At 46.1% G+C, this 576,716-nt stretch overlaps 4 protein-coding genes across 12 annotated transcripts; 1 reads left to right on the top strand and 3 right to left on the bottom strand.

Annotated features, from left to right (window-relative positions):
• Nucleotides 1-20,193: 20,193 nt before the first annotated feature.
• FAM193A (family with sequence similarity 193 member A) lies at nucleotides 20,194-112,645 on the bottom strand. 3 transcript variants are annotated; one of them, XM_044295553.1, is made up of 23 exons: nucleotides 112,243-112,645; nucleotides 80,965-81,030; nucleotides 74,567-74,812; nucleotides 73,603-73,772; nucleotides 71,697-71,864; nucleotides 69,625-69,847; nucleotides 69,379-69,503; nucleotides 62,661-62,808; nucleotides 60,655-60,732; nucleotides 56,566-56,678; nucleotides 55,106-55,348; nucleotides 53,096-53,249; nucleotides 52,842-53,021; nucleotides 50,970-51,218; nucleotides 49,388-49,586; nucleotides 46,418-46,690; nucleotides 44,427-44,709; nucleotides 40,970-41,156; nucleotides 37,257-37,490; nucleotides 36,242-36,388; nucleotides 25,175-25,985; nucleotides 24,159-24,240; nucleotides 20,194-21,039 (listed from the first exon to the last, which is right to left on the bottom strand). In XM_044295553.1, the coding sequence occupies exons 1-23, from the start codon at nucleotides 112,462-112,464 to the stop codon at nucleotides 20,946-20,948; spliced, it is 4,695 nt and encodes a 1,564-aa protein (XP_044151488.1). In that variant the 5' UTR covers nucleotides 112,465-112,645; the 3' UTR covers nucleotides 20,194-20,945. The 3 variants fall into 3 exon arrangements, with proteins under 3 accessions (XP_044151488.1, XP_044151493.1, XP_044151500.1); XM_044295558.1 differs by having other exon boundaries at nucleotides 49,388-49,520; XM_044295565.1 differs by lacking the exon at nucleotides 60,655-60,732 and having other exon boundaries at nucleotides 112,243-112,644.
• A 58,081-nt stretch (nucleotides 112,646-170,726) lies between these two features.
• RNF4 (ring finger protein 4) lies at nucleotides 170,727-192,743 on the bottom strand. 3 transcript variants are annotated; one of them, XM_044295544.1, is made up of 9 exons: nucleotides 192,589-192,743; nucleotides 188,324-188,363; nucleotides 186,042-186,059; nucleotides 185,348-185,471; nucleotides 181,579-181,655; nucleotides 179,077-179,086; nucleotides 177,067-177,223; nucleotides 173,615-173,663; nucleotides 170,727-171,753 (listed from the first exon to the last, which is right to left on the bottom strand). In XM_044295544.1, the coding sequence occupies exons 4-9, from the start codon at nucleotides 185,385-185,387 to the stop codon at nucleotides 171,604-171,606; spliced, it is 483 nt and encodes a 160-aa protein (XP_044151479.1). In that variant the 5' UTR covers nucleotides 185,388-185,471; nucleotides 186,042-186,059; nucleotides 188,324-188,363; nucleotides 192,589-192,743; the 3' UTR covers nucleotides 170,727-171,603. The 3 variants fall into 3 exon arrangements, with proteins under 3 accessions (XP_044151479.1, XP_044151473.1, XP_044151482.1); XM_044295538.1 differs by having other exon boundaries at nucleotides 185,897-186,059; nucleotides 192,589-192,742; XM_044295547.1 differs by lacking the exon at nucleotides 186,042-186,059.
• A 21,881-nt stretch (nucleotides 192,744-214,624) lies between these two features.
• Nucleotides 214,625-335,629, bottom strand: CFAP99 (cilia and flagella associated protein 99). 2 transcript variants are annotated; one of them, XM_044295531.1, is made up of 16 exons: nucleotides 335,597-335,629; nucleotides 280,882-280,992; nucleotides 272,455-272,599; nucleotides 272,152-272,246; nucleotides 267,033-267,145; nucleotides 264,695-264,869; nucleotides 263,912-263,992; nucleotides 252,740-252,808; nucleotides 250,759-250,842; nucleotides 248,488-248,576; nucleotides 245,584-245,788; nucleotides 242,862-243,003; nucleotides 239,506-239,657; nucleotides 238,786-238,991; nucleotides 229,457-229,622; nucleotides 214,625-214,973 (listed from the first exon to the last, which is right to left on the bottom strand). In XM_044295531.1, the coding sequence occupies exons 2-16, from the start codon at nucleotides 280,990-280,992 to the stop codon at nucleotides 214,812-214,814; spliced, it is 1,995 nt and encodes a 664-aa protein (XP_044151466.1). In that variant the 5' UTR covers nucleotides 335,597-335,629; the 3' UTR covers nucleotides 214,625-214,811. The 2 variants fall into 2 exon arrangements, with proteins under 2 accessions (XP_044151466.1, XP_044151465.1); XM_044295530.1 differs by lacking the exon at nucleotides 335,597-335,629 and adding an exon at nucleotides 310,153-310,261.
• On the top strand, nucleotides 321,725-484,192 carry ZFYVE28 (zinc finger FYVE-type containing 28). 4 transcript variants are annotated; one of them, XM_044295524.1, is made up of 15 exons: nucleotides 321,725-321,964; nucleotides 402,181-402,321; nucleotides 417,761-417,898; nucleotides 424,270-424,472; nucleotides 424,808-424,897; nucleotides 428,045-428,134; nucleotides 429,537-429,638; nucleotides 446,900-447,636; nucleotides 448,099-448,258; nucleotides 454,253-454,357; nucleotides 464,500-464,654; nucleotides 466,557-466,673; nucleotides 471,699-471,803; nucleotides 473,754-473,857; nucleotides 482,513-484,192. In XM_044295524.1, exons 1-15 carry the CDS (start codon nucleotides 321,926-321,928, stop codon nucleotides 482,642-482,644), a joined length of 2,418 nt encoding a protein of 805 aa, XP_044151459.1. In that variant the 5' UTR covers nucleotides 321,725-321,925; the 3' UTR covers nucleotides 482,645-484,192. The 4 variants fall into 4 exon arrangements, with proteins under 4 accessions (XP_044151459.1, XP_044151447.1, XP_044151440.1 ...); XM_044295512.1 differs by having other exon boundaries at nucleotides 446,900-448,258; nucleotides 464,503-464,654; XM_044295505.1 differs by having other exon boundaries at nucleotides 446,900-448,258.
• Nucleotides 484,193-576,716: the final 92,524 nt, after the last annotated feature.

Here is a 576,716-nt window from a genome sequence, read left to right as displayed (position 1 = left end):
CACACACAGTATAATGCCCCCCCAGTGCCCACACACACACCGTATAATGACCCCTCCAGTGCGCACACACACACAGTATAATGCCCCCCCAGTGCCCACACACACAGTATAATGACCCCCAGTGCCCACACACACAGTATAATGACCCCCAGTGCCCACACACACAGTATAATGCCCCCCCAGTGCCCACACACACACCGTATAATGCCCCCCCAGTGCCCACACACACACCGTATAATGACCCCTCCAGTGCACACACACACACCGTATAATGACCCTCCAGTGCGCACACACACAGTATAATGCCCCCCCAGTGCCCCACACACACACAGTATTATGCCCCCCCAGTGCCCCGCCCCCCCACACACACACAGTATAATGCCCCCCCACACACACACACAGTATAATGCCCCCCCACACACACACAGTATAATGCCCCCCCAGTGCCCCCCCCCACACACAGTATAATGCCCCCCCGTGCCCCCCCCCAACACACAGTATAATGCCCCCCCGTGCCCCCCCCCACACACACAGTATAATGCCCCCCCGTGCCCCCCCCCCACACACACAGTATAATGCCCCCCCAGTGCCCCCCCCCACAACACAGTATAATGCCCCCCCGTGCCCCCCCCCACACACACACAGTATAATGCCCCCCCAGTGGCCCCCCCCCACACACAGTATAATACCCCCCCAGTGCCCCCCCACACACACAGTATAATGACCCCCAGTGCCCCCACACACACAGTATAATGACCCCCAGTGCCCACACACACACAGTATAATACCCCCCCAGTGCCCCACCACACACAGTATAATACCCCCCCCCACACAGTATAATGCCCCCCCACACACCGTATAATGACCCCCCACACACCGTATAATGACCCCCAGTGCCCCCCCACACACACAGTATAATGACCCCCAGTGCCCCCACACACACACAGTATAATGACCCCCAGTGCCCCCACACACACAGTATAATGACCCCCCAGTGCCCCACCACACACACACAGTATAATGACCCCCCAGTGCCCCCCCCACACAGTATAATGCCCCCCCACACAGTATAATGCCCCCCCACACACAGTATAATACCCCCAGTGCCCACACACACAGTATAATACCCCCCAGTGCCTCCCCACACACACAGTATAATACCCCCCACACACAGTATAATGCCCCCCCAGTGCCCACACACACAGTATAATGACCCCCAGTGCCCACACAGTATAATGCCCCCCCAGTGCCCACACACACAGTATAATGCCCCCCCAGTGCCCACACACACACCGTATAATGACCCCTCCAGTGCACACACACACAGTATAATGACCCCTCCAGTGCACACACACACAGTATAATGACCCCTCCAGTGCCCACACACACAGTATAATGACCCCCAGTGCCCACACACAGTATAATGCCCCCCCCACACACACACAGTATAATGCCCCCCCAGTGCCCCCCCCCCACACACAGTATAATGCCCCCCCGTGCCCCCCCCCCACACACACAGTATAATGCCCCCCCGTGCCCCCCCCCCACACACACAGTATAATGCCCCCCCAGTGCCCCCCCCCACACACAGTATAATGCCCCCCCGTGCCCCCCCCCCACACACACACAGTATAATGCCCCCCCAGTGGCCCCCCCCCACACACAGTATAATACCCCCCCAGTGCCCCCCCACACACACAGTATAATGACCCCCAGTGCCCCCACACACACAGTATAATGACCCCCAGTGCCCACACACACACAGTATAATACCCCCCCAGTGCCCCACCACACACAGTATAATACCCCCCCCCACACAGTATAATGCCCCCCCACACACCGTATAATGACCCCCCACACACCGTATAATGACCCCCCACACACCGTATAATGACCCCCAGTGCCCCCCCACACACACAGTATAATGACCCCCAGTGCCCCCACACACACACAGTATAATGACCCCCAGTGCCCCCACACACACAGTATAATGACCCCCCAGTGCCCCACCACACACACACAGTATAATGACCCCCCAGTGCCCCCCCCACACAGTATAATGCCCCCCCACACAGTATAATGCCCCCCCACACAGTATAATGCCCCCCCACACACAGTATAATACCCCCAGTGCCCACACACACAGTATAATACCCCCCAGTGCCTCCCCACACACACAGTATAATACCCCCCACACACAGTATAATGCCCCCCCAGTGCCCACACACACAGTATAATGACCCCCAGTGCCCACACAGTATAATGCCCCCCCAGTGCCCACACACACAGTATAATGCCCCCCCAGTGCCCACACACACACCGTATAATGACCCCTCCAGTGCACACACACACAGTATAATGACCCCTCCAGTGCACACACACACAGTATAATGACCCCTCCAGTGCCCACACACACAGTATAATGACCCCCAGTGCCCACACACAGTATAATGCCCCCCCAGTGCCCACACACACACCGTATAATGACCCCTCCAGTGCACACACACACAGTATAATGACCCCTCCAGTGCGCACACACACAGTATAATGCCCCCCCAGTGCCCACACACACACAGTATTATGCCCCCCCAGTGCCCCCCCCCCCCACACACACAGTATAATGCCCCCCCCCCACACACACACAGTATAATGCCCCCCCCCACACACACACAGTATAATGCCCCCCCAGTGCCCCCCCCCACACACACAGTATAATGCCCCCCCGTGCCCCCCCCCCACACACACAGTATAATGCCCCCCCGTGCCCCCCCCACACACACACAGTATAATGCCCCCCCAGTGGCCCCCCCCCACACACAGTATAATGCCCCCCCCCCCACACACACAGTATAATGCCCCCCCCCCACACACACACAGTATAATGCCCCCCAGTGCCCCCCCCCCACACACAGTATAATGCCCCCCGTGCCCCCCCCCACACACACAGTATAATGCACCCCCGTGCCCCCCACACACACACACAGTATAATGCCCCCCCAGTGGCCCCCCCCCACACACAGTATAATGCCCCCCCCACACACACACAGTATAATGCCCCCCCCCCACACACACACAGTATAATGCCCCCCCAGTGCCCCCCCCCCACACACAGTATAATGCCCCCCCGTGCCCCCCCCCACACACACAGTATAATGCCCCCCCCGTGCCCCCCCCCCACACACACAGTATAATGCCCCCCCAGTGCCCCCCCCCACACACAGTATAATGCCCCCCCGTGCCCCCCACACACACACACAGTATAATGCCCCCCCAGTGGCCCCCCCCCACACACAGTATAATACCCCCCCAGTGCCCCCCCCACACACACAGTATAATGACCCCCAGTGCCCCCACACACACAGTATAATGACCCCCAGTGCCCCCACACACACAGTATAATACCCCCCCAGTGCCCCACCACACACAGTATAATACCCCCCCAGTGCCCCACCACACACAGTATAATACCCCCCCCCCACACAGTATAATGCCCCCCCACACACCGTATAATGCCCCCCAGTGCCCACACACACAGTATAATGACCCCCAGTGCCCACACACAGTATAATACCCCCCCAGTGCCCCCCCACACACAGTATAATACCCCCCAGTGCCCCCCCACACACAGTATAATACCCCCAGTGCCCCCCACACACAGTATAATACCTCCCCAGTGCCCCCCCACACCGTATAATACCCCCCCAGTGCCCCCCCCACACCGTATAATACCCCCCCCCACACCGTATAATACCCCCCCAGTGCCCCCCCCCACACCGTATAATACCCCCCCCACACACACCGTATAATACCCCCCCAGTGCCCCCCACACACACCGTATAATACCCCCCCCAGTGCCCCCCCACACACAGTATAATCCCCCCCAGTGGCCCCCCACACACAGTATAATACCCCCCCAGTGCCCCCCCCACAGTATAATACCCCCCCAGTGCCCCCACAGTATAATACCCCCCCAGTGCCCCCTCACACACAGTATAATGCCCCCCCCAGTGGCCCCCCCACACACACAGTATAATGACCCCCAGTGCCCCCCCACACACACAGTATAATGACCCCCAGTGCCCCCACACACACACAGTATAATGACCCCCAGTGCCCCCACACACACACAGTATAATGACCCCCAGTGCCCCCACACACACACAGTATAATGACCCCCCAGTGCCCCACCACACACAGTATAATACCCCCACCACACACAGTATAATACCCCCCCCCACACAGTATAATGCCCCCCCACACACAGTATAATACCCCCCCACACACAGTATAATGCCCCCCAGTGCCCACACACACAGTATAATGACCCCCAGTGCCCACACACAGTATAATACCCCCCCAGTGCCCCCACACACAGTATAATGCCCCCCCAGTGCCCCCACACACACAGTATAATGCCCCCCCAGTGCCCCCCCACACACAGTATAATGCCCCCCCAGTGCCCACACACACAGTATAATGCCCCCCCAGTGCCCACACACACAGTATAATGCCCCCCCAGTGCCCACACACACAGTATAATGACCCCCAGTGCCCACACACAGTATAATACCCCCCCAGTGCCCACACACACAGTATAATACCCCCCAGTGCCCCCCCACACACAGTATAATACCCCCCAGTGCCCCCCACACACAGTATAATACCCCCCAGTGCCCCCCCACACACAGTATAATACCCCCCCAGTGCCCCCCCACACCGTATAATAATACCCCCCCAGTGCCCCCCCACACACCGTATAATACCCCCCCAGTGCCCCCCCACACACAGTATAATGCCCCCCCAGTGCCCCCCACACACAGTATAATGCCCCCCCAGTGGCCCCCCACACGCACAGTATAATGACCCCCAGTGCCCCCACACGCACAGTATAATGACCCCCAGTGCCCCCACACACACACACAGTATAATGACCCCCAGTGCCCCCACACACACAGTATAATGACCACCAGTGCCCCCACACACACACACAGTATAATGACCCCCAGTGCCCCCACACACACACAGTATAATGACCCCCAGTGCCCCCACACACACACAGTATAATGACCCCCAGTGCCCCCACACACACACAGTATAATGACCCCCCAGTGCCCCCACACACACACAGTATAATGACCCCCCAGTGCCCCACCACACACAGTATAATACCCCCACCACCACAGTATAATACCCCCCCCACACAGTATAATGCCCCCCCACACACAGTATAATACCCCCCCACACACAGTATAATGCCCCCCAGTGCCCACACACACAGTATAATGACCCCCAGTGCCCACACACAGTATAATACCCCCCCAGTGCCCCCACACACAGTATAATGCCCCCCCACACACAGTATAATGCCCCCCCAGTGCCCACACACACAGTATAATGCCCCCCCAGTGCCCACACACACAGTATAATGACCCCCAGTGCCCACACACACAGTATAATGCCCCCCCAGTGCCCACACACACAGTATAATGACCCCCAGTGCCCACACACAGTATAATACCCCCCCAGTGCCCACACACACAGTATAATACCCCCCAGTGCCCCCCCACACACAGTATAATACCCCCCAGTGCCCCCCCACACACAGTATAATACCCCCCAGTGCCCCCCCACACACAGTATAATACCCCCCCAGTGCCCCCCCACACCGTATAATAATACCCCCCCAGTGCCCCCCCACACACACCGTATAATACCCCCCCAGTGCCCCCCACACACAGTATAATGCCCCCCCAGTGCCCCCCACACACAGTATAATGCCCCCCCAGTGGCCCCCCACACGCACAGTATAATGACCCCCAGTGCCCCCACACGCACAGTATAATGACCCCCAGTGCCCCCACACACACACACAGTATAATGACCCCCAGTGCCCCCACACACACACACAGTATAATGACCCCCAGTGCCCCCACACACACACACAGTATAATGACCCCCAGTGCCCCCACACACACAGTATAATGACCACCAGTGCCCCCACACACACACACAGTATAATGACCCCCAGTGCCCCCACACACACAGTATAATGACCCCCAGTGCCCCCACACACACAGTATAATGACCACCAGTGCCCCCACACACACAGTATAATACCCCCCCTGTGCCCCCCCACACACAGTATAATGCCCCCCCAGTCACACAGTATAATGCCCCCCCAGTGGCCCCCCTCACACACAGTATAATGACCCCCCCCACACACACACAGTATAATGACCCCCACCGCCCCAGTGCCCCCCCACACACACAGTATTGGTTTCTGTGACCTCAGTAAGAAAGTTCTTGCCGGATCTTGATTCTTAATCGCAAGTCTGATTATCAGGGTTAAGGTCACGGCTGCAGTGTATGACAACCCTTTAGCTTCCCTTTATCTACAACACACTTCCCTAATGAAGTTCATCTGATTTATTTTTTTATTCTGAAAGTTTCTACACAGCTATTTAAAACTATCATTTCCTTATCTAGAAATATGTGATTCATATAAAACTGTAAATTGGTAAAGAAAATGTTATTTGTAGGTCCTAAATTCTGTTTAGCTATTCTTTTTTGTAGTGGTTGACTTTACAGTCAGTTACATGACAAAAGTCACCACTAGGGGGAGCTCACAGCAAGCTTGAGATGCATAGTAGTTATTTACATCTATATACCGAGTCTTGCTAAAGTCTTGGCTAATTGTCTGAACACGATTATATCTAAGCTTATACACTCGGACCAGGCTGGCTTTATGCCAAATATGTCAACGGCAGTTAACATCAGGCGCCTTTTCCTAAACATTCAAGGCCAGGTCTGCACTTCGAATGCGGCAGTCGCATCTCTTGATGCGGCCAAAGCATTTGATAGTGTGGAATGGAGATATTTGTGGAAGGTACTGCAGAAATTGGGGTTTGGCAAAACCTTTAGGCTGGGTTCAGACCTGAGCGTTTTACAGAGTGTTCCTACGCGCTGTAAAAAGCTCAACAAGGAGAAACCAATGCTTCCCTATGGGAATGGTTCTCACCTGGGCGTTTTACAGCGCGTACATGAGCTTCTTTGGGGCGTTTTGTCGCACGTTCCTGTACACAGACTTTCGGGAACGCGCGACAATGGGCGTTCGCTTGTCTCTGTATGCGCGATTGCAAACGCCGGTACAATCGCGCATACAGAGCGCTCCTTTCAGAACGCTCAGGTGTGAACCCAGCGTTATAGGCTGGATTCAGCTCCTTTATGGTGGTCCACCGGCTAAGATTAGAGTTAATGGTAACCTGTCAGATAGCTTTGCACTACACAGAGGGACGAGGCAGGGATGCCCTCTGTCACCTCTGCTATTCGCGATCGCAATCGGACCCCTAGTGGAGGCTATCAGAACTTCTGAGGGGATTAAAGGCTTCACATATGGCTCCCTAACGGAGAAAGTAGCTTTGTATGCAGATGACCTGTTATTGTTCCTGGATAATTGGAAGGTGTCTCTCCCGGCGGCAATGGAGGTGATTAATAGGTTTGGAAGAATGTCGGGTCTATGTATTAATTGGACAAAGTCTGTGCTGATGCCACTGAAGGGGGATACTACTCAGGTCGGCTCTTGTGTGGAGGGCTTGCAGGTTGTTCACTCTTTCAAATACCTGGGCATTCAGATTTCCTGTAATGATCTAGATTTTGAAAGACTAACATCACCCCCCTGTTGCAAAAGTTCAAACAGAAGGTGAACGCCTGGATAAAACTACCATTATAGGAAGGACAAACCTGATTAAAATGATATTGATGCCCCAGCTCCTTTACCTGTTACATAATGCCCCAGTATGGCTTCCTCTGAGAGTCTTCTATGTCGTTAATGCAATATTCAGGGATCTTATTTGGAAGAAGGGCGCACCCCGCATTAAGTTAGCGGCTCTGTGTAGACCTAAGGCCTCTTTCACACTACAGTATGTCCATTTCAGTGTTTTGCGGTCCGTTTTTCACGGATCCGTTGTTCCGTTTTTTTGCTTCCGTTGTGGTTCCGTAATTACATAGAAAAAATTGGGCTGAGCATAACATTTTCAATAGATGGTTCAGAAAAAACGGAACGGAAACGGAAGACATACGGATGCATTTCCGTATGTGTTCCGTTTTTTTTTGCGGACCCATTGACTTGAATGGAGCCACAGACCGTGATTTGTGGCCAAATATAGGACATGTTCTATCTTTCAACGGAACGGAAAAAAGGAAATACGGAAACGGAATGCATACGGAACACATTCAGTTTTTTTTGCGGAACCATTGAAATGAATGGGACCGTATACGGAATGCAAAAAACGGACCGCAAAACGGAAAAAAAAAATGGTAGTGTGAAAGAGGCCCAAGACTAAGGGGGGTCCGGGGGTCCCGGATCCGTAGATGTATTACTTGGCAGCTCAATTGCAGCATATGAGAGGATGGGAGTCGACAGACGGCTTGGGCACTGCCAGCAGACTTATTCAGGCACTGGTGGGAGGTAATAACTTGAGGACGTCTCTTGAGGAGGGCACATTCCATAAAATGGGTAGTACACATCGGATATTGCGCTCCTTTCACAACACGTGGTGGAAAGCCAGGGAAGTCATGGATATACAGGGATATTCTGATCTTACTCCTATTTGGACCGAATGTTATGTATACGGAGGTGAACAGTCAGTGGAGTTCAGGTGTGGGAAGCAACTGGGCTTAAATATAGGAGTCGGCTGCTTGATAATAATGTCCTTAAAGAATACTCTCAGTTACAGCAGGAATTCGGGTTGCAGATGTCCCAATTCTATCTATACTTGCAACTAATTAAATGTGACTAATTAATATCCTGTACATGTGATTTTTTCTTCCTGATTGGTGCACTTCATCGTCCAAGTATGTGTTACTCTGCCTTCTTGCATCGAGCTTTGTACCATTACTCTGTCAATATGCGGGACTTTACTATGGGACTTTATTCAACTGCTCTTGCCCCAAGGGGTCTTGTTGGGGGGGAGGTGGGATTTTTAGATATCACACTATCTGTTGTTTTGGAAAATCTCTAATAAAAATTACCTGATTTAAAAAATTAAATAAATCTATATCCCATTAAGGGGTTGTGCCATCAAAAATATTCTACATTTTACAAACCAGCACCTTGTAATTGCATGTAATAAAAAAAATGCAATACATTCAATAAAATCTGTATAGCGCCACCTGCTGTTTGTTCTTTTCCTTATTTCTTGTCCACCTCACTGAGGTGGTCACACATGCTCAGTTTAAATCTTCAACTGCCACTGTCTGTGGACACTGTGGCAGTTACAGGGAAAGAACTACAGCAGACAGGACACACCGCCTGAGCCGTGATAGGGAGCGATGCAGCAGAAAGGACACGTCTCCTGAGAAAGGACAAGCTCCTGACCTGTCAGCCTGAAATTGTAGCAATGAATGAGGAGATCTCTGGATCCATGTGAGGTACAGGGCTGGAAGTTGTTTAGCTTCCATCATGGCATAACCCCTTTAAGCTTCTCCTAGTGGCCACTACTATATACCGTAACTATGTCTGTGTGAAGAGACGCTGAGGATCTGGGGCTATGTGACCAGAAAACAAACCCCTATAAAAAAATATTATGAAATTAATCAGCAAAAAATTTTGATTGATGCCAAGTTTGTTGAAAGGTTAGCAAATCCATGCCCAGGCTATTAGATCTCTTTGCACTCTGTGGATCTCTCGCTGTGGCTTCTTTCACACTTGCATGGTTAATTCCGGTTTCGAGATATGGCAGTGGATGCGGTTGTGTGAAAACAAAAACAGAAAAAACTGATCCGTCACTAAATACATTGAAAATAAATGGGTGACGGATTTGTTTTTTTTAGGCTACTTAAAAAAATGGATCCGTCGCCACTGACTTACATTTTTCCGTCTTTGAGTCTGGTCACAAAACGGAATGCTCCCGGAAGAGAAGACATCTTGATGCATCCTGAACAGATCCCTTTCCATTCAGAATACATGAAGACTAAACGGAAGCATTTTGTTCCGGGATTGGGATCCTAGGCCGGATCTCAATAACGGAAAACAAAACCGCAAGTGTGAAAGTAGCCTAACTTTAAAATAAACGTGAAATCTGATTTACTTAAAAGGGGCTCTCCGGGAATTAAGAAAATAAAAATACTTAAATTTTACTTTATTATAAATATATTCTCAAATACCTTTCATTCGTTATAATGGCTTGTTTTGTCTGGGGGGCAATCATCAGGGGAAAGAAAATGGCCGCTGTCCCATTAGTTCACACAAAACCTGTCCTGATCACACATGAGGACAAGTTACTTCACAACACTGAGGTAAAAAGCTGCCTCATCCTCCTCTCTGCTCTGCACTGTCAGGGATTATGATACTGAATACAGATAAGAACTTTAGCTGAATCTCTGGGGAATTTAGTTCATGAGGAGACATGAAGTACAGAGAGGATGGACAAAGCAGGCTGTGCTAAGATTGGTGTGTGTGGACAACAGTGCCCTAAATATTACACTCATGCCTCTCCTACCTTTACCAGACAATTCTTATGCCACTTTTGCCATTGAAAAAATCCCAGCTGGAAGTGCCGTTTTCTTACAGTCAGTGATGTACCGGGTCCCTTTCTGCAGAGCAAAGCCTCTTCTTCCACCCAGCAGTGAGCCCGGTGACGTCACCCGGCACTGATGGGCGGGATGTAGCGCTGCTCTAGCCTGTAAAATGGCTATGGCACAGCTAAAGCCCGCCCATCCCATATTGGCTCCACTTAGAACCGAACCCGAGTTCGGAATCAAGCTTTTTTACAGTAATAATTAATTCACAAAGTTATTACACGAAGTCTCGCAATACCTCACAAAGTAATAACTTCGGCTCATCGGAGCCAATACATTCTAATACTGTACAGAGATCCCGCTCCGTACAGTATTACAACGAAGTCGGTTCGCTCATCCCTAGCTGTGGTGTTGCACAGCAAGACAATGAAAGCTGGAATGGAGGATATCCTCTTCAGAGACGAGTCCCGCTTTTATCTTGGATGCAGTGATGGAGATTGGTCTGGAGACCACGTGGGCAACGCCATGAAGAGGGCTTCATAAGGGAATATCACACTTGTCCTACTCCCAGATCTATGGTGTGCATTGCATTATATACGGTAGCCGGACCCCTCTAGTCTTCTTTACAGCTTGGAGTTACACCGATTTGGTTGCGGAACCAGTGGTACAGTCATTTCTCCAAAGTGTATCGGGAGCCCTTTTTTCAACAGGAAAATGCCAGCCTGTCTCGTCTAAATGTACTTCCACAGTCTGCAGTATCATTGCCAGCAGCAGATCTTGATGATTTACATGCCCAAGCACATTCAGCGAGGAAGAACATTCCTGATACAACCATTAATAACATCTTTGATAGCGTGCCAAGGCGTGTAAGTGCCTGTATTTCTGCACGTGGCTCTCATACTCTATGTTCTAAACATCTCAATTTATGGAATACTGTGATTTCCATATTTCCAATTCCAAGACTTTCCCTTCTTGGTGTTGCAACTTCAATGTTAGGAGTAGTAAGGTCGGTATTGTTCCTATATCTATAACTTTGGTTCCATTGTCATTGTTGTTCTTTGAAGGCTCAAAAAAAATGATAAAAAAAGCACTAAAAATCCATTCGTTTAGATTTCTTGCAACAATCATGTCATGGTTGCCGTGATTTGATAGCTGTGATTCTCCTCCATACAGGCGTGGAAGGTAGCATTACAATGTAATCTTTGACTGCTAAAACTTTAGGCTAAAACTTTATGAAGATTGTGGTCCCCCCCCCCCCCCCCCCCCAATCTAAAGCCCAATCTATCCCTGACTAGCATTAAAAACCCCACACAGTTAGCTCCCCCTAGTGGTGGCAGAATTAAACTTGAATTTCATAACTTATTCAGAAAAACATATGAGCTCTTGAAAAGTCATAACATGATACATTGTATTAAGATTTAGCATAGGTGTCCTTTCTAAAGGTTCTGCACCCTTTTATGTACCATTTTTTACAAGTACTTCCTCACCCACAGTAGGCCTGGCTGCCGGAGTCTTGTTCTACTCTTGCAGGTTGCAGCCTGAGCTTCTTGGTCCGGCCTTTTCTCCCTGCCCATAGGGCAAGAACAAGCTTTTTGACTCTTAAAGGGCCAGCGCACATGTCCTAATTCTGACCCCAGTCTATGACTGGAAGTTTCTGGGCATTTAAACCTTTTTACCCCAGATGTTTCTTCATTTTGCGATCCCTGCCTTGCGAGACCCATAACTTTTTAATTTTTCCGTTCACAGCCGAATGAGGGCTTGTTTTTTGTGGGACAAGTTGTACTTTCCAACGGCATCATTTAAAATAGCATATGATGTAGAGGGAAGCAGGAAAAAAAATTCCAAATGGGGTGGAATTGGATAGAAAGAAAAAGGAAAGAAGAAAAAAAAAAAAGTCGGTACGAATCCGGCTATACCTTGTATGTATACATTTTTTTGCATTTTGATACTGAAAATAAATAAAACCTTGGGTAAAAAAATTTATTAAAAAAAATCTTAGTTTTTTTGCTGTATTCTAACCACTAACTTTTTTTGTTTGTTATGTGAGCATTTATTTTGTGTGTGGGGGGGGACGGGACCCTCAATTCTGTGGTGTGTACAACTTTGCGATCACCTCGTTTAATTTTTTGTGGGCCATGATGTGAGCAAAAATGGCATTTTGACTTTTTTCCTGTTTTGTGGCAAATATTTTTATAGTATGGGCATTTTTGCATGTGGAGATAATCATGATGTTTATTATTTTTTATTTTTTTGGGGGGGGGAAAGGAGGGCGATCTGAGTTTTACTTTTTTTTTTAAATATAAAATGTATTATTTTTTTAACACTTTTTTTTTTTTTTATAGTTCCCATAGGGAACAAGCAATCATTACATTGCTATTGTCATAGATTCCAATGCATTAGCATTAGAGTATGATAAATTTACTAGCTTCCTATGGAGTTCTGATTCAGACAGGGGGCTCCATAGGAAACACTATGCAGCAGCCTATGCTGTATACAAGCTCCAGCTCCTCCGATCGCAGCCGGAGGAAACCGGAGCATACCTGGAAGCTTGCGCTTCCTGGTTTGCACGCGCTCAGACGCCATTGTCAGGTTTGACCATGGGATCTGAAGTGTTAAATGTCCGCAACTGGCATCATCGACGGTCGCAGACATGAGCAGCAGGCGTCTGCTGTATAAAACAGATTGTCTGCCCGTATACAGAAGATTTAAGCTCTGAAGCCTCAGTTCAGCTCTGTTTAATCATACAGGCTGTAACACAGGATTAGTAAAAGACAATATTTTTACAAACCTGTGTAAATATATACTGGATGTAGATTCATTCTATATGTGGGCTGTGACAGTGTTCAAAAGTGAACATATGCCCCCCCAAAGGGAAACAGTCATCAACTTTATGCTGTCCTTACTGAGGGAATAAGGCTAAACAATTGCTGAGAACCTGCATTATACTGCAGCCCGAGCCTGGAAAGAGTCATGGTCAAATGAGTTGTCTGCCGAGGAGATGGCAGCATACAGCGGATACCAGGTTCCCTTTAAAAGACTTGTATATAAGATGGAAGAAAACATGTTGCTTTCTTCTAGAACATCACCACCCATGTCCATGGGGTATGTATTGTATTGTAGCTCAGGGCCATGCAGGTCAATGGGAACTGACATTTGAATAGTACTCAATGTTCCACTATGCATACCGGTATTGCTACACTGGAAAATTGGCACTCCGTGTTAAATACACAAGTATTTCTGCAAGATGTTCCTGGACGCTACACGTGGTTTTGCATGCAGCAGTTTTCTCCTAGTTTGTGTTCTCTATTCTACAGCTTCTCAGAGTTACAGGATTTGACCATTAACCTGACATGTGAATACACGTATTCCCCACGAAAATAATAATAATGCTGGAGAATTTTCTCTTTGAACTTTGCTTAATGCAGTTACTCAGTTATTCTTCCTGGAAATGCAACTTAAAACCGTGTACTGATTGGACAGCACCTAAGGAAATACCCCCCCACTGACAAGGAGAACAGGAACACGCAGTTGTCAAGTTACTCAGATTTCCAGGAGGAATAACAGAGTGAATATTATATATACACTAAAACAGAGATGCCAGAGGAGCCATCTATAGAGAAGACGAATGATAATACATACGGTCAGCACAGTCCGCAGGGAATTTCAGAGTTCTCAGATGAATCATGGACATCCTTGTCAGATTGCTTAAGACAGGTTCAATAAACTGATGTCAGTGGCAATAGCAGCGGGTACACAATGATCCTGCACGGTCAAAAAGTCAATAGTAAATTAAAAAGATCCAACATCAACCGGATGTGTCTCATACTAAAATAAGCAAGCGCCATGACACCGCAATAGTACGAATGATCACACAAAGGTCAGTGGAGCATTAACCCAACTACTGGGAAAAGCTTCCTTAAACGGGAATCTGTCAGCAGTTTATACCCCTCAGAACTGCAGATAGAGGCAAATCAGTGAGGGCTGCTTGGGTACAACAAGAGCAATGGCAATGCCCTTATTGCACCAAAGGTCTAATTTGCATATTAACAAAAATGTATCCGAATTCAGGGGAAATTAAAAAATATATATGTTTGCATCAGGTGAACTACAGCCATGGGTCTATGCAAAGAGTTGAATAGAGAGGTCACTGGTGACAGATTCCCCTTTATCATCAGGGATTAATGACAAGGTGAAGCATTTTACAAAATTCTGGATATGTGAAAAGAACATTCCCATCTGAAGTATTTATGGCACGGCAACCATGGCTTCCATAGAAAGGCTACCTTTACACTGGCGGTAGCCTTTTCCGCAAGCCTTTATCCGCTCTGGCCCCATTCACTCTAAGGCTTCAGCAGTGTGAAGGTAGCCTAAAATAAGAAGTGTTACTGCAACCACTGAATGGCCTCACGCCTTGTAAGAGTCCTTGAGATGGTCATATTCTTCCTGGTGAAGAAAGCGCTATTATTTTCTTACCCAGCGCCCAAATTGTGGGAGTGATCAGGACCACCAGGACTTAGGTGTAAGGCTTGAACACACCACAGCGCCAGCACTGGAAACTGTACAGAAGCAGAAGGCCCCATCCACTGGGCAGCGACTGTATAGCTTCCAACACCAGTGGTTGTCCGAGACAGCAGACTGGTTGGACCGATCTGATAGTGATCGCCTATTTGGAGGCCAGGCCATGAAAATAACTATCGAGAAACGCCTTTGACAGGGTTGGCGAGTTTACAGGATTAGCTGCACGTGCTGGTAATAAGCAAAATAAACCTATGGCCACTGATGCCCGATGATTTAATATGAATAATTCCTGTTTACACGCAAGTCACCTGACCTACATGCCGGCGCTGCGCTGAGCACATGGGCGCTGCAGGAGGATTCTGTCCTCCATTCACTTACACTGGGGACAGACAGGGAAACTATCGCAGGCGCAAGTCCATCCCGCAGTGCAAATGAATGGAGGTCCCCAACGGACGGAATGCTTCATCAGAGACCATGTCCCCAGCGCAGCGCCGGCACGCAGATCAGCGGAGCTGCATGTAAGCATTAATTATTCTTATTAAACTGCCAATGCTTATGGTATAGTAATTCTTAATACTAGCTGCATGCGGGAGAATCGCTGCTACTAAACTGAGAGGTCCGGAGTTTGGGGACCGGGTGCCTCAATTCACTTGTCATGGAAAATCCATCCCATGTGGAACGACCTATAACACACGTAATAATTGAATGAAATTGTACTTCTGGAAGCAGGAGATCCAGGTACCTCGAAAAGACTGTAAATAATTAAAGGGTTCTGCACTTTGTTTAAACTGATGATCTATCCTATGGATAGATGAGCATCTGATCGGCGGGGGTCCGACACCCAGCTGTTTGAGAAGGCAGCAGCGCCGCGGCCTTCTCACCGTTTACCGCTGGCCCAGTGACGTCACGACTTGTATCACTGGCCTGGGCGGGGCTAAGTTCTGTTCCCTTGAATGGAGCTTAGCCACGCCCACGCTAGTTGATACTAGTCGTGACATCACTCGGTAAACAGTGAGAAGGCCGCGGCGCTGCTGCCTTCTCAAACAGCTGATCGACGGGGGTCCTGTGTGTCGGACCCCCGCCGATCAGATGCTGATGATCTATCCAGAGGTTAGATCATCAGTTTAAACAAAGTGCAGAACCCTTTTAACCCTAGCAGAGCCCATCATGATCCCTTTAGCGTTCCAGTTATATTCCAGCTAAACAGTAAAATGCTATAAATTCCCAATTACAAAAGCTTTTTGCCACTTTGTCATCTAGTAAGTCCATTCACACGGCTGTAATTACGGGTCCGCATACGTTCTGCAATTTTCCTGAATGGGTGCGGACCCACTCATTTCAATGAGGACGCAAAAGATGCAGATAGCACACCATGAGCTGTCCGCATACGTTCCGTTCTGCGGCCCCGCAAAAAAAAATATAGAGAATGTCCTATTCTGTTCTGCAATCGCAGACAAGAATAGGCATTTTCTATATAGCCGACCATGTGCGGTCTGCAAAATGTGCAATGCATATGGCCGGTATCTGTGATTTGCGGACCACAAAACACTTATGGTCATGTGAATGCACCCTTAGAATGTATTCTACAGTCCTTAAAGGGAACCGGTCACCGGGATTTTGTGTGTGTATAGAGCTGAGGACATAGGTTGCTAGATGGCCGCTAGCACATCCGCAATATCCAGTCCCCATAGCTCTGTGTGCTTTTATTGTGTAAAAAAACTATTTGATCCATATGCAAATTAACCTGAGATGTGTCCTGTATGTGAGATGAGACAGGGACAGGACTCATCTCAGGTTAATTTGCATATGAATCAAATTGGTTTTTTTTTACACAATAAAAGCACACAGAGCTATGGGGACTGAGTATTGCATATGTGCTAGCGGCCATCTGGCAGCCCATGTCCTCAAGCTCTATACACAGAATCCTGGTGACAGGTTCCCTTTAACGGGGCTTTCCATGATTTTAATACTGATGACCTATCCTTAGGATAGGTCATCAATATCAGATAGGCGATAGGTCATCAATATCCCAACACCCGGGACCCCTGTCAATTTAGCTGGTTGAAGAAAAGGCTTCTTTCTATTCGAGTCCTACTATTGAAGTCAATGGGGACAGCTTGCAATTACAACTGCTCACTTCACTGCAACGTCGATGGCGAGCAGGTAAACAATGAAGGGAAGGCTGCTCTTCAACCAGTTGATGAGGACAGGTCATTTATAATAAAATCCTGGGAAAACCCCATTAAACGGTCGTAATGCACTTTTTAGTGCACAAAATCAGAAAATGTCAATAACCAGGGTGCAATAAAATCCCTTTGGCAAACAGACGATCAGGTCTATGGAACAGACTGACAGGTGGCACCACACACCAGGGTATCCTCCCTCCACCGAGAGTAATGTAATCACAGAAAGGGGGACATTAAAAAAAAATCTAATAAGATTATACTGCCACCATGTGGTAAGAAATTGCATAACAGTAGTAATAGTAGTCTTTCACCCAATGGTGTGGTTTATAATCATTGCATCCTAGCAATAACAGAAATACATTCTTCATTCACCTGAGTTATGCCTATACTCCGCAGGTAAAACAGAGCTGCAGTGTAAAGCATGGAAGTTCATTAGTCTCTCATGGCAAAGAGCAGAAGGCAAATTTAAAGGGAATGTGACCTATTCTTTGTCTCCACACACTAAAATGGCTTGGACGGCACTCTTATCCAATCACCGGCTGACGTGGGTCATCTCTACAGCCAGTGATTGGCTGAGCGGTCAGGCCAAGACACCTGTCGAGGTCATCAAGTCCAGGCGAATGAGGAGCAGTGACTGCACTGCATAGTAGGGGATCAGTAAACGGGAGTACTAACAACGGAACACCCCATTGAACCTTTTTTGAATTTTTGGTGAATTTCTTTTCCCCCCAGGCCTTTTTTTTTTTTTTTTTTTTTTTAAGAACCCAGACCTTGCAGTTTTCACACTAACACTCACAATAGGCTGACACTTCCGATTGTGGAGAGAACTTCTCAGCAGGCATTTCATTATCACAGGCAGGATTACAATGACAGGTAACAAATAGATGACAGGATGCACCATTCAAAATAGCCGATGGTCATTTTATCTATGGAATTCACATATTAGTGAATAAGGAGCATGCCACATGCCTTGGCTTTAGGGGCCACGTTTTAGAGATATGTGCGGGTCGCAGAGATGGGACTTGCACCTGACATTGGTAGCATACCCTAGCGATGTCACCAACATGTGGGCCAACTCCTTTAACATCTCATACACGGCATGCAGAAACAATTTGCAATGCAAATTGACCCGTGGAGCAGACTTTACATAAGCAAAACGTTAAACTTTGCTGCGGATTTCCCCCACAGATGTTACCTTTGCGATGCAGATTGAAATCCACAGCGAAATCCAGAACAAACCCACAGTGGAAATTCCACCCAACGTGGCCATACGCAGAATTCACTAATATTAACGCTAGTTTCACATACACGGTAAGAGATCCGGCAGGCTGTTCAGGCAGACGGCAGGCTGTTCAGGCAGACGCCAGCCTGCAAGGAGCTGTTCTCTGGATCTGGCATTGCCGGACAGAACCGGAATGCAGAGAATCGGCCAAACAAGACCACTGTACCAGGGTAGGCTTTTCCCCTTTCTCAACCATAAGATAGTGCCCGGATTGTTATGCCCATGCCAGCTGAAGATGGATTCTAACATGCTGTAACCCATTCGTCTTTACAGCAGGCAGGATCCTGGCTGTTAGACGCCCAGAGAGTAGATAGCATATCCACTGATAGGAAGGTGCAAGGCTAAGCACATCAGAAAAGCGGGGCTGTCATGGGACACAGAACTTTACATTGTTTGGGCAACCTGACCTAAATGTGAGGAAGAGCTCAGATAATTTGATGTAAATCAGTCATTTCGCCTGTCAACACAAAACGTGTGTCATACGGTATCAGTCTAACACAGGGGCCAAAGGTTTTAGAATCAGATGAAAAATGTTCATCTTAAAAGTCAATTTTTTGGTGTAAACAAGAAAAAATACAGCAGTTTTTTATCCACTGGTGCAGCACTACAGCATTATAGTTGCTGGTTTAGAATTCAGATAGCTTTCAGATCCCAGGGAGATTTGAACTCACGACTTCTGGTTTTTACGAGACCATCGCTATAACCCCTGAGCTATGAAGCCAAACCGCAGGCTAGTGGACCGAGAGTTTTGTACGCCTCCATCATTTCTATTACACATGACTAATTATTACCTAGTGTCAAAACCAGATCCATTTTCTGTTTTTCTAATTTGGATGTTAGCTCGGGATCACACAGGCTTTTTGTTTCCATAATGAAAAACATATATAAAATCCAGCAAGCACTTCTGACACTTACCATATTTTTGCACTTCAAATTGCATTCAATAGCATAATCTGTCCATAATTCAACCACAGCAGAAGCGCCGGCTGCCGAACCCACCCCGAGCCCGGTGGCGCGCCGGCTGCCGAACCCACCCCGAGCCCGGTGGCGCGCCGGCTGCCGAACCCACCCCGAGCCCGGTGGCGCGCCGGCTGCCGAACCCACCCCGGGCCCGGTGGCGCGCCGGCTGCCGAACCCACCCCGGGCCCGGTGGCGCGCCGGCTGCCGAACCCACCCCGGGCCCGGTAGCGCGCCGGCTGCCGAACCCACCCCGGGCCCGGTAGCGCGCCGGCTGCCGAACCCACCCCGGGCCCGGTAGCGCGCCGGCTGCCGAACCCACCTCGGGCCCGGTAGCGCGCCGGCTGCCGAACCCACCCTGAGCACGGTAGCAGGCCGGCTGCCGAACCTAGACCAACCATGGGAGCAGTCTGACAACCAAATGACAGATTTTTTGCATCTGCCAACCTCATCTTAACCATGGCAGCCGCCAACCTGCTTCCCAACTACACTAGCTGCTGATGACAACCCTTTCCTGATGCTAAGGAGTGCTGTCCGCATATTTTGGTGCCCCACTGAAGTGAATGGGTCCGCATCCAATCCGCATTTTTTAGAGGTTGTGTGCATGAGCTCAAACGGACAACCAGATGGCATCCCAGCTGTCAATCCAGGTAGCTTCTTAAAAAAAAGTGAACACTGGTGAACCTAGAAAGAAAGGACACAGGAACAGGCCATCCTTCTGCCATACTAATGTATTCCATCTTTCAAAAAGAAAGATATGATTTTAATATTACTTAACAATATGTTAAAGTAGCCACTTGGGCGTCAGTGTTAATACAATTATACACTCTATAACAGATCGATAGTGTGAGTATTTTTTTTTTCTTTTTTTGTTTTTCTTCTCCTGTTCACATCCTCATTCTGCAAGCATTCTTACACAAGCTGGCTACGAGTTGGGAGGGAAAAAAAAAATCCAAAAACACAAATAAGCGTATCTTGTACACTTTCCAACAGTAGATTGTATGTGAGCTGACAAACGCTTGTCCGTTTACGAGAATTTCCCCATGAGATCGGAGCAGTGATGATTACATGAGCAGTATAAAGTCCATTCCTTTTGTTTTCCATGTGGATAAAACACAGCGTACTGCAGAAGTGACATGAGCCATCGTGGATGACAACTAGCTATGCTTCAACTCAACCCGAGGAACCAGTATCAAGTCCGACGCCAAGGCAGTTTAGAAGAGAGCGTATTGCTACAACCAACGTCTCAACTCACAGACTACGAGCACACAAGCTAACAAATTCAGGTAGAAAGTGGCATATTCGTTTTCAGATCAGCAAGAATGGTCGGGGCTGAGGGGGTTCAGTGCAGATCCACACAGCACTGGGGACAAGGCAAGGCAGCACTGGCTCGGGGCCTGATAAAGCGGTCAGAACAGCAGGGCATACACCAGTGGCATCGGTTCCTGCAGGGTGACCCCCTTTCCCCATGAACAGTTCCACAGTCAGTGTGCAGCATAGGTAGTCTTCTTCAGGCTAAAGTTGGACCAATTGATTGACAGCCTCTGTCTTGTCTGCCGGGCAGAGTCTAAGCAAAACCTGCAAAAACACAAAGTGTAATACATGAATGCACTAAACTTCAGGAACCTTAAAGGGCCAGTAAACCCAGAAAAAAAGAACAGCCAATAAAACAATCTCATGTTATTTGCTCTTATTTCGTTACATTTCACAATTGCAGACCATGAAAACACAATAGAAAAGCAGTGCATCCTTCTCTCCGGCTGCAGCCAGGTCTTCTCCCTCCTCCCTCTCTGATGCAGGGATTTTAAGAGGAGGGGGCTGGGTTTAGTATGGATAATTTTGTTGCTCTGGCACCACATGATGGATTCATATAATGTATTGGGGTAGCATGGTGCGTATTGTTTAACACAAATTTGTCCCCCATCATCACCGCAAAGATTTTTACACAGCTTTCCCAGACTGCAAGATCAGCCTGTATAAGAATTGGTTAATCCCCAGTATTGTAGAATTCATAGCTTCTCCAGGCTAGCAAATACAGCCCAGTAAAATGCTGCAAATGTAGGCAAATTCAGCCCAACCTGCACATTGTTAATGGTCGTGTGGTTACTTGCACAACTATAGGGGTTGTCCAGAAGTACAAAAATAAAAAATGGCTGCTTTGTTACAAGAACAAAGCCACACATGGGTTGTGTCTAGTATTGCAGCCAGGTACCATTGAAGTGAAATGGGCTTAGCTGTAATACCAGGAACAACCTGTAGTTTGAAAGAAAGCAAACATTTTTTTTTTCTAATTCTGGACATCCCCTCTAAATAAAAATGCTTTTAGTTGAAAATTTCAAAAATGACTGTCAGCTTGGTTTTGACCGCATCTTAGCCTCCATACAAGAACCCAGTCTCAGACTGAATTTAAAAGGGTTCTACAGGAATTAAGAAAATACTTAAATTACTTTATTATTATTATATAACCAAATACCTTTCATTAGTTAAAATGGCTCGTTTTGTCTGGGAAGCAATCAGGGGAAATCGAATGGCCGCCGTTTTATTAGTACACACAATACCTGTCCTAATCACAGGACAAATTACTTCACAACACTGAGGTAAAGAGCTGCTTCATCCTCCTCTCCTTTGTTAGGGATTACAATCCTAAATACAGCTGATAAGGTCATCAGCTGAATCTCTGTAAAAATGGAGTTCATTAGGAGACATGAAGTACAGAGAGGAGGTGGGGATGTGGCTGATGAGCAGCAGCTCTTGTATGCAGTCTCCATGACCACAGTCTGTCCTGTGTGTCCCCTCTATACTTCATGTCTACTCATGAACTCCACTCCTCTTCTTCAGCTGAAGATCATATCCTGTATATTCAGGAACACAATCCCTGACAGAGCGGAGAGGAGGATGAGGCAGCTCTTTACCTCAGTGTTGTGAAGTAACTTGTCCTGCTGTGTGATTAGGACAAGTATTGTGTATAGTAATACAACAGCGGCCATTTTCTTTTCCCTGATTGCTCCCTAGACAAAACAAGTCATTATAACTAATGAAAGGCATTTGTGAATATATGTGTAATAATAAAGTAATTTATTTTCATTTTCCTAATTCCCAGAGAAACCCTTTAAAGTCAACAACTGACTCATAACATACATAAGAGGATCTACAGGAGTTACCAGCTTTCTAAATAAAGGGAGTTTGTGTCCTAACAGATCTAGATATGCCTCTACGATTAAGATTTCAGAAAACTTAAGGTTCTTTCCAAATGTAAATGTCCATGGCCTGTCCTTTAGATAGATATTAACCTTTTAAAGGACAAAGCCAATTTTCTTTTTTTTCCCACCCGTTTTCCAAGAGCCATAACTTTTTTTTAACTTATCTTTATACTCAGCCGGATAAGGGCTTGTCTTATGCAGAACACATTTTCTAAGGCCCCCATTTACCATATCATGTATTAAAAAATAGTTCATATAAAAAATGCAATTCTACATTTGATTTTTGGAGTTTGTTTTTATGCGTTCACCATGCTCTTTAAATTACATGATGACTTAATTCTACAAGTCAGTATTATGGAGATACCATATTTAAAAATAGTTTTTATTACGTTTTACTAAATAAAAATAAATAAAAAACAACACCTTTGAATAAAATGTCTTTGCATTACCATATTCTGATACCCCATAACTTTTTATTTTTTTATTTTTTCATCTACAGAGCTGTGTGAGGGCTTTTTCAGGGCAAGCGATTTTCACCGGTACCATTTTGGGATTCATACAACTTCTTGAAGGTGGCGAGGTGATATTCATTTTGTTATGGCATTCACTGCACGCTATAAATATTTGGATTTTGGACATGTTCGGACGCAATACCAATTATGTAACATTGGGAAAGTGAGGTTATTTCAATGTTTAGTATTTAGTTTTTTTCTATATTTTTAAAAACCTTTCTATTCTTCTTAGTGTCCGTTTTAGTCCCCTTAGGGGACTTTAACATGCGAATTTCTGATCACCTATTCCATAGACTACAATAGCACACTATTGAAGTCAATGGGATTTTTACTGGTTAAGTTTCAAGCCCTGTTGTAGGCATGGCCTAATAGGTAGTTTGCTTCAGTAGGCCTGGGAGCCTTCACAAGGCCCAAGGCTGCCAAAGCAACCATTTGGAATCCTTCAATTTTGTCATGGGGGCTCCGATCGGAGAACAGAGGAATCCCAAGATTGCTACAGTCCTAGGCATCTGAGTGGTTTAATAACCAGGATCAGCTCTATATCCAATACCAGTCATTCTGGTGGGTGTCAGCTGTATTCACAGCCAGCGCCAGCCACATATGGAGCAGGATCAGCTGATGATCCCGCTCCATACACCTCCCGCGCCCGCTGATGTACTATTATGTCAGGGATCATGAAGAGTTTAAAATACTGGGAAAACGCTTTAACAATGGGTGCGGTCAATAAACCCTCAAATGTAAAGGTTTATCCATGTCTGATCAACTATCATAAGTAGAGGCCATCAATATCACGAGTGGAAGTCTGACTGATGGAGTAAGTTCTCCCAGCACTTGCCTGAGCTTCCCCTCCATCTGCTTCTAATGAAGAACCATACAACCCATGATCTTGCCCTCAAAAGAATGAAATAAGCAACGATCTCAGTCCTCAACATCTGCTCTTAAATCTCATACAGGAACTATTACCTGCAGACTAACTTCTCCTTACCTTTTAAAATATTCCACTTCTCTTTCGGTCTCATCCATTTCAACACTGTCGAGATCAATGTCTTTTGGAAGAAAAACATCATCTGGAAGACAATAGAAAAGTGACATTTTAATTACTGGGTTTTCCGAGGGGTCATATATTGATGACCTATCTTCAGGATAGCTCATCAATATCAAATTAGTGGGGGCCAATCGTCCGAAAATGCTGTGGCCTCTTCCTAAGCCTGGGATGTCACGTTCATTAGTCACATGGTCCATGTGCAGCTCAGTACTATTCAAGCAGATGTCCTGAGGTGAAATACTAAACACAGCTGCTATACAATGGGGGTGCCAGGTGTCAAACCCCCACGATCAGATATTGGACCTATATGCATATTCTCAATGTATTTTTGATGTGAATGGTTTTAACACTTTCAGTCAACTTACTAAAATGTGGCTTTAATTATAGAGAGAAAGGTTTACAAAGCAGGATCTGCACAGCAGAGTCGGCCCGGCTGCGGTCCGTGCCGCAGGCTGCTCCTCTCCAGTATGGGAGCCATTGCTGTAAGGAGGTTCTTACAGTGGTTCTGCATACAGAAGCCTAGGAAACCGCGCTGGGATGCTCTCAGTGCATAGAGTAGCCTGCAGGACAGACTGCGGACGGTCTGCGCTGCTATTTGGGAGCAGTTTAGAAAAAGGACTATTCTACACGCTCCTGCACTTCCATCACTTCTCGATGTAATCAGAGGTACATTTTAGCATCCAGTGAAAAGTTTGGCAAGACAACTGTCTGTATCGGCCCCTCTTATAACCAGTGAAAGAGAACCTCGGATCTAACGTATACAGAAGACTTTAGGTACCAGTGTCTGAAGACTAGCCAGCAAATCTATGATCTCCAGGTCTTAAAGCGCATCAAGTCTGTTGTCCAGGAGAGCAACATCATCACTAGTTACAGGAAAGTGGAGGAGACTAATAACATTGCCAAAAAGCAAAACCTATCTGGACTGCCATCTTTTTTTTTTTTTAGCAACTTCTTACCAATAGAATTATTCACTTTTTCTCCTTTCTTTTTCTTATTCCTCTTGCTTTTCCCCTTTGGCTGGGGGGACTCAGCGGTGATCAGTGGCTTGTTGTGCTGCTGCTCCGCTATGATGGTGGCTTCACAAGGTGCTGGTGGCTTTTCCTCCTTTACATAATTTAACTGCTTCTTGTTGTTACCATTACCAGCCTTTTTCTCTTCCTTCTTCTGCTCAACCAAAGGGGCGACTTCCACTGCTCGGACTTTGGTTTCGCTTTGGTTCTTGGGTTTTGGTTGGGGTTCAGACAGCTTGGGGGCCTCAGATTTTTTAACCTGTTCCGGGCTGAGTTTTGCGACTTGGGATTTGGGCTTCTGCTTTACGTGGTTTTCTTTTTGCTGGACCAAGTCAAGGAGGAGGGAGAGCTGCTCCTGCTGTTTTGCCTTCACCTCTTTGTGGGTGTACGACTTCAAGTCTCTGCCATTTGTGTGGTTCGGTAGCTCGTTCATGGCCTCCAAAAACGGACTCAGCTCTGTTTTGTGACAATGCCTTGTGGGAGGTGGAATAGATATGGTTTCCTGCTCTAGGGTCCCATTAGGAAGTAGCACTGTGGCGGCTTCTTTACAGAGGTGAGTGCTATGTATGGGTCGATCTGCCCTGTGACCGTCTTTATTAGATCGATCTTTCTTCTTTTTCTTGAGAGCCACACACTCTTGGTGTCGATGAAATTCCCGCTTAAACCTCTCCTCCTCCTCTTGTTGCCGCTGCTCTTCTAGTAGTTGATAGTCTTCCCGTTCTCTGGTCTCAGCCTCTTGTCGTGCCTTTTCTTCCAGCTGTTATAAAAAAATAAATAGGGAGAGATTATTAATAACTATGCGACTACCTATACTAACACAAGGCCACAAGCCTTAGACTAGTTTCACACTCGCGGCAGGACAGATCCGGCAGGCTGGTTGGACATGCAGGACTTTTTAGTCCGGCGGCTTTCGCCATGCACCGCTGTGCTGCGCCGAAGCTCCGCCCCCATTATAGTCAATGAAAATACAACGAAATAGTGGCAGGACAGATCCGACAGGGAGACCAGCCTGCCGGATCCGTCCTGCTGCAAGTGTGAAAGTACCCTTAGAAAGGTTCTCCGGGCTTTCCTAAAAATCCAGTAGCCTTCTGAATCTTGTAAATGGAGCTGAACAGAAAAACTAAAGAACACATTCGGTTGAGACCTGAGGGAGGGGGGGGGGGGGGGAACAGCTCACAGTCAAGTCCAGGTGGCCGAAATAGTTGAACGGCACACCTCTAGGGTGAAGGTGATGCTCAGTGGTACATTAAGTCTTCATAAATTGAGAATAAACCACGGCACTCCAAGTTCTGTTTTATGAACGTCTTATTTTAAATTTTAACATTTTTAATCCATCCAGAAAAAAAAAATTATATTTAGTCACTGGCCAACGTTTCGTTTCAATCTGTACCTTGTTCACGGCCTGGTATAGATATAGACTTGAGTACAAAACATAAAAGAAAATATTTGTCAAAAGACATATGGGGTGTAATAACAATAGATGATATAGGATGTTACATGATGCCACAGCGGAGGGAGTAACATGGTCATATATAGAGAGAAACGTTATTTATTGCAGAGAAGTAATACAGTGGTAATACTAGATCTATTAGGATGTCCCAGGGTAGTGGGCACGAGACCATCGTAATGGAGATCCCTATGGATTTCAAATAGACCATCCGTGAGTAGATATAATAGGAGAAAGTCACCTCTGCGCACTCAATAGGTTCATTCGTAGAGAGATTTCTATATGTGTTTGGGTCTTTATAATAACCCTAGTAGTAGTGACGTTCATGGCAGGTGATGTACTTGGCGGAGGAAGTTGATCTCTTGAGTAGGGAAGTTGGATAGCCCCTCTCTTTGAATTTTTGTGACATTTCATCTAGATGTTGGCTGTGGAGAATGGGATCTTTGACCATTCTGGAAACTCTTTGAAACTGTGAACAGGGTAGTGATTTTTTTTGTAGTATGCAGGGGGCAGCTTGTGTAGTGGAGGAGTGTATTGCCATCTGTGGGTTTTCAATATAGATCAGTAGTGAGAGGACTGTGTGGTGTATTGATGACAATTGTATCCAAGAAACTTATGGCGTGCAGATCGGTGTGAGAAGTGAATTGTAAGTCTTGGTCTGTTCCATTTATACGATGAAGAAAATTGGAACAGAAGTTCTCATCACCCTTCCAAATACGGAATATGTCATCGATATATCTGTACCATGTTGTAGCATGTGTTTGGAATGAGTTATTCGGGTAAATCCAGTCGCTCTCAAATTTGGCCAGGCTGATATCAGCCCTTTCAAACACACTCTGAGGCCTCTTTCACACGAACGTGTGTGCTCCGTGGCCGTATTGCGGACCGCATTTGCAGATCTGCAATACATGGGCACCATTTCGTATGCATTCTGTGGGGTTTCGTCCCGTACTTCCGTTCTGCAAAAAGACAGAACATGTCCCATCTTTTTGCGGAACGGCCGGATCGCGGACTCATTAAAATGAATGGGTCCGCGATCTTCTGCAAACAACATTGGCACCTAAAAAAAACGGGGACCTATCTATGCCTCAACTGTGCACAAATGTCAAAGGCAACAGAATTACCCATCCTCACAAAATTTACCACTCAAAAGGCTTTCACACATGTACTCCCTCCTATGTTGTCTACTTAATCAGATGTCTGTGCGGCCTCGTATACGTAGGCAAGACCACACAAAGTGTGCGAGACCGCATTTCTAAACAAGTCCGATATTCGCTGTCCAAAACCTGGAACAAATAGCTCCCATAAGACGAGGAGGCAACAGGACTGGAAGCTTGAAACAACGGGAGGCATACTGGATTTTTTAACTCAATACCCTCCCACCACGAGGACTAAATAGAGATTTTGATTTTTGCATCCTATCATTCTTTTACTCTATGACTCTTCTAGTTCTGGACATTTTCTGTAATGCACCATACGAGTATTCGATATAGCTTATAATATCAAAATTATATTCTGTTACTAACTCTTCTTCACCCTCATTTCCCTACACACGAAGTGATCTCACCCAGCCAGGTAGTATATATCGGAATAGTAGTACCACGTATACTACTACATACTATTTTCGTTACTACCTGGGCTATCTTTACGTCGCTTTTCATTTTATGATTATTTACTGTACAGTGAGGAACAGAAGTATTTGAACACCCTGCGATTTTGCAAGTTCTTCCACTTATAAATCATGGATTGGTCTGAAATTCACATTGTAGGTGCATTCCCACCCAAATAAAAAAAAAAAAAAATTCAGGAAATCACATTGTATGATTTTTAAAGAATTTATTTGTCTCGCACTGCTGAACATAAGTATTTGAACACCTGAGAAACAACAAGAATTCTGGCTCTCAAAGACCTGTTACTGTGCCTTTAAAAAGTCCACCTCTACGCCACTAATTAATCTAACTTAGTAGCACCTGTCTGAGCTCTTTAAAGACCCCTCTCCACCCCACAGTCAGACGCCAACTACCATCATGGGCAAGACCAAAGAGCCGTCAAAAGACACCAGAGACAAAATTGTGGACCTCCACAAGGCTGGAAAGGGCTAAGGGGCAATTGCCAAGCAGCTTGGTGAAAATAGATCAACTGTTGGAGCAATTGTTAGAAAATGGAAGAGGCTAAAGACAACTATCAGTCTCCTTCAGACTAGGGCTCCATGCAAGATCTCACCTCGTGGGGTATCACTGATGATAAGAAAGGTGAGGAATCAGCCCAGAACTACAAGGGAGGAGCTGGTCAATGACATGAAGAGAGCTGGGACCACAGTTTCAAAGGTCACTGTTGGTAGAACACTACGCCGTCATGGTTTCAAATCATGCATTGCACAGAAGGTTCACCTGCTCAAGTCATCACATGTCCAGGCCCATCTGAAGTTTGCCAATGACCATCTGGATGATCCAGAGGAGACATGGGAGAAAGTCATGTGGTCAGATGAGACCAAAGTAGAACTTTTTGGTCTAAACTTCACTCGTCATGTTTGGAGGAAAAAGGATGAGTTGCATCCCAAGAACACCATCCCTACTGTAAAGCATGGGGGTGGTAACATCATGCTTTGGGGAAGCTTTTCTGCGAAGGGGATGGGACGACTACACTGTATTAAGGAGAGGATGAATGGGGCCATTTATTGAGAGATTTTAAGCAAAAACCTCCTTCCCTCAGTCACAGCATTGAAGATGGGTCGTGACTGGGTCTTCCAACATGACAACGATGCGAAGCACACAGCCAGGATAACCAAGGAGTGGCTCCGTAAGAAGCATATCAAGGATCTGGAGTGGCCGAGCCAGTCTCCAGACCTAAATCCAATAGAACATCCTTGGAGGGAGCTGAAACTGCGTGTTGTTCAGCGACAGCCCCGAAACCTGACAGATGTAGAGGAGATCTGTGTGGAGGACTGGGCCAAAATCCCTGCTGCAGTGTGTGCAAACCTGGTCAAGAGCTACAGGAAACGTCTGACCTCTGTAACTGCAAACAAAGGCTTCTGTACCAAATACTAACACAGATTTTCTCAGGTGTTCAAATACGTATGTTCAGCAGTGCAAGACAAATTCTTTAAAAAATCATACAATGTGATTTCCTTAATATTTTTTATTCTGTCTCAGAGTGGGAATGCACCTACAATGTGAATTTCAGACCCCTCCATGATTTCTAAGTGGGAGAACTTGCTAAATTGCAGGGTGTTCAAATACTTCTGTTCCTCACTGTATGTCCATTTATCCTTTCATCCATAAGCTTGCGTATATTTATATAATTGTGCGTGTCCACTGATTCATTTATTTATAAGTCTGCAAATATTTATATGACTCTGCATATTGTTCACGAATATTATTCTCCATGTCCTCTCATATTTTCTGCGCCTCATTATAATATTAGGACTGACTCCTACCACCGTAGCGCTCCCCCTGTGAATCAGCAGCGCTACATAACTATTAGCTAACCCAGCATAAGCGAGAATGTGCCAGTTCCCTGCCTGCACTCTAAAACCCCAGTGCGCATGCGCCCGCCTCCGATGACGCTAGACACCCGGCGGCGTACGCCATACCGCTACTCCCATTTAATCCTTGCAGGATAATGGCATCTACACGCCATCCTGCACGCTCCTCTCCACAAATGTCCAAGGTATGTACCCACTGATCACCAATATATTTACAAATTAGTACAACTAGTTTCATTTACAAGCACCACTGATACCTACTCAAATGGGCCCCTATATACATTATAGGTTATATATGTTGTTTTGACTGCTCTCTTCTAGTTTAGATTTCTCTCTCTCCATAACTACCAGCGTCTCATATATTCCTTCCTAATAGAACTATCTTTATCCATGTACATAAAGCCTACACAGACACATTACTTACCTTAAAGGGGTTGTCCAAGTTATAATTATTGATGACCTATCCTCAGGATAGGTCATCAATATCAGATCGGCCGGGGTCCGACACCCAGCACCCCCTCCGATCAGCTGTTTGAAGAGAAGGACCCAAGCCGTCCCATTCATTTCAATAGGAATGCTTGGGAGTAATTACACCTGCTCACCACTGCAGATGCAACGGCTAGAAGGTAAACAGTGAAGAGGAGGCAGCGCTGACACCACGCACACCTTCTCTTCAAACAGCTGATCGGAGGGGGCGCCGGGTGTCAGACCCCCTCCGATCTGATATTGATGACCTATCCTGAGGATAGGTCATCAATAATTATAACTTTGACAACCCCTTTAAGTAATCATTTTCATAAGGATACAATATGCCTACAGAAGTGCTTATACAAAGCTATGTGATATAGGTGAATGACTGTGTATGGCGACATTATATTCATTATATTTATTCTGTTAAGTGCAGGGTTATTATAAAGACCCAAACGCATAGAGAACTCTCTCTACGAATGAACCTATTGAGTGCACATAGGTGACTTTCTCCTATTATATCTACTCACGGATGGTCCATTTGAAATCCATAGGGATCTCCATTACAATGGTCTCGCGCCCCCTACCCTGGGACATCCTAATAGATCTACTATTACCACTGTATTACTTCTCTGCAATAAATAACGTTTCTCTCTATATATGACCATGTTACTCCCTCCGCTGTGGCATCATGTAACATCCTATATCATCTATTGTTATTACACCCCATATGTCTTTTGACAAATATTTTCTTTTATGTTTTGTACTCAAGTCTATATCTATACCAGGCCGTGAACAAGGTACAGATTGGAACGAAACGTTGGCCAGTGACTAAATATTTTTTTCTGGATGGATTAAAAATTATAACAAAATAAAATAAGACGTTCATAAAACAGAACTTGGAGTGCCGTGGTTTATTCTCAATTTTATGAAGTCCAGGTGGCCACATGAGAGCGGAGGAGAACGTGAAACGGCTAATATTAAAATGCTGGACAACCGGTATGAGTTCTCCGATTGTTAAGGCTCAAAAAAGCAAGCAAACTATGCCCCTCAAGGGCTGACCACCATGGAAACCGCTACTAAGTAGGGTGAAGTAAGGGTGACATTTACTCACAGGTGACCATAAGAATGAGGCATGTAACTATAATTTCATAAGACTGCTGCCAGCAACAATGCAGATAAGATGGAGGTGGCCGCTAGAAGTGTTGGCAGAGAAGCTACGGGCTGGTAGTAGTCGTGACATGTTGGGTTGGCAATGGCCAAAGGTGGTACACAAACCTCATGATTGATCAGACTGTTACGATTCCAACGTAAAAGATAAATCCATCATAAAACCAATCATCTGACACTGCAGCAAAGAAATGCACCTTCTATCTTTCCCCATCTTATCTATAAGAGCTCATGTCCTGTCTGGAGGTGGTGCTGAATAAAATTAGGATGGGCATAGAAAAATCTAAATATATATTACACACACACTGGGGAAATGAATGCAATATTTAATGCCCTGGTTTTTCCTGCATCAGTAACCAGCAAAATTATTAAAGGGGTATTCTCATCTTATAAAGTGATGGCATATGGTTAGGATATGCCATCACTTCATGAATGGTGGCGATTCCAAACATCTGGGACCTTGCGGATTCGGAGAATAAATGGCCTGCAGTCCTGATTCAGCGTTATCATCTGCACAGCAGCCCTCCGGCCACCGAAATTCACCTGAATGGGGCTGTGCTGATGTTCCCCCTGCTCAGCAGGTAGCTGGGCATCGCTCCACAGGGAAGAATGTGAAGAGGACCAGGGGTCAGATGTCCACTGATCATAAAGTGACGGCACATTGTAACCAGATAAAAGCATTTATTAAATAAGGCGCAGATAAACTGTGGGGGAATGGTCTGTTCACCGATTTTCGGTATATGTTCTAGGAAGTGCTCCTGGTTCATGCACCGATTTAAATTGGTTTCTGCAAGGGTGCAATGCCAAAACAAAATACCAGTTTTTTGTTAGTTTTTTTCCTTTTTAACACATGTGGTATATACATGTGGACACTAATGTGAAGTCCAAAGGGACAGTTTTTTTTAAGTGGGTTGTCTTATCTGAGACATCGGCAGCATATCGCTAGGAAAACTGATCCCCTAAAGCGAAAGAACGCATAGCACAAACACTGCCAATCTCTATTCTCCGCTATGGTAGTTCTGAAAATAGCTGATCACTAAATAGAGAGGTGGCCGTGCTAGCGCATTACGCGTTCCACTCAGTGCTTTGGGCCTCACTCGGCTATTTTTGGAACTCCCATAGAAGCATGCGCAGTGCTGTCTCCTTTACTTTGGGGGTCCCTTTCTGAAGATTGGTACGGGTGGCAGAGATAAGACCCGCACCTATACGACTTTGGTGGCATATCCTAGCAATCTGCCACCAATGTCTGAGATGAGACAACCCCTTTCAGGATGTGTTCAGACAGTATAGATTTTCTAGCCAATACCAAGGTGGTGTCTATGGCTGCACTACTGGATTGGTATCAGAACTCCTCTCTACAGTTAGGTCCATATATATTTGGACAGAGACAACATGTTTCTAATCTTTGTTCTGCACATTACCACAATGGATTTTGAACAAAACAATTCAGATGCAGTTGAAGTTCAGACTTTCAGCCTTAATTCAGTGGGTTGAACAAAATGATTGTATAAAAATGTGAAGAACTAAAGGATTTTTTTTAAAACTCAATCCCTTCATTTTAGGGGCTCAACAGTAATTGGACAAAATTAAATAATTTAAAATGTAAATTTCTAATACTTGGTTGAAACCCCTTTGTTGGCAGTGACTGCCTGAAGTCTTGACCTCATGGACATCACCAGACGCTGTGTTTCCTCCTCTTTAATGCTCGGCCTTTACTGCCGCGGTTTTCAGTTGCTGTTTGTTTGTGGCCGTTCTGTCTGAAGTTTAGTCTTTAACAAGTGAAACGCTCTATTGGGTTCAGATCCGGTGACCGACTCGGCCATTCAAGAATATTCCACTGCTTTGCTTTAATAAACTCCTGGGTTGCTTTGGCTTTATGTTTGGGTCATTGTCCATCTGTATTATGAAACGCTGACCAATCAGTTTAGCTGGATTTGAGCATACAGTATGTCTCTGAAAACCCCAGAATTCACCCGGCTGCGTCTGTCCTGTGTCACATCATCAATAAACACGAGGGAGCCAGTGCCACTGGCAGCCATGCATGCCCAGGCCATCACACTGCCTCCGCCGTGTTCTACACATGATGTGGTATGCTTTGGATCATGAGCTGTACCATGTCTTCGCCATACTTTTTTCTTTCAATCATTCTGGTAGAGGTTGATCTTGATTTCATCTGTCCACAGAACGTTCTTCCAGACGTGTGCTGGCTTTTTAAGATGTTTTTTTTTTTTTAGCAAAGTCCAATCTAGCCTCCTTATTCTTGAGGCTTATGAGTGGCCGCACCGTGCAGTGAACCCTCTGTATTTACTTTCATGTCTTCTCTTTATGGTGGATTTGGATATTGATATGTCTATATCCTGGAGAGTGTTGTTCACTTGGTTTCTCTTTACCATGCTGTACTTACGTGTAATGGAGCGCTCTGATGGTGCCCAGCATGAAGTACAGTGGCAATTTCGGGCCCCATAAGAGCGCTCCATGCCTCCATTACATGCATGATATGGGGCGGATGGTTAAGGAAGGGGGGGGAGGGTGGGGGGGGTCGGAGTGTGCACTCACACGGCCAGGCAGCTCCATTTCCATAGTGAATGATGGGCACAACTAGAGTGAGGGGGCACAAAAGTTGGCATCTCTACTGAGGGGCACCTAACCTGCCATAACCAATTTGAGGGGACACCTAATCTGGCATAACTACTGTGAGGGAGGCACATAACTGGCATTACTACTGTGAGGGAGGCACATAACTGGCATTACTACTGTGAGGGAGGCACATAACTGGCATTACTACTGTGAGGGAGGCACATAACTGGCATTACTACTGTGAGGGAGGCACATAACTGGCATTACTACTGTGAGGGAGGCACATAACTGGGCATAACTACTGTGAGGGAGGCACATAACTGGCATTACTACTGTGAGGGAGACACATATCTGGGCATAACTACTGTGAGGGAGACATATCTGGGCATAACTACTGTAAGGGGACACATATTTGGCATAACTAATGTAAGGTGACACAAGGTGGGCATTAGTACTGTGTGGTTGCACTTAGAGGAAATGTCCTACATTACCCTGCTATATATTGCCATGGCTCAGTCTTACAGGTTTGCACAGCGCCCCCTGCTGGTGATATCACAGGGGCAGTCACCATCCCTTCCTTATGTGATAATTCTTTTTTTTTCTCACCACAGGGACCTTGTTCCGGATCCAGCGGACATCACGCTGACGCCAGCGACACCCTGGATGAGGTAGGACCAGATTTTATTAGGACTGGGTGAGTGTAGCCATGCAGTGGGCTTAGGGCTCTTTCACATGAGCGGATCCCGTGCGTGTAACCCGCTGCGTGAAAGAGCCAAGCCCCGTTCCGGACAGCAGAGAGACGGAGCATTAACATGATTGAAAATGCTCCATGACTCTGATCTTTTTACTACAAGATCACAGCGAGATAAAGTGGTCACCGTGATTTTGTAGTAGAAAGATCACAGTCAATCATGTTACTGCTCCGTGTCTCTGCTGTCCAGAATGGGGCTTCGCACTGAGTGACGCAGCGGATTAGCCGCACGGAAAGAGCCCTTAGTAAGAAAATCTGTAGCTTCTTTGTAAAAAAAATTGCGCTGTGGCCCATAACACTATAGTTACACCACTGGTAGGGGAGGTAGTGGGGGGGGGTCCCATGGATCAGTTTCGCACCGGGTCCCCATGGATTGTGTGTACACCAGTGCTTTCTTTCTCAGGATGTACCAAACTGTAGATTTTGCCACTCCTAATAGTGTAGCAATTTCTCGGATGTTTTTCTTCTGTTTTTCGCAGATGCAGGATGGCTTGTTTCACCTGCATGGAGAGCTCCTTTGACCACATGTTTACTTCTCAGCAAAATCTTCAAAATGCAAGCACCACACCTCAAATCAACTCCAGGCCTTTTATGTGCTTAATTGAGAATGAAATGATTCAGGAATTGCCCCAACCGGCCCATGAAACAGCCTTTGATGCAATTGTCCAAATACTTTAAAAAGAGGGCGTCACATGTAAAGGAGCTGAAATTCCTAAACCCTTCAGCCAATTTTAATGTTGATACCCTCAAATGAAAGCTAAAAGTCTGGACTTTATATCCATTATATAACTTTAATATCTTTTAGTAAAAAGGTTAAAAAAAATAAAAATAAATTGTGTCAGTGTTCAAATACATATGGACCTAATTGTATATCCTTATGATACAGCCAATGTCCATTCAAGGATCGCATACAAAGACTAGAAAAAACTCTGGGATAAGCTTGTCTCTGTGTCTTGCTGGGGACTTTAAGACTGGTGTGTACAAAACAGTCCGTAAAAATAACCAATGTGTGCTGATGGACTGGAAGTACCGCGGGGATGGATACGGTAACCCGTGTTACTGTTTGGTACCTTGCACCTAAGGATGCTCTCAGACACTGCTGGCCAATATGCTAACCTGCTGCTTTTCCGGTCGTTCTCGGTCCGGTTCAGCTTCTGCTTTGTCAGTCCGTTCCTCAGCCGTGCTGGTGCAGAATCCCTGCATGCTGCCCTCTGAGCCAAGCTCATGGCCAACAATATTCATTGCTGGGCTCGCCCCATACTCCTATGGAGGTAGCACATGGGTAATTATATTAGAATGAATTAAAAAAAATATAAATTATAATCAAAAATCAATAAATATATGCAGTATTATATATATATATTAGTAGTGGACTCGCTGTATATATCTTGCTGTGAAACAGACTGACCTCCAGATGGATAAGTTTAGGTACCACCGCGGAGCCCACTTCCATCATGGAGGGCAGGTTCCATCAGCACAGGCACAACAGGTCTGGCCGACATCACAAATGTGCACTTATACAGTCTTTATAGGTGTACATATAACAAGTGTGTGTAGTGCAGAGATTAAAATGTACAGCTGTGAGCTTTCTTCACAATGCTAGAAGCATGCATTTACGTATGAGTGTGGCAAGGACAGCATGCACTTGTGTCATCTTAGGCTAGTGTTACTATCTTCTGGTATTGAGATCCGTCATAGGGACAAAAACGTAGCCGAATAGAATTGAATGCTCAAAAATGCCTTCCGTTCTCATACCGGAGAGCAAACCCGCAGCATGCTGTGGTCTGCTTTCCGTCGTGGGATGCGGAGCAAGACGGATACGTCATGACCCACAATGCAAGTCAATGGGGACTGATCAGTTTTCTCTGACATAATAGAAAATGGGTCCGTCCCCGTTGATTTTCAATGGTGTTCATGACTGATCCGTCTTGGCTATTTTAAAGATAATACAACCGGATCCGTTCATAACGGATGAAGATGACTGTATTATCAGTAACGGAAGCGTTTTTGCTGAACCCTGCCGGATCCAGCAAAAACAATGGTGTGAAAGTAGCCTTTTGTATGAAGCCAAACTGCTTCTGTGCGTGTGTCTATAGGGTAATGCTGTGCTATAGAACAGTGAGGAGCTCACCTTTCTCTGCTTGTGCCTTGCACGCTTGGCTGCCCGGGAGCTGCTGACTGGTTTGGATTCAGAGCTGTTGATAAACTGTACTAGATCTTCTACCCTTCGATGGTCGACCACACCGGATTCCTTTTCTGGGATCAGGTCTGGCTTTTTCGGCTGCTCTTCTTTCCTCTTGGTTAGCCGTAAACGGAGCTTCTCCCTCATTTCCGTGTAATTCCTGCTGGTTGGCGCTGATGGGGGCTTTAATTCAAAGCAAAATGCTTTAGCCAAACATATGGTCTCAACACTGTATAATAACCAAGTCACAGAGGGAACTGCTATAGGAGATAGAAAACGCACACATTCAATGAGTAACATCCACGTACTCAATGGATTACTACAAAAACTTTCCAATACTGCGTCTGCAGACATTCTCCAAAGATTTTACAATCCCTGCTTGCTGTCGACAGGAACCTTGACCGTTTACTTCCAGTCGACTAAAATCTACCCTGGTACCCGTCAAAGAGAGGATGTGCTGCAGATTGTGTCAGTAAAACCTGCAGGATATTGCAGTACAAGGCAAGTGGAGGAGATTTTACAAATCAAATCCACATGCAAACACTTTCTGCATGGCAAAACAATCAGTGCAGATTTTCATTTTGTCAAGGAAATTTTCACATCGGATTTTAACACTGATAACAGGATGGGTCATCCACATCAGATCAGTGGCAGTCCTCGTCCACATTGCAGCGGTAAGCATTGTGATTTATTGCTCCTCTGTTCCATTCATTTGACTGGGAAGAAGCAGTGGCAGTTACTGTCAGGTATATTGAACAGAAAAGGAATCAACATTATAAAAGCCTCTATACAGATTACATTTAAAGATGGGAATATGGACATTCTGGTAGCCATCTTGTCTGTTTTCTGAAAGGGCAGTGTGAGTTCAAGCTTTCTCAAGACAGAGAATCACTGACTAAAAAGTTAGGAATGCTTCCATATACAATTCCCAGGTCGTAAATTGAATGGGAGAGGTAGAGATGTACCATAAAACAGGCAGGCTACTGCAAAACAATGGTCTAATGTACTATGCTTTTTTTTCCCCATCCCAATTAATAGAAGGGGATCCATTGTATAGAGTATATAGCTATAAAGTGATTGTATTGTATGTGTGTGTGTGTGTGTGTGTGTGTGTGTGTGTGTGTGTGTGTATGTATGTGTATATATATATATATATACACACACACATTTTTTATTTTATTTTTTTCTCCTAAGAAACTGAAATCGATTAGAATTCATTATTGGTAATCAAAATATATTCATGGAGTATAGAATTAGGTAAGATTTCCCATGTAGACTTGTTATGATGTGAACAAGAATGGTTGAAGTTAATTATAACAGGTCTGAAGAATGCACAGATAAGGAGATAAGTGTCCTGTGAAAGAGTTGTTCCAAATCGTATATATCGTTCTAGTAGACTGGATGTCTGACAGTAGTAAGCTTAAATGCCATTTTTATCTATATTTATAACATAGTCCTAGATTTGGGTCAGGGGTCATCTTTTAGAAAATTAGAAGAAAATAGAAGATTTGATTTGTAATTACACCAACTCTTACATAGAACGCTAGTGCCCTCTGGTGGTGGTAATAAGAAACAGCATTGAAAAAAAATATATATTAATAATAATAATAATAATAATAATAATAATGTCAGTGTTCACGTGAAAATTCAGGTCAGGTCCTTTCTGGGGGGGGGGGGGGGGAATAAAATTTGGTAGGAGCCAGCAAGGGGGATGATCACATCACATCTATTCGCTGTGAGAAATCAAGTGTCAATCTAAAGTTTTCTTTTGCGTCAGTTATTACCAAGATATCGGTTTGATTTTTGATTATATCTATACCCTATGGGTTATTTTGTCTTCTTGATTGCAGATCATTGATTATTCTTTAATTGCCAACAATTTTATATAGTCATATATTTTATTTTCATTGAACTGAAATATTTTCTTTTTCTTCCTTTGTCATCAACTTAGCACAAATCACGAGCTCTTGTTAGCTTTTTATTTGTGAAAAACAAGTTGGAATCTCTTCCATTAGGGTCCATTTACACGACTGTATGTGTTTTGCGGATCTGCAAATTGCGGATCCACAAAACACGGACACCGGCAATGTGCGTTCCGCATTTTTCGGACCGCACATTGCCGGCACTCTTATAGAAAATACCTTTTCTTGTCCACAATTGCGGACAAGAATAGGACATGTTCTATTTTTTTGCGGAACGGAAGTGCGGATCCGCAAATGCGGATGTGGGAAGCACATTCCGGCCATATTGAAAATGAATGGGTCCGCACCTGTTCCGGAAAATTGCGGAACGGATGCGGACGTGTGAATAGACCCTTATAGGTCCTAACTTGTTTACATAAATAAAACCGTTTATCGGAGCAAATAAATATTCTGACATTACACTCCGTCCCATCCAAAGGAATGGGATGGCTGCGATGTAATTACACTGCCAGTCTCTATAATGTTGATGGAGAACAGGTAAACGGTGAAGACAAGGCAGCCCTCATATGAACACTTCCCGTCGATCTGATATTGATGAACTATCCTCAGGATAGGTCATCAATACAGAAAACAGGATAACCCCTTTAACAAGTACAGTTATCAGAGCTCAGTGTTTTAGTAAGGCGAGCATTTGTGTGTTCATTAATTAATCAGGAAAGAGTTTGATCCATGGAACTAAACCATAAGGTTTCACACGAGTGACTGATTAGGTCCGGATGTGTTCAGTGTGCGTTCAGGAAAACTCGCACCATTTCGCAAGCAAGTTCAGTCAGTTTTGTCTGCGACTGCGTTCAGTGGTTTATTTTTTTTTCTGCGCGGGTGAAATGCGCATTGATGCGTTTTTCACGCGAGTGATAAAAAAAAAACTGGTTTACAAACAACATCTCTTAGCAACCATCAGTGAAAAACACGCAAATCATGCACTGCGCCCGCGTGGAAAACTCGCTTGTGTGAAAGGGGCCTAAAAGTCTTGTGAATAAAAGCAAGCAGAAAGCATATGGGGGGCATATCACTAGCGATATGCCCCCATTGTCTAATATAAAACAACTCCCTTTAACACAAAGTACACTGGGAACCCATCAACTTTAAAGATAACTAAAGATACACAGAAAGAAAAAGAATGAATGGAATCTATTATGAAATGCACTGAAATTCACATTATGTTGTGTCTGGAGAATGGATTTTGATCGGGCTCCCCAATATGCGCATCCCCTGGTTCAGGTTTCTCACTTACTATGACAGAGAAAAGCTGCTCAGTCAGTAAAACGACTGCTGTTCCTCCCCAAGGCGGCCCGCAGAGAGCCAGGTATAACACAAGAGATGCTTTGTGATGAGCCGTATAGACTTCACTGTCGATGTTGCTTACTTGACAAGGTTGCTCAAGAGCACTGCAGCATTCTGAAGAGCCCTCAAAGAAGTACCTGATCAGGCCATAACTCACTGCAGGGGCCCAAACAAATGACTGGAGGAGCCAGGATCTGAGAAAAAGTTCTCCACCGGCAGCAATCAGGATGGGGCATGACTTTCTACTAAAAAAAAAAGCACTGTCTGGACAACGCTGCCACTTTCTCCTGACCCTCCAAACAACGTAGAGGCACAGAATCAGGGCAGGGTGGATATTGGAAAGTTGCATCTCAGGCAGACCATGAATTAGCAGTTCTATATATAAAAGATGCTCACCCCTCCATGTCCAAAGAACTCGCAGTAGCAGCAGTCACAGTATTTGCCCTCTTTCTGATTGGTGGATGTTGATGTGCTGGAGCTGTGTTCTGAGCAGCTGTCCTCGTCCTGACTCTCCTCCCCGTCGTATGGCTGGTGATCGTATGCGGCGCTGTTTTCACACCTATGACCCTCACAGTCGGGATCACTGGAATACAAGTCACACTTGGTTAAAGTCTGCAGACTGTAAGGATGGGTTCACACCTGCGGCAAACCAGCAGTGTTATAAGATTCTGAAATCGCGCCCTAGCGCTGTGTACATAAACAGCAGCGTAAACTGAACTGCAGTGCGGATTTGAAAGCTGTCAAGTCAATTAATGCTGTGGTTTTCATCACTGGTTTTCACCTTTTTGCTGCCTTTTACGTGGCAAAACACACATGTAGTACAAGTGTTTTCTGTTGCAATTTGTGTCACGGCTATTGCATGCTTTCCGCTACAATTTCTGGTAGCGGAGATGGAAAACTTACAAAAGGGGATGTCCAAAATCCTCGTTAATGTCATTGGGGGGGGACACAGCACCATGGCTATACGCCCAGCTACCACTAGGAGGCGACACTCAATATTAAAAAGGTTGGCTCTGCCCAGATGGGCTATACCCTCTCGACAGACACTAGGCTAATCAGTTTTTAGCCTAGTGTCCGTAGGAGGCAGACAAGGCCTGCTCTTCTCCTGCAGGTTTTGCTGCTACTTTTTTTTTTTTCACTTTACAGGTGCAGGTTTCATCCTGCAGCAGGGGGTCTTCATCGTGGAAGTCCACTTTAGTAGCACCCCCTGCGGGCGCGTACCTCGCCGGTCACCCAGTCCCCCATTACTGCATCCGCAGTGGAGTACCAGTAATCCCACTCTAGTGAGAGTTTACCGAAGGGGTGACCCTGTGGCGCCTGAAGACGCCAGATGGTGAGTATGCTCCCTGCCCTAGTTAGGGACTCCTTCCCTCCATCCATACTCCATCAGGGTACCCTCCCCCCTGGCCGTCCTTCCCTTCCTCAGCCTCCTATTTACTCTAGTCCCCGGCTTGTGCCTGGACTAGGCCGCGCCAGTTCCCGCCTTTTCTGTGTGGCTCATTTTCTCTCTATATGGGGGTTGCTATGACCCCCTCATTTCCCTCCCCCCGGTGTCCGTCCGCTTAGGGGGGTTTCATTTTTGGCTGCTGCATCTACTTTTGTCCCCGTCTCTGGCTGTGACAAGGCCCCATCTGTTTAACGATTTTTCCCAGCCATTCAGGGGTTCTATTGGGACATTTTTCTCACCAATTGGGGGGGTCGCTTTTACCCCCTTTCTGTGCATACCCTTTTGTTTGTAGCTTTTTTTTCCCCGCCTCCCAGCACCCTGCAGCTTCAGTCCGCTGGGGGTGCCTCATTTTCAGCTACACTATCTACTCTAGCCCCTGGCTTCCGCCGAGACTAGGCCAAACTCTTTCCCGACATCTCCCTCATGGCCTTCTAGAGGTCTCTGCAGGTGATTTCCGGTCGGAGGACGAGATGTCCTTCCCAGAAGGTGCTTTTCCCGCATGTAGCGTCATTGGTGGGACATTATCTTGGGCCCCTGTTCGATGGTTCATGTTGTGGCAGGTCCTCCCTTGCCCTCCATCCCTCCCCCTGGTTTGCATCTGCTTCCGCGGTGGCTGGGGGTTGCTGTGCTATTGGCCTGGCTGACCTGAATACGGTGACTGGATCCTGGGCTCAGTCGGGTTACCCTAAAATCTGTTCAAGGGTCACCTTCTCCCCATGTGGGTCCCTCACCTCCACCGTAGCCTGCGCACTCTCTCAGCTATGATGATATTATGCCGCTCTTCCCTGCCCTCATGCGGCAGCATCGGGCCCACCGGACGTCCTTTGCTTCCTGCCTTGTTCCATATCAGGGGGCAGAGGCAAATAGCGGCCTAGGGTCTTCCCTCATAGGTCCCGCTCATCCCCTGCGCATCCTGGTTTCCTCCCAGGACGGGACTAACACTGAAGGAAATGCCTCAGGTTTCTTCTGCCTCATTGGGGGACTGACTCGGAACAGAGAAATATAGTGCGAGGACAGGACATGTTAAACATTTTTGTAATACATTTTCTAGGGAAAGGTGTTTTCTTTTACTAGAAAACAAGGTGTAATAGTCTCCTGAGCACTAAAGACGACTGAGGAACCTCTTGGCTTACTCCCCAAACCGCATTATCCTTGTTTGTGCCCTCTCGGACGGTCTCCTTGCCTGACTTGCTGTCAGCTCTACCTGTCTACCTCTGTTCCCTGCACTTAGTGAGGGCAGGGAAGAGAGTACAGAACTGCCAGTGCTTAGCAAGTGCACTATGCTCCAATATACCTACATTTGGGGAGTATTATCTCTCCTTACGGAGAGCACCTTAATCGGCATGAGGAGACTTATAGGCCATACATGCTCCTTTGGAATTCTGTGAAGAAGGGATGAAAATGAGCTCTTAGCAAGCTCTGCCTCTAATGCCATCAGCAGGGTTGCCAATCATCCAGAAATTTCTGGACAGTCCGTAAAAATTGGCAACTTTTTTCCAGTGTTTTTTTTTAGGCTGGTGTTACTAAATTGTTTAGGTGCTAATCATCATTTCACAGCTCACAGTAAATGCTGGTAATGAGTTCTGATCAGTATATTGAGCTACAGACATGTATTAATAATAATCTAGATCATTCGGTATGGTTTTCCGAAGAAAAAAAACTCTGGTTGGCAACCCTGGCCACCAGATGTAAGGCAGCTTTAACTCGACTCTTTAACTAGGACTTGAAACATGACTTGGATAACAAATAAGCCAGCATCTCATCTGCAGACAGCTGTTTCGGGGTGATTGCTCCTCATCAGTGCTGAGAGTACTGGCTTAACTGGGTGAGAGGCCAAGTCAGGATTTGTGGGATACTATCTCTCCTTATGGAGAGCGTCTTAATCGGCATCTCTGCAGATGAGGTGCGTACTTATTGATATCCTTCGCAAGTCTCAAGGCCTAGTTAAAGGGTCGAAAATTGACTTATAGGATAGCTGCCTTACATATGGTAGCAGAGGCAGAGCTTGCCAAGAGCTCATTTGCCTAACTTCTTCCCAGAATTCCAGAGGAGCATGTATGGCCTATAAGTCTCCTGATGCTGATTAAGGAGCTCTCCGTAAAGAGATACAGCATCCCCTAAATCCTGACCTAGGCCTCTCACCCAGATCTCTATGCTCTGCACTGATGAGGGGCAATCACCCTGAAACAGCTGTATGCAGATGAGGTGCTGGCTTATTTATTATCAAAGTCATGTCTCAAGACCTATTTAAAGGGTCAAACACTGACTTCTAGGATAGTTGCCTTAGATATGGTGACATCAGAGGCAGAGCTTGCTAAGAGCTTATCTGTATACCCACCTATACCTCATTTGATACATGCAACATATCAGCAATGGCTAACAGGATAAAACGTGCATTTTCGTTACCTGCAGACACTGGGAGGTGCGCTCAGCGTGCTATCTGTAGCAGATGTTGGAGGAGCAGCAGTGGAAGGACAGAAACCTAAGTGTGGATCCACAAAACCAGGAGCGGTGGCAGCTGTCTTGGGGAAAGGCTGAGGATTAATGTTTGGATGGTGTGGAGTGGAGGCCGATGAATGTGTAGCAGGAGACAGGTTGGGAAGGGAAGCTAAGCTTGTCGGACTGTTTCTCGGTGCAACTGGTGTAGACGGATGCCTATGCTCTTCTTTGATGTTGTGAAATACATCACCTGAAATGATTAAGAAAGTCAAAGTAAAATAAAACTGTAATTTAAAGAGTCCAACCCCCTTCCTCCCCAGTCTGAAGTGAATACATGTAGTTAAAGGCTATGTACACCTTTAGAGGCAATTTTTTCATCATCGCATTGTACTCATTTTGAGCTAAGCATCATTTTTTTCAATTAGTCTATATTAAAAATTTGTAGCCCCTTTCTCTGTACAATCTAAAGATTTTCTAGTAGCAGGCTGTGTTTATATGGTTTCCAGTCAGGCAGCTCAGATGATGGCTCTATCTCTGATCTCCTGACCTCATAAACACTCATAATCGCTCAATTCTTATTAACTCATAAGAATAAGGCTTAAATAAGTGTTTATAAGCTGTAAGAAGTTCAAAAGACAGGGGCTATACATAGCTGGATGATGGTGAGAGTAAGATGCTCACAGCTTGGCATTGAGGAAGGAGCGAGTTGAGCTCCGAAACATGTCTGATTGAAACAGCATACTTTGAACAGATTTACATCACTGGAGCGCTCTAAGAAGAACTAAATTCAAGACACTCACGAAACTGACCTGTTACTTACAAAGCGGAGTCCTGACAGCTGAAACAAAGGGGTCAAGAGGCGACCTGAACATTGAAGGGGCGAACTAACAACTAAGAGATACGCCGCCATAGCATGTGGCACGCCGACCACTGAACAAGCTGAAACTGAAGGATCCGAATCACAAAAGGTCAGTCTGTTTTTCAAAACAGGAGCGGGACGCCGCACCAGAGAAACAGCTTAATCGTGAGTGAAATATTGAATACATATAATAGAGACTTTATAAGCTAAACTGGATTATCTGCACGATATAGAAAAGAAAGATAAGAAGACATTTTTAGCTACTAAGAAGATTGTCATTAAGAACATTGTTGCAACATTGCTCCACTAATCAGTGGTCTATACAAGGGGAGACTATATAAAAAACCTTTATTACAACTATTCATCAAGTGCCATCCATTAACTGCTGCTATATTGTTATTGTTATTTATTGCTGCTATATTCACTAACTAACTAATATTAATTGCTGATATTTTTTATTAATATATTGTTTTTATAAATAAAACCGTCTTTTCATGAACCCATAAATAGAGTGCCTGTCCACTATTTCTATATAATTTTAAATCCACTTTTTATTGACGAGGGTGAGTCAATTTGGACAAGAGCACCTGCTACCAGAAAAACCAGTGGAGAGCCGCCTTTATCTGTGTTACAGCTTGGCAAATTGCCTGTTTTTTTTGCCCAAAATGGAGTAGAATGCAATAAAAAGAATGACCCCATGGTGTCCATAGCCTTTAAATATGTTTCAAACTTGCCACAACTTCTCATTTATCCACAGTATAGGAGAAAAGCAAATTCCCCTGTTCTAATGGAGTGGCGCGCCGGGAACGTGCGCTGCTGTATTTATTCTCTGTGAGACTGCAAGGGATATCCGAGCGCTGTGCTCTACTAAGCCCAGCAGTCCCATAAAGTATGAATGGACTGGCAGCCTGCAAGCTTGACCTGCCATTTCATTCAGAGGAATAGGGATCACCGTTCTCGTGTTCCTTATCCAAAACGCCCATTGAAAGCGATGCAATGAATTATAGCCATAGAAAAGTAATTGGACAGATACATATAGTCTGAAGTCGACGTATAGAGACACTAATATAGATAGACAGATATACGGTTCCCCTCTCACCTATAGAAGAAGGCCTCTTGGATGACATTTTGAACTGGTTGCTGCTAGACTGTACTGTGGTGGCTGTGCAGGAAACGGACGAAGTTGCAGATGATGTGGCCATCACAACCTTATTTGCTTCTATAAAGGCATCCTGGAAATTATAAAGACATTTCTTTTTGGCAGTGTTTTTCTTCTCTTTCACATCCGGTACCGGTGTGGTCTCGTTGCTGGATGTGGTTGGAAGTGTTTCTGGTCTAATTTCTGGGAGTGCTGGACCTAATATGTCTCCCCCTATAAAGTGATAAAAAAAGGGGGGAAAAACATAAAATACTGTATAGCTTTGCATTTTCAGGTAATTTTAATTACACTGATCACCAAAAAAGGGGCCTTATGAAAATCTGTGAAAGGAGCAGAAAGTCAAGCAAGTGCACTGCCACTATTCATCTCTATGAGACTGTGGTACATACATGATCCGTCCTACAAGTCCCATAGACACTCCATTCATCTCTATGAGACTGTGGTATATACATGCTCCATCCTACAAGTCCAATAGACACTTCATCTCTATGAGACTGTGGTACATACATGCTCCGTCCTACAAGTCGCATAGACACTCCATTCATCTCTATGAGACTGTGGTACATACATGCTCCATCCTACAAGTCCCATAGACACTATTCATCTCTATGAGACTGTGGTACATACATGCTCCATCCTACAAGTCCCATAGACACTCCATTCATCTCTATGAGACTGTGGTACATACATGCTCCGTCCTACAAGTCCAATAGACACTATTCATCTCTATGAGACTGTGGTACATACATGCTCCGTCCTACAAGTCCCATACACACTATTCATCTCTATGGACTGTGGTACATACATGCTCCGTCCCACAAGTCCCATAGACACTATTCATCTCTATGAGACTGTGGTACATACATGCTCCGTCCTACAAGTCCCATAGACACTCCATTCATCTCTATGAGACTGTGGTACATACATGCTCCGTCCTACAAGTCCCATAGACACTATTCATCTCTATGAGACTGTGGTACATACATGCTCCATCCTACAAGTCCCATAGACACTATTCATCTCTATGAGACTGTGGTACATACATGCTCCGTCCTACAAGTCCCATAGACACTCCATTCATCTCTATGAGACTGTGGTACATACATGATCCGTCCTACAAGTCCCATAGACACTCCATTCATCTCTATGAGACTGCGGTACATACATGATCCGTCCTACAAGTCCCATAGACACTCCATTCATCTCTATGAGACTGCGGTACATACATGCTCCATCCTACAAGTCCCATAGACACTATTCATCTCTATGAGACTGTGGTACATACATGCTCCATCCTACAAGTCCCATAGACACTATAAATCTCTATGAGACTGTGGTACATACATGATCCGTCCTACAAGTCCCATAGACACTCCATTCATCTCTATGAGACTGTGGTACATACATGCTCCGTCCTACAAGTCCCATAGACACTATCCGTCTCTATGAGACTGTGGTACATACATGCTACATCCTACAAGTCCCGTAGACACTATTCATCTCTACGAGACTGCGGTACATACATGCTCCATCCTACAAGTCCCATAGACACTCCATCTCTATGAGACTGTGGTACATACATGCTCCATCCTACAAGTCCCATAGACACTCCATCTCTATGAGACTGCGGTACATACATGCTCCGTCCTACAAGTCCCATAGACACTATCCATCTCTATGAGACTGTGGTACATACATGCTCCGTCCTACAAGTCCCATAGACACTATTAATCTCTATGAGACTGTGTTACATACATGCTCCATCCTACAAGTCCCATAGACACTATTCATCTCTATGAGACTGTGGTACATACATGCTCCGTCCTACAAGTCCCATAGACACTATTCATCTCTACGAGACTGCGGTACATACATGCTCCATCCTACAAGTCCCATAGACACTCCATCTCTATGAGACTGTGGTACATACATGCTCCATCCTACAAGTCCCATAGACACTCCATCTCTATGAGACTGCGGTACATACATGCTCCGTCCTACAAGTCCCATAGACACTATCCATCTCTATGAGACTGTGGTACATACATGCTCCGTCCTACAAGTCCCATAGACACTATTAATCTCTATGAGACTGTTACATACATGCTCCATCCTACAAGTCCCATAGACACTATTCATCTCTATGAGACTGTGGTACATACATGCTCCGTCCTACAAGTCCCATACACACTATTCATCTCTATGAGACTGTGGTACATACATGCTCCATCCTACAAGTCCCATAGACACTCCATCTCTATGAGACTGCGGTACATACATGCTCCGTCCTACAAGTCCCATAGACACTATCCATCTCTATGAGACTGTGGTACATACATGCTCCGTCCTACAAGTCCCATAGACACTATTAATCTCTATGAGACTGTGTTACATACATGCTCCATCCTACAAGTCCCATAGACACTATTCATCTCTATGAGACTGTGGTACATACATGCTCCGTCCTACAAGTCCCATACACACTATTCATCTCTATGAGACTGTGTTACATACATGCTCCATCCTACAAGTCCCATAGACACTATTCATCTCTACGAGACTGCGGTACATACATGCTCCGTCCTACAAGTCCCATACACACTATTCATCTCTATGAGACTGTGGTACATACATGATCCGTCCTACAAGTCCCATAGACACTCCATTCATCTCTATGAGACTGTGGTACATACATGCTCCATCCTACAAGTCCCATAGACACTCCATTCATCTCTGTGAGACTGTGGTACATACATGCTCCATCCTACAAGTCCCATAGACACTCCATCTCTATGAGACTGCGGTAGATACGTACTCTGCCCTAGAAGTCAGACTATCAATGAAGCACATTCTCACAATCCAAAGTTTTATTCGTTTTAACTGTGGTGTCCACAGCAAAGTGCAACTTACCAGCCAAGGGGTCTGGTAAAAAAGACGTTGGGTTCCAGTTTTTCTCGTTCATCATTTCTGAATTCCATAGACTTATAAACTTCGACCTGTTCCACTCGGGAGAATTGCCAAAACAGGTTGGGTATATGTGATCCTGTAGAGAGGCATTGAACACCTGATGCTTATTTATGTGATTCTGAACGGTGGTTGGTGGCAAGGCCTGAACAAAAAACACAAAAAGCATGACCAAGTGCAATAGTACACGCAAACACCATAGGAAAAGCTCATCTGTCAGAAGAGAAGGGGTTAAGGAGATGCTGAGAAATGCCAATTCTTTTACACGCCCCGAACACAGGCTATAAAGAGCACCAATGCTAAAAAGTCAATTGGCACTTATTTAAAAGACTTTTCACACAGGCCCAAACGCATTTCATGCTCATATAAGGCCTCAAACAAAACACGGATACCAATTGTGTGCATGCCATTTTTTCACCTTTCTTTAAAAAAAATGTCCTATCCTCGTCCGCAATATGGACAAGAATAGGACATGTTCTAATTTATTTTTTTGCGGGCCGTCGGAATGGACATATGGATGCAGACAGCCCACGGTGCGCTGTCTTCATTTTTTTGCCGCCCCACTGAATGGGTCCGCATCAGATCTGCAAAAACTATAAGGTCGTGTGCATGGGGCCTAAATAATACAGCCAACGAACCAGCTGACCACTGGCATTGCTGAGTTAACAGAATGTGTGCACTATACTTATCAGCTGCCCCGTTATCCTTTTTAACATCCCAGGGCACAATGACAAGTCATGCCAGATACGTCAAGACCATGAAGCCCAATTATATTTGGCTTGTGAAAGTCTGTAATTGCATGACGCTCTGTGTGCGTCACCCTCATGGACGACAGCCATCACCTCACAGGAGTTAAAGCAAGCAGTGCAGGACCACTCGCAAGAGACGGGCAATATGTTTAGGCCTTTCTGGCACATTCATCCTCCCACTTGAACAGGTTTATTCGCACCCCTTTCTTCATTAAATAGGAATTGTGTTAGTTCTTTCCAGGAGAAGACAGCAGAAAGATAACTGGCTCTCCCACAGCCTTACACACTGCCGATCAGATGACTGTGCTACTTAGTCCTACTACAGGATTGTACAATACATTAAGACTAGGTTCGGTAGGCAGCAGAAAATAGGAACACAAAACCAGAATCATTGGATCAGGCATATGCCAGTCAGATCCCGTTGACTATCAGGGGCTCCAATGAGGTTCGAATATGGATTCTGGTATTACATGAAGCGGTATTTTATCCTTTTTTGCAAGATTCTTTGACTGAAGCTCCTGCTAGAACATACACTGCAGAAGTAAACCTAGCTCTTACTCAGCCTATGCAGTAACACCTTCTGGAATATGTCTGGTTAGTCCAAAGTAGATGACAAATGCCTTTTGGGGGGTTTCTAGGACTAGGCTAGATCAGATTGTGAGGGCCCGACTTCAGAAAACCAGCTGATACTGTTAACTAGATCCTTCTGCTCCATACGCAGAAGGAGCCATATCTAGGCCTGAATGAATGATCACAGACTTTAATAGCTCAGAACTTACCTTATTATGTGCAAACGGAGAAGCATAGAGTGTGGGATGGATTACAGGTCTGGGCAAGTGAGGGATTGTATGTAAGGGTAAATGTCCATGAATATGGGGGTAGAGGTGAAGTGCTGGGTGTGTCGGCTTGTCAGGATTAACAAACTGATGTCCAGGAGGGAGGCGTCCAGCTACCACTGCAGATGGGGAAAGGCCAGAAGCTTCCTGCTTACATACATGACATTCACAAGTATTTGGTATGGTTTCCACCTACAATATAGAAAACGCTGTCAGACCACTTTACATTACAAGAAAATTAAGAAAAGTCTCCATTATGTCATCCCGTATACAACCATAATATTTGCAAGAACGGCCACAGCAGACTATCACAAGGAATCACACGTGCAGTTTCAAGCAAAGCCAAGAACAGATCCGGCAGGGAGGAGAAAACCTATTTTTGGCACAATAAACTGAAAGTGTGATTCCAGCTTAAAGGGGTTGTCCAGGATATTATACTACTGAGGAAAGAGAATAGATTAAAACATAACATTTACTATTGTTCACTGAAACAAATGAGGCCCAAACTAAAAAGTAAATAATTATCAAAGTAATCTATACGTAGGTCCTTACCACCTAACATGTGTATGGGTGGTTTATTTTCTGTTTATATGTGACGGTGGTAATTTTCTGTAGATTCTTCAACCTTTTGTATTACTCTCTTGAAGCGGCCCCTATAGTGTTGCAGGTTACATAAGGACATGAAACTGTCTAGCCCTAAGGCTGGGTTCAGACCTGAGCGTTTTACAGCGCGTTCCTAAGCGCTGTAAAACGCTTAAGAGGCAAGAACCAATGATTCCCTATGGGAATGGTTCTCACCTGGGCGTTTTTAAGCGCGTACGATAGCGCTGTAAAACACCCGACGCCCCAAGAAGTACAGGAGCTTCTTTGGGGCGTCTTGTCGCGCTTTCCCATACATAGACTTAGCGAGAATGCGCGACAGTAGGCGTTCGCTTGTTCTGGAGCCGAGTATGTCAGACGCCCGTAGAATCGCGCATACAGAGCGCGACATCCCGATTGCTCAGGTGTGAACCCAGCGTAAAACAGACCCTATGTATTAATGGGAAAGGGGCTACGAGTCCCCTTTAAGGACCTTTCTTTATATATTACTTTGAGGATTATTTTTCACCAATTTACGTTTACTTTTTAGTTTGGGCCTCATTTATTTCAGTGAACAGTATTAAATGTTATGTTCCATATCCTCTTTTGAATATAAATATATATTTATTTATTTTTTGCATGGTTTGGGGGATATATTGCTGCATCAGCTTGTGTAAATACATTTTACTGAGGACAGGCCATCGATATTTGATCAGTTGGAGACGGACATCTCGAACCTTTGCCGATGAGCTATTTTTTGAATTGCCCAGCCTCTTCCACTGTGTCTTGCGGAGCTAGTTACGGTAGTGCTGCTCTCATTGAAGTGCGTGGGAGCAGAGCTGCAGTAACGTGCTCTGTCCACAACAAAAAGGACAGAGCTGTGTAGTTCAGGAGCTACCCCTGCCGATCAGACACTGAGGGGATAAGAGTCAGGACAAGTAAAATGCTAGACAACCCCTTTAAGGGTATGTTTCCATAGGGCGGACGTACTGTGGATTTTGCAGGAGAAAAACTGAAATTCAGTGTGGATTTTTAAAGGGGTTGTGCAGTGGGTAAATATTGATTACCTGTCCTCAGGATAGGTCATCAATATCAGATCAGTAGGAGGTCCGACTCCCAGCACCCCCGCCGATCAGCTGTAGCTGCGCTTGTGCTCTCTCAGATGTCAATTAGCTCAACTCAGAATCAATACATTTTGACAAATTTCACAGGACAGGGAATAAGGACAAGAATCACCTGGGGGCTGAGGTATGACGGAGGGGGGCTATCCATCTTTGGACCTTCCTTTCTAGGTGACCTCTTCCCAACATGAATGCCTTCTTTTGACAAGTCGGGCTGCTCACTGCCGCTCTCCCCATCTGCTTCTTCATCATCCGCCTCTGAGGAGCTGCTGCTCGTGCTGCTCACTGAAGGGGACTGTAAAGCAGAGACCGTGATTATGAAAGACAAGAGCCACGACAGATGCCTAGTTGCCATGAAGAGTCATCTACCTCGTCTTTCAATGCCATGTTTTCACCACCACCATTGAGCTCACTGTGAATTCCATTCATGTTTGCCACAACATCTGCATCATCGTAGTTGTTCAGGGGGTAGATATCAGCAAATTTTGCTGATAAAGGGGCTCCATCTTCATCATCACTACCACTATAAACAAAAAGAGAACAGATCAAGTTCGACCACAAGCCTTCAAGGGGTTGTGCAGTGCTACAGTGCTTATGACCTATCCTTGGGATGGGTGATCAATATCATATCAGTGAGGGTCCGACTCACATTGCGTCCTCGTAGGTGTTCAACCGCACGCCATCTAACTGGTAGTGGAGGTGCAGTGTAATTACAACTACTCGTCCCATTCAAGTGAAGGGGACAAGCAGTTGTATTTACATTGCACCACTGCTGCAATCTAGATGGTGATCAGTAAAAAAAAAAAAAAAAAAAAAAAAAAAAAGAGAAAAGGTGCTGTGGCCTCTTAAAACAGCTGATCGGCAGGCATCCCTGGAGTTGGACCCCCACAGATCTGATTATTCATGACCTATCCTGTGTAAAGGTCTTCAATATACTAGCACTGTATACGACCCCCTTAAACTTTGGGTTAGATCCAAAATACTTCAATTACTCTTACCGGTAATATGTTTTCCATGAGCCCATGACAGCACCTGGGGGAGGATCTCTCACAGGTGCGGTCATGGGGCGTAATGGAAATATAACTATATAGAGAAGAAACCAAGTAAATATATTATGTTTTTGGGGAATTATATTTATCCCATTTGAGGATTTTTATTTATTTATTATCCTTTTCACTATAATGCACTGACACTTTGCGCTGTATTACACCGATACAGTCAGAAAGCCTCGGGGTATTCAGCGGACTCTGGGCTTTCTGCACAATCAAGGATGTGAACCCCAGAATCTTCTTTTGAATGGAACTATCAGCACTGATTGCAGCATACAAAGGGTTAAACAACAGATCCCAGGCTCCTCTGATGTCTGCCATTAAGCTGCGTCTCTGGATTAGTGCCACTGCCCCGCTCCTAATCTAACAGCGCACTTGCGGGGCTGTGCAATCATTTGGACAAAGATCCTCATCCTGAAGTGCCAAGTCCTTAAAGGGGTTTTCCTGGGATTTTCAAATTGATGATCTATCCTCAGGATAGGTCATCAATATGAGATCGGAGAGGGGCTAACTCCCGGCCATCACCTGTGAGCGCAGCAGACTCCTCGCAGCTTACAAAGCGCAGTGACGTACATTGTATAGCGGCTGTGCTTGGTATCGCAGCTCAGTCCCATTTACTTCAATGCAGCTGAGCAGCACATATGCCATATGACCGATGAACATGACGGAAGAGGCCTAAGAGCTCACTGGTTGACTGGTCTGACTCCCACCGATCTCATACCGATTGCCTTTCGTGAGGATAAGACATCAATATGTAAATCCCAGAGAACCTCTTAAAAGATCAAAAAACACATCAACTAAAAGATAGCTGACAGCAAGTTACCTTGCGTTTTTACAAAAAAAATTAAAAAAAATTCAACCAAAACAAGTATAACAATGTGTGTGTGTGTAAAATGAATTAATTATAGACACGTTCTGGTACTGGATAAATTAAAGGGTTTGTCTTTTTTAATTTTTGAAATGGCATATGTAACACTAAAAAGGGCCTTCTGCTTATGCCAGCACAGCCGCAGAAACCTCCCCTGCTGCCCACAGGTGCAGAAACAGGCAGCCAACTCTTCTGCATCTGCGCCTGCGCTGGGCTAAACAATGGCCTGTGTATGCTATTCAGAAATTTAAGCAGAAAGCAGACAACCCCTTTAAGGACCTATGGCATTTTATAAAAAAAAAAAAATGAATCATATCAACGCCAATTACTGAACTCCCTGCTATGCTGATAATTTAAGAATCCAAAAAATGTGGGTGCAGTTCACAAAACAGCAGAATCCATATCTGTCGGTGAAGAAAATCAGCGCACAGCATTTACCACACATGCACAGTCAGAACTCACAATGTCGGTGCAGAGCCGTTGTCTGCAAGGATCAGCCTGGGGTGCTGCTGGATAGTGATGGGAGAATTGGGGCCAGACCCTGAACTGGTGGAGGACATGCTGGGTGGGTGTATCTCCGATAGATAGTCTGGAGTAGCGTCGACTTGCAGTGGTAAGGGGTTTAGGTGGATATCATCGGCAATGGGTGTATCCATGATACCGCATGTGAGGATGTGAGACAGGCTGCAGTCATCGCAGGTGCATCTGTGAGCAGAACACAGAGAACAGACAGAGAAATTCAATCAATTATCGTTTTTGAAGGTGATAATCAAAACAGCGACACTACGCGCTCCATAATTAGAAGTTGTAAAAACTTGCACGCATACAAATTATGAGCAGGCATAACACGACCTCCTACATTCTGCTAGCTTTCTAAGGATTTGGGTGGAAAGCACAACTGGAGCATATCTGTACTGCTGAAAATCTGCAAGAAATCTTTACCTGCAAAATCAGATTTTTGGTGAGCGTTTTGCGCGGTTGTTAGTGCACGTTTGATGCGGATTCACCCTTTCATTGAAAAGGGTGAAATCTGCAAAGAACACAGTACCAACTGACATGCTTCAGATTTCGAAATCCACACAGCAGGTCAATTTCCACATCCAAGAAAGAGTACATGAGATTTGCTGGTACTGTATTACTCTTTTTCTGCATGTATATCTACATGGAAAAAAATAGCATTTCTGCAAGCACTAAGGCCACAAGCAAATTCTCTGCAGTGGAATTACGTTACAGTACCAGCAAAGTGCTATTACACATTGTGCCCAGTGTGCCACATGATCGGGAACTGCATGGGAAACCACGTGCTTCACAGGTAAAAGCCGCCCAACTGCAAAACCACAGCAAGACAGCACATTACCGCACATTCTTTCTAGCACCCTTACAAGATCGTTCCGAGTGAAAAATTATGGAGTGCCCCCGACCTCTTCAAGTTGAATCTAATTTCCATAACCCGATACATGTCCACTTCCCAACTGCAGCAGCAAGGGGACATTGCTGGGCTTGTACAGGAGGGCCACCACAACCCTGCAGCCAGTGACACCACATCTGTAGGTAACACCAATACACAGGTGGGCTTGGCTGCGGTAGCTGTCCTGTGGAAACGCAGGGGCATTCTGCCAATATACTGTGTATAAGAATGTCCCGTATTTTGGATCCACAATCAAATGAAGCTGCCAGCACCCTTTAATCGTGATCTACAGCCAGCCAGAGTATGCCACCAACAATGTATACCTTTTTACTGTGGCTGACACTGTTACGGTATATGCTCCCATGTGGCAGATAAGATGCAGATTTTCCTCCAAAACTGCAGCATATTACAGCACCAGCAAGCAAATGTAGATCTCCTGATCTGAGGCTAGTCTATGGTAATCCAGCAGACAGGACAAACCAAAGTACTGACCGTCCGAGAGCAATAATCTCACCTCCTCCTGTAGTTACAGTTCGGACAGTCGGACATGCACATCCGCGTTGACAACATGTGCCTCATTTTGTCTGCAAAGTTGTTTTCTCCAGTTAACGCCTTCTTATTGTTTAACTGAGGGGGGGGGAAAAAAGACATAAAACAGGCATGCAATAATTATCCATCACTTAACTATATGAAGGTAAAAAAAAAGCCCTGGGTTAGCACTCTACAGCAGGTGCCCAAAAGTCACCGCAAAACTGCAGCTTTACCACAGAGACCACAAAGATCTCTAAAGAGACAAGTCACCCGATACACCATCAGGACTGCAATTCTATCAATCGCCGCCCAAAACGCTCTCCATTTCGAGTTGTGGTAACGCTAGAAGGGGTTCTCAGGGCTTTTAATATTGATGAGCTATCCTCAGGATAGGTCATCAATATCAGATCTGCGGGGGTCCGACATGAAGCACCCCAGCCTATCAGCTGTGTGAAGAGAAGGCGCATGCAGTGCGCGTGTGAAGTCTCCCTTTCTGCTCGCCATAGACCCAGCATGCGCACACCTTCCCTTCATACAGCTGGGAAGCCGAGTGCCGGACCCTCGCTGATCTGATATTGATGACCTATCCTGAGAAGCACCCTTTTAAAGAGAATAGGGACTGACGCAAATCATGTAAAGACACTTGAACAGAAAGCTGTCCGCTCGTCTGTGTAATAATCTGCCCTCAGTCCCACTCCACTCTGCCCATGTTGCTCCTGAGGTGCCTCGTGTCCTTTCCAATTTGCAAAAAACATAAAAATAAAAGATAGAATCAGCTTTCATCCAGGCTTGCGTCGTATGAAAGTTTACCTTTTCGAGTCAAGATGGCAGGCACTCCCCCTCCTTGAAGCCAAGCATTCCCGGCTTCCTGAAACTTGACTGAGTTTCCACATCACCCCGTCTTCGGAGATCTCACACGGGTGCTGTTCTGTTGCATTTTCACCGTATGACCAATCACGTTTGGAGTACGGCTCCTGGCTTCAATGCACATGCTCTGCACAGCGGGAGGAATCACTTCTGAAAAGTCAGCGCTCATTGGTGGAGCACAGAGGTCTAGGAGCAAGCTCCTGCGCTGTGCGGCCCATGCACACATTGAAGCCAGGATCTGTGCACTGAATATGACAGCACATGCGGCAGAAATGCCACCGAACAAATGCCTGTGCCCCAGAGACAAGGGGGTGACGTTTTCCCTGTGACGGGGAAGGTCTAATCACGCAGAGGATTCGGTTCGGGCAGGAAATGCTGGACTTCGAGGAGGAATGGGACGGCCGCCTTCCCTTGAAAAAGCTAATAGAGTGTGAGTGAGGATTAAAGCTGATTTCAGCATGTCTGCAAGTTGGAAAAAGGGGACAAGAAGCACCTTGGAAGTTTATATCCCAAAAACGAGCAGACAGGATCCCTTTAAGACACAAGAGAACAGCACTGAGAATTACTATTTTTTGACTGGTTTATGGACATGACAATGACATGAAGGCATGGGACTATGTAGACAAACAATGGAGAATTACACATGCCTGCTACAGAAATATATACACATGATGATATATGTTCCTGGCACTGAAGTCCAGAAGTAATCCAGCAGGCTGGACAATCCCCAGGAGCCACATCACCAAATACACCCATTTGAGTCTCACTATTTTGTACTGAGGTCTGCGCGCACACAAAAAAAAAAAAAAAAAAAAAAAAAAAAAAAAAAGACGTTAAGTGCCAAATTAGCTCCTTTTTGCCAATATTTTAAGGGAGTTGTGCAGTGCCAGATATCGATGAGCTACTATGGTCAATTAAAGGTGTTGTCAGGGATTATAAAAAATGCGGCTGCTCTCAACCGAAAAACAGTGCCACCTCTGTCCACAGGTTGTGGTGTATGGCCACCTCTCCAATCATTCCCCCCTGCCTGGATTTGGTGGCCACCAGTGAAGTGAGACAGGAGATCACCCTTTTGCAGAAAGGTGGGACATCCACCTATCAAAAATGTTATGGTATAAGCCGTAAAGGTCTATAATAGGAACAATTAAGTTCGGACTGCTAACTGTTCCATAGATCAGTGTTTCCCAACCAGTGTGTCTCCAGCTGTTGCAAAACTACACCTCCCAGCATGCCCGCACAGCCAAATGCAAAACTACAACTCCCAGCATGCCCGGACTGCAACAGCTGGAGGCACACTGGTTGGGAAACACTGCCATAGATCAGCGCTTCACATGGGACATTATACACTATATAAGATATGAGGGGCTTCTGTTCACATTTTTTAACGGATTGGTCAGGTTTCTATTATTTATTTATTTTACACCATAAGCAGCACTGTAGATTATGCAATTCCTGGTATCGGCAACAGAAACCTGATGCACCAGAGAATATTGCTATGTGAATGGAAACTTACCGGCAAGTCAACCTTGTGAATACTAAGCCAACCAATTACTAAACCTACACCAATCAGCTATAATATTAAAACCATTTCAAGTCGTGACAAAAGACCCTGCAAAGAGGTGGGATATAGTAGACAAACAGCCCAGTCAGTTCTCGAAGTGGACGTGATAAAAGCAAGTAAAATTATCAGGCATAAAAGGTGGATTGACACGGCTCGAATATCTGGAACGAACATTCCTACGAATGCACGTTTCCGATAATTGGCCAGTCTAAAGGTGCCGCAGATCACACACTCGTTCCTCGGGTTAAGTGATCGGAGATGCGGACACCTCAATAATCACTACAGAGCAGAAGAATGTGCGGTCTTGTACTGTGGAGGAGATCGCTGCATGTAAATACAGCTCTAACCTCCGCCTAACGAAAAGCAGACTTTCAGGAAGGAACTCTTCCTTCCAGACAATCGGCTTCTCCTCGCTGCGTCTAAATGCAGCTTAAGGATCTTAGCAATTTAAGGGCCAGGTTGTGTCTAGACAACTGGGTTCAAAGCATCTCCTAAACAGGTCTTGTAATTTGTGATCCTGCCAAGTAATGGTTGGTACCTTCCAAAAAGAAGTCCAAGGAAGGAGAACCAGTGAACCAGCGATCACTGATCAGCGATGGCTGGCCTGTGTGGTCTGACCATGTGTGGATAGAAGAATCGGCACACTGGGCAGGACAGTTTCCACCATTTGATGCCTAGTGAGTATCACGCATGTGCCCCTTTGATTAGAAAACCCGTGCAGGAAAAATCGTGGATAATCCGCTCTGCAACAGTCCCAACCAGTGTGTAGGTGCCACTCTCCAAGGCCAATGTCGCCTGTCTCGGACAATCTCGCATCTGCGCTGCTGCTCAGTGTAGCGAAGCAAGCGCGGGGGCAGCAACTGCACATTTGCCGCAACCTGGAATTACAAAATCGTTTTGCTCTTCTCTACACAGCACACCTTCAGAGGTCTTGTGGAGCCCGTGCTTGGACAGGTCAGAGCTCTTCTGGTGGAGGAACAGGGACCTACATAATATTAGGTTTTAATGTTATGGTTGATCAATGCGAATATCTATAGTTCTTGCACCTACATTCACTCAGAAAATTAAAGGAAACCAGTCACACTAAAAATTAAAGGGTCAATCCGCAGGAGGAGCTCAGCAGATTCATTTACAATTGTAGTCTATGTTTAGGAGTCCAGCGGGTGGTGCTCAGTGACTGACACCCTTCCTGTATAATTGCATACAGAGACAGCCGTCAATCACTGATCAGACCACCCTCTGAACTCCGAAGCATAGGAGGAGGGATATAAAATGAATGAAATATAAAATTACCCCGATTCTTTTCCTACAAACCTACATATCAATTTGCTCAGCTCCTCCTGCTCTATACCGTGCAGAGGCCACGTTCAGCATGGCAGGTCCTCTTTAAAATCAACAATACACAACAGTGATGGCCACTCAACCTGAATGCTAAGCCACACAGCAGGTCTCCCTGGCTTAGAAAATTAACATTTTTATTATTTGAGGCAAGCAGTACAGCGACATGGCTATCTACCCGATCAAACCGAGAACATAACGGAGCAGTGGAAGAAAGAGATTCTCAATTTATTTTTGCTCAAAATAGGATTTTGCTTTATGAAAAGTAAAACCCAAAGCAGAGTGAAAGCAATGGAGGCATCTTACTTGTTCTTCAATAAACATCCTTTGCTTATAGTATTCCCAATCTTCTTTTAGCATCCTGTGTTTGGACTGCAAAGCCATCTAAAATGAAGTTTAGACCAGAATAAACATGCTTTCTGTAGAATCTCCCTGAGCTCTGCGGAGGTAGAATCACCGACTACAGTGTGATTTTAGGCAAATGCAATTGGGAAATTGGGCATTAGGCCAGATCATTGGTATTTCTGTGATAATTGGCAAATGACTGCAGTCTATTTTTAGTAAATACTAGCATGAAATTACAAATGAAATATCTTTTCTGCACTGTGCCATTCCTCCTGGACGCTGGACGTTACCATTCACCTTGTCAATGGGTTATGTCCTTACACAGCCCGTCACTTTTCAAACCAGGATTCAGTGTGCGCAGATATAGACCCTATTGACAAGAGGATTGGCGGCACCCAATTGTCAATCTTTTCTCCATTTCCAGGTGGAATGACAGAGGCAGTAGTGAGCAGGAAGAATCAATCCATGGAAAGACGGGATACAGGACTCGCCTCCACGTTCTGGACGGGTCCCACATGGGCTGCGTCCTTGTGTGGTCTACTTTTCACACAGACCAATTAATTCGAATGAGTCTAGCTGGAAAAACTGACCAGATTGGACATGCTTTGATTTACTCGGTATGGCAGAAAAATCAACCATGTGAACATACCCATTTATAATAAAATGGGTCAATGTCCGTTCCCAACCGTAATTCCTACCTAGCTGTAAGTGTCAGTTCAGACAGGGCAGCCTCGCTGCGCAAATTCTGCACTATAAATCCACAGCACAATACATGGATGGGGTTTCTGAAAACACTATCCACGTGTGCACGTAAAAAACAATCATGGTTATCCTTTATGGGTGCTGGGTTTATCATCTGCACAATGATGGATAGTACTATGTAGATAACAGACAGTAGGTGCGGATTATTCAGCAGAAGAGGTGATAAAAAAGTTATATAAACGTTTAAAGATGTTCTTTTAGGCCTCATGCACACGGCCGTTGGGCAGCCCGCAAATGGCGGGTCGGCAATCCACGGCCGCTGGCCGTGTGCACCCTGCATAACGGATGCAGACCCATTCACTTAAATGGGTCCGCAATTACGGAGATGCAGTGCGCACAGACCATGGACCCATTCAAGTTGCCCGTGCATTGGGGACCACAACTGTGGTCCCCAATGCACAGATTGGTCGCACAACGGACGTGTGCATTCGGCCTTAATGTTATCCTTTGACTAAGCAGCTCCTACTCACCTCCTGTCAGATACCACTCATCAATATGGAGAAATGATGCTTATATCAAACACCTTAAAGAGATTCTGTCATCAGCGAACTGCTTATCAAACCAAGGACATAGACAGATCGCCTTAGGTTACCCAAGTAAAAGATTTTTATTTTTTTATTTTATTTTTTGCTTCCTGAGAGGTGAGCCTTGTCCTAATATGCATCTAAGCCGCTTGGTGCAACAAGGACATCACCCTTGATGCAGCAAAGCTCAGGTCCTTTCACCGCCCGGCCGCTCCCCACCTTGCTTTTTATTGACAGGACTCGGCAGTTGCAAGGTACTCTCACCTGGTCCTGTGTTCTCGCGCACGCCTGTAGCTTTGCTTATCGGCACATGGGTCGAAATCACCCGTATACGCATGCACCAATGACACAATGTAAAGCTCTGACAGAGCCAAGACCACCATTATGCGCATGTGCCAATAAGCATTGCAGAGGTCCGCCGCTTCCGGGTCGAGATCAACGTCATTGCGCATGTGCAGTACAGGTGATGAATCAGGGCAGTGTCTATATGCAAAGCAACGGCGCATGCACAGGAAAACAGGTATATTTCAGAGATTTTATATCCCAACCACTTTAAATATCCACTCCATTTGAACATTAGACACAGCAGAGACCATGGATGTCGATGAGGAGCACAACATTGGATCATGCATGACACAAACCTGTGGGTAATCCCATGGACATAACAATCAGCTCATTTACCTGCTCATCCACATAGTTGTCGATTCTTTTTTGACACTCCAGCCACTCTTCAGCAATCTGACCCATCTCTTGCTCCAGCTGAAGGTACCTTTGTAATAAGGTACTGTACATGTCCTCGCTGTACGAGTCGTGCGATGTTGTTCCCAGCCTGCGGCACAAACCAAGTGTCTAGGTATTAGCGACTGCTTCGGTAAAAAGAACGCTCTTTAGAGCTCATGATTTTTAAACAATGCTGGTCAATAACACTGTGGATGCAACCCAACAAACTAACTACTACCTACGTTTATACCTAAAGAAACTGCATACACCGTGCCCTAGAAAGCGATCTACCTACAACCAAGTGCTCTGATAAATTTGCTGCTGTTCCTAACCTCTTGGGAAAACAAATCACTCATTTCTCTGCATCCCAGGCCCCATGTTTTCATGCACAGTTGAGTCACTTGGCCTTGTTTCCACATCAAAGGTCTTCCATGAAGACAAATTTTGGCTAGACATCTCTTAACAGATGGGTGTACCTGGGACCCACTGGTTTCTGCCAGTTCTGAGCTGATAGACATAATGGACATATTAGCATTTCAAAGGAAAGTAAGCATGCTGTGTTTTGCATCTGCTGCACTAAGTTTTCTTGGAAGACCACTGCATCTATGGTCCTCAATGTTGCCCGTTTCCTAGTGCTTCTTCAAAAGAGAGATGCTTGTCCAAAGCATCAAATGTATTCTGCAGCAGGACACGGACCCCAAACATACAGCCATTGTCATTAACCACTTCACATCCGGGCCATTTACCCCCTTCCTGACAGAGCCTAATTTAGCAAATCTGACATGTGTCACGTTATGTGGTAATAACTTTGGAACGCTTCTTATCCAAGCCATTCTGAGATTGTGTTCTCGTGACACATTGTACTTTATGACACTGGTAAATTTGAGTAGATATATTTCACCATTATTTATAAAATAATCCAAAATTTACCAAACATTTTTGAAAATTTAGCAAATTTTCTAAATTTTAAATTTTTCTGCTTTTAAAACAGAAAATACCACCTCATAAAATATTTATTACTTAACATTCCCCATGTGTCTACTTTATGTTGGCGTCATTTTATCTTTTTTTAGGAGTCAGAAGGCTTAGAATTTATTTTAGAAGCAATTCTTAACATTTTTAGGACATTTTTAAAACCCACTTTTTAAGGACAAGTTCAGTTCTGAAGTCACTTTGTGGGGTTTACTCAGTGGAAACCCCCCATAAATGACCCCATTGTAACAACTACACCCCTCAAGTTACTCAAAACTGCTTTTACAAACTTTGTTAACCCTTTAGGTGTCCCACAAGAATTAACGGAAAATGGAGATGACATTTCTAAATTTCACTTTTTTGGCAGATTTTCCATTTTAATCCATTTATTTTTCTTTAACACATCGAGGGTTAACAGCCAAACAAAACTCAATATTTATTAACCTGATTCTGCAGTTTACAGAAACACCCCATATGTGGTCGTAAACTGATGTAAGGATGCACGGCAGGGCGCAGAAGAAAAGGAGCGCCATATGGTTTTTGGAAGGCAGATTTTGCTGGACTGGTTTTTAGATGCCATGTCTCATTTGAAGCCCCCCTGATGCACCCTTACAGTTGACTCTCCCAAACAGTGACCCCATTTTAGAAACTAGGGGATAAAGTGGCAGTTTTATTGGTACTATTTTGGGGTACATATGATTTTGAATTGCTCTATGTTACGTTTTTTGTGAGGAAAGGTAACCAAAAAATTGCTGTTTTGGCACTTTTTTTTTTACGACATTCATCTGACAGGGTAAATCATGTGCTATCTTTATAGACCAGGTTGTTACGGATGCAATGATATCAAATATGTCTACTTTCTTTTCAGTTTTACAAAATAAAGCATTTTTGAAAAAAAAAAAATGTTTTTGTGTCTCCATTTTCCGAACGCCATATTCAGCCAATCAAGACGATTGGCAGAAAAACTAAAACTTCAACTTTTCCTGCAAAAAAAAGAGCCCCTGCACGTCTTGTGCAGGGGCTCGTTTTTTTGCAGGAAAAGTTGAAGTTTTTATAGGTACCATATTTATGTACATATGATTTTTGACCATCATTATTACACTTTATGGGGCAAGGTGACCATAAAATTGGTTGTTTTAGCACCGTTTTTATTTATTTCTATTTACAGCGTTCACCTGAGGGGTTAGGTCTGTGACATTTTTATACAGCAGGTTGTTACGGATGTGGCAATACCTAATAAGTATGCTTTTTCTTATTTATAATAGCATTTTTGAAACAAAAAAAAATATGATGTTTTAGTGTCTCCATAGTCAGAGCCATAGCATTTTTATTTTTTGACCGATTGTCTTAGTTAGGGTCTCATTTTTTGCAGGATGAAGTGACTTTGATTAGTACTATTTTGGGGGGCATACGCCTTTTTAATCGCTTGGTGACATAAGGTGACCCAAAAAAATTTTGCCCGTTTTTTTTTTTTTACGGTGTTCATCTGAGGGGTTAGGTCATGGGATATTTTTATAGAGCTGGTTGTTATGGACGCGGCGATACCCAATATGTATACTTTTTTATTTATTTCACTTGAACACATTAATAGCATTTTTGAAAAAAAAAAAATGATGTTTTAAAAGGGATTCTGTCACCTCCCCTAACCCAAAATCCGATTTTGAAGTAGCCATGCAGCACAGCTTACCTTGATTAGGCTGTGCTCTTCCATCTTGTAATCCGTCCAGTAGTTTCTGTAAAAAACGACTTATGGTTATGCAAATTAGCCCTGAAGGTGCCCAGAGGGGCGTTTTGTTCCCCTTAGTGAGCCCAGTAACGCCCCTCTTACAGTGCCCAGCCCGCCTTCCTTGCGACTGTCTAACCGCCCACAGCCTCTCCTCCCCCTCCCTCACGGCCGAACGAACTCTCGCACAGGCGCAGTACCCACTGAGGGCTGCGCCAGTTCGATCTGCAGGAGACTGAGGGCAGGAGCTTCGTCCTCGTCACTGGGCATGCCCCGAGCCCAGTGACGTCCGATGCTCGCTCTTCCCTCAGTCAGCAGGGAAGAGCGAGCATCGGACGTCACTGGGCTCGGCGCATGCCCAGTGACGAGGATGAAGCTCCTGCCCTCAGTCTCCTGCTGATCGCACAGGCGCAGCCCTCAGTGGGTACTGCGCCTGTGCGAGAGTTCGTTCGGCGTGAGGGAGGGGGAGGAGAGGCTGTGGCAGGCTGGGGGCGGCGGTTAGACAGTACAAGGAAGGCGGGCTGGGCACTGAAAGAGGGGCGGTACTGGGCTCTCTAAGAAGAAAAAAACGCCCCTCTGGGCACCTTCAGGACACATTTACATATCAATCAAAGTCGTTTTTTACAGAAACTACTGGACGGATTACAAGATGGAAGAGCACAGCCTAATCAAGGTAAGCTGTGCTGCATGGCTGCTTTAAAATCGGATTTTGGGTTAGGGGAGGTGACAGAATCCCTTTAATGTCTTCATGTTCTGAGCTATAGTTTTTTTATTTTTTTGAGTGATTTTCTTATGTAGGGGCTCATTTTTTGCGGGATGAGGTGACAGATTTATTGGTACCATTTTGTGGGACATACGCCTTTTTGATCACTTGGTGTTGCACTTGTGCTAAAAGGTGACAAAAATTGCTTTTTTTGACACTTTTTATGGTGTTTATCGGACGGGGTGGCTCATGTGATATTTATAGAGCAGGCCGTTACGGACGCTGCAATACTAAATATGTCTTATTTTTTCTGTTTTAAACTTTTTTTAATTACATAATTGGGGAATTATTTTTTTTTATATGTGAAACCTTTTTTGGTTTTTTTTATTTTACACTTTGCGTCCCCCATAAAGGTCATACAAGATTCACTCTTTTTTTTTTTAACACTATTGATTTCTCCTGTAACTGGGGCTGACATAGTAGCCCCAGTTACAGGGGAAATACAGCCCCCAAAGACACTGTACAGCGGTATACTGCGCTGTACAGCCTCAGTGTAGGGCTGATCGACGTCTGTGGAAGACCCGTCAGCTCCTGCACTCTCCCGGCCCCGGCGGTCACATGACCACCGGGACAGGAAGCACATAGGACGTTTATATCTTATGGGCGGATGTGGAGTGGTTAAGAACAGTCTTATGCCACTTCCACAACTCTGGTGTGAAACTCCAACATGGCTGTTCCGGCAGACAAGTGGAGAATCGGCCAGACACAAACCGCAGCATGCATTGGTTTGTGTCCGGCTGGGTCTCCATTTGTCTGCCGAAATGCATACGGATCTCCATCGGACCCCACTATACTTAATGAGACCGGCGGACGTTGCCTTCACATCCGGTAGTGCCGGACCCGGGAGTTCTGGCAGGCAATTCTCTGCTGGAACTAAAACCAGAGGTGTGAAAGTAGCCTTAGGTGTAAAGAAGGAGTCCTAGAAGTGATATTCCCTGATCTCAACATCATTGAGTTTGTCCAGGATTACATGGACACAAAAGGATCGGAGCAAGCCTACATCCACAAAAGATCTGTGGTTCTCCAAGATGTTTGTGACAACCTCTCTAACCAGTTCCTTCAAAAACGGTGTGCACATGTGCCCATGAGAACTGATGCTGGAGGCAAAGGGTGGTCACAGCACAGACTGATTGGATATAAATTTCTTATTTTAATTGATAAAAATTAACACTTCAATTTTTGAAAGCATTCTTACTTTGCAGTCCATTAACAGGAATGAGCACCATTTAAAGAGGTTCCGAGGTTTGTACCATCCCTACTTATTAGAAGAGTCTCTTGACAAGAAGCTCATTATAAAGTGTCCACCCGCTGGGACCCAAATGGATCAAAAGCAGGCCATATACAAGAGACAATTGTCTGGAGGCTCCATATACATTACATGGTTGGGAGTTAGCCTAGTTGACTTGAATGGGGCTAAGCTGCAATATCAAGCACTGCCACTATATGACGTATGGCGCTGTCCTTGGAAAACTGCAGGGCGCCTGCATTGATCCCCAGAGCTTCGGTGAGAGCAGCGGCTCCCTGAAACAGCTGATCGGCAGGGGCGCCCGGACTCTGACCCCCGCTGATGTAATAATGATGACCTATACTGAGGATGTCATCATTATCTTTTCCAGGAAAGGCCCTTTAAGAAGTTACACAATAGTCATTCAAATCAAAGGTCTGTCTGTTCTGCAGGACAGATTGGGCCCTACACAGCAAGGGATGTTCTTTCTATCTGCTGTCCAATCTGACCCAGAGAGGAAGATATTGAACAAAGAGAAACCCTTTATTAGCCTTGAACCCCCTTAATGATATATAAAAATGGGATTTCTAGCCAGAAACCCCTTTTAATGCTGTAATTCTTCCGTGGTAATGCTACAAGGAATGCAACACTTGCTGCCAGGTTTCATCATTGATAACCGCTGTTTGCTTGGGTTCCCAGGACCAAGGAATTGTCAGAGAACCTTCCTTACAAAGGGTTTTTTCAAGGCGATATACCATAGAACAAGCCCTGTAACGGTGGCCATACACATTCAATAGCTTACGGACGACAGTTCTCTCCCCGACTTCCCCATACACAAACACTGATCTGTATATGTGTATTAATGTGAGGAGTGGAGAAAGCTGCTGTCAGACACTTTTAGCGGCAGCTTCGAAGGATTGGGTGAAAATACTTATTTTGCTGAAACATCAGCGGGGGTCCAAGTCCAGGCACACCCACTGGTCAGATGTTTCAGGAAGACGCAGTGGTCACTGGGGCTAACCAAGCACGGCGTCATACACTGGATAATGTCTGTGCTCGGCATTGCAGCTCAGTGCCATCGAACTTGAATGGGGCTGAGCTGCAACAAGGTCGATTTACAGTGACGTCACTGACCTAGGAAGAGGCCGCTGTGTTTACTGAGCGCCTGGCCTCTTCTAACAGATGAGAGGGGGTCCCGGGTGGCGGACCACCACATATATGTTATTAACGGCCTATACTGAGGATAGATCATCAATATCTTTTCCCAGATAACCCCTTTAACCTAAAATTAAATATAAAAGTAAGAAGGAGACCTTTTCCTCAGTGTGTCAGTCTGTATGTGCCCGAAATAGTCATGTAGGGAACACACTGCAGAGGGAGGAGGCGCCTGCTGCAGCCATGTGTCTTACAGCCAGACAAAAGGACAGTGAGGAGGAGGAGGGCTGATTTACTGGAACACGGATTTCTCTATATACCGTATATTTCTCATTTTTAAGTTTAACACTGGGTTCACACCTGAGCGTTCGAAAGGAGCGCTCTGTATGCGCGATTGTACCGGCGTCCACAATCGCGCATACAGAGACAAGCGAACGCTCATTGTCGCGCGTTCCCGAATGTCTATGTACGGGAACGCGCGACAAAACGCCCCAAAGAAGCTCATGTACGCGCTGTAAAACGCCCAGGTGTGAACCAGGGCCATAGGGAAGAATTGGTTTTCATGTGTTGAGCGTTTTACAGCGCGTTTGAACGCGCTGTAAAACGCTCAGGTGTGAACCCAGCGTAAAGGAAGAAAGGAGATTCATAGAGGTCGATTGAAGATTTTCTTTTTTTGTGTATTTTCTGTGTTTACTGTTGTTTTAAATGGCAAGACTCATTTTAAAGATCAATAACTGCACAGACCAGTGCCCTGTGCATCAAGCAGTACCCAAATCACAACGAAGATTAGGAAGAAAGAAAAAATCCGGATCATGAGTTTTCAGCACTGAAGGCACATTACCTTAACTGTGAAACCAGCGCCGGTAAGCTATTTTGGAGTAACGGTTCAGAAAACACCAAGTTTTCAAAAAGATGCTTATTGTGCAGTTCCCACGTCACCTGGAATTTCTTCAAATGTTCATTTTCCTGCAGTTCCGAAAATACAAAAAAAAGGAAACCTGCAAATTAAACTCTCAAAAGATATTACCTGCTACTAAAAGGTACACTGTTTTAGAGCACACAACATGGAGAGTCATTTTGTTCATACCAAAGTGATGAGGAAGGTGCCGATTGTGCATGCCGCCTGACAGAGGGCACTGTATTCTTCTAGGAGGAGGGAGATGAATTGGTGAGCTTGAGGAGGTTTGTTTGGGGCCACCTTAAAGCCCAGTGACAAGTGCTTGAGTAGACGGACTTTCATCTCCAGGACGTACTCTCGTGCTTGCTGCTCTAAGCGTTGATACAACTGGTAAGGGTCCCTTTCACATAACCTGCATATATCAAGGCGAGAGGAGTCAAAGGTAGGTCAAGTAGCTTTGTAAGTAAGTATTTGGCTAAAGAGTTAGGCTACATGCACACGACTGTTGTGTGTTTTGCGGTCCGCAAAAGACGGATGGCGTCTGTGTGCTTTCCGCAATTTGCGGAGCGGCACGGACAGCCATTAATATAACTGCCTATTCTTGTCAGCAAAACGCGGACAAGAATAAGACAGGTTATATTTTTTTTGTGGGGCCACCGAGTGCTGTCCACATCTTTTGCGGCCCCATTAAGGTGAATGGGTCCGCATCCGAGCCGCAGCAAAACAACAGCCATGTGCATGAGGCCTTAGTGTAGCACATAGGGGAAAGAAGAATCCAAATCGCCGATTCCTTGAGGGAACACAGATTGATAAAGTAATTATTAAAAGGGCTGTCCGGGTTCAGAACTGAATATGCCCATTTTCACCCAGGCAGCCCCCCTGACTTGAGCATCAGAGCAGTTCATGCTCCAATGCTCTCCTTTGCCCTGCGCTAAATCGCGCAGGGCAAATGCATTTTCTGGAATTCCGGTGACGAACCAGGCGCTCCATGGGGCTGTCAGGCATAGGCTTCCGCCCAGCAGTGATCCCGGTGACGTCACCGGCACTGATGGGTGGATTTTAGAGCTGCCCTAGCCTGTAAAATGGCTAGGGCAGCGCTAAAGCCCGCACATCAGTGTGTTATTGTAAATAAAAGAGCCCTTGCCCTGGGCTATCCAGAGCAGGGCAAAGGAGAGCATCGGAGCATGAACTGCTGCGATGCCATCATCAGGGGGAACTGCCGGGTTGAAATAATGGGTATGTCTGGGTTCAGCTCTGAACCCCAACAACCCCTTTAACACCGAATTAAAGGGGCTAACCATTGATGCCAATGGTGGTCCCGTTCCCCTGCTGTGGTGGAGCGGCAGGTTTCAGTAATTTTATTATACCATTGTTTTTTGTGATTTTACAGAAGCCTACAAGGGGGGGGGAGCTCATGATGCTTTTTGATTGCCACACACATGCTGGGGGCCATTAAGCCAAGACTGGTGTCCCCATACGACAGTCTTGATCCCCCTTTGCTAGAGTAAGATGATCCTAATTTATTAAGGGGCGGATGTCTTAATAAATTACTCACTTTGTGTGCCAGAAACTGAATTCTACGACAGAAGAGTGTCGGGAAGCTGAAAAATTTTCAAATTATGGTGCAAATATATCGTGCACCATAAATTGTGACTTTTTGATGAAACAAAGCGGCGTAAAAGTTTTAATAAATGTCTACATAGATTTTTTGATAATTTAGTATAGACTTTTTTTATATCTTTTTTTTATGTTCAACATCATTAAAGAAATTTTGGTGGTTATTTTTAAATTTTCCACATTAATATCTATATTTAAATAATATCCATAAAAACCTGCAGTTTTCGCATTGCACCGCTTCTTGGTCTGTACAGATCACTTTACTGCAGTTACCTGCTTATCTCTCATTTTAATCCTGCCTGTAATGATATCACCTCTGTGTACAGATAAGACAGGATCCACCATTCACAATAGGTGATGGTCAGAGCTTATCTATTGTTTCCTTGTACAATGACCTCTGTACAGGTCACAGAGGATGCGAAAACTCAGAAGTCATCGAGGCCCCCCCCTGTCCACTGTGTCTATGGCCCATGTTATCTAAGGGAAGGACCTCTACTTTTTTTTTTTATATGTATTTGCAGTATGCAAGGTTAGAGAAAAGAAAGAGGTGAGGCTTTAACCCCAACACAAAGACCTGATCACCTTCGAGGAATTCTGTATTACAACTCATGTACACCGCAGGCTCATCCTCCTTGTACATTTACCTATCTACCAAGTCTTTCATTCCATCCTTCTCTGGCACCAGTGACTGGTCCTGGTCATCCGCCAATGGCGTTCCAGCTTGACGGTATATGCAACGAATCATGTACCGTACATCTGACCAGTAATTTTGCAGCTGCTGGGATTCCCGTTCAGTCTCTGCTGAAATTTCCCTAAAAATAAAAAGGAGAAAAACAGCTTCACCAGACCTTTAAATCACAATGTATTCCTATGTAAATGGGAAGGACCAGGGTCCTTCAGCCAAAACAGACACATTTACCACAATGAAAAGCTTTGCAGCCCTTCAAAACATCCCAATGAGCAGCTATGTCACTGTTCACACTGCTGTCAGATCTGAAGGGAAGCATATTGCTACACGGGGCTATTTTTCCTGCTAAAACAATGGGTTCCATTTGGACACAGTGGAATCTGCCAGAGGAATTTAGGTGCCAACGCCGCACCAAAATTCCAGCAACCTCTGTGTGGTGTCTGTCTGCAGCTCTTGCTCGCAGGCCAGCGGTTTAAAGTAGCGACCGTGCCAAGAAGAGACATGTCCCATCTTGGCGGGGTGCCTGGACAGACATCGATTGAAGCCATGGTGGGTGTCCACTAGCGGTTTAACGTAATTCAATGGCGCTAAGCAGCAAGCAGGCCTGAAGCATTCAAGGTAAAGAACCGCAGCAGAAACAGCATTGGTTTCTCTATCGGAATACACTCCAGATTATGACCTACGACCAAAATTCGCTGTATGAACAGGCCCCTGATAAGTGAATGTCAGACCTGTATCAATAGTGTGTAATATGCATGGCCTTGTTCCTTTATAAGCAGAAACCACGATTCAAGTGTGAACATAGCCCAAAGCATCATGGAGCCTGAGGCACAATGGTTGCCATATTATCAATGTGTATCGGAGTATTAGCAAAGTGGTTGTTTACCAGACCCGTAAGGGTCCATTCACACGTCCATAGGCGTTTTGCCTAGCCGCAAATTGCGGATCTGCAAAACACGGACACAGGCAATGTGTGTTCCGCACTCTAATAGAAAATGCCTTTTCTTGTCTGCAGTAGGACACTGCGGACCCAGAAATGCGGATAGCACCTGTTCCGGGTCCACAAAATTCAGAACGGATCCGGAAAAAGAATTGCGGACGTGTGATTGAACCCTAAGGGAAGTGCTTCAGTGCACGACTCCCGGCAACTTCTCCTCCTGGCCTCCTCTGGGCTTCCTTGATGTCAACTTCCAGTTTGACATCGTCGTAGCCAATCACCTGCTGCTTCGGGGACTGGCTCCTCTATCATCATGACAAATGGGCACATGACGCAAGGGGATCTGGTCACCACCGTGGCCAGTGATTGCCTGCCGGTGTTTACGGCGAGGGAGCCCAGCAGAGCGTCACAGGCCGGGAAGGGGGAGGAGCGGGGAGCCAACGCCAGGAAGCAGGTAAGTAAGCTTCCCTTTACATACCCTCACGTTGGGTTATCAATAATTGATGAGCTGCTGAAAGGACTAACTCTGCGGCCTTTAGACGTTAGGCACCATGTATCTAAAGCTACAAGAGAACAGACTTCATTGGACCTCACACAGAGGAGGACCCCTTTCATTCTAGCAATGCCCACCTCTCAAGTGACAAGTTAAGCTGTTTGCAGAGACACGCAGCATTTGAAGACATCTCAATATTCGTGTCTTCCAGCGAGAAGAATGCTAGCGATTCCATATATCCCACAGGTTACAAGCAGGCGTCCTCCTACTTCCCTGCAGTGCCATAAATGAAAGCTCCACCACCTCATTATCACAGATTATAGATCTATTACTGACAATGAACAATGCAGGGAGTGACATGACAGGATAATTCCCCAGCATGGCTCACAATGCTGCAAACTCATTTGTGGTCTCACTGATGATGTGCCTTACCTGCGCTCATTACAAGCGTCACAACCGCACGACATTTCAGGAGGTGCAGAGTTATTAAGGGCCACAGTGGGTGCAACAGTCTGGGCTCCGACTAACATTCGTCCTCCGCCAACAGATTCCTGCTTTGAACCGCTATTGCCCGGTGGCATGTGCAAAAGGAAATCTTGACTCTAAAAGAGAAGAAAAAAAATAAAATACACATTTCCAAGTGCAGCTGAACCACGACATGACAGTCAGATGGCGGTGCACACCAAATCAACTTCACATCCCATAGAAGTCAATGGTGTTACATTCCTATACATTTACCTTTAAAGAGCACCTGTCAGCAGATTTGTACCTATGACACTGGCTGACCTGTTACATGTGCGCTTGGCAGCTGAAGACATTCTGTGTTGGTCCCATGTTCATATGTGGCCGCATTGCTGAGAAAAATTAGGCTTTAATATATGCAAATGAGCCTCTAGGAGCAACGGGGGCGTTACCATTACACCTAGAGGCTCTGCTCTCTCTGCAACTGCCGCGCCCTCTGCACTTTGATTGACAGGACCATTAGTGACGACATTTTTACTGCCTGGGCCTGTCAAAGTAAAAAAAGCATGGTGTTTGCAGAGAATGTGGAGCCTCTAGGTGTAATGGTAACGCCCCCGTTGCTCCTAACGGCTCATTTGCACATAATAAAACATAATTTTTCTCAGCAATGCACATGGGACCAACTCAGATGTCTTCAGCGGCTAAGAGCACATGTCACAGGTCAGCCAGTGTCATAGGTGCAAATCCTCACACATTATTCTGCACCCTCAATAAAAAAAAATGTACCCTACATTTAAAGCAATCACTTCAATGAGTTATTCTACATTCACTTGTTAGAGAGGTCAAATCAGTGGGGGTTTCGACTAATGTTCAGCGCCAAACAAAAACCTGCAGGTAGATCGGACAATAAGGTGCACCGTGTCCACAGACTTACCACTAATGATTGGTCTGGTGTGGGGTGGATATCCTCGCTTTCTACCGTCCGCCGGCAGTCTGAGCATACCCATAAGGGAAGGTGCATCTTGGCATTGGATTTTGGAGATGTGGAAAGTGCTAGTTTGCTTGAATTTTTTGTGCCGCACTCTGAGAGCGTAAGGTCCTTTCGTTCACTCCTGCAGAGGAGGCAATGCTCACCCGTGGTGTAGGGCGCTCTCTGACCCAGGCCAAATGTAAAGGGTGCCTAAAAATGTTAAAAAATATATATATTATTAAATTATTTGGTAACCAATCATAATACTAGAGCTGAGCAGGAGGACACCAAACACGTGAATTCCGTCTTCCCCAATGATTTTCATTGAATTCAGACTTTCAAGAGACGTTAACAGAAAAAAAAGAAAAAGAGCTAGCAAAGAATTTCAGCACCCTTGGCACTACAGCTGCTGATAAACTACAACTCTCAGCATGCACACTTACTCAGCTGTTCTTATAAATCCCATAGAAGTGAATGGAGGATACTAGGAGTTGTAGTTTTAGAACAGCTGGAGTGCTGGCCATTGCTGATCCCTGTTCCAGATGCTTTCATTCATGGGCTCCTCAGCTCTACCTAGGATCTATACCATGGGAGCCTGAATTTTATGAGGACAGGCTACTGTTCTGACCCCCAAAAAGGGGAGGAAGGGGGTAGAGGGGCAGCGATGGCAAAAAAAAAAAAAAAGATTAGATTAAAGGGGTTGTCTCACTTTCTCTACACGATACATGCCATTTGCTAAAGTTAATACCAAGCACTTACTAATGTATTGTGATTGTCCATATTGCCTCCTTTGCTGGCTGGATTCATTTTTCTATCACATTATACACTGGTGGTTTCCATGGTTATGACCATCCTGCAATCCAGCAGCGGTGGTCCTAATTGCACATTGTAGGTTAAAACACTGGTCTACGATCACTCCTGTGGTCTCTGCCACCAGAAAGGCTGACACTTTTCTGTAATGTGCAATCATGGCCACCGCTGCTGGATTACAGGGTGATCTGTAACCATGGAAACTAACAGTGTATAATGTGATTGGAAAATGAATCCAGCTAGCAAAGGAAGCAATATGGACGATCACAATACATTAGTAAGTGCCTTGTATTAACTTTCTCTACATGATAAATGCCACTTAAGGCTACATTCACATGACCGTATGCGTTTTGCGGTCCACCAATTAAAAATAAATAAAAATAGAGATGACGTCCGTATGGTATGCGTTTTTTTTTTTTTTTTAGCTCGATGGTAACAATGCCTATCCTTGTCCGCAAAACAGACAAGAATAGGACATGTTCTATTTTTTTTGCGGGGCTACGGAACAGACATACGGAAGCGGATAGCACACAGCGTGCTGTCTGCATTTTTTGCGGACCCATTGAAATGAATGTGTTCGCATCCTATTCGCAAAAAAAAAAAAAAAAAAAAGGAACGAACACGGAAACAAAATACGTTCATATGAATGTAGCCTTAGGGTATGTCCACGTATTTTGCAGTAGAATAAACCACCAGGAGATTTGTCCCAAATTTTAACCTTTGCGTGCCAGAGCAGAAATTGTACAGTGTATAGAAGAATTTTTAGGGTACATGCACACGTTCAGGATTCACGTGCGGAGAAATCCGCACTGAAATGCGCCGGTGTTCGCAGGCAAATCTGTGCGGTCAATCAGCATCAATTGGTGCGGATTTACTAAGTAAATGAAGAAAATCCGGTCAGGAAAAATACAATAAATTGACATGCTGCTGATTTTTTAATCCACACCGCGCTGAAAAAATCAGCATCGTGTGCATTGAGAATTTCAAATTCTCATAGAATACAATGTACATGACCTACGGTGCGGATTTTCCACACACAAATCCGCATGCAATCCTGATCGTGTGCATTTAGTCCTTAAAATCTTATCCACTTTGCACTCTGGATTTTTGGCCCCATGCGGCCCTTATCTTAAGGCGATGTTCATAATCGTTGGGAGGCTCCATCCCAGTCTGGAAAAATAGCGCGGCACGCTTAAAGTGCCACTGGAGTCCATGAATCCATCACCAAGTCAACGTAGATAGAGTCTATAGCAAAATATGACAAGGATGTAAGGCTGGCACTTTGCTTTCTACTGCCAGCAGATCTGTCCTAGGCCTGACCCTAGTCCTGCTGCGGCACTTCTCATGGCACAGCATCCTATGAAGGCACATCTGTACCAGAGCAATCGGAAGATCCAAAGGGAGCAGTAAGGTGCCCAGGATAGGCCTCTTTCACACTTGCATTGTCCGGATCCGGCGTGTACTCCACTTGCCGGAATTACACTCCGGATCCGGAAAAACGCAAGTGTACTGAAAGCATTTGAAGACTGATCCGTCTTCAAAATGCTTGCAGTGTTACTATGGCACCCAGGACGCTATTAAAGTCCTGGTTGCCATAGTTGGAGCGGGGAGCGGTATACTTACCATCCGCGCGGCTCCCGGGGCGCTCCAGAGTGACGTCAGAGTGCCCCATGCGCATGGATGACGTGCCATGCGATCACATCATCCATGCGCGCGGGACGCCCTGACGTCACTCTGGAGCGCCCCGGGAGCCGCACGGACGGTAAGTATACTGCTCCCCCGCTCCCCACTACACTTTACCATGGCTGCCGGGACTTTAGCGTCCTGGCAGCCATGGTAACCACTCTAAAAAAGCTAAACGTCGGATCCGGCAATGCGCCGAAACGACGTTTAGCTTAAGGCCGGATCCGGATCAATGCCTTTCAATGGGCATTAATTCCGGATCCGGCCTTGCGGCAAGTCTTCCGTTCTTTTGGCCGGAGCAAAAAGCGCAGCATGCTGCGGTATTTTCTCCGGCCAAAAAGCGTTCCGTTCCGGAACTGAAGACATCCTGATGCATCCTGAACGGATTTCACTCCATTCAGAATGCATTAGGATAATCCTGATCAGGATTCTTCCGGCATAGAGCCCCGACGACGGAACTCTATGCCGGAAGACAATAACGCAGGTGTGAAAGAGCCCATAGTCGCGCCATCTTCCCCTAAGAACTAGGTGGGAATTCTGCATATGCAAGCTGCACATTTTGAGCGGATACATGAGGCAGAAGGGGACATCGACTTCATCGGAGCTGCCAAATAAGGGTGGGTTAACACTAGCGCTAGGGATTCCGTTATGGCTTTCCGTTATAACGGAAAACAACAGAATGCCTAGACAGAATGCAAAACGGACGCCTTTAAAAGGCATTCCGTTTGCTTTCTGTCCTAATAGAAGTCTATGGGAAAGCATAACGGATCCGTCTGGGTCCCGTTATGCAAGACGGAAAACAAAGTCCTGTCAACAGGACTTTGTTTTCCGTCTTGCATGACGGGACCAAGACGGATCCGTTATGCTTTCCCATAGACTTCTATTAGGACAGAAAGCAAACGGAATGCCTTTTAAAGGCTTGCGTTTTGCATTCTGTCATAATACAAGTCTATGGGCAGAAGAACGAATCCGTCCTTCCATCTTGTGGATTCCGTTGTTTTCTGTTATAATGGAAAGCCATAACAGAATCCCTAACGCTAGTGTGAACCCACCCTAACCTTGTTTATCCACACATTGAAGAGGTGAAACTGGGAAGTTCAGCCCCACATTACCTTGCAGTGTTCCTCGGACCGTGCGCAGCCGGCAGATTTATTGCAGGTGCTCAGTGACTGTGCACAGAAGACGTGTGCACAGAAGACAGGCAGTGCCTGCCGCATGGACGGGATTTCTCCACCACGCTGCTGGGAAGAAGCAGTCACCTCCGTGCAGCGCACAACATAAAAAAGCGCCATCAATCACAGGTTATAATTGCTGTGGTGCAGAGCATCAGGCTGCACATCCTGATCAGTCACAACAGGCAGGCGAGCTTGGGTTCTGCTTTCCGTTTGCTAGGATATATGTCAAAGACATTATTGCCGCCATCCTACAGGAGAACACCAAGAAATCTATCCTCTAAGTACAGGCCATGGAGGTGCGATCAGTGAGGGTCCGGACCCTGGGGCCTCCACACTAACCAGTACAAAAGGCTGATGTATGTGTGGCATTGTCTAATAAGGTGGAGCCCAAACAGCCTTGCCCGCCAGTGCCAACAAATGGATGCATGATTTTGTGATAAAATTGTGTCGCCATACACCCAGGTGGGTTTTGGCCGCATGAAATACTACTGCTCGTGTGGCTTTACCCTTGGGCAGCTTAGCCCCATTTAAAAGGTTCTCTCCTCCGAGACATTGCTAAGATATGCCACCAATGTCAGATAGGTGTGGGGTCCCGCACCTCTCTCCAGAACAGGCCCCCGAAAAGTGAAGGGGAGTGGACCATGCTCTCCAATAATTTCTATGGGAGTTCCAAAAACAGAGGGAAGTCCCATAGAAATTAATAGAGAGTGCACCACGCAAGCCAAGCCCACGCTCTATTTTCGATGAACAGAGGCCATGCATGCGCGGCTGCGCTCCATTCACGTCGGGGGTCCTGTTCTGGAGATAGGCACAGGTCCCTAGTGATATATAATTTAGCATGTCTCATTGTCTTGATATCCTAGTGATATGCCACCTATGTCTCAGATGAGACAAGCCCTTTAAGTAAGAGCTGCGGAGCAATAGCACCAGCCAGTACTGCGGCCCACTTATACTGCCAATGGCTGAGGCACGCAAAGACCCCATACTGAGAACGTAAGCAATGTTTAAAACCTGAAAAAACACAAGGACTAAGGACAAGTATTCTCATCATCTCTGCCTGTCACTGTACCCAGAAGCGAATACATTACTATGAATAGACAGAGGTGCATCCAGAGGTCCAGGGAGGCGCTCCCATTAATTATACATATGGAAAGGGTCACTCCATAGACTATACAGAACAAGAGAAAACCCACATACGACTACACAGCATGGTGCAACCTGTGCTGGGCTATGCACCGACTAGGACGACCACTGGACGAGCCGTCTACTGATTTCAGCTGGTGTTACCACCACGACTGCTAAACTGTGGAAAGGAGACCCCTGCACACAGCAGTATTTGGGATCTGTGACCACATACTGTACAACGGTGGTCCTCCAATCACTGCATGTTTTATTACAGGAGGGCGTGACTATAGGAGCCGCAGCCCGGTCCCTGCATCTAGAGGGCCCCGATATGGCAGGCTGGCCGGTGTTAGGTGTGAGCAGAGCCCTGAAGACTAGAAAGGCCAGTAGCGGTTGTTTTTTTGCTTTTTTTTAATGTTTGATCTGGGGCCAGATTCATTTTTCCACCAGAAAGTCCACAAAGAAGATGAAATTTTAACCTCTCATCTACACGCTGCAGAAATTGAGTGAATGTAAATTCTCAAGGGGTGCAAATTTTAACAATCTATTTAGATCTCCCTCTTAAGGCTTGTTCACACGAATCCCGTGCTGCGGTCCGCAATGCACGGGCACCGTCCGTGGGGCAGGCGTATGGGGATCGCAGACCCATTCACTTGAACGGTTCTGCGATCCTTCCGTTCCGCAAAAAGATAAAAGCAAATTCTATCTTTTTGTGGTGCGGAAGCACAGAACGGAACCCCAGAAAGCACTCCGTAGTGCTTCCATAGTGTTCCGTTCTGCATCTCCAGATTTGCGGACCCATTGGAATGAATTGGTCAGCATCCGTGATGCCGAATGGCCACGGAACGGTGCCAGTGTATTGCGGGTCCGCAATACGGTAACGGGCATCACACGTTCATGTGAACGAGCCCTTACACGAGTGGTGAAATCCAGTTAAAATCTGCAGAAAATACGCCATGAAACGCACATGTAATAGGCATGGATTTTGCAGCGGGAATTTCCACATAATATTCGGACATAATATTCTACGTTTGCCTGCAACCCTAAATAGGAGCCGTCACCTCTCCCGACAGGTCCACTTCAGTAACTAGTTGCATTCTCCATGTAATAAGCATTCAGAAGCATCTTTTCATGTAACTGTGTGTTGCTCCTCTGTTATTCCTTCTAGAAGTTTATGAAGGAATTGCCATCTGGGTGTTAGCAGTTCGGGATATGCGCTTGTACAGGGTCAACGGCAGCACTGATTGCATAGTGTCAGACCGGGCAGGGCCACCCCCGCCAACTAGTAAAACCCAGTTTTACATTTATTCATAAACATCCTCTATCGCATCAGTGCTCGCTGTATATAATAAAAAAATAAAATAAAAAAAAACATATCTGAAATTTTGAAACGGGGTGGTCTGAAGTAGACCTAATGAATAACACGAAGACCACATAGTAAGGAAGAAAGTCTAGGATAAAGCGGAAGGTGAAAAAGGTAAAAATCTTCTAAAAAGGTCAATTAAAAAAACAAATGGGATTTAAAATAGAAATATCATTCTAAGACAATACTTCACATACAGCCTCTCTTACCTGTGGGACGCCGGTGAAATCGGAACTGAGTGGTCCATCTGTGAAAGGGGTACCGTTTAATGCAATCTGGAATAAAAAAAAAAAAAAAAACAGAAGAAACCTTATTACACGGAGAAGCGATTTGCCATCAGTAGAGAGACTACACCTTTACACGTAGGCGTGCATATGCAGGTAGGTCGGGCAAGTGCATGATGGGACTATCAAAGGCACGCAGCTCTCCCCATAGATATCTACTGCAATCTGTACTCATGCAAACAAACGTATATTCTTTCAGTGCCCGTTCCTTTTTTTTTTTTTTTGCAGACTGTATACGGAATCATTCTGTTCAACGGGTCAGCAAAAAAAAAAAGAAGTTACTCCGTGTGCATTCCGTTTCCGTATGTCCGTATTTCCGTTCCGCAAAAAAAAAATAGAACATGTCCTATTATTGTCCGCATTACGGACAAGGATAGGACTGTTCTATAAGGGGTCGGCTGTTCCATTCCACAAAATACGGAATGCACACGCACGTCAACCGTACTGGTTCTACACTAAAAGTGCCCGTACACACATGAACCTGAGCTACAAAAACACAGTAGAAACCGCTAGAGTTTGGAGGAACATTTTTGCCAAACAAAAGGCTTTTCAGCATTTTTTCCTACAGAGAAAAGATGGGAAAATGGCAGGAAAAAAAAAAAAACGCCCAAAAAATAAAGAAAAATAGAAAAAAAACACCACAAGCAAGAAAAATGTCCTGCTTCTCCTATTTCCCTAGCTAACATCTGGAGGTGCTAAAAAAAGCACATGTCAAAAAAGGCCACTAAAGCCCCAAATGTGTTGAAAAATGCCACAAAATACCCATCATGTGTGAATCCACCAAACAAAAAAGGTAACTGCGGAATTTACCAAAATTAAAACATAACTGCATAATATTTAAAATTCCAGACAAGAACATGCACCTATCATGACATGTACAGCAGGGCATACTGAGGGCACATGTACCAATACCCTTGCACCACCTCTTCGATATTTCAAACCTCCTGTGAAACCACCAGCGCCGCAAAATAAGAGACGTGTTCTCACCACAGAGAGTCCTCGTTCACATTTCTGTTTTAGACGGAAAGCACAAATACCCATTGACCTCCATATTTTTATTTTTTCACGTCAGTGGAAAAATCATGGAGACATGCACTACTTCAGTCTGTGATGCGGACAAGGTGCACCCATTAAAGTCTGTGGGTCCGTGAAAAACCCACAGACACTACACCGATGGCATCCGATTGGTAGGAGACGCTCTGGAATCTCATTTTCGGCTGAGCAGCGTCCGTGGAATACAGATGACACATGGACGGCAAAAAGCGGACACAAGGAGCGAACATGGAATTAAAGGTACCCCCTAAGACATCGACCTGTATACATGTAATGTGTACGGACAGCTTAAGGCCTTGTTCACTTTGGGGCATGTCTGTTAAAAAAAACTTCATGAATGATACATAGCAGGACCCACACCCAGATGGACCTTTAATAATAGTCCTTACAATATCACAAGCCTTCTCCATGCCGCAGATTAGCTGCCACATAGCCCTTTCATGCCATGAGTGCCACCTATCCCCCTGCATCTGACACTTATGGGTGCAGTTTAATGGGTGCACCTGAGGCCCATAACTAGTACAAGCCAATGAGGGATAAAATGTGGTGCGCCAACGACGAGGACAGGGCACCAATAAAGGCTGGCATCTTCAGCCCATACAAATCAGCTCTCGACAAAACCAGTTGCTCGAGTCAAATATTAATAATTCTGCATCCTGTTACCAGGTTGCAAAAGCCTAAAAATAGTCAGAAGTAGTACTCCGAGACCAGTGACGACGGCGCAGACAGCAGCCATGTTGTGTCCTCCGAGGAGGCCAGGTGTTCACGGGGTTCAGTTTTCTGTTTAACCACAGTCACAAACAAGGTTCAGGCACAACATAAAATCCAACGTAATACTCCTACGCCTTCACCGAGCGGCCCGACGTTACAAGGCTCAACAGAAAGCTTCATGGTCACTTGAGTCCAGTTTCAGACGAGAGAGTTCACTCCGGGGAAGATACTTCGTGAGGGAGCGTTATTTCCCGGCCTGAACTCTGCTCCAGTGGCAGGACCTCACGGCATTATAATGATTTCTAATGCTGTGTGTTCCTGCCCGACGTGATGTAATGAACGGTACTGACATAATGCTGTCAGACATTTTGCCCAGTGGATAGACTGAGAGGGGGGCTGATGATTGGCCTGAGGGAAGCAGGATGGTCGTGTCGACAAACTGTCAGACATCTTGGCTGTTCTGACCTACCTGTTAGGAGGTGTTGGGAGCAGTGGTTATGTGAGGGCGCACACCCTCGGCGAACAGGCTCTGGATCGTTTGATCTTCTGACAACCGCGAGCAGCTCCCAGTTTCACTGTCCACCATGAGGCCCCTTCTTCACACCCCTGTCTGCTGTGGAGCGACACACTGGTGTCATGATCTGCAGAGTCATTGTATACGACAGTCGGTCACCCCTAGTAGTGATACTAACAGCTCAGACAGCACCCACCCAATCAGCTGTTCACAGTATAGGCGCCGGAACAAACGCAGAAAACGTAACCGGGAGTACAGCTCCATCCTCTGTATAGTGGCCATTCTGGTGTACTGCAGATCAGCGCCCTTTAACTTACGTGCTTCGCTGCAGTGCTTAGAACAGCTGATCAGCGGGGTCCAGGGTGTCAGACCCCCACTGATGTGATAGTGATCAGAATAGGTCATCATCTAAAACCTGGACAACCCCTTTAAGTGTGTTTTGACACAAGTAAAGCTCGCCATGTGAACATGTCCTCATAGGTTCCTTTCTGACAAGTGCATGCCTTGATCCTCTCACCATGAAGCAGCTGAAATCCTTGGTGCCTACAGTATCATGGCGAGTTACTATGATAACGGCATCACCGCTCTGAGGGGAACGCTCCCAAGACGTTACGGTTAAAGTATTCTTTACACGTAAGGCGCCGGTTTCCTGCAGATAGGCAGGACAGACATTTTGAATGATTCAGGTACTCAGACCCCCAGCGATCGGGGCAGAAGCACTCAGTTGAGTGCGGCTCGGCTGATCCTCAGGGTCAGGCTTATCAGAATATGAGCTCACAATTTCTATGGCTCCATAAGCCATTATAATCATGTACCAAGCTGGACACAGCCGACTGGGCACTGGGTAACGTGGATTTCATCTCATGAGGTAACCAAAAAGTTCTTTAGAGTAACAGCCTGCGTTATAACCTAGAGCTGCATTCACCATTCCTCAGGCTGCAGAGGGGAAATCGTCCAGCATTCACTGATTGTTCCAAGTCTGTACAGGGGTAAACTCTACAGCCGATCACATTATGGGGTCCAATACAGCACACACAGAGCGCACCCGAAAAATACCAGAGCGCCATCCTCACCTGGTGTCCAGCAGAGTAATTCCTTTGGAAGGGGAGGGCGGCTCCATGTTATTTTTTGGGTGTACTGTACTGGATCCAGAAGCAGCCCCTATCCTCTATATAAAGTGGTCTTCCAACCAATCACACGTGCTGCAGGTCAGTAGTGTCTGTGGCACTTTATGTTAAAGGAGTTGTCCCACAAATATTCTACATTTTTCAAACCAGCTCCTGGATATGAATACTTTTGTAATTGCATGTAATTAAAAATTTAGCATAGCCACTGAGTTATTCAATAAAATGTATCTGTATAGCGCCACCTGTTTGTTCTTTTTCTTATTTCTTTGACTTGCTCACCGAGACAGATGCACATGCTCAGTATCATCTTTCAACTGCGCGGCGATGGGGAGAGCATGGACACGCCCACCGCGCTGCGATGGGGAGAGCATGGACACGCCCACCGCGCTGCGATGGGGAGAGCATGGACACGCCCACCGCGCTGCGATAGGGAGAGCATGGACACGCCCACCGCGCTGCGATAGGGAGAGCATGGACACGCCCACCGCGCTGCGATAGGGAGAGCATGGACACGCCCACCGCGCTGCGATAGGGAGAGCATGGACACGCCCACCGCGCTGCGATAGGGAGAGCATGGACACGCCCACCGCGCTGCGATAGGGAGAGCATGGACACGCCCACCGCGCTGCGATAGGGAGAGCATGGACACGCCCACCGCGCTGCGATAGTGAGAGCATGGACACGCCCACCGCGCTGCGATAGGGAGAGCATGGACACGCCCACCGCGCTGCGATAGGGAGAGCATGGACACGCCCACCGCGCTGCCGTAATAAAGACACTCCCCTGAGCTGTCAGCTTGATATAAATCTCGCAGAGCAATGAGTGGGGAGATCTCTGGATCCATGTGAGGTACAGGGCTGGTTCTAGCTTTGTTAGTTAGAGATAGTCATGTACTAAATGATGTCCGATTTTCAGTTTTTTTTACATTAATCATCAATTAACTCTTAATGTGATTTGAAGTTACGATGGAGCAAGAAACACCATATTTTATGCCCCATATGTATTGTTTCTCGGGGTGAATATCTATATTATAGGGTCCAGGACTGTGGCACTCCGAGTCCCTATGGCACTAAACACAAATGTTTGCTGCATGTATACTCAAGCTGATATTAGATGAACGGTGGCCATACCCGGTGGGAATGGTTGACCATTTACCGACTCTCCAGGCAGTAGCTGATCGGGCATGTTGGATTTCATCATGCCTGAACCTTTTGTTCTCAAAAGGGCCGCCTACAAAAGGTGGGATAACTACACGAATTCCAGGCAAGTACAATAGGCGCCTTGAGGTGCTACAACGGGCTGGAAATATCAGCACTGAATAATCAAGGTCAGGTCCAACCTGTGGCTCTTCAGCTGGCCGGGCATGCTGGGAGCTGTAGTTTTGCGCCAACGCAAAATGTATAACAAGACCCCAACCCTTCATGTACCATTTATGATACTTGTGTCTTCTGAAGGCCCGGGTGTGGCTGCTACCGCTACACCACTATCGCTGCTCCCTCCTGCAAACTCTGCAAGACCCCCATGCTGAAACAGCTGCACACACAGAGACGGCAGCCTCCCCTCCCATAGCATGAAGTCACCCGGCACCCCCCAGGACGTGGCGACAGGTCCGGCCAGGCATTATCATGTAAATGAGCAGGCGGTCTGTCCCTGTACACAACCCTGCTTCCTGCTGCAGATTTACAAAGGGCCGGCATGGGAAAAAGACACTCCACGACTGTCACATGCAGAGCGCAGCTCAATGGAAGAGACCGCCCAGAAAAGCGGAGTCACTCGTCACCTTCAAAGCAGAGAAGTCAGATACCGGCTATACATGAAGCCAATGACACGTCCTGGGACGCAGCCGCCGGCTGCAGGAGAACCCCAGCCATAAACACGCCCAGCGCATTACACCGTATTTTCTACATTATAGCCATCGTTTCTCCAGGCCACTCCAATACAATAACCTCTCCCGATACTAGTCGCCCAATGCAATGATTTCATCTGACAATTAACCACTTAAAGGGGTATTCCCATCTTACACATTGGGGGCATATATCCACCTCTGGACACCACCAACTGGACCTTTAGGCCTCAAGCACATGACCATGTCAGTTTTGCGGTCCATAAAACACAGATACTGGCTGTTTGTGTCCTGCATTTTGCCCGAACGTCTGGCCAACAATAGAGCAATGATATCCTTGACGGTGACACAGACAATAGGAAACTGAATGGACCTGCGGAGGCGAACAGCGCACGGAGTGCTGTCTGCGACCTTTGCAGCCCCATCGAAGTGAATAGGTCCACATCCGACCCCAAAAAAATGAGGACATTACATTTAAATGGGGTCACGATAGATGCGGTCAGTACAACGTGAGCTGTCCGCATCCGTACCTCCGTTCCATGGCCCCACTATTGAAGTGAATGGGATGGCGGAGCTGTAATTATACTGCCACTGCTACGCTATCAGGTAAACAGTGAAGAAAACAGCGCTGCGGCGGGGATCCCCGGAGTAGGACAAGCGCCAATCGGATATTGATGACTTATCCCGAGGATGGGTCATCAATATGGGAAAACGGGACAAACCCCTTTAAGATATAGTTTCCTGACTTTATCCTTTGGTGATTTTTAACATATTTGTGTACCTCCGAATGCGTCACTACGGCACGGGCTGCTCAGGAAATGATGCATCATTTCCCCCATCGTCTTAGGAAAGCCCAGTGACGTGATCGAAGAGGAGAATCCCTTTTGATCACGCTGCAGTCGCTCTCAATGTGACAATCAAATGGTTAACATGCCAGGATCAGGAGGTTTCTCTAGTGCCGGCCAAGGATGAGCAACCGCCGGCTGTTCTGAAACTACAACTCCCAGAATCTTCATTTCACTTCTGCGGGAGTTACAAGAACAGCTGAGTAAGGTTGCATGCTGGGAGTTGTAGTTTCACAGCAGCAGGAGTGCCAGAAGTTGCTGATCCCTGACCTAGGATGTCTTTAGTACGGCAATTCAATGGTGTTAGAATATACTATGTGAATACACCTCTCGCCCCACCGCCACTTCTGGGGGGTAGCGCAGCACTGGTTCACTTGAATGGAGGGGGCACAATATGCAGGGAAAGAGTGACAGCAGAGCGCCCCCTTAATTCTCAAAATCAACCTGACTTGCCCCCACCAAAGTGTTTGCTAATAGGCCCCGACTTTATGAAATGGAATACCCTTTACGCTGGGTTCACACCTGAGCGTTCTGAAAGGAGCGCTCTGTATGCGCGATTGTACCAGCGTTTACAATCGCGCATACAGAGACAAGCGAACGCCCATTGTCGCGCGTTCCCGAAAGTCTATGTACGGGAACGCGCGACAAAACGCCCCAAAGAAGCTCAAGAATTTTTTTGAGCGTAGGGCGTTTTTCAGCGCGTTCAAACGCGCTGTAAAACGCTCAAGTGTGAACCAGGACCATAGGGAAGCATTGGTTTTCATGTGTTGAACGCGCTGTAAAACGCTCAGGTGTGAACCCAGCGTTAAACTATCATCCAGCTTTGCCTGAAGCAGATAGGACTAAGGTAAAGAGGGAAAAAAAACTTAATTTTTGACAACGTGACGGCTTGTTTTCCCAGTGTTTGTCCTGCATGACAGCAGATGGGCAGCTATACGAAACCTACCGCAGTTCAGTCACTAAACTGCTAATATAATCAGCACAGCGAGTGGCAGCCACTGACAGCGGGTACATGCCCCGGGGCAGCAGACCCCTGGAAGTGCTCGCTTTTTATTTTCTGTTGCTAAATGAAGATGTGTTTTTTTCAGATTGGGAAAAACTCTGGTACCTGCTTCACCTGTAAACAGTAATGAGGAGGGGGCTGACAGCAGGGGCGCATGCACGTAGAAGGGGGGGTACATATAGTATCAGGAGTCAAATGCAGACAAGAAATGCTGGATGCCTTTACTATACATCCAGCCAAAAGAAGGCCTCATGCATACGACTGCCATTTTTTTTTTTTTTTTTTTTAACGTATCGCACAGACAGACATTTTCTACTGCTCAACAAAAAAATAATAAATGCGGACAGCACAGGGATCGTGTGTTCTGTTCCACAAATGGTAGAACATGTCCTATTCCTGTCCGTTTTGTGGCCGAGAATAGTCATTACTATTGATAGGACTGAGAAAATTGTGGCAAGCACACAGCCGGTACCCTTATTTTGCAGATCAGCGACTTGCGGACCGTCTGCATGAGGCCTTAAAGGAATGGTCCCTTGAAGTAAAAAGGGTAGAATTGTAATTCCAAACAGAAACCATCGACGGGTGTGGCGCTGTTTTTTGGAAACCTGCACAGCAACCCTATTATTTGGAAACCTGCACAGCAACCCTATTAGGGATCGCCCGATTATCGGATATTATCGGCTGATATTCAGGATTTTCTACATTATCGTCATCTAACCTTGCCGATATACCGATAACTAGTATAAAGAGAATACTAGTGAGCACTTCCATTATGGCAGCACGCACTAGTATGCATTGGAAGCAAGGAGCGGGGGAGAAGCGCAGCAAGTGCTTCCCATACTCACCCTCCCTGGTCTTCTTTGATGGGGCCCGCACTGCACTGTCCTGACCCCATACAGCGTCAGGACGTAGTGCGCGCAATATGACCGGACGCTGCATGCTGTCAGGTGACAGTGCAGCACGGGCTGGAGAAGACAGGGGAGTGAGATGAGGAGCTGCGGCACAGGAGAGGCGAGGAGTTTTTTATTTTATTCATCTGAGGTCTGATAGGGGTTAATAAAGGTCTAATCTGAGGTCTGATGGGGGTTAATAAAGGGCTGATCCAAGGGCTGATGGTGGTTAATAAAGGGCGGATCCAAGGGCTGATGGGGGTTAAAAAAATCGGTGAGGGGGGGGGGGGTGGAAATTGGCACTAGTATATTATAAATGTAAATTATAAATTGACTACCAACTAAGGGCGTTAGTAATTTATAATTTACATTTATAATATACTAGTGCCAAATGCAAATTTCCACCACCTCAGTTTATTATATTATATATATTGAGATATAAAATATCGGTATAAATTATCGGCTATCGGCCTGAAAGTTCACAGATTATCGGTATCGGCTCTAAAGAAATCTATATCGGTCGATCCCTACCTATTACACCCAAATATTCTGCAACATGGGTGACTTAGGACTGACGTCCATGGTGGACAGCATCGGGGGTCATTTCAACTAAACATAATTTCTCCCTTGTTAAGGGGTTGGTGCACAAACAATATTTCCACAGGTAAGATCATTGAGAGTCCCACTGCTGGGACCCCACCAACCACGAGAACCGTGGTCCCCGAGTTCCTTGTGTGAAAGGAGCGATACTGGACCACCACCTTCTATGGGACAGCAGAGTCCGGTGCCAAATGAGGGGCGTACTATGGTAACACCGCAGGTACAATGCAATATGGAAAGCGTATAAATGACCAAGCTGGACATGGACCTAAGAAAAACTAAGTGTACATCAATGTACGACTTTAATCACCTTTACAAATTACAGCCACTTATCCATCACGTCCTTTTAATTATTTTTTCATAAAACACTGCTTTAGCTGTGCGATTTGCTGCACTCCTCTAGTGCAGTGTATTATACATGTCAGTGCAAAATCGCCTATAGGGTCCTGCCTTAGGGCTCATGCACACGTCCGTTTCGTGCATTGGGGACCTCAATTTGGGGTCCCCAATGCAGGGGCACCATGCGGTTTCTGCAGATGGATGCAGACCCAATCAACTTGAATGGGTCCGTGATCCGTCCGCATGGCAATAAATAAACCATGGTCAGTTATTTTCCAAGTAATAAATATTACAGGGATTGGGTCTAAGCACCAGGCTTACAGAAACACCCGAGCGGGCCGGAGATCTGCTGCTTCTCCAACTCCTATTGTAGTGAATTGGCGCTAAGAGAATAGAAACGCAGAACAAGCGACGCTGCTTCCGTAACTCCCGTGGAAAAAGAAGAGATGGGACAACCTCTTTAATCACCCATCTTTGGGATATGTCATCATTCCCCGATTAGTGCGGTTCCTACTGCCAGCGCCCCTCTTAGGCCTCTATCACACAGGCGAGATTTCCACACGGGTGCAATGCGCGAGGTGAACGCATTGCACCCGCACTAAATCCGGACCCATTCATTTCTATGGGGCTGTGCACATGAGCGGTGATTTTCACGCATCACTTTTGCGTTGCGTGAAAAACGCACAATATAGAACATGCTGCGATTTTCACGTAACGCAGGCCCCATAGAAGTGAATGGGGCTGCGTAAAAAATCGCGAGCATCCGCAAGCAAGTGCGGATGCGGTGCGATTTTCACGCACGGTTGCTAGGAGACGATCGGGATGGGGACCTGATCTTTATTATTTTCCCTTATAACATGGTTATAAGGGAAAATAATAGCATTCTGAATACCGAATGCATAGTACGATAGGGCTGGAGGGGTTAAAAAAATTAATAATTTAACTCACCTTTGAGGAATAGGAACTTTGATGACCTCACTACGCTCATCACATGATCTTTTACCATGGTGATGGATCATGTGACAGACCATGTGATGAGTGTAGTGACATCAAAGGTCCTATTCCTCAAAGAAGACAGAAGAGATGCCACCTGCGCGAACAAGTGGATTAAGGTGAGTTAAATTTTATTTTTATTTTTTTTAACCCCTCCAGCCCTATTGTACTATGCATTCTGTATCAGAATGCTATTATTTTCCCTTATAACCATGTTATAAGGGGAAATAATACAATCTACACAACCTTGAACCCAAACCTGAACTTCTGTGAAGAAGTTCGGGTCAGGGTACCACATTCAGTTTTTTATCACGCGAGTGTAAAACACATTGCACCCGCACGATAAAAACGGAAAACAATCCCAGTCAAAACTGACTGCAATTGGGTACCTACTCGCACAGGTTTACCGCAACGCATCCAGACCTTATCCGTACACGCTTGTGTGAAAGAGGCCTTATGCAAGAACTGTGGCCTCAGGGTGTATCAGATCAGCGCGGGTCTGACTCGCGGCACTCCCACTGATCAGCTGTTTGAAGAGAAGGCAGTGTACATACGAGCGCTGCCTTCTTTGTTCTATTTACCTGCTCGCTGCAGCAATGCAGTGGTGAGCAGGTGTAATTACAAGTATGGTGTCCCCAAACTACAACTCCCAGCATGCAACTTTACCCTCCTGTTTCATAGAAGTGTAAAGAGGATACTGGGAGTTGTAGTTTCAGAACAGCTGGAGTGCCGGAGGTTGCTGATCCCTGCTCCAGCAGAACAAGCATGGTGGGACACTACAGACAATGATGGTAGGAGGCACATTTAAAGGGGTTCTGCAGCTTTTTATTACTGATGATCTATCCCAGGGAATGAGCAACCTTTGGCACTTCAGCTGTTGTGAAACTACGACTCCTAGCATGCTCCTTTCACTTCTGTGGGAGTTCAAAGAACAGCCAAGCAAGTGTACATGATGGGAGATGTAGTTTCACAACACCTGGAGTGCCAGAGATTGCTGATCAATCCTCTGGATAGATCATCAGCAGTCTGATTGGCGGGGGTCTGAAATCTGGGACCCCGCCAATCAGCTGTTTGAGAAGGCAGCGACACTGGCAGTAGCACTGCAGCCTTCTCGTTTACCACAGGACCAGTGAGGTCACGACCAGTATCATTGGGCTGGGCGCAGCTAAACCCCGTTCACCTCAAGGGGGCTTAGGCACACCTAGACTAGTGATACTAGTGATGGCGTCACTGGTCCTGATGGGAAACGAGAAGGCTGCAGTGCTACTGCCAGTGTCGCTGCCTTCTAAAACAGCTGATTGGCGGGGGTCCCATGTGTCGGACCCCTACCAATCACATGCTGATGACCTATCCTGAGTATAGCTCATCAGTAAGAAAAAGCTGCAGAACCCCTTTGAGGTGACCGCATGCGCCATTGCCGATTGCTTCAATGGTCAGCTATGTCATCTAAACATGGGGTGCGTCTTATAGTCTGAAATGTATGGGAAATAGATTGGGACAAAAAAAAAAAAAAGTTATGAAGGTGGACATAACCTTGAAACTCAAACAGGGCAAGTTCGTCTCCCCACCACTGCCCTCATCAGATCACAAAGCCGCAATATAACCTGGGACTTTACAAAAGCACAGGCGAAAACTGGGCGAAATCAATTAGGCCGCATTCAGATTTGAGAGCATGCTTATATCTGCCTATTATATTGCAGACAGCAAAATATATAATACTGCAATGCAAAACGTAGTAAAAATATTGCAGATGTTGCCTATTTTCCACATAGTAAATTTACAGCACAATGCTTGACAACAGGATTTTATAAAACCCTATTCACACATGTGGAATTAGCAGGTCCTCTTAAAGCTGCATTAAAGAACTTTTACTGCGCTCCCCAGCAATAAACACTAACACGCAGGGGCGACAGCCACCACTCGCCGGACGTCTCAGTTTGCATCACCTAACATTCACCAGTACAGCGAGTGGCCTCCATGAGTGGACAGGTATCAGGCGGTGTCACCCCGTGGCATCTGTTGCTAATATTCGGGCTTGCTGCTTTGCAGGGAGCACGAATCCTTCGATAAAGCGTGCTGCAATTATACAGACTCCCGTTCACACCCAGTACGAGACCTTGCGGCGTGCCGTTTATGTGACACTTTCATGAGATATGAAGTTGTGTGTGACAGACGTGCGAGGATGAACACTTAGGGCCAATATAATAACACTTACAAAAAGGGCTTATGCACACTGCAAATTGTGGATCCACAAAAAACAGATACCGGCCGCGCACATTCCGCATTTTGTGGAATAGAACAGTCCTATCCTTGTCCTTAATGCGGACACGGAGTCATTTCCATTTTTTTGCGGCCCCATGGAAGGGACTGGCCAAGCAGCGGTGGTAGCAGTCATGTGCCCTGCCTGCACGTCACCACTAAGGCCATGTATTGGCTGGCAGCGCCAACATGCGTGTCACATTTCCAGTCCAGCAGGCACCAGAAGTGTAGGTGGTGGAGATGGAATTGGGGAAAATGTGGTTCTCCATGCAGTAACAATCACCTGTTACCTTCATTCTATGGGTCAGTACGATCACAGCAATAATACATTTTTATAGTTTTTCTAGTGTTTTTATACAAAAATAAAAATTAATTTGAAAAATTGTCATGCACCCACAGCTCCGTGGTTACAGACTACAAACGCATTCTGTGTAGTCTGATTCTGCCGGCATACTCTCCTTCCCCTTCCTGCTAGTCTATCAAAGATATTGAATTTTATTCAATGGAGCAGTAAGAGTTTTTTTAATAAATTTTTTGAAGACTCACAAAAGTGTATAGAGAGCGAACCACGAAAGTGAGGAGACCTCTCCGTTCCCCACTTTACCGCCATGGGAATTCCAAAAATCTAGCGCTCAGCTATTTTCAAAACAGTCATGGTAAATGGAGGGTTGCCGAGAATACGTGGCTTGCCGGGCTCACCTGGGCGGTAGACGCCAGCTTGCCGGGCTCACCTGGGCGGTAGACGCCAGCTTGCCGGGCTCACCTGGGCGGTAGACGCCAGCTTGCCGGGCTCACCTGGGCGGTAGACGCCAGCTTGCCGGGCTCACCTGGGCGGTAGACGCCAGCTTGCCGGGCTCACCTGGGCGGTAGACGCCAGCTTGCCGGGCTCACCTGGGCGGTAGACGCCAGCTTGCCGGGCTCACCTGGGCGGTAGACGCCAGCTTGCCGGGCTCACCTGGGCGGTAGACGCCAGCTTGCCGGGCTCACCTGGGCGGTAGACGCCAGCTTGCCGGGCTCACCTGGGCGGTAGACGCCAGCTTGCCGGGCTCACCTGGGCGGTAGACGCCAGCTTGCCGGGCTCACCTGGGCGGTAGACGCCAGCTTGCCGGGCTCACCTGGGCGGTAGACGCCAGCTTGCCGGGCTCACCTGGGCGGTAGACGCCAGCTTGCTCACGCAGCCCTGGCCCTATAGAATTAATGGGGCTTCAGTAAAAAACGCATTGCGTCCGGAAGCAAGTGCGGATGTGATGCGTTTTTCACTGATGGTTGCTAAGAGATGTTGTTTGTAAACCTTCAGTTTATCACGCGCATGAAAAATGCATTTCACCCGCGCGGAAAAAACTGAACGCAATCAGACAAAACTGACTGAACTTGCTTGCAAAATGGTGCGAGTTTCACTGAACGCACCCTGAACGCATCCGGACCTAATCCGTCACGGTCGCGTGAAAGAGGCCTAACCGTATACATATAAGACAATAACCATTACATAACAAATCCAAGGAAATATACCAACTAGTGCAAACCCCTTCCAGAGAAATATTACGCTTATTAACCCATCAGTGTGATGACAATCACAGGATGCTGATTTTCTCTAACCCCCGCAGCAGGGACATGACTGGTCGCGGCGCTCCCAGCACTGCTCCATTTCAAATAACAGGCTATAATATGTTTACAGGTCATGGAAAGCTTGCAGAACCAAAAGCCGCCGCCGAGTGCTGTGTTACAGGGCATCAATACTTCAGCAAATCGTTCTGGATTGCTCCAATGCATGTTAATAAAAAAATATATATAATAAAATTAAAAAATTTAAGTGAAATTTTTCGCTAAAATAGCCTGTCATTTTCGTTATACCACTCCCAGACGAACTTGTGTCGTCATGGTTACAGACTACAAGCAAACCCTATGTAGTCTGATCTCGCAGTCATACTCCCATCCGTACCCATAGGTGCGGGTAGACCTGCAGAAATTCCGTGCAGATTTCTGTGCGCTTCAGCAACAAAAACGGATGCGTTACTCGCGTTCGTTGCTGCAGATTTGAACTGCACAAAGAGTTGACCTGCTTCAGATTTCAAAGTCCGCACGGAACAAAAAAAAAATCTAAGTGTAAATGAGATTTGTCTAATGATCTCACTCACTTTGCTGGCACTGTATTACCTCTGGACGCCGCACCCATTTGAATATTTTCATCTCAGCCACTTGAATAAACCCTATAGAGGGGTTTTCTGAGATTGAGGTCATCAATATCTGATCGGTGGGGATTCATCTCACGGAAATCACACAAATTAGCTGTCTGAAGAGTTTGCAGCACATTACCTAGGACATTGAAATCACATCCATCAGTCACCCGGCCTTTGTGAAGCTCAGTCCTATTGACCGAGCTGCAATACCAAGCACAGCCACTAAACAACATATGGCGCTGTGCTTGGTATAATACAGGCCACAGCAATCAGCGGCAGTGCCGGTAGACAGACCCCACTGATCAGATAGATGACCTCTCCTGACCTATCCCAGAAACTGTTTAATCATTCAGATGTTATCAAAAAACTGTAGGACACGGAGTATAGCAGGGATCAACAACTTTGGCACACCAGGGTTGGAAAGCTACAATTCCCAGAACGCTCCATTCCCTTCTATGGGAGTTAGGCCTCTTCCACACATCAGTGATTTACGGACCACTCACGTACCCACTGACTTTAATGTGTGTATTCACACATCAGAGGTTTTCCAGAGAATGTAGTCACTTCCCTACTTTTGTCCGTGATTACGGATACATCCGTGTTTCGTCCGTGGTTTTCACTGACCATCAGTAGGAGATAGTGTGGAAACTAATTTTCAGCCTAGCAGTGTCCGTGGAACACAAACGTGAAAAACAGCCACAAGGACAAAACACGGATACTTAGTGGACAAACCACTGACCTCCTTTCAGCAGGAGGCCAATAGGTCTGCACAGGAGCTGCGCACACAAAACGGTATGATGCTATAGTATTTGTGCCTCAGCTGTTACAGCAGGACGGTGACACACGGCCAGGTGCATGATCGCGGACAAAAACTTACACAAATCAGACAATATGTAAAAGTTTTGGAAAGTCAATTTGCTTAAAAACAAAGAGAAATAAACCACGGGCTGGGACACTCTGCTAAAGTGCGTGACAAAGACAGCACAACACAAGCAACGGACGACACAAACAGCGCACAATAAAGAACGCCACTACCTGGAAAGCTCAGCCACGAATACAACTCATTCTTCCGGTCGTCAGCAAATAAAAGATGCAGCGACGGCAATAATCTGTCAGACCCGACAGGTGCCGAGCGGCTCTATGTACATGGATATTACATAACCGGGCTGCGCGCATCGCATACAGACCAGCAGCGCGGTAACGCCCCCTTCTCCGCATATGGTACATGCACATCACTTTCATACAAGTGACATCTCACAGTAATTAGCAAACAGCAAATTGCAGAAAGCGGAGCTGAGCAGGGGAAATGAGCAACCTGTCAGCGCACAGACTTCAGGGGCCGGCGGTGGCGGAGGAAGAAGCGGAGTTGCTTGGAGACAGGGCCCCAAGACACAGTGATTTACACAAGATCTCTATGTAGTCCTCTTCATTTACCATGTAGTGCCGGGCCGCACACAGTATGTATAATATATATATATATATATATATATATATATATATATATATATATATATATATATATACACACACACACACACACACTACGTGCAGAATTATTAGGCAAATGAGTATTTTGACCACATCATCCTCTTTATGCATGTTGTCTTACTCCAAGCTGTATAGGCTCGAAAGCCTACTACCAATTAAGCATATTAGGTGATGTGCATCTCTGTAATGAGAAGGGGTGTGGTCTAATGACATCAACACCCTATATCAGGTGTGCATAATTATTAGGCAACTTCCTTTCCTTTGGCAAAATGGGTCAAAAGAAGGACTTGACAGGCTCAGAAAAGTCAGAAATAGTGAGATATCTTGCAGAGGGATGCAGCACTCTTAAAATTGCAAAGCTTCTGAAGCGTGATCATCGGACAATCAAGCGTTTCATTCAAAATAGTCAACAGGGTCGCAAGAAGCGTGTGGAAAAACCAAGGCGCAAAATAACTGCCCATGAACTGAAAAAAGTCAAGCGGGCAGCTGCCAAGATGCCACTTGCCACCAGTTTGGCCATATTTCAGAGCTGCAACATCACTGGAGTGCCCAAAAGCACAAGGTGTGCAATACTCAGAGACATGGCCAAGGTAAGAAAGGCTGAAAGACGACCACCACTGAACAAGACACACAAGCTGAAACGTCAAGACTGGGCCAAGAAATATCTCAAGACTGATTTTTCTAAGGTTTTATGGACTGATGAAATGAGAGTGAGTCTTGATGGGCCAGATGGCTGGATTGGTAAAGGGCAGAGAGCTCCAGTCCGACTCAGACGCCAGCAAGGTGGAGGTGGAGTACTGGTTTGGGCTGGTATCATCAAAGATGAGCTTGTGGGGCCTTTTCGGGTTGAGGATGGAGTCAAGCTCAACTCCCAGTCCTACTGCCAGTTTCTGGAAGACACCTTCTTCAAGCAGTGGTACAGGAAGAAGTCTGCAAGGTAAGAAAAACATGATTTTCATGCAGGACAATGCTCCATCACACGCGTCCAAGTACTCCACAACGTGGCTGGCAAGAAAGGGTATAAAAGAAGAAAATCTAATGACATGGCCTCCTTGTTCACCTGATCTGAACCCCATTGAGAACCTGTGGTCCATCATCAAATGTGAGATTTACAAGGAGGGAAAACAGTACACCTCTCTGAACAGTGTCTGGGAGGCTGTGGTTGCTGCTGCACGCAATGTTGATGGTGAACAGATCAAAACACTGACAGAATCCATGGATGGCAGGCTTTTGAGTGTCCTTGCAAAGAAAGGTGGCTTTATTGGTCACTGATTTGTTTTTGTTTTGTTTTTGAATGTCAGAAATGTATATTTGTGAATGTTGAGATGTTATATTGGTTTCACTGGTAAAAATAAAAAATTGAAATGGGTATATATTTGTTTTTTGTTAAGTTGCCTAATAATTATGTACAGTAATAGTCACCTGCACACACAGATATCCCCCTAAAATAGCTAAAACTAAAAACTACTTCCAAAAATATTCAGCTTTGATATTAATGAGTTTTTTGGGTTCATTGAGAACATGGTTGTTGTTCAATAATAAAATTAATCCTCAAAAATACAACTTGCCTAATAATTCTGCACTCCATACATACATTATATATATACACACTGATTGTGGCTTAGAGGTGGGGAGTCCACACCATGTGAGATCAGCTTCAGCTTTAAGGCTCATGCTCACATATTGTTTCTGTATCCGTTCCGTTTTTTTTTTTTTTTTTGTTTTGTTTTTTGAGGACCATATGTGGAACCAATTCACTTCAATGAGTCTGCAAAAGTTACTCCGTGTGCATTTCGTTTCCGTATGTTCGTTAAGCAAAAACAAATAGAACCTGTCCGATTATTGTCCGCATTATGGACAAGGATAGTACGGTTCTATCAGGGGCCAGCTGTTCAGTTCTGCAAAAAACAGAATGCACATGGACGTCATCTGTATTTTTTGCGGACCGGAAAATGCATACGTCATCTGCATGAGCCTTTAGGAAGTATGAACATGATACATATTACATGCAGACTCTCCACCATAGGGTAAGGGTACTTTCACACTGGCGGCACGGACCTCCGGCAGGCTGTTCCGTCGGGTGAACGACCTGTCGGATCCGTACTGCCACTAGTGAACGTGTGCCCCCGGACTGCAGCTCCGTCCCCATTGACTATAATGACAGACATGTCCGACATTTATTCCGGCAGCCTCTCGTCGTGCCTCGCCGAAACTCCGCCCCGCCCCCATTATAGTCAATGGGGACGGAGCGGCAGTACGGGGGCACACGGTCACTAGTGGCAGGACGTATCCGACAGGCTGTTCACTACACCCGACGGAACAGCCTGCCGGAGGTCCGTGCCGCTAGTGTGAAAGTAGCCTAAGGCAACATGCACACAACTGGATGCGCAAACCACGGATCTGCAGAATACGGACACCCATGTGCATGCCGCAATTTTCTCCCTCCCTTCACTAGAGCTGACTATTCTGGTCCACAAAAGGGACAAGAATGGGACATGTCCCATAGTTTGAGGAACCACCGCACGGATGCGGACAGCACATGGGTGACATCTACATGCTGTCCGTATTTTTAGCATATCAATAGAAATGAATGATCCGCAAAAAATGCAGAAGGGACACAGGCCCAAAATACGATCATGCGCGTGAGGCCTAATAGCACCAGCTAAGCAGAGGAGATGTTCAAAATCTCACGTAGAGGGTTCGGAGATTTTCCATGCAGGAATTGACTTGCGAGGCAGATTTTGAAGTCTGCAGCATTTCAATTCAATAGGCGAGATCTGGGGCAAGCAACCCAGGCATTGGTGAGGACTCTGTGCAGAAACCCTGCATAAACTACATCGCCATGAGCAGGTACCCCAAGCCTTCATGCTTCATATTTCAGTCAAATAAAAAAAATGTAAAATACATCTGCAAAATAAGGATATGTTCCCATGTGAATTCCGTAAATTTTCTCACTCCCATCAATGGAAATGTCTATCCTCGTTCGCAATACAGACAAGAACAGCAAGAACAGGACACGTTCTATCATTTGCAGAACGGAATAACGGATGTGTGCATGGCTCCACAGAAATGAGCTATCCTTTAACGTGGCAAATGCTACTGATCTGCCACCAATGTCTATGCAGGAGCTGAGTGACGACCCATATTACATGGTCTCCCACCTAGCCCTCCTAGAGGCTTGGTTGGCAGGCTAGCCTAGCTGGGAAATGTGACTGCATACCCGTGTCTCATCCTGGGTGACAACAGCTGTGAGAACTGCAATAGTGGTCATACAGGTTGTCAGCTCATATATTTACTGTTGTGCTACGTATAGAGCTGCATACTGTTATATATGAACGCGGGATCAGACAACAGTTTGTTTGTACTCTGTAACCATGGAGATAAGAGACTGCAGAGGAGCTGTATACACACAACGGTTGATTTTTTTAACCAAGACGACAAAAGTTGCTTGATTTCTCTCTCCTTTAACCTGCAGTAAGACAGTTAGGCCTCATGCACACGACCGTGCCTTTTTTTGCGGTCTGCAAACCGCGGATCCGCAAAAAAACAGAAGCCTTCCACAGTGCCTTCCGCAATTTGCGGAACGGAACAGGCGGCCCATCGTAGAAATGCCTATTCTTGTCCGCAAAATGGACAAGAATAGGACATACTATATTTTTTTTGTGGAGCCTCGGAACGGAGCAACAGATGCGGACAGTACACGGAGTGCTGTCTGCATCTTTTGCGGCCCCCTTTGAAGTGAACGTGTTCTCAACCGAGCCGCAAAAACTGCGGCTCGGATGTGGACCATAACTACGCTCGTGTGCATGAGGCCTTAGGCTACTTTCACACCAGCGTTTTTACTGGATCCGGCAGGGTTCAGCAAAAACGCTTCAGTTACTGATAATACAACCGTCTGCATCCGATATAAACGGATCCGGTTGTATTATTTTTAACATAGCCATAACGGATCCGTCATGACCACCACTAAAAGTCAATAGAGGACGGATCCGTTTTCTATTATGTCAGAGAAAACTGATCCGTCCCCACTGACTTGCATTGCGAGTCATGCCGGATTCGTCTTGCTCCACATCCAAGGACGGAAAGAAAACCGCAACATGCTGCAGTTTGCTCTCCGGTCTGGGAACGCAACCAAACGGAACGTAATGCATTTTGGAGCACTCCGTTCTGTTACATTTTGTCCCCATTGACAATGAATGGGGACAAAACGGAAGCGTTTTTTCCCGGTATTAAGACCCTATGATGGATCTCAATACCGGAAAATATTACCGCTAGTGTGAAAGAAGTCCAAGACTGTACAGGTCATCAGACTACACAAGGGAACTGCATTAAATGAACTGATTTTAAGGAGTTCAAATAACAGTGCTAAACCGCAAGTTCACCTTCCCATCAGCATTTTAAATATCCCTGTTTAGCTTTCCGTTCTTCTGATCCGTCAGAAGAGGGGGAAAAAACAGACAAACACAGGATCCTGTTGCATCAGTTGGCATCTGTTTGAGCCATTTCCACCTGAGATCCGATTTTTTAGATGGAAAAAAAGAAAAAAACAACAGTACTTTTTCTAAATTAAATACAGGGCAACTGATCCAACAGGAAAGCTAGACGGTGATGCAAACAGCCTTGATCAGGCTTGAAACGTTCCCTACCGGCAATCGCCTGCTCGCTAGCAGAGGAGAGCGCTGCTATTACATGCAGCGATTTCCTTTGCAGCATGGGAAAGAGCGACCGTTATGCCATCAATCGTCCTCAGACTGTCTTAGTGTCTGCCGCCAGCCAGCTCAGATTTTTAAGCATACTTATAATAAAAAAAATGGATTTCCTGATGAAAGAGTGTTTGTTCATTCATCGGGCAATCGGAGGCACTATATCCGCCGCAGGAACGCTTGTTACCGATTATTGGCCAGTTTAATACAGCCTTAAAGGGGTTGTCTCACTTCAGGAAGTGGCACTTATGCAGAGAAAGTTAATACAAGGCACTTACTAATGTATTGTGATTGTCCATATTGGCTCCTTTGCTGGCTGGATTCATTTTTCCATCGCATTATACACTGCTTGTTTCCATGGTTACGACCACCCTGTAATCCAGCAGTGGTGGCCATACTTGCATACTATAAGAAAAAGCATTAGCCTATGTGCGCTCCCACAGTCCCGGCCACCAGAAACTGACACTTTTTCCTATACTGTGCAAGCACAGCCCACCACTGCTGGATTGCAGGGTGGTTGGTAACCATGGAAACGAGCAGTGTATAATGTGATGGAAAAATGAATCCAGCAAAGGAGGCAATATGGACAATCACATTACATTAGTAAGTGCCTTGTATTCACTTTCTCTACATGATAAATGCTACTTGCTGAGGTGAGACAACCCCTTTAAGGGTGGCTCCACAAAATGCGGATGGTGCGCGGTTTCCCAACGCGGATTTTGGCACGGAGAAACTGCAGTGTAATACAGTACCTGAAAAGTGAAGACGATTTGAAAAATCTCATGTACCCTCACCTGCCGTGTGGATTTTGAAATCTGTAGCGCGTCAATTGTTTTTGCATTTTTCTTGTGCGGATTTCATTCTAACCGCACCAAAAACGCAATAGTGAAAATTTATGTGCTGGTTTTGGTGCAGATTTTCTACACATAAATTTGCATTGTGTGCAGCCACCCTAAGGCTGGGTTCACGCGTGCCTGATTAGCTGCGGATTTGCTATTGAGGATGTTCAGGGCGGCAAATCCGCAGTGTTGTACAGTAGCGGCAAAGTGGATGAGATGAAGAAACCTCATGTACAAGAACTGCAGTGATGCGGATTTGATCTCTGGAGCAGGAGTTCTGCCAGATTTCTATACCTTGCCAGAACTCTATACCAGAAGTGACGCAGCCGCACAGGAATCAGCTGGAGGAGAGTGTGTGCGGCGCTGCGCAAGCGCACATCCACTGGATTAGCAAAAAATTGCAGTGCGGTGGGAGAAGGACTTCATGCGCAAAACTGTACACGGCGCGTGCGCACTTAGGGGTAGGTAGATTTTCCAGCAAAAAATGTTGCATCAGATAGAGCCGAGTGCGGGATATTACCCCAATATCCAGCACTCAGCTCTGCTATGTGGTGACTTCGATATTCTGCACTCAGCTCTGCGGTAAGGATAAACTGCTCCTGATGATTTGTGCGCTCAGGGGTACGGAGATCTGATGGAACATTTTTTGCTGGAAAATCTACCTACCGCTAAGTGCGCACACGCGGTGTACGGTTTCGCCCATGAAGTCCTTCTACCGCTGCGCTGCAAAGATTTTTTGCTAACGCAGTTGATGTGAGCTTGCGCAGCACACACCCTCCTCCAGCTACTTCCGGTGCGGCCGCGTCACTTCTAGTATAGCGTTCTTCTGGCAAGGTATAGGAATCTGGCAGAACACAGGTCAACTGACTACCAAGGATCTCCCCCTTTATAACGGAGAGGGGGACGTCAACAGGCTTTTCTGCAGAAAAACGTTTTTGCACTACATGTAGTTTTGTTGCCTTTTTTGTAGCAAAAAAGAAGCTGCAGATTTATGGTTCACGTCCAATCCGTAACCCATTCATTTCAATGGGGCCCAAAAAATAAATAAAAAAATGCGGACAGAACACCGTACCCATTTGACTGCTTGGGGGTCCAGCAGAAAAAATAGAACATGTCCTATTCTTGTCTGTTTTGTGGATCACAATAGGCATTGTTACAATGGGTCCACAAAAATAAAATTAAAAAAATGGATGCAACATGGACATCACACAGACATCATGTGTATTTTTTGCAGACTGCACGGTCGTGTGAATGCAATCCAATGGTATATAGATATGGAAACGTTATCAATGTCCGAATGGTTGGAGTACCTATGGCGGAGTGAAAGGGTGAAGTGATGCGATCCTTAGGCCTCCTGCACACAAACGTTTTTTCTTTCCATTTATGTTCCGTTTTCTGCGTTCTGTATACGGACCATATAAGGAAACATTCATTTCAATGGATCCGGGGGAAAAAACTGAAGGTACTTCGTTATGCCTTCAGTTTCCGTATTTCAGTTCAAAGATAGAACATGTCCTATTATTGCCCGCAAATCTCGTTCCATGGCTCCATTCAAGTCAATGGGTCCGCAAAAAAAAATGAATGTATCCGTATCCGTTCCGTTCTTGTGGAACCATCTATTGAAAATTTTATGCCCAGCCCAATTTATTTATGTACTTACTGTTCAAACATTATTGTATGCTTCAGTTTCCGATCCGCAAAAAACGGATCACAAACTGGAAACAATACGGAACAGCAAAATGGAACAGAAACACTACTGAAACAAAAAAACAGATCCGTTTAAAACGGACCTCAAAACCATACGGTCACGAGCAAGAGGCCTTATGGTTTTTTTCTCCCCAACTAGGATCAGCCATACATCTTCAAAAAGCCTTCACTTGACCCATCTTCTTTGTCCAGTTATCGCCCGATATCACTTCTAGGGCACTAGGGCCTCAAAGCTTCTTGAACAACACGTCCATTCTGACCTGTCCCCTCACCTCTCCTCTCTCTTTGACCACCTACAACCTGGCTTCAGACCCCACCACTCCACTGAGACTGCCCCACCAAAGTCACCAATGACCTACTAACAGCCAAAACCAACAAACATTACTCTGTCCTCCTTCTCCTTGACCTGTCCTCTGCCTTTGACACTGTCGACCACACTCTTCTGTTGCAAACTCATCTCTAGGCATCACTGACCTGGCCCTCTCCTGGATCACATCATACCTCACAGAGCGGACGTTTGGCGTCTCCCCCTATCACACCACCTCCTCGTCTCATTCCCTCTCTGTTGGTGTCCCGCGAGGCTCTGTCCTAGGACCCCTGCTCTTCTCTATCTACACTTCTCTGGTCCAGACATCACCACCTTACTATCAAGAATCCAACAATGCCTATCTTCCATATCTTCCTCCTTCTCCTCCTCTCACTTTCTAAAACTTAACATGGATAAAACAGAGTTAGGCCCCTTACAGACGAGCGTGTCCGGATGCGTCCCGGTGCATTGCGGCAAACACGCGCGAGTAGGTACGCAACTGCAGTCAGTTTTGACTGCGATTGCCGTTCCGTTGTTCAGTTTTTATCGCGCGGGTGCAATGTGTTTTGCACGTGCGTGATAAAAAACTGAATGTGGTACCCAAACTTCTTCACAGAAGTTCAGGTTTGGGTTCAAGGTTGTGTAGATTGTATTATTTTCCCTTCTAACATGGTTATAAGGGAAAATAATAGCATTCTGAATACAAAATGCATAGTACAATAGGGCTGGAGGGGTTAAAAAAAAATAGAAAATAATTTAACTGACCTTAGTCCACTTGTTTCGCGCGGATGGCATCTCTTCTGTCTTGTTCTGTGAGGAATAGGACCTTTGATGACGTCACTCCGGTCATTACATGATCCATCACCATGTGATGGATCATGTGATGGATCATGTGATGGATCATGTGATGGATCATGTGATGGATCATGTGATGGATCATGTGATGGATCATGTGATGGATCATGTGATGGATCATGTGATGGATCATGTGATGGATCATGTGATGGATCATGTGATGGATCATGTGATGGATCATGTGATGGATCATGTGATGGATCATGTGATGGATCATGTGATGGATCATGTGATGGATCATGTGATGGATCATGTGATGGATCATGTGATGGATCATGTGATGGATCATGTGATGGATCATGTGATGGATCATGTGATGGATCATGTGATGGATCATGTGATGGATCATGTGATGGATCATGTGATGGATCATGTGATGGATCATGTGATGGATCATGTGATGGATCATGTGATGGATCATGTGATGACCGGAGTGATGGATCATGTGATGACCGGAGTGATGTCACCACAGGTCCTTTTCCTGCACACAGCAAAGAAGACAGAAGAGATGCCGGCTGCGCGAATAAAGTGGATTAAGGCGAGTTAAATTATTATTTATTTATTTTTTAACCCCTCCAGCCCTATTGTACTATGCATTCTGTATTCAGATTTCAGAATGCTATTTTCCTCTTATAACCATGTTATAAGGGACAATAATAATGATCGGGTCCCCATCATCACCTAGCAACCGTGCGTGAAAATTGCACCGTATCCACACTTGTTTGCCGCACTGCAACCCCATTCATATTTCTATGGGGCCTGCGTTACGTGAAAAACGCACAAAGAGGAGCATGCCAGTGTGTAACTAGTCTTGTTTATGATTAGTGCAATTGTCTGTATTATGTATGTGCACCGCTTATATGTACAGCGCTATGGAATGAATGGCGCTTTAATAATAAAGAATAATACAGCCTTAGGCCACCTGCACACGAACATAGGTGTCCCGTTGCCGTATTGCGGACCTGCAATACACGGGCACCGTTCTGTGTGCATTCCGCATCACGGATGTGGACCCATTGACTTGAATGGGTCCGCAAATCCAGAGATGTGGAACGGAAGCAAGTAACGGAACCACTACAGAGTGCTTCCGTGGGTTCCGTGCCTGCGCACCGCAAAAAGATAGAACTTGCTCTCTCTTTTTGCGGAACAGATGGATCGCGGACCCCAATAGAATGGGCAGCTGGCCCACGGTTGGTGCCCGTGCATTGAGGGCCGCAACGTTCGTGTGCAGGAGGCCTTATACTAGACACTTCACCAGCACGGCCACCTACCTGGTGACAGAGCATGAACAGAAAGCTAGGGTGACAACAGGACAGGAAGACATGAAATGCTTGTACCTGGAGCACGCAATCCTCTGAATGCACAGTGCTGACAAGTAAGAAGCAGGATAGGCCATCATTATCAGACTGGTTGGGGCCTGACCTCCAGTACCCCCCCCCCCCCCTCCTGCATGCTGTCCACTCAGGAGCTGCAATCCCCTGCACCGCCACCACTAAGTAGACAGGCCCCATGTAATGAAGACCCTTCAAACAGCAGATCTGTAAAGGTGCTGAGATTCTGACCCCCACCAATCTGATACCGATGGCCTATCCATGCTGAAAGGGGCTGTCCAAGATTTTCCTATTGATTGCCAATCCTCAGGATAGGTCATTAATATATCAGCAGGGGTCCGACTCCAGGAACCCTCACCGATCAGCTGCTTGAAGAGGCCCTAGTGCTGCGTCCTCTTCCTAGGCCGGTGAGGTCACCTCCATCAGTCACCTGGTGAATGGGCCTGGACTGCAATACCAAATACAACCACTATATAAAGCAGGCATCCTCAAACTGCGGCCCTCCAGCTGTTGTAAAACTACAACTCCCACAATGCCCTGCTGTAGGCTGATACCTGTGGGCTGTTCGGGCATGCTGGGAGTTGTAGTTTTGCAACAGCTGGAGGGCCGCAGTTTGAGGATGCCTGATATAAAGCATGGCGCTGTGCTGTGAGGAGGCCGCAGCCTCTTCAAACAGTATCGGGTGTCACACCCCCCCTCCCGCCCACTGATCAGATATCGATGACCTATCCTCAGGATAGGTCATTATTAAACACTCAGAAAACCCCTTTAAAAGGGAGGGATAAACCCTGACAAAGAGAACCAGTCGCTGAGGGGGTGGACTGATCCTCCATGCTGTGCTACAGGATACTCCTATACATGAGGAGAGGAGCTCTAGCTGTCAACTCTGCTGCCCCGAGTCCGTCTGAACGATGCCTAAGCTGGAACTTGCAGTTCCACCACCTGTAAGGACACGTCCTTGCAATAAGGGCTCATTCAGACAACTCTATGAAAGGGTCCGCACCAGTTTCACAATTTGGCGGACCTTTTCATTTCAATGGGGCTGCAAAAGATGTCCGCATCCTTAATTCCGTTCTGCGGCCAGGCAAAAAATTTACAGCATGTCCTATTCTTGTCCGCAATCGTGGACAAAAACAGTCATTTATATCATAGTGCCGGACATGTGTGGTCCGCAAAAGACGCAGGAAGCACGAGGCCGGTATCCTTGTTTTGCGGACAGCAAAACACTATGGCCCTCTGAATGAGCTAGGCTCGTCCATGTCACCATCCTGCTCCCCCCTCCACGTCCTGGGAGTGGCAGCGTCGCGGGGACCAGGAGCGGCGCAGGGGAGCCAGGCGTATGGGGGACTTTTTTGTATCGATCCCCCCTTTAAACTGCAGTAATGAGCCATATCCTCCATACAGGAAGGGAGAAATGAGGTGACTGCGGGCTCAGACTACATGTAGGGTGCTTGTAGTCTGTAACCATGGAGACCACAGATCTAAAAGATCATTTTGATTTTGTTTAGTGCAATAAAAATAATTTTAAAAGTATATATATATATATATAATTATATATTATTGAAAAAAGTTAAAAAGACCCTTTATTCTAGACTAAAAATATGAAAAACATTTTCCTATTTTCTGTCTATGCTGAGATATAACCATCAGATGTTTCAGACCTAAAGCCTGAGGCTGCACTACTGACATGTCCGCCTCTAAATTCTGCCGTACATCCAATGAAGTCCCCACGGATCTGTATTTGAGGATCTGGACCTACAGAAGATCTCCGTGACAACACGGCACAAATTCTCACTTTTTTTTCATCACTTGGTACCAGAGTCCATAATGCCGTATTCTTAAAGGAACAGGCTTCCGTAAATAAAGCCGACTCACTGCTGGATGAAAATTTCTGTGCGCTTCTCAACAGTCTGTTTCAGTTTCCCACCAATTCAAGAGCACTGCTTGCTGTCAGTGAAAAAAAAAACACTCTTGTTTACATCCTGAGAAGGTCAGGAAATTTACAGTATGATACATGTGGATGGATTTTAGGGCCCCCCCATTCACATGTGAAAGATAAAAACTAATGGGTTGGGTCACAGCGGGGGAACGCCACATCAAAATCAAATCCGTAATCTGCTTGTAGCGCATGAAGATTTGCTGAGAAATCAGAATCTGTAGGGGTCAGCAACCTCCAGCACGCCAGCCGTTCTGAAACTACAATTCCCACAATGCTTCATTCACTTCCATGAGAGCTTCAAGAATAGCTTAGCAAGTGTGCATGCTGGGAGTCTTAGTTTCACTGCAGCTGGAGTGCCGAAGGCGGCCGACTCCTGCCCTAATACCTTCCACCGCTTGTTACAACTTACCTAGGTTATGGGTATGGCCACACAGGGTGGAATTACTGTGTTGCTGTACCAAAGTCTTGTGCAAAGGGTTAAATCCCCGGTGGAAATCCACAGCATAAGGCCTCATGCACACGACCGTGCCGTTTTTTGAAGTCTGCAAACCGCAGATCCGCAAAAAACGGAAGGCGCCCATGTGCCTTCCACAATTTGCGGAACGGAACGGGTGGCCCATTGTAGAAATGCCTATTCTTGTCCGCAAAACGGACAAGAATAGGACATGTTATATTTTTTTTGCAAGACCACGGAACGGTGCAACGGATGCGGACAGCACACGGAGTTCTGTCCGCATCTTTTGCAGCCCCATTGAAGTGAATGGGGTCGTGTGCACTGAGGCCTAAGAGTCCATTCACACGTCCGTATGTGTTTTGCGGATCCACAAAACACAGACACCGGCAATTGCGGACAAGAATAGGACGTGTTCTATTTTTTTGCGGATCCGGACAGCATATTCCGGCCCCATTGAAAATGAATGGGTCCCGCACCTGTTCCGCAAAATTTCGGAACGGATTCGGGCTCATTTTGCAGACTTGTGAATGGACCCTAAGGGTACATGCACACGTTCAGGATTCATGTGCGGAGCATCCGCACTGAAATCCGCAGGTGTTCGCAGGCAAATCTGTGCGGTCAATCCACATCAACTGGTGCAGATTTGCATGCGGATTGGGTGCGGTTTCGGTGCGGATTTTCCTAAGTGGATGAAGAAAATCCGGTCAGGAAAAATTAAATAAATTGACATGCTGTGGATTTTAAAATCCGCACCGGAGGTCAAAATCAGCGTGGAAAAAAATCTGCATCGTGTGCACTGAGAGTTTCTAATTCTCATAGAATAAAATGTACATGGCCTACAGTGCGGCATTTTCCACGCGGAAAAATCCACACGCATCCTTATCGTGTGCATTTAGCCTAAGGCTACATTCACACAACCGTTTGAATGAGTCCACATCCGTTCTGTAATTTTGCGGACGCATTTATTTCTACGGGGCCACAAAAGATGCAGTCCGCATCCAGTTGCTCCGTGCCGCGACTGTGCAAAGAAAATAGAATATGTCCTATTCTTGTCCGCAACGTGTCTGTGTTTCCGGATCCGCAAAACACCACGTTTGTGTGAACGTAGCCTAAATTAAAGTGTTATTCCAGCTTTATTTATTTTTTTAAATAGCTCCCCCTCCCTGCCAGACCTGTGAAGGGACACACTGAACCCGGACATATCCCCTTCCTTATCCAGGCAGCCCGTCTCAGCTAAGCATTGGAGCAGGGCAAAGGCTTTTTCTGCAGATCTGGGGACGCACCGGGTCTCTGCTAGGCGGAAGCTTTAACTAGCAGTATTCCCGATGATGTCACAGGCAGAAATGGGCGGGATAGGACAGCACTTAAGCCCGCCCATTAGTGTCGGTGACATCACTGAGATCAATGCTAGGTGGAAGCCTCGGCCTAGCAGTGTAAAAATGTACACAAAACAGCCCTTTCCCTGAGAGGTGCTGGGGGGGAGAAGGGGAAATGTCCAGGTTCAGAGCTGAACCCCTTTAACATGCCCCGGATTTTAAATCTGCACCACAGGTCGATTTACGCAGCAATTTTTTTATTTTATTTTTTGCAGCGTTTGGATAATATTTCTTAAAGGGGTGTTCTAGAATTCTACTACTGATGGCCTATCAGATACAGAGCATCACTGCTCCAATGCAGGTTAAATAAAAATAATAGAATTCAAAAAGATTCATTAAAAACAGCCTATGGTTTTGAGTCTACAACTCATGTAAAATTGTGTTGCCATAGCTACAGACTACAAGCAAATCCAGTGTAGTCTGATCTAGCAGTCACACTGCCATCTCTCCCCAAATTCTGGACTCCACATCCAGATAGGTATTCTCATCTCAGACATCATGTGATTGACCCTTTAAAGTTTGATATTGTTTGTTTGTTTTTGGGGGGGGGGGGGGGGATCTAAATATTGATGCCCTAACCTCATAAGGCCATCAATATCTAATCGGTGCGGGGGGTCCGACACCCCTCACCCCTGCCGAATGGAGCTGGTCACCACAGCACTGAAGAGAATGAGGGCATCGCTGCGGTTACCCGCTCTCTAGTTTGCAGCACCTGATTGGCGGGGGTCTCGGATTCCCAATAATCTGGTATCCTGACCAGAAAAAGAAACAAAAAACAACACAATCTCTTTCCTCTCGCACCTTCCACACTGCAACTAACCCTCAGCTGTATGAGCAGGGAGACTTCAACCTCGGAATGCTTCCAGTCACTGACAGCAAGTGGAGACTTCAACCTCGGAATGCTTCCAGTCACTGACAGCAAGTGGAGACTTCAACCTCGGAATGCTTCCAGTCACTGACAGCAAGTGGAGACTTCAACCTCGGAATGCTTCCAGTCACTGACAGCAAGTGGAGACTTCAACCTCGGAATGCTTCCAGTCACTGACAGCAAGTGGAGACTTCAACCTCGGAATGCTTCCAGTCACTGACAGCAAGTGGAGACTCCGTGGAATTAAACACACTGTATATTAGAAAGGGACATAACACCTAAGGAGACAGCGCCATAGGGTTTATTCTGAGAAACACAGGGCACCACCTAAGCCGGGTATCACCAGTGCAACCCAACAGTGGCACCCACGACCACCGAGCCACCGCTCTACTCACTTCTGCACCAATCAAGTATGTTTTTCCAAAAAACAGCGCCACTTGTCCATGGGCTGTGACTGGCACTGCAACATTCACCGGAATAGGGCCGAGCTGCAATACTAGGCACAGCCCAGGGATAAGGGTGGCGCTGCTTCCCAAAAAATAAATAAACACATCCTAATTTCATGCCCCGTCTTCTGACAGCAAGGTAACGGCGGGTTGTAAGGCGCACATGTCGATGCCCAGTTAAGCTCCACAACCATGCGGTGGGTACAGCTCCACACACATCATAATGAAACAGAAAGCATAACAGGTGCCAACCGTGCCCCGCCACTCTCCGCAAACAGGAGCAGTTACCATGACAACTGCAGCAGCATCACCCAAAAAATGAGACACATAGCACCAGTCCATGGGCTGGCACAAAAGCTGCCATAGGGCACTGCCCTCTAATGACAGCAGGCTGCAGGGCACTGATGTCAGTGCAGACAGGAGGGTGCCCACAGGAGGGGCAGTACTGCAGAGGTCCACACATGCATGGCATGGGGCCCCCGTGCCATGCAGGTATCGGGGAGGCAGGGGCCCGGCACTGCAGGCTGGCAGCTCACCTCTGTCCCGGGCGGGGTGGAAGAGCTGGAGATGAGGCCTGCTCCTGCTGCGCTGCCCGCTCCTCCGCTGCTGGCCCCGACTGCCGCACTGTGCTGTCCCCGTAGAGCCGCCGCCTTCACGTCCCCGGCTGCACTGCTGTTACTGCCGCTACTGCTGCCGCTGCCTCCGCCCCGCTTGTTCTTCCTCCGCTTCGCCCCTCTCTTGGCGTCGGCAGGGCTCATGTCTGCGCTATTACACCGTCTGCTCAACCGAAAGCCGCACACCGGAGCAATACCGAAGGGAAGGGGGGCCGGGGAGCGGAATTATCCGCAACGACAGAACACAGGGCGGCAGAGAAAGAGAACAACCGACCACAGCGGAGCCAAGCTAGACTCCAATATGGCGGACTACAAGGAGGAAAGCTATTCCCGTCTTACGCACAGACGTCATCGCGTAATCCTACGTCAACGTGCCGCTGGACCGAGCGCTCACTGCTGCCACCTTCAGGGAGTGAGGAGCTCGAACGTTCCAAAAAGGTTGAAAAGCCGCAGTAAGCGCCTGACTGGACTACGAGTCCCATAAGGCAGTGCGCCTGAAATGGGGATAGATGGCGGTCGGAAGTTGCTTAGGGATGCTGGGATTTGTAGTTCACAAAAAGATGTAGGGATGTGTCCGTAAGGAAAATGACAAGGTGCTGAATTTACAGCAGCCTTGTAATAAAATAAGGTGTTTCATTGATACAGGACACCTGTAGCCAAGGTTGCCGACCAGAATCTTTCTTTTTTTTCTGGACAATTTTTCCCAAAATCACGGAAAAATTTGAAAATTATAGTGAATGATATAGATTATGAGTAGGGATGAGCGAATCGGAACCGAACCAGAGTTCGGGAAATGTTTTTTTTTACAGTACAAATTAATTTATGAAGTTATTGTGCGAAGTCTCGCGAGACTTAACGAAGCAATAACTTCGGCTCATCGGAGCCAATACATTCTAATACTGTCCGAAGTCGATTCGCTCATCCCTAATTCTGAGTAATACGTGTCTAAAACTCCATATACTGATAAGAACTCATTATCAGCATTTACTGTGAGCTGTGAATTGATGATAATTACCAATAAAATAATCTAGTCAAGTACCACCAGCCTCAAAAAAAAAAAATCACTGACACATCTATATTTTTTTTCACGGACGCAGGAAAAAAGTCACCTATTTTTACGGACTATCCAGAAATATCTGAATGGCTGACAACCCTGCCTGTAGCACGGAATGTGTACATTTTATTTTACTGAGTAGTCAAATTTAAGTAGCCCTAAAGGCCCATCACACACAGCCTTTTTTTTAGCTTTGTTTTTTCTTGTCTTCCAAAAAAAGTCATGAAATTATGGTATTTTTTGCAAGGCTTTTTTCAGGCGTTTTTCTCCTCTATAGAGAATTCTATGGAAAAACAGATGAAAAAAAAATGGCAGACCAGATTTCAAAAACCGTCATTGCCCCCGAAAAAACACATCAAAGTTGTAAAAAACACAGCTACAAAAAAAAAAAAAGGCATGTTTGCCCTGTGTTTAATTTTTTCCCATAGACTTCTATGCAACACCGGGAGCATGTGTATTTCGTCTTAAAGGGGTTTTCCAAGACTTTTCTACTGACGATCTACCCTCTGGACAGGACATCAGTATATGATCGGTGGAGGTCTGACCCCCACCAATCAGCCCTTTGAGAAGGCACCAGCACTCGCAGTAGAGCCACAGCCTTCACCCTGCTTTTCCTAGGTCAGTGACGTCACGTTCATCAGTCATGTGGCCTAGGAGCAGCTCAGCCTCATAGAAGTGAATGGGGCTGAGCTGCAATACCAAACACTGCCACTATACAATGTACGGCACTGTGCTTAGTAAGCTGCGAGAATGCCACAAAGCTCACAGGTGGGTGGGGGTCCCGGGTGTCAGACCTGCACTGATCAGATACTGATGACCTATCCTGAGTATAAGTCATCAGTAGAAATGTCTTGGAAAACACTTGTTTTAAGGGCTCATACACACATCATGCACAGACACGACCGTAGGGCCGCCGTATGCGGACGCAGGACGCATTCACTTGAATGGGGTCCACTATCCACATCCGATGGTCTGCACCACAAAAAAGTAGTGCATACATTCAAGTGAATGGGTCTGCACCCGTCATACGGCGCGCAGACGGCCGGTGCCCATATATTGCAGACCCGTTGTTAGAGCCCTAAATAAGCTGCAGAAAATCCAGCCACCAGAAACTACAAAAGCCCCATAAAAACACCTGAAAAAACTATGTGTGCCCTCAGCCATATAGTGTCTTTCACCAACTGCCGTTAGGGCTCTTTCACACCTGCGTTATTGTCTTCCGGCATAGAGTTCCGTCGTCGGGGCTCTATGCCGGAAGAATACTGATCAGTTTTATCCTAATGCATTCTGAATGGAGAGAAATCCGTTCAGGATGCATCAGGATATCTTCAGTTCCGGAACGGAACGTTTTTTGGCCGGAGAAAATACCGCAGCATGCTGCACTTTTTGCTCCGGCCAAAAATCCTGAAGACTTGCCGCAAGGCCGGATCCGGAATTAATGCCCATTGAAAGGCATTGATCCGGATCCGGCCTTAAGCTAAACGTCGTTTCGGCGCATTGCCGGATCCGACGTTTAGCTTTTTCTCAATGGTTAGCGTCCCGGCAGCCATGGTAAAGTCCTGGCAGCCATGGTAAAGTGTAGCGGGGAGCGGGGGAGCGGGGGAGCAGCATATTTACCATCCGTGCGGCTCCCGGGGCGCTCCAGAGTGACGTCAGTGCGCCCCAGGCGCATGGATGACGTGATCGCATGGCACGTCATCCATGCGCATGGGGCGCCCTGACGTCACTCTGGAGCCGCACGGATGGTAAGTATACCGCTCCCCCGCTCCTACTATGGCAACCAGGACTTTAATAGCGTCCTGGATGCCATAGTAACACTGAAAGCATTTTGAAGACGGATCCGTCTTCAAATGCTTTCAGTACACTTGCGTTTTTCCGGATCCGGCGTGTAATTCCGGCAAGTGGAGTACACGCCGGATCCGGACAACGCAAGTGTGAAAGAGGCCTTAATTTTAATGGTGGTTTTTTAGCAAATTTTTATAGTCAAGTATGTAGCCATACCTAGTGTTGAGCGCGAATATTCGAATTGCAAATTTTTCTCAAATATCGTAACTTCGAGATTTTGCGAATATTTAGAATATAGTTCTATATATTCGCGAAATCGAATATTTATTTTTTTTTGTTTTTTTTTATATTGTTATATTTTTTTCTTTCCCACTTCCCTAAAGTTGTTCTTACCTGTCCTTTGGATTCCTGGCTGCTCCAGTCAGTGCCCGTTGCCGCTTCTGCCGACTTCCGTGCTCATGGAGCGTCCCCATCACCATGGGAACGTCTCCATATACTAGAATGTACTGTCGGATTTGAGAATTACGTTGAAATGGCAATTCGATTAATTCAAGTTATAATAATCGAATTGCGATTTCAACTTTTTACATATATTCTTAATATTGCTCTAACTTCGTCTTTTAGAATATTCGTAATATTCTAAAAGACGAAGTTAGAGCAATATTACGAATATTCTAAAAGACGAAGTTAGAGCAATATTACGAATATTCGTAAAATACACATATAGGTTGTAATTTAGCTAATATACTGCTATAGTAATTTTTTAATAGTGTACATATTTTACAAAACTGAAGTTCAGAAGAGGCAAAAAAAAAAAAAAGAGAAAAAAAAAGGATTATAGCACTATATTAGCTAAATTACAATCTATATGTGTATTTTACGAAAATTCTTAATATTGCTCTAACTTCGTCTTTTAGAATATTACGAATTTTCTAAAAGACGAAGTTAGAGCAATATTAAGAATATTCGTAAAATACACATATTAGCCTAGCCATAGTCAATTAGTCATAGGAACGTTGCCTTATACTATCAAAAGAAAAATCGCAATACGCGATTAATTAAATCGCATATTATTCGCGATAATTGGAATAATTCCGAATATTCTATTTCGACTAATATAACACGAATATTCAATCGAATATTCGCGAAATATAATATGGCACCTCCCGCTCATCACTAGCCATACCTCCCAGGGACACTTACACTGCATGAAAAATCAATTTTTCCTGCATATATATACAGCGTTCCTCCTGTTCAAGAAAAAAAAAAACACAAACTAGGGAACGAATAGAAGACTTACCTGGTGACCTCCTTTTCATCTTTTTAGCTGCAAATTCCCCAATTCTCAGGCCCCTCTTCTGGAATCCAAGATGGCCATAGAGTTTGTCAGACTACTTCCTGATCATGAGAGCAGTGCTGGGAATTGGCGGATCTGCAGCTGAAAAGACGAAAAAGGGGTCACCAGGTAAGTGTTTTGTTATTTCCCCAGTTAATGTCAATTTTTTTTGTTTAACACGAGGGTCACTTTAATATTTCCTGTAAAAACATCTGGAGTTTAAATTTTTTATTTATTTTTACTAAAGGAAAAGCTTCAAAGTACCACAACCAAAAAAAGAGCACCAAAAACCACAAAAAACTGTGTGTGACACCTGCCTAATGGTTGATTGGCAGTCCTACGCCCCTGCCCTGCAGTAGAGGTAGACAACTTATGACCAGTGAAGTGGTTTCCATATAAGAAATGGGGTTCAGGAAGTAAGGGGGTCCCATGTCAGGAATCAGTTGAGAAACCAGTTGGAAAACCATACACCTGGGGTCCATGTAATCTGAGGGTACACATTTTGTCTCATAGAACGCGCACTATCCTTGTCTCTCCTGACATCACTTTTAATCTGCTGGAAGATGGAGTCTGAGACCACCCTTGTGTAACGGATCTCCTGGCACCCCGACCGGGTACCTCAGTCGATAGATGCTCCTAGTGCTTTCCGAGGACTCCAAGCACTCCACTTGACACCGTAAGCACTGCAGACCCCACGAACCGCCGAAGCTTGGTTAAGGTCTCACCGTCTCCTACCCACCCTGGACCTACGACAAGGCTCCAGTGGGTGAACCTCTCCTAAATCCAGAGAGCAGGAACAGCTCTTACAAGAGCTAGTAGTTATGCCAGGGGAGTATAGCAAATCTTCAGCGTATAGCAGTCCCCAGTGTCGATCAGTTACCCAAACACCAGCCTCAACATGATGAAGGGTAAAACAGGAACTCTTTATTGAACACACAAGCATTGACTTATACACATTTTCCAACAAGGTTACCACCCACAAGGTTTTGTAAAAACAACCAATAAACACGTACAATACACTCAGACACTCCCACGCAAAATCCTCCCCTCTGCCTGTGATACAATTACCTTACACAATGGGTTGATGCAATTGTATCACAGGCAGGAGAATACACAGCGTCTTCTGTCCTGGAGACAACCGAGGAGTAATTCAATTATCTCTCAGGACAAAGGGAAATCGCCAATACACACGTGGGGACAATAGGACAGACATTACTACTCAAATATACAATGTCCCACCCTTTATAATACACATAGACATTTAACATATCCCAAAATGGCACGAATTAGACCAGGGGTTCAAAAGTTAGTAAAAGTCCCTGTGTGAACAAAGGAAGCCTGGCTGATGAGAGGGCCCATAATCCTGGGGCAAGAGGCTGGTAGCCAGGCTTCTCCACCACCCAGTGGCGAGGTTGGTTTCGTCACACCTTGTATGTGCGACAAGAGTTTTCAGTTGCCATGATGGGTGTGGAAGGGTTGTGGTAGGATCATGGATGTGGGACAACACTAAGAAAAGAAGACTCCATTTTTGTTTTGGGACCTCCCTCCTCAGTATTCACCCATTTACAGCTCACTATCTGACATGGTCCTATAAGTCAGGTAGACCCTTCATAAGCTGTTCTTTCATATCATTATAGTCAGGTAGACCTCTGTCAGCTGTTCTGTCACATCATGATAATCAGGTAGACTTCCATCAGCTATTCTGTCCCATCATCATAGTAAGGTGGACCTCCATCCGCTGTTCTGTCACATTTTGATAATCAGATAGACCTCTATCACCTGTTCTGTCACATCACTATAGTCAGGTAGACTTTCAGACAGCTGTTCTGTCACATTACTATAGTCAGGTAGACCTGTTTGGTCACATCATCATAGGTAGACCTCTATCAGCTGTTCTGTCACATTTTTATAGTCAGGTAGACCTCCATCACCTGTTCTGTCATATCATAATTGTCTGGTAGACCTTCAACAGCTGTTCTGTCACATGTTTATAGTTTATAGTCAGGTAGACCTCCGTCAGCTGTTCTGTCACATTACTATAGTCAGTCCGACCTCCAAAAGCTGTTCTGTCTCATCATCATAGTAAGGTGGACCTCCATCCGCTGTTCTGTCACATTTTTATAATCAGATAGACCTTCGTCCACTGTAATGTCACATCATTATAGTCAGGTAGACCTCTATCACCTGTTCTGTCACATCATCATTGTCTGGTAGTCCTCCAACAGCTGTTTTGTCACATCTTTATAGTCAGGCCGACCTCCATCAGCTGTTCTGTCACATCTTTATAGTCAGTTAGACCTCCATCAGCTATATGGTCGTTCTCTTTCACTCCAGGGCCCTGTTCTCTAGATGGGAGCAGGCCCCAGAGGTGGAACCTGGACCTTTCTGACATTGAAGGCATATCCTAGCGCTATGCCATCAATGTGTCAGATGGGAACACCCTAATAAGTCCTATTTTTATAGAATTCATCATAATAAACTAGTTAATTTTGTGATTTATTTTATTATAAAAATTCTCTAGTTGTGATATATTCCCTTTCCTTTATTAAAATGGTGCCCCAGGTGTCTAATCTGTATAGTAATGTGTGCGTCCACCTACTGAGCTGGTCGCACATACTTAGTTCCATCCTTCAACTATCACCAGCCAGATCTACTGTTAGAAGCTGTGACAGTTACAGGGAGAGAGCTGCAGCGGAAAAAACACGGCCCCCTGAGAAAGGGCACACCCCTTGAGCTGTGATAGGGAGAGAGCCGCAGACTAAAAGACACGCCCCATGAGCTGTGATAGGGAGAGAGCTGCAGCAAAAAAGGATCCGCCCCCAGAGCTGTGATAGGGGGAGAGCTGCAGCAGAAAAGACACTCCCCTGAGCTGTCAGCTTGATATAAATCTAGCAGAGCAATGAATGTGGAGATCTCTGGATCCATGTGATGTACAGGGCTGGTTCTAGCTTTGTTAGAAAGAGATTATCATGTTCTATATGATGTCTGATTTATATTTTTTACATCAGCCATGTACTTGTTTACACATTTGCAATTCTGGACTCTAAGAAAACAGGGTAACAACTTAATAAATTGAGGGAATACATAATAAATTCCTGTTCACTATCAGGAATAAGGGCTTATCCACATGACTGCGTTCATTTTACGGTCCGCAAATCGTGGATCCATAAAATACGGATCCCAACCGAGTGCATGCTGCTATTTTATTTTTCACACTCCACTAGAAAGGTCCTATCCTTGTCCGCTAAACAGACAAGAATAGGACTTGTTCTATGTTTTTTGCGGGGCCGCAGAATGGACGTGCAGATGCGGCCGTGTGCATGAGCCCTAATCATGAAGTCAGCTTCCCTCTCACCGGCAGGATGTGCTGCAGTATTCATGGATTTCTCTGCTGCTGAACATCTGCGGCAAAGCCCAGCGGAGGTCCGCACAGATCCTCAGGGCACATTACTACAGCGAGGCTACAGGTGTAATAATTATCCCATTACCTCTGCCAGAGCGAGCGATATCTGCATGTCACTGCTTCTGAATTCCGTAATGAGAAGATTTAGGAAAATTGCTCCATTGGGAACCATTATCTAACACTGGCCCCTGCGCCACTAAAAGTGTAGGCACCACCGTAGATCACTGCCATCTCCTTACCAGGCTGCGAGTATTGTTTAAAAACCATGAATCGTTAAGAAAGATTTCAATATAGAATATATTATGGGTCAGTGACCTCAGGCACTCCAGTTGTGGTGAAACTACAACTCCCAGCATGCTCCTTTAACCGATATGGGAGCTCCATGAACAGTCGACCAAATGTGCAGGTTGGGAGTTGTAGTTTTATACCAGCTGGTACATATAGTATGTAAATAAAAAAACAGGCAGCCAAAAAATTCACCCAGAAAGAAAGGAAAAATAGAATCCAGAGGAAGGTGAAAAATCCTGATAGGTTGTGCTCCGCTTTGACTTCCTAAGGGAAAAATTCCTTACTGACCCCCAGTCCACACTGCCGACAAGTCTGTTTTAGTAATACTTGCAGTTCCATGATTCTGAAGCATCTTTTCTTAGAATTTTGCACTCTACAGTCCTTCTGTTATTCCTCCTGTAAATATATGAATAGTCGGGCGTTACCATTCCGTTTGTTAATAGGGTGTGTCCTTACACACTCTACCAATGAGTTTTCCATTAGTTTTGGTCTGTGCCCAGAACTGACTTTTTTGCCTTTCCCTATGTCCAGTCTGGTTGACCTGGCTCTCATCAATTCATGACCATCAATTTAGTACAACCTCCGAGTTTGGCCCCATATGCACACGACTGTATCCGTTTTCCGGATCCGCATAATACAGATGCGGTTCATGTGCCATCTGCATTATTTTTTTTGCAGATCCATTGACTTCGATGGGTCCATGGTCCACGTTTTGCGGATATATTCTCTCTTTTTGTGGAACAGACTTACGGATGCGGAAAGCACAAGGACAATCCATATGTTCTCCGCATCCATATATCTGTTCTGCAAAAGGATAGAATATGTGCGCAAAATACAGCCCACGTACCCAATGAGGTCAGTGGCTCTGCAAAAAAAAAAAAAAAAAAAAAAAGGCACATACAACATGGACGGTATCTGTATTTTGGATACAGTCATGTTTATGGAGAGGTGATAGGGGAGCGATAGACTTGTGGGGGCCCCTTACATGCCTCTAATTTCATAGGGAATCCAATAGATTGCGCCATACTTCATCCGATGCTGTATTTATCTCCATTAACACTGTTCTTGCTGTGTACTTTCAGCGTGTGCGCTGCGATGTGTATAGTGAACGCGTTCATAGGCTCCTATGGGACCGGCGTATGCCGAGGTTTCCGTGGTTCATCCGCGATCTCGTCCCCGGACGATAGCAGTTACTATAACAGTTGTAAGAACTCCTGGGCGGGGGCATATCAGTCAGAAGTTTTTCCCATGGTAAAAATGATTGGCGCCATAAACAGCAGCTTAGGTTTGTTAAAGGGATCCAGCCTTAGTGCTCTTCTCTGATTTTGGATGGACCACCTTGTAGCAGGACGAAACACGGCCCATCCCCGCGCTGTGTGCTGTAGCCGAGCCGGATAGTCGTAGCTATTGATCAGACAGCTCCCCGGCAGTGCTAACACTCAATAGAAAGTGATAGATAAATAAGAGACGCGTGGAGGTTCCCCGCCATCTGCTCCGTGGTTTTCTGACATTCATTTGGAAGCAATATATATATACGGTTCCGCACAACATTTGGGGGGGGGGACTGGCAGGAAATCCCTGCAGTGCAGGAATCATAATCTGCAACTCCTAGTATGCGCTGACAGCTTGTCAGAGCATGCTGGGCGTTGTAGTTTTGCAACAGCTTGAACACCATATGTTGGACATGACAACTTTAAAGTATCTGGGGGATGGTTCGGTAGCGAAGGATATATCTGGCATAAGGAGGGATCAATATGATAGATCAATAAGCAGCCTGCAGCGATTTTGGCCACAGAAACAGACATATTTCCCCTTTGTAACAAACACGCAAAGAATAGACGCGCAGTCCGTCCATGGGAACCGCTGAGCCCTGCAGATACACCCATCACCTACTACCCTGTCATCCTACTTTGTCAAAAAACTGGCCCCAGTGAATACACCCTTAGGGATTATGCACACTAATTGTTTTTTTTCTGTTTCCGTTCTGTTTTTTTTTGTTTTGTTTTTTACAGGTCTGTATGCAGAACCATTAACTTCAATGGGACTTGAAAAAAAAAAAAGCGGAAAAGTTTTACAGGTCTGTATGCAGAACCTTTAACTTCAATGGGACTTGGAAAAAAAAAACGGAAATGACTCCTTGTGCATTCCGTATGTCCACATGTCTGAAAAAAATTAATAAATAGAACATGCCGTATTCTTGTCCGTTTTGCAGGCATTGTTTACAATGGATCTGCAAAAAAAAAAAAAAACGGATGCAACCAACACCGACGTCATCCATTTTTTTTTTAGAAAGCAAAATACATACGGTCATGGGCATGAGTCCTTATGCTGATTAACAGCTATTGTTCCCGACTTCTCCATACACCTGCATGCTCAGCTGTGCCGCTGCCAGACAACTCCATGTCTGACCCTTCTTTCTCCCATCGTCATCGATCTGTGAAAAGTTAGGGCACGCCCCCAATACACATTAGACGAGTGTGACACCTTTGGCATGTCCGGGCATGCTGGGAGTTGTAGTTTTGCAACAGCTGGAGGCACACTGGTTAGGGAAACACTGCATTAGACCCAGTGAAATTGGTGGGTTCCACTAACTTTAATCTGATGTGTATGGCCCCCATCTGGATTGCAAAGGGGTGTTGTCATTTCAGACAGGTATGATATATCCACAGGACGAGGGCTCCAGAGGACGTACCTCTAGAACGGCAGTCCCCCGACCCATCTCACCTGGTGCCGCTGGCCGACCCGTCCAGGCTGCTAGAGGTGCCCGGGTTTACGTTAACAGCTGAGCTTATGGCACTTACTAAACCGGCACTATACTGTATAAGCGAGGGTAAAAAAAAGGAGAGCCCAGTAGAAGGAATCATAGTACTAAGTGACGTGCCCAGTAGTTAGTATCTGTTTTAGGGCTCATGAACATATTTTTTTGTCCGCGTCTGATCTGCAGTTTTTGTGGATCGGATGCCGACTAAAAAAAAAAGGAACATATTATGGACAAGGATAAGACTGTTCTACTATTGGCCAGACATTTCGTTCCGTGTGACCGCAATTTGCTACGGTCGTGTGCATGAGCCCTGTTCTTGTAAATTCGTTAGGGACCACACCATGCCAACCACATAACGGCCACAAGGACACTGCAAACAGTAGCTTAGATCTTAGCGAGTTTCATGTAGCTGTGTAAATATGAAAGAAGGAACACAAGGCCGAATGCACACGGCCGAGAGCGGTCCGTGGTATGCCGGGCTGGATTCCTGTTCAGAGCAGGAGCGCACGGCGTCAGTGGTTGCTATGACGCCGTGCGCTTCATGCCGTTGTACGAGTGTATTACTGTACAGCAGCGGCGGCATGAAGCGCACGGCGTCATAGCAACCAATGACGCCGTGCGCTCCTGCTCTGAACAGGAATCCAGCCCGGCATACCACGGACCGCTCTCGGCCGCGGAACACGGCCGTGTGCATTCAGCCTAATACTGACACAATAAAAGAAAAACATGATGACGGCACGATAAAAAAAATGAACAGGGAAAATCCAAAGTGCAAGATGAAAGTGGACAACACATATCATATATCCAATGCCTATGCCAGACCGGAAGATAACCAGATCAAAGTACAAAGGGGGTCTGGAAAACCCAAGGCAAAAGTAGTGCCCCTTTACGCTGGGTTCACACCTGAGCGTTTTACAGCGCGTTCAAACGCGCTGTAAAACGCTCAACACATGAAAACCAATGCTTCCCTATGGCCCTGGTTCACACCTGGGCGTTTTACAGCGCGTACGATCGCGCTGTAAAACGCCCTACGCTCAAAAAAGTACGAGTTTCTTTGGGGCGTTTTGTCGCGCGTTCCCGTACATAAACATTCGGGAATGCGCGACAATGAGCGTTCGCTTGTCTCTGTATGCGCGATTGTAAACGCCGGTACAATCGCGCATACAGAGCGCTCCTTTCGGAACGCTTAGGTGTGAACCCAGTGTTAATGGATTCTGCTGTGGATCCATGGCAAAATACACAGCAAAAGATGGCTTGACTATAGTCACATGGCGGCAGGCTGGGGCTCTTTGGGATCACCAGAGGAAATTATTCTCGAGGCCCAACCCCTATATCCAATATATAAAGCGGAGTGTGTGTGTGTCACGGAATTTGGCACACAGATACATCAGGTGTCCGGGAAGGTTTTAGATCAGGGTCTCAGCTCTCTAGCACGTACCTTTCCTGAGATATTCCCAAAAACTGCATTAGCCAATAGAAGCCTGGTCACATGACCATTATCACCCAATAGAAGCTCGAAGTCTCTACATACACACAGTTTTACACCAGGTTTCCATAACAACCCAACCATTTTGCTTTAAAGGGGCAGGGCCCTGTGGAGGTCACAGTTCAGGGTAGGGTTACCACCCGTACGAGAGTGACCCGGACTGTCCGGGTTTGTAATCCTGTGCCCGGGTACAAGCCTTTCTAAGACCCAGGCACAGGATTCAAACTGCAGACTTGCACACCTGACAGCTGGCGGTGAGCGGCGTCGGCCGGTGAGGTGTCAGCAGCGGGGGCGATCAGCTGTCACTGCGGGCGATCAGCTGTGATGCTAGCGCAGGGCGGCGCTGTCTTCAGGCACTCCCTCCCTCCTTTAAATGTTTTCTTTTACTATTGTTCCTCCTTGTGTTTCCTTTTACCCTACTGTCCTCTCTGATATCCTGTCTGCTTGGCCCGTTCCTCAGTTACAGCTTGCGCTCCACAGCTGGACCCACTTCCGGCCTGTGGAACGCAACTTCCGGACCCGATGCGTTCCACCCGTGCTCAGGTTTGGCTTGAAGAAAAGGTGGCAACCCTAGTTCAGGGGGCAGATAGGGTGGCCATTCAGGCCACCCTCAAAAGATAGAAATTAAACCCCCGCCCCCAGGTCCCACTAAGCCACACCCCCTCCCACTCCGCAGCCAACAGGGATAGTAAAAATGAAGGTAAAAATCAACTTCTGTCAGCTGCAGGGGTGGGAGGGAGGGTTACTTTCTCCCTGCAGCTCACGTCAGAAAGCATAGTGCTGCTGTCTGAGAGTGAGCTGTTCAAAAGGACATCCCTGTGTCCGTCCAGGCCCTGCGCCGGACGGAGGACAGGGAGTCTGAAAGCCGGACTGTCCGCCCTAAAACTGGACCTCTGGCCACACTAGGGGCAGGCTGCTGTGAAAACACATCTGTAACGTGTTTTGCAGATCCACGGATCCGCAAAACACGGACATGGCAATGTGTGTTCCGCATTTTGCGGACCGCACATCGCCGGCACTAATAGAATAGGCCTATTCTTGTCTGCAATTGCGGACAAGAATAGGACATGTTCTATTTTTTGGGGAACGGAAATGCAGGACCCAGAAGTGCGGGTATGCATTTCCGAAGCCGGGCCGCACATCGTGCGGCCCCATAGAAAAGAATGGGTCCGCAATTCCATTCCACAAAATTCAGAACTAAATCGTGGACGTGTGAATGGGGCCTAAAGGGGACGATCTGCTATGGAGGTCAGTGTTAAGGGGCAGATTGCTGTAGAGGCCACTGTTAAGGGGACGGGGTGTTGTGGAAATCACTGTTAAGGAGATGGTTTACTGTAGAGGTCACTAATAAAGGGGTGGCCGCTGTGGAGGTCACTGTTAAAGGGGCGAACGCTGTGGAGGTCTCTTAAGGGGGCAAGGAACAGTGGAGGTCACAGTTAAGGGGACGGTCCGCTAGAGGTCACAGTTAAGGGGACGGTCCGCTGTGGAGGTCACTGTTAAGGGGCGGGGTGTTGTGGAGGTCACTGTTAAGGGGCGGGGTGTTGTGGAGGTCACTGTTAAGGGGCGGGGTGTTGTGGAGGTCACTGTTAAGGGGCGGGGTGTTGTGGAGGTCACTGTTAAGGGGCGGGGTGTTGTGGAGGTCACTGTTAAGGGGCGGGGTGTTGTGGAGGTCACTGTTAAGGGGCGGGGTGTTGTGGAGGTCACTGTTAAGGGGCGGGGTGTTGTGGAGGTCACTGTTAAGGGGCGGGGTGTTGTGGAGGTCACTGTTAAGGGGCGGGGTGTTGTGGAGGTCACTGTTAAGGGGCGGGGTGTTGTGGAGGTCACTGTTAAGGGGCGGGGTGTTGTGGAGGTCACTGTTAAGGGGCGGGGTGTTGTGGAGGTCACTGTTAAGGGGCGGGGTGTTGCGGAGGTCACTGTTAAGGGGCGGGGTGTTGCGGAGGTCACTGTTAAGGGGCGGGGTGTTGCGGAGGTCACTGTTAAGGGGCGGGGTGCTGTAGAGGTCACTGTTAAGGGGCGGGGTGCTGTAGAGGTCACTGTTAAGGGGCGGGGTGTTGTGGAGGTCACTGTTAAGGGGCGGGGTGTTGTAGAGGTCACACTTTTAAGGGAACAGAGCTCCGTGGAGGTGACTGTTAAGGGGGTGGGTTATTGTGGAAATCACTGTTAACGAGACGGGGAACTGTGGAGGTCACTAATAAAGAGTCTGCCTTGGTGAAGGTCACTGTTAAAGGGGAGGGCGCTGTGGATGTTACTGTTAAGGGGTCAGGCCGCAGTGGAGTTCACTGTTAAAGGGGCGGGCACTGTGGAGGTCACTGTTATAGTGGATATTGACACACCGAAACATTACATTAAATAATTAAATATACCTGTGCAAAGACGGGTCCTTCTGCTAGTCATCAATAAAGTTTAAAGGAGTTGGCCCATTTCATACATGGGGGCGTATCACTAGAATATGCCATGTCTGATAGCTGCGGGTCCCACCTATCTCTAAAACGGAGCCAAAAGAAGGAGAGCGGGCCGCGCATGTGCAACTGCCCTCCATTTATTTCTATGGGACTGGCAAAAATTTGCGCTGGCTCAACGATTTCCGTCAGTGCCACAGAAGTGAATGGAGTGGAAGCCATGCTTGTGTGTTGCGCTTCCCATTCACTTCTAGGGGACTTCTGAAAATGGACTAGCTGTTTTCGGCACACCCATAGAAATGAATGGAGGACGGCTGCGCATGCTTGTTCCGCTTTACTCTTTTTGGGCTCCATTTTAGATATAGGTGCGGGTCCCAGAGGTGGCGATATACTACCAATGTATTAGATGGGTCAACCCCTTTAATAGGTTTTAAGTAACAGAAATAGACATAATTAGCAAGTGATAGGCTCTATAGGAAGCCAAATGTTTGTTTGTTTTTCTCCAGGACCTTTAGGGCCCAGTATGGCATCAGAGCCTGGACCCACCGAAGGGGGTACTCTAGTGGGCCAGTCCGACCTTGGAGGCAGGGCGTCAGTGGGGAAGGGGGCAGGTTTTGGGAACAGCCCAAATCCATCACTTAGTATACGATATCTGTAGAAGACATAACAAAGAGCATTCTGTACAAGAAGACGGTCATGAATTTGTGTCCCATCTAGAGGGAAGAATTTGAGCGTAATGTCATTGACGTCATTAATATGCAGCGTCTGGCCACCATTAAGTGCATTCATGGCTACTTTCCCTGCAATTCCCTGGTGACCCCAGCTTCCTTATTACATGTGAGTCAGCAGTGCGGACACGTGCGCTGTATGGGACTCTATTTTATTACAGGACTGCCATTATTGCGTCACCCCCGTGTGAATCAGACCATTGTCATCGAGCCCTTGAGTCCATCAATTGCCAGTAACAGATGACGTTTCATTTCCTCCACGCATCCACTTAGAGTTTACATGGCACGATAATGTCTGCAGATGAATATCCAGACAACCAAAGCATGATCCCACCATTCATAGAACCTGCACAGAGCATTATGGGATACAGATAAATGTACATACAGTTGTGTTCAAAATAATAGCAGTCAGACATGACTAACCTGATCACTGTTTTTATGATATTTCTACATTGAAAATAATTTACTAGAAGGTGTGGTAGAGTAATAGAAACCCAACAGTCATGACATACATGCTGCTGATTCTCTGTAATTCAATCACTTATTGAAAGGGGCATGATCCAAATAATAGCAGTGTGGAGTTCAATGAGCAAGGTCATTCATTCTTTGAAAACCAGGTGGCAATTATTACATTTATTTAACCACCTCGGCCCCCCTAGCTTAAAGGGAACCTGTCATGTGGATATTTGATTATAATCTAACTAATTATATACAATCATTAACTACTAAAAAGTACATTAGATGTATTCACTTACTGGTGTGACAGATGGTTACCTCATAATATACACACAAAGATGCCGCATGCTAATGAGCTGATTTGAGTCCAGCGTGATGTCATTGAGTCCAGCGTTTATTTAATTCAGAGCTATAGCCACTCCCCTGCCCACCTGCTGCTGATTCATATGGAAAAAAACTGTCATTCAGCAGCAGGTAAGCGGGGAGAGTCAGGAGCTCATGAATATTCATGACTCATCATTATCAGCTGGAGCTTTTTAATACAAGATGTTGGCAGATTGAGTGACCCAGCATTTTGCTAAGAGAATCAGTCACTTATTTATGTTGCCCTTAGTTAGGACACCATAAAACTGGTGACAGGTTCCCTTTAAAGGGAACCTGTCACAAGGATTTTTTGCATAGAGCTGGGGACATGGGCTGCTAGATGGCCGCTAGCACATCTGCAATACCCAGTCCCCATAGCTCTGTGTGCTTTTATTGTGTTAAACTGTTTTGATCCATATGCAAAATGACCTGATATGAGTCCTGTATCCGGAGATGAGTCAAGCGGAAAGGAGCCCAGCACCGCCCCGCGTCCTCCGAATCTCCTCCTTGCTGGCTTACGTCACAGAGCTGGAGCGCCGAAATCTCACGATGCGCGAGCTAGCGCATGCGTAGTTCGTTCCCTGTGCTGATGCCAGTACAGGGAATGAACATGATGCCGACACTGCGCATGCGCTAGCTCGCGCATCGCGAGATTTCGGCGCTCCAGCTCTGTGACGTCAGCCAGCAAGGAGGAGATTGGGAGGATGCGGGGCGGTGCTGGGCTCCTTTCCACTTGACTCATCTCCGGATACAGGACTCATCAGGTCATTTGCATATGGATCAAAACTGTTTTTTAACACAATAAAAGCGCAGAGAGCTATGGGACCTGGGTACTGCAGATGTGCTAGCGGCCATCTAGCAGCCCATGTCCCCAGCTCTATGCGCAAAATCCTGGTGACAGGTATCCTTTAAACCCCCTTAACCTGCTCACGACCGCCGTACGCAGGATTGCGTCTTCTCGGCAGTCGTGCTCTTCTGGGTGGACGCGCCGGTGCGTCCTCTCGCGAGACGAGAGATTTCCGGGTAAGCCGGCCCGCGCATGCGCATCGCGGGCCGGCAAAATTTAAAGAACAAGTTCGTCATCAACCTGCCAGCCACGATCATTGGCTGGCAGGTTGATGATTTTCAAAAAAACGAATCAGCAGCCAGATAACCCATCATATTAGTAAATATGATGGGGTTATATGGCTGCTGTGCTCCTCTGCTCCTTCTTTTGGTCGGTTGGTTCTAGCAGAGGAGCACACATCACTGTGAGTACCCACACCACACTTAGCCCCCAGATCACCTCCCAGCACCCGATTTAACCCTTTGATCACCCCTTCTTGCCCCTGTCAATCACTAGTGAAAAGGAAAAAAGTGATCAGTGCAAACTGTCACTTTATTTTTTTTCACTGGTATTGACCGTTAGGTTTTAGGTATAGTTTAGGCCCCTTGGTTAGGTAGTTTAGCGATCAGTTAGCGCCAAGCCCACCGCACCGCAGTCCGTTATTCGCTGATTAGCGTATCGCTAATCAGCATTTGTACTTTTATAGTATCTGGAAGTGATCAAAACTGATCACGGTCAGATCTATAATTGTATTAGTGTCACTTTAGTTCTCCCTCCACCCAAAACGCAGTGTTTGCCCGATCAGTCCTGATCGGTCGCCCACACGTGCGTTCGCCCACGCCCGCCCCACCGCAGTGACAAAAAATTATTATTTTTTGATCACTGCACAATCACTTTACACGCACTGCGGCGATAAAAAAAATCAGTTTTGATATTTTTTATCAACCGCAGCGGCCTCAGGTACTTCGCTAGCCTCCCCTTTGTAAGACAGGCTTGCTTTTTTTTCTTGGGTAGTCTCAGGGAATACCCCTAAATTTAGTTGCCCAAATATCTAACAGGGGGTATTCCTCTGAAGAGGCCTACAGGCTTCTGACCCAGTCGGATGAGGAATGGGAACCCTCATCTGATGAATCCAGCGGGTCAGAATACGAACCTGTAGAAAGCAGTGGCTCTCTGACCCAAAGTTCGGACGAGGAGGCTGAGGTCCCTGATACCACCAGGCGTACCCGGCCCAGTGTCGCTAGACCGCAGGTTACGCAGGATCCGCTTCAAGAGCAGCAGAGTGGGGCTGGTGCTGTCGGATTACGTGGTGAGGCATACACCAGCAGCCCAGCCCTCCCTGGACCTAGTACCAGCACTGCCGTACAACCTGGTGAAGTAGCGAGCACCAGAAGGGCAGTTGAAGCTGGTACGGTGGCACGAGCAGTAGTGACCCCGTCGTAGCCACCGCAAAGACGTGCCCGTAGAGCCCCTAGAATCCCAGAGGTGCTGGCAAACCCTGATTGGCAGTCCCCAACTTCAGCCGCACCTGTAGTTCCCCCTTTCACCGCCCAGTCTGGAATTCAGGTTGAGACAGCTCAGATCGGTTCGGCCCTGGGATTTTTTGAGCTGTTCTTGACTGCGGAGCTCTTGGACTTAGTCGTGGCCGAAACAAATCGGTATGCCACACAATTTATATCCGCCAACCCGGGAAGCTCTTATGCCCAGTCTTTCCGGTGGAAACCGGTCCAAGTTTCCGAATTTAAAACTTTTCTGGGCCTCCTCCTCAACATGGGCCTGACAAAAAAGCATGAATTGCGGTCATATTGGTCCACGAACCCAATTCATCACATGCCCATGTTCTCTGCTGCTATGTCCAGGACACGATTTGAGACCATCCTGCGTTTCCTGCACTTTAGTGACAACACCGCCTCCCGTCCCAGAGGCCATCCTGCTTTTGACCGGCTCCACAAAATTCGGCCCCTCATAGACCATTTCAACCTGAAATTTGCAGATTTGTATACCCCAGAGAAAAACATCTGCGTAGACGAGTCCCTTATACATTTTACCGGGCGCCTTGGCTTCAAACAATACATCCCAAGCAAGCACGCCCGGTATGCGGTCAAATTGTATAAGCTCTGTGAAAGGGCCACAGGCTATACCCACAAATTTCGGATCTCTGAGGGAAAAGATCAGACCCTGGAGCCGGTCGGTTGCCCTGACTACCTGGGGAGCAGTGGGAAGACAGTCTGGGACTTGGTGTCACCCTTATTCGGCAAGGGGTACCATCTTTATGTGGACAATTTTTACACAAGTGTGGCCCTCTTTAGGCATTTGTTTCTAGAACGGATTGGCGCCTGTGGTACCGCGCGAACTAGTCGCGCGGGCTTCCCCCAACGGCTCGTTACCACCCGTCTTGCAAGGGGGCAGAGGGCCGCACTGTGTAACGAAGAACTGCTCGCGGTGAAATGGAGAGACAAGCGTGACGTTTACATGCTCTCCTCCATTCACGCAGACACGACAATCCAAATTGAGCGAGCAACCCGTGTCATTGAAAAGCCCCTCTCAGTCCACGACTATAATTTGCTCATGGGAGGGGTGGACTTCAATGACCAGATGTTGGCTCCGTATTTAGTGTCCCGCAGAACCAGAAGCTGGTATAAGAAGGTGTCTGTATATTTGATTCAATTGGCTCTGTACAATAGTTTTGTTCTCTACAGTAAGGCTGGGAGAACTGGATCCTTCCTCAAATTTCAGGAAGAGATCATCGAGAACCTCCTGTACCCAGGAGGTTCCGTGGCCCCATCCACCAGTGTAGTTAGCCGTCTACACGAGCGACATTTCCCCAGTGCCGTTCCTGGTACCTCAAACCGACCGCCACCCCGAAAAAAATGTCGTGTCTGTAGCAGGAGTGGAATAAGGCGTGACACCCGCTATTTCTGTCCTGACTGTCCTGACCACCCTGCCCTATGCTTTGGAGAGTGTTTCCGGAAGTACCACACACAGGTACACCTAGCATAGGGATCATCTCACCAGGACAGGCACACAGGGCTATTAGGGCCCATTCACTCACACAGCTGCTGCAAACGTCTCCTTTCACCTGGGACAAAGTGCATAACGCACTTCGCCACATCTTTGGGCGATTTGCGCTTTGCACATTGACCCATGGGGAAGGAGAGGTTTGTTCTATAAAGGTAAAAAAAAAAAAAAAAAAAAAAACACCAGTAAGCAAAAAGGTTAATGTTCAGTTAAAAAAGTTTAAGTTTATATGTTCTGTTGCAAAGTTAATAAAATTATTGCGTTGCGGCCTGGTTTTTTCTTTTTTCTTTTTTTACCTTCCAGGTGGACCAACCGATCTACTAGCTGCAGCACCGATGTGCATTCTGACAGAAGCATTGCGCTGCTGTCAGATTACACGTAAGTCGGTGTATGCGGCGCTGCAAGACGGGATTTTCTCCTCTGCAGTAACAGATATGTTTGCCGAGGCATACGAGCTGAGGAGGAGGCGGTGTTCCTATGCTTTGGCAAACACTTTGTATGTAAAAAAAAAAAATCAAAAAAAAAATCCCGGCAATGATTTATTCATCCACATCGATTGATGTGAATGGAGAAATCGGATTTGCCAGGGCATACGAGCTAAGTGGGTATGGATGTAGGGCGGAGCTCCTATGTCCTGGCAGACGCCTTTCCCCTCCTTTTTTTTTTTGGCAGAGATTTTTTTATCCACATTGATCGATGCGAATGAAGAAATCTGTGCCGTTCATTTTTTTCTTTCAGCCCAGAGGCTGAACGGAAAAAAATAAATCTCATTACCTGTATGCTCAATATAAGGAGAATAGCAGAAACTCCTAATGCTGGCCATACATGTAATGATTGCGGAGACCCTCAAATGCCAGGGCAGTACAAACACCCCACAACTGACCCCATTTTGGAAAGAAGACACCCCAAGGTATCCGCTGAGGGGCATATTGAGTCCATGAAAGATTTAATTTTTTGTCCCAAGTTAGCGGAAAGTGAGACTTTGTGAGGAAAAAAAAAAAAAAAAAAACAATTTCCGCTAACTTATGCGAAAAAAAAAAAAATTCTATGAACTTGCCAGGCCCCTCATTGGATACCTTGGGGTGTCTTCTTTCCAAAGTGGGGTCACATGTGGGGTATTTATACTGCCCTGGCTTTTTAGGGGCCCTAAAGCGTGAGAAGAAGTCTGGGATCCAAATGTCTAAAAATGCCCTCCTAAAAGGAATTTGGGCACCTTTGCACATCTAGGCTGCAAAAAAGTGTCACACATCTGGTATCGCCGTACTCAGGAGAAGTTGGGGAATGTGTTTTGGGGTGTCATTTTACATATACCCATGCTGGGTGAGAAAAATATCTTGGTCAAATGCCAACTTTGTATAAAAAATTGGAAAAGTTGTCTTTTGCCAGGATATTTCTCTCACCCAGCATGGGTATATGTAAAATGACACCCCAAAACACATTCCCCAACTTCTCCTGAGTACGGCGATACCAGATGTGTGACACTTTTTTGCTGCCAAGGTGGGCAAAGGGGTACACATTCCAAAGTGCACCTTTCGGATTTCACCGGTCATTTTTTACAGATTTTGATTGCAAAGTGCTTCTCACACATTTGGGCCCCTAAATTGCCAGGGCAGTATAACTACGCCACAAGGGACCCCATTTTGGAAAGAAGACACCCCAAGGTATTCCGTGAGGGGCATGGCGAGTTCCTAGAATTTTTTATTTTTTGTCGCAAGTTAGTGGAATATGAGACTTTGTAAGGAAAAAAGAGAAAAAAAAAAATCATCATTTTCCGCTAACTTGTGACAAAAAAATAATAATTCTAGGAACTCGCTGTGCCCCTCACGGCATACCTTGGGGTGTCTTCTTTCCAAAATGGGGTCACTTGTGGGGTAGTTATACTGCCCTGGCAATTTAGGGGCCCATATGCGTGAGAAGTACTTTGCAATTAAAATGTGTAAAAAATGGCCTGCAAAATCCGATTTCACCGGTCATTTTTTACACATTTTGATTGCAAAGTTCTTCTCACACATTTGGGCCCCTAAATTGCCAGGGCAGTATAACTACCCCACAAGTAACCCCATTTTGGAAAGAAGACACCCCAAGGTATTCCGTGAGGGGCATGGCGAGTTCCTAAATTTTTTTATTTTTTGTCGCAAGTTAGTGGAATATGAGACTTTGTAAGAAAAAGAAAAATCAAAAAAAAAAAACATCATTTTCCGCTAACTTGTGACAAAAAATAAAAAGTTCTATGAACTCACTATGCCCATCAGCGAATACCTTAGGGTGTCTACTTTCCGAAATGGGGTCATTTGTGGGGGTTTTCTACTGTCTGGGCAATGTAGAACCTCTGGAATCATGACAGGTGCTCAGAAAGTCAGAGCCGTTTCAAAAAGCGGAAATTCACATTTTTGTACCATAGTTTGTAAACTTTTACCCAAACCATTTTTTTTTTTGCCCAAACATTTTTTTTTTTTTATCAAAGACATGTAGAACAATAAATTTGGCGAAAAATTTATATATGGATGTCGTTTTTTTTGCAAAATTTTACAGCTGAAAGTGAAAAATTTCTTTTTTTTGCAAAAAAATCGTTACATTTTGATTAATAACAAAAAAAGTAAAAATGCCAGCAGCAATGAAATACCACCAAATGAAAGCTCTATTAGTGAGAAGAAAAGGAGGTAAAATTCATTTGGGTGGTAAGTTGCATGACCGAGCAATAAACGGTGAAAGTAGTGTAGTGCCGAAGTGTAAAAAGTGCTCTGGTCATGAAGGGGGTTTCAGCTAGCGGGGTTGAAGTGGTTAATGATCAGACCACTTTTTACACTTCGGCACTACACTACTTTCACCGTTTATCGCTCGGTCATGCAACTTACCACCCAAATGAATTTTACATCCTTTTCTTCTCACTAATAGAGCTTTCATTTGGTGGTATTTCATTGCTGCTGACATTTTTACTTTTTTTGAGATTGTCAATTTTTATTAAAAAAAGGCATTTTTCACTTTCTGTTGTAAAATTTTTCAAATAAAACTAAATTTCTATATACATTTTTCTCTAAATGTATTGTTCTACATGTCTTAGATAAAAAAAAAAAAATGCAATAAGTGTATATTTATTGGTTTGGGTAAAAGAGTTATAGCTTTTACAAACTATGGTGCAAAATGTGAATTTATGCACTTTGACTTTCTGAGCACCTGTCATGTTTCCTGAGGTTCTACAATGCCCAGACAGTAGAAACACCCCACAAATGACCCCATTTCGAAAAGTAGACACCCTAAGGCAGTGATGGCGAACCTATGGCACGGGTGCCAGAGGCGGCACTCAGAGCCCTCTCTGTGGGCACCCGTGCCTTGGAAAAAGTCTATGGCGTACCAATATGCTTTAGACTTTTCCTGCCATTCATCAGCACAGGACGCACTATGAACAGCACAGGCAGTGCATTGTATGTAGGCTATTAAGCTATTATAGCTAAATGATAAAGTACATGGAAGATATACTATATTCAGGGGAGGGCTGGCAGCCTTAGCCCTGGGGGGCAAATCCAGTCAAGTGGCCCATTTGTAGCCCCGCCCATTATTAAAAGCCCCTCCTACATATAATAGGCCACTCCCAACAAACACTGTACAGCTGACCTTCTATAGTTGAGGCCTGTCTCTACACATCATACGGAGAGAGGGGAGGTCTGTCCTGGCTGCACTCCCTGCTTCACATCATACAATAAACAGCCGGCTACAGCCAGGAAGCTCCTCCGCTCTCCTCCATCCCCCAATCCTGCTCAAGGCCTGTGGTTCCCCCCCACCATCTGCCACCCACCCGTGGCCTGCTGCCCCCTTTGGCCGTCCTCACCCAGCTCTGAATCCTCCTTCTGCAAATGGCAGGAGGAGGAGCCGGAGCATCTCCTCTCCTACATAGCGCCCCCTACCTCTTACATCCAGTGATGTCACCTTTGTTGTAGACGTTCTTTTTCTTTATCTTCTCCATTCAGACCAGATCGCCATGATGATTTTTCAGCCATCTCCTGTCTCTACAGAGATTGACAAACAGACATTAGTTTCCCACATTTCCATCATCTTCACATCTTAGGAACACCCTTTCCTGCCACCCCAATACTAGACTGCAGAAACAGTTCCCCTGGAAATACTACTACCACACAGATAGTGCCCCCAATACTGTGCCTGCTGTGCCCCCAATACTATACTGCAGAAACAATCCCCCTGGAAATACTACTACCACACAGATAGTGCCCCCTTCAACAAGTATTGGCACACAGTGCTCTAAAAAATAACTGCGCCCAGACACTAATAGTATAAAGATAATGTCCCCCAAAAATAATTGTGCTAAGCTGATACTATGCCAGGGTGCCCCCCAAAGTAACAGTGCTCCCCAAAATCCCACCAATAGAAATAATTATCTGCCAGAGCACACTTAGTAGTAATAGTGCCCCTATAGTGCCCATACTAGTTATCATGTTCCTTATAGCCCCCTAGTAGTAGTAAAGCTCCCCATAATACCCCCTAGTAGTAATAATTCTTCCTATAATATGACAGTACATGAAATACCCCCGCTTAGTGCCCGCAGTTGAGCTAATGTCCCCATAATGTATGCCAGTATAAAATACCCCTATAGTGCCCCAGTAAATGCCCTCATAGTGCTCCTCTCCCGCTTCCCCATAGTGTCCCCCATAATGTGCCAGTAAAAAAATGCCCATTCTTAGTGCCACTATATGCCCCAATAGTGCGCCACTCCCCCATAGTGCCCCATAGTGCCGCTCTCTCCTATAGTGCCTCCCATAATGTGCCAGTAAAAAAATTGCCCCTTAGTTCCACCAAATGCCATAGTCTCCCACATAATGTGCCAATAAAAAAGGTCCATTTAGAGCCCCCACTTCCCCATAGTGCCCCCAAATAATGCCCCTATAGTGACACCAGATGCCACATGGTGCCTCTCACCCCTATAGTGCCCCCATATTGTGCCAATAATAAAAAAAGCCCCTTTAGAGCCCCCATAGTGCTCCTCTCCCCCATAATGTGCAAGTAAGAAATGCCCCCATAGTGCCAGTCCCCTTCCCCCTATAGTGCCAGCTCCCCCCATAGTGCCAGGCTGCCAGCTCCCCCCGCAAAGAAAAAAAAAACACTCATACTTTCCTCCATCAGCAGCGATGCAGCCTCTTCCGGCCTGTGTCCCTGCTGTCTGCTGCCTGGCTCAGGAGGCGCGATGATAATGACGTCATCGCGCTGCCTGAGCCGGCCTCTGATAGGCTGCAGGAATTATTGCCTGCGGCCTATCAGAAGACCAGGGGAGGGACACGCCTCTCTCCCCTGCCCCACAGCACACAGCCGCCACCACCACCACCGCAATTATATCCAGGGCCGCACCGCCTGTGGTGATCGGCGGTGCGGCCCTGAGGAATAAAAAATATATATAATTTTTTTTCTTTGTTAAAGACGGCCCAGTGGCCGTTTTTTTAGGGCGGCCTGGGGGGCAATTGCCTCCCTGCCCCCCGGCCCAGCCCACCCCTGATTATATTGGTATTCAGGTTAAATTGCTGTGTTGGCACTTTGTGATAAATAAGTGGGTATTTGGTTGCAGTTTGGGCACTCTGTCTCTAAAAGGTTCACCATCACTGCCCTAAGGTATTCGCTGATGGGCATAGTGAGTTCATGGAAGTTTTTTTTTTTTACTCAGGAGAAGTAGGGCAATGTGTTTTGGGGTGTATTTTTGCATATACCCATACTGTGTGAGATAAATATCTCTGTAAAAGACAACTTTTCCAATTTTTTTATACAAAGTTGTCATTTTACAGAGATATTTCTCTCACCCAGCATGGGTATATGTAAAAAGACACCTCAAAACACATTGCCCTACTTCTCCTGAGTACGGCGATACCACATGTGACACACTTTTGCAGCCAAGATGAGCAAAGGGGCCCAAATTCCAATGAGTACCTTTTAGGAGGGCATTTGGATTCCAGACTTCTTCTCACGCTTTAGGGCCCCTAAAATGCCAGGGCAGTATAAATACCCAACATGTGACCCCATTTTGGAAAGAAGACACCCCAAGGTATTCCGTGAGGGGCATGGCGAGTTCATTTTTTTTTTTATTTTTTTTTTGGCACAAGTTAGCGGAAATTGATTTTTATATATTTTTTCTCATAAAAAGTCTCCCTTTCCACTAACTTGTGACAAAAAGTTCAATCCCCCACGGACTCACTATGCCCCTCAGCGATTACCTTGGGGTGTCTACTTTCCGAAATGGGGTCATTTGTGGGGTGTGTTTACTGTTTTGGCATTTTGGGCAGGGCTAAATTGTAAGCAACCCTGTAAAGCCTAAAGGTACTCGTTGGACTTTCGGCCCCTTTACGCACCTAGGCTGCAAAAAAGTGTCACACATGTGGTATCGACGTACTCAGGAGAAGTAGGGCAATGTGTTTTGGGGTGTATTTTTACATATACCCATGCTGGGTGAGAGAAATATCTCTGTAAAATGACAACTTTGTATTAAAAAAAAATGGGAAAAGTTGTCATTTACAGAGATATTTCTCTCACCCAGCATGGGTATATGTAAAAATACACCCCAAAACACATTGCCCTTCTTCTCCAGAGTACGGCGATACCACGTGTGCCACTTTTTTGCAGCCTAGCGCAAAGGGGCCCAAATTCCTTTTAGGAGGGCATTTTTAGACATTTGGATTCCAGACAGGGCAGTATAAATACCCCACAAGTGACCCCATTTTGGAAAGAAGACAGCCCAAGGTACTCCATGAGGGGCATGGCGAGTTCCTATAAGATTTTTTTTTGGCACACGTTAGTGGAAATTTTTATTTATTTTTTTCTCTTACAAAGTCTCATATTCCACTAACTTGTGACAAAAAATAAAATTTTGCATGAACTCACTATGCCCCTCACGGAATACCTTGGGGTGTCTTCTTTCCAAAATGGGGTTACTTGTGGGGTATTTATACTGCCCTGGCATTTTAGGGGCCCTAAAGCGTGAAAAGAAGTCTGGAATATAAATGTCTAAAAATTTTTACGCATTTGGATTCCGTGAGGGGTATGGTGAGTTCATGTGAGATTTAATTTTTTGTCACAAGTTAGTGGAATATGAGAGTTTGTAAGAAAAAAAAATCAATTTCTGCTAACTTGTGCAAAAAAAATATCTTCTATGAACTCGCCATGCCCCTCAAAAGTGATCTTTATAGCGCCGCAGCGATTTTACAGTGTTTTTGCAGTGATCAGAAAAAAAAAAATTGTCACTGCAGTGGGGGCGGACTGAACGCAAGTGTGCGCACAAGATCAGGCCTGATCGGGCGAACACTGCGTTTTTTGTAGAGCCTATAGAACATGTCCTATTCTTGTCTGCAATTGAGAACAAGAAAAGGCATTTTCTATATAGTTCTGGCAATGTGCGGATCCGCAAAATGCGGAAAGCACATTGCCAGTGTCCGTGTTTTGCAGATCCGCGGTGTCCGTGTTTTGCGGATCCGCAGATCCGTTGATCCACAAAACACATACGGATGTCTGAATGGAGCCTTACAGGGGGGTGATCAATGACAGGGGGGTGATCAGAGGTTAATAAGTGACAGGGGGGTGATCAGGGGTTAATAAGTGACAGGAGGGGGGGGGGGGGTGTAGTGTAGTGTAGTGGTGCTTGGTGCTACTTATTACAGAGCTGCCTGTGTCCTCTGGGGGTCGATCCAAGCAAAAGGGACAACCAGAGGACCAGGTAGCAGGTATATCAGATGCTGTTATCAAAACAGCATCTGATATACCTTTCAAGGGTTATATATATATAAAAAAAAAAAAAAAACAGCATCTACAGCCTGCCAGCAAATGATCGCCGCTGGCAGGCTGTAGATCAACTGGTTTACCTTCCGATCCTGTGAACGCACGCTCTTGTGTGCGCGTGTCCACAAGAAAACTCGCCTCTCGCGAGATGACGCGCTGATGCGTCCAGGAGGAATAACTCGGCCGCCCGTAGGACGCATTCCTGCGTTAGGCGGTCGGGAGGTGGTTAAGGAAGGCAGCAAATGTTGTACAAGCTGGTTACAGCGCATTTCTCTCTGACATTCTGAGGAAAATGGGTTGTTCCATACATTGTTCAGAAGAACAGCGTACCTTGATTAAAATGTTGGATTGGAGAGGGGAAAACATATAAAGAAGTGCAGAGAATGATAGGCTGCTCAGCTAAAATGATCGCAAGTGCTTTAAAATGGCAACCAAAACCTGAAAGACGTGAAAGAAAGCGAAAAAACATTCAAATGGATAGAATAGCCAAAATGGCAAGGACTGAGCCAACAATCAGCTCCAGGAAGATCAAAGAAGGTCTAACATTATCCTGTGAGTACTGTTACAATTAGAAGAGGCCTATGTGAAGCCGAGCTATCTGCAAGAAGCCCCCGCAAAGTCCCACTGGTGAAAAAAAACACATGTGCTGAAGAGGTTACAATTTGCCAAAGAGCACATTGACCGGCCTAAAGAGACATTTTGTGGACTGATGAAAGTAAGATTGTTCTTTTTGGGTCTAGTGGCCGGAGACAGTTTGTCAGACGACCCCCAAACCCTGAATTCAAGCCACAGTACACTGTGAAGACAGTGAAGCATGGTGGCCAAGTGTCATGATATGGGGATGTTTCTACGGTGTTTTGCCTATTTATCGCAGACCAGGGATCATGGATCAGTTTGAATACATCAGAATACTTGAAGAGGTAATGCTGCCTTATGCTGAAGAGGAAATGCCCTTGAAATGGGTGTTCCAACAAGACACCGACCCCAAACACACCAGTAAACGTGCAACATCTTGGTTCCAGACCAACATGATTGACGTTATGGAGTGGCCAGCCCAATCCCCGGATCTTAATCCAATAGAAAACTTGTGGGGTGACATCAAAAATGCAGTTTCTGAGGCAAAACCAAGAAATAGAGAAGAACTGTGGAATGTGGTCCAATCATCCTGGGCTGGAATACCTGTTCACAGGGGCCAGAGGTTGGTGACTCCGAGCAGCACAGACGTCCAGTAGTTCTCAGAAACAGCGGTTATACAACTAAATATTAGTGAAGTGAGTCAAAGGATTCAAACATTTTTCAGTTTATATAGTGAATGTTTGAGTTTGCAAAGAAAAATACTGCTATTTATTTTAACAGTCTAATATTCACTTTTCTTCGGGTTTTGATTTGGAATAGAATGTGTAGTGTTCCCAATGCATTTGTGTGTATGGAAATAAAAGCTATTAGGATTTTGAGCTTTATTCACTGCTATTATTTTTAACACAACTGTTCACCTGTAACCCCCCCCCCCCCCCCCATGTCGGCGATCGCAGCAAACCGCAGGTCAATTCAGATAATACACCACCAATCACCATCCTGCGAGGCGATGGTGACATCACCTCTCAGGATCGCTCTCATTGGTCGGGTCATTCAAATTATTGCAGCGCTCCTCTCCTCCTCCTTTTGTGTTCGGGAGCCGAGGAGAGAGGAGCGCTGCACGTGGATCCAGAGCTTCACCGATCTCCAGTCAGCACCCCAGCACCCCTATCTGTGCCCAGCACCACCCAGGTATTTAGGGAAAGGTTGGGTTAGGCAGGGATATTCAGGGAAAGTTGTGAGAAAAAAAATAAGAATTTTTGTTGCATCACCCTAAATCGGGTTTCTGGGGTCGGAAGTTGATCAGCAATTTAGAATTTTTTGTTTACATTTTTTTTTTTATTCCCCTTTTTTTAGTCTGTTAGGTTTAGGGTGAGTTCGCTAACACCCGTGCCTCCACACAAACGCACACTGAATAAAGATTTACACGCACGCGCACGCACACACACACACACACACACACACACACACACACACACGCAGACACACACTCCCCTATGGCCCGCCGGATGTTCTCGGCCGAGGAGGCATAGGCCCAGCTTGCCTCCGAGTCAGAGAGTCCCAGTGAGGACGAGGATGACCCCAATTTCCTGTTGTCATCCGCGTCCTCCTCATCATCTAGCGATAATGATGAGCCCCCAAGGCGGCGGAGCAAGGGGACCACCATGCCAGGGGCCCTGTGACCCACCCTAGTACGAGCAGCTCTGGGGTTCGTACTAGTTTTCTGGCCCACCAGTTAAATCCACCAGAGACCCCTGCCGGTGAACTTGTCTGGTGTACCCCAAAGCGATTTGAGCCCGTGATTCCTGATTTTGTAGGCCAACCAGGAATCCAGATTCCCACAGTGGGCTTCACTGAATATTACTATTTTAGTCTTTTTTTCAGCGGCCACTTTGTAAATCTGATGGTGGAGCAGACGAACCTGTACGCCCAACAGTTTGTTGCTCAACACCCGGGCTCCTTTTTGGCTAGGCCCGGTGGCTGGACCCCGGTCAGTGCAGCCAAGATGAGGACGTTTTGGGGCCTCGTGCTGCACATGGGCCTAGTCAAATAAAACTAGTGTCAGGCATTACTGGAGTGGGGACGTCCTATACCAGACCCCACTTTACAGTACGGCCATGACACGCTCCCGGTTTGAGGCCAACCAGAAATGCCTGCATTATTCAGATAATGCAGCATGTCCCCCTCGAAGTTACCCTGCCTATGACCGCCTGTACAAAATCAGGCCAGTCATCGATCACTTTGGGGTCAAATTTGTACAGGCCTATGTACCTGGAAGGGAGGTCGCGGTTGATAAGTCTCTCATTGCGTTCAAGGGGAGAAATATTTTCCGCCAGTATGTTCCCTCCAAGCGGGCGAGGTATGGCGTGAAGCTGTACAAAATTTGTGAGAGTGCCTCAGGGTACACTTACAAGTTTCATGTGTACGAGGGGCGAGATTCCCCTATTGAACCCCCAGAATGTCCCCCCCACTCTGGGTGTTAGCGGGAAACTTGTGTGGGAGCTTATGCACCCACTGGTAGATAAGGGTTACCACCTGTACGTGGATAACTTTTATATTAGTATCCCCTTGTTCCAGTCCCTCGCCGCCAGATCCACGTCCGCTTGTGGGACCGTGCAGAAAAATCAACGCGGCCTCCCTGCCCATCCCCTCCAGGTACCTATCCCCAGGGGTGAGACCCATGCACTTACCACTGGAAACCTGTTGCTGTTCAGATATAAGGACAAGAGGGATGTCCTTGTACTGTCCACAATTCACGGTACCAGCATCACCCCTGTCCCTGTGCGAGGTACCGCGGCAACGGTCCTCAAGCCCGATTGTATCGTCGACTACAATCGGTATATGGGAGGAGTTGATCTCTCTGATCAAGTCCTCAAGCCATATAATGCCATGCGCAAAACCCGGGTATGGTACAAAAAAGTTGCGGTCTACTTGGTACAGGTTGCCTTGTACAACTCTTTTGTACTATCCCGAAGCGCTGGCAGCACAGGGACATTCCTCCAGTTCTATGAGGCAGTCCTCAAGGCCCTGATCTTTTCTGACCGGGAAAGAGCAGGCCGGAGTACCTCGGGAACTGGAGGCACCCGGATTGTCTCTTGCCAACACTTTCCAGGTGTGGTCCCCTATACTGGAAAGAAGGGACGGACCCAAAAAACGTGCAGTGTGTCACAGGAGGGGAATACAGAAGGACACCACTACTCACAGTGACACGTGCCCCGATCATCCGGGCCTCTGCATTATTGGTTGCTCCAGGGAGTACCACACTTCCAAGGCATATGAAATTTATATCCCAATTTAGCCACTGACAAATCGGATAAAAAACTGGTTCTCAGACTTAAGACACAAAGTAAAAAAAAAATGTTTCAAAAATATTATTTAGTAAAACTAAAATAAGTTTAAAAAAAAAGAGACATATTAGGTATCGCCGCGTCCGTAAGAATCTGCTCTATAAAAATACCCCCGCCAACTCCTCAGATGAACACTTACATTACTGTCACCTTACATCACAAAAATTGTGATAGCAAGCAATCAAAAAGTCATAAGCCCCCCCCAAATAGTGCCAATGAAACCGTCCTCTGATCCTGCAAAAAATGAGCCTCTACATAAGATAATCGGCTACAAACTTTTTTTAAAAAAAGACTCAGACTATGGAGATACTAAAATGTTTTTTTTTCCCTTTATAAAAAGATAATATAGTGTAAAACATAAATAAATAAAAATTAGACATATTCGGTATCGCCGTGTCCGTAAGAAATATGGCTTAATGATTCCTGTGTAATATCCCTTCAATCTTAAATATTAGTACTTGATTCATCCATTGACAGAATTTATTATATTTTTTGTAATCATCTGGCATATATCAGTCACACTATTCTTGTCAACTCTTATGTATACCTAATCTTATGTGTCATACAAGTAACCTAAATTTGCATGTACTATATTGTATTTGTAATTATACATTTACCAAAAATCAATAAAAATCTATTGTTCAAAAAATAAAATAAAAAAAATACCCCCGCCAACCCCTCAGATGAACACGGTAAAAAATAAAAAAGGTGCCAAAAAAGCACTTTTTGGGCAAATTTTCCATGTTAATCCGTTTTTTTCTAATAACAAAGCAAGGGTTAATAGCCAAACAAAACTTGAAAATGTATTACCCTCATACTGCAGTTTACAGAAACATCCCATATGTGGTCGTAAACTGCTGTATGACCAAACGGCAGGGCGCAGAAGGAAAGGAACGCAGTATGGTTTCTGGAAGGCAGATTTTGATGGCCTTTTTTTTTTGGCACCATGTCCCATTTGAAGCCCCCCTGATGCACCCCTAGAGTAAAAACTCCATAAAAGCGACCCCGTCTAAGAAACTACACCCCTCAAGGTATTAAAAACAGATTTTACAAACGTCATTAACCCTTTAGGTGTTCCACAAGAGTTATTGGCAAATGGAGAGGACATTTCAGAATTTCTATTTCTGGTAACCTTGCCTCACAAAAATGTAATATAGATAAACCTAAAATCATATGTACCCTAAAAATAGTCCCAACAAAACTGCCACCTTATCCCGTAGTTTCCAAAATGGGGTCACTTTTATGGAGTTTTTTACTCTAGGGGTGCATCAGGGGGGCTTCAAATGGGACATGGTGTAAATAAACCAGTCCAGCAAAATCTGCCTTCCAAGAACCATATGGCGCACCTTTCCCTCTACGCCCTACAGAAGATTATAAGGCGGCGCTGGGCACGAACGGCGGCGGATGGCAGCTTGGAGCCATTTACATCCCCTTGGGCACCTTATTTTTATGAATGACAGGTTAGTAATAGCGTATTTTTAGCAAAATGACCCTACAGATTACATTTATAAGACCACATTAGGAATGGTTAAAGCTCCCTGAACATGACCATATTTTTATCTGGAGGGGGTGAAACCTGGTGACAGAATCCCTTTAAAAATTCCTTGGGTGCTGTAGTTTACAAAATGTGGTCACTTTTTGGGGGTTTTCACTGTGGGGTTACCTCAGTTCCTCTTTAAATGCAACATGGTACCCAAAGATCGTTCCAGCAAAATCTGCCCTCCAAAAACCATATGGCGCTCATTGCCTTCTGTGCCCCGTCGTGTGCCCAAACAGCAGTGTACGACCACATATGGGGTGTTTCTGCAAACTGCAGAATCAAAGTAATAAATATTGAGGTTTGTTTTGTTGTGAACCCTTGATGTGTTCCAGGAAAAAAAAAAATTTGATAAAAAAGGGAAAATCTTAAAAAAAAAAAAAATAAGTGACATTTCTAAAACCAGTTTTGAAAAGTTCCAGGGGTGTCATTCATGGGTTGGTTCTATTATGTAAGCTGCACAAGGTGACCTCAGAACTGAACTAGTCCTTAACCACCTCCGGACCGCCTAACGCAGATGTGCGGTCCGGAGGCGGCAGCCCTGCGCACGACGACGCATATACGCGTCATCTCGCGAGGGCCGGGATTTCCTGTGAACGTGCGCACACAGGCGCGCGCGCTCACAGGAACGGAAGGTAAGCGAGTGGATCTCCAGCATGCCAGCGGCGATCGCTCGCTGGCAGGCTGGAGATCCGAATTTTTTAACCCCTAACAGGTATATTAGACGCTGTTTTGATAACAGCGTCTAATATACCTCCTACCTGGTCCTCTGGTGGTCCCTTTTGTTAGGATCGACCACCAGAGGACACAGGTAGGTCAGTAAAGTCGCACCAAACACTACACTACACTACACCCCCCCCCCCCGTCACTTATTAACCCTTTATGAACCCCTGATCACCCATGATCACCCCATATAAACTCCCTGATCACCCCCCTGTCCTTGATCACCCCCCTGTCATTGATCACCCCCCTGTCATTGATCACCCCCCTGTCATTGATCACCCCCCTGTCATTGATCACCCCCCTGTCATTGATCACCCCCCTGTCATTGATCACCCCCCTGTCAGGCTCCGTTCAGACGTCCGTATGATTTTTACGGATCCACGGATACATGGATCGGATCCGCAAAACACATGCGGACGTCTGAATGGAGCCTTACAGGGGGGTGATCAATGACAGGCGGGTGATCACCCATATACACTCCCTGATCACCCCCCTGTCATTGATCACCCCCTTGTAAGGCTCCATTCAGACGTCCGCATGATTTTTACGGATCCATGGATACATGGATCCACAAAACACATGCGGACGTCTGAATGGAGCCTTACAGGGGGGTGATCAATGACAGGCGGGTGATCACCCATATACACTCCCTGATCACCTCCCTGTCATTGATCACCCCCCTGTAAGGCTCCATTCAGACGTCCGCATGTGTTTTGTGGATCCGATCCATGTATCCATGGATCCGTAAAAATCATGCGGACGTCTGAATGGAGCCTTACAGGGGGGGTGATCAGTGACAGGGGGGTGATCACCCTGATCACCCCCTGTCATTGATAACCCCCCTGTAAGGCTCCATTCAGACGTCCGCATGTGTTTTGCGGATCCGATCCATGTATCCATAAAAATCATGCGGACGTCTGAATGGAGCCTTACAGGGGGGGTGATCAGTGACAGGGGGGTGATCACCCTGATCACCCCCTGTCATTGATAACCCCCCTGTAAGGCTCCATTCAGACGTCCGCATGTGTTTTGCGGATCCGATCCACGTATCCGTAAAAATCATACGGACGTCTGAATGGAGCCTTACAGGGGGGTGATCAGGGAGTCTATATGGGTGATCACCCCCCTGTCATTGATCACCCCCCTGTCATTGATCACCCCCCTGTAAGGCTCCATTCAGAATTTTTTTTTGGCACAAGTTAGCGGAAATTTTTTGTTTGTTTTTGTTTTTTCTTACTAAGTCTCATATTCCACTAACTTGTGTCAAAAAATAAAATCTCACATGAACTCGCCATACCCCTCACGGAATCCAAATGCGTAAACATTTTTAGATATTTATATTCCAGACTTCTTCTCACGCTTTAGGGCCCCTAAAAAGCCAGGGCAGTATAAATACCCCACATGTGACCCCATTTTGGAAAGAAGACACCCCAAGGTATTCCGTGAGGGGCATATTGAGTCCATGAAAGATTGAAATTTTTGTCCTAAGTTAGCGGAAAGTGAGACTTTGTGAGGAAAAAAAAAAAATAAAAATCAATATCCGCTAACTTATGCAAAAAAAATAAAAATTCTAGGAACTCGCCAGTCCCCTCATTGAATACCTTGGGGTGTCTTCTTTCCAAAGTGGGGTCACATGTGGGGTATTTATACTGCCCTGGCTTTTTAGGGGCCCGAAAGTGTGAGAAGAAGTCTGGGATCCTAATGTCTAAAAATGCCCTCCTAAAAGGAATTTGGGCCCCTTTGCGCATCTAGGCTGCAAAAAAGTGTCACACATGTGGTATCGCCGTACTCAGGAGAAGTTGGGCAATGTGTTTTGGGGTGTCATTTTACATATACCCATGCTGGGTGAGATAAATATCTTGGTCAAATGCCAACTTTGTATAAAAAAAAAAATTGGAAAAGTTGTCTTTTGCCAAGATATTTCTCTCACCCAGCATGGTTATATGTAAAATGACACCCCAAACACATTCCCCAACTTCTCCTGAGTACGGCGATACCAGATATGTGACATTTTTTTGCAGCCAAGGTGGGCAAAGGGGCACATATTCCAAAGTGCACCTTTCGGATTTCACAGGCCATTTTTTACAGATTTTGATTGCAAGGTACTTCTTACACATTTGGGCCCCTAAATTGCCAGGGCAGTATAACTACGCCACAAGTGACCCCATTTTGGAAAGAAGACACCCCAAGGTATTCCGTGAGGGGCATGGCGAGTTCCTAGAATTTTTTATTTTTTGTCACAAGTTAGCGGAAAATGATGATTTTTCTTTTTTTTTCCTTACAAAGTCTCATATTCCACTAACTTGCGACAAAAAATAAAAAATTCTAGGAACTCGCCGTGCCCCTCACGGAATACCTTGGGGTGTCTTCTTTCCAAAATGTGGTCACTTGTGGCGTAGTTATACTGCCCTGGCAATTTAGGGGACCATATGTGTGAGAAGTACCTTGCAATCAAAATGTGTAAAAAATGGCCTGCGAAATCCGAAAGGTGCACTTTGGAATGTGTGCCCCTTTGCCCACCTTGGCTGCAAAAAAGTGTCACACATGTGGTATCGCCGTACTCAGGAGAAGTTGGGGAATGTGTTTTGGGGTGTCATTTTACATATACCCATGCTGGGTGAGAAAAATATCTTGGTCAAATGCCAACTTTGTATAAAAAAATTGGAAAAGTTGTCTTTTGCCAAGATATTTCCCACCCTTAGTAGTCTCTGCTCTAACCTCCCTCCTCCCATCCGTAATCCCGTGCATGCGCCGATGAACGCGATAACGCACGGTAAACTGCGATGCCCCGGCCCGACTGTGCTCATTCAATGCGCACGCTCCGATATCGCGTTCATCAGCGCATGCGCGGGATTACGGACGGGAGGAGGGAGGTTAGAGCAGAGACTAAGGGCGGGCAGACGCGGCATGGCTTTGTATGAAAGTGACCCAGGGGCCTGGGCACCGGCCGTTGTAACGCCGCCCCTGGGCACCTTCACAGCTCCATTTGCATGTGGATTAAAAGTGTTTTTCTGCAGAACGATGATAGCAAGGAACTAACAGTAAGCACAGTTTTAATAGGGGGGATGCCGTGGACATAACACTGTTATTAGGTTAATGGGGTGAATTTGCGTGAAAGACTCCCTTTAAGCCCTTACGGACACATGACGGACCGATACGGCATGTTTCCCGAGTCCTTAAGGACACATGACGTACCGATACGGCATGTTTCCCGAGTCCTTAAGGACACATGACGTACCGATACGGCATGTTTCCCGAGTCCTTAAGGACACATGACGTACCGGTACGTCAGACGTACCGGTACGTCATGTGTTGTTCCGATCACCGCCGGCCGATCACCGCTTGCTCAATTCAGACCTGCGGTTTGCGGCTTTTACCTGGTGCGGCGGTGGTGCCATCGGGTCCCCATGGGGCTGTGGGGGGGGGGACCCGATGGCATGGAAGGCAGCGCGGTGCCTTCCTGAGGCATCTGCGTTGCCTTCCGGTGAAGAGCCTGTGAGATCCAGCCCCCTGGATCTCACAGGCCACGGAAGCTGTATGAGTAATACTCACTGTATTACTCATACAGCCAATGCATTCCAAAACAGAAGTATTGGAATGCATTGTAAAGGAATATACCCCCAAAAGTTCAAGTCCCAACGTGGGACAAAAAATAAAGTGAAAAAAAAGTTTAAAAAATAAAGTTTTCCCCCCAAAAAATATAAAGTTTCAAGTAAAAATAACAAAAAACATCATTTTCCCCAAATAAAGTAAAAAACAAATTTGTAAAAAAAAAAAACAGGAAAAAAATAAGTATACATATTAGGTATCGCCGCGTCCGTATCGACCGGCTCTATAAACATATCACATGACCTAACCCCTCAGATGAACACAGTAAAAACTGTGCTAAATAAACCTTTTTTTTTTGTCACCTTACATCACAAAAAGTACAACAGCAAGCGATCAAAAAAACGTTTGCCCACCAAAATAGTACCAACCTCATCCCGCAAAAAATGAGCCCCTACCTGAGACAATCGCCCTAAAAATAAAAATAAACTATGGCTCAGAATATGAGACACTAAAACATCATTTTTTTTGTTTGAAAAAAGCTGTTTTTGTGTAAAACCTACATAAATAAATAAAAAAGTATACATATTTTGGATCGCCGCGTTCGTATCAACCGGCTCTATAAAAATATCACATGACCTAACCTCTCAGATAAAAAATAAAAACTGCTAAATAAACCATTTTTTGTCACCTTACATCACAAAAAGTGTAATAGTAAGCGATCAGAAAGTCATATGCACCCCAAAATAGTGCCAGTCATCTCATCCTGCAAAAAATGAGACCCTACCCAAGATAAATCGCCCAAAAACTGAAAAAAACTATGGCTCTCAGAATATGGAGACACTAAAACATGATTTTTTTGGGTTTCAAAAATTATATTATTGTGTAAAACTTAAATAAATAAAAAGTATACATATTAGGTATCGCCGCATCCGTGACAACCTGGTCTATAAAAATATCACATGATCTAACCTGTCAGATGAATGTTGTAAATGGTGCCAAAACAGCTATTTCTTGTTATCTTGCCTCACAAAAAGTAATATAGAGCAACCAAAAATCATATGTACCCTAAACTAGTACCAACAATACTGCCACCCTATACCGTAGTTTCTAAAATGGGGCCACTTTTTTGGAGTTTCTACTCTAGGGGTGCATCAGGGGGGGCTTCAAATGGGACATGGTGTCAAAAAAAACTGTCCAGCAAAATCTGCCTTCCAAAAACTGTATGGCATTCCTTTCCTTCTGCGCCCTGGCGTGTGCCCGTACAGCTGTTTACGACCACATATGGGGTGTTTCTGTAAACTACAGAATCAGGGCCATAAATATTGAGTTTTGTTTGGCTGTTAACCCTTGCTTTGTTACTGGGAAAACTTTATTAAAATGGTAAATTTGCCCAAAAATTGAAATTCTGAAATTTTATTTGCCAATAACTCTCCTGGAACACCTAAAGGGGTTAACAACGTTTGTAAAATCAGTTTTGAATACCTTGAGGGGTGTAGTTTCTTAGATAGGGTCACTTTTATGGAGTTTCTACTCTAGGGGTGCATCAGAGGGGCTTCAAATGGGACATGGTGTCACGGATGGTGTTGCAGAAAACTAGAAGACAACAAAGATCCGACTGACTTGATCCCAAACTAAGGAACATAAGGGTGAGCCCTGTAAAAGCCCTAGCACTCTCCCTGACTTTTCAGCCCATGCAAAGATCTCTATGATAGATAATTGCATGCCCTCATGATTTGACTGTATGACACCTGAACACCCTATAATAGTGAGGGGACACGACCACTGGCTCCCTACACTTAAAGAGGACCTTTCACTAGTATACAAACTAAAAACTAACTATCAGTGGGTAGAGCGGCGCCCAGGGGTCCCCTTGCACTTACTAGTATGTCTGGGCGCCGCTCCGTTCGCCCGGTATAGGCTCTGGTGTCTCAGCTCCGTCTGTTGTACTGGACAGATTTTTTGTAGGAGGCGTGTCCCTTGCTGCAGTGCTGGCCAATCGCAGCGCACAGCTCATAGCCTCGCTATGAGATGTGCGCTGCGATTGGCCAGTGCTGCAGCAAGGGACACGCCTCCTACAAAAAATCAGTCCAGTAAAACAGACGGAGCTGAGACACCGGAGCCTATACCGGGCGAACGGAGCAGCGCCCAAGCATACTGGTAAGTGCAGGGGGACCCCTGGGCGCCGCTCTGCCCACAGATAGTTAGTTTTTAGTTTGTATACTACTGAAAGGTCCTCTTTAATACGGAGGGAGTCAGGGTCACCTGGGATCAAGCAAACAGGAAAACACAAATAAATGAACAGACTTATCTGTAGAAGCATCAGTTGTAGCATCCAGCATGCACACACTCCAGGAAGTTGTATAAACCGCAAAGTGATGCAGTATGGGAGCGGATTTAAAGGGATGCAATCAGTGCAACTAGATGACAGCTGAGAGGGGAAACGAGATGACAAAACGAAAGCAAAACAAAAGAACCTCAAGCAGGAGGTTCTGAAGAACGTCTCTCAGATATCTGGCGGTGACAACATGGTGTCAAAAAAACCAGACCAGCAAAACCTGCCTTCCAAAAACCGTATGGCATTCCTTTCCTTCTGCGCCCTGCTGTGTGCCTGTACAGCGGTTTACGACCACATATGGGGTGTTTCTGTAAACTACAGAATCAGGGCCATAAATATTGAGTTTGGTTTGGCTGTTAACCCTTGCTTTGTAACTGGAAACAAATTATTAAAATGGATAATCTGCCAAAAAAGGGACATTTTGAAATTGTTAACCCTTGAGGTGTTCCACAAGAATTAATGGAAAAAGAGAGATACAAAGTTTGTAAAATCAGTTTTGAATACCTTGAGGGGTGTAGTTTCTAGAATGGGGTCATTTTGGGGTGGTTTCTATTATGTAAGCCTCGCAAAGTAACTTCAGACCTGAACTGGTCCCTAAAAATTGGGTTTTTGAAAATTTCTGAAAAATTTCAAGATTTGCTTCTAAACTTCTAAGCCTTGTAACATCCCCAAAAAATAACTATTTTTGGAGGTATTACTATGTATTATAGAAGTAGAGAAATAGGAACTTGGAAATTTGCAATTTTTTACTAATTTTTGGTAAATTTGGTATTTTTTTTTTTATAAATAAAAATGATTTTTTTTTTACTTCATTTTACCAGTGTCATGAAGTACAATATGTGACGAAAAAACTCTCTCAGAATGGCCTGGATAAGTCAAAGCATTTTAAAGTTATCAGCACTTAAAGTGACACTGGTCATATATATATTTTTTGGAGTATTGGATTGGGGTGAATAATATCTCCTTGGTGGCACTATTTCAACTTTTCACTGTGTATTCAATTACCCCTTAATTCCACAGTTTTTTCCCCTGTACTGCATACTTTTACCTGTGCTTAAAATAAGGTTGCTAGGCAGGTCCGTCTATGTGTTGAAGGACGGAGGACGCATTAGCAGGCAGCGTGCAAGGTCAGATAGCTGACAGCCAGGGACTGTAAGTAAATGATTAAAGCCAGGTCCTCCCCAGCAGCTGATAACAGTGCCTGGGCTGTGTGCACTTCTCCTTGTCCCTGCGCTTGGCAGACGCTCCCTCACTCAGCAGAGCTGGAGGATGCAGAGTTGAAGCAGCGCAGACCAGGGAAGGGAGATCTGCCATCTGCTCAGTGTATAAATGAAAGCAACATGTGGTAAGAGGACCCCTTTGTGCTGCAGGAGATTAACCCTTTAGGGGGAGGGCTCTGGTTACTGACACTTTTGGGGGGCTATTGTTACTGGCTAGTGAGGGCAGGCGGGATTAGCCTCAGGGTGAGGGCAGTGGCGGCCATCTTAACTGAATAGTGAGATTGCAGTTTTATGCAGACTGGTTGCTAAGGGCTGAATCTTATTAAATATGGGGTAAGTCAGTCTAATAGTAACTGATTCTGGAATATCATGTTATTAGTAACTACATATATGAAAATTGAAATTAGGGTCTAAGTGTGACAGTTATCCTTTAAGGGGTTAAGCCACATTCTTATCAGTAAGTTAAAGGGATTCTGTCATGAGAAATGAGTCCTATAAGCTAAACATATGGCGATGTCCCTTGTAAAACACTGAATCCTAAAGTGAGTTTATGAAAGGCCCCTGTGACTCTATATTCATAAAAAAAGGTTTATATCACCTGTCAATCACTTCAAAATGTGTCCAAGGGGGACGTCTCATGGTGAAAGGTGCTCGGCTGCAGCCATCTCGTTTAGGTGCCCAACGCCACCTTCTGAGCCCTCCCTTTCATTCGATCCGCCTACCTCAGTTCATCGCCGCCTCTCGTACGTCCGCTCGCTTCAGCCAGATCCAGCGCCGGCGCACTAGGTATAACCTGATGCGCCTGTGCGGACTACTGGCAGCTGCCTCGTTTAGCGAAGTGCGCATGCGCCGGATCTGGCTGAAGCGAGCGGACGTACGAGAGGCGGCGATGAACTGAGGTAGGCGGATCGAATGAAAGGGAGGGCTCGGAAGGAGGTGTTGGGCACCTAAACGAGATGGCTGCAGCCGGGCACCTTTCACCATGAGACGTCCCCTTGGACACATTTTGAAGTGATTGACAGGTGATATAAACCTCTTTTTTATGAATATAGAGCCACAGGGGCATTTGATAAACTCACTTTAGGATTCGGTGCTTTACAAGGGACATCGCCATATGTTTAGCTTATAGGACTCATTTCTCATGACAGAATCCCTTTAAGAACTGAGCTATAATAAGTGTTTATAAAATGTCAAAGACCAGAGATAAGGAGCCTGTCAACTCCCCAACTGACGGGAATAAATAAATAAATAAACTGAAAATCCTCAGGCAGCTAGCCATGTACACAAAATAGCATTCCATATTGTTAATAAGAACCAACTGAAAAATTGATTTTTAGCTCAAAATAAGTACAAGGCAATAATTTAAAAAAAATGCCCCCAAAGGCGTACATAGCCTTTAAAGGTGTCTGACCATGCTAAACCCGCTGACAGCACTAGGTAGGGGCAGGGAGAACATATAAACATACCATTGTGGAGATTTTCTCATCAGGAGCAGTGAGAATATTCAGGTTTATTCTGCCAAATTCTTCTCTCTCAAGTGCCCAGGAGACGCTTCACTGAAGTGCTTTCTGCATAATCTGCTTCATATATTGGTGACATTATTGGTCTCCTGGTTGGATGCTAGAGCTGCCATTCAGGGCACGGGGGAGGGGCTCAATGCAGAGAGCACTTTACAGTAAACCTCCTCCTCCTCGGCACTTGAGCAAGTAGAATTTGGCAGAATAAAATGTCACTCACTGCTGATGAGAAAAGCGCCACAAAACGTATCTTTGTACTTTTTTCCCAGCCCTTACCTAGTGCTGTCAGCAGTTTAGCATCGTCAAATCTGCTGACAGACTCCCTGGACTGATCCCAAACTATAACGACTGCAGTATCCAGTCCTGAGCTCCATGGGCAACTGCAGGAATATGCCTTCTATTAGACCTCATGTGATCCATTATCCTGTCATACTAGTGTTACCTGCATCTTCTGTTCACATACATACTGGTAATGTAGTACTGACTGAGTAATTTAGAGGATAAACATTGACGGAGAAGGACTAAGCCTCATACCTGTGCAGATAGACTGGTTTTGAAATGTACAATACCAGGACACAGGCGATCATATCTGTTATTACACGCCTCTCTGTCCTACCTGGGTGTCTGCATCTTTAGGCACTTTCTTGGACACTACTGTTTATGCATAGGAAGTCCATAGTGTTGTCCTCAGTCGGTGCATCACTAAGGTAAATCAGTGAAGAAAGTAACAGCAGATGGGACTGACTGGTCAGATACACATTTGATATGCTTGATATTCAAAGAACACCAGAATTTCCGTATTGGTTGGATCACATTTTCCCTTAGGGTACAGCTACATGGCGACACAGAAATTAATTAGGTTGCAGCGCTAGTTGCATGTGCGCTGCAACTGTGACCCTTGAATCACAAAAAAATCCATCAGTGTTGGATTTTTTTATGATTCAGAGGTTGCAGTCGCAGCACGCGTCTCATGTTGCGACCGCATTCATTTCTAATGGATCACCGCTACACTAGACGCCCCTGCATTCCTGGCCATGACCAGTTTAGCCGTACACTTACTGGTCCTGCAGGGCCAACTTATTTTCATTATTCTGACTTGCCTTAGAAAACCACAATAATATGCTACTGACAATACTGGCCAAACCCTCACGCGGATGTTAAAAACGGAGACTTTGGCCAATATATTCCAGTCAGGAACATATCGGAGCCCAAGGCACCCCGTCAAGATATCTCAGTGTGGCATGGGTCCTCATGCACACAACAGTATTTTTTTTGCGGTCCGCAAAAAGGGGTTTCGTTGTCCTGTGATCCGTGTTCGTTTTTGTTTCCATGTGTCTTTCTTTATTTTTAGAGGATCTCCAGACATGAAGGAAAGTAAAAAAATAAATAAAATCTAAGTCAAGTTTGCCATGCAAATTATAGGAAAAGCGCTGATACGGATGACAATCTTGTGTGCCTCCGCGTTTTTTCACGGACCCATTTACTTGAATGGGTCTGCAAACCGTTTTCCGTGGAAGAAATAGGACAGGTTATATTTTTTTGACGGACTAAAAACCATGGATCACGGACGCGGATGACAAACGGTGCATTAGCCGAGTTTTCAACGGACACGGAATGAAACAACGGTAGTGTGCATGAGGCCTTAGGGCAGGCATGTCCAAACGGTGGCCCTCCAGCTGTTGCAAAACTACAACTACCAGCATGCCTGGATAGCTTACAGCTATTAGGGCATGCTGGGAGTTGTAGTTTTGCAACAGCTGGAGGGCCGCAGTTTGGACATGCCTGCCTTAGGGTTTGGCCAGAATTGTCAGTAGCATATTATTGTGGTGCACCTTTTGCAGTGATTTATGGATTTTTATATTCTCATCCACACAATATTCCATCTGGTGTAGGATGTTTGTGGTGCATGTGATCCACTGCCGACATCCTCTATTGTATGTATTTTTGCTGGGGATTGCCGTTAGCAGCGGATCACATGCGGAGGGATTGCTCCCCCGGGTATAAATGCGCCAGTGTTTGGGGTTTTGAGCACTTCCTCCCATTTAGGCCACTTTATTCTGCGATTAATTTTTTTCTTAACTTAGAAGCATTTTCTTTTTTTTTTTTTTTTTTTAATCAACGGCAAAATAATAAAAAAGTTAAACATATCTTCCTGCACTTCGTTAGATACAGTGCCATCCCTCCGTCTTCTTTCTTTGGCTGCAGGTAGTGATGCAGTGTTGCGGCTGCAGAGGTGATGTCCGGTATACCGCTGCAGACAATCACCCACCTCAAACTGTACACCACTGGGTGCCTACACAGGGCATGCTACAAGAGGCAGCTGGATGGAATCACAACAGCTAAAACCACCTCAGTACATGACATCAGGAGGACTCACATAACTAGTGAGATCATGAAGGAGAACATCACTGAGGATGGCACAGCGCCTGCAATTTTTGCTTTTTCTGCACGTTACATCTCATTATATGTGGTATGCATTCAGTGGTGACAATTACAGGGATATGTCAAACTCGTCGATATATTCCCTGCACCCTTATAAATTGAAAGGGGTTTTAGGATATTAAATCCATCATCATTTACCTTCTTAGGGAATTAGGGCCTCTGTTCAGGATCCTCATTTCTTGACCAGAGAGGAGATTGATTACAAAGAGCATCTGAGGCTCTGGAGGACTTGGCGTCCTGCATTATGTCGACAACCCAATGATTTGAAAAATCAGTGTCATGCTTAATTTCTCCTGAACTGAACACTTTCCCCACAGATTACAGCTGATTGCTGGGGATCCAAGCAAGGGGGCACTCCAATCAGCTTACTTCTAAAAAGTAGGGATTTTCCAAAGTAAAAAAAAACAAAAAACACTTTGAAGCGCCTTGGTCACCATTATCAATCCTACAGAACCAGGCATACTTCCTGGTAGGATTGGTCATGGTGACTAAAATGAGATCTCTCTCTGCTATCGCTATTACCGATGAAGAAAAACTCTTAATTTTAGTTATATGCAAATGAGGTGCTTGGAACACTGAGGGGCTGCCCTAGCCCCTCGGAGCAGTGCGTCACCTCCTCCGCCCGTTGCCACTCCTTCTCCCAGTGAGATTGATAGGGTCAGGTATTCTCACTGCTCCAATGCCTGCCCCTGAAATCTGACGCATGTGCAGTGAAGATCTCAGAGCGGCGACACTGCACCGGTACGTGCGTGAGATTTCAGGGCCAGGCATCAGAGCAGACAGGATAACTGGCCCTGTCAATCTCACTGGGAGGGGAAGAAAAAGAGGTTAAGGCCAGACCCTGGGCTCCCCAAGCACATCATTTGCATAACTAAAAATAAGAATTTCTCTGTATCAGTAAAAGGAGATTTTTTGTGAAACTCACCTGTAGAATCTTTTTCTCGTCTTTTCCATTGGGGGACACAGACCATGGCTATAGCTTAGGCTACCACTAGGAGGAGACACTTTGCAAATAAGAAAAATAGCTCCTCCTCCACTGGCTATACCCCCATGATCCAACAGGAGGACCTCAGTGCGTGCAAAAGCAGTAGGAGAAGGAGACCAAAACCAAATATCAATAAAGAAAACAGAACCGAGGAATACTGCCCTCAGGCCGTAAACCATAAAGGTCCCAAAAGAATAAAACCAACCCCTCCTGTAACAGACAAGAATGGGTGGGAGCTGTGTCCCCCAATGGAAAAGACGAGAAAAATATTTTACAGATGAGTTTCACAAAAAATCTCCTTTTCTCGCCCATTTCTCTGGGGGACACAGACCATGGGACGTCCTAGAGGAGTCCATGGGGTGGGAAGACCAACACCTCCAGAGGGAAACGTCCAACGGTTAAACAGGAACCACAGCCTGCAATACCTTGCGCCCTAGGGCAGCATCAGCCGGCCCCAGAGAGTGCAGCTGGTAGAACTTGGTAAAGGTATGTAAGGACAACCAGGTGGCCGCCTTACAAAGTTATGATGTAGAGGCTCAATTGCGCCTAGCCCAGGACCGATAGGCCATGGTACTAGTCGACCGAATCCACCGAGCCACAGTGACCTTTGAGGCCGCCAGACCCTCACGAGGCCCCTCGGGAACCACAAAAAGGGAGTCCGAGCGGGGAAATGGGGCAGTAACCGACAAGTACGCCCGCAAAGCACGGACAACATCCAGAGAATGGAGAGCGCACCAACTTATCCTTGTGGAAGACCAAAAAGGGGCCCCTTGGAGGAAAGGGCGCCCACCTCCGATACCCTCCAGAAAGAGGTGATGGCCACCAAAAGACCACCTGCCAGGTGAGAAGACTCAGGGAAATGTCCCTCAGGGGCTCAAAATGAGCCGCCTGCAGAGAAGACAAAACCAGGTTCAGATCCCAGAGGGGGGCAGGGGAGGGACATACGGAAGGACCAAATGCGCCACCCCCTGTAGGAAGGTCCTCACCGGACCGAGCAGAGCCAGAGACCGCTGAAAGAAAATGGCCAGAGCAGAGACCTGACCCTTCAGAGTGCTCAGGGACATTCCCATCTCAAGATCCGACTGGAGAGAAGAGAGGATCACCGGAACAGAGAAACGAAGGGAAAAAACACCTAACTTCTCGCAAAAAGGCAAGAAAGGCCTTCCAGGTACGATAGTATATCCGGGAGGAGGCTGGTTTCCTGGTTCTTATCATGGACTTCACGACAGAGTCTGAGAAGCCCCTCTACTTCAAGATGGAGGTCTCAACAGCCACGCCATTAAACGAAGCGGCTGTAAAATCCGGTGGAAGAGCGGTCCTCGAGACAGCAGGTCCTCCCTGAGAGGAAGAGGCCAAGGAATGTCTGCCAGCATCCGAGTGCCTTCCGAGAACCAGGCGCGGCGAGGCCAATCGGGGGCGATGAGTATGGTCGGGATCCCTTCCGCCACGACCCTGCGAAGAACCTTTGGGAGTGAGGCAGTGTTGGGAAGACAGAGGAGCGCGAAGTCTCACCACGGAGACACCAGAGCGTCCACCCCGTACGCCTCCGGATCCCGAGCTCGGGCCAGGAACGCGGGGACCTCGCTATTGAGCCTGGACGCCATCAGGTCCACGTCCGGGTGGCCCCAACGGCGACAGACGTCCTCGAATACGTCCTGATGCGGAGACCACTCTCCCGGATACGCCCGGTTGCGGCTGAGAAAGCCTGCCGTCCAGTTTTCGACCCCTGAGATGTACACTGCAGACCATATTGGAACATGAGCTTCCTCCCACTGGAGGATCCTTTTCACCTCTTGCATCACCGTCCGGCTGTGGGTTCCGCCCTGAAGATTGATGTAGGCCACAGAAGTGGCATTGTCCGACTGGACCCTTACCGGGAGACCCGCTAGGAGGGGGGTCCAATGAGACAGAGAAAAATTGCTCTGAGCTCCAGTATGTTGATCGGAAGGCGGGCTTCCACCTCTGACCACACCCGCTGAACCGTCCGAGCCCGGAGAACGCCACCCAAGAGACTGGCATCGGTGGTGACGACTGTCCAGGAGATTGGGAGGAAGGATCTCCCTGAAGCCAGATTCTGAGGGGACAGTCACCACGGGAGTTCCATGCGAACCCGAGGCGGTAGGCGGATCTGAGAGTCCAGACCCCTCGATGTCCTGTCCAAGAAGGACAGGATTGCCTGTTGCAGAGGCTGAGTGTGAAACTGGGCAAAGGGAACAGCCTCGAAGGAGTCCACCATAAGCCCCAGAACCTGCATGCACTCCCTGATGGAGATACACGGAGAATGCAGAAGGCGAGACACCGACTCCCGTATCCGAGAGAGCTTGTAATCCGGAAGGAATACCCGGGCTGCAGTGGTGTCCAGAATCATCCCCAGGAAGGTCACCCTCTGGGAAGGTTGGAGAGAGGACTTCGGGAAGTTGATCAGCCAGCCAAACTGCTGCAGAGTCTGAACAGTGAACCTGACTGTCTTTGGCCTGGGGACGAGAGGGAGCCTTTATCAGTATGTCGTCCAGGTAGGGCAACAGAGATAATGACGGCCGCCAATGGCGAAGCGCAGGAATCTGTGGTGAGATTCTGCGATAGGGACATGCAGATAGGCGTTCGGGATGTCCACTGACGCGAGGAACTCCCCTGGAAGAAAATAAGCAATAACGGAGCGGAGGGATTCCATCCGGAACCTCCGCACCCGACGGGACTTGTCTAAGAGCTTCAGGTCTAGGACCAGACGTCCAGATCCCTCCTCCTTTGGCACCACAAAGAGATTTGAGTAGAACCCTGTACCCTGTTCCTCCAGAGGAACTGGGGCAACTACTCCCCGGACCAGAAGGGAAGAGACCACTTGTAAAAGGGGCGTGGCTCGGGCCGGATCCCCCGGAACCCGAGAAGGGAAGAAATGTTCCGGAGGTCTGGAAGCTAATTCTATCTTGTAACCAGAAGTTACAATTTTCAGGGTCCAGGCGTCTCAAACGTGAGCTCTCCAGACCTGCTGAAAGGAGAGCAGACGGGCGCCCCTTCAGGCGGAGAACTGCTTGGGAGCCGCGGGGCAGGCAGAACTCCCCTGAAATTGTGCCTGCGGACGCCAGGAAGGCTGAGGTTTAAAAGAAGGCTTCTTGCGGGAGTCCTGAGAGCCACCGGTGGAGGGGGCTGTCTCGAAAGGACTGGTTTCTAGAGCCAAAAAGGGGCGAGCTCTGAAGGCGCGCTTGGATCTAGATTGGGGCAGGTGTGTGCTCTTGCCCCATGTAGCGTCAGAGATAATCTCGTCCAGCGTAGCACCGAAGGGCCTGGAGCCCGCAAAGTGGAGGTTAGTGAGGGAGCGCTTGGAGGAAGCGTCAGCGTCCCAGACCTTCAACCAGATCTCCCTGCGCTGCGTGACCAAGAGGGCCGCAATCCGCACAAAGAGTGCTGAAGTCCAATGAGGCCTCAGAGGAATGTTGTCGCATGGGACAGCTGGGAGGGCAAAGCTCAGGTTGTTCACAGAGGTATCCTGCTCTGCGAGGTCCTGATGATGGCGCTGCAACCACACCGAAAGCGCCCTGGCTACCCAGGCCGAGGCGAACGCGGGCCGCAGACCAGTGCCTGCCAGAGTGAAGATGGCTTTGGAAAGAGAGTCCAAACGCCTATCAACGGAGTCCTGTAGGGGAAACCCGTCCAGGACTGGTATTGCCGAATTCTTAGCCAATCTGGCCCCCGGCGGGTCGACCATAGGAGAAGACTACTGCTGCACATTATCTGCCGGGAAAGGATACAGAGTATCCATGCGCCTTGTGGCAGAAAAAACAGTGATTAGGGCGCTCCCAAGCCTTAGAAAGGACCTTGGCGACTCGCCATGAATGGGGAATGTGACTGCCTCTTGTATGTCACCCCTACTGGAGTGGAAAAAAGGAGATTTTTTGTATAACTTACCAGTTAAATCTCTTTCTCGCTCTTCCTTGGGGGACACAGACCTTGGGGTATAGCTCAGCTCCCTAGGAGGCGTGACACTAAGTAAAACTGTTAAGCCCCTCCTCCATCAGCTATACCCTCAGCCTGGAGATAGAGGCTACCAGTTGCGTGTCCAAGTAGTGAAAGGATAACAACCAATAACGGAAACAACCAGCCAGCAACCCAACGGGGCGCCAGACCATAACCCTGTAACCAAACACAGAAGGGTGGGTGCTGTGTCCCCCAAGGAAGAGCGAGAGAGATTTAACTGGTAAGTTATACAAAAAATCTCCTTTTCTCGCCCATTTTCCTTGGGGGACACAGACCTTGGGACGTTCAAGAGCAGTCCAAGAAGGGAGGTACCACAAACCCAAGGCGGAACACCACCAGAGCATCAGGAAACCGCTGCCTGCAAAACCAGGCGGCCCAAAGCAGCATCCGCTGATGGATGCGTATGCACCCTATAGAACTTTGTGAAAGTGTGCAGAGAGGACCAAGTGGCTGCTTTGCACAACTGTTCAGCCGAGGCCCGATGCCTCTGCGCCCAGGAAGCTCCGACTGCTCTGGTGGAATGAGCAGTGACGCCGAAAGGCGGAAGTCTGCCCTTGGCTCGATAAGCCTCAGACACCGCCAGTTTAATGAAACAGGCAATAGCCACCTTGGAGACCGCCAACCCTCTGCGCGAACCCTCCGGAACCACAAACAGGGAGTCCGTGCGCCGAAAGGACCCGGTGACCTCCAAGTAAATCCTCAACGCCCTGACCACATCCAGACGGTGCAGTTCCCGTTCTCTGGGGTGGGAAGGAGAGGGACAGAGCGACGGAAGGACGATGTCCTCATTGATGTGAAAGGCGGAGACCACCTTTGGCAGGAAAGTCGGGGGACAGGCCGAAGCACAACCTTATCCTGGTGGAAGATCAGGAAAGGTTCGGAGCAAGAAAGAGCCGCTAACTCCGACACCCGTCGGAGAGACGTGACTGCCACAAGAAAGATGACCTTGCAGGACAGAAGGCGAAGGGAGGCCTCCCGTAAAGGCTCGAAGGGGGCTGATTGGAGCGCCGAGAGCACCACATTCAGGTCCCAGGAAGGAACTGGAGGGCGGTACGGCGGAACAGAGTGAGCCACCCCTTGTAAGAAGGTCTTAATTGGCCCTAGAGGGGCCAGGGGACGCTGGAGAAGAATAGACAGCGCCGAAATCTGACCCTTCAGAGAACTGAGGCACAGCCCCAGGTCCAGACCCGACTGGAGGAAGGACAGGATTGTGGGAAGAGAAAACCGGAGAGGTGGGATGCTCCGGGACTCACAGAACCCCAGATAGGACCTCCAAACCCGATAGTAGATCCTAGAGGATACGGGCTTACGAGCCCGGATCATGGTGCGGACTACGTCCGCGGAGAAACCCCGTCGCGTTAAGACGGCGGTCTCAATAGCCACGCCGTCAAACGTAGCGAGCCTAAATGCTCGTGGAAGATCGGTCCCTGAGAGAGAAGGTCTTCCCTGGAGGGCAGTGGCCACGGTGCGTCTGCCAACAGCAACATTAGGTCGGCGTACCAAGACCGGCGGGGCCAATCCGGGGCGATTAGAATCGCGGGGACGCCCTCTGCCGCGATCCTCCGAAGAACCCGTGGCAGGAGGGGAAAAGGAGGAAAGACGTACAGAAGGGAGAATTCGCGCCACGGAAGGACGAGCGCGTCGGCGCCGTATGCCTTCGGGTCCCGTGCCCTGGCCAGGTATAGGGGGACCTTGTGGTTGAATTTGGAGGCCATGAGGTCCACGTCGGGGCGACCCCAGCGAAGACAAAGGGCTTCGAACACCTCTGGGTGCAGGGACCATTCTCCCGGGTCGATGGTGGACCGGCTGAGGAAATCCGCCGCCCAGTTGTCCACCCCCGGGATGTAAATCGCAGATAAGGCCGGCACGTGCGTCTCCGCCCAGAGGAGAATGAGGGTCACCTCTTGCATCGCTGCAGCGCTGCCTCCCTGATGGTTTATGTATGCCACAGCCGTGGCATTGTCCGATTGGATCCGAACAGGGTGGCCCCTCAGCAGATGGGTCCAGTGTCTGAGGGACAGAAGAATCGCCCTCAGTTCCAGAATATTGATTGGAAGTCTGGACTCCGATAGAGACCAAACGCCCTGGACGGACCGGGGAGGGAAAACCCCCCCCCCCACCCCCGTAAGCTGGCATCTGTGGTAATCACCAGCCAGTTCAGTGGAAGGAAGGACTTCCCCCTTAGAGGGATATGCAACCACCAGCCGAGGGAAGCCCGAGCCAGGGGAGGCAGAAGAAAGGTCCTGTCCAGACTCCTCGGTGATTTGTCCCAGGCCGACAGAATTGCCCTCTGAAAGGTGCGGGATCGGAATTGTGCGAACGGCACCGCTTCGAAACAGGCAACCATCTTTCCCAACAACCGCATGCTGGATCTGAGGGAAGGGCGGTGATGACGGAGGAGACTGCGAACCGACCCGCGAAGGGCCAGACGCTTGTCCGACGGAAGGCGGACCTCCGCCAACTCTGTATCCAGGAGCATCCCCAGGAAGATCAGCCGTCTGGAGGGGGTAAGGGAAGATTTGGGGTGGTTGATAATCCAACCGAACCGCGTCAGGGTCTCCAGAGTGAGTTCCACACTGCGGGATGTCTGAGAGAAGGAGGGTGCCTTGACCAGGATGTCGTCCAAGTATGGGAGAAGAAAAACACTTCTTGAACGTAGAAGGGCCAAGACAGGGGCCAGGACCTTGGTGAACACTCGAGGAGCCGTCGCCAGACCAAAGGGAAGGGCGACGAATTGGAAGTGATCGTCCCCCACCGCGAAGCGCAGGAAGCGGTGATGACATGGAGCAACCGGAACGTGGAGGTATGCATCCTGAATGTCGATTGAGGCCATGAAATCCCCTCTTTCCAGGGAGGCCACTGCGGACCTGAGAGACTCCATCCGGAATCTCTGCAGTCGGAGAAAACGGTTCAGGCGTTTTAGGTCCAAGATCGGACGCACTGAGCCTTCCTTCTTGGGAACCACAAAGAGGTTCGAGTAGAACCCCCTGAACCTTTCCGTCGGAGGCACGGGGGCGACGACACCCTTGTCCATTAGAAAGTGAATGGCCGCGAAGAAGGCGGCCACTCGTACGGGATCTCGCGGAGGACGGGATCGGAAGAAACGGTCTGGCGGAATGGACGCAAATTCGATTTTGTATCCGCAAGATACAATCTCGAGCGCCCATGCGTCTGAGATGTGGGCCCGCCATACGTTCCTGAATAGGAGAAGGCGGCCCCCCACCCGGGTGGGTGGGGGCGCACCTTCAGGCAGAGGGCTGCTGGCCTGTGGGAGCCCGTGCAGGCTGGGACTTGCGCCAGGTAGGTTGCGTCCGAAAAAAACGGCTTCTTGCGTCTATCCTGGGCTGGGCCAGAGGAAGAAGAACTGGCCGCGGGTCTAGACCCGGTGGGCTTGCGAAAGGACCGAAAACGGGACGAACCAGCGCGACCACGGGGGGCGCCCATTGGCCTGGACTGGGGGAGGTGAGTACTCTTCCCACCCGTGGCCTCTGATATAAGTTCGTCCAGACGGGTTCCGAACAGGCGGGAACCCGTGAATGGTAGGCCGGCCAAAGAGCGTTTGGAAGCGGCGTCCGCCGCCCAAACCTTCAGCCAGAGTTCCCTCCTGACAGAAACTGCCAGGGCAGAAGAACGGGCAATGAGGGCACCCGCATCAAGGGAGGCCTCACAGACGAATTTTCCGGCCTGAACAATTAGTTGGGCTAAGGAACGGAGGTCCTGAACAGGGACGACCGACCCTAACTCCCGTTCCAGTTGCAAACCCCATTCAGAGACCGCTTTGCCAACCCAGGCGGAGGCAAAGACCGGTCTAAGGGCCGAACCAGAGGCAGTAAATATGACCTTGGAGAGGGATTCCGTACGACGGTCCTCAACAGACTGGAGGGAAGATCCGTCCTGTACAGGAATAGTAGTGCTTTTGGACAGGCGAGCCACGGGAGGATCAACCTTAGGCGGGGATGTCAACGTGGTCACAGAATCCGCTGGAAAGGGATAACAAATGTCCAGCTTTTTGGGTGTAATAAAGCGGACGTTAGGCCGAGTCCAAGCCTTGGATACCACAGAAGAAAAATCAGCGTGTATGGGAAAAACCTTGGAGGCCTGTTTGGGGCGGAGAAAGGACACGCCGGCCTGTTCAGAGCTGGGGGGGTCATCGTGTAGCTGAAAGGTATCACGGATGCTAGTGACAAGATGCCCCACCGCGGACGCCAATTTGGACGGAAGCTCTGAGTCCATGTCCACCTCCGAATCCGCCAGTTCTCCCTCAGAAAGCGTATCCCTTTGAGAGGATAGACTTGACTGAGCTCGCACGCATGGCGGAGAGAGCGAAGCATCTGGAGAAGATGTGCGCTCAACCCTTGAACGTTTCTGAGTATGCCGGGCCCTGGAAGATTCGCTGGGAGGCAGGGAACCAGTGGGGGCGGCAGAAACGGTAGTCCCAGCGGGTGCGACAGGGATTGTGGCAGCCTGCGGGAGAGGCGGTCTATCCACGAGACGGCCCACTACGTGTGTAAGGCTTTCCACCGCCTGAGACAGAGACCTAGCCCAGTCAGGGGGTTCAGAGGCACCGGGGGGCGCAGCGGGAAGCGGGCCCTGCACCGGGGCCTGACATGCAAGGCAATGCGGCTCAGATTGCCCACGCGGAAAAAGTTCCTTACAGGCGGTACAGGCATGGTACCAGGGTTTGGGGGCACCTGTGGGATCTGACATGCTGAAGTGTGGTTGTACTCTAATATAGAGACCACAAAGGGTTATAGCAGCTATGACCAGGAGGGTTAGGAGAGGGTTAACTGTCCTACCAGTGCCTCAGAAGAACATCAGGAGATGGCCCAGATCAGCAGCAGCAGAGAAGCAATGAACAGCAGTGAGCAGCAGAGAGCGCCCACAGAAGCCGAGCGATGTACACAGGAGGTTAGAGTCCCCCACCGTGTCCCAGCTTCCTGTCAGGAGTGAGGAAGCGCGGGAAACCTCAGCAGAAAGCGCGGGGAACAAGCTCCGCCCCCTCCAGCGCTTGAAATGTCTCCTGTGAAGGAGAACGTAGCTCCGCCCCCAAAATGACGCGCGCGTAAGCCCCGCCCCCTGCCGGGCCCGCTAAGCCCCGCCCCCCGGTCTCGGCGGGAAGGGGGAGAGAGAGAAGAGAAAAAATGGAGTCAGCCCCGAATGAGGGGGGGGGGGGAGAAAGATAGCAGCGTGGGGGGGAACGGCGTGGGGGTGCTGAGGATGCTGCTGTGCTGCATTGTCCTGCAGATGAGCGCTCAGAATGAGCGACCACGGGTGCCCCCCTTACCCAGAGGGGTAGATGCTGCAGATAGGGACGGGGTATGGGCTGGAATAGCCATCTCACCGTCCGACGTCTTCACCCTCAGTCCTTTCCAGCAGGGTCGCCCCTTCAGCCACTGGCACCGCAGTGGCAGGAAGCTGGAAGAGGGGCTTGGCGTGCGGGCGACCCCCTAGCTGGCGGGATGTAGGGGAGCCATTGCTGCCCAGATCCTCCTATTGCTTCTGTGGGGGAGGCAGCAGTGCAGATAAGTTGGCACTGGGGCAGCTCAACCCCGGGAGAGCAGAGAGGTCTAATGCGTCTCTGGTATCCCTAGGAAAAAATAAAATAACAAAATTAGAAGAAAAAGTAAAAATAACAAGGAGAAAACAGCCCTGCAGTAGCAGGGAGTGTCTTGCCTCCTTGGACACTAAGCTAAAACTGGTAGCCTCTATCTCCAGGCTGAGGGTATAGCTGATGGAGGAGGGGCTTAACAGTTTTACTTAGTGTCACGCCTCCTAGGGAGCTGAGCTATACCCCAAGGTCTGTGTCCCCCAAGGAAAATGGGCGAGAAAGTGGGAATTCCTGGCTACTAGAAGAAGGAGGTTCCCACTGTATGGCAAAGGTGTCACAGACCACCATGACCAAGTCTGCCACCATGGTGGAGAGCTTAGGCGAGGGTTCCGGTTCCGTGTCCTCGTCCGAGCCGGACCTTTCCCCTTCAGACCTGCAGTCCCAGCGAGGGGGAGAGACTGATACACCTCCAGGCGAGGGGGAGAAGCAGAGTCATCCGAGGAGGGATGCTGCTGCACACGCTGCCTCTTAACGGTCGAGCGTCCTCTGTGGGGGGGGGCACCGGGAGGTGGAGTGGTGCTAACCACAGGCAGTGGATCCGAAGCCGCCATACGTTCCACAAAGGCCATGGCCGCGCGCAAGACTTGGGCCAAGGCCGCGGCTGCCCTAGCTATGGCAGAAGCCCAGGAGGGCTCCGCTGGGGCGGAGAAGGGACTGGGCTGGTTTGGTGGAGGCGGATGATCCTGTCCCGAGGCAGGGCAAGAGTCACAGGAGCCTGTAAACGATAGTGGCAAGCAGCAGACCTTACAAGATCCCAGGAGAGCCGTTGTACTTATGCGAGTCCTGCAGTCTTCACCCGCTACCCGCTGTTCTGGACCAGCATGGGGGTCACCTCTTCAGTCATCTGGCACAAGGAGTGGCAGTGCACTGGATAAAGGGCAGGACTAGGTGACCCCGGATCTGGTAGGCCACCGGAGCTGCAGGTCAAGCCCGGTTCCACTTATCTTCTGGGGGGAAAAGGAGGTAGCCGGGGACGGCCATTCGACCCCGGCGCTCGCTCCACTGCGAGACCAGGGACGCACCATGCGACCCTGCGTCCTCCGTTTAGAAAAAAAAACAAAAACAGGAGAAGAAAAAACTACAGGGACAAGCCTGCAGGAGCAGGAGTGTCACCTCCTTATCCGACACCAAGCTAAAACTGAGGTCCTCCTGTTGGAGCATGGGGGTATAGCCAGTGGAGGAGGAGCTGTTTTTTCCTATTTGCATAGTGTCTCCTCCTAGTGCTGGCTTAAGCTATACCCATGGTCTGTGTCCCCCAATGGAATGGGCGAGAAATACCTTTTGCAGAGAGAAGGGACTCATTTTAAATCAGCATGATCAACCCTATCACACAGTATGCCTGGTTTAATACGGTTGGATCTTGGTGACAGATGCTCCTTAAAGGGAACCTGTCACCCAAAAATCGCCTATTAAGCTGTTTACAGTACCTTATAGTGCTGTATAGTCGTTTCCTGATGCACTTTTTGTTAGTTTTGCAGCATGTATGCTCAGTCAGAAATCGATGTTATATTCAGCTGCTGCCCCGTGCTTCAAGTCAGGCTTGAAGTCACGGGGGCAGCGGCCTCGGCGTCTTACATGGCCCTCTCCCCGCCCCCTGCCTCTGTGACTGACAGCCGAAATCCGATTCCGGGACCGCGCTCAACGGCCGCATGCGCCCGACATCCTGTATCAAACGCGCCCGCGCCCAGATGCCGGGCGCGTTTGATACAGGATGTCGGGCGCATGCGCAGTGCGGCGAAAGTAAGACGGCGCGTAGTACGCGCGGCAGCCGGGACCGCGCTCCTGCCGCCCTTTACTGCGCATGCGGCCGTTGAGCGCGGTCCCGGAATCGGATTTCGGCTGTCAGTCACAGAGGCAGGGGGCGGGGAGAGGGCCATGTAAGACGCCGAGGCCGCTGCCCCCGTGACTTCAAGCCTGACTTGAAGCACGGGGCAGCAGCTGAATATAACATCGATTTCTGACTGAGCATACATGCTGCAAAACTAACAAAAAGTGCATCAGGAAACGACTATACAGCACTATAAGGTACTGTAAACAGCTTAATAGGCGATTTTTGGGTGACAGGTTCCCTTTAAAGAGGACCTGTCACCGCTCCTGACATGCCCGGTTTAATATCTTTATGCATCCCCCATGTGATAACAATTGTGGAGCATCTACTCTTATGGCTCTATGTTGTGCCATTCCTTTATTATTTCTACTAGATGTTATAAATGAATTGCTAGCAGTCTGCAGTAAGGGTACAGGGGGGTGGTAACAAGTTGGGGGGTGTACCTGCACAGACTCACTCTATCCAATCAGTGCTGTCATTTTCAGACTGTGCAGGTACACACCCCCAACTGGTTACCTCCCCTCTGTACCCTTACTGCAGACTGCTAGCAATTCATTTATAACCTCTAGTAGAAATAATAAAGTAATAGCACATCATAGAGCCATAAGAATAGATGCTCCACAATTGTTATTACATGGGGAATGCATGAAGCTATTAAAACAGGATTGTCAGGAGCGGTGACAGGTCCTCTTTAAAGCAGCAGCATGACAAAAAGCTACAGGACATATCCGCAACTTTCAGAAGGGACATTTTCTTTCTCCAATGCAATTATCCTTTATTTGCCAAATGTTTTCCCAAACATAAATTTGGCATTTATCGAGATAAATATTTAATAACCCAGTAAATGAACAAAATATCATAAAGGTAAAGTGTAGAACTTTTACATGAATTAACATCGTAAAATATCATAACACAACTTACTGATGATCACGTTTAAAGAAGACAAGGGTCTCACGACTATGCACAAAACATAGGTGTTTTTTTGTTGTTGCAAAAAGCAGCGTATGGCTATAAGGCTAGTTTCACACTAGCGGCGGGGGACTCTGGCAGGCTGTTCCGGCGGGTGAACAGCCTGTTGGATCCATCCTGCTGCTAGATCACGTGTGCCCCCGGAGCGCCACTCTGTCCCCTTTGACTATAATGGGGGCGGGGACGGAGTTCAGGCGGCAGCGCACGCCGAGAGGCAGCCGGACAGACTAAAAGTACTGCGTGCAGTACTTTTAGTCCGGCCACCTTTCAATGTGCGCTGCCGTGCTGCAGTCGGAACTCGGCCCCCATTATAGTTAGTGGGGACGGAGCAGCAGTCCGGGCGCACACGTGAACTAGCGGCAGGACGGATCCAACAGGCTGTTCACCCGCTTTAGTCCCCTCCTGCTAGTGTGAAAGTACCTTTACTTGATGAAGCGTCATGTATATATAAAAAAAAAAAAAAGAAAAAAGAAAAAAGAAAAAAAAAAAAAAAGCTACCTCAAGGCAGCAGAGATCCCAGGAAGGAATATGTCTCTGGTAGCACTGACTTCTTATGTCCTTAAAGCGTATGGAAATGCTATTGCCTGCAAGTAAGCAGCTCGCCTTCTTTCGCAAAGCAGACAGGTCCGTGTGGGGTTCACTGAAGGACTCCACAAGTACTTCAGCCGTCTTGGTGCGTTTCTCAAATACTCACCATCCGTGTTATTGTGACCTGTGACCAAACTACCGCTCAGTCATTTAGTTACCGATGTCTGGCTGAGGCCAGCGCATGGACCAGTTATACCCTCGGTTCATGGAGGGCAATGCATAGTTTGTTCGCCCAAAGCACCCACATTTAGTCTGGCGTGAAAGCGAGGTCACTCTACCCGCAATTTATCCAAAAACCTAAAACCACGCGAGTCCAAAAGAACTGTGTCGTATTCCCCAGCTTTACTGCCACTATGTCTGGACACCTGAAGGAAAGCTGGAGAAGGTAGTGCATTACATAAGGAAGGCCCCGGCCACAGATCAAATGTAGATCGGGTGATACTGTTTGTGAGTCAGTTTTTTCCTGCAGGTTGGACACGATGTGACATTTTTAAGGGCGTCTCGGAGGCACTGGCTGCAGAATATATGACCACATTTGGTAGAAACGATGAGACGTCCACTCTGTGTAATCTATATGGGGAAAAGGAACAAAACAGGGGTTAAGTGGAGAACAGAGAAAAGGACCCAGTCAGTGCAGAAGAGTCCATTGAAACGTTTCTGTATAGGGCTTGTACCACAGAAATGCCATCAGTGTGTATTTTGGTATCTGGTTAATGAACAAGTTAAAGGAGTATTACCATCACACACAATGGGGGCATATCGCTACATGGAGAACGGAGCGGACAGAGCTGTGGCTGTAGGACCCCGGGTTTCCCGGAGTCCGTCCACCACCAAGCACTGCTCTCATACAAGTGAACGGGAGCGCACCGCGCATGTGCGGACCCTGCTCCTATTCATTTCTATGGGGCAGACGGAAATAGCCGAGCCAGTGCTTGGCTATTTTCGGCAGGCACAATGAAATGAATGGAGGGCGGCTGCACATGCGTGGTACGGACTCCATTAATTTCCCGGCTACGTTTTCGTTGTAGGTGCGGGTCCCAGAGGTGGGACCCGCACCTATCAGACAATGGGGGCATAATCTAGCGATATGCCTCCATTGTATGTGATGGCAAAACCCCTTTAACTCCATAGTATGGGTTGTTACCCTTGCAGTGGTATCAATTATTGAAATTTTCTAAATTTCTCCACAATAAAGCATTTAGATTTTTGTTACAATCTTTTCTTCTAAAAACTGAATTTTTACTTGTGTGGCGTCTTGGAGGCGCAGCGTCATTACAAGTGCTTGTTCCAATAATTTGAATGGAACAAGCAGTTGTAATTAGACTGCGCCACTGATGCAAGCGAGACGCCACGCAGTGTGATCTTAAAGAGAAAGTAGCGCTCATATGAACGCCACCTCCTCTTCAAACAGCTGATCGGCGGGGGGTGTCGGGAGTCAGACCCCCACAATCTATATTACTGGCTGCAGAACCCCTTTAATCTTTGGCACCACACTCATATCCCCCTATATTGTTAACACGTTGAGCCATAAATGTATATTTCATCTGACTGCTGGAGCATGGGAGATAAATGCCGATCTTGGCCATTTAACCCCTTAAATTCCATAGTATATATCAACTGCTGCATCAAAGTGAGTGTTTAGACAGTAGATAGGTTTGAAAAGGTTAACCCTTTCATGACTGCGTCTAGAAAAGGCCTGAATGTCCAGGCAATTTTCATGATTTTGTGCACTTGGTGGTTTAATGACCCTAACTTTATTTGTTGGACTAGCAATATAATTTTTGACATGTTTTTTTACTCGACGCTTAGGACTTATTAGCATGGTTTTTTTTTTGGGGGGGGGGGGGGTCTTCCTTTTTTTTGGTTGAATTAGGGGGAAACTGCAAAATCTTATAAAAGTGACCTCTGGAGGACATTGACATTTTTTTTATTTACTTGCACTTCCACTGTAACTGGGGCAACCACAGGAGCCCCAGTTATAGGAGACAACAGCCCCCTGTGGGGGCACTGCACACAGGCAGAGCTGATCACCCTGCAGCTCAGCTCCTGCCCCAAGACACCCGGCGGTCACGTGACTGGCAGCTCCAATAGAAGAAGCGGCTCGGCCGCTTCCTGCTCTCCCTCCTGCGCTCAGGTACTGCTCTCCTGCCTGCACTGGAGAAAGGCAAGACTGGTAATAAACCGCTCCAGTCTTCTCCTCAGGGTCCCCGCCGTGTCTGACAGCCAGGAACATGGCTCCTGCTAGATTGCAGTGCCGTACAGCGCTGGGATTAAAGTGCTGTCTGACCATTTATATATAAGTTCTATCTGCATGGGGTACTTGCAGATAGGACTTCTATAGTCAGTGGGCAGTCGTGAAAGGGTTAAAGATTTGACTTCATACAGTAATAAATACTCCTGAGCAGACAAGGTCTTAACTACAACTACTCACCTCCGAGTAGCCATCCATGCAAATTGGACAGCTGACACTCCCAGACGTTCTGTAGAGACAGGAAACAAGTCACTTAAGGGATGCGAATATGCATTTCACAAAGCAGGGACAGATGGCGAGTAAAGCGCTCCTGCCACTAGCTGTGCTCATACATGGTGCCCCCTTCCTACTCTCATATCCAAGACTTCTCCTGGGCTGCATCAACCCCTAGCATACCAAGCTTTAAAAGAGACGGTCCCCTTCAAAATTCCCCCAAACTACTGTAATCATAACTAGCTTTATAATTTTTATCTTGCTACTTACTTGTATTTCCCCACTGTGTGCCTGCAAACAGGCCATATGACGCAGGCGAATAGAGCCCACTCCATTATATTGTGCGAGCCAAGGCGTTCTCTCTCCGTTCTTTAGCATACAGAGACAGCCCATTTGCCGGCTCTTTCAAGTACCCAGGAGACAGAAAGGTTAATACAAGGCACTTGCTAATGTAATGCGATTGTCCATATTGCCTCCTTTGCTGGCTTGATTCATTTTTCTATCACATTATACACTGCTTGTAACCAGGCGCAATGACCAGCCTGCAATCCAGTAGTGGTGGACGTTCTTGCACACTAGGAAAAAGCACCAACTTCTCTGGTGGCCGGACCATGGGAGGGCACAAAGGCACAGATACACCGCAGCTCCTGTCCCCACTACCTCGTATCTGCGCAGGGGCTGTAACCTCTGGATAGGAGCAGTGTATAATGTGATGGAAAAACCTCACTTCAAGTAAGATTACCAAAATACCAAGCTGATAATCTATACATCTCAACCCCTCTTTCTGACCTCCCTCATCGAGCTGGATACACAGAAGTTGAATGTCTTTCTGCACATATTACAGGTATATTAGTATAATATAAACACTATATCTATCTATATATATATATATATATATATATATATATATATATATATATATATATATATATATATACACACATATACACTTTTTTTTTAATTGTAATTTTTTTTCTTTCTGTGTAGATTGTAAACTTGTGAGTAGAGCCCTGATGCATTATGTCTACATTTTAAAATTCTTAAGGGGTTACCCAAACCTCTAACCCCCCACCCAAAATGCCCAATCCCCCCCAAAGAGAATACTTACCTGGGCCACGACACATGACGTAAGGGGGCAGCTCAACGTCACGACCCGCTTTTGACTGCACCCCCTGTTGCCGTATGTTGTGATCTGCACAACAGGGAAATGTAGTGATGGCCGTAGAGAGATCCGGAAGGACATAGCCGTCAGGGACCAGGTGATTATTCTCTGTGTGAGGGGCCTGGGCATTGTGTGTGTGTGTTATCCAATTGCAGTAAAATGTATACCCTATAATGGTAACTCTGTACTCTAATTTTCCTGCACAGTATGGATTCAGGGTAATAACCTGGGCCAGGTGAGACATCTGGCCATGTATAGCCAGCTTAAAGGGCACTTTTATTTTTAATTTTATTTTTGGGTAGAGTCCAGGTGCAGAAACCACCTTGAACTGCAAAAAATGAAGAGGCAGAAGTGTTCTACTGCTATATCCCTCCACAAAAATGTAAATGTCTCAAGAACTTGTCATGTGGCCTTCAGCATCAATTACAGCTTGACAACGACGTTTCATGCTGTTCACAAGTCGACTTATAGTATGCTGAGGCATGTCATCCCACTGTTCTTGAAGGGCGGCCCTCAGGTCACTGAGGTTTCTGGGGTACAGAATTACGAGCCCCTATACGGCCACTCATCTGATCCCATAGGTTTTCAATGGGATCCAGGTCTGGAGAAAACGCAGGCCCCTCCATTTGAGGCACACCGGTCTCCAGCAGCCGTTCCCTAATGATGTGACCTCGATGAGCTGGTGCATTGTCATCCATGAAGATGAAACTAGGGCTGTGTTGTTCATGCAAAGGCACAATGAATGGATTAATGAGGTTATTCATGTAGAATGGGCTTGACCCTGCACCATTCACAAAGTGTAGGGTAGTTCTGTATTGACTAGACACACCTGCCCACACTGTACCACCACCAAAGGCTCGTCTGGTGACAACAGTGGCTGATGTATAGCTCCTTCCTTGACGTCTCCAACATTGTTGGCAGCCATCATTTCTGCTCAGTGTGAATCGACTTTCATCAGTGAACAGCACTGAGGCCTACTAGTCCCTTGTCCAGCGTAGATGCTCTCTGGCCCATGCAAGACGATGATGCCTGTGCCTGGTGGTGTGGTCAGGTACCCTTGCAGGTCGTCTAGCACGCAGGCCACGCTGTTGGTGAATGGTCCAAAGTGAAACGTTGGTGCCTTTCAACTCCCTTAAATGTGCCTGAAGTGGTGTGGCATTCATCATCCGGTTCGGCGGGGCATTGCTCACAATGAAGCCTGTCATCAGTGTGGGATTTGGACAAAGGACGTCCATTTCTATGTCTTTCTGTGACTCTTCCAGTCTCTCTGTAGCAACCTGCTGATGACACTCAGTGACACTCTAAGCTCAGTGGCCACTTCCGTCCGAGAACATCCTGCTTGAAGCCTCACAATGGCGAGTGACGAGGTAGTGTTGATCAATTGTTAGGTGTCATGTTGGTCTCAGGATGTCAAAATGTGAACAGCATGATGAGGAGGACTGTCCTAATTGAATCAGGAAATGTATTGGGCCATGCAGATAAGGAGCCCGCATCACTCTTTTTCCTACTGCCTCAGTTACGGTGCTGTGAGCTCTCAAAGCTGCACCGAAATACATTGTAAGGACTGCTGGGCTGTTCTAACATAATAGAGAGGACTCATGTGCGCAGCAGTCCCGACAATGTATTTCCACTCAGCTTTGAGTGCCGACAGCGGGGGAACAGGGGGAAAAAAATAGATCTGGACATACCTGTAGTACTACTCATGCAATACTGTAGATAACAGTCCAAAATCGGGATGACCTTGCCTTTAAATCTCTGCTACATCAACCAAGATGGCTGAGATATCTTAACATTTCACACACTGGGCATGCGCCCAGATTCAGAGTGCAAACAGAGACTAAAGAGCACGGCACTCACTGGAGGAGTTCTGCCCCTTTGTTTTAGCAACTGGTGGTATCTCAGCACCCAGACCACCAATTTCCACTGGCTTTATGTCTGCAGAGAGCTTTTTCTGATGATATACATTCTTGAAAGGATTGTCCTAAAGTGTTTTACAACCAGTTTGTTGAGCGTTTCCACTAACCACCAGGAGAAGTGCGAGTGCAGCTCTGAATGTATTTACGAAGAAATGGAACTTATACATCGGTTATTTCTATATATGAGCTGTTAAATGGGGCTCAAAGTTATATAATGACAGATGTTAGATTTGAGTTGTGGTTGGTGATTTTGCATGGAAGAAGAGAAGCTTCGGACTTCCCCTCTGCTGTAGGAATTGTGCCATATAGAGCACCTAAGAAACTGCATCAGCAGATTATACCTTGCGCTGCTATGGTTTACAGGAGGGAGGTCTCTGGATCCTCGACTTCCAAAACCATCATTATCTCGTGTGTCCTCATCATCACTGCTTAGTATACAGCTGGCTGCCTGGCTGGTATTGCGGGCAGTGCTCCTCCTCCGTCTTGGACTTTGGTGTTCTAGAATACAGAGATCTCAGGGTAATTAATGGAATCGTTTTAAATGAAGTTAAAAGTTCAATTATAAAAATATGTGGCAACGACAAACGCAATATTCCAGGTTTGGAAGCAGCCCCTTTAAAAATTTATTATATATATATATATATATATATATATATATATATATATATATATATATATATATATATATATATATATATATACACATACACACACACATATATATATATATATATATACACACACACACACACATATATATATATACACACACACACACACACACACATATAGTTTACCATAACAAATACAACTTTATAAGATGCACTTTACCCCCGTAAAAGTTGAGGGAAAATGGCAGTGCGCCTAAAAAAAAAACAAATACTAGGGGTCTGATCTGAGGCCTGACGTGGGGAGGGGTCTGATCTGAGGCCTGACGTGGGGAGGGGTCTGATCTGAGGCCTGACGTGGGGAGGGGTCTGATCTGAGGCCTGACGTGGGGAGGGGTCTGATCTGAGGCCTGACGTGGGGAGGGGTCTGATCTGAGGCCTGACGTGGGGAGGGAGGGGTCTGATCTGAGGCCTGACGTGGGGAGGGGTCTGATCTGAGGCCTGACGTGGGGAGGGGTCTGATCTGAGGCCTGACGAAGATTGAGCATTTAAATAGGGGGTTCTGATGAAAAATATTTTTTCTTATTTTCCTCATCTAAAACCTAGGAGGATCTTATAAAGCAAAAAATACGGTATATGGTACTGCCCATGTACAATGTATGGGTGGGCCCCAGCACATACTATAGTGCCCAACATTAGGTCCAGTGGGCACCGTGGGGAGGAAGGAAGTTATTAATTTTTTCTGTTAAACGATTTTTTAAGTTAACATTAACAAAACAGTACCATGGATATAGTAGCATAGTTATCAACACAAGTCTAGGAATAAAGGAAAAAGCGCACACGTATCTGTAGCAGAGGGGCAGACATTTTAATGATAGTACAGTGACCCTCACACCAGAATCACCCCTAGAACTGCTACTAGTAGGGCACATTGTGGTAAGAGAAAACAAAACCATATCTATTCAGATTTTTGTGTTATCAACAACCCAATCCTCTCAAAGCCACACGAATCACAATAAGAAGCCAGCCATTGTCTGTGGGAACTCCCATAGAAATGAACAGCGTGGCCGGCTGCTCCGTTCATTTTGGGGAGCTCTACAGGGTATGGGGCCCTGGTTCCAGTGATCGGCGGGGGTCCCAGCAGTAGAACCCCCACCAATCTAATAGTTACCCTCTATCCTGTAGATATGGAAAAGCTGAGAGAAGGCCACAGGTGCCTTCTCAAACAGCTGATCAGCGGGGATCCCCACCAATCAGATACTGACGATCAGTATATACATCTCGGAATGCTCCTTTAACTAAAAGAAAACAAGTCTACAGCACATATCCAACTAACGGACAATCTAGTTTAAGTGCTTCCATTCCATCACAGTATAAATAAATAAAAATATAAAAAAAAAAATGAAAATCATAGAAAAGGTCATCTCTTCCTCCTGGCTCAGCAAGGCCCAGGGCGTGGAGTAATGATGGTAAGGGCAGTACTGCACTGACCCCCACCTCTGCTCAATGTTCAAGGAAAGGGGGGGGGGGATGAGCAACTGAATCAGAACCCCCTAATATTAATCAGATGGTCATTCAGTATAAGACCTCTGTCTACTGTATAGTTTTCGGGTGCTTGGTGTCGGACCCCTTTCCGATCCGTTACTGATGACCTATTTGGAGGATAGGCCATAAATACTCAAGTACCAGAAAGACCCTTTAATCCGTGCAAACTTAACATATGAAAAAGAAAAATCAACTCACCTTCAACAATCTGCTCACGTGTTCCCAAAATAAAGGTGAAGAAAAAAGAAAAAAAAAAAGAAGAAGAATACACAATTACATAAGGCATAAATCCTACGGAGGTAAGCAGTGAGACATTGTACTTTCACCATAACTAAAAGAAAAGTCCATACAAAAAAATTATAATTAACTGCCACAAGACCAATTGTAACTGTAATTTTTTTTTTTCTTTTAGCAAAGCTCTAATTGAAAGTCATTAGGGAGAGTCTGTCTTCAGTCTTCTACTGAGCTCTGAAGACGCCCATGTGCAAGGCTACTTTCACACTCGCGTTTGGTGCGGATCCGTCATGGATCTGCACAGACGGATCCGTTCAGATAATACAACAGTCTGCATCCGTTCAGAACGGATCCGTTTGTATTATCTTTAACATAGCCAAGACGGATCCGTCTTAAACACCATTGAAAGTCAATAGAGGACGGATCAGTTTTCTATTGTGCCAGATTGTACGAGTGAAAATAGATCCGTCCCCATTGACTTACATTGTGTGCCAGGACGGATCAGTTTGGCTCAGTTTCGTCAGACGGACACCAAGCAGCGTTTTGGTGTCCGCCTCCAACGCAAAATGGAGACGGAACGGAGGCAAACTGATGCATTCTGAGTGGATCCTTTTCCATTCAGAATGCATTACGGCAAAACTGATCTGTTTTGGACCACTTGCGAGTAGCCTAACAAATCAGTGAGTGATGGGCAGTGATTGTTACGCTACGTGTACATAGTCAAGTACTGGTGTAGTGATGAGGAAGGCTAGAAGCCTCTGCATGTTACACACAGGCGTCTTCAGCACTCAGTAAAACACTGAAGACAGACCCTCCTTAGAACGCTGTTGGAGCTTTGCCAAGAAGACTCTTTACACCTGTTTTCTAGAAAGAAAAATATAATAATTTAAAGAAGAAAAATCCCTTTCCCTAATAAAAAATACATGACAAAAAAGTTTTAACATCCCTGTCCCTACACTATATAAAAAAAATAACCTAAAATGACAGTTACCCTTTAAGCGCCAGACACAACAATGACAAACATTTGTAATGCGCTTCCCTCACAGGTATAGTTGTGTGGCTGGGGTGACTCAATGTAAAGTCAGAGGCTGCCATATAGGTGCTTGATCGAATTTTGCCTATTGGTAGCCATGGGTAGTGCCTGCGACTTACCCCTAATTGCCAGCTGCAGCTGGGCTACCACTGTTTCAGGTTGCAAGCACAGGCGCAGACTGGCAATTAGTAGTACACAGTATGTCGAATGCTACCTGTGGCCACTAAAAGATGTTAGTAATTTTAAGGAAGGCCATGCATCTGAGCAGCATTTTTTGCGGCTCGGATGCGGACCCATTCACATAAAAAAATAAAAAATAGAACATGTCCTACTGTCCAGCACTCAATAGTATCACAGACAAGGATAAGACTGTTCTATTACGTGCCGGACGTTCCGTTCTGCACAATGCAGAACGCACACGGCCGGCATCAGTGTTTTGTGGATCCGCAATTAGTGGCCTAAAATTAATAAAAATTGGTATGGCTGCCTCAGTTATATGATCAATCTGCTGCTATCCAATGTGTAGGCACACACAGGACATTATAAAATCCACATAAGTTAGGCTACTTTTACACCAGCTTTTACACCAGATCTGTTATGGATCTGCAAAAAAACGCTTCCGTCCCGATAATACAACCGTCTGCATCAGTTATGAACGGATCCGGTTGTATTATCTTTTAAAACAGCCAAGACGGATCAGTCATGAACACCATTGAAAGTCAATGAGGGACGCATCAGTTTTCCATTGTGTCACAGAAAACGGATCCGTCCCCATTGACTTGCATTGTGGATCATGACGGATTTGTCTTGCTCCACACATCGCGGACAGAAAAACGCAGATTGCAGCGTTATTCTGTCCACAATGGGGACGCAACTAAACAGAACGGAAAGTATTCTGGAGCATTCCGTTTCGTTCAGCTTTGTCCCCATTAACAATGAATGGGGACAAAACAGAACGAAACAGAAAGCGCAGATGTGAAAGCAGCCTTATGTGAGGGTTTGTTGTGGATTTTGCCATGGATTTCACCTTGTTCACCTGGTCGTGAATTTCTTAAGATTTTTACAGAAGTGTGTGAACTACATTTGCGAAAGTCCCAGTCACATTGCTGGTACTGTAAAACACTATGGAGTTCCCCACACGGAAATCCACAGAGTGTCTGTCCCGTGAGAGAATTTCACTTAAATTGCAGTAGACAAAACTGTCGCTTATCAGTAGTGCTAACTTTTCGGGGCTCATGTAACGGCACGTGTATATGCTGCCAGCTCGGGCAATGATAACCTATAGCATAAGTGCTATAATCACCAAGAAGACCAAGTCTTAGGCTGAGTCCATACGAGTGTTTTGAAATCCGGCAGAGGAACAGCATGGCGGATCTCAAAACCCTGATGTGTATGTAGCTTTACAGAGTATTTAAGAGTAAGGAAGCACTTACAACCACAGAGTCATTGTGTGTTAAGTCGACAACCACTGGCTCTAATGATTCGCACGTCAGATCAACAACTTCCTCTCCTGTCCAAAAAAAATAAATATGTAAAGCTCATCACATCAAAAGAAGAAAATATTAGGTTTCCTCGGCCGAGTCATTTGAAAAACGCTGGCTTTTGGACAATTTTGACCACTTCCTGTTGACCATCGGGGACTTTATGAATCACCCATGTAACAAAATGCCAAACAATGGCAGATATCTGTAAGAAAAGTTGATACGTCATGTTGCATATTCTCTGCAGTTATTGGGTGCGGTCGTTGCAAAGTTGTTCATACTGAATGTCAGCTGTGCATCCCATCAATCAAATCTCTGAACAGGCAGGGATTGATTGGCGACTTGTCCTTTTAAAGGGGTTTTCCGACATTTTAATACTAATTACCTATCCTCAGGGTAGGTCATCAGTATCTGATCAGTGGTGATCTGGCACCCAGGACCCCTGCTGTTCAGCTGCTTGAGAGGGCACCTGCGCTCACAGTCACCATGGCCTTCTTCTTGCAGCTCACCAAGCACAGCGCCGCACATTGTAGCTGTGCTTGGTATCTCACTCAGCCCCATTCACTTCCTAGCTGCGCCTAGGCCACAAGACCGATGAACGTGTCGTCACATGGCCTTGGTAAGCTGCGAGAAGGCCGTAGCACTCACAGGAGCGTCTGTGCCTTCTCAAACAGCTGATCGGCGGGGGTCTTGGGTGTCCGATCTCCACTGATAAAGGTATGTGTCCACCTTCATAAAAAAAAATTTGTGCCACTAAATCTATGGAAGAACTCTGCAGTATATCTTAATTAAAATGCATTTTTTTTTTTTTTTTTACAGTCCCTATACAAACTAATGGTTTCCATGGAAATCAACAGCAAACAACCGTTTGGTAGAAGTAGAGGACAGGCAGAAGGGTGGATGACTGCAAGATCAGACTGCACAGGGTTCGTTTGCTGCCCGTTACTATGGAGACACATAGGTCTGCACAGGAGCTGTATAGACAACACAGTGGGACATTTTTAGTTAAAACCGCTTACAGGGGTTGTCCGGTTTCAGAGCTGAATCCAGACATTCCTCCATTTTCACCCAGGCAGCACCCCCGGACTTCAGCATCGGAGCAATTCATGCTCCGATGCTCTCCTTTGGCCTGCGCTGGATCGCGCAGGGCAAAGGCATTTTCAGGAGTTCCAGTGACGTACCAGGGCTCTCCATGGGGCTGCCAAGAAGCCCGGTGACGTCACAGTAACTGATGGGCGGGATTTAGCGCTGCCCTAACCAGTAAAACGGCTAGCGTTAAAGCGCGCCCATAAGAGCCGGTGACGTCACCGAACACACCGCCGGGCCCGTGCCCTGCGCGATCCAGCGCAGGGCAAGGGAGCGCATCGGAGCATTAGATGCTCCAATGCTACCATCAGGGGGGCTGCCTGGGTGAAAAGATCTGAAGATCTGAACCTCTGAACCCGAACAACCCCTTTAAGGACAGGGACTATTTTCATTTTTGTTTTTTTTCTCCCCACATTTTAAAGAGCCATAGCTTTTTTTTTTTTTGCGGGGCTACATCGGATGTTTTGATAACTTTTTTTATTTAGTTTTTTATTTACCAGTCACATGGCGATAAGAGGGATTTTTTGTTCTGGGATAAGTTTTATTCATTAATAACACCATATAATTTAGCACAGCTTGTATTGGAAAATGGGGGGGGGGGGGGGGGGGAGAAGAAAAATAAAAAATAAAAAATAAAAAAAAGCAATTTCACCTTTTTGTGCATCGCCATATTCTGACAGTCATAATGTTTTAATTTTTAATTTTTCCATATACAGACAGATCTGTGCGAGGGCTTATTTGTTGCGGGGCTACATTGGATGTTTTGATCACTTATTTATTTATGGGGGGGGGGGGGGGGCGACGACATTGGGCATGAAAAAACAGCAAATCAGCCATTTTAATTTTTTCCTTGTTACAGCATTTACCGCACACAAATCAATGTTTTTATAGTTTGGGCATTTTCAGGCGCAGCAATACCAACTATTTTTAATTTTATATATAAAATTTGCAAAGGGGATGATTCTAAGTCGCTGTGGGTCCTTTGAGCCCCCTCTCTCTGTCCAATCCCCCACAGATGCCGTGGTCACTAATGACAGCAACATCTGAGCGGTTAAAGGGGTATTCCAACCTTACAGATTGGGGGCATATCGCTAGGATATGTTCCCTAAAGTTTGATAGGTGCATGTCTCACCTTTGGTACCCACACCTATACTTAGAAAGGAGCCCGCAGAGCGTCTGTGTGTACACCGCGCACTGTGCGGCCGGCCCTCCATTCATTTCTATGGGACTGCTGAAAATAGCTGAGGCCTATTTTTGTAAGGGCTCTTTCACACTTGCGTTCTTTTCTTCCGGCATAGAGTTCCGTCGATAGGGCTCTATGCCGGAAGAATCCTGATCAGTTTTATCCTAATGCATTCTGAATGGAGAGAAATCCGTTCAGGATGCATCAGGATGTCTTCAGTTCAGGATCGGTAAGTTTTCTGGCCGGAGAAAATACTGCAGCATGCTGCGCTTTTTGCTCCGGCCAAAAATCCTGAACACTTGCCGCAAGGCCGGATCCGGAATTAATGCCCATTGAAAGGCATTAATCCGGATCCGGCCTTAAGCTAAACGTCGTTTCGGCGCATTGCCGGATCCGACGTTTAGCTTTTTCTGAATGGTTACCATGGCTGCCAGGACGCTAAAGTCCTGGCAGCCATGGTAAAGTGTAGTGGGGAGCGGGGGAGCAGTATACTTACCGTCCGTGCGTCTCCCGGGGCGCTCCAGAGAGACGTCAGGGCGCCCCACGCGCATGGATGACGTGATCGCATGGCACGTCATCCATGCGCATGGGGCGCTCTGACATCATTCTGGAGCGCCCCGGGAGCCGCACGGACTAAGTATACCGCTCCCCCGCTCCCCACTACTACTATGGCAACCAGGACTTTAATAGCGTCCTGGCTGCCATAGTAACACTGAACGCATTTTAAAGACGGATCCGTCTTCAAATGCTTTCAGTTCACTTGCGTTTTTCCGGATCCGGCGTGTAATTCCGGCAAATGGAGTACACGCCGGATCCGGACAACGCAAGTGTGAAAGAGGCCCTAAATGAAGAAGTGGTGGCTGTGCTTGCATGGTGCGCTTCCCAATCATTTCAATGAGAGTTCCGAAAAGAGTCCAGCGCTCCGCTCCTATAGAAATGAATGGAAGGCGGACACATATGCACGGTGTGCCCGCCGACACTTTGCGTGCTCCATTCTAAGTATAGAACATTGGGAACAATCCCAGTATCCCAGGGAACATATGCACCCAATGTCCAAGATGGAAATAACCCTTTAAATGACCGGAATTGAAGTCATCTCTATTCACGGCCACTGCCAACGAGTGCCTGCTGTATTACCCAGAGGGCACCCGCCATGTTTGGGGAGAGCTCCATACACATTACCTTCATGCTCATGATGTACAGGTATGTCATGGTGGTTTAAAGGATTGACATCTATTGCAATGTTGCTTTATTTTTTATTTATTGGGGCAAAAATAAAAAATAATGTTTGCAAAGGTCGTAGCATTTAAATCTGGGATGGATACACACGAGCTTTCAGCATGTTCAACAGTTTACTAGAAAGACGACTATACAATTACATGAACATTAGGATCACAAACAAATACTCTGCCCAAAGCAGAGTTAAAGCACAAGGTTCACGGGCACACATACCGCTTTCTTCAACTTCAATGGGTTCAGCCACTGTCGCCATTGAGCTGGTTGTACTCGCACCTCTCCTCCTTCTCTGAGAAGAACGCGATTTGCCCGCCTCTGATGCCTTACGTTTTCTCTGACCCTAAGCACCAAGAAAATGGAAAATTAAAGATCCGAAGCATTCCACCAAATAGTCAATGTGATCCTGGGAGCCAGTCGTGACCTCATTTTGCCCATTTAATTAAAAAAAATGAAAAAAAATATATAAAAAGCGCAACAAAGATAGTTTCAGATAACATCCACGACAACCCCTCTCCCTGTGTTCTATTGGGGTAAATGAGTGTGAATAGCTCAGTAAAAGGCAACCTCAAATACATCAGTGCTAAAACATCTCCTCCACCAGCCAGGACCACAGGCAGTATTGTGAGGGAGACACAAGGGTTAAATCGTTAATTAAGGAAGCGGTTAGCATTGGCATACTACAAGCAGAATGGTTTTGGGCGGCGTTTATTTTTATTTATTTTTTTCAACCGGCAAAATGTTCAGACCCCCAACTAGAATACTCACTGAGCTCATGGTGGCTTTGGAGAGCAAGTTAGACACAAAAAAGTGATAGAAACACCATAAAGAGTGCAGAAAGAGTACGACTCAGCTCCTTAGCGTGCAGGGCTTCTCAGAGAGGACAATGACAGAGAAAAATCCAAGTTCTTACAAGGTGGCTCTTCGAGACCTGTGAAAGAAACATGGACAGCGCCGCATTAAACGATATTTCTATAGGCAGTACACAGAGGGTTTACCCAGAGCTTGTAGCCAGCAGAATTTCGGTAACATTTGAATGGGTTGCAGAATTCATCTGAGCCCTCTGTACGCCAGTCTTACACCAAAGGACGCCGGAGTAAGCAGTGCACCCCTCTTAATATGCCAGACATATCTTTGCCTGTCCCTGCACCAGAAATTGAAATCTATGCTTTAGGCAGGCGTAGATTTGGGCTATAATTTTATACCAATTTCCGACAAATTACAATAAATCTGTTTGGCCAGTGGGGGTGCCATCCCTCATGTCTAACCCTGCCCACTTACCTTGGTACTTTATACAAGTGGGGAGAGAAGTAAAGTGTTTAACTGATCCGACACAGCCTGCCAAGGGTCACTGCATTTGGCCTAGCCAGATACTGACCATCACCTCCCGACCCAATAACTATAATGGGATCCGGACACTTTCCAGCATTAGTGCCGGTTTTCAGCCAGACAAAAAAAAACATTGCATGAAACGGTTTTCGTATGGCTGAAACATGGCACTTATACCGGAAACCATCCGGATCCAATTATAGTCAATGGGGCCTGGCAGCCAAATTCAGTATCTGGCTAGGCTGGATCCGGTGAACTGTAGCCTGCGCCAGTACAGCCTGCCGAATCCATTAAACCCAAGTGTACCTGCCCTTAAAGGGGTTTTCCGGGAGTTCAATATTGATGACCTAACCTCAAGATAGGTCAGCAATATCAAATCGGCGGGAGGACCACCCCTGGCACACTCGCCAATCAGCTGTTTGAGGAGGTCGTGTCGCTGGCGCGAGAGCTGCATCTTTTTTACTGCATGCCGTCCAGCTTGTGGAGGTGGTGCAGGAAAATTACAACTGTTCACTTAAATGGGACAATCAGTTGTAATTTTCCTCCGTTTTGGGAGTCGGACGCAGAGTTGATCTGATACTAATGGCTTAGGGCTCATGCACATGACCGTATGTATTTTGCGGTCCGGAAAACATACGGATGATGTCCGTGTGCATTCCGTATTTTGCAGAATGGAACAACTGGCCCCTAGAAATGAATAATTCTGCATATGGTCCGCAAAAAAGCGGAACGGAAAGAAAATACAGTCGTGTGCAAAACCCCCCACCCACGCCCCCAGGCGAAGTGAAGAACAGAAAAAGCAAAGCAGTGCCCCAATAGTCATAAAGGAAATATAGTCCTTGCTTAAAGAGGACCTTTCACTACTGTACAAACTAAAAACTAACTAGATCAGTGGGCAGAGCGGCGCCCAGGGGTCCCCCTGCACTTACTAGTATGCCTGGGCGCCGCTCCGTTCGCCCGGTATAGGCTCCGGTGTCTGCGCTCCCTCTGACTGATTTTTTGTAGGAGGCGTGTCCCTTGCTGCAGTGCTGGCCAATCACAGCGCACAGCTCATAGCCTGGCTATGAGCTGTGCGCTGCGATTGGCCAGCACTGCAGCAAGGGACACGCCTCCTACAAGAAATCAGTCAGAGAGAGCGCAGACACCGGAGCCTATACCGGGCGAACGGAGCGGCGCCCAGGCATACTAGTAAGTCCAGGGGGACCCCTGGGCGCCGCTCTGCCCACTGATCTAGTTAGTTTTTAGTTTATACAGTAGTGAAAGGTCCTCTTTAAAGGGGTTGTCTGGTGGAAACTGGACAACCCTTGGATTCCACCTGCAATAAAGAACTGGTAAGTACTTACCTAGGAGACCCAGCACCACCACACGGACGGGCTCCGTTTACCTGACTGCTGCGGTGCTGCCATGTTGACAACATGAGACGGCTGCTACCAATCACTGGCCTCAGAGGTGCACCCGGAGGCAAACTCTATATGCCTCCATGTGGAATCGGATGCATATCACACATATTTAGATATTATATATAGATGCTCTATTATAACAGTCTTTGGGTTTGGGCTCTGCACAGTCTGGAGGTGGTACAGAGCCATAATACAGCCTTGTGCACTCAGCCGAATACAGAACAACCTGCCAGCGCTGCTATACAATGAGGTCACTATGGGAAGGCTAGGCGTTAAAGAGGTGACGGTGGACTAGAAGACTGTCCCAACACGATTCTGTGCCCTGGCCCAGTGGACATGGCACTGCGGAGGATACTAGGCGCCCAGCACTACGCTGCATATCCGTTTATAAAGCTTCCAATTACACGACTGTTACTTTGGATGTGACAAGAGAAAACCTTCATAGGCTAGGAACACGGGAACTAACCTTTTCAAGAGACCAGCAAACCAGACGTTCTTTCACCGACCTGCCAAAATAAGTCAGAAACATGGAATTATTAACAGGCATCAGGGTCAGCACAGCAGGAGCATCTCTCAGCTCTGCCCATACCAAGATGGCACCCGAGGGAGACGTGCACGCTACATCTGTGCAAGTCTCGGAAGAGAACTTGGCGCAGACACCAAGGGAAAGATTTATCCTACGTGCAGCCTTGATATCCCCTGCGCTGCTGGAGGAGGAGGTGCACGCCTCGTCATAAATTAGGTGCACTACCTGGCAGTCCGTGTGACTAACCAGAAATCTACGACAGCTCCGAGCTGCCAGAGATTTCTGGCTTCATTTACCCCAGAAAACTGGTGTAAATGAAAATAAATTTGTCGGGCGGCTGGTCACACCTGCTTGAAGGAAAAGTCGAAAACACATAGGGAGAAATTATCAAGACTGGCGCTTTCTGCGGCGAGAAGAGAGGCACTTAGGCCTTTTTTTTCTCCTTCAACAAGTCGCAGTTAAAAAGACAAACACACAGCTTGCGACTTTTTAAAGCCACTTTTCAGGTGCGAGGGGGATGATAGATCTCCCCCCGAGACGCAGTGAAGCCCAAAAGAGCGTGGTTTTGGCATGCGTCGGTGGGCTGTGCCTTTATTGTAAGGCCCAGCTTTCAAGTATTCAAACGTATGCCCCCGAAGGAAAGCCCAGCAGAGGGCTAAATGTGGTGGAAACCCGGCCTTAGATGGTTGGCCCATCCTGCCTAAATCTGCAGGTTCGGCTGCCGTTCTTCTATTGTATTTGCCATATCCAAACCAATTTCTATCACAGAGATGTACATATCCCCTGGGTGCTCCACAGCGAGTGGCATCTGCTGCATTCTAGGTCTCTCAGACCCCTTGGGGCACAACCTGCGGCCATGAAAACTACACATACAGCACTTGCTCTGCTACTGTTTAGTGTTGGCGCCCAACCTGTGTCCCTCCAGCTGTTGCAAAACTACAACTCCCAGCATGTCCTGCTTAGCCGTGGCTTTCTTAACCAAGCAGTTCCGTCCGTGTATTCTGTCTATCCGTTATTATGTCGCCCTCCACTTTACATTAGTCACCTGTGAATCCAAATGTCAAAGAGGCTCCATCATAGCGACCGTCCTACACAAAGAGCGAAGTCAAGTGAGCCCACCGATTTTGACAGGACTAGCTTATGTGTATGGTGGTATGTCTGAAGAAAGAAGGAGCGGGCATGTTACATATAACAATGCCCAACCCTTTGTTCTGACTGGAGTAAAAGCTCCCAGACACTCAAAGGTTGGATGAGCCCCACTGACTACATCAGGACTGGCCGACTATCTTATGTGCATTGGGACCTCCTGACTACCCCCCCTCCAGATGAGGTTGAGAGACATCTGTTGTGATCAGACATGCTGAATTCTTCCATGCCCGACCCTTACGTCTTATAAAAGATATGCCGCTGTCTGAGGAGTTTAGCACCGGCTTACTCTCCGCTCCCCATTAGGGCTCATGCACACTAACAGATTTTTTTTTCTACGTCCATTCCGTTTTTTGCAGCCCATATGTGGAACAATTTCTTCAATGGGGCAGCAAAAAAACGGAATTGACTCGGTGTGCATTCTGCGTCCGTGAGCCTTTCCACAAAAAAAAACAATTGTCCTATTATTGTCCGCATTACAGACAAGGATAGGACTGTTCTATTAGGGGCCGGCTGTTCCGTTACGTAAAATGCAGAATGCACACGCCCTGTGTCTGTGATTTGACGATCTTGAGATTCTGCAATTTTGCGGACTGCAAAAACGTCAATGGCCATTTGCATGAGCCCTTAAGTGCAGATCATTCTCCAGGGCGCGCACCGCCTGGCTTCCCTCCACACTTCACCCAGACCCACCCTAAAAGAATAACTCGCCCTATTCTCAAATACTAAACTCCAGTATACTTTCAGAACCAGTAAAACCTCCATAAAAATCCACCAAGAAGGTGACGTGCTACGCAACCCGACTACTGGGATCTGCAACGGCCATCAACAACGCAGAGCGACTAAACAGTGCGGACTTCTTTCGTTTAATCAGTGCCCGCTGCAGCCCATATAGCCACAGGGCGGCTGCTTCACGACTGTGACATGACCGTGCTGCAGGCTGGTACTCTAAGGGCTCATGCACACGACTGCAAATTGCGGAACCACAAAACACGGATACCGGCCTGTGCGTTCCGCCAGCCCACAATAGAACAGTCCTATCCTTGTCGGTTATGAGGACAATAATAGGAAACGCTATTTATTTTTTTTGCAGAACGGACATACGGAAACGGAACACACAATTCCGTTTTATTGCAAAGAAAAAAAAATGGAATGGATATGGACAAAAAATACGTTTGTGTGCACGAGCCCTACAGGGGAGAGTATTACTGAATGTACATGCAGCAGACGAGCGGGCAACGATCGGGATCCAACATTCATAGGAGAGCAGGTCCCAATCATTGCTCTCTCCCCGTGTAACAGCGCCTTTACTGCAGCCCCCAGTACTACACCAGTGAGCTGCACACAAAAGGCCAGGATTCCCAGCAAACAGCTGTGTGCAACACTCAGGAGAGGGTATCGTCCTAAGGGGACAGCCACATGTGCCAACATGCAGAATGCCACAGAGATGCTCCCGTTTTTGAATCGGTCCCCACCCGCGATGTGGTGTGCAGGCGGTCGGTGCCCGTATATTGCGGACGCGCTGTTTGCGTGCCACAATACAGGCATGTGCATGAGGTCTTAGTAAGTAACTGCAAACCCTTCAACTGTAACATCAACTCTGGAGCGTCTATTGTTAGGACTCCATGATGTGCCATTCCTCTATTAACCCTTCTAGAAGTTGATGAATGACGTGTCAGCAGTCTGTAATAAAGGTCCAGATGGGTGTTACCAGTGTCTGAATAACCCTTTAGGCTCCTTTCACACAAGTGAGTTTCCCGTGCGGGTGCAATGCGTGACGTGAACGCATTGCACCCGCACTGAATCCTGACCAATTCATTTCAATGGGTCTGTGTACATGAGCGTTTATTTTTATTTTTCAGGCATCAGTTCTGCGTTGCGGGAAAAACGCAGCATGTTCTATATTCTGCGTTTTTCACGCAGCCCTGGCCCCATAGAAGTGAATGGGGCTGCGTGAAAAACGCATTGCATCCGCAAGCACCCTGAATGCATCCGGACCTAATCCGTCACGCTCGTGTGAAAGAGTCCTTAGGGAAGGTTCACAAGGAGGTTTTGAGGCATATTTTCATCCAGGTTTTTCATCCAAAGCCAGAAGCGGATCCAGACGTACAAGTCCTTCATCCAATCCCTTTTGATTCCACTGCTGGCTTTGGTTGAAAAACCTGCCTCAATCTCCTCCAAAACCCGGTGTGAACCTTCCCTTATTACACACTGCTAGCAATTCATTCATAAACCTCTAGCAGGAATAATAGAGGGATGGTACACGTTCCAGAATGGTTATTACATGAGGAATGCGAGTACTTACAAAAAACCTGAGCTGTCAGGAGAGGTGACGGCTCCTGCATCCGATATACGTCTCCGGTCCGGCGTGCTATATATCGCTCTAGTTTATGCCTCTGCATGGAATAGCGTCGTCTACTAGGACAGAATGGAAAGAAAAAACGTAGGCCGACCTATTATAACAAGGCATCGCGGAGCTCCCCTATAATAACACTACTAATAGTCTAAGACTCTAAGGAATACGAGAGCCATTTTCTCAGGTAGACCGGAAAGTGAAACTAACGACCGGACGGTGACATCTCCTCGGCGGTATATGCCTCGCCACTGCCATGACATTGCAGCGCTACCGTAAAGCATCACATGACGGAAAATTAGGTGTGACAGGACTATTGGGGTCGCAGGCCTCTCTCCAGGGTCCAGGGTCTACACAGGGCAGCCATCTTGGATCCTATAAATGACACTATATATGTGATCGTCTGACTGGAGGATGTATAGAGGAAAGTGCAGCATTCAGGAACCTAGGAGAGCTGGGTGACAGGCCTGTATAAAGCTGCACTGGTGGGTCACCCAGCTTTCCCAGACACAGACAGGCCACTGACTCCCATGGGCCTATACAGGAGCCTCAATGACCTCTACCAGTGAGTCGCCAGCCGGCTCTGAGGCCTACCTACTATATAACCCACTGGGCCCCAGCAATGTCAGTGTGTGGGCCCCTCCACCGGGTCACATGACTGACACCTCTGCCCCCTCCTCCCTTCAGGACACTGCCCGCCGCTCACCCTCATTAGCAGCTCTCTCCCGGTCACGCTCCAGTCCAGACGTTAAAACCTTCCCGGCCACATCTGGTACACTAGCAACTGTCTCGGTTTTTTTTTTTTTTTTTTTTTTCAAATCGTTTCGGTTTCCGCTTCCGTGAATAGCATTCAGAGAATTGTAGTGTCTGTGCAGAAATGCTTTAGTACGCATGTGCGCATTGTAAGCGCATGCGCACCAGTATGGTGTCGTGACACTGTCAGGAGGGCGCGCTACCTCTGTTGGACTGCAGAGGGCAGCACAGCTATGAAGATGGCTTACTTCAGGAAGTCACGTGATTATTTACGTCACGCAGTCCATCAGTATATATTGTACAGGAGAGGGGGTGTGTGAGACAAGGACGGGGAGGGTGATAGACACCATTACTAACGTATAGTGTAATGGTTTTTGTTTTTTTTTTGTTTTTTTTGCTGCAATTTTTCTTGTACCCATCCAGTCATCCAACTTAAAGGGGTGGTCCACCTTTGAATAGTTTTTATATATTTTTTTTTCTGGCAAACTGCAGGGAGGCTAACCAAATAATAAACCTTTCCAGACCCCTCCAGTTTCACCCCTGCCGCCATCCTCCAGCTGTGGTAAAACTACGACCCCCAAGATGCCCCCTTACTTGGCTGTTCTCAGAACTCCATAGAAATGAATGGAGCATGCTGGGAGTCGTAGTTTCACCACAGCTGGAGTGCCGGAGGTTAGCTGTCACTGGTGTAGGTGATGTCCTGTATACTGGTGAAGCCAAGACCGTCTCCAGGTCTACAGGGGCCATTGGACAAAGGAATCTCAAGGGACCCCTTCGCCGTGTGCAGTGCAGTTTCTAGGTAAAATTTCTCTCAGGGCGAGTGTCAAAAAAACTCCCCCCCCCCCCCCCTTCAAAACTGCTCGATGAAATACATTGTAAAAAATGTTCAACCACATTGCACGGACGGTCACAGTGACGCATCCAGTGACCCACAGACTCAGGCTCTCACTCACAGCAGGCTTCCTTATCAGCACTGCTCCGGGCGGGCGGTAACAGGCAGGTAGTGCGGGCGGCGGTGCTCACCTCACTCACCGTACGTCACGCGGCGCATGACGTACAGTGAGTGAGCGCCGCCCGCAGAGCCTGCCTGTGGGGGGACATTATTTTTAATAAGGATCACTATGGACATTATTTAGAATGGAGGCTGCTGTGGGTGTCATTACTCATTATAACTATAATGTCTGATAGGCCTAGTCCTGAGTTATATTACCCTGCCCTGTATAATAATTTACCCAGCGGGGTAATATAACTAAGGGGTATCAGGGATGGGTACATTATTATACAGGGCATGGGCAGGGTAATATAACTCAGGACTAGGCCTATCAGACATTTTCCTATATCCCGATTTTCGGTCCGTTTTTTGCGGATCCGTTGTTCCTGAAAATGTTTCCGTATGTCATCCGTATGTAAAATTCGGATCCTGGTACAATACAAAGTCAATGGATCCGCAAAAAACGGAAACATGTATAAATTTCAATAATCAAATAAAGTTGTTTGAATGTCTTTGAAAAAAAATTGAAAAAATAAATTTGTTATGTGTTTCCAGGAACGGATTCCGCATAAAACGGATGACATACGGAATGACATCCGAATGTCTTCCGTTTTTTGCGGATCCATTGACTTTGTATTGTACCAGGATCCGAATTTTGCGGAAAAGAATAGGACATGTTTTATATTTAAACGGACATGCGGAACGGAACAACGGAAACGGACAGCACACATTGTGCTGTCCGATTTTTTCCAGGACCCATTGAAAATGAATGGGTCCAGATCTGGTCCTGATCTGTTCCGCAAAAAACGGAACAGATCAGGAAAGAAAAAACGGACGTGTGAATGGACCCTTATAATGAGTAATGACACCCACAGCAGCCTCCATTCTAAATAATGTCCATAGTGATCGTTATTAAACTTAATGTCCCCCACAGTGACAGTGGCTCCCATTTTCATGTCTCCCACAGTGGCCCCCGCCCCCCATTGTAATTAATGCCCCCCCCCACAGACCATCACTCGCCTCACAGCAGGCTTCTTTTCAGCATCAGCACTGCTCAGGGGCTCAGGGAGAACGGTAACAGGCAGGCAGTGCAGCGCTCACTCACTCACTGTACGTCACGCGCCTGCGCCGCCTAGTGGGAGGAGCAGGCGCGTGACGTCAGTAAGTGCCGCCCGCACGTACCGGAGCTGAGTGACTGTACTCGGTAGTACGTACGGGCACTGTCTGAAGAGGACTCGGCACTCGGGCGCAGGGCAGGCGAGATCTCAGAGGGAGGGAGCCAGGGCGCACGGCAGAGAAACGACAAGAGGGCGCCCCTGCCGGCGCCCCCCTTCTGACAGCCCCCCTTGGGCGGCCGCCCGGCCCGCCCGCCCCTAGAAACGTCCCTGGCCGTGTGTCACAAGCGACAATATAACGGCACGTATGGTAGATATTGCCGTAGATTTCACCTGTGTGATACTGTAAACACTACTAACTAATGAAATGATTAATGGTGGTCTGACGTACTGGGGTCGGGCGTAGCAAAGGGCTCACCGGTTTTGGGCCCTCCCTCCCGACAACTCCTCCACACACTGTACCTTTTTAGCTGCTATCGCTGAGTCCCTTAAAGGGGTATTTCCATCTCAGACATTGGTGGCACATCATTCGGATATACTATCAATATCAGATAGGTGCGGGTCCTACTTCTGGGACCCGTTCCTATCTCTAGAACAGGACCCCCGAAGTAGAGAACACTGCGCATGCATGGCCACCTGTGACCCTACATTCACTGCTCCAAAAACAGTTGAACGTCCATGGAAGTCAAATAGCAGTGAATAGAGAGCATCCCCGCAATTTTCTCTGATTGGAGTCATCTATTTCCCAATTAGCGGCCGCAGCGTCTAAGGAGAGGCTTTCACACCAAAATGTGCTTTTTGTACAGTTTTATGCGTGCACTCGCTCTCTGGCGTCAGTCAAACCCACTGTACCAAGATCTACAGAACACTATATAAGTATTAAATAATACCGTCAGACCATGACCACATACTACTGCCATATAGTGACTGAGTATACTGAATAGAACACACTATACAGAGACCAATATTACCAGCATACAGTGACCAGATAGAGGTATGAACCAGTTCTACATAGCACTCTGCGGATGGTATAAGAGAGTACAGTACAGTACAGGTTGTTCACTTTCCCTTTTCTTCTCCCTCCGACCAAGGCCACCATGATGACTTCTCCCGACCACGACTTGTCTTTGCAGGATTTGACACACAGACGTCTTTGGCATCTCGCTTTCCCAGCACTCTCCCCACCAAGCGCCCTGGTCTGTTCTATAGCGCACACGCTCACCATTCTAAAGGGCCAGTGGGCGCAGCCAAATGTGTCCTGGATATCCCTTGGTATATAAGGCAGCCTACCCAAGAGGACAGTGCCTTAGATTTAGGTTCCTAGTCTGTAGTTTGTCAGTTGAAAGTGTTATTATCTATCTGACTACCTTTGTACCCAATTCCAATTTTTCTTCATAACTCCTGTCCTGGATCCTTGTCTGATTACCGTTTTGGCCTATTGCTGCCTGCCTTGACCTCAGACCTGTTTCACGAACCTCATCTGTCCTGACCCTCGGCTAGTTTCTTGACTATGAAAATTGCCTGACCCCTTTGGTACTTTGCATCGGCGTCTCTGACCCCTGTGGGTAAGTTGCCCACTACTCCAGTAGGGAGCGCCCTGCTTGGTCCCCTGTAGCGAAATCCAGATACCTGTACAAGGGTTAAAGGCTGGATACCAGGGGACAGCCAGGCCAACGCCCTTAGGTTTAGACCAATGTCAAACTGGTTAGTTGGCACAGTGGGTCCACACCCCCTGTCTGTTACATTGAGCAAAAGTGACCCTTTTTATGGTCCTCTCATTAACAGTGCCTCTTTTACGCCTCTTGTATATAGGAGCAGTATTATAGCAGTTATATTTTTGTATATAGGAGCAGTATTATAGTAGTTATACTCTTGTACATAGGGGCAGTATTATAGCAGTTATATTCTTGTACATAGGGGCAGTATTATAGTAATAGATGAAAAAAACAGCAGCGCAGTCACACAATAGTCAGATGCAATCCTTCTGGAACCCAAGGCAGAAGGTCCACTCTGAAATCCAAATAAAGGAAAAATGAGGCAGCACTCCAATGTAAGGTGAATAGGGTGTTGGACCTGGTTTATTCCCCAGCAAGGTGAAGTATTATGGGGAAGTATTATAGTCAAGGTCGGCGTCAGCACCCGGCATACCCGGGCAAGTGTCGGGGCCCACAGCACAGCTGCCAGAGGCCAGAAGCAATGAGCGCTTCCATCAATACAGATGGAAGTGCTCATTGCTGGAGCGCAAAGAGCTGCGGTCCTGTCACTCACCGCTCCGCTCCCCGCTCTCCTCCCCTCCTTCAGGCCGTCGGCGCTCTGAATGGTGAAGCAGGAAGACTTCTCCCGACTCCACCATTCAGCCTGCAGGCACGGACCGCGCTCCTGGCCTGTGTGGGCGGAGCCTGCAGCCCGGTAATCTGCATAAGCTCCACCCACACAGTGCTGCAGAGAGGTCTGTGCCTGCAGGGAAGAGAGGACTGTGAGCTTCAGGAACGGGACAAGGTGAGTAGTTAGTATGTTTTTTTGTTTTTAATACAAAGGGGTCACAGAGGACTTTATTTCTATGGAGGGTGCACAGAGGACTTTATTACTACAGAGGGGGCAAAGAGGACTTTATTACTACGGAGGGGGCACAGAGGACTTTATTACTAGGGAGGTGGCACAGAGAACTTTATTACTAGGGAGGGGGCAGAGAGGACTTTATTACTATGGAGGGGGTACAGAGGGCATTTCTACTATGGAGGGGGCACATAGGGCATTACTAATGTGAAGGGGGCACAATGGGCATTTCTACTATGAAGGGGCACAGAGCTAGAGGGCATTACTGCAATGAACGGGGCACAGTGGGCATTATTACTGTGAAGGGGGCACAATGGGGATTATTACCATGAAGGGGGCACAATGAGGATTATTACTATGAAAGGGGCACAATGGGGATTTTTACTGTGAAGGGGGCACAATGGGGATTATTACTGTAAAGGGGCACAATGGGGATTATTACTGTGAAGGGGGCACAGATAGGGCATTACAACTGTGAAAGGGGCACAGAGAGGGCATAACTACTGTGAGAGGGCACAATGTGGGGAAAACTACTGTGAGGGGGCACACATCTGTATAAAACTACAGTGAAGGTTGTACAATGAGGGCAGTACTACTGTGAGGGGGTACAATTTTTTTAAAATAATTGGGGGGAAGGGGGTGCCAGAGAAAGGACTCGCTCCGGGTGCCAAACACTGTAGGCTTGCCACTGAAGCAGGGAACTATTTGCTTCACCATAGAGCCGCCAGCGCTCCACAACAGCAGCATGATGTCCTCACACATGGTCCTGCTGATCTGTGTAGGAGGAGGAGCGGGGCAGGCTGGGAATCAGCCTCTGCTCCTCCTACACAGCAGCGACATGTGTTACAGTATCCTGCTGATGGGGAGCGCAGATCATGGGAGGAGCCGGGTGACTGAGGCCAGGAGGATTTATTGTTTGTTTCACTTTCTGTGAAGGGGGCACATCTGGACATAACCACTGTGAAGGGGGCACTGTGCACATATCTTGGCATATCTATTGTGAAGGGGGCACATATCTTGGCATATCTACTGTGAGGGGGCACATATCTTGGCATATCAACTGTGAGGGGGCACATATCTTGGCATATCAACTGTGAGGGGGCACATATCTTGGCATATCTACTGTGAAGGGGCACATATCTTGGCATATCAACTGTGAGGGGCACATATCTTGGCATATCTACTGTGAGGGGGCACATATCTTGGCATATCTACTATGAAGGGGGCATATCTTGGCATATCTACTGTGAGGGGGCACATACAGTCCTGATCAAAAGTTTAAGACCACTTGAAAAATGGCAAAAAAATCACATTTTACATTGTTGGATCTTAACAAGGTTCCAAGTAGAGCTTCAACATGCAACAAGAAGTAGTGGGAGTGAGACAAAACATTTTTTTGGCATTAAATTAATTGAAAATAACGATTAAACTGAAACAGGCTGTTTTTCAGCTGATCCAAATTTTAGGACCACATGCCTTTAAAAGGCCAAATCTGTGCAAAGATGTGGATTCATTGTCATTTTCTGTCAGGTAGTCACACGTTGTGATGGCAAAGGCCAAAAAACTCTCCCTTTTTGAACGTGGTCGGGTTGTTGAACTGTATAAGCAGGGTCTCTCACAGCGCGCCATCGCTGCTGAGGTGGGACGCAGTAAGACAGTCATTTGGAATTTCTTAAATGATCCTGAGGGTTATGGAACAAAAAAGTCAAGAGGAAAACCCAAATGTTTTTTATCAGCACTGAGCCGGAGGATCCAATTGGCTGTCCGTCAAGACACTAGACGATCCTTGACCCAAATTAAGGCCCTTACTGGTGCTGACTGCAGCCCCATAAACATCAGACGGCATCTGAGACTGAAGGACTTCAAAAACAAAAAACGTCTTCAAAGACCTCGTCTCCTTGAACGCCACAGAACTGCTCGTTTGGATTTTGCAAGAGAGCACCAAATATGGGACATTCAAAGGTGGAAGAAAGTTTTATTCTCTGATGAGAAAAAATTTAACCTTGATGGTCCTGAAGGTTTCCAACGTTACTGGCAAGACAAGCAGATCCCACCTGAGATGTTTTCTACGCGCCACAGTGGAGGGGGCGCCATAAGGGTCTGGGTGCTTTTTCCTTCAGTGGAACAATGGAGCTTCAGGAAGTGCAGGGGCGTCAAACGGCCGCTGGCTATGTCCAGATGTTGAAGAGAGCATTCCTCATGACTGAGGGCACTCGTCTGTGTGGTAACGACTGGGTTTTTCAACAGGACAACGCTACAGTACACAATGCCCGCAGGACAGTCAAGGGACTTCTTCCAGGAGAATAACATCACTCTTTTGGCCCATCCTGCGTGTTCCCCTGATCTAAATCCAATTGAGAACCTTTGAGGATGGATGGCAAGGGAAGTTTACAAAAATGGACAACAGTTCCAGACAGTAGATGGCCTTCGTGCGGCCGTCTTCGCCACTTGGAGAAATGTTCCCACTCACCTCATGGAAACGCTTGCATCAAGCATGCCAAAACTAATTTTTGAAGTGATAAACAATAAGGAGCTACTCATTACTGAGTTTATGTTTGGAAGTTGGATTTCTATTTTGGGGGGTTTTAGGTTTTTTTTTGGAGGTGTGGTCCTAAACTTTGGATCAGCTGAAAAACAGCCTGTTTCAGTTTAGGCTACTTTCACACTTGCGTTCGGTGCAGATCCGTCTGGTATCTGCACAGACGGATCCGCACCTTTAATGCAAACGATGGTATCCGTTCAGAACGGATCCGTCTGCATAACAGCTTTTTTTAGATCAGAGTTTTTAAGATCGTGAAAACTCAGATCCGACAGTATATTCTAACACAGAGGCGTTCCCATGGTGATGGGGACGCTTCAAGTTAGAATATACTAAGAACTGTGTACATAACTGCCCCCTGCTGCCTGGCACCACCCGATCTCTTACAGGGGCTGTGATCCGCACAATTAACCCCTCAGGTGCCGCACCTGAGGGGTTAATTGTGCGGATCTCAGCCCCCTGATCGGGTGCTGCCAGGCAGCAGGGGCCAGACCCGCCTCCCTCCCCAGTATTAAAAGCATTGGTGGCCAGTGCGGCCCCCCTCCCTCCCCAGTATTAGCATTGGTGGCCAGTGCGGCCCCCCTTCCTCCCCAGTATTAGCATTGGTGGCCAGTGCGGCCCCCCCCCCCTCCCTCCCCAGTATTAGCACTGGTGGCAGTGGCCACAGGCTAACAACCCCCCTCCATCATTGGTGGCAGCGGAGCGGCATTTCCGATCGGAGTCCCAGTTATCGCTGGGGCTCCGATCGGTTACCATGGCAGCCAGGACGCTACTGCAGTTACTTAGCTTATACTTACCTGCGCTGTCTGTGGCCGGCCGGCGCTCCTCCTACTGGTAAGTGACAGGTCTGTGCGATGCGCCGCACAGACCTGTCACTTACCAGTAGGAGGAGCGCCGACCAGCCACAGACAGCGCAGGTAAGTATAAGCTAAGTAACCATGGTAGCCAGGACTGCAGTAGCGTCCTGGCTGCCATGGTAACCGATCGGAGCCCCAGCGATAACTGGGACTCCGATCGGAAATGCCGCTCCGCTGCCACCAATGATGGAGGGGGGTTGTTAGCCTGTGGCCACTGCCACATCGTGAGTATTTCAAGGAAATTTCCTAAAACTGTTTCCAAGGTTGACAGATATCTAAAGATTTCTGTCTGGCACTTTTTTTTTTCCCCAGAATGCAAGTTCCTCGAACCTATATAGTTGATCCGTTTTCTCTATCCAAGAATCAATAAGAGGAGGAGATTCACATTTCCAGAGTAACGGTATTAGAAGCCTTGCTGAGGTGATGAGCATCGTTGGGAGGCTATTTCTAGAGGGGGTGAGAGAGGAATTGGGGCACTAAAGCAGGGTCAGCTTAGGATCAAGCCGTACCGGTGTTTGTGTGGTACAAATCTGATTAATGAATTGCTCAATTTAGGACCATAAGGGGCGTATTTTGTGGCAGTCCCACCAAATATGTAGTAGTGTGCCTGGTTCTGTTCCACACCTCCGGTAAGTCCGGATTTAATTTGTGTAGGAATACCGAGGTTTTGTACCACAGCGTAGTGAGTTTAAATGAGTTTTTCTAGATTGTGATGCAGCGTGAGAAACCATGGGAGTTAGCTAGTATCGACGCATAGTGGAGAGGCTCTTGTTCCCAGTCATCTAAGTGGGAGAGGACTGGGGGTGTGAAAGAGAGTAGCACCTTATACATAGTGGACAGTGCTTTGCAAGCGGGAGGTTTGTGACCTAATTTTCCTTCAAGCCAAGTAGGTGAATCGTTGGGAGGGGGGGGGGGGGTAGATACTAGATGTGAACACATTGACGTTAGTTGACGCTAATAGTTCAAGTCCTCTATTAAGTTGAGAGGCTTTGCAGTATAGGCGGCTGTTAGGGAGTCCAAAGCCACCAAATCTTTTTTCCCTAGTAAGGGTAGAGTAGGCTATCCTGGCCACTTTACCCTTCCAGATAAAAGACGAACTTAAAAGAATTAGGGCTGGGGAGATCAAATCGTTACTGGTGAAATTAGCGGAGCTGGAGCAGAAGCATAAGGGGTCACTCTCAAATGAGGTTTTCCAGGAGCTCTGTGAGACTCGCACAGCTCTCAGGAAAATAATTGACCAAAAGTACCTGGGCGCTAGGGACAGGCTTCAGAAACTCTTCTATGGCCATGGTGATAAAAGTGGCAGACTGCTAGCGAGAATGTTGCGGCCCAAAGCGAACACCTCATATATCCCCTCCCTAAATCGTAGGATAGGGGGGTGAGTTCATGCGACGGGGGACATTCTACATGAATTTCGCTCTTACTACGAGGACTTATATAACATTAGAGGGAAGTTCGCGGACTTACCCATTGATGCTAAAACTAAAAAGATCAGGGATTATATGGCCGGCCTGCTAGGCCCTAAATTATCCGATGAACAGAGGGAAGAACTAGAAGGTGAAATAACGGAATCGGAGGTGCATAAAACAATTAAGGGTCTGACAGTCGGTAAAAACCCAGGACCAGACGGTTTCACACCCCGCTTTTACAAAAGCTTTCTGGACGAGGTTGCATCCCCCTTCGCTAGAATGTGCAATTCCCTGTCGGATGGTGCATCTTTCCCTCCCCAGGCTTTGATGGCCCACATCTGTGTTATTCCGAAACCGGGGAAAGACCCGCTAGCATGTAGCAACTATCGTCCCATCTCTCTGATCAATGTAGACGTGAAGATCTATGCAAAAATTTTAGCTGATCGAATGAAGCCGTTTATACCATCTTTGATCCATGTGGATCAAGCGGGCTTTGTCCCGGGGAGGGAAACGCGTGACAATACCATCCGTACCATGGCCATTATTGACCATGCTAGCAGGGGGGGATCTCCTCTGTGTCTTTTGTCGATCGACGCAGAAAAAGCGTTCGAACGGGTGGACTGGTCTTTCCTGTCTGAATCCCTTAAAGCGTTCGGTTTCGGCCCTGGTATGATAGATAGAATTTTGGCATTATACCGTGACCCTAGCGCCCGGGTCCGAGTCAACAGATCTTTATCCACTCCTTTCCGGATCCATAATGGCACCAGACAAGGGTGTCCACTCTCCCCTTTGTTATACATTATGGTTATGGAATTCCTAGCTAGAGCTCTAAGGGCCAATGAATCCATCAAGGGCCTATGTATGGGTGAATTGGAGTCAAAAATAGCCATATATGCAGATGACCTCCTTATATATTGCACTGATCCGCTGGTCAGCTTCCCTAATATTCTGAAGGAGTTCTCGTCCTTTGGTGACCTCAGCAACTTTAAAGTGAACCTCCACAAATCGGAGGTCCTTAATGTCACTTTGCCCCAGAGTTTGGCCAACAGTCTTCAGTCCTCTTTCCCCTTCCGCTGGGCTCAAGGCCACATAGCTTATTTAGGCACGGCCACCCCCTCTGACCTGGCTAGCCTCTTCTCCCTGAACTTCACCCCTCTTGTAGAGGATGTTAGGAAGGATCTGAGGGCCTGGAGGGGGCTGCCAATGTCTTGGTTTGGTAGGATTCACACACTTAAAATGAATATTCTCCCTCGTATCTTATCCCTGTTTCGCACGATCCCCATACCCCTCCCGAACACCTTCTTTAAGACTTTGAGGTCTATGTTCCTTAAATTTATCTGGGCCAGATCCTCCCCTAGACTGGGGATGAGATTTTTAACACGGAGTGGGCCGAGGGGAGGCGCGGGGGTCCCGGATTTATCTAACTACCATAAAGCATCAATCCTTTCATACATATTGGATTGGTTCCACAATGGTCAATCTAAAAGATGGGTCCAGTTTCAGAAACTCGCGGTAGGCTATCCAACCCAAAACATACTCTGGATCTCTAAGTCCAGGAGACCCTCGCGTCTCCCCCTACTGACCTCGGGCGTCTTGAAAATCTGGGATAGAATAGCACTACCATTAGGCCTCACTAAGTCCCCCAGCCCTATGACCCCCCTTCTTAATAATCCTGACTTTCCTTTGGGAATGGGTCGTACATCATTTCTGGGTTTGGTCCTCACAGATAATCCTACTATATCTACGGTCCTGGCGAGGGGCTCCCTTCAGCCACTCTCCTCCTTCCCGGAGGGGTCATCTATAAGGGCATGGTTTAAGTACATTAGCTTAAGAGACTTCCTGTCCTCCTTAGGCCCCATTAACACTCTATCTAGAGACCTCACCCCATTTGAGGCGTTGTGTACCCAAACTTCCCCCCCCCCCCCCACTCATTTAGTGTCTCTGGTCTACGGGCTACTCCAGGGGAAGGACGACTCCATCTCCGATCTACCCTTTGTAAGGGTTTGGGAAAGAGAATTGGGGAAATCTTTTTCTTCTGACCTATGGGAGAAGGCATATGAGTTATCTCATAAGTCTTCTATAAGCTGTGGACTCCAGGAGAAGAATTTTAAGATTATGTCCAGATGGTATAGGACCCCGGTCCTTCTGCATTCCTTCTTTCCTACCTGCCCTAGCTCTTGTTGGAGATGTGGTCGTGAGGAGGGTAGCATGCTCCATATTTGGTGGTCCTGTAGCAAAATCACTCCTTTTTGGGGAGCTATTAATGATCAGTATGACATGGTTAGCAGTAGCTCCTCCAGATGGACCCCTGAGGGCGCTTTGCTCTCCATGTTTCCTGGCTCTATCTCCACATTGAAAAAGGGTCTCCTGAGATTCTTTGTTCAAGCAGCACGCCTGGTTATCCCTAGATTCTGGAAATCGACTTCCCCCCCTCTCCCTAGGGACTGGCTTATCACTTTTGATAAAATCTTCAGAATGGAGGAGCTCTGGGCGGAGGACATAGGTAACTCCACTAAGTTCTTAAAGATTTGGACTCCTTGGATCTTGTTCAAGGGTTCTCCTGAGTTTAACACGTGGCTAAATAGAGATGTCGCCAGTCCCTAGGGGGATTACACCTTTCATGCAGATGTCATTTTCTTCACCTGCTCCAGATAAAAGACGAGAACAGTCTTTTTACTTCTGAAAAGTAAGAGTTAGGAAGCCATACTGGGAGCGTTTGTAAGAGATATATGAACTTGGGGACAATAAATGACTTCAGATAGTTCTTTCTCCCTATCCAGGATATGAACGGCAATTTCAAAGTTTGTAGATGTAGTCTAACATCTTTGAGTAGCGGGAGGTAGTTTAGGTTAAATAGCTTGTTCACCGTAGCCGAGATGTGTATTCCCAGGTACTGAATTGAATTGGGGACCCAAGTAAATGGGGTGGATCGCTTAAGTGTGTTGACAACAGCAGAAGGGCAGGTTATGTTGAGGGCTTGGGATTTAGTGTAGTTAATTTTGAAATTAGATAGAGAATCAACTCTTTAAAAATGGACAGCAATTTGGTTAAGGACGTCAGAGGGTTGGACGTCAGGATCAGTAAGTCGTCCACAAAGGCTGCGGTGAGGTAGGTCTGGCTATCTATGGTGAGTCCTCATTTCTCGGGATCTTGACAAATCCAACACAGGAGGCTTTCCGTTACTATGATGAACAATGCTGGGGACAGGGGGCAGCCATGCCTAGTGCTATTAGAAATGGTGAAGGGTGGGGAGAGGGAACTGTTGACCTTGACCCGGGCAGAGGGGGCCGAGTAGAGTGTTAGGATCGCTGTAATGAACTGAGACGGCAAGCCGAATTTCAACATGGCGAAAGACATGTAGTTCCAGCTCACCCCATCGAAAGCTTTTTCCGCGTCCGTACTCCAGAGGAACGGATTTGGATTTAGCCCAATTGAGTAGGCGTAGCAGGCGTGCTGCGTTCTCGTTCCCCTGTCTGCCCGTGACAAAGCCAACCTGCTCCCTGTTTATAATGTCCGGAAGGACTTCTTGGAGGCGGATTTTGCATGCGAGTAAAATTTAAAATCTTTTTCCAAGGGGTTCAGGAATCGCCATACGTCAATGACCCCCTTTTCAGGTGGATTTTGAGACGTCTCAAGATTTTGTGAGACAAGGCTGAGCGTTTGGATGAGGAATCTAAGGCCGGTTCCAGGGTGGCGTTAAAGTCCCCATCCAGGATTGTCATACCTTCTTGGAAAGTAGATAAAAGGGTGAAGGACTAAATGAGCCATGGAATCTGGCCCCTGTTGGGAGCGTAGAAATTGGCAAGAGTCACTATCTGGTCTGCTAGGAGGCCTTTAACAAATAGGAAACGTCCATCAGGGTCAGTGACCGTAGATAGATGTTTAAAGGGGAGCTCAATAGGAGCATATGACAATTGCTAATAACCCTAAACCTTTGTTGAAGCCTTGATTCGGTGAACATGCGATCACAGAAGGGAAGGACATGAGGGGGGGGGGGGGCAGACAAGACTAGACTATAGTACACAGACTGATATAACACAGAAACAAACTCAGAACTTGGTAAGCAAGCTTTAAATACGAGCCCTGTTTCAAACAATAGAAAAAGGGAGAACATAAAGTATAATAAAAGTAATACACATGTAGAAAAAGAGATTGAAAGTCCCACAAGGCACCTGAGATGGAGTAGATCCTTTTTCATTACGGTGAAAAGCCGGGATCTATTGGGGAGGGGGGGGCTCCTGTGGGGCTTCTGAGAGCCCTTGAGAGGCTATCGGGGGGGGGGGGGTAAACATCAAGATGTGAAGATACTGGTGTAACCCCGACATGTTGACCAAGGAGAAGGAGGAGGGGGGGGGGGGGGAGAAGTAAGGAAACGCATATAATTAAGCCCAGCTAAGTACAGGAGAACTGAAGGTGGGTAACAACACCACCGAACAATGTGATCAAGTAGGATGTGAAAACTGCAATCAATGCTATACTTGCCAACGGGTGGCAAGTCCTTCATGCAAAATCGTGGATGTCCTTTTGATCAGCGTGACTTAGATGCAAGGTCACTACATCATGGGGGGATATCCCAAGGCAGCAGGATGTCTCAGGATGGCGTCTTGTGTGTTCTCTAACGATATGACCCTGTGGCTAATATGTCGGAGGTCGTCTTTTATATCCCCCAAGTCCTTCTTTAAAGGTGCCAGGGCTGTTTCAAGCAACTCTCTGAGGACAGCTTTAGAGAAAGTTGTGCTTCTCCGGGGGGGTCTGCGATCCGAGATGTCAGAAGCGCTGCCCGCCTCAGAATGATCTTCCGCTCCTGAATGCTGCGGCGCACGCGGCGCCATCTTGGAAGCCTCAGAGGAATGTGACCTCGGCTGTTTCTTGAGGAATTGCTCCATATCTGGTGTAAGAAGGAACAAAGAGCCGTCATTGGCGGAAGATACGTGTCACCGAGGTTCCTGGCCTCAGTGAGGTAAGAACTGGATTTTTCCCTGAAGTGTCAGTTTTGCAGTTGCAGACTGACACTTCAGCTGTTAGTATGGCTGTAAAGCCGATCCGGGCCGGTTCTTATTGGGAGTGGCCAAAGAGCAGGGTGGGCGGCTGTTCGCCACGGTTCCAGGCCGGGTTTTGGTTTGGGATAAAAACCCAGCCAGCAGTCTCTGCTGTGTGGATTATGCTCCATCTGATAGTGGAGCTCTTTCAGTCTCGGTGTTGGAGCCTGAGAATTTGGGCTGGGATTAAGGCCTGCTACATTGTTTGCAGACAAAAGCACGTGGACTACTGCTTCATTCAAGGACTTATGTGCTGCAGCCTGGTGTGAACAAACACCAGACTCAAGGTGACTGTTTTTCCTTCAACTTGTTATTTTGTCACTTTACGTCTGTGTGAATAAAACACTGCACTGTTTAAGTTAAAGACATTGCCTCTGTACTGTGTCCGCAAGCCTGTCTACCAGAGAAAGTCCCCACAATTGGTGGAGGATGCGGGCAAACGCAGTGAGGCAGGCCTGAAGGCCGAAAAGTTTTTGTTTTTCGCCGGCACAAGTGCATGTCCTATATTAAGCCGGCAAGGTTATGACGAGTGTGCCCTGACAAAATGTAGGCGGTCGTGAAGGCCCTCGTGGAGGCTAACTTGCAGCAGCGGGAGGCTAAAAAGCAGCAACAAGAAACGAACCAGCTGCTATTGCAACATGTAAAGGAGCGTCCCAGAATGTCCACAATGCCTGGAAAGCTGTCCGCGCGGCGATTCCGAAGATGACCCCCTCGGATGACGTCGAGACCTATCTGGCGGTCTTCGAAAAAGTGGCCGTGAGGGAAAGTTACCCCGAGACCAGTGGGCTGAGGTCGTTGCTCCGTTCCTGGCGTCTGGTCCCCAGCAAGGGCTTTGCCGTACCCTCTCCAGCACTGGATCGGCCAGGTGTCTCCGAATAATGCCCTGGAGATGGTTGACCTGGTGGAGCGCTATGAAGCCACCAGAAATCTTCAAGAGGGTTCTTTTAGGAGGGGGCCAGTTAAACCCCAGAAATCTCCAGTCAAAACCTGGTGGCTGGTGCCAGCTAAACCCGCCCGGGACATACCCCCTGCAGACCCAGCCCTGGTGGTCTGCTGGCGGTGTCATGAACCTGGACATATAAGAGCTGACTGTCCCCACCGGGGTGAACCCATGGATACAAACTATGACTACCGTCACTCATTGTATGCCAGGAAGCTATGTGCCACAGGTACCTCCGAGACTGTAGACAATAGTCACCTGTGCCAGGTGGAAGTGGGGGACACTCTAGCGTTGGCACTGTTGGATTCAGGGAGACTGGTGTCCCTGGTAAGAGCTGCCCTGGTGCGGCCAGCTGAGTATACTGGCCGAAGAGTCGGCATTGTCTGCATTCATGGGGACTTAAAGGAGTATCCCACTGCCCTGGTCTCTGTCAATGGTGGCCGGCAGGTGGATGCATGAGGTGGCCGTCGCCACAAAGTTACCGTATGAATTGATAATTGGGAGAGACTTCCCCGGGAGACAGCTGTAACCCTAGCAGAGTGGCCTGGCTCAGGGGGGAGGCCAGAACCTTGGGAACCTGAGTCAGAAGGGCCAGCAGTAGGGGTGACCGCCACTTCGGTAGAAGAGGGGGAGACAACCTCGTTAAGTGTGATGGTGGGAGAAGTAGAGGACTTCCCGCCGGGTCCTGAGCTGGCAGACCTCAATGTCTCTGGGGATAATTTCGGTACAGCCCCAAGATCCGACTCTATCCTGAGCCTGGGAGAATGTGGTAGTAGTTGAGGGTGAGCCTCAACAACCGGGGGCCGAATCTATGTTCCCCCGTTTTGTGGTTCAACAGGAGATGCTGTACCGGGTAAATAAACTACGGGGTGAGCATAGTGAACAGCTGGTGGTGCCCAAGGCGTATCGCAAGCTCATGTTGGAGTTAGCCCACCAACATGTTCTTGGGGGACACCTGGGCCAGCAGAAAACGCAGGACCGGATTTTACAGCGGTTCTACTGGCCCAGTGTGTTCAGAGAGGTGGAAGAGTATTGCAAGTCTTGCCCAACCTGCCAAATAACCAGCCCCCAGCCACATTTCCATAGTCCTCTGGTCCCTCTCCCAATTATTGAGGTTCCATTTGAGCGGATCGATATGGATCTCATAGGCCCAGTACCAAAGTCAGCTAGATGGCGCCAGCACATCCTGGTCATCCTCGACTACGCCATGCAGTAACCGGAGGCGGTGCCACTGCGTCATACGTCAGCCAAACTCATAGCTAAGAAGTTAATGGAAATGTTTTCTAGAGTGAATGAGCTTATTGAAAAGTTGGGCCAAGCCCGGTATTTTTCTGTGTTGGACCTCACCAAAGGGTACTGGCAGGTACCCTTGACGGCGGCTGCCAAAGAAAAAACGTCTTTCGTCACGCCAGAGGCGCTGTATCAGTACAAGGTATTACCCTTTGGTCTACATGGCGCTCCCGCCACGTTTCAAAGGCTAATTGATATTGTACTCCGTCCACATCGTCGGTACGCTTCAGCATACCTGGACGATATCGTTGTCCATAGCATCGACTGGGAAAGTCGGCCCTGTGTGGGTCCCCGGTTTTGGTGACGCCCGACATCAAAAGGGAGTTTATAGTGCAGACCGATGCCTCTGAGGTAGGTCTCGGTGCTGTACTGTCTCAAGATATTGACTGGGAGGAGCATCCCGTTGTCTTCCTCAGCCGGAAGCTCATCCCAGCTGAGACTAGGTACAGTATAGTGGAGAGAGAGTTCCTGGCCATCAAGTGGGCACTCGAGTCTCTCCGCTATTATCTTTTGGGGAGAAGGTTCCGTCTGGTGACCGACCACTCCCCTCTTAAATGGATGAGCCAGGCCAAAGAGCGGAATGCTCGGGTCACCAGATGGTTCTTATCTTTGCAAAACTTTAGGTTTTCCGTGGAACACAGGGCAGGCAGGTTACAGGGAAACATGGATGCCCTTTCCCGCGTACATTGTCTGGCAAGTGTTCACCCCTTCAGGGTTGAACAAAGGGGGGAGGTATGTAAGAAGGAACAAGGAGCCGTCATTGACGGAAGATACGTGTCACCGAGGTTCCTGGCCTCAGTGAGGTAAGAACCAGATTTTTCCCTGAAGTGTGAGTTTTGCAATTGCAGGCTGACACTTCAGCCGTTAGTATGGCTGTAATCCGGGCCGGTTCTTATTGGCATCAGCCAAAGAGCAGGGTGGGTGGCTGTTCCCCACGGTTCCAGGCCGGGTTTTGGTTTGGGATAAAAACCCAGCCAGCAGTCTCTGCTGTGTGGATTATCCTCCATCTGACAGTGGAGCTCTTTCAGTCTCGGTGTTGGAGCCTGAGAGTTTGGGCTCGGATTAAGGCCTGCTACATTGCTTGCAGACAAAAGCACGTGGACTACTGCTTCATTCAAGGACTTATGGGCTGCAGCCTGGTGTGAACAAACACAAAGACTAGAGTATTATAGTAGTTATATTTTTGTACATAGGAGCAGTATTATAGGAGTTATATTCTTGTACATAGGAGTCAGTATTATAGTAGTTATAGTCTTGTACATAGGAGGCAGTATTATAGTAGTTATATTTTTGTACGTAGGAGTAGTATTATAGTAGTTATATTCTGGTACATAGGAGGCAGTATTATAGTAGTTATATTCTTGTACATAGGAGCAGTATTATAGTAGTTATATTCTTGTACATAGGAGGCAGTATTATAGTAGTTATATTCTTGTAGATAGGAGCAGTATTATAGTAGTTATATTCTTGTACATAGGAGGCAGTATTATAGTAGTTATATTCTTGTACATAGAAGCAGTATTATAGTAGTTATATTCTTGTACATAGGAGTCAGTTTTATAGTAGTTATATTCTTGTACATAGGAGCAGTATTATAGTAGTTATATTATTGTGCATAGGAGGCAGTTTTATAGTAGGTATATTCTTGTACATACAGGACAGCATAAAAGTTACATATCTATACTAGATGTTTAATACCAGATTCAGACCTGCTGTGCCACTATAGTGCTGTAAAATAAAGTAGTCACACATTAGTGCATAATATACCTGTCCCCTTTATCTTTACAAGCAGTGATCTGCTTTTGTAAAAAAAAATAAGAAAACCCTAACAGTCTCCTATAAAAGTGTCTGATTTATGCGACCACATTCCGATAAAACACAGGCTGGCCAGGCTGAGCCGACCATTTGTCACCTTCATCCCAGCAATTCTCCCTTCTGGGGTATAACGCCGATACACATTGCTTACAGATTAGTAGAAGTGCACCAGAGGTATTAGGGCAGGAATCCGCCGCAGTGCATCTGTCTCCACATTGTAACTAACACAAGGGATTATTGCTCAGAGCCCCGCTGACATCTTCTTACATCGGGGATACAGCCCAGAAGCTGGACAGGGACATAAAACATCAGGGTTTAAATGCAGTGCAAGTCTAGGGACTATGTGCTGCGCTGAGCCTGGCAGCTTTGTGTCATTTCTCAAAACCTTGTTATAGAAGGATAAGGCTTCGGTCACGCTCAGATGATTTGTTTTTCAGAATGGATTCAGTTCTTCAACTCTGTAAATTTTTTAAGATCTCTGCTTCCTGTAAGTAAAAGCATGATTTGTAAATGGTTTTTAACTTGCAGGACACCCTGAAATGAATGGAGCAGCGGGTTGAGCATGCACAGTGTCGCTCCATTCATATCTATGAGACTACCAGGCATGCCCGATCTGCTGATCCATTCATTTTGGGGACCCCACTGAGTATGGACCCCCTATTCTTATGATCGGTGGAGGTCCCAGCAGTTGGACCCCCACCGAGCTAATAGTTATCCTCTCTCCTATAGATAGGGAATAACTTGATATAGCTGGAATACCACCTCTTTAAGGGGTTAACTATAGTAAAATGAATAACATTTTACACCAGAACTGACCACTATTTTTTCGGCTGAAACCACATGGATGCAAATTGTATGCATTTTTACAACCAAATCAAAGCTCTAAAATAGTCACATGACAGGAAGTCAGCAAGCAAATTGCACAGATATTTTGGTTGCACAACTTGTCTGAGGCTTGATGTCGAGTGACCAAAGTCTCTGAGTCGCCCTTGCCTTATAATCCTGAGCTGCTGCACTCACAATTCTGCTGGCTGGCACTGGAAACAATCAGCAAGGTTGTACTCAGACCCCCTCCTATCAGCTTAGGGTACTTTCACACTAGCGTTGTTTTAATCCGGCGTTCAATTCCGACACCGGAACTGCCCGCCGGATCCGGAAAAACGTGTGAAAACGGATTACATTTGAATCCTGATCAGGCTTTCGATCACAATGGAAAAATGCATTGGAAAAAACGGATCCGCCATTTATGGACTTTAACTTTTTTTTCACATTTTTCGGGTTTAACATGCAAAAGCCGGATCCGTTTTGACTGAAAACACGGGGCCGGATCCGGCGTTAATGCAAGTCAATGGGAAAAAAGCCTGATCAGGCGTTCAGTCAAAGTGTTCAGGCTTTTTGGCCGGAGGTAAAAATACTGCATGCTACGTTTTTCTGAAAAGCCTGATCAGTCAAAAAGACTGAACAGAAGACATCCTGATGCATCCTGAAGGACTGACTCTCCATTCAGAATGCATTAGGATAAAACTGATCAGTTCTTTTCCGGATTTGAGCCTCTAGGACGGAACTCAGCGCCGGAAAAGAAAAACGCTAGTGTGAAAGTACCCTTAGGGTACTTTCACACTTGCGTTGTTTGATTCCCGCAGGCAGTTCCGTTGCCTGAACTGACTGCCTGATCAGTCAGAAAAATGCATTGCAATACCGGATCCGTTTTTCCGGTGTCATTAGGCAAAATGGATCAGTTTTTTTTTCTTTTCTCATTTTTAAAGGTCTGCGCATGCGCAGACCGGAAGGACGGATCCGGCATTCCGGTATTTTGAATGCCGGATCCGGCACTAATACATTCCTATGGAAAAAAATGCTGGATCCGGCGTTCAGGCAAGTCTTCAGTTTTTTTCGCCGGAGATAAAACCGTAGCATGCTACGGTTTTCTCTTTTGCCTGATCAGTCAAAACGACTGAACTGAAGACATCCTGATGCATCCTGAACGGATTGCTCTCCATTCAGAATGCATGGGGATATGCCTGATCAGTTCTTTTCCGGTATTGAGCCCCTGTGACGGAACTCTATGACGGAAAATAAAACCGCTAATGTGAAAGTAGCCTTAGCTGAACTACTACAAGGCAGGGGCGGACTGGGAACTTAACGTGGCCCTGGAAAAAATAAACTAAAAGTGGCCCCATTTTGTAGGCAGTTTGTCACAGGCGCCAAAGGCGCACTCGGTCTCCCATCAGCCGCAGACCTGCTACTTAGCTTCGGGAGCGAGGATCTGTGTTTGACCTCGTTCCCAGGGCGGCTTTGCTAGCTGGGAGGCTCCCTGCTCCTAGGTCTGCCTTGAGCGCCGAGCTGATCACTCGGTGCTCGACTTGTCTGTCTGTCGGTCATGTGACGCTGGCCAGGTCACATGACCCTCAGACCCCACTATAAATACAGGCAGCCTGCTGGCCACAGGTTGCCTGTTAATTCTAGGTTCCTGGCTATTTGTTGGACTACTGATTACTCACCTGATCCTGTTCCCTGACAATCCTTTGCCTGCTCCTCCTGTACTGCGCATCCCTCCTGGTATTGTGACCTTGGCTCCCACCTGACTACTCTCTGCGGACTCCTCTGGTACTTCTCTACTCTCCTGGTATTTGACCCCGGCTTCTCCTGACCATTCTTTGCTTAACCCTTTGTACTGCATAGCTCTCTTGGTTCTGACCCGGTCCATTCACGTTCCGTATTTTGTCTTATCTGTCTTCCCTGCACATATCCTAAGTAAGGGACTGTCGTCCAGTTGTCCCCTGTCATCAGGACTCGTGAGGCAAGTAGGCAGGGCCAGGGGTGAGGGTGGAGCGCAGTGGTCACTATCCTTCCCCCTGTGTGTGTGTGGACGTGACCGTTACACAGTTCCAAATTAACAGAAGGTGGTGCAACACAAGTAGGCGGGGTCAACAATACCATGGTGCAAAATACCGACCCAGCAGAACCAAATATCACAGTGCAGCACAATATACTGCCCCAAAAGCTGGCCCTCTGTGGTGGCCATCAATAGCTACCATCTTCTGTCCTCCTCCCCCAGTTGTCTATGGAGCAGGGGGCTTAGGAGGTGAGGTGCGGGACACGGCAGTTGAATTCAGGAGGACGTGTGCGGTCTCTAGCCAGGTACCTGATTCTCACAGCCTTCATTACTGTTGAGAGATCATTATGTACCCCTGGGGCATCGGCCCACTGGAAAATTTCCCTGTAGGGTCTATGGCCAATCCGCCCCTGCAAGGGAGCGTTTTGATTTTTCCTACATCATATTACTGTACAGTATTTGACTAGACCTCCCAGTCACGAGAGCAAGATCTGTGCAGACACTGACAGCAAGGAATGCTTTGAGATTTCAGCTCTGAAGTCACTCAGTTTTAATGTTAGTTGTTTTAGTAAGGAACAATTTAAACCTAATGTGCTCAAGAATGTTCACTTTTGGCTTGAGAGGTGTTCCTCTGACTTCACTATACCGTAACCAGCTATTTGTAAGCAATTAGCTAAAAGAATAAAAGTTTTTCTTTACTATAGGCATCTTTTTCTTTATTAGTGTGTCTGTGGTCTCCAGACAGTCTGCTGGGTAGAGGAGAACATTAAGTCCAATGATGTGAGAAGTCTATGACGGTATCACATAGGCTTGCGAGCTCCCGTTTCTTGCAGCCTGATAAGCGGCCATCCTGTGAGCGGTTTCTCTTGACACCACCCCGTACTGGAGTAGCTGAGCCTGGCGCTCCCTGCTCTCCTCCAGTTCCTTCCAGTGCTTCTCTTCATAAGAGTTCTGTAAGAAAGAGGATTTCACTGAAGCAAATAAAAAAAAAACAATAGCAGTATATAGGACAATGAAATGTGCAATACCCGACTACAGAAAATGGGAACTATTCATCTGCTTAAAGGGCATCTGTCAGCAGATATATACTTCTGAAACTGGCTGACCTGTTACATGTGCTCTTGGCGGCTGAAGGCATCGGTGTTGGTCCCATGTTCCTATGTGTCCGCATTGCTGAGAAAAATGATGTTTTAATATATGCAAATGAGCCTCTAGGAGCAACGGGGCGTTACCATTACACCTAGAGGCTCCGCTTTCTCTGCAACTGTTGCACCCTCTGCTCTCTGATAGGACCAGGTGGTGTAAACATCACACCTGGTCCTGTTAATCAAAGTCACGGCAGTTACTTTAGGAGTAACGGCTATGCCCCTGTTGTTCCTAGGGACTCATTTGCATTTATTAAAACATAGGAGTTCATTTATAAAACGGGTGTAAATTAGAACTGACTTATTTGCCCATAGCAACCAATCAGATTCCACCTTTCATTTTCCAAAGGAGCTGTCCAAAATGAAAGGTGAAATCTGATTGGTTGCCGTGGGCAATTAAGCCTGTTCTACTTTACACCAGTTTGATAATTGACCCCCATAATTTTTTTCAGCAATGCGGGCACATATGAACATGGGACCAACATGGATGCCTTCAGCTGCCAAGTGCACATGTAACAGGTCAGCCAGTGTCATAGGTACAAAACTGCTGACAGATGCCCTTTAACCACTTCAGCCCCGCTAGGTGAAACCCCCTTCATGACCAGAGCACTTTTTACACTTCGGCACTACACTCCTTTCACCGTTTATCGCTCGGTCATGCAACTTACCACCCAAATGAATTTTACCTCCTTTTCTTCTCACTAATGGAGCTTTCATTTGGTGGTATTTTATTGCTGCTGACATTTTAACTTTTTTTGTTATTAATCAAAATGTAACGATTTTTTTGCAAAAAAATGACATTTTTCACTTTCAGCTGTAAAATTTTGCAAAAAAAACGACATCCATATATAAATTTTTCGCCAAATTTATTGTTCTACATGTCTTTGATAAAAAAAAAATGTTTGGGCAAAAAAAAAATGGTTTGGGTAAAAAAGTTATAGCATTTACAAACTATGGTACAAAAATGTGAATTTCCGCTTTTTGAAACAGCTCTGACTTTCTGAGCACCTGTCATGGTTCCTGAGGTTCTACAATGCCCAAACAGTAGAAAACCCCCACAAATGACCCCATTTCGGAAAGTAGACACCCTAAGGTATTCGCTGATGGGCATAGTGAGTTCATAGAACTTTTTATTTTTTGTCACAAGTTAGCGGAAAATGATGATGATTTTTATTTTTATTTTTTTTCTTACAAAGTCTCATATTCCACTAACTTGCGACAAAAAATAAAAAATTCTAGGAACTCGCCATGCCCCTCACGGAATACCTTGGGGTGTCTTCTTTCCAAAATGGGGTCACTTGTGGCGTAGTTATACTGCCCTGGCAATTTAGGGGCCCAAATGTGTGAGAAGAACTTTGCAATCAAAATGTGTAAAAAATGACCGGTGAAATCCAAAAGGTACACTTTGGAATATGTGCCCCTTTGCCCACCTTGGCAGCAAAAAAGTGTCACACATCTGGTATCGCCGTACTCAGGAGAAGTTGGGGAATGTGTTTTGGGGTGTCATTTTACATATACCCATGCTGGGTGAGAAAAATATCTTGGTCAAATGCCAACTTTGTATAAAAAAATGGGAAAAGTTGTCTTTTGCCAAGATATTTCTCTCATCCAGCATGGTTATATGTAAAATGGCACCCCAAAACACATTCCCCAACTTCTCCTGAGTACGGCGATACCAGATGTGTCACACTTTTTTGCTGCCAAGGTGGGCAAAGGGGCACATATTCCAAAGTGCACCTTTCAGATTTTGCAGGCCATTTTTTACACATTTTGATTGCAAAGTACTTCTCACACATTTGGGCCCCTAAATTGCCAGGGCAGTATAACTACGCCACAAGTGACCCCATTTTGGAAAGAAGACACCCCAAGGTATTCCGTGAGGGGCATGGCGAGTTCCTAGAATTTTTTATTTTTTGTCACAAGTTAGCGGAAAATGATGATTTATTTTTTTTTCTCTTTTTTCCTTACAAAGTCTCATATTCCACTAACTTGCGACAAAAAAAAAAAAATTCTAGGAACTCGCAGTGCCCCTCACGGAATACCTTGGGGTGTCTTCTTTCCAAAATGGGGTCACTTGTGGGGTAGTTATACTGCCCTGGCAATTTAGGGGCCCAAATGTGTGAGAAGTACCTTGCAATCAAAATGTGTAAAAAATGGCCTGCAAAATCCGAAAGGTGCACTTTGGAATATGTGCCCCTTTGCCCACCTTGGCAGCAAAAAAGTGTCACACATCTGGTATCGCCGTACTCAGGAGAAGTTGGGGAATGTGTTTTGGGGTGCTATTTTACATATACCCATGCTGGGTGAGAGAAATATCTTGGGAAAAGACAACTTTTCCCATTTTTTTATACAAAGTTGGCATTTGACCAAGATATTTATCTCACCCAGCATGGATATATGTAAAATGACACCCCAAAACACATTCCCCAACTTCTCCTGAGTACGGCGATACCAGATGTGTCACACTTTTTTGCAGCCTAGATGCGCAAAGGTGCCCAAATTCCTTTTAGGAGGGCATTTTTAGACATTTGGATCCCAGACTTCTTCTCACGCTTTAGGGCCCCTAAAAAGCCAGGGCAGTATAAATACCCCACATGTGACCCCACTTTGGAAAGAAGACACCCCAAGGTATCCAATGAGGGGCCTGGCAAGTTCATAGAAATTTTTTTTTTTTCGCAAAAGTTAGCGGAAATTGTTTTTTTTTTTTTTTTTTTCTCACAAAGTCTCACTTTCCGCTAACTTAGGACAAAAATTTCAATCTTTCATGGACTCAATATGCCCCTCAGCAAATACCTTGGGGTGTCTTCTTTCCAAAATGGGGTCAGTTGTGGGGTGTTTGTACTGCCCTGGCATTTGAGGGTCTCCGCAATCATTACATAAAGGGCCAGCATTAGGAGTTTCTGCTATTCTCCTTATATTGAGCATACAGGTAATGAGATTTTTTTTTCCGTTCAGCCTCTGGGCTGAAAGAAAGAAATGAACGGCACAGATTTCTTCATTCGCATTGATCAATGTGGATGAAAAAATCTCTGCCAAAAAAAAAAAATGGAGGGGAAAGGCGTCTGCCAGGACATAGGAGCTCCGCCCTACATCCATACCCACTTAGCTCGTATGCCCTGGCAAACCAGATTTCTCCATTCGCATCAATCGATGTGGATGAATAAATCATTGCCGGGATTTTTTTTTTGATTTTTTTTAAAATATATATATACAAAGTGTTTGCCAAAGCATAGGAACGCCGCCTCCTCCTCAGCTCGTATGCCTCGGCAAACGTATCTGTCACTGCAGAGGAGAAAATCCCGTCTTGCAGCGCCGCATACACCGACTTGCGTGTAATCTGACAGCAGCGCAATGCTTCTGTCAGAATGCACATCGGTGCTGCAGCTGGTCGATCGGTTGGTCCACCTGGAAGGTAAAAAGACAAAAAAAAAAAAAAGAAAAAAACAGGCCGCAACGCAATAATTTTATTAACTTTGCAACAGAACATGTAACTTGAACTTTTTGAACTGAACATTAACGTGTTTGCTTACTGGTGTGTTTTTTTTTTTTTTTTTTGTTTTTTTACCTTTATAGAACAAACCTCTCCTTCCCCATGGGTCAATGTGCAAAGCGCAAATCGCCCAAAGATGTGGCGAAGTGCGTTATGCACTTTGTCCCATGTGAAAGGAGACGTTTGCAGCAGCAGTGAGTGAATGGGCCCTAATAGCCCTGTGTGCCTATCCTGGTGAGATGATCCCTATGCTAATAGTGTACCTGTGAGTGGTACTTCCGGAAACACTCTCCAAAGCATAGGGCAGGGTGGTCAGGACAGTCAGGACAGAAATAGCGGGTGTCACGCCTTATTCCACTCCTGCTACAGACACGACATCTTTTTCGGGGTGACGGTTGGGTTGAGGTACCAGGAACGACATTGGGGAAATGTCGCTCGTGTAGACGGCTAACTACACTGGTGGATGGGGCCACGGAACCTCCTGGGTACAGGAGGTTCTCGATGATCTCTTCCTGAAATTTGAGGAAGGATCCAGTTCTCCCAGCCTTACTGTAGAGAACAAAACTATTGTACAGAGCCAATTGAATTAAATATACAGACACCTTCTTATACCAGCGTCTGGTTCTGCGGGAAACTAAATACGGAGACAACATCTGGTCATTGAAGTCCACCCCTCCCATGTGGAGGTTATAGTCGTGGACTGAGAGGGGCTTTTCAATGACACGGGTTGCTCGCTCAATTTGTATTGTCGTGTCTGCGTGAATGGAGGAGAGCATGTAAACGTCACGCTTGTCTCTCCATTTCACCGCGAGCAGTTCTTCGTTACACAGTGCGGCCCTCTGCCCCCTTGCAAGACGGGTGCTAACGAGCCGTTGGGGGAAGCCCGCGCGACTAGTTCGCGCGGTACCACAGGCGCCAATCCGTTCTAGAAACAAATGCCTAAAGAGGGCCACACTTGTGTAAAAATTGTCCACATAAAGATGGTACCCCTTGCCGAATAAGGGTGACACCAAGTCCCAAACTGTCTTCCCACTGCTCCCCAGGTAGTCAGGGCAACCGACCGGCTCCAGGGTCTGATCTTTTCCCTCATAGATCCGAAATTTGTGGGTATAGCCTGTGGCCCTTTCACAGAGCTTATACAATTTGACCCCATACCGGGCGCGCTTGCTTGGGATGTATTGTTTGAAGCCAAGGCGCCCGGTAAAATGTATTAGGGACTCGTCTACGCAGATGTTTTGCTCTGGGGTATAAATATCTGCAAATTTCAGGTTGAAATGGTCTATGAGGGGCCGAATTTTGTGGAGCCGGTCAAAAGCAGGGTGGCCCCTGGGACGGGAGGCGGTGTTGTCACTAAAGTGCAGGAAACGCAGGATGACCTCAAATCGTGTCCTGGACATAGCAGCAGAGAACATGGGCATGTGATGAATCGGGTTCGTGGACCAATATGACCGCAATTCATGCTTTTTTGTCAGGCCCATGTTGAGGAGGAGGCCCAGAAAAGTTTTAATTTCGGAAACTTGGACTGGTTTCCACCGGAAAGGCTGGGCATAAAAGCTTCCCGGGTTAGCGGTGATAAATTGTGTGGCATACCGGTTTGTCTCTGCCACGACTAAGTCTAAAAGCTCCGCAGTCAAGAACAGCTCAAAAAATCCCAGGGCCGAACCGATCTGAGCCGTCTCAACCCGAACTCCAGACTGGGCGGTGAAAGGGAAAACTACAGGTGCGGCTGAAGTTGGGGACTGCCAATCAGGGTTTGCCAGCACCTCAGGGATTCTAGGGGCTCTACGGGCCCGTCTTTGCGGTGGCTGCGACGGGGTCACTACTGCACGTGCCACCGTACCAGCTTCAACTGCCCTTCTGGTGCTCGCTACTTCACCAGGTTGTACGGCAGTGCTGGTACTAGGTCCAGGAAGGGCTGGGCTGCTGGTGTATGCCTCACCACGTAATCCGACAGCACCAGCCCCACTCTGCTGCTCTTGAAGCGGATCCTGCGCAACCTGCGGTCTAGCGACACGGGGCCGGGTACGCCTGGTTCTATCAGGGACCTCAGCCTCCTCGTCCGAACTTTGGGTCAGAGAGCCACTGCTTTCTACAGGTTCGTATTCTGACCCGCTGGATTCATCAGATGAGGGTTCCCACTCCTCATCCGACTGGGTCAGAAGCCTGTAGGCCTCTTCAGAGGAATACCCCCTGTTAGACATGTGGGCAACTAAATTTAGGGGTATTCCCTGAGACTACCTAAGAAAAAAAAAGCAAGCCTGTCTTACAAAGGGGAGCCTAGCGAAGTACCGGAGGCCGCTGCGGTTGATAAAAAATATCAAAACTGATTTTTTTATCGCCGCAGTGCGTGTAAATAGAATGTGCAGCGATTAAAAAAAAAATTTTTTTTTTGTCACTGCGGTGGGGCGGGTGTGGGCGAACGCACGTGTGGGCGAGCGATCAGGCCTGATCGGGCAAACACTGCGTTTTGGGTGGAGGGAGAACTAAAGTGACACTAGTACTATTATAGATCTGACCGTGATCAGTTTTGATCACTTCCAGATACTATAAAAGTACAAATGCTGATTAGCGATACGCTAATCAGCGAATAACGGACTGCGGTGCGGTGGGCTGGGCGCTAACTGATCGCTAACTACCTAACCAAGGGACCTAAACTATACCTAAAACCTAACGGTCAATAACAGTGAAAAAAAAAAGTGACAGTTTGCACTGATCACTTTTTTCTTTTCACTTGTGATTGACAGGGGTGATCAAAGGGGTGATCAAAGGGTTAATTGGGGTTCAGGGGGGTGATCTGGGGCTAAGTGTGATGTTTGGTGTACTCACTGTGAAGCCTGCTCCTCTGCTGGATCCAACCGACGAAAAGAACCAGCAGAGGAGCAGGCAGCCATATAACAGATCATATTTACAAATATGATCTGCTATCTGGCACTTTGATTGGATTTTTTAAAAATCAGCAACCTTCCAGCCACGATCATTGGCTGGCAGGTTGCTGACGAAATGGTCCTGAACGAAATGCCGGCGCGAACTGCGCACGCGCGGGCGCATACTCGCATCATCTCGCGTCTCGCGAGATGACGCGTATATGCGTGACTCTGCGCAGCGCTGCCACCTCCGGACCGCACATCTGCGTTAGGCGGTCCGGAGGTGGTTAAAGGGGTTGTCTCACTTCAGAAAATTGCATTTATCATGTAGAGAAAGTTAATACAAGGCACTTACTAATGTGTTGTGATTGTCCATATTGCCTCCTTTGCTGGCTGGATTCATTTTTCCATCACATTATACACTGTTCGTTTCCATGGTTACGACCACCGCTGCAGCGCAGATACGAGGTGGCCGGGACTGCACATATGGAGTCTACCAGAGAGATTGGCGCCTTTTCCTATAGTGTACAAACGTGCCCTCCACTGCTGGATTGCAGGGTGGTCATAACCGTGGAAACAAGCAGTGTATAATGTGATCGAAAACAACATTGCTTACCGGTAATCGTTTTTCTCGAGACCCATGACGGCACCCAGTGCGACTCAGGACCTCCCATTAGGACAGGAAACCTGAGAAGATAAAAAGGACACACCTCCACCCAACACCAGTGGAAGAAATAAATTGTTCTCCGGAGAGAAGTGATAAGGGATTAAAGACCCCTTTTTTTTTTTTTTTTTTTTTTATCTATATTACTTCATATAGACCTGACTGATACCCTATATATATTTATATATATGTATCTGTATATGGGGAGGGAACTATCGGGTGCCGTCATGGGTATCGAGAAAAACGATTACCGGTAAGCAATGTTGTTTTCCCCTCACCCATGACGGCACCCAGTGCGAGATAGACTATAAGTAGAGTCTAGGGGGGGGGCCACAGCTTGAAGGACCTTCTCCCCAAATGAGGCGTCAGAATGGAGCTGCAACCTATAATGTTTGAGAAAGGTATGTGGGGAACTCCATGTAGCTGCCCTACAAATCTGAGCTAAAGACACATCAGCCCTTTCAGCCCATGAAGTAGACACTGACCGAGTGGAATGGGCTCCGAACCCAGAAGGAGGGGAAAGGCCCAAGGAGATGTAAGCCTTCATTATGGCCTTCTTCACCCATCTGGCAATAACCCCGCAGGATGCTTTTTTACCCCTATTCCCACCTAAAAACTGGACAAGAAGGTTCTCGTCTTTCCTCCACGAAGCCGTAACGTCAAGGTATACTAACAAGCATCTTTTAACATCCAAGCAATGAAAACTTTTTTCCCTGCTATTGGAAGGGTTAGGAAAAAAGGAAGGTAACACAATGTCCTGGCTCCTGTGAAAATCCGAGACAACTTTGGGAAGGAAGGAAGGCAGGGGCCTGATTACTACCTGATTGTCCTGGATGACAGTATAAGGTGGATGTGCTGAGAAGGCCTGGATCTCCGAGATCCTCCTAGCAGAGGTAATTGCCAGGAGAAAGGCCATTTTAATGGACAGGATGTCAATTGGGATCTCCAACAAGGGCTCAAATGGTTTATCGGTTAGGGCTGTCAAGACCCTGTTTAGGTCCCATGGGGGGAAAGAGGTCTTACAGAAGGATGGATTCTGGCCGCGGCAGAAAGGAAACGTTTGACCCAAGGATGGATTGCTAACTGGTAGTCGAAAAAATAGCTCAAAGCCGACACCTGTACTTTTAGGGGGAGGCCTTGAGTCCCTTGTCTAAACCTGCCTGTAAAAAGTCTAAAACCTTAGGTATTTCTGGAGGACTAAATGGATCAGGGCTAGACCCTAGAAAGGAAGCAAAGATATTCCAAACTCTATTATACTTCCTGGCTGTTGTAGCTTTCCTACTGCCTAGAAGGGTGGAAACAACTTTGTTAGAAAGCCCTCTCCTCAACCAGATGTCCCTGTCAGACTCCATACTGCCAATTGAAGAATCTCCGGATTGGGATGGCATACAGGCCCCTGGAAAAGGAGGTCCTCCCTTGGAGGGATCATCCAGGGGGGGCTTCTGGCTAGATTTAACAGGGTGGAGTACCAGATTCTTTTGGGCCATTTCGAGGCTACCAGGATTATAGAGGCTCCTTCCCTCCGTACTTTCTTCAGTACCTGTGGAATTAGGGAAATGGGCGGGAAGGCATAGCCGCGTTCCCGGCTCCAGTCCTGGGCCAGACTGTCCACAGCTGTAGGATTCTCTGTGTGATTTAAGGAGAAGAACTTCTCCGTCTTCCTGTTCTTCCGGGTAGCAAAGAGGTCTATAGTTGGGGTCCCAAACTTTAAGACAATCTGGGAAAAAACTTCTCCGTTCAGACTCCACTCTGCCTGACTGAGTTCCACTCGGCTCCAAAAATCGCCCACCGTGTTCTCTTTTCCCTTCAGATGTATTGCTGATAGGAGCAGGTTCCTGTCTTCTGCTATTTTGAAAATTTCCTGGCAGAGGAAGATTAGGGATGGTATCTTTGTTCCGCCCTGATGATTTATATAGGCCACCGTCGTTGAATTGTCCGAGTAAAAGACCAGTTTTTTGTTTAAGACATCTGGAACTGCCACCCTTAGAACTCTTTCTACTGCTTTGAGCTCCTTGTAATTTGATGTGCAGGCTCGGGTTCTTAAATCCCATCTTCCCTGCCAGTAATTCCCATCTGAATGAGCCCCCCAACCCCACGGACTGGCATCTGTTGTTATCCATATGGGTTCTATGAAGGACCAGGGCATTCCTGCCGAAAGATTCTTCTCGGATGTCCACCATAGGAGGGAATACCTTGCTCTGGAGGAGAGATGAAATTTTTCCTCTAGCGTTTGTGGAAGACCATTCCATATCTTTAAGATATCCCACTGTAACGATCTTGTGTGAATCTGAGCAAACGGTACGGCGGGAATCGTAGCCGTCAGGTGCCCCAATACTGCCATCGCCTCTCTGATGGAACATCGGAAGGAGCGGAAAAGGATCCAAACATGTTCTTTTGTTGAAACTACCTTCTTTTGAGGAAGGAATGTTCTCTGAGCCGTGGAATCTAGCTGCATCCCTAAAAATATGCAATTTTGAGAGGGGGTTAGGCAAGATTTTTCTCGATTGACCTTCCATCCCAGATCCTTCAATAGAGAACACACCAGGACAAGTTCCGTCTGTAACTGTACTTTCGTCTGGGCTATGAACAAAAAATCGTCCAGATAGGGTACTAACACTATCCTGGACAATCGGAGGAATGCCACCATCTCCGCCACAACCTTTGTAAAAATTCTCGGGGCTTGTGAGACCCCAAACGGGAGGGCCCTGTATTGTAGATGCAGAAGCTGGCCCTTCACTTGGACTGCCGTTCTCAAATACTTTTGGGAGGAGGGATGAATAGGGATGTGATAATAAGCATCCTCTAAGTCTATACTTGCCATCCAGCAATCCTTGTATAGCAGGTCTATAGTTGTCTTTATCGTCTCCATCCGGAATCTTTTGTATTTCAGGAACCTGTTTAGTCGTTTTAGATTTAAAATCATCCGAAAAGACCCATTGGGTTTCCTTACTAGAAAGAGTGGGGAGTAATACCCCCTGCCCTCCTCTTCTTTTGGAACTTGGCAAACGACTCCTTTGTCCAATAACAACTGAACCTCTGCCTCTAAAACTGTGGACTTTAAGGGATCTTTCGGAGTTGGAGTGCGGGTGAAGAAATTTTGGGGATAGGAGAGAAATTCCAATCTGAATCCCTCTGCTATCCCTCCCAAAACCCATTTGTTCTGGGTGACCTTTGACCAGGCCGGGAGGAAGGAAGAGAGTCTTCCCCCAACCTGGAGACTGGCGTCATTGCTGCTTATCTTTTTTATTATCTTGGGTTTTAAAAAGGAAGCCGCTAGATTTCCTCTGAAACCGATCCCTCTCCTTCCTATCGTAGGGCTTGCCCCTCTGCCTTCTAAAACTCTGCTGGGGCCTACGAAAAAAGGGGGGCTTCTGAGGGACAGGAAATCCCCTTTTTTTGTCAGAGGCCTTCTCCAGGATGTCATCTAAAGATGACCCAAATAACCTATCGCCCTCACACGGAAGGGCACAGAGTCTGGCCTTAGATCCCTGGTCACCCTTCCAGGATCTAAGCCAAATAGCTCTTCTAGCCGCGTTTGTCATAGCAGAGGCTCTGGCGGAAAAGCGCATCACATCAGTGGAAGCATCCGTTAAAAAATCAGCTGCTTTTGAGAAGGTGGGGAGAGAGGCTAGGAGCTCTTCTCTAGGCCTTTTTTCTTTAAGGTGTGTCTCTAGCTGGTCAATCCATAGTCTCAGCGACCGGGAAACCCAAGTGGCTGCGACTGCCGGCCTGAGACAGGCGGCCGACGTCTCCCAAGCCCGTTTAAGATATATATCCGCTTTTTTATCTAACGGGTCCGAAAGACAACCTAAATCATCAAAGGGGAGGGCAGACTTTTTTGCAATCTTGGCGACTGGTGCATCCACCGTAGGGGCCCTATGCCAGTTTGAGGACACTTTTTCTTCATAAGGGTACCTTCTTTTTACAGAGGAGGGTATGAAGAATTTCTGTCAGGATTCTTCCACTCCTTTTTAATAATCGCCTGCATGCTTTCATGCATAGAAAAAACCCTATGCTTTTTAGGGCCTAATGCCTGGAAGGCCTGATCCGCAACCGATCTGGTCTGCTTAATGTCTTCCAACTGCATAGTTGCTCGGACCGCTTTAAGTAACGGCTGCGTATCCTCAGGGGAAAAGAAGGACTTCCCTGAATATTCCTCGTTCGAGGAGTCCGAATTACTGGAATCTAACTGTCCGGATTCTCTGGCTTCACTATCGGACGAGTCCATTTCCATACTATCACATTCTGTGGCTTTATCCGGGGATCTGGCACGGCCTTTACTGAAAGCCCTGAAGGATGCCTTGATTAAGGACTTCATAGATCTTGTAAGGGTCTGGGACTGTTCCGCTACCAGCTTGTCTATACATGCTGTGCACAGAGATTTCTGATAGGATGCAGATAGAGCCGTTTTACAGTCTGCACACTCCTTGTGTTTTGACTTGGAAGATGATTTTTTAGGAGGCTTTGGGATCTAAGATAGAAACACCTTATTAGTAAAAGGGAACGTTCTCACCAAGTGAATTTTCCTTTCCCCGTCCTTAGGACCAGTACCGGACTTGCAGGCCTCAAGGGGTCCAGGGGTTCAGCGCGTCCATCTGTAGGCTCCGACATGCTTGCCAGCTGGATCCTACTTCAGCACAAGAAACCTGTGCCCCGCTGGCTGCCTGCACCTGCTGCCGCATTTATAGTTTTAAAAGACGCGCCTCGGCCCTCACTTCCGGGTCCTGCGCGTCGGGAGAGAGCCCCGCCCCCCCTAACGTCATCAGCCGGCCCTCTGAAGGACGGCCCCGCGCATGCGCCTAAGCGCTTAGACGCGTGGGCGCCATCTTTAAACTGGGCATGTCGGCGTGGGGAGCCGCCTGAACACGGCCACAGCGGCTCCCCGCAGGACCGGTAGCGAGTGCGGGCGCAGGCAGACTTGTGGGGAGCGACTTCCGGCACGGCCACAGAACTACCGCTTCCCAGGGATAGGTCTTCCCACGGCAACGCCACAGACCCCCCCCAGCGCTGGCTTCTTTCTTCTTGAGGTATGTCGTGCAGCGATCTGCTGCGCTGCTTCTCAGGAACTCCCATCCGGAGGACAGGAAACCTGAACTGGTGTTGGGTGGAGGTGTGTCCTTTTTATCTTCTCAGGTTTCCTGTCCTAATGGGAGGTCCTGAGTCGCACTGGGTGCCGTCATGGGTGAGGGGAAAAATGAATCCAGCCAGCAGTATGGAGGCAATATGGACAATCACAATACATTAGTAAGTGCCTGGTATTTGTTTTTCCTACATGATAAATGCTATTTGCTGAAGTGAGACAACCGCTGTAAAGGGGTCTTCCAGTGCTAGCATATAAAGGTTACTCCCGGTCATATAATGGACGCACAGGTACTTGTTTCATTATGTTGCACTTGTCGCAGCGGTGCACCCGTGTATGACCAGGATAGCATTTAATCCCCTGAAAATAAACAAGGAAAGTCCCTATTGAATGACAGCAGTGCAGATCCTGAAATCCAGGTGTGACTAATACAGAACTTACATTGGAAAACCGTAGAACTTTTCATTATCCTTAGAAAAAGATGTACTGACTGACACTAGACTACCCTCTAAGGACACAGGCTTCTCTCCTGTCTGCGGTTCAACCGATCAGCCCCACTGTGAAAATCCACCAGCCGCATGCACCGAACAAAAGGAACCACTTAGCAAGTATGAAACCGGGTTCTCCATTACAGTCCTGGTTTTGGACACCCCATATGCTTTTGGGCCCCCTGTCATAGTATCTGCATGGTCAGCCTGTAAGGTAGATGGGCCCTTGATATCATCTCTGTCATAGTATTGGCATGGTCAGCCTGTAAGGTAGATGGGCCCTTGATATCATCTCTGCCATAGTACCGGCATGGTCTGCCTGTAAGGTAGATGGGCCCTTGATATCATCTCTGTCATAGTATTGGCATGGTCAGCCTGTAAGGTAGATGGGCCCTTGATATCTCTGTCATAGTATCTGCATGGTCAGCCTGTAAGGTAGATGGGCCCTTGATATCATCTCTGTCATAGTATCTGCATGGTCAGCCTGTAATCTCTCATCAGATGTCAGGGCCCTTGATATCATCTCTGCCATAGTATCTGCATGGTCAGCCTGTAAGGTAGATGGGCCCTTGATATCATCTCTGCCATAGTATTGGCATGGTCAGCCTGTAAGGTAGATGGGCCCTTGATATCATCTCTGTCATACTATCTGCATGGTCAGCCTGTAAGGTAGATGGGCCCCTGATATCATCTCTGCCATAGTATCTGCATAGTCTGCCTGTAAGGTAAATGGGCCCTTGATATCATCTCTGTCATAGTAGCGCCATGGTCTGCCTGTAAGGTAGATGGGCCCTTGATATAATCTCTGCCATAGTATCTGCATGGTCTTCCTCTAAGGTAGATGGGCCCCTGATATCACCCCTGTCATAGCCGTAGCCAGGCTTTCCAGCAGAAGGTTCAGTTCACTCCAGTGATCCTGTGGATTGGAAATAAATGTTGGTTGTGAGAAAACCCCTGTTGCCTACCTGCCGCTGCCACTAGGGGGAGCTTTGGAGCTTACTGTGTACAGAACCTGCAGTGTAATTTACGGGCAGCATGTTATAGGCTGGAGGAGCTGAGCACTTTAATATATAGTTTTATAGGAAAAAAACATGAGTATTTTGTTCAGTTATATCACAGTGTTCTTTGCTGAATAGCCATGTGGGCGGTCCTATCAGTGATTGGCAGCCTTCCCTGTATGCCTGTGTATATAGAGACAGCTGTCAATCACTGATAGCACTGCCCACTGGACTCCTAAGCATTGAAAGAGCAGGCATATAAATGAATAAAACACAAGGCTACATGCACACGACCGTTCTGTGTTTTGCGGTCCGCAAATCGTGGATCTGCAAAACACGGATGGCACGGACAGCCTTTAATATAACTGGCTATTCTTGTCCACAAAGCGCGGACAAGAATAGGACATGTTATATTATTTTTTTGCAGGGCCATGGAACGGAGCAACGGATGCGGACAGCGCGCGGAGTGCTGTCCGCATCTTTTGCGGCCCTATTGTGTGCATGAGGCCTAAACTGAATCTTTTCCCATAAAACTACACATCAATCTGCTCAGCTCCTGCTACTCTCATACATGCCGCCTGTATATCAGACACCATGTGCAATGTGGCAGGTTCAGTGTAGTGTCATCTGGTTGGGGTTCCCAGACCAAGCTCAGAGCGCCCGTCAGTCGCAGGCTTTTTGCACCGTCATTTACCGCCCACTTACCTTAGAAGATTTGACGGTATTACGTTGGGGGTTCAGCTTTAAGGCTTCGGCCTGTCTCTTGCGTTCGGTCATTTTCTCCTCGAGTTTCCTCTGAAGTTCGGTGACCCGCTCATCGTTTGCTATAGCGGCTTTTCCAAGCTGAGATTTCGTTTTTTTCTCTTCCAGCCTGTCAAAAAGATAAATGAAATAAAACAGATCTCGCATATACCTCGACAGAAACGGGCTAGGAAAGTGTATTTTTCTTCTCCTAATAAAGTAAGCTGGTTTTAATCCGGTGAGGGCTCACAAATAGCATCACACTTTGGAGCGTCACCGGTGATTCATGGTTACACTTAATGCTAAGTTTACCCTGACTCTGCAGCTCTGAGTTAGGGCGGCACTGAAGTGGAAAATTACATTGCCTGCCCGTGAAAGTGAACATTCGCAGAAAACAAGGTTTCCAGCCATTTCCTTTATCTGCCAGGAAAATATGTTCTCATTGTAATACTTTATTCTTCTTAGATGTCAAAGTACTGGAGATCCCTTCATAAATCAGGCCCAGTTGTCTGCATTTAAGGGCTCATGCACACAAATGTATTTTCTTTCTGTGTCCATTCTGGTTTTTTTTGCGGACCGTATGCGGAACCATTCATTTCAATGGGTCCACAAAAAAAAAAAAGGAAGTTACTCCGTGTGCATTCCGTTTCCGTATCGCAAAAAAATAGAACATGTCTTATTATTGTCCACATTACGGACAGGAATAGGACTGTTCTATTAGGGGCCGGCTGTTCCGTTCCGCAAAATACCTATTTTTTGCAGACCGCAAAATACATACGGTCATGTGCATGAGCCCTTAGAGAGATAAATATTAGATAGATAGGAGATAGATGATAGATAGATAGATAGATGATAGATAGATACAAAAAGCAAAAAGTGAGGCAGCACTCCAATTGTGGTGAAAGGGTGAAACCTTTGGCTTATTGGATCTATCAGTGGAAGTAATAACTATCTCCCCTGAGGATTTGAACCCAGCCACACATTGTCTAACTGTGCTGCTGTATTCTTTGCAATTAGATAGATAGAAGATATAGATAGATATGAGATAGTTATTAGATAGATAGATTATAGATATTAGATAGACAGATTAGATAGGATATATATATATATATCCTATCTAATCTGTCTAACAGATATTACATATTAGATATAGATAGATATTAGATACATATTAGATAGATATGAGATATATACATAGATAAATTATATTAGATACATATTAGATAAGTAGATATTACTATTATGATGGATGAGAATCCATTTTGTATAAACATGTCCTCCATTTTGTGGATATGTGGAAAAATTAATGAGCCAGCTGTGAAGACATGACAGTCTCTGTGTATATAATTAAAATGTGTTATAGCTTCAGGGCCAAGGTAAGCAACTCCCTCGCCCCCCTTATCAGAGTTTGACATACAAGAGAGAGTTATGTTCCTTCTGAGTTTAGGGATGTGCTGCTAACGAGTACTAACCTTGAGATAAGATACTGCAGAAACTTTTTAATTATTAGAATTCTGTTAGTATGGTGCTCATAAACAAAACTTCAATTGGGACCCCGACAATAATAGAGGTGGGGGTTTTGCCCCAAAAAAACTTGGCGCCCAACGAGGGGCTTAACTAAAACACACTTTATTGATCTCCAGACAACTTGGATAATCCGGACCAGGATGGACAGATATAAAAGACAGCGCTGCAAAGTAAGAGACTTTATCTTACATTTATCTGTGCCTCCCTGACCGGTTGTCTGGTTTAAAGGATTGTTGAAGGAACGTACATTCAAATCCATATTGATATAGAACTTTGAAAGTTGAAAATAATTATAACTGTTGGGTTTAGTTTCTGATCATGAGCAACTTTGATTGATGATGTTTTTGGTCTGGAGTCATGGTATACGTTTTGTTTGTTCTTTACTGTGTTTGGAAAATTGCAGAACATTATAGAAAGGGAAATCTCATTAACAGAGTGCACTAGATGATATAGTGAGGAAACTCTAAGGAAACTGAGGGAAAACAGACGTCTGGAATTTTGTTACTTTCTATAGTTGTTCTGGTACAGTTAAAGAGCACTAAGGAATAATTTTAATATGCCAGATGGAGAGCAATCCGTTCAGTATGCATCAGGATGTCTTCAGTTCAGTCACTCTACGTTTTTTGGACGGAGAAAATACCGCAGCATGCTGCGTTATTTTCTACGTCCAAAATTCCGGAACACTTGCCGGAATGTCGGATCCAGCATTGTTTTACATTGAAATACATTAATGCTGAATCCGGCCCTAAGTGTTCCGTAAAAATAGACCTTTGGTGACGTAATCGCGCTCACCACGTGGTGACGTCTGCACAGGTCCTGCTGAATGAAGATAGAAATCTTCTATCTCCATTCAGCAGGACCTGCACTGACGTCACTACGTGGTGAGCGCGATTACGTCAAAGGTCCTTTGGCAGGTCCTAAAAGAAGAAGAAAGAAAACGATGCCGGCTGCGCGAACAACAGGATGAGGCGAGTTAAATTTTATTTATTTTTTTAACCCCTAAAGCCACATTTTAGTAACCATTCTGTGTTAAGAATGCTATTATTTCCCCTTATAACCATGTTATAAGGGAAAATAAAAAAATATACAGAAAACCTAACCCAAACCTGAACTTCAGTGAAGAAGTCCGGGTTCGGGTCTGGGTACCACAGTCAGTTTTTTTTATCACGTGGGTGCAAAACGCATTGCACTCACGTGGAAAAAACGGAACATCGGAACACAATCGCAGTCAAAACTGACTGCAATTGCGTACCTACTCCCATGATTTTCCCTGATCGCAGACGCAACGCGTCCGGACCTAATCTGGAAACGCTCGTCTGCAAGGGGCCTAAGCACCTACTGTCACCCCTGGATTAGACATGCTTCCATGTTAATGCAGCCCCTGTATGATTGTCTGTCATCTGACCCATTTCACCTTACAGAAGAGGCAGTAAATAATTTCCACACATTGAAGCTGTGCATAACCTCGGCCCCAGCCCTGGGTATTCCAAAATATGACGAGGAATTTTGCGTGTTCTGTTCAGAAATGCAGGGTCACAGCACGGCTGTACTGACTCAGAAACACGGTGACTGCCAGCGGCCAGTGGCGTACTTTTCAGCCAGATTAGATCCTGTCTCCAGAGGCGCCCCCTCCTGTGTCAGGTCGGTAGCGGCAGTACAGGCAATGATAGAAAGAGCCTCTGAAATTGTGTTAGACTACCCGGTGATTGTACAGACATCCCATGACATACAAGGCATATTAACACAGGTCTAACCTAAGCATATTTCTATGGCCAGGCAGCTCAGACTCCAGTGTGCACTCCTCATGCCTGCTAACATTTCTTTCAAAAGATGTACTACTCTGAATCCTGCTACTTTGTTACCAATCACAGATTCAGAAATGGGGGAAGGAGGCATAGAAGGTACAGGCAGCCTCCTAAATTACATGATGGAACATGGCCCCTATGACTGTGTACAAATAATGCAACAAGAAACATCAGGATTAAATCATATACATGAAAACCCCCTTGATATGGGGGGGGGGCTCTGTACAGTAGCATTTTATACTGGGACACATTATGGTGGGTACTGTGGGGAAGGGGAGAGAGGAGAACTATGGAGTTATCTATGGGGGGGGCACTAAGAAGGGGTATTTTATACTTATAATTATAGGGGACACTGAGGGCATCTACTGGGGCACGATATATGGGGCATTTTATACTGGTACATTATGGGGGGCACTAGGAGGAAGGGGGGAGAGGAGCACTATGGGGGCATTTACTGGGGGCACTATATAGGGGTATTTTATACTGGCACATTATGGGGACATTAGCTCAACTGGAGGCAATACAAGGGGGTTATTTTTGCATTGTCACATTATAAGGAGAATTATTTCTACTTGGGGGGGCATTATGGTGGGCTTTATTACTCCCCCATGGTATGACCCCCTAGTAGCAGCACCAGCCTCTCCCTGCTCTGCTATCCCTCTGCCCCTTCTCCAAATCCTTATTATTAAATCTTTCTCATTAGTAGAGATGAGCGAACTTCTGTTTTAAGTTCGGCGTCTAAAGTTCGGGGGCGGGTTAGCGGAGAATCCCGATCTGGAACCGGATATGGATTCCGACTTCCGTTGTGGTCCGTGGTAGCGGAATCAATAATGGCCGATTATTGATTCCGCTACCACGGACCACAACGGAAGTCGGAATCCATATCCGGTTCCAGATCGGGATTCTCCGCTAACCCGCCCCCGAACTTTAGACGCCGAACTTAAAACAGAAGTTCGCTCATCTCTACTCATTAGGATAAAGCACATCATCAGCTCCGCCGAGCCCCCGGCCAAAGTGTTGAAGTGGTGTCCGAGATCCCCAAGGGCCAAGCCAAGTAATTGTAAGTTTTCATGTGAAATATGTTTTTTATACACATATAGCATAGACTGTGCCCCACAATGTACAGTATACCTCTACACTGTGCCCCACAATGTACAGTATACCTCTACACTGTGCCCCACAATGTACAGTATACCTCTACACTGTGCCCCACAATGTACAGTATACCTCTACACTGTGCCCCACAATGTACAGTATACCTCTACACTGTGCCCCACAATGTACAGTATACCTCTACACTGTGCCCCACAATGTACAGTATACCTCTACACTGTGTAGTCTGTTCTATAAGCACCCTTGTTCTGTGGCGGCGGACAGAAAATAATCTGTAAGTGCCCCTCCCGAGACCAGGTTCTGGATCCGCCACTGGACCGCTCACAGGAGTGTACATTTCTTCTAAACTGTAATTCGTATCCTCTGACCTGCAGAAATCAGTGTTCGCTTGGTAACAACTAACAGGCAGTGCCTGTAGGCTGTAGCCTGGCCCTGTTAACCGTACACCACTCGGCTAGCTTCGGTAAGGTAGTAGTAGAGATGAGCGGCCGCTTAATCTTGATTTAAAGTTAGTTACTGCAGGATATGGATTACAGTTTAGAAATGTCAAATGTACACTCCTGTGAGCGGCGGGGAGGGAGATCTGTAGATGACACTGTTATAGGGAGGGGGATCTGTGGATGACACTGTTATAGAGAGGGGGATCTGTGGATGACACTGTTATAGGGAGGGGGATCTGTGGATGACACTGTTATAGGGAGGGGGATCTGTGGATGACACTGTTATAGGGAGGGGGATCTGTGGATGACACTGTTATAGGAAGGGGGATCTGTGGATGACACTGTTATAGGAAGGGGGATCTGTGGATGAAACTGTTATAGGGAGGTGGATCTGTGGATGACACTGTTATAGGGAGGGGGATCTGTGGATGACACTGTTATAGGGAGGGGGATCTGTGGATGACACTGTTATAGAGAGGGGGATCTGTGGATGACACTTATGGAGGGGGAAATGGGGATGGCACTGTCATGGGGAGGATCTGTGGATGACACATTAAGCATAAGATGCTATATACGGTATGTGTCATCCACAGATCCCCCCCATAGCAGTGTCATCCACAGATTCCCCCCCCCCCATAGCAGTGTCATCCACAGATCCCCCTCCCAATAAAAGTGTCATCCACAGGCAACTAGGACATGTTGAAATTTAAGTGATTGTTTATTTTTTTTTAAACCGCAGACAGCAGGACTTTTCTTCCCTGTTGCGGTTTTAGGTATTGGGTAAAGTATTGCAGCATTTCTAAGCGTACTTGTGTAAATGTATCGTTGTTATGTGTGCCCCCCCAAAATTTGAAAGCTAGATACGCCACTGGTTTCTCTGTGTTTCGTCGATCCCATCCTGGTGTCGCCATCGATTTACCTCTGCGCTAAATGGCGAGTCGTGCAGCTGCGATATGTAAATGAGTCTGTTCTCCAGCTTGAACTGTATTTATTAGCGCAGCTGCACCGTGTCTGCATGTAAATTAGCTGTCTAGAAAATGAGCTAATTATGCTGCCACTGGTTGATAAATCATGTAATGGGGTAATTTTTACGGAATATTTTAAAATTAGCTGCTTTTTTAAAACCTTTTAACATAAGTAATGTACTAGGCAATTTAACACCTGAAGATTTGGGTCACTGGCAGCTCCTGCCATGCACGGGGTAATTATTTATCATTCATTACTGCTCCATACTAAATAATACATGAGCTAAGTAAATAATCAACAAACACAGAATAACGGTATATGGAACATACATAATATGCACTGGTTTACGGAGCTGGCGGTGTATATAGATACAGTATGTGAGGCTTTGACTGAGAGTCTTAAAGGGGCATTAATGGTGGAAATCAGAATAGTCATCGGTTACAGAGAGTGCGCAGTGCTAAGCTATTTCTGCAGCTCCCCTGCACTGTAACAGGAATAGGAGCGACCCGCTATTTCCCGCTGTCTCCCGGCCATCTGTTGGTCGAGACTTGGCTGACTATTGAGATAACACAACCCCTTTAGGGTTTGGCTACACAGCGATCTTGGTGGCGTGACACCTATCGCACCCAAGGATCACAGTAGGATCGCAGCACGACTTGCACATTTGCCACAACCACAACCCCAGTATATAAAAAAAATCTAGCAGTGTTAGATTTTTTATGATTCTGGGGCTGCAGTGGAAGCACATGTGCGAATCATCAGCACCGCTGCACTGAAATCCCACTGCAATTCTTGGGCGAGACCAAGACCGACGTGTAGCCAAAACCTTAAGTTCTCCAGTCTTATTTTCATTTTTTTTCCCCCACAGGTATAACCAAAATTACCTTGAAAATATCCTGAACAATGCAAAGAAGAAAAACTCAGGATGCTGCCATACTTTTAGGCTTTTTTTTATGCAGGTTTGAAGCCAAAATCAGGAGTGGATCATAAAGGAAAGAAAGTACTGAGGAAAAACAATACTGCGAGGTGCAGACTTGTCATAGACCCTACAGGGAAATTTTCCAGTGGGCAGATGCCCAGGGGGCCGCCCAAGCCCTCCTCGTGGCTGCTAGCTGGATACATAATAATCTGATGCTCTTAGCATTAATTAATGCTAGGAGCATCAGGTAATTATGCACCTGGCCAATGGGTTCGGGTGCCCTCCTGAATTCAACTGTATCACCACCCTTAGGACTGTGATACAGTTGAATACTGCAACAGGTTGGTGGTATTTTGTGCTACACTGTGGTTTTTGGTTCTTCTAGGGCAATATTTTGTGCTGCAGTGTGGTATTTGGTTCTACTGGGCGGTATTTTGTCCTGCACTGTGGTATTTGTTTCTACTGGACGGTATTTTGTGCTGCACTGTGGTATTTGGTTCTACTGGACGGTATTTTGTGCTGCACTGTGTTATTGTGGTATTACAGGCTCCACCTTCAGCCAATATAGACTCTCCAACTACATGATGCCACTCTTATTTTTTTTTCCAGGGTTTGTTTTTGTTCCCAGTCCGCCCATTAATACTTCTGCTGGTTTTGGCTTCAAAAACTGCATCAAAACACCTGAATATGTGTCCGAACCATAAGGTGCTGTCACACGTTTAGGTTTTTTAAAGCAGTTTTTGAAACCAAAACCAGGAGTATTTTGAAAAAAAAGTGAAAAACTTGTATCTGCCCTTAATACTTTCTCTACGGCGGCTCGGATGCGGACCAAAACAACGGCCGTGTGCATGAGGTCTTACAATGACTTTCATACCGGATCCAGGTTTGTTCAGTTTTGATTTAATACCACCGGATCCGGCTGAAATGGATGCACCCGGACATATTTAAAGGGGTTGTCTGTGTTCAGAGCTGAACCCGGACATACCCACATTTTCACCGAGAGAGCCCCCTGATATGAGCATTGAAGCATTAAATGCTCCGATGTTCTCCTTTGCCCTGCACTGAATCGCGCAGGCCAAAAGCATTTTTTGGAGATCCGGTTATGTACCATAGGGACTGCTAGGTGGAGGCTTCCGTCTAGCAGTGAGCCTGGTGACATAATTGGCACTAATGGGTCATCTTTAGCACTGCCCATTGTCACCTAGAACACTGCTGGGCGGAAGCTTCTACCTAGCAGTGTAAAAACATAACCAAAGAAGCCCTTGCCCTGCGAGATTCAGCGCAGGACAAGGGATCGCATGGGAGCATGAAATGCTCATATAGCAGGGCCTGCCTGGGTGAAAATATGGGTGTGGCACAAATCCGTTTAAGTCCGTTTAATACAGGACTCCTCTGCCGGGTCTCAAAACCGGAATTAACAACGCAGATGTGAAAGTAGCCTAAAAGAGGCCTGAGGACTTATTCACACAGCAGTAAATCACAGGCATGTGCTGTCCGTGTTCTTCACAGACAGCAGACATATCCTCACATGGTTCTCCACTTTTCCATGTTCTGTCAGTAGTTTTCACTGACCATTGACAGTAGATGATCTGGAAATCCCCATCTCAGGCTAGAAGTGCACTTGAGATACGGATGACACAAGGAGGGACATGTCATGGACACGGACATGTGAATAAGGCATATGGGTGGTGTCACACACAGCTTTTGTGGCTGTATTTTGTTCCAGATTTTTAAGCCAAAGCCAGAAGCAGATCCAGCAGGAAGAAGCATGTCCCTCCTTTATAGTTCTCATTCCCCTCCAACCCATTCCTGGCTATGGCTCACAAACAGCTTTGCTCGCCATGACGGTTTTGTGTCTGTATCTTGATATATAAGGGTATGCAAGGATGCATGGGCAAGGTCTCAGAGAGAAGGGAACCAGGGAAGAGAAGATGCGCTCCTCAAGATCCTTTTTACGACTTTTTAAATGCCTGTGCGACAATATTTTGCCACACGGACGTTTTTACGCCGTCCTCACCACTTGGGAGGGGTGAGGGAGTAGTGGGGGCTGGAATATTGGCCCAGGCAAATTCACTAACTTTTAAGTGTAAATGAGGAGTGAAAACTACTCTAGTCGGGGGCTGACGTAGTTTTCCCTCCAGGTGTGCGGACAGCCGGGGGTGCACATAAATTATGACGAGGCGCACATCTCGCCATAAATTAGACCAATCCTTCAGCAGAACAGGGGGGAAACAAACACCAGTCTTTATAAATGACTCCCACTATTTAGGATCTAGCGTGAAGCCCGAATCTGAGGTTTAGTGTCTTCCTCTTCTTTTTCTTAGTCTTATGACAATGGCACCAAGGAGCTCAGACCTCAGTGGCACTGGTAATATTCTTCACATTGCCATGGTACAGGAGATCTCGTATTTGCACAGATATGGTTTCAGAACAATGGCAGATAAGAGTCTCAGGGCATAAGTGCACTAATCCTCACACATTCATGTGGCGACACACAGTGACAATAGCGGACCCCTCACTGACCTGAGAAGAGAAGCTTTGCCTTGGGCAGCTCTGTGTAGAGAGATCTGCTCCAGTGTATCCAGAAGAAGCTGCTGTTTTGACTGTTTCTCCTCAAGGATCTGGTCTCTCTTTTCCTCCTCAGCTTTTCTCTCAGCTTCCTTTAGTAAAGCCAGACGTTCCCTGAGCTCCACTATGGACATCTCACAGTTCAATCTATGTCCAGCAGTCTGAGGAATAACCAAGACACCAACCTATTAGTGTCCATCAACTCATCACAACGAGCCTAAAGTAGCCAGATTAAAGGGTGTCTATCAGTTTTACCAACTTCTGACGTTTCCTAGTGACTTGTCAGAGGTTTTGATCAGTGGGGTCTGGTTGTTAGACCTCCATAGCAGTGAGCAGAGGTTGGTCACGTTTAAGCAGTGTACTCTCCTTCACTTCGAAGGTCCTGTTCTAGACACAGGAGTTTGTCCCAGAGGTAGGACTTGTACCTCTCTGACATTTATGGCATATCCTAGCCATAATATTGTGTAGCCTACACAATATCTGAGACTGTTGGGCACCTTTGCAACAGCACAGGTCACAGACCCCTGAGGCTGGCCATGGGATAGGTCACTGCCAAAAATAAATCCAACTAAAATCCTGCACCATACTCGCCTACAGTGTGTGATTATGTTTAAAGAGGTTTGAGGTGACTCGTCTGCTAAAATAATTTTATTGCATCCAGCACTGTGCACTCACTTGTGTTAGATCCACAAACTTCTGTCTAATGATTGGCACAGACTCCATGGCTCGTATCTCACGGATCAGCTCAAATTTCTTCTTCAGCTCCTCCTGGGCCTCCTCTAGGGCTTGGCGTAACAATTCCCGACTTTCCTCTGCTACTTCTTGTACTAGAGAAAGATAAAACCAGACCGTAATAACATAACATTTTGGATATATGGATATTGGTATATGTCGTATCTAGTAAAGCTTATGGATAGGTTTGGTGTAAATCTAACAGATCCCAGATAGAAATGTTTAGGATGTTCCCCACCTTTGGATCCAGCTGTCACGGAAAGTGTACAGAAACTAGAAGACACAAAATGAAGATCCGACTGACTGGATCCAAAACTAAGGAACCAGAGGGTAAGCCCTGTAACAGACCTGGCTCCCTCCCTTACTGCTCAGCCTATGCAAAAATCTCTATGGTAGATGATTGCATATCCTCGTTCCTCGACTGTATGAAACCTGAACACCCTATAATAGTGAGGGGACACGACCACCGGCTCCCTACACTTAATACGGAGGGAGTCAGGGTCACCTAGGATCCAGCAAACAGCCAAATGAATGAACAAACTTATCTGTAGAAGACTCAGTAGTAGCATCCAGCATGCACACACTCCAGGAAGTAGTATAAACCGCAAAGTGATGCAGTATGGGAAGGGATTTAAAGGGATGCAATCAGTGCAACTACATGACAGCTGAGAGAGGCTAACGAGATGAGAAAACGAAAGCAAAACAAAAGGAACCTCAAGCAGGAGGTTCTAAAGAACGTCTGTCAGAGCTTCTCAGATGTCTGGTGGTGACAGTACCCCTCCTTCTACGAGTGGACTCCAGACACTCAGAGCCCACCTTCTCAGGATGGGACCTATGGAAAGCCCTGATGAGACGAGTGGCCTTAATGTCCGTCACTGGGAACCACATCCTCTCCTCAGGACCATAACCCTCCCAATGAACGAGGTACTGGAGAGAACAGCGGACAACACGAGAATCCACAATCCTAGAGACCTGAAATTCAAGATTACCATCAACCACAATCGGAGGAGGAGGCAAAGACGAGGGTACAATGGGTTGGACATAAGGTTTTAATAAGGACTTATGAAAAACATTATGGATCTTCCAAGTCTGAGGAAGATCAAGACGGTAGGCAACAGGATTGATGACGGACAAGATTTTGTAAGGCCCAATAAACTTAGGACCCAACTTCCAGGAGGGAACCTTCAATTTGATATTCTTAGTAGACAACCACACCAGATCACCAACATTCAGGTCCGGACCAGGCACACGTCTCTTATCCGCCACGCACTTATATCTCTCACTCATATAAGCACATCCGAAAATTCAGAGAGAAAAGATGGTACAGTCTTAGTAGCAACCTCAGAAACAGATGTCGTGAGGCAATTCTCTCTGCAAAAGTCACTCCAACCATTTATTTGCCTCGCTTGCCAATCAATGGTGGGGTTATGTTTAGTGAGCCAGGGTAGCCCCAACACTAGAGGAGTAGGCAACCCGCTAAGGACGAAACATGACACATCCTCAACATGAGCATCACTCACAATTAAACGGATATTGTGAACTATGCCCTTTAACTATTTCTGAGAAAGTGGAACGGAATCAATAGCAAAAACAGGTATATCCTTTCCCAAAGTGCATACCTGGAAACCATGAGTTATAGCAAATTGATCAATGAGATTGACCGCTGCTCCACTATCTACAAAAATCTCACAAAAAATGTTCTTGCTCTCTAGCGCCACCCTGGCAGGTAGGACAAAATGGGAACTACAAGCAAACGGAAAACCTTCAATTTCCGCATCAACCCTGCCAATAGTAACAGATGGAACGTTTTTAGAGGATTTTTTTCTTTTTGTTTCTTTATTACTCTCAAAAAACTGCCTGAATCTCCTAGAGGGACAAACATTTGCCAAATGATTAATACCCCCACAACAGAAACAAACCTTCCTATGAGGGCTGAATCTTCTATTGTCAGAGGCAATCAAACCCAGCTGCATGGGCTCCTGCTCAGAAGGGATTGAGAGCGACTGAGACCCCTGTGCACTGAATGAGACCGCCGCACTGTCCTTGGACTGAGTATGACAGGAAGGAGTGATCTCTCCTCTCTCTCTAAGACGCCTGTCAATACGAACGGCCCGAGACATGGCAGTGTCCAAGGAGGTAGGTCTCTTATGAAAGGCAAATGCATCTTTCAATCCCTCTGAAAGACCATGGCAAAATTGACTTCGGAGTGCAGCATCATTCCAACCAGTATCAGCTGCCCATCTCCGAAATTCTGAGCAGTATATCTCTGCGGACTGTTTACCCTGGCATAAAAGACGTAGTCTAGACTCAGCCAGAGCAATACGATCCGGATCATCATATATCTGAGCCAGGGCTAAAAAAAATGATCCACTGAACAGAGGGGCCGTGCCCCCTCCGGCAGCGAAAAGGCCCAGGACTGAGCGTTACCCCTGAGCAGCGAGATGATGATCCCCACCCTCTGCTCCTCATCACCAGAGGAATGGGGAAGTAGGCAAAAATGGAGTTTGCAAGCCTCTCTAAAACAAAAAAATTCTCACTACCCCCGGAGAACGTATCCGGGAGCGAGATCTTAGGCTCAGAACAAACTCCATGAACGCAAGCTGAACCGGTCACCTGAAACTGAGAAACAGTTTTACGGAGATCTGCTACCTCCAATGAAAGACCCTGCATGTGTTCAGTCAAAAGTGAAACCGGATCCATGCTTGAGACGGTTTAGGCGGTTTATAATGTCAAGAAAGGTGTACAGAAACTAGAAGACACAAAATGAAGATCCGACTGACTGGATCCAAAACTAAGGAACCAGAGGGTAAGCCCTGTAACAGACCTGGCTCTCTCCCTTACTGCTCAGCCTATGCAAAAATCTCTACGGTAGATGATTGCATATCCTCGTTCCTCAACTGTATGAAACCTGAACACCCTATAATAGTGAGGGGACACGACCATCGGCTCCCTACACTTAATACGGAGGGAGTCAGGGTCACCTAGGATCCAGCAAACAGGAAAACCCAAATGAATGAACAAACTTATCTGTAGAAGACTCAGTAGTAGCATCCAGCATGCACACACTCCAGGAAGTAGTATAAACCGCAAAGTGATGAAGTATGGGAAGGGATTTAAAGGGATGCAATCAGTGCAACTACATGACAGCTGAGAGAGGCTAACGAGATGAGAAAACGAAAGCAAAACAAAAGGAACCTCAAGCAGGAGGTTCTAAAGAACGTCTGTCAGAGCTTCTCAGATGTCTGGTGGTGACACCAGCCTGGCCTTGTGTTATTACAGTGGTGGTTCTGGTGACATACCTATCTGTTGCTTGTATTTCTGAAGCTTCAGTCTTGCTTGTTTTGTGTTTTTGTGTCCCTCAGACACTTGCTCCACGAGGTCCCTCATCTCCTTCTCTTCTTGCAGACGTTTCTCTGCGTACTGCCGCATCAGCTTCTCAGTCTGCAGAACAAACAGCCAAACGATGAGTATATAACGTGCAAGATAATATACAAGATGGTCTAATGGTCCTGTAGATAGAGGTATAGGGAAGTGGAGATCATGGATACTACAGTCGCTCTGTCCACATTCTACTGCCTCGGATGCCATGTACTGTAGACATGCTGGTTGATATTGGTAGTAGTAATAGGATATCATCGTAGGTATTTCATTAAAGCTATCACAGGATTAATTTTCCCTGGAAGTGCTGAGATGGCAAATCTAAAGCACCCGGCCTTCTTTTAGAAAAATGATAATTGAAAAATATAATAACTTGTACTTCAAAAGTCAGAGCAATGATGTGAAGGACAAGAAGCCCCTTCTGGCTCCGGAGTAGTTCCTGTAGCCAGACGTCTGTAACTAGAATAGACAGACATATTCCACTGCTACATCGCTTGCTGTGAATGCTCCTATCTCATACACAGACTGCTCCCCATCCATAAGAGAGGCTATGGGGAGCAGTCTGTGTAACAGAAGGGGGCAAGGGATTCACATGTCCACTTCTCTTACAGAGACTGCTTGCTTCGGCCCCCTCACACAGACTGCTCCCCATGCCCCCTCTAATAGACTAATCCATATGGAATCCCTCTGTCATACAGATTGTTCCCCTGTCCCCCTCTGTTATTCACACTTCTCCGCATGCCCTCCTCTTTCACACAGACGGCTCCCCATGCCCTCCTCTTACACACAGACGGCTCCCCATGCCCTCCTCTTACACACAGACGGCTCCCCACGCCCTCCTCTTACACACAGACGGCTCCCCACGCCCTCCTCTTACACACAGACGGCTCCCCACGCCCTCCTCTTACACACAGACGGCTCCCCACGCCCTCCTCTTACACACAGACGGCTCCCCACGCCCTCCTCTTACACACAGACTGCTCCCCATGCCCTCCTCTTACACACAGACGGCTCCCCATGCCCTCCTCTTACACACAGACGGCTCCCCATGCCCTCCTCTTACACACAGACGGCTCCCCATGCCCTCCTCTTACACACAGACTGCTCCCCATGCCCTCCTCTTACACACAGACGGCTCCCCATGCCCTCCTCTTACACACAGACGGCTCCCCATGCCCTCCTCTTACACACAGACGGCTCCCCATGCCCTCCTCTTACACACAGACGGCTCCCCACAGCAGCGACATAACGGAGCCCGCTGGCTGAATCCTTTGGTCTTCTCTGATGGATGCCCTTGTTTAATCTTCCATTAACATTTTATTGTAGGTGAAGGGACCAAATATTTTATCATTTTCCTACTCCCCCAGTGGATTGAGCCATGGAAGGGTTGGGAAATCAAAATCAGGACCTCTATTGGCATCAGACGCAGGAGCTCATTTGTCATTGGGGGCAACAGGTATTTCTCCATAATGGAGCTGTGCTGTTAGGCCCTGGTACCAGGAGAATGTGCCACGGGTGTTTTGCCCAGTGCCCTGGGGAGAAAAGAGTGCTATATGTATCATTAGTGGGAGCTGTGCTAAAGAAGAATATGTGTATCTACATATGTCCACCAGCAAACATCCCGTGGTGGACCTAGTCTATTCAAAGCCTTAAAGATGTTGTCCAGTCTTTTTCATTTTTCCTCATGATAATTCATCAATATCAAATTAGCGGGGTTCCGACACCCAGCACCCCCGACGATCAGCTGTATGAGGAGACGGCGCGCGCTGCGCGCACAAGCCATTTCCCTTCTCTCTTCCTGTCTGCTGCTGCTGTACCATAGACATACAGCACGGGCAGGAAGACAGAAGGGAGACGACGCGTGCGCACAGCGCGCGCCGTGTCCTCATAAAGCTGATCGTCGGGGGTGCTGGGTGTCGGACCCCCGCCAATCTGATATTAATGACGTCATCAATATAACAAAGCCCTGGACAACCTCTTTAAGGTAAAGCTAGCCAGAGGTGTCTGACAGCAGCTTCTGCCCGTTCAGAACACATGTACACTCAGCCAAGCCAAGAGTGCATGTGGATGCGGGAGTCAGAACAAAATGGCCTCAACCTAACAACGCCTCTGACCGCGGGTCTAGCTAATGAGAAGAGCCTGTAATTTGGGAATCTTATAGAATGAGCACATTTTTATAAAACCTTGTTCAGAGCCGGGATTTACAATCTCACGCCATGGTTTATGGTCAGTGACATATATGAGGTATCATTGTTATGTCACCTGCACCTATGTCACCGCCTGCCATGAGGAATAATCTGCGGATTTCTGTATATCCCCCAACATCTTCCTGTTCTTTTATTGTTCCTCTAAATCCTTAATAAATTAAGAGACGAGAGCTGAGGTTTATGACTGCTGTGCGGCTATTAACAATTTTTATTTATTCCTCATGGTCACACGTGAGGCGAGGTTGTTTGTCTTAGAAATTAGAATAAGGATTAATGTGCATAGAATGGTAGCAGACCGCAGATCATGGAATCCCTTCTGCCTTAAAGGTATACGTTATTTCAGATTAATGTGACGCTGTGCGGCACTGCCAATGTGCTTTATGTCTTTAAGGATTGTCATCGCAGCCTCACAAATCTGTCCCCTTCTGCGTCTTACCTCTTCTTTCTTCAGGAAAGCCTTTCTCTTGTTGTCCTGTATGAGGTTCTGCCGAGCCAGGACAGCTTCCTCGCGGCTCAGCTTCCCTTCTAGACGCCGGCATTCTATATCGGCGAGTTGCCTTTCCAGGTCCTTTGCCTGCATTTGCCGCTGCCATTCCAAAAACTCGCTAGGGTCCCGGGCCCCATCCACCAACTTCTCTATTCTAGAAAATACAGTGCCGATTAGCAGATATTGGTGAAAGTATGCAATGACTAAGACGAGGATGGTTTCAGAAGGTGGCAAACTGGACAACTGCCCAAGGTCCCTGAGTACAGGACCTGCAGGGGGCAACCTGAATTTACCAACTGACCTCCTCCATTGCCCTAGACCACCAAGGAGTTTACAACTAACTGTGACAACCCTAGACCACCAGGGAATCTACAACTGTGACAACCCTAGACCACCAGGGAATCTACAACTGTGACAACCCTAGACCACCATGGAATCTACAACTATCACAACCCTAGACCACCAGGGAATCTACAACTGTGACAACCCTAGACCACCAGGGAATCTACAACTGTGACAACCCTAGACCACCAGGGAATCTACAACTATCACAACCCTAGACTACCAGGGAATCTACAACTGTGACAACCCTAGACCACCAGGGAATCTACAACTGTGACAACCCTAGACCACCAGGGAATCTACAACTGTGACAACCCTAGACCACCAGGGAATCTACAACTGTGACAACCCTAGACTACCATGGAATCTACAACTATCACAACCCTAGACCACCATGGAATCTACAACTGTCACAACCGTAGACCACCATGGAATCTACAACTGTCACAACCCTAGACCACCAGGGAATCCACAACTATGACAACCCTAGACGACCAGGGAGTTTACAACTAACTGTGACAACCCTAGACCACCAGGGAGTTTACAACTGTCACAACCCTAGACCACCAGGGAATCTACAACTGTCACAACCCTAGACTACCATGGAATCTACAACTATCACAACCCTAGACCACCATGGAATCTACAACTGTCACAACCCTAGACCACCAGGGAATCTACAACTGTGACAACCGTAGACCACCATGGAATCTACAACTGTCACAACCCTAGACCACCAGGGAATCTACAACTATGACAACCCTAGACGACCAGGGAGTTTACAACTAACTGTGACAACCCTAGACCACCAGGGAGTTTACAACTGTCACAACCCTAGACCACCAGGGAATCTACAACTGTCACAACCCTAGACCACTAGGGATTTTGAAAATGATAATTAAAAGGCAAACATGGTGGCATATGGGTTCTGTAAACTACTTTGTTTGATGCCCAGGGCTCCATTTTATTTTTATAAAACTGCCGCTGGACAAAAGGATGGGGATAAGTTTCCCAATGGAAAAAAATGACAATTTTTATGTCATTAACCAGTCAATGTGAAGGTGTCTGGCTCCAGTTGTGAAGTTGCCATGTTTTTTCCAGAAACAGAGCCACTCTTATCCGTAGGCTGCCTCTGGTGTTTCATGGTATCACTATGCAAGTGAATAGGACTAAACTGACACTCTGCTTGAAAAAGACTCATTGTAGTCGAAATGTCACATTTTTGGTGAATAAATTAGGAATTGCATTGAAGACATCAAGTGCTGCAGTATTCCTCCCAAATCCTAGGACTAAACTGCAACACCAGACACTTTTACCTGGCGGCGTCATCAAGATAAGATCAGCCAGAGCAGGGTCAGCAGGGTCCATCACTTATGGGCTATACGCTATATGCATCACATATGGAGTCACTACCTAGGACATTAATAGCATATCCACTGTATGCAGTTTTTAAGGGTATGCAATTTTACTGATCTACAATATATGCCTTTGTCTGCAGAAGTACGAGCTAGATGGTGACACAAATCAAGTCAGACAGATTAGGCGGCATTATTTTGGCTGAAAAATGAGTAATCGCTGTCTATGTGATTTCTACAATGAATAGAATTAACGGGGTTGTCCAGCCTTTACTAAGTGATAGCCTATCCTGAGGATAAGCCATCACTAGGTGATCAGCAGGGGTCCGACATCCCGCACCCCACCGGTCAGCTATTCTGTGAAGCTCTGTCGGCGCTGGGACTGCACAGCATCATCAACCTTGTAGTGGAGGGAGCTGCACAGCAGACAGAGATGTGTGGTTCTGGTGCTGACTTCTACAAAATGGCTGATCAGTGGGGTGCGGAGTGTGGGACTGATCATCTAGTGATGGCCTATCCTGTGGCTGGACACTTTAAAATGTGTAAGGCTACTTTCACACTTGCGTTGTTAATTCCGATATTGAGATCCGGCAGAGGATCTCAATACCGGAATTAAACGGATCCATTCAGATTTTGCAGATCAGGATGCATCTGTTCCGTTAGGATGCGGGTGTGTAAAATCAAAACAGAAAAAACGGATCCGTCACTAAGTACATTGAAAGTCAATGGGTGACGGATCCGTTTTTTAGAAGCTTAAGTCAGCGTTGACCTACATTGTTTTCAGTGTCGGATCCATGTTTATGACCGGACAAAAAAACGCAGCTTGCAGCACAAAACGGAATGCTGCCGGAACGGAAGACGTCCTGATCCATCCTGAACAGATCGCTTCCCATTCAGAATGCATGAGGACTAAGCAGAATTTTTTTTCCCCAGTATTGAGATCCTCTGCCGGATCTCAATACCGGAAAACTACAACACAAGTGTGAAATAGGCCTAAGTATGTAGAACACTATATAACCAATAGCCGTCTGCTGATTCATCAGTTTGAGAGCAACTGATGCCCAACAGAAAACCGCCGCCCTGCTTGTGTATAGCAACCAGTATAGGTTGGTTCCAAGTATCGTATGAAATGGTGCTACACTACATGATACTCTACCTGTTCAGCTCTTCTTCCACCTGACGCTGATAAAGAGCGGCCTCTCTTAGTATGGCTGCAGCATTCAGTCTAACCGGAACATTATCCACCTGGAGGGAAAAATGAAAACAAGCAAAGTGATAACAGAAAAGCTCTCCAGATGTATTCCACGTACAAGCCTACGCCAGGTGTCTATAAAGCGAGACTTGTAATCGGGGCGGACTGGCCATAGATCCTACAGGGAAACTTCCCGGTGGGTCGATGCTCAGGAGGGACGCCTGAGCATGCCTAAAGACATCCAAACAGGTAAGTACTGATTGGACACTCTCCTCCTGAGGCTCCATTCACACGTCTGCAATTGTGCGGAACGGGTGCAGACCCATTTATTCTCTATGGGGACGGAATGGATGCGGAGAGCACACTATGTGCTCTCCACATCCGCATTTCCAAAGCGCGCCGCCAATCTTGCAGTCCACGGCTCCGGAAAAAAATAGAACATGTCCTATTCTTGTCTGCAATTGCGGACAAGAATAGGCAGTTTTATGGGGGTGCCGGCCGGGTGTATTGCGAATCCGCAATACACGACGGACGTGTGAATGGACCCTGATTCTTAAATTCAACTGTATTGCCATCCTGAGGCAATAGGAGTAGAAGGACAGAATGTGGCAGTTGGAATTGGCCACCACAAGGGGGCAGTAACTGGGGAGGTATATTGTGCTGCTGGAGCATTATTTTGTGCTACACTGTGGTATTTGGTTCCGCTGGGGTGGTATTATGTGCCACAGTATGGTAATGCTGACCCTGCCAACTTGTGTTCGTCCTGCCATTCTTTGGGTTTGGACGCGCCTACATCATGGCTTTTAGTTTTTTCCAGGGCCGTTTAAGTTCCCAATTGGCCCTTGCTTTTAATTGACGTCTCCCTGTTATTCAATATTATGGCATATTGCTATGATGGGCCATGCCATTCTGATTTCTGGGACCACTGCAAAACCCTAGAATGAAGGGGCCATAATTGTTACGACTGTAGGTAGGGACAGACAAGGACAGTGAACCCTAACGCTTTCGCTACCTAGTTGCCGTACAAGCCCTAGATAGCTATAACACAACTGAGACGGACCCAAACGAGAGACAGAGAGTGGTCAGAAGACAAGCCGAGATCATAACCAGATGCACAACGCAGTGCCAAACGAGAGACAGAGTGGTCAGAAGACAAGCCGAGATCATAACCAGATGCACAACGCAGTGCCAAACGAGAGACAGAGAGTGGTCAGAAGACAAGCCGAGATCATAACCAGATGCACAACGCAGTGCCAAACGAGAGACAGAGAGTGGTCAGAAGACAAGCCGAGATCATAACCAGATGCACAACGCAGTGCCAAACGAGAGACAGAGAGTGGTCAGAAGACAAGCCGAGATCATAACTAGATGCACAACGCAGTGCCAAACGAGAGACAGAGAGTGGTCAGAAGACAAGCCAGGGTCAGAGGAACAAGCAATCCAATAAGCACAGGAACAAGGAACACAGCTAGTAACTCAGAGACTATCACTGGCACATGGCCAGGAAGGGGTTTATATAGAGCGCTGTCCCTGCATCAGAACCTGATCGGTCTATGACTCGGGCCATTAATCAGAAATACTAGCACAGAGTAATAGAGCAGCTGAGCAATCAGCCCACTGCTAGTCTCCTCCAGCGCACGCTCCCACCCAGCTAATATTGAGTGATGACCTATCAAGTTTAAAGTCCCAAATAACCCCTATCCTGCTGTCATATTAGCTGCAGAAATCCATACACAGGGAGCTCCCCCTACTGATGGCTATAAGATTGAATAATTTGATCACATAATTAATTTGTGGCATTTTACATCCAACATTTCTATAGAGTAACGCATACAGGGACGCTATACCCCCTCCCTCAGTTGTCACCGATGGTAGCCACTTACTTGTTGTATAGGCACACAACACCTCACTCTGTCTCCTGTACTCGTTAGTGAGGAGTGTCCCTAGGAACGCGTTCACTACACACATGACTTCTCTTATTCCTCAACTTGAAAATGAGTAAAACTGCTTGACATGTAACTTGTACTATTACTGCTGGAACATGTCCAGATACATTTCTACAGGTCCAAATCGATTACTTGTACCTATTATTGTATCCGCTGCTGATTTTCCATGTTTATTTTTGTATAAATGGAAAATCGTTAATAAAAATGATCTGATTCAAAAAATAAAAACACTGCATCACAATAAAGAAATCCACAGCACAGAACTGGTTATACAGTAATAGACTCTTGCCTTCTTCAGGGGACCCTGCTGGGCTTTCATTTTATTCACAGCCAATTTGTTTTCTTCTTCTTTCATTATTTCTGACAAAACACGCTGTAAAGACAAAAAACAGAAAACTTATAATATTCTGCCGGAAGAATTCAATTTTTGTATATCAGCTTTCATTTCCTCCAGATAACTGAAGTTATATATTACTGACATATGCCCTGAACGGGACCTTATAACAGAAGATATATCGACATATACAACATCTTTTTGCAATGGCCTTCCATATTGGAAGTGTAGTCGCTATACTCTTCCCTTTGTTCTGGTATATACTGTAGCTACATTGAGTCTGATGGGCCATTTCTAAGTCCTGCTCCCTAAAATTTTGTTGTGTGCCTTGAGACTCCCCAGGCTTGGGGATTATCCAACACTAAAAGAGTGGCCCAGACCTGCCCGAACCAGGGTGGGGGTGATGCTCACCTGATCCCAGCCGCTGAATCCTGTCTGTTGGCTGCAGCGGTCACGTGTGACCCGCTGACGGATGTTGTCCTCAGCGCACGTGGGAGCGGAACTACTGGCCTGGAAGCCCAACAGACTGGATCCAGAGGGGGGGATCCGGTGAGCATCACCCCTACTCAGGGCCGGGCAGGTTTGGGTCACTCTTTTAGTGTTGGATAACCCCATTAAAGGGGTTGTCCAGGTTCAGAGCTGAACCCGGACATATCCCCATTTCATGCTCCGATGCTCTCACTTGCCCTGCTCTGGATCGTGCAGGGCGAGGGCTTGTTTGTTCACTCTGGTGCACTGATGGGCCGGCTTTAGTGCTGCTCTTGCCATTTTACAGGCTAGGGCAGCGCTAAAGCATGCCCATCAGTGCCGTTGACGTCACCAGGCTCACCGCTAGGCGGAAGCCTCCACCTCGCTTACTCTATGGAGAACCCGGTAAGTCACCGGATCTCCGTAAAAAGCCTTTGCTCTGCGCGATTCTGCGTAGGGCAAAATAGAGCATCGGAGCATTAAATGGGGGGCTGCCTGGGTGAAATTGTGGGTATGTCGGAACTCAGACAACCCCTTTAAACTCGGATTGTGACTCATAGGTAGCAACTTCCACAAGGTGGTACTAGCGCGATGGTTCTCTTTTCTTCGAAGATACCTCTTTTCATATTGGTTTCCCATGGAGCATTGCTAATAAGTCTCCGTAGAGGGCTGGCCTCATTAAAGGGGTTGTCCCACGGAAGATATTCTACAGTTTTCAAACCAGCACCTGGATCTGAATCCTTATGTAATTGCATGTAATTAAAAATGTACCACAGCGACTGAGTTATTCAATAGAATATATCTGTATATCGCCACCTACTGTTTGTTCTTTTTCTGATTTATTTGTCCTGCTCACTAAGATGGCCGCACATGCTCAGTTTAATCCTTCAACCGTCTTCTGAGCTGTGATAGGGAGAGCATAGGCACGCCTCCTGAGCTGTGATAGGGAGAGATGAGACACGCCCCCTGAGCTGTGATAGGGAGAGCAGGGACACACACCCTGAGCTGTGATAGGGAGAGCTGAGACACGCCTCCTGAGCTGTGATAGGGAGAGCTGAGACACGCCCCCTGAGCTCCAGCAGAAAAGACACTCCCCCTGAGCTGTCAGCTTGATATAAATCTAGCAGAGCAATGAATGTGGAGATCTCTGGCTCCATGTGAGGTACACGGCTGGTTCTAGTTTTGTTAGAAAGAGGTTGTCCTGTACTATATGATGTCTGATTTATATTTTTGACATTATTATGGTATAACCCCTTTAAGGTGAGCCAGTACCTTACTTGTATTTGAGACTCAGTATTGCAATGCCACATTAACTGGCAATTTATAGAAACTGATGATAAAGGAATAAAATAAAATAAAATCCCAGGCACTGAATACCCGAGTCATTCTAGAAGTCTGCTCCAGTACGTGTGGAGAAACCTTTTCTCACCATGGAAGCATTGCACATACCCAACTGGACATTACATACCTTGGTTTTCTCTGACTTCTCAGGATTGGCACATTTATACTGCCCCATGTTTGCTTCGATCAACAGCTCCTGGATTTAAGAATGAGAAGATGACAAGCACATTATGGAAGGTAATATGGACATCATAGAAAGGTGTCCACCGCCCAGGATCCACCCTGCATTAGCCTCAGAGGAGAGCTCCTGCCCTAGCAGACCTGGCACGACCATACTTCTTTTTTATTGCATCTAAACACCTAACTAAACATAACTTTAACTATCCACAATGTACTTTTTTGAATGGTTTAAAAGGAAAAAATTATCACAATTGAAGTAAAAAAAATAGCAATTTCAGCTTACTATCTAAAAAAATTTTATGATCCTGCGACCTACGATTTGCCCACTAGATGGCGCAGACCGCACGCATCCATATACAGGATGTATGACATGCAGCGCTATGTATGACAGGGCAAATGTGAACAGTGCAGCCCCCCTCACCAGGGGTCTCATAATCCTTACATAGTAAGTGACTAGATGGTCGGAATTTCTCGGGTATTCATTAATTAGATATCAGTCTGCAGAAGAGAAATTGTGCTTGTTTTAGTTTTCAAACATTGCAGGTATTTTTTTTCTTTTCTTTTATAACTACCCCAGTGGCGACCTTCCTGATTGTCTATATAATGCAGCACATATAGGGCCGTAATCCTGTTGTGTACTGTGCGATGTGCCCCTTATACTTCACTCTGTGCTGCTACCCTGCACGTCTCTGTGCTGCTACCCTGCACGTCTCTGTGCTGCTACCCTGCACGTCTCTGTGCTGCTACCCTGCACGTCTCTGTGCTGCTACCCTGCACGTCTCTGTGCTGCTACCCTGCACGTCTCTGTGCTGCTACCCTGCACGTCTCTGTGCTGCTACCCTGCACGTCTCTGTGCTGCTACCCTGCACGTCTCTGTGCTGCTTCCCTGCAGGTCTCTGTACTGCCACCCTGCAGGTCTCTGTACTGCCACCCTGCAGGTCTCTGTACTGCCACCCTGCAGGTCTCTGTACTGCCACCCTGCACGTCTCTGTGCTGCTTCCCTGCACGTCTCTGTGCTGCTTCCCTGCACGTCTCTGTGCTGCTTCCCTGCACGTCTCTGTGCTGCTTCCCTGCACGTCTCTGTGCTGCTTCCCTGCACGTCTCTGTGCTGCTTCCCTGCACGTCTCTGTGCTGCTTCCCTGCACGTCTCTGTGCTGCTTCCCTGCACGTCTCTGTGCTGCTTCCCTGCACGTCTCTGTGCTGCTTCCCTGCACGTCTCTGTGCTGCTTCCCTGCACGTCTCTGTGCTGCTTCCCTGCAGGTCTCTGTGCTCCCACCCTGCAGGTCTCTGTGCTCCCACCCTGCAGGTCTCTGTGCTCCCACCCTGCAGGTCTCTGTGCTCCCACCCTGCAGGTCTCTGTACTCCCACCCTGCAGGTCACTGTATTCCCATCCTGAATAGCCGGGGTGCACGTCCATTGTGTGACATGGGCCGAATCATGCTGCATGGACGCTTTTTAGACTGTCTATCGGTAATGGGTGTGTTCCTATTGACAAGCTGCTCTGCTGATTGAAAAGCTTTTATATAGAGAACAATCGTCCTTGCAGCGCTCCCAGTCAGTACCGCGTTTATCACATGTGCTGCGGCATTGACAAGACGCTGCCGAAATAATTAACAGGAAAAGTAACACGGGGAATTTATGATTAGGCATCCGGCATCTGAAGATGGAGTCGCTGCTTGGTTTACGCTTTTGGATTATTTCCCTAATAATCTGTCACTGTCAGCAATAATAACGTTATAGGACATATCAGCTACCAAAGCAGAGGTGCACTTGAGTCATTTCCTTAGGTGCACTCAGACACTAAAGGTGGCTCTACACATTAGACAGCTGCTGGGTATTCCCCCGGACCCCATACACTTGCATGCTTGCTTCGGTTGAATGTGCTCACAGTAGGGAGAGGGGAACAGGCTGTGAGAACTAAGGATCAGGCATACCGAAATCCAACATGCTAGATCCTTCTTTCCCCTGACATGTACCATGGGGGGAAGAGTTAAGGCTATCTTCTACACATTAGATGGTCGGCCGGTCCCTCCAAAACTGGTAGGTTCTGCCGACATTCATTTAATGGGTATGGCCACCCAAAACCTGGCCATAGACATTAAGGGGGTCATTTACTATCCAGAAATATACCTATATTAGGTGTATTTCTGACGCAGATTGCAGCGCAAAGGTTATTTGCGCCACAATCTACGACTTTTTCAGGCTCACGCCAAGTCTAAAGAAGTGGGCATGTGTGGGCGGGTACCGGCCCATCTCATTCATCACTTTCTATGTAGAAAATGGTCTAAACGTAAGCCAAGAAGGAAGCGCTCTTACATTTAGACCTGCGCTGGATACAGCAATCCACGCCTCTTCATAACTTTGGCGTATCCACCAGTTATTAAGACCAGCGTCTTAATAAATGACCCCCCCTAAATCTATGTCAGCTGAACCTGCCAATTTGGGCAGGTTCGGCTGACCATCTAATGTGTATTGGGCCTCCTGACTCTCCTCAATGGCTGATGTCAGGTTAGATAAGAATCAGGCCTGTTGGATTTCCACTGCCCTATCCTTGAAGGCTGTATTACACAGCCCAATGTGGCAGATGATTGGCGGGAGGGAAGCCTGCTCGCTGGCTGAGAAGACTGCTGCTATGACATGCAGCGCAGGGAGCAGTGATCGCTATGCCATCGCTCGTCCCCATGCTGTACAGTGGTTTGCCGGCAGCAGATGGTTATTAGACACCACGATCTGCCGCCTGCAAACAAGAATTTTTTAACATGTCAAAAGATTTGGAGTGGCCGATGATCGAGCAATCGGCGGCAGTATAACCCTGCCAGATGATCGCTAATGAGCTACCGATTATCTTCCGAAAAATCGGGCAATGTATAACAGACTATAGTTCTCAGGAGAGAAGTCAATGGCAGCAGCTTTCTCTCCTCTTCCGATTTCAGTAGATACGTGAGCCAGGCATGCATATGTATGGGAGGGTGACAGTTATCTTATGTCATGGCCAGCTTAAAGGGCTTCTGTCAGCCCACTAAACCGTTTTTTTTTTTTTGGTTAATAATAATCCCTACACTGCGAGCTCCCTATACATAAGCTAAATATTCATAATATGCAAATTACCTTGCTACCAGCAAGTAGGGCGGCTACTTGCTGGTAGCAGCCGCATCCTCCGATCCTAATGACGCCCCCTCCGCAGTGTGATTGACAGGGCCAGGGAACGGAATCGTTCTCTGCTGGCCCTGTTTGAATTCCAAATCTCGCGCCTGCGGCCGTACCTGTCTTTAATCGGCGCAGGCGCACTGAGAGGCGGCCGCTCTCTCGGCCGCTCCATCCTCAATGCGCCTGCTCCGATGACGTCACATCTACACCCGGCGCAGGCGCATTGAGGATGGAGCGGCCGAGGGGGCGGCCGCCTCTCAGTGCGCCTGCGCCGATTAAAGACAAGTACGGCGCAGGCGCGATATTTTGAATTCAAACAGGGCCAGCAGAGAACGATCCCATTCACTGGCCCTGTCACTCACACAGCGGAGGGGGCGTCATTAGGATTGCAGGATGCGGCTGCTACCAGCAAGTAGCCGCCCTACTTGCTGGTAGCAAGGTAATTTACATATTATAAAAATAGCTTTTTAACAAATTCTACTGAACCAAAATGAATATTTAGCTTATGTATAGGGAGCTCGCAGTGTAGGGATTATTATTAACCAAAAAATGGTTTAGTGGACTGACAGAAGCCCTTTAACCACCTCAGCCCCCCTAGCTTAAACCCCCTTAATGACCAGGCCACTTTTTACACTTCTGCACTACACTACTTTCACCGTTTATTGCTCGGTCATGCAACTTACCACCCAAATGAATTTTACCTCCTTTTCCTCTCACTAATAGAGCTTTCATTTGGTGGTATTTCATTGCTGCTGACATTTTTTGTTATTAATCGAAATTTAAAGATTTTTTTGCAAAAAAAATGACATTTTTCACTTTCAGTTGTAAAATTTTGCAAAAAAAACTACATCCATATATAAATTTTTCGCTAAATTTATGAACAATAAATTTAGCGAAAAATTGATATATGGATGTCGTTTTTTTTGCAAAATTTTACAACTGAAAAATTTCATTTTTTTGCAAAAAAAGTCGTTAAATGTCTTTGATAATAAAAAAAAATGTCTTTGATAAAAAAAAAGGTTTGGGTAAAAAAAAAATGGTTTGGGTAAAAGTTATAGCGTTTACAAACTATGGTACAAAAATGTGAATTTCCTCTGACTTTGGCCTCATGCACACGACCGTTGTGTGCATCCGTGGCCGTTGTGCCGTTTTCCGTTTTTTTTCGCGGACCCTTTGACTTTCAATGGGTCAGTGGAAAAATCGGAAAATGCACCGTTTTGCAGCTGAGACCGTGATCCGTGTATCCTGTCCGTCAAAAAAATATGACCTGTACTATTTTTTTGACGGACAACGGTTCACGGACCCATTCAAGTCAATGGGTTCGTGAAAGAACACGGATGCAGACAAGATTGGCATCCGTGTCCCTGATCCGTGGCCGTAGGTTACTTTCATACAGACGGATCCGAAGATCCGTCTGCATAAAAGCTTTTTCAGAGGTGAGTTTTCACAGAGGCGTTCCCATGGTGATGGGGACGCTTCAGGTTAGAATATACTGAAAAACTGTGTACATTACTGCCCCCTGCTGCCTGGCAGACCCCCTCCCCCCCCCGTTTTTAACTTATTGGTGGCCAGTGCGGCCGCCCCCCCCCCCCCTGTAGTTAACTCATTGGTGGCCCTCCCCCTCCTAATTAAAATCGCCCCCCCTATCATTGGTGGCAGTGGAGAGTACCGATCGGAGTCCCAGTGTAATCGCTGGGGCTCCGATCGGTAACCATGGCAACCGGGACGCTACTGCAGTCCCGGATGCCATGGTTACTTAGCAATTTGTAGAAGCTTCATACTTACCTGCGAGCAGCGATGTCTGTGACCGGCCGGGAGCTCCTCCTACTGGTAAGTGACAGGTCTGTGCTATAGGCAATGCGCCGCACAGACCTTTCACTTACCAGTAGGAGGAGCTCCTGGCCGGACACAGACATCGCAGCTCGCAGGTAAGTATGAAGCTTCTACAAATTGCTAAGCAACCATGGCAACCGGGACTGCAGTAGCGTCCCGGTTGCCATGGTTACCAATCGGAGCCCCAGCGATTACACTGGGACTCCGATCGGTACTCTCCACTGCCACCAATGATAGGGGGGGCGATTTTAATTAGGAGGGGGAGGGAGGGGAGAGGGCCCACTGGCCACCAACGAGTTAACTACAGGGGAGGGAGGGGGGGTCCACTGGACACCAATGAGTTAACTACAGGGGAGGGAGGGGGGGGCGGCTGCACTGGCCACCAATGAGTTAAAAACAGGGGGGGGGGGGGTCTGCCCCCTGCTGCCTGGCAGCACCTGCCAGGCAGCAGGGGGCAGTCATGTACACAGTTTTTCAGTATCTTCTAACCTGAAGCGTCCCCATCACCATGGGAACGCCTCTGTGTTAGAATATACTGTCGGATCTGAGTTTCACGATGTAGCTCATATCCGACAGTATATTCTAACATAGAGGCGTTCCCATGGTGATGGGGACGCTTCAAGTTAAAATATACCATCGGATTGGAGAAAACTCCAATCCGATGGTATAAAAGAACTCCAGACTTTACATTGAAAGTCAATGGGGACGGATCCGTTTGAAATGGCACCATATTGTGTCAACGTCAAACGGATCCGTCCCCATTGACTTGCATTGTAATTCAGGACGGATCCGTTTGGCTCCGCACGGCCAGGCGGACACCAAAACGACTTTTTTTTCATGTCCGTGGATCCTCCAAAAATCAAGGAAGACCCACGGACGAAAAAACAGTCACGGATCATTGACCTACGGACCCCGTTTTTGCGGACCGTGAAAAAATACTGTCGTGTGCATGAGGCCTTTCTGAGCACCTGTCATGTTTCCTGAGGTTCTACAATGGCCAGACAGTACAAACACCCCACAAATGACCTCATTTCGGAAAGTAGACACCCTAAGGTATTCACTGATGGGCATAGTGAGTTCATAGAACTTTTTATTTTTTGTCACAAGTTAGCGGAAAATGATGATTTTTTTTCTTTTTTTTTTTTTTTTCTTACAAAGTCTCATATTCCACTAACTTGTGACAAAAAATAAAAACTTCCATGAACTCACTATGCCCATCACAAAATACCTTGGGGTGTCTTCTTTCCAAAATGGGGTCACTTGTGGGGTAGTTATACTGCCCTGGCATTCTAGGGGCCCTAATGTGTGAGAAGAAGTTTGCAATCAAAATCTGTAAAAAATGACCGGTGAAATCCGAAAGGTGCTCTTTGGAATGTGTGCCCCTTTGCCCACCTAGGCTGCAAAAAAGTGTCACACATCTGGTATCGCCGTACTCGGGAGAAGTTGGGGAATGTATTTTGGGGTGTCATTTTACATATACCCATGCTGGGTGAGAGAAATATCTTGGCAAAAGACAACTTTTCCCATTTTTTTATACAAAGTTGGCATTTGACCAAGATATTTATCTCACCCAGCATGGGTATATGTAAAATGACACCCCAAAACACATTCCCCAACTTCTCCTGAGTACGGCGATACCAGATGTGTGACACTTTTTTGCAGCCTAGATGCGCAAAGCGGCCCAAATTCCTTTTAGGAGGGCATTTTTAGACATTTGGATCCCAGACTTCTTCTCACGCTTTCGGGCCCCTAAAATGCCAGGGCAGTATAAATACCCCACATGTGACCCCATTTTGGAAAGAAGACACCCCAAGGTATTCAATGAGGGGCATGGCGAGTTCCTAGAATTATATTTTTTTTTGGCACAAGTTAGCGGAAATTGATTTTTTTTGTATTTTCTTACAAAGTCTCCCTTTCCGCTAACTTGGGACAAAAATTTCAATCTTTCATGGACTCAATATGCCCCTCACGGAATACCTTGGGGTGTCTTCTTTCTGAAATGGGGTCACATGTGGGGTATTTATACTGCCCTGGCATTTTAGGGGCCCTAAAGCGTGAGAAGAAGTCTGGAATATAAATGTCTAAAAATTTTTACGCATTTGGATTCCGTGAGGGGTATGGTGAGTTCATGTGAGATTTTATTTTTTGACACAAGTTAGTGGAATATGAGACTTTGTAAAAAAAAAAAAAAAAAAAAAAAAATTCCGCTAACTTGGGCCAAAAAAAATGTCTGAATGGAGCCTTACAGGGGGGGGTGATCAATGACAGGGGGGTGATCAGGAAGTCTATATGGGTGATCACCCCCTTGTCATTGATCACCCCCCTGTAAGGCTCCATTCAGACGTCCGTACGTGTTTTGCGGATCCGATCCATGTATCCGTAAAAATCATACGGACGTCTGAATGGAGCCTTACAGGGGGGGTGATCAATGACAGGGGGGTGATCAATGACAGGGGGGTGATCAGGGAGTGTATATGAAGTGATCAGGGGTTCATAAGGGGTTAATAAGTGACAGGGGGGGGTGTAGTGTAGTGTAGTGGTGTTTGGTGCTACTTTGCACAGCTACCTGAGTCCTCTGGTGGTCGATCCAAACAAAAGGGACCACCAGAGGACCAGGTAGCAGGTATATTAGACGCTGTTATCAAAACAGCGTCTAATATACCTGTTAGGGGTTGAAAAAAATCACATCTCCAGCCTGCCAGCGAGCGATCGCCGCTGGCAGGCTGGAGATCCACTCTCTTACCTTCCGTTCCTGTGAACGCGCGCGCCTGTGTGCGCTCGTTCACAGGAAATCTCGCGTCTCGTGAGATGACGCATATATGCGTGACTGTGCGCAGAGCTGCCACCTCCGGACCGCAGATCTGCGTTAGGCGGTCCGGAGGTGGTTAAAGAGTTAAAGAAGACCCGTCGTTTCTCCTGACATGTCTGTTTTAGTAACTACAGTCATGCCCGTAAATGTTGGCACCCCTGAAATTTTTCAAGAAAATGAAGTATTTCTCACAGAAAAGTATTGCAGTAACACATGTTTTGCTGTACACACGTTTATTCCCTTTGTGTGTATTGGAACAAAACCAAAACAGGGAGGAAAAAAAACTGATTGGACATAATGTCACAGCAAACTCCAAAAATGGGCTGGACAAAATTATTGGCGCCCTTAACTTAATATTTGGTTGCACACCCTTTGGAAAAAATAACTGAAATCAGTTGCTTCCTATAACCATCAATAAGCTTCTGACACCTCTCATCCGGGATTTTGGACCACTCTTCCTTAGCAAACTGCTCCAGGTCTCTTATTGGAAGGGCGCCTTTTCCCAACAGCAAATTTAAGATCTCTCCACAGGTGTTCAATGGGATTTAGAACTGGACTCAGCGCTTTGTTGCCATCCATTTCTGGGTGCTTTTTGACGTATGTTTGGGGTCATTGTCCTGCTGGAAGACCCAAGACCTCAGACGCAAACCCAGCTTTCTGACACTGGGCTCTACAGTGCGACCCATAATCTGTTGGTAATCCTCAGATTTTATGATGCCTTGCACACATTCAAGACACCCAGTGCCAGAGGCAGCAAAACAACCCCAAAACATCAATGAACCTCCACCATATCTCACTGTAGGTACTGTGTTCTTTTCTTTGTAGGCCTCATTCCGTTTTTGGTAAACAGTAGAATGATGTGCTTTACCAAAAAGCTCTATCTTGGTCTCATCTGTCCACAAGACGTTTTCCCAGAAGTATTTTGGCCTACTCAAGTTCATTATGTCTCTGTGCCAGCAGTGGGGTCCTCCTGGGTCTCCTGCCATAGCGTTTTTTATTTCATTTAAATGTCGACGGATAGTTGGCGCTGACACTGATGCTCCCTGAGACTGCAGGACAGCTTGAATATCTTTGGAACTTGTTTGGGGCTTCTTATCCACCATCCGGACTATCCTGCGTTTACACCTTTCATCAATTTTTCTCTTCCGTCCACGCCCAGGGAGATTAGCTACAGCGCCACGGGTTGCAAACTTCTTGATAATGTTGTGCACTGTGGACAAAGGCAAATCTAGATCTCTGGAGATGGACTTGTAACCTTGAGATTGTTGATATATTTTCACAATTTTGGTTCTCAAGTGCTCAGACAGTTCTCTTCTCCTCTTTCTGTTGTCCATGCTTAGTGTGGCGCACACAGACACACAATGCAAAGACTAAGTGAACTCCTCTTCTTTTTATCTGCTTTCATGTGTAATTTTTATATTGCCCACACCTGATACTTGCCCCAGGTGAGTTTAAAGGAGCATCACATGCTTGAAACAATCTTATTTATCCACAATTTTGAAAGGGTGCCAATCATTTTGTCCAGCCCATTTTTGGAGTTTGCTGTGACATTATGTCCAATTTGCTTTTTTTCCTCCCTTTTTTGGTTTTGTTCCAATACACACAAAGGGAATAAACACGTCAATAGCAAAACATGTGTTACTGCAATACTTTTCTGTGAGAAATACTTCATTTTCTTGAAACATTTCAGGGGTGCCAACATTTATGGCCATGACTGTACTTGTGTTACCCATGTAATAACAATTCTGGAGCATCTATTTTATGACTCTGTATTATTCTGTTCCTTAGTTATGGCTATTAAAAGTTTTTTAATGACTTTGGGTGTTACCAGTAGGGGGGGGGGGGGGGGTCCCTGCACAGTCTGACATTAAATCAGTGTTACCAGTGTCAGACTATGCAGGGCAACCATTATCATCAAAAAACAACTTTTAGTAGCAATAATTGAGGAACAGAACACAGAGTAATAATAATAGATAATCCAGAATCATTATCTCATGGGGAATGCAAGTAGTTACTAAATCATGTAAAAGGTGATTTAAGAGTCAGGAAGCTGATATAGAAATCAAGTCCCTTATAGCAGGCAGCACCCAGGGCAAGTGTCAGGAACCTGAATTTTTAACTTTCGTGAGGTAGGTGGCGTTTTGTCATGGAGGTAACATCTACTCTCCAAAGATCTCCTCTCCAAAGATCTCTTCTACAAAGATCTCATCTACAAGAATCTCCTCTATAAAGATCTTCTCTACAAGGATCTTTTCTCTGAAGATCATCTCTACAAAGATCTCCTCTACAAGGATCTCCTCTGCAAAGATCTCCTCTGCAAAGATCTCCTCTGCAAAGATCTCCTCTGCAAAGATCTCCTCTGCAAAGATCTCCTCTGCAAAGATCTCCTCTGCAAAGATCTCCTCTGCAAAGATCTCCTCTGCAAAGATCTCCTCTGCAAAGATCTCCTCTGCAAAGATCTCCTCTACAAGGATCTCCTAGGTTTTATAAGTCTGGTTCCTCGGTTGGTCATCATCTTCACTGAGTAAACAGTTGTCACGGAAGGTGTACAGAAAACTAGAAGACACAAAATGAAGATCCGACTGACTGGATCCAAAACTAAGGAACAAAAGGGAGAGCCCTGTAACAGACCTGGCTCTCTCCCTAACTGCTCAGCCTATGCAAAAATCTCAATGGTAGATGATCGCATATCCTCGTACCTCGACTGTATAACACCTGAACACCCTATAATAGTGAGGGGACACGACCACCGGCTCCCTACACTAGATACGGAGGGAGTCAGGGTCACCTGGGATCCAGCAAACAGGAAAACACAAATGAATGAACAAAACTTATCTGTAGAAGACTCAGTAGTAGCATCCAGCATGCACACTCCAGGAAGTTGTATAAACCGCAAATTGATGCAGTATGGGAAGGGATTTAAAGGGATGCAATCAGTGCAACTACATGACAGCTGAGAGAGGACTAACGAGATGAGAAAACGAAAGCAAAACAAAAGGAACCTCAAGGAGGAGGTTCTGAAGAATGTCTGTCAGAGCTTCTCAGATGTCTGGTGGTGACAACAGTCCAGTCTTGTTGGTTAGCACAGGGAAATCCCCCAGTGCAAAGAAAACTATGAGCAGACATAAACAAGACTAACCAGTCAGATACACAGGGGTATCGCCCGAAGAACAGCACATTATGGAAAACTAAAAGCATTTGCAAATAGCATTTATTTTACAAATAGAGCACAATGAGGCAAACGCTCTTTAAAGACTATATTAAACTTCATTTTTCCTTCTAGATTTCAAAGAAATTGTTTGCAAAGACGAATGTAGCCTGGACAGGTACCTCTGCTTTTTGTCGATTTCTTAATTTCTTTTCTTCAAGAACTTCTTGCTCTTTAGGACTTTTGTATGTGCTCTCAGGGACCTGTATTACAGAAAAGGTCTACATTTACAATGGGATTTCCAATAAATATTTAAATCGTTACTGATACTTTAACTTTTGTACAGAAGGTATCTTTCTCGTGTATGAATATTTCCAGCGGCTCAGCCATTACCATATCAATTTTCCATTCCTTGTTCTATTGAGGATGCCCTCTTATCTTCTTCTACGTCTTTTCCATACACGAGTGCTCAAAATAGCAAAGCAAGATTCAGATCAGATGGCATCCCGGAGGTCAGTGTGATGTGGGTTGCAAGTGGGCATCCTGATAGACGAATTCCAGTAAAATACTAAACACCCCCATCCACAGCATAGGTGATAAATGTCTGATAGCTGGGACCCCCACAAGTCACAAGAACAGGGGTCCCTGAGTCCCCTATGTGAACAGAGTGGTAATCTGCATGTGTGACCTGCTCTCCATTCACTGTCTATGGGCACAGAACTCTCCACCAGTCCCGTAGAAGTGAATGGAGTGGTCGCACATAGGCGCACTACTGACTAGGGGTCTCCTAGTCTGTGGGGGTCCTGACTCATAATCACACATTTATCACCAATTTTGTGCTATAAACACAAGTGACCAGCTCCTTTTCCTTCACTATGTTATGTTTCTGGAATATTGTGGAGGAAGGGGAGAAGAAATCTTTACAAATTTATCAAACTACAATCTCACAGATGTTAACTACTTACTGGTTGGTGCAGCTTTTGGGCTGGTATTTTTTGCGGCACTGGTATGGTCCTGGGCTTAGGCTTTGTTAAGTTGAATTCCTTCACCTCTGTCCCATTAGAGCCTTTTGCTAAGTTAGGACCCTTTACCCTCTTACTTTCTATGACCTCTAATAAATTCAGGACTTCAGGTTGCCACCTAGTGGACAAAAAAACATCCATTCATTGCAGAATACAACGTGTCGTTCAGTGAGTGTAATACATACATTGACTGGACGTTCAGAGATTAATGAAACGTATGATGAAGGCATCTGAGATACAATGAAAACCCATTGGCGATACACAATATGCTGAAGAACATGGATTATTCCTGCAGGTCGCGTGCACAGGAGAATATTACACATAGTCCCTTAGTCCCTGCTTTCATTGTCAGGATGGCATGGCTTTCAGAATTTTCTCACCACACAGTGAAAGTCTTCCCAAGCACTAAGCACTGTGCGTATATACTCGTTTGCTGCACCCCATAGCTCTTACTAGCCTTGGCTGCAACTGCCTGATGATTATGGCAGCGGTCCGCGCCCACCGCTGCGCCACTCCTTCCAGTGGGCACGGCTGCCCCTTTGCTCACCCACTTCATGGTTACAAGATTCTGGTTTTATTTGACAGTAAACTTAACTTCAGCAACCAGTGTCAGGCAGCTGCTGCCAAGGCCAATATGATAATGGGTTGCATCAAAAGGGGGATAGATGCCCGTGATGAGAACATAGTCCTACCATCTTTACAAATCACTAGTCAGACCACACATGGAGTACTGAGTACAGTTCTGGGCTCCTGTAAACAAGGCAGACATAGCAGAGCTGGAGAGGGTCCAGAGGAGGGCAACTAAAGTAATAACTAGAATGGGGCAACTACAGTACCCTGAAAGATTATCAACATTAGGGTTATTCACTTTAGAAAAAAGACGACTGAGGGGAGATCTAATTAATATGTATAAATATATCAGGGGTCAGTACAGAGATCTATCCCAGTCATCTATTTATCCCCAGGACTGTGACTGTGACGAGGGGACATCCTCTGCGTCTGGAGGAAAGAAGGTTTGTACACAAACATAGAAGAGGATTCTTTACGGTAAGAGCAGTGAGACTATGGAGCTCTCTGCCTGAGGAGGCGGTGATGGTGAGTTCAGTAGAAGAGTTCAAGAGGGGCCTGGATGTATTTCTGCAGTGTAATAATATTACAGGCTATAGCTACTAGAGAGGGGCCTGGATGTATTTCTGGGGGGTAATAATATTACAGGCTATAGCTACTAGAGAGGGGTCGTTGATCCAGGGAGATATTCTGATTGCCTGATTTTTTTTCCCCCTTAAGTGGGGAAAATTGGCTTCTAACTCACATGTTTTTTGCCTTCCTCTGGATCAACTTGCAGGATGACAGGCCGAACTGGGTGGACGGAGGGCTTTTTTCAGCCTTATGTACTATGTAACTATGTTTTTCACACAAGCCCTATTCACTTCTATGGGGCCAGGGCTGAGTGAAAAACGCACAATATAGAAGATGTGATTTTTCCTGAACGCGGAAATGATCAGTGATAAACGACGCTCATGTGCACAGACCCATTGAGATGAATGGGTCATAATTCTGTCTGCATGCTGTCCGTTCGCAACACGCATCGCGTCCAGAAGGAAGACTCGCTCTTGTACAAAGAGGCCCTAACCACTTAGCCACAGTTCTGCTTAAAACTTAAATCGCGCTTGGCTGCGGCCTATGAACAAAGTGGCGCTGTTTCTGGAGAAGAAAGCGAACATTTTACAACCATTTAAAAAGTGGCTAAACCAATTTTAGTTATGGCCCTGAAAGTGTTTAAATAAAAGCAGAAATGCCACTCACTTATTCACCTCTACTCTGTTCCAGTGCCGGGGGTGCACCTTGCCATTCTGCTGCCTGAGGCGAAAACTGAAACGGCGCCCCCCCCCCCTCCCAATGCCAATTTCTTAACCTAACCCCTTCCCTTCAGCCCTCGCCCCTTCCGCTGCCCCCCTCTTGCCCCCACCCAGTGCTGCCTGAGGTGATCGCCTGACCTGGCCTCATTGGTGGTGCGCCCCTGGCCAAGACTCTCGTCCTTCTGGTGTGACGTCCCATCCGTGGTTCCGTGCAGCACTTCAGCCCTTCACTAGCCTCAACGTTAATGTGTCCCCAAGAAGCACATGTCACCACTGAGGCCAGTGAATGGGGACTAAAAGGAGCAGGGACAGGACCCTCAATACTGGAATGGCTATTTTTCCATTCATTTACACACTTTCAGGACTGGACAACCCCTTTAAGGCCCTCGTAGCCTTTATCTATACCCAGATGTTATACTCACTTTAGCAATGGATTGATCAAGTTTTCCTTCACGTAATCGGAATCGAATATCTGACTCCATTCGTCTCTTATCCACGTGTTCAGGTTTAGGACATTAAAGAAAAACCTAAGAAACTGAGAAGACAAGTTCCTCATTGGTGGGGTCCTGTGACTAGAGCCTGCTGAAGTAATCACTGAAACATGGGGGGTTAATTATGGACAGGTAAGTGATCATTGGGCTTTTGTACCACAAATTAAAGGAGATCTCTCACCCCTACGGATATGCCTTTTTAGCAAATAGATGTATTTCCCCCCAACGTAACTTTTTTTTATAAAAACTCTGTGTTGTCCCTTTTTTATTCCTCCTAGAAATGTATGAAAATAAAATAAAATGCGCTTTGTCAAGAGGAATGTCCATTTATTCATACATTTCTAGAAGGAATAACAAAGGAACAACACAAAGTTCTAAAAACATGATCAAGAATTGTTATTACATGGGAAGAGCAAGTATTAACTAAAACAGACCTGTCAGGAGAGGGGGCAGGCGGTCTTTAAAGGGACCGGTTTCAAAGAAATTTGGAAGCATATCTAGATATCGTTCATACATTATAGATTTACTTTGGAAATACATGGTGTTACTTCTGTTATGGCGATCCCGAGTTGCATGCCTGTATTATACTGCATTCACAATTCTGCAAAGTCTCTACTGGAATCAGTCGACAATATGCTGACGGATACACCCTAAGCGTAATACGGATGTAAAGACTATGAGAGACCTCCATAAATTGTGAAAGCATTCTCTGCACAGACAGTGAACAAGCAGGGGATGCTACAGGTTCAGGCATGATGTAACCTGACTGTGGCAATAAAACTAAATGAAAGTATCTGTATCTGTAGCGCCTTGATAAAAAGTAAACCCAAGTTTTAAAGGGGATTTCTGGGATCCTATCCTTAGGGTATGCCATCAATATGAGATTGGAGGGGTCAGACATTCAGCACTCCCACCATCTGCTGTTTGAAGAGTGTTGCAATGCTCAGAGGAGCTATGTGCTATGGGACTTCTTCATACTATAAGAAGCACAGCGCTGTCCATTGGATAGTGGCTGTGCTTGGTATTGCAGCTCAATACCTTTCACTCGAATGGAACTGAGCTGTGCCTAAGCCACGTGGCCAAAGAACGTGATGTCACTGACCTAGAAAGAGGCTGCGGCGCTCGTCCAAGTGCCACGGCCTCTTCAAACAGCTGATCAGTCGGGTTCGATCAAATACTGATGACCTATGGTGAGGCTATGTACGGAAATCCCGAGAACCACTTTAACATAAAGGCTATGTACGACTTTGCAACTGAGGGGGTGATTTAGGAACAGATATACGCCACAAAAATCTGGTGCGGATTCTGTCGCTAGGAAGCCTAGAATAGGCCTCTACATAACTTCGGCCATCTACCGCCAGCGCAGGAGCTTATTAAAGGGGTATTCCCATCTCAGACAATGGGGGGCATATCGCTAGGGTATGCCCCCATTGTCTGATAGGTGCGGGTCCCACCTCTACAACGAGAACGGAGCGTGGAGAGCTGTGGCTGGAGGACCCCAGATTTCCGGGGGTCCGTCCACCACCAAGCGCTGCTCCCATAGAAGTGAATGGGAGCGCACCATGTACGCGCGGCCCCTGCTCCTAATTATTTCTATGGGGCAGACAGAAATAGCCGAGCCAGTCAGGATATGTCTTATCTTCTGTGGCGCGGACCCAGATGCACATGGGAGTCAATGGTTCCGCACTGCGATGTGGGCGTTTTGCGGATCTGTGGTTTGCGGTCCACATAACGGGCACAACCGTCACGCTTCTGTGTGAATGCATCCATAGCAAAAGTAGGAGATAAACAGAAGAGGGTATGACTGCAGGATCTGACTACATCCGGTTTGTTTTGTTGTCTGTTACTACGGAGACGCATTGTGTGCATTGCAGCTGTAGACACAAAACAATAACTTATTAATAAAAACTATTTGCCCAGCTGCTTCCTTTAAAGAAAGAACAATGGTTGCAAAGGCGTACATGATATTTTCCCTTCCTGGGGACCAGGGGCTTAGGGCACACAGCGCACTTGTGGATGTTTTTAGGACCATACCGAGAAATGCATTAATCCTGCAGCCCCCATTCCAGAAACCATATAGAAATTCCAGGCACATATATGTTTCCATACGGCTGTGGATTCCTCTGCGATGACAGAATCGCGCTCTGCTACCAGTAGATGACAGCTATTTTGGTAGAAAATGAGAATTTCAGAGTGGCAGAGAAATCCAATTATAGGTGGCTAATGTGTGAGACACTATGTTCATTACTGGGGAGGCTGTGATGTCACTGGTGAGGGGGTTCACGTCCCACCTGGTGCACCAGTCACTTCTCCTATCTGCGGGAGCGCCGTGTGTTTCTACAGAGCCATGAAAACAATGTCCGCTGTATGTGACAACTGGGACATTAACAGCTCCATGTGAACCCACCGCACAAGAGGAGGCTGCATCTGTTATCAGCTATACCGACGAGGGTGCACACACTGACTCCATAGCGATTACTACACATACAATCAGGAAGAAAGGGCGAAAAAATGTGGCGCATCCACCCTGAGCTGGCACAAGTGATCCCCCCGCCATTTCCAACCTGCTCATCGCCATCAGGTCCCAAATCTATGGTACATAATAAGCCCTTGCATAAAAACTAAGGAGGACATTTATATTTTGAAATTCATTTCAAATCACAGGGTTTATCCCATCTTGGGCATTGGGAGCATATCGCTAGGATGGGCCCCCTACTTCTGAGACCCGCACCTATCCTTAGAACGGAGCCCACTAAGTGCCGGAGGGCGCACCACACGTGCATGGCTGTCCTCCTATTCATTTCTAGTGGAGAGCTGAAAATAACCGAGCGGCACGTTTGACTATTTTTGGAAGTCCCATTGAAATGAATCGGAAGCGCACAGCGCAATCACGGCCACTGCTCCATTCACTTCTATGGGGCTGACGGAAATAGCCAAGTCGGTGATCGGCTATTTTCGGAAATTCCATAGAAATTAATGGGGGGTGGTCATGCATGCGCGGTGTGCCCTTTGCAGGCTACGTTCTAAGGATAGGTGGGACCCACACCTATCAAAGATTGGGAGCATGTCATAGCGATGGGAGATGATGGGATAACCCCCTTAAGTCTGGTTTTGTGTTGTGTGGTTGCACCAAATTCATGAAATGGTGCAGTTTTCATGTATTTGATGCAACAGCATTGTGTTGTATGACTTAAAGGGGTTGTCCGGGTTCAGAGCTGAACCCCCTGAGGCTAGCATCGGAGCATCTCATGCTCAGATGCGCTCCCTTGCCCTGCGCTAGATCGCGCAGGGCACGGGATCTTTTGTTTATCATAATACACTGCCGGCAGTGTGTTCGGTGATGTCACCGGCTCTGATGGGCGGTCTTTAGGGCTGCCCTAGCCGTTTTACTGGCTAGGGCAGCGCTAAAGCCCGCCCATCAGTGCCTGTGACATCACCGGGCTTCCTGGCTGCCCCATGGAGAGCCCAGTTCGTCACCGAAAATCCTAAAAATGCCTTTGCCCTGCGCGATTTGGTGCAGGGCAAAGGAGAGCATCTGGGCATTAACTGCTCCGATGCTCCTGTCAGGGGGGCTGCCGGGGTGAAAATGGAGGGCTGTCCGGGTTCAGCTCTGAACCCGGACAACCCCTTTAATAAATACATCAGGGGGCTGCGGGTTGTCGGATGCGACTTTTGAAATGTTGCAAATAGTAAATGTGCCAAAATCCAGGTCTAATCTCACTTTTCTGCCTTAAACATAGACCATTTTGAAAAGTGGCGCGTCTCTAATATGTAGCAAAAAAAACTCGCAATTGGCACTGCTGTGCAACATTTTTAAACCAGAAACCTGACGTATCTGGCTTGATAAATGTCCCCCTAAATGTATGTTATGTCAGGCAGACCACCGAGTACAACAACACCTCAAAGTAGAAAAATAGGCATTAAAGGGGTTTTCCAGGATTTGAATATTGATGGCCTATCCTCAGGATAGGTCACCAATATCTAATCGGTAAGGGGCCCAACTCCTGGCACCACCTGCCGATCAGCTGTTTGAAGAGACCTAAGCAGTCCTGTGACCTCCGCACCGCACCGTCCGTATAGCCGCTGTGCTTGGTACTGCAGCTGACGCCCATTCACTTGAATGGCAATGAGCCGGGCCTAGGCCATGTGACTGAGAAGGTGATTAGCAGGGATAGGCCATCAATATGAAAATCTCGCACAACCCCCTTAAAGTGAATCTCCACCTTTTAACACTATGTAGTTTTCAGGTGCAAAATGCTGTGCTGATGAATTTCTTAATATATCTTTATAGTGATAAGGGGTTTTAACTGTTTCTGATATAAAGCCCCAAATCCCCTGCATATACATAAACAGAAAAGATAACAGCCACCACTAGGGGGAGCTTACAAGCTTGCTGCATACTGCTTTATTATTGACTTTAATGTATCACAATATGTAACCGGCTCCCTCTAGTGGTGATTACAAGCAGCGCAAATGTTGTTTTAGATCTATGTCTACAGGATTTGTAGATCTGTACAATGCTACAGCTAATGTAAAGCTATATTATAATCAGCGGAGAATATTTAACCTTTTTAAATAAAAATAATGGTGTTCTTACGGAAATTCACTTTACGACTCTGTACCTAATATCATATGTCCAATGTGCTGGCAGACTATGCAGATGTAGCAGAGCTGACTGTAATTTAAAGGGGACCTGTCACCTCTCCTGATATGTCTGTTTTAGTAAATTATTGCATACCCATGAAATAACAATTCTTGATCATTTTTTTTTTTTTTAAAGCTTTCTGTTGTGCTGTCCCTCTGTAATTCCTCCTAGAAATGTATTAACAGATCTGTCTCTGTTACCACTGATTAGCCCACACCTCCAAAGGGCAAGGCCCACTTCGAGGAGGAGTAACAGCACAATGCAGAGAAAAGATGCTCCAGAATTATGTCACATTTCAGGAGGTGACACCAGATGATATGCTTTTTTAGGATTGAGCAAAATGTTAAGTTTTAGATTTTTTCAGAAATTCAGAGACTGTTTATCCAAACGGGTTTGCATACTCACCTTGTCCATCTTGGTGAAATCTTGGCATCTGACAATTCGACCAAAGGTTTGAAGACCAAGTTCTTCCATCTTAAATATGGCAATATAACTTATCACTGCGAATAAAAAAAAAGTATTAAACAGCAATGCAAATAATAGCGCCCTACAGTCAACAATGGAGCACATACACCACTGATACGTAACCCTAAGATCATAGTTATGAGTGAAATATAAAACTATACAGAAGAGTACTTTCAGCAATTTTACATCCCCCACCATAGACCTCTATCACTTGGCTTTCCTGCACCAGGTCAGAGCACTTACCAGCATACAAGCATTGCTCGGACAGTAGATAATGCTTCCCGTCCCGGGCATAGAAAGCTTGGACAACAACGTCCAGTAGGGTTTTGTACTGAACACACCCAGACAGGACATCGAGGACAAATTGTTCTTCTTCATGGTTAAGAGCCTAGGAGACAAAAGACGTAAAATGCACTGATAGGTCCACTATAGGTAGAATATACAATACCCACATAGTGCTTGTCACGGTGCCCCTACAGTAGGTGCCTGTACTGCCCTGATATTGGTGTCTGTTTTTTTACTATGATGTTTTATGACCTACTGATAAGCATGGAGGAGGAGGTGTGATGGTGTGGGGGTGCGTTGCTGGTGACACTGTTGGGGATTTATTCAAAATTGAAGGCATACTGAACCAGCATGGCTACCACAGCATCTTGCAGCGGCATGCTATTCCATCCGGTTTGCGTTTAGTTGGACCATCATTTATTTTTCAACAGGACAATGACCCCAAACACACCTCTAGGCTGTGTAAGGGCTATTTGACCATGAAGGAGAGTGATGGGGTGCTGCGCCAGATGACCTGGCCTCCACAGTCACCGGACCTGAACCCAATCGAGATGGTTTGGGGTGAGCTGGACCGCAGCGTGAAGGCAAAAGGGCCAACAAGTGCTAAGCATCTCTGGGAACTCCTTCAAGACTGTTGGAAGACCATTTCAGGTGACTACCTCTTGAAGCTCATCAACAGAATGCCAAGAGTGTGCAAAGCAGTAATCAAAGCAAAAGGCGGCTACTTTGAAGAACCTAGAATATTACATATGTTCAGTTGTTTCACACTTTTTTGTTATGGATATAATTCCACATGTGTTAATTCATAGTTTTGATGCCTTCAGTGTGAATCCACAATTTGCATAGTCATGAAAATAAAGAAAACTCTTTGAATGAGAAGGTGTGTCCAAACTTTTGGTCTGTACTGTATGTTAGCTGAACATGTCATTTTGGATGGGATCGGTCGACCATCCAATGTGTATGGGGGTCTCCCAACTTGCCTCCAATGACAGATGTTAGGGTAGATTAGTCTGATTGTGTTTGTTCCAGGGGCGATAAGTAGCAGCTAGAGGAGTCTGGCAGCAGCTTTCTCCCCTCTCTCCTTTGATGTATGATTGGCCGAGCTGAGCATGCATGTGTATGGGGGCAGTTGGGAGAGATGTATATATATACTGTATGTCTTTGTGGTTCAAGACTATTCATCATAAGCCACGCCAGGGAACCATATTTTTACATTGTAAGAAAAAAAATTTTTTTGCTTTATTTAAAACTCATGCAAATGGATGAAATCCCATAATTATTACAGTGCTGTATATTTAAGGCAATACATTAGAAATGAAGACTTCCGCTTATTTTCGCTTGTGCACAGATTATCATGATGCCCTGTTCATCCTGAGCCCACTGGTTCATGAGCAGGAGGATGCTACACTAGTAATACTAAAGCTGAATAAAATAGGAATCACTCTGCAGTCCCTGTACAGGAGGTGGAGGTTGTGAGAGCAAAAAGAGAACAGGAGGGGGCGGCGTAACAAGTATGTAACAGCAATATCTGCATACACAAGCCTTTTTATTAAATTTTCCAATTAAACGGGTTATCCCATGAATAATATAACACATGAAAATCATCCAATATCTAGTATATGACATCATTCTAACAAAGCTAGAACCAGCCCTGTACCTCGCATGGATTCAGATATAACCACATTCATTGTTTCAATTGTTCTTCTAGATTTATTTCAAGCTGTCAGCTTAGGGGGCGTGTCCTTTCTCAGGGGATGTGCCCTTCCTGCTGCCGCTGGTGGTAGTTGAAGGATGGAACTGAGCACGCGCTTTCATCTCAGAGAGCAGGACAGAGAAATTTAAAATATAGCAAACAGCAGGTGGCGCTATACAGATAGATTTTAACACTTAGGCCCCTTTCACACGGGCGAGTTTTCCGCACGGGTGCAATGCGTGAGGTGAACGCATTGCACTGTAAAGAAGTTCAGGTTTGGGTACCAAACATGCTGATTTTTCTCACGCGCGTGCAAAACGCATTACAATGTTTTGCACTCGCGCAGACAAATCGCGCATGTTTCCGCAACGCACCCGCACCTTTTCCCGCAATGCCCGTCTGAAAGAGGCCTTAGGGTACATGCACAAGTTCAGAATTCATGTCCGGAGAATCCGGTCAGGAAAAATAAAATAAATTGACATTGATATTAAAATCCGCACCGCAGGTCAAAATCCGCGCAGAAAAAATCTGTATCGTGTGCATTGAGAATGTCAAATTCTCATAGAATACAATATACATGACCTACGGTGCGGATTTTCCGCACGCAAATCCGCAAGCAATCCTGATTGTGTGCATTTAGCCTTAGGCTCCCAGCGCCGTACATGTATGGCACTGAGAGGGTTTTTAAACATGGCGCCCGCTCATATGTGCACCCAAACAACAGAGGCCCAGAATAAGTTGGCATCAATCCGAGTATTGTATTTTGTAGCCTCCTAAAGGGGCTATAAAAAAAGTTTAAAAACATAAAAAAAAAAAAATCACCCCTCTTTCCCTAGAATGAAAAAATAAATACATAATAAAAAATCTAAATATCATGGGCATCGCCACGTCCGAAAATGCCTGTACTACTAAAATATAAAAATATTTATCCCATACGGTGAAAGGTAAATGGAAAAAAGCATCAAAATGGCCGATTCACCATTTTTTTATTGCTTCTCTTACCCAAAATATTTGATTAAAATGTGATCAAAAAGTCACACACACTCCACAATGGTATCAACTCCCACCGGGCTCAGTAGATACAGTATAACTATAGTTATGGGGTTCAGAATATGGTGATGTAAAAAAAATGTTTTTTTTCAAAGTTTTTATCATTTTTTCAGTATTAAAACACAAAGAAAACTACACATATGTAGTATTATTGTAATTGTACTGACCCAGAGAATAAACGGAATAGGTCAGTTTTACAGCATAGAGAACCCCATAGGGGAATAAAACCCATAAAACTGTGGCTTAGGTCTTTTTCAGTGTTTTGCCGGCCGTTTTTCACGGATCCGTTGTTCCGTTTTTTGTTTCCGTTGTGTTTCCGTTTCAGTTCCGTTTTTCCGTTCCCTTTTTCCGTATGGCATATACAGTATACAGTGATAACATAGAAAAAATTGGGCTTGGCATAAAATTTTCAATAGATGGTTCAGCAAAAACGGAACGGATACGGAAGACATGCATTTCCGTATGTTTTCCGTTGTTTTTTGCGGACCCATTGACTTGAATAGAGCCACGGGACGCGATTTGCGGGCAATAATAGGACATGTTCTATCTTTCAACGGAACGGAAAAACAGAAACTGAATGCATACGGAGTACATACAGTTTTTTTTGCGGAACCATTGAAATGAATGGTTCCGTATACGGCCCATGTGAACGAGCCCTAAGGCTAGTTTCACACTAGCGGCAGGACGGATCCGACAGGCTGTTCACCATGTCGGATCCGTCCTGCGGCTATTTCGCCGTGCCCGTGGACCGCCTCTCCGTCCCCATTGACTACAATGGGGACGGGGGCGGAGCTCCGGCGCAGCACGGCGGTGCACGGAGAAAGCCGCCGGACTAAAAAGCCTGACATGCAGTAATTTTAGTCCGGCGGCTTTCTCCGTGCAGCGCCGTGCTGCGTCGGAGCTCCGCCCCCGTCCCCATTGTAGGCAATGGGGACGGAGCGGCGGTCCGCGGGCACGGCAAAATAGCCGCAGGACGGATCCGACATGGTGAACAGCCTGTCGGATCCGTCCTGCCGCAAGTGTGAAAGTAGCCTTAATTGAATATTTTTCTCCGATTCCCACTACATTATATTCGATATTAAATAAATTTTTAAATACAAATTTATGTATATAAAAGTACAACTTAGGCTACTTTCACACTAGCCTTTCAGTTTTACAATATTGAGATCCGTCATCGGGTCTCAATACCGGAAAAAAACGCTTCAGTTTTGTCCCTATTCATTGTCAATGGGGACAAAGCGTAACTGAACAGAACGGAGCGCTCCAAAATGCATTCCGTTCCGTTCTCATACCGGAGAGCAGCAGGCTGCGGTTTGCTTTCTGTCCTGGGATGCAGAGCAAGACGGATCTGTCATGACCCACAATGCAAGTCAATGGGAACGGATCAATCTGCCACAATAGAAAACGTATCTGTCCTCCATTGACTTTCAGTGGAGTTCATGACGGATCCGTCTTGGCTATGTTACACATAATACAACCGGATCCGTTCATAACGGATGCAGACGGTTGTATTATCAGTAACGGAAGCGTTTTTGCTGAACCCTGCCGGATGTAGCAAAAATGCTAGTGTGAAAGTAGCCTTATCCTGGCAATAAACAAGCCCTCATACGGCTATGTGAACAGAGAAATAAAAAAACGTATGGCTCCGGGAAAACAGGGAAGAAAAACAAAAATGCAAAAACGAAAAAAATAAATACAAAAATCTGGTATCCAATCTAATTTAAAATCACTAACATTTTAGGGTCAGTAGCCCTTTAATGTGCCCTTATCTACTGCATAACCTATATATATATACACTGCGACATTCTTGGTTGCAGATCACATATCATCAGATACTTTTCCAGGATGGAGGTCAAGGTAAGTCGTGTGCGACTGTAATTCACTTGCAAAATGTCCGCAATTTTATTTTATTTTTTATGTCTAATGGGTGCTGCAGACGTTACAATGTACAGGACTTGGGCCAAATTAAATGAAATCGCCGCGGAGCCCTGCGCCTTCCTGTGCGGCTAGTGGGTAAATCACTGACTAATCGCATAAGGACTGATGCGGCGTGGTAATCAGCCGCATATCACGTCCAGCCAAGCGCCGCTCACTTCTCATAACGTGGATTAAACATCTGTCATTAGACAAAGAAATGCTCCAAATTTCAGAGGAGGCGGAGGATGACTGAGATGTTCCTCAGGATTTCAATTATATTTCTGGATTTGCCACGGACAGATTTATAATTCCAAATTACATCTGTTTGACATTGTAATATCAGATCTCCGGCTCTGCAGCTCGCTGTAAGTGAGACGAGCGCGCAGGCTTCAAGTGCACAATTAAGTGACTCATTATGGATGTCACTCCACCGCTGGCAGACACACACACAAAAAACCTTCGAAAATGATAAAGATGTCTCGCAGGAGCAATTCGATGACTTCTTCTGCTCCGACGGTGTTATCCTGCTGGACACCAGCATATGCAAAGACATATGCGGATGCTGGTCCGTAAGGCTTCGGTCACATTGCCGTTTTGGAGATTTGGCTCCCTGATCGCTGGTTGTCGGACAAAAAAACATTCCATGCAGGCATTAATGCCGGAAATCGGCTGGATCTCCGCCGGACCTCACTGCAGTCAATGGGGATCCAGCAGTGAAATAGACGTTGGATCCTGCGAGATCCGGCAGATTGCTCTGTTCCAGAACAGCCTGCTGGATTTCCTGACAGAGCCAAAAGATGGTCTTCGAACCTGCCATGTTCACTGGAACTTTTTGTTACAAATTTCATCCGATAAAATATATTTAGGGAAAGAGGGTTCAGGCATGTTGGGATGTCAACATGCCCAATCATCTGTTTTCATGGGAGATAGGCCACCACCAAAAGTGTCTGACTTTGGCTTATTCTCTTCCCCGAATCCAACCAACCCAGCAGACGTGTGTATGGGGGGGGATGAGCGTCTTGACGAATAGCTGTTGGCTGTTATATCGGCAGCACATGCATGTGCATTCAGCCTCACCGGCAGTCCAGACCCACGCGTCCTCTTCTGTCATCTACTGTGGGTCAGTGCTCCATGTGGCCACTCTCACCCTCCATTGCAGGCTTAGGCCTGCACTCCTTTGCCTAGCCTTTTCCTAGGGCATGCAAGCTCTTAAAGAGCTAGTGTGTGCACTGCGCACTTCCAAATTCTTCCCCAGCATATGGCTGGTTGTCCCTCAGTATTTACTGCACCTTACCTAGTGGAAGGGTGCCTGAGCTTTAGGTCTCCTAGTATCCAGTGACCACCAAAGGTTGTCCTACTGCTGCCTGCCCTGACCTCTGACTTGTCTCACGGATATGCTTATACCCGGCCAGTCCTGACCTAGGCCTGTCTCCAGACCACAGCTATTGCTTAACCCCTCTGACATCTGTGGGTCAGCTGCCAACCATACCAGGGTTATTTCAAGAGGAGCTCCCCCACAGCAAAGTCCAGATCCTTGTATAAGGGGCAAAGGGTGTATACTGGGGGACTGCCAGGATAACATCCTTTGAGTTATCACTAAGCCAAACCGGTTCGTTGGTACAGTGGGTCCACACCCAGCCAAGATGCATCCAAAAACTCTGCTGTGATGTGGTTTTGCCACAACCAATTGAAAAATTTGCCAATTTGTAATGAAAGTTGGATGCGGACGCGGTTTTTCTGCTGCACTGCGGCGACGTGTCACCTGCCCACTGGCTGCTCCATGTGGCCTGAACTTAAAGCTAAAATGTAACTCAACATAATTATTTCAAAATTAGAGGAGGTAGCTCGTGTACTATAGAGAAAAAGACAGATAGTCGCCTATATCTAAGAGGGGAACCATCTCAGGATCGAACCATGCAAATAATTACTGGACGATCAAAGTGCCACGACCAAATTAAAGTTTGGGGGTGTCCTGCAGTCTTTCTGAAAACAGAAGACAGGCAGCACATGGAGAGGAGGCCCTTCATGGGCATTTGATAGCTGATACTGTTGCTTTAACTGAAATTTCTTCTGAATGGAATCCCCAGATCTGTACCAGTAACAGTAACCCCTCACCAGCTCCAGAGCAAGCAGATCCCGTTAGGACACTTACCTGACTCTCAGGGGGAACACTGTTCATCATTGCATAGACTCAGCAGTATATGGAAATTAGCTCATACCGGCTCAACCAGAGAAACCCATCTGTAGACAGCTTCTTATCCCTTATCAATACGGAGCAAGTAGGAGCTAATTTGTATATTTTTCCTCATGGAGCACTGCCTGAAAATGAAGTCTCCATACACTACTGTGTCAATAAAAAAAGTACCCCCACCACACACACACCTCCACCCTGAGCCGCATCTGACTCATCTGATCCAACCAGCCAGTACCCTGCTCTGCACTGATGAGAGGCAAAAATCTGGAAACAGTGCTTTCTCTGCTTAGGTTGTATGAGACCTTCTTAATGCACAATTAGAGCATTATATAGGTTGATGACCCTATCACAAGTCTAACTACAGCAGTATGCACTTTGCTTAAAGCAAGCAGAGGTTTTCTAAACTGTAAGGTAATAATACCCCAGGTAATATTACAAAAGTTCCTTCCATATCTTTTTAGAATATGACAAATTATATTTATTTCCAAAGAACTGGAAAAATCCATGCAACTAAAGGTTCTCCATGACCAGATGAAGATCCTAGTAGCAGGACCACCAACATAGGACCAGAATCAAAAGGGGCCCGTCCAAACCTATTTTTATTATCTACCACTAATCATTTCTTAGCTCCAACCAAAAACTAGGCCTTTCTGTCAACCTAATTCCGAAGCTATACATGTTTGTCCTATTGAAGATCTTGAAGGAAGGGCTGTTCGGTCCGTCAATCTTTTAGGCTGGCCATTGCTGTACCGTCTCCTCTGAAATGCTAGTGCATAGTAGTGTGAGTTGGTTTTGATTGTTACACTCCAGTGCCAAAGAACTGCTAAACTGTGAAAAGACTTTGTGAATGGTCCTGGAAGGGGTTAGTGAGACTTCTCAGGAAATACACGGCTGGAAGAAGAAGATCTTGTGATCAGGGGGATAATTGGGTGGTGATAGGACAAACCCTTTAAACAAGCCTATTGTCCAGTATCAGAGGAGCGGCTGCTCCACTACCCTCTTTCTGGCCCTAGAAGCAGATTATTTGTGGTTCCATAGGCAGCTTTTCCCATATAGGGTAAAACCGAAGAGGATTTTGTTTCATAGAAATACATTATGTGCTGTAATATGGTTTGAAAATGTTTGAAAACAGCTTTTCTCGCTACCTGTCATCGTTCAGCACGCTGTGGTTTTTGTCCGGCCGCCTCTCGACCTGCCGGACCCGCTGCCACAAGAGTGGAAGTAGCCTTAGAAGTGTATTATGCAGTACTTTTCCCATTACTCAATGGGAGGGTGTGAAATAATCTCCAAATACCCTGGTGTGCTATTTAGTGCGTGTTTTGCATATTTGTGCAGTCAAAATGCACATACAAAATTGAAAAACCTGCTAAAAAAAAAAAACTTTTGTAAATGCCTGAATTTTAGAGTCTGATGATTCCTCCTGAAATTAGTATTTTTCAGCCATGCAGACATAACTGTGTGAACATACCCCTGGGCCGGCCAATCGGCTGATATGAGTCATCATTTAGAAAATAAGACGCCGAGCACTTACCTGAAAGCCTTCTGCAGATTCTTCCAGGAAATGCTCAAGGCTCTGATTGTCCGGGTTATACTTGGTAAGGAGCTGGACTATCAGGTTAATGCATCTGCCGTACTGAGCCATCTGTAAACATACGAGACTGACATGAGACCGGCATTCACACACTGAAAAGCGCACTTAGCTCTCGCAACTTTCTCCGGTGGGATGCGTGACATTTCATTTGAATGTCTTCACACTTTGTATTACAATACAGTAATTGCTGTCATTAAAATACTATTTTAGGCAGAAATTGTGTTACATCTGTCCCGTACAGTAAAACAATGCAATAAGTGTTCAATGCACAGCAGGGGCCCGTGCTTTATGTAGATGCAATTAATAACAACGGGGCTCATTTACACCACTGGTTTTGCCCCCATCAGATCCAATTGAAGGGGTTATCCCAAAAATCTAATTTGTAATTAGGATATCAGAACGTGTAATTTTGTTTAATATGTGATGACCCTCGACGCAGGATGCCGTCTGAAGTAAAACTGAGTTTTGGTGAAGTGTTTTTGCCAATAATGGCTGAATAGACTTTGTAAGTTTAAAGCGTACCAGAGTTTTACCAAAAAAGTTTGCATAATTGGCTATGCTTCTTTGTACAATCATAACCTGTGAAGGAACAATTATATTTGGGCTTCCTTAATGTTTTTTTCAGCCATATTATTTCCTGCTTCAGCTGCACAGCTAGATGCATTTCACTCAGAAGCAGGGGGTTTATCCCTTCTGCCAATACTATACTGCTGTGACATCCTTCCTTACCTCCCACTATGTTTGTTTTCAGCTCTGGAGCTCACAGAACAAATGAGGAGGGATAAATCACACTTACAGATACAGTGCTGTGAAAAGTATTTGCCCCATCACAGATTTCTTTTGTTTTTGAACATTTGTCACAGTTTACGGTTTTTAAGATTATCAAACAAATTTGAATATCAGACAATAATAACCTGAGTAAATACAAAAGGCAGTTTTTAAATGATGATTTAATTTATTAAGGGAAAAATGCTATCCAAACCAACCTGGCTCTATGTAAAAGGCAATTGCCTCTAAACTTAAAGAGGACCTTTCACTAGTTTACAAACTAAAAACTAACTATATCAGTGGGTAGAGCGGCGCCCAGGGGTCCCCCTGCACTTACCAGTATGCCTGGGCGCCGCTCCGTTCGCCCGGTATAGGCTCCGGTGTCTCAGCTCCGTCTGTTGTACTGGACTGATTTTTGGTATGAGGCGTGTCCCTTGCTGCAGCGCTGGCCAATCGCAGCACACAGCTCATAGCCTGGGACTCCAGGGGTTTTCGAGCATGAGCAACCTGTTTAAGGTCATGCCACAGCACCTCAATCGAATTTAAGTCCAGACTTTGACTAGGCCACTCCAAAATCTTCATTTTGATTTAAAAAACATTCAGCCATTCAGAGGTGGACTTGCTGGTGTGCTTTGGATCATTGTCCTGCTGCAGAACCCAAGTACACTTGAGGTTAAGGTCACGAACTGATGGCTGGACATTCTCCTTTAAGATTTTCTGGTAGAGAGCAGAATTCATGGTTCCATCAATTACAGCAAGTTGTCCTAGGTCCTGAAGCTGCAAAGCAGCCCCAGACCATCACACTACCACCACCATGTTTGACTGTCGGTGTGATGTTCTTTTTCTGAAATCTTGTGTTAGTTTTACTCCAGATGTAATGGGACGCACACCTTCCAAAAAGTTCTACTTTTGTCTCATCAGTCCACAGAATTTCTTCCCAAAAGGCTTGGGGATTATAAAGATTTGGCAAACGCGAGACGGGCCTTTGTGCTCTTTTTGGTCAGCAGCAGTTTTTGCCTTGGAACTCTCCCATGGATACCATTTTGCCCAGTCTCTTTCTGATAAATGAATCACAAACACTGACTTTAACTGAGGCAAGTGAGGCCTGCAGTACTTTAGATGTTGTTCTAGATTCTTCTGTGACCTCCTGGACGAGTCGTTGATGCCCTCTTGGAGTAATTTTGGTAGGCCGGCCACTCCAGGGAAGCTCACCACTCTTCGTTGTTTTCTCCATTTGTGGGTACTAGCCTTCACTGTGGTTTCCTCAGAAATGGCTTTGTAACTTTTTCCAGACTGATAGATGTCAATGACTTTCTGTCTCATCTGTTTTTGAATTTCTTTAGATCGGGGCATGATCTACTTCATGTTGTCAGACAGGTTCTATTTAGGTGTTTTCTTGATTCTACAGGCAGGTAGTATTCATGCCTTGGTGTGGCTTGTGAATCTGAACTTAGCTTTACAAAAACTGTGGTTAATCAAAGTTAATTCATGGGGGGGTAATTCTTTTTTACATAGGGCCAGGCTGGATTGGATAGCTCATTTCAATGAAATCATCATTTAAAAACTGAATTTTTTGTATTTACTCAGGTTATCTCTGTCTGGTATTCAAATTTGTTTGATAAACTGAAATATTTAAGTGTGACAAATGTGCAAAAATAAAAGAAATCTGTAAAGAGGGCAAATACTTATTTCACAGCAGTGTATATAGGAGGCTCCTGTGATGTTCAGAGTTCTTTTATGAGGGTCAGGATCTCGGCTAGCTCTGACACCCCCCCAGTGTCTGATACCAGGGATGGATTCTACCTGACAACAGGCAGTGGACAGTACCTAAGGTGGAAGTGAGACCCCTAGTGGCCATGACTTACAGCTTTTGGTTTGTTCAGGAGGGTGCAGGCAGAGCTGAATCGGGACATATTCCCTTCTTCACCCAGACAGCCCCTCTGACATGAGCATTGAAGCTTACATTTTCACACTGCTAGGTGGAGGCTTCTGCCTAGCAGTGTTGCCGGTGATGTCACCGGCACTAATGGGCAGGCTTTAGCGCTGCCCCAGGCTCATTGCTAGGCAGAAGCCTCTGCCTAACAGAGACCCAGTACGTCACCAGATCTAATAAAAAAGCCCTTCTCTGCGCGATTCAGCGCAGGGCAGGGGAGAGCATCGGAGGGAAGGAGTTATACCCGGACAACCTCATTAAATGAGATTGTGTAATAGTACAGTGAATCTATAAGGAATATTATAATCCAACAGGAACCCAGTCTCAGTATAAGGGTCCATTCTCACGTCCGTAGAATGTATCCACACCCGTTCCGCAATTATCCGGAATGGGTGCAGACCCATTCATTCTCTATGGGACAGGAATAGATGTGGACAGCACACAGTGTGCTATCCGCATTTCCGGAGCGCGGCCCCGAACTTCCGGTCTGTGGCTCCGGAAAAAAATAGTACATGTCCCTATTCTTGTCCGCAATGACGGACATGAATAGGCAGTTCTAAGGGGTTGCGGATCCGCAATACACTACAGATGTGTGAATGGACCCTAACCCTGATACTGGTTGTTTCTCTGGCTACTGGTTTGCCCTGTCTCAGTCTTTCAATGGCAACCCCCATAGACACAGGAGTGCTGCCCCATGCAAAACGACTCAGAAGATCAGTGTCAAGATACAGTAGACTCTGTCTACTCACCTCAGTCTGCTTTGTTCCCTACTGATTGGCGGTACACCGGGTGCCTCGGTCAATCTGCTGTTAGGCTGCTCCACCCAATGGCTCCACTAATCTGGGGATGGCTACCAAACAATCAGAGCACTGCCTCTGCCTTGCTACAGGTCCTCTGGACCCTCAGGGCACTTGACCACTCTCCCTGCCTCGCCCGCTGACTCTGCACACAGCTGCTCCCAAGTTCCACTGCTTGACAGCCAGTAACACATTGAAATGGGCTTTTCTTGATCCTTCATCTCTTACCCCGGGAACCAGCAATGTTCTTTCTATGTTCCTACTTAGGCACAAGTAGTAAAGGGGTTGTCTCACCACAGACAATAGGGGCATATCGCTAGGCTATGCCCCCACTGCTGGGACCGGCACTTATATCAGGAATGGAGCCCCGCAAAGTGGTGGCTGGAGGACTCCGGTCCGACCACCACCAAGCACTCTCCCCATAGAAGTGAATGGGAGCGCACTGCACATGACTGACCACCACTTCTATGGGCTGGACGGAAATAGCCGAGCCAGCGCTTGACTATTTTCGGTGGCCCCTTAGAAAATGAATGGAAGGCGGCTGCACATGTGCAGTGCATCCTCTAGCACTTTCGGGGCTCCATTCTCGATATAGGTGGGACCCACACCTACTAGACAATGAGGGCATATCCTAGCGATATGCCCCCATTGTCTGTGATGAGACATCCTATTAAAAAAAGAAGACAAATTCTGCACCCAATTATTCAACGTCCTTTTTTTCCATATTGTTGCAGCTCATCCCCTTCCGTTAGCATCCTCGATTGGCAGCTGAGGACCCCTACTGCTGAGCAGGCTGCCCATGCTTTGGTGACAACTTCTCCAATGATTACAGAAGCTGAGGATGCCAGGTTCCTTTCTGACAAAACTGGATCCCGGTCATTGGGATCTCTCTCCAAAACTAAAAGACAACCAGCTCACCAGTAAACATCAATGAAGGTGGAAATAGCAGCAACAGTAGGGGAAGGGGCTATAATTAAGTGCCTTAAAATGTTTTTTATATACGGTATTTCTTAGTTTAAAACAAGTTAAAGTAAGGGCTCGTGCACACGACCGTTGTTATTTTGCGGTCCGCAAATTGCAGATTCACAGAACACAGATACTGTTTGTGTGTGTTCTGCATTTTGCAGAACTTACCATCGTCCCCTATGTAGAACTGTTCTATCCTTGTCCGCGAAAACGCCCAAGAATAAGACATGTTCTATTTTTTTGCAGGTGCCGCAGAACGGACATACAGATGTGGACAGCACAAGCATCTTTTATGGTGCGCATCCGAAGCGCAAAAAATGCAGATCAGATGCGGACCAAAACCACAGTCCTGTGCGTCAGCCCAAACTATTGCATTTTCTCATATCGCTTTTGTCCCAAAAATAATAATATCTGTGGGGTTGAAATAAATTGCGCTCTTCAGAGGCACATGCTATGGCATTTCTAAGCTAGAATCCTGGGCTGTTTGCCCACTTGTCGGAGGTTGGCCATGAATGAACTCACCTCTGTGATAATGTTAATGCCGTTATACCCAGTTATTGCCCACGGCAGGAGTCTGTATACACAGCCGTATAGCAGTACATGGCGCCCATAAAGCCTCTGTTCACTGCTGTACAGGCTCCGGTGAACTCGGCTATTAGAGCCAATATACCTTCAATAGCCGTCACTTGGACAATGGTTCGGCTGACAGCGCTCTCCCCCACACACATGAATGTTTTCAATGAGAGGAGAAAGCGCACACCCACACTTCTAGGTAAGTAAAACAGGTTCTCTCATGAAAGGTATTACTAAGCAATGAAGTGAGTATTTAAAATAAAGTATTATGGTAGCGCCCCCTGCTGTTTCTCCTTCTGGTCCACCTTCTCCTACAGTCAGAGGTGGACTAACATGCTCTGAGGTTTCCCTGCTCTTTTTGTCCTCTCAGAGCCGACGCAGTGATCTCTCATCCCAGTCACATTTCATTCGCTCATCCCTACTTCTAAATTCATAGAAACATATAGCTAGACAATTGTTGTAGCATTATATACCATATGTGTCTCTGGGGCTATATACGGGGGGCTATTTTGTAGGCAGAGGAGGAAGAGGTTAAAGGATATGTACACCTTGGGGGGCATTTTTTGTTATTATTGCATTGCACTGAGTTGAGTTAAAAATCATTTTTTTCAATTGGTCTTTTTAAAAAAATATGGAGTCCTTTTTTGTGAACAGAGCTGACATGCTGTACTAGCAGCCTGTGGATTTTCTGTCATTTCCGTCATCTAAGGAGCAAGCAGACTCCTTATCTCTGTTCTCTGACCTTATAAACACTCATTGTAACGGTCACGTCCACACACACACACAGGGGGAAGGATAGTGACCACTGCGCTCCACCCTCACCCCTGGCCCTGCCTACTTGCCTCACGAGTCCTGTCGACAGGGGACAACTGGACGGCAGTCCCTAACTTAGGATACGTGCGGGAAGGACAGACAAGACAAATAACGGATAGTGAACGGACCGGGTCAAAACCAAGAGGACAACGCAGTACAGAGGGATAAGCAAAGAATGGTCAGGAGAAGCCGGGGTCATAAATACCAGGAGAGGAGAGTCGAGAAGTACCAAAGGAGTCCACAAAGAATGGTCAGGAGAAGCAGGGGTCATAAATACCAGGAGAGTCGAGAAGTACCAAAGGAGTCCGCAAAGAATAGTCAGGTGGAAGCCGAGGTCAAAATACCAGGAGGGATGCGCAGTACAGGAGGAGCAGGCAAAGGATCGTCAGGGAACAGGATCAGGTAAGTACACAGGTATCCAACAAATGCCAGGAACCTAAATTAACAGGCAACCTGTGGCCAGCAGGCTGCCTGTATTTATAGTGGGGAGTGAGGGTCATGTGACGTGGCCAGCGTCACATGACCGACAGACCGACCAGTCGAGCACCGAGTGATCAGCTCGGTGCTCAAGGCAGACCTAGGAGCAGGGAGCCTCCCAGCTAGCAAAGCCGCCCTGGGAACGAGGTCAAACACAGATCCTCGCTCCCGAAGCTAAGCAGCAGGTCTGCGGCTGATGGGAGACCGAGTGCACCTTCGGAACCCTGTTACACTCATTATAGCTCAGTTTTTATTTTACAGATAAGGATGTGGCTTAAATAAGTGTTTATGACCTCTTAGTAGTTTAGAGATAAGGTTTATTAGAGTGAAGGTGAAAGTACCAGTCACATACATAGAAAAACAGTTAACCGTTTATGACAGAATGGCTCAATATTTTTAATAAAGGTCAATTGAAAATATTATTTTTAGCTAAAAATTCGTAAAATGCAATCTTAAACAAAAATTGCCTCCAAAGTTGTACATAGCCTTTAAATAAGAGCTGACTGCAGTGCATCCTGGGAGATGCAGGTCCTTGAAAGCTGCTGCCTACCCACAGAAAGGGAAGAAAATCCTACAGACAAAAGTAAAAGAGTTTTAAATTCTTGGGATAATCCCTTTTATTGGGGATCTGATGATCCAGAAAGACTAGTTATCCAGGACAGGTTATGATGCAGAATGTCACAGGACCAGAACCAAAAGACTCAGCAGTGATAACCAATTAGGAAATTCCTCTGACTCTCCGAAAATTCTGAATATTTAATCATGTGGAATCTACTAATTGTTAGGGTCGGTTCACATGGTGGTTTCTTCAGTAAAAAAAATAAAAAATCCAGTGTAGATTTCTGCCAGGGACCCTCGGATTTCGACCATGAATTTGCAGTTGTACATTTGGATTTCAAGTTACCATTGAGAAACAATGGAAAGCCGGAATACGCACCAAAAGAGGCTGGCTTAAAGGGGTTTACTGGAATTTTAAAGTGCGTCTTTGTATAAATGTGAAGGAACAGTTATGGAACAGTTATGTTTCAGCCCCATTATTCTTTGTTTCAGTTGCACAGCTATATGCATTTCTCTCAGAAGCAGTGGGTGGCTTCCTTTCTTCCTGCTCTGTATGCAGTGACATAACTTCCCTTACTTCCTACTATGTTTGTTTACTTCTAGGGAGCTCAGAAAGCTGCTACGGAGGGATAAATCACACTTGCAGACACATAGGAGGCTCTAGTGATGTTCAGAAGCAGTTCTTTTATCAGGCTCAGGATCTCAACTAGCTCTGGCCCCCAGGGACGGATCTTGCCTGAGAACATGCAGTGGACTGCCGCAACTTAGGTGGAAGTGAGACTCCTAGTGGCCATGACTTTACAGCTTTTTTTTTCAGGTGGATGTAGGCAGATTTTTAAATGAAATGATTTAGAAATTTGCTATTTACACCATTTTCTATTAAATTAAATGAGATTTTGTGAAAGTACAGAGACCATATTGATGGCCACCATTAATATCTGGTCGGCGGGGGTCCGCTGTTCTGCAGTACCCCTGGTGCCGGAAGCTGGAACTACACAGTTCTGTCTACAGTATATGAAATATAAGCAGAATTTGTGTTTTGTGTGACTGTACGGCATAAGTGGATTTAATGACCCCATAGAGCGCGATGTTCTCTGTAGTATAATTAAACACCATCCATCCCTGTCCACGGAAGATCTGACAGCCCTACCCTATGGTGACTGTCACGGTCACTGATCCGCTCTGAAGTTTTCACGTACTTTATAAGTGTCTCTTTGCTTGCGAATACCGGATTGTAGCTAATGAGCCAGAAGAACGATGGGAGTAAGTAGTGCGGCAAGTGAGTAATGGCGCAAGACTGGCAATAACGGGCGGTGGAGATGGGCCCATGTGACCCCCGTTACTGCCCTGTGGTGCTGGTTTAATTGGCTTATTTGCACAGAATGGCTTTTTCATATTCATGATGAGCAAATCACAAAGTGCATGTAAATGGCCGCATTGAACTCATGCAGGCATTTCATCATTTCCTCAGCTCCTAGCGAGGAGTGGTAGTCACGATCCAGATGTTGCAAACATACGGCATAGTGAGCTGACTGTAAATGTAAAGCATGATGGGTATAATACACCTGGGGATGGCTACCAGGGAGGCAGGTATAGCAGGTGCAATGGGGCCCAGCAGCTGTGCACAGCTGGAAGCTCCTAGGCTCCAGTGCACCAAATGCCATTTATTATTCTGGTGTCTTCTTATGTGGCAGGCATTAGGGCCAAGTGCAATTGCTAGATCTGCGATGCCCCTGCTGGAAAAGGAGCTGATCCCATCACATCAGGAGACATGCAGATGAGGGAGGGAGGCTGCAGTACATATTCTGCAGCAGCTCTTTTGATTCACCTTCCCTGCTATAGCTACCCAAGTGTATATGGGTATAGGGTATGCTGTTTTGTCTGCATGCTAGGGACTGCTGGGATCTGGGAATGTTTTGGTGCTGGTGAAGTATAGGATACTGAGGTCTATAAATGTAAATGCATGGCATTAGCTATATTTAACTGATCCTGAGTTACATCCTGTATTATACTCCAGAGCTGCAGTCACTATTCTGCTGGTGGAGTCACTGTGTACATACATTACATTACTTATCCTGTACTGATCCTGAGTTATATCCTGTATTATACTCCAGAGCTGCACTCACTATTCTGCTGGTGCAGTCACTGTGTAAATACATTACATTACTTATCCTGTACTGATCCTGAGTTACATCCTGTATTATACTCCAGAGCTGCACTCACTATTCTGCTGGCGCAGTCACTGTGTACATACATTACTTATCCTGAGTTAATTCCTCTATTAACACTCCAGAGCTGTGTTCACTATTCTGCTGATGGAGTCTACACGCATTGCATGAGTAAGCATAGAGTCTTAGCTGTCAATCACTGATGGCACCGCCACATGACTCCTAAGCATAGAAAACCCAGGGATATAAATGAACAAAATACAAGTCATACTGAATCATTTCCCATAAAACTATATATCAATCTGCTCAGCTCCTCCTGCTCTATAACTTGCTGTCTGCAGACTGCACCGAATTTTCATGGTGACAGTTTCCCTTTTAAAAATTAACCCTCAAGGCTAAGGCTGCAACAATTACTCAAGTAAATCGAGTAACTCAGTAACTTGACACTGAAAAATCCTCAATGCAAGTTTTTTGCATTGAGGATTCGTTTGTGTCATGTGACCATGGAGCGTGAGTGAAGCGCTTGCTATTACTCACGCTCGATGGTCACCCGCCGGCCCACACCGTGCTGCACTGAATTCTTACACATCGTCAGGACGTTGTGTGACGTCAGGTCCCAGTGCAGCACACGAAGAAGAAGAGGCTAGAAGAGCTGTGGAGTGTCGTGGCGCCCCTACAGGAAAGGTAAGTATTTCACTTACCTTTCACTTATGGCTAGGAGCAGAGATGGTGGCACTTGGGGAGCTGAGGGCACAGAGCACTGATGGCATGGGGGGCTGATGGAACACAGTACCGATGGCATGGGGCCCTGATGGCACAGAGTACTGATGGCATGGGGGTGATGGCACGGGGGGAGCTGAGGGTACAGAGGACTGATGGCAAGGGGGGGGCTGATGGTACAGAGGACTGATGGCAAGGGGGGAGCTGATGGCAAAGAGGACTAATGGCACTTGGGGGCTGATGGTATAGAGGACTGATGGCACTGGGGGAGCTGATGGCACAGAGGACTGATGGCAAGGGGAGCTAATGGCACTTTGGAGAACTGATGGCACAGAGGACTGATGGCACTGGGGGAGCTGATGGCACAGAGTACTGATGGAACTGGGGAGGGGCTGATGGCACAGAGTACTGATGGAACTGGGGAGGGGCTGATGGCACAGAGGACTGAAGGCACTGGGGGCTGATGCACAGAGTACTGATGGCACTGGGGGGAGCTGATGGCACTGGGAGGGCTGATGGCACTGGGAGGGCTGATGGCACAGAGAACTGATGGCACTGGGGGGAGCTGATGGCACAGAGGACTGATGGCACTGGGGGGGCTGATGGCACAGAGGACTGATGGCACTGGGGGGAGCTGATGGCACAGAGGACTGATGGCACGGGGGGGCTGATGGCACTGGGGGGAGCTGATGGTATGGGGGGATCTGATGGCATGGGGGGATCTGATGGCATGGGGGGATCTGATGGCACAGAGGACTGATGGCACTGGGGGGAGTTGATGGCACAGAGGACTGATGGCACGGGGGGGCTGATGGCACTGGGGGGAGCTGATGGCATAGAGGACTGATGGCATGGGGGGGATCTGATGGCACAGAGGACTGATGGCACTAGGGGGAACTGATGGCACAGATGACTGATGGCATGGGGGAACTGATGGCACTGGGGGGAGCTGATGGAACTGGGGTAACTGATGGCTTTGGGGGCAACTGATGGCACGGAGGGGCTGATGAGCTTTTATAAAGGAAAACATTCTTTTAATTAGTTTTTTCTTATTAGAGTACTTGAATACTAGAATACTTAATTACTAAAATAAATTGATAGCTTCAGCCCTACTCAAGGCTCCATTGAAAAGGGCTATTCCTTCTCCGGCACATGCAGGTCAGAAGTCCAGCCTCAGACTTCTGCTGATGACCTTGTAAAAGCAGAGTGAATTTACCATAGACAAACCCAACATGTGAACATGGCCTAAAACCACAGCCAAACCATATGTTAATAGCAGCCGTTCCCAGAGCTTCATCTATAGGCATCCTGAGGGGGCCTTTTACTGCATTGAAGTCGGTGAAATGCCACAAACGCTGGATGTAGATCAATGTGATAAAAAGACCAGGGAAAGTGCAAAATATGCCTGGCAGGATCTTCTGACAACCCCGTTCACTACAATGAGACCTGTCTCTGATCTGCTGCATGTGAACGCAGCCTGATAATTCTCCGGAGGGACACTGCTGCATATCCGACCCTCTCTGTACCCATCTTCTGATGTCTCTCTGTTTGGTTTTGTGTCTTTCTACCGCATTAGACAGCCAACGTGACATCTGATCTCTCTTCTTGGAGGTGCCCACGTGCAGCCCACACGCTGTCTGTCTCTGCTCTAATCTGTTCGCTGCCAGAGGATCGTCTTCCCAGCTTGTGATCAGTTCTCACCAGCAGGCAATGAAAGCGATATCTTGGTGGCCCCCCGGGCTCCTTGTCAATCATTGCAGTTTAAGGGTGGCCCCTACCCCTGACAACTGACAAAATAAAATGAATAAAATAATAAAAATAGATAATAAATAATATAATAATAAAATAAATCAATAATAAAATAAACAATGACCCCTTCCAAATGCACTTTTAGGCTAAATGCACACGGTCAGGATTGCGTGTGGATTTTCCACGCGGATTTGCGTGCGGAAAAACTGATATCGGGCGGATTCTGCACTGGAAAAGCCGAGGATTTCGTTTGCTGTGGCATGATGAAAGAGAATTTCCCCCTTTGATTGGGTCACTGCAGCCTGTGTCATAGATGTTATGGACTATTGATACAAAATGGATACTTGCTTGTTGAGCTAAGATGGCGGCCAGGCATTCTGCCAACACCTATAAACTAGAATCTTACTTTGTGTTTTTATCATGTGTTTCTTTGTGGTTTCCGTTCAGCTCAAGCAAGCAGTTACAAAGAAAGAAGTAGTAACGTTTTCACCCAGGAACAAGGGGGGGGAGTGAGGAGGAATTTCCTCTGGCCGTCAAGGTTACAGAAAAGTAGAGAGTTCATAGCCAATAGAAAATATATACTTTATCTTTCACCCCCCTCCCACTTCTTCCTCTCATGAAACCCATGTTGTTTTCAGAAATAAACCAGAGATCCTGATTAACTCCATGTAGTGAGTTGTCTGTCTGATCTCTCCGTGCACGTATCTTAATTAATTTGGAGCAGTACATCAAATCGAACTGGCAGTTTGGCCAGAACCAGAACAATTTTGGCACCCAACGTGGGGCTCGAGGATTGGACCCTCTGTTCCCGTACCCCCAGAGACCAGACGAGGAGAGGCGCACTAACGGACACCGGGATCGCAACCCGTGATATGAGGTAGAAAAATTGAGTCATCTTGCCTATAAAGTGTCCCCTGGTGTAGCCTCTTGGTGTTCGTCTGAGGGAGGGGTGCGGAAGCAGTCCTTGAGGGCATGAAAGTAAGAACCCCATATGTTTTTTTAAAGTCTTGATGTACTGTGTTGTGCCTATAAGTTGTGAAGACCCTGTTGACAAGTATCACTGACGGAGACACGTAGTTCTCCTGTGTGCCTGTATCGGAGTTCAGCCCGGTGTCTGACTCGAATCTCCATAAAGAGGACGATCACAGATGGGTGGAGAGCGGTTCGCGGTAGCCCAGAGTGTGCTGACCGGGACTCAAAGGTCTTCGCGTCCAGTGATTACTCTATACAGGAGGTCTTTAGGCGGCTTCAGTAGGTACGAGAGATAATGGGAAATGAGGAAAGTGTCCCGAAGGGTTACTGTTCACCTGAACAGTACGTGGCGGACAGGAGAGGCAAACGTTTCATAAAAGGATTAAGTAAGTTGGAGAAGAGTTAAAGGTGTCTGTAAAGGAGGCATCCTGATCCTATGTAGTGCTACCTGGCAAGTGTTGTTAAACGAGAAGAGAGGGAAGTTAGAAGATGATGAATTGACAGACATGGTCCGTGTGTGGTTGGACTGTAGTAAAGAATTTGAACAGACCGGGGGGGAACTAAATTTTGATGAGAAAAGACAGAGATATTTCTGTAAGCCTGGTGTTGCATTGATACATGACTAGCCACCACCCTATAATGGCGCCGGGAAGAAAGCAGGTGGGTGGACCTGCAAAACATGTGGTCAACAGAATCCCTCCTCCCGTGATATGTGCCTTCCCTGTGGGGTTCCCCACCCACAAAACCACACCTTGGTAACTACTCCCTGGCACGTCCCATCACTTCCCGTGTTAGCTACAGCGCCATCTTGTCCCCAGGCAACACCCATGAACGGACCTTTAATATCATTCGGTCCGGACCCCCCCCCCGTCACTCCTATGTCACCCTTGCCCCTTCCTACTACCTTGTACCCCATGGTTAACCCGGACGGTACATTCCCTTACTCCTATAATGGTAGGGGGGCAACCTGATGAAGCAGAACAGGGGGATGCAGACGGTGCTGCAGAATCCACAATGGGCATACAAAATGCACCGGGTAATATGCAGACTCCTTCGCGGGGTACCCCGACAGACTACGGTGATCCGCCAACTTTACCCCTGGCACCACAGTGGACTGTACCCATGACCGTGCGCCCATCACGACGTTCACAAGATCAAATACTGCAGGGTCAGATTACAGAGTTACAAAAGAACTTACAGAAAATTGAGCAGGGAAACCTTGAGACACTGAAAGAAGCCCTAGCACTTAACCGGCCACAGGGACCACCAAAATATGTGTCTTTCACCCCAAAACAGTTATTCACCATAGTGAATTTACTGCCTGACCCTGAGACCCATCCCATGCCCTTTTTCAGGAAACTGTCCCAAGTGCATCAAACCTATGGGTGCACATGGTCGGACCTGCAAAGTATAGTGGAAAACAAGACAGGTGAATACTCCACACTGATAATGGATCAAATCCACATCCCTGAACTTAAAGGTGCTAACTTTGACCCCCGGGATCATGAGTCTGGAGAATTCTTTATAGAACAACTACAGAAATGGACAAAAGTTAAATTAGCAGATCATTCCACATTGCAGGACAGCTGCGGGGGATCAGTTGACCCCCACCTTTTTTCTTTTCACAGAAATGTTAGTTTCTGCTGTGTTAGTTTAAGCTCCTCTTTCTGATAAGAAACTGTCTCGCTTCTTGGTCTTTGTGGTTTTCACTCAAATTATGTGACACCCACGGCTGCCGGATGTCTGACAATAAAATTCTGCACTGATTTATATGAGCAAGGGGATTCGCTGCAAACCATTTTGCACCTCATCCCCAATACTCTCTGGGCCAGAGGACCCCAGGATATTGGATACCTCAATGTCCCACCAGTCACTGTGACCCTGAAGGACCCCAAAGTCCTACCATACAAAGAGACTGGACCCAGTAGCCAGAGAAGCCCCTTCCTGTGTCAGAGCTATCCATGCTGCCAGCTCTCTTCTAAACGTCACATCTGACGTTGTGCTGGGTCATCCCCTCACTATTCTGGCTCCCCATGACATTTCTGCCATCCTCCAGCAGACTCAACCTAAACACCTCACTGCACAGCGCCACCTCCGGCTTCCGTGTAGTTTGCTTCTGCCAGATAATGTCACCATTCAGAGGTGCCGCATCCTCAATCCTGCTGCACTCCTTCCTCTTCCAAGGGGGGAGTATACTGGAGAATCTGAAGATTTTATTGATCTACAGGCACACTCGAGCTGACACCTCTGAAGCCAGAGGAAAGGCCCTAGCTGATCAAGCAGCAAAGCAAGTAGCAGTGAAAGAGGAAGAAGAACAGCCCTCACAAGTCTTGATAGCAACGGAGTCCACAACAGACCTAACACAGAAATCAAAAGAGGTCTCCTGGGACCTGCTAGTCCAGTTACAGAAACAGACCACGCCACAAGAAAAATTGGATTGGCTAAAAGAGTCAGCCCAAGAAGAGAAAGAATCTGGACTGTGGACCCAAGGAAAGAGAGTATCTCTGCCCAAAGCTCTCTATCCTCTGATAGCTTCAATAGCTCATGGGCCCACCCACCAATCTAAGACCATCATGAAAGAACTAATAGACAATGGCCCCAGGGATAACCCCTGTCCTGGTGAGGCATACTCAGTCTTGCCTCATCTGTGCGCAGTGCAACCCGGGAAGACCTGAGCCTACACCAGCCAAACGTCTCCCCAAAGCCCAGTACCCGTTCCAACGGATTCAAATTGACCACATCCAGATGCCAATGTGCCAAGGGTTTCAATATGTGCTAGTAGTGATAGACTTGTTCTCTGGGTGGCCAGAAGCCTACCCCGTCCGAAACCAGACAGCAACCACTACTGCAAAAAAACTGATGCAGGAGCTTGTCTGTAGGTTCGGAGTACCTGAGGTCATTGAGAGTGATCAGGGCCCAGCATTCACTGCTAGTCTAACCCAAGAAGTCTGGAAGATGGTAGGGTCACACTTAGCCTATCACACACCCTACAGACCCCAAAGCGGCAACAAAGTCAAACGACTGAACGGGGTACTGAAGTCCAAGATGCTGAAAATGACTGGGGAGACAGGGCTCAGTTGGGTACAATGCCTGCCAATAGCACTATTTTCAGTTAGACACACCCCTAGGCCTCCACACCAAATTTTGTTTAGGACACGGCCTAGGATGGGACAGTACTTCCCACAGCAATTGCAAATGCATTATGAATCTGTTGCTAAATATATGATTGCCCTGAGTAAACAATTGTCTAACATACGTGCACAAGTTTTCTCTTCCATTCCAGATCCTGACTCCCTAGAGGGAATACACACTCTCAAACCTGGAGAGTGGGTGGTGGTCAAGAAACACGTCAGAAACACCCTCGAACCACGATACGAGGGGCCGTACCAGGTGTTGCTGACTACCCCGACCTCTGTGAAACTCGATGGAGGCTTACCTGGATCCACGCCTCACATTGTAAAAGAGTAAAGGCTGTCCCGACGACCCTGGAACAATAAGCCATGAGGATTCACATACTGATCATGACTTTGACAGTGGGCATATCTGCAGTGTTCACGCCACTGGGTAATGAATGGGACAATTCACTGACACGGCACCATCAAATTCTAGTCCTGGGGTTGAGACACTCAGAGATTGTTGGATCTGTACCCACAGTCCTGTGAGTTCAACCAGTATGCCTTATGTTGCAATTCCCTTGGAACTTTCTGAACTGATTGACCTGTCTAATTCTACCATCTTTCTCACTAGCATACACCAAGTTAAATCCAGTACACACAAGGACAGGGAAGTAGCCTTACCTGTCGCAGGGTGGGCAGATGCCCCATGGCTCATGATAAACAGATCAGGACCCTCGGTAGATTATAGCTCTACTCCTTGGCAAGAGGGACACTGGGCTAATGTCACATGTTTTCCTAGCTGGACACACTGTTATTGTCTCCAAGTACAAACCAAAGGTATGACATTTAGTCCACACATACACTCAGGTTGCAATGATTCAAAAACAGACAGCCACGTGCAGTGTATTGGTGTAGATGCTGAGAACGGAAAGGATCTGCCCTGTAACAACCGTACTGTACAGGATCTCCTGACAGGTATATTAGCTAACGACACCGAAAGTCAGTCAAAAGGTATTGGGGGTTGGCTCATGGGAATTGTCCAGGTAATATTGCAGGTAGCCCTAATAATATTGGTGATATATGTAGTGATTAAGCTCGTTCTTATTTGTGTGACCCGCTTTTCAAAAAGAATGAAGAAAACTGATGAACGACCTATTATGCTCCTCTACGATGAGGAAGGACAGAAGGAAACATCGTTCAACACAGCTCCCCCTCCTCACAATGATGCCTGGCTGAGATAGGGTGAGATGAATCCCAGGGTATTACCACAAGTCCGAGCAACCGGGAGCCTACCTATAAGGGGTAGGTTGTCGCCACTGCGGGTGAAGAGGATACGAATGGTATGCCCAGGGGATTCGCTAGGCGAAGGGAAAGTCTACAATCAAGTCTCCAAGGGGGGACTGTTATGGACTATTGATACAAAATGGATACTTGCTTGTTGAGCTAAGATGGCGGCCAGGCATTCTGCCAACACCTATAAACTAGAATCTTACTTTGTGTTTTTATCATGTGTTTCTTTGTGGTTTCCGTTCAGCTCAAGCAAGCAGTTACAAAGAAAGAAGTAGTAACGTTTTCACCCAGGAACAAGGGGGGGGAGTGAGGAGGAATTTCCTCTGGCCGTCAAGGTTACAGAAAAGTAGAGAGTTCATAGCCAATAGAAAATATATACTTTATCTTTCACCCCCCTCCCACTTCTTCCTCTCATGAAACCCATGTTGTTTTCAGAAATAAACCAGAGATCCTGATTAACTCCATGTAGTGAGTTGTCTGTCTGATCTCTCCGTGCACGTATCTTAATTAATTTGGAGCAGTACATCAAATCAAACTGGCAGTTTGGCCAGAACCAGAACATAGAGACACAGAGAACTATAGAATAGCATACAGGAGATAACACATTAGTAATAAGTGATAAAATAATAATGCCTTAATGGGATCTAAAAAAAATGACACAAAAAAAAAAAATATATATATAAAAAAAATAAAAAGCAAAAAAAGTGATTACAGGCAGTCCCCGAGTTACGTACAAGATAGGGACTGTAGGATTGTTCATAAGTCGAATAAGGCACTTTTTTTAAGCACTAACCACCAGCCAAAGGACAGGATATTAGATGACATGTTTCTAATGAGGTTACAGAAAGCTCTAAACTCATTCCATACTCATTAAAACTAAATTGCATGATGTTCTACATAGGAAATGCAACTTTCTTTTCTTTGCTGTATCACCAGCACTTGCATCAGATTTTTGTTTTGGAGGCATTGTTGCAGGGTATAGAGACACTGTATGTACAGAGATGGACACCGGATTCAGAGGACAGGGTACAGTTGTCAGAGAACCCTGTAATGGTCTCCTTTAATGAATAATTAAATAAAGCTTGTCCCTGAAGCAGTCTGATTGTCTGCTCCGGAATGTTTTTTGCTCTTTAAAGGGGTTGTCCCACTTTGCTTTTTTAATCTTATCAGCAGTAGATGTCCTGATAACTTCCTGGTTCTCAGGCAGTTGAGTGAAGGCCACGCCTCCTCATGACTCACCCTGCGTGCTCGTTCATGTGTATGAGGTCATCCACATGGAGCCGTATGTGAGGTCCCGCCCCCCCCCCAGTATAATAAACATTGAGTGCGGCCCCCCCCCCCCAGTATAATATACATTTAGTGCGCCCCCCCCCCCCCCAGTATAATATACATTCAGTGCGGCCGCCCCCCCCCAGTATAATATACATTCAGTGCGGCCACCCCCCCCCCCCCAGTATAATATACATTCAGTGCGGCCACCCCCCCCCCCCCCAGTATAATATACATTCAGTGCGGCCACCCCCCCCCCCAGTATAATATACATTCAGTGCGGCCACCCCCCCCCAGTATAATATACATTCAGTGCGGCCACCCCCCCCCCAGTATAATATACATTCAGTGCGGACCCCCCCAGTATAATATACATTGGTGGCGCAGTGGGAAGTGCCAATGAGGGTTAAAAAAATAAATAAAAAATTAACTCACCTCCTCCAATTGTTCGCGCAGCTGCCGGTCTCCTGTTCTATCTTTAGGACCTGTGAAAGGACCTTTGGTGACATCACTGTGGTCATCACATGGTACATCATATGATCCATCACCATGGTAATGGACCATGTGATTAGCTCAGTGACGTCACCAAAGGTCCTTTCACAGGTCCTAAAGATAGAACAGGAGACCGGCAGCTGCGCGAACAATTGGAGGAGGTGAGTTAATTTTTTATTTATTTTTTTAACCCTCATTGGCACTTCCCACTGCGCCACCAATGTATATTATACTGGGGGGGTCCGCACTGAATGTATATTATACTGGGGGGGGGGTGGCCGCACTGAATGTATATTATACTGGGGGGGGTGGCCGCACTGAATGTATATTATACTGGGGGGGGGGGGGTGGCCGCACTGAATGTATATTATACTGGGGGGGGGGGGGGGTGGCCGCACTGAATGTATATTATACTGGGGGGGGGGGGGGGCGCACTGCGCCACCAATGTTAATACAAATGCAGGAGGTGGGTGCCGGAGTGAAATAGCCGGCACCCGACCTCTATGATAGGGGGCTGCGATCAGCGGCAGTTAACCCTAAGGTCCCGCTCCCTGTCATAGAGGTCGGGTGCCGGCTATTTGATTCCGGCACCCGCCTGCTGTATTTGCGCATGCGCGGGCGTGCGCGTACTTGTAGGAATGGAGAGGCGGCCCGAGTACTTGTTCAGCCGTTGTGCGCAGGCGCGGCACAGCGATGCGGCCGGACGAAAGAGGCCGTATCCATGGGATACAGAAAACAACAAAGGAATCGCTTTACATGATTTTTTGAATGAAAGGTAGCTTTTGGATAATAACATGGATAGGAAGATATGTTGTGTGGGGGTAAATAGATTAGATAAAACCTATTTTATGAAGTGGGACAACCCCTTTAAAGGGATTCTGTCACCTCCCCTCAGCCAAAAAACGATTTTAAAGCAGCCATGCAGCACAGCTTACCTGGATTAGGCTGTGCTCTTTTATCTTGAAATCCGTCCAGCAGTTACTGCAAAAAACGACTTTGATTGATATGTAAATGTGTCCTGAAGGTGCCCAGAGGGGCGTTTTGTTCTTCTTAGAGAGCCCAGTACCGCCCCTCTTTCAGTGCTAAATACAATACAGCTTTACTTAATATAATAATACCTAATTTGCCCCAACAAATACTTATTTCTTTCCTGAAGGGAGGGTGGGGAAAGAAATCGCTGGCCGTCTTCACTGTGGCAGGCAGACTGGAGAAAGCGCAGGGTGCAGCAGCGATCGGCAATCCTCTGCGCTTCCCACCAGGCTGACTGAGGGAAAGAGCTAACATCGGACGTCACTGGGCTCGGCGCATGCCCAGTGACGAAGATGAAGCTGCCGCCCTCAGTCTCCTGATGATCGCACAGGCGCAGCCCTCAGTGGGTACTGCGCCTGTGCGAGAGTTCGTTCGGCGTGAGGGAGGGGGAGGAGAGGGAGGGGAGGCTGTGGCAGGCTGGAGGCGGCGGTTAGAAAGTACAAGGAAGGCGGGCTGGGCACTGAAAGAGGGGCGGTACTGGGCTCTCTAAGAAGAAAAAAACGCCCCTCTGGGCACCTTCAGGACACATTTACATATCAATCAAAGTAGTTTTTTGCAGTAACTGCTGGACGGATTTCAAGATAAAAGAGCACAGCCTAATCCAGGTAAGCTGTGCTTCATGGCTGCTTTAAAATCGTTTTTTGGCTTAGGGGAGGTGACAGAATCCCTTTAAGTGAGTTCTGCTCTGCTTTACACGCACAGGCTGCCCCCTCCCTCCCCGTCCCCTGCGGTTTTCAACTCCCAGCTGCAGAGAGCGGGCAGCGGAGTCCTGGATGTCTCTAATCTACGGCTTGCAGAGAATGCCGAGAGCTTGAAGGGGGAGTACACTTCTGGTCCCATGAGGCAGTGTACGGAAGTACGAGTTGTACGTAACCCGGGGACTGCCTGTACTTAAAGGGGTTGTCAAAGTTAGGCCTCTTTCACACGGGCGTCATGTTTTTTGCCCGGATAAGAGCCGAGTGCGTTGCGGGAAAATGCGCAATTTTTCCGCGCGAGTGCATAACATTGTCATGCGTTTTGCACTCGCGTGAGAAAAATCGCGCATGTTTGGTACCCAAACCCGAACTTCTTCACAGAAGTTCGGGCTTGGGATTGATGTTCTGAAGATTGTATTATTTTCCCTTATAACATGGTTATAAGGGAAAATAATAGCATTCTGACTACAGAATGCATAGTATAATAGTGCTGGAAGGGTTAAAAAAATAAAAAAGTTAACTCACCTTATCCTCTTGTTCGCGTAGTTCGTTCCCGGTCTGTTCTTTGCTAGCTGTGTGCTTGGGCTAAAGGACCTTTGATGACGTCAGATCACATGCTGCAATCACATGGTCCATCACCGTGGTGATGGAGCATGTGATCTGACGTCATCAAAGGTCCTTTAGCCCAAGCACACAGCTAGCAAAGAACAGACCGGGAACGAACTACGCGAACAAGAGGATAAGGTGAGTTAACTTTTTTATTTTTTTAACCCTTCCAGCACTATTATACTATGCATTCTGTAGTCAGAATGCTATTATTTTCCCTTATAACCATGTTATAAGGGAAAATAATACAGTGAATAGACTGTCACCTAGAACCCATGCGTGAAAATCGCACCGCATCCGCACTTGCTTGCGGATGCTTGCGATTTTCACGCAACCCCATTCACTTCTATGGGGCCTGCGTTGCGTGGATTATCGCACCGCAACGCACAAAGAGGAGCATGCTGCGATTTTCACGCAACGCATAAGTGATGCGTGAAAATCACCGCTCATGTGAACAGCCCCATAGAAATGAATGGGTCAGGATTCAGTGCGGGTGCAATGCGTTCAACTCACGCATCGCACCCGCACGGAATACTCGCTCGTGTGAAAGGGGCCTTATACTTATTGATGACCTATCCTCAGGATGCCGCCGGAAGTCCGCTCCGGCCCCGTTCACTATAATGGGGGCGGCTTGGAGGTCCGGCCGCAGCGCGGCAAACATGCCGAGAGGTGGCCAGAATAAAACTACAGCACGCTGCGGTTTTTCTCCGGCCCGCCCCATTTTAGTGAATGGGGCCGGAACGGACTACCGGCGGGACGGTGGACTTGCTGTAGCACGTTAGTGTGAAAGTAGCCTTAGAAGAAAATGAAAGGGGTATTCCCATCTGGGACATTGATGACATATCACTAGGATATGCCATCAGTGTCAGATAGGTGTGGGTCCCACCTCTGGAACTTGCTGCTTTCCTCAGAACAGAACCCTAAAGTGAAGGAAGAGCACACAGCGCATGCGTCCACCCTCCATTAACTGCTATAGGACTTTTGAAAATAGACAAGCGCTCGCGATCGGCTGTTTTTGGAAGTCCCATAGCATTGAGTGGCGATGCTGTGCACGCCCGGTGTGCTCTCCATTCACTTCGGGCAGGTTTGGTTTATTGGGCGGCATATTTTGTCTTTCTGGCTTTTTAAAAACAAATGCAGCATGTTGTAGCGCTTGGTGCTTTTTTCAGTCATCACCTTCCCTATTGGGGAAAAACGCCATGAAGAAAACATTAGCGGACAAACAAACAACGCCACAAAATAACCTGCATGCACTTATTCTGTTGTTTTTACAACTCAAAAAGAGAACGACGGCTTCTATGGGAAAGTGATCCAGCAGACCCATAGAAGGTAATGGAGAGGCGGCCACACATACGTCCTAGCTGGTCCCATAAATGCTGGATTGGTGATAAATTTGGCGACCGGGAAGCCAAGGAAGTGTCGTAATCGGGTGGAGACATTCCTGGCAAACCCTTGCTGTGTGCGGGCAAGCGTTATCCTGCTGGCAGAGGCGGATTGGGAACTTAAAGTGGTCCTGGCAAAAAGAACCTAAAAGTGCCCCAATGTTGTAGGATTGTCTAAATTGACAGGAGACGGGGTAACACAAGCTTTCCCTCTGTGTTGGCCATCAATAGACGCCATTTTCTGTTCTCCTCCTCGTCCAGGTGTCTCTGATTACGATATGGATCAGGGGGCTTAGGAGGTGAGATGCGGGCCACAGTTGAATTCCGGAGGACATGTGCGGTCACTGGCTGAGTACATAAGTACCTGATTCTCACAGTGTTAATTACCGCTGAGAGCTCATTATGTACCCAGCTAGCAGCATAGAGGGGGGCTTGGGCGGCCCCCTGGGCATTGGCCCACTAGGAAATTTCCCTGTAAGGTCTATGGCCAATCCGCCCCTGCCTGCTGGAAAATACCAGCTGAGAGCCCGGCCATGAGAGGCGACACGTGGCGGCAGGATGTCCCGCACATATCACTGAGCTGTAAGTGTCCCTCATATCACTACTAGAGGTGACCGACTGTCGTATGCGATGGCTCCGCAGATCATCACAGCAGCAGTTGGGGCACAGCAAAGGCAGGATTGAAGCTCTCATCACGAGATCTCCATACTCCAGAACCAACCGTCAAGATATCCCAAACAGAACCTGGATTCATCGCTAAAGACGATTCTGTTTCAGTCCATAGCAGTCCAGGTTTCGTATTCACAACACCACTGCAAACTAAAGAGGTGGTGATTGTCACTGGCCGGACACGTAAGGGACACCGCGACACCAGATTTCCTTCTGATAAGTGCCAGGAAATGGTCCGGGCAGAGACAGGGGGTGTAATGAAGGGGCCTCCTGTGTCTGGATGGTGGACAATGAAACTGTGAGAGCTGCTGCTGTCTGTCTGCGGAACAAACGATCCTCTCTACTGGTGTCTGTCGGGGCCGTCCAGGGCCAGTTTGTTGTGTGGGTGCCCTCATGTAACAGCCTATGATGCACCTCCTCTTAAAGTCTGTCAACTGGTGAAAATGTCTTCAAGTGTGAGGTATGTCTATCAGACAATGATCTCTCACCAAGAGGAACACTACCCACAAGTAGCCTCTGAGAGCCTTGTTATAGAGCAGCGGGGAAGCCACTTTTACGCCCTCTAGTGGCAAGACCCAGTGTCTATTCAGACCACACCAGAAATCATTTATTTATCTGCCTGGGACAAAACTGCATCTGCCATGTTTCCCAGCAATCAACATCTGTATCTGGGTGCAGTATCTATTTATTTATTTATTAATATTTATTTAATAAATGAGTGTAATTAGAAAAGTCGGAAACATTGGAATAAATCAAAAGGGGACATTTCCTTTCACCCACAGGCTCTGGGCATTGGCAGGGGTCCAAAGATTAGACTCCCGTCAATACGACATTAATGGTAGATGTAATCAAAATCCTATCAATCAGGACCCGTGCCCGTGCTGCAGACCGCAAAAGCTTGACCGCTAAGGGCTCTTTCACACCTGCGTTCTTTTGTTCCGGCATAGAGTTCCGTCGTCGGGGCTCTATGCCGGAAGAATCCTGATCAGGATTATCCTAATGCATTCTGAATGGAGTGAAATCCGTTCAGGATGCATCAGGATGTCTTCAGTTCCGGACCGGAACGTTTTTTGGCCGGAGAAAATACTGCAGCATGCTGCGCTTTTTGCTCCGGCCCAAAATCCTGAACACTTGCCGCAAGGCCGGATCCGGAATGAATGCCCATTGAAAGGCATTAATCCGGATCCGGCCTTAAGCTAAACGTCGTTTCGGCGCATTGCCGGATCCGACGTTTAGCTTTTTCTGAATGGTTACCATGGCTGCCGGGACGCTAAAGTCCTGGCTGCCATGGTAAAGTGTAGTGGGGAGCGGGGGGAGCAGTATACTTACCGTCCGTGCGGCTCCCGGGGCGCTCCAGAGTGACGTCAGGGCGCCCCACTGCGCATGGATGATGTGATCGCATGGACACGTCATCCATGCGCATGGGGCGCTCTAACGTCATTTTGGAGCGCCCCGGGAGCCGCACGGACGGTAAGTATACCGCTCCCCCGCTCCTACTATGGCAACCAGGACATTAATAGCGTCCTGGCTGCCATAGTAACACTGAACGCATTTTGAAGACGGATGGAGTACACGACGGATCCGGACAACGCAAGTGTGAAAGAGGCCTTATTCACTTGAATGGGTCAACGACGTTTGTTTTTTTTTGCAGTGTAGAGGCACGGATCGAAATCCCATGGAAGCGCCCCGTAGTGCTTCAGTGGGCTTCCGATCCATGCCTCCGCGCCACTCCATAGCTTATGGATTGCGGACCCATTCAAGTGAAAGGGTCTGCATCCGTGATATGGAGCACACAGAGCTGGTGCCCGTATATTGGGGACTTGCTGTTTGCGGGCTGCAATACGGGGCACGGGCCGCACACGTTCTTGTGCATGAGCCCTTATAATAGGAGCAGGCATTTACAGTCTGACTACGGCGTCCTGTGTAACGCCAGCATAACTGCTCCTGCCAGGGTACAGCCAAACAGGGCAGAAAAAAATACTCACATGGACGGGAGCAGCGCTGCAGACCCCAGCTCTATCTTCTACAAAATGGACGGAGCTGTGCAGTTCCAGCGCCAACTTCTGGTGCCGTAGCTGCAACCGAACGGATTGGTGAGAGTGCGGGCGATCCTCTGCAGATCTGATAAGCCATCCATTCCAGAATCCTGGACAAGCCCTTAAGGGTCCAGACGTCTATAGTGTTTTGCGGTCCGCAAAACACTGACGCCGCACATCGCCGGCATTCAATAGAGGATTCCTATCCTTGTCCACAGCTGCTCTATTTTTTTTGTGAAGTTGTGGACCGGAAGTTCGTGGCGGCTGACCGGAAATGCGGATGCGGACAGCACACTGTGTGCTGTCCGCATCTTTTCCGGCCCCATTGAAAATAAATGGGTCTGTTCTGCATAATTGCGGAACGGATCCGGACCCATTCTACAGACGTCTGAGTGGAGCCTTAAAGGGAGTTTTAAAGAGGTTTTTAACAACTAAGGATACAATATGTGTCCGACTGATGCGTTTCCGACCTCTGCAGGGGCAGACTGCCAACTAAAAGTGGCCTCATGTTGTAGGTGGGTCCAAATTGACAAAAGGCGGAGCAACACAAGTAGGCGGGGCCAGCAAGAAGATAGCGAAGCACAATATACTTGCCCCAGCAGAACCACAGACCACAGTGCAGCACAATATACTGCCCCAGCAGAACCACAGACCACAGTGCAGCACAATATACTGCCCCAGCAGAACCACAGACCACAGTGCAGCACAATATACTGCCCCAGCAGAACCAAATACCATAGTGCAGCACAATATACTGCCCCAGCAGAACCAGATATCACAGTGCAGCACAATATACTGCCCCAGCAGAACCAAATACCATAGTGCAGCACAATATACTGCCCCAGCAGAACCAGATATCACAGTGCAGCACAATATACTGCCCCAGCAGAACCACAGACCACAGTGCAGCACAATATACTGCCCCAGCAGAACCAAATACCACAGTGCAGCACAATATACTGCCCCAGCAGAACCACAGACCACAGTGCAGCACAATATACCGCCCCAGCAGAACCAAATACCACAGTGCAGCACAATATACTGCCCCAGCAGAACCAAATACCACAGTGCAGCACAATATACTGCCCCAGCAGAACCAAATACCACAGTGCAGCACAATATACTGCCCCAGCAGAACCAAATACCACAGTGCAGCACAATATACTGCCCCAGCAGAACCAATACCACAGTGCAGCACAATATACTGCCCAGCAGAACCAATACCACAGTGCAGCACAATATACTGCCCCAGCAGAACCAATACCACAGTGCAGCACAATATACTGCCCCAGCAGAACCAAATACCACAGTGCAGCATAAATATACTGCCCCAGCAGAACCAAATACCACAGTGCAGCACAATATACTGCCCCAGCAGAACCAGATACCACAGTGCAGCACAATATACTGCCCCAGCAGAACCAAATACCACAGTGCAGCACAATATACTGCCCCAGCAGAACCCAGATACCACAGTGCAGCACAATATACTGCCCCAGCAGAACCAAATACCACAGTGCAGCACAATATACTGCCCCAGCAGAACCAATACCACAGTGCAGCACAATATACTGCCCCAGCAGAACCAAATACCACAGTGCAGCACAATATACTGCCCCAGCAGAACCAAATACCACAGTGCAGCACAATATACTGCCCCAGCAGAACCAAATACCACAGTGCAGCACAATATACTGCCCCAGCAGAACCAAATACCACAGTGCAGCACAATATACTGCCCCAGCAGAACCAATACCACAGTGCAGCACAATATACTGCCCCAGCAGAACCAAATACCACAGTGCAGCACAATATACTGCCCCAGCAGAACCAAATACCACAGTGCAGCACAATATACTGCCCCAGCAGAACCAGATACCACAGTGCAGCACAATATACTGCCCCAGCAGAACCAAATACCACAGTGCAGCACAATATACTGCCCCAGCAGAACCAAATACCACAGTTGCAGCACAATATACTGCCCCAGCAGAACCAAATACCACAGTGCAGCACAATATACTGCCCCAGCAGAACCAAATACCACAGTAGCAGCACAATATACTGCCCCAGCAGAACCAAGATACCCACCAGTGCAGCACAATATACTGCCCCAGCAGAACCAAATACCACAGTGCAGCACAATATACCGCCCCAGCAGAACCAAATACCACAGTGCAGCACATACCTACTGCCCCAGCAGAACCAATACCACAGTGCAGCACAATATACCTGCCCCAGCAGAACCAAATACCACAGTGCAGCACAATATACCTGCCCCAGCAGAACCAAATACCACAGTGCAGCACAATATACCTGCCCCCAGCAGAACCAAATACCACAGTGCAGCACAATATACTGCCCCAGCAGAACCAAATACCACAGTGCAGCACAATATACTGCCCCAGCAGAACCAAATACCACAGTGCAGTACAATATACTGCCCCAGCAGAACCAGATACCACAGAGCAGCACAATATACTGCCCCAGCAGAACCAAATACCACAGTGCAGCCCAATATACTGCCCCAGCAGAACCAAATACCACAGAGCAGCACAATATACTGCCCCAGCAGAACCAGATACCACAGTGCAGTACAATATACTGCCCCAGCAGAACCAGATACCACAGTGCAGCACAATATACTGCCCCAGCAGAACCAAATACCACAGTGCAGCACAATATACTGCCCCAGCAGAACCAGATACCACAGAGCAGCACAATATACTGCCCCAGCAGAACCAGATACCACAGTGAAACGCAATATACTGCCCCAGCAGAATCAAATACCACAGTGCAGCACAATATACTGCCCCAGCAGAACCAGATACCACAGAGCAGCACAATATACTGCCCCAGCAGAACCAGATACCACAGTGAAACGCAATATACTGCCCCAGCAGAATCAAATACCACAGTGCAGCACAATATACTGCCCCAGCAGAACCAAATACCACAGTGCAGTACAATATACTGCCCCAGCAGAACCACAGTGCAGCACAATATACTGCCCTATTAGAACCAGATACCACAGTGCAGCACAATATACTGCTGCCTGCGCCACAGTATTTATTTATTCTATGCACTTATAGAGCTACTACTATATTCTGCAGCGCTTTACAGACATTAGCATCCAACTGTCCCCAATGGGGCTCACAATCTAAGGTCCCTATCAGTATGTCTTTGGAGTGTGGGAGGAAACCGGAGTAAACATAGGGAGAACATACAAACTCCATGCAGATGTTGTCCTTGGTCGGATTCAAACCTAGGACCCCAACACTGCTAGGTACCAGTGCTAACCACTGGGCCACCGTCACCGTGCTGCCATATTATGAAACTGTATAATCATCCTGAGGACAGTAATACAGCTTTATTCAGGAGGCACCTGCGGCAGCTGGCTAGATGAATACGTACCTGATGCTCCTACGTTAATTAATGCATCAGATCTTTATATACCCGGCTGGCAGGACCCTTGGGCATCGGCCCACCGGTAAATATGCCTGTAGGGTCTATGGCCGCTCTGACCCTGGACCTCTGTTACCGTGAGAATAGTGGTCGTCCCACCTGTGAATGGAGCGGTGGCCCAGCATGCACCCTGTCACCCCATGTAAAGTCTACAGGACTGTCGGCGTTCACTATATGAATGGAGCAGTAGTGCAGAAGTGTGATCACTTGCATGGGACTGCTGAGTACAGAACTCGCCGCTGCCCCCAATAGTCCCATAGAGCTCAATGGCGCAGCAGCAGACTGCACTCAGATGGGAGACCCGGGGTGTGACAGGTGGGGGTCCCAGAGGTTAGACCCCCCTGATCAGACACATCCCCTATCCTGTACACAGGGGCTAAAGTACTGATTGTGGAGAAGACCCCTCCAAAGAGGCTGTCACCCAGCTTTCCTAGAACCCTGGAAAGCCAGATGTACCAGGGTGCCATCTACTGCCCCCATTCCTCAAGCAGATCAGGACTTTAGGGAAGCTGAGTGACAAACACCATGGGAGTGCTGCTGTTTGTCACCCAGCTTTCCCAGGAACAGATGTAGCACACAGAAGTAGCACGTTATTGTGGCAGTAGAGATTTGTGAGGACCGTGTATGTACACAATACAGTCTCATCTACGGTAACGGTAACGATTTACCTTGCTGCGAGAGCCGCCGTTTATTTAGGACCTCGGGTGGGTACGGGACTGCCGTTTCTAATGCAGCGCGAAGACGTCTGGGTATTGTAGTCCTCAAACGTACAGCTTTTCCATTCTCAATAGCTGTTGTCAGCCGAGAAAAACTACTTTTCCCAGAATGCAACTCGGCCTGGCTACCCTCCTTGTGTTTCATCGTCGCCCTAGCAACCTGAAACTATAGAGCATGGCGATTGGTGGAATCGGAACACGTGGCTATATAGCGAAGACTCCTGTTCTCAGTTAGGTGTTAATAAAGCTTCGCAGGAGAAAGCAGTAGTCGCTTCATGTACAGGGATAGCGCTGAGCAGGGGCGACCTGTCATTTTAACCACTTCATCACCAAACACTCTTTCTCCCTAGTCCCTGCTTTCCTGGAGACATAAGCTTTTTGTTTTTCGTTCACAAACTTCACATGGCATTATGAGGGCTCATTTTTTTTGTAGAACATGCTGTACTTTCCATTTAATATTGCATGCAATGTAGTGGGAAGCCGGAAAAAAAATGCCAAATGGGGCGGAATTGAAAAAAAAACAACGCAATTCCGCCAGTTTTATGGGTTTTGTTGTTACAGCGTTCCCTACGCGATAAGACTGCCCTGTTCCCTTCATTCTCTGGGTCAGCACTGTTACAGCAATACCACATTTATATAGGTTTTGTTCTGTTATAATATTTTTAAAAGAGTTTGTTAGTTTTTTTCATCCTATTCTGACCCCTATAACGCTACTTTCACACTTGCGGCAGAGGATTCCGGCAGGCAGTTCCATCGCCGGAACTGCCTGCCGGATCCGCGAAAAACACATGCAAACTGATGGCATTTATCATGACAGATGCATTGAAATGCCGGATCCGTCTCTCCGGTGTCATCCGTTATACTGATCTGGCATTTATTTTTTCTAATTTTTTGCGGTCTCAGTATGCCCAGACCGCAATGCCGGATTCATTTTGCCGGGGCCGGATCCGGCATTAATGCATGTCAATGGGAAAAAATGCCGGATCCGGCATTCCGGAAAGTGTTCCGGAATTTTGGACGGAGATAAAAACGGAAGTATGCTGCGGTATTATCTCCGTCCTGAAAAGTAAAAAAGACTGAACTGAAGACATCCTGATGCATCCTGAACGGATTACTCTCCATTCAGAATGCATGGGGATAAAACTGATCAGTTCTTTTGGGGTATTGATCCCCTAGGACGGAACTCAATGCCGGAAAAGAATAACGCAAGTGTGAAAGTACCCTGACTTTTGCCGTAGGATAGGTCATCAGTATATGATCGGAGGGGGTCCGACAGCAGGGACCCCGCTGATCAGCTGTTGGAGAAGACACCGCCACTCCTGTGAGCTCCGCAGCCTTCTCCATGCTCAGCATGCACAGCGCCGTACATTGTATAGCGGCTATGCTTGGTATTGCGCTCAGCCCCATTCACTTCTATAGGGTTGAGCTGTACTTATGCCACGTGAGTGATGAACGTGACGTGACTCGACCTAGGAAAAGCTGAGAGAAGCGCCGGCGACTAATCAAACAGCTGATCAGTGGGGGTCCCGGGTGTCGATCAGATACTGATGACTTATCCCGAGATAACACACACGTTGCGGATTATGTGCAGTTTTTCCACCCAGATTTCCTTGTGAGAATAACACAGATTATACAATACCAGCAAAGTGAATGAGATTTGCCAAATCCCATGAACACGCGTGTTTTTTAGGTGCAGAAAATGACCTGCGGTGAGGAATCTAAAATCTACAGAATGTCAATTGTTTGGCCCCTTTCACACGGGCGAGAAATCCGCGCGGGTGCAATGTGTGATGTGAACGCATTGCACCCGCACTGAATCCGGACCCATTCACTTCTATGGGGCTGTGCACATGAGCGGTGATTTTCACTCATCACTTGTGCGTTGGTTGAAAATCGCAGCATGCTCTATATTCTGCGGTTTTCACTCAACGCAGGCCCCATAGAAATGAATGGGGATGTGTGAAAATCGCAAGCAAGTGCGGATGTGGTGCGATTTTCACGCATGGTTTCTAGGAGATGATAGGGATGAGCAACCCTATTAAAGTCAATTTACTGTATTATTTTCCCTTATAACATGGTTATAAGGGAAAATAATAGCATTCTGAATACAAAATGCTTACTAAAATGTGTATTGAGGGGTTAAAAAATAAATAAAAAATTAACTCACCTCGCGCAGCCGGCATGGTCTTCTTTCTTCATCATTCAGGACCTGCCAAAGGACCTTTGACGTAATCGCGTTCATCACGTGGTGACGTCAGCGCAGGTCCTGCTGAATGAAGATAGAAGATTTCATCATCAAAAGGTCCTTTAGCAGGTCCTGAAAGAAGATGATGCCGGCTGCGCGAACAACAAGATAAGGTGAGTTAATTTTTTTATTTTTTAACCCCTTAAAGGGCTTCTGTCACCCCACTAAAGTCATTTTTTTTTTTGGCTAGTTACATTCCTTATAGTGCGATATATGAAAATATAATGTTGTTACTTACTTTCATTCAGCCGTTTCTTAAGAAAACGAAGTTTTATAATATGCAAATCAGGTCTCTACCAGCAAGTAGGGCGTCTACTTGCTGGTAGCCGCCGCAAAAAAACGCCCCTCGTCGTGTTGATTGACAGGGCCAGCCGCGATCTCCTCCTCCGGCCGGCCCTGTCAGTATTTCAAAAATCGCGCGCCTCTGTTCATTCGGCGCAGGCGCTCTGAGATGAGGAGGCTCGTCTCCTCAGAACTCCCTCACCAAAAGAGAAGATGTCATCGGCCGCATGAAAGTAAGTGACAACATTATATTCTCATATATCGCGCTATAATGAATGTAACTAGCCCAAAAAAAAAAATGACTGTTGTGGGGTGACAGAAGCCCTTTAAAGGGGCTGTCTCACTTCAGCAAATGGCATTTATGATGTAGAGAAAGTTAATACAAGGCCCTTACTAATGTATTGTGATTGTCTATATTGCTTCCTTTGCTGGCTGGATTCATTTTTCCATCACATTATACGATCACCCTGCAATGCATCAGCAGTGGTCGTGCTTGCACACTATAGGAAAAGACGCCAGTCTCCCTGGAGGCAGGGGACCGCAGGAGTGCACATAGCCACGCATGCACAGTAGATCCCGCACAGGCCACCCCAACAGAGGTTGTAACCCCTGGAAAAATTAATCAAGCCAGCGGCGGAGGCAATATGGAGAATCACAATACATTAGTAAGTGCCTTGTTTTAACTTTCTCTACATGACAAATGCCATTTGCTGAAGTGAGACAGCCCCTTTAGACCTCATGCACACGACCGCTGTGTGTTTTGCGGTCCGCAAATCGTGTATCCGCAAAACACGGATGGCAGGGCAGGTTATATTTTTTTTGTGGACCACGGAATGAAGCAACGGATGCGGACAGTACACGGAGTGCTGTCCGCATCTTTTGCGGCCCCTTTGAAGTGAATGGGTCCACATCCGAGCCCCCAAAACAACGGCGTGTGCATGAGGCCTTAAAGTGGAATTTTACAATGGAAATATCCACTGTGAAGAGACTACAGCAGAAATCTGAGGCTGACCCTTGGGTTTCTGCATCTTAAGGATCGTCCTGAATGCGGAACCTGTGGCAAGATAGACTCTAATCTGGCAATAGACCCTACAGGGAAATTTCTGGTCGGGCCGAAGCTCAGGGGCCACCAGTCAGGTAAGTAATCAACTGGAAGTGTCAAGTAGTTATGTACCTGACTGGCAACCACATGCGCCCTTCTGACTTCTGAGTCAAGTGTATTGCCCTCCTTAGGCACTGGAGTAGGAGGACAGAATGTGGCAGCTTCCAGGGAGGTAATTGGTTCTGCTGGGGCAGTATATTGTGCTGCACTGTGGTATCTGGTTCTCCTGGGGCAGTATATTGTGCTGCACTGTGGTATCTGGTTCTCCTGGGGCAGTATATTGTGCTGCACTGTGGTATCTGGTTCTGCTGGGGCAGTATATTGTGCTGCACTGTGGTATCTGGTTCTCCTGGGGCAGTATCTTGTGCTGCACTGTGGTATCTGGTTCTGCTGGGGCAGTATATTGTGCTGCTCTGTGGTATCTGGTTCTCCTGGGGCAGTATATTGTGCTGCACTGTGGTATTTGGTTCTGCTGGGGCAGTATATTGTGCTGCTCTGTGGTATCTGGTTCTCCTGGGGCAGTATATTGTGCTGCACTGTGGTATTTGGTTCTGCTGGGGCAGTATATTGTGCTGCTCTGTGGTATTTGGTTCTGCTGGGGCAGTATATTGTGCTGCACTGTGGTATCTGGTTCTGCTGGGGCAGTATATTGTGCTGCACTGTGGTATTTGGTTCTGCTGGGGCAGTATATTGTGCTGCACTGTGGTATCTGGTTCTCCTGGGCAGTATATTGTGCTGCACTGTGGTATTTGGTTCTGCTGGGGCAGTATATTGTGCTGCACTGTGGTATTTGGTTCTGCCTGGGGCAGTATATTGTGCTGCACTGTGGTATTTGGTTCTGCTGGGGCAGTATATTGTGCTGCACTGTGGTATTGGTTTTTGCTGGGGCAGTATATTGTGCTGCACTGTGGTATTTGTTCTGCTGGGGCAGTATATTGTGCTGCACTGTGGTATTTGGTTCTGCTGGGGCAGTATATTGTGCTGCACTGTGGTATTTGGTTCTGCTGGGGCAGTATATTGTGCTGCACTGTGGTATTTGGTTCTGCTGGGGCAGTATATTGTGCTGCACTTGGTCTGCTGGGCAGTATATTGTGCTGCTCTGTGGTATTTGGTTCGCTGGGGCAGTATATTGTGCTGCACTGTGGTATCTGGTTCTGCTGGGGCAGTATATTGTGCTGCACTGTGGTATTTGGTTCTGCTGGGGCAGTATATTGTGCTGCACTGTGGTATCTGGTTCTGCTGGGGCAGTATATTGTGCTGCACTGTGGTATTGGTTCTGCTGGGGCAGTATATTGTGCTGCACTGTGGTATTTGGTTCTGCTGGGGCAGTATATTGTGCTGCACTGTGGTATTTGGTTCTGCTGGGGCAGTATATTGTGCTGCACTGTGGTATTTGGTTCTGCTGGGGCAGTATATTGTGCTGCACTGTGGTATTTGGTTCTGCTGGGGCAGTATATTGTGCTGCACTGTGGTATTTGGTTCTGCTGGGGCAGTATATTGTGCTGCACTGTGGTATTGGTTCTGCTGGGGCAGTATATTGTGCTGCACTGTGGTATTGGTTCTGCTGGGGCAGTATATTGTGCTGCACTGTGGTATTGGTTCTGCTGGGGCAGTATATTGTGCTGCACTGTGGTATCTGGTTCTGCTGGGGCAGTATATTGTGCTGCACTGTGGTATTGGTTCTGCTGGGGCAGTATATTGTGCTGCACTGTGGTATCTGGTTCTGCTGGGGCAGTATATTGTGCTGCACTGTGGTATCTGGTTCTGCTGGGGCAGTATATTGTGCTGCACTGTGGTATCTGGTTCTGCTGGGGCAGTATATTGTGCTGCACTGTGGTATCTGGTTCTGCTGGGGCAGTATATTGTGCTGCACTGTGGTATTGGTTCTGCTGGGGCAGTATATTGTGCTGCACTGTGGTATCTGGTTCTGCTGGGGCAGTATATTGTGCTGCACTGTGGTATCTGGTTCTGCTGGGGCAGTATATTGTACTGCACTGTGGTATCTGGTTCTGCTGGGGCAGTATATTGTGCTGCACTGTGGTATCTGGTTCTGCTGGGGCAGTATATTGTGCTGCACTGTGGTATTTGGTTCTGCTGGGGCAGTATATTGTGCTGCACTGTGGTATCTGGTTCTGCTGGGGCAGTATATTGTGCTGCACTGTGGTATTGGTTCTGCTGGGGCAGTATATTGTGCTGCACTGTGGTATTGGTTCTGCTGGGGCAGTATATTGTGCTGCACTGTGGTATTGGTTCTGCTGGGGCAGTATATTGTGCTGCACTGTGGTATTGGTTCTGCTGGGGCAGTATATTGTGCTGCACTGTGGTATCTGGTTCTGCTGGGGCAGTATATTGTACTGCCACTGTGGTATCTGGTTCTGCTGGGGCAGTATATGGTGCTGCACTGTGGTATTTGGCTCTGCTGGGGCAGTATATTGTGCTGCACTGTGGTATCTGGTTTCTCACTGGGCAGTATATTGTGCTGCACTGTGGTATTGGGTTCTGCTGGGGCAGTATATTGTGCTGCTCTGTGGTATTCTGGTTCTCCTGGGGCAGTATATTGTGCTGCACTGTGGTATTTGGTTCTGCTGGGGCAGTATATTGTGCTGCTCTGTGGTATTTGGTTCTGCTGGGGCAGTATATTTGCTGCACTGTGGTATCTGGTTCTGCTGGGGCAGTATATTGTGCTGCTCTGTGGTATTTGGTTCTGCTGGGGCAGTATATTGTGCTGCACTGTGGTATCTGGTTCTCCTGGGGCAGTATATTGTGCTGCACTGTGGGATTGGTTCTGCTGGGGCAGTATATTGTGCTGCACTGTGGTATTTGGTTCTCCTGGGGCAGTATATTGTGCTGCACTGTGGTATTTGGTTCTGCTGGGGCAGTATATTGTGCTGCACTGTGGTATCTGGTTCTCCTGGGGCAGTATATTGTGCTGCACTGTGGTATTTGGTTCTGCTGGGGCAGTATATTGTGCTGCACTGTGGTATCTGGTTCTGCTGGGGCAGTATATTGTGCTGCACTGTGGTATCTGGTTCTGCTGGGGCAGTATATTGTGCTGCACTGTGGTATCTGGTTCTGCTGGGGCAGTATATTGTGCTGCACTGTGGTATCTGGTTCTGCTGGGGCAGTATATTGTGCTGCACTGTGGTATCTGGTTCTGCTGGGGCAGTATATTGTGCTGCACTGTGGTATCTGGTTCTGCTGGGGCAGTATATTGTGCTGCACTGTGGTATCTGGTTCTGCTGGGGCAGTATATTGTGCTGCACTGTGGTATCTGGCTCTGCTGGGGCAGTATATTGTGCTGCACTGTGGTATTTGTTCTGCTGGGGCAGTATATTGTGCTGCACTGTGGTATCTGGTTCTGCTGGGGCAGTATATTGTGCTGCACTGTGGTATTTGGTTCTGCTGGGGCAGTATATTGTGCTGCACTGTGGTATTTGGTTCTGCTGGGGCAGTATATTGTGCTGCTCTGTGGTATTTGGTTCTGCTGGGGCAGTATATTGTGCTGCACTGTGGTCTGTGGTTCTGCTGGGGCAGTATATTGTACTGCACTGTGGTATCTGGTTCTGCTGGGGCAGTATATTGTACTGCACTGTGGTATCTGGTTCTGCTGGGGCAGTATATTGTGCTGCACTGTGGTCTGTGGTTCTGCTGGGGCAGTATATTGTGCTGCACTGTGGTATTTGGCTCTGCTGGGGCAGTATATTGTGCTGCACTGTGGTATTTGGCTCTGCTGGGGCGGTATTTTGTGCCACAATATGCTATAATAGCCCCTTCTATCAGTGTTGCCTCCGCTTTCTGTCAATTTCTTACTAACATTTCAATTGGTAAAATCGGGGCATATAAGCCCCACCCCAGAAGCACCCACTTGTGGGTGGGGTTTGAGTTAACCCTGCCCGTTTTTGGCTGGGGACAGGGCGAATTTGCCAGGAATGTCTCTGAAAATCTGGGACAGTCTCCGCATATTCGGGGCAGTTGGCATCTATGCAATTCGGAACTGTAACCAACTTTGGGCCACTCTTAGTTCCCAGTCCGCCCCTGTTATATGTGTGTATATATCTAGAGCTAAAATCTTCACCTGTAATTACAGTTCTGACGCTAATTATGATGTCCTGTATATGTATGTGTGTATATATAAATAAGCCCCCCCCTGTAATTACAGTGCTGACGCTGATTATCATGTCCTGTATACTGTATATATATATAAATAATTCCGACCTCCCTCCCTGTAATTACAGGGGTGACGCTAATTACAGGTATGTTATCTGTCATCTGATTCGTCACCTGTATATGTATATATATATAAATAAGTCCCCCCTGTAATTACAGGGGTGACGCTGATTATCATGTCCTGTATACTGTATGTGTATATATATATATTCCCCCCCCTGTAATTACAGTGCTGACGCTGATTATCATGTCCTGTATACTGTATATATATATAAATAATTCCGACCTCCCTCCCTGTAATTACAGGGGTGACGCTAATTACAGGTATGTTATCTGTCATCTGATTCGTCACCTGTATATGTATATATATATAAATAAGTCCCCCCTGTAATTACAGGGGTGACGCTGATTATCATGTCCTGTATACTGTATGTGTATATATATATATATTCCCCCCCCTGTAATTACAGGGGTGACGCTGATAATCATGTCCTGTATACTGTATATGTATGTGTGTGTATATATATATATATATATATATATATATATCCCCCCCCCTGTAATTACAGGGGTGACGCTGATTATCATGTCCTGTATACTGTATATATATATATATCCCCCCCCCTGTAATTACAGGGGTGACGCTGATTATCATGTCCTGTATACTGTATATATATATATATATATATTCCCCCCCTCTGTAATTACAGGGGTGACGCTGATTATCATGTCCTGTATACTGTATATATATATATATTCCCCCCCCCCTGTAATTACAGGGGTGACGCTGATTATCATGTCCTGTATACTGTATATATATATATATTCCCCCCCCCCTGTAATTACAGGGGTGACGCTGATTATCATGTCCTGTATACTGTATATATATATTCCCCCCCTCTGTAATTACAGTGGTGACGCTGATTATCATGTCCTGTATACTGTATATATACCCCCCCCCCTGTAATTACAGGGGTGACGCTGATTATCATGTCCTGTATACTGTATAAATATCCCCCCTCCCCCTGTAATTACAGGGGAGACGCTGATTATCATGTCCTGTATACTGTATATGTATGTGTGTATATATATATATATATTCCCCCCCCCTGTAATTACAGGGGTGACGCTGATTATCATGTCCTGTATACATATCCCCCCCCTGTAATTACAGGAGTGACGCTGATTATCATGTCCTGTATACTGTATATGTATGTGTGTATATATATATATATATTCCCCCCCTGTAATTACAGGGGCGACGCTGATTATCATGTCCTATATACTGTATATATATATATATATATTCCCCCCCCCCTGTAATTACAGGGGAGACGCTGATTATCATGTCCTGTATACTGTATATATATATATATATATTCCCCCCTCCCCCCTGTAATTACAGGGGTGACGCTGATTATCATGTCCTGTATACTGTATATATATATCCCCCCCCCCTCTGTAATTACAGGGGAGACGCTGATTATCATGTCCTGTATACTGTATATATATATATCCCCCCCCTCTGTAATTACAGTGGTGACGCTGATTATCATGTCCTGTATACTGTATATATATATATCCCCCCCTGTAATTACAGGGGTGACGCTGATTATCATGTCCTGTATACTGTATATATATATATCCCCCCCCTCTGTAATTACAGTGGTGACGCTGATTATCATGTCCTGTATACTGTATATATATATATCCCCCCCTGTAATTACAGTGGTGACGCTGATTATCATGTCCTGTATACTGTATATATATATATCCCCCCCCTGTAATTACAGGGGAGACGCTGATTATCATGTCCTGTATACTGTATATATATATCCCCCCCTCTGTAATTACAGTGGTGACGCTGATTATCATGTCCTGTATACTGTATATATATATCCCCCCCCTGTAATTACAGTGGTGACGCTAATTATCATGTCCTGTATACTGTATATATATATATATCCCCCCCCTGTAATTACAGGGGAGACGCTGATTATCATGTCCTGTATACTGTATATATATATCCCCCCCCCTGTAATTACAGGGGAGACGCTGATTATCATGTCCTGTATACTGTATATGTATGTGTGTATATATATATATATATATATATTCCCCCCTGTAATTACAGGGGTGACGCTGATTACAGGTATGTTATCTGTCATCTGATTCGTCGCCTGTATATATATATTTTAGCTGTAATTACAGGGGAGACGCTGATTATCATGTCCTGTATACTGTATATATATATTTCCCCCCCCCCTGTAATTACAGGGGAGACGCTGATTATCATGTCCTGTATACTGTATATATATATATATCCCCCCCTGTAATTACAGTGGTGACGCTGATTATCATGTCCTGTATACTGTATATATATATATCCCCCCCCCCTGTAATTACAGGGGTGACGCTGATTATCATGTCCTGTATACTGTATATATATATATATTCCCCCCTCCCCCCTGTAATTACAGGGGTGACGCTGATTACAGGTATGTTATCTGTCATCTGATTCGTCGCCTGTATATATATATTTTAGCTGTGATTACAGGGGAGACGCTGATTATCATGTCCTGTATACTGTATATATATCCCCCCCCTGTAATTACAGGGGAGACGCTGATTATCATGTCCTGTATACTGTATATATATATATATATTCCCCCCCCTGTAATTACAGTAGTGACGCTGATTATCATGTCCTGTATACTGTATATATATATATCCCCCCCCCGTAATTACAGGGGTGACGCTGATTATCATGTCCTGTATACTGTATATATATATATATATATATATATATTCCCCCACCCCTGTAATTACAGGGGTGACGCTGATTATCATGTCCTGTATACTGTATATATATATATATTCCCCCCTCCCCCCTGTAATTACAGGGGTGACGCTGATTATCATGTCCTGTATACTGTATATATCCCCCCCCCCCTGTAATTACAGGGGTGACGCTGATTATCATGTCCTGTATACTGTATATATATATATATCCCCCCCCTGTAATTACAGGGGTGACGCTGATTACAGGTATGTTGTCTGTCACACGAGGAGACTGTACGACTCCGCAGCCTTTATATCGCACACTGACATGATAATGACTTCTATTTCCAGCACCGCGGCACGTCACTGTTATGGGAAGCATCTCCACATAGGAGTATCCATGCCTCAGGAGGACTGAGTATACATATGCATGGGGGAGGGGTGGGAGGGGCGTAGGCATCCACACGCCTTCTCTGCGGCGGCCATATTGGAATCTGGCATGGGGAGATACACCTCTGGTAGAAATCTTCTCAGATTGCCACAACGTCCCTCAATGTCTCCCCGCACTCTCACTATCTCTTTATCACACACATATAGATAGAATCCAACAGCGCCTGTTACTTCATTATCATTCATTGTTAAAAGCCCAGCAAGTGGCAGCGATTCTCGCATCACGGTTACTATAGTTTATCCTTGTATATTGTTATGTTTTTATCTTCAGGACGTGACAAATCTCTTCCTCCTTAGTCAAGGGCCACACGTAATGGTTGCCCAGTTTAAAAATGGCGAAGTAGAATCTCTCCAGGGAGTAGGTAATTAACATGAAAGTCTCCGCCTCCCTCTCGTGATTGGTTGCTGGGACGCGGCTCGGGGCGTGGCGATGCTAGGTGGTTTGGCTTGAGAAAGTCGGCGCGCATGCGCGGACGTGTTAGAGTGGCGCTGCTTGCTTGGGATGGTGACTGTATTGGGGCTGTCAGTGGAGCCCTCACTGCTGCTGCTGACAATAAGGGGAGAGCCGTCCTCGGGTGTCCTGGGACTGGGGTGACTGACACCCGGATTTACAGCACAGCGCTAGGAGCAGCCGGCAGGAGGAAGGGGAGCTCCCCTGGGGATCAGTGACAGCCAGCAGCCGCACAGCCCCGGAGGGAATGATGAACAGGTTCAGAAAGTGGCTGTACAAACCCAAGGTAAGTGCAGAGCTGCTGCCAGGTAGAGCTGGCTCCTGGGGGCCCCAGTCATGTGATGCCAGGCTATGTACAGTATACTATGTGTTATCACCCTGTGTACGACTTCACTGTCAGCCCTTGGAAGTGGCCCTTCTGCTTTTTAGCAGCATGTTACATGTGGAATCAATTCACATAGGTACTTGAGTAACTTTCTTATACATTACTTATCCTGCATGATACTCCAGAGCTGCATTCACTATTCTGCTGGTGCAGTCACTGTGTACATACATTACATTACTTATCCTGTACTGATCCTGAGTTATATCCTGTATTACACTCCAGAGCTGCACTCACTATTCTGCTGGTGCAGTCACTGTGTACATACATTACATTACTTATCCTGAGTTACATCCTGTATTATACTCCAGAGCTGCACTCAATATTCTGCTGGTGGAGTCAATCTATACATACATTACTGATCCTGAGTTACACCCTGTATTACACTCCAGAGCTGCACTCACTGTTCTGCAGGTGCAGTCACTGTATATATACATACATACATTACATTACTTATCTTGTACTGATCCTGAGCTATATCCTGTATTATACTCCAGAGCTGTACTCCCTATTCTACTGGTGGAGTCACTGTGTACATACATTACTTATCCTGTACTGATCCCGAGTTATCCTCTGTATTATACTCCAGAGCTGCACTCACTATTCTGCTGGTGGAGTCACATACATTACTGATCCCGAGTTATCCTCTGTATTATACTCCAGTGCTACGTTTACAATCCTGCAGCCTTCAAAGCTGAAATCTCCCAGCGTTCTTTGTAGCACTGAAGCTGGATATCCTTATTCTGGGAAGTGCAGTCAGGATCGCTGATTTGATGTCAGGAAAAGTTACTGCCCACTCTAAGGCTCCATTCACACGTCCGTGGTGTGTTGCGGATCCGCAAATCACCCGGCCGGCACCCCGCAAGCTGCAGACAAGAATAGGACATGTTCTATCTTTTGCGGAGCTGCGGACCTGAAGATCGGGGCCGCGCTCCGCAAATGCGGATGCTGACAGCACACTGTGTGCTGTCCGCATCCATTCCGTCCCCATAGAGAATGAATGGGTCCGCACTCGTTCCGCAAAATTGCGGAACGAATGCGGACGTGTGAATGGAGCCTAATAGTGGAGTCCAGCTAATCTGTCAGGGATGTGTCTGACGAGAGGCTTGCTGACTGTTTCCAATGGCACTTGACAGAATTGTGAATGCAGCTCTGCACTATAGACTGTTTAGCTCACACAGAATTGCACTGATTAGATACAATTGTGGCAAACGTCCAGCAGGATAATAGCACGTACGTTAGCATTTTCATCCTCTACATATAAATGATGTTGTTTCCATTCACTGACACACAGCGTCATACAGGTCCTGAGAGGGCCACATCTGCTGCGTAGAAGATGTGGTAGTGATATTACAGGGTCAGAGCCGCAGAGTGTTGGGAACGGTGGTGACTGGTGCATTGTGGGTAACTTAACTTGGAACATCTCACAGGACAATTGAGCGAGCACTATATGGCGGTATAGGAGAGATTTATCAGAAGCACGCTAGGCTCGTGGATGGATGATGAGTGAAAACGGCGCAAATTGAGACAAATATATGGCGTTAAAGGCATAAAAACGGAACAAAAGGGCTCAGGGCTCTTTCACACATCAGTGGATCGCGGCCGTCTGCGGCCTCCATGGACTGCACATGTAACCACTGACTTTTAAGGGGTTGGCGGAGTTATATAAAAACTCGGGCGACCTCAGTCCGTGGCCTAAAATAACAAATAAATAGATCCTCACCCGTTTTCTCTGCCGTTTCTTCAAATGCTGCAGTCCGGTCTTCCAGCCTCCGATGTCGTCTTCTTGGCTGCAGTGAGATGACTTTCTATGCACAGGTTACCTCTGCAGCCAATCGCTGGCCCGAGCCGTGCAGCGGATGTCTGCTGAGGCCAGTGATTGGCTGCAGCAGGGACCCGTGTGCACAGAACGTCACCGCTGCAGCCAGAAAAACAAAGAGCGGCGGAGGAGGAAACTGGCGAGGAACTATTCATTGGTTTGTTTTAGGTGACGCCACGGAAGCACGCCCTGTTTTGACCGTGATAACAGATCCCTCGCGCACATTATAGTCTACGGGTCCGTGAAAATCACCTCTGTGGTTTTTGGAGATCATTGCTAGAAAACGCTCCAGAAACCACTTCCTTGCAGTGTCCATGAAACGCGGAGGACACATGGACTGACCAAAAATCACCACGGATCATGGACCGTGTCTCAGATGAAACAAAGACCGCGCCATTGTGGCCGTACCATGGACATGGAAGTGTGAATGAGGCCTTAAAGGGTTTTTCCGAGATTTTAATACTGATGATCTACCCTCAGTATAGGTTATCAGTATGTGATTGATGGGGGTCTGACACCCGGGACCCCCGCTGATCAGCTCCTTGAGAAGGCATCGGCGCTCTAGCGAGCGCCGCGGCCTTCTCTCTGCTTTGCCTAGGCCGAGTGACGTCACAGAGCAGCTCAGCCCCATAGAAGTGAATGTACGGCGCTGTGCTTGGTGAGCTGCGAGAAGGCCGTAGAGCGCACAGGAGCGCTGGGGCCTTCTTTAAGAGCTAAACGATGGGGGTCCTTGGTGTCGGACCTCCACTGATCAGATACTGATGACCTATCCAGAAAAAGACGGGTCCGTTAAACTGGTTGAACGGCGAGTACAACTGGAACACCCAGCGATTCTGTCCGTCATCCATTGACGATAATGGTAGCAGGAGAACGGGAAGCTTCTTTCCGTCACGTAGCAGTTATTTCTGGCGGAAAGCAAAAAAAGCCCCGCAGCCCAAAATATCGGAGCGGGCAGGAATGGCGCATTACCAGTGCTCAAATGCGGATTGAAACGGAATGGAGTTAGGCTACTTTCACGCTTGCGTTGTTGTTTTCCGGTATTGAGACCCGGCAGAGGATCTCAATACCGGAAAAAAAAACATTTCCGCTTAGTCCTCATGCATTCTGAATAGAAAGGGATCGGTTCAGGACGTCTTCCTTTCCGTCAGCTTTCCGTTTTCTGACCGGACACAAAACCGCTGCAAGCTTGGCTTTTGCCTCCGGTCATAAAAACTGGGAAAAAAAAACAGATCCGGCAGTGAAAAAATGTAAGTCTATGGTGACGGATCCGTGTTTTTTTTTTTTTTTTTTTTTTTTTTTTTTTTACGTTTTGATTTCACACAGCCGCATCCTAACAGGAACAGATGCATCCTGATGTGCAAAATCAAAACGGATCCGTTTACTTCCAGTATTGAGATCCTCTGCCGGATCTCAATATCGGAAGTAACGACGCCAGTGTGAGAGAGTGGAGGCAGATGTGAACAACGCATGACACTAACTCTGTTCCGGTTTTCTTATGGACGTTCTTTCTAGGTTTTCTCTCCTTCCGCTGCAGTTCTGCGGAGACGGTTCGTGACGGGGATACATTACCAGATTAAAAGAATTTCCGCGTGCCCCACTTTTCTGGCACAATTTGCGCCAGCATACCCACCTATGTTCCCCCCCCCCCCTCTCCTATCTATATTCCTGACGTACGCAGTGGTATTCTCTTCCTCCTTCCTGCATATATGTATAGCATAGCATAGCATTGGGTGTGTAATCTGAGAACACCTTATCTGCTCTGCTATAACATGAGCTTCCCCAGCACAGCCAGCGGAACCAGGTGATAGGTGACGGGGATCCCCGCCATGTCCTGCAGCTGTGTAATCCTACTTGTTTTTCCTGGACTTTTATATTCATGGCCTATCCTTAGGACAGGTCATCAATATCTGAATTGTGAGGGTCGGACTCCGGTCAGCCCCACTGGTCATCTGTTTTTCAGTAGATTCGGTGCCAGAATTACAGCTCCATTCACTTCAGTGGGAGCAGCGCTGCAGTAACCAGTTCCGTCGACTGCACAGTGGATGGCGCCGTGTAGTTCTTTTCCCTGTTTCCAGCGGCAGGGCCCCTGCTTGCCGGCGGTCCTGGGAGTCAGACCTCTCACCAATCAGATATTGGATGGATGGATATAAAAGTGCTGGAACACAAAGTGTGTCCCTGCTGCGATCCCCAGCGATCATCTGAAATCTGCCAGTAAGTGTCGAATTTCCCAACAGCGCCACCTCAGGGAAAATGAAGCATTACACAATGTCCATTCAAATCAGTAAATTGTCTGTGTAAGGGCTCGTGCACACGACCGTATGTATTTTGCGGTCCGCTAAAAATACGGATGATGTCCGTGTGCATTCCGTGTTTTGCGGAACGGAACAGCTGGCCCCTGATAGAACAGTCCTATCCTTGTCCGTAATGCAGAGAATAATAGGACATGTTCTATTTTTTTTGTGGAACGGACATACGGAAACGGAATGCACACAGAATCGTTTCTGTTTTTTTGCGGCCTGGTTGAAGTGAATAGTTCTGCGTACGGGCTGCAAATAAAATGGAACCCAAATACATTCGTGTGCATGAGCCCCAATTCTGATAGTCTGACATAAGACATTAAAAAAAAGATCTATAGTCTCCTTGTAGATTCTCTGTATCAGGGATCAGCACCCTCCGGCACTCCAGCTGTTCTCAGACTACAACTCCCAGAATCCTCCTTTCACTTCTATGGGAGTTGCAAGAACAGCCAAGTATGTGTGCATGCTGGGAGTTGTAGTTTCACAGCAGCTAGAGTGCCGAAGGTTGCCGATCCGTGGTCTATATGATTGGCCAATAATCCAGAATATTCACTAATCCGTCAGCTTTCTCAGCCCGATTAGACTGAATGAAATGACACCCATCAGACTCTAGTGATTGGCTTGTAACCTGTGGCTCTCCAGCTGCTGTGAAAACTACAACTCTCAGCATTCCCTGACAGCCAAAGGCCACCTCCAGCCAGAAGCTATCTACCATGGGTTAATGTGTGCAGTCTTTTAGATAACCTGACCCCTTAGGTGTTGGTCAGTAGTGACGGAGCGCACGGTATCCTGTGTATTCTGTATGCCGTGTGGTGTCGCCCCCTGGTGGTAGTCTCAGCCGTATTATAGGAATCTACATGGCGTTAGGTTGATAGAACCTATAGCAGTGATGGCTAACCTCCGACACTCCAGCGGTGGTAAAACTACAACTCCCAAGATGCACACTTGCTTGGCCGTTCTCATAACTCCTTAGAAATGAGTAGAGCATGCTGGGAGTAGTAGTTTCACCACCACTGGAGTGCCGGAGGTTATCCATCACTGACCTATTGAAACCTAGAAATAAGTTTTCTTATAAGTAATATACATCTGATAATCCAGAAAGTCTCATCATCCGGCAGTGCTGTGTAGAACTACGATAATACTTAGTTTGAGACCCCTATTTTACATCGGAAATTTGGCGCAGTTTGGCTCAAAATATTGCATATTATACCCCATGAAGCCACTCCCCTAGTTCCACTAAGCGCCAATAATATCTCTAACCCTGGTTTTGCCAATCTGTTCAACATTTTGCTTAATTTTACACCAAAATCTGGATGCGCTCATATTAGTAAATATTGGCCAGAAGCTGTGGTCAGACAGAAGGGAGTATGAGCGCAGGATCAGACTACGCAGGGGTTTTCTTGTAGTCTGTTACCATGGAGACACACGCATTATGAATTACCTCCTGTACCTAGCATACATAGTTATATATTTATTATATTTTCTGATCTGGATGACGGACAGTGCCTCGCCATAGCTATAAATATTATATATCAATGTAGGATATTGAAGGGCGGGGAGCGGGATAGCCTGTAATACCGCACTTGTGGTTCAGCCTCAACGACCAGAAGCTTGACTCAGCCACTTATGTAGATCAGGTATTATTACGCTCCGTCACATTATACCGCAGTGACCTGCTACTCATGGTGAGATCATCGCATTGTGTGCCAGGGAATCTCAGACGCCAGGTCCTCCTCATTCTTGTAAGGTGAATCTTCAGTGTGGAGCCGCTGGATATATGGGATGCCATGCAGGGGCCTGTATATTCTGCTGATGGGAAGGGGCAGGAATTCTCATTTCCCAGCAGCCCAATTTATGGCTCTTCAGTCCCTCTTAGGAGAAGTAAAGCGGACATCATGACTAGGTCATCCGATGGACAAGCCAAGCTTTTTGGCCTCCAACTGAGCGACTACGTAGCATTTAACGTTCTTAGTTATATCGTCCAAACTAGCTGGTTGATGCCGCCTACATCAAGCAACCCACCCTTGTGACTCGCTAGTTTCCGTGGGGATTGTCAGCAGGAATTTTCACCCTACATAGTTGTCAGCTAAATGGTTGCCTGACCTGCTATTCCTTCCAACCGCTCCATATACTTGCAGAGCATGCATGTGTTCTTGATAGGGATAGTGGAATAATAATAGAGATGTCTCTCCCTTAGGGCTTGTACACATGAACGTATGTGTTCCGTTTCTGTTTTGCGGATCCGCAATACACGGACAGCGTTCCTTGTAAATTCCGCATAACGGAGGCGGACCCATTCACTTTCAATGAGTCTGCAAATCCAGAGATGCGGAACGGTGCAGAACAGAAGCACAGAGCGGAACGCTACGGAAGCACTACGGAGTGCTTCCATGGGGTTCCAGTTCCGTACTTTCATTCCGCAAAAATATAGAACTTGCCCTATCTTTTTGTGGAATGGAAGGATGCGGACCCATTCAAGTTGAATGGGTCTGGATCCGTCCTGGAGCCTGCACGAACGCTCTCCGTGCGTTGGGGATTGCAAATTGCGGTGCCCAATGCACGGAACACATACGTTTGTGTGAACAAGCCCTTAGGCCTCTTGCACACAAACTTTTTTTTTTTTCTGTTTACGTTCTATTTTTTGCGTTCTGTATACAGAACCATTCATTTCAATGGTTCCGCCAAAAAGACGGAAGGTACTCCGTATGCCTTCAGTTTCGGTATTTCAGTTTTTCCGTTCAGATAGAACATGTCCGCATAACGGATAAGGATAGTACTGTTCTATCAGGGGCCAGCTGATCCGTTCCGCAAAATGCGGATCTGGTTTTTGCGGACCACAGAATACTGAAAAAACATACTGTCACGTGCCAAAGGCCTTAAAAGGATTGGGCATGTTCAAGTCCAACAGTGACTGACCCTACTGAGAATGTGGATACCCCATACACATTATATGGTCCGCTGCTTCTGCCAATGGGTTTGGCCAATGTTCTTCGAATATATATGGCCACCTTAAAGGGGTAGTTCAGCACTAGTATTGGAATGCTCAATAGCCTGCAAATAGTTAAAACTAAATAAGGATCTTATATGCACCTCACCGATCACCCGCTGCGGTGCCCGGGTCCCTGCTGCGCTCCACTTCCTGTTCTCAACCAAAATGGCTGGGATTGCTAGTCTGCCAGTGACTGGCTGCAGCAGTGACCCGGCTGATGGGTGGATTCCCTGTTCTTCTATGCCTGTGGAAAGGGGCTTTTCCAGTACTTGGATAGTTATGGCCTACCCTTAGGACAGGTCATCCATATTAGATCAGTTGGGGTCCGACTGCCCAGCCTCCCCCCACCAGTGATCTTTTTAGGGCAATCGCCAGCTTTGGAAACTATACAATGGATGACGCTGCAAACCACCCCTTCCAGTGTAGCCAGACCCATAGTGAGAATCCTAGTTACCTGATCCCCGCCGCTGGGTTTCAGCTCCGTTGCTCCTTCTCGGACACCATAGCACAGTGATGGCTAACCTCCGGCACTCCGGCTGTGGTGAAACTACTACTCCCAGCATGCTCCATTAGTTTCTATGCCAGTAAGTGTACATCTTGGGAGTCGTAGTTTTACCACAGCTGGCATGCCGGAGGTTAGCCGTCACAGCCATAGGTCTTTAGTCTCTCCTCGCCAACATCTGGTTTGACGCAGGTCACATGGCCCCCTCGCAGCCAATGACTGTCCGCAACCGCGAGGTGTCACGTGAGCCCAGTAACGATGCATGGCAGAAGCCACCACGTAACCTGCGTTAAACTGGATGTTGACCTGCATCGCCCGAAAGGGGGGTGATGGAGCGTAACTCAGCGGTGGGCATCAGATAACTGCAAATCCCACCACCGGTCCGGCCATGCTGGGTGGGGACTGCAGAAAAGATCCCCGGGAGTGAACGTCCCCTTTATGCTTGACATGGTTTTGTCCAATAACTTCCCCAAAACTATTAGTAAGACTCTTTTGATGCATATCTACACAAGGCCCGCTTCTTCGCTGACCCTTTTGCAACACCGTCGAGAAGTCCCGTAATGTTTGATCAGCCGGAGCTCTTCGAGGTACAAGGCAGTTCATTCTAGTGATGGATGGGCCTATTGTACAGTCTGCCCGATCTCTGGGGTCTTGCATTGATAAATATTGTGGCCATACCTGCCGGGAAATGTAAACCAATATGGATACGAGGCTGCACTTGGGATGCATTGGGGATGGGACGCTGACGGTTCTTTAGAGTAACTTCCTCCTTTATTAATTTGTAACTCGCCCCGAGGAATGTGAACAATGCAGTCTGACGTCATAGAGATCAGTGACCGTGGAGGAGATGGGTGGCTTGGGATGCAGGTGTGTGACACTGTGCACAGACCGGTGATCTACATGCATCAGGAGCAAATTACGGGCCACGAATGACCTGTAATTTACTATGAGTTATCCTTTGACGCTGGGTTATTAGGGTGGGCAGGGCAGATAGGAAATCACCGGCTTCCTCGCGGTTAATGGCTAGTAACTTTTTGGTGGGCTTATGCATGTACATGGCAGCCAGTCTGAAAAGCAGAGCTGCAGTATAATGCATATACTCATACTCAGCAGTCACAGTTCTTCAGTCCTTGGGTTTGGGACTGTTGAGAAGCACTGGACTTTGGTCAACCCTCTTCATTGACCTCAGGCTGTAGAACAGCTCAGGCTACTTGTCTTGATAACCAGGTTCCTCCATCATGGACACACGCTGAGACTCTGATGGGTACTTACAGCAGGACTAAGCGCCTCGCCAAAGAGCTTCATGTCACCTTAAAAGATGCCACCAACCAGGGTGCTGATTATGAATCACCGTGCAATATATGGTCAGGTCAAGTCCACCAGAGGGGACACCCACATGTCTAGGAAATGCCATCGTTCTGCGATTTGGTGGGGTCAGGTCGATCCTAACTGCTTGTGCTTATTTAGAGCTACATCCCCTTCAAAGTTTTCCCTGCAGAGCAGCGCTCCTGGTCCCCATGCTGTGCAGGGAACTGCAGCCAAGTCCATTCACTTGAATAGGGTTGTGCTGCAGTTCCTTGCACGGCCAGGTGGCGGGGCTGCTGCACAGGGACAAATGGTGACCTGGAGGCAGCAGAAAATAGCGGTGCAAGCCACTTCATTCTCCGGATCGGTTGGGTGGGATATTGTGACTTTATAGGATGGAGTTAATACAGGATGTCCTATTGAGGACTCGCCAGTCTGCAGTTCGCAGTCAGGTTCATAATCGTAGACCGCTCTGGAAATTACTCTTACTGCGCAGCAAAATTGTTGGTAAAACCATTAAAATTAAGTGAGCGAATCTCCCTTATTGCTGAGTGCGCTAAAAGCCGTCCCTTCTCTCAGTCCTGCATTGTAATGAATCAGTAGCTATAGAGAATCTTAACGCTGTTTACTGGTTCGTGCCTCTTCTGATAGGCGCGCGAACGTGCCCTGACCTTGGGAATACAGAGAGTCAGTAAAATATGGGGGACGTCTATCGAAACGCACATTTACAGCAGTGCATAATTGTTAGGCCTACAGACATATGGATCTGTGTGTATTCCCCTGTTGGTATGTCCGTTCCGCAAAAAAGAACATTTCCTATACTTGGCCACAAAATGCGGACCACAAACTCATTGGGTCTGCAAAACGGCAGATGCAACATGGACGGTATCCGTATTTTGTGCATCCGCAATTTGCAGACTGCGAAATACCTACGATCATGTGCATGAGGCCTTAGGATACATATTTTCCAGGCTCCTGTGTACAGCTCTGTGTCCAGACTTTGAATGAAGCGGCCCTTCCTTCCTTCTCACAGCAGAAAGGCCAGTATGATTTCCATCATGGAGCAGCAACAGGCTCCCTCGTTACGAAAATCTAGGTCTTACTCTGGGACAGGGAAAAGGATTATCTGGGCACCATCCTTTTGACTTCTCCACGCTGGTGGTCGGACCCTTGGGACCCCCAGTGATCAGGAAAATGGGGATCCACAAGCTCTATTCACTTCTACAGGAACGGCGATCTGCTGCAATCTCGTAGAAGTGAATGGAGCGGTAGTTGTGCATGTGCACTACCGATCCATATACATGGGGCACTGTCCTCATAATTGCTGGGGGGTTCCAGTGTTCAAAATCGAAAACGTACCCCATGCCGTAGACAGAGGGTAAGTGTTAAGTTGAGTAACGTACCTTATTTTTGGGGTATGATTGATGCATGCAATGCACAATTGTCACCCCTGCCTTATTAGTATGGCTCGACGAAACTTGGCCAAACGCGTTGGGGGTCATTTGCTTAGTTTAACGCTTCTTGTGGCGTAAAATTGTCACTGTACCATTGTTTTGTAACTTTTTTTTTAAATGCTTGTGCAACAATATCTGTCATTTTTACGCTGCGTTCGACACATAGTATGTATAGAGCAGGCATGCTCGACCTGCGGGCCTCCAGCTGTTGTAAAACTCCCACAATGCCCTGCTGTAGGCTGTTCGGGAATGCTGGGAGTTGTAGTTTTGCAACAGCTGGAGGGCCACAGGTTGAGCCTGCCTGGTATAGAGTCTCAAGAGAGTGGCGAGCCCTGGCAAATTAGGCTGGCATAGATTTTCTGGGAGGCGCACGGACTACCAAAGATCTAATTTATGATGAGGCGCATACAACGGCTCCGCAAAAGAAGCAAAAAATACCATAAAAAAATGACAGTGTTAGTGAATGACCCTCATTGACTTTGGAGTGATTGGACAACAATCCTGACTACATATTTGGGGGGGGATGGATCGGGTATGTGGGAGTCAATAGAATGTAATATAATTGACCCCATATCTGATGTAAATTTGTTTTACATTTTTATTTATTTAATTTTTTATTCTTTTATATTCTTTATTATTCTTCTTAGTATATATTTTTTATTTGCTATTTATGGCATATTTTAAGAACCTCTGCTCCTGTATAGATATGGACACATGATAGAATCGATGTGGTATTTTGTAGAACATGTTTTTCAAGTGGTTGCGGGAAGACAATGATAACAAGCGGAGAGGTGATAGGGTTTGCTGGGCAGGACTGGAATGTGTTGCTCATCATGGAAAGCGTGCAGCTGGGTCTGTGACCTCATCAATCCTGATCTTTGTGGAAACGCTAGAATTCCTGTTGTATTGAAGTCAGTGCTGGTGAGACATCATAATGTGCTTTATAGTCCTCTCGTAACGTACCTCGCCCCAGTATACTACGTGTCTGCACTCAGAATGGAGCCTGGTCCGACATTCAGACCTGCTTTTACCAGGTGGACGTTCTCTTAGCACACCGTGAGTTTGCAGCGGTGCTTTGTGCAAGACCTCATGTCAGAAGCATCAGCAAGTCTATGCAATCTGCTGCCATCTGTAAAAAAAAAAATGCACAAAACCTTCCTTTACCATAACCCTAAAAAAATTCCCACCAATTGACTTTCCTGAACCTGCAAAATGGACCGAGGGTGAAGACGTGGCTGTGTGTGTGGACCCTCTCCAATAAAGCAAATTCAAAAGGCAATCAGCTGATTGGCTCAGGAAAGCTGCAGATGACTACACTTATTCCCTGCAGTGGCCACTATAGGATAAATGTGGTACTACATAACCCCATTTAAAGGGGTATTCCGGTTAAATTATGTTCTCAACAGGATAGGGGATAAACTATGAGATAATGAGAACGGGAGCCCCGTACCCTCTGAAGCCCCCCTGAAATGAACGGAGCTGTCGGTTGAGCATGCGTGCTGCTGCTCCTCCATTGATTTCTATGGGGGTTCCGGAGATGGCAGTGTGCTGTAGTCAGAGGGCCCAGCATATTTATAGTCTTTTATGCCAACTTTCTGGAGTAAAAGAAGTCTGAAATCCACAGCAGCTCTCTGCTCATCAACTGCCATAGAAGTCGCCTAATTTATGACTTGGCCTGTCCTTCGTCATACATTAAGCACATCCTCCAGCGGTGGACCAGTGTAAAACACCAGTCTATGATCAATCCCCCCCCCCCCCACCTCTGAGTCAGAAATGTGCTCACCCTGGGTTCACATCTGCACTGAGTTCAGCCTATCCAGCATAGCCGGGTACCACCGTGCACTGCCAGATCCCCATTCTCTGTGGCGGTATTACGGCATATATGCCGACTTTCGTCCGGACAAAAAGATAATCGCTAACGAACGTTCATACTGTGGAGGAGATTGCTGCATGTAAATACAATGGTCTCCTCCACCAGTGAGCAGAAGATTGTCTTCCCGACTATCTGCTGTAATTGTCACAGACGTTCCCGCGACAGGTGCAGGAGATCTGTGAGACTGGCAACACATGGTTTGATCGGACATGTTTTCTGTTTAGATCGAACGTCTGTGTTGTTTCTGGTGCTTACACACCTTCTTTCCCCAGGTCATTTAACCTTCTCTATTTATAGTTGTTTCTTCCACTATGCTGTGCAGTTTATAGCTTCTGTTGGAGTTGTGGATAGCTGGTGTGTGGATCTCAGCTGAGTTCCTGGTGCTGCCATAGCCACTTGAAGTTAAGTGTTGTCTTTCCCTTTTGTATTTTGTTTGGGTTATTTCATGTGTTGCATTTCCCTGTCATTTGTATTAGGCCGGAGAGAGACTCCTGTTCGTCCTTCCTTTTGGAGGAACAGGTTGTCTCAGTACTGGCATTAGTACCAGGGTCCTATAGGGTGAGTTAGGACATTGGGTATTCCTGTGTATGAACTCGCCTACCTCTGGGGTCTGTTCATACTATTAGTTAGTCAGGACTTTGATTAGGGTTTTACTAGGAGGTGTCGCATTCCTTTCCCTAGTTTCCAGGCCTTATTCCCTCCTATGTTCGGTGGGGTGTTTCCCTCCCACACCCGAACGTGACAGTAATATCGCCCCGTGTAAAGGGACCATAAGTCTTGATGGTGAATGTTGTATTCTCACCTAGTGAGGTAGATTTAGAGTCTCTCATATAGGCGGTGCTGATGCTGCGGAATGGAGAGACGGATGTAGAAAAAAAAACAAAGCCAGAGAAGCAGAGAGCGGTATATACCCGATGCAGTAGTAGAACAACAGACGGGAATAGCTGAGCTGGCATAGCAGTGTTAGCTGAAGAACTGTGAAGCAAAAAGACGTAGTAGAGTTGTAGCAGGGGATTGGACACTGGTATTGCAGAGTTGATGTAGCGGAGTTGAATGGCAGAGCTGTTGCAGCGGAAATGATGTAGCAGAGTTAAATTAGCAAGGTTGATGCAGTGGATTGGAGTATCAAAGCTGATGAGACTGAGTTGATGTAGCAGAGTTGATGCAGTGGGGTGGAGTACAGTGGATGAGGCTGAGTAATGTAGCAGAGCAGGTGTAGTAGAGTTAATAGCTGGGTAGTATTCTAGCGAATAAGGATTCTGAAACTACCCCGAATAAACAGAGGGCATCCTCTTACCTGAGCCTGGCTCACATAGCCCAGCGGGATGATTTTATCACTGAGCATCGGGTGTCCACAGGCGACGCGCAGGTGAAGGAGGAAGGCCAGAGAAGAGAAGCGCGTCAGCGACAGGAGAAGCAGAACATAAAACAAAATAAAAATACATAGTGCAACTCTATGGAAATCCGTGTCCAGGAAGACATTACGCAGCCGTAGAAGTGACTGAGGTGAATAGTTGAGTGGGTGAAGGTCATTAGGTGCGGCTTGCGAAGTTTAGCATAAAACGTGATAGAAGAAGATTACAGATTAACGTGATCTCTCCCGGGAGTTGAAAACGATCTGTGACTGTGAAGTGAATAATAAAGTGTCGTCGCCTGATGAGGAGCCCTGCAGAGCATCTGCACAGAGCTTGCCGTGACTTTGCCTGCTCACCTTTTACCTTCACGCTCGCCTCTTTCGGTGCGTGCTTTAATCAATATGTATTTGGCTGTAGCAGTTGAATACGCTTGATAAAATCTCCGAGTCACTGCGGTGCCATAAATATCTCGGGCAGCGATGGCTCCTTTTTTTTTTTTTTTTATTAAAATCAGCTTCTATCCAGAAATCTAATCTACTGCAGGGAGGCGCACGGGGTCCTGTATCCTTAGTACGTTACACCAGAGCCCGTCTATTGCTAATACTGTGTGCAGTTCCTAAGAAGTTGTGCACATAGCGCTCAGTAAATACCACCATACAGTGCTCAATTAGCATCAATATACTACTCCGTACATGAAGTAATAGAAGTCCAGCGGAGGGCAAGGGAGAGCATCGAAGCATGAAATGCCTGGGTGAAAATATGGGTATGTCCGGGTATAGCTCTGAACCCAGACAACCCCTTTAAAGGGGTTATCCCATGACTGATGTAAAAAAAAAAAAAATCGGACATCAAATAGTACAGGACAATCTCTTACTAACAAAGCTAGAACCAGCCCTGTACCTCACATAGATCCAGAGATCTCCCCATTCATTGCTCTGCGAGATTTATATCAAGCTGACAGCAAGGGGAGTGTCTTTTCTACGGCAGCTCGGGAGGCGTGTCTCAGCTCTCCCTATCACAGCTCGGGAGGCGTGTCTCAGCTCTCCCTATCACGGCTCGGGAGGCGTGTCTCAGCTCTCCCTATCACGGCTCGGGAGGCGTGTCTCAGCTCTCCCTATCACGGCTCGGGAGGCGTGTCTCAGCTCTCCCTATCACGGCTCGGGAGGCGTGTCTCAGCTCTCCCTATCACGGCTCGGGAGGCGTGTCTCAGCTCTCCCTATCACGGCTCGGGAGGCGTGTCTCAGCTCTCCCTATCACGGCTCGGGAGGCGTGTCTCAGCTCTCCCTATCACGGCTCGGGAGGCGTGTCTCAGCTCTCCCTATCACGGCTCGGGAGGCGTGTCTCAGCTCTCCCTATCACGGCTCGGGAGGCGTGTCTCAGCTCTCCCTATCACGGCTCGGGAGGCGTGTCTCAGCTCTCCCTATCACGGCTCGGGAGGCGTGTCTCAGCTCTCCCTATCACGGCTCGGGAGGCGTGTCTCAGCTCTCCCTATCACGGCTCGGGAGGCGTGTCTCAGCTCTCCCTATCACGGCTCGGGAGGCGTGTCTCAGCTCTCCCTATCACGGCTCGGGAGGCGTGTCTCAGCTCTCCCTATCACGGCTCGGGAGGCGTGTCTCAGCTCTCCCTATCACGGCTCGGGAGGCGTGTCTCAGCTCTCCCTATCACGGCTCGGGAGGCAGTTGAAGGATTAAACTGAGCATGTGCGGCCATCTCAGTGAGCAGGACAAAGAAATCAGAAAAAAAAACAGCAGGTGTCGCTATACAGAGACATTTTATTGACTAACTCAGAGGCTATGCAAAAATTTTTATTATATGCAATTGCAAAAGAATTCAGTTTCAGGTGCTGGTTTGAAAAATGTAGAATATTTTTTTGTGGGGCAACTACTTTAAAGTAAAAAAAAAAACAACAACAAAAAAAACACACTCACCTGCTCATATGGCTGCATTTTGGTTCCCGCCTTGTAAACTTCAGGAGGGTGTCACTTGCGCTACTGCAGCCATTCACTGGCCTCGGCGATGGTGATGTGTCCCAGCAGTGATCTCCTCTAAGGCCAGTGAATGGGTGCAGCCGCACATGGGACCCTATTTTACATACCAGGAACTTGAAGAAACACGGAATGGAGCAAGCAGATGAATACATTTTTTTTTTTTTACTTTAGGTACAGTTCTGTCCAGGGCCAACATTAAATGGAATTTGGGGCTGGGATACTCCCTTAATATGAAGATATATGGTGGTCACAAGCCTCGGGTGCCAGGGTTTCTGCAGCGCCCTACTCTTGCGGCCCATTACTTGCACTGCACTTTTATGCACGGTCTATTGCTTCCTGCATTAACCCTTCATATTTTCCTAGAATGTGACTTTCCCCCCTTACTTTAGGGAGCAATTTTCAGCTGCGGTGTTCGAAGGCCTAGTTAAAGGGGACATGATTGGCAAACCAATTATATAGCATTTGCCATGAAGTGGAGCAGTTAGCTGGAGTGTACAGAGGTCACTTGCCTATGTCTTATAGTTCTCGTGTTTGACTGTTTGATATAAGCAGTGTCGTATACCTTTTCTGGGTATGCGTCAGTCTATTCCATTTCTTTGCTGGTTTACGTAGGGATCTGCGTGACATAAATGCCCCCTTTTTCTCTTTAATAGGTGTAGGATTCTGTGCTGACTAACTTCATAATGATGTTTAGAGCTAGAAAGTGATAAAAACTCCACCACCACTAGGGGGAGCTCAAGAGCTTTCTACAGACTGTCTGTACATAGAACTCATAAGCTCCCCCTAGTGGTGGCTGTAAGCAACAACATTTTACAGCTTCTACATTTTTTTTGGCTGTTCAAGGGATTCAGACTTGTGTGTTGGAAAATAAATGGTGTGAAAGTACAGTGACCACTTAAAGTGAATGGGATAAGTGTTGTAGTAACCAGCTTTGCCCACCGGACTGGAGCCACTCCCAAACAGGTGAACCATTCTGATATTGATCTTGAGGCTACACCATTGATCTTGAGGGTACACCATCCATATCAAAATCCAGGAAATGCCTTTAAAGGGGGTTAGCCAAGAGTTAGATATTGATGGCCTATCTTCAGGATAGGTCATTAGTATGAGACCCGCAGGGGTCCGACCCCGGCACCGCCACCAATCAGCTGTTTAAAGAGGCCGCTGTACTCACTGCCACTCTATGGCCTCACAGCTTGCCAAGCACAGCGCCGTCCTTTGGATAGTGGGTGTGCTTAGTATTGCAGCTCGGCCCCATTCACTTGAATGGGACTGAGCTGCACCTAGGCCATGTGACCTAGGAAGAGACCCAAGTGCCCACAGAGTGCTGTGGCCCCTTTGAACGACTGAGGTGTCTGGATATCCCATAAATGTCTGATAGGTGAGGCTACCGTGAGGTTTTTTAAAAGTCCCCCTGGAAGTGAATGAAGAGAGAAACAATAGTGGAAACTTGCTGTATGGTTCTATGTCTCCTACTAGGCATGAGTTGTCAGAAAAGGTACAACCTCACTTAAAGGGGTCGTTCAGGTGGGGGCGGGTATTGTTACCAAGTCATTATCTCAGGCGGACATTTCCGTGTGTTGAGAGAGGAACCATTTTAGCTCCTGGACAATTCCCCTTAAAGGGAATATATCAGATAAGCTCCTATTGATTAGCTTTTTATGTTAAGCCTATATTTAAAGGGAACCTGTCACCATGAAAGTGCAGTGTAATCTGCAGCAGCATGTTATCGAGCAGGAGGAGCTGAGCAGATTGGTATATTTGTGGGAAAAGATTCGGTAAAATGTTCCATTTATTAATTTAAATTTGCAACGGTTAGGAGTCATGTGGGCGGACCTATCAATGATTGACAGCTTAGTACTAATTATAGTGTTAGCAGTCGATCGCTGATGGCACCGCCCACATGACTCCTAAGCATCGAAAGAGCAGGTTCCTCCTGCTCTATAACATGCTGCCTGCAGACTGCACTGCATTTTCATGGTACTTTGTTTTAATTTTTTATTTTTCTGTGTCACTGTCTATAATAATAAAAAATATATATCCTGAAATCCTAAAGGAATCACTGACCACTGGGCCTCACAATAGCCTGCCCATTCCTGTTCTGTAGAGATCACTATTCAGCAGTCGTCTCATTATCTTCGATGGTAGGATTACAATGACAGATATGAGAGAGGGGGATGAGAGGGATGAGAGGGATGAGAGGGATGAGAGGGATGAGAGGGATGAGAGGGGTGAGAGGGGTGAGAGGGGTGAGAGGGGTGAGAGGGGTGAGAGGGGTGAGAGGGGTGAGAGGGGTGAGAGGGGTGAGAGGGGTGAGAGGGGTGAGAGGGAGAGAGCGATCCACCATTCACAATAGCAGATGTCACGGCTTATCTCCTTGTACAGTGACCTCTGCTCCGGTCGCAGAGCCTGCCCACAAAGCTGTTCCCTAGAAGTCTAGTCCTCTCCAGACTACAGGTTCCTATGGTCACGTGACTGCTCTAAATGCTGTTAAACAGAAGCTCAGGCAAGGTAACTACCCCCATAACCATGTAAAGAAAGCAGAATAAAAATAAATGTTCAGCCAGAACATAAAAAGATGTTAAGAAGAAAGAATTTGGTTTTCATTTGTAAAAAACCCCATGGGCGATTCATTCCCATTAAGCCTTGAAGCTACGGCAGAATATCAGCGAGGAGTGAAAGCGGTTCTGCAGCAGGTCTCGGCGCGTCTCTTCACGACACAGGACTCCTGTCCCTGCAGTAAATGCAGCCAGTCATCCGCGGCCTCTAATCTACAGCGTTGTTACTGTTCGGTGTGGATTACCACATGGCAGCTTGCCACCACCGACTGTGTTATTGACCCCGTTGGACCGCAGTTCACACGGCTTAGAAAACCAGCGCAGCTTTATTTTGCTCTGTGACCTGCTGCTTCAAGATCTCGTATGTGTTGCAGCTGAATAAAAAGCCAGGCGTTCCCTGGAGCTCGGCGGATCGGAGCGGTGTGCATCATTCTTCTAGGTGCCAAGGAAGCGTGCTGCACTTAACTAATGGAATCAAAGGTCCTGCCGTCATTGCTTCGGATGTCGTGCAGCGCCTTTTGTTCTGCCAGGCTCTTTGTTTGGGCATTTGAAGCGCTCAATGCCACATCGGCCGGCTCCCACCTTGTAGGTAAGGCTACTTTCACACTCGCGTTTTGGCTTTCCGTTTGTGAGATCCTGTCATGGGCTCTCACAAGCGTCCAAAACAGATCAGTTTGCATTCTGTATGGAAAAGGATCCGCTCACAATGCATCAGTTTGCATCAGTTCAGTCTCCATTCTGACACCAAAACGGATCCGTTCTGACACGGTCAGTGGGGACGGATCCGTTTTCACGGACACAATCTGACACAATAGAAAATGTATCCGTCCCCCATTGACTATCAATGGTGTTTATGACGGATCGTCTTGGCCATCTTAAAGATAATACAAACTGATCCGTTCTGAACGGATGCAGACGGTTGTATTATCTGAACGGATCCGTCCATGACGCGAGTGTGAAAGTAGCCTTAACCGTACGTGCGCTCGCGGCAGTGTAGAGGATTTATTCCTGGAGTTCAGGAATTGATAGACACTGTAACCTCTTGTGAGCTGGTAGTCTCTGCCAAGCACTGGGAAGATGCGTCTCGCGTCTTGATTATGGGTCACACAGTAACCAAAAAATAAACTGAATACATAAAATGGTTAACGGGGTTGTCCACTTTCTTGTTACTGTTGACCAATGTGCTTGTAAGATGACTATATGGCAGTTACCAATATAGCTGCACAACGTACTTCATGTTAATGGTAACTTTAAGTCAATATGTTTTACCTTTTTTTTTTTTTTTTTTTTTTTTTTTACAAAAAATCCAAAAAAAATTGAAAATTTTTCTCTTTTCTAACTTACAATATCTCTGCTCTTAAGACAGATAGTGAGACCTCACAAAATAGTTATAACCGTTCCTCATATACAGTGCTGCTCATAATTATTCATACCCCTGGCAAATTTTGACTTAGTTACTTTTATTCAACCAGCAAGTCATTTTTGGACGGGAAATGACATAGGTGTCTCCCAAAAGACAATAAGACGATGTACAAAAACACATTTCTCAGCTTTTATTTACATTTGAGCAAAAAATACAAGATTTTCCGCACTGTGAAAAATCTCAGAGGACGTGGTCAGAAGCCAGAAGTGACACCTGTGCTGGCCGGGAGGAGATAGAGAGGTGAAAAAGAATCCAAGGATCCCCACCAAGGCCATCCTGGTAAATCTGGGCTCTGCTGGTGGCAATGTCTCAAGGCAGACAGTCCAACGGACACTGCACAATGCAGACCAAGGAGGACGCCACTTCTCCAGATAAGGCACACAAAAGCTTGCTTGGCCTTTGCAAAAGCTCAACTGGACAAAGAAGAAGACTTCTGGTCTTCTGTGTTATGGTCAGATGAAACAAAAATGTAATTGTTTGGTCACAATGATGTTTCCTTCATTTGGCGTAAAAAAGGAGAAGCCTTCAACCCAAAGAACACCATCCCCACTGTCAAACATGGTGGTGGGAACCTAATGCTTTGGGGGTGTTTTTCAGCCAATGGACCAGGGAACCTAATCACAGTAAACGGCACCATAAAAAAGAGCAATACATGAGGATTGTCAACGACAACATCAGGCGGTCTGCAGAGAAACTTGGCCTTGGGCACCAGTGGACATTTCAGCATGACAATGACCCAATACACACAGCAAAAGTGGTGAAGAAATGGTTAGCAGACAACAACATTAACGTTTTGGAGAGGTCCAGCCAGAGTCCAGACTTGAATCCAATTGAGAATCTGTGGATGGAGCTAAAGATCAGGGTGATTGCAAGAAGACCCTCCAACCTGAAAGATTAAGAGCTCATTGCTAAAGATGAATGGGCAAAAATACCTGTGGAGACAAAAAGCTGGTCTGCAATTATAGGAAGCGTCTGATTGCTGTAATAGCCAATAAAGGCTTTTCTATTGATTATTAAGAAGGGTATGAATAATTTTGGGCTGGACACTTTTTGCTCAAATGTAAATAAAAGCTGAGAAATGTTTTTCCCCCACAATAATGCCTCTTGTACATCGTCTTATTATCTTTTGCGAGACACCTATGTCATTTCCCGTCAAAAAATTACTTGCTGGTTGAATAAAAGTAAAAAAAATTTAGGACCTTAAGAAGGTTTAGAATTCCGTTATGGTCCGTGGTATTGGAATCCATAACGCAATTCAGCACATACCCGAACTTACAAAACTGAAGTTCGCTCATTATTACCTGTCTTCTGGATAGGTCACCATCAGTATCTGATCGAGGGGGTCTGACATTCAATGGGGTTGAGCTATGCCTAGGTCATGTGAGCAATAAACGTGACGTCATTGGCCTAGCGAAAGCTGCAAGAACACAGAGGCGCTACTTGGAGCTCCGGTGCCTTCTGAAACAGCTTATCGGCGGGGGACCCGGGTATCGGACCTCCACTGATCAGATATAGGTCATCAGTTAAAACTTCTCGGAAAAAACCCTTTAAGGGTCACAGATGAAGAGAATGCCTTGACGCCCCGTCCCCACGCTTGGCACTCAGCGTATAGCTGTTTTCTCCTTTGTTTCCGTCTCTCCTCCAGTGTAACTGCTTCATTCTGATGGGTGTCAGAATCTATCACGTCGAACAGAAATAGAAATGTGTTCATGTAAATGATTTCACACCTGCGGCAGGATGAAAATGGTTAAACTGAGACTGACAGCTCTGTTGTAAAGTGAGAATATGTATGCAGTCGTGTATCTGACAGACGTCTCAAGGCGTTAGCACAATGCAGTCCCCGACTCGGCTTGGTTTACAGAGAAGTTTCTTGTAAATAAAGGTGCAATGCTATAATGTTGTTATACCGCATACACAATACCGGAGGAACCACCAAATCCTCACTTGCAGCTCTTCTATATTTCCTGCATGCAGGCGTATATGGCTAGAAAGCATTTGCTGTACGATTTACAAAAAATAAAATAATAATAATAATTTGTACCACTTGGTTTCTGCAGCTTCTATGCATTACAGTGTATTGCAGGCTGCAGAGTGCCATTCACAGAGAAATCCAGCAGAGGGCTAATATGACTGCTCGGACTCCAGACTCTCCCTTTCCTCTCCTGAATGATCTTCTAAGTCAGGGATCAGCAACTCTTGCTGCTGTGAAAGCAGTACTCCCAGCGTGCAGCACTTACTCATTTGTTCTTGTAACTCGCATAGAAGTGGAAGGAGGATTGTGGGAGTTGTAGTTTCAGCACAGCTGGAGGACTGCTGATCCCTGTTCTAAGCTGATTTTGTGACCACATGAATATTCAGCTTGCAGTACCAAGCACAGCCACTATCCAATTAATGGCACTGTGCTTGATAAGCTGCGAGGAGGCCGCAGGGCTCACCAGAGCTCCTCAGCCTCCTCAAACAGCTGATTAGATACTGATGAGCAGGGAATTGTCAGGAAGACACAGTTCATCCGAAGTTGATTCGCTCACCCCTAGTTATGATTCTTTTTCCTAATATGTAAATTGGAACTTTGGTGCAATGAGGGCGTCCCCATTGCTCTTGTTGAGCCCAAGCTCTGCTCCTTTCTGTCGGTCAGCCCCTCCCTGGCTGCTTTGACACTGCCTGTCCTGTCCGGGAGGAGCTGGCCATAGAAAAGACTGCAGCTTGGGTGCAACGAGAGCAACAGGGACGTCCTCGTTGCACCAAAGGCAAAAGTAACATAACCTGGGAACGAAGCCTCAGATCAACATAAGAAAAACAGTGTTTAAAACAGTTGAACCACAGCTATGTGTACATTCATATAGTATGATGGGGAGGTCGCTGGTGACAGATTCCCTCAGAAATCTGTAACACAGAAAAAAACTTCAATTTCCTTCTTCAAGCTAAAAACACAACAAAGTAAGTCTGCCCTTGAAGAAACTGTAATTTTAGCATCTCTTCCCTTTGTGTGGTTTCCTTCAGTTTCACCACAAGCCTTGATTATTGTAATGATCCTTTCTTGCAAGCAGTTGCAAAATCTTTCACGTTGGTGAACCAGTCCTTACCGAAAGTAGGCGACCAGCTGACTTCTTTCCTGAAAGCAGTAGATATTGTATGACCGTCCTCTACGTGCTTCACTCTCGGACATTAGACCATTGCTTGAGACCAGATATACCGGTGCCTAACAATACAGTAGATGACTATACTGACAATTACAACACTACCGTAGAAAGACCCTTCATACTGGGACCTCTTGAAGGGGTTGTTTCATTGTATTCGGACCCTTTACTTAGGATTTATTTGAAGTCCCTTTGGCAGTGATCACCGCCTCCAGTCTTCTTGGGGATGATGCCACAAGGTCGGCACACCTGGATTTGGGGACTTTCTGCCGTTCTTCTCTGCAGATCCTCTCAAGCTCTGTCAGGTTGGATGAGGATCGTTGGTAGACAGCCATTTTTAGGCCTAAATTAGGTTCACGTCAGGGCCCTGGCTGGGCCACTCAACAACAAAGAGTTGTCCCTAAGACAATCCTGTGTTGTCTTGGCTGTGTCTTTTAGGGTCATTGTCTTTTTGGAAGGTGAACCCTTCAGCCCAGTCTGAGGTCCAGAGCACTATGCATCAGGCTTTCATTAAGAATTCCCTATACTTTTCTCCATTCAGCTTTCCCTCAACCCTCACCAGTCTTTCTGTCCTAGCCAATGAGAACGCCCCACAGTATGATGATGCCACCACCATGGTTCATGGCTATGAACGATATTGGGCAGGTGATGAGCAGTGCCTGGTTTCCTCCAAATAGGATGCTTAGAACTGAGTCCAAAAAGTTAAATGTTGGTTAGATCATACCTGAGACTCTAGTTTATCACAGTCTGAGAGTCCTTATGTGTTATTTTTGTCAACTTTCATTTTTTTCTGGTTGCTCTGCCATAAAGCCCAGATTGGTGAAGTGCTGCAGTGATGGTTGACCTACTCAAAGCTTCTCCCATCTGCACACAAAATCTATGGGGGTCAGCTTGACTGACCATTGAGTTCTTGGTCACCTCTCTTAGGCTAGGGCTACACTGTAATGTGTCATGTGACTTTTTTTTTTGTAATGATAGTAAATGGTGTTGCACTGTGACATACTGCGACACGACAGTTGCAATGAAATCCAACTTGACTATCATTATGAAAAATTGGGCGCAACACATGTCGCTGTGTAGCCCTAGACTTACCAATGCCCTTGTCCCCCCCTGATCATTGTGGAGGAGTGACCAGCTCTAGGAAGAGTCTTGGTTGTTCCAAACGTCTTCAATTTAAGACTTAAGGAGGCCACTGTGCTTTTTGGAATGTTCAGTGCAGCAGAAGTTTTTTGTCCCCTTCTGTGCTTTCACACAATCCTATCTCTGAGCTCTACAGGCAGTTCTTTGCTCCTCTTGGCTTCGTTTTTGCTCTGATATGCCTTGTCAGCTGTGAGACCTTACATAGACAGGGCTGCATCTTTCCAAATCATGTCCAATCAACTGAATTTGCCACAGGTGACTCCAGTCAAGGCGTAGAGACATCTCAAAGATGATCAAGAGAAATGGGGGAGCCCCCCAGAGCTAAACTTCAAGTGTCATAGCTAAAGGCCTGAATACTTATGTCCATGCAAAATTTCATTTTTTTTCCCTTTTTTATCAATTTACAAACATTAAAAAAATTCTGTTTTCACTTTCTCATTATGGGGTATTGAGTGCAGAATGATGGGGAAAAACTACATTTTTGTTTTATTTTTAGCACAAGGGCCCCAACATAACAAAATGTGAAAAAAAATAAAAGGGTCTGAAGGCTTTCCGAATGCCCTGTAGTACTACATCGTATATCACTCTCTTCAATCAGAGAAGTTTTCCAGTTTGTTCTTTGTTCTAAAATTTGACATTATACTTATATCTCCAGAACCACGTAAGGCTGCATTTGCTTTTCCAGCTTGTTCATTTAAAGTAAATCCTCGAAGTATGCAACCATATGACATACTGTTTCATACATCACCTCTAGGCTCCTGTGTAAAAATTGGGTCAAGGAGAAGCCTTTCATGTATAAATTAGGGGAATTCCCCGACATGTACGCTGAGCATAGCCTCTAGATGGGATTAGTTTTTTTAATATAATTGTATTTTTATTGAAATACAACATTACAAGTCTATTTCAACTGTATGCACAATTGTACAAATCAAAGTGAACAGAGAGAGAATACAAGGTATTCGGCAAAAGAACATGTAGTATAACATCAGATGATATAGGTCAGAGGTTTTAGAGGGGTCAGATCACTTCCAGAAGTGGACTATAAGGCAACGGGCTGCAGTCAGTACTTGTAGTAACAGTTTAAGTGAGTGTTTCCTTATTTGTGTTGGGGTTATACAAAGTAGGAAGGATATGGGGTCAGGAGGTATGCTGCAACCAAAAAATCACTCAAAAGAGCGCTGACTATGGACCAAAAGGTGCGTATCAAGGAGCAGTCCCAGAAAATGTGGTGCAGCGTTCCCTTAGTTGTCCCACATCTCCAACAAACCTCAGTGACTGCAGAATTCAATCTATAGAGAAGATCAGGAGTATGATACCAGTAAATTAAGATCTTATACTGGTTCTCTTGAAGACTTCACTGCTCTTCTCCATATGAGGAATCCTTCTTCCAATGGAAAGGGAAGTTTGCCCAGAGGGAGCAGAGGGTCGCCTGTGGTATATTGAGGGGAAGGGCCTCAGTTTTATGGGTGTTGACCTTCTACCCCGACAGTCGTCCAAACTCTTGTAATATGGAGTGGAGATTCGGGAGGGAGAGATGGAGTTTAGTGAGGGTGAGGAGGACATCGTCCGCATATAGTGACAGCTTAAACTCTTTATCTCTGACCATAATACCCTTAACATCTGGGCAAGCCCTGATTTTAGCCGCTAGGGGTTCAATACACATTGCAAATAATAAGGGGGATAAGGGACATCCCTGTCTTGTCCCATTGACTATGTGTATGGGTCGAAACCTATTTGATCTTTATGGATCAATGAGGGGAGAAAAGCATTCAGACGAGATGCCAATATTTTAGTAAAAATCTTAAGATCCGAATTAAGTAATGCGATAGGCCTATAGTTTTGACAGTTGAGGGGGTCTTTTCCAGGTTTCGGGATTAACGTAAGATACGAGTGGGACATGGCAGTTTGCACCCCATCACCTGATAGGAAGCGATTATAGAGATTTGTCATGTGGGGGATCAGTTCCATTTTGAAGATCTTGTAGTATTTATAGGAAAATCTGTCGGGCCTGGGGACTTGGCCTCCGGCAAGTGGCAATCACTTCCCCAACTTTGTCTACGTTACAGGGCGATTAAGGGCATTAATGTCTGTGGTCGACAGGGTGGGGAGGTTACAGGAGGCCAAGTATGTCTGCAATAAGCGTTCTTTGGTCCCTTCATTTGTGGGGAGGTCACTAGGCAAATTATAGAGGGCGGTATAGTAGTTTGAGAATCGCTCAGCAATTTCCTTAAGATCATAGTGGACCATCCCATCTGCTCCTTTAAGTGCACATGGGCCTGATTGTGGGGGGCGATTTCTTTGTTGCTTGGCTAACAATAGTTTATTGACCCTACCCATTGCTATCCTATGCAGGTGGGTTCGGGTGTCAACTCTGTGTTTAAGCGTGCGACGGGTAGGATAAGTAGTCATTGCCTCCTCCAAGTTGTGCAAGCGGGATTTCGGGGATTGTACCGTAACTAATGAGTCTCTTTTTTATTTATTTTTTATTTTTTATCTTGTGCCCAGGGCGATACAATGACCTCTCATTACCGCCTTATAGGCCTCCCACAGGGGACGTACATTCCTCACTGACCCCTCATTAAGCTCAAAGTAGGACTTAAGATGACCACGCAGTTCTTCCCGTAACAATGGTCTCTTAAGAAGGGTGTCATTAAGACGCCAATGGCATTGGCGGGCATGTCCCGAGCCAAGGTCAATTCTGACCATTACAGGGACATGGTCGGACCTAGTAATTTGACCCATAGTAGCTCCATTCAGCACATGGAAGGTGGAGATGGTTTCCAAAAAATAAATCAATTCGGGTATGGGTACCATGGGGCGCAGAGTAGAAGGAAAATGATCTGTCTGTAGATGGGATTTGTAACCTGACACAACTACTGAGACAGGAGCAGCAGTAGTTGATTTGTAGGCGAAAGTGTGTGACTCGTAAAGTCATGAACACACTTTGAGGAGCTCGGAGGTAAGACATTTGACACCTCCTCATTCATCACTTCTCGTGTTTGGCTGGGAATGATGGATTCTTGAAGGATGGGCACATAGTCCAAAGGCTGCTATAAGGGAAAAAATAGCATCAGGTTATCTGTCCAAATACAACATATACGTAATGGTCAACGGAATAAGCCACTATTCACATCTGCAATTCTAAAATGAACATAAAATATCATGTCACATGTATTTTGGAGGAGAAGCTAGCTACCTCCTTTTGTCACTGATTTTCAACAATCAAGCTAAACATGTTTTTATGAGAAGAAAGCTTCCTAAAATCTTGTAGAGTATATGTCCCTGATGGGCAATAAACATTGGCTCATTGATACCGAAACCGTATTCTGAAGGTAGAGATTCAAAGATGTCTCAGTATAAGGAAAGTGATTGAATGGGTGGGTTTCCTCACCATGAATGGTTGGGTGACCAGTGGACAGGAAAAGCAGTCCTGTGAGAGCTAATATGGCTGACAGTGGTTGCTGTTTGTAGCTGATGCCTCCTGAGAAGGTCAGGAAGACAAGAAGTGGGTACTGCTCCAAGTTACTCTACATAAGGGTTCCAGAGCGTGGTGACCGTTTTTCCTACTTTTAAAGGGGTGATCTTATCAGAGAAAACCCCCTTCAGACTGCAGCTGATTGCCCCAATGTCCTGGCATCCTGACAAAACGTTGATTTTTGCCAGGTGAGGCCTAGGCCATTGCAAGGGAAATGTATTACAGATTAGTATCTCTCCATTCTGGCTCGTAGAGTAGGTTCCCGAACATGGAATCAAAACAGTCCATAATGTCCCTATGCATTAATGGAACGTATGGACAGAAAATGTCTGTCTGTCTGTCTGCTATAGGATGACCCACTATTCAGACATCCATTTGATAAATGTACCCATCTGTCTGGCGACCCAGTCTCTTTAAAGGGGTTGTCTCATCAGATTTCTGCACTGCATCGATTGGCTCGGGTCCAGCTTCCAGCAGCCGTGGCAAAATCTGCAGCCCCAGCCAGATGGAGATAACTATGTGTGCACCAGAGCAGATACCGCTCTACAGAGTGGCTCTCAATTCAAACTTATAGAGGAAATTCCATAGCAAAGTACCCCCTTCTATGATTCGCATTAGGAGGCAACCATTAGGGGTTGTCCAACCTATTAAACAATGTCCCTCAAGCCAGCAATTGTTACAGAATAATAAAAGAATGAATACTCACCCATTTTATCCCCTGCGGCTCTGAACCTCCCACAACGGGGTTTAACTAAAGTGATGATGCGTCCAGATTCTCCTCCACATGACCACTGCAGCCAGTCACTGGCTTCAGCTGTCTTATATCATATACCACTGAAGCCAATATTTTATTATTTGATGACAATTGCTGGCTTGGGGGGAATTTTTTTAATGTCAGTAAACCCATGTGACTGAGGAGTCAATTTTTATCTGCTGGGTAGGTAGTACACCATCATTGAGATAGCGGTGGTGGGTGCCCCGCTCCGATCTCCACTCCTCCATTAGATTCAGGACATCCGTGATGTTTACTTATAGGCAGCAGCAAAATAATGAATTGGTTGTGGGGAAAATTACAGCAATCGGGAGCCGCGTGCTCAGGAACCTTGGAATAGAAGTGGCTCTTCATGAATCATTGATTGGGATATTGTAGGTCTTCCAAGGAGACAGGATATCTGTCTGCATTTGCACAGGGAGGTGCTGAACCACACGGCATTGATGGTGCTGTACAGACCCGGAGATTGCAGCGTGTCCCGGTAATGTTTCTCATGAGGTTGCGTGCAGAATATTGTCTACCTCCAGGAATAAAACGTGCCATTGATTCATCATGTTCTATTTTTGTGAAGGCCGAGTCAGTCATTGATCTGCTGTGCTGCAGCAGGGAGGGAGTTAATGCGGCTGGTAAGCCGCATTAGGCAGGGTGTGGACCACACAGGAGATTTTAAGCTGTAGGGTTCGTCCACATGAAAAGAACATATCTCAAGCTCCCTTCGCACCGTTGTCTCCACATCCTATGCCATTATTCCCATCTATACTTCTCATATATTATATTGAAGTGATCTAGGGCTGAAATGATTACCCAGTGGTAGCACTGGGTGGAAGCGGATGGCACTGGGGGGGGGGGGGAGCTGGTGGCACTGGGGAGGGGGGAGCCTGATGGCACTGGGTGGAGGCTGGTGGCACTGAGGGGGCAGCTGGTGGCACTAGGGGGGAGCTTGATGGCATGCGGGGGGGGGGGGGGTGGATGAGTTTTTATAAAGAAAAACATTCTTTTAATTAGTTTTTTTTAATGGAGTACTCGATTAATCGTTGGGTTAGGCTAGTTTCATACTAGTGGCAGGCGAGTCCGGCAGGCTGTTCCGGCGGGGGGAACAGCCTGACAGATCCGTCCTGCCGCTAGTTCAAGTGTGCACCCGGACTGCCGCTCTGTCCCTATTGACTATAATGTGGGCGGGGGTGGAGTTCCGGTGCCGGCACGGCTAGAGGCAGTACTTTTAGTCCGGCTGCCGTGCCGCCGCCGGAACTCCGCCCCAATTATAGTCAATGGGGACGGAGTGGCAGGACGGATTCGACAGGCTCTTCACCTGCCGGACACCCCTGCCGCTAGTGTGAAAGTACCCTTAATCGATAGAATACTCGATTACAAAAAATAGTTGATAGCTGCAGCCCTAAAATGATCCTACATTATTATGTTTGGGAATTCCACGAATAGCTGTCCCTAATATATGTATGCCATCAAATCCACTCCCTTTACATGTAGGAGCTTCCCGATGAGTATGGCACATGAAACCCATGGTGCAGTTCACACTTGGATTTTTTGCTGCATATACCGTTCTTGTCTGTTTTCCAGCCGAGGCTCATTGTTTCACCCAAATGGGACCAGAAAAAGGACTGAGCCAAACGGCATTTGGATGTCCAGGTACGTCCATGTTTTGCCGATGGACATTGGAACAGCCACACCAATCCAATTAGAAGCCATCATTCGATTGGTAGCGACCTGACTCTTGACCTCCCTCACAATCTTCTGTTTGAGGCATTCGGGTGAGCGCCTCAGCCTCGTCCTGGTCTGTACTGGCTAACACCGTACTTTGAACATCACAGCTGTGGTGCAGGGTATTGTGGATGCACGGCTACTACTGAAAGTATAGCTTTGGCAGTACAGACCAAGTCTGGAGCAATGTAAATGGCGAAGAAGCTGTAGCGTTCACCTGAGTACTGTGGCTTCTTCAAACAGTTGATAGTGGGGGTACCATGTTAGACCCCCACCATTTTGAAGTTGATGACCTATCCTGAGGACTAGAAAACTAGAAGACTTCTTTAATTTTACAGGCCACAGATAATCTTCTGGTCCCCACCCAAGGGATCCACCATTGTAGGTGTGAAAAGGTCCTTCAAGATCATATTATTTCAATTCCTCTCACTGGGACCCATACATTTTTGCTATTCGGCATGGTAAGAGGTTTATCCCCTTCCCCAGTACATCTGTAGATTTCGACAAAAAGCAGACAATGACAGAAATCTGACAGACCCCGTCATAGTCAGCAGCGTTTCGCATCCATCAATTCTTTTTTCAATTTTTCTGTTTCTACACAGAGGGTTGTTTAAGGGAAATCTGGTTCATAATTTAAACTAGTGCAGAAGCAAAATGTGATGTCCATTGTAATCGTTGATGGTTCAGTTCTGGACTTCATGCCAGGGGAAATTTTTTACATTTATTTTTGTGATCGCACTTTTGCTTTATTTGCTTTTTGAGAAGAAAATTATGTGACTATTTTTTTATCAAGCCATTCTGTTTGTGCTAGAAAAATGAGGTGAACGTTCTGAGAAGATCATCTTCTGAGCAGACATGCGTGGAACAATTCTTTTTTTTCGCTACGCCTGTCTTCCACTCTTCGTTCTACAGTCTCCACAGCTTGATGGCTAGTAAAATAGAGACGTTTGCTCTTATATAAGGGATGTCGGCATACTGGATAGATGGTGGTTCTTGATTGTTGGTTGGAGCAGGGAACATTCAAACTCGGGCCTGAGGAAGCTCAAAAGAACTCTGTGTAGGACACCAATGTTATAATTGATGGGTGATAGTTGGGGGGGGGGGGGGGGAGCTGTTACCGATTTTGCATTGGAGCCCAGGAGCTTCAAAAGATTATTCCCATGTCTACATTTATAGCATATCCATAGAATATTCCATAAATGTCCAATAGGTCCCACCTCTGTAACTATACATGACAGCATACATGGGTTTTTCCAGGATTCTGATGTTGATGACCTTCTCGTAGCTTGCCAAGTACAGTACTGTCCATTGGATAGCGGCTGTGCTTGGTACGAGCTGACTTGCACCTAGGCCACGTGACCAACGAACATGACGTCACTGGCCTCTTCAAGCAGCTGATTGGCTGGGATCCCAGAAGTAGATATTGATGACCTATCCTAACGATAGGCCATCAAAATCTGTGGCAACCCCTTTAAGTACAGTCTTCTGTGTTCTCAGAAATTTTCTCTAACCCTACAAAAATTTTTACTTTTAAAGACTTCAACCCTTCCATGACTAACATACATGATACATGTTATTCGAGGAAGGGGTATTTTTTAAGTTTACCTTGACATATCACTGTCTATGAAACCTTTGCTTGCACGCGGTCCATTTTTGCAGTGTCTCATCTTCTATCGCTCACCGTGTAGCCCGCTGATTCTCCAGACAGTGACTTGGCGGTGTATTTGGAGTGATTAGGGAGCAGACACAGGTCAGCATACTAATGTGGTCTCTAGTTACTGAACTGACTGCAAAGCTTTACCTTATTCCACAGTCCTTGGTTTTCTCTTCTGTCTTTTATTCTTTCTTAAATAAAAAAATAATAAATATATATATATATAGCCAGATATATAGAATGCATATCTAGCATCTTTGTGATATAGCTTGCGTTTTTTTACTTCCTGTTTTTTACTTATTCGCTTTTTTTCCCCCCACTGTGCAGTATAATAAAATAAATCTGTTGCCTGGAAACCATCAGCAAGCAGCTGATGTTGGATCAGTTATATTTAATTTGGATTATTTAGTGCTAAATTGGTGCCCTGCCGTGAGTGGCCTGGGGGCATGGGTAACAACCTACATAGCATTGCTATTTATCACAAGAATGCCTATTCTACTAGATTTTTTATATGTATGTATTATTTACCTTGGCTGTCCTAATTTTTTGCTTGTTCGTTTATTTTAATTTTTTTAAATTGTATTTTTGTGAAAATTTGAAAAATAAAGGCTTAAAGGGGTTGTTTCAATTGGGTATTTCTGGCATATCGATAGAGTACGCCATAAATGTCTGATAGTTGCATGTCCCACCTATGGGAGCCGTTCTTATGTTAAGAATGGGGCCCCAAAGCGAAAAGGAAGCGAGCCACACATGGGTGGCCACCCTTTATTTGCCACTATAGAACTTCCAAAAGCAACCTTTGCAATTTTCGGAAGACCCATAGCTGTGAACAGAGAGGTGTTTGCCTATGTGCGGTTTTCCACTTGAGAAAATAGTAAAAGAGAGCGCTTGCTTGGCTATTTTCGGAAGTCCTATAGCAGCTAATGGGGTGGATGCTGCGCATGCGCTACATGCTTTCCGTTTACATCGGGGCCTTATTCTTGAGATAGGAGCGGGTCCTGGAAATTTATGGCATATCCTATTGGTAAACTATAGATGCCAAGATGGGACAAACACTTTAGTAATAAGATCAGTCAACAGCATCTAGACGAATTGGTGACAGTTTCCAGGAAAGGATGCTGGAATTTACATTTACCGATGCTTGAAATGTGCAGTGCTGACTTCAGTTCCAGAACCAATAAGAATCAATGTCGTGAACTTACCTCTTTCTCAGTAGAATGTACTAAATTATTAATGGTTATGCTCGGTGAGACAGGTTAACATGTAATTTGTAGGTAATGTTTGTCAATGAAGGGTCCAAGTTTCTGAACCATTACTTCATAGTTACATATTAATGATTTTATTGCACTTGAATTAGGACCAAGTTCAACTACAACGAAAGTCTATCTGCGTACAGAATAGTGCTAGTCCTAAAAGGAAACTGTCACCAAGGCTGACAACTACATGGCCTTTTGAACTGTTTATTAAGGGGTGAGGTGGGAAAAAAGAGCTCCATACGTAATTGCCTCCCTTCGGGCAGACAGCAGTGACATTATAAGTGAGCTCACTTGATACTGGCTTTGAGAGCTGACCATAAATGAGGGAATTGAGTCTCTCTCCTTGTGGAGAATATCAAGTTGGCCTAGAGAGTCTTGTAGGACAGGCAATGTTCCTTGGGAAAAAGGAAATGTAAATTAGCTCTTCTCCAGGAGGACAGAAGCTGGTTCTCCAGTGTCACCTAAGTTTCTCCTTGTGGAGATCACTAATTTGTCGTAGAGAGTTTTGTAGGACAAGCAATGCTCCCTAGAAAAAAGGAAATGTAAATTCGCTCTGGTCCAGGAGGACAGATGCTGGTTCTCTAGTGTCACCTAAGCTTCTCCTTGTGGAGACCACTAATTTGTCGTATTGTAGGACAAGCAATGCTCCCTGGGGAAAAAGGAAATATAAATTAGCTCTTGTCCAGGAGGACAGAAGCTGGTTCTTTAGTGTCACCGAAGTTTCTCCTTGTGGAGACCACCAAGTTGGCGTAGAGTCTTGTAGGACAGGCAATGTTCACTCTGGGAAAAAGGAAATGTAAATAAGCTCTTCTTCAGGCGAACAGAAGCTGGTTGTGCCACCTATTGGACGGCTACCCTACCAGTCAATGTCTGGCCTTTAAACTTAACCAGTAGGTGGTGCCAGCTTCTGTCCTCCTGGTAAGAGGTTATTTACAGCTCAATGAAAAGAATGTAGTTCTGGTATGTGTTTATGAAAAGGGCTTGTCCGCTTTGCACAACTTTTGTAAGAAAGGTGCAGGGATGAAAGGTCAATCAGAGATTGTGCCGGGGGATCAGCTATAAACTATGGAGGAACCTATCAGCAAGTATTCAGTTTCCCTGTAGTGCCACCACAGGAGAAATGAAGTATTACACAGTGAAACAAATGGACTTAAAGGCGTATTCCCATCTCAGACATTAATAGCATATCGCTAGGATATCCCATCAATGTCAGATAGATGTGATAAATAGCCAAGTCCTACAATGGGGCATGGAGAGGTGGTCGCGCATGCTCAGTGCACTCTACATTCACCACTATAGAACTTCCGAAAATAACAAAGCTATTGGTTAGCTCACTTGGCTATTTTTGGATCTCCCATAGCAGTAAAGGAAGAGCACACTGCGCATGCTTCGTGTACTCTTCTTCACATTCTGGAGATAGGAGCGGGTCCCGCACCTGTATGACATTGATAAGCCATCAAAGTCAGAGATGAGCCAACCCCTTTAATGTGTTGACTCCTCCAGACTCAATGACGCTGTTTGCAGCTGCACTCACTAAGGAGCGAAGGAGTTGAGTTCGGGATCCCCTTCTAATGGAGTATTCAAAAATGGATTCTCTAAACCAGATATATAGGATACCCTTTGTTCTAGCCATAAAATACCTTGTCGTGATCAGTCCCTCCAGTTTGCGAGGACTGATGGCTAGAGTACTCATTACTGACCACAGTTAAAATGTCTTCACCTTGGTGGCCACTGGGGGCACTGTTTTATGTGTCTTTAACAAGCACGCCATCTTTTGTTCCCTCTTTCTCCAGATTCTTATACCTTTTGGATTTTGATGGATTTTGTCAGTTAACATTACAACCATGAGTTTCAGACTCTCCCGTTTCGGCAGCTTTATGGTTCACAGTGAGCGCTGCGCAGTAGTAAATACAATGTTCATTTTGATTGAGTATCTCGGTATCAAGCATCAAAGCAAATGTCCCTGTGTTAGCTGCTGAATGGAAATTTATTGGTGTCGATGTAGAGGTACCAGCGGTGAGGAAAGATGAGGATCTTGCTGCGGGCGCTGTGTCTGTAGATGTAGATAAGAAACTCGAGTCACAGGCGGCTGCCGCGGTGCAGACGCTTTGATTGCAGCGTATGCAGTCATTCAGTGTAACGACAGGTCCATAGTCTCACAGTGACGGGATTTCTTTGGTGTCTCTTAAGGGTTTTGTGCAGGATTAGAATAACATGACTGCTTTCTTTCAAAAACAGTGCTTCACCTCTCAACGGGATGTGTGTATTTTGTTGTATTGAAGTGAATGGGGCTGAGCTGTAATACTGCACACAACCTGTGGACAGGTGTGGTGCTGTTTTTAGAAGAAGTTAGACATATCTTTTCTTTATAATGCTGTATAAACCCTTTAAGTATGCATTTATGGTTTTACTCAGTTTTATAAATCCATATTTTTATGCCTCTAAGTATAGATTCCAATAAAAGGGGAAATTACTGGAAAATGGGAAACTGATAACAATTATAGTAAAGCTGCAGACTTGGAGGGTTATTCATATCTTAAAGGGGTTTTCCAAGAGTAAGATATTGATGACCTATCCCGAGGATAGCTCATCATTATCTGTCTGGTGATGGTCTGACTCCTGGCACCTCTGCCGATCACCTGCTTGAAGTGGCCACGACGCTCCATTTAGCGCTGCAGCCTTTTCCTAGGCCAGTGACGCCATGTTTATCGGTCACATGACCTTTGTGCTGCTCAGTTCCATTCAAGTAAATGGGCCTGGGCTGCAATACCAAGCACAACCACTATACAATCTACGGCGCTGTGAGGAGGCTGCAGCGCTGCACCTTCTTGATACAGCTGGGCTGCGGTGGTACCCCCCCCCCCAGCCCCCTCTCCATCCCAATCAGATATTGATGACCTATCCCTCACGGCAAACCCCTTTGCAATAACTTATTTGCTCTCCGCAGGATAAGGGGCTATGTCTGATCAACAGGGATCACTAGAACGTGTTTCCCCATTTGAATGGAGTGGTGGACAGGCATTCATAGGAGAAAGCAGAGGACAAGCGCTCATCTATCTCCAACTGCCCCATAGAGTAGAATGGGGCGGCAGCGCGCATGCATGGGCCTCTTTTCACGTGATCGTCAGAGCCCCCAGTGGTTGGAACCCAAGGGCCTGTTCGCGCAGCAGGTTTTACTGCAGAGCTTTGGCGCAGACAGTCGCAATGAAATTTTGTCGACAGCGACCGCATCCTCTGAAAATTAATTTGTAGCTGCACAGTGTCTGTGAAACATGGATGACACACGGAGAGCAAAAAACGGACACACTGACAAAACACTGATCCTTCCCAGACGTATTCACGGATGAATCACTGACCAGCCTATCGCAGATTTCATCATGGACACGGATGTGTGAATGAGGCATTAATGTGGCTGCAGTTCCTTGTTCAGTCGGGAGGTCGGAATCACCGCCGTGCAGGGAAACCTTAGAAGGAAATGTGGTGCGGAATCATGGTGACCCCCTTCACTCTCAGGATCAGTGATGGTCCCAGGGGTTGGACCCCAACCAATCTTAAAGTGATAGCGTATCTCAGTGATACAGGATGTGGTAACCCTATTAAAGGGCTTGTGTATGAGATTGGAAGCATTTCTTCAACAAGTAGTGCATCTCGGCTCCTTTCAAACAACTGTACCTGGGGTCTGGTAGCCGGAGGTTCTAACCATTGCTCCCTAAATGTACCACTGGCACATACCATTATGGTCATTAAGCTTGACCTCTGATAAAGTAGATCAGAGGGGTGTCCCCTTCTCAGCACCCCCTCTTATAAGCCTGATGGAAAAGCCACTCTGGTAGACCAAATGGCCTCCATGTAAATTAATTCTGTCTAGCCAGTAGACCGCACCATTTGGGGGTTCTTGTCCGTCATCAGTATAGTACTGGTTAGGTAAATGAAATACCTTAAGTGGAGCTTGGTTGGGGAAGGGGGGTAATATTTCACATTGAGGAGACAGAGGTGTACTGAGACTTATTTTTCAGGCAATGCTTCATGGGAAAAAAATATGCAAATTAACCCCAGACCAGAGAGACCCACAGACAGCTCTGTTCTGGGGTTCTTGCCCCTCATCAGTACAGTATGCCCTTCATGTAATGTTCCATTGCCATTTTAGCTGATGAAAGGGGTTAGGGAAGCTTGACCAGTCGTGCTACTTCGGCTTCTGTTCTTAAAGGCGATGTCATCATGACATCTTTAAAAGTCATTACCTGATTGACTAGGCTTTAATATTTTAAAATTCTGATGTAAGGGTGAGAAATGGGCGGCCATGTAAAACTGAGTCATTTGCTTTGGTGGCCCTTCATGCTCACTGATCAAGGGGGTCTAGAGCGGACGCCCCTTGTATGTTGGCCCTACTCTGTATCCGAGTAGGTTCTCCTGATGGATGTGGTATGGAGTGGATCTCTGCTGCGTTTAGTCTAAATCTAAATGAAATGCCTGGAGAGCTTTTATAAGATTACAAAACATGGCTGCTTTCTTTCAAAAACAGCGCCTCTGTATGGGTTGTGTCTGGTATTGCAGCTAAGCTCCATTGAAGTAGTAAAGCAGAGCTGGACAGATGCGGTGCTGTTTTTAGAACAACCCATATTAAGAATTAGGCACCCCCTTTAAGAAACGGCACACTTTGTGTAGTCTCAATGTAAGTAAACGGTAACAATAAAATACTGGCTTAATTTTTTTTATATTCATTCGATTTAACAGAAATATTTATTTGAATAATTTTACCGCCACTTCACCTGCTGAAATGAAAAATGACAGCGTCACACTGACTATCGTTTCTCTAGCTTGAGAGCCCTAGGGGCCACATTGTTGTAGGCATGTAACATTTGCTGTGTGGCCGGGATGATGGGTGATTGTGTAGTTCAATTATCGCACGTTACAATGGAGCCGTTGTGCGGCTTTAGACGGCACTTGGCACAGGCGCTCGTGTTTTGGGTGGTAGTAATGTGTGTACTCGGTGCTTTGTGAACAGATCTGCCCTTGTGTTCAGCTTGAGATTATTGAAGATGCCGTAGTACAGACACATACTGCACAAAACAAGAGAGCGACAACGCCAAATGCTGCCTAGCATTCAAAAAGTTTGTACCCAGCAGCCTGTGAAGTGTCCAAGAAGATATAGTCTAGTGCAGGGATGCCCAACCTGCGGCCCTCCAGCTGTTGTAAAACTACAACTCCCACCATGCCCGGCTGTAGTCTCTCGGGGCATGCTGGGAGTTGTAGTTTTGCAACAGCTGGAGGCCTGCAGGTTGGGCATCCCTGGTCTAGTGCATAAATACAATATGGAGGGGTTCAATCTATTCTGATATTTGACACATAACCTGTCTGAAAATAGCACTTTCCACCAAGATTGGAGAGTTTTATGGTGTGGGGGCATTGAAGTGACCACTCTATTTAGGAACATATTTGCCCCCAAGTTTTTAGGATTTGGACAGTGATTAAAAGGGACTTTAACTGGCAGCTCAGGGAGTGTGTCCTTTGTGCTGCAGCTCTCCCCCTATCATAGCTCAGGGGCCGCTGTTCTTTCGGCTGCTGCTCTCTCCCTACCACAGCTCAAGGGGCTTTTCCTTTCTGCTGCAGCTCTCCCGCATCGCAGTTCAGCAGGTGTGCCGTTTCTGCTGCAGCTCTCTCCCCATTACACTGGATCTGTGTGTCCAGGATGCTGCTGTCTTTACTAGTTGAAAACCCACAAATATATAGTGCACTAGACCAACAATTAATAAATAAAACCATAGCTTTATTAGATAAAATAAACTTAAAACAATATCCAAGAGGGACATACCTAAGATAACATGGTGACACAAAGGTACTACATAATATTACAGCACATATGGTACCCTGTCAGCTATTCCCACAGACATACCATACCAAAAATAATTTCTCAGGACTAAACTTGGGGCCAGCAACAAATGGGTAACGTCATACAACTGAGATAACGAATATCTAAATATACCTACCAAAGTGGGGCACTGGACACCCTTATGTACATTTCGCACCCAAAGGAATCTATTTATGAGGCAGCAGGACAGCCAGCCATGTGAAGGACATACACAGACAATACAAATAATTGTAGAGGTTCTATGTACCTGCTTTGGGGATGGGGCGGGATAACCCCTCTAGGCATCATTGAATGCTACCCCATGCCATTTTTCTCGTTGACCATATATTGTCGAGGTGAAATGACCACCAGAGGTTCCAGGGTCTAAATCTGTTTTGGAGGCCCGTAGATGAAGTATTAACATGCATCATTGGCAAGACACCAACTTCTAAGCTATTAACACTGTAGAAGTAATTGAAGTTTTTGTAAGCTAGCTGCCCGGAAGAGGTCAGAGGGAGGACTACCTGAGAGATGCTTGTCTTGATTAATGTGGCCTTCTCTCTCATCCACCTTTCATTTCCAGTTGTGTAACCTTGAGTCAAGCAATCAATTAACCCCGGGGTCTCTCACCAGTCAGAACTTTTATTTTTTTCTAAGAGGCTTACGTTCAGCTATAAGCAGCTGGATACCAGCATCAGCTGATGAATTGCTTCATTACCCATCTCATAACCGTTCTGCAAGGGATTTATTTTTTTACTTTGTAAATCACACAGAGAGATGCTTTGTCCGAATCTTGTTACCAAATAGAGACGTTGATTTAGCTCCTCTAGGAGATATTGTCATGTACAGATGAGCGTTCAAAGACCCAATGAAGCGAGAAATCGGAGTCAACAGTTATTAACAGTGATTACTCAACAACAATACCCATGCAAATCCCTCCGACACTTCACAACGGGGGAACGGAACAGTCGTGGGCTGAAATGAGGAGCTTGTTCTCCATTTCAACTGGTGGAGTGGCCTTTGTGTTATATGTCAAAGACAGGAGGAAAGGGCTCGTCTTCTAGGGGTCAATTTCTGTGGTCAATTTGGCATTTTGTTTTAGGAAACTAGCTTTTTCCCCAGATAGCGTGTATCTTCACAGCTACAAAATTCTGTAATTCTGGATGCTGTTTGGTAACGTCCACTTTATTACACGTCCTTTCCTCCGAATGCTCCATCAATTCAGTAATAATGGTTTGTGCATCTTAAAGGCTAAGTACTCCTTCGGGCATGTTTTTTATGATTTCATACTCGTTTTGGGCTAAAAATCATTTTTTCAATTGGTTTTCATAAAAAAATGTTCAGCTGTTTCTGAGCTACAGGGTTAAAAAGATCAGTCTGTTTGAAAGCTGTCACTTTGTTTTCTCATGTACAGCTCTTATCTCCGATCTCCTGACCTCATAAACACTCTTTTAAAGCTACTTTCACATTAGCGTTTTCAATTCCGCTATTGAGATCCGTCATAGGATCTCAATAGCGGGGGAAAGCGCTTCAGTTTTGACAATGAATGGGGACAAAACTGAACGAAACGGAATGCTCCAAAATGTATTCCGTTCCGTTTTGGTTGCGCTCCCAATGCAAGCAGCATTTTTCTGTCCGCGATGTGGTGCGGAGCAAGACGGCTCCGTCTTGACACACAATGTAAGTCAATGGGGATGGATTTGTTTTCTCTGATTAAAATAGAAAACGGATCCGTCCCCGTCATAGCTATAGAAGACATAATACAACCGGATCCGTTCATGACTGAGGCGTCGTGCGGTTGTATTACAGTAACGGAAGCGTTTTTTTGCAGATCCATGAATGATCCGCAAAAAACGCTAGTGTGAAAGTAGCCTTAGCCATATTCTTATAAATTAGATTTCTGCTATAATGAGTGTTTATGAGGTCAGGAGATCGGAGATGAGAACTACACATGAGCTGTCAAATGACAGGATTCCAAGAAGACAGAAAGTGACCGCTTGCAAACAGACTAATTTTTAACCCCTGTATCACAGAAATAGCTGAACAGTTTTAATGGAATTTTTTATTTTTTTTTGCCTAAAATGAATAGAATGCAATCCTAAAAATTCCTCAGAAGGTGTCCATAGCCTTTAAAGGGGTATTCACATCTCAAAGTGATGGCAAAGTGATTGTGGGGGTACGACCTCTGGGTCCTTCACCAATCCTGAGAATGAAGGAGCCACAGCGTTGGTTCAGTGCCACAGTCCCCATAAGACTACTTCTGATTGTTTCCGATGTGGATCTGCACTGCTGTTTATTTGGCCTCTGATATTTTCTGTGGGAATTTCCAAACTGAGTGGAGAAGGGATGTGGTCCTTCTTGATGCGGTATTCATGGTGGGTGTCCACGTGCAGATTAGTCCAATTGAATGATGAGGCTAAAGCTGCTGGTGGATATGCGGTATACCATGGAAGAAACCTCAGGGTCAGCCTAAGATTTCTGCTGCGATTTCTGGTCGAAAAAGTCTACCTTGTGTGAACATATCCTTACAATTTTCACTGCGCTTGTGGGGGTCTCGGATGTCAGACCTGCACTGGACATAAAGCGATGGCACTATCCGAGCAATAAGACTTTTATAAGATGGGAATATCACTTTCATCAAAAGATGGACCCAACTGGACGACCTCTCTCGAAGTATATTCCTCTCAGATGTATGGACACCATGGAGAGGATCTACTGCTCAAGACGCCCCGTTCTGATCGCTCTGTTCATTGGGTACCAACTAATGCCACGTAACTTTTTAAGCGAAGCTATAACGATCTGTGACGTAATAAGATCTCACCTTTACTTTAGTAACTTGTAAGGACCTGACGATTATGTCTTAATGGTGTTGTCCAGGATGGTTGGTGTCTTCCAGAAACAGCACCTCACCTCTTCACAGGTTCTGTCTGGTATGACAATTTAGCTCCATTAAAGTGGAGCGACCTAAGCTGCAATACCTCAAACAACCAATGGACTAGTGTGGCGCTGTTTTATGAAAGAAAGCAAACGTGTTTTTCCAATCCTGGACAGTTCCATCAAGATGTGATCTTGGGACACTACTTAAAGCAGGTGGAGAATTTCAGTACCAGAGAAATGGGTATTAAGGCTTATATAATTCATGCCTTTAGGCTACGTGCTGAAAGGTAGTTTTACCTGTTTGACTGTCTGTGTTCTGAATATTAAACCTTTCTGGCAGATTCTGCCAATTTGACTTTACAGCACTTTATATCCTTAGGCTGCATTTACCACACCTTTTGGGACCCATTTACGAGATGGGTGCGGGTCCCACCTCTATCAGACAATGGGGGCATATCCTAGCAATATGCCCCCATTGTCACCCCCTCTGCACAATATTCCAGTCTTAGGCCTCATGCCACAATCGTACAAAACACGGATGCCGGCTGTTTGCATCCCGCATTTTCCCCTTCCACAGGGTCCCACGCTTGCGTTACTAATGCCTATTCTTGTCCACACCTGGTGTGCTGTCCGCATCTTTCGCAGAACCATTGAAAATTAATTGGTCCACATCCGATCTGCAAAAAAAATCCGGATCCGATGCGGACTGAATATATGGTGGTGTGCATGAGGCCTAAATGAGATTTTAGACTAGAAAAAAAACAAACAAAAGAAAACAAATTTTTTATTTTTTTAAAGGGAACCTGTAACGTGGACATTGCAAAATGAAGAAAATCCACGGCACTCTGAATGATGAATTATTAGTCACCAGACTTGAAGCAAATCAAGAGTTACAGCCAAAAATTAACATTTCGGTCCCTTCTAAAAGTCATATGTGCAGAACATGAAGAAGGAATGTATCCGGCGCCGGCAGAACGGTGGTCATTGAGGGAGAGGATACATTAACATTAGCAATGTATTCATTGCGCGAGTCCAGTGGGTGGCCTTACTCAATTACTGCCCGCCTTCCTTGTATGACTGGGCGTATAGAGCTGTCAGTCACCGAGTAGGACCGCCCACTGGACTCCTAAGTATAAAAAGAGCAGTCAGCTCAAGAAATTACAGGTTCCACTGACTCTCCCCCCTAATAGTTCTATATCAATCTGCTCGGCTCCGCTTGCTCTACAACGTGCTGCCTGCAGTTCAGAGAACATTTTCATCCCTTTAAGCAACGATTTTATATAAAGACATTCAGTGAAGTGCGTGAACCGGTGGGAATTCTGTTTGAAAGCGAGCAGCCTACAGCACGTGAAGAGTTAATCCTTGCATTCTGGCTCTGCATGGCTCAGTGCCTGCAAACAAGCGCTGCTCTGTCCAGCTGGATTATAATGAGGGCGGCTTAGCCGGCCGATCTTGGATGTGAAATCATTACACCACCAGGAATGTGCTGAACCATTTAATCTTCGTTCGGCTGAGTCATACAAGCTTCTCAGCTGGAAATACGCATGGGCTTGTCCTGCACAAGAGAGGTGACATTTGGTGACAACGCTGCCTTCCACCAGTGATCCCCGAGATCTATAGGCGTAGATGCTGACGTGACTCGTTTCTAGCCTGCACTGCAGAAAAGATCTGTCCATTTGTTTGCTATTTTAGATCGCGCATAGATCAGGCGGCAAATTAACTAAATGTTTCACTGCAGCACAGAGTATTTTAGTGGTACAAAATGAGGCTCATTTATTATAGGGATTGGCTGCGGGGTTTTTTTTGTCAAATTTTTCCCTGTTTGCCACCTTTAGTAACCATGCTGTGCCTGTTATGGAGTCTTTTTAGACTGTTTAGGCAAGTTTCCCATCTGCGGCAGGGCTCTCTGGATTCGCCATTGCTGGATACTGCCTCCTGCCCCCCATAATGGGGGTCCAGCAGACATCTGCATTTGAATAATTGATTAGTTGTCGATAATTTAATCGATTAATCTGGAAAAAAACACCAAAATGACAAAAATAAGGTGTTTATATGATTTTACTTGAAAAAATATGTTCAAAGGCCATATTAAAACAAATTGTGGATGGCACTGTTATGGGGGATCTGTCGATGACGCACTGTTATGGGGGATCTGTCGATGACGCACTGTTATGGGGGATCTGTCGATGACGCACTGTTATGGGGGATCTGTCGATGACGCACTGTTATGGGGGATCTGTCGATGACGCACTGTTATGGGGGATCTGTCGATGACACACTGTTATGGGGGACCTGTCGATGACACACTGTTATGGGGGACCTGTCGATGACACACTGTTATGGGGGACCTGTCGATGACACACTGTTATGGGGGACCTGTCGATGACACACTGTTATGGGGGACCTGTCGATGACACACTGTTATGGGGGACCTGTCGATGACACTATATAGCATCTTATGCTATAAGTGTCATCCACAGATCCCCCTCCCCATAACAGTGCCATCCACAGATCCCCCTCCCATAACAGCCCCGGCCCCGCCGCTCACAGCAGTAACCCGCAGTAACTTTTACTTCAACTTTAAATCAGCGCATCTTTATTAGCTTACAATGAAGCTCCAGTAACAGGCAGAGCGGGCGGCGGCGTAACGCGCCTGCTCTGCCCACTTTATGAATGAAGCAGGCGGAGAAGGCGCGTCATGTGAGTAAGTGACGTTATGCCGTCGCCCGCTCTGCCTGTTACCGGAGCTTTATTGTAAGGTAATAGAGATGCGCTGATTTAAAGTTGAAGTAAATGTTACTGGCGGTTAAGGACCTGCAGGCATAGCGCCTGACCGCCCGCTCCCGCCCTCATAGCAACGAACCTGCCGATTATTCGATAACGGGATTCGTTGACAACGAATCCCGTTATGGAATATTATCGATAATTTAGATTAATCGTTGCAGCCCTAGATTGAGATTAGGTCCATCCTTACCTAACGCAGGCCTCCAATGACAAAGGAGACGGTCACATAGACCACGGGGTCTACTGAGAAGTGCTGGAAATGGTTGCTTTCATATAACGTGCAAAGCGTTGAGCAGTCTCTGAAGTCTTCTCCTCGATTTCAGTTGCCGGATCTGATCTGCAATGTTTTCATAGTTATTCATGGCACCAGGCTATGGTTAATTGAACCAAAACCCTGGAGACAACCTTTACAAAATGTACGGACAATGCGATAATTTTTTTTCCCTGTGTCGTTTCTCTCTGTAGCCTCCTAAGAACTTAATTAAATCCCTGCCGATGTCTGGGTGACCTGATGCTTCGTGCAGTCCGGCGGGTCATATCTTCCTATGATAGGATTAATGGTTTTCATAGGTCTGCGAGTAATGTTAATGTTGTTATTAGTTCTAATAGTTCCTAGATGTGATGACAACTCTGCTCGTGACCCGACTTGTACCGTACCTCTCGTGTAGACTCGTTTCACTTCATACAAGAGGTTCCCTCATGGGAATCTCTCCAGGGATAAAACATGGTTGCACTCTTGCAGAAACTGCACCTGTCCATGGGTTGTGCCTGGTATTGCAGATCAGCTCTGTGAATGGATACTGGGTTGCAATACCACTCCCAACCTGGTGCCCAGGAGTGGTGCTGTTTTAGACGAAAGCAACTGTTTTTCTGATCCTTTACAACCCTTGAAGGCAGTAGGTTTGATGAGTGTATCTACTCTACAGCTCCTCAAGCTGCAGTTGGCCAAGGAATTGGGTGGGGGTTAGTCCTTTTTTGGCACTTTTTTGGGAAACGGCATGCATCCACACAACTTGTTGTATTCTTAATGTGTTTATGTAGTGCTCCTCAGAACCTTCCCCCTCTCCTGACAGGTCTGTTTAAGGGTCCATTCACACGTCCGTGGTGTATTGCGGATCCGCAATACACCCGGCCGGCACCCCCCATAGAACTTGCGGACAAGAATAGGACATGTTCTATTTTTTTGCGGGGCCGAAGCCTGGAAGTTCGGGGTCGCACTCCGGAAATGTGGATGCGGAGAGCAGATGGTGTGCTCTCCGCATCTCTTCCGGCCCCATAGAGAATGAACGGGTCCGCACCCGTTCCCGATATTATGGACCCTAAGGGTGGATGCCTCAGACTGATGCCATACAGTGGCATCCATACACCATAGACTTCCATTGTAAAAAAAAAAAAAAAAAAAAATATTTTTATTTTTTTTACTGGGCTACGCAGGATTCGAGAACATGGCGTGCTGCGTTTTTTTGTATCCTTTTTTATCCCTAAAGTATACGTCAAACGGAGGCATAAAACGTGATGTGAACCCTCCCTTAGTAACTACTTGCCTTTACCATGTAATGATTCTGGATCGTCTAGTCTTACGACTGTACGTTGTGCCATCCCTTGATTATTCCTGCGAGAAGTTATGAATTAATTGCTAGCAGTTTGCAAAGATGGTCCAGATGGGTTTAACCAGTTGGGTTTGTGTCCCACTATCCTATCTGTGCTGACAATGAGACTGTGCAGGGACACCCCCCCCCCCCCAACTGCAACACCCCTTTGGACCTTCATAGCAAACTGCTAGCGATTCATTCATAACTTCTAGTAGGAATAATAATGTAATTGCATAAAAGACTTGTTATTGCATGAAGATGGTGCCGCCATCCCGTGCTCTGTTAGGTCCTGTATGCGGGAGGTACAGTATTACCCTAACAGCAATACAGAGGTACAGTGAGGCCTGGTTCACATTTCTGTGATCGCCCTAATCAAAAAAAGATGGCTGAAAATCTATCCGAACTCTCCCCCGATAGCACATGGGATTTCAGCATGTCCAATCCTTTTGTTCTTGGTGAGATAAGGTGCTGCCTGAGGAGCCTGACAGCAGCTTGCTCCCCGAGCCTGTTCAGAACATGTGCACGTGCATCCAAGCCGAGCATGCATGTGTATGGGGAGATGGTCGTCAGCCAAATGATTATGCGGACGACGGCAATCTAAGGTACATGGCGGGCCGTGTAGGTTATGAACCTCCTTAGGGCAGTCTGACTACAACATGGACCTCTCCTCCGGCCTCGGTACGTATTCACATTGCTTCATATTACATGACGAGTCCGCCCCGATGATCGTCATCCCCGCAGATCTCTTTTGCTGCCCTAATGGCAATCCCAGATGATCATTTTCAGTGCTCGGATCAATATGAATCGCAGAGCTCACCGGGAAGGGGCTGCACAGCCAGGAAGGGAGCGATCAATATAAAAAGGGTCTAATTTATCCTTGTTGAGTAGGTAAGTGTCACTCGCCGGAAGCGATACGTCTCTGTTATGACTGACGCCTGTTTATATGCCGGGAAGACCTGTGTTCCTGCCGTGTCATGAGATACACTTATCTGTGCTTAGGTTACTGCAGGGTATATGCTTGGAAATGGCTCTTGGTGATGTCATCAGATAATCATTTGGAGTGATGTCATCATCGCCGCGTTCACAGACCATTTGTTCTGCGCTCGAGGAATTTTTCGCTTTGTCCTTTTTTTTTTTTTTTTCTCATTGAAGTCAATGGATGAAAGCATCGGGCATGCTAGGAAATGTATAGGATGTATGATGTTATTCTAGTGTTTTTTTTTATTTTTTATACCCCATTCACTCCAGTTTAGGGTTGCTCCTGCACAATTTCATATGGTAGAATCATATGCAGATAAACCTTTGAACACCGCAGTCATTAGTGATTGAGGTGTGCCATTGTCATTAAGGATGCCCTGACCCCAGTAACCCGATTTTGGTACCATATAATCACGTGTATCTACAGTATCTGTGAGTCCACCCCTCACATTTGTGTAACTATTTTATTATATCATTTCATACTGAAGCAGAGCATGATCCCCTCCCTTCAGGGCCACAGGGCAGTGTACCAACATGATAATGACCCCAAACACACCTTCAAGATGACCACTAGGGCTAAAGGGTAAAGGAGCTGGACTGGCCAAGCATGTCTCCAGACCTAAACCCTATTGAGCATCTGTGGGGCATCCCTCAACTGAAGGTGGAGGAGCGTAAGGTCTCCATGCCCAAGAGAGTTAAGGCAGTGCTGGAAAATAATGGTGGCCACACAAAATATTGACACTTTGGGCACAATTTGGCCATTTTCACTTATGGGTGTACTCACTTTTGTTGCCAGCGATTTAGACATTAAAGGGGTTGTCTCACTTCAGCAAGTGGCATTTATTAGGTAGAGAAAGTTAATACCAGACACTTACTAATGTATTGTGATTGTCCATATTGCTTCCTTTGCTGGCTGGATTAATTTTTCCATCCCATTATACACTGCTCGTTTCCATGGTTACAGACCACCCTGCAATCCATCAGTGGTGGCCATGCTTACACACTATATAGGAAAAAGGGCCGACCTATCCACACTCCCACATTGCTGGCAACCAGAGAGGCCAGCACCTTTTCCCTTTAGTGTGCAAGCACGGCCACCGCTGATGGATTGCAGGGTGGTCGTAACCATGGAAACAAGCAGTGTATAATGTGATGGAAAAGTGAATCCATTCAGCAAGGGAAGCAATATGGAAAAAAACAATACATTAGTAAGTGCCTTGTATGAACCTTGTCTACATGATAAATGCCATTTGCTGAAGTGGGACAACCCTTTTAATGGCTGTGTTGAGTTATTTTGAGGGCACACCAAATTTACACCTTTTTATACACCCTGTACACTGACTACTTTACATTGTATCAAAGTGTCAGATCTTCAGTGCTGTCCCATGAAAAGATATAATAAAATAGTGAGGGGTGTACTCACCTTTGTCAGATACTGTATATCAGGTAGCCCGGGTCCCTTGAAAGGATTTCAAGTCTGTTAGGACATATTTTAGGTGACCGTACATGATCCAGTAAAAGGATAAAAGTCATAAAAATTATCAAAAGTAAAAAAGCCATGCAGTAAGAAAAGGCTGAAAAATAAAGACATAAAAAAAAAAATAGCCCCAAAAAAGTTTATAATGAGAAACCCTCAAGTTCAAGATTATTATTTTTTTTTAAAAAGTCACGTTAACTGTTACATGAGCAGAATACTTACCTGGTAACCTCCGTTTTATCTTTTCAGCTGCAGATCTTCCATTTCCCAAGTTCTTCCTTTGTCCTCCGAGATGACCACACAGCTTCTCAGACTACCCGGTGCATACTGTGTGGTGGTGGCCCAAGACGCTTCCTGTTTGTCCAGCCCTGCTCTTGGATTGGACAGCATTATTCACATGAGCAATGCTAGCCAATCCGAGGACAGTAGGAAGCTTCAGGTAGTCTGAGAAGTGGTGCGGCCATCTTGGATGAGAGCACAGGAGCCTTTTTTTTTTTCGTTTACGTTCAGTTTTTTTGCGTTCCATCCATTTCAATGGATCCGCAAAAAAATAAAAGGTACTCCATATGCCTTCCGTTTCCATATTTCCGTTTTTCCGTTCAAAAATAGAACATGTCCTATTATTGTCCGCATAACTGACAAGGATAGGACTGTTCTATCAGGGGCCAGCTGTACTGTTCCGCAAAAAACGGAATGCACACGGACTTCATCCGTATTTTTTGCGGATCCGTTTTTTGCGGACCCCAAAATACTGAAAAAGCCATACGGTCGTGTGCAAGAGGCCTAACCTGAGCGGATCCACCGCCGCCTCTAAATGTAAGACCGCTTCCGAGCTGTCTTGCATTTAGATCTTTTTCTACGCCTGAAACAGTCATAAAAAATTGTAAGTGAGACGGGCCTACACCACACCCAATTTTTTTTTAGACCTAGCCGCAATCTGCTTCTGAAATACACCTGGCGTATTTCAGCTTCATAAAGCACCCCTTAAGCTTTTAGGCGTGTGATTTCAGCTCTGGAGTATAAGGGTTCATTCACACGTCCACAAGTGTTTTGCGGTCCGCAAATGCGGATCCGCAAATGCGGATCCGCAAAACATGGACACCGGCCATGACGGACCGCACATGGCCGGCATTATAATAGAAATGCCTTTTCTTGTCCGTGTCTGCGGACAAGAATAGGACGTGTTCTATTTTGTGGGGCCGCGGAACGGAAGTGCGGATGCATCTTTTCCGGCCCCATTGAAAATTAATGGGTCCGCACCTGTTCCGCAAAATTGCGGAATGGATGCAGACTCATTTTGCGGACGTGTGAATGGACCCTAATGCAGGTTGTAATTCAGGATCAGTACAAGATAGTCAGCCTATTATTCTACCATATTTTGCAGGTACAGAAAGCACATTTAGATTTTTTCCCTCTGTCTACATTATCTATATCTACCGTATATCGTATCTATCGTTCTACAGTATGTATTTATGTCTCTACATGATCACTCTTATCTACCTATCTGATCTAATTATCTACACTATCTATCTCTTATAATATAAAAATAAGTTTCTGTCTGTTCTTTATGCGCGACCAAACGACTGGAGCGATCTTCACCAAATTTGGCACACAGGTACATCAGGTGTCCGGGAAGGTTTTAGACCAGGTCTCAGCTCTCTGTTCCTGAGATATTCCCCCCAAAATGACCTGCATTCGCCAATACAAGCTAAGTCTTACTCTTCATATCCCAACTGCCATACACACGGTCACATGTCCCTTATCAGCCAATAGAAGCTCGCAGGCCCTTAGTCTCCACATACATACAGTTTTACTCTAGGTTTCCATAACAACCCAGCCATTTTTCTTCACTGTTGTAGGTCAGCTTTAGGCTAGGGCTACACGACGACAATAAGTCGCACGACACATAGGGCAAAACTACGCTGCTACATGCATCTATCTTGGATGACTTTTTTTGCTGGCACTCCATCCATATTTCACTTACAGTGGTGCCTCTCAATCTCTTTATATTTGCTATATATATATATATATATATATATGTCCATGGAAAGATTCAGGCAGCACTCCCTTCAGTGTAAATATAGCTGTGCAGGTGCCCGCGGCGGTCCCTCGATATGGGACAAATTCAGTAGAAAAGGAAAGTCCGCAGCACTCCTTTAAGTAAAAAAGTGTAATTTATTCACACATGTTAGACAACGTTTCGGTCCTCTCACTTGACTTGAAAAAGGTCCTGTGAGAGGACCGAAACGTTGTCTGACATGTGTGAATAAATTACACTTTTTTACTTAAAGGAGTGCTGCGGACTTTCCTTATATATATATATATATATATATATATATATATATATATTATATAAAAATAAATAAATGGAAAAATGTGGCAGCACCAAAACACAACAGTATAGCGGGTGCTATGTCCAGGGTTATCACTGCTTACCCAACATTTGTATGTAGAAATGGACAGCACATCCAGTAGAGAAATATATTCAAAAATTTTTATTCAGCCACAGTGGCACAAGAGGCGACGTTTCGGCTCAAAATCCTGAGCCTTTCTCAAGCATGCTTGAGAAAGGCTCAGGATTTTGAGCCGAAACGTCGCCTCTTGTGCCACTGTGGCTGAATAAAAATTTTTGAATATATTTCTCTACTGGATGTGCTGTCCATTTCTACATATATATATATATATATATATATATATATATATATATATATAATATATATTTTCACACATCTATTTTATATCTATTTACAGTATATCTCTGTCTAACTCCCTGATATCTGTCTATCTATCTAGAATGAAGTAATTCTGTAGCATGTAGTACTTGCATAAGTGCTGCAGAATTTCTTCATTCTATTTGCTCTGGATCACGGTTCTGTCCCAGGCTGCATGCACACCATTATTGATTTACATTTTTGTACTGCTTGAATTTAGTGTTTTTTTTCTAATCTGCAGATATCTATCTATCCGCCATCAGTCTATTTATTATCTGTCTATCTATCTTCAGTGGTTGGTCTATTTTCATTCTTTTTTGGCTTTGAGTTTTTTGGTGGACAGAATAAAACCCTGAGTCAGTAGAATTACATTAGATGCTACTTGTTTGAGCCGTTGCTCCTTGTAGACAGTGCAGAAGAATATAGAGCCATTATCTATATATGTCGGGGAGATCAGTGACTAACTGGAGTGTCTTTCTGATTTAGAGCTCATTCAGACGGCCGTACGCTGTCCACAAAAATGCGGATCCGTTTTTGTTTTGTTTTTGCAGACAGTTCAGCATGTCCGCAAAAAAAGGATTGCATTCCACATTTTTGCGGACCCGTAGACACCAATGGGGCCACGTCCTGATTTTCACTGCCAAGTATAGGACATGTTTTATTTGTTTTGCGGAGCCGTAGAACGGAAGAAAAGGGCCCCATAAAAGTGAATGGGTCCGCATCTAATCCGCAAAAAAAAAAGCATCCGCATTTTTGCTGACGGCAAATGGCCGTCTGAATGAGCCCTTTATGCAGTTTGCTTCAAAAAGAGGAATATGCCCACAATGTGGGATAGGACCAGCGTAATCAATGGCGGAGCTGTGTTCGGACTGTTGACACCGGTCTCTGCTGTGTTCCTTTACCACCCCTTGTCTGTAATTTTCTACCTCTACATATCGCAATCAACTGCCCTGGAAGGAACCACAAAAGTAAAAAACTGCATTCCTATACATGGGGTATGGTAGAGACGGGTGAGCTTACCCTAAAGGTATTATAATTTCCATGTACAGCCACAGACCAAATGGGAGTTTACCCATTCGGTGTCAAGAGCCGGTTAGTGCGTCTTAAAGGGAGTGTTTGATGACTTTAATATTCATGACCTATCCTTATGATCGGTCATCAGTATCAGATTGGCAGGGGTCCTGCTTCCAGCACCCCCACCATTCAGCTGTTGGGGGCTTTCGAATCCCAATACAACCGCCGATTGGCTGTTTGCAGGAGCTGCTATGCCCTGGAGCAGCACAGCTCCACCATCTGTGTAGTGGCCGTGTCTAGTTACTACAATGCTGCTCCCATTTTCTGGAAATCAAAGCAGTTTGCTCTTCTGGTGCTCAGGTCCCTCCTGCTGATCAGCGGGACCCCCCACCGATCTGATATTGATCACCTGGGCTAGAAATATGGTAAGTCATCAATATTAGAGTCACAGATAAACATTTCAAGGAAAGAAGGGGCTAAAAAATTGCCTTTTTTTAAGCAGACCTGTACGGCAGTATATGGAGCGCCCCATGTGGCGCTATATTCTCCCATCAGATCGATATGTATGTATTCTTTACTGTTGTGTGTCATTATTTTTTATCAATAAGGTCGTGTCATTTTCCGTTGTGGCCGTGACCCCACTATTGCGTTCTACAGAGAGGGAAATGAGCGTGGCCCTTACACATCCGTCATAAGGAGACGGCAGAGCTCACGCTCCCGGTATGTGCCCTTTCAGCAGTGAATAGATGTTTTTGTTGCTATTTTTTAATTCTAGATGAAAGATATTAGACCGCGGCGTGTCGGTCGCATTCCTTCCCCCCCGGTTACTTTCAGCGTCTACCACGTGGTTCCGGAATAAGAAGAGAGATTAATTTCAGACCTTAATAAAATCAATAGTTGAATATAGCCGAAGCGCCGGATGGGAGGAATCCATAGGGAAACGCAGGAGGCGAATTCTTCCTGTTCTCCTGAACCATCGATCGCTGTAGAGCATTGAAATGAATGTGCTGCATTACCACATCCAACCTGTGCACAGGTGTGGGAGAAGGCAGCCATGTTTTTCTAAAAATTGTCATACATGCCATACAGCAAGTTTTTTATATGTTTTAGACCTCTTTTAGTTCTTGCTCGGAAGTTTTAAAAAGTGTCCTGAAAAGGGGGTATGGGACGGAGGAGTCCTTAATACACCAGATTTCTTAAAGGTTTTTTTTGGGGGAATAAAATCTTGATGACCTATCCATAGGATAACTGATTGGCGAGGGTCCAACTGCCAGCACCCTTGCCGATCAGTTGTTTGAAGGGGCTGCAGTGATTGTGGCCTCTTCTCCGTATACCCAGCACAGCGCCATTCATTGTATAGTGGCCTTGCTTGGTATTGCAGCCCAATCCCATTTGAATGAGACTGGGTTGCAGAAAGGTCATGTGACCGATGGACATGATGTCACAGGCCAAGGAAGAGGCCGCAGCAATCGCCCGATCGCTGAAGCACCTTTAAACGACTGATCGGTGGGGGTGCCAGGAGTTGGACCTCCACTGATCAGACGTTGATGACCTATCCTGAGGATAGTATGCAGTGCTACATGTAATCCTATGAAGACTTCAGTGTTGGGCCCCATTCACACGACCATAGTTAAGAAATTTTTTGCAGATTGGACGTGGACCTATTCATTTTTCCACAAAAAACAAAAAAGTCATATTCTTGGCCATGTTGTGGCAAGATGTACCGATCCACAAAATGTGGAACGCACATGGGCAGTATCCGTGTTTTGCGGATCCGCAATTTGCAGACTGAAAAAACGGATACGGCCTAATACAGATCATTTCTCTGCTCTTCACCAAGTCCTTCCTTTTGATTTCGGATGCCTCCAACGCATTTCAGCTTCTAACTACGCTCCTTATAGCCCTGAGGACTAGTAATTATTACTCTTTTATCCTCCTTAATTGGTTAAAGTTTTTGAATGAAAGTTTTTTTTATTTAAAGGACTTTTCTATCAAATAAGAAAAATCTTACAGCCTAGTGATCTTTCCCGTATGTATATCCTATTATCCTGTCTAATTAAAGGAGTTTTATGGGACCCCCAATTTTTTTTTTGCAGAAAACCTAAGCTTTACTTACCTGCTTAATACCCCGTCGCCCCCCCTACCCCCTGTGGCAGTCTTTGTTTCCTGCGTTGCTGTGATGATGTCACTGACTTCTTCGCATGACCTCTGCATCCAGTCACTGGCCTCAGCAGTCACCTGAGGTAGTCAGAACCATCAGTGCCGCAGCACCGGTCTCACTACAGCAATGATGTACCCAACGCGCTGGGGTTGACGGCGTCGCTGCAGTGCCATAAACAAAGATCACGCGCACAAGCCATCACTTTATGGTTGGCAATCCCTTTAATTCTCATTGGTGTTGATCCTGCTGTAGAAATCAGACCCCCACAAGCATATGCTGGTGATATCCTATCATTTTCCAAAGTAGGAATAACCCTTTAACAGCATGCATTCCCTGTCCTCAGGTTGGGTAATAAATGTGGGGTTGCAGACGGCGTTTTGAAAGTGAATGGAGATGTGGACTGATGCATTTACTGCCGCAGCATTCAAATAGAGGACTCTGGGACCCTTATTTATCGGATCACTGTGGGTCCTAGCAATAGACCATAGCATAATATTAGAAGGTAGGAATACCCCTTTAAGCCTGCAGTGTTATATGGACGTGGCCCAGATTATTAGTGTAGTCCTGAAATGTCCCGGTGTACAGGACAGTCCTGTCAGTGGAGCTTTTCCCGGCTGTCTCATTCAGGGTGAATGTAACCCCCACTATTAATGAGGGGGTCTTTGTAGTTGTTTTCAGTAGAGGGGTCCTCTCCATTGAAATATCGCAGAGATTCAGGTAAAGCTACGTCATGAATGGGTTAATGGCGAGCTGAGCTTTCGTGGTGAAGCCCGAGGCTTTATAATCTTCATTATGTAATTAATGAGTATTAGTAGGGAGCGTGCTGAGTCAGCGCTCGGTCTCATCCGCACGTCTTACGGGCGGCAGAGATTAAAAATAAGTGACACATGGGCTCTTATGAAATGACGATCACGGCGGTGGCGTGGAGTGGGATAGAAGTATAGGGGCTCTGCCAGACCCATCGTAATACAGGCAGACCCCATAGACCAGGGGTCAGCAACCTTCGTCACTCCAGCTGTTGTCAAACTACAATTCCCAGCGTGCTCCATTTATTTCTATGGGAGTTCTGAGAAGAGCAGAGCTATTACGCATGCTGGGAGTTGTAGTTGCACAACAGCTGGAGCGCCGGAGGTTGCCTATCCCTGCCATAGACTATAATGGGTGGTCTCTTTCACTGTCACCGCCAGTTCTGTGAGAAGGTCTGACAGACGTTCTTCTCTTCTACCTCTTGTATGACGTTCTTTGTTTTGGTTTCACTGTCATCTCCTTTCCTTCTGCCAGGTGTCACTTATTTAGACTAATCGTCTTCCTTTAGATTCCCTCCCATACTGCCTCACTTTGCGGTTTATACTACTTCATGGATGAGTTGTTCACTGCTGGATGCTGCTGCTGCTGTTTGCTCAGATAAGTCTTTTCCTTTATTGTGTTTCCTTGCTGGCTTGATTCTAGGTGACCCTGACTCCGTCCGTATTAAGTGCAGGGAGCCGGTGGTCGTGTCCCCTCACTATTATATTCAGGTGTCACACAGTCTTAGGTACGTGGGCATGCAATCGTCTACCATTGCATAGCATAGCAGTCAGGGAGAGCTCTTAGGGTTTTATAGGGCTCACCTATATGCTCCTTAGTTTGGGATCAAGCCAGTCAGTCGTTTATTTATAAGTTCCAGTTATCTGCAACTTCACCCGTGACAGTCACCACATCCTGCACTATTTTTTAACGTGTGCTGTCCGCCTCCGTGTGTCTGTGCCGCAAATTATAGAACACGTCCTACTCTTGGACAAGAATAGTGATTTCTAGTGAGAAACCTGTGGATTGCGCACGGAAGATGTCCGTAATTTCCGGATCCGTGGTTTGCGGACCTCAATACGGACGCGGTCGTCTGCATGAGGTCTTATAGTGGGACTGAGAACTTCTTTAAAATCTCAGGGTAGGATTTTTTTCATTTATTTCTGGCATACTCTGTGCCCCCTTAGTGCCCCCAAAAAATAAGAATGCCTACTTAGTGCCATCTACAATAGTAAAGTCCCTTAGGGTGGGTTCACATCATGTTTTATGGCTCCGTTTGACTTATACGTTGCAAAAACGTATACAGTATAACAATTTTTTTTTTTTTTAATGGAACTCTATAGTGAACAAATGCCACTGCATGGCATCAGTCTGAGTCCTAAGTTTTTTTTTTTTTGTATGCGTTAAACGGATGGGGAATACGTGATGTGAACCCACCCTTAGTGCCTCCCCACACAGCATGAGGCTTATTTAGTGCCCCCACAGAGTATGATGCCCCCTTAGTGCTCCTTATGCAGTATAATGTCCCTAAGTAGCCCCCCCCCCCCTATAGCAGGAAGTCCATTAAGTGTCCCACACACAGTGATGCCCCTTTAAGTGACTCGCTCTGATTAATGACCCCTTAAGTGTCCCCCCAAAAAGATTTATACCCCTTTAAGTGGACCCAAACTTTGATGCCCATTAAGTGCCCCCACAAACTAGCTTTGACCCATTAGTGCCCCTCACAGTATATATGTCCCCATAATTCCCCCGCAAAGTAGATAGGTTCCCTTAATACAGATAGAGAGAGGAAGATGGAGAGAGAGATAGCTATAGAGAGAGAGGAGGAGTGGAGACCGGTAGAGGGAGGGAGAGGGATATAGATAGATAAATGTATATGGGTTAACTTAATTCTAGTCTGATTAACTTTATATCATAGCATTATAAATATAATACACTGGAGCTCCAAAATCACTTCATACACAGATATAAAAGTTAATTTACTATCTACCTGCAGCCACCACTAGAGGGAGCCTATGAGCATCCTGCAGCTTAGGGCTCTTTCACATCTGCGTTCTTTTCTTCCGGCATAGAGTTCCGTCGTCGGGGCTCTATGCCGGAAGAATACTGATCAGGATTATCCTAATGCATTCTGAATGGACAGTCCGTCCTTCAGGATGCATCAGGATGTCTTCTGTTCCGGAACGGAACGTTTTTTGGCCGAAGCAAATGGCGCAGCATGCTGCGCTTTTTGCTCCGGCCAAGAATCCGGAACACTTGCCGCAAGGCCGGATCCGGAATGAATGCCCATTGAAAGGCATTGATCCGTATCCGGCCTTAAGCTAAACGTCGTTTCGGCGCATTGCCGGATGCGACGTTTAGCTTTTTCTCAATGGTTACCATGGCTGCCAGGACGCTAAAGTCCTGGCAGCCATGGTAAAGTGTAGTGGGGAGCGGGGAGCAGCATACTTACCGTCCGTGCGGCTCCCGGGGTGCTCCAGAGTGACGTCAGGGCGCCCCAAGCGCATGGATGACGTGATCGCATGGATCACATGATCCATGCGCATGGGGCGCTCTGACGTCACTCTGGAGCGCCCCGGGAGCCGCACGGACTGTAAGTATGCTGCTCCCCCGCTCCCCACTACTACTATGGCAACCAGGACTTTAATAGCGTCCTGGGTGCCATAGTAACACTGAAAGCATTTTGAAGACGGATCCGTCTTCAAATGCTTTCAGTACACTTGCGTTTTTCCGGATCCGGCGTGTAATTCCGGCAAGTGGAGTACACGCCGGATCCGGACAACGCAAGTGTGAAAGAGGCCTTATTACAGTACGCAGTAAGCTCCCTCTAGTGGCAGCTGAGAGGTTATATTTTATATCTTTCTATGCAGTGGATTTGGAGCACTTAGTTGCCCATAGCAACAAATCAGATTCCACCTTTCATTTTTCAGAGCTCCTTTGATTGGTTGCTGAGGGCAACTAAGCCAGTTTTCCTTTAGACCACCCCCAGTAGTGTTCAGTAGTGGACCTTCATGAACACTAATAATTTGGTTGTTTATCCATAGAGTGAGTCTATTAAACCTTTTTAGAGGATCCTGGGGCCTCTTAACCTTGTTTGCTTTCTAATAAATTGCCAGCATTCCCCTCAGATCCGGAGGCCTAATAGGATTTGAACACTGAATTAAACTTTCAGGGCGTAGTATGGCGTCCACCGCGGGAGCGTTTATCAGTGGCTTGTGGGAAAAACGCCTTTAAATATATGGCTGGTTTTATCGTCAGCATAACACGCTGGCTGAACCTGTTTGTTACGTCTTGTGCCTAAAATTCATCCGTAACTATATCTACACTGATCAGCCATAACCTTAAAACCACTTGCCTAATATTGTATAGGTGCCACCAAGACCCTGAGGCCTACACTGCACATGACAAGGTTTCCTGTGGTATCTGGCACCCCTGTGTTATCAGAAGATCCTTTATGTTCTGTAAGGTGTGAGGTGCGACCTCAATGAATTGGATTTGTTTTTTTTTCATCTGCATCGATCAGATGCAGATCTGGGTGACTTGAAGACCATGTCACTACCTTGAACTTTTTGTCATGTTCACAAACCATACCTGAGCAAAATATTGCAGTTTGGTCTGGCCATTATCCTGCTGAAATGGGCCACTGCCATTAGGGAAGGGTACTTGTCTGTATAAGGTTTAGGTAGGTGGTACGTGTCACATCCACATGATGCCAGATCCAAGGTCCACCACCAGAACATTACCCAGAGCATCACACTGCCTCCATCTGCTCGTCGACCCCCCATAGACAATTCTGGTGCCAGCCTCTCCTAAGTAAGTTGCGCATTCACACTCAGCCGTCCATGTGATGTAAAAGAAAATGTGATCCATCAGACCAGACCACGTCTTTCTGTGGTCCAGTTTTGATGCTCACATGCCCATTTTGGGCTCTTTTGGCACTGGAGGGGTCATTATGGGCTCATGGACACCTTTCTATTGTAGTAGCAATAACTTTTTTGTCAATTTGTGCTGCAGTAGCTCTTCTGTGGGATCGGACCATGAACTAGCCTTTGCTCCCTTTCTTACGTTTGCCTATTTTCCTGCTTCCAGACCATCAGCTTCAAGAACTGACTTACTCCTTGACATATCCCACCCCTTTGCCGGAGCCCTTGTCAAGAAGTAATAAATGTTACTTCACCAGCTCATGTTATGTTGATCAGTGCATCTAGTCAAAGAATGTAAGGGGGACCTGCTGTGACTGTTGGGGAAATGGGGAGAAGTTGCTCTAACTACTGGGGAAAGTGGTTGCGGCATCTTTTTTTCCTACTGGCTTAGGCAGGGTGATGAATCTCCGTAAAGGGACCAGCCCTGTATATAGACATACTGGATGTATTCCAGAGTATGGAGACTTTTTGGCAGTGCTCCATGGGAAATGAATATTAGAGATAAGCAAACCAGGCAGGATTTGAAGTTGATTTGGAGAGAGAGATGACAACGTTTTTAGTTGCAAGACTTTAGGGGGAACTTCTGGGTAGGTACTATTTCTATTATGAAGACCAGTTGATATACGTGATGACTATTGTAGGCTAGACAATGCTCTTCTGGATTTTATGGGTAAAATGTATGCAAATTATTGTGGGTAACATCTGCTAGTGTCAGATAGGAAACCTACAAACAACTACCAGACCGCTTATAAATGAATGTCATTTTATTGCATAATTACAAAAAGCTATCTCAAACGTAATTAAAAGAACATAGGTGCAGCGTAAAGGTGACCTCATCTGGAGGATGAACACAGCGGACACTACGTTTATAAAACTTTCCATCTACATAAACATGATTAACAATAAAGTACAAGTGCAAAAAGCATATTCGTAATTAATAAAATGGATGACGAACGATTACCCATGCTGTGCTCCCTAAAGGATGGTGCCAACCCCGACGCGCCTTTCGGCGAACCTTCTATAGTGTCAGATAGGGTTGGGAAAGCTAATTTGAACATCTTTTCCAGAAACCCACAGGGGCCTCTCCTGGCCTGCAATACTGCACACATGTACTTGGTGTACCAGGCGTATCTCCTGGCCTACAATACTGTGCACGCATACTCTGCATACCATGGGCTCTCCATAATGAGAAAGAGTACCCCTTAGACCACGCATATATATTGTTGAGAAACACAGATCTGTGTACTAGTGAGTCTGTCTCTATCTCTCTCTGTCCATATTTGTTAAGGATGAAAGAGCTATCACCCAAGACAGAGAACCATCTCACTGGCTCCACCTATTACAAGTGGTTTCCTATGAGTCAAAGTCTACTTTCCAACAAGCCTTGGGATTTGACAACTGAATATAGCCAAACCAGATATCCATCCGTAGACAGCAGTTTCGAGGATTCTGGCTGTCTCCATGTGATACCCTTGCTGAATCTCCTTAAAGAGATCAGTCTTGGAGCTACTGGGAAAGTAAGGAGCTTGCTGTGACTACTATGTGGAGCGAGGAACAAAGTTTGTACTACCAGAAGTGAGGGAATGAAACTGTTGTACCTTCTAAGGGAAGCTCTGTACTGACTAATGGGGATCAAAAAGTGGGGCTACTGGTAGCAGCATGTTTGCTCGACAGTTTTTGTTTTAAATCCTCATCAGGGTTTTTAGGACTTGTCTCTGGACCGTGTTGTTAAGTTGGTTTCAAGGATTATCTGGATCTGGTCTCAGTTCCCATGCACTTCGTTAGTTGTATAGATGCATTCTTGCAGTCCGGTGGCGTCTCGCTTGGGCCCTAGTCCCTTATCAGTCTGATGTGGTGTCTGAAGGTGAGCACCTAATCTACACAAGCCCTCATGTTCCTAGAAATATCTCAGCCATGTCAATTACCGGCTTCATTGTCTTTTCCGGTCTATAGACTCTGGTTATTTTTAGCTGCTTCTCTCCGTGAGCAGACATTTACGTCTTGCATTACTTGGAATACTTCTATTTAGATTGCAGACAGTGGTCCTGTTGAGTATCCAGAGAAGACTGTGGAGAGAGGGACATTTCATGCGCCGTTGCTCCTGATGGGGAGTTGCGGTTTATATCTGTTGATATTACATATTCGTTAATTTTGCAATTATAACTAAAGCAATCCCGGGGAATTATAAGAATAATCCATCATGTGTGTAATTGAGTAATAATGGTATTCCTCACCTGTATCATGGATTATTATTTTTTTAGGTGGTTTGTCCCTCTGTTGGGCTCAATTTTTAATTCTCCATATTTTTCTGAGCTTGGCTCATGAAGGGACAGGCACCACCTGCTTTTATCTTCTCCCACATCTTCTCTGTTTGCACATCCCTCTTGTAGTCTCGGCCTAAATATTTTGTGCAGTCCTAATCTCCTCCACCATGAGGCATGCAGCCTGTCTGCAGGTAATAACTCCATTAGATAATGAAACTAAGCTAGTCACAGGTCATTGGAGGAGTCAAGACTGGAGGAACCAGAAGGCATTACTGGAAGGTGTTGACCTAAAAAATATCTGGACATCTGTGTATGAATATAAGGGATGGCACAAAAATTTGGAAATTTTGTTGTAAAGTTGTTTACAGTGATTGCACAAGGGGTCCTAAGCTTTAAAGGGCACCTGTCAGCAACATCAGTCCTATTAAACATTGCATCCTGCCTAGTAAGGTTGATCCTGCTGATTAAATTGATATCTGTGCCTCCAAAAGTATACATAGCCTTTAAGTGTGTTTTCGTTGATTGTTTATTTTTCTCTAATTTCATCCCCAATCTATAATCATCACTAATTTATTTAAATTTTTAGGATTGGTTCCTTATAAAGGGGTTGACCAAGATTAAAAATGTTTCTTCCAAAAACAGCACCCCACCTGTCCACAGGTTGTGTGTGGTATTGCAGCCCTGCCTATTGAGTCCAATGGAGCCGAGTTACCATACCAGATACAACCCTTAGACGGGGGTGATGCCGGTTTTGGAAGAAAATTGGTATGTTTTTTTCTAATCGTGGACATACGGATGCGGAAAGCACATGGACCGATTTTCGCATCTGTATGCCCTTTTCTCAAAAAGATGAACATGCGGACCGCAGGCCCATTGTAGTCAACGGGTCTACAAAAAAAAAAAACTGATGCAACACAGACGTCGCACAAATGTCATCCTTATTTTACGGATCTGCATTTTGCATACAGAAAAATACATACAATCGCGTGCAGGAGGCCCTAATATGAATAATAAGGGTTTTCCCCACATTGCAATGTTATGGCATATTGCTAAGATGCTTTATGATTGGTGGGGGCCCGACTTTTGTGGCTCCCACCGATAATGAGGAATGACCTACTATTCAGGAAACATTTTCAAGGGGCCACAGCACTCATCGGACTGGTGGTATTCTAAGCAGTGTGTACTTCTTCCTTTATAAAGTGATGCCATGTCTAAGTCATTTGTCATCACTTTACCTTAGAGGGAGTTGTCTGGCAGCATAATATTTTTTAGATCGGGCAGAATGGTGTTTAGAAAAGAAAAAAAAAACATAAAATAAGTATTACTGTCTCTTCCTGCAGCCATTCTGGCACTGACCAGGTCCCCTCTGGTCTCTGCTTCCTGGCTGAGTGGGCATTTCCTGCCACTTCCTGTGTGTTGAGCCCTGGATCGGGAACTATCAGATCGGCAGGGGATCATTAGGATGAGTAATGTGTTTTTTTTTTTTTGTTTGTTTTGTTTTTTTGTTCCTCTTTAAACAGCCCCTCTCGAAACGGTGGGTGACAACGCGACTCTAGCCCAAGGCTTTTGTCTGGCATTGCAGATCCCTTCAATTAAGTGAGGGGCAATACATAGCAATGTTTTTGGGAAGTAAAAAATAAACCATTTTTTTTTTTCTTATCCTGCACATTTTCCAACCTTCAGGTAAACTTCACAGACGTCTTGGGCAATCATTTTTAATGCATCTCTAATTATCTCAATTTACAAAAATTTAGATAAATTAAATTGTAAATCCAGCAAATTTGTCCCGAGTCCCTCAGCCTCATACAGCAGACGCAGTCTACGCGCTGGCCCGTCTGTCTCCCTACAAGTCGCCTAGTAAAATATTCAGCAATGCAGAATAAATTATCCTTGATGATGTGAAGTACAATTGTGCCCTGTAAGGCCCTCGCACGACTTTGGGATTTGCACTTCTGTCAATTTATGAATGATTTATCTCCGGCTACAATGGACCCTTTAGAACCCTTGGAGGTGATGCAATGTGAATGGAACTGTTTGGATTGTTGTTTGATTTCCTGTGTGTGGGATAAGTCATATTTCATGCGGCCTGTGAATATTCTCAACCATACAGACGTTTTCCCAGCTTCAAGGAAAACTGTGAAATGCCAGGGATATTTCACTTTATGCAGAGATTTTAACCAAAAATATTCACAGTCTATGTCTCAAGGTGAAAAAGCAAAAACTGCTGTTGGTTTGCCAAAAAAATCTTGTGCCTTATATTTGTTGTTGTACCAGGCTTTCAGCTATATCAATTTGTATTCAAATAGGAGGAGAAACAATCTAATTCCTGTTTCACTGGCCCAGGCTGCTAGCTATACTGCTTTTTGTAAATCGGGATGGGAGGAGGAGCTAGCTACTTCCAGTATCGGTGGCCCAGGATGCCAGCTATGTTGATTTTTATAAATCGGAGTAGGAGGAGAAGCTAGCTACCGTGTTTCTCTGAAAATAAGACAGGGTCTTATATTATATTTTTTCTCCAAAAAAAGGGTTTGGGCTTATTATCGGGGTAGGGCTTATTTTAGCTCCATGAACAAAAATCACACATTTATGCTTGAACAAAAATTCTAAATGGTTAAGGTTACCATAGTAACCATAACCCTAACTTATAATCACAATTGGTGGTGTAGTGTCAGTGGGTGGCACTCTTTCTCTGATACTGTCTCTCATAGGCAATGGAACCATGCCCTATCTCCTCTCTGCACTTGGGAGGCGGACTCAGGAGCCACTCTGACAGTGGTACGGTATCTCGGGAGGCAGGACACGGGAGGCAGTAGACGCATCTACAGTAGTGATTGGGTGAGTGGATTGTGCCTGCTACCGTCCTGTATAAGGCTAGGTACAGTACCGTAACCCTATTCTCCTTGTTCGTGATATCACCGCTGGAGGAGCTTACTGTATCTAGGACTTATTTTTGGAGTAGGGCTTATTTTAAGCCTACTCTAAAAACCCTGCAAAATAGCGCTAGGGCTTATTATTGGGGTAGGGCTTATTTTCGGGGAATTTCTATCAAACAAAGAAATCAAAGTGGGAGGAGAAGCTAGCGCTTTCTCCTTTCACTGTCCCAGGGAGTCTGCTAGATTGATTTTTGTTGATATCCAAATGTGAGGAGAGGCTTGTTACTTTCCTCCCTTACTGTATTGGGCTTTCAGCTCTATTAAAATACATAATTTATAAAAAGGAGATGAAACTAGCCACTTCCCCACTGAAATCCAATGGAGGAGAAGCTAGCTACTTCCTTTTCACCATTTCTATTGAAATCCAAATGGGAGGAGAGGCTTGCTAATGTCCTCCCTCACTGTACCAATCTGTAAGGTATATTGGATACTATTAAAGTACAAATAGGAGGAGAAACCAGCTACTGCCTCAATGTTTCTGGCTTCCGCGTTTCTTCTTTCTACTACGTCAAAAGGATGGGGGGGTGGGGTGTAAGCCAACTACTTTCTTTCTCTTATTGATTTTTTTATTTTATTAAAATGAGAGTAAAATCTATCTTCTTTCCTCACGAACTATCCCATGGTGCCAGTTACATTAATTTCTACTGAAATCACTGTCCAAAAGTGTCATATATATTGGTGACTATTGAAATTCCAATGGAAAGAGCAGCTAGTTACATACAGTCAGGTCCATAAATATTGGGACATAGACACAATTCTAACATGTTTGGCTCTATACACCACCACAATGGATTTGAAATGAAACAAAACAAGATGTGCTTTACCTGCAGACTGTCAGCTTTAATTTGAGGGTATTTACATCCAAATCAGGTGAACTGTGCAGGAATTACAACAGTTTGCATATGTGCCTCCCACTTGTTAAGGGACCAAAAGTAATGGGACAATTGGCTTCTCAGCTGTTCCATGGCCAGGTGTGTGTTATTCCCTCATTATCCCAATTACAATGAGCAGATAAAAGGTCCAGAGGTCATTTCAAGTGTGCTATTTGGATTTGGAATCTGTTGCTGTCAACTCCAAAGAGATGTCGCTATCAGTGAAGCAAGCCATCATTAGGCTGAAAAAACAAAACAAACCCATCAGAGAGATAGCAAAAACATTAGGCCTGGCCAAAACAACCGGAACATTCTTAAAAAGAAGGAACGCACCGGTGACCTCGGCTCTCCAAGAGAAGACTTCACCAGAGTGAATACAGAGGGTTCACCACAAGATGTAAACCATTGGTGAGCCTCAAAAACAGGAAGGCCAGATTACAGTTTGCCAAACAACATCTAAAAAAGCCTTCACAGTTGTGGAACAACATCCTATGGACAGATGAGACCAAGATAAACTTGTACTAGAGTGATGGGAAGAGAAGAGTATGGAGAAGGAAAGGAACTGCTCATGATCCTAAGCATACCACCTCAACAGATTAGCATGGTGGTGGTAGTGTCATGGCGTGGGCATGTATGGCTGCCAATGGAACTGGTTCTCTTGTATTTATTGATGATGTGACTGCTGACAAAAGCAGCAGGATGAATTCTGAAGTGTTTCGGGCAATATTATCTGCTCATATTCAGCCAAATGCTTCAGAACTCATTGGACGGCGCTTCACAGTGCAGATGGACAATGACCCAGAGAATACTGCAAAAGCAACCAAAGAGTTTTTTTAAGAGAAAGAAGTGGAATGTTATGCAATGGCCAAGTCAATCCCTGGACCTGAAGCCGATTGAGCATTTCACTTGCTGAAGAGAAAACTGAAGGGAAAATGCCCCAAGAACAAGCAGGAACTGAAGACAGTTGCAGTAGAGGCCTGGCAGAGCATCACCAGGGATGAAACCCAGCGTCTGGTGATGTCTATGCGTTCCAGACTTCAGGCTGTAATTGACTGCAAAGGATTTACAACCAAGTATTAAAAAGTTAAAATGTTTGAGTTATGATTATTATTACGTCCCATTACTTTTGGTCCCTTAACAAGTGGGAGGCACATATGCAAACTGTTGTAATTCCTGCACCGTTCACCTGATTTGGATGTAAATACCCTCAAATTAAAGCTGACAGTCTGCAGGTAAAGCACATCTTGTTCGTTTCCTTTCAAATCCATTGTGGTGGAGTATAGAGCCAAAAATGTTAGAATTGTGTCACTGTCCCAATATTTATGGACCTGACTGTAGCTTCTCCTATTATAAAATTTAATGAAAATCAATGTTGTGACAGCCAAGGACAAGAAGAGGGAAGCTAGCTTCTTCCTCTGGCTCAGGCTACCAACAATATTGATTATAGAAAATTATTTGAAATCTTAATTGGAGCAGAAGTGGGCTACTTCTGCTAGTTATTTTGATTTCTATTAAAATCCAACAGAGAGGAGAAGCTACTTCCTCCCTCACTGATATCCGCATTGAACTACCTAGTGCTCCGGAAGCATTTTTGCTAAACCCTGCTGGATCCAGCAAAAACGCTGGTGTGAAAGTAGCTAGTTGTCTGATACGCTCTGGTCATGTGTGTTGGTCTCTAGGACAATGTCAAACCTCCATTATCTGTATGTTTATTTGTAGGTTATACCCTGGTCTATTTGCATACTTAAAACATAGAATTTTTGAAGGGATTTTGTAGGATCTGGTTGGTCATGATTTATCCTCAGGATAGGCCATCAACATTAGATCTGCGGGGGTCCGACTCTAGGCACCCCCACCCATCAGCTGCCGCTGTTAGTCCGTCTATCTGCGCGCCGTTGACCTTGTATAGGCCGTAGAAAGTCTGTCCATTTGAATAGTATAAATCTGTAATATTCTGCACCACTGCTACTGCGTAGACTGAGTGTAGATAAATGGATGCTCACAGAACCTCAAGGCCCCCCTCAAAGTGCCCATTGACGTGGTTTCTGAGGGACGGATGATAGGCCATCAGTATTCTGAACATCTGAAACATCCCCAAATTATCTGACAAGTGATCTTTCAATGGAAATTAGTATAATCCCCGCTTGGTCTGTGAGATTGTCCTGCAGTAATTGGAACTGTTGGCAAGTTTGCTATCTGTAGGCCGTGCCTTGGTCATCTAGGATTATTTATGGGTATATTAGAGGTTATTGGATAACTCTTTGTTATTAAATGCTGGTCTTGTATAGCTTCTTGTAGCCTCTGTTGTGATCCTGTTTGAGTGATTTTAGGATCATTTGTCCTCCAGGGTGGTATTTTACTTGTTTTATCACTATGCTTGTATAGATTTATGGTATTTTTGGGCTTGTCTTGCAGTTGATTTATCCAGATCTTTACTTTCAGCCAGGTCTTGAGCCTTTCTTCACATCTCTCTAGATTTCACTGAACTCATTGCACCTTCTATTTATGGTACTCGAAGCTGACGTCTGTAAAATATAACTTTGCAGAGGATGCACAACACATATAATGTCATCTACCGATTTCTTGTTTTATTGCGCAGCTAGAAAATTAGATTCGTTTTTATGTAGCGGATGGTGAATTCCCAAGAAATCTTGTGTGTTCTATGAAATTGTCTAGTAATCATATATACATGTGATGATCTGCGCAGAGACTATTTCTCATCGGTTACCAGCATCAGGGCGACCATCTTGTTTGATCAGCAGATCCTGGAATACTGTTTATATCTGCAGTTACATACAGACGTGGACAAAATTGTTGGTACCCTTTGGTCAATGAAAGAAAAAGTCACAATGGTCACAGAAATAACTTTAATCTGACAAAAGTAATAATAAATTAAAATTCTATAAATGTTAACCAATGAAAGTCAGACATTGTTTTTCAACCATGCTTCAACAGAATTATGTAAAAAAATAAACTCATGAAACAGGCATGGACAAAAATGATGGTACCCCTAACTTAATATTTTGTTGCGCAACCTTTTGAGGCAATCACTGCAATCAAACGCTTCCTGTAACTGTCAATGAGACATCTGCACCTCTCAGCAGGTATTTTGGCCCACTCCTCATGAGCAAACTGCTCCAGTTGTGTCCGGTTTGAAGGGTGCCTTTTCCAGACTGCATGTTTCAGCTCCTTCCAAAGATGCTCAATAGGATTGAGGTCAGGGCTCATAGAAGGCCACTTTAGAATAGTCCAATTTTTTCCTCTTAGCCATTCTTGGGTGTTTTTAGCGGTGTGTTTTGGGTCATTGTCCTGTTGCAAGACCCATGACCTGCGACTGAGACCAAGCTTTCTGACACTGGCTAGTACATTTCTCTCTAGAATTCCTTGATAGTCTTGAGATTTCATTGTACCCTGCACAGATTCAAGACACCCTGTGCCAGACGCAGCAAAGCAGCCCCAGAACATAACAGAGCCTCCTCCATGTTTCACAGTAGGGACAGTGTTCTTTTCTTGATATGCTTCATTTTTTCGTCTGTGAACATACAGCTGATGTGCCTTGGCAAAAACTTCGATTTTTGTCTCATCTGTCCACAGGACATTCTCCCAGAAGCTTTGTGGCTTGTCAACATGTAGTTTGGCATATTCCAGTCTTGCTTTTTTATGATTCGTTTTCAACAATGGTGTCCTCCTTGGTCGTCTCCCATGTAGTCCACTTTGGCTCAAACAACGACGGATGGTGCGATCTGACACTGATGTTCCTTGAGCATGAAGTTCACCTTGAATCTCTTTAGAAGTCTTTCTAGGCTCTTTTGTTACCATTCGGATTATCCGTCTCTTAGATTTGTCATCAATTTTCCTCCTGCGGCCACGTCCAGGGAGGTTGGCTACAGTCCCATGGATCTTAAACTTATGAATAATATGTGCAACTGTACTCACAGGAACATCTAGTTGCTTGGAGATGGTCTTATAGCCTTTACCTTTAACATGCTTGTCTATAATTTTCTTTCTGATCTCTTGAGACAGCTCTTTCCTTTGCTTCCTCTGGTCCATGTCGAGTGTGGTACACACCATATCACCAAACAACACAGTGATTACCTGGAGCCATATATATAGGCCCAATGGCTGATTACAAGGTTGTAGACACCTGTGATGCTAATTAGTGGACACACCTTGAATTAACATGTCCCTTTGGTCACATTATGTTCTGTGTTTTCTAGGGGTACCATCATTTTTGTCCATGCCTGTTTCATGAGTTTATTTTTTTACATAATTCTGTTGAAGCATGGTTGAAAAACAATGTCTGACTTTCATTGGTTAACATTTATAGAATTTTAATTTATTATTACTTTTGTCAGATTAAAGTTATTTCTGTGACCATTGTGACTTTTTCTTTCATTGACCAAAGGGTACCAACAATTTTGTCCACGTCTGTAGTGCCTTCGATAGGTTGATATACCCTCTCTGACAATAAAAAAATAACACATCCAGATAGAAATGGCGGATTGCTGCAAAACTTGCATCCAGCAGTTATGTCTCAAGCGGATATGTAAATTACAGGTGTGGTCTGATTAGACATTTAGACACTGGGTCTTTCCACAAGAAGGTGTAAGGCTGAGTTCACACGGGCGAGATTTCCGCGCGGGTGCAATGCAGTAGGTGAACGCATTGCACCTGCACTGAATCCTGACCCATTCATTTCTATGGGGCTGTGCACATGAGCATTTTTTTTCATGCATCACTTCTGCAATGCTTTAAAATCGCAGCATGTTCTATATTCTGCGTTTTTCACGCAGCCCTGGCTCCATAGAAGTGAATGGGGCTGCGTTAATAACGCATTGCATCTGCAAGCAAGTGCGGATGCGATGCGTTTTTCACTGATGGTTGCTAGGAGATGTTGTTTGTAAACCTTCAGTTTTTTATCACGCGCGTGAAAAACGCATCAAAACGCATTGCACCCGCGCGGAAAAAACTGAACAACTAAACGCAATTGCAGCCAAAACTGACTGAACTTGCTTGCAAAATGGTGCGAGTTTAACTGAACGCACCCTGAACGCATCCGGACCAAATCTGTCACGCTCGTGGGAACTCAGCCTAAGAGTGCTTCCCCTGCTGCCCTATAAAAAGCTATCAGAGGCTACTTTTGGGTAGTGTTCCGCTTAGTGAGAGATCGTTGACTGCCAGAAATGCCTCTTCGACACTCACTAAGACATTTTGTCCACTTGACAGACTCTGAGAGGAGGCACATCATTGAACTGAGAGAAGCAGGATGGTCGTTTTGATGATTTGACCTAGAGGTTTTGGGAGGAGTGGTTTACATGAGGAAGATCGCACATGGTAAAAAGCCTCTCGACCGCCCAGACAGACACCAGTAGAGAGGATTGTTTGATCTACTTACAAGCACAAGCAGCTCCCACAGTTTCATTGTCCACCATCCAGACACAGATGGCTCCTTCATTATAACCCTTGTCTCTGCCTGGACCATTTCCAGGCGCTTAGCAGAAGAATATTTGGTGTCACGGAGCCCATTACTTGTCCCACCATTTACAGCTAGCCACTGTCGCCTTCGTTTGCAGTGGTGCGGTGAACGAGAAAACTGGACTGCTATGAACTGGAACCATATTGTCTTTAGTGATGAATCCAGGTTCTGTTGGATTTGAGTGTGAAGGTCTCATGGTGAGAACTTCAATCCTGTCTTTGCTGTGGAGTGACACATTGCGGCAACTGTTGGAGTCATGATCTGCGGAGCCATCGCATACGAAAGTCGGTCACCCCTAATAGTCATATGAGGGACATTAATAGCTCAGCGATATGTGCAGGACATCCTGTGACCACACAGCACTTCCTTGGCTGCCTGGTCAGTAGATTTATCACCAATCGATCATTTATGGCAACTCCATCTTCACCAACCTACGAGTGTGCAGGATCTACAGGCCCAGCCGCAACATCTGTGTGCAAAAGTGCTGTAGGATACCATATGGAACCTGCCCAACCGTATCTCATCTTGTATCCAGGCTAGAGGCTGTATCTCATCTTGCATCCAGACTGCAGGTGGCAGAACAAGGTCCTAGAGCCTCCTTTCAGTTGTACAGTTTTGCCCAAAAAACATATCCTTCCTCTCTAATATTGTAATTATTTATATGCAGTATTGTCCAAAAGTTTTGGACAGGTGTAGAAAAAATGCTGCAAAGTAAGAATGCTTTAAAAAAAAATTAAGTCTTAATAGTTTATTTTTATAAATCAACAAAATGCAAAGTGAATGAGCAAAAGAGAAATCTAAATCGCATCAGCATTTGCTGTGACCACCCTTTGCCTTCAAAACCACCTCAGTTCTTCTAGATAAACTTGCACACAGTTTTTGAAGGAACTCGACAGGGAGTTTGTTCCAAACATCCTGGATAACTAACCACAGATCTTCTGTGGATGTAGGCCTGCTCAGATCCTTCTGTCTCTTCACATAATCCTGGACAGTTGGATGAAGTTAAGACCAGGACTCTTTTGGGGCATATTATCACTTCCAGGACCCCTTGTTCTTCTTTACACTGAAGATAGTTCTTAATGATATTGGCTGTATGCTTGGAGAAAAACTATTAACACTTTTATTTTTGAAAGCATTCTTTGCAGCATTTTTTTCCACACCTAAAACTTTGGCACAGTACTGTATATCATCATGATATTTGCATATATAATGTTTAATTCGATTCATTATTGGTGCAGTATGATTTTTTTGTTGTTGTCGGTGACTGTATATTCTTGTAGATCTCACACAGCTTGGCTGTGAGCTGGATTTCCTCACCTTCAGACCGTGTTCACACCATAGTTAGTGCACCAGAGTTAGCGCAGTGGTAGGACCCTTGCCATGCTGAGTGACCGTGACGTGGTGCATGATGGGCTCCGATATCTTCCTGACAGGAATATATTGGCAAAAGTCTCAGCTTTTAATATCTGCTTGTATGACCAGCTAGTATAGTCAGTGACATATCCGTTTGGTGCATTCTCTTCAGTGATTTATATAATTGTATTTCCATCCGCACAATGCTCCAGTCTGTGTAGGATGCTTTTGTGGTGCATGTGGACCGCGCTGGCGTCCTCCTTTGTATGCATTAATTGCTCGGGATGGTTGTTTGCTGCGGTCCACATGCGGTGGGACTGCTCGCCCAATGAGAAACACGCTACAGTGTTTGGGGCTTGGGCAGTTCCCCCATATTGGCCACTATAGTTCTGTGATTTTGTTTTATATGTATTGTATGTGTGCCCTTATCTGGCAATTGAACATTCTTTTGCACCTGGTAGCCTCCATCACACGGTCTGATATGGGTGTGGCTTACAGTCTGGCTTTATTCACATTGCATTAGTTGTCCTGCTAGGCGGTTGTGTGGAAGCTTGGCTGTGAGCTGGATTTCATCACCTTCCGACCGTGTTCACACCATAGGTAGCTTAGTGGTAGGACCCCTTGCCATGCTGAGTGACCGTGACGTGGTGCATGATGGGCTCCGATATCTACCTGACAGGAATATATTGGCAAAAGTCTCAGCTTTTAATATCTGCTTGTATGACCAGCTAGTATAGTCAGTGACATATCCGTTTGGTGCATTCTCTTCAGTGATTTAGATCTCACACATGACTAATGAAATAGTGCTCTATCATGCATACCTGACACAAGGTCCATCTAGTGCAGGGTTGTTGAAACTAGCCAAAAGTGGTTGTTGGACATGGTATTATTGACAGTGAATGTATTATATGGATTTTTAGCTTTAAGAGGACTGTTGTATAATTTTCACATACTGCTATGAGGACATGTCTGTTAGATTTCCAATGTAACAGGAAAACCAACTTCCCTCATTTGTGGTATCATGAGAACCTCAGAACTTTACTGTTGTGTCATCCCAAAAACATCTCTTCATTGTGATTGCATCGACAGGTCTGTACAGCTGAGAGTCTTATAAAAAAAAAGTCTGAAAAAAATTCAACTCCCTAAGTGCTTTGCATCTGATGCTGTATTTCTGAATTGTAGAAGAACTGTAGATGAGAGCTAATATCCAGCTAAAGTGCGCCTGTAATGGTGTGAGCCATAGCACATATACAATACTGCCAGACATCATAGATCTATAATAGAGCTAGGTTAATGTCATATATAATAGAACCAGCCATAGTACATTTATAGTTGTTTTAACGTGAATTCAAAAGATTTAAGAATAAATAGGCTTACACAGGCTAAGTGAATAAATATATTTAATAAATACGATAAAAATATAAAATGGACAAATCAGATACAGAGTAGTAAAAGTAAGTAACAAACACTGGCCTGCAACACACTGGGGGAAACTCCTGTTGCCATCTCTTAGCACATGGCCCTATGATGATACAAGAGCAAGATGGTGACCTACAACATCCTACTTGTATAATGTTCTTGGTGGAGTTCCATTTACTTATCTTTGTGCACAAAAGTTTATACCTTTCAGACCCTGCTCCTAAGGATGTCCAGTGTGCATGTCTCTGAGATAATCACTCAGGAATGTGGTCTTATCAGCACAATGGGGGGTTTGTATATGTTATCTAACTATCCCTAACTCACTACATTACAACCAATATCATTACAAAGAATACAGAAGGTGATATAATAATTAAAGGAGACAGAACCAATCACTACTTAATTATGTAAATAACCCTTACAACACAATAGTAGAGCCAGATAAAGTGCATATACTGTATAATAGTGTCGGCCATAGTGAATGTATAGTACAGATAGCTAAAAGTGCATATATACTAGTGCCAGGCGTTGCAGATGTATAATGGAGCCAGCTAAAGTACATTATAGTAGTGCCAGCCACAATGCTCTTTTGAGTACCAGTAATTTTGCTTATATTTTAGGGCTCATTCAGACAGCCGTAGGCGTTTTTTGGTCTGCAAATTGCTGATCCACATAACACGGATACAGGCCGTGTGCGTTCTGCATTTTGCGTAACACACTGGGCCGGCGCTACATAGAAATGCCTATTCTTGTTTGCGATTTTGGACATAATAGGACATGCTCTAAAATATAGGACATGCTCTAAAATATTTGCGGGGTTACGGAACAGAACTATGGATGCAGACGGCACACGGTGTGCTGTCTGCATCTTTTGCGGCCCTATTGAAGTGAATGGGTCCGCACCGGTTCTGCAAAATTGCGGAATAAGTCATACTGTCTTAACCAGAATATCTGAGAAACTTACCATATAGTGAAAGCGACTTACTTGCTTCATGCTGTCAAGCTTCTAAGTGTTGCATTACACTGGATAAGAGATGTGTCCGTTCGGCAGGAGTCCGACCACCGAGGCCCCCCGCCAATCATAAAAACAGCGACCATGCGATCCCCCATTTGAATAGAGGGAACCTTTTATAAAGATATGGTATGAAATTAATCAGCAAATGGGTTTTTTCCCCGCACAAAATGCCATTCATCGTAGTTGCATTTTGCTTGTTTTCCTCCATTGATGGTGTCACTGTTTGCCGGGTAGTCATCACTGTCTGCTATTGTTTGGTTACTTTCTCTCCTGCATACACACAGGACTTCTCTGTTGGGCCTCTGATGGCATCTGGTCACACTGTAAGGTAATATAATAGATGACACATTTCCATCTTGGGCGTCTGTGGTGTTAGTTGTAATGAGTGCACCTCCCCGTGTAACATACTCTATTGTTTGTTTGCGTCCTTCCTAAAGTAATGTGGCGTGTGTGTGCTCAGAGTCAGGCGGCTGCCTTCTTATAATAAAGGTGCTCTTGACATTTGGCCGGATAGTAGACGCCCTGCATAAGTCCGAGATGATTTCTTCAGCCGTTCCTATATACTGTCATTGGGGGGGGGCATCTGATCAGCTGTTTGTGGAGGACGGTGAGCGTCGTGACCTCCTCGCAGTTTACCAAGCTCAGCATTGTCTATTCGATAGCGGCTTCGCTTGGTATTGCAGCTCAGCCCCTTTCACTTGAATAGGACTGAGCTGCACATAGGCTATGTGACGGATCAATGTGACATCACTGGACTAGGAAGAGGCGGCAGCACTCCCCACAGCGCCGCGGACTCTTCATACAGAGGATCGGCAGTGGAGCCGCGAGTCAGATCTCCGCTGATCAAATCAACGAATGACCTATCCTGAGGATAGACCATCAATTATCAAAGTTTAGGACTACGTTGTAGCTATTTCCTGCTGTTCTGTTTCTGCAGCTGCTAGGCAGACAATGCATCTCCATGGTAACAGACAACAAATACACTGTGTAGTCTGATCCTGCAGTCATGTTCCCTTTTATCTGTCCTCTACCTCTGGTTTACCTACCAAACGTACATTAGCTAAAGAAGGGGGCCAAATAGAAGGAAATATGATTGCATATGCTTATACATTTTTTTTTGTTACTATGGAGATGCATTGTCTGCATAGTAGCTGTAGAAATACAACAATAGAAGCAAAAAAAAGTGGACATTTCTAGAGAATTTTTTTGATTTTCTTTTGGCTCTCAGGTTGGAGAACCTTTTTCTCTATCGGTGGGAATTCGGCACTGATCCAACATTTCCAATCTTCTAAATAGATACCTGTAGGTTCCATAAACTGACGTCATAGGGATTTGAAGAACTTTTGATCGGTGGGGTCCAGCTGCCGAGGTCTCCATCGATCTCTGAACTATAGGGGCGGGAGCGCTGTGCCCCTTCGGTTGGGATAAGCCTTGCTCAGTTTTACTTGGCCTAGTGGTGTGTGGACCCATAGGAGGTTTACCTCTGTACACAGCTCTGCTCCCGAGGAGGGCCAAGCAAAGCCAATCGCTGGGGAATTCAACAGCTAGACCCCACCAAGCAAAACTTCTGTCTGGACATGTCATCTGGTACGTCCACACAGGACCTTCTGTATTTTGGTGCAGAGACTCCACAATGAATCCACTGCAAAACACATGCAGATTTTGATGCAAATTTGCCTGTGGTTTTGTTGCGGATTTCACACTCTGCACTGCAATTGGTGAAATTTGCGGTTGAAATTTGCACCATAACGGTACGTCTACATGGCGATTTTGGTGCATTCCTAATGCAGCACTGCTATACTGTGATCTCTGGTCGCACAAGAGCTGTCGCGTCCAAGATTGCCATGTTCACATAATCTAAATTGACATGCAGACCAAATTTATGTGTGGATTGCGTTGCGGCATGTCGATGAAATCTTTTTATATGGATATTCCACAGGATGGGGGATAACTACTATTAGATCAGTAGGGGATCCTACCACTCCATTAACGAAAAGTGCGGACTCCTCTCCTTTGGAGCCTCCTGAAATGAATGGAGCGTCAGTTTGAGCGTGTCCGCAGTGCTGCTCCATTCATCTCTACAGGAGCAGCAGAGACAGCCGAGTACAGCTCTTGGCTGTTTCCAAAACTTCTAGAGAGATGTATCGAGGGGCAGTTTGCATACCCATCCTGCAGCTCCGTTCATTTCGGAGGGCTCCGAGGGTACCTGTTCTTGTGATCGGAGGCGGTCTCCCAGTGGTAAGACCCTTAAAATCTAATAATTATCCTCTATTCTACTGTATTTGGTGCTGTTTTTTTCACGGAATTCCTACTGCGGAAAATCCTCTGCGTATCCGCCACATGTGACCATACCATTGTAGCAAGAAAAGTTGTTAAGGCTAGGGCTAAATGGCGACATGTGTCGATGAAAAGTCGCGCAACGTCTTTTATAATGATAGTCAATGGTTTGGCACTGGGACACAACAGTCGCAAAAAATCCATCCATCCAGGTTGGATTTTTGTGCAACTGTCACAGTTGCAGTGCGACGCCATTGACTTATGGTCATTCCGCACATGTCGCCGTGCAGCCCTAGCGTAAGCGGACGGACCAGTTTGCGCACACGTTCAGATATCTGGGTGCTGATGTGAAGTCTGTTTCCATAGGGCTGTGTGCACATGAGAGCGTGTTAATGATGGTCCGTTTACTGCAGGGTTCTCATTGTGACTGTGGCCAGCCCTGGGTACGCTTGGTCCTCCTTATATCTGATTGATGTTTCTGCAGCCTTGTCCCCCCCCTCCCGTGTAAGCTGAGGTCGCCAAATTTCTATTCCGTCCCTGCAGTCAGAACAGCAAACACTGGCAGCCCTGATTTTATTACGAAAGTGAGAGGCGATAGATGAAAAGTGGATTGTTTCTCCGGACGTAAATCACATTTATCGCCGTGTTGTGTCGGCCAGGCTGAGCTGCAAATAAATAAACCTCTGCTTTACACGAAGGGCATCATGCAAACTATTTTTTGGGGATGGAAGAGCACCGAAAATCGAAGCTCGTTATACATTGTGCAGGTCTCCACTGAGACCAACCTGCTCGGGTTCACAAGGACGCGGGAATTTATTAAAATCATGTTACATCAATTAATCTTTTCAAAGCCGTCTGGTGACTATTAACCCTTTTGATGGGTTTTGTGTATATACAGTTGTTTTTATTGTTGTATAGTAGTTATTAGAACCAAGAAAGGGGAGGTTCAATCTTCTTTTTGGAGAATAGTTATTTTAGCAAATTAGCTCGTCAGCCAAACCAGAGAATCCTCCAAAAGGGAGAGGCACCCACCGGTAGACAGCTTTTTTTGGGGGATTTTGCCCCTCGTTGGTATTGGTTGGCTGGATTCAGGGGTGCACCTATCCTTCTGAGGCGAAAACTGAAACCCCCCCCCCCCCCGCAATGCCAATTTCTTAACCTTACCCCTTTGCCACAATGAAATCGCTCATTGCCCATGTTCCTCCCGCTGCCCCCCTCTTACCCCTACCTGGTGCTGACTGAGGTGATCGCTTCACCTGGCCTCATTGGTGGTGCACCCCTGGCTGGATTAGACGCATTTAAGTCCGGGAAGGGGGTTACTGGTTCTCCTTGAAGGGAACCAGTTGGTGTATTTAGACTTTTCTGGCGATGCTCCAAGGGGAAAGAAGATGCCAATTAGCCCATCTTTGGTCTCTTTATTGAGAACCAGTACCCCCTCCTGGGCTGCACCTGAGACATCATCCAGCCAACCGGTACCCTGCCATCTACTAAAGAGGGGCAAAACCCTTAACCAGCTGTGTACATATGGATCAGATCTAAGGAACCTCGTAACCAGTTCCATTGCTGGCTGTCCCTTGTTTTTCCATGAAGATGAGCATCTACTGAGGTCCTTTACATCTGCTTATCCCCTATCCAAATAAATGGCCCATTATATACAAAGGGGAGTCAAACCTGATAGAAGACATTTCTATTATTTTTTATAGTTGTAGTCAAGTGGACGTCGGTAAAAAAAAATTGTCTTTAAAGACCTTTTAAATAGATGTTCTGGTGAAAATCATATTTTCCTATTTGAATTCCCCTGTGTAATCACAATGTCACTTGTAGATGAAGTGAGGTTATGGCCAGCTCGTCCTCGCTGCTGCTTCCTGCAGTGGGATGGAGTTTACACATTGCCTGCGACATGCATGCTGCTGCACAAGGCGCAGTCTGCCACCTCTCCTGTGCACTAGACCTTTATCCAGCCGCTCTCGTTTAGTGCTCTCATTAAGAGTAACAAAATAAGAGTATTGCAGGTTTGATACTTTTTAATGGCTAACAGAAATAGAAGTAATGATGTTTCACAGTGAGCTTTCGGGACATCACCAGTCTCTTCATCAGGCGTACTACAAGAATAGTCGGTCATCCTTATGTAGGACATGGTGTAATTATTTGGCAGTTTTCCTCAGTACCTCCTAGTTGTGGGTTGTAGGGCACAACCAGAGGTACGCGCTGGTTCTGTTTCTTTTTATTGTATTGGAGAAGTTGACTTCTGGGAATCTTGGGGCTCTTGTGATCTGATCTCCAATTAAAGCAGGATGATAGCCCTGGTGTCCTGGAGAAACAGGAGGTCCCATCGCCACACAATTATAGAGAAGAGGCTACACTTTCCTGTGGCTAAGCATTTCTGTAGCCCAGGACACAATGAAGAACACATGAAAGTTCTCGTATTAAAAAGGTAATTTCAAGAGCCAGAAGAATGTGGGAATACAAATTTATAACACTGCTTGATACTTTGAATACTGGACTGAATTTGTCCCCGGAATTTATGACACCACTACAAGATCTAAAGCGTCGGGCCACCAAGTCTCTGAGATAACATCAATCTGTAAGATAATTAAGGACTCCTTCTCAAGATCTGTTGTTTTTCAAATGTCAATTCATTCCCCCAGGTCTCTGTTCTTATAGTGTGTGTGTGTGTGTGTGTATATATATATATATATATTGCTGTTTCTTTATATATTCTTGTAGTACGCCTGATGAAGGGACTGGTGATGTCCTGAAAGCTCGCTATGTAACATCATTACTTCTATTTTTGTTTGCCATTAAAAGGTATCAAATCTGCAATACTCTTATTTTGTTAGCCATTAAAGGGAACCTGTCATCAACGTTATGCTGCCCATACTAACGGCAGAATAAAGTACAGGCAGGTGAGTTGATTTCAGCGGTCTGTCATTTAGAAGTTAAAAGTAAGTGGTTCCTGAGAACACAACATCACAATCATTGCAGACTGGGCCTGGAAAAGAGTCCCGGTCACCTGAGAAGAGCCCTGGTTATTCATGAATTCCTGCTCTCCCTGCCTACTGCTGATGGCTGACGGTCTTCTACCAAGTTTTCTCCCTTTCTCTCTAGGAGAGAACTGCCAATCATCAGCAGATGGGGGAGAGCAGGAGATTAGGAATAACCAGGACTCTTCTCAGGTAGATGTGACTCTTTTCGAGGCCTGGGCTGCAATGAATATGATGCTGGTTCTCAGCAACCACTTACTTTTAGCTCATGAGTGACACACCGCTGACATAGCATTTCTGTCACTAATTTATGCTGCCCTCTGTGAGATCAGCATAACGTTGATGACGGGTTCCCTTTAATGAAAGCACTAAACTAGTTTTCTACTGGCTAACACTGTACCAGACTTTTTTCCTTTGCTCTCAATCTTGGAATGGTCTGTAGAATTATAACTTGTGCTAGAGTTACCTGGTGTCACTGGGACATGTAGTAACCAAAGATACTGGCTGTGATTTACGCAGTCTCGCAAGCAGAAGCTAGATTTATTTCTTCTTAAAACTAAAACACTTAACTATTTGTATGGTATGCCTTGTCATGTCAAATGGTGAGGGAACTATATTGACAAGTTCATCCTTCATTTTTCTTCTTCTTTTCTTTGTTTTTAGAGGTCGGATCCACAGCTTCTTGCTCAATTCTACTATGCAGACGAAGAGCTCAACCAAGTGGCTGCTGAACTGGACAGCCTGGATGGAAGGAAGGATCCCCAGAGGTGTACGCTGCTTGTTAACCAGTTTCGTTCATGTCAGGTGAGCTAGTACATTGACTCTAGTGCTTTTATGTCAATAAGCAGAAGTGGAGCAATGCGTCATTTATCCTGGCACAGCGCCATACACACAAGTATGTACACACTGGTATGCACAGCTCTGTAAATGCATTTTAAGTGAAGCTCCATATATAAAAATGCAATCCTACCAGATTTAAAGGGGTTGTCCAGGATTTAAAGAAAATGTCCTGTGAGCTGTACATAGGCACTAAATAAAAAAACATTAAGGGGCACATTTTGTAAGAACAAAAATGTGCCCCTTAATCTTTGGTGCATCCAGCACCGGACGGCTTCCTTGATGTCTTACATTTAGATCATTTTCTACATCTAAAACCGGCGCAGAAAATGGTAAATGAGACGGGTCTGCTGGCCCGTCCCTGCCACGTCCACAATTTTAAGCCATAGCGGCGCAACTAACCGCCTGAAATATGCCTAATTTAGGCGTATTTCAGGATAATAAATGACCCCCTAAATCCTTTGCCAGCTCCAGTGGTCACTGCTCGTGATGACATCGCATAAATGACCACTCCAACCAATCATTGGCCTTGTTGGTACGTGACCACTGAGACCTCAGATTGGCTGCAGCAGTAATGTAAATGATGTTTGAGATGTCATTGCTACGGGGACCATTGGAGTGGCTCTACTGGTATGGTGGGGGAAATAACCGATGAGTACTGTTTTGTTTATTTTATTTTATATTTTTTTTATATCTTGCGCTTGTACATTTTTATTTTATTTTATCTTGCACTTGTGCTTTTGTTAAATTTTATAGCCTGCAACAGGTAAGTTTTTTTCTTTTTTTTTTTACAATTTCAGGACAACCCCTTTTAAATCCTGCATCAGTATGAAACTCAAAAAGTTAGGAGATTTCTGCACGTATTGACTACCTGGAATTTATGTAAAAATTTACATTTTGCAAGTCTCGATAAATCACAGCGCAGTCAGTGTCATCTGCGGTTACATCAGCCACATTGCTTGTGTAAAACAGCTGCTGGCGGTGGGGGCAGCGTGCGGATTTTTACCAGCCCTGCAATTTTTTAATCTTATCATATAAAGTTTCATTGAAAATAATTTACCCTTAGAGGTTGCAAAAGACAACACTAAATGCAAATGAAGTTAGCCAGATGCCAACGAGCTCCCGGGGGCTTTATTATAAAGCTAATTAGAGTCTATAGATGTAAGTATTGCTTGTGTTGTGTTCATAGTTAATTGCGTGCACTGCCAAAAAAATACCGCCCAGTAATGGGATAAACCAATGTTAAGGAAGCTGGAGTTTAAGCCATGAAAGAACAGTTTAGTGCCTGCCGAGCGAGATGCGCTTTCATCATTAACCCCCTGCCGCATCCAAGAAGGAGCCGCCGGTAGATGGGCTAATAGCTGACATCACATATGAAGGAAACGTCTGCATCCGTGTCAATCATCCTTGCAGCCATGTTGGGTAACTACGCTTGATGCTGTACAGGAAAACGTAGATTTGCATAAGATCAAAGATGTGTGGCGCCTCCGGACGGCCCTAGCCTGCCCTCTGACTAGTACTGGGAATTATCCAGGGCCGGATTAAGGTTGGTGGAAGCCTCTGGGCAAAAATAATTTGGTGTGGGCCCCATCACGCATACCCCCGGAAACCTACTTATTGCAGTCATAATGTTAAAAAAACGGTGAAGTAAGTAGTAGTATTTAGGAGCAAGTGAACAGTCAGTCGGAAGCGGAGGAAAAATGGGAGATGTGAGCAACTGTGACAAGGGCCAGATGGTGATGGCCGGACCTCTGAGTCTCCGAAACAGCAGGTCTTGTGGGGGTGATCTTGGTAAAAGTTACACTAAATGCTTCAGATCCCCTCTGCTCCAGAGCCGCCGCTATGATCTTCCCTGCCGCCATGATGTCATCTTCTTCATGACATACATGTGTACCGCAGGTGACCCCTGCAGCCAGCCACTGGCCTCAGTGGTGTACAGGGAGGACTGCAGCAGAGGGGGTTTGACCTAGCAAATAGTTTGGTTATTTTAACACCTTCCCTGCCTGCAACACTGCTCCCACTGAAGTGAATGCTGCACTTACCAACTTCATCCATTAACTTCCAACAGATGGAGCTGTAGTCCTGGCAACAACTTGCTACAGCGGGGGTGCACGGTGCTGGACCCCCGCTGATCAGATATTGATGGCCTATCCTTTTAAAGTGTACAGAGTTTTCAAATAAAGTTTGCATAAAGACTTGGTGTCACAATGTGGTTCACAGTGACATTTTCCGTGTAGGCTGGCTGCATGCACCCTTGCGTACTGGCTGCAGGACGAAATCCTGTGCAGGCTGGTTTCTAGGGGCTTTGTGCTGGCTGCGGGATCTATTTTGAACCGCCTGTGTATGTTTGCTCTCCCCATTGTCTGTGGTGCTGGGTTGGTTGTGCTCTGGCGTACTGGCTGCGGGTGTCTCCGTGTATATCGGTTGCCAGGGGCAACGCCCTTTCTGTATCTGTGTATCCTGTTGTTCTGTGCTCCAGTTCTGATAGGGTAACGCCCCCTGTCTGCTGCGCCTGGGTGTGGCTTTCCAGGTGCCTCATTACCCAGCTATTTGAACCTGTGAGCTGTGGTTCTGGGGGTCCGTCTTTGTCAGCCTGTCAAGTGTCTGTTTGCCGGTTCCTGTTCTGTTATGGTGTTTATGTTCTGATCCGTACCTGCCCTGTCTGATGTATCATGTTTTGTTATCCTGTTCTGCATCTGATTGCCTAGCCGTGCGTAACTGCATCTGAGAGCCTGGCCGTGCTTAACTGCTTCCGATGTATCCTGTCCCATGTCTGTCCTGTAGTGCCTTTTTACTTGTCCCCATTCTGTTCATGTCTGCCTGTTGTTCTGTCCTGCCTTTGGAATAGGGTTCCTGTGTTCCCCGGAGGGGGAATGCCCGTATGCCTATTTTCCTCTTCTCTGTTCTGTGCAGCTCTGCCTGGGGCCGCTTACCTTCTTTTGATTGCGGCGCAGGTAACTGCTTCTGTCTTTGCTCTAGCCTATTCTGTGCCTTGTATCTCTGATCTATGGTTCTCCGTGTATTCCGTTGCTCCTGGTTACGTCTCTGTCCGTGCCCGTATGTTTATGCTTCCTGCCGGTACCCAATTCAGGTACCTCCTGGTCTGTCTGGACCAGCTGCCACTGACACGGTTTACACTCTGGAGTAGCCCCTGGCAACTACCTGCGGCCAAGCCTATCCTCACCATCTGAGGCTCCAGTGAATACCAGGTGTTGCTTAGTCACGCCCCTCCAAAATATTGCCAGTTAGTGGCACAGTGGGTCCACACCCGCTGTTCCATGTAGTGCACCTGTGCGTACGTCTGTATCCTTGGTCTGTTTTACCTGTAAACCGAATCCCTGACACCCGGAGGTCCCCCTAGGGACCCTCGGCACGTGACACTGTGCTTCCTTGTACAATCATAACTTGTGAAGGAACACATCTTTTTTTCCCCCGGCGCCTCCCCCAACGGCACTGACAGGGGGTGCGCCCCGCCTCCATGACAGGAAACAACATGGAAGCTCAAACTTTAAAAGGGGCCTCCTTCCCTTACCTAATCAGTGTTGTTTCCTGTCCCGATTAGCGTGAAAGCTCCTTCTGTGTTCCTGAGCAGGTTCGCAGAAAATTTCAACCGCACGGCCTGGTCTTTTCCCCCCGTTGCCGTTGCAGTGGACCTTCCCTGTACCTCTGGCATAAGTCCTGTTGAAGGCAGCCCCGGGCTCTAGCCTGCATGCTCCGTTGGAGGAGTGCAGGGCATTCTTGCGGCATTCCGATGGGCGGATACTCCCGGAGGTTGGGGAGTCTCGTTCTGGATTGCGGGCGTTGCGTACGTCATGGCACTACAGCGTCACGCACGTACGAACGTCACAGACATCCTTCAGAAGGCCGGGAAATTTAAATTGAAGCCACATTCAGGGAGCAGCAACGCATGCTGTTCCCTTCCTTGCAATGTGGGCTCGTAGTGACCCGGATACCGCCTGCAAGCCCCTGGATGTGGCCACAGGCACCGTCAGCCCGGTAAACCTCCTCTCCTGACTTGGGAAGATTTTGGTGTATGGGTTACACCTATTATCCACCTTGGGTGCCTGGTGTTGGTGTCCATTCCTTGGAAGTTTTCTGAACCCTGTATCATTTCTATTTAAAATTTTGTACGGTAGAGACACCTCCACCTCCAAGGAACCTGGGTGTGATTCTAGTCGCAAAAAGTAATTTATATCTAAAGCCAAAAAATCACTTTGCCCCAAATGTGCTGAAAAAGTGGTGCCTGAAGAATCTCCTTTCTTCTTAGACTCCATGTAGAGTATGATTCGTGAAGAGGTTAATGCTGCAGTGGAGTCTAGGCTACCTCCCTCTTCACCGCAAGCCTCTACGTCTCACAAATCCCAGAATTCCCAGTTATTTGAGTTGGATTTGGATGAAGGGCAGATTGCTTCTGACATAGACTCTGATTCATCTGACGATGGGCAGGGGAGACCAGTTTCTCCCGGAAGATACAGATAGTCTCTTAAAAACTATAAGCGCTTATGGCTATCACTAACCGTTTCAATTGCAGAATGGCTGCTGACATGGAGGGTTCAGATGCTTAATCTGGGGGTGATTGCAGCCTATGGGAGGGTATATGTCAGAGATTCCCACGACATGTCGATATGGCCCCCTTGAGAGTTATGTCCTGGAACGTCAGAGGGCTGGGGGATCCTAGAAAGAGGATTGCGGTGTTCTCCCAGATCCGGTCCTTTAACCCCCAGATATTGGGACTTCAGGAGACCCATCTCACCCCAGAAATGGGCCACAGGTTGAAGAAGCCTTGGGCTCAGCATTTATTTAATGCCTATGGCAGCTCGCACTCTAGAGGGGTCGCCCTACTGTTTCACAGGAGCCTCCGGTGCGAGATTCCGCGCTCGGTTGTGGATCAGGGGGGTCAGTATATTTTTGTATTTGCTTACATCGACAGCCTTCCATATGTGATTGTCAATCTATATAACCCGCCCCCTGCCTCTCTTTCCTTGCTGCAAGCAGTGGTAGGTTTTGTGATTCAATACCCTGCTGCTCGCTTCTTATGTATGGGAGACTTCAATCAGGTGATGAGCGAGGCTGCGGATAGGTTTAGCGGCAGGGCTGATAGAGGTGGGATGGGAGGAGACTCTTCAACCCTTGCTAGGATTTCCCAGGAGATGGGATGGATAGAGGTATGGAGGGCTAGGAATCCCACTGCCAGGGAATACTCCTGCTTCACCCCCTCCAGGGGTGCTCTATCAAGAATAGACTACCTGTTCTGCAACTCCTTAGTGTACACAGATGTGGTAGACGTTAGATATGGTCCTCAGGGCCCCTCTGATCATGCCCCGATTCTGGCTGAGCTGACAATGTCTGGTTCCCTGAGTCCGGGTAGCAAAATGCGGATTCATCCCTTCTGGCTTTCCCTGTTTGGCCTAACGGACAGAATCCCAGATCAGCTGAAGGTGTTCTTTGAGGCCCAGGGAGCTTCCACTGATCCCCTGCTATTATGGGAAACTTTAAAAGCATACCTTAGGGGCTGCATCAAGTCCTCTATATCTTATGTTAAAAAAGAATCACAGCTTAAGGAGGAGGAATTGTTTGCTAGCTGCAAGGTGGCAGAGAGGGCATTTACTGACTCTCCCACGGAGGAACGCAGAGGGGAGTGGTTGATTGCGGGTAGACAGTATATGTTGCATTTAGAAGAGAAGAGCAAGAGGAAGCTGTTTTTCCTTAAGCAACAGGCTTTTGAGACGGGCAACCAGGCAGGGAAATTGCTCGCTCATATAGCGCGTGCCAATACCATGGCCCCGCCAGTCCTTCGTCTCCGGGAGACAGATGGTCGTATAGTGGAGTCGGTTCAGGGCATCTTGCAGTGCTTACACAGCTTTTACGCGGATTTGTATAAATCGGTGGCCACGTACTCAGAAAGGGATCTAGAGGCATATCTAAGGGAGGTGTCCCACCCTCAGTTGAGCAGCCTGGATAGAGGCATTATGGAGGAAGATATCACCCTGGAGGAAGTCGAGAGAGCTATCATGGATTTGCCATCGGGTAAGGCTCCTGGCCCGGATGGCATTCCAGTGGAGGTGTACTCTAGATATAGGGAGATCCTGGGCCCACAGCTGCTGGAACTATTTAGGGCGGTGCACTCCCGCGGATCCTTGCCGGAATCCATGCATGACTCCTCCATTGTCGTGATCTTGAAGCCTGGCAAGGATCCGCTGGACTGCGGATCTTATCGTCCAATTTCGCTTTTGAACCTGGACTATAAAATCCTGACTAGGATATTGGCCAACAGACTGAACAAGGTGATAACGTCTGTGGTACATGCTGATCAATCTGGCTTCATGCCCGGAAGGTCCACCTCGGACAATATTAGGAGGGCGCAAGTGATCGCCCAAATTGGAGCTGCTCAGAAAGAAAAGTGGGCTATGGCCTCTCTTGACACGGCTAAGGCTTTTGATTCCCTAGAATGGCCCTTTTTATCAGCCGTGCTGAGGGAGTTTGGCTTTGGTCCCAATTTCGTTAGATGGGTTGGTATTCTGTATAAGAACCCCTCTGCCCGTATTCAACTCAATGGAGCGTTCTCAGACAAAATCTCTCTACTCAGAGGTACGAGGCAGGGGTGCCCACTCTCACCTCTCTTGTTCGCCATAGCGATAGAGCATCTGGCCATAAGGATTAGGCAGGATCCTGTGTTCCTGGGGGTGAATGTGGATGACAGGGAAGATAGAATTGGGCTGTACGCTGATGATTTGATTCTGTTTATGTCCAGCCCAGACGCATCTCTCCCGAGAGCGATTGAGGTCATTGTGTCCTTTGGGCGTTTTTCTGGGCTGCATATAAACTGGGGCAAATCGGCGATCATGCCGTTATGGGACCACGAATGGCCGGATAATCATTGCAACCTACCTGTAGTGGATAGATTCAAATATCTGGGGGTCATGATCACCAGATCGCCACAACTCTCATACACGCTGAACATTGATCCCTTAGAGACGCTGTTCCAAGAGAAATTTAGAACGTGGGAGTCCCTCCCATTATCAGTTATGGGAAGACTGAATCTGGTGACGATGATACTATTGCCCAAGGGTCTATACTTGCGGTCCCATGACTGCACCCCGATTCCCAGGGGATTTTTTAGGCGCATCCACGCCATGACTGCGGCCTTTGTCTGGGGTAAAGCCAGAAGAAAGAGCTCGCTCCCAGTTCTTCAGAGATCAAAGCTGCAAGGAGGCGCTGCCCTCCCTGACTTTTTCTTGTACTTCATAGCCAGTCAGTTGCGGTTTCTGAAGTGCTGGGTTACCGAGGCTCCTCGGCCTAACGCTGAGGCTTATTTACACGGGCATCTTGGACTTCGCACGCTGTGGCCTGTGTTGGAAGGCTCTAGATCACTACAGCAGAGTGTCCTTCCGATTCATAAATTGGCCCATCAAGTTTGGCAGGCGTCGAAATTAAACTTATATAAGGATCTGCCCAGCGAGATTCCCATATGGGATAACTGCATGTTCCCCCATCTGTCTCGGTTGGAGGGAGTGTCGGAGTGGAAGAGGCATGGGATATGCGCTTTAGGGGATGTGTTTGAGGGAGGGCAGCTGATCTCGTTTTCCCAGGTACAGGAGAGGTTTAGAGTACCGCGTACCCTCTTTTATAGATACCTCCAGCTGCGGCACGCAGTACAGGCCCAATTTCGAGGGGATGACAGAGGTATATCCAAGTACCCCATCATTGGTGTTCTGAGATCCCAGGGTCCTAGAGGGATGATATCGGTGCTTTATACTCACCTGCTGGATTGTCACATGCGGGCGACCCCACTTGCTGTGGAGACCAAATGGAAAGGACACATACCCTCTCTGACTTCTGAGGAATGGGAGGAGGCACTGTTGGCCCCAACAAGGGTATCCCCTTCGATCAATAACAGAATGACACAGCTCTTTATTCTACATTATAGTTATCTGTCCCCCACCAGACTTCACAAAATGGGGAGGCTGGATCACTCTCGGTGTCACAGGTGTAGTGCGGAGGGCGCCAAATTTTGGCATATGATATGGGAATGCCCGGGCATACATCAGTTCTGGGTGTCGATTTTGGAGGTTCTCAAGACCTTGGTCCCTCCGACACTGCGGCTGTGCCCCAAGATGTGCATTCTGGGTATAGTAGACGAGGAATCCTGGTCGCACTACCACAGGATCTTCCTAGAAAAGCGATTGCGCTGCGCTGGATGGGGGAGTCTCTTCCCTCGAGGGGTCAATGGCTGTCGCTGGTAAATAGTGCGATCTCCATGGAAAAAGTGGTCTATAAACACAGGGGGTGCCCGCAGAAGTTTGATAGGGTCTGGTCTGAGTGGTGCTCTTCACCGCTTACTTTGCACGCACCGCGCCCGTAGAGGTTGGTTGGGGTTTGCTTGACCCGTAAGGATCTTTTCCCTGGTGTCTGTCGTGATCTCTGACACAAGCTGTTACTGGGGGAGTCCAATGAAGTTCTCTCACTTCTGTTGTTTGTGTTACTGACGTGTGTGTCTCTTATCTGTATCCCCAGACTTGCGGATTTGCAGCATTTGTGTTACTCTGTCTATGCATTTCTGATAGACCCCTGCGTGGGCCTTTGTGATATCATGTGTATGCCATACTTGTTTTGCTATCCTTGAATAAAACGAGTTTAAAAAATATATATATATAAGCGCTACTATGTACCTGGAGGAGTCTAAAGAAAGTCGTTCCATCCAGGATCAGGACCAGTTTCAGGGTCTAGGAGAAAGGAAAAGACGTGTCTTTCCGATCCATAATAATGTCAAGGCCCTAATCTCAAGGGAGTGGAAGGATCCCGAAAAGAGAGCCCCGATTTACAAACACTTTCAAAAGAACGTATCAATTTTTAACTCTGACTCAGATCTTTGGGATAAAACTCCAAAGATTGATGCTCCAGTGGATATCCCAAAAATCATGAGGACATGGGATTACTTTGTGATCCAATGGATAAGAAGTGTGAGAACCCACTGAAAAAGGGTTGGGAAGTAAATACAGCTATATTCAGAGCAAGCATTGCATCGACCTGTACCGCCAGATCCCTATCTGTATGGCTTAATCAGCTAGAGGATCATCTTGCAGCAGGAACCCCAAGGGAAGCGATTTTGGCCTCATTGCCCATGCTTTAACAGGTCTCAAATTTTCTGGCCGACGCCTCGGCAGATTTAGTCAGGTTGTCAGCAAGATCAGCTGCTATTGCTAATGCTGCCCGCAGGACCGTATGGCTCCGCTCTTGGTCGGGAGATGCTTGTTCGAAAAACCGGTTATGTTCCATCCCATGTGAGGGGGATAGACTTTTTGGGTCAGTGTTGGATGACGTTTTAGAGCAAGCTTCCGATAAGAAGAAAGGTTTTCCCACTGACTGAAATATTTTCATCAGAGACGCTCCTTTCAGAGTCATCATGCACTTAATCCGCTGCTGCTCGTCCCGCAAAACGGCTATGTGAATGGAAAAATAAAAAAAGTCATGGCTTTGGGAAGGCAGGGAGAAAAAATAGAAAATTGCCTGGTCATTAATATTACATGTTATAGTTACTAGAGAGGGGTCGTTGTTCGAGGGAGTTAGTCTGATTGCCTGATTGGAGTCGGGAAGGATTTTTTTTTTTTTTTACCCTAAAGTGAGGAAAATTGGCTTCTACCTCAGTTTTTTTTTTGCCTTCCTCTGTATCAACTTGCAGGATAACAGGCCGAACTGGATGGACAGAGGGCTTTTTTCCACCTTATAAACTATGTTACTATGTATTTAGGGGTTAAAAATGGACGTTGAACCTAAAGCTGTCCGCCTTGCTACTAGTAATTATTGCGGAAAGAAAGTTGAAAACGCTGTTAACAGGGAAAAATAGATTGTATCGAAATGTACTTTAAATAGTCCTTAGGTTTAGGTCTCTTTGCTCGGGCCCCTGGCATTAAGGTGGCTGTAGGCGGGCAGGTATGTCACCATTGATTAGTATGAACAATAAGGGTCCATTCACACGTCCGTTGTTTCTTTCCTGATCTGTTCCGTTTTTTGCGGAACAGATCTGGACCAGTTCTGTAGCCATTCATTTTCAATGGGTCCTGAAAAAAAATCAGACATTGTGCTGTCTGATTTTTTTTTCAGGACCCATTGAAAATGAATGGGTACAGAACTGGTCCAGATCTGTTCCGCAAAAAACGGAACAGATCAGGAAAGAAACAACGGACGTGTGAATAGACCCTAAGGGTTTCCTCTGGGTTCATCTTGCATGTCAGACACACGGATAGGTCATGCCCATGGGCAACGATGGAAAATTGCACAGATGTAGTGTGATACAGTGTTGAGGAATACCTTCAAAATGTGCTCCCGGCTATATTGCCACTGCCTATAGCAGAACGGAGTTCCTACTTAGTCGTCCCTCATGGTATACCCAGTTGTCCATTTATTCATGCATTTCCTGGGCGAATAACAAAGGAACAACACAATGCCAAGGTGCTCCAGCAATGTCATTTCATGGGAATACATGTATTTCCTAAAATGGAGAGCTGACAGCTCCTCTTAGGTTGGGCTCATCACGAAGTCAGCTCTGCTACATGTGTAAATACCGGGATCTCAAATAAGTGTCGTACTACGCTCTTCATGTACATGAATGGTCACTTGGGGTGGGTTCACATCACGTTTTATGCCTCCGTTTGACGTATACGTTACAAAAAAAAAAACATACAAAAACGCAGTACGCCATGTTATTGTATCCTGCACAGTCTGGTAAAAAAAAAAGTATTTTTTTTTACAATGTAACTCTATGGTAAACAGATGCCACTGTATGGCATCAGTCTGAGGCATCTGTTTAACGTATACGTTTTTTGTATACGTTAAAAAGGTTGGGGAAAACATTATGTGAACCCACACCTATCTGCATGATTTTATTTTTTATTTTTTGTACCCCTATCCGTAAGTTATCGATGACTCTCAAAACCGCAGATAACTGATAACCGCGATCATCGTCCAGTCATTCGATTTTATTTCCTTTGTCTGACCGCCTCCGTTATTTCGTTTTTGCCCCGTGACCCATGCTCACTTTTAACGCCTATCATTGTGATTTTGTAACGAGCTCTAATAACACGGGAAGGAAGCGTGAGCTTTGCAGCGAGGCTTCAGGCCTAATGAGCTGAGCCATGTGCTGCCGTCTCCCTGCAAAACCCTGCAATGCCAATAAATCTCCTCCCCCCCCCCCCCTCTCCGCCAAAGAGGAGATCCAGGGGACGGATCGCTAAATATACACCCGATTTGCATTTCTCCGAGCTGCAGATGATAAATCTTTATATTAGTCAATAAATGCAGGAAATGGGTCTTCAGCCATCACGGTGCGCTTGATTTATTCTACCCAAATGCCATCCACTAAAAATTTACACACAAAAGTCGGTTATTTTTAAAAAATATGATAACTCCTGGTATCACGAGATTGATGGCGCTCGTCAGTAAGTAGTTTAATGCATATATTTCAATGGCGAGACGGGCCATAAAGCGATGGGATTGTTTGATTATTGATGCCTGGCTCGTTACGTTGCATGTAGGACGGCTTGCTTTGGGGCTGTCAGTCGTGGCAGCTACTGACGTGGCCAGGAGTGTAAAGCATGTGAAGCCCAGGTTACTGAGAAGAAGCCTCATTTGTGGTGAGTCAGTCTGGATCATCGAGTCATGAAAGGAAGTGCAGATCAGCAGGGACCGGTGCAGGATCGGAACATCGGTGGTGCAGGATCGGTGGAGGTTGATAATGCTTCTTTCTTCAAAAAAAAAACAACAAAAACGGTTTAGTGGGGTGACAGAAGCCCTTTAACCCTTAAAAAATAAATAAAAAATCCTGGAAAATCCCTTGGACACATGGAATCCGCTACTATCTGACATTAATGGCATATCATAATGATGGGAATACCCCTTTAAAAGGGGTTCTCCAGGATTTTCATATTGATGGCCTATCTTTGGGAAATGTGATGACGGTGGGAGTCGACTCCCAGCATCCCAGCTGATAAACTCTACGAAGAGGCCGTGAGTACTGGGGCCTCTTCCTAGGCCAGTGACCGATGAACATGACTGGGGCCTCTTCCTAGGCCACGTGACCGATGAACATGACGTTCATCGGTCACGTGGCCTAAGCACAGCTCAGTCCCTTTCAAGTGAATGGGGCTGAGCTGCAATACCAAGCACGGCCACTATCCAAATGGACGGCGCTGTGCTTTGTAAATTGTGAGGAGGTCGCAACGCTCACCAGAGCTTCAGTGAGTGCTGGGGTTTCCTCAGATAACTGATCGTCGGAGGTGCTGGGAGTCAGACCCCCGATGATCTCATATGGATGACCTATCCTGTGCATAGGTCATCAATACGTAAATCCTAAAGAACCCAGGCAATGTACATCTTCAGAAGCAATTTTTGTTTGATTGCATTTTACTTATTTTTGGCTAAAAATCATATTTTCAATTGGTCTTTATTAAAAATATTGAGCTGTTCTGTTACAATGGTTTAACAGATTTTCTAGCTGTGTGACTGGTACTTTCACTTTCATTTTCTAACCTTATCTCTAAACTACTATTAGGTCATAAACACTTATTTAAGCCACATCCTTATCAGTAAGATAATAACTGAGCTATAATGAGTGTTTATAATGTCAGAGAGCAGAGATAAGGAGTCTGTCTGCTCCTGGTCTGACAGAAAAGACCGAAAATCCACAGGCTGCTCTGTACACATAAAAGGATTCCATATTTTTAATAAAGAGGTTAAAAAGATTTTTAGCTCAAAATAAGTACAGTGCAATAATAAAAAATTGCCCCCAAAGGTGTACATAGCCTTTAAGGGCCCCCATACACAATACAGTATTGTTGGGGGGATTTTCCCGACTCTCCCCCGACAGATGAAAAACTGAAGAATTCCGCTGTGCATTCCATCACAGAATTGCGCTATGGTCCGTGGTAATGGAATTCATAATGCAATTCTGCTTTTACCACCAAACAAGGTGTGAACAAATTTCATAACATGAAATTGGCTCATCTCTAGCTGCCATCTAGTGGTGGGGTATTGTGCACATTTGTGTGTTTTTAAGCTTTCTCTGTATTTGGTGGGGCAGATTTACTACTGCAGATGTCCTTAAATTCTGGCTTTACACCACATTTATTAAGGGTTTTAGACATTTTTTGTGCCACATCTGGCGAGGGTCCGTGACTTTAAGATGAGACAACATACACCAGAATTAAAAAAATTAAAAAATTTTTTGCACAATTTAAGCTAACTAATAGGTAGCCTGACGTCTCATCAGTGATCATATCTTAGAAGCTTAGTCGCACTCTGCTTCTTATCTCTTGGAGTCGGGTTCCCACCCCAGATAATATAAGATAGAAAACTCCAGAGTTTTTTTCCAAGATTAATGATGTTTATTTTACAACTGCCGTATTAATTAATCTTGAATCACTGAGATAGATCTGGAGCATCTTTAGACCGTCAAGTTTATACTACCTACCTAAGCCATATGTTGTTAGGACCAGTAAATAATGATTTAATAATTTAGGGTTGTTCAGGATTATTATTATTTTTTTTTTATATGCCCCCCTCCCTACTCCAGCAAAACCTGAGAAGAGACCTATACTTACCTGCTCCCTGATGCTCTGTACGAGCTCTATGGCCCCCCAAGACGTCTTCTTTGGACTTCCAGCCCTCACTATGCAAACAACGCAGTTGCAAGGAGCCGTGACCCTGACTTGTGGTCAGATAGCTCCACAACTTCCAACTGTGTCTGTGTCTTCGAGACGCAGAGACATTAGTGGACAGACAGCCAGGAATTGCTGTTGCCGAAGAGCGTCCCTTTAACTGTCTCCTCCCGGCCTGGACCTCTGCATCAGTGCAGCACATGACGTCACTGTCGGAGAGATGTTATGTGAGGGTGGTCAGACATGTGACTTCATGTCTCCCAGTCCTCTGTCCCACACCTCAGTCATCCTTTTCTATGTCGGGAGTCAGATTGCACTGCAGGCTCTCATTCTCAGTCACTACAGGGGCGCAGAGTGGTGGCTCTTGGGGGGGGGGGGAGGCGCAGAGTGGTGGCTCTTGGGGGGGGGGAGGGCAGAGTGGTGGCTCTTGGCGGGAGGGCAGAGTGGTGGCTCTTGGCGGGAGGGCAGAGTGGTGGCTCTTGGGGGGGGGGGCAGAGTGGTGGCTCTTGGGGGGAGGGCAGAGTGGTGGCTCTTGGGGGGAGGGCAGAGTGGTGGCTCTTGGGGGGAGGGCAGAGTGGTGGCTCTTGGGGAGAGGGCAGAGTGGTGGCTCTTGGGGGAGGGCAGAGTGGTGGGGCATTGGGTGAACAATAGTATTTGGGGGAGAATATCGGCACATTGGACAGCAGAGTAGCATATGGGGCATAACAACATTTGGACTTGGAGATTTTGGGCACATTAGGGTCAAGGTGACGCATATTCGGGGCATGATATACAGGGGATAGAGTTATGATGACATACCAGTGCATGGCGGCCTGGTCAGTAACAGACTTCTTGAGGCAGTGAGGATTGTTGTATTTTGCTTTAGAAAAAAAACTCTTTTATTAGGGCCCCCAAGACATAACTTTGCTTGGGGCCCCAGAAATGCGTAGTCTGCCCCTGGTTCATCACATGTAAACATGTGCACTGCTGCAGCCAATGATTGGACTCAGCGCTGACACGTTTCCCACTGCTGGGTCACACGTATGTATGGAGGTGTAGGAGGTCTTATGGTATCTTGGCATGCTTCTGATTTCATTTTTTTTTTAGGGGGGGGGGGGGGGATTTTTACAAATAAAAAAAAAAGGCATGTTCCGGCAGATGTCATTCTGCCCTAGAAGCCTTGCTTCCTCACACCGAGGCCCTGTGGTGGCGAACAGCAGAGGAATCTACAGTATGGTTGCTGTATAGCAGGTGGGCAAAGTGTTTAGGGATAGAGTGTAACGGGTCCACAGCGCTGAATCGGCCTGCGATCCCTATCAATCATAATGGCATATGGTGATGCCAAAGCCTACCAATATGGCATCACTTTACAAGATGGGAATACTCCTACATCTTTCCATATGACTCAGTATTGTGTATAATCCTTGTGTTATTCCTACTAGAAGTTTGAATGAATTGCCAACAGTCTGCAAAAGTTAATTTGCGTGTTACCAGTAGTATACAATGAGTGGTGACGGTGTCAGACTGTGCAGGGCGCCGCCCCAGCTGGTAACACCCAGATGCACCTTTATTTCAGACTTCAGGTAATTCATTCATAAACTTCCAGTAGGAATATTAGAGGACTTGCACAATGTAGAGTCATAAGAATAAATGTTCAAGAATTGTTATTACCTGGAGGATATAATTAAGAGAGGAGAGGCGACAGCTCCTCTTTTAAGGGCTAATGGTTGAAATTTGAAATTTTCATAGATTTTTATTTATTTTTTTCTCTTTAGGACAACGTTTTGAACATCATAAACCAGATAATGGAGGAGTGCATTCAGCATGAGCGGGCAAACCGGGATTTCTGTGTAAAATTTCCTGAGGAAATTCGTCACGATAATCTGGCTGGACAGCTGTGGTTTGGCGCAGAGGTAAGCCATCTTTATTCTTACTGGTTTAGGTCGCCCCAAAAATCAGGAGCGTGGCAGAGGCGTTACCTACAGAGCAATCCCACCCACATGGAAACATGTAGATAACAGAGTTAGGGTACTTTCACACTAGCGTTTTTCTTTTCCGGTATTGAGTTCCGTCCTAGGGGCTCAATACCGGAAAAGAACTGATCAGTTTTATCCTAATGCATTCTGAATGGAGAGCAATCCGTTCAGGATGCATCAGTTCAGTCCCTCTTACGTTTTTTGGCCAGAGAAAATACAGCAGCATTCTGCAGTTTTCACTTGCCGAAATGCCGGATCCGGCATTAATTTCCATTGAAATGCATTAATGCCGGATCCGGCCCCAAGTGTACTGGCAAAACGGATCCGGTTTTGCAGTCTGCGCCTGCGCAGACCTTTAAAAATGAGAAAAAAATTAATACCGGATCAGTTTTTCCAGATGACAACCGGAAAGACAGATCTGGTATTGCAATGCACTTGTGAGACGGATCCGCATCCGTCTCACAAATGCATCCGTTTGCGTCCGGATTGCCGACGGAACTGCCTGCCGGAATCCTCTGCCGCAAGTGTGAAAGTACCCTAAGGCCCCGTTCAGATGGGTGTATTGTACCCAGACTAGTCATAGGAATCTGGGGAACCAAAGGTGGAGAGGTGTTAAAGGGGTTCTCCTAGATTAACACTTTATCACCCATCCATAAGATTGGTGATAAATGTCTGATTGGGGGGTCCCACTGATCATGAGAAAGGGGGTCTCTCCCTTTTCAGCAGAGCACCAGTCAAGCATGAACGCTGCCGCTCCATTTGAGACTGCTGAAAAACGCTTACGGTGATTACGGTTTCAGGGCTGTTCACATCACCGTGTACAGGATGTAAAAGCGCAGCACATGACACTTTACCATCCTGCATAAAAGTGCATTAAGTGTATCCGTTAAACGTGGGACAGAAATGTGATGTGAACGTAGCATAATGTAGTAATATAATACTAATAGGGATGAGCAAATTTCATATTTTTAAATTTGAGTTCACGTTGGGGTATAATCTGAATTGCGCAGGAGAGGATTCCTACTGTACCGTAAACCGGACGGATCCGTCATGCAGGCCATAGACTTCTATTATGATGGAATGAATAACGGAAATGCCTCTAAAGGGATTCCATTATGCATTCCGTCATAGAATTGCGTTATGGTCCCTGGTAACGGAATCCATAACACAATTCAGATTATACCACACAACGAACCCGAACTCGAATTTCAAAATATGGAATTCGCTCATCCCTAAATACTAATAACACTGGAGTAATATAATACGAATACTATAGTAGCATAACGTAGTAATATAGTATTAATAATGCTGGAGTATTATAGTAATATGCTAATACTATTGTAGCAGAATGTATTAATATAATACTAATTACACTGGAGTGATATAATACTAATACAATAGCAGCATAATGTAGTATTATAATACTAATTACACTGGAGTTGTATAATACTATGGTAGCATAATATAGTAATGTAATATTAATAATGCTGGAGTATTATGGTAATATTATACTAATACTATTGTAGCAGAGTGTATTAATATAATACTAATTACACTGAAGTTGTATAATACTATGGTAGCATAATATAGTAATATAATAATAATACTGGAGTATTATAGTAATATAATACTTATACTATTGTAGCAGAGTGTATTAATATAATACTAATAATGTGTGTCGGACTGGGGTGCCTAGGGCCCACCAGTAAAATTCATTCTGGGGGCCCACTGTATAGCATCATGGAACCCCTGACTTTGAGAGGGCAGGTCCCTGAGGATGCAGGCTAGCCTGCCGCTATACCTAGAGGTTACCTCAGTCTCCTGATGCATCTGTGATAATAACCAAGCACTTTGTTAACCAATCTACCCAGTCATATATGATCACATAGGCTGGTTGAGGAGCTGTACGCCGCCTTTCTATATGCAGTCAGTGTACCGTGCCATGCACCACTTGTGCAGCAGGTGGGGGATTCGGGGCCCTCGGGGAGGGAATTCACCTGTTTCCCTGTAGGCGAGTCCGAGCTTGACTATAGTAATGCTCATAATATAGAAACTATAATATAGTAATATATTAATAATACCAATAAGGTAATACAATAATTGGATTATACTACAGAAACACAGTAAAGTCAAATAATTATAATGCTAGAGTAATATAGTAATAATACACTGCTTGGCCAAAGAAACCAAAAAAAAGGTCACCACCTGGATTTAAATAAGCAAATAGGTAAGAGCCTCCCAGTTGGTCAGGTCTAGGTTCGGCAATGTTATGTGCCCAGAGAATGAGGTCAACGATTACCTGAATATACTGAACGACCAGGTTATTCCATCATGGGATTTGTTCTTCCCTGATGGCACGGGCATATGCCAAGATGACAGGATTCATCGGGCTCAAATTGTGAAAGAGTGGTTGAGGGAGCATGAGACATCATTTTCACACATGGATTGGTCACCACAGAGTCCAGACCCCTCAACCCCAGTGAGTATCTTTGGCATTTGCTGGAGAAGACATTGCACAGTTATCCAAATCTCCCAAGATCTTGGGGAAAAATTAATGCAACGCTGGACAAAAATAAATGTTGTGACATTGCAGAAGCTTGTGGAAACTATGCCACAGCGAATGCGTGCCGTATTCAAAGCCAAAGGCGGTCCAACAAAATATTAGAGTGTGTGTGACCTGTTTTTTGGCCAGGCAGTGTATAATAATACTAAAGTAATATATTAATAATAATACTATTGATCCATAATAGAAAACAAGATTTTTTAAGAAAATAAAATTACAAGAAAAAGCTGTAGAAAATTGCCTTGACAGTAAACAGTATAAATAAATTATTCATGTCTTTGTTCCCGATCTCCTATTTCCCCCAGTAATTTCTTGCTGTGGAGGCTGATGCTTTACTGCCTGTAGAGCTCCATTTCACATAAGAAAGATGACACTAATTCTAAGTGTGTTTTTGGTCTTTCGGGACAGGCTTTTTCAGAACAGAATAAAAATTGTTGCCGGTGTTCAGGATTTTCGCTTCTTAAGAAATGTTGGAACGCTTGTGTCTTACTTACACAGGTGCTTTAGAATTTGGTATGGGGTACTACCAGGGCCGTTTTTAATATTGATTGGACCCTGGCCAAAAATGTACTTTGGCCCCCTGGATCCCGCCTTCCCACACCCTAGGATGCAATCACACCCTCCACCACAACACACACACAAAAAAAAAAACACACACCTAGTAGAGTACAGTGCATTACTGTAAATACTTCCAGTTCTGAAGACTTCAGCGGCTCAGGATCAGTGCTCCGGGCAGCTGGGCTCAGGCTGGAAGTGGGCACCGCTCTGCAGGAAGGAGACCAGGGCTCGGCTCACCCTAGTGTTACAGTGCACCCCACAGTATGCAGTATAGTACCCTATAGTATAAAGCACCCCACAGTATACAGTAGAGCAGTATAGCACTCCACAATATACAGCTCCCCACAGTTTACAGTAAAGCAGTATAGCAGCCCACAGTATACAGCAACCCAACGGTATACAGCACCCCACAGTATACAATAGAGCAGTATAGCACCCCACAATATACAGCACCTCACGGTATACAGCACCTCACAGTATACAGCACCCCAAACTATACAGAATACAGCACCCCAGGTATACAGTAAAGCAGTATAGCACCCCACAGTATACAGCAACCCAATGGTATACAGCACCCCACAGTATACAGCACCCCAAACTATACAGAATACAGCACCCCAGGTATACAGTAAAGCAGTATAGCACCCCACAGTATACAGCAACCCAACGGTATACAGCACCCCACAGTATACTGTAGAGCAGTATACAGCACCCCACAGTATACAGCACCCCACAATATACAGCCCCCATAGTATACAGCACCCCATAGTATACAGCACCCCATAGTATACAGTAGAGCAGTATAGCACCCCACAGTATACAGCACCACACAGTATACAATAGAGCAGTATAGCACCCAGTATACAACACCCTATAGTATACAGTAGAGCCGTATAGCACCCCACAGTATACAGCACCCCATAGTATACAGTAGAGCAGAATAGCACCCAGTATACAGCACCCCACAGACCCCACAGTATACAGCCCCCCACAGTATACAGTAGAGCAGTATAGCCTCCCACAGTATACAGCACCCCACAGTATACAGCCCCCCACAGTATACAGTAGAGCAGTATAGCCCCCCATAGTATACAGCCCCCCACAGTATACAACACCCCACATTATACAGTAGCTTACAGTATCTTAGTATAACAGCCCCTGTCACCCTTTCCTGATGTAATCTTCACAAAAAAAAGCTCCACAAGTCTGGCAAACTTCTCCTGCAGCAACACTCCTGGTAGACAGGACCTTTGATGACCTCATAGCCATGTGACCAGTAATATTGCTAGGTTACTGGTCACATGGTGATGATGTCATCTAAGGTCCTTTAGAGAATCACAGCTCTCACAGTTCGCTGCCTGGAGTGCCGGCAGGCATGGCATGGCACCCCCCTGTGTAGCTGACAGCTTGACACCCGGGGCAGTGGCTAGCAGGGCTCAAGAGGCAGCTGCTTGGGCCCCCCCAGGAGCAACTGGGTCCGGAGCAGCTGCCCCTTTTGCCCCTTGTTAAAGACGGCCCTGGGTACTACCATCATCTTAAACATTATAAACCATTGGTTCACGTCAGATGAGCACTGCAGCTCGACCGGTCTCTTAGTCTCTGTACTTTCACACAATTTCATTTAATTTAATACAAAATGATGTAGCTAGCAAATTTCTAAATCGCTTCATTTAAAAATTATGTCTGTGTCCACCTGAAAAAAGCTGTAAAGTCATGGCCACTAGGGGTCTCACTTCCACTTAAGTTGCAGTCCACTGCAAGTTCTCAGGCGATATCCGTCCTTAGTAACTGAGACACAGAGGAGAGGGCTGAGAGGAAGTGGGGGCGTGTCAGAGCTAGCTAAGATCCTGAGCCTGATAAAAAAAAAACTGCTTCTGAAAATTACAGGAGCCTCCTGCCTTTTTGTAAGTGTGATCTCCCAATCATTTTCTTTTCTGTCAGCTCAAAAGCTGAAAAGAAACATAGTGGGAAGTAAGGTCACAGCAGTACAGCGCTGGCAGATTCCACAGAAGAGAAATGCCCCCTGCTTATAAGAGAAATGCATCAAGCTGTGCAGCTGAAGAGGGGGGGGGCAGCTAATAGCAGGTAGCGACGGGGGCGAGCCTTCCTAGCGTCACCCGTGATGCTAGTGAGGCTCGTCTCCGTCTCTGCCTGCTATTGAAGTACAACCTGTGTGGATCCCAGGCATTAGAGGGGGCATTATAGGAGTTGGATAACCCCTTTAAGCTGATAAAGACATTGGGAAACCCCAAAAAAACTGTACAAAGAAGCACAACCATTATGTAAATCTTTTAAAAACTCTTTAACGCTTTAACGCTAAAAGACCTCAATGGACAGGATGCAAGAGTGGCCATCTCTCCATTTACTTCTAGAAGACTGGTAGTAGGGGTCAGAGGACCTTCTTTCTCCCTCGGCTTAGGGTTCCAGAGGTAAGACCTGCACTTAAGAACCATTTGTACCATATCTTGGAGCCGAGTCTTAAATGTTAAAGAGGTCTCTGGTCCCATAAGGAGATTTTTATAGTTGTCCAGAGTACCCCAAACACTTCATATTTTTGCCCCATATACCTGTTTTCATATCGGCATTTTCCTTCCCCTGTTCTCAGCATTACTGCATCCTGGCAGGATGTTTACATGCAGAACTTCCTGTTTTCATCAGTTTCCTGTTGGATTTTCTAACCAGCATACTTTGCTCTGTAATGTTTCTGTTGGCTTGCACCCTACACCTCCCCTCTACGTGTTATCTAGGCGGAGCAAGCACTGGAAAACATTACTGAGCAAAGCATGCTGGGTTTGGTTTAAAAATAAAAATAAAAAAAAATAAGCTGCCGGGCACAGGAAGTTCTGGTTGTAAACATCCTGCCAGAATGCAGTGATGCTGAGAACAGGGGGAGGAAAGCGCTGATCTCAAAAATAGGAAGTTGGGGCAAAAATATACAGTGTCTGGGGTACTCTGGGCAGATATAAAAAATATCATTATGGAACCGGAGAACCCCTTTAAAATGAATAGGGCTGAGCTCCAATACCGTTTACAACCTGTGGGCAGCTGTGGTGCTGTTTTTTAAGGGGTAAACCATATTTTACTATTACTGTACCCCATTTAATGCTACAAAGTCCGAGAGCTCTTGCCTCTCCTTGTATCCTATTAGTATGGAATACTTTCTGATGATCCTCCTTTCTTCCACCAGTGTTTGGCTGCCGGTTCAATCATTATGAACAGAGAGATTGAGAGCATGGCTATGAGACCGCTGGCTAAAGACCTCACCAGAAGCCTCGAGGAAGTTCGCAATATCATCAGAGACCAGGCCCTCAGGGATCTGAACATCTACACCGAGAAAATAAAAGACTCTCTCCGGCACTTTGATGTTCTCTTTGCAGAGTTTGAACTAAGGTATTTTTTTGTTTTTTTTTCTCAACTCGTCATGAGACAAGTGCACAGTATAGAAGAACATCAAGACTCTGTGCGTAAAGCTCTTCTGCCACAATAGTTTTTGTAAATAGTCTGCATATTGCCATCCCTCTGTTATTCCTCCTGGGAATGTATGAATAAATTGATATCTGGGGGTGAGGGCCTTTCTCAGGATAGACCATCAGTGGTAAAATCCTGGAATAATCTTTTAAGTAGTGTTTTTCCAACCTGCACCTGAAGAGCTTGAAAATGTTTCTAGGTATGAATACAGAATATTCATCACTTGCCGTCCACCTCTGTTTCTGCTCTTCCCGCAGTTATGTATCCGCAATGGTACCTGTAAAATCCCCAAAAGAGTACTATGTACAGCAGGAAGTGATCGTCCTCTTCTGTGAAACCGTCGAAAGGTAAGCATCCTAGGGGGCAGCCAGAATATTTAAAGGGCCACGCCCAGAAACAAATATTTTGTCCCCACTGTTGGTTAATGCGCTGGTATGTAGTTGATTGTTTTTAAAAATGCGCATAGCAATTCATTGATAGATTTTTAGCCTCCGTTAGGCATCGTGCATATGACCGTGTCCATTTTGCGTCCCCGCAAAATACGTATGTGGTCCATGTGCATGCCGCATTTTCTTGTGGACCCGTTGACTTCAATGGATCCGTGGTCTGCACTGTGTGAACAAGCATAGGGCATGTTCTATACTTTGCAGAATGGACACGGAAAGCACACGGAAGTCATCCATATGCTTTCTGCATCCGTGTGTGCAGACCGCGGAGCCATTGAAGTCAGTGGGCCCCCAACAAAGTACACGGACCGCATTCGTATTTTGCGGCTTGCGGACTGCAAAATGGACACAGTTGTGTGCATGCGGCCTTACTTGCTCCCGTTTCCCATTGTGACCCCCCCCCCCCGATGAGACTTGGCGGATCCCCACAGTGTCAGTTGTGTGAACAGGAAGTCAGTTGCTCCAGAGGCTCGTTGTGCGGCTTATAGGCCTGAATAGCGAAACTGACTTCCTGCGAGTATCCCCAGTGGTCTCATTTTTGGGAATGGAGAGGCTGAAAATCTATCCGTTTATTGTAAAGTGATTAGGCATGCCGACACATATACCATCAGTGGGGACAATATAAATTCTGGGAGTGTCTATTTAAAGGAATTGTTAAAATAAAAATTGCTAAATGGAAAAGAAAGGGCTGAAATAATTTGAACTCGTTATACGTGCTTGTTCAACACCTCTCCGCTCCAGCGGGGACCTACCTGTGCACTGCACATGTCCACTGCAGTCAATCACCGGCCTAAGCAGTCTCGTGCCGTATACCACCCAGGGCTGTGATTGGCTGCAGTGGTCACGTGTGGTTAACGCACACATCACGGCCGCAGCCGGGAGAACCCGATTGACGGCACTGGAGAATTAACCCTTTACCTGCCATTTAGAAATGTTTCGTTTAACTCAGACGGACCCTTTAAGCATAGTGGCCATTTGCTCTGGAGGTGCGCCTGTAAATATTCCCAAAATTTGCGTTTAACAGTGGGCGCTGATAGCGGTCCTTGCTAGGGCCCTCCTAATTATTCAGTATGCTGATCCGGTGCCGGGGAGACTTGGCATTTGTAAAGGCATTAAGTCAAGTAAAGTAAATTGTCTCTCCTGCTGATGAGAAGCAGGGGTCCACCGCCCTCACTACGGATTCTTCTAGCGCGAGCCCCTTAATTAAAATTTTGCTTGTGAAAAGAAGAAAGAACCATTACAGGAACTGTCCGAATGTAAAACGGTATCGCCATCCGGCGGTTACCACATCGGGCCGACCCTCAGATTTATCAGATCCGCAGTGTAGAGGGCAGCTTGTGCTGCAGCTGTAATTGAATTATTTCCTGGCAGAAAAGCTGATTTCCATGTTCACGCTCTTATATGTTGAGGCGGATAGGAAATGGGATTAATCTCTGCGAAGCTGAATGGCGCCTAGTCTACGACAGCTGAGCCTCGCACAGGTTTTTAGGATCTTTATGTGACTTAGGTTGCCTTCACATTCGTTATGCCATACGCTTATGCAGCAGGGTCCTTTAAAGGGATTATCTATCTTCAGGGGCCTTTTGGGCAGACCCTTCCCTTACGTGGCTCAACCTGCAGAGGGAAGAATACTTGCCTTCTCCTCGCTGCTGGTTTCCGGCTTCTTTGCCTCCCTGCTTCGGTTCCTCTGTGTCAACATCCAGTTTGATGACTGCTGAAGCCAATCATTGCTTGCAGCGGCGACACATCCACTTTGTGTCACGTGGCGCAAGGGAGAATTTGTCACTACTTCCGCCAGTGGTTGGCTTCAGCAGCCGTCAAACCGGATGTTGACAGACGGGAACTGCAGCAGCGGTGGGGGAGTGAGGAACCCAGGTTTGAGTGATAGCAAACAGGTAAGTATGCTAACCAGTGCAGGTGCGGCCACATGATCTGGTCTGCCCGAAAGACCCCCCCTCCCCCCGAATATGGCAAACCCCAGCTTTTAGGTCAACTCTCTATTAGTGTTCGGCGTCTAAAGTTCGAGTTCAGGTTATCGAAGTATCCCGTTATGGATTCTAAATTCCGTTATGGTCTGTGGTGGCGGAAGCCATAACGGGATACTTCGATAACCCGAACCCGAACTTTAGACGCCGAACTTAAAACACAAGTTCGCTCAACACTACTCTCTATGGATGATATGTGTGTCTTGAACAATGCTGGGCCACCAAATCCACAGTAGATTTTTTAATTTTTTTTTTGCTTCTTGCAGATGACATCACACGCCTGATGTATGCACTGAGAGCTTTCCAGGGGCATGTGGCAAGAGAGAGTCCTGCACGGACACGTTTAAAGCTACTCAGAGCTCTTAGTACTATGACTAAGAGCATAGAGTAACATGAAACGCGTCAGATTTCATTTTGTTTGCATTTTTAATCCAAGCTGAAATAAACTCCTGTTTATGGCAGAAGGTTGTCCGGGACTCTCTGTATGTTCCTGGAAAGCTCTTGGTGCATACATCAGGCATATCCACAGGTGTCCGCACATATACGCCTGTATACTTGAAAAATTGTATACCTCCGACAGACGCTGCAAATCACAATGTGAATGCATCCCATCTCTATTCGTAAGGAGGATTTACTCTGATAATAGGGCAGGGAAGTTGTGCAATAAAATCCCTGATTTACAATGCCCTGTGTCTTCTGCCCCATAGGTGTAATATATATACTACCACAAGAGTGGATAGCGACAGCAAGAACAGTTTAGGGGGCTCTCGAAAAGCTTAGCACAGAGCACCCCCCCATTAACTGTCTGTAGAAATCTTGACGTAATTATGACCCATGAAATTCATTGACCATAGGAAGCCGCTTTTAATGGATTTTTACGGCTACAACGGGGTTATCCCTTAGTAACTGGACAACGGTGAAAAGTGTGTGGAAAGTTTCCTCAATGCTAGAGCTTGCCTAAGGTCTTCTGGTTAGTGTCTATGACCACCCTGTAGTCAACGAGTGAGAAAAGCCATAGTTCTGTATGCCACGTGAATGCTGTGTAACACCTTTCTCCATACAGAGCCTTAAAGCTTGGATACCTCACTCAAGACATGATTGATGATTATGAACCAGCATTAATGTTTACAATCCCAAGACTAGCTATCGTATGGTAAGTGTTGGTGCCTTCCATTTAGACGTCAGGTTTCTTGACTGACCTGGACATGAGGAACCTATCAGTTCTCCAACAGTAACATCTGGATATGTTTACTAACTGAGACTACACTTTCAACAGCAGTTGGCCGATCTCCTGACCCTTGTTTTGGCAAAGCATGTATGTGTTTTCAGTGGGGAGGGAGGAGAAAGCTGGTGTCAGGCTTCTCTGATTGCATCTTACCTCTTGGGAGATCAAAAGGATCAATTTGCCCGTTCCTTCTCTCCCCAAATACGTTAGATTGTTTACTAAATATGCCAAAAACATTGGGTTTGGCCAACAATGTTCTAATTTGTACGGGTGTCGGTAACCAGGCTATACAAGCTGGAGGCAGTGGCACCCCTTGCCAGGTCACGTTCTGGTTTTCCTTCCTTGGTACTCAAAATAGAGCTCTTATTAAAAATTAGTCGTGCCCCTTCTCTTCTTTAGTTGTAATAATTGTCCCATGTGCTCCCATTCCCAATCACCAGAGAAGGCCCCGCACTTCTTAAGGAGACCACAGAAATGTCCCTCCTCATTTTCCCTGTAGTCCCAGTAGACCTCCACGCACATACTGGTAATTGCAGCTCTGCCAGTAGTGACAGTAAGGCCTCCCACCATACCCCTACCACCCTCACATGTACCGGTCTCCTACACACTCGCCTGGTGCACCCTCATCTGGCAGAAATCTGCATTACAAGCAGCTTACATCATCTCTGTACGTAGCTTCTTGCATGTTTTCTGCTGATAGAAATGGATGTAGGAGGAGCACAGAGGAATTCTTCAACAATGGTGATTCTCTGCTTGGCAGGAGCAGTCTTCCCAACTTTTGAAGGACCCTCCAATCCAAGAAAAAAAATCACATTAACTGGGGAATCAACAAATCGCTCCTGGTCCCCTCCTTTTCATCTTTTTAGCTATAGAACCATCAGTTTCTGGGCTTATTCAAGATGGCCGCACCACTTCTCAGACTGCCTGTTTCACGTTGTGCATTGGTATTCAGACACTCCCTGCTGCTTTTCGATTGGCTAGCACAGCTCATGTGAGCAGTGCTGGCCAATCCAAGAGCTGGGATGCACAAGCAGTGTCTTGGACTACCAACGCACAGCGTGCAACAGGAAGTCTGAGAAGTGGCGCGGCCATCTTGGATGATACAAGAGGAGCCCGTAATCCATAGATCTACAGATGAAAAGGTCACTAGGGAAGTGTACTCTTGACTCCCCAGTTAATGTCAACTTTTTTGTCTTGAACTGGAGGGTCACTTTAAGCTGTCCGTGCATTAGGCACTGGGTGGTACTTTGGTACCGAATGCATGAAGGCTTGATAATACTGATAGTGGTTTAGTTCCACTGTAATCTTTATTTCTCCATCTTTTTCTCAGCGGACTTGTTGTTTACTCTGAAGGACCACTAAACCTCGATCGCAAACCGGAAGACATGTCCGAACTATTCCGGCCTTTCCACACGTTGCTACGAAAAATCAGGCAAGTCCATGACTCTCCTTTATGATGAAGCCTCCTTGTGCCTATTTTCTTTATAGAAGTTGTGCCCGTCATTCCCATGGTTCCTCTGTGCCCTGCTAAAACAGTGTTCTTCGCTCAACCTCGAGGAACGTTCTGTTTTAATCTTTTGCATATATCGTTTACTGTTTTTATGAGGTTTTGCATTATTATGATCATTTATATGTACAGAGGATGTGGTAACAATATTGAATTTTCCTCCCTCAGCTCCGTCCTATATATCTGCGGTCTATAACTTTATTAAGTCAGTTTCCTCTCGGATGTTTGCAAAGATTTAGAGCAATTATTGCTGAAACTGTACTGTTACCATAGCGCGGGTGTCTGAGCCTGGAGATTTCAGCGGTGTGCTAGGCCTGAGCTGCATGGAAAGCCTGTGATATACAGTGGAATAGAGGAGTCACCATCACGTTACATGTAAATCCAGTGCACGGGTCACAAAAAAATTGCGCCGACAGTCCTTTCCCCCCGGGAACACTAGAAACGTGCGCGCTCAACTTTCCTCAATCTTCAATGTCTTTTCAGAGGGGAGATCAGCTGGACAAATGATGGGGGGTATGATGGAATGCCACACGTCCCATTTTCGTATGCCTGAGCATCGGATGGGATGCCCTATCTGATGGTTTTGGCAGCCAGGGTTATCATTAGTCTCAGGTTTATCTTGAGAAGTTCTGCTTGAGGTAGCACATTGTCCTATGTTCTCTTAGTCCCCATACATGATGCTTTGTGCACAGGACTCAATTTTAAAGCAGGCATATATATCGTACATCCATATTGTGTTTTATGCGGAGTCTCCACATGGTGAATCCTTGTTGCGTCCCCCACGCGCAGTAGGCTTTACATAGTGTATTAATGCCTGGAGTGTTCCTTTTAAATGGATCTTTTTAGTTCTGTGTAGTAGACTGATACTTTCCTACATACACCAAACCTCCACCTGATAAATCTCTAATCACGATGGACGTTCCTCTCTTCACACCCGTTGCTTCACTGTCGGCTTTCTCCTTCCCGTACTCCTGCACAGACACAGACTTTAAATCCCCCAATGTTTATCCTTCTCACATTCCTGTAATTACTTGAACATGTTCTTCCCCTGTGTCTTAAAGTCCTTGTCTGCTCTACTTCATAACCTCATTGTGCCGGCAGCTACTATGGGAGTCTGTATCCCGCTCATCCTTAGACGTCGTAAAAGAAATAATCTCTACAGTAATTTCTGCTAGAACAGTCTGCACGTTATAGCCTCACTTTTCTTGTCTCTTGTGTTTCAGGTTTTAGCTTTCATCAGTTTTGGGTTTTTCGGTTAGTAGACTTTTACAATGTATATTTAGACTCGTCGTAATCTTGTTTTTTGGTAAAGTTGACGTCATCATGCGCGCCTGCGCATAGGCTTCAGGCGGTAGTGGGGCAGGGAACGATGCGCTCCGCTCCCTGCCCCGCCGCAGTATGTGGGACTGGGTCACTGGTGTCAGCGCTTCAGCAATGAGCGCTTCCATCTGTATTGATGGAAGCGCTCATTGCTTCTGGGCCTGCTGGCACCCCCCGGGCATGCCACTGAGTATAGATTATCCATAGTCGAGTCACATTATTCTGACCACCAGCTAATATCCAGAGTAACCGCCGTGTGCAGCACGGACAGCAGCTAGACAGGCTGGGGTGACTCAGGTCCTGATAGGTTGTCACGGGTATCAGGAGCCATGCTGACTAGTGCATCACACAGCTGCTGGTGGGGGCATCAAGGAGGATCCAAAGTCCGACCACGACGATTAAGGTGGTCCCACAGATGTTGCATTGGGTTCAAGTCTGGGGAATTAGGGGGCCAGGGTAGTATTTGGAAGTCTTTCTAATGCTCTTCCAACCATGTTGGACTTTTCTAGTTGTGTGACATGTTGCATTGTCTTGCTAGAAGATCCCATCCGCCCCAGAGAAGAAAGGCCAAGAGAAGACAATCAGCATGTATGGGTGTACGTGATCTGCAGGGATGGATTAACATAGTACATAGTACATAAGGCCGAAAAAAGACACCCGTCCATCCAGTTCGGCCCGCCATCCCGCAAGTTGATCCAGAGGAAGGCAAAAAACCCCTGTGAGGTAGAAGCCAACCCTCCTCACTTTAGGGGAATAAAAATTCCTTCCCGACTCCAATCAGGCAATCAGAATAACTTCCTGGATCAACGACCCCTCTCTAGTAGCTATAGCCTGTAATATTATTACACTCCAGAAATACATCCAGGCCCCTCTTGAATTCCTTTATTGTACTCACCATCACCACCTCCTCAGGCAGAGAGCTCCATAGTCTCACTGCTCTTACCGTAAAGAATCCTCTTCTATGTTTGTGTACAAACCTTCTTTCCTCCAGACGCAGAGGATGTCCCCTCGTCACAGTCACCGTCCTGGGGATAAATAGATGATGGGAGAGATCTCTGTACTGACCCCTGATATATTTATACATATTAATTAGATCTCCCCTCAGTCGTCTTTTTTCTAAAGTGAATAACCCTAATTTTGATAATCTTTCAGGGTACTGTAGTTGCCCCATTCCAGTTATTACTTTAGTTGCCCTCCTCTGGACCCTCTCCAGCTCTGCTATGTCTGCCTTGTTCACAGGGGCCCAGAACTGTACACAGTACTCCATGTGTGGTCTGACCAGCAATTTGTAAAGTGGTAGGACTATGTTCTTATCACGGGTAGCTATGCCCCTTTTGATGCAACCCATTATCTTATTGGCCTTGGCAGCAGCTGCCTGACACTGTTTTTTGCAGCTTAGTTTGCTGTTTATTAAAATTCCTAGATCTTTTTCCATGTCAGTGTTACCCAGTGTTTTACCATTTAACCACTTCAGCCCCGCTAGGTGAAACTCCCTTCATGACCAGAGCACTTTTTACACTTCGGCACTACACTACTTTCACCGTTTATCGCTCGGTCATGCAACTTACCACCAAAATGAATTTTACCTCCTTTTCTTCTCACTAATAGAGCTTTCATTTGGTGGTATTTCATTGCTGCTGGCATTTTTACTTTTTTTGTTATTAATCAAAATGTAACGATTTTTTTGCAAAAAAATGACATTTTTCACTTTCAGCTGTAAAATTTTGCAAAAAAAACGACATCCATATATAAATTTTTCGCCAAATTTATTGTTCTACATGTCTTTGATAAAAAAAAAATGTTTGGGCAAAAAAAAAATGGTTTGGGTAAAAGTTATAGCATTTACAAACTATGGTACAAAAATGTGAATTTCCGCTTTTTGAAACAGCTCTGACTTTCTGAGCACCTGTCATGATTCCTGAGGTTCTACAATGCCCAAACAGTAGAAAAACCCCACAAATGACCCCATTTCGGAAAGTAGACACCCTAAGGTATTCGCTGATGGGCATAGTGAGTTCATAGAACTTTTTATTTTTTGTCACAAGTTAGCGGAAAATGATGATGATTTTTATATTTTTTTTTTTTCTTACAAAGTCTCATATTCCACTAACTTGCGACAAAAAATAAAAAATTCTAGGAGCTCACCATGCCCCTCACAGAATACCTTGGGGTGTCTTCTTTCCAAAATGGGGTCACTTGTGGCGTAGTTATACTGCCCTGGCAATTTAGGGGCCCAAATGTGTGAGAAGAACTTTGCAATCAAAATGTGTAAAAAATGACCGGTGAAATCCGAAAGGTGCACTTTGGAATATGCGCCCCTTTGCCCACCTTGGCAGCAAAAAAGTGTGACACATCTGGTATCGCCGTACTCAGGAGAAGTTGGGAAATGTGTTTTGGGGTGTCATTTTACATATACCCATGCTGGGTGAGAAAAATATCTTGGTCAAATGCCAACTTTGTATAAAAAAATGGGAAAAGTTGTCTTTTGCCAAGATATTTCTCTCATCCAGCATGGTTATATGTAAAATGACACCCCAAAACACATTTCCCCAACTTCTCCTGAGTACGGCGATACCAGATGTGTCACACTTTTTTGCTGCCAAGGTGGGCAAAGGGGCACATATTCCAAAGTGCACCTTTCGGATTTTGCAGGCCATTTTTTACACATTTTGATTGCAAGGTACTTCTCACACATTTGGGCCCCTAAATTGCCAGGGCAGTATAACTACGCCACAAGTGACCCCATTTTGGAAAGAAGACACCCCAAGGTATTCCGTGAGGGGCATGGCGAGTTCCTAGAATTTTTTATTTTTTGTCACAAGTTAGCGGAAAATGATTTATTTTTTTTTCTCTTTTTTCCTTACAAAGTCTCATATTCCACTAACTTGCGACAAAAAATAAAAAATTCTAGGAACTCGCCATGCCCCTCACGGAATACCTTGGGGTGTCTTCTTTCCAAAATGGGGTCACTTGTGGCGTAGTTATACTGCCCTGGCAATTTAGGGGCCCAAATGTGTGAGAAGAACTTTGCAATCAAAATCTGTAAAAAATGACCGGTGAAATCCGAAAGGTGCACTTTGGAATATGTGCCCCTTTGCCCACCTTGGCATCAAAAAAGTGTCACACATCTGGTATCGCCGTACTCAGGAGAAGTTGGGGAATGTGATTTGGGGTGTTATTTTACATATACCCATGCTGGGTGAGAGAAATATCTTGGCAAAAGACAACTTTTCCAATTTTTTTATACAAAGTTAGCATTTGACCAAGATATTTTTCTCACCCAGCATGGGTATATGTAAAATGACACCCCAAAACACATTGCCCAACTTCTCCTGAGTACGGCGATACCAGATGTGTCACACTTTTTTGCTGCCAAGGTGGGCAAAGGGGCACATATTCCAAAGTGCACCTTTCGGATTTTGCAGGGCATTTTTTACACATTTTGATTGCAAAGTTCTTCTCACACATATGGGCCCCTAAATTGCCAGGGCAGTATAACTACCCCACAAGTGACCCCATTTTGGAAAGAAGACACCCCAAGGTATTCCGTGAGGGGCATGGCAAGTTCCTAGAATTTTTTATTTTTTGTCGCAAGTTAGTGGAATATGAGACTTTGTAAGGAAAAAAGAAAAAAAAAGAAAAATCATCATTTTCCGCTAAATTGTGACAAAAAATAAAAAATTCTAGGAACTCACCGTGCCCCCCACGGAATACCTTGGGGTGTCTTCTTTCCAAAATGGGGTCACTTGTAGCGTAGTTATACTGCCCTGGCAATTTAGGGGCCCAAATGTCTAAGAAGTACCTTGCAATCAAAATGTGTAAAAAATGGCCTGCGAAATCCGAAAGGTGCCCCTTTGCCCACCTTGGCTGCAAAAAAGTGTCACACATGTGGTATCGCCGTACTCAGGAGAAGTTGGGGAATGTGTTTTGGGGTGTCATTTTACATATACCCATGCTGGGTGAGAGAAATATCTTGGCAAAAGACAACTTTTCCCATTTTTTTATACAAAGTTGGCATTTGACCAAGATATTTTTCTCACCCAGCATGGGTATATGTAAAATTACACCCCAAAACACATTCCCCAACTTCTCCTGAGTACGGCGATACCAGATGTGTGACACTTTTTTGCAGCCTAGATGCGCAAAGGGGCCCAAATTCCTTTTAGGAGGGCATTTTTAGACATTTGGATCCCAGACTTCTTCTCACACTTTCGGGCCCCTAAAAAGCCAGGGCAGTATAAATACCCCACATGTGACCCCACTTTGGAAAGAAGACACCCCAAGGTATTCAATGAGGGGCATGGCGAGTTCCTAGAATTTTTTTTTTTTGCATAAGTTAGCGGATATTGATTTTTTTTTTTGTTTTTTTCTCACAAAGTCTCACTTTCCGCTAACTTAGGACAAAAATTTCAATCTTTCATGGACTCAATATGCCCCTCACGGAATACCTTGGGGTGTCTTCTTTCCGAAATGGGGTCACATGTGGGGTATTTATACTGCCCTGGCTTTTTAGGGGCCCTAAAGCGTGAGAAGAAGTCTGGAATATAAATGTCTAAAAATGTTTACGCATTTGGATTCCGTGAGGGGTATGGTGAGTTCATGGGAGATTTTATTTTTTGACACAAGTTAGTGGAATATGAGACTTTGTAAGAAAAAACAAAAACAAACAAAAAATTTCCGCTAACTTGTGCCAAAAAAAATGTCTGAATGGAGCCTTACCGGGGGGGGGGGGTGATCAATGACAGGGGGGTGATCAATGACAGGGGGGTGATCACCCATATAGACTCCCTGATCACCCCCCTGTCATTGATCACCCCCCCTGTAAGGCTCCATTCAGACATCCGCATGATTTTTTACGGATCCATGGATACATGGATCGGATCCACAGAACGCATGCGGACGTCTGAATGGAGCCTTACAGGGGGGTTATCAATGACAGGGGGTGATCAGGGTGATCACCCCCCTGTCACTGATCACCCCCCCTGTAAGGCTCCATTCAGACATCCGCATGATTTTTTACGGATCCATGGATACATGGATCGGATCCACAGAACGCATGCGGACGTCTGAATGGAGCCTTACAGGGGGTTTATCAATGACAGGGGGTGATCAGGGTAATCAGGGTGATCACCCCCCTGTCACTGATCACCCCCCCTGTAAGGCTCCATTCAGACGTCCGCATGATTTTTTACGGATCCATGGATACATGGATCGGATCCACAAAACGCATGCGGACGTCTGAATGGAGCCTTACAGGGGGGTTATCAATGACAGGGGATGATCAGGGTGATCACCCCCCGGTCACTGATCACCCCCCCTGTAAGGCTCCATTCAGACATCCGCATGATTTTTTACGGATCCATGGATCGGATCCACAGAACGCATGCGGACGTCTGAATGGAGCCTTACAGGGGGGTTATCAATGACAGGGGGTGATCAGGGTAATCACCCCCCTGTCACTGATCACCCCCCCTGTAAGGCTCCATTCAGACATCCGCATGATTTTTTACGGATCCATGGATACATGGATCGGATCCACAGAACGCATGCGGACGTCTGAATGGAGCCTTACAGGGGGTTTATCAATGACAGGGGGTGATCAGGGTAATCAGGGTGATCACCCCCCTGTCACTGATCACCCCCCATGTAAGGCTCCATTCAGACGTCCGCATGATTTTTTACGGATCCATGGATACATGGATCGGATCCACAAAACGCATGCGGACGTCTGAATGGAGCCTTACAGGGGGGTTATCAATGACAGGGGATGATCAGGGTGATCACCCCCCGGTCACTGATCACCCCCCCTGTAAGGCTCCATTCAGACATCCGCATGATTTTTTACGGATCCATGGATCGGATCCACAGAACGCCTGCGGACGTCTGAATGGAGCCTTACAGGGGGGTTATCAATGACAGGGGGTGATCAGGGTTATCACCCCCCTGTCACTGATCACCCCCCCTGTAAGGCTCCATTCAGACATCCGCATGATTTTTTACGGATCCATGGATACATGGATCGGATCCACAGAACGCATGCGGACGTCTGAATGGAGCCTTACAGGGGGGTTATCAATGACAGGGGGTGATCAGGGTAATCAGGGTGATCACCCTCCTGTCACTGATCACCCCCCCTGTAAGGCTCCATTCAGACGTCCGCATGATTTTTACGGATCCATGGATATATGGATCGGATCCGTAAAAATCATGCGGACGTCTGAATGGAGCCTTACAGGGGGGTGATCAATGACAGGGGGGTGATCAATGACAGGGGGTGATCAGGGAGTGTATATGGGTGATCACCCGCCTGTCATTGATCACCCCCCTGTAAGGCTCCATTCAGACGTCCGTATGCTTTTTGCGGATCCGATCCATGTATCCGTGGATCCGTAAAAATCAGTAAAAATCATACGGACGTCTGAACGGAGCCTGACAGGGGGGTGATCAATGACAGGGGGGTGATCAATGACAGGGCGGTGATCAATGACAGGGGGGTGATCAGGGAGTTTATATGGGGTGATCATGGGTGATCAGGGGTTTATAAGGGGTTAATAAGTGACGGGGGGGGGGTGTAGTGTAGTGTAGTGTTTGGTGGGACTGTACTGAACAACCAGAGTCCTCTGGTGGTCGATCCGAACAAAAGGGACCACCAGAGGACCAGGTAGGAGGTATATTAGACGCTGTTATGAAAACAGCGTCTAATATACCTGTTAGGGGTTAAAAAATTCGGATCTCCAGCCTGCCAGCGAACGATCGCCGCTGGCAGGCTGGAGATCCACTCGCTTACCTTCCGTTCCTGTGAGCGCGCGCGCCTGTGCGCGCGCGTTCACAGGAAATATCGCGTCTCGCGAGAAGACGCGTATATGCGTCCAGGAGGAATAAAGCAACCACCTCCCGGACGCATATACGCGTACAGCGGTCGGGAGGTGGTTAATAAGTACGGATGACTTGCATTATTCCTTCCCATGTGCATAACTTTACATTTGTCAGTGTTAAACCTCATCTGCCACTTATCTGCCCAAGCCTCCAGTCTATCCAGATCCCTCTGTAGCAGTATACTGTCCTCTTCAGTGTCAATTACTTTACACAGTTTAGTGTCATCTGCGAAAATTGATATTTTACTATGCAAGCCTTCCACAAGATCATTGATAAATATATTGAAGAGAATAGGGCCCAATACTGACCCCTGAGGTACTCCACTAGTGACAGTGACCCAATCTGAGTGTGTACCGTTAATAACCACCCTCTGTTTTCTATCACTGAGCCAGTTACTTACCCACATACAGATGTTTTCTCCCAGTCCGAGCATTCTCATTTTATATACTAACCTTTTATGTGGTACAGTGTCAAATGCTTTGGAGAAGTCCAGATACACGACATCCATTGATTCGCCGCTGTCAAGTCTAGAACTTACCTCCTCATAGAAACTGATTAAATTAGTCTGACATGACCGATCCCTCACGAAGCCATGCTGATATGGCGTTATTTGCTTATTTCTGTTGAGATGCTCTAATATAGCATCTCTCAGAAAACCTTCAAACAGTTTACCCACAACAGATGTTAAACTTACCGGCCTATAGTTTCCAGGCTCTGTTTTTTGGCCCCTTTTTGAATATTGGCACCACATTTGCCATGCGCCAATCCTGTGGGACATTCCCTGTCAACATAGAATCTGCAAATATCAGAAATAAGGGTCTGGCTATGACATTACTTAATTCCCTTAGGATACGGGGGTGTATGCCATCCGGTCCTGGCGATTTGTCTATTTTAATCTTTTTAAGTCGCTGTTGTACTTCTTCCTGGGTCAGACAGGACACTTTTAATGGGGAATTTATTTCAACATTCTGCATGTCATCTGACAGTTTATTTTCCTCAGTGAATACATTGGAGAAAAAAATATTTAACAGCTTTGCTTTCTCCTCGTCGCTCTCTGCGACTCCCCCCTCATTACTCTTTAACGGGCCGACACCTTCAGATTTATACTTTTTAGCATTTATATAATTGAAGAACATTTTAGGGTTAGTTTTACTCTCTTTGGCAATTAATCTCTCGGTCTCTAGTTTGGCCGCTTTTATTAGTTTTTTAAATGTTTTATTTTTTTCCTTATAGTTTTTTAGTGCTTCCGTGCTACCCTCCTGTTTCAGTGAATGATATGCTTTCTTTTTGTCATTTATTGCTTTCTTTACAGTTCTGTTTATCCACATTGGTTTCTTTTTGTTCCTTAACCTTTTATTCCCATACGGTATGTACTTCTCACACTGAGATTTTAGGATGCTTTTAAAGATATCCCATTTTGTGGCTGTATTTTTATTTTTGAGGACTTTGTCCCAGTTAGTTAGGCCTATGGCCTCTCTTAGTTGGCTAAATTTAGCTTTTTTGAAGTTTGGTATTTTTGTTCCTCCCTGTAGAAACGCTCTTTTGAATGCTAATTGGAAGGTTATTACTTTGTGGTCACTATTTCCCAGGTGTCCCCCAACCTGCACGTCTGTTGTTCTGTCAGGCCTATTGGTTAATACTAAGTCCAGTATGGCCGTCCCTCTAGTCGGGTCCTGAACCAGTTGGGAGAGGTAATTGTCTTTGGTTATTGCCAAGAACCTGTTTCCTTTATGAGATATACAGGTTTCAGTTTCCCAGTCTATATCTGGGTAGTTGAAGTCCCCCATAATAACCACCTCATGATTTGCAGCCTTGTCTATCTCGTTTAGTAGTAGAATTTCTGTGGACTCTGGTATATTAGGTGGTTTATAGTAAACTCCTATTAGTAATTTATTGTTGTTTTTAGCTCCATGTATCTCTACCCACAGTGACTCCACATGTTCATGTCCCTCACTTATATCTTCCCGGAGTGTAGGCTTTAGACCGGACTTTACATAAAGGCAGACCCCTCCCCCTCTCCGGTTTTGACGATCCTTTCTAAACAGGCTGTAACCCTGTACATTAACTGCCCAGTCATAGCTATCATCCAGCCATGTCTCAGTTATTCCCAGTATGTCATAGTCCTCCTCACACATCACTAATTCCAGTTCACCAGTTTTATTAGTCAGGCTTCTGGCATTAGTGTACATACATTTGAGAGGTTTATGTATATTTTTTACTCTACACCTTTCCTTCTGAACTGTTCTAGTCCCTCCTTCCATTCCTCCCCCATTCTCACTACCTTGCCCCCGGTCTCTATCTGCACTATCTTCCCATTCTATAACATAATTACCCTCCCCCCAGTCCCTAGTTTAAACACTCCTCCAACCTTCTAGCGATCTTCTTCCCCAACACAGCTGCCCCTTCCCCATTGAGGTGCAGCCCGTCCCTACGATAGAGCCTGTAGCCGACTGAGAAGTCGGCCCAGTTCTCCAGGAACCCAAACCCCTCCTTCCTACACCAGTTCTTGAGCCACTTGTTAATCTCCCGTTGCCTTTCTTGTGTGGCTCGTGGTACAGGCAGTATTTCGGAAAATACTACCTTTGAGGTCCTTGCCCTCAGCTTTTGACCTAAATCCCTGAAATCATTTTTAAGGACTCTCCACCTACCTCTAACTTTGTCATTGGTTCCGATATGGACCATGACCGCTGGATCGTCTCCAGCCCCTCCCAGTAATCTGTCGATTGATACCCAAATCAGTTGAAAGTGCCTTCCACATGAGTGAGTGAGCCAGAGAATGCCACGAAAACCTTCCCCAGACCATAACCCTGCCACCACCAGCTTATCTTCTTCCAACAATGGTTGCAGGGGATGTTTCTCGCTGACTTGCCAATGTCCATCCATTTGATGAAGCAGGAAACCTGACTCATCCGAGAAGACAAGCCTTTGCCAATCATCGAAGATCCAATTTCGCCGTGAAAATTGAAGCCTTTTCTGCCGATGTAACTTGGTTAGCAGAGGGGCAGTGACCATCCGTCCGCGTAGGAGCCCCATATGCAGTAGGGTTTGCTCAACTGTTGTTAGACACACGTCTGGAAGCACACGTCTGGAAGTAGGGTGTCGGGCAACCCTTGCACACCTTCATAGCCGACTTTCACCTCCCATATCAATTGCACGTGGTGCTCCGCAGTTTCCACCTCACTTATTCACAATGGTGTCATATGTCCACTCATAATACACTTTCACCACAGCAGCACGAGAACAGTTCACACTACGCAGCTTCAGAAATGCTGCCACCCTTAGCCCGAAGACCAATAATCATCCCTTTTTGCAACTCTGATAAATCGCCCCCTTTTACCCATGACAGCAATGAGGGATATGTGTGCAGACAGCCTATCTCACACCTTATATACCCACCACGCCGGCTCACCACACGTGACGTCCTTCATGAGCTATGCGCTTCCGACATCGAAAGTAGGAAATGTTCAGAATAATGTATTTATGATCGAACTAAAAATCTATTCTGGATATAAGTGGGTGGTCTTTTTGATAGGTTTCACGGTATATACTTCATAGGTCTTAAGGAGTGATAGAGTGGTGACTGTGTCACGGACAGAAGGATCATCCTTTATCCCTCTGGTTTTGGCACCACATATATATCGTTCCTAGCGAGCGTGCTCGTATTTGCCTGGAGCTTCAGTCATGAACTGATCCCAGAAGCAGATGCTTTGGGGAGACATTTCGGGAAGCTCTGTGCTGGCGCAGGTTAGGAGAGTATTAAGCTTCTCCAGTGCCTCTTAATAATGATATGCTGCTACTGATTACTTGTGCGATGGCGAGATAATACCTGGGGATTAAGTCAAATTAATTCAGCCGTTAGCATCCTGAAAATCCTGGTGTTTCCTAATTGGAGCTAATTTTCTACACAGCACCCCTGCTTTGTGCAGTTACTCGCAGCATGTTAATTATGATTGAGCACCCTTCTAGCTGCAATCTACTAGCTGCACCCCAAACACGCTCAACAGGGGAGGGAGGGGGTCCCTAAATCTGCATTCGTAGGCTTTGTTCACGTTTCCGTTTTTGGCAGCAGTGAAATATCTGCATTTTCCACGGACGGCGCACGTATCCATTGATTTTAATGTGTTTGTTCACACATCTGACCCATACACTACTTCAGTGTATGATGCAGACCAAACACATCCACCGAAGTTTATGGGTCTGTGAAAAAACCACTGGCACAACATGGATGACATCAGTATACAGTATCGGTAGTAGATGCTCTGAAAATAAATTTTCTGTCCATTTCAGGGAGAGCTCCACAGAATTGCATTTAATTTCCCGGGGAGGGGAGGCCTTGATGTGACCCTCTTACTTTCCAGCCATGAAGCCTCAGTAGACCAGGCGGCCGGTTATTTCTGTGAGCTCGGCTAGCCAGATTAATTTAGATTTTTCTTCATATAGTGTCTGCATAAAGCGTGCCTCTTTATTGTTCCGCTGGAGCTATCATCATTACTATGTGTTATTAGCATTCTGTTTGTTTGCGGCGACTGACGGAGCGTGTTAATGTGTTTATCAAGCATTAGAAGCGCGCTGCTCCGTGTTGGCAGCTCGATAGAGACCAAATGCATTACGTCATTGCACGGTGGCCTTCTTAGACTCTGTTCACACTATCCCAGATATCGGCGAATCCTACCACAGCTGGAGTGTCGGAGGTTAGCCGTCACTGCTGTAGGCTGAGCTTATCTTGCAAACGATGAACAGTGCAAGTATGAACAGATCCTTATTAGCCTCTTAGGTCCTGGTTACATATCAATTCGTGCCATGCAGTACCCACCAAGCATACCTCACACCATTTAGACACAACTTCCGTTGACTTCATTTCCTGGTACTGCAACTCACGTTCACTTAAACTGCAATACCGGGCACAGCCACAACCATACGTATGGTGCTGTTCCTGGGTAAACAGTGATGGGCCCCTAAATTAGTGCCTAGAACTGGACAAGTACAGATGCAATATTGATGGCCTGTAATAAAGATCATCATATTAAAGGGGTTGTCCAGCGGAATTACATTTTCCCGATCCTGGCTGAACACTCAGGAAATGGCGAGAGATGTCTGTCACTGGCTGCAGCAATTGCTCACCTCCGCCTGTGATTGGCTAAGCAGTTGTCTTAAGTCATTTCCTGCGTGTCATGGCAGCACCAGGAAGTGGAGACTAGCACAGAACCTATAGATGTCAGAACATCAGGGGATCGGTGAGTAGCTTTTTTTTTTTTACCCTATTTGCCCTAGACACAAGACAATCCCTTTTAAAGTCCCTGGTAAACTCTGTTGTTTAAAGATTCATGTACACTTTTTCACCTTCCAAAACTGTTATACTGATGATGATCTATCCAGTATCTGATCAGTTGGGGTCTGACACCCAGGACCCCCGCCGATCAGCTGTTCGAGAAGGCACTGGCGCGCTACAGCCTTCTCCTTGCTCACCAAGCACAGCGCCGTACATTGTATAGCGGCTGTGCTTAGTATCGCGCTTAACCCCGTTCACTTGAATGGGGATGAGCTGCTCCTAGGCCATGTGACCAACGAACATGTCGTCAATGGCTTAGGAAAAGCTGCGAGAAGGCCGCGACGCTCACAGGAGCGTCTGTGCCTTCTCAAACATCTGATCAGCAGGGGTCCTGAGTGTCGGACCCCCACTGATCAGGTACTGATGACCTATCCAAAAGATAGGTTATCCGATCTAAAGTCTCAAAAAAAAAAACTTTAATCCACTAAAATACTGTTATTCAGTAAGCTTTATTTTCTATATCCCAGAGCTGCATTCACAATTCTGTAGGCCTCAGAGCCGAAATCTCCCAGCATTTCCTGGTGGATGTCTTCAACAATGTGATTTGTGTTCTGATGTGTTCCGGGAGATGTAACAGTCCTACAGCATAATAGGAGCTCAGCTAAGCTCTTAGGGTTGTTTCTGACAACAAGATTGTCGACTGTTTCCAGTAACAGCCAGCAGAATTGTGAACGCTGCTCTGGAGTATAATACAGATTGTAACGTAAATATTTTTCATAATTTCTCAAAATAAACATACCTTTTATGGCAGTCTGCATATAGTCATGCCACCCATTGGTTTAGTCGTAGGGACTGCAGTGGCAGTGACTAGGATCAGGCACCTGGTCACCCTTTAACCGAATAGTTTTCACTGATAGTTTTATGTTATTTTTTTAATGATTTTTAGAGCAAAATTGCTGTTTTGACACAATTCTGAAATTCAGGAGAAATCCAATGTAAATATGGCCTTACTATTGCTTCACCTTTAGCACATGAAAGCTGAGTGTACTCTTTAAAGCCTAGGCCACCCGTGGAGCTTCGGAATAATTGTAGCAGTGATACGGCTTTCAGCTCAGTATCATTTTATGTCCCCGCCAGCAAGTTCTTCATCACCTGAGCTGTTTGTAGATACAAGCATTTGCTGCCTGTTCTCGCAGTTTTCTTCTATTTGCACATTCTCTGAGAAACTAATAGCTTTTTGATGCATTAACATATGTCAGACATTTTCAAATGCCAGCGAGACATTTCGGGACGCCGCTGTTTGTGGGATTGTTGCACCTTTGTTTTATTTTTATATTATTGCTCTTGTTTCCTGAGAATTAAGCTGTAATAGAGATAATGCTGAAAAATAAATTCCTCTGGAGCAGAAGAGTTTTCTATGTTCTGTGCTAGTGCCGACGTATTCTTCATCCAGATTTCCTAAAGTTGGCATATGTAATTACTGCCCCCTGGTTGGGTGGGGTCGGGTCCATCCTGTGTTTTTATACGTGACGCTAAGATATCTATATCTACACTTGACCTGTGCTATGTAGACAAAATGCTACACGTGTCATCTGATTGTGACAAAAGGAATGGTTTGCCACACTGATGGCCTGGCTTATGTGGGGCACACTGGTGGACCAGTCAATGCACCCACTTTTGCCTGTTGTTGGACATGGCCCTTACTTGCTGCTTCTGGATGATTATTTTATCACTCTGTTAGTGCCTCGGTAATTTTTCCTCCCTTAGGCCCCTTGCAGATGAGCGCTCCACCCGCAGCAAGTCCGCATCGCAGCACCCGGCCTGACCTCCCAGCGCTACCGGGGGTCACATAGCATTATATTGATTTAGGATGCTATGTAACCCTTACAGTTCTGGAATGTATTGGATAATACTGGCATAATGCTGCCAGTGTTATCCAATACAATCCGGAACTGTAAGGGTTACATAGCATCCTAAATCAATCAGGCCGGGTGCTGCAATGGGGACTCGCTGCGGGAGGAATGCTCGTCTGCAACAGGCCTTAGGCTTCCTGCGCGGTTGCATGTAGACTTGCAGAAATTCCTCACAGGTTTCAGTGCCTTTCTGCACCAAATCTGTACCCAAAACCTTGTTATTTGCGGTTTGTTTTTTTTTGCAGTGGATTTGTTGCAGTTTTCCACAGATCTCATCCTTGCATCTAAGAGGGTAGTAACCCCCTGAAAGAATTGACATGCTGCAGATAATCCTAATCTGCTCGGCAGATCATTTTCTGCACAGAATGAAGAAGTGTATATGAGATGTGACTGGTCCCAACTAGCTTGCTGGTCCTTATGCTGCATTTCTTCTGCACAAGAATCCACGCAGTAAAACTGTGCATAATCCGCAGCATCTGCTGGTGGCCTTAGGCTCTCTGTGAAATCATAGTGATTTTTTATTTTTGTAGTTCTGACCTTGTTTATTCTAAGGAGTTCACAAATGATGCGGTGTACATAAAATCCCATGTAGTCTCCTACAGTATATATAGTGGCATATGTCATCCATAGGCCCCCATAATTTTACTTGTGGTAGCGGCCGACTGTATAGCAAAGTGCCCCAGGTACATTTTCCTGTCCAGTAAAAAAAAATATATATCCTGACATTAAAAGGGCGTCTGTCAGCAGCTTTGTACCTATGACACTGGTTGACCTGTTACATGTGCACTTGGCAGCTGAAGGCATCTTTGTTGCTGAGAAAAATGATGTTTTAATATATGCAAATGAGCTGGTAGGTGCAACGGGGGCGTTGTCATTACACCTAGAGGCTCTGCTCTCTCTGCAACTCTGATTGACAGGGCCAGGTGTGAGGATGTTTACATTGCCCGCTCCTGTCAAAAGCCAGTTTCACAGGTACAAATCTGCTGACAGATGCCCTTTAAAATTAATCTGTAAGATCTTTTCGGCCTCCATGTTCATAAATGCAGAGAATGTTAAAATGTTAAATGGCTATTCTGATCAAAAATGTCAGATTGCACCAACTACTGTCCAAAAAAATAAAAAAAAAATTACATCTTAAATATTTGGCGGTCAAATTTTGGATTGTCTTTCTGTATTTCGTCTGACCACTGAAAGTGGTGGCATATTGCTTGGATACGCAACCAGCGTCCTATCGGTGGAGATCCGAGCTCTGTAACATCTGCCCATTGCTAGAATGATGTGGCAAGAAAAGGAAGGACTCTGCCTTCGTTGTCCATTAGTTTTTTTAATGTATCCCATTGTAGTCAGTGGCCGTCCATGCGGCTGCTAGAACTGTTCCTCCAGTCAGTGCGAGGTCATCTCCAGCAGGACTTTAAAATAATGTGCAAATTATCTTGACGCCAAAATTAAAGGTGAGCAGACTTTTGTAAAGGTCTTGATGGAAATGACTTCTGCAAATTTTCTCCGCTCTCTCGTTATAACTTAAAATTTCCATCCCAGCTTCCGTATTGGAGGTATGACAAAAATTTACAAAACTGTAAAATTTGAAAATACTCCAGATGTGTTCCTGTATCCAGAACAGACTTTAGAATGGGTTTGAATATTTTGGATTTGTCAAAGTTGTCTTGAAAAAAATTCATTTGGATTCAGTTTTGCTTCAGATGCCTTCAGTTAGTGTAGAATAGTGAAAGATCGTGTGCAGTTGTTATATATTCGAGGGTATGCTTCTAGCTCCTGACAAAACATTCTTTCTTTTGTCCTCCTGGCAGAGATCTTCTCCAGACGTTAACGGAAGAAGAGTTGCACACTCTAGAACGAAATCTTTGCATATCACAAGATGTGGAGTTTCCGGTCCGGACAGACCCAGAAGTGCCCTCGGCGATCTCTCCTGTCTTAGTCACTGCCTTACCTACGGAAGATCCTCTTTCGTCAAAAGCTGAAAACACTGAAGTTGAACTGGCTTGCTCTATGCAGTATGATGAACAGGAGCTGGAGCAGCTCAACATGATGGTTCATAGAGTAGGCGATGAAATGTCTTCTCTACTTTCTCCACCAAGTGTCTGTCAGTCACCTGCTCACAGGGCTACTACTTCTAGCACTGAGGCCTCCCCCAGCCGACGTCCTCTTGACAACCTCACCGTTGAGGAGGATAGGGTGTTTTTCATGGAAGACCTTGATGGAGCCCTGGAGGGTCTTTCTAGACAAAGGACCTCCGAAAATACCATAGCATGGGTCAACAGTTCCTGTTATAGTCCCAAGCAGTTGCCTCAGTGCCAGGACACCATTGTGCAAAATCGGGATGTGGACAGTATTGATCTCTTGAAAGATGTAGAAAGTGACCTAAGCAATAACAACAACATTGATGGCAGCAAGCTACTCATGGCAAGTGGTTCTCTGCAGAACTCTTGTAGTTGTCTAGAAGTGACGGATTCCCAGTTATATCTCAATGGCTGGGATGCTAGTGGTGACGATGCGGAGACTGCGGAAATCATTGCTCACAGAACAGGTGGGATGAAGATTTCTGCCACGGTCATTTTCAACCCTAAATCTCTTTCCACCAGTGTCTCACCAGAAACCTCCCCAGATTTAGCCAGCAGCCGGGTTCCTCTTTCCTCAGACCCATTAACAGTCAACGATGAGGAAGAGGCTAACAAACTTAGTATAGCAGCCACCAACTGCTTGATCAATTCCTGTGTATGTTGCGGAAGCTGTGACGACACTAGAGAAGATGGCTTAGACGGCTTAAGAAGTATGAACTCCTCGGGGAAAGTTATAAATGCTTCCTATAGCTTAATAAAGTCCAAAGAAATGGGCCCTTTAGACAGACCGGAGAACTGCATGTCTGCTAAAGAGGCGTTAAAAATGGAAAGTCCTCCTGTTTTGTTATTAGAGAGAGACGCTGACAGACCGGATCAAACCCACCTTCATGCCTCCAAGTGCCTGACACACCGCTCTGTTTCACCGCTAGGGACCGACAGTGAATCTGAGGAGACGACTGGCATCTCAAGTGCCCAACTAAAAAGGGATCAGAAAAGGAAAAAGAGTGAAAGCGAAAAAGGGCCATCGCAAGCAACAGAGGGGAGCGGTTCTCAAACAGTAGCGAGGGAAGAAACCAGATCTAGTACCAGGTAAGGAACTTTAATAGTGCTTCTTTTTGATCTTTAGACTTATTTTATCTAATACCTTATATGTTCCGATTAAAACTTCTTTCTTACAGTGGTCATAATATCTTGGTATACTCTAAGTAGGGTATCTATATTGTCTACTCCATTTTTGTGTCCGTCAACCCTTGATTTAAGAGATTTGTCCTATCTGTGTCCTAGAGGGCAGTCCCCCACTGAAGGCCTTTTTTAGCCACAGTTGATAGCTGCTCGGTGCAACTGTCTGCCTATCCCGGTGGACGCTAGCAGTCCTTTTATTACAGTGGTGGCCATTCACCTAAATAACAGACTGGTCTAAGCACATTTGTAGCAAACTTCTTTGGGGGATTTTGGGTCCATGCCATCCATAGGTTGCCTTCTATGGGGCTGAGCTGCAACTAGGCCATGTGGCTGATATTCAGTGATGCCACACGGTCTAGGAATAGGCCATGGTGCTCAAGGAGTGTCTGACCTCCTCTAACAGCTAATCAGCGGGGGTCCCATCAGAGGATAGGTCCTCAATATCTTTTCCAGGATAACCCCTTTAAAGGCATTGTCCCAGCATAGACGTAAGATAGTGCTAGGATAGGCCCCTAATGTCTTATCAGCAGAAGTACGACTTCTGTCATATCAGCCAGTCTCTAGATTGGAGGGACAGCAGCATCTTGGAGGTACTATGCCACTTTATCTCCTGGCGGATACGATCCGCTTTATTCAAAGGTCACTTTGTCATCCCATTCTAGTCCATGGCAATTCATTATGATGTCCTGAAAAATGCCATGTGGAGCTCCCAGTGGCATGGCACTTTTTCAGAGCTATTGTTACTTGAGTCTTAAGGTGACCAAATGCTTGTGGCTGCTTCATCCAGAACCAAAGCTCATGAGGTAGAAGGATCTGATCCACTATCACAATGATTCACAAGAACTTCTCTGTAGATCAAGATGGAGGCCTTAGTTGTTAGATCTAAGATACTTTGTCTAAGAACTAAACTTTTCCACTTCACAATGAGACGCGAATGCCAGACGCTCCATCATGCCGCTATTGACCAGTGCTGTCCAGCTCCAAGCTTGTAAGTGTAAAGATTATCTGTCCGAGCATTTCTTCAACATGGTCCCAGTGGAGAAATACAAAACATCAGCCTTTCTTTGATTTTCCTATACATTTGTAGTGCTAACCAATGACATACTTCTCCACTTATGGCTTCCATACCTGATCATGCACTTTGGATCACTTGTACATCCAGTGGGCCCATAGGTATCACATTGATAGACTGGTACTGAACCCAATGAACCCAACCAGCTTTTCTTCTCCGATAGCACTTAACAGGACAAGACCGAGCCTACTGCCATTCAATGCAACCAAACCATTGTCCATACACCCTAGGTGTTTGAACATAGGAATAAGTAGTCAATGGTGTCATTTGAGATAATGGTTTAGGAGGCCTATCACAGGTATATTGATGGTGTATTGTCTGAGAAAATGAACATAGTACGCTTATATTCTCTTATTGGAGTATTATCAGGTTAGGTAATAGGCGACTGATGACAATCTATGTACGGCACTATGGAATATGCTGACTCTATACAAAATTATATTAATAAATAATAGTACTCATGCACACATGTTGCTGTATGACCCTATGTTAGGCTTGGGTCAGTACTGTTTGTCCTGAAGCAGAGATGATGTCTTAAATGGGTTATGCCATGATTGATTTAAGAAATAAACATCAGACATCACATTGTACATGACACTAGTCTCTTTCTAACAAAGCTAGAACCAGCCCTGTACCTCACATGGATCCAGAGATCTCCCCATTCATTGCCCAATTGTTCTTCTAGATTTACTGGTATTTCAGGCTGGCAGCTCAGGGAGACTGTCCTTTCAGCTGCAGCTTTCTCCCTATGGCAGCTCAGGGGGCATGTCATTTCTGCTATAGCTCCTTCCCTGTAACTGCCTCAGCTTTTAACAGAAGATGATGGCTGAAAATGTAAACTGAGCGCCTGTGACCACCTCTGTGAAGTGGACAGAGAAATAAAGAAAAGAACAAACCGCAGGTGGCGCTAGACAGATACATTTTTATTGAATAACTCAGTGGCTATACTACATTTTTAATTACTTACGATGACAAAAGTATTTAGATCCAGGCGCTGGTTTGAAAATTTTAGCATTGGGCTCCTAACTGTGTCTCTCAGGTCCTGAACTAGGCATAACACGTTCCAGTCCAAGTTAATACCCGAAGTCTCGCAAGACTTCGTGAAGTAATAACTTCGGCTCATCGGTGCCAATACATTCTAATACTGTACTGAGCGCTCGCTCCGTACAGTATTCAAATTACGTTTATTCGCTTATCCCTAAATATAAACACTCATTATAGCTCAGTTCTTATCTTACTGATGAATGTGCCTTAAAGGGGTTTTGCCAGCACATACAATGGGGGCATATCGCTAGGATATGCCCCCATTGTCTGATAGGTGCGGGTCCCACCTCTGGGACCCGCACCTACAACGAGAATGGCGCGGGGAGAGCTGTGGCTGGAGGACCCCGGATTTCCCAGGGTCCGTCCATCACTAGGCGCTGCTCCCATAGAAGTCAATGGGAGCGCACCGCGCACGTGCATGCGCGGCCCCTGCTCCCATTCATTTCTATGGGGCAGACTGAAATAGCCGAGCCAGCGCTCGGCTATTTTCGGCGGTCCCATAAAAATGAATGGAGGGCGGCTGCGCATGCGCAGTGCACCCTCCGTTTATTTTCCTGCTTCATTCTTGTAGGTGCGGGTCCCGCCTCTGCACCTATCAGACAATGGGGGCATATCCTAGCGATATGCCCCATTATCTGTGATGGGAATACCCTATTTAAATAAGTGTTTTAGTCTTTTAGACATAAGTTTTTTTTTTATATGACAGACACAAAGTGAAAGTACCATTCATACGGCTAGACAAACAGTTAACTCTTTATGACAGAATGGCTAAATATTTTTAATTAAGACCAATTGAAAAAATTATTGTTAGCCCAAAATGAGTTAAATGTAATTGTAAAAATAAATTGCCCCGAAGGTGTACATTGCCGTTAAGATGTAAATACTTAGTTAGGGGTTGTAAAGGATTAGGAAAACATGGCTGATTTATTCCAGGGGCAGTGCCACTCTTGTCCATAAGCAGGGTGTGGTTTTGCAGCTCTGCCCCCTTCACTAAGTTAGGCCTCATTCACACGGCCGTTGGGCACCCTGCATCACGGTTGCGGACCATTCACTTGAATGGGTCCGCAATTCCGAAGATGCGGAACAAAGTCAAGGAACAGAACACCGGAAGCACTACGGAGTGCTTCCGTGGTGTTTCTTTCCGTGGTTCCGCACTGCAAAAAAATGACATGTCAAGTTGAATGGGTCCGGCCCGCTGCACGGACGTTGCCCGTGCATTGGGGACCGCGATTGCGGAATGGCCGTGTGCATGAGACCTTAAGCTGCAGTACCTCACACAGCCTAGAGATAAGAGTGGCGCTCTTTGTGCCATATTTTCTCCATCTCCTACCACCCTTTTAACCACCTGTGAATTGACTTATGTCCCTTCATAAGGGTTCGTGGGGATGGCTCCGTCTCCCTCCAGCCTCCCTCAAAAACTGAGCCGAATCTGAGCCGAATTTTTTGCTAACTTCCCATTTTCAGCCTGAAAAAGCAGAAAATGGAAATGAACCGTAGGGGAATATTTGCTTGGAGACCGCAGTCGCTAATTAAAAGCAACACTTATCATGTCCACGTCAGGATAATTGCCGATTTCTCAAGTGCTTGTTTTGATGTAGGGAATCGCTAAACAGTGTGATCTTGTAAAACAGGATGTTTGCAAGTGAACGGCGAGAGGAGACCCGCACAGTAAGGCTCATCCGTATTACCGCTAATCACTCCGCCACGGCATTGAACATTTCAAAAAATAAATTTATTTTTGCTCCTGCTGTGATTTTTTTTTTGCTGTAGGCAAATATGCGATAGAAAGCTCTTTGGGAAAATATTACAAAATGTTGCAAGGGGCAGATATGCTGCCCCAGGACATTCCGCCACCCATTGGCATCCGTTTCCAGCAAATTAGGTCATTCGTTTTTCTAACCTGCGTATATCGGCGCAGTCAATTACAAGGGGGCGAGCTTTACTACGCCAGTATTCGAAACACTGCGGACAGGAGAGGTGAGGAATTCCAGCAACGTGGCCCCTAATAACTGCCTGCACTGTCGTAGGTTGAGGAGTGCTGCACTTTGCCCACTTTTTGAATGGTTCAGGCAGACTAGTCCTTGATGCGTCCATTTTTGGAGAGCTTGGGGGCATACAGTATGACTACCCCCACGACAAATTAACTTATGAATGGCGTTCTCAGGTTCTTGACTAATTATCCAGTGCGTGCATATGAGGTTGTAGCACTGGAGATACGCTTGGGGGACAGGGTGACATTGGGTAGATGCATACTGGGTACAAGTAGGGAGTACCAACAAGCCTCACTGTTGAGTCCAGGATATTTAGGGGATACATGCAGCTGAAGCAGAGTCTGACAACACTCTACACTGTTTGTAGTCAGACCAACCTCCAGCTCAGATGTATCGACTCCAGTCTCAAAAAGCTGTAGTTTTCTCTCTGGTCCTACATGGTCCTTCTCTTGGCTTCTCCTCACAATCATCCACAGGGTTTCTCCAGTTCTTCCCCTATACTCTGGAACCAACTACCCCAGCACATCAGACTCTCCACCATCATCCAAACCTTCAAAAGCAACCTGACAACCCTCCTCTTGAAGAAAGCCTAGCACCTACAATAAGCCTACATCTACCATACTACCATCCAAGCCGCTTTTTACCTTCCCATCACTTCTCCTTCCCTTGTAGATTGTAAGCACTTGGGGGGCAGGGTCCTCTCCTCTCAGTACCCCTCACACAGTCTACGCCTAATGTGCTTGTTTTGTATTATATTATGTGTATTATATATATATATATATGTGTATGGCACTGTAAAGTAGATATTTCCTACCTTTCTTCATACTACCAACCTTTGGATCTGATTTTTAGTCCATGTTTGTCTATGTATGCACCAGAGAGAAGACTGATATTAAAGGGGTTGTTCATCACTTTAAATGATTTTTTTAAAAAATGCTCAGAATGGTGTAATATTCAGCTCACCGATTCGCCTACTACTTCCATCATAATCTGGTCCCTGACAACCCAGACAGTGTCATTGGCTGCAGATGGTCACATGGAACCAGGAAGTACCGAGACTTTGACAGGAAGCGCTGGAACAGAAGCAGGAGGGGATCGGAGAGTTGTCTACTACTACTTTTATTCAAAATTTTTAAAAAATGTTAAGTGGTCGGAAAACTCCTTTAAAACAACAGATTGAGATATTTGAGATACATATTAGGAAGATAAAATGTAGCAATAGACTTCTGATAAAAAATAACATCGTACAGCTTGGGAGATGTGTGTTTTGGGAGCGTTCACTTGTACTTGCGATCTTCTGTCTTTTAACCTGTAAGATATACTGTATGAACATATATTTATATTGTGATTTTATGTTTTATTATTTTATTATGCCTTTTTTTCCCCATGTACCACACAGCGACCTAGTACTATCATTTTAGCATATTAAAGAACAATAAATTGCAGAGCGAAGTTCATCGGCTGTAGTAGGGCTGAGTTTGTCATGGTGACATGCCACCTTATGGTCATCATACCGCAGCGTATTATTTGTGGTATTAGTGTCAATCTATTGTTTTACGTTTTTATTCTTCTCTTTGCCGAGAGGATGATCACAAGTGATACAGCTCCAAAAGTCATAAATGACAGCTAGCTCTGCTACATCTGTAAGAACTTTCCCGTAGACCAGCACGATGATGCGCGCGGTGCGAGGCGTCTTGCATGCAGACAGCTTACTGTTCCCTCGGCAGGTTACCGCTGTGCTCCTCATGTCTGTGTTGGCCGCACTTCATGCTATTTCCATATTCTTGTTTCCAGTTCTCAGGATGACTCGCGTGACTCTCCCCTCAACTCCATGGCCAGCAGTGACTTTGAGAGTGTCTCTGTCACCACATGTAGTCTCTCCAGCAGTTACACTGTGAGGTAATACTGTGTCACACAGCCGGCGCCGCTCTCCGCGCAGCGCGCTCTCTGATGGCTTGCTTTCTTTTCTCTGAATGTGACAATAACTTTTCGACTTTTTTTTTCCCCCTCCCGCGTAGAGACTTTACAAACACTTCACCGTTTTCCTGCTGATAACACACAGCGACATATTGTAATCTCTGTTCTCTCCTCACCGCCATACCGAAGAGCCGCAGATCACTAGATACCTTACTTTCTTCTACCAGCATACATTAGTAATAGTAAAAATGCCCAGGTCCAACTCGATGAAGGTTATTTTCTGCACCTCTGGTGGCCTAGAGCTGTAATGTTAATGTTTGCATCCTTGGTTTTAAGGCAATTTAGAGGTTAATGTTAGCATCAGTGGTGGTCAGTATGGCTGCTGGTCAATGGCAGCAAAGGGGTTAATGACAATATCCCCTGTGGTTTAGGGTAGTGAAGGTCATTGTCTGCATCCCTGGTGCCCTAGAGTAATAAAAGGTTTATAGCCGTGAATGTTTCTGGTGGCCTACAGCAATAAGGGGGTTAATGTTTGCATCCCTAGTTTTAAGGCAGTTAAGGAGTTACCGTTAGCATCAGTGGTGGTCAGTATGCCTGCTGGTCTAGGGCAGTAAATGGGTTAATGACAATATCCCTGGTGGTTCAGGGTAGTGAAGGTTATTGTCTGCATCCTTGGTGACCTGCAGCAATAAGTGGGTTAATGTTTGCACACCTGGTTTTAAGCCAGTTACGGAGTTAATTTTAGCATCAGTGGTGGGCAGTATGCCTGGTGGTCTAGGGTAGTAAAGGGGTTCATAACCTAACCCCTTTTAGTTTAGGGTAGTGAAGGTTATTTTCTGCATACTTGGTGGCCTAAAGCAATAAGGAGGTCAATGTTTGCATCTCTGGTTTTAAGACCGTTAAGAGGTTAGTGTTAGCATCACTGGCGGTCAGTATGCCTGCGGGTCTATGGCAGTAGAGGAGTCGATGACAATATCTGGTGATGGTTTGGGGCAGTAGTAGCGTTGAAGAGGTTTTCTAAGGAGTAAAAGGCTAGAAAGGGTTCAGAATAAAAAAAAACATCGGTCATCTCTACTGATCACCCATCGTTGTTCTAACACGCCAATCACTGGCCTTAAAGGAGTTGTGCAAGAATGGGGAGGGGGGGTTTGGCAAACACCCCCACTTGTCCAGACCTGTAAAGGGAAGATTCCTTACCTGCTTCCTGGCTCTGGCTCACTCCTGCTTTTTCCCCAGGCCTGCGCTGCTCCGCTGTGGTCCCTCAGTGAAAACATTCAATGTGACATAACCAGCAACCAATTGCTGGCCGCAGCGATGACGGGCTCCCCTTACATCAAGCATGTCAAGCTCAAAGGCTAACATGGGCCAAAAAAACAAAATTTAAGTTTATGTGGGCCGCATCAAAAAAAAACGCCTGGCCGTGCGGAGGCAAGCGGATCCGTCCAGACTTACAATGGAAGTCAATGGGGACGGATCCGTTTGAAGATGACACAATATGGCTCAATCTTCAAAACGGATCCGTCCCCCATTGACTTTCAATGTAAAAGTCTGGACGGATCCGTTCAGGCTACTTTCACAGTTAGAATTTTTTTTACAATATAATGCAGACGGATCCGTTCTGAACGCAAGTGTGAAAGTAGCCTTAGGGGCGAGAACCTGGGATCTTTCATCCCTTGTCCTATTCAGCTCTATCAGGGTGAATAGGACTTCACACTGTCCCTGCTGCTCTGTGCCTTGTGCACACAGCATCAGGGATGTTACCATGGCAACCAGGGCTTCTGTAGCGTCCTGGCTGCCATGGTAACTGATCGGAGCCCCAGGCTTATACAGCTGGGGCTCCGATCAGAAGCTGCCACTGCACCACCAATGAGGGGGAGGGGAGAGGTCCCTGTGGCCACTGCCACCAATGATTTTAAAACTGGGGGGGTTGAGAGGGGCTGGCGCACTGTGCCACCAATGATTTTAATGGGAGGGGGGGCACACTGCACCACCAATGATAAATTACCTCTTTATACAGGAGGCTGGTACTGGCAGATCAGCAGTTAACCCCTCAGGTGCGGCACCTAAGGGGTTAACTGCCTCTGATCGCAGCTCCCTGTCAGCGGCAGGGTGCCGGCAATGCGATTCTGCTGCCGACACCCGCCTCCTGTATTGTGTTAAAGACTGACTTTCACTATCAGGCCACACAGAGCGGCGCCCAGCGATGTCTCAGCACTCACCATTAGTCCTGGGCGCCGCTCCGTTCGCCCGCAGTGCCCCATTACTGTCTCCTGCTCCACATGCTGCTGATTACTATCGGAGCGATGGGAGGAGACATCAGCTTCACTAGTGGGCGTTCCTTCTTCCTGGCTGTAGCGCTGTCCAATCGCAGCGCAGGGAGAAGGAACGCCCACTAGTGAAGCTGATGTCTCCTCCCATCGCAATCAGCAGCATGTGGAGCAGGAGAGGAGACAGTAATGGGGCACTGCGGGCGAACAGAGCGGCGCCCAGGACTAATGGTGAGTGCTGAGACATCGCTGGGCGCCGCTCTGTGTGGGAAATAGTCCTATCATTGGTGGCGCAGTGCGCCCGCCCCTCCTCCCCCCCCTCTATCCTCATTGGTGGCTCAGTGCGCCCGCCCCTCCTCCCCCCCCCTCTATCCTCATTGGTGGCTCAGTGCGCCCGCCCCTCCTCCCCCCCCCCTCTATCCTCATTGGTGAGTGCGCCCGCCCCTCCTCTCTTCTCATTGGTGGCAGCGGCAGCAGCACAGGGGGAGGGAGGACAGCTTCCTTCTCCCTGTGCTGCTGAGAGAACATGAGCGCGCCGATAGCAGCGCGCTCATGTTCAGAGATACTTGCCGGGCCGCAAAGATATTCATTGCGGGCCGCATGTTTGACACCCATGGTCTACATGGTGGACACCTCTTGCCGCCGCTCTTCTCCCAAAAAACAAAAGGATCAGGCAGTTAAACTTTTTTTTTTTTTTACTTTCTCTCAAAAATAAAATTGGGTCTCCACAGTCATCAGCGTTACTCTATGAAGGAACCTAGCAATTTCCCTACACTGCCACCACAGGGGAAATTAGGCATTACACAGTGAAAAGCATCTGTTGTCAGAGACACATTACATGGTTGGCGGGTGCCTCTGACATCAGCAGGTTCGGCACATAGCTTAATGCATTCATAGTTTACATCGGTGATCTCCAACTGTTGCAGAATTACAACTCCTGTCCTACCCTGATAGCTGCTAGGGCATGGTGGGAGTGGTAGTTTTGAAACAGATGGAGAGCCATAGGTTGGGAAACATAACTTTATGCGTACAACCTATTGACTTTAATGGGCACCCTGTAATGCCTAATTTTGCCTGTGGTAGGCAGTGTAGGGAACATGAACACTTGCTTCCAGGTTCCTCCATAAATTAATTGTTGGTTCTAGATTAGTTTTGGGGGAAAACTTCGGGCAAAAATTGATTAGGATAACCCCTTTACTGTATTATTTTTATTTTAACATTTATTTTCCTAAAACTGGGACAACCCATTTAACCCCTTGACAACATCCACCATACATGTACAGCAGATGTAATCTCTGTAAAGACAGCTCTGAGTGCCAGAGCAGAGCAAGCGCCATAACTGCCAGGTGCCTGCTGTTTCACACAAGAGACTTATGAGTCTAATGTCTATTATCGGCAATAATGCCGATCGCAGGAGTTCAACCCCTCACATGCCGTGGTCAAATATAACCATGGCATCTGATCGAAAACAGCTTGCGGGGCAGGAACAGCTACCCCGATCTGTGGTCAGACGAGCTGGTCATTCCCTGTGGCAAGGCTCGGTCCCTCTGAAAGATCCAAAGGCCTGCCACAACCATGTTCCTTTGGAGTCCTAGGAGAACTTTTAAAAAGTGTATAATTTTATTTATTTTTTAAATATAAATATATCTAAAAATTCTAAATGACCCCGTTTTCCTCATAATAAAAAATAAATAAGCAATAAAAAAATGAAACAAAAATCATAGGCATCGCCGTGTCCCAAAACATCGGTACTACTAAAATATGAAATATTTATCCCATATGGCCAACAGCATAACAGACTGATTCACCATTTTTTCATAGCTTCACCTCCTCCAATAAAATGTTTTCTTTGAATCCCGTCATCTGACAGCTCATGTAGAGCTCTTATCTCTGACCTACTGACCTCATAAACACTTATTTAAAGAGGACCTTTCACCAGTTTTTTCTTTATAAAAGCAATCCCTAATAATATAGTCCTCGTTTAGGAGATGCCATATCGCAATTTTTTTTTTTTTCATGATCCACTTCACCGTTGCGCCTACTATGCCCCTCGCTTGTTTTTGGCACCTGATATGCTCGTTAAATGCATCGGTACAGGAAGGAGGAGGCATCAGCTTTTCTCAGTGGGTGTGTGCTTCTCCCTGGCTGTGACATGGTCCAATCGCAGCAGAGTACTTCACAGTCAGGAAGAAGAGGAGAGTTGTTCTCATGAGATTTGGTAAATCTCTCGAGAACATGCTATTAGACCACGTCACAGCCAGGGGGAAGGAGATGCCCACTTAGAAAAGCTGATGTCTTCTTCTCCCTGTACCGATGCTATTATTAGCATATCAAGCGCCAGAACCAGGAGGGGGCATAGCGGTGTAACGGAGGAGCGGATCATGAAAAAAAAAAAAAATAGCGGAGATGGCATCTCCTGAACCTGGACTACATTAAGAGGTATTGTTTTTATAAAGAAAAAACTGGTGAAAGGTCCCCTTTAAGTCATAGTCTTATCAGCGCTATAACAAGTGTTTATGAGGTCAGGAGGTCAGAGATGAGAGCTCTTACATGAGCTGTCAGATGACAGGATTCAAAGGAAACAAAATCAAAGCTTGCAAACAGACTTTTTTTAAGTTTTTGTTTTTTACTCTTGTATCTCAGAAACATCTGAACATTTTTAATAAAGACAGATTGAAAAAAGTATTTTTAGCCCAAAATGAGTAAAAATTTGTTAATTCTGGCTGACATATTTTAGTCATCAGAGGAACAGCCTCAGTCTCCTGGATCATCATGTTCTGTATAACATCTCTGCTTCATGTTTTCTTTTGCTTCTGGTTCCATCATTATATCTCTTTGTTTGTTTCGTGAATTTAACATAACGGGCCTGTCTCGTCTTTCTTCAAGAAAACCTTCTTTCCAGACCTCAGATCGTCCAGATGGACTTGGTTTCCCCATAACGCTGCTCTTTCCCATTTTCTATACAGCTTGTCCCGTCAGTCCTGTGTTTCTTCCCTTTGTACTAACACAAGGTTTCCTTCCTCCCTGGCGCTGCTTGCGTCTTCTCTGCTGCTGCTTGTAACGAGCGCTGCTTAATGAGTCTACTCACAGGACCTCCCTATTAACCTTCCAGCTCTGCTGTGCCGTCCATACTGACAATACTGTGCGCTGTGTATATTACAGGACACTCTAATAACCCCGGTGAGATCACTGGCGGCAGAGAAGCCCACTGCATTTATACCAGTGTATCTCATGCCTTATACCGCAGATGCATTCTCCATCTGTCATGTAGTGCCAGTCGGTCTAGATTTAAAGGGCATGTTTGATGTTAGCCCCATTAGTCAGATGTTATTGTATAGAACATACAAATGTTATTTTTAATATTGTAGCTATTTTTTTTTATTCCCCATGGCAGCCATATTGGAATCGCATACTTCCATACTACCGTATTGTCTTTGTAGACAGGGCAGCAGAGAGTGTTTGCTTTATGGCAGCTGCTATGAATGGGATTCAATGGTCAGGAATGGGTCAGCTACGCACCTCCGACCGGTAACACCCAGTGGTCAAGTTATTCCTAAATGTCTAAGAGGAATAAAAGGGGAACGACACAGCGCAGAATTGTAAGAAAAGATGCTCCAGAATTGTTGGAATAAAAGTAGAACCAACCGGCTTATTTCTAAAAAAAAAATCTGATTGTTTGTGAGACAAGCGGTGCTAGAAGAGTCTGGTGGCCGCTTATCCTCCCTCCCTTACCTCCTGCATGTTTGTCAGGGCTGATGTAATGTCTGTGGTCAGATAATTATTATAATGAGGTAACTTCTGATTGGCCAGCTGGCAGGTGTATTGCAGTGACAGACGGTGTACTTGTGAATACCATTCTGCAGCCGCCGTGGTGCAGCTTTCACCTCCAGACAGATGAATGGTTCATTTCACAGATACCAGACGTATTCTCCTGGCCCCAGACGTGTCTCTCTATTACTCCCTGGTTGCTTGCCTCACTCGCTCTGGACAGGGTGTAAATCTCCGAGACAAACTTGTGGTAGCAGATTGTACTTTTTATATAATGTGTTTCCCACGGGGACTGTGTCTGCGCTGCTTTTTCTTCCTGTTATATACTGTGAAGCTCAGTAAGTGCAGGAGACATGTCAGCCACAACCTCTCAGGTGTGAACTACACGTATGGGCTTGTGTTGAGATTACGTAATAATGTATGGGATAATGGCGCCCCTACTGTAAATTGTAAGCCTCCAATTCATAGTTGGAAGTATTATGAGGTTCCGCAGCAGCTGAGGAGTGTATTATGAGGTGCTTAGCAACATATGTGTATTATGAGGTTCTTCAGCAATAGATGTGTATTATGGGGTTCTGCAGCAGCTGAGGTGTGTCTTAAGAGGTTCTGCAGCAGCTGAGTTGTGTATTAGGAGGTTCTGCAACAGCTGAGGTGTGTATTAGGAGGTTCTGAAGCAGCTTAGGTGTGTATTAGGAGGTTCTGCAGCAGCTGAGGTGTGTATTAGGATGTTCTGCAGCAGCTGAGGTATGTATTAGGAGGTTCTGCAGCAGCTGAGATGTGTAATATGAAGTTCTCCAGCAGTTGAGGTTCTGCAGCAGCTGAGATGTGTAATATAAGGTTCTGCAGCAGCTGAGGCGTGTTGTATAAGGTTCTGCAGCAGCTGAGATGTGTATTATGAGGTTATGCAGCAGCTGAGGCATGTAGTATAAGGTTCTGCAGCAGCTGAGGTGTATATTAGGAGGTTCTGTAGCAGCTGAGGTGTGTATTAGAAGGTTCTGCAGCAGCTGAGATGTGTAATATGAAGTTCTCCAGCAGTTGAGGTTCTGCAGCAGCTGAGATGTGTAATATGAGGTTCTGCAGCAGCTGAGATGTGTATTACGAGGTTCTGCAGCAGCTGAGGCATGTAGTATAAGGTTCTGCAGCAGCTGAGATGTGTATTATGAGGTTCTGCAGCAGCTGAGGCATGTAGTATAAGGTTCTGCAGCAGCTGAGGTGTGTATTATGAGGTTCTGCAGTCTGGTCGATGACACAACATTATTTTTGCTTACATCATCAGAGGGATTTGGGAGCTGACATTTTGCTTGTCGTAACATTGATTTCAGGATTAGGCGCCAATAATGGATGTACCCCTAGTGCTGGCGCTGCAGTGCTGGACCAGTTATAGCTCTTCATTAAATTAGTTCCATTCTAGACTCTTATACTGACTCCAGAGAGGGGGCAGGGTGTACAGAAATTGTGGGGTGGTGGGATTACCATATAAGCTGCATAGTAAGGAGGGTCATCCACTGACCTCAGCGACAACATACAGTCCTCTGAGTCTGAAAAACCACGATGGACGCTAAGGGTACTTTCACACTAGCGTTAGAGGAATCTGGCAGGCAGTTCCGTTGCCGGAACTGCGAACTGCCGGATCCGGAAATCCGTGTGCAAACGTATACCATTTGTTTCTAGATCCGAATGCGGAGCCATTTGACAAATGCATTGAAATTCCAGATCCTTCTCTCCGGTGTCATGCGGTCTGCAATACGGCAATGGGGCACACACGTTCCTGTGCAGGAAGCCTAACTCTTCCGCTTTCTAATGATGAGACCACTCTGCTTATTCTCTCCCAGTCTACACAGCAAAGCTTGATAAGTGGACTGCAGGGAGCAGGATGTTTTAGACTATTTGTGTTACTGTGTAGGGTTACATATACAATACATGTATAAATCCTGATTTAAATATTAGTTATTAATTTTCTTGAAGGGAACCTGTTTGGAGGTGACAGGTTTAAGCCCTAATGTATCATTTTCCATGCAGCCCTATGATCATACTACTGCTTTCCCCATGTTGGCAGGAGAATACATTCTTTGTTCACATGGCAGTGCCACTATATTATGGGTATATTGCAACTATAGCTGGGATAGTAGCTTCAGCATTGTGGATATACAATATTTTACCAACACCAGCTTTTTGAATGAATGTTAGGCAATGTTAAAGGGAACCTGTCGACGCTTTAGACCCCGCTAAACTGCTGACAGCGCTAGGTAGAACAGTACAAAGAAAGGAATAGTGAGAACAGAAAGTCTAAGGCTACATTCACACGTCAGTATTTTTCTATATCCCGAATTTCGTTCCGTTTTTTGCGGATCCGTTGTTCCTGAAAATGTTTCCGTATGTCATCCGTATGTCATCCGTTTTTTGCGGATCTGCAAAAAACAGAAACGTGTATAAATTTCACAAAGCAAATAAAGTTGTTTCCAGGAACGGTTTCCGCATAAAACGGATGACATACGTAATGACATACGAATGTCATCCGTTTTTTGCGGAACCATTGACTTTGTATTGTACCAGGATCCGATTTTTGCGGAAAAGAATAGGACAAGTTTTATATTTAATCGGACATGCGGAACGGAACAACGGAAACGAACAGCACACATTGTATTGTCCGATTTTTTTTTTCAGGACCCATTGAAAATGGGTCCAGAACTGGTCCTGATCTGTTCCGCAAAAAACGGAATAGATCAGGAAAGAAACAACGGACGTGTGAATGGACCCTTATTCTGCCAAAATCTTTATGAAGTCCCCAGGAGGCAGAGCTTCCCTGTGGAGTGCCCTCTGCATTGAGCTTCTCCGCTGCCCTCCCCTCTGCTGTGAGTGACAGCTGTAGCGGTCTCCTGGTTGGATGATACAGGTCACACTCAGAACAGGGGGGAGGAGCTATGAAGAAGCTCAATGTAGAGAGCACATCACAGCGAAGCTCCTCCTTCTTCAGGAGCAGAAAACTTCATATTCTCACTACTCCTGATGATAAAGCTTAACAAATGGTTGGATTTATTTGTACTGTTCTCCCCAGACCCTACCTAGTGCTGTCAGCAGTTCTGCATGGTCCAAGCTGCTGACAGACTGCCTTTTAAGTCTATGGGTTTGTATTTCATCATCTCCGATTCCTGTTATTGGGCCCCACATCTTAACATTTTTATAAGAAAAATAAAAAAGTGATGTTGAGCTAGTTCCCAACCTGTCGACTAAACCGGGAACTTGCCTCTACGATGTACGCTTTCATGAATCTTTCCGTAGCAAAAAAAAATAAATCTGACTTTTTCAACGTTTTGTTGGGGTCTGTGCAGAAAGCACAAATAAAATTGCACAGTACAGTGTTTCCAAGCTACTATTTCCAATCTGATGTCTACTAATGGTCGCCGGTCTTCAGTGCGCATGCGCCAGCTCCATCTCCATTCGGTGGCATGCAAAGTGCATTGAAGAGGGTGAGGACCTGGAAAGTAACCTTCCTTCCTGCTTCACTCTACTGCAGCTTGTATCTTCTCCTGCTCTCGCAGATCGGTTCTATTGTTTGTTGGGGTCTAAAGTTTGGGGGTCTAAAGTAAATTTGGGGCGTTTGAAGTCTGGTGTCTGAATACCATGTGCATTTGGCCCATCCTTGATTTTTGACTCCATACTGATGACACGTCTTCTGACCATGGTGGCCAGGTGCTACTCAAAACGGCCAAAACGGGTTCAGCAGTGGTGTCTCAGGTTCCTTGGGGTTCCGTGGATTAAGTTGGTTTGGGAATCACTGACTTCTTACTATGGGTTGGACGTTTTGTTCTTTATGGCAGGTTCCTCGGTTAGTGGACGGCTATCTGTTACCCCCGGAGTCCCATCCGGCAGGTGTCACATTGTGTCTCCAGTAATGACAGCTGAGGGAAGGCATCTGTCAGGCTTGTTATGCTGTGATAGGAATCTGTCTCTCTCCTATGCCGTGTGCGTGCTCTGTCCTGACCTTTCCTGTATCATCTCTGATAATACATCACTAGCAGTCTGGCTGCTTTCACGGCCGCTTATTATTATTATTATTTTTTTCTTCTTCTTCCGTCATGTCTTCTACAGCAGCCTGATGACCAGCTCCTGCTCATCGGATGACATTGATCAGGAGGAAATTCAACTGGCGTTGAAAGCTGCAAAGATTGCTTCCAGACAGAAGATCAGATCCCGTTTCCACAGCAGTAATGACCTCATTCACCGGCTCTTTGTCTGCATCTCAGGTGCGTCTCCTCCTGCATCCATCAGGCCTCAGCACAAGGAGTGATGGCTTTTCTGCACGATCCAGATGTGACTCCGCACATATGCGCATATGTAATCGCAAGGTTATTGCCTAACTACAGTATATGTAGCTGCCCTACTGAAAAACGAGGAGAGCACAAACAAATCTGGTAAAGACGGCGCCGCTCTTGCGCATGGGTTGTGTCCGGACTACTGCATTCGTTTAAAAGAGGATAGGCTGCGATTCCAGGCACAGCCATGGACAAGAGTGGCGCTGTTTCTAGAAGAAAGACCCTTTTTTATCATTTCAGACAACCCCTTTACCCCATCATGTCTTAGGCTACTTTCACACTAGCGTTTTTGCAGGGTTCAGCAAAAACGCTTCCGTTACTGATAATACAACCATCTGCATCCGTTATGAACGGATCCAGATGTATTATCCTTAACATAGCCAAGACGGATCCGGACTGTGGTGAGAGTATATGGCGTGAATCTATAGACATTATGGTGAGAATGATGAGAAATACACCTAGTGTAGTGAGAGTATATGGCGTCACTCCATATACAGTATAGTGGGGCTGAAGATGATAAGGGCTCATTCACACAACACGCGGCTCGGATGCGGACCCATTCACTTCAATGGGGCCGCAAAAGATGCGGACAGCACTCCGTGTGCTGTCTGCATCCTTTGCTTCATTCCGTGGCCCGGCAAAAGTGATAAAGCATGTCCTATTTTTGTCAGTTTTGAGGACAAGAATAGGCATTTCTATAATGGGCCGGTCGTGTGAATGAGGCCTACCTCCTGTTATATACATTATAAGGCTACATGCACACGGCCGTCACGGATGGGCACCTAATGGGTCCGCAATTCCGGAGATGCGGAATGGAGGCACAGAACACCAGAAGCACTACTTTTTTGCCGTGCTGCCAGACCACAGACCCATTCAAGTTGAATGGTTCTGGGCCGCTGCACATATGTTGCCCGTGCATTGCGGACCGCACATTGCAGTCCCCAATGCACGGACCGGAGGCACGACGGCTGTGTACATGTACCCTTAGGAAGATGATGAGGGTAGATCTTTATTGATGTTGTCAGGGCTGGCACAGTGTGTTTTTTCTTTATTTTTTCTTACTTGTGTGGAAAAAAAAACGTGTCCTATGCATTTATAATTGTATAATCGTTTTAGGGATAAGTGTAGTCCATTAAGCCCATCTTGGGCTTATATAACGTTTCTGGCCCAGACTAACATTTATAAATTACTGCCTGAGTTTCCGGTGGGGGTCAGGGGCGAAGCGTGACCACTGGCTTGAGTTCTCATGCAGCCAGTGATCACGCTCGTGCTGCATGCGCACGCCCAATCTAGCCGGCGCATGCGCAGTGAGAAAATTATGCCCGGCTAACTGCGGGAGCCCGAGACGGGATCGTGCAGTCACAAGGGGCACACCGCGCAGGCACCAGACTTGCGCGATTCCAAGGAATAGAAAATATGTCAATCACAGTCAAGAGGGGACGGGTAAGAGACAGGCTTTGCTTGATTTGAAGCAAGGAGGCCGCTGCCCCCTTGACTTCAAGCTGCCCATGGAGATAAAAAAAGCGTTTTTCTCAAGTATGGATTATCGAATTTCTGGCTCGCACATGATCAAAAACAGACTGGGAGCTGCTATAAGGTTATGCTGGCTAGGCTACTTTCACACTTGCGGCACAGTGATCCGGCAAGCAGTTCCGTCGCCGGAACTGCCTGCCGGATCCGTCAATCTGCATGCAAACGGACAGCATTTGTTCCGTCTTACAAATGCATTGCGAGAACGGATCCGTCTCTCCGGATGTCATCCATGGTGTTTTTTTTGTTTTTGTTTTTTGCAGCATCAGATTTTTCATTGAGCTTTTCCTTCTTGGTTCTCAGGTGTTGCCGATCAGTTGCAGACAAATTATGCAAGTGATTTAAGGAGTATTCTGAAGACGTTATTTGAAGTCATGGCCACCAAGCAAGAGGTGGACGACAAGGGGAAGCAGAAGAAAGGCAAGCCGCATTAACAGAGATATTTTAGAAAAATTGTTCAACTAGAATAGCTGTAATCCCAGGTTTTCTTCTCGACATTTGGCTGTGTGTGAATTGCAGTTAACACATGGGATGAGCAGACTGCAGAATTAAGGGGCTCCGGCCATATGTCGCAGGTCCGCAGCAGAATTATCGTTATTGAAAATCTGCAGCAAGTCTGTCCCAAAACCGCAACCGCAAAATCTGCACCAAATCATCAGGGTATTGGTACAGAATTGCTGCTGCCGTGATGCCGCACATCTCACCCACAAAGCGTAAAATCCGTGGTGGAATTCCACTGCATACGTTGACATGCCGCAGATTACAAGTCCCCACCGTGTGTCACGTTATGTGCGGATTCCGGTGCAGACACAGCGTGCTGCTGAGGCTCTGTTTTTTTTTAACCTAATCCACTTTGCAGCTGCTGTAATCACTGCAGAATTTTTCGGCAAACTGCAGTGTTTTTGTGCCACATGTGGCCATACCCTTAAGGGAGTAGAAAAGCATGGCTGCTCTCCTCGGCACGCCTGTCCATAAGCTATATCAAGTTTTGCAGATCAGCTCGATTGAAGACCTGCACTACCACACACAACCTGTGAACCAGTGTGGTGCTGTTTTTGCATGAAAGCAGCCATGTTTTTCTAATTCTGTATAATCCCTTTAACACCTTAATGACCCATGACAGATATATCCATCAGTGGGCGGTCATGTATTGAACAGGCTCACAAGGTGATCCCGTTCCATATGCGACAGGTGTCAACTGTATAATATTGCAGACGCCCCTGGCCACAATAACCAAGATCTGAGATAACTCCGTCTCCAGTCATTTAATCCCTCAAATGCCACGATCAATAGCGACTGTGACATGTGAGTGGTTAGACAGAGGGAGCTCCTGCAACAAAATTGTAGGCCTCTGATTGGTTGATATGACAGCCCTGTGAAGGTTCTCTGCACTCTCATGTCAAACTGCCTGTGAAGCTGTGTCTGAGGCACGGCCTGGCAGCAAGCCTGTCAGAATCCCTTAGGCTGCAATAGTATTCTTTGGTAAGTGATCAGAAGACCACATCTTCAAATCCTCTAGGGGGGCTAAAAATTACAGTGAAAAAAAAATGTAAATCAACCCCCTTTCCCAATTTTGCATATAAAACATAATTGGTATCGCTATATCCAAAAATGCCCAAACTATTAAAATAATAGTTTTAATACATTATAAACGCCATAACAGAAAAAATGTGCAATTAGGCTTTTTTTTTTTTTTGGGTCACGTTGCCACAAAAAAAAATAAGTGAATAAAAAGTATTTAAAAACCCCCAAACTTGAACTAATAAAAAAACTACAGCTCGCATCACATAAAAAACAAGCCTTCACTAGACAATATATAAAAAGCTACGGCAGTTTTTTTATTTTTTTAAATAGTAAAACATAATAAAAACTATATAAGTTTGGCACTGTCAACATTGTACCGACCTGCAGAAAGGACATCATGTCATTTCTAGCACAAAGTCAATGCCATGAAAACAAAACCCAGCAAACCTTGACGGAGGCCGCTTTCAGACAAGCGAGTGTCACGCTCCAGACTCGCAGCACAGCTCCTGTCCCGAACTTCTAGCACTGCCAGGGTCACACAGCATTATATTGACTTATGATGCTATGTAACCCTTAGAGGTCTGGAATGTATTGGATAACACTGACATAATGCTGTCAGTGTTATCCAGTACGTTCCAGAACTGTTCACACAGGCGAGTTTTCCCACGCATTGCACCCGCACTGAATCCGGATACATTCATTTCTATGGTGCTGTGCACATGAGCAGCGATTTTCACGCATCACTTGTGCGTTGCGTGAAAATCGCAGCATGCTCTATATTGTGCGTTTTTCACGCAACGCAGGCCCCATAGAAGTGAATGGTGCTGAGTGAAAATCGCAAGCAAGTGTGGATGCGGTGCGATTTTTCACCGATGGTTGCTAGGAGACGATCGGGATGGAGACCCGATCTTTATTATTTTCCTTTATAACATGGTTATAAGGGAAAATAATAGCATTCTTAATAGAGAATGCTAAGTAAATAGAGATGGAGGGGTTAAAAAATAAAAAAAAGTTATTAAACTCACCTCATCCACTTGTTCGCGCAGCCGTCATCGCCTTCTTTCTTCTTCTTTGATGACCTGGGAGGAAAAGGACCTTTGGTGACGTCACTGCGCCCATCACATGGTCAGTCACATGATTCATCACCATGGTGCGGGATCATGTGATGGACCATGTGATGAGCGCAGTGACGTCCCCACAGGTCCTTTTCTCCCAGGTCATCAAAGAAGAAGAAAGAAGAGAAGCCGGGCTACGCGAAGAAGTAGATGAGGTGAGTTTAATTTTAATTTTTTTCGTGACGCACCCGCATCCTATCCGGCCCTGACACGCGACGCCCATGTGAAAGAGCCCTAAGGGTTACAGAGCATCATAAATCAATATAATGCTATGTGACCCCGGCAGTGCTTAGAAGTTCGGGATAGGAGCTGTGCTGTGACTCCGGAGCGTGACACTCGCTTATCTGAAAGCGGCTAGAGTTGTTTTTTTTGTATTCTATTTTGCCAAAATGTTCCCATTTTCCAATACAAGCTATGTCACGGCAGCCATTAAAAGAAATACAATTTTCCCTACGAAAAACTATTTGCCCAGTCATTATTGGGTTAATGTTTCGCGGAAAAAAAAAAGGTTGTGGTTCCAATTGTGACTCTTGGAAAAAAAATCCAACCAGGATGAACCTTACTTAAAAGGGTTTTGCCACAAAGAACACATAGGGGATAAGTGTCTGATCCTCGGGGGTCCTTCTGCCAAGCACTGTCACTCCGTTCACCCTGAAGACTTCTTTTGGTCGGTGGGGGTCCTAGCAGTTCGCCGTCCAGCATTCAGAATCTTATATCCTATTCTGTGGATCGGGGATAAGTTTTCTGTGTGGGAAAATCCCTTAAAAGGGGTATTCCCATTTGGACATATATCTCTAGCATCTGCAACCAATATCCCATAGGTGCTGGAACCCCCTGTGGGACCTGCTCCCGTCCCAGGAACATGAATGGGGAGCACACAGTGCATGTGCAGGACAACTTCAGGACCGTTTCTAATAAACTTGTAAGTTTAAATCGGTGCTATTAATGTCATTAGTAATCAGATTTACGTCTGGTTTTAGCTTGTTGAATATTCCGGATGTAAAGTTAGGCTACTTTCACACTAGCCTTTTTGCTGGATCCGGCAGGGTTCAGCAAAAACACTTCCATCACTGATAATACAACCGTCTGCATCCGTTATGAACGGATCCGGTTGTATTATCTGTAATATAGCCAAGACGGATCCGTCATGAACTCCACTGAAAGTCAATGGGAGACGGATCCGTTTTCTATTGTGTCAGAGAAAATGAATCCGTTCCCATTGACTTGCATTGGGCGGTGATGCTGGATCCATCTTGCTCTGCATTCCAGGACGGAAAGAAAACCGCAGCCTGCTGCTCTCCGGTATGAGAACGGAACGCATTTTGGAGCATTCCGTTCTGTTCAGTTACGTTTTGTCTCCATTGACAATGAATGGGGACAAAATGGAAGCGTAAGATATTAACACTAGTGTGAAAGAACCCTTAGCGTCAGACAGGTCATAAAAACGTGGATTAAATGTCAGTATTTTCAGTATTTTGGGGAAATTGATATAAATTATGGTAGCTGTCATTTCCCCCCAGAGGAGAGAAAACGCTCTAGCGCCACTTATAGGTAACTACCTTGTAAATCCTCAATGTACGACCCAGTCTTGAACGTGACTAGCAATACCCTGGTACTGGTCGGTGGGGTGAGATTCCCTTTGTAGCAGCTTTTGGAAGGTAATGATGCTTGGAGAACCATCTCCTGCCATGAAACTGTTAGTATTTGCTGTAAATCAAGGATGCTCAACCTGCGGCCCTCCAACTGTTGCAAAACTACAATTCCCAGCATGCCTGGGCAGCCTACAGCTATTAGGGCATGCTGGGAGTTGTAGTTTTGCAACAGCTGGAGGGCCGCAGGTTGAGCATCCATGGTGTAAATTCTGAAATTACCAGTGCCATGTCGCCCTCTAGTGGTGATCGCACAGAATGTAACGTATTCACGTATTCAAAGTGTCACTGGTTTGACGAGTTGTAATCTATTGAAATGGAAAACCTACTTGTGCAAAAGATCGTACGGAAGCGGCCTGAGACATTTTTAGGTTGCACTGGCAAAAATAAGAACGTACAGTACTAGGACATAGCAGGCAGCAGTCCTAAGAGGCCATATCCCATCTTCCATACACAGGTAGGCAATTTAACATCTTAGTGACTGATGTAACGGGGGCGTATTGGTGGTCACTTAGGGGTTAATGCATAGGTCACATGACACATTATCAAACATATTTTTAATACTTTATTCCATTAAAGGGGAATTCCGGGAATTAGATATTAATAATGGATCTCACTCCTGGCACCCCGCCGATCAGCTGTTGGAAGGGCCTCACAGCTCTTGGGTTAACGCTGCAGCCTCCTCCTTGGCCTGGGGGGCGATCCATCAGTCACGTGGCCTTTCTGCGACTCAGTCCCATACAAGCGAATGGGATTGAGCTGCACGCACAGCCACCATACAATGGACAGCGCTTCACTAGGTCTAGTGTGAAGGGGCCACGGTGCTCGTTCAAACCCACGATGGACGGGGTGGGGGTGGAGTTGGACCCTCATTAATTAGATATCGATGAGCTTCCCTGAGGATAGGTGAACAATATTTATTCCCTGGAAAATATCATGTAGAAAATATGCAGGAATCTGCGCTATTTCCGCTCCCATGAAAAATAATTGGTGGAGCAAAGGGGCATTATTATTATTATTACACATATTCCCATTACAGGGCATCATGGTGGTTGGCACTGAGTGGTGCTGGCACAGTGACTTGCGCAGTGATCTGCTGTGTACATACCCCAGTCCTGTGTCTTGGAGATGTGACTGATGGGTGACATGTTTTGCAGTGAGCCAGGGACTGAGGAGCGCTGCGCTGGAAGACTGTGCTCTCTGCCAGGAGACCATCTCCTCTTCAGAGCTGGCTGCCAAGGCCCGAGACGGAGAATTTGAAGGTATTGTATGGACAGATACATTGTGCGTCTTGATGAAAAATCCTCCTCCTCCTGAAGTGTCCTCTTGCTGATGTTCTTCTTTAGATTGAGCTGTCAGGATGTTTAGACTGAACCCAGCAGAGTTGTCAGCCCTGTTATTTATGGGTAATGGACTCTGAATAGGATATTATAGCCCATGGCAGGATCTTGTATTCAGTAGCTGGGCCCAACCCTCAGATGCCACTAAATCCCACATTTTCTATTTGTGTAGCATTACATTATGACCCGTGGTATGCAGACGTACCTGCTGCCTTAGCGTTTAAGTATCAGCAGAATACTAAGCAACCTCTAGATTCGTTCCAGTGATCTGTAGTGGTCACAGTAGTTGGACCTCAGCGATCAAACACTTGTCACCTGTCCTGTTGATAGGTGATACGATAAAACTGCAAAGCAACTCCTTTAAAGGGTTATCCGATATCTAAAATATCCCCCCCCCCCAATGCCCAGGCCCCTTGTATGGATTATACTTACCTGCTCCCCAGTACCCGCGTCACTCCGGATCCTTGCATGGCCGCTGCTGCATCTCCCCATTGCTCTGATCAAAACATACGGGGGGAGGTCGGCAGCCAATAGCAGGCCGCTATGTGGATGAGCCCCCTTGAAGCTGGTCTCCGTCGCTGCCCGCTAGTGGCTGCTCCTCCCCGTATGTTTTGATCCAAGCAATGGGAGATGCGGCGGCGGCCGTGCAGGGATCCAGAGCGACGTGGATGCCAGGGAGCAGTTAAGTATAATGTATAGGTTGGGATATTTTAGATATCGGGTAACCCCTTTAAAGGGAACCTGTCATGTGGATATTTGATTATAATCTAACTAATTATATACAATCATTAACTACTAAAAAGTGCCTTAGATGTATTCACTTACTGGTGTGACAGATGGTTACCTCATAATATACACACAAAGATGCCGCATGCTAATGAGCTGATTTGAGTCCAGCGTGATGTCAGTGAGTCCAGCGTTTATTTCATTCAGAGCTATAGCCACTCCCCTGCCCACCTGCTGCTGATTCATATGGAAACAAACTGTCACTCAGCAGCAGGTGGGCGGGGAGAGTCAGGAGCTCATGAATATTCAGGACTCATCATTATCAGCTGGAGGTTTTCAATACAAGATGTTGGCAGATTGACTGGGTCAAATAAAGAAAGTGACCCAACATTTTGCTAAGAGAATCAGTCACTTATTTATGTTGCCCTTAGTTGGACACCATAAAACTGGTAACAGGTTCCCTTTAAGTGGGTAAAACATAATTACCAAATTTGTGATTGTGGCTCTGTCCTCTGATTTTATTAATATATTGTAAGGACACAGATGCTCTTGCAAAGTTTAAAAAGCAACTTCACATAGAGTCTTGATTAAAAAAAATTACCACTTTGTGTATACAGCTCCTAAGCAGATTAATGCATCTCCATGGTTACAGACTACAAACAAGGCTTGTGTAGTCTGATTCTGCCGTCATGTGTTACATGACCCTTCCATCTGATTCCCACGGTCTGTAGGTGTGCAAGAAGAGGGTGCAGATCAAAGGGTGCATGACAGGGTTTGTTTAAAGTCTGTTACTATGGAAACACATCGGCCTTTGTAATAGCTATAGACACGATACCGTAGGAGAGTTTTAATTAAGACTCTTTGCAAAGCTGCTTCATTTGTCGTGTTGGAGCAGTAGAAAATATGGTTACACCATCTGTACCAAAGACCTACAAAACATTGTAATGTCTGATTGCATAGTCCTTTAACTCTAACCTTCCCTTGCAGTTGTGGCCTATATTATGCATGCAACCCCCCCCCCCCCCCACCCACCCCATCCCATTGCTTTTGTCCTTTCTATTTGTTTAGTCTTATAATATCACATACTGTAAATTCTTTACTATACATTATGAGCTGTGTTCTTGATTTATCTTCCATCTGGCGCAGATCCTCCTGACTGGGTACCGGATGAAGTCTGCAGTCTGTGCACTGCGTGTAAAGCTCCTTTTACAGTGATCCGCAGGAAACACCACTGTCGCAGTTGCGGCAAAGTAAGTGATTGTCGGGGTTGTTCAGTGACTATTAACGTTTTATATGCATTATGGATATATAGGAGCATTATAGAATGCACACTGTCTGTAAAAAACTGTCCTACATTCATGACCTCTTCATCTCTCAAAAACTTTCTTTTCTGGGTCTCACAGAAACATGGCTGAAACCCTCTGACACCTCCTTCCCTGCTGCACTCTCTTATAGAGGATCTCATTTCATTCACACCCCCCGCCGCGGCTGCAAATATGTTGAAGGAGTTGGTCTTCTCCAATCAGATACCTTCTCCTACAGCCCAAATTCCCTTGCCACCCTCCATTACACTGACTTGTTTTGAAGTACACTCTGTCCACGTCTACTCTCCCTCCAACCTCCGAGTAGCTGTCATTTACCGCCCCCCCAGGCCCAGCCACCATCTTTCTTCACCACTTTAACACCTGGCTCCTACACTTTCTTTCTGCCGACATCCCCACTATCTTTATGAGTGACTTCACCACATACAATAAAGATGGGTCCGGCAGCACTACTATGTCCAAAGAAAAGGCCAATTTGGAAAGTCCATATATTATACCTTGTATCACGGTAATGTTGGTGCCAGCAGATCGGGATCCTGGCCGATGATCCACAGTCAAATAGCAATATATAAAGAAATCCGCAGCACTCTTCAGGTGATGGTGAATAAAATGGATTTATTACATACAGCAGCAAGGAAGTGCGACGTTTCGACCGCTCCCGGTCTTTCTCAAGCATTCACCACATACAAGCAATCCATCCTCATTTTCAAATCCTCACTCGCTGATGCAAAACAGGCCTACTTCTCATCTCTCATATCTTCCCTGTCCCACAGCCCTAAACAACTTTTTAACACTTAACTCTCTTCTCCGTTCCCCAGCGCCCCCACCCTCTCCTCTCATCTCAGCTGAGGACTTACACATACTTCAAACAAAATATAGTCAACATCAGAGAAAGCTTCAGTACACAGTCCCCACAGACCCTCTACACAACTGCTCGGTCCTCTTCTCCCAAAACCCGCTTCTCCACCATTACAGAAGAAACACTTTCCACTCTACTCTCCAGATGTCATCTGACCACCTGTGCACTTGACCCAATCCCATCCCACCTCATCCCTAACCTCACCACAGTGGTTATCCCAGCCCTAACTCATCTCTTCAACCAATCACTAACCTCTGGTGTCTTCCCCTCTGGTTTTAAACATGTAACTACCATTACACCCATCCTCAAAAAGCTTTCACTTGACCCATCTTCTTTGTCCAGTTATCGCCCCATATCACTTCTCCTATACACCTCAAAGCTACTTGAGCAACATGTCCATTCTGAACTGTCCTCTCACCTCTCCTCCTGCTCCCTCTTTGACTGGCTACAATCTGGCTTCCGACCCCACCACTCAACTGAGACTGCCCTCACCAAAGTCTCCAATGACCTACTAACAGCCAAAACCAAAAAACATTACTCTGTCCTCCTTCTCCTTGACCTGTCCTCTGCCTTTTGTTGCAAACTCTCTCATCTATTGGCATCACTGACCTGGCCCTCTCCTGGATCATATCATACCTCACAGAGCGGACATTTAGCGTCTCCCACTCTCACACCACCTCCTCGTCTCATTCTCTCTGTTGGTGTCCCGCGAGGCTCTGTCCTAGGACCCCTGCTCTTCTCTATCTACACATTTCGGCCTGGGACAGCTCATAGAGTCCCATGGCTTTCAGTATCACTTTTATGCTGACGACACAAAGCTACCTCTCTGGTCCATACATCACACCTTACTATCCAGAATCCCACAATGCCTATCTTCCATTCCATATCCTCCTTCTCCTCTCGCTTTCTAAAACTTAACATGGATAAAACAGAATTCATCATCTTTTCCCCCATCTTGCTCAACCCCCCCCAACAGACCTATCTATCACGATCAATGGCTGCACACTCTCCCCGGTCAACCAAGTCCGCTGCCTTGGAGTGACCTTGGATTCTGCCCTCTCCTTCCGACTACACATCCAAGCCCTTTCCACCACCTGACTTCAACTCAAAAACATCTCCCGCATCCATGATTTCCTCAACTTTGAGTCTGTGAAAATGCTTGTACATGCCCTCATCATCTCCCGCCTAGACTACTGCAACATTCCTCCTCTGTGGCCTTCCATCTAGCACTCTCGCACCCCTCCAACCTATCCTCAACTCTGCTGCCCAACTAATCCACCTCTCACCCTATTACTCCTCTGCCTCTCCCCTCTGCCAATCCCTTCACTGGCTCCCCATTGTCCAGCGAATTCAGTTCAAAATAGGGTTGTTTCGATACCAAAATTTTGATTCAGTTTCTATGCCATAAAAAAGTTTTGCGATACTCGATACCCCCCGAAAAAAATAAAACCGTAAAAAAAGCCGCTTGCATTCCGCATTTTATGGAACGTCCGGCTCATAATCGAACAGTCCGATACTATTTTTTTGGAGGACGAGGTGACCAAAAAATGGCGAATCGCGCATTATTTTATTTTTTTTCTGTTCTGGTGTTCACCGGATAAGAGATTTTTAAATATTTTAATATTTTGGACTTTTCGGACGTGGCGATATGTAATATGTTAAATACCTTATTTTTCGCCCCATAAGACGCACTTTTTCTTCCCCCAAAATGGGGGAGAAATGCCCCTGCGTCTTATGGGGCAAATGCTTGCAGTTTTACATCGCAAGCTGCGATGTAGGAGCGAGCGGGGACTCGGAGAGGGACTGGCAGAAGGATCTGGGGGCTGACAATAGCGGCGGGGCGGTGCAGTCAGTGTAGTATAGCCCCGCCACTCCGGTATACTAATATAAGATGTCATATTCAATTAATAGTTATTAAACATGCCCCCTCACTCCTATTACTACCTTACATCCTAATCGCTTCTGTAGAATTCAGGCAGGCCGGGCGGGCGGCAGCGTAACTCTTGTCACGTGCCTGCGCCGCCTACTTTATGAATGAAGCAGGCGGCGCAGGCAAGTGACGTCAGTGAGAGACGCGCCCGGCCTGCCTGAATTCTACAGAAGCGATTAGGATGTAAGGTAGTAATAGGAGTGAGGGGGCATGTTTAATAACTATTAATTGAATATGACATCTTATATTTGTATACTAGAGCATCGGCGGGGGATCTGTGGATAGCACAGTTATGGACTGGGGGGGGGTCTGTGGATGGCACAGTTATGGGCTGGGGGGGTCTGTGGATGGCACAGTTATGGGCTGGGGGGGTCTGTGGATGGCACTGTTATGGGCTGGGGGGTCTGTGGATGGCACATATATAACAGTGCCATCCACAGATTCCCCCCTGTAACAGTGCCATCCACAGATTCCCCCCTGTAACAGTGCCATCCACAGATTCCCCCCTGTAACAGTGCCATCCACAGATCCCCCCCTGTAACAGTGCCATCCACAGATCCCCCCCTGTAACAGTGCCATCCACAGATCCCCCCCTGTAACAGTGCCATCCACAGATCCCCCCCTGTAACAGTGCCATCCACAGATCCCCCCCCCTGTAACAGTGCCATCCACAGATCCCCCCCCCCCTGTAACAGTGCCATCCACAGATCCCCCCCCCTGTAACAGTGCCATCCACAGATCCCCCCCCCCGTAACAGTGCCATCCACAGATCCTCCCCCCCCCCCCCCCGTAACAGTGCCATCCACAGATCCCCCCCCCCCCTGTAACAGTGCCATCCACAGATCCCCCCCTGTAACAGTGCCATCCACAGATCCCCCCCCTGTAACAGTGCCATCCACAGATCCCCCCCCCCCTGTAACAGTGCCATCCACAGATCTCCCCCCCCCCTGTAACAGTGCCATCCACAGATCTCCCCCCCCCTGTAACAGTGCCATCCACAGATCCCCCCCCCTGTAACAGTGCCATCCACAGATCCCCCCCCTGTAACAGTGCCATCCACAGATCCCCCCCCCTGTAACAGTGCCATCCACAGATCTCCCCCCCCCCCCCTGTAACAGTGCCATCCACAGATCCCCCCCCCCCGTAACAGTGCCATCCACAGATCCCCCCCCCTGTAACAGTGCCATCCACAGATCCCCCCCCCCCCCCTGTAACAGTGCCATCCACAGATCCCCCCCCTGTAACAGTGCCATCCACAGATCCCCCCTTAACAGTGCCATCCACAGATCCCCCCTTAACAGTGCCATCCACAGATCCCCCCCTGTAACAGTGCCATCCACAGATCTCCCCCCCCCCTGTAACAGTGCCATCCACAGATCCTCCCCCTGTAACAGTGCCATCCACAGATCCCCCCCCCTGTAACAGTGCCATCCACAGATCTCCCCCCCCCCCTGTAACAGTGCCATCCACAGATCCCCCCCCCTGTAACAGTGCCATCCACAGATCCCCCCCCCTGTAACAGTGCCATCCACAGACCCCCCCCCCGTAACAGTGCCATCCACAGACCCCCCCCCCCCGTAACAGTGCCATCCACAGACCCCCCCCCCCCCCTGTAACAGTGCCATCCACAGATCCCCCCCTGTAACAGTGCCATCCACAGATCCCCCCCTGTAACAGTGCCATCCACAGATCCCCCCCTGTAACAGTGCCATCCACAGATCCCCCCCCCCTGTAACAGTGCCATCCACAGATCCCCCCCTGTAACAGTGCCATCCACAGATCCCCCCCTGTAACAGTGCCATCCACAGATCCCCCCTGTAACAGTGCCATCCACAGATCCCCCCCCCTGTAACAGTGCCATCCACAGATCCCCCCCCCTGTAACAGTGCCAGCCACAGATCCCCCCCCCCCCTGTAACAGTGCCATCCACAGATCCCCCCCCCGTAACCCTGTAACAGTGCCATCCACAGATCCCCCCCCCGTAACCCTGTAACAGTGCCATCCACAGATCCCCCCCTGTAACAGTGACATCCACAGATCCCCCCCCTGTAACAGTGCCAGCCACAGATCCCCCCTGTAACAAGTGCCAGCCACAGATCCCCCCCCCCCCCGTAACCCTGTAACAGTGCCATCCACAGATCCCCCCTGTAACAGTGCAAGCCACAGATCCCCCCATAACAGTGTCCGTCATCCACAGATCCCCCCCCATAACAGTGTCCGTCATCCACAGATCCCCCCCATAACAGTGTCCGTCATCCACAGATCCCCCACATAACAGTGTCCGTCATCCACAGATCCCCCCCCATAACAGTGTCCGTCATCCACAGATCCCCCACATAAGTGTCCGTCATCCACAGATCCCCCCATAACAGTGTCCGTCATCCACAGATCCCCCCATAACAGTGTCCGTCATCCACAGATCCCCCCCATAACAGTGTCCGTCATCCACAGATCCCCCCCCATAACAGTGTCCGTCATCCACAGATCCCCCCCATAACAGTGTCCGTCATCCACAGATCCCCCACATAACAGTGTCCGTCATCCACAGATCCCCCCCCATAACAGTGTCCGTCATCCACAGATCCCCCACATAAGTGTCCGTCATCCACAGATCCCCCCATAACAGTGTCCGTCATCCACAGATCCCCCCATAACAGTGTCCGTCATCCACAGATCCCCCCCATAACAGTGTCCGTCATCCACAGATCCCCCCCATAACAGTGTCCGTCATCCACAGATCCCCCCCATAACAGTGTCCGTCATCCACAGATCCCCCCCATAACAGTGTCAGTCATCCACAGATCCCCCCCATAACAGTGTCAGTCATCCACAGATCCCCAGTAATAGTGCCATCCACAGACCACCATTAGTTCCAAACCCACCAAACAGACAGCACACCTTTTGGTTAAAAATATTTTTTTTCTTATTTTCCTCCCCAAAAACCTAGGTGCGTCTTATGGGCCGGTGCGTCTTATACAGGCGAAAAATACGGTAAATGGTAGATAGGGAGTTGCTACTGTCAGCAATTCACGGATTGGTGCTCTCTCCAAATGGCAGCACCTATTGCCAAAATATTGGATACACTATAGAAGATTCAGGAGGTGGAGGGCACTCAAATGACTGGGTATATAGGTAATCAATTTATATTAATGCAGGTGTGGTATATAAAGGGTTATTTATTAGTTACATATAAAATATATACACAACTGAGTCTTTCAACTCAGTAATGTCTTTGCCACAAATTGATGGCAAAAGGCAGCACTATCCTCCCTGACAAAAGTGAACTGGTCACTGTCTCCTACAAGATAAGAACACTCTTCTCCTGCAAGATGTAATTGGCTCCAGTGTTTCTATCTTCACCCTAGTCAGCCTTGAAGAGAAGGCATATACAGTAGATGCTAATAGGGCATGTCCACCTTTTGAGACCCACACTAGCCACTAGGATGTGGGTCCCATGACCCATGTTCTGCAAGCCAAAACAGCTGCATCCAGGAGGGGACTAAATATGGAACTGACTATGAACGTGGGCCACCCCTACCTGGGCAGGTCTCTCCTCTTCTGGGTGTTGCTATCTGCCTTGGCTTGGAAATTTGATCAAGGGACCCAAATTTATCCAGATAGCTTGAAAAGTAGGTCAGGGGACCTCCATTTACTCAATAGGTAGAGGTCAAAATGTTTTGACTTCCATCAGAGATTAATATGCCATAAAATGTTAAAGTTTAAAACCCGTTTAAACTCTAGCTTTGGAGACCTCACAAACAGGTAGGAACAGTGTAGAAAGACAGAGGAGAGAACCCACTGCATCTGTAGCTGTGCTGACACATGAAAGCTAGTGAAGATAGCAGCATCCTGGACACACAGATCTCACTTCCAGCATTTGTGACTGGGACACATGAGAAAAGTCTGAAACTAGGAGCAGGTTGTGAAATGAATATAGGGGAGTCTGAAACATCGTGGTTACCTTGAATTTAACAAGCTGCACTACTTGAAACCGGCACAAAGATAGTAAAGCCAAATACTAGCAAAGTTACTTAACTTCTATAGATTTACAGCGTGTAAAGTGTCACCCAAAGGGTGCTCAACTCTCACACCCCAGCCGGATTTGCTCACTTGGCAGTTTAGGAAGTTCTTTATGGCGGAGGAAATGCCCCATGCAGATTGCAGTCACGGCGCTGTATAATAAGCAGATATAAATCACGCCCGCTCCCGTTCTGTTTGCACTGCGTTTCCACATATATTTCACGCACATTAAACCTGTAGTGAATCATGAAACAATTACCGGCCCCTGGTGAGAAGTCTCTGCTTGTAAAACAAAGGCTAATTTGATAGAAATAGACTGTAAAGATGTCTGATTGTTCTGCGGCTTTACATTATTAATTCACATTTTTATTCTGGTCTTGTACGTTCCCAGTCCCCGCAAGGTCAGGAAAGACGCAGGATTCTAGGAGAAATCAGTAGTATGAGCTTGGCTATGTCTTGCAGTCCTGTGGAGTAGAGCAGCAGTGGGCATGTGTGGCCACCACTCCGTTTTAAACGGGAAAAACTGATCGATGAGACTTTATATTGGGACCGCCCCTTTAACCACTAACAACTTTCTAATATACTTAATCAAGATACATGTTTGTGGTCAGGGAATAATCAAAAGCCCAAATTTTCTCACTGGTCACTCTGCTTTATATCAGTTGTATTACCTTACATTGCACTTTGATGTTACATGGTAATAATTCCTTATTTATTTGTAATATATACTAGCAGACGGACCCGACTTCGCTCGGGTATATTCAATCTATTTCATTTAATGTTTGTGTGTGTCATTAAAAGATATCGACACTAACCACTATATCGGTGATTTCTACAGCACCCCGCCCCCTTAACTGTGACCTCCACAGCCCCCCCACCCCTTAACACTGACCCCCCACCACAGTGCCCCAGCTTCTTAAAATGGGATCTCTACAGCAGCCCATCCCCTTAACTCTTTGACCTTCACAGAAGCCCACCTCTTTAACAGTGAGTTTCGCAGCACCCCACTCCCTTGACAGTGACCTCCTCAGGGGCCCGTCCCTTCACACTGACCTCCATAGGGGACTGTCCCCTTATCTGTGACCTCCACTGTTCTCTGCCCCCTTAACACAGACCTCCACAGCACCCGTCCCTTTAACAGTGACCGCCACAGTACCCCGTTCCCTTAACAGTGACCTCTACAGTACCCTGCCCCTTTAACAGTGACATCCACAGTACCTGGCTCCCATAACAGTGACCTCACAGTACCCTGCCCCTTTAACAGTGACCTCCACACTGCCCGCCCCTTTAATAGTGAGCTCCACAGCAGCTGCCATTTTAATAGTGGTCCCTGCCCCATTAACAGTGACCTCCACAGCAGCTGCATGTGACCGTGTGTATGGCAGTTGGGATATGAATAGAAAGACTTGGCTGCTTTTTTTTTTTTTTTTTCCCCAGAAACTGCCCCTCTCCTGTCCACAGGTTGTCTGTGCTATTGCGACTCTGTCCCATTCAGTTTAGTGGAGCTAAACTGCAATATTAGAAATAACCCATAGACAAGAGTGGTGCTGTTTTTTGTTTTTTTTTAAAAAGGAGGCGCTATACAGATAAATTTTATTGAATAACTCGCTGGCTATACCAAATTTTTAATTACATGCAATTACAAAAGTATTCATATCCAGATGATAGTTTGAAAAATGTAGAATATGCTTCATGAATCACAACCCCTTTTAAGACAGAGAAGAAATTGTAATGTGTCTGGCATATTTGTCACTTTTGTTTCCATCTCTTCCAGATCTTTTGTTCTCGCTGCTCTTCCCATTCCGCTCCATTACCGCGATACGGGCAGATGAAGCCGGTTCGCGTCTGTACGCACTGTTACATGTTCCACGTCACTCCCTTCTACAGTGACAAAGCTGCAATTTGATGCCATGATAAAACCCGGGAAGGAAGGGGGGGGGGGGCGCACTCGGGCCAAGACTTTTCACATAAAGGACTTTGCTGGAGGCATGTGGGCTTTAATTTAAACTTTTATTATTTGTACAGAAAAGTTTTGATTGTTTTTTTATTTTTCTTATGCTGCTAAAAGGATGAAATGCGTGGCTCTGAGCTTCAGTACAGTCTTCCAAATGTTCCAAACGCCATGACACAGAAGACTATAAGGAATATGGCTAACGTGGATCTCACTGCATCACTGCTTACCTTCAACGTTTAAGATTGTAGCATCTATCACAGCACAGCTGTAAAGCATGGCTGCACCTCAGAAACCCCTCCCCCGAGGATCCTCTCTTCCAATATATATATTGTGTCGTCTCCTTCAGGAGGATCTATGGAGCAGAATCAAGATGGTTTAAGAACATATAGCTCAAAGGATGTTTTTCTGTTTTGGGGATACATGGGTCTTTGCCGTTTGCAGAGCTATTCCAGTCCCATTAGGAAATATCTCAACTTGTTCTTCTCCATATTTTTCTACATAAGGGGCAGTATTGCAATAGTTAACCCTGGTGTAGTCGTAGTCCTGTGTATGTTGTTAAGCCAAGGTTTGAATGGACTTAAAGAATGGCAACCCCTTACCTAAGCTATAAACTGGCTGACAACAGTTGTCACTTCCCTTCCCGCACTCCTCTTGTTAGCTCGCACAAAACGAGTTACTCTGAAGGGGGTGACAGTGAGCATAGGAGAATGCTCTTCCCATAGAAAGGAGAACCTCCAAACATGATGGGAGTACAATGCAATTTTTTATAATATTTTCTTTCTTTTTATCCGCATAATTCGGGATTTGCTCTTGCATCCTGTGTTATAAAATGTCTATTAACGCAAAGGTTATTGTATTTTTAAGGGAACCCGCCACCTGGACTGTATGATGTCCTCTGATCTAGTGAGAGTGATGGTGCCTCAGGGGCGGGACTATTCCTTATCACATGATCCCAACCCACTCTGAGCCTTTTAGCAGAATTGGATGGGAATACAGATACCAAGTGAAAATGTATTTTAAAAACCCTCCATGTTGGCATTGGCAATTTTTTTTTCCCCCCAAAAAGTAATGTTTACTGTGGCCCCATGATTGGCTTTATGTAAACTGGCCAAAAGCATTTATCACATATCCACTGGAAAGGTTATTAATGTCATATCAGCAAGGGTGGGGCCCCTGGGACTTTCACTGATCACTAGACCAAGGGGTCCCAAGTCCCCCATCCCCTTAGTTTCATTCTTACCTCTGGGAACTTTGCCATCTTCTCCTGACATGTCTGTGTTAGCAACTACTTGCATCCTCCTTGTAACATCTATTCTTCTTATGATAGCCCATTCCTTTATTATTCCTGCTAGAATTTATTTGTAAAATTCTAGCCCTTTTGCAAAGAAGATCCCTATGGGTATTACCAGTTTGGGGTGTGTCCCTGCACAGTTTTACACTGGCAGCAGCTGATTGGATAGTGTCAAACTGTGCCGGGACCCCCCCCCCCCCCCATCTGGATCTCCATTGCAAACTGCTAGTAATTAATTCAACTTCTAGCAGGAATAATAAAGGAATTGTACAACATGGAGTCATAAGAATAGATGCTCCAGGATTGTTACTACATGGGGAATGCAACTCGTTACTAATTTAGACATGTCATGTTTAAGAAGGGGCTGCAACCCTATCATTCTGAGGAGTGATGAGGGTCCCAATGTCAGACCCCGCCGATCATAATGGAATACTCTAGAAATGTAAATGAGATGGGAATAGCCCTTTAGGGCCACTAGTTTAGCTGTTATGTAGGACATTGTATGGATACCCTAAACTAACTGGAGCCTTCTCTGGTAGCAGGTCCCCTTTACACAAGGTATGTTTTACAATGTGATCTGTCCATTACTGTCTTCTGCATTCACATACATGGAAGGGTTTCATCTACTTCTCTGGAGGCCCAGAGGTGTGCAGGAGCCAGTGTCATGATGTCCTTCTTCAGTCACTAGGGACCATTTTGGGTCTTTATCATAATTCAGGTTCAGCATGTATTTTGACTTGTTTGTCCATGTTTTATATTTATATTTTATATTGTGTTTTATGTTCATGTCTTGCACCAGTGATTTGCTTTGATCGGCCTGGCACTTGAGGAAGCTCTTGTAGGTAAAGAACTCTACATTTCTTTTCATTAGCATCGGATGCACATTAATAGCAGTGTCTTGAGAAAAGCTGAACTTCTTTTATAAAGTGCTTTAGGGCATGTTCAGCTGATGGATATTAGAAAAATATGGCTGCTTGCATCCTGAAACAGTGCCACTTTTGTACGTGGGTGATGTATGGTATTGCATCTCAGCTAGGCTTGAATGTATAGGGGTTATCCTTCCGTTCAGACCACTCCGTCACATTGTCAGCCTCTGGGGTGTGTGGACTGCAGGATGGGGGGGGGGGGTCGCTGTTGGCTGCAGCATGAATACCTCTGTCTGTACTTCTTGTGTGCACTCCATTGGAGCTGAACATGACTTGAACATAGGAAAAAGTAAATCCAGTATTTGTAAGAAGGAGTCCCGTAAAAACACCACTTTTTGTGGATATCACTTGATTAGCGGCAGGGCTCACACTATATACAATGGATATTGGGGGGGTGCGCTTGTCTGTTTGGGAACCCTAACCCAAACAACCAATATAGAAGATAGGCACTCCTCCTTCTGGTATGTAAGCAAGACACACAACATTTATTCAAATAAAAAGGTAAAAAGTAAAAAAACAAAATATATAACAGAAAAGTAAAAAAAATATATAATTCATTTTCAAGTAATCGTCCCCACAATTAATCATAAAATACATTGATTTGCATCTCTCAATACACCGCTTGACACACGTACTGTATATAATAAATGTATCGGAGAAATGTATCACAGTAATATAACATAGTTAATAGTTCAGACTCCATGACTATCTGTTCCACAATCCAGATATAGGAATAAATAAATATCTTGGGAATGAAGCGATATAGGGAAGGTAATAAATGTCGGGCTCCACTGCATCAGTTCATCATTGATGAGCAACAAAGTCACGAACACGACTTGTAGAAGAATCAGTATCGCTTGTTTCAGCAACCAGCTACGAGAGGCTTTCGGGGCTGTGCACTTACCCCTTTGTATAACGTCTTTGGAAGTGGTTGCAGACGATGTCAATGGCGCTCAGCGTTCGGCTGTGTGAGCACGTGTTTCTTTCTCCTGCTGCTCGCCGAATACTTTGCTGTACAGTTAGATACTGCAGCGATCAACAAGCCGATTGCTTGAAAGAAAAAATATAACCTTCTTTAGATGAATGTCGGCATTCCAGCAACCTCTGTATTCATGTGACAGAGAAAACGCCAGATGCGTTTCGGAGCTAGGTATATATCCATGTACGTGTCATAGGTGTGCTGATTGGATTAATGATTCCGGTCCAGATTTTGCAAATAAAAAAATAGTATAAATAAGCCAAGTGTTTGATATGACATATAGCCACTGAGGAAGGAGCTCTATTCTACACTCCCATACTATTTTTCTGTATATTTACCGCTCTTGTATACTGTGTTTTTCTATATCAATCATATAAAACATTATATAGATACGAATCACGCATCAAAATATTATTTTTATACTCTTTTTCCATATCTGCGGTATTGATGCGTTTTTTTCAGCATTTTCTATCTTACATATGCGGTTTTTTTTTTGAAATATTTTCCTTTCATTGCTGCCCACCTTTATATATTATCACATATAAAGATACCCATTGTATTGGGTAAAAAAAAAAAAAAAAAGATAAAAAAATAAATAAAAAAGAGGGATGCAAGGAAAAGGGGTGAGAAAAAATCTGTATATAGCATATTTTCTTCAATCATCTCCTCTACACATATACTTTAACACCTCCATATACAAAGCTACATTAAAAATTCATAGCGTACCCTTTTGTATTCTTTGTATATTTTTTTATGTCTGCAGTTTTCATATGTTTAATCTCTTACGTATGCGTTTATTCGGTTATTGACCATAAACAGGGTCACTCAGAATCACTCAGTACTATATTTCTCTGGATACGGATCAGATCCAGTTTACTATAGAGGGAATACAGCATATCCTTTCTCATAACTATTTTTGGTACGCGTCCAATTTTTATCTTCAAACGCGGGGCACCGCCATGGGTACAAGATTCGCCCCCTGCTATTCCAATTTATTTATAGCGCAGTGGGAGTTTAACACCATTAAATCACGACTGGGGCAGGGACTGGTACTATGGCGAAGATTTATTGATGATATCCTATTTATATGGGATGAGGGAGGGGAAGAACTGGCACGGTTTTTAGTTGATTTAAATCAGAATTAAAAAAAATGTAAGTTCACTCCCAATATTAGCGATAAACAGGTAGTATTTTTAGACCTTGTTATTTCAGTTCAAGATAATAAATTGCTCTGTAGGACACATCAGAAACCTGTAGCAAAAAATGGTTACATTCTTTATTCTAGTTGCCATCTTCCTAGACGGCTAATGAACATTCCCGTCAACCAGTTCTGCCGTTTGTAACGCAATTGTAGTTTGGATACAGATTAGATCCAGTTTACTATAGAGGGAATACAGCATATCCTTACTCATAACAATTTTTGGTACGCGTCCCATTTTTATCTTCAAATGCGGGGAACCGCCATGGGTACAAGATTCGCCCCCTGCTATTCCAATTTATTTATAGCGCAGTGGGAGTTTAACACCATTAAACCACAGCTGGGGCAGGGTCTGGTACTATGGCGAAGATTTATTGATGATATCCTATTTATATGGGATGAGGGAGGGGAAGAACTGGCACGGTTTTTAGTTGATTTAAATCAGAATTTAAAAAAATGTAAGTTCACTCCCAATATTAGCAATAAACAGGTAGTATTTTTAGACCTTGTTATTTCAGTTCAAGATAATAAATTGCTCTGTAGGACACATCAGAAAACTGTAGCAAAAAATAGTTACATTCTTTATTCTAGTTGCCATCTTCCTAGACGGCTAATGAACATTCCCGTCAACCAGTTCTGCCGTTTGTAACGCAATTGTAGTTTGGATACCCAATTTGAGGAAGAAGCAAATCAGAGGACTAGTGAGTTTATACATAAAGATTATCCACAAAATGTAATACATTCGTCCTTAGAAAGGGTTAGGAAAAGGACAGAGCCTCATTTTTTGCCCCAGAGTCCCGTTAAACAAATACAAAAAAGTGAGGGTTATTCTTCCATTTAATTCCTAATATAAAGTAGTAGACAAAAAATAAAAAAACATTGGCACCATCTACTTAAAGACAAAACAATAGGAACGGAAAACTCCAAGTATTACCTACACTAGAGCTTCATCAATAGGTATGAAAGTAGCTCCAACCACACAACATCAGAATAGAATAACATCCATTTCTGAATGGGTTAGTTTAAAAGGTTTTTATAAATGTGGAAACTGTAAAATAGCCGTAGGCCCTAGAAAGATGGATACGGTATGCTCTACACAAAATTTGTATAAGTGGGAAATTAGAGAATTTTAAACGTGTAATACAACAGACGTAATTTATATGATTCAGTGCCCCTGTAACAAGCCGTATGTAGGGAGAACAAAACGAACCCTTAAAAAAAAAAAAAAGTATCAGAACATGTACCGTAACTAATATTCGGAATGGGTTTGAAAAATACACTTTGTCAAAGCATTTTAAAGAATGCCATAACAAAGACTCTAGGGGTCTTATGTTTACAGGTATAGAGAGTATTCAACGGAATTGGAGAGGTGGCAACCACATTGCCAGTACGTCCCGGGCTGAATCTAGAAGAATTTTTCGATTTTGAAACATTAATCCCACAAGGACTTAATGCTGATGTGGAGATTTTTGTGTTTTCTGGAATGATGGGGTTCGGGCCCGGGTGCGGCTGTCACATTTACCAGCACCCTGATCTCCCCTTGGGTCCGGGCTCCTACCCCTTTCATCATGGTTGAGCATATCTATTAATGTATCTCATTGAGTTGAATGCTGACTATTCCAATGCAGCTATACATATATAGAGGGGGTCAGTGGATAAAGTATGTGTAGCTATATAATGGATAAAGCACATTGTTGATATTTTCTTGTCAGACCCAATATAATAGGTGGGAGCAAGGAAAAGAAAAACAACCCTAAAAAACAACCATACGTAAGAGAATAAACACATGAAAACTGCAGCCATAAAAAAAGAATATACAAAAGGGCTGATTGTGTCGAGGGTACACTGTGAATTTTTAATGTAGCTTTGTGTATGGAGGTGTTATACGGTATATGTGTAGAGGAGATGATTGAGCAAAATACGCTATGAATAAAATATGCTACATACAGATTTTTTTCTCACCCCTTTTCCTTGCATACCCCCTTTTTATCTTATTATTTATCTTTTTCATCTTATTTTTTATTTATTTTTTACCCAATACAATGGCTATTTTTATATTTGAATACCTTTTGTGTGTCTTGCTGCTTACATACCAGAAGGAGGGGTGCCTATCTTACTTATTTATACCACTTTTTTTGTAGTCCATAAAACACCAAGATGCAATCCCCTGATAAAAACACTGCTTACACGTTTCAAACCGTTAGGCATTAGTCTTGCTGATATCGCTGCTTTGACGTATAGACAGCAGCAGCACCACCAGCCTCCATCAGTGCCCTGCTCCTCCTCCCTCATGGCTGACCATACTGACCACCCCGCACCACCAGGCTCACTGAGGACCCGCCAGCACTGTGTGTGTTAGTGCCACCATCAGTGAGCGATGGAGGACTGAAGAAGGCACTCGAGCAGAATAAATCAGTCTCTGGGCTGGGGGCACTCAGACTAATAAACTTAAAGGTGGGGGGGGGGGCTGGCTGTCGAGATATTTTATGCCACCGCTTCCTTCTACTGCAGGGCATTAGATGGGCCCTTTTATCTATTCTTTTTTTTTGCTGAATTATCCGAGATGTGAATTACTGCAGAAGAGTCATGGTGGTAGTGCAGCGTTCTCCTGGTACCGAAACACTCCCTTCCTGGCTTGATTGACGTCCCGTGTGCCAGCAGCATCCAGCCATTTACCTCAATCACTGCTTTTGTGCTGGATGTCATCAGAAGTGACATGTAATGATGTACCATTTACTGTGGGACCCCCAGTCAGGACCAGCCAGTGTGACCCAAGGCGCGCTCTATCGCCTTCACCCTTCAGCGGTAATTCACATCCAGTGCGCACATTGTGTTATGTTTTTTTATAGTTCACCAATACAGAATAGAGACAAGGACCCTTTGAATGTCTCCTGGTTTGGGGCAACAAGGCCACCAGTATGCCGTTATGCAGCTGGGTTTAGGATCCAAAACCTGAACATAGCAAACCCGTCCGTCCCCGCAAGAGAAAGTAAATGGAACTCAAACCTGGCAGGAGAAGAGTCCAGGACTCTTTACCAGTAGCATCAGGCACATGAGCACTGCGCTGTCGAAGCCGAGAACGTTACACCTAGCTTCACTGCATGTCATGCAGATACAGAGTGAAGCACAGAGGTTTACCATCATTGGCTTCATCAGAGCAGTGCACATGTGCCCAGTGCCCCTGGAGAAGAGTCCTGGACTCTTCGTCCTGTAAGTTAGAATTGTGTTTACTTTCTTTTGCATGGACCGAGGGGTTTGCCATCAGTAGGTTTGGGACAGCATGCTACTAGCTTTGTGGTCGTAAACCAGGTCACCAGTTCTTTTTTAAGTCAAAGTTGAAAAATTACATTAAGTAAGCAAATGATCTCCGCTTCTTGTCAGGAGATGGGACAGGTCCTGTAACTGTGACTGCGGCCGCTCACTGCTGTGTTTTCCTTATAGTCGCTGCATGATAATGCTCTGCAAAGCACCTGTGCCTGATCATTATAGGGTCACTGTATGGCGGTATTATCAGTCACATTGGTGCTCGTCTAGTGGCATTGTACACTTATCATTGTCTGAAAAAGCGACGCCTATCCCCACCTGTTAGGGGTTTCTATTAGAGATGAGCGAATTTTTCATATTTTGACATTCTTTCACACTTCGTTTGGTGGTAAAAGCAGAATTGCGTTATGGATCATATTTTTTATTTCTCATGTTGATCATGTAGGGGGCACTATTTTACCTGGTCCCCTTTCGAAGTCCAACCCCTTTTTAGATGAATTCTACAGTACCATACGTGGCCCATAGTGGAGCTGTTCCTGGAAGAAAGCAACCACGTTTTTCTAATCTCACAACAGCCCCTTCTGCACATAATTTCAGTTTTGAACATCATTTATAACAACTGAGAAACTTTGCAGATATTTACCAGTTATATTCATCCTGATTTACAGCATATCCTCTTCTCCAGTCACTCCCAGAGCTGCATTTTTAAAATTTGCTGCTTTCCACTTAGTAGGATTTGTGCATCCCCTGTTGGTCCTATGTTTATACAGTGCAGGACCTGCTGTGTAAGAATAGTACTGTATATCTTCCAGACTAGAGAATAGAAGATACGCTGAGAAGAGGCATTTTGCATCAGAGAATTGATGAAATCCTAGTCACTTCCTGATTTTATTTTTGAATGCAGCTCTGGAGGTGACTAGAGTATTGACATACCTCTAGTTTCATACAAAAGAAGCAAAGTTACTCCTCATTGTGCTGTAGTTATATATTGGAATATTATGTTCAATGGCATATCCAAATTGTGGATGAGGGTCCTAGCCCGACCATGTACGGTACCATCGTAGGAATCTATGATGCTGTGGATTTGGGTCATTAATACAGAATCCATCTTATCTCTACGTAAAAAAAAAAAGGGGAGAATCCACCTACGTAGCTTGAAATTCTCAAAAAGTGTTACTCTCCAGAATTCTTTCATTCCTGAGATCTAGTAGGCTACAGCTGATGCCTGTGATGACCTTGGCAAAGGGGGAAAGATGTCCAGCACGGAGATAAAAATAAAATCTTCAATCTTTTTATGGCTTCATGTAAGAAATACATCTCTACATGGTAAGTGGTAATACAACAAACGCGTTTCGGTCTAACATCTTAGTCATGTAAGATCTGTTAGATCGAAACGCGTTGGTTGCATTACCACTTTCCATGTGGAGATGTTTTTGTTTTTTTACATGAAGCCAAATAAGGATTGAAGATGTTATCTTCATCTCAGTGCTGGACATCTTTCCCCCTTTTCTCCTGGATTGTTTTGCGGACTGGACCGGGTTCTTGCACAAGAGATTATATGGGCAGTTCTGGCTTGACTCCTGATTTACACAGCTCACCTTGGCAGCATGACTGCTGAGGAGCACTGGCATGAGCCACCTGCAGGGGGCGTAACTACCATAGCGGCAGAGCATGCGACTGCTATGGGGCCCAGGGAAAGAAGGGGCCCAGTCTTAGTTGGGATCATCTCCTCTTCTACTGGAGGACTCTACCCAGTCTAAAGGAACAACTTTTAGTAAATGAGGCAGTGGAAAATGGCCCAAGGGTCATTAAAAGGGTTTAGGCAGAAACCCTCCAGTCCCGTGTGGGGGGCCTGGTTTGATCCTTGCTATGGGGCCCTTACTTTTCTATGTACACCACTGGCCATCTGGCAGCATAGGCATTCCTCCAACCGCCAACCACTTCAGCATATCAAGCAGTTCATGCCAGTGCTGGTTGTTGCCATGGACGGAACAGGCTTCAGCAGTTACGACCTAGAAGAAGACATTAAACGATCTCTGGAATGGAAGAGTTCAGATAAGTGAAAATTTGGGGGAATGTGCAGCTCCTTTGAGAGTAACGAAAAAGGTGAATTTTGCTTTCATTTACACAGCATTAAATTGAAATATATGATGCAACTTTTTTGAAAAGACTTTCAGAAGTTTTAGGTCAAAGTTAGCACACTGAGTAATATATCAGTCCTCATGACAGTCCATGGGACTAAGCAACCTGTTGATATCCCAGACTTCCCAGAAGGGCTCTAATTGGCCTTCACACATGGTACCTAGAAGAATTACTGGTACTCCTACACTCATACTGAAGACTGGACGAGTCCTAAACACTGATCTATATTTTATATATTTTTTTGTTTTTTGAGTCTCGCTGTTGGGGATCTAATCGTGACTTATCTTATGAACACTGGAAAGATGTAATTTTCACAGAATTTAATTTCTCTATATATGTGTATACAGTCAATTGTTTTGTACACTGAGGGTTGTCAATAAAGTTATGTACATTGTCCATATCATATCGACAAGTTCCAATTGGGTCGTAGACTGGAGTCTTATCGTCTTGTGCCGTGGATGTACAGTTGCACTTTCTCAAAGGGTTCTTCCATTATTGTCACAGCTGCTATGAAAGTGAATTTGTTATTGAGAAATTCCTTCTTTTACTTCTATGCTAATAAGGTGCTGTTAGCACAGAGGGGTGAGCCTAGCCTCTCGGAGCACCCCTTCACCTCCGCCCTTCCCCTGTTGTCACGCCCAGTCTGTCTGTGATGGACAGGGCAAAGCAAAAGGACAGTTTTGGAAATCTTGCGCATGTGCCGGCAAAAATTTAGTCAGTGCATGTGCAGTAGATTTCCTTCACTGTCCCCACTCCCAAGTTTTAAACTGCACTGATTGAACTCTCACCAGCGCATGCACGAGATTTCAGGGCCAGGCATTGGAACAATGATGGTGCCTGGCCCTGTCGATCACTGGCAAAGAGGGAGTCACAACAGGGGAAAGGCGGAGGTGAAGAGGTGCTCTGAGGGGCTAGGCCGACCCCTCGGTGCTCTGAACTCCTCATTAGCATAAACATAAATATGAATTTCTCAATTCTCCGACTCCTGCAAGAGAGAGGTCCTTGCTCTCGGGCACGGTGTCTGGCTTACTAGGGTTGATCATGCTCTTTAAGTGGCCAGTCATCTCATATCTGTGGCCAGCTATAGCGTGGTTACAGTGCCAATTACATTTCTAACATCTAATTTATATATACTGAGAACTATATTCATATCTATCAGTCTTCTTAAAGGAACAGTACAGAATTGAATACTTCCTCCCCTGTTGTTATTACCCTGGCACTTTCCATATGGCCTATGAATACCCATAAATACTATAATATATGGTCCTGGAACAGTCCTGCAAAAAAAAAAAAATAATAATGTACTCTTTTTGGGGGGTTCACACTCTTTTTTTCATTAAAAAAATATGAACACCTTTATGTACCAACTGTAAGTCCCACCGCTGTATACTTGTGCCAACCACGGTGCGTGGTACCTTCTATAAATTGAATACATTGTAACGTATGGCCATTTCGAACATGTAGCCTTGGTTGGCGTCGGGTGAAGATTTGGTTTTATGGAATATGTCAATTGGTTATCATCCAATGCCTACCTTGTTTTGGAATCTACCATCTAACTGCTCCTATGTGTTATGAGGATGATGTGGGGGGGATAGATGGAACGTATGGTTATGCCGTGCGCAGGGCAGAGTGGCATCTACCAAACTACAGATATTCAGGCTTTAATCTCAGGCTTTTCCCTTTGCAATAGTTCTTGCAGTTTATTCTAGTCGTGCTCGCTTGTGGTCACACAGCAGATACTATATGCAGAAAGAGGACGACGTCTCCTGTGATACAGAATTATGTTATTTCATGGATTGTACTTTTATTTATTTACAGCTTCTTTTTTTTTTTTTTTGTAAATGAGATAAATCCGAAAAAAAAAGACCTTTCCCTAAATCTATTTACTGATCTCAGATGCTGTACAGTAGTTTCGTATGTATATACTGAGATTTCTCTAATTAAAAGCACAATGAACATAATACTGATATGGACTCGACTGGAGACTTTTGTCTTCTGATAACTTCTGATTAAAATGATGGTAATTTTCTCTACACGTTCTGCATCTTCTTTTTCTTTGTGTTACTTGTCTTGCTTTTGGGATTACGGAAGTGAAACCTCCAAAGGTCTAGAAGCCTGAGCAGAAGAACCTCTTGGCCTTTATAATCTTCTGTGTGTTTGTTCAGTATGTCTTTTTTATTATCTGTGTATCTAATATAAAATAATGAAGCAATTTAGCAAAAACCCTTTACTCAAAATATTCAACTTTTTTTTTTTTCTATGCAACTCCTGGTCTCCATGGTTACAGACTACAAACAAACCCTGTGTAGTCATCCTGCAGTCATGTGTTACTTTTATAAGGGCTCGTTCACACGACCGTTGGTGTCACCGTTCCAGTGTTGCGGACCGCATTTGCGGATCCGCAATACACGGGCACCGTTCATTTCAATGGGTCCGCAAATCCGGAGATGCGGAACGGAAGCATGGAATGTAACACTACGGAAGCAGTACGGAGTGCTTTCTGGGGTTCCGTTCTGTGCCTGAGCAGCGCAAAAAGATAAAAGGGTGGTCAGCCGTTTTGGCGGCTTGGATGCGGACCCATTCACTTTAATGGGGCCAAAAAAGATGCGGACAGCACTCCGTGTGCTGTCCACATCCGTGGCTCCGTTCTGCGGCCCCGCTATAAAAATATAACCTGTCCTATTCTATTCTTGTCCGCGCTTTGCGGAGAAGAATAGGCATTTATATTGCCGGCGCCCGTTCTGTTCCGCAAATTGCCAGAAGGCAACACGGGTGGCTTCCTTTTTTTTTTCGGATCCGCGGTTTGCGGACCTCAAAAAACGGCACGGTAGTGTGCATGAGGCCTAACTTTAATTATTAGGTAAAAAGTATATAGTGGTCATCTATTGGCGCTATGTGGCCTCTTTATATAATTCTCATACAAATGGGGCATGAGATTGCATTCAGGAGATTGCAGGCCACAACAGCAATAATTGGCATATGATGCCAGCACCTAACCAGCCAAACCCCATACCAGCAACAGCCCCTGTTTGGCCAACATATCATATGGCAGCTACTAGTTTTCAGGCAACTGTTCCTTATGGCAATAAACCTACAGCCATGTTTGATCCGTCCACCATGTTCGGCCCATCTGGTATTAACCATAATACATGTTTAAAGCGAAATACCATCCGGTTCATAGTATAGTAATATTTGTACAGTTTTTGATTTTGCACTTGGAATATGGAAATCCATTTTTTATTTTTCTCAAAAGGGATTCATGTCTACAGTTAAAAAAATAATTTATGTTCCTTCAGAAGTTTTCCATTTGATAGAACAGAGCCATTTACAATTTTAACGTGTACATTTATATATTTATTCTTAGTCCATTTTTGAAAGTTCTTTATTGTTTGCAAAGCATATAGTATAGGGCCCATTTTTGGTTTCCATTTCAGTTTTTTCCTCCCAACGTTCCGATAGCTATAATTTTTTTAAATCTTCTATTTATATAACCATATGGGGGCTTCTTTTTTTGGGGGATAAGTTGTGCAATTCAAGAACATCATTCAATTTAACATGTCTGTTATTGGAAAATGTGGGGAAAAAAATGTGTGGGGTTAAATTGAAAAAAATATTAAATACTATTCCACAAAGGTTTTTACATCACGGTGTTCGCTGTGCACTAGAAATGACATAACATTATTATTCTGGGGCTCAATACGAATACGGTGATGCCAAACTTGTATATATATATATTTTTGTTTTACTACTTAAAAATAAAAATAAAACATTTGAAAAAATAGAAATTTTCTTTGCATCACCATTTTATGACAGCTATAACTTTTTTATATTTTGGTCTACAGAGCTGTATAAAGGCTTGTTTTTGTAGGATGAAATTTTGATTTTATTGGTACTGTTTTTGTGGTACGTACGAATTTTTGATCAGTTATTCGATTTTTTTTTGGGGGGGGGGGGGGGAAGGTGACAACTGGCGAATCGTGTATTTTAATTTTTTTTTTACATTATGTGGCTCCGCACAGGAAATTTTTATTAATATTTTAATAGTTCAGACATTTTCAGATAAGGCGATACATAATATGTAATATTGGGAAAGGGGGGTGATTTAAACTTTTTTCTTTTTTTTTTTGTACTTTTACAGTGACAACTTTTAACCCCTTTAGGGGGCTAGATCCTGGTATCTTTTGATCCTTTGTCCTATTAACCCTAATAGAGATCTATTAAGGGTGAACAGGATTTTGACGCGGTCCTTGCTTAGCTGTGCCTCATGCACAGCGCAGCAGGGTGGTTATCATGGCAGCCATGGGAAGCTTCAAAACCGTCCAGGCTGCCAGGGTAACCGATTGGAGGCTCAGATTAGAAGGCAGAGGGAGTCGCACTCCTCTGCCTTACCTCACAGATGCCGCGATCGGTGTTGATCCTGTCAGCTGAAGGGGTTAAATGACAGGATTCAGTGGGATCACAATTCCCCGTCATTGCAGCTGGATGTCTACTGTATACCCGCCACGTATGGATCGGGCTCACTGCAACAACCAGCTCCATACATTCCCTTAGCCACTGTGATATTTGTGTCAAATTAATTTGTAACAAATCAATTTTTTTGTCGAAGTTCGACGAATCAGCCGAATTTTTAAAAACTTCCCTTATCTCTACTCAAGACTCCTCTGGTCCACCACACAGGGCAGTCACAAAAAAAATAAAAAATGAATCTAAGTAAAACAATTCTAAACTTTTTTTTTTTGCAAAGTCCTTTATTTGCATAAAGAATATAAATGTTATACATAATTGATACATGATATATAAGGACCCGTACAAAAAAAAAATTCTATCCTCCACCCTGACACTGCTTCCCCAACATGCTACCGCAAAGAATATTACACTTACCATCAGTGAAGGGTAGAACATTTCCAATATCTTGCTGGAACCATTAAAGTATCTCAGTCTCCTTACCAAGTACTGTCGACTTGTTCCATTTTTGTGGGTCTTATCATGGGGCTTTTCATCTGGGTGAACCACCAGGTATCTGTAACTGCTGACCATCTCGACCTCTTGTCCATTAATCATAATCGGCTGAATGGGTTCCTTTTTCTTGCCAAACCTCACATAATCTCCTCCATCTTTGCTACGTTGATCACTGGGCCATTTACCACACACCAATTGACGTGTATCGGTCATCAGTCCCTAAATTTTGGTCAGGCACATTCAGGCTGCCCTGAGAACTTAAATAAACTGAATGTACAACAAGAACATTAGTAAATATGCAGAAATGCTCATGTATGTTAAAATGAGAAACCTAGGAGGCACAGAAATGGACAACAGTACAGGGCAGTGGCATACCTATCATGGATGCAGATCACACAACTGCTATGTGGCCTGGAGGGAGGTACGCCTGGTGGTGGACTCATTTTTGTTGTTCCCATATACCATAGATCCATGGCATTTCCCAGCAGCCATCACAAGGGGGAGTTCAGCGCATAGAGATTGCAGCTTCTGTTAAAGGCTATGTACACCTTGAACGGCAATTTTTGTTTATGATTGCATTGTACTCATTTATGTCTAAAAAGAATCTTATTTTCAGTGGTTCTTTATTAAAAATATTGAGCCGTTCTGTCACAAAGGTTTAACAGTTTTTCTAGCGGTGTGACTGGTACTTTAACTTTCTGCGGTCATCTGATGAACCTTATCTCTAAACTATTGAAGTCATAAACACTTATTTAAAGGGACTCCGACAGGCTGTTAGAGCATATAAAGTGACCTATATTCTTCTATTGGTCTCAATATGCTTAATTAAACTATACCATTATCACCCCTCGCTGCCTTTCCTTTACTTATAAAAAGTGTTTTTATCAATATGCAAATTACCTTACTTTGTGCCCAAGGGGCTGTCCCTCATTCAGTTCTGGTGCCCAGTCGCACCCCAACTGCCGTCTCCTAGTGCCGCCCAGCTCATTAGTATTCACTGCACTGGGCGGCTTTTTTTTTTTCTCCCGACGCAGTGAAATCCTGCACATCCCCAGTACTATCTTCCTGGCATCAGCCTCATCTTGTCGCTCCGTGCCTGCGCCAGATAAGGTCACCGGCACCCTCCAGCTCCAGTAGAAGAAAGTACTGGGCATGCGCGGGATTTCACTGCGTCGGAAGAAAAAAAAAAAAGCCGCCCAGTGCAGTGAATACTAATGAGCTGGGCGGCACTAGGAGACTGCAGTTGGGGCGCGGCTGGGCACAGAACTGAATGAGGGACAGCCCCTTGGGCACAAAGTAAGGTAATTTGCATATTGATAAAAACACTTTTTATAAGTAACGGAAAGGCAGCGAGGGGTGATAATGGTATAGTTTATTTAAGCATATTAAGACCAATAGAAGAATATATGTCACTTTATATGCACTAACGGCCTGTCAGTGTCCCTTTAAGCAACATTCCTATCAGTAAGGTAAGAACTGAGCTATAATGAGTGTTTTTTATAATGTAAGAGAGCAGAGATAAGGAGCCCGTCAGCTCTCCAATTGACGGAAAAGAGCATCTCAGCCATGTACAGAAAAAAGGGCTCCATATTTTTAATAACAACCAATTAAAAAAATTATTTTTAGCTCAAAATGAGTACAATATAATAATAACAAATTGCCCCAAAGATGTACATTGCCTTTAAGTTCAATGTTAACTGTATAAATATCATGGTCTGTATTCATATGAGTGAGAGCATAAATAGTGGATTAAGTAAAAAAAAGAAGCACTCGCACCGCACCGCACCATAGGTAAAAAATTACAAATGTCAAATGCAGCACCCCAGGAAAAAAAATATAATAAAAATGAATTGTGCAAAAATAGAAAACATAAAAAAAACTGTAAATGTTGGCACTGGCATGATCATCCTGACCCACAGAATAAAGCTATCATGTCACTTATACCGCACGGTAAGGCCTCATGCACACGACCGTTGTTGTGTCCGTTATTCCGTTTTCCGTGATTTTCTGCAGACCCATTGACTTTCAACGGGTCAGTGGAAAACTCGGCTAATGCAGCGTTTGTCATCCGCGTCCGTGATCCGTGTTTCCAGTCCGTGAAAAAAATAGGACCTGTCTTTTTTCACGGACAACGGTTCGCGGACCCATTCAAGTTAATGGGTCCGTGAAAAAACACAGAGGCACACAAGATTGTCATCCGCGTCTGTTTTTTTTCCTATCATTTGCATTGCAAACTTGACTTTTTTTTTTTCTTTCCTTCATGTCTGGAGATCCTCCAAAAATAAAGGAAGACACACGGAAACAAAAACGGAGACGGATCACGGAATAACGGAACCCCTTTTTGCGGACCGCAAAAAAAATACTGTCATGTGCATGAGGCCTAAATGTCATAAAAACATAGCTCCAGATGATGGCAGAATTGCCAATATAATATATTAGATGTACCGCACAATGGTGCAATTGAAAAATACAACTCATCCTGTAATAAAGCATGTGGCTATGTTGACAGAAAAAATAAAAATGTTATACCCCCAAAATCACCCCGTTGTGAAGTCTACAATAGGCAGCTCACGCACTTTCACACTTTTTGTTTTCCAGTATTGAGTTCCTTCCTAGGGGCTCAATACCGGAAAAAAACTGATCAGTTTTATCCTAATGCATTCTAAATGGAGAGCAATCCGTTCAGTATGTATCAGGATGTCTTCAGTTCAGTCCCTCTTACGTTTTTTGGACGGAGAAAATACCGCAGCATGCTGCAGTTTTCTCTCCGACCAAAAATACTGAACACGTGCCGGATCCGGCATTAATTTACATTGAAGTGTATTAGTGCCGGATCTGGCAAAACGGATCCGGCTTTCCAGCCTACGCATGCGCAGACCTTTAAAAAAAAATTAATACCAGATCCGTTTTTCCGGATGACACCGGAGAGGCGTATCTGGTATTTCCATGCATTTATCAGACGGATCCGCACCTGGATCCGTTTGACAAATGCCATCAGTTTGCATCCGATTTGCCAAATCCTCTGCCGCAAGTGTGAAAGTACCCTTAAGGGGTTAATAATATTGGTGTCTTCTGGTGTGGTACCTTCTCTTTTGGACCCCCTCAGGCACTAGCGAGTTTTGGGAAAGAATGCCACTACAGTTTTCAATGCACTTTTTTTAAATCAAAGCCAGAAATGGATCCAGTAGGCAGAATATTAAATCCTTCCTGTATATTTATATTTCCTCTCCGATCCACTTCTGTTTGGGACTCGCAAAACTAAATGGCAAACTGCACAACACCTGTGGCATTGAAGGCTGTGTACACATGCGGGGGAATTTTTTTTTTTATCATCGCATTTTACTCATTTTGGGCAAAAAAAATGTCTTCAATTGGTCTCTATTAAAAATATTGAACCGTGGGGGGGGGGGGGGCTGGCCTGCTGCTGTGTGTGATGGCCGCTTAGAAGAGGAGCTCCGCAAACACAGCAGCGACAACACAGCATCTGGCCCGGTAAAAGGGCTCCGGAATGAGTACCTCCCCACCACATCAATGTCTCAGACACAGAGGATGACAAGGGCCAAAAGATCCATCAAACCCCGAGGAAGTTAAGCTTTTTCTTTGAGAAGGGTCGCTCACAAGATGGCGGAGGCAGCGCTGCAACAAATGCCTTGGGTGGCAAAGTTGTCTTTCTAGCTCCCTCACCTCATAACAATCCTGGGGGACGCCTCAGGTCTGGAGACCATGCAAATAAGCTGTGCGCTGGAGCTAATGGGAACCGCCATAACCCACAGCTCCCCATGCAAGAGCCACATCATGCCCCCCTCCCTTCATATGTACTCAGCAATACAGCAGTTTTACATTGTAGGACTTTCCTACCTCAGATGTGCCAGTCTCAGGGTCCCTCTTAAAGGATATGCTGTTGGCACTAAGCAGATCAATGCAAGATAACATAGACTTGCTTATTAACCCTCTGCAGACCTCTATCAGATTTAGAGGGAAGAATGGCACATGCTGAAACAGAAATGGGCGAATTTGCGTCTTCACATAACCAACTTATTGATGCCCACAATGCCCTCACAGATGAAATTGAGATAATTAAACACAAGCTTGTTGACCTTGGGAAGACAGGTCACGCCGCAACAACTTTAAAATCAGAGGAATCCCTGAGGAAATCCAGCCGCAAGAACTAAGATCCTACTTACAGGGTCTGATGCGAGTTTTGATCCTCTCAATTTCTAAACGTGACCTCATTGATAGAATACATAGAGTGGCACGCCCCAAGCACCTTTCTCCTACCATTCCTAGTGACGTGCTAGCTCGGATCCATTTTTTTCAGATAAAAGAAGAATTACTTCAGGAATAGAAATACCCTGCCTTCCTCCTACGAGGAAATCAAGCTATTCGCTGATCTATCTGCAGCCACCCTGCAGCAAAGGAGAACACTGGCTCCCATAACCGCAGCCCTGCGAGATCATGCCATGCCTTACAGATGGGGATTTCCCACAAAGATTTTAATCCAATATGGAGATGCCCTACAATCCATCTCTACTCGTGAAGAAGGGAAGCTCCTGCTGCAACAATGGAACATTCCAATCTCAGAAACTTTTCAGAACCCAAAATCGACACCAACCTATCTGCGCCAAGAATGGCAAGTGGTCTCCTCCAAGCGCAAGCCCAGGAACCGTAATCCCGACTAGCTGTGAAAGACGGAGCTCTAAGTTGAACTGTTACACCAGGTTCTCAACCGTGAGTTATCTGGTTCCCCTCAGAGACAAGTGTCGGCCTATACTATGCTGATAGCGTTTTTATGGTTTATAAATGTTTTTGGCATGTTTTATATTTTTATGGTTGCACATTCACCTAGGTACAGCAGATCTACACCTGTACAGTTATTAGCTCCCATAGAATGTGGTCCCCCGGGAGAACATTGATTACGACCTCTTCTACACACATTCCTGAAAGAGTCGACCAGGCCCCTCTTGGCCCACTGCCACTGAAGTGGAGTAACCTTCTGGGCACTTTTCGCGTACCACATTTATCCACTAATGGTGCTTAAATTTGCTTCGCTCAATGTTAAAGAGCTAAACAGCCCTTACAAAAGAGCAACAATGTGGAGAGAAATAGTGAACCTCCAGTGCGATGTCTTCAGTGTTCAGGAATCTCATCTCAAAGCCACAGACGCTAGCAGAATTCATCATCGATCCTTCACGGTCATTTACGAGTTTCATTTCCATAAAAAACAGAGAGGGGTTATCTTGGGAATCAGGGATACTGGATTATTGTTGTGGGACCTTTGAATAATGTGATATATACCTTAGTAGCAGTGTACACCCCGAATAGACAGCAGCCCACATTCCTAAACAAACTCTCCAGGAAAGTTGAAACCGTCAGGCAGGGGCAAATATTATGGTTTGGGGATTTTAACGGGGTAGTGGATCCCATCTTAGATTCCGCCTCCTCCATTAATAGGTCATCATGGATGAGAGACTTTCTCTTATCAAACGATCTATACGATATTTGGAGACTTCACCATGACAGTGAGAGGGACTGATTACTCCTTCTTTTCTACAGCGCATAATTCTTACTCTAGGATAGATGTATTCCTTCTAAACAGATCTCTGATCCATGCCGCGACAGGTTCATCGGTAGAAGTGATCACCTGGTCTGATCATGCAGCCATCACACTCAGCCTACAAGATATGTGCCCTCCTGGACGTGGCTCCTCATGGCGCATGTTTGGTACCCAAACCCGAACTTCTTCACAGAAGTTCGGGTCTGGGATCGGTGTTCTGTAGATTGTATTATTTTCCTTTATAACATGGTTATAAGGGAAAATAATAGCATTCTGAATACAGAATGCATAGTAAAATAGCGCTGGAGGGGTTAATTTTTTTTTTAACTCCCCTTAGTCCACATGATCTCGTAGCCCGGCATCTCTTCTGTCTCCTTTGCTGAACAGGACCTGTGGTGAGCATTCATTGCAGGAACAGGACCTGTGGTGATGTCACTCCGGTCATCACATGATCCATCACCATGTGTAACAGTCCTACGGGCTCACCTGAGTCAGAGGACAGCTGGCTGGAGGTAGGAGTGGAGCCCAGTGGCAAGGACCGCAGGCAGGTAGTAGGTGCAGGAAGTCTGGAAGAGGCGTAGTCGGTAGGCAGGCGGTGGGTCAGGGCAGGCAGCAGTAAGCGTGGTCAGACAATCCGGATGGCAACGGTGGTAGCAGTTCAGTAGGTAGGGACAAAGCAGAAGAGCAGTCGGTAGTCAATTCCTGGTCAGCAGTGGATTTCCAGTAGTAGCAAGAGCAGCAGATGAGGAGAAGCTTAATCAAGGCTCAGGAGCTCAATAATCAGCAAACTGGAGTGCAAGGGGCTGGACTTATATAGGGAAGTACCAGGTGTGGGGAATCAAGGGTGATGAGCAAGGCTTGGCAAGACTGAGGTTAACTAATAGGCTTCAGAGAGGAATGTCCAGAGAGGACGGTAGCCTAGTAAGCAGGGCTACCGCCTGGGATGTGGCTGGTCACAGGTTCGAATCCCGACAGTACTCCCCCTTCCAAGGTGACCTCCGGGCACCGCAGGGGCAGGCTTACCGGGGTGCCGTTGGTGGAACTCTTTTACCAGTCTGGGGGCGTGGACATTTTCTTCTGGCTCCCAGGAGTTATCCTCGGGAGGGTAACCCTCCCACCCAATTAGGTATTGTAGTCTTCCCCGGTGGATCCTGGAGTCGAGGATCTTTGCGACAGCGTATTCTTCTTCACCCTGTACCCTCACGGGTGGTGGAGAGGGCGAGTGGCGGCCTGTAAAGGTGTTCTCCACGTATGGCTTGAGGAGTGAGCAATGGAAGACAGGGTGCACCCTAATGGAGTCCGGAAGGTCGAGCCGGAACGTGACCTCGTTGATTTGTGCGGTGATCCGGAACGGACCCATGTATCTTTGGGCCAACTTTTTGGAGGGGACCTTCAATCGGAGGTTCCTGGTGGACAGCCACACCTTGTCTCCCAGCCCGGGGTGGGTTTGCAACGTCTGTCTGCTCCCTGTTTAAAGCGCCTCTGGGCAAGCTGGAGGTTGTCTATAATGTTCTTTTGTGCCTCCTGTAGGGTTGTTAGGCGTTCGGCCACTGCTGGGAGGGTGGAGGCGACGGGTAGGTGGGGAATGAACACCGGGTGCGAGCCTGTGTTAGCAAAGAAGGGGCTGTGCTTGGTTGAGCTGTGCTCAGCATTGTTGTAGGCGAACACGGCCGTGGGGAGATGATCAAGCCAGTCATCCTGCAGGTGGGAGCTGAAACAGCGTAGGTACTGCTCTAGGGTCTAAATAGTTCTCTCCGTCTGCCCGTTTGACTGAGGGTGGAAAGCGGAGGACAGGTTCACTTTAACCCCGAGCGCCAGGCAGAAGTTCTTCCAGAACTTTGAGGCAAATTGTACGCCTCGGTCGGAGACCACGTCGTCCGGGATCCCATGCAGCCTGAAGACCTCTCTGAGAATAAGATCGGCCGTCTGTTTGGCGGTGGGTAGGCCTTTGTAGGGGATGAAATGGGCCATCTTGGTGAGACGGTCGACCACGACCAGGATGGTGTTCATCCCTTTTGAAGGAGGAAGGTCTACCACAAAGTCCATGGAGATCGAGCCCCAGGGGCGGGAGGGAATCGGGAGGGGTTGTAACAGACCCACGGGAGAGGAACGAAGAGTCTTATTGCGGGCACAGACCGTGCACGAGGAGATGTACCTCTTGATGTCCTCCTTGTATGTTGGCCACCAGAAGGAGCGGGAGAGAAGCTCCTGGGTCTTTCTTGTGCCAAAATGGCCAGCCACCTTGGAGTCATGGTTGAGTTTGAGCACTTCGAGCCGTGCGATTTCTGGTACATATAGTTGTAGGTCCTGATGAAACCAATGACCGTTCTTAAACGTAAGGCTGACATTCCCTGTGGGGTGAGCGAGGAAGGGGTCATTTTCGTATCCTTCTTTGATTGTGCCCAGGAGTTCTTTAGAGTAGGTGGCCCCTACGACCCTTCTCTCAGGTAGGATGTTATTTTGGCCCTTGTTACACTGTGAGGGCTCGGAAAACATTCTGTAGAGGGCGTCAGCCTTGCCGTTTTTTGATCCGGGGCGATAGGTGATGAGAAAGTTGAAGCGGGAAAAGAATAGGCTCCATCTGGCCTGTCTGACTGAGAGTCTCTTAGCGCTGCGGATGAACTCGAGGTTCTTGTGGTCAGTTAGTACGATTATGGGGTTGGTGGCTCCCTCCAGCAGGTGGCTCCACTCCGAGAAGGCATCCATGAACGCCAGTAGTTCTTTGTTCCCGATGTCATAGGTCTTCTCGGAGGGGGACATCTGGCGGGAGAAATATGCGCACGGGTGTAAGCATCCTCTCCCCTGTCCGTTGTGACAAAACTGTCCCCACCGCGGAGTCTGATGCATCCACTTTGACTGTAAATGGCAGCTTGGGGTTCGGGTGGATTAGGTTTGGAGCAGAAGTGAAGAGGAGTTTCAACTTGGTGAAGGCCTCCTGGGCCTCGGGTGTCCAGGAGAAGGGGACTGCCTTCTTGGTGAGTTGGGTGATTGGTGCTATAACTTTGGAGAAGTTCCGGATAAACTTCCGATAGAAGTTGGCGAAGCCAATGAATCGTTGTATCTCCTTCTCGTTTCTCGGAACGGGCCAGTTCAACACAGCTTGGACCTTCCTCGGGTCCATATTTAGGCCCTCTGGGGAGATGATGTATCCGAGGAACTGAGTGGTGGTTCGCTCAAACTCGCATTTCTCTAGCTTGATATAGAGAGAGTTCTGTCGGAGTCTCTGCAGTACCCTACGCACGTGTTTGCGGTGCTGCTCGAGGTCTTCAGAGAAGATCAAGATGTCGTCCAGGTAAACGACTACAAACAGATCCAGCATGTCCCTGAGGACGTCGTTAATGAAGTGCTGGAAGGTGGCAGGAGCATTGCAGAGTCCGAAAGGCATGACCAGGTACTCGAAATGACCATAACGCGTCCGGAAGGCGGTCTTCCATTCGTCCCCAGGGCGGATTCGGACGAGGTTGTAGGCCCCTCGAAGGTCGAGTTTAGTGAAGATCTTCGCTGCCCGGAGTCTCTCGAGGAGTTCTGAAATCAGTGGGAGCGGGTACCGGTTTTTTACAGTTATGTTGTTAAGCTTTCTGTAGTCTATGCAGGGACGTAGGGTTGAGTCTTTTTTCTCTACTAAGAAAAAGGGAGCTCCCGCGGGGGAGGTAGAGAGCCGGATGACCCCCTTCCTCAGGTCTTCGTCCAGGTACTCTTTCAGAGCCTTGAGTTCAGGCTCTGAGAGGGGGTAGATACTGCCAAAGGGTATTTTGGCCCCGGGCAACAGTTCTATAGGGCAGTCGTAGGGTCGGTGTGGTGGCAGCTTGTCTGCGTTTTTCTTGTCGCAGACATCCTGGAACTCGTGGTATTGAGGGGGTAGCAGATCCTTGACGGATAGTTTTGAGATGGTGGTGTCTTCGGGTGGAAGGACGGGTTTGTGGGAGCAATTTAGTGAGCAGAACTCGGACAGGAATCGTATGCAGCGGGTTTACCAGTCGACCGAGGGGTTGTGGGTGGCCAACCATGGGATGCCCAAGATCACCGGGAACTTTGGGGAGGCGATCAGTGAGAAGTGGATCTTTTCGCGGTGATCGGGTTCTATGAGGAGTTGTAGTTCGGTGGTCTCGTGAGTGGCCGGCCCCGAGGAGAGTGGGGATCCGTCGACTTGATTGTCAGTGGAATGTTCTTTTCGCGGGCGAAGGTTAGGTCCATGAAGTTGCCTCCCACCCCAGAGTCTAATATCGCTGAACAGGGGAGTTGTCGCCCCTCAATGTCGATAAGGATGGGGGCGATGAAGTGGGATCCAAGAGCCGCCGTGTTGTTATTTTCAGGGGCTGCTGGCGGGGTTGGAGTCTGTGGTTGCTCCTTTAGTTCCGTAACGGCAATAGTCTTTCGGATCTTATGAGGACATTTGATGGCAAAATGACCCGGCTCCCCACAGTAGAGGCAGAGGTTTTCGGCCAGACGTCTCTCCTTCTCAGCTGTGGATAGAGACCTACGTAGAGCGTCGACCTGCTGACTGGGGGTCACGCTGGGCGGTGGAAGAGAAGGAGTAAGTGGGTCTGTGGTCCAAGGACCAGAGTCTTTCTTTCTTCCTCTCGGAGAGTCTTTGATCTATCCAGATGCATAACTGAATGAAGTCATCCAGATCGTCTGGGGCCTCAACTCTGGCGAGTTCGTCCTTTATTAATTCGGACAGGCCTCGCCGGAATTGGCTCCTCTGTGCCGCTGGGTTCCAGGTGGTGTCCGTGACCCAACGGCGAAACTCAGCGGTGTATTCGGCGACGGAGCGTCTCCCTTGCCGCAGACTATGTAGTCGCGCCTCGGCTGTCGCACAGCGGTTGGGGTCGTCGAAGACTTGGCTCATGGCGGTGATGAAGTTGTTTAGGTTGTTCAGGAGCTGACTGTTAGTCTCCACGTATGGTGATGCCCATGCTAATGCTTCATCCGTCAGGAGATTGACCATGAATAGCACCTTCTTTTTCTCGGTGGTGAAGGGGGCCGGGTACATCTGAAAATAGATGCGACATTGGTTTAGAAACCCCCGATACTGGCGTCTGTCGCTGCCGAATCTTAATGGGAGTGGCATGCGGGTGTCTGCAGCCGCGCCGCTGACGTCCAGGAGTTGCCTCTGTAGTTCAATAATCTCGCTCTGTTTGCTTTGGACTACGCCTTGGAGCTGGGCAAATTTCTCCTGATATGTAGTACCAAATTCTTGAAGTTCGGAGACCTGCTTACGCAGAGCGGCCATTGCGGACTCCATAGTGTGGCTGATTATTCTGTAACAGTCCTACGGGCTCACCTGAGTCAGAGGACAGCTGGCTGGAGGTAGGAGTGGAGCCCAGTGGCAAGGACCGCAGGCAGGTAGTAGGTGCAGGAAGTCTGGCAGAGGCGTAGTCGGTAGGCAGGCGGTGGGTCAGGGCTACCGCCTGGGATGTGGCTGGTCACAGGTTCAAATCCCGACACCATGGTAAAAGATCATGTGATGGAACATGTGATGACTGGAGTGACGTCACCACAGGTCCTGTTCATCAAGTGGACTAAGGTGAGTTAAATTATTTTTTTGTTTTTTTTAACCCCTCCAGCGCTTTTTTACTATGCATTCTATATTCAGAATGCTATTATTTTCCCTTATAACCATGTTATAAGGGAAAATAATAATGATCGGGTCTCCATCCCGATCGTCTCCTAGCAACCGTGCGTGAAAATCGCACCGCATCCGCACTTGCTTGCGGATGCTTGCGATTTTCACGCAACCCCATTCACTTCTATGGGGCCTGCGTTGCGTGAAAAACACACAAAGAGGAGCATGCTGTGATTTTCACGCAATGCACAAGTGATGCGTGAAAATCACTGCTCATGTGAACAGCCCCATAGAAATTAATGGGTCGGTATTCAGTGCGGGTGCAATGCATTCAACTCACGCATCGCATCCGCGCGGAAAACTCGCCCGTGTGAAAGGGGCCTTAGGGAATAAAAAATTATATGGCAGTTACAATTTAACGTCCCCTCAGAAGAGGTGTATTATCTCAAAGCCAATTTTGCTCTAGACTGGCAGACTCAGCAAATAGACTACCTAGGCCTAAAACTTACTAGGTCCATGAAAACTGTGTACAAGTACAACTACATACCACTGCTAGAAAACTAAAATCTGACCTGTCCTCAATGGTCATGAAAGAAATTTCCTGGCTAGGCAGAATAGCCGCTTTCAAAATGTTGGTATTGCCGAAACTTTAGTAAATTTTTAAAATTCTCCACAATTACTTCTTGGCAACTCAGGTACAACAGATGCAAGACTGGTAGCAGGGAGACCTTAGTAAATAATGGGTACATATAGAAGCGTCTGCTGTCCCCCAGTCATCATTGAGGTCTCTGCTATTGGCATCTCTCCTCCCTTCTTTCTCCTACAACCAACTTCCTTACCCGGTGAGCGCAACGATTAAACACTGGAAAAAGTTCCATGCTGCAACAGGATGTGATATCTATTATAGAACTCCTGCCCCTTGATGCTACTCGTCTTCTTGTTCCTAGCTTGGATTTGAGCACCTGGGTGAACCAAGGTATAACAAAAATGGCCCAGGTAGTTTCTGGGCCTAAGCTGCATCCTTTTCAACATCTATGTGACAATACAAAATTCAGCCTAAAGAATTACAACTATTTGAGGTTAAGACACCTTGTTCATGCAGACCTCCACATTTCTGTTAACCTTAATCGATCCAATCTAGACCAATGGTCGATCCCCAGAGCGAAAAAAACTACCACTCAGGCCTATATACGCCAAGCTAGGTAACAAGGAGAACCTTCACTAAATTCACACCCTTTATCTCCTGGGAGACAGAATTGAAAAAATCCTTCTCCAATGCTCAATGGACAACAGCATTGCGTCTATCTGCCAGATTTCTTAAATGCACTACACATTATGAATCCACATTAAGGTGGTACTACACCCCAGACAGATTATGTCATATGTTCAGACAGTGGCGCACCTACAGGGGTGGTCCAGCGGGTCCCCCTAGAACAACCGACAATACTTTTTTTTTTTATCCTTCAGGGCCGCACCGCCGATCACCACAGGCGGCGCGGCCCTGGATGTAATTCCGGAAGCGGGGGGCAGTAGGAGATGAGCGCTTCCATTGTGGAAGCGCTCATCTCCATATCCATCTGTATCGCCGTCCTTAGGACAGCAATACAGATGGCTGTGCTGTGCTGCGGCAGGGGAGGGAGAGGTGTGTCCCTCCCCTGTTCTTCTGATAGGCCGCAGGCACTAATGCCTGCAGCCTATCAGAGGCCGGCTCAGGCGGCGCGATGACGTCATCATCGCGCCGCCTGAGCCGGCAGCACACAGCAGGGACACAGGCCGGAAGAGGCCTGCATCACATCGCTGCTGATGGAGGTAAGTATCTGTTTTTTGTTTTATTTTTTGGAGGGGGGAGCTGGCATCTGACAATTCTTACAGCCCCATTTTTTTGGGGGTGGCACTTCTTACTGGCACGTTATGGGGGGGCACCATGGGGGAGAGGAGCACTATGGGGGCTCTAAAGGGGCTTTTTTTAAAAAAAAAAACACTATGGGGGGCACTATAGGGGAGAACGGCACTATGGGGCATCTGGTGGCACTATAGGGGCATTATTTGGGGGGCACCATGGGGGAGAGGAGCACTATGGGGGCTCTAAAGGGGCTTTTTTTTTTACACACTATGGGGGGCACTATAGGGGAGAACGGCACTATGGGGCATCTGGTGGCACTATAGGGGCATTATTTGGGGGGCACCATGGGGGAGAGGAGCACTATGGGGCTTTTTTTTTTTTACACACTATGGGGGGCACTATAGGGGAGAACGGCATTATGGGGCATCTAGTGGCACTATAGGGGCATTATTTGGTGGGCACCATGGGGGAGAGGAGCACTATGGGGGCTCTAAAGGGGCTTTTTTTTTTACACACTATGGGGGGCACTATAGGGGAGAACGGCACTATGGGGCATCTGGTGGCACTATAGGGGCATTATTTGGGGGGCACCATGGGGGAGAGGAGCACTATGGGGCTTTTTTTTTTTCTTACACATTATGGGGGGCACTATAGGTGAGAACGGCACTAGGGGGCATCTGGTGGCACTATAGGGGCATTATTTGGGGGCACTATGGGGAAGTGGGGGTTCTAAAGGGGCCTTTTTTTCTTATTGGCACATGGGGGGCATTATGGCATCTGGTGGCACTAAGGGGGCATTTTTTACTGGCACATTATGGGAGGCACTATAGGGGAGAGCGGCACTGTGGAGGAGTGGAGCACTATTGGGGCATATAGTTGCACTTCAAAGGGGCATTTTTTACTGGCACATTATGGGGGGACCATGGGGGAGAGGAGCACTATGGGGGCATCTGGGGGGTCTAAAGGGGCTTTCTTTTTTATTGACACATTATGGGGGCATTATAGGGGAGAATGGCACTATGGGGCATCTGGTGGCACTATAGGGGCATTATTTGGGGGCACTATGGGGAAGTGGGGGCTCTAAAGGGGCCTTTATTCTTATTGACACATTATGGGGGGCACTATGGCATTTGGTGGCACTAAGGGGGCATTTTTTACTGGCAAATTATGGGAGGCACTATAGGGGAGAGGAGCACTATTGGGGCATATGGTGGCACTTAGAAGGGGCATTTTTTACTGACATATTATGGGGGACACTATGGGGAAGGGGGAGAGGAGCACTATGAGGGCATTTACTGGGGCACTATATAGGGGTATTTTATACTGGCATACATTATGGGGACATTAGCTCAACAGCGGGCACTAAGCGGGGGTATTTCATGTACTGTCATATTGTAGGGAGAATTATTAGTACTAGGAGGTATTATGCAGAGCTTTGCTACTACTGGGGGGCTATGAGGAACATGATTACTAGTATGGGCACTATAGGGGCATTATTACTACTAAGTGTGCTCTGGCAGAGAATTATTTCTATTTTGGGGAGCCCTGTTACTTTGGGGGGCACCCTGCCACAGTATCAGCTTAGCACAATTATTTTTGGGGAACATTATCTTTATAATATTAATGTCTGGGTGCAGTTATTTTTTTAGAGCACTGTGTGCCAATACTTGTTGAAGGGGGCACTATCTGTGTGGTAGTAGTATTTCCAGAGGGACTGTTTCTGCAGTATAGTATTAGGGGTGGCAGGAAAGGGTGTTCAGAAGATGATGGAAATGTGGGAAACTAATGTCTGTTTCTCAATCTCTGCAGACATGGGAGATGACAGAAAAATCATCATGGCGGTCTGGTCTGAATGGAGAAGATGAGGAAAGAGAACGTCTACAACAAAGGTGACATCACTGGATGTAGGAGGTATGGGGCGCTATAAAGGAGAGGAGATGCTCCGGGTCCTCCCCCTGCCATTTGGGTGAGGATGGCGAAAGGGGGCAGCAGGCCACGGGCGGGTGGCAGATGGTGGGGGGAACCACAGGTCTTGAGCAGGATCTGGGGAGGGAGGAGAGCGGAGGAGCTTCCTGGCTGTAGCCGGCTGTTTATTGTATAATGTGAAGCAGGCAGTGCAGCCAGGACAGGCCTCCCCTCTCTCTGTATGATGTGTAGAGACAGGCCTCAACAATAGAATGTCAGCTGTACAGTGTTTGTTGGGAGTGGCCTATTATATGTAGGAGGGGCTTTTAATAATGGGCGGGGCCAAAAATGTTTTGTTCTGTTCCTACAGGGCTTTTAGAATCGCCAAGTAAAAGAATCAGTGCGACACACTACACCCCTTCTCCGCATTTTTAAATATAAAGGGGGCTTTGAAAAATTTAATTAGCACAGCGCATTACACATGCCACATTTTTTTGCCTTTCGGACCCCCCCTAGACAAAATTCCTGGGTGCTCCCCTGCTTACAGAAGCAGAGGAATCCTAGCCCACCTATTTTTAGCTACAAAGTTAGCGATCACCTCAAATTGGAAGAGTGATTCTATTCCATCATTGTCTGACATAACACATAGACTTAATTCCACGTATACGTATGAGAAAACGCTCTCCTTCTTATGTAAGCAACACAGGGGATCTTTTAATATATGAGATCGCTGGTCTAAATCTAAGTACTGCCTCTCTAGCTGAATGCTGTATGGAAATAGACATAAACTGACATACAACCATTGTACGTGTGGATACGGAACTGTACCTTTAATGTAATTTCATATGTTTGTTATTAGTTAAATTGAAATACTGTATGAACACATGCCGGTACTGCGTTACCGATGCTGAATACTGGAATTTTTCTGAAAACTCAATAAAAACTATTGTTGAAAAAAAATTATAATATTGAGCCGTTTTGTCACAAAGGGTTAACAGTTTTTCTAGCTGTATGACTGGTACTTTTTACTTATACTTTTTGCCATCTAATAATCCTTATCTCTAAATTGCTAAAAGTCCACGAACACTTATTTAAGCCACATTCTTATCAGTAAGATAATAATTGAGTTATGATCAGTGTTCATAAGGTTAGAGAGCAGAGATAAGGAGCCATCAGCCAGGGGCGTTGCTAGGGTCTCAAAAGTTCCGGGGCCCAAGCCCCAATGAATATGGCCTTGTTCTCTAAGTCATCTTTCCCTCTCCCCACACACCGCATTTTGCTGCACTTGCTATACAGCAGCACGTACCTGTCACATCCAGCGCCTTCCAGGTGACGTCTCCTCCGAAGTAGATCTTCTCTGTCATCATCTTCTCCATTTGGTCTGGACAACTTCTTTCAGCAGCCTTGTCACTGCAGAGACATCTTAGCTTCCTCACTTTTCTGTACCCCCAAATACTATCCTGAAGAAAAATGAGTGCCCCCCATAGTAATAGTGCTCCTCATAGTCCCACCAATAGTAATTCCCTTCTAAAATGCCCTTATTAGTAATACTGCCCCCTACGGTGCCCCCAACAGTGATAATACTCCCCAAGAATGCCCCCATTAGTAAAACTGCCCACTACAGTGACCCCGACTGTGATAGCACTCCCCAAAAGTGCCTCCATTAGTAGAAGAGCCCTCCAGTGTTAATAATACCCTCACAGAGCCACAAGTAGAAATAAGGCCCCCTGTTCTCCAATTGGTAATAAAGCTCCCTACAGACCCCTCAGTAGTAATAAGGCCCCCATAGTGCTCTTAGTAGAAATAAGGCAGATTTATAAGTCCCTCCTATAGAGCCCTCCAAAATACAGTCCCATGTAAATAACATCACCCCTTCCCCAGCTGCCTCCAACATGCAATCCCATGTAATCACCTCCTCAACATTCAGTCCCATGTAAATAACATCATTCCCTCCCTCAGACCCCTGCAACATTCAGTCCCATGTAAAAAACATCACTCCTTCCCACAGTCACCATCAACATACAGTCCCATGTAAATAACATCACCCTGCCCCAGCCCCCTCCAACATTCAGTCCCATGTAAATAACATCACTCCCTCCCCCAGCCCCCTCCATCATACAGTTCCATGTAAATAAAATCCCTCCCTTCAGCCCTAACATACAGTCCCAGTTAAATAACCACAACTCCCAGCATTGCTTGCCTCTGCCTTCACTTACCTCTCCTCATGTACAGACATCACCACAGTTTCTTCCCCCAGGACTTCTCCTCTTTACTGCCGTCCTCTCCTGCACTGGTCACATGATGGTGACATCATCGCAGGTCCTTCTCAACCACTGCATGTTTTACTGGTCACATGTCATCACAGGTCCTTCAGCTCTTCCAGTGCATTAGATTCAATTGTATTGTCATCCTGAGGACAGTATTACAGTTGTATCTAGCAGGCAGGCAGGACATTCGGGGCCTGGGACAAAACATCAGGGGCCCAGGCCCCGAATGTTTTAACCTAGAAACGCCCCTGCCGTCAACTGAGCTGCCTGATGGAACAGAGTGAAAATTTAGATCCTGCTACTAGAGAAACTCAAGGCTGCACAAAGACAGTGGTTCAAAGTTTTTAATAAAGACCAACTAAAAAAAAGTTTTTAGCTCAAAATGAATACAATGCAACAATAAAAAAAATTGCCTCCAGATATGTACAGGTCCTTCTAAAAAAATTAGCATATTGTGATAAAGTTCATTATTTTCTGTAATGTACTGATAAACATTAGACTTTCATATATTTTAGATTCATTACACACAACTGAAGTAGTTCAAGCCTTTTATTGTTTTAATATTGATGATTTTGGCATACAGCTCATGAAAACCCAAAATTCCTATCTCAAAAAATTTGCATATCATGAAAAGGTTCTCTAAACGAGCTATTAACCTAATCATCTGAATCAACTAATTAACTCTAAACACCTGCAAAAGATTCCTGAGGCTTTTAAAAACTCCCAGCCTGGTTCATTACTCAAAACCGCAATCATGGGTAAGACTGCCGACCTGACTGCTGTCCAGAAGGCCATCATTGACACCCTCAAGCAAGAGGGTAAGACACAGAAAGAAATGTCTGACCGAATAGGCTGTTCCCAGAGTGCTGTATCAAGGCACCTCAGTGGGAAGTCTGTGGGAAGGAAAAAGTGTGGCAGAAAACGCTGCACAACGAGAAGAGGTGACCGGACCCTGAGGAAGATTGTGGAGAAGGACCGATTTGTCGGAATATTTATGCTGTCTCCGATTGACAGTCTATATTATTTATGTGAATAAATTAAAATCGGTAATAAAGGAGATTCTAACTTATTATCATAAATATCAAGCTAAAACAAGCTCGTGATCTGCGTTGAATTTAAGACAAAACCCAGTTACAGACAAAATATATATGTAATTTATTAATACAATTTATAGTGCAAAATAATATATATAATAAAATTGGCGATAATAAAATTCAATCAATGATATGCAAAATAGTGATAAAGTCAAAAATAATTGAGAATATATATATACACAATTATGCCTTCTTATAATGATACCCCTCAATTATATTTAAAATCAATTTAATACTTGATTTCTCTCAGCCGACAAATGTCCGATTAAACCCAAATCTGGTTTATCCTTTATCTATACAAATATATATATATATATATATATATATATATATATATATAATCAACCATACTGGTCTAGAACTGAATTCAATTCCTTGGAGATAATACCGTGTTTTCACTAGTATATTTTCAATCTCCCTGTATTGGTTTAATTTTCAGGATGATGCTGCAGGTACACCCCAATCTTATTCCAAAACAGATACTATACACAAAGTATGGTTAATTGAATATATATAGATATGTATTATATTAATGAATTATCCTATAAAATATAGGTAAGGTTATACTATACCAAAATGTCAGCTAGCAGAAATCAGTTTCAATGGTTCTAAGATGGCTGCCTCCAATGACTGAAAAGGTGGTCAGGGCTGGATCTGGTCTTTTGAAGATGGTCAGAGAGAGAGCTCTAGAGATCGATCCTTTCTGTCAGCCCATACCATCTTTTTATCCTCTCTTAGAAAGGGCTTGGCCAAGTTTTATTATTAACTAGTGACCTCACTTTATAACTAATAGAACCTCCCTAAATATTTGTTACCCTAACACTAGATGGCACTAGTATTCCACACAAAAATCAAATCACTCGCTTATTTCTCTTATTTTATACTAGCAATGAATGTTATCTAAGGTTTCATACAAAACCTTGAGAAGATCTTGAATAGACAATGACTTTTATACTTAAACAACCACCTTATTTATCCTTAAATCTTTTGACCAGACCTAATTAAATCAAGATAAACAGGGCTATCTCAATTCATTGTTCTAGGAAGAGACAGGGTTTGTCCATGATCACCTGTGTCCACATTTCTCCATTCAAGAAAACCTCAAGGAAAGAAATAATTAATTTGTGTGTTACACTGAGAGAGATTCTAAAAATGACAGAGGAATTTGTACCTCGTTTCTAATCTTAAAACTGAATATAGCTATAAGGACCATACTCTTATATATATACTATATATTCAGCACACCTATTAAAATTGATAATATAAAATCAATCTACTCATACATTGATTCATATAAAACCACAAAGAAAGATTAGAGTCTTTCTATTCACTAAAAATCATCAGAACTCAAATACATTGTCTTATCTAGGCAATTACATTTCATTAGACCTTGGGACATCTCCTTCTCACAAAAACAGACTTAGGTAAACACTTTGGTACATATCGTAAACCTTAGGTTAGCAATTTCAGAGTAAAAAAAAAAAAATCCTTATCTCATTCTGCCTTTTAAAATAAGACAAAATGGTTGTCCCTTAGGCTCATGTCCATACTCTTATATAGGCCTTATACTTATGGACTTTATTCATACCCAATAGTTCTGACAGATTCCAGACCTTGGGGGACCTGCGGAAGCAGTGGACTGAGTCTGGAGTAGAAACATCCAGAGCCACCGTGTACAGGCGTGTGCAGGAAATGGGCTACAGGTGCCGCATCCCCCAGGTCAAGCCACTTTTGAACCAGAAACAGCGGCAGAAGCGCCTGACCTGGGCTACAGAGAAGCAGCACTGGACTGTTGCTCAGTGGTCCAAAGTACTTTTTTCTGATGAAAGCAAATTTTGCATGTCATTCGGAAATCAAGGTGCCAGAGTCTGGAGGAAGACTGGGGAGAGGGAAATGCCAAAATGCCTGAAGTCCAGTGTCAAGTACCCACAGTCAGTGATGGTCTGGGGTGCCATGTCAGCTGCTGGTGTTGGTCCACTGTGTTTTATCAAGGGCAGGGTCAATGCAGCTAGCTATCAGGAGATTTTGGAGCACTTCATGCTTCCATCTGCTGAAAAGCTTTATGGAGATGAAGATGTATTTTTCAGCACGACCTGGCACCTGCTCACAGTGCCAAAACCACTGGTAAATGGTTTACTGACCATGGTATTACTGTGCTCAATTGGCCTGCCAACTCTCCTGACCTGAACCCCATAGAGAATCTGTGGGATATTGGGAAGAGAAAGTTGAGAGACGCAAGACCCAACACTCTGGATGAGCTTAAGGCCGCTATCGAAGCCTCCTGGGCCTCCATAACACCTCAGCAGTGCCACAGGCTGATTGCCTCCATGCCACGCCGCATTGAAGCAGTCATTTCTGCAAAAGGATTCCCGACCAAGTATTGAGTGCAGAACTGAACATAATTATTTGAAGGTTGACTTTTTTTGTATTGAAAACACATTTTTTTTATTGGTCGGATGAAATATGCTAATTTTTTTAGATAGGAATTTCATGAGCTGTATGCCAAAATCATCAATATTAAAACAATAAAAGGCTTGAACTACTTCAGTTGTGTGTAATGAATCTAAAATATATGAAAGTCTAATGTTTATCAGTACATTACAGAAAATAATGAACTTTATCACAATATGCTAATTTTTTTAGAAGGACCTGTACATAGCCTTTAAACAAAAAACAAAAAAAATCACAGCGGGGGAGATTTATCAAATCAGATACATCCGTTTTGTGGCGTAAAAATGTTGCAAGCCATGACAATTGCAGTGTTTTATGCGACATTTGATCAATTTTGCAACATTTGGTGAGTCTCCTCATTTTTCTAAGTGATCTATGTTTAAGGGATTATAGTGAGATTAGACCTGGATTATGGTGCGTTTACTATATATCACACCAAATATAGATATAAAGTACTGAAGTGATGTCAAAGGCTGGGACTGCAGCGGATGGAGAGCATCTTCAGGACATTTTGTGGGGGAAGGACGGGATCATGGGGGTTTCTGTATTGTAAAATTTGTAAAGTGTTAATAACAAGACTTAAAAAAAATATGTATAAATATGTAAATACATAAATATATGTATTTTCAAGCTACAGTAATTAAATCTCCATGGATACCATTACCCCCCCACCCCAAAAAATATAAATAATTGCCCCCAGAGGTGTACATAGCCATGAAAGAAAAAACAAAAAAAACACGGCAGAGGAAATTTATCAAATCAGATATGTCAGTTTTATGGCAATTGCAGCCTTTTATGCAACATTTGGTCAAATTGTGCGACATTTGGTGAGCCTCACCATTTTTCAAAGTGGTCTGTGTTTAAGGGATAAAGGTCTATTCACACGTCTACAAGTATTCTGTGGTGTGCAAATTGCGGATCCACAAAACACAGACACCGGCCATGTGCGCTCTGCATTTTGCGGACATGGCCGGCACTATGATAGAAATGCCTTTTCTTGTCCGCGGCTGTGGACAAGAATAGGACATGTTCTATTTTTTTGCGGGGCCCCGGAGCGGAAGTGCGGATGTGGACAGCACACGTTGTGCTGTCCGCATCTTTTGCAACACAATTATAATGAATGGGTCTGCATCAGTTTCCCGTAAAATTGCAGAACGGATGCGGACCCATTCATGTGGACGTGTGAATGGACTCTAATAGTGAGATTGGAGCTGGATTATGGTGCATTTACTATGTGTGACGCTAGGCGACCCCCTGGTGTACTTTTACACATATAGGTGTAAACCACGTTGCAATCACGCCAAATATATTATTGATGTGCGCCATTACATAAATTTGGCGCAGGCACCCAACGCAAAGACAAAGACAACTGTAAATGGTCAATGTCCCCCAATGTGTGTAGTCTGTCAGCCTGTAGCACTTTCTGCATGATCCTGCAGTCTTGTAAAAATCCTACAGAGAACACAGGGTTAATCTCTTGCTGATATCTTCCACTACAGAATGGGCAAACAATCGTCTTATCCTACTGCAGACAAGGGAGAGGGGGGAGGCTGCTGCACCCCGCTGACTTACATCCAGACACAGGACGGGGAGGAGCGGGGGACATGGCTGATCTCCTGCTCACACAAAAGATTTATTTCTATCTTTCTTAGTATTAAAGGAAGGAGATGAAGGCTGAAAGTGCTGGGGAGTTTTTTACTGTCTTTTTAAGTAATGTTTGCCTACAGGGTAATTTCAATTCAATTCTTAATGACTGCTGTTATTACTTACAGAAAGCAGAACCTGACGGTAACCTGGAGAGTGGCACCTTACTTAGAAACCGAGAATAAATTAAAAGTTACGTCTCCTTGGAGAGTGCTTTCCATCAGTGCATTTGCTGCTATTACCTTACTAGTAATTAGATTTTAAATTAGCCGCTGCAGGTTTTCTTTAGGATAAATAGACACTTAAGGGACATTTTCTTTGCCATTTTATATCCCTAACTGATCAAATACTGAAAGAACATTCCTGTAGGACCATGGGGGTAACTACAGGTGTGACACCCACAGCAGCTGCTATGGGGGCCTGCAGCAACCACACAGCCGTACACACATATTGTTCCTGAAGATAACGGCAGACTCATCTTATCTATAGACTTATCTATCCTGTATTGAGTTCAATGGTTGCTGTATAAATTTGTTAGCAACGAGCGCCTCCAAGTGGTGACTGAAGGCAGGTACAGTAGATTAGATAGAATGATAGAGATAGATAGGTAGATAGATATGAGACAGAAAAATACATAGATAGATATCAGACAGAAAGATACATAGATAGATATTAGATACTGTAGATAGATAGATAGGTTCTTAGGTACTATAGATAAGAGAATAATATAGACATACACCGAGTACTTTCATGTCACTCCCACTTACTAGTGTAAGTCTATGGTTCAGCAATCTGTGAGATCATTTTGGCTGTCCAAAAAAACAAAGGCCGCTCTTCTCTTGTGCATATATGTTTTCATTGGGTCTGGAATCCCTTAGACCAGGGATGCCCAACCTGCGGCCCTCCAGCAGTTGTAAAACTACAACTCCCAGCATGCCTGGACAGCCTACACTTATTAGGGCATGTCAGGGGTTGTAGTTTTGCAACAGCTGGAGGGCCGCAGGTTGAGCATACCTTCCTTAGGCCATATCTATATTTATTGCAGAAATGTTCGTGGCTACCCCATTATTTGAATGGGGCTTGCAGAAAACTCCAAATTCACATGTAGAGAATGAATTTTTCAGATTGAGAAATTTTTGCAAAGAATCTGTGATGTGAAAACATAGCCTGACATCTTGTTTCCTTTTAATCACATTGGATGCCATCATAGGTCAGAGCTGAGCCAGAATACCAGCATGTAACTTCTGAGGCCACTGATTGACTCTGTATCTTCTTGCAGCCTTGCTCACCTGGTGCAGCAGCCACTTCAGCAGGCCTTGACTGTTGCCCAAAGCAGGGAAGGAATGAGTGTGAGTACACAACATGTGGCACATGCTAATCTAACTAGCATGACACCCAGATTTACAGTCAGGTCCATAAATATTGGGACATAGACACAATTCTAACATTTTTGGCTCTATACACCACCACAATGGATTTGAAATGAAACAAACAAGATGTGCTTTACCTGCAGACTGTCAGCTTTAATTTGAGGGTATTTACATCCAAATCAGGTGAACGGTGCAGGAATTACAACAGTTTGCATATGTGCCTCCCACTTGTTAAGGGACCAAAAGTAATGAGACAATTGGCTTCTCAGCTGTTCCATGGCCAGGTGTGTGTTATTCCCTCATTACCCCAATTACAATGAGCAGATAAAAGGTCCAGAGTTCATATCACGTGTGCTATTTGCATTTGGAATCTGTCGCTGTCAACTCTCAAGATGAGATCCAAAGAGCTGTCACTATCAGTGAAGCAAGCCATCATTAGGCTGAAAAAACACAACAAACCCATCAGAGAGATAGCAAAAACATAAGGCCTGGCCAAAACAACTGTTTGGAACATTCTTAAAAAGAAGGAACGCACCGGTGACCTCAGCAACACCAAAAGACCCGGAAGACCACGGAAAACAACTGTGGTGGATGACCGAAGAATTATTTCCCTGGTGAAGAAAACACTCTTCACAACAGTTCGCCAGATCAAAAACACTCTCCAGGAGGTAGGTGTATGTGTGTCAAAGTCAACAATCAAGAGAAGACTTACCAGAGTGAATACAGAGGGTTCACCACAAGATGTAAACCATTGGTCAGCCTCAAAAACAGAAAGGCCAGATTAGAGTTTGCCAAACGACATCTAAAAAAGCCTTCACAGTTCTGGAACAACATCCTATGGACAGATAAGACCAAGATCAACTTGTACCAGAGTGATGGGAAGAGAAGAGTATGGAGAAGGAAAGGAACTGCTCATGATCCTAAGCATACCACCTCATCAGTGAAGCATGGTGGTGGTAGTGTCATGGCGTGGGCATGTATGGCTGCCAATGGAACTGGTTCTCTTGTATTTATTGATGATGTGACTGCTGACAAAAGCAGCAGGATGAATTGTGAAGTGTTTCGGGCAATATTATCTGCTCATATTCAGCCAAATGCTTCAGAACTCATTGGATGGTGCTTCACAGTGCAGATGGACAATGATGACGCAAAGCATAGTGCAAAAGCAACCAAAGAGTTTTTTAAGGGAAAGAAGTAGAATGTTATGCAATGGCCAAGTCAATCCCCGGACCTGAATCCGATTGAGCATGCATTTCACTTGCTGAAGACAAAACTGAAGGGAAAATGCCCCAAGAACAAGCAGGAACTGAAGACAGTTGCAGTAGAGGCCTGGCAGAGCATCACCAGGGATGAAACCCAGCGTCTGGTAATGTCTATGCGTTCCAGACTTCAGGCTGTAATTGACTGCAAAGGATTTGTAACCAAGTATTAAAAAGTGAAAGTTTGATTTATGATTATTATTCTGTCCCATTACTTTTGGTCCCTTAACAAGTGGGAGGCACATATGCAAACTGCTGTAATTCCTGCACCGTTCACCTGATTTGGATGTAAATACCCTCAAATTAAAGCTGACAGTCTGCAGGTAAAGCACATCTTGTTAGTTTCATTTCAAATCCATTGTGGTGGTGTATGGAGCCAAAAATGTTAGAATTGTATCGATGTCCCAATATTTATGGACCTGACTGTATATAGCTCTTCAGAGGATGGTCTGTTCCCTATTTGTACTTCAGAGCAGCAAGGTCACTTGAGTTGTTAAAGGAGCAGTGCTTGTGGCATAACTTCAGATCATCTTCTCGTAACTTTTTAAGGGACCATTCTTTGGAAGGAGAGCTCTGGGCAGAGCAAGCGCAGAGCAAAACGCAGCTGTTTTCTTCTGCATTGCGGTAATTGACAGCTCAAATCTGCTTGTTAGCGCCTCTCTGCTCTGGCTCAAGCCTTAATACGACATATGGAGATGGTTGTAATTTTATAGGTGTATTTTTTTTACCATATTTCCAATGGCACAGAGATTCTGGGAGGCTTGCTTTGACGTGAATAGGTCATTATGGATTGGCTAGTCAGTGTATTTATATATGGGTTAGTGCATGGTACTAAAGATTTTCCCCAGGAAATGACGACTAAAAACCGCACAAAATTGTCCATAAAAACCTGTAGTTCCATTCATACAGTAGTGATCATAGAGTAACTGTTATCAAATCCATGTCCATCCAATAGGACCAACCTCATAGGCGGCACCCAAAGAGTAACTGAAGCCATAAATCAGTGGCCACACACTGTTCTTGTCAAAACCACATCTACATAATAAACTCCTTATAACAGTGTCAGAGTAATACCCTTATTATACACAATGGCAATAATTACATTAAAATTATATACAAGTGAAACTCGAAAAATTTGAAAATGCAAATGAAAAGGAATTGCATTAACAGCTTAAAATTAGAATTTTGGGAAAAGGTTCAATATTCTAGGCTCAAAGTGTCACACTCTGGTCAGCTAATTATTCCATACCCCCTGAGCAAAGGGGACCTCAAAATTTTGACTTTGGGGTTTCATAAACTGCAAGCCATAATCATCCAGATTATAACAAATACAGGCCTGAAATATCTCGCTCTGCATGTGATATGTCAGTTGCATTACTGAAATAAATGAACTTTGCACGATATTCTAATTTTTCGAGTTTCACCTGTAGGTATTACCTCAAATTAAACTATAACTTGGTTTAGGCTGCCATCTAGTGGAATAAAAGGTAGCCTACAATTAAAATGACATCTCTAGTATTTCACAAGCTGTGATGTCACAGGACAGTTATATACATGAAATGTGGTTTTTAGTATTTCACTTTCTTCTTAAAGGGGTCGGCCTATCTAGGGCATTGATGGTATACCAGTAGGATATGCCATTAATGTCAGATAGGCGTAGATCCCACCTCTGGGACCTGCTCTTATCTCTTGTCCCCAAAGTAAAGCAGAGCAGCCGCACATGCGCAGCATCGTCACCATTCATCGCTATGGGAGTTCTGAAAATAGCTGCCTGTTTTTGGAAGCCCCATAGCGGTCATTGCTCCATTCACCTCTATGAGAGATCCCATATCAGTGGGGGTACGACACCCGGGACCCCCACTGATCAGCTGATTGAGAAAGCAGCAGTGCTCACAGAGGGTAGGTCATCAGTAGAGAAGTCTCTGAAAACCCCTTTAAAAGGGTTGGCCCACAAATGAACTATCTACCAGATAGACTATCAATATCAGACTGGTGGGGTGCATCACCCGGCACCCCCACTGATCAGCTGTTTGTGGCAGCGGTCAGCTCAAAAATGATGATTGTTGTTGATGTTTGTGGACACTCTCAACAGCGTGTGGATTAGACTGCGACCCCTGGATAACAAAAAATCTAACACTGCTGGATTTTCTGTAATTCAGGGGTTGCAGTCTCGGCACATATGCAATTTACGCTGTGACCCCAATAATTTCTGTGGGATCACTGCTACACTGCGATGCCCTTGCGATCCTGGCCGCGACCAGTGTTGCTATGTAGCCGTAGTCCGAGGTGACAGTCTTTCCATCTACTAAGGGCATACCCAGTGATGTAACATATTATCATAGTAACATCGTTTATAAGGCTGAAAAAAGCCCTCCGTCCATCCAGTTCGGCCTGTTATCCTGCACGTTGATTCAGAGGAAGGCAAAAAAAATATGTGAGGTAGAAGCAAATTTTCCCCACTTTAGGGGAATAAAAAATTCCTTCCAATCAGGCATCAGAATAACTCCCTGGATCCACGACCCCTCTCTAGTAGCGATAGCCTGTAATATTATTACCCCCCAGAAATACATCCAGGCCCCTCTTGAATTCCTTTATTGTACTCACCATCACCACCTCCTCAGGCAGAGAGCTCCATAGTCTCACTGCTCTTACCGTAAAGAATCCTCTTCTATGTTTGTGTACAAACCTTCTTTCCTCCAGACGCAGAGGATGTCCCCTCGTCACAGTCCTGGGGATAAATAGATGATGGGAGAGATGTGCTGCAGCTTTACCTGGCATTGACATGGCCCTGCAGTTAGAAAGGCGACACTCTTGAAGCCTTGAAATATGTGCATGCGCATAAAATACATTTCGATAAAATTCAGATATGTGCCCAAATAAGATGACAAATACTAAATTGCCCGAAAGGTGACTTGATTTCAGAGACTGGTTAGGCTACTTTCACACTTGCGTTCGGAGCGGATCCGTCTGGTGTCTGTACAGACGGATCCGTTTGCATAACTTTTTTCAGATCTGATTTTTCACTTCGTGAAAACTCAGATCCGCCAGTATATTCTAACACAAAGGCGTTCCCATGGTGATGGGGACGCTTCAAATTAGAATATACTAAAAGAACTGTGTACATGACTGCCCCCTGCTGCCTGGCAGGTGCTGCCAGGCAGCAGGGGGCAGACCCCCCCCCCTGTTTTTAACTCATTGGTGGCCAGTGCGGGCGGCCCCCCCTCCCTCCCCCCCTTTTTTAACTCATTGGTGGTCAGTACGGCCGGCCCCCCTCCCCCCCTGTTTTTAACTCATTGGTGGCCAGTGCGGGCGGCCCCCCCTCCCCCCCCTGTTTTTAACTCATTGTTGGCCAGTGCGGGCGGCCCCCCTTCCCCCCCTTGTTTTTAACTCATTGGTGGCCAGTGCGGGCGGCCCCCCCTCCCCCCCTAATTAAAATGACCGACCCCCCATCAATGGTGGCACAGTGTGTGGCCTCCCTTCTCCCCCCCCCCCCCCCCGATCATTGGTGGCAGCGGAGAGTTCCGATCAGAGTCCCAGTTTAATCGCTGGGACTCCGATCGGTAACCATGGCAACCACACTGTGCCACCAATTATGGGGGGTTGGTCATTTTAATTAGGGAGGGAGTGCGGGCGGCCCCCTCTCCCTGTTTTTAACTCATTGTTGGCCAGTGCGGGCGGCCCCCCCTTCCTCCCCCCCTTGTTTTTAACTCTTTGGTGGCCAGTGCGGGCGGCCCCCCCTAATTAAAATGACCGACCCCCCATCATTGGTGGCACAGTGTGCGGCCTCCCCTCTCCCCCCCCCCCCGATCATTGGTGGCAGCGGAGAGTTCCGATCAGAGTCCCAGTTTAATCGCTGGGACTCCGATCGGTAACCATGGCAACCAGGACGCTACTGCAGTCTTGGTTGCCATGGTTACTTAGCAATATTAGAAGCATCATACTTACCTGCTGCGCTGTCTGTGACCGGCCGGGAGCTCCTCCTACTGGTAAGTGACAGATCATTAAGCAATGCGCCGCACAGACCTGTCACTTACCAGTAGGAGGAGCTCCTGGGCCGGTCACAGACATCGCAGCTCGCAGGTAAGTATGATGCTTCTACAAATTGCTAAGTAACCATGGCAACCGGGACTGCAGTAGCGTCCTGGTTGCCATGGTTACCGATCGGAGTCCCAGCGGTTAAACTGGGACTCCGATCGGAACTCTTCGCTGCCACCAATGATCGGGGGGGGGGGGGGAGGGGAGGCCGCACACTGTGCCACCAATGATGGGGGGTTGGTCATTTTAATTAGGGGGGGCCAGCCGCACTGGCCACCAATGAGTTAAAAACAGGGGGGGAGGGAGGGGGGCCGCCCGCACTGGCCGCCAATGAGTTAAAAACAGGGGGGGAGGGAGGGGGGCCGCCCGCACTGGCCAACAATGAGTTAAAAACAGGGGGGGAGGGAGGGGGGCCGCCCGCACTGGCCACCAATGAGTTAAAAACAGGGGGGGGGGCGGCCGCACTGGCCACCAATAAGTTAAAAACAGGGGGGGAGGGGGGCCGAAGGGGGGGCAGGCAGCAGGGGGCAGTCATGTACACAGTTCTTTTAGTATATTCTAATTTGAAGTGTCCCCATCACCATGGGAACGCCTCTGTGTTAGAATATACTGTCGGATCTGAGTTTCACGATCTAACTCAAATCCGATGGTATATTCTAACATAGAGGCGTTCCCATGGTGATGTGGACGCTTCAAGTTAAAATAAACCATCGGTTTGGAGAAAACTCTGATCTGATGGTATATCAATAGGGACTCCTGACTTTACATTGAAAGTCAATGGGGACGGATCCGTTTGCAATTGCACCATATTGTGTCAACGTCAAACGGATCCGTCCCCATTGACTTGCATTGTAAGTCTGGACGGATCCGTTTGGCTCCGCACGGTCAGGCGGACACCAGAACGCTGCAAGCTGCGTTCGGGTGTCCGCCTGCTGAGCGGAACGGAGGCCAAACGGTGCCAGACTGAGGCATTCTGAGCGGATCCGCATCCACTTAGAATGCTTCGGGGCCGCTTGTGAGAGCCTTCAAACAGAACTCAAAAGCGGAGCCCCGAACGCAAGTGTGAAAGTAGCCTAATTATTCAGTGATTTTTCAGCATGAGCATTTTGCCGTGTGAACATATCACCAAAGGTTGACTTAAAAGGTCACTAACTTTTCAAAAAACCTTTTGATATGTCATAGAGACATATCATACGTTTAGATCAGTGGGGGTCTCAGCGCTGAGACGCTCATTGGTCCCTAGAAGGAGGGGAGAGAAGCGTGAGCATATCAAGCCCTTTCTCCGTGTTGCGGAGGATGAAATTGAGATGGGCTCTTAGACTTCTATTTGGCCCATCTCTTGCAGTGAGGAGAAAATGCTATGCGCATGCTTCTCTCCCCTTGTTCTGGGGTTAATGGGGTCGGTGCTCAGAACCCAACTGAGCTAAACTTTTAATATGTCTCTAGTTTGGCTCTTTATAGGTGCTGTCTGGGATTACAAAATGAAAAAAGATGTTTCTGATATTGCTGCATGTAATGGGATGGAGCTGATTTGTAGTACCAGACACAACCTATAGAGAAAAGTGGTGCTACTTCTACTTCAGGAATAATAGCAGTAACTTTTATTCTAATTTAAGACAACCCTTTAAATTCATGACTTTTTTTGTTGCCCTGTGGTCTCCAGCATGTTAATGGACCTAAGGGGACTTCTCGGTGCACCTTCTCTAATGGCCATCCAGTGATCCTCTCCAACCAAAAAGGGATGGAATCTTGGCCAGGTGAGTTGCTGATACGGCTGTCTGCCAAAGACTGCCATGGAGAGGGTCCTCAACATGTGCAGTCACTTCTCCTATATGTGGCTGTGAAAGACGCTCAGGTGGGGTCTGGGTCCCATAGGTGGGATAGGGCCCACACCGGCCTTAACCCAACCCAGTTTGTAGACATTTAACAAAATAACACAGAAATATGGTTCCATCTACAGAACTGTATTTTCCCCACCATGTGTAGTTTAGGAATCTCAGGAGAAGGGTTCTTGCCCTCTTAAATCATGTCAAGACGTTCTCCCTGATGACTGTAATGAGGTATCCATGTAGAAGAGAGTAACCAGGCATTCCAGGCTTAATCCAATTATCACAATCGTGGCATGTCTTACAGTGGTGCATAAAGCTAAACATCTCGTGGTGTAGTTATACCCCCCCCCCCCCCCCCCAGGCTTTGTTGGATACAACATTATCTGTCCACCTTACATCTTCATTTTACTATTAACTTTTATATGTAAAAACGTTAGAAACTTTGTAGATGCATTGTATTACAATACTTTTCTTGTACTGTTCCTGAGTTACCCCCTGTATTATACCCCAGAGCTGTACTCACTATTCTGCTAGTGGAGTCACTGTGTACATACATTACTTATCCTGTACTGATCCTGAGTTACTGTATTATACTCCAGAGCTGCACTCACTATACTGCTGGTGGAGTCATTGTGTGCATACATTACATTACTTATCCTGTACTGATCCTGAGTTACATCCTGTATTATACTCCAGAGCTGCACTCACTATTCTGCTGGTGGAGTCACTGTGTACATACATTACATTACTTATCCTGTACTGATCCTGAGTTACATCCTGTATTATACTCCAGAGCTGCACTCACTATTCTGCTGGTGGAGTCACTGTGTACATACATTACATTACTTATCCTGTACTGATCCTGAGTTACATCCTATATTATACTCCAGAGCTGCACTCACTATTCTGCTGGTTGAGTCTCTGTGTACATACATTACTTATCCTGTACTGATCCTGAGTTACATCCTGTATTACACTCCAGAGCTGTACTCACTATTCTGCTGGTGGAGTCACTGTGTACATACATTACTGATCTTGTACTGATCCTGAGTTACTGTATTATATTCCAGAGCTGCACGCACTATTCTGCTGGTGCAGTCACTGTGTACATAAATTACGTACCCTTTACTGATCCTGAGTTATTGTATGACACTCCAGAGCTGCACTCATAATTTGTTCAACTCTTCTAGCATTCCCTGCCAGATCACTGCTTGCACAGTGCTTGATGAGTTGATTTGCATTTTGTATAGTATTTGCAGTCATCTGAAAAACTGTCTCCTCTATTATAGGAGTTCAGCTAAACCATTATTATGTCTGACAAGTTTCTTGACTGTTTGCAATCACCCTTAGCAGAATTGGGAATCCAGCTCTTATGTATAATAAAGGTTGCACAGTAAGTAATGCAATGTATTTGGAAAGCTATATATAGAAAGTATAAGCTATCATTTTATAATACAGTGACTTGAAAAGTATTCATACCCCTTGAACTTTTCCACATTTCTTCAAGTTACAGCTGCAAACTTAAATGTATTTTATTGGGATTTTATGTGACCAACACGAAGTAGCAAATATCTGTGAAGTGAAAAGAAAAACATACATGGTTTTCAAAGTTTTTAATAAATAAAAATCTGAAAAGTATGGCGTACATTTGTATTCAGCCCCCTGTACACTGATACCCTGAAATAAAATCCAGTGTGACCAACTGCCTTCAGAAGTCACCTTATTAGTAAATAGAGTCCACCTGCATGAAATGTATTCTCAGTATAACTACAGCTGTTCAGTGAAGGCCTCAGAGGTTTGTTAGAGCACACTGGTGATCAAACAGCATCATGAAAACCAAGGAACATACCAGACAGGTCAAGGATAAAGTTGTGGAGAAGTGTAAAGCAGTGTTAGGTTATAAAAAAAATATCCCAAGCTCTGAACATCTCACCAGCACTGTTCAATCCATCATCCCAAAATGGAAGGAGTATGGACAACTGCAAACCTACCAAGACATGGCCGTCCACCTAAACTAACAACCCAGACAACGAGAACGCTAATTAGAGAAGCAGTCAAGAGGCCCAGATCACTTTGGAGAAGTTGCAGAGATCCATACCTCAGGTGGGAAAATCTGTTCACAGGACAACCATTAGTCGTGTACTCCACAAATCTGGCCTTTATAATAAAGTGACAAGAAGAAAGCCAGTTTGGAAAGCAAGCCATAAGAAGTCCCGTCTGCAGTTTTCTACAAGCCATGTAGGGGACACAGCAAACGTGGAGGAATGTGCTCTGGTCAGATGAAACCAAAGTTAGAAAGCTTTTTGGCCTAAATGTAAAACGCTATGAGTGGGGAAAAACTAACACTGCACATCACCCTAAACACACCATCAGCAGTGTGAAACATTGTGGTGGCAGCATCATGCTGCGGGGATGCTTTTCTTCAGCAGGGACAGGGAAGCTGGTCAGAGCTGATAGGAAGATGGATGGAGCTAAATACAGGGCAATCCTGGAGGCTTGAGACTGAGGCAGAAGTTCACCTTTCAGCAGGACAATGACCCTAAAACTCCAGCCAGAGCTACAATGGAATGGTTTAAAACAAAACATATTCATGTGGGGGCGGAGCTCGCCAATGGCGGAGTAAGCAGCACGACGGCTTAGATCCCGAACACCTCCGACCTATCATCCTCATACAGCTCGCTGAGACCACAGCGGGAAGCGCAGCAACCAAGATGGCGGAGACAGCGCTCGAAGCTAACCTACCAGCGCACACTCCTGGTGTGAAGGCACCATTGACTGGTGCTAGTAAGCAGAGGGAAAACAAGATCAACGTATCCCTGGTCTCTTACGCAGAAGCTGTAAGTCCACGCTCGGCGGTCCCATCCTCTCCCTCCCTTTCCAGATACACAGAAGCCTCCCCTGGCTCTGCAATACGCCAGTCCTTCAGGGTGAGCGAATGTGAGGTCACGGGGGTCAGTTAACAGACCGAGGGTTGCTTTTGGTACTCACAATTTGTAGGATACCCTGGGCAGGCGTACAGCAGTGATGGAGAGGCTGGCACATGGATCCTCTGGGACACTCTGTATATAGGGACCAGGCCGGGTGGTAGGTGAGGTGCCCTGGGTGTTGAAGGTTTAGTGTGCCGGTGGCAAGATCCCTTATACTTCGTGACGCCAGTGCCGGTAACGGTGGCACACCGATTTATTGTAGGAATAATTGAGGTACACACAGTTGTAGTGATCCAGAACTCCTTTTTACTGAACAGTTCAACTATATACAGGCTTCAAACAGTTCCATATGAAAGATTCTGGTAACAGGCAGGCTTCACATAAATGGCAGGCAAAATCCTAGCAAGATACTTAGAGGGAATAACACTCACAGATCAGGCTGTACTTTCTTCCTGTGTGGCTTTCTCCAAGGCCCGTATGCCCTACAGCTGGCTTTATCCTTGGGTAGGGGAACCTTCCTCTGGTATAAATCTTCTTGCTGTAAATAACCTTCTTCCCTTCAGCTTTCTACTTGGCTGGATACAATTGGCTCTGCTCTGTACTTTACAAGGTGCTAGATATCTTCAGGAGGCAACTTCTTCTCCTGGATGCAAGCTAGGAACCTGGGCTATCTAGCTGCATGTTAGAAGCTGATCTTCAGCTACTCCTTGGCTAAAGTGAACACTTGGCTTCTAACCACACACTCCTCCTCTCCTGGACTGGACCTGTCTATATATACTAGGGGGTTCCCTAGCTCCCTCTACAGCTTAGGAGGAGGAACTACACCCCTAACAGGCCTGGTACACAGGAGATAACATGACAATATACATTATAATGCAATACAAAATACTATGACCATGTTCCACAGGAGGTGGAGAACAACATGACCCAATTGACCCTTGAGTAGTGCCCACCTTTACGTAGTGGGACACTACAGCTCTTCACCCCAACACGGCAGCTCCCCCGCCATGTCACATAAAGCAGGCAGATTGCACGCTCCAAACGTCCAGTCAGGAGAATGGACTGGAAAACACATCTAAGGGCACTTCCTACTAAAACTGAGGTGGATGCCCTTCTCAGCAGAGTGGAAGCTTCAAACAAGCAAGATATGGCCACTTTACATAAAGATATCAAGCATGTAGGCCAGAGTAGTGGAAATTGAGATTATGCAGGAGAAGGTCCTTACAACACTGACTCACACCAAAGTTGCAATACAACTTCAAGATATTATGACCCACTGAGACAACATTGAAAATAGAAATCGGAGGAATAATCTCTGTGTCAGACGGGTCCCTGAATCGATAGCTGCTCCAGACCTGGAGGCGTGGGCTCAGGAATATTTTAGCAAATTGCTGAATACAGACCCTAGCAAGTTCATAGAAATTGATCACATACACAGAGCACTGGGCCCAATGCTAACAGATCCCGTCTGACCTCGGGACATTATATGCCGAATTCACTTCTACAAAGAAAAGGAGGCTATCCTCAGAGCGGCTAGAAATGAAGAGACATATCATTCAGGAAATAAAGAAATTCTCATCTTACCGGATCTTGCAAGACGCACCTTGATGTTAAGAAAGGCCCTAAAACCCCTTCTGACTACCCTCAGGGACAATGCTATTATCTACAGATGGGGTTATCCTTTCCAACTCATCGCTAAAAAGGATGGGAAAACAGCAGTTTTTAAGTCGCTGACTGACCTTCCTAAACTGCTGGACACATTTGATCTTCCTTCATTGGAGCTCCCCGACTGGCCACGACCTTAGTTTTTACAGCCCCCTCTGGGACGAGAAGAATGGCAGACATCGACATCTAAACCCCAGAGACCTTCTCGAGGACATCAAAGACCAACCAGCTGAGACATCAGTCCTCTATTTCTGTTTGCCCTTTTTTCTTTTCTTTTCTCCTGTTCTCTCTTATTTTGTTTCATTGCTACACTTGTAGCAATGAAACATCGCACCATTTAAACATCTACATCGCACCATTTAAAACCTTGCGCTACCTCTCTTACTTCCCAAAATTGGCTGATATTCATGTAATCAGTCTTTGTTATATGTACCCCGTCATATATACTGTTTTCTCCCATTATGAGGCCGGAGATTAGTACGGCTGCTGTATGGCCCTTGACTTCTCCTTCCCCTACTTAGGGATTGCAGCACTTAGTGCTGCCCGTGACTAAAGTCACTGTTTAGTTTAAATCTGAGCCACCATAGCCATCTCCCTTTTTTTTTTTTTGTAGCTTATCTGCTGGTGTTTTATTCATAATTGTTGTGTTTTTTTTCTCTCCAGTCTTGTACCTGCCCTCCTCATGTTTTATCCCTTTGTTATCCCACGATTTGTCATCCTGAAGGCCCTGCTATCTACTTATCCCCCATGATGACACACCTCTCATTTTGTACTTACAATGCCAGAGGCCTCAACAAGCCAGAAAAGTGAAGCCAGATTTTGAACCGCTTTCACAGGAAATGTGGCATGTTAGTTATGATACAAGAAACCCACTTTAAAGTTAAGTCGGTACGCAAACGTGAAAATAGCGTCTACAATACCTGGTTTCATTCAGACCTGCGGTTTTCAGCGTTTCCGGGTTATTCGGCTCTCTGAAGACCCGATAAACCGGAACAGGATGGTGATGGTGGTGTGATTTCACCCCACCAATCACCATCCAGCGATCCTGAGAGGTGATGGTGACATCACCTCTCAGGATCGCCTCTGATTGGTTGGTGGGCGGGCCGGCGGGAGTTTCAAAAGATGCAAGCACTCCTCTCCTCCTCCTTTTGTGTTCCGGAGCCGGAGGAGAGAGGAGCTGCCTGCAAGTCGTGTCCATCGGTGCCAGTATCACCCCATCTGTGCCCCCCAGGACCCGATCTGTGCCCCCCAGGACCCGATCTGTGCCCCGCACCCCCCCATCTATACTGCAGGTACATAGGGAAAGCATAGGGAAAGTTTGGGTTAGGCAGGGAAAATAAAGGGAAAGTTAGTTTGAAAACTTTGATTGCATCACCCTAAGTTAGGGTGTCTGGGGTCCACCGCTTGCCCCCCCCCCCCTCCCCCCCAACTTTTTTGGGGTGCAGGAATTTTTTTTTTTGTGTACGCTGTGGCTGTACTCTTAGCGTCCGGCCACTGTTAGCGCATCGCACACCCCACCGCTGATCCACTTCGGACGGTTGATCAGCGGTTTAGAATTTTATTTTTCACAGTATTTTTCCCTTTTTTTTTTGTTAGTTTTTTTTCTGTTAGTTTTAGGGTGAGTTTGCGAACACCCGTGCCCCCACACACGTACATACACACGCAGACACACACTCACCTATGGCCCGCTGGACGTTCTCGGCCGAGGAGGCATACGCCCAGCTTGCCTCCGACTCCGAGAGTCCCAGTGAGGACGAGGATGACCCCACATTCCTGTTGTCATCCGCGTCCTCCTCATCATCTAGTGATGATGATGAGCCCCCAAGGTGGCGAAGACTCCGCCAGGCGGAGCAAGGGGACCGCCATGTTAGGGACCCTGTGGCCCAGCCTAGTACGAGCAGCTCTTGGGCTCGTACTAGTTTTCCAGCCCACCAGTTAAATCCACCGGAGCACCCTGCCGGTGAACTTGTCTGGTGTAGCCCAGAGCGATACAAGGCCGTGATTCCTGATTTTGTAGGCCAATCAGGAATCCAGATTTCCACAGTGGGCTACACTGAATATTACTTTTTTAGTCATTTTTTCAGTTGCTCAACACCCGGGCTCCTTTTTGGCCAGGCCCTGTGGCTGGACGCCGGTCAGTGCAGCCAAGATGAGGACGTTTTGGGGCCTCGTGCTGCATATGGGCCTGGTCAAGAAACCCAGTGTCAGGCTGTACTGGAGTGGGGACGTCCTATACCAGACCCCACTTTACAGTACGGCCATGACAAGCTCCCGGTTTGATGCCTTCCGGAAATGTCTGCATTATACCAAGACTTCTACTGATACCTAGTTTACTGATACCTAGTGTACAACCATACACATGACAGCTGCCCCAACACACCCAGCTCTGCTACATCCATACACAGTGGGCAAAGTTATCTACAGTAGAAGTCTTATATATTTTTTTTTTAAGTAACTAGCTAGACAGCTTTCATAGCTGTGAGGGCATATGCCTTGCCTCTGATGTGTAGAGGTCATGAGATCGAATCCCAGGACAAACTTTTCCAAAAGTGTTTTTTTTTTTTTTTTGTCCGCAGCGACACAAATTACAGCATGCTAGATTTTCTGTGCTTTTTTATTTTTTGGAGGGGGGGGGGGGGGGGGGGTTGCAGTGGATCTTGGGTGAGTTCCCACACTTTTTTTCCCAGGACTTGACCCCTGCGGTCATCATCACTTTGGGGCCAAATTCATGGAGGCCTATGTACCTGGAAGGGAGGTCGCGGTTGATGAGTCTCTCATTGCGTTCAAGGGGAGACTCATTTTCCACCAGTATGTGCCCTTCAAGCGGGCGAGGTATGGCGTGAAGCTATACAAAATTTGTGAGAGTACCTCAGGGTACACTTACAAATTTCGTGTATACGAGGGGCGAGATTCCCGGATTCAACCCCCAGAATGTCCTCCCACTCTGGGTGTTACCGGGAAACTTGTGTGGGACCTTATGTACCCACTGCTGGATAGTGGTTACCACCTTTACGTGGATAACTTTTATACCAGTATCCCCTTGTTCCAGTCCCTTGCCGCCAGATCCACGTCCGCTTGTGGGACCGTGTGGAAAAATCAACGCGGCCTCCCTGCCCACCCCCTCCAGGTACCTATCCCCAGGGGTGAGACCCGTGCACTTACCAGTGGAAACCTGTTGCTGGTCAGGTATAAGGACAAGAGGGATGTCCTTATGCTGTCCACAATTCATGGTAACGGCATAACCCCTGTCCCTGTGCGAGGTACCGCGGCAACGGTCCTCAAGCCGGATTGTATCGTCGACTACAATCGGTATATGGGAGGAGTTGATCTCTCTGATCAAGTCCTCAAGCCATATAATGCCATGCGCAAAACCCGGGTATGGTACAAAAAAGTTGCGGTCTACTTAGTACAGGTTACCATGTACAACTCTTTTGTGCTGTCCCGAGGTGCTGGCAGCACAGGGACATTCCTCCAGTTCTATGAGGCAGTCCTCAAGGCCCTGATCTTTTCGGACCGGGAAAGAGCAGGGCGGAGTACCTCGGGAACTGTAGGCGCCCGGAACGTCCCTGACCAACACTTTCCAGGTGTGGTTCCCCATACTGGAAAGAAGGGATGAACCCAAAAAAGGTGCAGAGTGTGTCACAAGAGGGGGATACGGAAGGACACCACAACTCAATGTGACACGTGCCCCGATCATCCGGGCCTCTGCATTGACGGTTGCTTCAGGGAGTACCACACTTCCATGGAGTACTAAATTTATATCCCAATTTAGCCACTGACAATCGGATAAAAAAACTGGTTCTCAGACTTGAGACACCCCAAAAAACTAAAATAATTTATTAAAAGTAGACATATTAGGTATCGCCGTGTCGGTGATAATCTCCTCTATAAAAACACCCCATGACCTAACCCCCCAGATTAACACGGTCCAAAAAAATCAAAATAAAACGGTGCAAAAAAAAAAAATTTTTTTGTCACCTTACATAAATAACAAAAAGTTTAATAGCAAGCGATCAAAAAGTCATATAGCCCCCAAAATAGTGCCAATAAAACCGTCCGCTCAACCCGCAAAAAATTAGATAATCGGATTAAAAAAAATGACACAGACTTTAGAGATAGCCCCCCCATATAGCCCGCAAAATAGTGCCAATAAAACCGTCCGCTCATCCCGCAAAAAATGAGCCCCCGCATAAGATAATCGGATAAAAAATAAAAATAAAAAAATGACACAGACTTTAGAGATACAAAAAAACATTTTTTGTATCAAGAAGGATAATATAGTCAAAAACCTAAATCTTATTAGGTATTGCCGCGTCCGTAAGAATCTCCTCTATAAAAATATCCCATGACCTAACCCCCCAGATTAACACGGTCAAAAAAAAACCAAAAAAACAGTGCCAAAACAGCTATTTTTGGCACTTTTCCATTTCAATCCGTTTTTTCCGGTAGCAAAACAAGGGTTAACAACCAAACAAAAGTTAATATTTATTACCCTGATACTGCAGTTTACAGAAACGCCACATTTGTTGTCGTAAACTGCTGTATCAGTAAAAGGGAGGCCGCAAAAGGAAAGGACCGACATGGTTTCTGGAAGGCAGATTTTGATGGCCTTTTTTATTGACACCATGTCCCTTTTGAAGCCCCCCTGATGCCCCCCTAGAGTAAAAACTCCCTAAAAGTGACCCCATCTAAGAAACTACACCCCTCAAGGTATTCAAAACTGATTATACAAACTTTATTAACCCTGTAGGTGTTCCTCAACAGTTAATGGCAAATGGAGATGAAATTTCAGAATTTAAATTTTTGGTAACCTTGCCTCACAAAAATGTAATATAGAGCAACCAAAAATCATATGTACCCTAAAAATAGTCCCCCAAAAAAATGCCACCTTATCCCGTAGTTTCCAAAATGGGGTCACTTTTACGGAGTTTCTACTCCAGGGGTGCATCAGGGGGGTTGAAACAGGACACGGTGTAAATAAACCGGTGCATAAAAATCAGCCCTCCAAAAACCAAACGCCGCACCTTTCCCTCTACGCCCCGCTGTGTGGCCGTACAGTAGTGTATGACCACATATGGGGTGTTTCTATAAACGGCAGAGTCAGGGCAATAAAGATACAGTCTTGTTTGGCTGTTAACCCTTGCTTTGTTAGTGGAAAAAATGGGTAAAATGGAAAATTAGGCAAAAAAATAAAATTCTCAAATTTCATCCCCATTTGCCAATAACTCTTGTGCAACACCTAAAGGGTTAACAAAGTTTGTAAAATCAGTTTTGAATACCTTGAGGGGTGTAGTTTCTTAGATGGGGTCACTTTTAGGGAGTTTCTACTCTAGGGGTGCATCAGGGGGCTTCAAATGGGACATGGTGTAAATAAACCAGTCCAGCAAAATCGGCCTTCCAAAAACCAAACGGCGCACCTTTCACTCTACGCCCCGCTGTGTGGCCGTACAGTCGTTTACGGCCACATATGGGGTGTTTCTGTAAACTGCAGAGTCAGGGCAATAAAGATACAGTCTTGTTTGGCTGTTAACCCTTGCATTGTTAGTGGAAAAAATGGGTTAAAATGGAAAATTAGGCAGAAAAAATACAATTCTCAAATTTCATCCCCATTTGCCAATAACTCTTGTACAACACCTAAAGGGTTAACGAAGTTTGTAAAATCAGTTTTGAATACCTTGAGGGGTGTAGTTTATAGAATGGGGTCATTTTTGGGTGGTTTCTATAATGTAAGCCTCACAAAGGGACTTCAGAGCTGTAGTGGTCCCTAAAAATTGGGGTTTTGTTTAGAAGATTTGCTTCTAAACTTCTAAGCCTTGTAACATCCCCAAAAAATAAAATATCATTCCCAAAATAATTAAAACATGAAGTAGACATATGGGGAATGTAAAGTCATCACAATTTTTGGGGGTATTACTATGTATTACAGAAGTAGAGAAACTTAAACTTTGAAAATAATTTTTTTCCCTCTTTTAGATTTTTTTTTTATAAATCTTCTTCTATACCTTTGAGTCCTGTCCTATTAGGTGACCATTATTGTGTCAGAGCCTGGGCCGAGTAGAGCCCCCAGCTATTCCGGTGCACCAGTCTGACCCTGATCGGGTGTCACCTTCCACTTGACGTACAGCCTTGTAGTCGCTGGATAGTAAAGGGCTGGTAGCTTCGGAGCTCGGGCCGTTCTGTGCTCAGGTTTCATCTCCTGGTCTGTAATGTAGAGGCTTATACCCTGATGGTGACATTCATCTGAGCAGCAGCTCCCTGAGTCCACATATGATTCATATTAAGGATTTTGCAGCACCTGTGATCTTACCCCCACACGCTCCTATAACCTGGAGAATGGGGGGGGGGGGTTAGATTGGAAACATATGTGGTACTTGACTCACACATCACATGAGTTTAGATGAGGTTTTGGTTTGCACCCATTCAGCGCTCGGATGTCATCAGATCTAAATACTATGAGTTACGGGGGGTGGGTGTAACTGTATCTCAGGCGAAAAGGGCAGCTAAAAAAATGATCCATGACAATTCCCCAGTGCTTCTAATCAGTGCAACGTGGGTAAAGGCGCGGCACAGCCTTAGGGCCTCAGCCAAGCGCAGGAGAGAAGAACAAGATGTGAAGCCAGGCTTACACAGGTGCTTGTGGGGTGGACAGAGGCTGGCAATGATTGAAGTCAACACAATACTTTTGCCAAAACTAACTTTTTTCAAAAATTATAAAAAAAAATTGAAATATATTCATTAAATGGGTTATACCATGATTTATGTACCTTTCAGTACATGACAACCTCTTTCTAACAAGCTAGAACCATGGATCCAGAGATCTCCCCATTCACTGCTCCAATTGCTCTCCTAGATTACCTTCAGCCTGGCAGCTCAGGGGACGTGTCCTTTCTTCTGCAGCTCTCTCCCTGTAACTGCCACAGCTTCTAACAGAACATATGGCTGGTGGCAGTTGAAGATTTAAACTGAGCGCGCTCGAGCAACTCACTGGGACGGACAAAAAAAAAAAAAGGAAAATAACAAACAGCAGGTGGCACTATACAGATACATTTTATTGAATAACTCAGTGTCTATATTAATTTTTAAATTACATGCAGTTACAAAAATATTCAGATCCGGTGCTGGTTTGAAAAATGTAGAATATGTTTAGTAGCACAACCCCTTTAAAGGGACAGTCTAAGAGCAAAACATTTTGGTAAGTCATTAAGTAAGAACATGTGTCCCTCTAATGCAGGACCAAAAACTATTTTGATGGAAGCGACCTTGGCTTCAGTGCTGGTCAGATTTCCATAGCTCTGAACAGAAAATACATGGTGCATAAAGAAAGCCCTTTAAGAAATACAGACATCTTTTTGTTGTGTTTCCTGACAAGAAAGAAGTCTAATGAAGGAGGTGTTATTTCTATAAGTGACTAGTAACAACAAAGCAAAGAGAATAAACTCATGAAATTAGCCTTAATGGTTGGAAAGTCTTAGTGTAGCCATGACCGGAGCCTAGAGCTTGTCGTTTGGAAAAGACATAGACCCACAATTATTAATCGCTTTATGAACAACTGTCAGACAGTATGGTTGCTAAGTATATGTTGCCTATCAACAACAGTCTGGGATGTCAACCTGGGAGAACCCTTCTCAGGGTGATACTCGCACAACAGGTGTTGACAAAATGTGAGTGGCCTTTTTTAGGGGCATGGTTTAATCTAGATCATGCAAGTGACTTCAGTGCTGATAAAACTCAGTCAGTGGCAGATTAAGCAAGTACAATGACTTTCTGGTGGTGTCTCCTCCAGAGTTTCATTTTCTTACCATCCAGTTCAGACCACCTTGATGACTTCTCCCAGCCATGACTCATTTATGCCGCAAAGATGTCTTCAGCCGGTCATCACTATTCTATAACATCCACACTTTTCTAACCCATCTCCCAACCATGACTCATCTCTGCCACCCAGATGTCTCCAGGTCCTTGCTGCCCCAGCACAACCAAATACCACAGTACAGCACAAAATACCTTGTGGAGATGATCACCAGCTGCAACATTCTGTCCTTCTCTTCCTACAGTTGCCTCTAATTAAGATAAGGAGGAGAGGGCTGACGGGGTGAGATGCAGGCCACAGCACAGAGCCAGCCCTACCTTCAGCATGCTGCCTGGTTTTCAGCACTACCAAACATACAGGAGAATGTAGCATTACATAGCTATTACATTCAGTGACATCTTCTCAGCTTGTAGAAATTCTCTTTCTTCATCGTCTCCATTCTGCCCATACCACCATGACAACGTCTTTCTGCCATGTCTCATCTCTGCAGAGTTTGCCACACAGACATATGAGATTCCTCACTCTTCCATCATCCTCCCCACCTTCTAAACACAAACTCCCCATCCTGGTGCCCTAACATGGTCATCCTGTTGCCACTCCCAATACTGTGCCTGCTGTGCTCCCCAATGCCCCTAAATACTGTACTGTAAAAAAAAAAAATTTGTGTCATACAGATAGACACCCTGGAAATACAACTACCATGCAAAAATAGTTGTTTCAAGCAGAGTATCTTCAACAGTTATCATGCTCTCCTATAATGCCCCCAGTGGTAATAATGTTCCCTATAGTGACCCCAGTAGTAATACAGTAAAAAGCCCCCAGAGTGGCTCTAGTAGAGGTAAAGCACTCCATAGTGCCTTCAGTAATCAAAAGGACACCCTATAGTACCCCCAGTAGTAGTAAAGCTCCCTATAATGTCTCCAGTAGTAATGATGCCCCCTATAGTGCCCCCAGTAATAATAATGTCCCCTATAATGACACTAGTAATAATAATGCCGCAATACTGCCTCTAGTAATAATGTCCGTGTAGTGTGTCCCCATCATTCATAATGTCCCCTATACTGCCTACACCAATAATAATGAGCCCTATTGTGCCTTAAGTAATGATGCCCCCATAGTGCCTCCAGTATTAAAAATGCCCCTGCCCCCTAAAATACACAAATGTTTAAGTAGCTTCTACCTTCATCTACTGTCTCGTCTCTTTCCCTTATAGGCTGTAAGCCCGTGTGGGCAAAATCTGTACTTCTACTGTCCTCATCATATGAGACTAAGGGACCCTTTGGGTCCGCATTGGCACCAGGTCCTGGGTGCAACTTCATTCTGTATGGCAGATTGAGGTTTGAGTTTATCAGCTGCACAAAGCTTTCAGTTTCTTTCAGCAGGAATGCCAAGTCACGTAAAGATAGCGCTGCCACACTGAGTCATACCAATGCTTGTCGAGGAAAGGAATTAAAGATTAACAGGTTTCTTGGTGAGGTATTAATTTAAAGCATGTGAGACGCTGAGCATTGCATAACTCGAATCTTAAAGAGACACTGCATGTACTTTGAAGACTCAGCATAATGGAACAGCTTTGTGTAAGTGGTCATATCAAACATAAATGTCTGATAGATATGGATACCACCTCCAGGATCACACCAACCAGAGGTGGTTGGGACTATAGAAACAGCATACTGGGCTGAGATATGCAATATTTTTATATAGTATAGGTGAATATAGAAAACTTTGTAATATATAACTTATTAAAGAACTATGCTTACTCCTGGGCTTCTCAAAGTATTTTCTTCCTCTTACCCTTTCAGCCTCTTATCGCCAACAGCTTCCATCTCTGGCTTTACACTCAAAAGTTTATGGAGAGGGAAGGTTGGGATGAATGAAGATGCTGCTGCCAGCTAGTAATAATTTATTACCTCACTCTGAACAGTGGTAGAACCTTATATTACTAGATAGAGAGTCAAAAGTGCTAAGTGTAGCAGAACTAAGAAACTGCAGTTTGTGTGTCTCTTATCCAGGAGCCTCTTCCTCCCCCTCTCCTCTCTATAGATGTAAATGTTAACTACAAAGAAGAGCATAGCAGCCTAATAAAAGCAGATAGAAGCATTTTTCTTTAACACAATATATTACAAAGTTTCTTATATTCACCTGTACTATTACTTTAAGGGAAACTTAAAAATAAGCTGGTCACAGGCTGTCCCAACACTGATCAGCTGTAATCTGCAGGGGAACCTGGTAGCATGCGTTCAATTTCCTTGCATCGCCATCCAGGTGAAATTAAACATTAGACAGTTCCCACTTATTAATGGGCTATCCAAGTAATGCATTAATGTGTCAGGCTCTCCAAAGCAAGAGAAGCTCTTTGTAGTTGCTCCCTGCTCATCTGGAGGTGCTCATCAAAAATGTACTTGAAAGGTGGGCTGTTCATTGCCTTTCAGTAATAGGCCCTTGTATTGTAACATCTGTTTATATCTATATTAGAGGATTCTATACAATCATTACACTGTCACTTTGACTGGATGCCAAAAAAGTTGAAAAAAGCAAGTGTAAATCTCAGACGATGTAACAGATATTAATAGAGAAGCATGATTTACGGCTGAACTTGCTTGGTCTTAAATAACCTCGGTTTTCACAGTACAATGAAGTAGGCCCTCCGCCAGCCATCCTCTACTGGAAAAATAATTCTTACTGTTTCAGATATGAACTCATCAGTACCTGTCAGGTGTCCACTTCTTATATACACCCGGCTGAACTTTTTTGCCTGTTACAGTTGCAAGAAAAAGTAAGTGATCTCTTTGGAATTGCAAGGGATTCTGCAATGAGTACTTTTAATATGTGGTGTGATTGTTATCTAAATCATCTAACTAAACTACAAGGCACACAAGGCCTGGTTATGGACAAATCTGTTTTTCTCAAGAAAGACTGGTTAGTGTGAACCATGCCTTGATGCAGGGGCGGACTGTGAACTTAAAGTGGCCCTGAAAGAAAAAAAAAAAAGTGGCCCCATGTTCTAGGTGGGTCCAAAATGACAAAAGGCAGGGCCAATTATAAGTAGGCAGGGCCAACATAAGTAGGTGGGGTCAACAATACTGTAATTCACCACAAAATACTGCTCCACCAGTGCAGCACAAAAAACTGCCCCCTCCGCTGCAGAATTTAACCCTATCACTGTCCTTAGGACAGCAACACAGTTAAATGCAGGAGGGCACTTTCTTCTGCCAGCTACATGTATAAGTACCAGATCCTCCTAGCATTAATTAATGCTGAGAGCATCAGATAGCTATGTACCCAACCAACAGCCATGAGGAGTGCTTGGGCGGACCCCTGGGCATTGGTCCACTGGGAAATTTATTTGTAAGGACTATGGCCACCTCGCCCCTGCCTTGATGCAAACAACTTACAGAAGAAGCATTATAGAGATGTTTGAAGCTGGAAGAGGCTACAAAAGAATTAATAAAGACCTGGATGTACATCGCACTATGGTTCAGTGGCGTGCTCAGAGGTCCGCCCCGGGTACCAGCTCTCAGGGGGTGTCAGAACAGAAGCAATAAGCGCTTCCATCAATACAGATGGAAACTCTCATTGCTTTTCCCTTTATAAGATGCAGTGCATCTTATAAAGGGAATACTAGTGAGCGCTTCCATAATGGAAGCGCTTACTAGCCTGCAGGAGACAGTAGTACAGTACTTACCCCTCCTCCTGCTCGCTCTTCTTAGGGCCCGCGCTGCTGTGTCCTGGCTGCCTGCAGGATCAGATGTACAGAGCGCACTCTGATCCGACACTGTCGGAGGTGATTGCAGCACGGGCCCTGAGAAGAGAAGACAGCCAGGACAGGGAGAGTGGCGACAGGAGAGGAAAGTTACTTTATTATTTAACAGTCTGATCTGAGGTCTGATATAAAGGTCTAATGGGGGTCTGAAGGTCTGACTGGGGGTCTGTAGTGGTCTAATGGCTGGTCTAGAGGTCTGACTAGGGGGTCTGGAGGTCTGACTGGGGGGTCTGGATTTCTAATGGGGGTCTTATTGGGGGTATGGAGGCCTGACTGGGGGGTCTGGAGGTCTGACTGGGGGGTCTGATTGGGGGTCTGGAGGTCTAATGGGGGTCTGATTAAGGGTCTGGAGGTCTGACTGGGGGATCTAGATTATGGGTCTGGAGGTCTAATGGGGGTCTGGAGGTCTGATATGGGGGTCTGGTCTGAGGTCTGATGTGTGGGTCTGGAGGTCTAATAGGGGTCTTATATGGGGGTCTTATCTAGGGTCTGATATTGGGTCAGGGTCTTACATGGAGGTCTAGTGGGGTCTGATCTGAGGTTTAAAACTGGGGTCTTATATGGGGTCTGACATAGAGCTCTAAAAGGGGTTTGGTCTGAGATTGGGGGATCTCATTTAGGGTTTTATATGGGGGTCTGATCTGAAAGAAAGTTTTTTATTACTAGCGCACAATATAAAGGGGTGTTTTTGTACTGACGCACTTTCTGTGTGGTACCAGTATTTTCAGGGGGACCGTTTTTGCAGTACAGTATTGGGAAGCACAGTGCACACAGTATTGGGGGTGGCAGGATGGGGTGTTCAAAAAGGTGGGAGGATGATGGAAAAGTAGGAAAGTAAGATGTCTGTTTGTTAAACTCTGCAGAGAGCACGGCTAAAAGAAGTCACCATGGTGGTCTGGTCTAACAGGAGAAGAAGAGGAAAGAGAATATCTACATCAGAGAAGAGAAGTCACTGGATGTAAGAGGTACATATGTGGGGCTGTATAGGGCCCGGGTATGACTGACAGCCTGACTTCTGGCATTGGTGCTTTTAAACATCAGGGCGCTGACTGCGCATTATGTTACAATGTCATAGAGAGACGTTGTGTGCTGCGCAGTCTCCAGAGGCCTGAGAGGAAAGGCAGGAGCAAAGCGTGGATGCTGCCTGCCGTCTACCTGGTGTAAACAATTGAGATTGCGCGTTTTTCCTCCTCTTAGAATCCAGGTGTATTCACTCTCACCACACCACGAGAAGACCGGGCTCCACAGACATCCTTTCTGGAATACGCCCTGTGGAACACCAAACTGTGCTAATAGTGTGAATACCGCTATATGGATCTTGTACTAATGCGCTATTATACTCACAAGCGCAAGCAGGTTGAGGCACATCGAATAGAGTCAGGTTTTCTTTCCTTTTGCATCCGCTCATGCAATAAATGCTCCTAGGAAGAGTGTTGCTTCCATAGTGAAATACCGTCAACAGATGTATAAAAGGTAATTCATTATACTCACAAGAGTCTTGATAAAACAGGCAAATAGTAAAATGGTAAAAAGTCCCGCATCCTCAAAACAGCCCGACCTGGGTTTCGCACCTATGGCTTCATCAGATGCCCCTATTTGCCTGTTTTATCAAGACTCTTGTGAGTATAATAAATTACAGTTATTGCAGTTTAGCACTCGGATCGGGTGTCTGGGGTCCACAGCACTCAGCTGTGTGAGCCTAGACCCCCCAGGGGTGCTGCAGCTTGCCCACCCCCCTGCCCCCCACACACACATATTTTTGGGATGCATTTTTTTTTTGCATGCGCTGACTGTGGCCGGCACTCTTAGCGTCCGGCCACTGTTAGCGCATCGCCCACCCCACCGCTGATCAGCTTCGTACCGATTTTTACACTTTTTGGGATTTTCACATTTTTTTGTTCGTTTAAAAAAAAAAAATTCTGCTAGGTGTAGGGCAAAGTCTGTGAACACCCGTCCCCCACACACACACTCCCCTATGGCCCGCCAGATGTTCTCGGCCGAGGAGGCATACGCCCTGCTTACCTCCGACTCCGAGAACCCCAGTGAGGATGACCCCACTTTCCTCTTGTCATCTGCTTCCTTCTCATCATCTAGCGATGATGATGAGCCCCCAAGGCGGCGGAGACCACCATGCCAGGGACCCTGTGGACCACACTAGTACGAGCAGCTCTGGGGCTCATACTAGTTTTCCGGCCCACCAGATAAGTCCACCTGAGCCCCCTACCGGTGAACTTGCATGGTGTACCCCAGAGCATTTTGAGCTTGTGATTCCTGATTTTGTTGGCCAAGCAGGAATCCAGATTCCCACAGTGGGCTTCACTGAATATGACTATTTTAGGTTTTTTTTCAGTGACCACTTTGTGCCACTTTGTGAATCTGATGGTGGAGCAGACGAACCTGTACGCCCAACAGTTCATTTCTCAACACTCGGGCTCCTTTTTGGCTAGGGCCGGTGGCTGGACTCCGGTCAGTGCAGCCTAGATGAGGACGTTTTGGGGCCTCGTGCTGCACATGGGCCTAGTCAAAAAACCCATTGTCAGGCATTACTGAAGTTGGGACGTCCTCTACCAGACCCCACTTTACAGTACGGCCATGACACGTACCCAGTTTGAGGCCATACGGAAATGGCTGCATTTTGCAGATAATGCAGCAGGTCCCCCCCAAGGTGATCCTGCCTATGACCGCCTGTACAAAATCAGGCAGGTCATCGATTACTTTGGGGCCAAATTTTTGGAGGCCTATGTACCTGGAAGGGAGGTCCCGGTTGCTTTCAACAGGAGACTCCTTTTCCACCAGTATGTTATAAAAGGATAATATAGTGTAAAACCTAAATAAATAAATAAAAAGTAGACATATTAGGTATCTCCGTGTCCATAATAATCTGCTCTATAAAAATACCCCATGACCTAACCCCTCAGATGAACACGGTCAAAAAATAAAATAAAAACGGTGCCAAAACAGCTATTTTTGGGCAAATTTTCAATTTTAAACATTTTTTTTCCAGTAACAAAGCAAGGGTTAACAGCCAAACAAAACTTAATATTTATTACACTGATTCTGCAGTTTACAGAAACACCCCATATGTGGTCGTAAACTGCTGTATGACCAAACAGCAGGACTCAGAAGCAGGGGCGGACTGACAACTCATGGGGCCCCCGGGAAATAGGAGATTATGGGGCCCCTGTGTCCCCACCCACCCTCAAGCCACACCGACATATCGCACCGCCCACATCACCTATATCAATATGTAAATCCCAAAGAACCCTTTTACCTTATGTTATCTGTAGTGTTACAAAGGACTAAAAAATACCCAGGAGCCAAATGAAATTTTTAGTTGCCAAATTTAAAATACATAAATTAAGCTACTTTTACACTAGCGTTTTTGCTAGATCCGGCAGGGTTCAGCAAAAATACTTCTGTTACTGATAATACAACCATCTGCATCCATTATGAACAAATCCGGTTGTATTATCTGTAACATAGCCAAGACAGATCCATCATGAACTCCATTGAAAGTCAATGGGGGATGGAACCGTTTTCAATTGTGTGAGATCTGCCTTGCTCCACATCCCAGGACGGAAAGCAAAATACAACATGTTGCGGTTTGCTCTCCGGTCTGGGAATGCAACTAAACTGAAACGAAATGTATTTTGGAGGATTCCGTTCTGTTCAGTTTTGTCCCCATTGACAATACGGAAGCGTTTTTTTCCGGTTTCGAGACCCTATGACAGAACTCAATACCGGAAAACTTTAACGCTAGTGTGATAGTAGCCTTATAATAAAAAAAACACTTGGAGAAGATGAGACGCAGGTCCCAGCGGTGAGCCAGCTCTACATATAGGAGAAACAGTACCACATACCTCTTACATCCAGTGACATCTCCTGTATGTAGATCTTCTCTTTCCTCTTCTCCTCCGTTTGACCCAGACCGCCATGACAAATTCTTTCAGTCGCATCTCGTCTCTACAGAGTTTGTTACACAGACACGTTAGATTTCTTATAATTGAGGTCATTTATCAAACTGGTGTAAAGTACAATTGGCTTAGTTGCCCATAGCAACCAGTCCGATTCCACCTTTCATTCTCAAAAGGAGCTGTATAAAATTAAATGTGGAATCTGGTTGCAACTAAGCCAGTTCTACTTTACACCAGTTTGATAAATGACCCCCAAATGTCCCTATGGTGTCTACAGCAATTATAATGTCCCCCAGAGTACCCCCAGTAATAATAACACCCTATATTGTGCTCTAGGTAATAATACCTGTATAGTGTCCCTGAAAAATAATGTCCCCAAATATGTCCTTGTAATAGAAATGCCCCTATATTTTCTACCCAATAGTGACATCCCCCACATTACATCCTACTGCCATCACAGTAGTAATTGTCCCCCACACTGCCCCCACAGTAGTAATTGTCCCCCACACTGCCCCCACAGAAGTAATTGTCCCCCACACTGCCACCACAGTATTAATTGTCCTCCACACTGCCCCCACAGTACCAATTGTCCCCCACACTGCCCCCACAGTACCAATTGTCTCCCACACTGCCCCTACAATAGTAATTGTTCCCCAAACTGCCCCCACAGTAGTAATTGTCCCCCACACTGCCCCCACAGTACCAATTGTCCCCCACACTGCCCCATAGTACCAATTGTCCCCCACAGTGCCCTCACAGTAGTAATTGTCCCCCACACTGCCCCCCACAGTAGCAATTGTCCCCCACACTGCCCCCACAGTAGTAATTGTCCCCTACAGTATGAATTGTCCCCCACACTGCTCCCACAGTATTAATTTCCCCCACACTGCCCAATGTAGTAATTTTCTCCCCATTGTCCCTTCAGTAATATGTATCCTCGCCTCCTGTGCCCCCCAGTAATGTCCCCCAAAGTTGGCTTGGCACACAAAAAAATAAAAGTCAATACTTACCTGTGTCCTAGACTCCTGGCTCTCACTCGTAGATAGGCAGTCGCGCGGCACACGTCACTGTGCTGCTTCCCGGCACAGGCGCATGATTACATTATCGTGCCAGCCTGCGCCGGGAATCCTATAAGTAATATTGCGAGACGCGAGACGCGACTAGCTGCGCCAGCCGCCGGGCCCGGGTGAATAACTTAGCAGTCCGTGCACATTATTTTATGTGCATGGCTGCGGCGGGCCCCCATCCCGGCCGGGCCCTCGGACCACGTCCGAAGTGCCCGGTCGGTCAGTCCGCCCCTGCGCAGAAGGAAAGGAACTCCGTATGGTTTCTGGAAAGCAGATTTTGATGGCCTTTTTTTTGGCACCATGTCCCATTTGAAGATCCCCTGATGCACCCCTATAGTAAAAACTCCATAAAAGTGACCCCATCTAAGAAACTACACCCCTCAAGGTATTCAAAACTGATTTTACAAACTTTATTAACCCTTTATGTGTTCCTCAACAGTTTGTGGCAAATGGAGATGAAATTTCAGAATTTCTATTTCTGGTAACCTTGCCTCACAAAAATGTAATATAGATAAATCAAAAATCATATGTACCCTAAAAATAGTCCCAATAAAACTGCCACCTTATCCCCTAGTTTCCAAAATGGGGTCACTTTTATGGAGTTTCTACTCTAAGGGTGCATCAGGGGGGCTTCAAATGGGACATGGTGTAAATAAACCAGTCTAGCAAAATCTGCCTTCCAAAAACCACACGGCGCACCTTTCCCTCTACACCCTACCGTACAGTAGTTTACAGCCACATATATGGGGTGTTTCTGCAAACTACAGAATCCGGGCAATAAATATTGAGTTTTGTTTGGCTGTTAACCCTTGCTTTGTTACTGGAAAAAATGGATTAAAATGGAAAATTTGGCAAAATATTTTAATTCTGAAATTTCATCTCCATTTGCCAATAACTCTTGCGGAACACCTAAAGGGTTAACAACATTTGTAAAATCAGTTTTGAATACCTTGAGGGGTGTAGTTTCTTAGATGGCGTCACTTTTATGGAGTTTCTACTCATGGGGTGCATCAGGGGGGCTTCAAATGGGACATGGTGTAAATAAACCAGTCCAGCAAAACCTGCCTTCCAAAACCCACACGGCGCACCTTTCCCTCTACGCCCTGCAGTGTGCCCGTACAGTAGTTTACGGCCACATATGGGGTGTTTCTGCAAACGACAGAATCCGGGCAATAAATATTGAGTTTTGTTTGGCTGTTAACCCTTGCTTTGTTACTGGAAAAAATTGATTAAAATGGAAAATTTGCCCAAAAATTGAAATTCTGAAATTTCATCTGCATTTGCCATCAACTCTTGTGGAACACTTAAAGGGTTAACAACGTTTATAAAATTAGTTTTGAATACCTTGAGGGGTGTAGTTTCTAGAATTATCACCACATAAAGTGACACTGGTAAGATTTGCAAAAAATGGCCTGGTCCTTAAGGTGAAATGGAGCCGGTCCTTAAGGAGTTAAGGTGCTTTGGCGGTTGGGCCCCTGTGTTCATGACGGCAGCACCGTAAGCAGGGCCGGTTTTAGACAAAATGTGGCCCTGGGCAAAATAAAAGAGGGGGCCCACATCTTGTAATAATGTGCTAAAAACACAGTCTGACGTCCGACACCCTCGCTGATCATCTGTTTGAGGAAACGGCGCATGCTGTTCACTGCTGCTGTCCTATAGACATACAGCAGCAGAGCAGGAAGAGAGAAGGGAGACGGCACATGCGCACAGTGTCTCCTCTAACAGCTGATCCTCGAGGGGGCCCGGTGTCAGACCCCCGCCGATCTAATATTGATGACCTATCCTAAGGATAGGTCATCAATATGAAAAAACCCGGAGAACCTCTTGAAGCTACTCCCAATACTGTGCCTGTTCTGCTCCCCCCCCCCCCCATGTCCACAAACACTATACTATACATCCAGACTGCCCTCATTAGTAATGGTGCCCCCAATAGTGATAATACTCCCCAAGATAGCCCCCATTAGTAGCAATGCCCTCCATATTGCGTCAAATAATAATAACGCCCCTACAGTACCCTAGTAGTAATAATATAACCATAATGCTCCCAGTGGCTCTAATGTCCACCTGTAGTGCCCCCCACTAGTTCTAATATATAATGTTCCCCCCCACAGTGCCAGTATATATATATATATATATATATATGTGTGATGTACCCCTTAGTGCCAGTATATAATGCTCTTCCATTCCTCCCCAGTAGTGCCAGGTATATATAATGAACTAACTGGGGGTCCAACCGGACCCATGTACGTCTTTTGTCATGTGCTGTTGCTTTAAAACATTACCTTTATTTATTTTTCCTTTTAAGAACACTTATATGTCAGTGCTAAACGACAAGACAAATTAAAACTATCAGTGGCAGGGGGTGCTCCCTCTTTCCTCTACTGTATATCTCAGTGTTATTGCTGAGCACCCCCTGCCACTGATAGTTTTAAATTGTCTTGTCGTTTAGCACTGACATATAAGTGTTCTTAAAAGGAAAAATAAATAAAGGTAATGTTTTAAAGCAACAGCACATGACAAAAGACGTACATGGGTCCGGTTGGACCACCAGTTAGTTCGCTAATTCACTAATTTAGTAAAACGTTGACATGTGCTGTGAGATCATATTAAATCCTAGCTGAGGTATATACTGTATAATGATCTCCTTCCCCCCATCCCTGGTTCCCCCAGCAGTGTGAACATTCCCCCCTCCCCCACCTCTGTCTGCGATGCAGACCACAGTTTTATCTGTGGCTTGTGTTGCTGTGTCCTGATGCATGCGGTCCCAATGACATCACCACTCCTGCTCCGGGTCTCACGTGATGACGTCATCATGCGAGACCCAGAGCAGGAGGTTGCAGTGATGTCATTGCGGCTTCTTTCTCTGTTCTAATGTCTCACAGGCGTGAGGCCTGGTGGCCTGAGGCTTGTGAAGTTGGACGGCCATGAGTGCGCCCCCTTTATGGGGCGAAGTGGCGCCCTAGGCGGATGACTACCCTCCCCTATTCATCGTCCGGGCCCTAATTCAGAGCACATTACTGGAGGAGGTATAACGTGAGAGGACTATAACTCCCAGCATGTCTAAGCCATTATTATTTAATATCAGAGCACATTACAGGGAGGGGGGGGGGGTATAAGAGAAGACTACAACTCCCAGCATGTCCAAGCAATTATGTAATATCAGAGCACATTGTACGATGAGGTATACAACTCCCAGCATATCCAGCATGTTGTAATGTACCCTATTATATAATAATGGCCTGGACATGCTGAGAGTTGTAGTCCTCTCCTCTTATACCTCCTATTGTAATATACTCTGATATTACATAACAAGCTGGACATGCTAGGAGTTGTAGTCCTCTCCTCATACCTCCTCTTGTAATGTACTCTGATTACATAACAGGAGGTATAAGAGGAGAGGACTACAACTCCCAGCATTTCCCTGACACTTACATTGAATCCATACTTCTTCACATGCATCACTGGTCTTCTTCTTCATTTCTTTATTGCACTGCTGAGCTCCGCCTCCTGTTCTGGTCACATGATGGTGAGGTCATCGCAGGTCCTTCATCCCCTCTTCTCTGCTGAGCTCCGCCTCCTGCATCTGACATTATCGCAGGTCCTGTCAGCACTAGGGTAATGATTTCTCTTATATGTGAGGGAGGGGACCCTACACTGTATTGTAAAGTGCAGCTGTTCAGCTGTCCGCCTGTTTGCTTCCTCGGACGTTCAGCTGAACAGCGGCACTGAAGCAGGGGGCCCCTTAGACAATGGGGGCCCTGGGCAATTGCCCAGTTTGCCCCCCCCAACCCCTACATTGTGGAACTTGCTTGTTCTCCTCATCCATCAACTTCCTTCTCCACTCTCTCTCCAACTAACTACTTCACTTCCTGTTCTAGCACGCCCCAAGCTATATATATTATGTGGCGCCAGCACCACCTAGGGGCGAATAAATATATTGACAATGCCAGCCTGATATTAGGAAATACAATATATTAAATACATTGAATATTACATTTAGCAGCAATTTAAAGTGCCCACATATAGCACATACGTGGGACACTGCACCAGCACTTTGAAGGCAACCATAATGCTGATGTGACCCTAGGTGAAAATGAGTTTGAAACAACTGTGCTAAATCATAGTGGTTCAGGGAAAGACAAGGAGGGAATAATTTTGAAAGATTGTTTATGAAGTGACCTACCTTGCATAGCGGCAGACCACAATCCAAATAAAGTATGGAGCCCATTGTGGGTAGCAGTCCAGCTATATAACTGAAATAAAGTGGCCTAAATGGGAGGAAATGCTCACAAACCCCAAACACTGTGGCATGTTTATAACTGGGGGAGCAATTCCTCCCTCCGCATGTGATCCGTTGCTACTCCTACTTCCTAATATACAGTCATAGGGGGGAATTTATGCCAGTCTTAAAGGAGATATCCCATGAAAAATCTAATACATTTTTCAAGGCAGCACCTGGATCTGAATACTTTTGTAATTGCTTGTAGTTAAAAATGTAGTATAGCCACTGAGCTATTCAATAAAATGTTTGTGTGTAGTGCCACCTGCTGTTTGTTCTATTCCTCATCTCTCTGTCCACCCTGCTGAGGTGGCTGCACATGCTTAGCACCATCCTTCAGCTGCCACCAGCTGTATCTACTGTTACAGGGAACTGTCACTACTGTGACCATTTAGGGGATCGGGCTGCAGCAGAAAAGGCACTCTACCGGAACTGTGATTAGAAGATAGCTGCAACAGAAAGGACACACTCCCTGGGAAAGGACACACCCCTGAGCCACAAGCTTGAAATAAATCTAGCAAAGCAATTGGAGAAATGAATGGAGAGATCTCTGAATCCATGTGAGATGCAGGTCTTGTTTACACTTTATTAGAAACAGACTGTCATGTACTATATGATGTCTGATTTTCATTTTTTACATTAATCATAGGATAACCCCTTTAAGATGCACCAAGTTTACTATAAGGTGCAGTTCTCATTACAGTTTGAGCATCTTCTGGCAGTTCATCTGCCAGAAAAGCAAATTTACTGCAGCTATCTGCTGGCCTAGATTTGCAGTAGAATTTGGGCCTGTTTAGGATTTAAATCTTTCAGGCCATGCAACTTCCACAAAAAAGGTGAAAAAAAAGTGTCGAGAGTGGGGAGCAGTAAAAAAAAAGTAAAAAAAAAAAAGTCATACATTTTTAAGCAAAAGTGGACTTTTGTACCTTTTTAGGGCTTGATAAAATCTCCCCTGTGTGTTTCTTGTAGCCACCACTAGTGGGAGCTCACTACATAAGGATGTTTACAGATCTCAGTATGAATCTACACACAGTGAGCTCCCTCTAGTGGAGGCTGCTGGCAGACAGACTTTTATCATTTACACCAGGGCTGCACATCAGAGTCTTTTGCGATTTGCTGTGAAATTGTGACACTGCAATATTTCCTCATGAGGAGGAAAATCTTGGATCTTTTTTGAGATGAGGATTTTTACAAAGTTGCCTTCAATGTTATTCCCGTAAGGAAACAATGAAGCCACGTGCAATGCCACGATTTTTATGGAGAACTGACAGACCACTCAGCTTTTCCATGGAGCCCTAGCCTCAATGCTATGTCTTTGTAAAAGAAGGCTGAAGATTTCGGGGCTTTGTGTGTCAGAGCTCTCAGTAAATTCCTGGAATATGAGTGTAAGTACTTAGTCATAAATAAAGGCAAAATGTCAGGTTCATTTACGAACATTAAGAGGTACAAACACTGTGCGTCATCAAGGCCCGAGTGTTTTTTAAAGAGAAGCACGAGGCATTATAAGCATTTATAACAATACAGAGATTTACTGTCCAATGCCAGGGGTCATCTGGATCAGGGCCCATTTACACAGATGGGTTATCTACTAGTATCGCAACGCTCTTTCAGTCCATTTAAATGGAGAAATCATCATAATGAATGGGGACAAACAATTTTTTGTACAATCATTCATGCCCATAGAGTTGCATGCATATTGTCAGCAGGCGATGAGCTATCAACATCACTGGGCATGCCCGACCTGTTGCCCCGGTCCTTTTAGGGTTTCTGCAGGATACGAGGACCCCATTCTTGTGATATCTGGGAATCCAAGTGATAGGACTCCCACCAATCTAATAGTGGATAGTGGATATTTGAAATAGCTGGAATATGCTATTAATGCAACTTTTATTTTGGCAAAAATGCAAAAAAAAGGCACTTCCGCTGCATAATTTAACTCTATGACTATGCAAAGCATCTGGCACAGTATCTATAGTGATGCTGAAAAGTGTTAGGTTGGCAGCCGGTGTAGGCCACTGTCCTGCTTCCCAGGGCAGGGGCGATCATGGCTCCACTCACCCTGAGTGTTTTGGGACTCTCTGAACGTTCTTCTCTCTTGCTCCTCGTCCAGCTGCTGACTAACGTGCTAATCAGCCTTCCTATTGATCTTTGCTGTGGCTCCACCCTCTTGTCTGAGCTTTGAGGTGTCTAGTAACCAGCGAAGGAGTAATCTCTAATCTGACTACCCATGTACTGTACCTCACCTGCTCCTTGCCGCCTACCCCGACTATGAAATTACTATCGGGATTACACATATACTCAGCCTAGCCTGACCTTGGACTGTATGCAGACTACACCTTTTGTTTGATGCTTTGGTGCTTCGCACTGGTGTATCTGACCCCCGTGGGTCAGCTGCCAACTAACCGGGACTACTCCAGGAGGTGGTGATCTGGTTAGTTACCTGCAGCGAAGTCCACATCACTGTACAGGTTTTAGAGGGTGAATGCCATGAAATTTCCAGGACAACGCACTTAGGTTTAGCCCAAAGTCAAACTGGTTGGCCCAGTGCCTCCACACCTACTGAACCCTTCAGAATTTTCTATATTTATGCATACATTTGACCTAAAAACTACACCAGTTTTTCAGTCCTAAAATTAGATTAGTTAACCAAATCACAAATATGAGTATAAAAAATGTAGACTTGGTCATTTATTTATCACATGTCTATGAATGGCAAAGGTATGTGAACCTTTGCTTTCTGTGTCTGCTGTGACCCCCTTGTGCAGCAATGACTGCAACTAAATGTTTCCCTTAATTGTTGATTAGTCGTGTACATCAGATTGGGGGAATTTTAGTCCATTCCTCCAAACAAAACAGCTTCAACTCTGTTATGGCGATGGGTTTCCTCTCATGAATTGCTTCCTGAGGTGGAGCAAGGAACATAACCGTGACGCGCACCCCCAAGTGCTGTGACTACTTGGAATTATACTATTGGATTAAGGTCAGGACTATGACTTTATCTTTATTCTTTTTTAATCATTGTTTGGTAAAATGACTAGAGATGAGCGAACCTCTGTTTTAAGTTCGGCGTCTAAAGTTCGGGTTTGGATTAGCGGAGAATCCCGATCTGGAACCGGATATGGATTCCGACTTCCGTTGTGGTCCGTGGTAGCGGAATCAATAATGGCCGATTATTGATTCCGCTACCACGGACCACAACGGAAGTCGGAATCCATATCCGGTTCCAGATCGGGATTCTCCGCTAATCCAAACCCGAACTTTAGACGCCGAACTTAAAACAGAAGTTCGCTCATCTCTAAAAATGACCTGTGTGCTTAGGGTGCTTGTCTTACTTCATGAACCATGTTTTCTTGAGATTCAGCTCACTGAGAGATGTCCTGACATTTTCCTTTAAAGCTTACAGGCATAATTCAGGATGTATTGTTCCATCAATATGGCTAGCCATTCTGGCCCAAATGCAACAAAACAGGCTCAGCGCACCTGTTCTGCATTTTCACCAGCCAATGGAAGGACTTCTGTGCGTACTAAGGGACCATTTACACGTCCGTTGAATGGGTCCGGATCCTTTCCGCAATTATGCAATGGGGCCAGAAAAGATGTGGACAGCACACAGTGTGCTATCCGCATCCGCATTTCCGGAGCGCAGCCCCCGAACTTCCGGTCCGCAGCTCCGGAAAAAAATAGATTATGTCCTATTCTTGCCCGCAGCTGCGGACAAGAATAGACATGTCTATTGGGGTGCCGGCCCAGTGGTTTGCAGATCCGCAAAACACTGCGGACGTGTGAATGGACCCTTAAGGTGCCTTTCCTTAGGGAGAGGTTCCTGAGCTATAGGTTTCCTAGTTCACTAGATACCAGTTAAGGTGTGGTATTCTGACTGTCTGCCCGTATACAGAACCTCTGTTTGTGTCCGCTGCCTGCCTTGACCTTAGCCTGTCTCCTGTATTGATCCATTGCCATCTGCTCTGACCTCAAATTAGTCTCTCGGATATGCACAAACTATGCCTGCCCTGACCTTGTGCTCTCACCTGACTACGAATATTGTCTAATTCTTCAGTGAGTTGCACCGGTGTCTCTGCCCCCATAGCTCAACTACCAACTCTACCAGGGACTATCCCAAGCAGTAGCAGCCTGGTTGCTGCCATGCAACAAAGATCAGATCCCTGTATAGTGGTTAACAGAGTGTCACGCTTCGGTGTGGGAGGGAAACACCACACCAAGCATAGGAGGGAAGGGGGGGGGGGGGGACAGGGAATCAGGCCTAAGAACTAGGGAAGGAAAATGGACACCTCCTAATGAAAACCTTAATCAAAATCCTGACTGACTACCAGTATGAACAGACCCCAAAGTTAGGTGAGTTCATTCGCAGAAATATCTAGAGTCCTATCAAGCCCTATAGGACCCTGGTTCTAATGTCAGGGACGAGACTACCTGTTCCTCCAAAAGGAAGGACAAACAGGAGTTTCCTTCAGGCCTAATACAAACAATAGGAAAATGCAAAACACAGAACCCAAACAAAATACAAAAGGGAAAGGAAAGACTTAACTTCAAAGGAGCAATGGAAGCACCAGGAACTCAGCCGAGATCCAACTACAATCTAACCAAAGGTCCAAACAGAAGCTATAAACCGCACAGCATTGTGGAAGAAGCAACTAAAAATAGAGAAGGTTAAATGACCCTAATAGCCACACCTGGGGAAAGAAGGTGTGGCAAGCACCAGAAAAAACACAGATGTCATTTGATCCAAACGGAAAACATGTCAGATCAAACTACGTGTTGCCAGTCTCACCGATCTCCTGCCACCTGTCGCGGGAACGTCCGTGACACCAGGGGACTGCCAGAATAATGCCCTTAAGAATATTCCAAAGTCAAACTGGTTAGTTGGCACAGTGGTTCCACGCCCACTGCCCATCACAGATCCTGTTCTTTAAATAAAACAGGTCGACCACTCACACCCGATTGTCATCCCATTGATTCAAAACACCTGACTGTAACTTCACCTTTAAATTATCTACTGATTCTAAAGGTTCACATATTTTTGACTCTCACAGACATGGGATATTGGAATGCTGCCCTCAATAAATAAATCACCTAATAACCTACAGTACAGACCAAAAGTTTGGACACACCTTTTGATTCAAAGAGTTTTCTTTATCTTCATGACTATGAAAATTGTAGATTCACACTGAAGGCATCAAAACTATGAATTAACACATGTGGAATTATATACATAACAAAAAAGTGTGAAACAACTAAAAATATGTCATATTCTACCTCTTGAAGCTCATCAAGAGAATGCCAAGAGTGTGCAAAGCAGTAATCAAAGCAAAAGGTGGCTACTTTGAAGAACCTAGAATATGACATATTTTCAGTTGTTTCACACTTTTTTGTTATGTATATAATTCCACATGTGTTAATTCATAGTTTTGATGCCTTCAGTGTGAATCTACAATTTTCATAATCATGAAAATAAAGAAAACTCTTTGAATGAGAAGGTGTGTCCAAACTTTTGGTCTGTACTGTAAGTCTAATATTTTTGACTCATTTGTTTTATTTGGTTGTCTTTATCTACTTTTGGAGCTTATGTGAATATCTGATGCAGTTTTAGGTCAAATTAATGCAAAAATATAGAAAATTCAGAAGGGTTCACAAACTTTCAAGCACCACTGTATATACACTGCAAAATGATGCATTTTCTGTATATAGTGCTGTTACATCATGTGCATTAGAACACTTTGAGTCCCTCAGCCAAACCCTAGTGCCATGCCCTAGTATTACAATAAATGGCACTGCAGTAGGGCCGACACATAAAATAAACAATGTGCAATCAGTTTTGAAATGAAAAAAACTACATACAGTGCGTTTGGAAAGTCTTCAAACCTTTTAACATTTTTCACATTTTCTTATGTCGCGGCATTGTGCTAAAATAAGAGGGAGAAAAAGTTTTCCCCATTATTCTGCACTCAGTACCCCATAATGAGAAAGTTAAAACATAATTTTCAATTTTTATGCAAATTTATTAAAAAGGAAAAACTAAAATAAGTATTCAGACCCTTTGCTATGACTTGAAATTTAACTCTAAGGGGCTCCCATTTCTCTTGATTAGTGTTTAGCGAATCGAAGTCCAGAATAAAAAAAAAAAAAGTGATTCTCTGCGAAGCCGAATTTCCTCGTGCTTTGTGGTAGTGAATCGATTTAACCTCAAATAGTGTAAAAAACAAACAAAACATAAATAACTATTTGCTTGCGACAGGCCGGAGGCCACCATCTTACTTGAAGATCTCACACAAAATCCCGTCGTCGTGATGACGACATGTCGGGCCATGCGGGTATCAGCTATGAACGCGGCATCTGTGGGATACAATGACAGGGAGCAATTGTCATTGCATCCACTACTTACAATGCAATTAATTTTTTGTAAAATTCGGTGAAGCAGCCAAATAGAATTTTTCAATGCTTCGCTCATCTCTACTCTTGATCATCTTTGAGATGGTTCTACACCTTGAGTGGAGTCCACCTGTGGTAAATTCAGTTGATTGGACATGATTTGGAAAGAGAAACCACTGTCTGTATAAGGTCTCACAAAAACCATGCCGTTCTAAACCTGAGCACAACCTGCATGACCAGGCATCTAAGTGCAAAGCATGAGTTGCAGTGGAGTAGACACCTCCAAGAAAGGTCTCTGGCTCCTCCTGCTTCCTCTTCTGCTGTAGTCTCGGCCTCTTCATCCACCTCTGGAGTGACAGTGGCACCTGCCACCCCGCAAACAGAGGATCTGCCAGCAACACCACCACCTGGGTCACCAAGCATCTCCACAATGTCCCACGGAAGCGTTCAGCTCTCCATCTCCCAAACACTGGAGCGGAAGAGGAAGTACCCCCCAACCCACCCGCGATCTCTGGCCCTGAATGCCAGCATTTCAAAATTACTGGCCTTTGAAATGCTGTAATTTCGTCTGGTGGCCACGGAGAGCTTTAAAGGCCTTATGGCGGTGGCTGTCCCACAGTACGTCGTGCCCAGCCGCCAATACTTTTCCAGGCGAGCCATCCCTTCCCTGCACAACCAAGTGCGGGACAAAATCAGGTGTGCACTGCGCAACGCCATCTGTGGCAAGGTCCACCTAACTACAGAAATGTGGACCAGTAAGCACAGCCAGGGACGTTATATCTCCCTAACAGCACACTGGGTAAATGCAGTGGCGGCTGGGCCTAAGACGGATAGCAGTTTGGCACATGTCCTTCCACCACGCGGATTGCTGGGTGCTTCAGTTTGCCTCCTGTTGCTTCCTCCTCCTACTCTGCTTCCTCATCCTCTACCGACTCCTCATCCGGTCAGCGTAACACCTTCACCACCAACTTCAGCACAGCCAGGGGTAAACGACAGCAGGCAGTTTTAAAACCTATCTGTTTGGGGGACAAGGAGGACGGGAGGAGGAGCTGTGGACGGGCCTTGAACAACAGACTGCTGAGTGGTTGGTGCCAGTGAGCTTCAAGCTCAGCCTGGTGGTGTGCGATAATGGGCGAAATCTCGTAGCAGCTCTGGGACTAGCCGGTTTGACGCACATCCTTTGCCTGGCGCATGTGCTGAATTTGGTGGTGCAGAGGTTCCTTAAAAATTACCCTGATATGTCAGAGCTGCTTCATAAAGTGCGGGCCATCTGTGCGCGCTTTCTGCGTTCTCACTCTGCTGCTGCTCGCCTGTCAGCGCTGCAGCGTAACTTCGGCCTTCCCGCCCACCGCCTCAAATGCGACGTACCCACAAGGTGGAACAGCAGCAGGCGATAGTGGAGTTTAAGCTGCAGCACGCACGGGTGAGTCGCTCTGCGGAACAGCACCATTTCACCACCAATGACTGGGCCTCCATGCGAGACCTGTGTTCCTTGTTGCGCTGTTTTGAGTACTCCACCAACATGGCCAGTGCCAATGACGCTGTTCTCAGCGTTACTATCCCACTTCTATGCCTCCTTGAAAAACGCTTCTGGCGATGATGGAAGAGGATGTGGCACAGGAGGAGGAAGAGGGATCATTTCATAGTGTTTCCGGCTAGTCATTCACAAGTGGCTCAGAGGGTGGGTTCCTGCACCCACAAACGCCATGTACACAATTGTCCAGCCAGGGCACAGTTCTGGAGGATGAGGAGATGAAGGAGGAGGAGGAGGAGGAGGAGGAGGAGGAGGAGATGGAGGAGGAGGAACCGTGTTCACAGCAGGGTGGCACCCAAACCAGCTCATGGCTATCACTGGTGCGTGGCTGGGGAGATACAGAGGACACAGACGATACACCTCCCACAGAGGACAGCTTGTCGTTGCCTCTGGGCAGCTTGGCACACATGAGCGATTACATGCTGCAGTGTCTCTGCAATGACCGCCGAGTTGGCTACATTCTAACTTGTGCTGATTACTGGGTGGCCACAATGCTGGATCCCCGTTACGGACAACGTACCGTCCTTAATTCCCTCACTGGAGTGTGATCGTAAGATGCGCGAGTACAAGTGCACGCTGGTAGACGCGCTGCTGGTGGCATTCCCACCTGACAGCGGGGGCACAGTGGAAGCACAAGTCGAAGGCAGAGGAGGAGGAAGAGGTCACCAACGCAGCTGGGGCACCGACAGCACCTCAGAAGGCAGGGTTAGCATGGCCGAAATGTGGAAAAGCTTTGCCAGCACGCCACAACAACCAGCACCACCAGCTGATATGGAATGTCTTAGAAGGAGGCAACATTTCAGCAACATAGTGGAGCAGTATGTGTGCACACGCCTACACGTACTGACTGGCGGGTCTACCCCCTTCAACTTCTGGGTCTCCAAATTGGGCACATGGCCTGAGCTTGCCCTTTGTATTGTCTGAACGTGTGTTTAGCACTGCAGGGGGCGTTATCACAGACAAGCGCAGCCGCCTGTCCACAGCCAACGTGGACAAGCTCACGTTCATTAAAATGAACCAGGCATGGATCCCACATGACTTGTCCGTACCTTGTGCAGAATAGACATGTATAACGGCCTTACCCAGCCATATACTACAGCGCAATTGCTCATTGTTGTATTTTGGATACCGTATTTTTCACCCCATAAGACGCACTTTCCCCTCCCCCAAAAGTTGGGGAAAAATGCCCCTCCGTCTTATGGGGGGAATGCTGCCATTTTACATTGCAGACTGCGATGTATCAGCTGGACGGGGGAGGGAGGAGGGGCCGGTGTCAAGCAAATGCGGTGGGGCCAGTGCGGTCACTGTACTCCGGCCCCACCGCTCACTCACTGCTTTATTGCCTAAACATTTTATAATAATAGCTTTCATTGAAGTTCCGATCCCCAGCCCCATCTGTACTACTTACTAAATGTCCTTTAGCAGGCAGAGCAGGGCGGCCGGCCGGCCGGCCGTAACTCACTGACGTCACGTGCCTGCGCCGCCTCCTTCATTCATAAAGTAGGCGGCGCAGGCATGTGACATCAGTGAGTTCCGGCCGCCCGCCCTGCTCTGCCTGCTACAGGACATTTAGTAAGTAGTACAGATGGGGCTGGGGATCGGAACTTCAATGAAAGCTATTATTATAAAATGTTTAGGCAATAAAGCAGTGAGTGAGCGGTGGGGCCGGAGTACAGTGACCGCACTGGCCCAGCCGCATTTGCATGACACCGGCCCCTCCTACAGGTTTACCGTAGCTCCGGTATATTAGGGCATCTGTGGATGTCACTATTATGGGGTGGAGGATATGTGGATGGCACTGTTATGGGGGGAGATCTGTGGATGGCACTGTTATGGGGGTGTGTGATCTGTGGATGGCACTGTTATGTGGGGTGATCTGTGGATGCCACTATTATGGGGTGGGTGATATGTGGATGGCACTGTTATGGGGTGGGGGATCTGTGGGTGACACATATATAGCTATAGCAGTGCCATCCACAGATCCCCCTCCATAACAGTGCCATCCACAGATCACCCCCCCCCATAACAGTGCCATCCACAGATCACCCCCCCATAACAGTGCCATCCACAGATCACCCCCCTATAACAGTGCCATCTACAGATTACCCCCCATAACAGTGCCATCCACAGATCACCCCCCATAACAGTGCCATCCACAGATCACCCCCCATAACAGTGCCATCCACAGATCACCCCCCATAACACTGCCATCCACAGATCACCCCCCATAACACTGCCATCCACAGATCTCACCCCCCATAACAGTGCCATCCACAGATTTCCCCCCATAACAGTGCCCCCCTCAGATCCCCCCATAACAGTGCCCCCCTCAGATCCCCCCATAACAGTGCCATCAACAGATCCCCCCATAACAGTGCCATCCACAGATCCCCCATAACAGTGCCACCCACAGATCCCCCCATAACAGTGCCATCCACATATCCCCCATAGTAGTGTCATGCACAGACCACCAATAGTTCAAAACTCACCAAAAGCACACCTTTTGGTTAAAATTTTTTTTTTTCCTTATTCTTATTTTCCTCTTCAAAAACCTAGGTGCGTCTTATGGGCCGGTGCGTCTTATAGGGCGAAAAATACGGTATTTCACACTCTTTTGGAGTATACCCTAATAAAAAAATTAAAAATAATAAAACCAAAAAACAGTGTTGGCTACCTCGTCCTCCTCCACCTCCGCTTCCACCTACACCGCCTCCTCAAACTCCTACTCCATATGGACCTCCACCTCATAAATCAAGATAATTTTTTTTCCATTTGTACGTATTTTATTTTATGTCATTTCACTAATTTTTCTGCTACATTTTTGGGTGAAATTCACCAATTTGTGGCTGTAATATACCACTGCTATACCCAGTAGACAGGTAAAAAAAAATCACTAATTTGTCTGTTACATACTCGGGTGAAATTCACCAATTTTTGGTTGTGATATACCCCTGCTCTACCTAGTAGACAGGTAAAAAAAAATCACTAATTTGTCTGTTACATATTCGGATGAAATTCAGCAATTTTTGGGTGTGATATACCCCTGCTCTACCTAGTAGACAAATATAAACATTTCACTAATTTGTCTGTTACCTTTTCAGATGAAATTCACCAATTTTTGGCTGTGATATACCCCTGCTACACCTAGTAGACAGGTAAACAAATTTCACTAATTTGTCTGTTACATTCTCAGGTGAAATTCACAATTTTTTGGCTGTGATATACCCCTGCTATACCTAGTAGACCGGTAAAAACATTTCACTAATTTGTCTGTTAAATTCTCAGGTGAAATTCACCAATTTTTGGGTGTGATATACCCCTGCTATACCTAGTAGACAGGTAAACAATTTCACTAATTTGTCTGTTACATTTTTGGGTGAAATTCACCAATTTGTGGCTGTAATATACCACTGCTATACCCAGTAGACAGGTAAAAAAAATTCACTAATTTGTCTGTTACATACTCGGGTGAAATTCACCAATTTTTGGGTGTGATATACCCCTGCTCTACCTAGTAGACAGGTAAAAAAAATTCACTAATTTGTCTGTTACATTTTCCGGTGAAATTCACCAATTTTTGCCTGTGATATATCACTGCTATACCTAGTAGACAGGTAAAAACATTTCACTAATTTGTCTGTTACATTCTCGGGTGATATTTGACCATTTTTGCCGTGATTAAACAGGTGACAGGGACAGAAATTTCAAAAATTCTTCTTTAATTGACGCACGCCACCTCCTTTACTTGTAAGCTTTGGCTTCAATAATTTGCCCCACTTTTCCTCTCGATCAACATTTAATTTCATCCTTTGACCTCCCTTGGATGTGGTCTCTCTTTCTCACGCTCCCTCTCCGGCGTGGAACCCTGATTCGCCGATAACTGTTATCAACATGGTAGGCTCAGAAAAGAACATCGAAATAGAGAAGATATCCAAATGGATCTCGGACATCACGGGGACGTGCAACATGGTGGGACAGTATGTGTGCACATGCCTACAAGAAATGACTGATGGGTCTGCCCCCTGCAACTTCTGGGTCTCCTAATTGGGCACATGGCCTGAGCTTGCCCTTCACGCCTTGGAGGTGCTGGTCTGCCCTGCAGCCAGTGTATTGTCTGAACGTGTGTTTAGCACGACTGGAGGGGGTTATCACAGGTTATATTTCCCAATGTTTTGGGGTGTACCCTAATTTAAACAAAAAAAATTAAATTAAAACAAAAAAACAGTGTAGGCTACCTCGTCCTCCACAGCCGCTTCCACCTACACCGCCACATCCACCACCTCCTCAACCTCCTACTCCATATGGACCTCGTCCTCCTAGATCAAGATGACTATTTTTTATTTTATGTTATTTGAAGTCATTTCCCTATCCACATTTGTTTGCAGAGCACTTGCCATGCTCTTAACCACATTTTACTGGCATTTGCAGCCCTCTAGCCCTTTCCATGACATTTTTAGAGCCAATTTAGTGCTCCAAAGTTCGGGGTCAAGTTCGGGTCCCGAACTCGAACTTTTTTGGGAAGTTCAGCCGAACCCGTCGAACCCGAACATCCAGGTGTCCGCTCAACTCTACCCGTAATGCGTTATGTAGAAATGGTCTTACAAATTTGTCATAGACCCAATTGAACTCAGAGGAGAGGATTTAAAATGGGCATTTATGACTCTACCTGCTGTTTTAAGGGTGGGGCTCTAGATGAGGGACTATATCACTGCTTGTTGGACTGTCCAAGGATTAGAGAGTTCTGGGACGAAATCATCAATTTCACTAATACACATCTGACAAATTTTACCCCACCTGACCCCCTTTGGGCTTTATTTGTTTACCTGGAAACAGACAAATATAATTATTCCCCAGGATGTCGGAAACTGTTACATTTTGTGGCAGCGGCAGGCACCGAGGCACCGTATATGCCCATAACACCTTGGATTTGACAGGGACAGATATTGATATATACTACTGTGATAACTTCGCTTGAACTGAAAGTACAGTATTAACTAGATAGCCTGTCTGTAAGACTCTGGAGAACCGTAAATGACAAACATGTTTTTGGACTTGTCAAAAACAGACATTGTTGAGTGATATGATAACAAAATGTTTTTGTTTGTTTGTTTTTTCCTTTCTTTCGTCTGTACGTTTATTTTTCTAAAATTGAAAACTCGATAAAAAAGGTTTTAAAAAAAAAGGGAGACCCTAAATGAAAAACTCACTGAAAAAAGTTGCCTAAACGGGTGAAAATGCTTCAAACCCAGACACTGTAGCGCGTCTAAACCCGGGGGGAGCAATTCCTCCGCATGCGGTCCGCAGACAATGGCAATCCCCAGAAAAAATGCGTACAATGGAGGATGCCGGGGCGGACCGCATGCACCACAAGAACATCTTACACAAAATGATACATTGTGCAGATGAAAAAATATACATACAAAAATCACTGCAAAAAATGCACCAAAATGATACGCAACTGACACTACGAGCTAATTCCTCAGGCCGATGTTAAAAGCTGAGAACTTTGCCAATATCTTCCCGTCAGGAACATATCGGAGCCCCTCATGCACCACGTCACGGTGTCGCAGCATATTTTTTCATCTGCACAATGTATCATTTTGTGTAAGATGTTCTTGTGGTGCATGCGGTCCGCCCCGGCATCCTCCATTGTACGCATTTTTTCCTGTGGATTGCCGTTGTCTGCGGACCGCATGCGGAGGAATTGCTCCCCCCCGGTTATAGACACGCTACAGTGTTTGGGTTTGAAACATTTTCACCCGTTTAGGCCACTTTTTTCAGTGAGTTGTTGTCCTTATGTGTATGGAATGTGCCACTTTATTTCGTTGGTAACGTTCTTTTGCACCTGGCAGCTTCTGTGTCACATGGTCTGTTGTGGGTGCGGCTTCTGTGTCACATGGTCTGTTGTGGGTGCATCTTCTGTGTCACGTGGTCTGTTGTGGATGCGGCTTCTGTGTCACATGGTCTGTTGTGGGGCGGCTTCTGTGTCACATGGTCTGTTTTGGGTGCGGCTTCTGTGTCACATGGTCTGTTGTGGGTGCGGCTTCTGTGTCACATGGTCTGTTGTGGGTGCGGCTCACAGCTTTATCCTACCTCACAGTGCATTGGTGACCCCACTATGGAGGCCTGTGAGAGTCTGGCTGTGAGCTGGTTTCTAGCACTGTTCAGACCCTGTTCACACACCACGGGCAGGTTAGTGGTAGGACCCCGTGCGTGCTGAGACACCGTGACGTGGTGCATGAGGGGCTCCGATATGTTCCTGACCGGAAGATATTGGCAAAGTTCTCAGCTTTTAACATCGGCCTGAGGAATTAGCTTGTAGTGTCAGTTGCGTATCATTTTGGTGCATTTTTTTTTTGCTGTAATTTTTGAGACCCTGAATGACCCTAAGGCCCAGATCTGTCCCTTAAAACTGGCAACCAACGACAATTGCTATTGATTACAACAGAGAGGTTGATTATACGGTCACATCAGTAAATGCTAATGCTAGAAGTCTTTCTCTCAGCATCACAGATTTGCAGAGAAAGGTGGGAGTTTATAAGGTAATAAATAACCTTAGGTCTCATGCATTTTGTGCCTGTAGGTTCCTGATTTGTAAATCCTGTACTGGCAGTAACACAACAAATACACACAGGTCCTCAGAGCAAAATACGAAATGGAGTCTCTCTTAGTTTGCCATTGCAAAAGCAGTAAAAAAAAAAAAAAAAAAAGCCAATGAAATATATATATATTTGTGGTCAGGGCGACGGCCCCTGGACGTAGGAACTAGCGCCAACCTCTGGCTGGTTAATGCCGGAAGCCTGTAACGAGGATAGGCCTAAAAGGGGTCCCACCCCAAAGGGAGAGCTAAGAAAAGGGGAGGGAGGGAGGGGTACCTGGCTGCACGTCCCGTCCCTTGCACTCCGTGGGATTTAATAGCCAAGGGGCGGGGCCTATGCCCCTCCCACAAATACAGGCTGCACGGCAGCCTTACCTACTTGTGGTCAGGGCGACGGCCCCTGGACGTAGGAACTAGCGCCAACCTCTGGCTGGTTAATGCCGGAAGCCTGTAACGAGGATAGGCCTAAAAGGGGCCAAAAAGGAGACACAACCATACGGACAGACACTTTGTTGTACTGTTACAGGGCCAGAGAACAGAAAGCATTACGGACCTCTGACTGAGGATTTGGAACGTATCTAGAAAAACACGACGACCTTCAGCGCCCTATGCACTTGATGACATGCGGAGGAATCTGGTGCCTAGCTGCCGCAGAGGCAGCCCCCAATACAAAAGTGGCCCGAGATGCCCTTCGGGTCCTGACCTAACCCCGCCATCAATGAGCATACGTGTGACATGAACTGGGGCGTGGACAACGGCCCTCCCTTGAAGGGAAGTAGAGGACTGTCTGCTACCGCCACCTGCAGGGCCACAGACAATTGTCGCAGCGCCTTGACCGGGCACCCGACGCTGAGCGAGGGGTAGAATGATACCAGGGTTGGAGGCCCTGTCTGAGCGGTCTTAGTAGACGGAATGCTCAGAACCAACAGGTCGTGATGCCAGGTCAAGTGCTGCTTCTGGAGATGACAGCCGTTCCGGACGGAAGTGGTGAATTCCCCCGGTCGAAGGAACCCGTAAAACCCTAGGTAAAGGGCGGCTTCAATGATTGTGCTAACCAAGGGCCCAAAAGGAACACCACCCAGAGCCAAGGACAACTGCCTGAACAAGGAGCCGGACATAGGTTGACGGACCACCGGCCTACTTGCACCGGCTTTCTCAATGCCCCGAAGCGTGGCCTTGATGGCCTGCGATGTAAAGAAAGAGATCCGGGCCGGATTGACCAACGTGAACTGATGTTGAACCCCCGCCAAATACAGGCGGATGGTATTGTGAGCGAGTCCGAGGTCGGCATGGCAATGCGCGATGAAAGCCATTATGAATGACAAGTCATCCACATTGCCCTGTGGATGATTTACGGCAAATTCTCCATACAGATTCCAGCCCGTGCGATAGTTCCTGACTGTATTCTCAGACAGGCTCTGGTGCCACAGGTCCTTTGCTGTGCTGACCAATGATGTTAATTCCACACCAGGTCACTATATGCTGGAACGCCTGCCCCTGTTGCGTCTGCGAGTGGTATGTTCTGAAAAAAGATATTGACGTTAAACTGGGACAGCGCATCAGCAGCAGTATTCCTGGAACCCTGAATGTGGGAGCCCTCAATGCAAACACTTATGCACCATGGACAACCAAACCAGCCTACGCATGAGAGCCATGATCTTAGGGGATTTTCCTCTGCCATTGCAGATGATGTCAACCAAGTCCTGACTCTCGGTGATGAATAACACCCTTGAGTCTGACCAATCGTGGCCCCATACATGGGCCGCTGCCATCTGGGACGGCCAGGCACCGGCAAGCCAGTGGTTGCCAAAAATGGCTGCAAAGCCCTTGGATGCGGCCGCGTCAGAATAGACCGTGGGAGAGGACGGGTCACGAGGGGGAATGAACAATCTCACGCCATTCCACGAGGACATGAATGTGCTCCACATTGACAGGTCTGCCATGGCCTGTTGGACGTACTTAGACAGGACACCATGCCGCCGAGGCGGCTGACGCGACATTGCCTGAACGCTTCAGACAGACGTGCAACAATAGACAAGCAAGACAACCTGGACGTACCAGGCAGGACCACGTGCCACCGGCGTGGCAGACATACTTTGCCTGAACGCTGCAAGCAGACGTGCAACAGGAGACGATTATGGCCACCTGGACGTTCCAGGCAGGACCACCTGTTACCGGAGTGACCACCACAATAACGCCTGAACGCTTCAAGCGGACGTACGACATGAGACGAAAAGACACCCTGGAGATCCAGGCAGGACAATGTGCCACAGGAGTGGCGGACGTAAAAATTGCCTGAATGCTTCAAGCAGACGTACCACAATAAATAAAGCGACAACCTGGAGTTCCAGGCAGGACCACATGTCACCGGAGTGGCGGACGCAACATTGCCTGAACGCTTCAAGCAGACGTACCACAATAAATAAAGTGACAACCTGGAGTTCCAGGCAGGACCACATGCCACAGGAGTGACGGACGCAACATTGCCTGAACGCTTCAAGCAGACGTACCACAATAGACAAAGTGACAACATGTGACACCGGAGTGGCTGACAGAATAGTGCCTGAACGTTCCAAGCAGACGAGCAACGAGAGAGACGAAGTTGAACTTATTGCACATCTGGCTCTTGCCCAGATACACAATCGGCCTACCAACCTTGTCCATGAGGGCCGGGCCCCTGGGGACCCCCGAAGTCCCTGGAAGGCTCTGTCTGGCTAAACGGCCGCCTCGTTGGGGCACCATCCTGCGGCATGAAAAATGGACTGGCATGTGCCACAAGGGTCAGAACCGATACTCACCTGGTTATGGAATTTGATGAGAATGGAACAGATACCGTACCGGAGGCCCGTACCCACTGACCGAGATGGAGGCCTTGTTTAAGGAAGGACGACGGCACTGAGACCCCACAACGTGCTGCTGTATAAACAAAGAACAATGTATGAACATCTTAGTGCACCTGGAAATATTACCGACCTGGTTGCATCAGGCCGTGCAGCCTGCCCCTAAGGGTAAAGAAAAACATGGCCTGAACGCTTCAGGCAAACAATGATGAGGACTGACGAGCAGACCAACCAGGGGACAAGCCCCCCGGGGGTGCTGCAAAGTCATGCATGCTGCTATGGCGGATGTGTGCCAAGATTGGAGAGAAAGACCCCTTGGACATATTCAGACAGGACACCATGCCACCGGAGCGGCGGACGTAACATTGCCTGAACGCTTCAGACAGACGTACAACAAGGGCGACGAGTAAGACAACCTGGACGTTTAACAGGCAGGACCACGACGTAACATTGCCCGAACGTTTCAAGCAGACATGCCACAAGAGACGACTATGACAACCTGGACGTTCCAGGCAGGACCCCGTGCCACAGGAGTGGCGGACGTAACATAGCCTGAACGCTTCAAGCAGATGTACCACAATAGACAAAGTGACAACCTGGACGTTCCAGGCAGGACCACGTGCCACTGGAGTGGCGGACGTAACATAGCCTGAACGCTTCAAGCAGATGTACCACAATAGACAAAGTGACAACCTGGACGTTCCAGGCAGGACCACGTGCCACAGGAGTGGCGGACGTAACATAGCCTGAACGCTTCAAGCAGATGTACCACAATAGACAAAGTGACAACCTGGACGTTCCAGGCAGGACCACGTGCCACAGGAGTGGCGGACGTAACATAGCCTGAACGCTTCAAGCAGATGTACCACAATAGACAAAGTGACAACCTGGACGTTCCAGGCAGGCCCACGTGCCACAGGAGTGGCGGACGTAACATAGCCTGAACGCTTCAAGCAGCTGTACCACAATAGACAAAGTGACAACCTGGACGTTCCAGGCAGGACCACGTGCCACTGGAGTGGCGGACGTAACATTGCCTGAACGCTTCAAGCAGACGTACCACAATAGACAAAGTGACAACCTGGATGTTCCAGGCAGTATCATGTGACACCGGGGTGGCTGACAGAACACTGCCTGAACGCTTCAAGCAGACGAGCAACGAGAGAGACGAGTATGACAACCTGGACTTGCCAAGCGGGACAACATGCCACCGGAGCGGCGGACATAACATGACTTGAAACCCAAGCTGACGTAAAACAACGTAGGTGAGTACGCCACCAAGGAACCCCGGCTGGCCACCTCTCGTGAGTGGGAGACGTGAGAACGTGCCTACGGCCAAACCCACCGTGACAGTGACACATAACATACCCGTATGTAAAATCAGAACGTACCACCTACTGTACGTACGGGAATCCTTGGAATGGTGTCAAGCGTCAGATAACCGACCAGAACGAAGCCACTGAAATATGATGATGCATCACAACAATGTAACTGTATGGCGGAACTTTTTTTTTTTTTTTTTTTTTTCTTTCTTCCTAGCAGGGCCGGGCCAGCCCAGCTTTCCCGCCGGAGCCACAGGACGCAGGCAACTGCTGCCCCAGCACGGAGAGCCCCACAAGTCCACAATACCGGCTGACCAATGGCAATGTTAGAACCCACCGGATACCTGTTGGATCCAGGTAAGATGTATTCAAATGGACCACATGGAGCGGTCTTATCTATACATGCCTGATAAGGTAACTCCGGTAGTGTGCTCCACGGCCCAACAGACCACCGGGGTTGCGGGAGCTATGGACATGGCCTCAGATACAACTATGGAGGCATGACGTAACTGTCACGTATTGCCACCAATATGATGTGTGTATGAAAAGAGTGAGAAAGGTGTTTAGTAAAATGAATATTCTGGAACAGCTCCTGCCAACAATTCCCAGCCCACATATCCCAGCGCCGTGATCAGTGATCTTATTCAGATACACCCAGCATGGGATACAGCTCTGGGAAAAAAGGGAACAGGGTGAATTGGAGAAAACATAACCCTGAGCGATTCAGGGAAGCCATGACACCTGCGATTCCTGGGGACCTGACACCTGTGATTTGGAGAAAAAACATAACCCTGAGCGATTCAGGGAAGACATGACACCTGCAATTCTTGGGGACCAGACACCTGCAATTTAGAGAAAACATAACCCTGAGGGACTCAGGAAAGACATGACACATGCAATTCTTGGGGACATGACACCTGAGATTTGGAGAAACATAACCTGAGCGATTCAGGGAAGACATGACACGAGCGATTTTGGGAACGTGACCTGCGATTCCGGGCACGTGACACCTGTGATTCGGGGGAAAACATGACATTTGAGCGAAACAGGGAACAAAACCTGAGCGATTCAGGGAAGCCAGAGCACAGGCGTGCTTCAAGAAAAACCACAAACACAAGCGCCTGAGCGGTTCGGGGAACGTATGACCCCCGACTGATTCCAGGAATTCACAGCTGAAAAACCCTGAAACATAAAAACGTACACTTGCGAGGTTTGGCGACCCCAGTGCCTTGGTGACACCGGGAGTACTCTGACCCGTGGGTAACCGGGACAGGGGGTGGCCGCCGTATGCGATTCAGGGAACATAATGAGAATGTGCACAATGAATACATGTCTAGGTTCCCTGAATTACAATGAATACATGCCCAGGTAGACTGTCTCAACTGCACCACCTTACCTAAAGAAACTAGACGCAGATCTATAGGTATGTGATGCTGGGTGACTGTGCCCCTAAGTGAGCTGAGCCCAGACATAATGCTATTGACATGGTATTGACCGAAGTTCAGTAATGTGGGCACCGTATGTGGAACACTGAAACAGGGTGACGCTCCCCTGTACCAGCCACGTGCATAGTGATGTGCACGTGCTGGTGTGCGTGCGCCTCTGTGACTGCACCCGCAGGGCCCCGGCCGGCGGCGGGGTTACCAACATAGGCCGAGCGTGACCAGGGGCGGAGCCGCCGAGCGTGCCTAGCAACCGGCACACGCGGCCGCCCCCGGACCACCCGCCCGTCCGCGAACAGCCAGCGCCGCCCGGCCTGAACCAGAGGTGAGGTGTGGAGTTCCGGCCCCAACTCCCCCCCCGCGTGTCTGCGGCGTCCCCGGTGTGGTTAGGATTAGAGCCGCTGTCCGCCTGCCCCCGTACCGTGGCAAGGATCCGACCGGCCTGCTGGCATCGGATACACGTTGCTTACCTGACCCGGACGAGGCGAAGCCGATCCAACTACTTACCCGGATCGAGGCTTAAGGGAGCGGGACGTGCAGGAACCAGACGTGACCGGAAGTACCATGTACCTGGCTGCACGTCCCGTCCCTTGCACTCCGTGGGATTTAATAGCCAAGGGGCGGGGCCTATGCCCCTCCCACAAATACAGGCTGCACGGCAGCCTTACCTACATATACTGTACACGTATACAAATGTAATATATAAAACACACGCAGATATGTTGTGGTGAGTGATTGTAACCAGAGACTACACGCCATTTCTGGGACTTGTCATTGACCAGTGCTTCAGTACCTGCAGTCATACAGTAATGTAATACCGGCGTTCTTAGCTGAATGCTGACAGAAGGATGGATTTGCAGACGATACGGTCATCCTGGTTTCTGCTGACCATATGGAGCTAAACCACAAATATTTCTACAGCAAGGCAGAATTACAATTGTTGCATAGATGTAAACACAACAGCACCTAAATGGTTAAGCGTTAAAGGGAATTTGTCACCGAAAATCTTTGCTCCCAGTTAAAACCAAATAGCAACACAGATCCTTTTTTCTGATCTGTTTTTATTTTCTGATTGCAGATTTGTTTTATTCTATGTCCTCTGAACATGATGATGGTGGCGGCCATCTTGCCTGAGCTGTTCTTAACAGCATTTAGAAATATGCTTTACGGCAGTCCCATGGGCCATAGACACAGTGGACAGGAGGGGACCTCATTGACTTCTATGGGAGAGCTAACTAGGCATGCTCTGTGACCTGTGCAGAGGTCAGGAGGGAGCAGATAAGCTGTGATATCGCCTATTATGAATGGTGACTCCTGTGTCGATGTATGAGGGCTTGCTTTTTGTGGGAGTAGTATAGATTTTAATATTCTACACTACATATTGTTTAAAGAGTAATTATTAATGGGGTGGAATTGAAAAAAATAAATAAATTGTGCCATAGCTTTATGGGTTTCACTTTTCCGTGGGTCAGGATGATTATAGGGATAATACATTTATATTGTTTTTCATAAAGATTTAACACTTGCAAATTGTTTTAGAACTTTAGAAATTTTTTGCATCACCATACTGAATACTATTAGCGATTGATGTAATTGATATATATGTACAACTATTTGATCACGTTTCACTCAGTTTTTTGGGAAGTTAAAGTGACAAAAAAAAAGGTAATACCTTTACATTTTATTAGTTACTTTTGACTTTTTTTTTTTTTGGGATGTGGCGATACAAAATGATTTTTTCTTTTATTTTTTGCCCTAATTCAGCTTGAACATGCGATAATTGGATTGCTTATACCAAAGACTGTATTACAATAGTATTGTAGTCTATGGCAAATTCACTATGTTCCTATTAAAGGGGTATTCCCATCACAGACATTGGGGCCATATCGCTAGGATATGCCCCCATTGTCTGATAGGTGCGGGCAGGGGCGTACATATAAATCACTGGGCCTCATAGCAAGAATCGGAATTGGGCCCCCTAACTCCGCCCACTACCCCCCCCCCCTGGCTCCTCCCCTGCCACCCCCCCCCCCCCGTTATATTCCTACTGACCCAGAAAATAAAGGGCACAGGTCAGTTTTGCCACAAAGGGAACACCGTACCGTAGGAACAAAATAAAACCCGTAAAACGGTGGAGTAAGTGTGGTGGTAGTTTTTTTTTTTCAATTCCACCCCATTTGCAATTTCTTGCCTGCTTCTCACTACATTGTATGCCATATTAAAGCACAACTTGTACCACAAAAAATAAGCCCTCATATGGATATGTGAACAGTAAAAATAAAATGGCTCAAGGAAGATAGGGAAGAAAATTCAAAATAAAATAAAAAAAATAGGTATTTTAATGGTTAAAAGGGTTATCCAACCCCTATTATGCCCCCTAAAATGCAACAGTTCTTCACCTTTATGGCCCCAGAATACGCCACATGCCCCCTCCGCTCACAGCATGTGGCGTATTTTTTTCATCACTTTATCTCCCAAGAAAATAAAATAAAAAGTGATCAAGTCATACACATCCCAAAATGGTATTGTCAAAAAATGACAGATCGTCCCGCAAAAAATGAGCCCCCATACATCTTCGTAAACATAACTATAAAAATCTTATGAGGGTCAGAATATCGCAATGAAAAGAAAAAATATATTTTAATGAAGTGAGTGCTGTGTATTTAAGTTTTATTTTTAAAACATCTCTAAATGGCATACCAGTTACTGCCGTACATGTATGACTGATGTAGGGAAGGGGTCAGTCAGCACCAAAAAGGTGGATCTTTACATATACAGTGCAATATACATGTCAAAGATAATTTCTTTCCTTGGAAATGGGGTGGATAAATCATAAAGAATAATACTAAATCTGTGACTGGGCAGGCACTTAAAGGGTGTCATTTTTTTTTTATTAGGGGGGG

The sequence above is a fragment of the Bufo gargarizans genome, chromosome 1 (genome assembly GCF_014858855.1).
Source record: "Bufo gargarizans isolate SCDJY-AF-19 chromosome 1, ASM1485885v1, whole genome shotgun sequence".
In the NCBI taxonomy this organism is placed as follows: domain Eukaryota; kingdom Metazoa; phylum Chordata; class Amphibia; order Anura; family Bufonidae; genus Bufo; species Bufo gargarizans.
The sequence above is the reverse complement of the archived record's forward strand: the minus strand, read 5'-3'. Positions and strand labels throughout refer to the sequence as shown.

What these genes read in the sequence shown, in the direction of transcription:
- FAM193A (XM_044295553.1), bottom strand. Translation starts at nt 112,464, where the DNA reads ATGAGCCCTGCCGACGCCAAGAGAGGGGCGAAGCGGAGGAAGAACAAG. An exon ending in ATTTCACCGGCGTCCCACAG is followed by an intron (nt 74,813 to 80,964) that starts GTAAGAGAGGCT and finishes TAACATTTTTAG; the next exon opens with GCACCCTTTACATTTGGCCT. An exon ending in GGATGTTTATTGAAGAACAA is followed by an intron (nt 56,679 to 60,654) that starts GTAAGATGCCTC and finishes CCCCCCCCTCAG; the next exon opens with TTAAACAATAAGAAGGCGTT.
- ZFYVE28 (XM_044295505.1), top strand. Translation starts at nt 321,926, where the DNA reads ATGATGAACAGGTTCAGAAAGTGGCTGTACAAACCCAAG. An exon ending in AGCTGTGGTTTGGCGCAGAG is followed by an intron (nt 417,899 to 424,269) that starts GTAAGCCATCTT and finishes TTCTTCCACCAG; the next exon opens with TGTTTGGCTGCCGGTTCAAT. An exon ending in GCTCTTTGTCTGCATCTCAG is followed by an intron (nt 464,655 to 466,556) that starts GTGCGTCTCCTC and finishes CTTGGTTCTCAG; the next exon opens with GTGTTGCCGATCAGTTGCAG.
- CFAP99 (XM_044295531.1), bottom strand. Translation starts at nt 280,992, where the DNA reads ATGGCTCAGTACGGCAGATGCATTAACCTGATAGTCCAGCTCCTTACC. An exon ending in ATTTCACCAAGATGGACAAG is followed by an intron (nt 267,146 to 272,151) that starts GTGAGTATGCAA and finishes TTGTCTTCTCAG; the next exon opens with TTTCTTAGGTTTTTCTTTAA. An exon ending in GAAATACAAGCAACAGATAG is followed by an intron (nt 239,658 to 242,861) that starts GTATGTCACCAG and finishes ATCTTTCTCTAG; the next exon opens with TACAAGAAGTAGCAGAGGAA.
- RNF4 (XM_044295538.1), bottom strand. An exon ending in CATTGAAGTTGAAGAAAGCG is followed by an intron (nt 181,656 to 185,347) that starts GTATGTGTGCCC and finishes TTTTTTGGACAG; the next exon opens with GAGAGGAAGTTGTTGATCTG. An exon ending in GCATGGATGGCTACTCGGAG is followed by an intron (nt 171,754 to 173,614) that starts GTGAGTAGTTGT and finishes TTCCCCATATAG; the next exon opens with ATTACACAGAGTGGACGTCT.